This window comes from Cavia porcellus, unplaced genomic scaffold (assembly GCF_034190915.1).
Source record: "Cavia porcellus strain 051 isolate PalLab524CR breed Dunkin Hartley unplaced genomic scaffold, mCavPor4.1 scaffold_9, whole genome shotgun sequence".
Lineage (NCBI taxonomy): Eukaryota > Metazoa > Chordata > Mammalia > Rodentia > Caviidae > Cavia > Cavia porcellus.
The window spans coordinates 54941957-55429543 of record NW_026947492.1 but is presented as its reverse complement, the minus strand read 5'-3'; the positions used below and the strand labels follow the sequence as shown (position 1 = coordinate 55429543).

General features: G+C 39.8%; 5 protein-coding genes, 4 long non-coding RNA genes and 2 other non-coding genes across 37 annotated transcripts in view; 5 read left to right on the top strand and 6 right to left on the bottom strand.

The window, feature by feature from the left end:
* Window positions 1–1581: 1581 nt before the first annotated feature.
* Window positions 1582–22551, bottom strand: Kctd21 (potassium channel tetramerization domain containing 21). 2 transcript variants are annotated; one of them, XM_063256411.1, is made up of 2 exons: window positions 22397–22551; window positions 1582–4475 (listed from the first exon to the last, which is right to left on the bottom strand). In XM_063256411.1, exon 2 carries the CDS (start codon window positions 4443–4445, stop codon window positions 3663–3665), a length of 783 nt encoding a protein of 260 aa, XP_063112481.1. In that variant the 5' UTR covers window positions 4446–4475; window positions 22397–22551; the 3' UTR covers window positions 1582–3662. The 2 variants fall into 2 exon arrangements, with proteins under 2 accessions (XP_063112481.1, XP_063112482.1); XM_063256412.1 differs by lacking the exon at window positions 22397–22551 and adding an exon at window positions 21797–22119.
* A 143-nt stretch (window positions 22552–22694) lies between these two features.
* Window positions 22695–45210, top strand: Usp35 (ubiquitin specific peptidase 35). 2 transcript variants are annotated; one of them, XM_063256409.1, is made up of 11 exons: window positions 22695–22980; window positions 29375–30057; window positions 31648–31780; window positions 33223–33352; window positions 33743–33844; window positions 35002–35160; window positions 39058–39251; window positions 40515–40608; window positions 41300–41406; window positions 41890–43231; window positions 44158–45210. In XM_063256409.1, exons 2-11 carry the CDS (start codon window positions 29385–29387, stop codon window positions 44317–44319), a joined length of 3096 nt encoding a protein of 1031 aa, XP_063112479.1. In that variant the 5' UTR covers window positions 22695–22980; window positions 29375–29384; the 3' UTR covers window positions 44320–45210. The 2 variants fall into 2 exon arrangements, with proteins under 2 accessions (XP_063112479.1, XP_013006628.2); XM_013151174.3 differs by having other exon boundaries at window positions 22697–22980; window positions 44152–45210.
* Window positions 45211–46221: 1011 nt separating this feature from the next.
* Window positions 46222–234018, bottom strand: Gab2 (GRB2 associated binding protein 2). Its single transcript, XM_063256410.1, has 10 exons — window positions 233583–234018; window positions 112285–112585; window positions 76678–76918; window positions 56095–56666; window positions 54660–54754; window positions 53346–53610; window positions 52168–52258; window positions 51776–51878; window positions 50567–50692; window positions 46222–49817 (listed from the first exon to the last, which is right to left on the bottom strand). The coding sequence occupies exons 1-10, from the start codon at window positions 233658–233660 to the stop codon at window positions 49674–49676; spliced, it is 2016 nt and encodes a 671-aa protein (XP_063112480.1). The 5' UTR covers window positions 233661–234018; the 3' UTR covers window positions 46222–49673.
* Window positions 114330–219761, bottom strand: LOC134477686 (uncharacterized). Its single transcript, XR_010049827.1, has 2 exons — window positions 198614–219761; window positions 114330–197271 (listed from the first exon to the last, which is right to left on the bottom strand). It is a non-coding gene; the product is annotated as an uncharacterized LOC134477686 (long non-coding RNA).
* Window positions 132526–132662, top strand: LOC111756409 (small nucleolar RNA SNORA2/SNORA34 family). Its single transcript, XR_002790891.1, has one exon. It is a non-coding gene; the product is annotated as a small nucleolar RNA SNORA2/SNORA34 family (small nucleolar RNA).
* A 27958-nt stretch (window positions 234019–261976) lies between the features above and the next one.
* Nars2 (asparaginyl-tRNA synthetase 2, mitochondrial) lies at window positions 261977–411103 on the bottom strand. 2 transcript variants are annotated; one of them, XM_003468526.5, is made up of 14 exons: window positions 410652–411102; window positions 407593–407702; window positions 391719–391839; window positions 389663–389803; window positions 384214–384294; window positions 351949–352043; window positions 315327–315459; window positions 291528–291626; window positions 291378–291415; window positions 286178–286244; window positions 284387–284524; window positions 268796–268893; window positions 266671–266697; window positions 262582–263542 (listed from the first exon to the last, which is right to left on the bottom strand). In XM_003468526.5, exons 1-14 carry the CDS (start codon window positions 410790–410792, stop codon window positions 263398–263400), a joined length of 1434 nt encoding a protein of 477 aa, XP_003468574.1. In that variant the 5' UTR covers window positions 410793–411102; the 3' UTR covers window positions 262582–263397. The 2 variants fall into 2 exon arrangements, with proteins under 2 accessions (XP_063112478.1, XP_003468574.1); XM_063256408.1 differs by lacking the exon at window positions 286178–286244 and having other exon boundaries at window positions 261977–263542; window positions 291378–291410; window positions 410652–411103.
* LOC111756398 (U6 spliceosomal RNA) lies at window positions 264787–264890 on the bottom strand. Its single transcript, XR_002790882.1, has one exon. It is a non-coding gene; the product is annotated as a U6 spliceosomal RNA (small nuclear RNA).
* LOC106027391 (uncharacterized) lies at window positions 305886–323239 on the top strand. 4 transcript variants are annotated; one of them, XR_010049824.1, is made up of 4 exons: window positions 305886–306231; window positions 307518–307817; window positions 321117–322175; window positions 322424–323239. It is a non-coding gene; the product is annotated as an uncharacterized LOC106027391 (long non-coding RNA). The 4 variants fall into 4 exon arrangements; XR_010049826.1 differs by having other exon boundaries at window positions 305891–306231; window positions 321117–321422; window positions 322050–323239; XR_010049823.1 differs by having other exon boundaries at window positions 305889–306231; window positions 321117–323239.
* Window positions 411104–411188: 85 nt separating the features above from the next.
* LOC134477685 (uncharacterized) lies at window positions 411189–412587 on the top strand. Its single transcript, XR_010049822.1, has 2 exons — window positions 411189–411312; window positions 411852–412587. It is a non-coding gene; the product is annotated as an uncharacterized LOC134477685 (long non-coding RNA).
* Window positions 412588–457985: 45398 nt separating this feature from the next.
* Window positions 457986–487587, bottom strand: part of Tenm4 (teneurin transmembrane protein 4) — a 2788855-nt gene continuing 2759253 nt past the window's right edge. For all 21 annotated transcript variants that reach the window (XM_063256396.1, XM_063256398.1, XM_063256401.1 and 18 more), the window contains 6 exons: window positions 482928–483100; window positions 478827–479062; window positions 474954–475250; window positions 472051–473665; window positions 466237–466379; window positions 457986–463294 (listed from right to left, as the gene is read on the bottom strand). In XM_063256396.1, coding sequence (XP_063112466.1) covers window positions 462536–463294; window positions 466237–466379; window positions 472051–473665; window positions 474954–475250; window positions 478827–479062; window positions 482928–483100 — 3223 coding nt within the window. In that variant the 3' untranslated portion in view covers window positions 457986–462535. The remainder of the gene's footprint in view (window positions 463295–466236; window positions 466380–472050; window positions 473666–474953; window positions 475251–478826; window positions 479063–482927; window positions 483101–487587) is intronic.
* Window positions 480300–487587, top strand: part of LOC134477684 (uncharacterized) — a 44226-nt gene continuing 36938 nt past the window's right edge. The window contains exon 1 of the long non-coding RNA XR_010049821.1: window positions 480300–481413. This is a non-coding gene — a long non-coding RNA (uncharacterized LOC134477684). The remainder of the gene's footprint in view (window positions 481414–487587) is intronic.

Genomic DNA, 487587 nt, shown 5'->3' with positions numbered 1-487587 from the left:
CTGTTTTCAAGGTTGTTTTGTTCTAGAGGATGATCACAGGGCCTTGTTTCTCTGCCAACCGCCCCATCGGTCCTGAGCCTCCCCGGATCCGGGCAGACGCAGCTGGCCAGTGTGAAAAGACTGCAGCCAGGAAGGGGTAGGCTGGTGCTGACCTTTGCTAGGACCCATTTGCAACAGATTATTTTAGGAGTAATTTGTAAAAGGAAGCTGGGGTTGGAGTGAACAAATGGGCAGTTACACAAATGCTGTAATTCAGGCCACACAGTGGTTTATAAAACCAGGAGGTTGCATCATGGGCTGCTGGGCTATATTGAGCATTGAGATGTAGGCAAGGGGTGACCATGGCCACCCTTGCCCAGTGGGCTCCGTTCCCAAGTAGAACAGGGTCATGAGGTTTGGTCTTTTATAAAAGGGCAAATGGCTTTTAGTGATCTTAATGGTATAAGATCACAGCAGAGTGCCTGGCCTTTAAGCATGCAGGGACCCTGGCCTGGGCAGAACTCTCAAGGTGGCCATACCAAGGTGCCTTAATAGTTCCCTCTAGCACTCTGACCATTCTTCTGCCCGTGTGGGACTACATCTGGGACTGGACAGAGAGCTGACAAGCTGCTGTGCATCTGGAATTGCCTCTTCAGCTGGCTTTTGCTGGGACAAGGACTTCACTGGTATAAAGCTGAGTCTCGGTGCAATCACTATTCGGTCTCATGCAAGGGGTGGGCGGCCCACAGGCAGCACGTCCCTGTGCTCCACATGCACTCTGCCTGTCCTCCCCACTGGGCTGCGACACCTGTGCATCCGTATGTTCCCTCTCACGTTTTTGCTGAGATGGCTGAGCATGTCAGACTGTGCTGAGCACACCACCTGTCCCTGTCATTGCCCCACGCAGTGGCTATGAGAACACACTCATCCTCAATCGCCCTCTCTGCCTGGCAGCCATGTTTCTTTTCTTTTTTTTTTTTTTTGCTGAGTTCATAGTGCACTCCTTTTTTATTCTGTCAGTATCCAACCTGCCCTCAAGGGCCCCATTGGACCATCCATAAAGCCCTTTCTGAGAAAATCTCTCTCTCCTGAAGTTCCCGAAGCACGGTGTGAAGCTCTTGGCCTCTTCCAGGGTATATGTACCTTCTGGAGGCACACATCCGGTGCCCTGTAACGGTTTGTTTAACTGTGCCCTTCTAGACTCTTTGTTCCCACAACTACCTCCTCCAAGAGCCAGTTACTGATCTCTGTAAGCCAGGCCCAGCTTGGAATTTCCACATGGACTAACTCACTTAAGTTGTATAGCCCTGGGAGGTAGGGGCTGTTACTCAATGAGGAAGAAGCCAGCTACCCGGCCAAGGTTACACAGCATGTGATGAAGCCAGGATTCAAATCTGCATGAATCTGATTCAAGACTGGGGTTTTAGCCAGGTGTGATGGTACATGCCGGAATCCCCAGCACTCAGGAAGCTCAGGCAGAAGGATCATGAGTTCAGGGCCAGCCAGGGTTAAATATTAGGACTTTGTCTCAAAAAACTAAACCAAACCAAATCACAAGGAAGGAGGAACAAGGTTTTTTCCCTTATGAACAAACACAGGTAGTAACTGTTTATCATTTATTTCACATAGATTATTTCATTTGATCCTCACAACAGCCCTGTGAGGTAGTAGAGTTATGTATTACTGTTATGCCCATTTCGCAGATGAAGAAACAGAAGTGGCTCAGTGAGATGCATGACCTGCATAAAGTCACACCGCATGTTAGTGGCTTCACATGTTCTGCACTTTCTCTAAGTCAAGCTGCTTGAATTAGGAAGCACCAAAAAGAAGGAGAAGTTTTATGGAGAAAAAAGGGCAGTAATTGTTGAGATTTCTTCCTCTAATTCCTTTGCTGTGACCACATGTTGCCTAGTCTGGACTGGATTCTCTTTGAGGGAATTTCCAGAGTATCACTGACTCGGTGGCCTGGGCAGCTGTCATAGAGATTCCTGGGTCCTACTGTACAGAGGGAGAGGCCTTTATTGCCCGAAGCCCAGCATACACAGGGTGTCACTGTGGGAAGCCCCTTGATCTACCTTCTGTGGACGTCTGTGCCATCAGGCTTCCTTGGTCTGTCTGAGGGCCTCTTCCCCGTTAAGGAAGTCATATTCACTCCAGAGATGAATCGTAATATGCAGTCTGGAGGCCTGTGAGGCTTATTACCTTCCGGAAACTAATGACTTGGAGCTTCTTGCTTGCATCACACCTCAGGAAGGCCCACAGACTAGTTAGGACAGACACAACACCACAAGAGAAGGCCACCCTCTTGAGAAGCATCTTCAGGCCTGGGCACTTACTCCAAGGGCAGCATGACAGATCAGACACTACACAAGGCTCCTCTTGCAAAATGCCTTCCAAGACCTTCTCTTTGCTCTGGATCTCCTCAGGCAATGAATCTTCATCTCCCAACCAAAAATGGTCAAAAGGCCTCACTGGTTGGTGGAACACAGTTGGGGTCACAAACAAGGCAACATCATAACCAAAGGGGACCAACATACAGGGGATGGAAATGATCTAACTTTGGCTCCAAATACAGATCCCAAAGGGGAATCCAAATTCTGAGTCACAACATTTTCAGAGTAAGTGCCTGATCTCTCAAGGTGACTATTGTGAAAGCAAAGATATACATTTGGGTGATAAGGAAGGTATGAAATCAAGACCTAGCTAAGTAAATGGCAGGGCAAACTTTTGCTTCATACAGGAAGAACCTTCTAATATCAGTACCATCCAACCATGGCAGTGGGGACAGTGAGCTGCTTGTTACCGGAGGTATGCAAATAAGCATAGGAGACCCCTTGGAGGTACTCAAGCAGAGGTGCTCATTCCCAATGTGCTGGAGTGTCTTGGGGGCTGGGGATGGCTAAGCAACCACTCACTGGATTATCTTCCAACCCTGAGAATCCATACTATATTTGCTGCTTCAGTAATACCTCAAATTTTTTGGAAAAGGACCGCAAAAGTCAAGTATTAGGCTAGATGATGAAGTACCTTTTATTACACTGGCTTCAGATACTTTCATGTCTTTGCAGGGACAGCACCCCATTTCTGAAACCAGAAATCCCTGGATTCGGCCCAATTGAGAGAAAAACCCCCAACTTCTGGACCCTGCCTGGATGTTCTCTTCTAGGCTCAACTCTTCCCCTGAAAGGGTGCCACTGAAGAGCTCTGGGAATATGGTCACCCCGGTCCAAGGTCCTGGTCTTATCGTACAGAGGGAAGGACAGGTGTGAAGGGATCTGCGGGCACTTTATGTCCTGGAAAACGGAAAGGAGTTCCTTGCTCTTGTCCACTTATTTATAGATGGGTAAATGAGGCACAGGCCAGTGTGCAGAGAAGAAGCAGAAATGAATCTGCTGCTTCCTTCTCCTGGCTAGGAAGTCCTCCTGTGGACTCCTCTTGTACACATCAGCTAACTCTTCATTTGTCATAATTAATCGCCCATCTCTAGAAAGATGGCAAGAAAAAGGTGGTTCTGCCCAGAGGATGTGTGGATTCCAAAAGATGGACTTCATCAAAGGGGAATCAAGTCCTGCTATGCAATTAATACCGGTTAGTATGGTACCCTGCCTCACCCTACTGGCGAGACTCTCCAGGCTGACATGGACATTCTTGGGAACCATTGCCCCAAAGTTGCTGGGGTCTTTTTACCTGTACCGTATTAACCGAATAATCTTATTATTCATCAAATCCAGAGCATGTGGGTGAGAAGAATCAATGCAGAAGCCATCGCTCAGAGCAATTTTCAGAACCTCCTCCACAAAGACCTGAAAGCTGTTGATCTGCTTGTTGGCGGGCACCACCCACAGCCTCTTGAGGTTCTGCTTAGTGTATTCCTCTTCTGGCAGGCCCTCCACATTGGCTACCCAGTCCAAAGTCAGGTGGTTGGGGTCCTGCAAGTGGCTGGTGATGGAGGAGAGATTGCCATTGGAGCAGTAGAAGAGTTTAGAACCAAGGAGTTTGAGGAAGAGGCAAGACGTGCTGAAAATGTTGGCATTGAAGACTTCCATGCTGGAGGACGACAGGCTGTAGATCTGGGGCGCCTCCCGCACAGTGAAGTGGACTGTCTGCACACGCTGCTTCAGTGTGATGTTGAGCATGGCATTCTTCTCTGCTTTGGAGAGCTCCACTTCCTTCTCCTGCAGGGCCTCAATCAGTGGCTGAACCTGGTAGAAGTCAGCCTCCCTGCGGAGCAGGCCCATCTCCTGGAAGTCCTCAGGGAGGTCCAGGTGGGAGGTCCGCAGGAAGTTGAGGATGTAGCGGAACACTTTGCCATCACGGTCAATGAAACAGTTTCCCTGGCTGTCCCTCTTGGTAGGCATCTTCCCACTAAACATGGCCCCCAGCATGGAGTCAGGGAAGCTGGTCAGGGTTGCCAGTGAGGTTGTGTAGAGCTTCCCCCCAACATTCAATGTAATGGGGTCAGACATGGCAGGAGACTGAGCTACTGGGAAACAGTCCTAGAGAGGGAGAAAATAAGAAATGATTATTATGCAAGCAAACCTGGGTAGTCACAGTTCGTAACTCTTAATTGTAGATTAGGCCTACATTTTCTAGGGTTGAAAAATTAGTACGTAATGAATGGTACCAACTGCCACACTATGTAAAGACATTAGATTCAATAAGGTAAAAAAAAAAAAAGGAAACAAAGTTGGGCATGGTGGTGTGTATCTGTAATACCAATACTGGGTGGGGAAGCTGATACAGAATGATCACAAGTTCAAGGCTAGCTTGAGCAACTTAGCAAGACTCTTTCTCAAAAATAAAATAAAAATAAAAATAAAAATGGCTAAGGGTGTAGCTCAGTGTAGATTGCTCTGGATCCAAATTATCAGCACTGAGGGCAGATGAGGGAGAGAGAAGAAGGAGAAGGGAAAAGAAAAGAGGAAAAGCCTGGGTCCCACTCACTAGGAAGTCCTTGGTCTGGAACATGGCCTCAGACTGGTATTTTTTTTTTTTTAAAGAATTGCCAACATCACTATTTTTTTTTTATTTTAAAAGAATAAAACCAATCAAAATGAAAAAATGAAAGTGATACAGGTGTTACAAATCTGCTCATATCTTCAGACATAATAAAATCAAACAAAACAAAATGGAAAATCAAACAAAACAATAAAAATGATATAGGACTTCAAAATAAGATAAAGGCAAAACAAGATAATAGGAAATTAACAATGGCTACCATAATCTATTTTCTTATCTTCAAATAGTTGTCCAGAGATCATCATAGGCATGTAAAATTAACCAATCAATACGAGAACTGTTGCTTCTTTACTTCAGTTGTTATTTTTCAGAAGTTTTAGGTGTGTGACTTCTAATTTCTATTATATATGTGTCTCCTGAACCTGCTCTTTGTGGGCTGGGGTCTGAGATTGTATTTTGCTCCTTTCTCTTGACATTTTCCTGTGTGCCTCTGAATCAGCCCATTGCTGCATCCCTGGTGCTTCCTGCATTGGCTGCCAGTCCTTTGGTGTAGGTGACTGGGTAAGGCAGCTGGGTTCCTTTGAGCCCATATTCCTGGAGTGGTAGAGATGCACAAGGCGGTGGGTCATCGATGCTCTCCTGATAGTGGTGGGACCTCAGGGCATAGCTTCTTCTCTGGGCCCACAATGGGCTTACTGGTTCGCTCTGGGTGAGTGGTATGGGGCTTTAGGGCATGGCTTCTTCCTATTAAATTCATTTGGTCCTATTAAGTCTAGATTTTGTTTAGCTCTGACATTTCTTTGCTGATTTTCTGTCTAGTTGATGTCTCTCAGTGACAATGGGGTACTGAGGTCTCCTGTTACAATTGTGCTATTGCTTATTTGATTTTCCATGTTTACCAATAACTGTCTTATACAGTTGGATGCTCCTGTATTAGGTGCGTATATATTTAATGTTGTTATGGCATTTGTGCTGTCTCGTTGCATCTTGATCACAATCAATCTTGTGTTATTCTTCTTTGCTTCATTTGGAGATGTTGGATTGATTTCTCATGGTCTCTTGCTATTTTTAGGATATCTTTCTTTTTATGATCGCTAGCTGCAATTCTGTTTAAACATCTGAAAGTCTATCCTTTCCTTCAATCTGTTGCATATACTTTCAACGGAGGTTTCAACCTCCTAGATCTCTTTTAGTATCTGTTTCATGGAGTCTGTTTCTCTTCTATGTTAGGCATTTTTTGTTTCCATCTTTTGCTAAGCTCATCTATTTCTTGTGTCTTTGCTAGTATCTTTGATTTTAATAAAGTTTCTTTTGGTATCTGAGAGATCATTTTCTCTAAGCTCTTGATTTTTCACTTCTGTTGTTATCATTTTCAAAAATTCCAGTGTTTGACTTCCACCTTCATCGTCTTGTTGGGTTCCAGGCCTGTCCTGGGTGGGCTGGGGGGCTGGGGCCACACCTCACCTCTGCATCTTGCCATTTTCCACCTTCTCCTTTTTCTTTTATTCTGTCTTCTATGTTGATGCCTGTCAACCTTCCATGATACATAACTAGACCACTAGCATTGAGCCCTCTCTCAAGGAGGAAAGATGCCCAGAGTTCAAATGCTGTCTTTTTCATGCTGCTTCAGATACTTCCATGTTCCTGGCATCACTGATTATTTTGCCCTCCAAAGGTGTGTGTGTGTGTGTGTGTCTGTGTGTTGGGCTGTTGTCCTGGATCTTGGGGTTCCCCTCAGTCTTACATTCTTCCAATTGGCCTGCTTCTAGGATGCAATGGAGGAGGCCTGGAGTGCAAATTCACCGTTGTCCAGCTAGCCTGCCCTCTGGGATGAGACCAGACTGGTATTTTTAAAAAATCTTCCCTGTGATTTTAAATATTCAGTGAATATGGAGAGCCACTGGTCTAAAGGAAGAAAGGAAAATGTGTCTACAACATTGCATGTTTACATATATACTTGCTTATATAATAGTCATAGCATCTTTGACCAACCAGTATCATTATCCATCCCTGTAGAGCAGATGAAAACTGTGCTAGGCTTCATTCTTTTCACTCAGAGAGATGAAGTGACTTGGCAGTATTCAAACTCATATCCTTTTTTTCCTTTCGGTACTGAGAATTGAACTCAGGACCTTGTACTTGCCAAGCAGGTGCTTATGCTGCTGAGCTATATCTGTGGCTCACATTCCTTTTTATGAATGAAAATGTATAGACATTAACCAAAGGTTGGTATAGTCTAGACACGTAATAAAAGCTTTGGGATTTATGATTATAGACACAGTACTCTTACTGTACCAATGCTACCTCTGAGACCCCTCCTTTTTTTTTTTGTAGTTCTGAGGATCTAATCCAGGGCTTCACACATGGTAGGCAAATACTCTACCACTGAGCTACATCCCCAGGCCTGAATTTAACTATTTTTTTCCTTGCAAAGTATGTATAGTGAATAGCTTTGATTGGCGTTACTTCCATCTATTTACTGGACCTACAATTTGGACTTTTGGCATCCAAATGACTATTCTTTATGGACTCCCCTACTCCTGTGCCAACCTGCCTTGGTATGAAGATGTTCTCGGCTTCTGATGGGTGGCCTATCCTTCCTACCATGATCCATTTTCCCAACAGCCTCTGCAATTGACTGCAAGGTCAGTAGAAATGTGGGACTATGCTCAGAATACCATTCCTGAGGGCTCTCTACCTACTCTTTTACAAATCCCCTCTCCCTCATCTTACAACTTTTAGCACCTAGGGCTGGTGAGTCTCCTCAAACCTGAATTCTTAGATTTTAACTACTCTTTAAGGCTGTAGAAAGCAGGAGCTATACCCTCTTAGCTTCCAACATGATACCTTTCCCATTTGTAGAATCAATTCAGCCATCTTACCTTGGCAATTGAGGTGAAAGCCACATGAGAAATTAGCCCAGTGCTGCCCTCCAAAGATTCCAGTGAAGGCTCAGTGACAAGACAGTTGTAACAAGGGCCGGGGCAATAGGCTGCAAATGAATTCTGGCACACAGAAACATCTTGCTAGGCACACTTACTCTCCTGCTAGGGAAACAGAGATCCATGGGCGAGGACTTCCCCAAAGTTAGCCAGCAGAGGTGGCTAGCACTTTTTACTATGTGTCTGCATTCTGAAGAGGATGACTGCACTTCGACTCCCTTTCTCCAGAGAATGGGGGCCAGGTGGGGTGTGGGAGATGCTCAGCTGTTTTGCCCAACTGCCTGTGGGGAGGGGGGAAATCCTTGTGCTTCCTTCTCGCTCTAATGGGGCACTTTAATATTGCAAAAAGGCATTAACCATCTGGAATCTGAAGATAAACCCATGATGAAGTTATAAAATTGTCAGCAGATGCCTGGAACAGATGGGCTGCGAGACAGGGTGTGTGGGATGTCCAAAAGAAAGGGGTAGGTGGCGTGAAAGGCGTGGCTGCTGGTGTGGCTTTCCGAAGCAGCAGCTGGGAAGTGCGTTGGGGAGCTCAGGGCTAAATGAAGCAGAAGCTGGATTTGGGGTGGGTCAACTCTGACCCACTCCAGAATCCGCCCCCCGCTTCCCTTCTCTCAGAATGTCTTCTCTAACTTTGTTGTCTTTCTAGATTACAAGTTCTATATTTTAGTTTTCAGCCTCTCTTCTTGTAAAAAAAAAAAAAAGTCAAATACTCCCCCCCCCCTAAAAAACCCACCCATATTAGACTTCAGGTCCAGACTCTGTGAAGTGACTTAGCTCCAAAGAAGGACTAAGCTCAGGATTCAGGGAGGTTGGGCTGCCTTTCCTGACAGTTCTGCAGACTGCAGACACATGACTCCTCACAGAGATGAGTGCTGGAGGGCTGAGGACACTGTGGGCCAGGCAGTCAGCAGCAGCCCACAGGCATTCCTGGGGGACCTGCCTGAACTCTTATTTGTCTGCCTGCAAAAGCAGCAGAACACCTGCTTTCCTGCCTCCACCATGACATCACGGCACCAGTCATTTGTCTGGAGAGAGCTGCAGAGTCACAGTCAGTAGTGGCAGACTGGTCAGAGGGCAGGCTTGCTGTCCCCAGTCCAGTGTACCTCTGTGATGAGTCACAGAACTCTGTCCTCCAAAGCCTTGTGTTCTAGTGACAGTCCCCTGGAGTCTACCATTACACACCCACAGGCTCTGTCATGAAAGGCACAGGGACATGACACAAAGATACAGGAGCTGGCACCTCTGGGGATCTGAGGAGCTTCATGGGAGAAGCAGTGAGGTAACCACTGAGGTAGTGCTCCCACGGGCACCCAGCTCCCTCCAGCCATTTCCACCTGGATATCCCAGCCGTCTGAGCCTGACAGAATTCCTCTACCCCTAGCAGACGGGCTCTCCGATGCCAAAGCCCAAGACCCAGGAGGCAGCTGGGACTCATGCCTTGACTCTTCTTCAAATCTATCCCTAGAGCTGCTGGTGGAGTGCAGGCCCCATCCCTGATCCCCGTGCTTGGCTCCCCGCTTTCTGTCCACTCTCCATTCTGGTCTGCAGATGGATGCTCCTGAAGTGCTACTCTCCGCCCAACCAGCTTGCTCTTCCACTTTTACCTCTACCCTGCCCCTCCACACCCTCAAGATTCTGGCTCCTAAGGCACCACTGATTCACCCTCACATTGTTACCTCCCTGCCTCTGATTCCCTCACATCTACCTTCTCCACCTTCTCTGCTGTCAGCTTTTAACTGAGGAGAAAGTGCCTCCTTGACATCAGAAGCTCTCCTCTTAGGGCTTCCTGGGACTTTGCTCAACCTCCCTGCATCATACACCTTTCTATCATGACCTGCTTTGCACATGGCCCCCTCCCTGCTTTATTAAATGCACATCATGGACATCATATGGAAGGGAGAAAAAAAATTCCAACCCAGCTCTTATACCATGTATGAAAAACTGCCTCACAGTGGACCACAGACTTAAAGCTAAAATCCAAAACTGTAAAATTTGGGAAGATAATGTGTAGCTTGTTAACTGGTGATTTCGTACTGTATATATTTTTTTCTAGAAATACTGTATTATTTTTTCTAGAAATACTGCATTGTTTTTTTTAATGTCCTTTTTTTTCCTTCTCTCTTTAAATAAAAGAAGTGATGGAAAGAAAGTGCTCTAAAGGGTACAATTGCAAGTGTGTTTAGTGGTGTTAAATAGCTGACCATATTAATGTTTTTGATTGGATCACTGAACACAACTGTTTGCAGTCTCACTGTTTGAATGTCCACTTTGTATGCTTTAATCCTGTGACTTGAACAACTATCTCTAAGATGATAATGTGTAATCTATTAAATGGGGATTTCTTACTATTTTTTTTTTGTAGTTCTGTATTACTTGCACCCTTATACTGTTTTGCTTTGTTTTGTTTTTTCTCTTTTTCCTTTTAAATAAAATTTAAAAAAAACTGTAAAATTTGTAGGAGAAAATACTTCTGACTTTGGGTTAGTTAGGTAAAGACTACCAAGATAGAACACATTCAAAAATTGATAAAGTAGACTTCATCCAAAAAACCCCCAAAACTCTTGTTTTTCCAAAGATGCTGTTAAGACAATGAAAGGGGAAAAACAAAGCAAATATGTGCAAACTGCTCATCTGATAAAGGATTAACCAGAGTATATAAATAAGAAAAACCAATTTTAAAAATGGGCTAAGGGTGGGGATGTAGTTTCCTAGTTCCATGACAAAGTGCCTGTCATGTGCAGGGCTCAAGGTTCGAGTACCAGCACGAGATCTGAATATATTACCAAGGAAAATATATAGATGACAAACACATTTCAAGAGTGGCTGCTCCTGAGTTGTCTTTTGCAGAGTTACTTTCCCTTCCTTTGTTTAGCATTCTAAATTCTAAAGAAAACTGCACCTAAATATTAAGATATTAACTGCTAAATGATCATTAGATTTAAAGAACCCAGAACATCTAGTAAGGTTCAGATTATATCAGAAAATGTAAGATGAAGTTAATGTGCAGCATTTGTTTAAAGAATTAGAGGCACTAGCCGCAGAAGGTCCATTGCAAAGGTCTGGCCAGAGAGAGACCCATGCCCTGTAGGACAAAGACCGTTACATAGCACAGAGCCTTCCTGCCTTGTTCCATATCACCTCCCCTCCCTCCCCATAAAGCCCCATTCATGTACCTGAGGTCCCCAAGATAGTATTTTTTGTCAGAGATGATAGCACTTCTCCACCCATCTTCTTAGGGTGCTGGCCCTTGAATAAACTCATTGGCTTTTAAGTGATAGCAGCTAAATCTTGAAATGGTACAACATGAAAAGATGTTCAAAATCATTACTCATTAGGGATATGAAAATTAAGACCATGATTTGACACCACTAAATACCTACGAAAATGGTGCAGATAAAAACCTGATAATGCCAAGTATAGTGGTACGAGTCTATAATCCTAGTTATTTAGGAGACTGAGGCAAAAGGATTGTAAATTGGAAGCCAGCCTGAGAAACTCAATAAGACTCTGTCTCAAAATGAAAAAAATAAAAAAGTGCTGGCGATGTAGCCCAGTAGTAGAGTTTTTGCCTAGTGTGCATGAGACCCTGAGCTGGATCTTCAGTGCTGCAAAAGGTAAAAGAAAAGCAAAAAAACCTGACAATACCAAATGCTGATGAGTATACAGCTACAGAAGCTGACACATCATTCATGAGAATGCACAATGGTCTTACCACTGTGGAAAAGCCACTATATGACCAAGTGATCCCACCCCCAGATACTTTTCTCAGAGAAATGAAGATATGTTCATGTGAAAGTCTATACTAAAGTTTTATTTATAATTGCTCAACTGGAAATTAAAAGGTACACAGATAAATTGTGGCATATATTCCACACAATGGGGAATATAGCTGAGCAAAATACATTGTATATTATATATATTATATATTACATATCATATAGATGTATACATTCACCACATAGATGAATTAAGTGAAAGAAGCCACCTCAGAAACTTACATGTTGCAGGATTCTGCCTTTTCCAGGCAAAACTACAAAGACAAAAAGCAGGGAAGGGGATTGCTTGGCTGAGGAGAAGTTGTCAACTATAAAGATGCACAGGGAATATTTTGGAGTGACAGAAATATTGCACATTTTGATGTGATGGTGATTAAATGACTATATAAAGACTGCCACAATTCACACATATCTAAGATGGATGAATTCTAACTACACGTCAATTTTGTTTCCATAAACTGGAGCAAGATGAAGATTGTGTCTGAGCCATGAAATCAACAGTGAGCTGTGAAACGTGCTCTAGTTGTATGTATGTATGTGTGTGAACCAGAGCATGATAAAAAGCAGATCTTAAAACTGTGGGCTGTGGCTGTAGAGGAGAGAAAAGATAATCTACTCTCAATGCTAGATAATTGAGTCTATAAAATAATCTGACAGTAGATTAACAAGAAAAAAATTTAATTATGAGCATATAACAAGAGTCTCACAAAACAGAGAGGAGAAGGCGGCTCAGATGACTGAATCCTGTATAGTACTGTAAGCGTAGGCTTTGGTCTTCTAGGGGAGGAATGGTCACCCAAGTTTTGGAAGAGAATTATAAGAGTAAATGTACTGTTATGCAGATAAAAACTTTCTAGTAACAAAAGTTGTCTGGAAGGGGTGACAGCTCAGTGATAATAACATCTGAGTGTAGATTCTTCACTCTCTTCAGTGATTCAGTTTATCTTCTGTGGTGCATGAGATTCCTGGGTTGAGACTCCTGATAATTCTGTTTGCAGTCAGAAAAGGGATCTTCAGAGAAAGCCCCTCCTTTCCCTCCATGGGAAAAACCAGAGAGTGAGAAAGACAAGGTTCAGACAGACTTTGGTCCTCTGCCCTCTCTACGGGGGAATGAACCCAGAGCCTTCATGCTTGAACTGCATCTCTGGACCTTTTTATTTTTGTATTTTAAGACAGGGTCTCACTGAGTTGATATGGTTCAGTATACATATTCACCACCAGCACACAGTGCCAGAGGCACTTAAGGAGGGGCTGTGTGCTGCTGTGACATAGTAAATACTGTACACATTCCGGCCTTTGCCTCAGCTTTTAGCCACGGTTCCTAAAATTCTTGTATTATCATAAGTGATAAAAGCCATAAAAGCTTCTTTTGTTTATAATTGGTTTTGTCCCAAGCTCCAGAAAAAAAGGTGAAAGAAGCACTTTTTTTTTTTGAGACAGGGTTTCCCTATGTAGTCCAGCCTTGACTAGCGGGTTGCATGTTAACTCTAGGAGAACTGATAGATATTAAGGCAAAGCTCTACACATTATGTGCTGGTATGAGCAAAGAAATTAATCTGGGGGGCTGATGGTGTAGTTCAATGGTAGACCTCTTGCCCAGCATATATAAGATTGTGGGGGTCATCCTGAGCAGTGGGAAAAAAAGTTATTTTTCTTTCTTTTAGTTGAGAGAAAGAAAAAGAATCTCTCTTGAGCCTTTTACTACACGCAGGGCCTTTATTCTCAGCAGTTTGTTTTTAGGATGTGTACTCACTTTAATTGAAGGATTATTCAGTGAATTTTAAGCACAAAAATTCACTGATTTTAAATATGCATTAAAAATATATTTAACTATGTCAGCTTACAGTAGAACTACTACCCACATCAAGGTACTGACCACTGATTTTACATTTGAATGCTATGAAGAGTTTTTTAAATTGTAAGGATAAAGAAAAACTTTTACAAATATTCAGGTACAAAAAGCAAGTTAACTACAAAGGAGAAAAGTCAAAATGACCTCAGATTTTCTCCTGTAGTTCTAAATGCTAGAAGACAATGGAACAATATCTACAGGGTTTTAAGAGAAAATAATTTTGAACCAAGAGTCATATACCCTGCCAAGTTATTATTTCATATGAAGGCAACTGGAAGACATTCTCAGATACCCAGGGGTTAAGAAAATTTATCAACCAGGCATCTTCTCTGAAAAATTCGAATTATTTACTGCAACCAACAGAGAACATGAATTAATAATAACTAAAGAGTAGGGAGGTAACTGCATGAAAGACTTGATGATATGCATTAAAACTAATTAAGAAGCATGAAGTCTATAGCAGTTCTTTAAATTCTTAAAATGCAGGCTATCACTTTCTCTTACATGGCCGATGAGGAAACTTACAAGGCTATCATAGCCTCAAACAGTTCAGGACTTCCCAATAGCCTTCAAACACTGCTCTGAAGCTTCCTTGGCAAGAAAAACCACCTTTTGCTGAGCATCACATAATATCCAGCAGTGTTTTAGTTTTAAAGATTTGGTGCCAATGATTGAACCTAGGACCTCATACATGCATGCTCTCTACCATCAGCCTCTCTACCAATAGTTTGTATTCAGACTATTGATTTATTTCAGTGTTGGGTATCAAATCCAGGACCTTATCCTGGCAAACTCATGACCACTGAGCTAAAAATCCCTAGCCAACTTTTAACAAAAATGTATGAAAAAGTACAGGCACCGAGTCTACTGTGCTAATGTTTTTCGTGGATTGTTTCAATGTCTTTGCATTCACGCTTTGAGCTGGGTACTGATGGGGTCTAGGACATACCACGGCAAATTGTTTACAAGAGACCAAAGAATGCTACCTCCTCTTTGGCATATTGCTTAATTTGAGCTGCATATTTTGAGAAACTGCAGACGCAGTTTTCAGAACAGTTCTGAAAAGCTGTTCTTTCCTAAAAGAAATTTCCACCTTTTTATATAAACTTTCTGTAGTAAAGTTATCTGTATCTCTCTTTTATAATCTGAGAGACTTTTACTTGTACAATATCTCTTTGAGTCCAGCACTCTCTTCCCTCACCCTCTCACCACCCCAGCACCTGCTCAAATCCTCTTCCTGTTGCTCGCTGCTATATACAACTCAATCACCTGGGCCTTTCTTTGAGTCTCTATCTGTGGGACATTTGAGTGTATACTTATGTAAATGGGTTTCTCCTGTTAACCACCTAACACCTAATCACACCAAACAAACGAGTGTGAGGAAGCCATTATTTTTCTTCCCTTTGATACTGTTATCCCCCCATTCTGCAGAAGAGGAAACTGCAGAATCAGAAAAGGTAAACAACTATTCAAGGTTACATAGCAAGTCAGAAGAGGCGCTGGGCTGAGCTGGAGTACAACATGTCTGCTCATTTCCAACTGCACCACAGGACCTCACTGTGAAATATAAGGATGTGCACATCCTTTATGTTCTGTTCATAACTAGGGACATTACTGGAGGACAGGACCCCAGAATGGCCCAAAGCTCCCATAGCTGGCACTGGGCAACTCCACTAAGTGATCTAAATATTTTTATTTTAACAGCAATCTATGATGTCTAAATGATTACACAGCAAACCACAGAAAGACAGGTTTCTGAAAGCCAGATTGGAAAAGGTGAGTGGGAAAGCAAACTGAACCAGAAAGCATTCACTGTGCATGAATAATTTTTCTAAAGTAGGAGACTTTCCAAGAGGTAAATATACAGATCCAGTCTGTCTCTCAACTTGAAAAGAAGGAGGAAAAAGAACAACTCCATCTGCCTCCCTGAGAAAAACCACAGGTGTCAGATCAGCTTAAGAGTGCAGGGTTCCTCAGACCACGTGACTGGGCAGGGGACCAAGGCTCCTGCATCCTGAGTCATGGCTCTAATGAGAGGGTATAAAGGGGCAATTTTGGTCTACAGTTAGACAGTCTCCATTTGCAACCTCTAATTGTGACACAGAAAATAGAAATGTTTGAGAGGAGCTGTCCTATAAAAGCAGCCACAATATTGTCCTGGAGATTCCTACTTTAAGATTACACCCTGGCCCTCTTGGTTCCTGCAGGCCTCATAAGGGAAACAGCTAATACTCATTATGTACTTACTGGCATTAAGAGCTTTATGTGTACATTAGTTCTTTTAAGATATAATACTGCTTCAAGGAAAAAGCATTACCTCTACCTTAGAGAGGAGGCTCAGAGAGGTTAGGTAACTTGCCTAAAGTACTGAAGGGAATGGCCAGGGTGAAGCTTAGGCCTACATGACCACAAAGCCCACACTCTGAATAATCCTCTTCCGGCATTCAGCAGCCAAAGCCCTAGGAAATGGCCCATCACTGTCCCCTTCCTACTTCTTTCCAGGTGCTCTCACACTTGCCATCTAAACTTGACTGTGTGTGACCTATATAAAGGCCAAAGGGCAAGATTCATTGCCTGAGTACCCACCACAGCCCCTAAGCATTTTCCTGTAGATTAGCTAATTAAAATGACACCCTGATGCTGAGGTAGGTATGATTATCACCCTAGTTTGTAGGATTATAAAATTGGAGTCCAAAGTAGTGAAGAGAGGGGCTGGGGATTTAGCTCAGCGGCATAAGCGCCTGCCTTGCAAGCAGGCAGTCATGAGTTTGATCCCTCGTACCGATAAAAAGGAAAAAGACAAAAAACAAACAAACAAACAAAAAACAAAGTAGTGAAGACAGTTGCTTAAGATCACAGAGCTAAGTGGGGAAGCACAGAGATAACTCTCCTTGGAAAGAGCAGCTGTCTCCATTTTAGATAATCGTGGCCCTGTCTCCATGTACTGCTATGTACAAAGCTGGCCAGGCTATTTCTTTGTCCTGTCAATTGGCTTTATGCAGTGTAAACTGGCCTGGCAGAGGAGCTGATGTGTAATCTTTGAAGCAAAACGACAGGTCAGTGTTACCCCGTCAGTGACTCCCCAAATACGTGTTTGAGTCTGGTGGGATGGAAAGCCGTGCTCCACACTGTCAGCTGGGACGGAGCCTCAGAGAAGAGGCGATGACTTCCCAGTTTTGTACATTAAAACTGTAGCACCAACCCTAAAGTATTAGCTACCATCTCAGTTATTATGCAGATTGCTGTCTTTGCCATTTCTTGCCCTTCGCATATTGCAAAAGTGATCTCAGACCTCCTGACTAGCTTAGCTCATGATAGCCACAACAGTCACATATTTCCTGCCACTCTCACTGTCACTCATCCTCAAGCCACTCCCCTCATGGAGAATTAATAAAACCTGGGAAGGGCTCTGGGTCTTGGCTGGACTCCGGACCCTTTGGCTCCTCACAACTGTATACATGTCTCAGTGTCTTTCATCTCTCCATGGGTTGCACTAAAAGTGGTAGATTAAAGTTAACTCACTAGAATTCCAATAACTTCTCCTTGGGATTATAATCATAAATCTTCCTGGACTGCAACGAGGACAAAAAAGGGTTCTGTATAGAGCTAGAGGTGGCAGAGTCCAGAATTCCAAGTGAAATCTCTCCAAAGTCTAGCAACCAATCAGTAACACAAACTACACTTTACTAAGGAGAATAAACAAAATTTAAAGAGATCTATAATGCTTTTGATAGGAAGATGTAAGACACTAAGCCTATTCTGAAAGTCTTGCGTCAGCTCCCAAGTGTGGGGGTCACAGGCATGTGCTGCCACACCTGGCTTCCAAAGATATATTTATCAAAATATTAAAAAGTTAAAATCTTAAAGAATTAATGAGTGATGACCCAAAAGAATATCTGAAAAAGAGGTAAATATCTTAGTGTAATGTATTAAAATCACAAGGCAATGATATTTCAAACTACAGTATGAAAACAATGCAACGGGAAGGAATTTCATAAGGTATATATTCAGGAGAGTATTAGTTTAAGAAAAATTAATTAGCCAGGCATTGTGGCATATACCCGCATTCCCAGTTTTCAGGAGACTGAGGCAGGAGGATCATCATGACTTTAGGTCAGGTTGGGCTACACAGTGAGTTACAGAGAAGCCTAAACTACATATTAAGACCTGTCTCAGAAGAGAAAAAGAAAGTAAGTTAAATACTGATTTTACTACTCTGGGACCCAGAGAGGACAGACCACAATATCTTCATTTCACAGACAACCTGAACCAAATCCAAAGAGGGTAAGTGCCCAAAGGTCTCACGACTTGAGAGTCAGGGCCTGAGGGAGATTCCAGGTGCGGGCACCTTTGGAGAACAAGTCCTCTTGGAGGTCACCTGGTTTTCCCCAATCTGAGTCTTCACCAGGAAGCTAAGCTCAGCCACACTGATCCTAGCTGATAGCCTGTACACTCATGGAGGTCGAGGTAGGCATTGGCTCTCTCTGTACAACTTTGTTTCTTCCTACATTTCTGCCCACTTCCGTAACCTCTAGAATGAAACCACTTTCCGTTCAGTCTAGCCCTTTTGTACTATCATTGAGAACAAGATCTCACAACTATAAACCTACCAAGTGATAATTCATTTTCTCTCATTTCATGATGACCCTAGAAATGATATCCAGTAGCACATGGGCATATTTTGCCCTGGATCTTAGTTTCTAAATATCAATTCCTACCAAAGAAAGTCAGGGATTCTGGAGGAACTGATAATTCCAGGATTCTGACTCCATGTGGGCCTTGGAACTTGCCAGATATCAAAAAAGCAATTAATGATAACAAGTCATGTCAAAAGAATGTAACAGTCTGAAGGCCAAATTTAGGAATATTTGAGTACCAAAATGATTAAGAACAGGGCCAGTAATGTGGTTTAGTGGTAGACCACTTGCTGAGCATATGTGAAGCCCTGGATTCAAACTCTAGCACTGAGAAAAGAATGATGATAATTAAAAATAATCAGTGGTCCATAATGTTACTGAAAAAGAAAGAAGCTGGAAGGAAAGAAACAGAAAAAATGTATTCTGTAAAAAAGAGTACCAAAAGTTGGACATGGTGGTGCACACCTATAATCCCAGCATTTGGGAGGCTGAGCCAGGAGGATCTTTGCAAGTTCAAGGCCAGCTTGGGCTACAAAGTGAGCTCAAGGCCAGCTTGAACTGCATAGCAAGACCCTGTCTCAAAAAGACAAAAAAAAAAAAAAAAAAAAAAAAAAAAAAAAACAACCCAAAAAAAACCAATTACCATCTTGTAACCCTCAGTGTTGTATAATAATTCAACCAAAGATTGGTTGTAGTGTGGGAGGTAATCAAGAATACACAATTCCCATACTCATGAAGAATCACTCCATAGACTTATTGGGATATTTGACTTTTACAAAGGAGACATCAGGTTGTAGGAATTTATATTCATTCATTCATTTAGGCATTAGGGATTAAACTCAACACCTCTGTACTCTTAATTTTTTTTTGTGGGGTACCGGGAACTTTTGAAATTTTGAGACAAGGTCTTACTAAATTGCCCAGATTAGATTCAAATTTGCAATTTTCTCTCAGTCTCCCAGAGTGAGAGGATTGCAGGTATGCACCACTTTGCCCAGATAGCTTGTTACAATTTAAACCAATAATCAATTTTGGCATTCACAGACAGTAGGACCCTGATAATGCTAGGCCTTCTGATGTGATGCAATCATAAGCATGCTCTGTGGGGGAAAATATCCCAAGCACACAAAAATAGCCTGAATCTAATATTTTGAAGTAGCAAGTACACCTGCACAGGTGGAGGGGCTCTATTTAGACTGCATCAGTTGTTCACAAAGAGTCAGTCAAACACAATATGAATCTTAAATGAGTATTAGTTTAAAACCCAAAAAGTATGAAAGATATTTTTGGGCAGCTGGAAAGAATGCAAGATCCACTGCTTATTAAGTAATACTATTTCTTCCTATATTTCTGAGTAACAGTACTAGAGAATGTCATTATTAAAATATGGATGTATTCTGGTACTATACTGAAGAATTTAGGGGTTCAGTGTCAAGATATCAGTATCTTACTTTTTTGGGGGAGGAGACAAGATCCTGCTAGGTTACCCAGGTTGATCTGGAATTCCTGGGCTCAAGTGAACCTCCTGACTCAGGCTCCTGAGCAGCTGGGAATGTGGAGACGAACTACCATGCCTGGCCTGCACTTTTAAAACTATCTGTATTTCCAAAGAAAGAGGAAAGGAAGGGATATTTCTTTTACAGAACTGTAAAGTTCTAGCCAGAGTGCCAGAACCCAATAAATTTCCAGACTCAGTAAGTTATAGATTTGTTGTAATAATACTACCAATAAGTATTAACAATTCCATAATTTTCTTCCCCAAATGCTACTGTATTTTTCAGGGTGAGGAAACCAACCAGAACAAGGCTAAAATAGCCCAGAGTTGGAGAAATTTTAGAATTTAAAGCTAGGAGCTGGGGGATACAGCTCAGCAGGACAGCACCTATCTGTCAAGCACAAGATCCTGGATTTGATTCCCAGTAAAAAACAAAAACAAAAACAAAAAACGCTGGGCGGTCTCTCTAGATTGATTTCTTGCCCTGCACTAAGCTCACTGGTAAGCCTGGCCTCTTCCTGAACTTAAAATCTCTGCTACCACAGCAGAAAGGGAACCCCTGTCTTGGCTCACTGATGATGTTCACAATGAGGGCCACTTCCAGGACTTAGAAGTATTGGAATGATGGGTACAAAGAACCTGAGGGGCTTTGTGGGGCAGGGGACAGTGCATGGTCTTGGCCTGAGCCAGCATCTGAATCAGGCTGCGCCACTTACTAGCTGTGTGGCCCCATGTCTTCCTAAGTGGACAATCAGGATTGTAACAACAACAGCTGTTTATTGAGCAGTTACTATTATGTTAGGTACTTTAACCATGTTCATCTCATAGATGAAGTAGATACCAGGCTCACTCCCAGCTCAGCAGTTTGACATCTGCTATCATCTCTGCCAGGGCTGTGAGGGAAAATCTCATTCATCTGCCAGGTCTCTCAGTTGGAATTTACTCTTTCCAATTTATTTTCACAGCATTTTATTCTTACTTCTTACTACAGCCAACTGGTCTTCCTATTAGGGCCAGGCCAGGCATAAGACTCTCTATCCCCATAAACAGGGGAAGGGAAATTTTTTCCCATTTGGTCAGCTCCATTTTCACCCTTCCCAGATTGACTGTCACCTACTAGTAAGAAAATCTGTCATTTTCTCTGGTTCTTAAAACTTTTTGTTTTCAAGGACAGTCTTGAATTTTTAACTTGGAGCCTAAGGCATTGTGTTAAAGCCTAGGTAAGTACTTAGAGTAACCAAAGGGGACATGCAGAGTGTGGGTGGGTAAATTTCAATGATGATGCCCATGCTCAGAATAATGTGTCTTCCAAGAATCTGGAGGCTTTCTCACCTTATCCAGTTAGCTCAACAGGAAAAGAACTCGGTTCCAGCTTCGGGGACTACGTAGGAGCACTTTCCTTCACCTTCCTAATCAGCTGTATCTGTGGTACCTTTTTGCCCAATCCCTATGTTTAAGAAGCCCACGGGCTCTTCCATCAGTCCCGCATCTCACAGTGCAGGACAGAATCCAAGAGCTTCCTAGATTCAACTGACACTAGGGACCTTGGAGGACAGAAGGAGGAAGGGTCTGACGAAGAAAGTTCACTGACTTTTCTATTCATGCACCAGGAGTATCTTTCACCTGATGTAGACTACCATCCTCTTCCAGAATTTTCCTTCCTCCTCTTGGCTCACTACCCAGCTTCATCTTGTGATGTTCCTCAGGCTCAAGCACTTCATTTCAACCATTCTCCTCCTATGTCCTTCCTGCTCTCCCCAACAACGATGAACAACAATGATAAAAAATTTCCAAATCCTCCTCTTATCCTCATAGTACCACAAAAGGATTGCTGTATAGCACGGTCTTCGGTAGACTCAAGGGAACTGGTCCTTCTGTACAACCCACAGAGGACAGGACACTCCTCCTTTTTGTTCAGTTCTTTGGAGACAGTCTCACTATATACTCCAGACTGGCCTTGAATGCTGTGTAGCCCTGGACGGCTTCAAACTCCTGCCTTAGCTGGGGAGACAGGCGAGCACCACCACCACACCCAGGAACACAACGCTTGTGTTCTTTCCTGCCACTCCAGATTAACCTCTGCCTCCGTGGAGTGCAGGAAAAAAGCACGGTGTGAGGCACTCACCTCACTTCTCCCCAGCGTTCCTCACCTGGAAACCGGTAAGGCGACGCCTTCACAGGGTGTGAGGGATGAGTGAGATCATGTGTGTGACGCACGGCGCTCAAGAGATGGCCTCTTTATTTCCAGTAACAAGGAAAGGACAGTGCTCCGGGCACCCTGGCCTCTCCGGAGCTAGCAGGGGTCCCTCTCATCCTCGGGTCCCTCTCCTTCCTTCCCCACGGTCCTCCGCCTAGTCCAACTCAGGCTAAGCCTCTTCAATCCTGGAACATCCAGCAACCTGCGCCCCTTCTCACCTGGAGAACTCGCCCCTCCCTGCTACACCCGCCGGACTCCTCCCACAATCCCGACCCTCGGGATCCCAGGTTTTCACACCACCTCCGGCCTGGCTCCTCCCACCAGCCCCGCCCCTCTGGACAGTTCGTCCTCCCCTAACTCCCCCCTCTCCGAAATGCATCCCCTCCCCCGCAGCCACAGGCGTGGTCATCCCCACTTCACAGATGAGAACGGCAAGGCTAGGATAGACGACCTTTCACGTTAGGACAGATGCACCAGCGGGCCTGAGTCCCCTCGCCTCTAGGTCCCGAGCGCCCCCGCCGCCCCCTCCCGCCCCGGACCGCGCCGCACCCACCTCCTGCCCTCGCTCTGCGACCTCCCCTCCGCTGGCCGCCAGCGCAGCTCCGCGAAGGGGAGGAGGGCCAAAGCCCAGCCCAGGGGCGTGGTGGCCCGGGACCCTCTCGCTACACTCTGGGATTTGTAGTTCCCTCGGAGCTTCACGCAGCTAGGAGTGCTCAAGTTGAACCCCATCTCCCAGTAAGCATTGTGGAGGCCGCCTTGCTCTCGCCTGCCCCCGCCGGCGCTCAGGCCAGCTGGTCTTAAAGGCGACGCGGTTTGAGCGAAGGCTCATGGGGTGGCCCCCGCTCCGGCTCCGCCCCATTTCCCCGCACCGCCCCCCCCACCCCGTTTCGTCCCGCAGTCCTGCAGCCGCGCTGCAGAATCCGGATCCCTGGGTTCATACAGGATTGTGCAGAGCAGGGTGGGAAGATTGGACTTTGCAATAGAAGCAGCATCCCTGGGACGTGGTGGAGGGAGACGCCACCCTGGGGGGGGGGGACAGTGGACCCGCCCTGATCTAGCCCGGCCCAGCCTAGTTCTGCGGGGCCTGAGCGCCCCGCCCAGGAGCTGGCTCTGAAATAGACCACTGAAGTCTGAGAGGTAAGGGGGTTGGGAGTGTGGGAGTGTCGGGTGGGTGTCTGCACTTTGGCTTTTCGAGAACCCTAGACTTGCCTGTGGGGCTGTAAAGTCAGGTGCCGGGAAGCAGGGGGTCTGAATGCACCTGGGGCACTGCTGTGTGACCTTGGGCAAGTTGCTGCCCCTTTCTGGGCCTTCTTTATCCATTGTATATTGCTGTCCTGAGCTCTCTTCCTTAAGGGTTGAGAGCACCTCCAGGCCTTGGGGAAGAGCTTAGCCTAGGCTGGGCATGGGAGGGAGGGGCTGACCTGACAAACTACGGAGCCCAGAGGGCCACACTGTTTGAAATATGCTTGTACTATTCTCAGCATGGGCCTGGGGTGCTTGTAAAGGCCTTTGCAAATTGGAGACCTGATGTCTTAGCTTGGTTCCCTCCCTTCTAGAAAGCCTGGAATAGGAGTTGGGGTTCAGCCAGCAGAGGTTTAGACGGGGTGGCCCTGCAGGGATGGTGAATACCCGAGGATCTCACCTCATGCCTCTTCAGTTAAATAATTCCTTTTTACCAGTCAAATCCTTTTTTTTTTCTTTCCAGGAGGCAGTTTGGTGGCCTAGACAAGGACTCCCCAGAGTAGGGTGAAGGGTGTCTTTCCAGAGCTGCCTTGGCTAAAAGAAGTTCAGATAAAAATACTGTACAGAGACGTCAGGCGCAGTGGCGCATGCTCGTAATCCCATCCCGTGGTCCCAACTCTGGGGCAACTGAGGCAAGAGGATAGTCTGTGTCCTGTAGCAAGTTTGAGGTCTTCCTGAACTACAAAGAGCCTGTCTCAAAACAAAAAGCAAGACAAACAAAAAACCCAAACCAACACCAAAAACCAGTAACACTCTGTAGGGGTACTATTGCCAGAACCCTGGGAGGCCAGAGACAGAGGGCATTTTCTGATGGAAGAGACAGCTGGGTGCCCTCAGGAATCCCTGGGGTCTAGGGAAGTCAGAAGAGAGAGGCTGGGCATGAGGGTCTGAGAGGTGCTGAGCAAGGGCCAGGGGGATTCTGGGTTCTAGGAAGCCTGAACCTGGGACCTTTGAGTCCTCTTCCTGTTGGAAAAACCTGGAGGGTTAACCTGGAATGGGTTTTTTGTTTTCTTTTTTTTGTCCCCTGTATTTGTTGTTTGAATCATTTCTAGAATAACTATAGCTTTTTAGTCCCACCGAGTGACCCTTGTAGGAGCTTTTGGCTGATATTTAAGATTCTCAGGGTCTTGGATATGCAAGGTCAGGCTTGGACAGGGGAGGGGGTAGGGCCGGACTCTGGGGCAGGCCTGTATCTGGAAGGTACTTTTCTCGACACAGCGTGCTTTTTCTCATCTTGCTGTCACATATCTCTCTTAGTCACCTGACACACTTTCATGGACATCTCTGTGCTTGGTCCTGCCCTGGGTGCAGAGAGGGGTACTGGACCTACTTCCTATCCAAGGGACATCCCAGCCTAGAGGGAGAGATGGGCATGGGATCATCATATTGCAGATAGATGAAAGAAGCTAAGAGGGCCTGGGAGACCAGAGCTTAGAGACCTGAATTGTGGAGGAATATAAAAGGCCAGCCAGAGGAGGGCTAGGTGAGCTGGGCATTACAGGGTGAGGCAAAAGCCCTTCCCAGCAGGATGTCAGGGAAAAGTCCTCTGTCCAAATTCTCTGCTGAACACCGTTAAGTTCAGCCCATCCCCACCCCACCATATCAGTTTAGTGTCAGACACAGTGTCTAACTGGTCCCTTATCCTGAAGGGGCGGGGCAGCCTCAGGGAGTCTGAGTCTGGCTGATGGGATGGAGCTTGTGGGGTGCTAAGGATGATTTCATGGTGGTGCCTAGTGGGTGCCTAGTGGGTGATGAAGGGATGGATGGAGGGCTGAGCTGAGCCCCAGGCATAGATGGGGAGTGGCCTTTGGAGTTGTATACACACAGTGCTTTGGGAGTAGGGTAGATGAGTCAGGTTCCACCGTGCAGGAACAGGAATCTGTCAACACACAGCAGAATGCCAGGGGTCATGGAGAGAGCAGATAAAGGAATCTGCCTTCTGAAGAGGGATGGTGACACTCTTGTGCTACTCTGTGCCCTGGAGCAAGCTGGATGTTGCTGGGACTCTCCGGGGGTGTCATGCCAGCAAGGTGATGGTGTGAGCAAGGGCTTGGGGAGGAGCAGCAGCGCTGGCTGGGAGAAGCTAAGGGATGGACAGGTGTTGTCCTCCAGCTCAAAGAGGTGACCATGGCCACCACAGGGGTAGTAGATCAGCTGTATTCAAAACTTACGACTGTTGGCTGCTAGGGTACTTAGCTCTGTTGGAGGTTGGGTGGGGGGAGGGAGCAAAGATATTGCTTAGGAGACTGCTGCACTAGTCCAGGCAGAAAGAGGAGCTGGTCTTGGGTGGAGCTGCAGCCCCAGTGGAACCCTGAGATGGTGGCGAAGGCCTAAGGAAGGAGATTTGTTTAGAGTCAGGTCAATAGTGCACATCTCTGTCTCCTTTCTTCCCTCGGTGCCAAATGGCCCAAAGGATTTAGGATGGCCCAACCCCACGTTTAAAACATTTTTTTTGATACCAGCTATCGAACTCAGCACCTTGCGCTTGTCAGGAAGGCGCTGTGCTGCTGAACTATATCCCTAGCCCTCATTTTTTGAATACATCTTGTGTGTGGCAGGCCCAGAACTGCCCCCATTTTCCAAGTGAAAAGATTGAGGTGCCAGGCGGACACCCATGCAAGGTCACCTGGTGATTCTGAAGCAGAGGATCTGGATTTCAAGCTTTACAGAGAGCTCTGATTGTGCGATGGGGAGGCCTGCTGTTTAGGCTGCATTTGGCATGGGCAGCTGTTTCCTGGGTCAGAGCCAGCGTGGACAGGCTGTTTCTATCTGGGGCCTCCCATGAGGAATGCCGGGGCCTGCTGCTTTCTCCCTGAGAGCGCAGGTTCTAATCCTGCACAGCTGAGAGGCCTCCCTGCCTCTCACCCTTCCTGAGCCTCAGCTTCCTTGTTCCTCCCAAAGGGATAGCAGATCTTGTCCTGCCTTGTTTCTCTGGCCTCAGGTATGGTCAAGTGAGGCTGAAGCCTCCAGAACCCTTTTGCATGAATGCATTCAAGATAATATTGAGTGGGTTTGTTGGTGACCATGGTGACAGCTGACCGACAGTTGCCTGACTGTTGCCCGATGGCCTGCGTAGGAGTGGGGGCAGGTAGGCAGGGCAGGGCTTGTGTGGTGTGGCCAGGCTGCAGACAGAGCAGGGCTGCAGGGCAGGCCTTGGAGATGAGCCCTTGGTGAATGGCATGGCCTAGCCAATGTGGCAGATATTAGATGGAATGATATGAAATTGCCAGGATTTGAGTGCTCAGTTTTGTGTGGTTTAATACCCATTGTCCCCATTCTACAAGAGACAAGAGGTCTATGGATATGCCTTAAGGTCATCCAGTGAATTTGACCTAACATGCTGGGCTCTCCTGCCCTCTGATTTGCCTTCCTTGGAGCTTTTCCTGGCACCAGAACTCCATTTCTGGCTGCCCATTCTCCACACCAAATGCCAATATGTCATTGACTGGGGTCTCTCAGCTGCCCAAGGATCTGGATTTCTTGGCATCCTGTCTTGAAAGCATGTTAAATCTACCAGCTTTCAGGGCAGGGAGAGGCCATCCCTGGGGTCTGGAGGAGGGACTGTGTCTCGTGTGGGAGGTTGGGCACAGCAACTGCTTTGTCAAGGCACTGCCTAAGAAAAGGGACTGGGGCTAAAGGGAGATCAAGGGTTTTGTTTTTGTTTAGGCAGTGCTGGGGATGGACCTTGTGCATGCAAAGCAAGTTCTACCCAAGTTACATCCTAAACATGGGAGATCTTTTTTTTTTTTGGGTCAGGGTCTTGCTATGGAGTTCAGGGTAGCCTCAAATAGCAATCTTCCTGCCTCAGCCTCTCGAGTGTAAGGATTACTGGTATGAACCACTATGCCCTTTGGAGGCCAGTTTTAAATTCCCTTTAGAAGCCTTTTGAGATCATGCTCTGAACTGGCACTATTTATAAACATGTTTGCCTTCACCACCAGACAGGATGCTACTGAAAGGATTGGGACTTTGCCTCTAAAGCAACAGGAATTGACATTTTCTGAGAACTTCTGTATGCCCAGCACCATGCTAAAGGCTTGTATTTGTCTTCACAGCTCTGCAAGGTGGGAAGAGAGGGAGCATAAGTAACTTTTATGGTAGCCAGAATACATCCCACATGAGCCTCACTCAGACTAAAAAAAGCATTCTCCCCACTTTCTGTAGGAGCCCTGGGGCCCGCCCTGGGCACTGAACTTTTTTCTATCTAAAATGAAGTCTCTCTCTCTATATATATCAGGCAACTGAAAGATGCATTTCATGTAACAAAATATAAAAATAGAAGCCAAGTGACAGAATGGAAAACATAGTTAAGCAATAGATTTAAGAAATACAGGGTCTGGGTGTCAGCTTACTGATAAAGCACTTGCCTGGCAGGCATTGAGATCCTGGATTTGATCCCCAGCCCCACCAAACAAACAAACCTACAGGGAAACACTAAAGTCACCTAAACTTTTATTTGTTTATTTATTTTATTTAGAGTCAGGGTCTCACTGTGTAGTGCAGGCTGGCCTTCAACTCTTATGTAGCTCAGACTGGCCTGGAAGTCACGGGGATCCTTCTGCCTCAGCCCTCTGGAGTGCTGGGATTATAGGTGAGCTCAACCATTCTGGCTCCTGAGGGCGTCTGAATTTTAACAAGTGCCCAGGTGATTCTGAGGCAGCGAAGGCCAGCATTTGGAACCACTGATCTGTGTCATGGCTATACCATCTAAACAGTGAACTCTTCGGAGGCACTCATTCTTGGCAAGCGAGATATGAGTCTCAGAGAAACAAGCCCTGGTTCCTGCCGCAAGGCACTAGAGCCTGAGGAGACTCAGACACTTAAACATTTGGGCTGCTCAACACTTTCTGCCTTGGCCACAGTCGAGAACTAGGACAGACACAAGAGTATCTCTGTGGGGTCTGACATATAGTTGTGGGGGTCCCCAAATATCTCAGGTTCCAAGTACAATTTTCTGGTCCACTGTCCAGGAAATTTTTGGTTTCTCTTTATGCCAGTTGCAGATATGAAGCATCAGTAGTTCATACTAAGCCAAGAGGGGTACTTATATGCCAAGCCTTACGTCTGGCACTGCCTAGAGTAAGATTTTACAGAGAAGCAGCTCCGCCTTATTCCAGCTGAGAGTTGGGGACAGGGATGACCAGCTGCACCCTTGAAAAACAGTGTAAGAATCAGGAGTCAAAATGGATCCGTGTGGAGCAAAGTGTCCAGGGAACAGCCTGTGTGAAGGAAAGGAAGGCTCTTATATTCACAGGAATGGCGTGGAGGTTACTGAGCCTGTAATGCTCCACTCAGTCTCTGCCCATCCGGCAAATGCCCACTGTGTGCTCGAGGCCGAGCTAGGTGCTGGGGATACTGCTATGAACCGTTTATAGCGTAGTGGGGGAGGTGATCCCAATCAGGTGATCCTAAGTGGTATAAGGGAGAAAGAATGTTCCAGTGTTTTAAACTAGGGGACAAGTGAAGCATCAGTTGAGGCCTGAAGCACTAACCAAACAAGGAGGGGGGCAAAGACCTTGCCCAAAGGGCCAGGGGCAGAGAAAACACAGTGAGGCAAGGCCGAGGGGCTGGTGTAGGCCGAGGCTGGAGAACCTGGGGTGTAGGGCTGGGCAGTGAGAGCATAGAGGTGAGATGCTCGAGCTCCCCAGCACTAGGGGATTGGGGTTGTAATGGAGGAATGGGCTCCAGGCGGGTGTAGGAATCTAGGGGTAGAGGATGGACTCACCTAGGACAGGTGTTTTAGGTAGGGTTTCAAAAATAGGAGTTTGCAGTGTGTATGTGGTGGCAGGACTGAGATAGGGCCTTTTATGCAAGAGGCATAGCACACACAGGCAGTGTCTTGCAGAGGTAATTTTGGAAAGGGCAATGCAGCCTGAGTGGGGAGCAGTACAAAGCTGTGAGGGAGGCCGCTCCCCCAGCAGGGAGTGTTTTTGTGTATCATTCTGCTCTTCCTGACTTGGCCAACATTTTGCACAGTGGCTTCTACCTCTAGCACCTAAGTGCTCCAGGAGTGGCAAGGTCAGAGGAAGGCCTGGGGGGTGCAGGGCAAAGAGGTAGGATGGTGGCAGAATAGCTTTGCTTTTTGCCATTGCTCAGGGAAAGCTGTGACACCCTGAGCTTTACCGTGAGACTTGCTCTGTGCTGTACTTGGATGCCACTCTTGCAGTGAGGTAGGTGCTCTTACTGCATTTCACAGATGAGAAAAGGGAGACCTCGAATCCCAGCACTTAGGGGAACTGTATCCCACGCCTATCAGACAGAGTATAACTCGGCTTTCTGTTCCCCGCAGCGTGGCCATCATGGACAAGATCCTCGAGGCCGTGGTGACTTCCTCCTATCCTGCAAGCGTGAAGCAGGGCTTGGTGAGGCGCGTGCTGGAGGCTGCGCGGCAACCGCTGGAGCGCGAGCAGTGCCTGGCACTGCTGGCTCTGGGCGCGCGCCTGTACGTGGGAGGTGCGGATGAGCTGCCGCGACGCGTGGGCTGCCAGCTGTTGCACGTGGCAGGTCGCCACCACCCTGAGGTCTTCGCGGAGTTCTTTAGCGCGCGCCGCGTGCTACGCCTGTTGCAGGGCGGTGCCGGCCCGCCGGGTGTCCGCGCCCTGGCCTGCGTGCAGCTGGGCCTACAGCTGCTGCCCGAGGGGCCCGCGGCGGACGAGGTGTTCGCGCTGCTCCGGCGGGAGGTGCTGCGCACCGTGTGTGAGCGCCCGGGGCCCGCTGCCTGCGCGCAAGTGGCCCGGCTCCTGGCACGCCACCCGCGCTGTGTGCCCGACGGCCCGCACCGGCTGCTTTTCTGCCAGCAGCTGGTGCGTTGCCTCGGCCGCTTCCGCTGCCCCTCAGAGGGCGAGGAGGGTGCCGTGGAGTTCCTGGAGCAGGCCCAGCAGGTGAGCGGGCTCCTGGCGCAGCTGTGGCGCACACAGCCCGCCGCCATCCTGCCCTGTCTCAAGGAGCTCTTTGCAGTCATCTCTTGCACAGGTGTGTGTACACCCCGGGCAGGCGGGGGGAGGTGTGGGGAAACACCCCAGACAGGTGGTTGTAGATAGGTGAGTCCACATAATGGTGTGACACGTGGGTGCAAGAGTGGCACGCACAGGTGGGGAACTGATCCTTCACAGTATCGGCATACCTGTCCCAAGCACCAGTGTGCTTGGAGCAACACACTGACTGGTGGGCGAGGGAAAGATTAGTTTGGAGAAGGAGCCAGGGATGCCAAGAAACCAATAGGACAGGGGATTGTTAGGGCCTTTGGTTCAGGTAAGCATGATAGAAGTCAGAGGCTTGAGCCTGGTCTTGAGAGATCAGGAGCACCTAGGAGTAGGGATGCTAGGGGAATGAAGGGAATGTGCCTGACAGGAAGAAAACAGACCTTATGTTCACGGATCAGCATCCTGATACAGTTAGACAATGTGTTTTATGCTGTTACTGATTTTTTTTCTTTCTGAAGCAGGGTGTTGGTATGTAGTGCTGGCTGGCCTTGAACCACTGTGTAGGGAGGACTGGTCTTGAGCTCATGGTGATCTCTTGCCTCAGTATTCTGAGTGCTGGGATTACAGGCATGCACCACCACAATAAATTTTGCTAACTAAATGGTGCTGTCTCACCTCTAGGCCCCTGTCTGTGTGTTTCTGCCTTGCATAGCCCCTTCCTCCCAGGTCTTACCTTTCTGGCTAGTTCCATGTTACTGTTTCTAAAGAACTTGCCATACACCCAGAGTTGAAAATTAGTACTTGTCTTAGTTACTTTTCTGTCATTGCTGAGACAAAATACCCATCACCCAAAGTTAAAGGAGGAAAGATTTATTTAGCTCACTGAAACCTGTAGAGGTTTCAGTCCATAATCAGCTGGCTCCAAGACAGGGTGGCACACGAGCAACAGTTCATGGTGGCAGAAGACAGCAAAAGCAACAACCAGAGCAAGAGCCAGAGAGAAACAAACCTCTTTCTGTCCCTTCTGTGGTATGCAGGTTGCCTGCCCTAGGGCAGGTATAGCCCTCACATCCATAATCCCAGCATCATATCATGAATCAATCACAAACTCTAGGTTTAGCCTTTGAAAAGCCTACCCCACCATGCCCACATAAGGCTTTGAGGGGACATTCAGACACAAACCACAATGGTGCTTTGTCTTGGTTTCCAGTACAGGATTGGGCTCAAAGCAGTGCCAAGGAAGGTTTATTAAGTAAGTGAGTCCATATAGAGTCAGGTGATGCTATAGGCCAGTGATGGCAAACATGTTAGACATTAAGTGCCCAACCTGCAACCCCAAATCCACTTATTTATGGCAAAGTTTCAACACTGCAATTAAACTTGAACACTGAGGTTTTAGAAAAAAGCGATGTTATCTGATGCTTGACTGCTGGATTGGCTCATGTGTGGACAGAGAAGCTCTGTGTGTCTGCTGTAGCCTGTGTGCCATAGGTTTGCCACCACTGCTACAGGGGAAGCAGAAGTGGCCCCCACGTGCTGTTTTTAGTAGCCTAGCTGAGCTCCTGACAGCTCAAGGGGATGGCATGGTGTGAGGTGGGGCTGCCTGTCCTGCTGAGCTCAGTTTACTGCACTGTTCCAGAGGAGGAGCCCCCGTCTAGTGCCTTGGCCAGCGTGGTCCAGCACCTCCCACTGGAGCTCATGGATGGCGTGGTCCGCAATCTCAGTAATGACGACAGTGTGACGGACTCCCAGATGCTGACTGCCATCAGCAGGTGGGGGGCACTGAGGGCTGGGGGTTGCGGGGTCAGAGCCTTTCCCACTGGGTGGGGTTGCTGGGTGAGATTTAGAGTCAGAGGTCTGACCCTCACGCTTGTTTTGTCATTCACCTGTTCTTGAGCCCTGCTCTGTGCTTGGCCCCCAGAGCCACATATGGGGGACACAGAGCCCCGCCCTAGTACCAGCTGTGTGACTCTGAAAGTACAAGTGAATTCTCAGATTGAGTTTCCCTCTTAGTAACAGTTGAGGTGGGTGGTGGTGTTTCCAGTCTTGCAAGGGGTCCTACAAGAAGGGGAAAGTACTTTATGATGTGCTTTCTGAGATAGACAAATAGCATACATAGAGTTAAGGTGCCCTTCAGCTCAGAGCTTTTGTACATCTTTCCTCCTCTTGAGTGTCTTCAAACTTGTTTTGAGTCTAAGCTGCTTGTCTGATGCAGAATGGGCTTCCCACCCTGCTCCCTGTGGGCCTGTGCTGTGCAGGACCCATCTACCTGCCATGGCCCTCTGCCATTTCTTCCATGCACATGTGCAGATCCAGCAGCTGTGCACAGCTTTCCTGGATTCCTTGTCTTTAGTGGCTAAGAGTGGGGACAGTGGAAGATCAAGTCCTGCCTCTAGCACTTCTTGTCTGTGTGTCTTTGCACAACTTAACCTTTCCATTTCCGTTTCCTCAGTTATAAAATAATGTATAGTTGAGCCTATCCTATAGGGGCATCGTGAGGATTAGATACAAGACACACCATGTCAAGTGCCTGGAGCAGTGGTGTGGCAGCTACTTTTATCATAGCTGTCATAGCTCTCTCACTGTTATTATTATTTTTTTTTCTGGTACTGGGATTGAACTCAATACTTCACACTTGCAGGCAAGTGCTGTGCCACTGAGCTATATCCACAGCCCCTTGTTCTCCTTCTTAATAGCACAGCCTGAGTGTAATAACAGGGGTTATTATTCATGCCTGACCCAACACCCAGGGCTTGTGTTGTGGGGTCCGGATGTGCTAGAGTGGTACCTGGTGCAGGTGACTCCTCCAGGCATTGGCTTACTCTTTTCTCTTTTCCTCAGAGTGACAGCCTCAGGAATAAGATCCTGTCCTTGTTACAGGGAAAGAAACTGAGGCTCAGAGAGGGAAAGTGGTTTTGTCTGGATCCCATAGCCAGGGCTCACTGGAACCAGAGCTTGCAGCCCTGGGGTAGTGGTCTGGGGGAGGAAGCTGGGAGTCCCTTTCTGTACTGCAGCCCCGAGTGGAGGCCCGAGAGCCTCAGGGCTGTGCCGGGCTCATCTACATTTTGGAGCAGGATCGTGTGTATCCCACAGACCCCAGGGCTGCCTGGGCAGATGTGAGTCAGTGTGGGAACTGAGGACACAGTGGCAGTGCTGTCCTCACCTGGGCACTTGGGCTTCCCGGTCCCTTTTGTCACTGTCACTCCCTTCCCAGGATGATCGACTGGGTGTCCTGGCCTCTGGGGAAGAACATTGACAAGTGGATCATTGCACTGCTGAAGGGCCTGGCTGCTGTTAAGAAGTTCAGCATCTTGATCGAGGTTTCACTGGCCAAAATTGAGAAGGTTGGTGGGCCCCGTCCTGACCCAGGCCAGTGGCCTTTCCACCAGCCTCTTGTCAGGCCCTGCAGATGTGGGAGTCAGTGCAGGGCTCCCACTCAAGTTCACTGTGTGACCTGGCTAATTCACTGCCTCTCTCTGGGCCTCAGGCTTCACCATTCCTTTGACCACTTATTTCCATTAATCTTTGTCCCCATTGGTCTGTTCATCCTTCCCAGGCATCTGACTCTGTTGCCACCCATTTTGCCATCTGTCTGTGAGCCTCTCTGTGTCCTGGCTCCTGCATGGGTCTGCTACTTCAACCCTCTTCTGTCTCGGACCCCACCCAGGCTTGGGGTTGCACTCAGCCTCAGGTAGCCCAGGTCTGGGGGCCCCTGACCAGGAAATCTCTTCCAGGTCTTCTCCAAGCTGCTGTACCCTATCGTCCGGGGAGCTGCCTTGTCTGTCCTCAAGTACATGCTGCTGACTTTCCAGCATTCCCACGAGGCTTTCCACTTGGTAAGAGCGCTGCCAGCTTCCTCAGGGTTGGGGACCACACCTCCAGGGCCCGAGGGGCAGTGTGTTTTCTTTCTTGGAGGCTGAGAGGTTGGGACTTGAAGCTTAGGACCTCAAAGCCTGGATATAAGTACTGGAGGAGGCCTGAGACCCTGCCACCCAGATAGAACACTGGGGCCAGGGAATTTGCATAGACTTCCCATGCTTGTCCAGACATAGCCTGTGAGTGGACTAAGGAGATTCAAGCCAAGTTTGTCCGGCTCCCAGTCCACTGTCCTTCCTGTAGCCTGTCGCCCATAGCACCTGGGTGGTCTGGCCCCCCAGACCCTTGCCACCAGCACATGGGGCCCTAGGTTCTGATGGCACTGTGTCAGGGGAGCAGAACATCGCATTTCCTAGTTTGTTGCAGTGGGAAAGGCGCAGAAGCTGAGATTAGGGTGTTTGGGGTTGAATTTAGCACTGCTGTTTGTCTGATGAGGTGACCTTGGCCTGAGCACTGAGACTTCAGAGCGCCTGGCACAGTGTTAGTCCTGGGACAGTGGGAGATCAGGCCGGGTGGTGTTTGCCCAGGGCCTGCCACACACTGACTACACTCATTCTCCTGGGCTTCTTGTTTCTGTGGCCTGTCTGTTGTGACATCATTGATATGCACCCCAACAGGTCTGCAAATTGAAACTCCATAGAAGGGACTCAGACCTGTTTTCAGACACCAGCTTCTATACACACAGTGCAATCTGGGAAAGTTATATAATCTCTCGAGCTGGGGCATGTGGCCCATGGAAGAGTGTGCCTAGCCTTCTGAAGAATGGGGGTAATTGAACCCTGAATCAGCTCATTATCAAGATGAAGTGCTTGAACATAAATGCTGGCCAGGGCCCACACAGCTGGCTGTGTCATGACCACAGCATTATTCCTGCTTGGCATGATAGCCTTGGGTATTGGGTTGATCGGTGGGCTGAGGCTAAATAGCTGGGCTTGGACCCAGGCCTTTCCTGAATTCTAAGGGAGGTATTATTTATCTTGTTCTGCAAAAGAGGAAATTGAGGCAGGGAGTCTTGGGTTGTATGTCTTAGACAGGGAGTTACCTGCCTGCAGCTCCACCCTGTGAAGGTCAGGCCTGGGTGGGTGGAGCTTGGCCTAAACCCCCTCTGCTCTCACAGCTCCTCCCTCACATCCCCCCCATGGTGACCTCTCTGGTCAAGGAAGACTCGAACTCAGGGACCAGCTGCCTGGAGCAGCTGGCGGAGCTGGTCCACTGCATGGTGTTCCGGTTCCCAGGCTTCCCAGACCTGTATGAGCCTGTCATGGAGGCCATCAAGGTGAGTGACAGTTTCCTACTTGTCCCCGACTGTGCTCTGGCAAAGGTACCAGCTTGAGCCTTCCTCGCCCCATCCCGTGGCTTGGAGACTGCCTCCTGTTAATTGCTTTCTGCCACCTCTCCAGGGCCGCGGTGGGCTCCCATTTTCCTAGGTGGTTTGTCCTCTCATGACTGCTGAGCCCTATGTCTGCTGTTCCTGCTACTGTAAACCCCTCCTGTTCTGCTCCACCTAACCTTCGTGTTGCCTCCCCCAGGAAGTCTTCCCCAACAACTCGCAATATCCACTTCACCCCCAGGCCGGGTCAGAGCCCCTCTGGGCTTCCATGGCCCTGGCGCATCTTCCCATCACACATTGTCACCGCGTGTCCCCCATTAGACTGTCAGCACTGCAGGGCAGGGGTTATTGACATTTGTTCATGTGACTGTGCTGATGCCCTACTGTGTGCCGAGCTGGGGACACAAGCATGAAGCAAAGTGAGCCTGAAAGGGACTTGCAAGAGTCTGATCTACACAGCTAGTGATGCCTCCAGGGCTCGGCTGAGAGCAGTGAGAATCTGAGGAAACAAACAGCTTCTGCAGTTGGAGAGAGGCCACAAGGAGGAACGGGGGAGAGACGGCTTGCCGGGTCACTGGGGTCTGACCGCAGCTGACACTTAATAGGTAGCGCTGCATCTGATAGTGTTTTCCCATGTTTTGTCTTCTGATGCTTGCAAGTAACCTGTGAAGCAGATAGGATTATTTCAGCTTCATAGATGAGGAAAAAGAGGGCCTAGAGAATTGTGGCGATCTGTCTTGAAGCTAGTGAGGTACCTAGCCAGGGCCCAGGTTGCTGAGGCTCGCCCACGGCAGGCACAGGGAGGGGGAAGCGATGAAGTCGGTGCTTCTTTCGGAAACTGATTAGACTTTCATTACCAAAGCACAGCTAACTTAGCCACTGTAGGAAGTGTCCCACTGCAGAACATCTAGAAATGCTTATTGAAATATAACGAACATCTTTTTAAGTACGTAGCTGAGCTTGCAAGAAAGTAAGGGGGACTCCCCAGGGACCAACCAAAAAGGAAGAGAAAAGTGATTTCCAGAATGGTAAGTGAGAAATGATGCTCTTTTGCCTGGGGTGGGAGGGTAGGTGAGGTGACCAATCTCAGTCACCAAGGGGCTTTGAGTCGGTGGCGACAGTAGATGAGGCTTAGGACCTGTGCCTCGTAGGGAGTTCACACTATGGAGCCTGCTGCAATCCAAGAAAGGCTTTACTATTAGTAAAAGAAGGATCTGAAAAAAACATTCCTGTGGTCCAAACTAGAGATCAAAGCAATCTTTTAGCTTAGTCTGAGTTTTAGATTGAGAGGAGTAAAGAAAAAAAATGTGGAACTAGTGCCCTGTTCTCATGTAGTTTTAAGAGTTCAGATTCAGATTATTTGGGAGCTATAGGACCCCCTTCCTAAGTGTAGATGTTGGCATTCAAAGTGTTCATAAACTTGAAATACCCAACAGTTGCCTAGTAGACAGAAATAAATTGAGTCATAAAGTTCTACTGAAGATGAGTTTGTAATCCCAAAATTACAAAATACAAAGTAACTGTGACTGAGTCAATGGAACAGACTAAATCTGGGTAATTTCTTGGCTCTCCTGTGTTTCAGACATAACTGGAAAGTGTTTTCATAGTCGGGGCTCACTTCAGTGGGAGGGGCTGTCTTGACAATGCTCAAGCTCCCTGTGGTAGTCAGCAGGACTGGGACTGCACTTTAGGGGACACACTGGGCTTTGGAGCTGTACTAATTTCTTGCTAGACTGTGAGCTTCTGGTAGGCAGGGGCTGTGTTTTGATAGCTTTGTTTTCTGTACCTAGTGACCAGGAGCAGGATATCAATACAGCATGGCTGTAATATGAGGTCCTCTTGATGTTGGGGTGAACAAGGAAGGGGAGGCAGGTCGGTCCCTGTGGGAGCCCTGAGATGAGTGAGGGTCAGGCTTTGCATGCTGGGGTTGGTGGTCTGGTCTGCAGCCAAGGCGGGCTCTGCAGGCACCTGCTGAAGTCGTCGACTGCAGGGACCTGGGATGGATGGTTCAGGGACACACTGGGAAGCTCCTTGAAAGCCTTGTACAGAGAGGGTCAGCATCAGACCTTGGCTGACCAGGCAGGAAGGTGAGGCCAAGGTGTAGGAATGTGTGTGTCCAGTTTGGTGGTCAGATGTGTCCAGAAATTTGAGAGTCAGTCTTAATCTCTGCTTGATCCAGTGGTTCTGGAGGACCTGGTATCAGATGAGGGAGATGTACTCAGAGCATTTTGGCCTGAACTCAGTTTGTCTAAAACTTAAGTACCAAGTGTATATTTTACAATTACAAACATTTGTTCTAATATGAGCATGCTTTTCTTCCTGGAATATTAGTGCCAGGAAAATGGGTTAAATTTGTCCTGTGGCCTTGAATACCCCTTGGGACAAGGCAATTTGAGAGACAAGGCCTCCCAAAACAGTGATATTGTTCCCGTAGGATCCTTTCACATGCACCATCCTTCTTCATAGCTGCATCACTTTGTGAGTCGGTCTGGGAAGTTCTCTGGGATGTGTTAATGGCAGTCTGTCAGGGAGCTGTGGCTGTGGCCCTCACCGAGGGAGTCATGGTATATAAATTTCCAGTAATATTAGGAGTATGAGAGTTACACAGAAGATCTGGTTTTATTTTCTAAGTGTACAAAATTCCTTTTCTGGGAACGAGATGATTTGATGTTGTCTCTGGCATGTTTGCATCATCTTTGTGTAGGTAACTGTGTGTGGTTCTATCTGCCTTGCATCTCTGTTCATGCTGTGGATGTGTGGGGTGATTAGATGGGGGATGGTAGGAAAATAAAGAATACTGAGCCTGTATTTACATTTCTCCTTCATATCAGTGCGTTTTAATTATCTGAAGAGGTGACTAATCCAGTAACATATCCCAGAAGTAATCCTGCGAACACATCTGTGACCCAAGTGTTAAGCCATGGCTTGAGCAAGATCTCTAATAGCCAGAGGACAAGTGCTGGGGACAGGGTTTGGGTGCTGAGTTAGTGTGAAGCCCTGTAGGCCCTGGGCACTGGCAGTACAGGACGTGCTGAGATGTATTAAGTAACACTTCCCGGAGCTGAGGTGGTTTTCTTTACAATATGTCATTATTAGAAGGAGTGCTTGGTTAGCTTTAAGGCATAGCTGTTTAATGTGACAAAGGATAATGAATGGGAAACTATGTTAACCCCCAAGCCTGTGACAAAGGGACCTTCCATCACAACTGTGGACTCTTGGGCAAGTGGCGGGGAGGGGATAGGAGAGGGTGGGGGGTTGGAGTGTGACTGTGGCTGATTCTGTAGGAAGCTGATTGTGTAAGTCTAGAAGATGGAGTGGGATGCCACTGCATGCAAGCACCATGAAGGCAGAGGATGACAGACTAGTGTAAGGGGGCCTTTCTTGTCAGACGGAGAAGCTGAGTCCCAGGAAGCTCAGGTGGGTGAGGCACAGAGGCTCACTAACCACAGCTGGACACAGGTGAAGGTGAGTTAGAGCTGGACTTGGCCAGTATTGAGAGTCTGTCATCCCCCAGGCTATGCTAGGAATATGTGCTTACTTACTGCCTGTGACACCCTGGGCAATTATTTTCTGTCTGAATCCAGTTGTTTCATCTCTAAAATGGGGATTGTGTCCCCTAGGCAGTTGTTACCTCAAAGATCATGTAGAAGTGCACATATCAAACTGAGACCCTGGCCTGAGCTGTAAGCAGGGACCATCCCCACGCCTCTCTGGAATACTTCTGAGTGGTGTGTGCTTGGGAGGCTGTTCAGTGAGCTGTAGTCCAGGAAGGCTTCTCAGAGGAGGTGATAGTTTTCAAGCTGACCCTGGTGCCCATTGTCTTCCTGCTGCTTTCTTCCTCAGGACCTCCACGTTCCCAATGAGGACCGCATCAAGCAGCTGCTGGGGCAGGATGCCTGGACCTCACAGAAGAGCGAGCTGGCCGGCTTCTATCCTCGGCTCATGGCCAAGTCAGACACGGGCAAGATTGGTTTAATCAATTTGGGCAACACCTGCTACGTGAACAGCATCCTGCAGGCTTTGTTCATGGCTTCCGAGTAGGTGCTGCTGGTGAATTCCCGGTCTGCCCTTTGCTGCTGTGCTCCCTGGTGGAAGGAAGGTGGGGAGGCTGGGCCTCGCCATGCCTTGTTGGGTGGTCACTGTTACTGTGTTGGTAGGCAGTGGAGCCTGGTTTGAAGTCCCGTAGGGCTCAGGGATGGGCTGCAGGGGCTGCCAGGTGCCACTGACTTTCCCTGAGGCGGCCAGGGGCGTGTTTTCATCCAACGTCTCTCCTGTTCTTAATGAAACAAACACGGTTTTTACCACTGGCCACCTGTGTCCTGTGTATGGCTTGCGTAAAAATCACGTGACATTTCAGCTTTGGCTCAGTGAAAGGAAGCTTGGGTTCTGGCTTAGAATATGACCTCGAGACTGTGTTCTCTCTGAGCTTCAGTGTCCTAGGAAGCAGGGCTGATCCCTTAAGGTTTCTTAAGGTGCTACTGCTTGTTCTCTAGCTGCCTGATGGACGACTTTGGTTTCCGGATTTCTGATATGTGCAGATTATTACTTTTGTACAGAATAGAAAATGGCTTGCCAGAGGAACGATTCTGTGCTTATAGTGTCTGAGTGTGAGTGCTGAGATGCTCGCTTACTTTGTGAATGTGCCTTCCTGAGAGTAGGGACCATATTGGGAGTCGTACTGTTCTGGGTAGTGGCTCTGTGGAGAAATATGTGACTGTCTGTGAGGAGAGCACTAAGCTGGGACCTGGAAGTTGGCATGTGGGAGGGACAGTGGGTGTTGGAGTGGGGGCTCCTCTTGTCTCCATAGGATTGGACCCCTGTTACTGGCAGCTGGCATTTTCGTTTGGTGCATTCCTTGCTTTGGCCCTGGCTCCTTCCTTTGAAGGCAGGGGACTAACTTGGGTGGCTCAGGGCAGAGGCCCTGAGTGGAGCTGTAGGAGTTGGATGGGGAGGCTGAGGCCAGGCAGGCTGTGTGTGGCTGGAAGATGCTGGCATGGATTCTATGCCAGAGTCCCAGCCTTAGCATGTTCGCGTGTTTGAACCCTGGAGTCACAGGGTGTCAAGAGTTGGAAGACACTACAGGGGTCACCTTGTTGTACCCTTTATTGTCATATTAAGGCCATTGATGAGTTCTAGACTTCAGACCCTCCAGATTGGGCTGTTCACCGTCTCGTCCTTCCCAGTCTCTGGCCTCAGCTAGAGCTAGAGAAGTCCGGAGGCTTTGGGCTGCCTGCAGGATGGGTGAGTAGAGGCTGCTAGGTGCCTTGGCTCACCCTGGGCGCTCCTGCTTTGTTTTGAAGCTTTCGACACTGTGTGCTCCGTCTGACTGAGAACAACTCGCAGCCCTTGATGACTAAGCTGCAGTGGCTCTTTGCCTTCCTGGAGCACAGCCAGGTGCGTGTGGGGCGGGGCAAGGGGGCAGGTGGCGAGGAGGTGCTGGTCACTCGCAGGACCATGATGCTCAGGGTTGCAGCAAGGTGTTGCCTCATCATCTGCCACTGATGAATGGCACCCACACTGCCAGGCACCCTAAGGGATATAGAGGGTACGAAGGTGAACAAAACAAATATCTGTCTGTCCTTGTAGAACTTAACACTCAGTCTGGGATTCTGCAGGGCCCTGTGTGGGGGCAGAGAGAGTAAGCCCCTCTGTCTCGCAGGAAGACGACTTATGGATGGCAGTTGTCATCCCTTCTCCTGGGGAACATGGCACATGTGAGCCTACAGGGAAGGAAAGGATATGGTGGGGGCTGAGTTGAGAAGGTATCACAGAAGAGGCCATACTTGTTTGGACAGGGCTGTTTAGGGAGGGAGTTAGGCAGTGAGCAGAGGCAGGGAGAGAAATGTGAAGCCTGTAAGCAAAGAGCAGAGTCCTAGGGATTATTCACCTCTAGGACACCAGTGCCCTGCTGAGGGAGTGCCTGGCTAGTGGGATGGGTTGTGTTGGGGACAGCAAGGAGAAGCTGGGTGAGGAGGCGGGGCTGTTTGGGACACAGTGCTAGGCTGACCCTCAGGCCCAGCACTCTGTAGAGCTGCTCTGGCTGTCCTGCTGCTCCTGAGCCTGTGTTTCACCTTCCTTGTTATAGAGGCCCGCCATCTCACCTGAGAACTTCCTCTCTGCGTCCTGGACACCCTGGTTCAGCCCTGGAACCCAGCAGGACTGTTCAGAGTATCTGAAGTACCTGCTGGATCGGTGAGCGAGACCAGGCCTCTGGCATGGGGCAGTGGGCAGAGAGCTCTAGGGCTAGGAAAGGGTTCTGGGGAGAGGCCAGCTCCGAGCTGGGTCGTGGCTTCGTGCTGAGGGGAACAGGAGCACTTGCACTCATAGAAGGTGTGGGTCACACACGTGAGGGCCGTGCCCCACAGGCTCCATGTGCACGCTGTGCTGTGCTTACCTGGTGCGCCAGGCTTCCCCCCTGCCCTGGGCCCAGCTCCCTGGAGTCAGGCATGGTTGGGTAGTGTTGGGTACCCGCGTGCAGGTGTCAGTGCTTTGTGTGTGTGTGTGTGCACACATGCGTGTGAGCATGTCATGTCACTTGAGTGGATGTGTCCTGGCAGGTTTGTGAGTCTGTTTAAATGTGTGGCCAGCTGGATAGGGTAGTCGAGCATGGGGGAAGCGTGTGTGCCGGAAGCAGACCTGTGTGTGTGAACACCCTGTGCTCCCTGCTCACTCCAGGCTGCACGAAGAGGAGAAGACAGGCACAAGGATCTGCCAAAAGCTCAAGCAGTCCAGCCTGCCCTCTCCCCCTGAGGAGCCCCCCAGTCCGAGCCCAACCTCTGTGGAGAAGATGTTCGGGGGCAAGATTGTGACCCGGATATGCTGCCTCCACTGCCTCAACGTCTCCTCCCGTGAGGAGGCCTTCACAGACCTCTCTCTTGCCTTTCCTCCTCCCGAGCGCTGTCGCCGCCGCCGCCTGGGCTCTGTGATGTTCCCTGCAGAGGAGGTTGGAGCCCGGGAGCCCCCGTCTGTCCCCCAAGCCCCAGCTGCCAGCAGGGTGGGTCCTCGGAGACAAAGGAAACACTGCATCACTGGGGACACCCCGCCAACCTTGCTGGACATCGAGGGCCAGGCCCCTCCTGGAGCTGGGGAGCAGGGTAGGCCAGAGGAGGAAAGGAAGGAGGAGCCGGTGGAGAGGGAGGAGGAAGGCAAGGAGGTGACCGTGACAGAGGAGGAAGAACAGGGAAAGGCGGAGGAGGAGGAAGGGGCAAAGGAAAAGGAAGAGGAGGGAGAGAAGGAAAAAGAGCAAGAGGAGGCAGAGGAGAAAAAGGAAAAAAAAGAAAAGGAAAAAGAGGAAGAGGCAGCTGAGAAGGAGGCAGAGCAGGAAGGGGACAGCTTGGGACGAGGGATGCACAAAGATGCTGCTCCCCCCTCCAGGGAGCAGCTGTGTGGCCCTGAAGGCTCCCGCTCTGTCCTGGACCTGGTCAACTACTTCCTGTCCCCCGAGAGACTGACCGCAGAGAACCGCTACTACTGCGAGTCATGCGCCTCCCTGCAGGACGCGGAGAGGGTGGTGGAGCTGAGCCAGGGCCCGCGCTACCTCATCCTCACGCTGCTGCGCTTCTCCTTCGACCTGCGCACCATGCGGCGCCGCAAGATCCTGGACGATGTCACCATCCCCCTGCTGCTCCGCCTGCCGCTGGCCGGGGGCCGGGGCCAGGCCTACGACCTCTGCAGTGTTGTGGTACACTCTGGCGTGTCCTCCGAGAGCGGCCACTACTACTGCTATGCCCGCGAGGGCGCTGCCCGCCCAGCCCCTTCCCTGGGAACTGCAGACAGGCCAGAGCCTGAAAACCAGTGGTACCTGTTCAATGACACTCGGGTGTCCTTCTCCTCCTTTGAGTCTGTGAGCAATGTCACCTCTTTCTTCCCCAAAGATACAGCCTACGTGCTCTTTTACCGCCAGCGGCCTGCGGAGGGTTCCAAGACCGAGCCGGGCTCTCCCCGAGCCCGCACAGAGCCCACCCTCCACAAGGACCTGATGGAAGCCATTTCCAAGGACAACATCCTCTACCTGCAGGTGAGCTGACCCTTGGGGTCTGTCATGACCCCTTAGGTGGAGCAGTCCAACCCCAGCACAGCTATAAGCTTAGGCCAGTTTTTCCTGCCTCTTCCTTTCTAAAATTGCCATTCATTGTGCGGTGAGGGAACCATATTGGTGACCTAGACAGATGAGTCCTTGCTACAGAGGAACAGCCCTTAGTTAATTACGCAGCTGTTACCTACAGTGCTGCAGGGTCAGCCTGGGCTCCACGGGGTTAGTAGTAGAGGCAGTGGGTAGGGCATGCTTTTAGGGGCTCCCAGAAGGGCCACATACCCCAGTGATCGTCTCATGTCTCTCTGTTCCTCTTCAGAGTTAAGAGTGTTACCAAAATCTTCAGCCACTGGGACAGCAGGGGGGATGAGTAGGGCCATCTACCCAGGGCCACTATGGACTGGGGTGGTTTTTGAGGGGGGTCGGATAGGGGTGGCATGCCTGTCTGTATTGTCAGGCTGCCAGGCAGAGGCAGGCTGTGGTCAGAAGTATCCAGGAGGCTGGCCTTGGGCAGAGGTACATCGTTTTATGTTGAAGAGGCAGTGAGCTGGACAGCTGGGGCCAGGAGCCTGTGGAGAGGTTCTCATATAGTGTGATGGCACTTTCGAGGTGTCTGTACCTCCTGTTTCCATTATCAGGCCCTTGTCAGTTAGTCACAATCCAGTACAAATGAATTCCTTTCTTCCAAGGGACTGGCATTTTTATGGAGAGGAGGGAGGGCAGTTTAAAGTCCAGTTTGGGGGCAGATGGAGCTAGAGTGCCCTGAGGACAAGCTGCGCTTCCTACGGCCTGGACCTGGGGACCCAGAGTGGCCTCTCAGGATAGTGCTGGGTGACCCTGAGGAAGGCAGGAAGGGAGGGTCTCTGAACCCGAAGCTGCTCCCATGCCCGCTTCTGTGTTCCCAGGAGCAGGAGAAAGAGGCGCGGAGCAGGGCGGCCTATATCTCTGCACTCCCCGCATCCCCACACTGGGGCAGGGGCTTCGATGAAGACAAAGATGAGGATGAAGGCTCGCCGGGGGGCTGCAACCCTGCAGGTGGCAATGGTGGTGACTTCCACAGACTGGTCTTCTAATGTGAGCCCTCCCTAGTCTGCTCCCATCCATGGGCCACCACAGCCCCCTCACAGGACTTGGCCCCTTTCTCCTGGGCACCAGGTGGTGGGGGCTCAGGTCCTAGGCAGAGCTGCTGTGCTGGTGGGGTCGGGAGCTGTGGAGGTCTGGTCCAGGGCTCAAGAGGCCCAAGGATGAGTAAGCAGTTTCTGGGTCAGTCTGAAGCGTACGCAGACACTCAGATATGGAGGCAAGATCCAGGCCCAGTACTGAGATCAGGGCTGATAAGATGTACACCCAAGTGTCCTGACTGATTTGGAGCATCCAGCCCTTGGGCAGCCCTTCCCTCCTGCAGCTCTGGCTTGATAGTGTAGAAAGCACAGAGGGACCCACAGGATGTCAGGGCCTGAGAGGAGAAGGGGGCTCCACATCATTTTTACTGGGCCGTCTTCATATTTCTTCAAGAGGATTTGGGTCAGGTATGTGGGTGCTTTCTGGGGGTGCCTGTATCGACTACTTTTCCAAGGTGTGCAGGTGAGAAGCAGTGTGGCACAGAATCAGAGGAAAAATCTTACCTGCCTTGCCTTCCCCAAGCAACATGAGGGTAGGCAGGCCCCTCCCCTATCCCTCCAGCCTGCCTCAGTGCCTGAAATGTCACTATTTGCATCCCCCTTCTGGTAAAGGTAGAAAAATCTCTATTTTATTGCAAAGATATTTGTTCATCAGGAAGCCATCGTCTGTCTGAGGGAGCTGGCTGGCTCGGCTCCTCTGACCCATTGGCCATTGAGATGATTGAGTGGGAGTGGACTGTGACATACAGATGTTGACCTCACTGTCCTGTGCAACTGCTATAGCCCTTTCTAAATGGAGAGGAAACCTGTGTTCCCCACCAGGAATAAAACTAGTTCTCTGAAGTCTGTGAAAGATGTCATTCTTCTGTCGTGAGCTGTGACGGCTGTTGTACACTTGGTTCTTCCTTGGGTAGCCTGATGGTGGCTGGGGCTCCTGGTTTGGAAGGTGAGGACTTGTGCTTGGTGACTTGTGAGAAGATTGTGGGTGGTGATGAGAGCCCTTTAGCCCTAAAGAGGTGGCGTGTGGGGGACATACACAGGGAAGAATGGGGACTGTGGTGAGGACACAGCAAGGTGAGGTGCTGGATGCAGAGGGCAGGCGCGCAGGCTGGAGGGTGCCGGACTCACCTATCAGGTGGGCGCAGGTCCCAACAGCTGAGACTTCTTAGTTCCCAAGATCTCTGGGCTGCCTGCAAACAGCTGCTGTCCACAGCTGTACAGCTGTACTCTGAGGAGCAGAGCAGGGAGGGGAATACCCTGGGGGCTGGACATGGCACAGGCTGAGGGGAGCTGGGAAGAAGTCTTTATTGCTCTAGAGATGTCACCTTCTTCCCCAGGCACATCCATGCTTAGAGCTGGAGAGGGACACAGGAGTGGCTGTGTGTGCATGGCCAAGGGCCAGCCCTCACCACAGGGTCCCATAAGCCTGGCTATTCCCTTCAGGAAGACAAAGGTCTCAAGGGCTGCCAGTGGAGATCCAAACGTCAGAGACCCTGGTGCCATCGGCCCTTAACTAACGGGCTGCTTCCATGCATACCAGGTGAGAGGGCCAGAGGCCCCTTCTACGGAAGGAGAATTACAGAGGCCAGGTTCTGAGAAACAGCCTTCCTTTTTGCACGTAGCCAAGGCAAGTGCCACTTCCTGTGAACGTGGAGCTGACTGGCACATCTGTCCCCCTGGGGTCATTTGACAAAGTGTGCTGGAGTGATTTTTCCTCTTGTGAGAAGGTGTGTTCATGCGCCTGCCCACAGCAGCCATGGGTCCAGAGGCCTGGGGGAGGGGTGCCCGAGCTGAGATCGGAGTATGGATTCCACTCCAGGCCCTGCAGACAAAACCTCACAAGCCTTGTATGGGTTGCATTTCTAAAGGACTTTATTGTCCTATTTCAATACCACAGTAAAAAGGGACCTGCAAGCTCCAGGCCTGTACCATGTGTCACCACAGCAGAAACATGACCCACTTGAACATATTGCCCACCCCAACCCGGACCTACTCACAAGATAAATATGTGTTACAAATTTTTAAAAAAGAAAACAATAAATTAATAACTTAAGTGATTAGGCACTAACAGTGATTTGAAAAAATTAAATGTCAATTTAAATGGCAACAAGACAAGAACTTGAGATAGGGCTGCTGCTAGCCCATTTTCTCTTCCGAACACATAGGGACAGTTCTGTGCAAAATGATCCTAAATTTCATGACACAAGTAGCTGACAAATTACACAAGAGTGCACACCACCAGATACCACAGACAGCATGAATCTGCAGCAAGCCCCCTCTGCCTCCCACAAAGAACTTGGCGAGTCCTAGAAAGAGGGCCCCGTAGGGCCAGTCTCGCTTCCCACCAGTTTACAGCTACAGGCTCACACGGGAAGGATGAGCCAATGTCCTCCGAACCTGTACTCTTTCAGAGCTCTGCTGAAGGGACCAGGGCTACTGCTTGGGGCCGACACTGTAACCCCATGGCAGGGAAGGGGCAAAGGCAGACTCGAACTGAGGCAGTAACTTTAGAATGCTCACACTTCTATGAGGTGGGCTTACATGAATGGTTTGAAATGTAGACATTACCCAAATCAAGCTGAGACTGAGTTAACTGGCTAATACTTGGTGCTGCCGGTCTCTGGTGACCAAGTAGGGAGCTCCCCCTTCACTGTAGAGGAGGTGCAGCTGTGAAAGAGGCTTCAGCGACCACCTAATCTACCCTTTGACAGGCAACCCAAAGTCCAGAAGAGGTACCATCCCCTCCTCCAACTGTTCCCACTCAACTTTTCCTGAGGTGGAGCAGAAGCGCGTGAAACAAGCTGCTCTGGAGACAGTCTCAGGAGTAGCCCTTGTGTGCACTCTGCTAGGTGAGAAGATGTCCCTGTTCTGCGGTCTCAGGCCTTGCCAGGCCAGCAGGACAGATGAACTCGGACCCACGAGCAGCCAGAGGACCTGTTTTGTGAACTGAGCTGACTTCCTTTTCAGGCTTTGAGGAGCAGTGCATGTGAGGGCTGGTGGTGTGGTAGAGGGCTGGTCTGTGAGCCAAAGCTCTGCCTTCGGCCTTCCAGCTTCACCCCACTCTCCACGCTGAGTTTGGCAGGCACAGCAACTAGGAACCAAGAGGTAGAAGGAGGGCACCTGGAGACCACCCACACTGGAACACCTTAGTCTCTGCAAACCCCAGCCACATTTCATTTGTGTAACGCTCGGAGCATGGTAACATTTATGGCACGATGGGGTCAACACATGAGGCACCATTAAAAAACCTAGCCATGTGGGACCCCTCGTAGAAAGCCCTAAAGGGACAGTCAGGGAAGGCAGAGTGAACCAGCATCTTGTAAACCCTAGCCAATGTCACCATAGGCACCATGGCCCCCACAGGTGCTCTGAGAATGCCCCTAGCACTTAAACTGGGACCCCCACGCCACAAAACCCTTTTGTTCCCAAAGCACACAGGCTCTCAGCTCCCACCTGCCTGCACGGCAGGGCTCTCACTGTGCTCCTCTAAGGCACCCCTTTCCCTGGGCCACGCTACCTGGTCATAACCCTGTTGACCTCTGGCACCAGCCTCACTGTGAAGTCTTTATTCCTTCTGTTCCATTCTCCTGTCTCTTATCACACAGCCATCATCATCACTGCCTTGTGTCCTAGTCCTTTTTCCTCACTGATTTTAACCTCGATTTTGGATACAAGCTGTGATTAGCCTCTGGGGCCTTGGTGCTTGGCCTTGACAACTGCTGAAGATCTTTGAGTTGCTCTGAATTAATAGAGCTCCCAGGATGGGGCTCCTGGCGATGGCAGGCCATCGGTCTGCAGAGCTGTGTGCTGGCAGGAGCGGAAGGTGAGTAGTAGCCATCCCCAACAAGCATAGTGGGAAGTCCTATTTTTGGAGGAACGCTTGTTTACCTCTGGGCAAACTGAAATGTTTAGTCTGCCCTGTTGCCTCTGAAATACTTGGAAATTTGGTCAAGAACTTTCAACATTAGAATTTAGATCCCTCTCCCTAGTTTAGGTTATACCCTACCGTCCAGCGCTGCTGCTCCTGTGACTTTTCAAGCCATCTTTTTTTTGTACCAGGGACTGACTCATGACCTTGTGCTTTCCAGGCAGGCACTTATGCCACTGAGCTAAACCCCTGCTTTCAAGCCACCTTTATGGGCAAGTTTGAGTTCAACATGGCAACATGGAGCCACAGAGGGGAGAAGAGCTGAGACCACACCCTGGGCTTGACACCAGGCCCGCTGCATTTCTCTCCAGAGAGCTGGGCAGGAGCTGCCAGCCATCCCCTCATCTCCTAGGTATGGTCCTGCTTTGTACACTGTGCGCTCAGTCCCAGAACTGGCTCTTGTGTCACATGCCATGCACCCAGCTGCTCCATCCTGCACCCTTCCTCCCATCAAGTCATCACATGCACCTACCTTACAGAAACTTACTGCCTGCACCACCCTCACTGCCCCATTCCCAACACACACCTGTCCTTGCTTCCACCCATGTCACATCCCCCACCCCTCACCTGCCAGCTTTCCCACACCACGAAGCACTCAGCTGAGCCCAAGCCTCCACAGGGATGCTCAGGAAGATGACTTTCTGTCCTAGGGCGGCATCATCAGACTGTATCAGAGGAGGCCTGACCACTGTGTCCTTGTCACTCCCAGCCCCGGTCCTTGTCATTCTCGGTTATCATTGTTTCTCCTTCATTTTGTCCTTCTTTTTTGCCTCTCCCATTCCCCAGCAATGGTCTTGCATGTTTGTGGCCTGGAAACGGGACCCCTGAAGGTAGCAACTGCCCTTCTGCACCTGGGAATTTAATTCTTGTCCCTGAAGACCACTGACCTTCATTCTCAACTATTTCAGCTTTTGGCAGCCTTGCCTCTCCCCTGTCAAGAAAAACAGGGATGAAAAAAGTCCATGTCCACTTTGGTCTGCTGGTCTTGGGCTCCCTGGCTCATCCTCCAGGGGACTGAAGGAGAGGTAGCCCAAAGGTGGAGGAAAGATGGCAGGGGCTGGCTTGGAGTCCCAGCGCTCCCTCCCCCGCCCAACTTTCAAGCATCTGGTAGACAGGTCTTCAGGACAGGAGGAAGATTTTGGCAACAGCTCCTAACTAAGGTGGGTGGAGGCAGAGCCAGGACTGATAAGTCATATGGGCCCAAGTGGGCAGAGGAAGTGCCCCCATCAGGCCCTCAACACGCCTCAACAAGGGAGGGTCCCTGATGTCAAATGCTTTGAAGGCCAAGAGCAGCACAGTGGAGTGGGAGGGGTGAGAGGAGACAGGGAGAAGCCAGTTCAGAGATGCTGCCTCCTCTCTGGGCTCAGTGGCCCCCATGTCACAGCTTGGCACCCTTGGAAGGCTCTGAGGACTGCCGCACATCTGTCCACTCCTGCATGGTATTCTGCAGGGCCTGGGTCTTCTCCTTATCCACCTGGACATAGTCCACCTTTTCATCCGAAGTGACAGATGATGTGGATGGCTGAGGGGACAAAGCAGGAAAGGCTGTGAGTTACCTGAAAGGTGGGGAGGGAGGAGGGGCATCTTTTCAAGATGTGTTGAGGGGAGGTGAATGGAGTTGGCCTCTGCTGCACTTGGATGAGCCCTTGTTGTCTTTGTGAATGTGAGCTTTAAAGCTGTTAGTGCAAATCAATCTCCTTCCTGTTGGACACCAGCCCTGCCAGCCCTTGCCTCCAGCAAGTCATGGGCAGACCAGACCTTCATCTCCACTTCCATACGCCTCTCTCTGGCCATTCTGCCAGTGTTGGGTGGCATCATGCACCAGCCCCAGGGCTTTAGGTGTCTTCCTGTGAGCTCTCACAGCACTTGGAGGAGAAGTACCCTGAGGTGGGCCCCAGCCTGCTGTCTAGACACTTTGCTGGCTCAAAGTGCATCCTGTGAGGCAATCCTACACCTAGAAGTCCTTCCTCAGCCAGTGTATCATCACTGGCCCTTCCTGACAATGAGTTCTCAAAGAAAAACTCTTGCAGGAGGCAGGATCTGAATCTTGGACCTGACACTGATTCACTTTAACCTTTGCAGAATGCTCATGGCCAGGGGATGGGCTGTGAAAGCCTGTGGACTAAGGCCCATGCTCTGAGAGAGAAGAGAGAAGGCACAGTGGAGTCATACAAGCTGGCTCTGGAAAGCAGGTTGAGAGGTGCTGCCCAGTTGTGGAAGGCACCCTGACCTCCACCTTTCCCACTGACCCCCCACCTCCACCCCAGGCACCTTTCGGTGGGGGCTGGGGGAGCCCGGCTGGAAGTCCAGGGCCAGGTAATCAACGCTGCCGGTGCTCTTCTTTGGGGCTGGACTGTTGGTGCCACTGGGAACAGGAGATGCAGACACTGGGTTTTGCTATCAGGAGGAAAAAATGAGTTTAGGAATGAGCAAACTAACCACCTAAACACATCTCTGGGAGTAAGAGCTACTGGGTGTCTGTGTCGTGCCCTGTGCCATGTGTTATGCCAAGGACTTTGTACACTTAAATCCTTACAACCATCCTGTGAGGTTGGTATTATTACTCTTAAGGTTATTTAAAACAGAGCTAACCCACAGCTGGGAAGGTGGAAAGCAGGGCTCCCAAACCTGTACTAATCTCATGGACCATGCTGCTTCCCTTTGGACTTATGCCAAATCTTATAGCTGCTCTCCTGAGAGTCTTCACTGTCACTCACCAGCCTCTAAGGCAGTAGCCTGTCACATTCTGTGGGCTCCTGCGAAACACCCATCCCAGCCTAGAACAGCATGCACACTCCCCCTGCTCTGCAGAGCCAGAACAGTTGCTGTGGAAAGCCCCTTCCTTTAGTGCTTCTTTGGATGACAGGCTCAAGGGTCCTGCTCCAGGTGGGCTCCTGCTCTGGGAGAACACCTCCCTGTCCACAGTGTTCCCTAAGCGGATTCAAATCAAGCCTGATAGTCTTGAGTTCCAGTTTTGGCTGTTTCAATGGTTGGTTGATGCATCCTTTTCAGTGTCTTTGCAGACATGACTAGGTGCTGGGCAACTACGACCTTCGCAGTGAAATTTCAGGCAGAAACCTCATCATGCTCTGCCTGTGTTCATATTTCTCTTATGGTCACCACCACAGGGAGTTACATGACTACCTTTTCCAGGGTAACACCATGCCATTTCTGCTGTTTAAGACACACACCTCTGGGCTGGGGATTTAGCTCAGTGGTGTAAGCGCCTGCCTGGCAAGCGTGAGGCTGTGAGCTCAATCGCCGGTACACAAAAAAACCCTAAAAAAGACACAGACCTCGTTGGGGGCAGGGACCGTGGCCTCCCTACAGTGGATAACACTCCTGTTCTGCTGCCCAGGTGCCCATGAAGGTCTGCAGCAGGAGCCTGAATGACACTTGGTACCACAAAGGATCCCAGATGAAGTAAACAGTAGGTCCCAGAAGACGAAGAATCATTCCAGTGAATGCCCAAAGACTCACCATAGGGACGTAATTCTCCTCACTGTCTCCTGAGTCCGTGCTTGTGATACTCTGAGTGGAGATGGGGCGGCAGTATTGGAAGGAGCTGGAGGTGAAGGTGTGGCTGTTGTGAGAAGACATCAGAGTGAACCCTGGGGATTCCTGATCCTCACATGCCCAGACCTGAGCCACCAGAGCTTCACCCTCTATTATCAGATAGAGATCTGATAAAGGGCAGATATAATTATTCCCCTTTTACAGCTGAGGAAACCAAGCCCCATGAGATCAATGGTCATGATCATCTAATGACAACACTAGTGTCAGAATCCTTATTTCCTGACCCCCAGGCAGGGACAATTCCATGTATTTCTAACCCCACCCAAATCCAAGCTCTTGCTTCTGCAGATACTCACTTGGCCCTGGACCAAGACTTAGTGACAGGTGACTTGAAGGGGAGCTCATCGATGACAGCATTGTTTCTCAGATCAAGTGGTGTTGGCTTAGCTAGAGTGGAAAGAGTCCAGCAATCAGCCGTCGTGTGGTCGTGCCACATAGTGAAATACGTACACACAATATGCAAGCATGTTTACAATCGCCTTGATAGTCATTCCAGTTTTAGCAGGAAAACTCAGTAGGGTGTCTGCAGAGGACTGGTGTTAGGACTTACTCAGATTACCAAAACCGAGGGATGCTGAAGTCTCATATACAATGGTAGTATTGGCTTATAACTTACTCCCATTCTTGTACACTTAAAATCATCACTAGGTAACTTATGATACCTGATATGATATAAATAGCTGTTACACTCTATTATATAAGGAATAATGACAAGAAAAATATGTATATCCCCAGTATAGATGTAATGCTTTTTACTTTCAAATATTTTGATCTGCACTGGTTGCATCTGCAGATGTGGAACCTGTAGATACTGCAGGCCAATTATATAAACTTCATCCCTGAAGTCATATCTTCAGATTCCAGTTTACACATCCTTCCTAGTGTATCCATGGTAATTGGACTTACGGAATCCAAAACGGGGTATATGGTCTGACAACAGATTCTGTCCTCTCCAGATTTATGGCTATGCAAAAGCAAGACATTGTGTTTGAAGTGGAGAGAGCCACTGTGACAAGTCCTTGCTGTTTTTGGACAGGGCTGTGCAAACCCCAGTGAAGGAAGGGAAACACCATGAGGCTCCGCAGACTTCAATTCTGTAAGTTTAGGTTTGCATTCCCTATTCTACTACTCTGTCCTTCAAATCTCTCCCTGAGTGGAGGCCAGTAGAAAGCAGTAGTGTAGACCCAGAACTTGGGATTTTAGTACCTCTTCTGGGTCTTCACCCAGGATCACAGATCTAATGACTGCTGCCTGTGTGGGCTAGACCTGCCACTGTCTTCAGTGCTATTCAGAACAAATCCAGGAGGTGGGAATTACCATCCCCATTTCCCAGGTAAGAAACGTAAGGCTCAAAGAAGTCACGTGATTTGCATAAAAGTCACATCCCCCAAGTCCAGTTTCTACCTGATCCCTAAGAAAAAGCAAAAGGTCACTGGGTGTTGTCCTGCAGTGGGGATGGGGAGAGTGGACTTACCTTTCCGGTCAGGCTTGAGGTTGCGGTTGACTGGAGGTGGCTGGATCTCACTTCCTCGGCTGGGGCCTCTGTGCACAGGAAGGGCTGTTGATGCATAGCCAAGTGGGTCAAAGGGATGTGGCCCTGGGCTCATGGGGATGTAGACACCGTGGGAACTGTCACCTGCCCGCTCCATGGCCAGCAGGGTTGAAGAACCTGGGTTCATGGGCACATAGTTGTCTTCAGAACTGGTACTGTCTGAGCGACCCACGACAGGTTTCCCTGGCTAGAGTGAAGGAAACACAAGAGTCACAAGCAAGAAGCAGCAAAGGTGAGATTTGTGTATGAGGTAATGCTATCCTCAATGGTCAGCCACACTGTGAAGCTGTAAGGGAAATGGTGGAAAGGCCAAGGAAGAAGGTAGGGTGGGAGACAGAAATAATCAAGTCTGAGGATCCTTTCTGGGTTTCACGACCTCTTGAGATCCTCTGATAATTTGTTATCTATCTAAAGCATAAAATATCCTTTGTGGCTGGGTTCTCAGAGGTATCGAGATGCCTGGACAAGGCAGAGGGTAGGACTGGCCACGGGCTGCATAAATTTGGGTCAGGACTCATCAATGGCAGGTCAGCATCTAGACCCTGATCAGCTTGGGAAGTGTGTGAAGATTCTTGGTGTAGGAAGCTGAGGTCTAGGGCCAGCCGTGCATCCTCTATCCAGCCAGTAGCAGGTCTTAGGCGTACCTTAGATATCTAGGTCATCAGCAGGCTGCAGGCAGAGTGGCCACAGAGTTGTGCAGTGAGCCATTCTCCAACTCTTGCCCAAGACGTACAACTAAGCTGTGTCTGTCTCGGTCACTTAATTTTCATTGTCTTTCCAGCAGGCTTGGAACTAGGCCCTGGCCTGTTTGCTTACACCTTGGGCCACTGTGGTCAGCCCCCTTATGTGGAGCTGGAATCCTGTACTCAAGCTGCAGCTCTGCCGCCTGGCCTGACTGCAAGCAGCACCCCTGCTCCAGGTCTGCAGTAGTGTCATCCTCCACGTGGCACCTGCTAATTAGGGTTGCAGGATCCTTTTGCTGCTCACACGGCTAGTCAGCCTTGTCCTCCAGATCACTTAAGGAAGCACACTTCCTCCAGACATAGCTGCCTACATTTTATTTGTCCAAAAACAACCTAGGATTCTGAACTGAGACAAGAACACTGGAAAGGACCTACAAGGGCAATGGGCTGTGCAGAAGTTCCAGATAACTTGTAGGTCCATCTTCCAGTCACCCAGTTCCTGACCTTTTCCTTATCCCAAACATTCCAAGGAATCTTGGTCAAGCCCACTCACCAGGAAAGAAGGGATTCCCTCGCTCATGGACTCGGCAGACCGGCCTGTGCTCTCTCCGCTGCGTGGAGGGTACTCATAGGTCTCACAGGAGGAAGCTGTGGTAAAAGAGGGAAGACCATGTGTTGTCATGTTCATCCACAGGCCACCCCCTCCAGGATGGCCTAGAGTCTACTGATATCCCACAAAGTACTATTCTCAACCCAAATGATACACTATTACAAACACAGCCCGCCCCAGCGCAAGTTTCCTCCAGGGCTTCTGGAGCAGCTGCATTGGCATCTGTAGAGAACCAAACCCATCCTTCCTCTTCTACCCCATGCCTGCGCCACTCTTTAGCCTCCTCTAGCACTGACCACTTGTCCTACTCACCCCAGCTCTGTGAAAATGATAGTGACAGTGCTTGATCTAAGTTTCAAATGTTGGTTTTCTTTTCGCAGCCAAATATGAGCTCTTTAGGGTTGGGATATGTTTTGTCCTAGTTTCCAAGTACATGGTGTTTGCTTAAATTGCTGGCTGTCTGAATCACTGCAAAGAGTTCTAATCTAAGAGCCAGGACCCCACGATCAGTTTCATGTTGGCCACTAATAACTAAACTATTATGAGCTTCATTCAGTGGAGACAAGGTTCTGTCCCGCCATGTTCTGCATGGCTTAAACAACAGGAAGGATAAGAAAAGGATTTCCAAAGATAGGTATGGTGGTGCATGGCTGTAATCTTAGATTTCTGGGGAGGCTGAGCAAGATGATGGGAAATTTGAGCCTGCACAATTTAGCAAGACTAAAAGGGCTTGTGATATAGCTCAATGCAAAGGCTCTGGGTTCAACCCCCAGTAATCCATCACCACCACCAAAAAACTTCCAACAACCAACCCCCCAATATGCAATTTTATATATAAAAGCAAAATGCAAACAGAAGAATTGATATTGTTCTGTTTTCCTCAGAGACATGCAGAGATGGAATATACTCAGTAAACAAATGGCAACAGAACTGAGGTACTTTAAGAAGTTCAGACTTAAGCCAAAGAGACTAGTGCAGTTTACAAAACATTCTGAAAGTCTCATTTTTGTTTTATTAGTCTGTTAATCCACATAAGTTTGGCACAAAGTTTGGACTGGTTTTCTAAATTTATTTTATAAATGTTTGGTTTGACTTTTAAATGAATAAAAAATTATGATTTGGTTTTCCAAAACCATAATATGTAGTACTGTGGTTGACCAAGAATATTCTGTGTTCCTTAGTAGAATATTCACTTCTCCAAGTTGGGGTTTGCCATGGTGGGTGTCATGAAAACAGAGGATCAATGCATAAGGGACTGAATAAGAAGATGTCTAATTAACCTGGGTGGCCCTTAGCTATGGGTGACCACATGGTAGCAAGCCATTGAGAACCCCTCACCTCCCTCTCCAAGCAGGGCTCAGCTGCAGCTTACACTGACCTCGGTGCAGTCGGCTGTTGTCCATTGCTGGGAGTGTGTTGCGCCTGGGGATTGTGGCAGCGACAGATCTATTTTCACTGATCGGGGGTCTCTGCTGAGGGCTGCCCCATCGAGGTGTTTCTGCCTGACTTGGCTTGGGGGGCCGGGGAGGGGGCGCTATGGCTGAATCCCCATGAGAGGCCACAGTCATGGCATTGTGGTTCCTGTCCAGCGTGAATGTCCTAGGGATCTGGTAGGCTGAGAGTGGAGTGCTTGGAACATCCATATTGTCCACCAGGAGGTCCCCAAACTCCCGGCACAGTGTGTTGCTAGGCGTCTTGAAGGTGTACACATCTTCGTTATCTGTCTCAGACCCTGTGAGGCTGCCCTTGGTGCGGCCGTGGGCAGCTAGGCTCCGGGGGAGGTCATAGGCACTGTCTCTGAACTCTGCATTGTGTCGGCTTGGCTTGGGAAGGCTGTAGAAGCCATGGACCTGACCACTGACCCCGTTGACACAGTGGCCGTTGCCCTGGGCAAGTTTCTGCATGGCTGTGTCGCTCTTCTGCCTCGTCCCTTGAGAAAAGCTGGCACTCCTAGCAGAGAAAGAAGAGGAGGGGTGGCAGTGAGACGAGGTTAAAACTGTCCTCGGGAGGCAAGATGCATGTTCAGAGCCCCAGGAACTCACCAGTATGAACATAGCCCAAGGAGTCAGGTAGATCTAAGGTTTACCTAAGACCTGTGGTGTACTAGCTGTGTGACCCTGGACAAGCGACGTTTTTGGAGCTGTAGTTTAGGCATCTCCAAAATGGTGATTAAAAATACATTTTGAAAGTCATTTAGAATAGACTAGCGTATCTATAGTATGCAGATGTTAAGCTAGAGTCAGTCTTTACTCCTGCTGTCTCCAAATGGCATGAGAAGAGATTAATCTTATTCACATACCTCCTAAACAAATATCAACAAGCCAGTTACACTTACCTGCTCACTGCTTTTTAAGTGCCAGGATATAAACATTTGAATATAAAGGCTATGAGATAGCAGAAAGAACCCTGAAGCTGTGGTCAGAAAATAGCAGGCAATAGCTGGGCATAGTGGCACAAGCTTGTAATCCCAGCATCTGGGAGGGTGAGGCAGGAGGATCCCTGAGAGTTTGAGGCCAGCCTGGGCTACACAGTGAATTCAAGGCCAGCCTAAACTACAGTGAGACACTGCCTCAAAAACAAAACAAAACAAAACAACAAAAGTGTGGGGGTCGTTTTATGTTTGAATCTTAGTTTTCACTTCAACACAGACCAGCTCATTGGTATTGATGCTACCAGTAAGTTGTACAGGTTTAATTGTGAGCTTAAATATAGGCTGTAGATTTATCTTCTAGTTTGCATTATGGTTTGTTGAGAGGCATTAAGTTTTTCCCAGAAATCTAAAAATATATAGGAAAAATGGCTACTTGGGAACTATATTCAAGATGGGAAATCCCCTGCCTTGCCATTTGTGATAAACAGCCAGAGCACTAAAGGCAAGAAAGTAAAAGGGGATAATTTGTGTTAGTTTTCAATACTGCTGCCTATATCTCCATGAGTGACACCATGTCCCGTGCCCCAGCTGTGCCCTAGTGGGTTTCACTGACTTCCAGGACTTCATCTGGCGCTGACGTGGCTGTGTAAGCCTTTGGTGGGAATTAGGGTGTGAAGTTTTAAGCAGTAGGGATCCAAGTCTGATGCCCTATCTTTCATACTATAATTCTTTAGAGAATTTCATTTGGAAAAAAACATGAATCAATCCTTTATAGCAGTGATTCTCTGCCTTTTGGAGGCCAGAGGAATCTTTAAGAACCTGAGAATGTACTGGTAGAGCTTCTCATCAGAATAAGGCAGGTCTCTTACACACACAAGTCTTTGTGCTCTTGTGTGTGTGTGTGTGTGTTTAGGGAGGTGGGGGTTGGGCTGTGTGTGTGTATGTGTGTGTGTGTCACAATTCAGAGGCGGATCTCTGGAACTGCCTGCAGCCTTACCAAAGCGTTCTTAGCTCAGAGGAGCCTGTCATTTAGAGGTGCGGCCACCAGGTGGTGGTAGAAACCAGGGGCCAGAAGTTTAGGAAGGAAAGAACCAGGTGTGTAGATCATGCTTTCAGGTAAATCTGGGTCCTGGGTGGCTGGCAGTTTCCTAACTTTTAACAGATCTCCTGCCTGGGCCTCTGCTTTCCTTCTCCCTTTTTTATTTACTTTTGGGGTTTTCAAGACAGAGTTTTGCTATATTTATGTAGTTCAGGCTAGTTTTGAACTACATAGTCCAGGGTGGCCTTCAGTTTGTGGTGATTCTTCTTTTTTTTTTTTTGCGGTACCGGGGATTGAACTCACGACCTGGCACTTGCCAGGCAGGCACTTATCCCACTGAGCTAAATCCCCAGCCCCAATTCTTCTTCTTCAGTCTCTTCATGTACCACAACACTTGGCTTTACTTTCTCCCCTTTTTAATCCCTTCGAAACACATAAATCAAGCCGACAGCCATACACCTAGATAACTAAACAGGAGGTGGTGCCCTGAAGTAGACCTAAAGAGTTCACATAACTCACATTTGTTTTTGGTGCGTTTCATTTTGTCTTTTGGAATTTTCCAATTCTTTTGGATGCTCCCATCTGGATTTGTTCATTTAACAAACATTTACAGATGTCCTTCTTTGCATCTAGACCAGGCATAATGGCTCAGAAATGCCACTTGCCTTGTGTGGGTTGCACTGGTGGTGATAACCTGTAGATCTTTCCATGAGGTGGAAGGGGCAGTGTGGCTGCCGACAGACTGATTCTGGCCGCCACTGCTGGTGTGGTAGTACAGCATGTCAGGGAAGGCTTCCCGAAGATGCCAAATCTGAGCAAGTCTAGGAATAAGGGCGGCAAGAGCAGCAAAAGGTATTCTTATTGGAGGCACAGAGATGTGTAAGTAACACAACCTGGCCAGTTTGAGGATCTGCAAAATACTCATGAGGAGATGCATTAAAAGCTAAGGCTGAGAAAAGGCAATTACCACATGCTCTCATGCATGTATGGAACCAGAAAAAGTTGTTTTCATTGAGGGAGAGATAATGTTGGTTACTAGAAGTTGATGCACTGGGGAGGTGGCAGGGGAGATACACAGAATACATAATTATACAGAAGTGGAATAAATTTCAAGAGATCTATTGTATAGTACACTGACTATGGTTAATGATGACACACTGCATTTCTGAAAAAGGGTGGAGGTTACATATTCTCACAAGAATAATTGAAGTAATGTGATTTTTAATGTGCTAGATTTAACCAATTATATATTCATACTTTCAAAACACTGTGAACACAACCAAATTATAAATTAAAAAGTTAAATTAGCTGGGGTGGGAGGGTTTGGCTCAATGATAGTGCTTGTCTAGTAAGCATGATTATCTGGGTTCAGTCCTCAGCACTGACCAATGGAGGGATGTGGGAGGCAGAAAACTTCTAAAAAAATGAAAGGTGAGATTAGGGGCAAGGAATATATCACTGTTGTCTAGTAGTAAACTTGAATATATTCAAGAATGGACTCATTATATTCTATCTGAAATCTAATGCTCCTGACTCCCCTGTCAGAAGGGAGCCAGAAGCCAGGAAATTACCCACATTCCAATTTGTAACTCACTAACCTGTTGGGTCTGAGTCCACTTCAATTCAATTCTTATGATTTTTTTGATGGATTAGAGGGCTAATTAATTTCCTTCTCATCTTCCTAGGACCTCACTGATCCTCTATATCCTACTGGTATTTAATTTCTCAACTTCTCCATTCAAACACCCTCAATGTACTGTTATGTTAAGACTATGCCTCAATTTCTTAGGTTTATTCCAACCTCTCTCTCTCATCTTTTCTCTCTAGGTCCCCCTCTGACTCTAAGTGTTGGGGACTACAAATTGACAGAATTTGTCTGAGACCCTCCTTACCCTGCCTTGTGGGCCAGTTTTGGAATGTGGACATCTGCACCCTCTTGGTCACTGAGGCTTAAAGAGAAGGATGCTTAGGACAATATAGGGAAATTAGAGCCCAGGTGTGGGGAAGAATCTTAACTTCTTTATGATGTTAATATGTTCAGAGTGGTTGCCCATTCCACCACTTCTATGCTATTCCAGGAAAAGCACCATACCCCACCCCACCCCCACCCCACGGGCTAAATAAAACACGGCTAGCTGGAGATTCTTGGTCTTTATTCCCAGGGAACATCAATTGTCCCAGAGCCCTGGCAACTGCAATCCTCATCCCTTTCTGTTTTCCGCCAAGTACCATACCTCCACACAAGAGACTAGGGACTCATGGCAGGAGTCCCTGATAACTGGTGCCATGAAAAGGGTCTCAAATACTCTAGGAAGTACTCAGACTAAACTTTGCTGTGTCCTCAATGGGTCTCTATGAGTTGAGCTTCTGACTTTGTTGTTTCCTCTGCGTGGAAGGCTAATTTTTACTTCAATCTAACAGGCTCCTAATCCAAACTCACCCCACGTTATATTTAAAGCAGCCTCTTCCCTCCAAGGATAACCAATCACTTGCTTAACTCTGTTCTTGGAGCAGGCAGCAACTGTTATCTATATTACGTACCACTGTTGCTTGTCTCCTCCAACACACTGTGAGTTCTTTGAGAAACTGAATCTTTGAGAAAAGAAGAATCTTTTTCTCCTCAGCACTCAACTAGTGTTTTTCATGTAGTAAATAAGGTTTATTACATAAAAAGTTAGCAAATGTACATAGAAACAAATGAATAAAAGAAAGCTGCCATCCTTTTCCTGAGCTTGGCGCAGCTTCTGCGGACCAGCAGCTGGAAGCCCTCTCTTACAGGTCTCACTAGCTTATGTCCCAGCATCCTCTTCTTCCGGCCTCAGATCTACTGGTATCCCCACACACATCCCACATAGTGTAGGCTCCAGTCCTGAGCTCACAATACTCATTTCTCTTTGATGGATCAAAATCCAAAGTCCAAAAGAAGCCCTTTACGTCACAAGGCATGGCATCTCCGAGTTGCTTCCACCTTAGTCCCTTCTCTTCTGTGCTCCCATGGCACTCTGCGTCTGCCCCAGCATTTGGCTTACTCAGCCTAGTGTTTATCACGTTTGCCGGTATCTTTCCACTTCTGCCAGACCATGTGCTCTAGAAGGCTGAGTGCCATATTCTGCACTCTGGCACTGGGCCTGGCAGATGGCAGATAATACTGATGTAGGGTGACAGGGGCTGATCATTACTTTGGCAATCAGGCAAGAGCTGTTCAGGCAAGGTAAATAAATGTGCCCAAAGGAGGACATACTTAGATGGAAGAAGTCATTCTAGTTTTCCAGTCTCTGGACACCAACCTCCTGCCACGCAAACTATGCTGAAGTGTTGGACAAGAATCAAGGAGAGAGTTGTTTAAATCATGTAACCATTCTGAGAGGAAAAATATCACCCTTAAATTTCAGGTAAGGAAAATATTAACCGTCAAAATCAGTGCAGGAAGATAGTCCAGTGTGGAGGGGCAGAAAGAAGTTTGGAGAAATTACCTTTCCTGCCTTTCATAGCTGCTTTAGAGGCTGTTAGTGAGGAGCTCTTGCATATGCTTGGGTACTAATATCATCCTCCAAACTCTCTTGGGTTTTAGAAATGGTTTCCTATTTTTTTGAGGCATGGTCTTGGAAAACCACCTTGTCCAGGCTGGATTTAAATTTGTGATCCTCTTCAGCCTCAGCTTCTCAAGAGTATTGTGATTGCAGGCTTGTGTTTGGCCATTTTCATGCCATACCATGATTTTCCTCTTTTCTATTCTACAAGAATAAGCACCTTAATAGTGAAGGCCTGGTTTGATTTTTAATGGGTATGTTTCCCATATAAGGGAAACTTAACAAAGATGTGTTTATAAGAAGAACAGCCAAGATTTACAGTCTTGTGACTGTCTGGTAATCTTAAGAGGTCATTTGGACCATTCTGCAGCACTTAACCCACCACAAATGGGCCTTTCCTGTGAGTAAAGAAAACTGTGTCACAATCTTTAAGAAGTGAGAAGAGGAAAAAAAAGAAATGAGTTATTAATATGCATGAGGCTCTGCATCTGAACTCTAGCAGTAGGGGCAAAAAGGATGACATGATCTTTGTATCTCAAGTCCTTCTGGCTGCCAATTTTAAATCCACCTTTTCTCTACAATCACAAGGTAATGCTGCATTTGTGAGACTAAATGAAACTAAAAGTCATGTATTTGCCTTTGGTCAATCAAAGCCAGTGGGTGAATGAGTCAGGAAAGCCTCAGGAAAGATTAATCCTGGATAAATGCTCAACTCGCTTTTCTGATTTTACGTTGTACTCATCATCTTTGTATAGAACACTGCTACAGGTCAATGATACTAGAATCTCATCACTTGAAATTTTCTACCCTTCAGCCTTCACCAGAATTATGGGGTTTCAAGTTCCATGATTCACCTGTAACAGGTTTAATAGCCTTCTTGAAATAAGACAGACACAGACTAGAATCTGAAATGAGGCCCCAAAGGCTTCAGGACAAAAATTAATTCAATGAAATTAACTTTTCTTCTAGGCAATAAATAAATAATTAAAGCCAGTTCAAAACTACTTCGTTGGGGCAACAGATACTTTTCCGAACAGCCACTTACTCTACTCCAACAGAAGGTCTATGTTTTGGAACCTGAAGTTATTTTAACAGGAAAACATATTATCCACTACTTAGGAAGGACAATGGCTATTACATTAAAAGTAAGGATAATTCATATTTTTATCTCTAAGATACTTAATTGTAGTGTTAATCAGGTTGCTCCATAAACAAAAATAGGAATACAAGGTTGATTCTACTAGCCTCAGTAAAGTTGTTTCACTACAGTAATCCAATCTGATACATTTCTGTCTGGCCTATGTCAGGCAGAGGAGGGTGAGCTCATCTGCTCTGCTCAGTAGACTACCTGAAGTAACCTTCAGAATTACTCTGTAGATCAAATGAGGTAAGTAACATATGGTGAAACAGTTTTTCAACTGTGAGGCATCATTCCCCGCCTTTTTTTTCCTGGAATACCAGCATCTAATGTAAATGTCAGTGGCAGTGCAAGATTGAAGTTTATTCACATCTACATTGTGAGGCTTTTTAATGGAGTCATTCCAGTGGAAGTAAACAGATTTTGAGGTTTTAATTTGCATTTCCTGGACACCAAACATCTGTTCATGTGTTTATTGGCCATTCTTACACCTTTTAAAAAATGAAGTATCTGTTCAAATCTTTTGTCCATTAAAAATGTGGGCTGCTTTTCTTACTGGGTATAAAACTTCTTTATGTACTCTAGAAATAAATCTTCAGATACATGTTTTCAATATTTTCTCACATTCTGTGATTTGCCATTTGGTTTTCTTAATAAGGTATTTTGAAGAACGAAAGTTTTAATTTTGACAAAAGTACTTAATTTTTTTCTTCTATGATTCCTGCTGTGTCTACATAAAAATTTTGATTACCCCAAGGCCAGAAATGCTTTTGCTCTCCTCTTCCCCTCTCCCCCTTGGGTCTCTTTTTCTCCTCTTCCTCTTTCTTCTTCCCCTTCTCCTTTTTTGAGTCAGGGTCTAAGTACCTCAGGCTGGTCTGGAGCTGGCATTTATTCTGCTCAGCCTCCAAAATGCTGGGATTACAAGATATACCACCATGTCCAGCAGAAATGTTTCCTTCTAGGAGTTTCATAGTATTAGATTTTTTACTTAGGTCTCTGATACATTTAATTCTTTTTTTTTTTTTTTGGACTTTTGATACATCTAATTCTTGAGTGGCATGATATGAAGAGCTGATATTCTTGAGACAGGGTTTTCCTGTGTAGTTCAGGCTGGCCTTGAACTCAGTGTGGCACCCAGGCTGGTCTTGACCTTGCAGTGATCCTCCTGTCTTAGCCTCCCGAGTGCTGGGATTACAGGCCTGTGCCCTCATGCCTGGCTTGAAGGGCTGATGTTCTTTTTAAATTATTCCTGTCATTATACCAGAGAAATGGAAGAAGGGAGGATGTAACATGGGGCATGAATATGGTCAAAATACATTATACACACTGAAATCCCTCCCAAATGTGAACCGAGGGAAGGGTTGGAGGAGTAAGGAGAGGGATGAGGAGGAATGATTAAAGTGTGGTGTGCATGAACAAATCTGCCAGAATGAAAGCCATTAGTCTACACAACCAATATGCATAGAAATGTGGAAAGCTGCATCTTTTAATTTATTTTTATTAACACATTATTGTGTATGTGAATGAGGTTCAGTGTGACAGTTCCACACATGCTTATGGCATACATTGACCAAATATAGCCTCCCTTTATCCACTTCTGCAACATCGTTCAGAACCTTCATTAATCATTATTCTAAATTTATGTTAGCTTATTTTAGCTTCCCAATATGAGAGCAGACAGTGTTTTATAGAGTAAAATCCTATAATTTGCTGCAAAATGGATTGACCTAGGACATTAATTCACAAAAGCCGGCCAGCCAGAATATGTGTGTATATGTATATAGACAGACATGCATGCATACATACATACATGTTTAGCTGATTCAATTGTTAATACTTTTGTCCCCCTTCAACTCAGTATGTAGCCTAGGCTAGCCTCAAACTTGCAGTGATTTAGCTGCCAGTGCTGGGATCACTGGTAAGCACCACCACCACTAACTGTAATACCTTTTAATGTAAAAAGAGTATCAGGCTGGTGCAGTAGCACGCATCTATAATCCCAGCACTGCGGGAGGGGGGGTGTCCTGAGATAGGACAGCTGAGAGCTGGAGGTCAGCAGGACTACAAAGAAAAGATGCAGTGGGGGCGGGGAAACAACAAAAATAGCAACAGTATCTGTACTTGTAAAGAATGTTGCTCTGTATTTTTCTTTCTTAATCTTTGCCAGGTGTTTTTTTTTTTTCTCTTCAGAAAAAAATATGTATTATGGCAGAAACACTTTTATTTGTATTTATTTCTAAGTTGTAAGCTTGTATTTTGTTTCCTGATATTTCCATACTTCTTTAATTCTTTGATTTTAAAATTTATGATTTAGAATTTTAAATTCTTTTAAAATTTATGATTTAGAAACTCTAAGTATTTGTAGGTTTTTGTAATTTTAACATTCATATCTTACGAACGTAACACAAGACATTTCCATTCAAGAGCAAACAAAATCACAGAAGTATTTTCTTCTGAGCATCTCTACATTTCTTTTATATTGCTTTGTATCATTATTTTAGTTCTCTTGTTTCTATGTTCATGATGTACTATTTTAAAATAATTTTTATAGATGAATAAGCTTTATCTTTATCCTTTTTATTAATTTTGCATTTGGTTTTTCTACTTTTCTTAGATATTTGAGATGTAAAATTGGGCTATTTGTAATCTTTTGATTTTTTTTGGTTTGGTACTGGGGATCGAACTCATGACTTTTTGCTTGCCAGGCAGGTACTTAGGCCACTGAGCTAAATTCTGGGCCCAGTGTTTTGATTTTTAAAGTTTTTAATCTAATGAACATCTTGTTTAGTGCTGCTTTTGCTGTACTTTACAAGTTTTGTAACAAAGTTTGAAATTTTTTTGATTTCTTAGATGGCTCATTGTTCATTCAAAAGCATACTGTTCAGTTTCTATATATTTGTATAGTTGTTAAAATTTCTACTGATGTCTAGTTTTTTTCCCACTATAATCAGAAAAAACACAGGATATGCTTTTAATTTTTTTTAGAATATGCTAAGGCTTTTACAAGGTATGATGATGTGTGCTCATGTCAGCAACTGTGAGGCTGAGGCAGAAGGACCTCGAGCTTGAAGTCAGCCTGGATTTGTCTTGGATGGCCTTATATGTAGTTTACTCTAGAGAATGTTCCATGTACTGATGAAAAGAATGTATATTCTACAGCTGTTGGGTGACATGTTCTGTAAGTGTCTCAAGTCATTCGTTTATAATATAGTTTAGTTTGCTTTTTTTGGTTGACTTTTTGTCTGAATGATTCATTCTCTGATGAAAGTGGGGTATTAGAATTCCCAGTATTATATCAGAGCATAACTTTCCATTTAGTTCTAATTGTGTCTGCTTTATAAAATTGGGTGCATCAACCTTAGGTGCATATGTACTTAACATTGTTGATCTCTTAATCATTAGTGACCTGCTTTATGAGGATGTAGTGACCATCTTTCTCTCTCTTAATCAGTCTTGGCTTGAAATTCACCTTTTCTGCAAATAGAATAGCTTCTCCTGCTTTTTTCTGGATTCCTGTTGCATGGAGTACTGTTTTTCATCCGTTGACTTTCAGTCTATGAATTACTTTTTGAATTAAATGTGTTTCTTGTATGTGGCATATTGTTGAATCTTGCTTCTTGATCCATTCTGCCAGTCTGCGTCTTTTGACTACTGAATTGAGACCATTAACACTGATGGTTAAAACTGATATGTATTGACTTATTCTTGTCATGTTATTTTTCTGTTGTTGGCTCCCCCCTCCTTTTTTTTCTTCTAATTGTTTGTCTTTTCCAGTGTATTCCTTCTGTTGGGGTTCATGGAGCTGTAGTCCTTATTATCTCTTTCTAGAATGTCTTTCAGAACATTTTGGAGTGCTGGTTCAGTGGTCATAAATTTCCTCAGACGTTCTTTGTCAGGGAAATATCTTATCTCAATCTGAAAGATATCATTAATTCTGAAAGACAGTTTTGCAGGATACATCAATCTGGGCTGAAAGTTGTTTTCCTTGAAAACTTTGAGTACTTCACGCCAAGCTCTCCTTGACTTGAGAGTTTGTGGTGAGAAGTCAGCTCTGACTCAGATGGGCGTTCCTTTATAGGTGATTTGTTTCTTTTTCCTAGCAGCTTTGAATCTTGACCATGATATGCCTGGATGTAGATTTTGTTTGGTTAGTGCTAACTGGAATTCTATGCCTCACTTACTTGTATGTCAAATTCTTTTTCTCTACCAGGAAAGTTGTCTGTCACAATGTCTGTGAACATGTTTTACATGTCATTTGTGGTATCTCCTATTTGTTTAGTGACTCCAAATAATCATAAATTATTCTTCTTTGTCTCATCTAGCAGCTGCTGGATTGATTTCTCATGGTCCCTTGCTAGTTTTGAGAAATCTTTCTTTTCCTAGTTGCTAACTGCTAGCCTGTCTTCAGTATCTGAGATCCTGTCTTCACATTGGCCTAATCTGCTTTGAATACTTTCAGTGGAGTTTTTATTCTCCTGGATATCTGGTTGAATCTGCTTTATGGATTCCATTTGTTTCCTGTGCTGTACTTACATAATTTGCTTAAGCTCATCTATTTTTTTTTTGTCTGTTCTAACATGCTAAGCCTGGTGTGAATTTTGGTAATCTCTGTAGTTATTTGAGAGATTATTTCTGATTTCATTTTTTCCAGAGCCTCATTCAACTGCTTTATTGTTACCACTTCATAGAGAGCCTGGTGGGGGGTTTTCAGACTGTTCCACTTCACTGACCCCTGGGTTTGCATCTTGTTTAAGTATCTCTTCATTTCTTTTTTTTTTTTTAAGTTAATTCCTGGGGTGATGCTTGTAAGTTGCTTATGATGGGTTGATTTATTGGTGGTATTTAGGACTCTTAGGTGATGATTACTTCTCTGAGGTATCTTTCAGGTATAGCTAGTTTTTGGGTTTTAAGTCTGTTGGAAGATCTTATCTCTTCAGTTTGTTGGTGATGAGAAGTTGTTGTTCATTTGTCTTAGTCCCTGGTTCTTTGGTATTGTGCCACAGTATTTTCTGTGACCCTTAATTAATCTCTCTGTCATGGATTATCAGGGCCAACAGCTGTTTAGAACAACTATGTCAATTTTGGCTGTAGTGGTACCAACAGCATCAACTACAGCCTTTTAAAATAACAAATTGAGCTAACCCTTAATTTGAAACTTTTAACAGTATGATCTAATTTGTGATTATATAAACAAAATGTAAAACAAACCAGACCATTATATGTAATATGTAAATCCATAATGTGTTAATTTTTCCCTCAGGGTTTAAATTTAAAATGAAGTATGGAGAAAATAGAGAAGTGGAAAAAGAGGAAGAGATTACAAATAAGGTTAGAGGACAAAGATGGGTCCCACCAAATTGGGGAAACTGGTGCAGAAGATTGGAAGAAAAAAGAGGTGAAAGAGATAAAAAGTAGAACAAAACAGAACCACATCCACGAGGATAGGACCCACTCTCATACTCATAAAAACAACGAAAGAGTAAGAGAAATAAAAAATAAACTGAACAAAACAGAACAAACACAAAAAGAGAAAAAACAAATGAAACCAAAACAAACAAACAAAAAATAGACTCCACTTTCAGGATTCTCTCTCAGTTCACTAGTAGACAGCCTATGGAGACAGAGTCCCAAATCGTGCCATTGCATTCTAGTAAGCCAGCTATTGCTTTATGGAGTAGTAGTAGATAATCCTAGCAGGCCTGCCCTGAGAACAGACTCACTGGGTTCACCAAAGTCCAAGCAATTTCTATGGGTCTGCACCCAGTTAGAAGCTGCTGCAGGAAGCCTGCAACAGTTCTGATTCTGGGCTTATCTGGCCCAACTCCAAAATGGCTCCCAGCTAATGGCTTTCTCCCACGGGAGGACTAAGTTCTTGCACTCACTCCCAGCCAGTGCAGCCTTCCATGTCTGCCACTGCCCCCCTCCACTGCCACCTCTCCCTGCAGAGGCCTCTAGGGTCCCCGACCAACGTCACTGTGCTGTGCATTCCCAGGTTCTGACAGCTCCTCTCATGCAGTGAGTCTAGCTTCGGGCAAAGGTACCACCAGCTACTGCCTTCGTTTTTGTTGAAGTTTTTTTTTTCCCTCTCTCTGTGGGCTTCAAATCACACTTCAGGTTCTTTCTGGGCCCAGGGAACCCACTTCCTTCCTCCTTGTCATCCTCACGATGCTCTATTCCAGCGTCTGGATGGTGACTCTCAGGGAAGCTGTTTTCTCTGCTGTTACTGCTCTGCCACCTTCCCAGAAGTCTTTAGTAACCTTCTTAAAGTCTATTTTCTTAAATATTAAGTATAATTATTCCTGCTTACTTTGGGTTTCCATTCACTTGAAATATCACTTCCTATGGTTTCAGTTTTAGTTCATGTGTGTCTTTACTAGTGAAGTGAGTTTTGAAAATAGGATATTCTTGGGGTTTTTTTTGTGTGTCTTTTTGAGGCAGGCAGTTCAGACTGGCCTTGAACTCCTTTTGTAACCCAGGCTGGCCTCAAACTCTCAGCAGTCCTCCTGACAGCCGCTTGAGTGCTGGGATTATAATTATGCACTGTCACACCTGGCCTTTGTGTCTCAGTTTTAAACCATTCAGCCTGCCTGTATTTTTAATTATAGAATTCAGTCCACTTACACTCAAAGCTATTATTGATGGGTAATAACTTACTCATGTTGTTGATTTTTCTTTTTTGGTACAGGAACTGAACTCAGGGCTTTCTGCTTGCACTGTACCAGTGAGCTACATCCTCAGCTCTCATATTGTTCATTTTTAAAAACTGTTTTGAACATTCTTTGATTTTTTCTTTTGTAGTCTGATAGTTTTCTGTATTGGTAAGGTTTTGTTTTGTGGTTCAGGGCCTTTTGCAAGGTATGCGGACATTCTAATACTGAGTTACACCCGTAGCCTGAGTATCAAGAAACCTTGATTCTTTTCTATTTCTCTTTTGTGTATCTGATCTTCTAGTAGGACATACACTTTCACATGTTTTCATCATGGTAGTTAGTTTTCTTTTGCTTAGGATCTAGAAGTCCTTTAAACTTCTGTAAGGCTAGTCTGGTGGTCACAATTATTTATTTTTTACTTGTCCTCAAAGACTTTTATTCCTCCATTTCTGAAGGACAACTTTGCTGGATATAGTATTCTTAGTTGGTATCCCCCGCCACTGCCACCAGGACTCAGGCTGTATCACCACATTCCCTTCTGGCCCAGGATTTCTAATGAGAAATCTGTTAGTGTAACAGAGATACCATAAATTGTGACATGGCATCTTTCTTCTATAAAATTTAGAATTATGACAGTTGAATATAATATACTGAAGTGAAGATCTTTCCTGGTCATGTCTACTTGAGGCCCTATCATCCTGCTGTATGGGGATTATCTTATTTGTCTCAAAATTAGGGAAAGTTTTCTGCAGTTATTTTACTGAACAGGTTTTTTATGACCTTTACCTTTGGGTACCCTAAAAATACAAGTATTTATGTACTTAATGGTATTCCAAAAGTCTTAAGTGCTCGCTTCATTTTTTATACTTCAAGATACATTCAGGTCTTTTACTACTTAATTAAGTCTGTTGAGATTTTCAGCCATTATTTTTTATTTGACTATTGAAGTTTACATTTCCAATATTTTTAAGTTGTTTTTCAAAATCTGTTTCTGCAGAATTTCTCATTTATATCATGGTTTGTCTTACTAATTTAACATTCCATCCCCTGGATCTTACTGCGCTTCTGAAAATAGCCATTCTTTTAACCAGGCATTATAACCCACTTTGACATCTTTGAGTTTTGTTGCTAGATTTATTGTGTTCTTTGCAAGTGTCATGTTGCCTTGTTTTTTCATATGTCTTGTGCTCCTATGCTGAGATTTTCAGGTCCAGTTATCTCTACCATTTCTGTAAATGGCTTCCCCTGAAGATGGGTCTTACACTGTTGGTTTAGTATGCAAGGCTGGTTCTCAAACCAGCTGGGCATTGTAGTATAGTCTCCCTAATGCTTCTCTGGCTGTAATGAATGACTCTAGGCACAGTGTGTACTGTGGTAGGGTCAGAGAGACCCTCTGTCTCTATGGTCACACAAGAGTAGAGTCACCAAGGTAGCTGAGCAAGTATGGTGCAGACAGCAGTGGGTGAAGGGTATTTGCTGTATGGCTTTTCCTACAATGGGAGTGGTGGCCCCAACTGGGCAATGAGGTTTCCCAGGCACAGCTGATGCTATGTCTACAACTAGCAACAACCACTGGGGCACTGGCAATACCAGCAATGGCAGGGGCCTGAACCACCTGTCTTCTAGCCAGGCAGTGGCACAGTGTTACATGAGGAGAGACACTGGCAAGAAATACAGAATCTCTTCTATGATACCCAGCCCTGACAGATGCAAATGCTTAGATGTGAGTATGTGGGGGGGGGTGACAGCAGTGGGAACTGCACTATACCTCTTGACCCCTTTATGAGAGTACACACAGGGGAAAGTCCCTCACTAAGGGGAAGGGCAGTAGTGGGAACCAAGGTGTTCCCTCCCACAGCAGCCAGCAGCAGGCATCTGTCTTCAGTCCTGGTACTGCCCAAGTCCGCGTGCAGCTTGCCATGCACTCGGTCTCAGGGGCCCAGTGCCCTGATCTCCCGGCCCATGAAGGCAGCACCCTCCATTACTTTCATATGCAACACTTGCACCTTGCAATACAGAGCACCAAGTCAGCTTTAGTCAATCATTCTTCTATGTTAAACTGGATTTGCGAGGCAGCTACCACTCCCCCACTCTAGCCAGTGCAGTGGAATGTATTGGCTCCCCAGAGATGGGAATATGCAGGGGTTTCCGATCCCTAGCACAGCCCAAATTCACATAATAGTTTCATGTCTCAAGATAGCATGTCTCTAGGGGTGTCTCTAGATGATGTCAGAGGCTATTTCAAAGCAAGGCTACTGTGTGCACTTCAGGTTGCTTAACTGGGCTGCAAACCACATCGAAATGTGCCAGTAGCCATGACTGCCAGCATTTGGAATGGCAGTTCGTCAGTATAGATATGTCCCTAGTCACTTTTCAATTACTCCTCAAAAAATTATTTTAAAAGAATATGAGGAAAGAAAGAGTCCTGGAACTGAAATATCAATTAAAATCATCAAGCTGGGTGTGGTGGTGCACACTTGCAATCAGGCACTCTAGAGGATAAGGCAGGAGGATCAGTGCAAGTTTGCAGCCAGCCTGGGCTACACAGTGAGTTCAAGGCTAGCCTGAACTACATAACGAGACACTGTTTAAAAAAAAAAATCAGTTACTAGGATTGAAAACAGAGAAGAAAACAGATAAAAAAAAATGAACAAATTTAGTGGACTGGTGGGTCAGTATCGAATGGTGTAACAAGTCTCAGAAGCACAGAGACAGACTGATGCAGAAAAAAATTGAAGGTGTAAGTGGTAATAATTTTGTTGAACTGGATAAAAAATAGCAACATATGGATTAAAAAGGTAAGTGAGCTCCATATAGGGTAAATACAACATCACATCTAGGCCATATCTGGGAGTTTTAGTGTAATCCTAGAACTCTGAGAGGCTGAGGCAAGACAATGGCAAATTCCAGACAAGCCTAGGCAACTTAGCAAAACCCTATCTCAAAATAAAAAGAGCTGTGGATATAGTTCAATGCAAAAAAGACCCAAGGTTCAATCCTTGATACTGAGGGGAGAAGAGAGGAGACATTCACTGTATAATTGCTACTATATGGGCATCTAGAGAAGTCCAATTCATACAGCAGAAACAGAATGGCAGTTCCCAGGAGCTGAGGGAAGATGAAAATGAGTGTGTGTAATGGGTAGAGACAGAGTGTTTTAAAATAAAACAATCTCTGGAGATGACTGTACACATAAATGCAGTTACTAAACTGCATACTTACAAATGGTTAAGTTGGTAAATTTCATATTGTACAGTTCATCACAATTTTTTAAGAAAGGAAAAATCAGAGAAAAGAATATATCACACATAAAGGAGTAAAAATGAAAATAACTCATCTTTCCCTAGAAACAATGAAAATTATAGAATGGCATCTTTCAAATCTTTCTTGAAAGAAAGTAGAACTCTCACTCCAGAACTTTATACACTATAAATAGCTTTCTCAAAAATGAAGGTGAACTCAAGATACTTACAGATAAATACAAGATGGGATTTTTTTTAAAAAATTTTTTAAGGGAATTGCATGGCAAGAAATGGTAAAGAGAGTTCCTCCAGCTCAAGAAGTTAGGTGGAAATGTCATTGATAATGTTTCATTTTTGTTTTCAATACTTACATTTACGATAAGAATTTATAAGGGGGAAAAGGCCCTCTATAGGTATGCAGATATTCACTATTTCTGTTGGCTTCCCATGATTCCCAAAGACCCAAGTTTCCTTTCTGGTACCATCTTGCTTCAGCCTAAAGAACTTACCAAGGGGCTCCTGTTATGTCTCCTGTACCCCAAGAAAGATGGGGTTTTCCAGAGAATTTCAGCCACTTGCCCCACTGTGGCGCTTGGCAATAGGCCTCACTGTGGAGGCAAGTCAACAAGAGACAGAAAATGGACCTCTGTGACTTCCAAGATCTTTCCTCCTCTCTAATCTCCTTCCTTTTGCTTACTTTTCAGAAGTTTTACATTTTCTACTTTGGGTTTGTTCAGCTTGTGCAGTTGTAGCCATCGAGAGGTACAGTCTAAAATGTTCTGCCACCACAGGGCACTTGGAATTTATAAACTGCTTTTCAGAGTTTCTGTATTTCTCCTAAAATTCACCATGTGCTTACCCATTACCCATTGATTAAAAAACTAACATAATTATTTAAAAATCTTTGTAGAATAGCTCCAAAACCTGGGCTTATTTTGGTCTGTTTCTAGGTATAGAATTTTCTCAACTATGGTTAACTTGGAGATAGACCTTTCCCCAGTGGCCTGCCTCCCTTGACCAGGTCCCATCTCCTAATTACAAGTCTTCCACAATACCTCCTTAGTTCAGTTATCTTCTAAAAGACTTGGGACATCTAGGTATAAACCGTAATAAGTACTTCTTTTTGTTGTTATTGTTTTGTTTTTTTGTGCCAGGAGTCAAAGTACCTTCAGTTTTAAAAAAAATTTTATCCAGAGTTTATCATTATTAGAGTGGGTTTAGTAATGATGCAAGCTACTCTACTACTAATACTACCATTCTCAGGAACTATGTAGTCTTTCTTGGACTTAAAAAAGCTATTTTTCCATCTTCCTCCCCTTAGGATTCTACAAACAATATTGAACTTATTTTCTCTAAAAATCTCCACTAGATACTGATCATTACCCTCTTGTTCCTTCATATATGTAAGTGTAAATAAAGATGCAGCAAAACACAAATTGGACAAACATAAACAACAAGGCTGCCTATCAACTATCTACATGTTCTACTTCCTCCATTACATCATCTCTAAACACAGATTTATTCCTGTCTATTACACACCTATAATGTATCCTCAGCCTTCTCTTCAGAGTTGTTACATACTAATATAAAAATGTACAATAAAAGGTAGAATGTTCCAAAGGCTGTGAAAAAGATAATAAGAACCTGCTCTGGTAATTTACACTAGAAATTAATTCCAACTAGGATGACTAATAGAGGTTTTCCAGTGGAGGAAGGGTACGGAAGGTGGTTTCCAGCTGCTCACTAAGTGTGTCTGCAGCAGACACACTTGCAGAGCTGTTCTCTGGTGCTTCAACTTCAGCATGGGAGTGGAGTAGTAGTTAATAGTACATAAGGCCTTCTGCCAAGTGTGACCTACAGATGAGCTGCACTGGCATATCTGGTGTTCATCAGAAAGGCGAGATCGTGGGATCCAGGCTAAGCACACTGACTTAGAAAGAGCATTTCTGGGCTAGGGATTTAGCTTAGCGGCATAATCCCGGGTACTGATAAAAAAAAAAAAAAAAAGAAAAGAAAAGAAAGAGCATTTCTACAAGATGAATGGATATTTCATATTACAAATCTTAACTACTGAGTCTTTGACTAGAATTAGGAATCTCAGACCTTATGTTTTCTACTCCCAGGTAATCATGCGTGCGTGTAGGAGAAGGGGAGGGGACTCACAAAGAACAATTGGTAACATGTGCTGGATATCTACTTCTAGGCACATGATGTTGGTTTTGCCATTTTATATTCATTAGTAATGCTTTGAATCATTTATTACTACTCTGGAGATAAGAAAATTGAAGGTCAAGAAGATTAAGTGGCCCAAAATCACAAAGAAAGGAAAATAATCTCGAGTTGAGCCCGAACATGACTAACACCAAAGACTAACATGTTCTGCACTAAATTATGCTGCCTCTCTTGTTCTGTGGTTCAGGAGAATCAAGTGCTATTTACAGGTCGGCCAACCAACAAGTTCAGTGATCCAGGCCAACTCAATCTATCTTTTTTAGAACTCAGCTCTTCACGTCTAAGCTGGGGGAAGATGAGCTAGAGAAAGCGCACATGGAAAGAACATGCTGCTGCTTCAGAAAGGCAGGTGTTTAGGATGTCTTAAGACTGAGTCAGGAGCCTCTGGGATGTGGGTAAATGATGCAGAACAGCATCACTATAACAGGAGAGGGCAGAAAAGAATAAAACCAGAAACTGAAAGAGCTGGATTTTTCATCCTACACCTGCCATTTTTTTGTTGAACGCCTTAGTTTCTTCACAATTGAACAAGAGTTAAATTATCTACATTGGTTATCTATCAGTGTGAGTGGCTGGTTCAAAAGAAACTATGAAAGTATTTCCATAGGCCTGATTTATTAATACAGCCATTTTCTATTTGCCTTAACTTTTATAACATCAATTAGATATTTCTCAATTTAGGAAGATGATTTGTAATCTGCTTGGCTATGGCAGCAATTGGGAGCTGGCTCTGATAAAGTCTACTGGCCTATTGCCTTTGTGTGCTTATTTCTCCTAATGATGGGAATAAAAAGCAAAACAGGTACAGGTTCTTCATCTGTGAGAGAACTACTTGAGTTATAAGAACAAAGATCATTATTATAGAGCAGGGAGTTCTTAATCTAGAACTTTCTGTGATGATGGAAATGTTTCACATCTGTTCTGTCCAGTATGACAGTCAAAGGAGACCAAGAGCTACATTGGAATGTAGCTAGTGTTACACTTTAATTAACCAAAATAGCCCTATATGAATAGTAACTACCATATATAACAGTTCTAGAGCAAAAGTGAGACACAGATTTGTTTAAACAATGTTAAGGATTATAGCTACACTTTTTTCTTTAATCATGAAAACTTTAGTCAGGTATTGGAAATATCCGATGACAAAAATTTTTATATAATTTTTAAGGACTAGAGAGGCAGAGAAAAGGGAATCATCATTTGTGAATGATGATATGTTTTATGTAGGCATTATAGGAGACTACAAAATAAAAGCTAGTCTTTTACAAAATTGTTACCTAAAAGGTCAATATTTTATTTATTTTTTATATCTACACTTTCTTAAGGCCAACAGATAAATTGACTTTGTTATTTTGAAATTCTGAAACTCCATTCCCTAATGCCTTTTACCTCTAAATCAAACACTTTTTTGTGTGTGTGTTTTGAGACAGGCTCTCACTTTGCAGTTCAGGCTGGCCTTGAACCACGGCAATCCCCTTGCTTTAGCTTCCCAAGTGCTGGGATTACAGACATGTGTACCATGCCAAGCTCAAACAAAATATTTTTATAGGATAATTTTTGATGAGAGGTTTCTGTGGTATCTAATCATTGCTTAGGAACACAGATGATACCAATAAAATGTGAAGGTTACATAAAAAAAAGTCACGCTTCGCTGCACCCGTATTTGTTTACATGAAAAGACACTATTTTACCCGATTGTCTTTAAAAGCATACACCAGGGGCTGACAAAACTGAGCCCTGTGAACGGTCACTCACCCACCTTGCATTCTCTGTTCTCCGGCTTATGCACTGGTGCAGGTAGAGATACTCCTGAGGTGCACTGGTGGACAAGGCAGGCTGCATGTGGTTTGACACAGGGGGCTCAAATGTGAACAGAGTTGGCTGGCTGGAGTGCGATGGGGCAGAGGTCTTCCGTTCTCTGAGCAGGTGATGACTAGAGCTGCTGAACTCAGCTGGAGAAGAGCGTGGGCCATGGCTGGCTGAGATGTTTCTCAAGGAGTCTGTGAAAAGGAGAAAGAACTCGAGTGAATAGAAAAAGAAAGGTGTTCTGGTCCTAAAGGCGGCTGTCAGAGGTAGAGAAGGCATTCAGAGCAGTGGTACTAATCTAGCAGTACTGTCTCTCTCCCACACACCTGTTGCCTCTGCCCTCCCACAGGGGAGGGCTGGGAGCTCTGGGTCACCTGGCTCAAAGTGAGAGGTGTTCTGTAACTGTGTCCTACTCCTGGAGTAACCCGGAGGCCACACTGCTTCTCAGCACCCGGGCTGGATCTGCTCCACTCCAGGAGGTTTGGCTACCTAAGATGGAGAAGCGGGACCTTGGCTTCAGACAAGGTCAGCTTCCGGAGTAGTGAGCACCCCAGCCTTCCTCCTCACTCCTTCAGTCACTGCTTCCCTCAAAGCTACGCTGACACTGTTAGACAGGCAGCACAGGACGAACTGAGGCGCTGGTCTGTCTCTCATTGCTTTACTGATGAAAGCACAAACGTCTCTGGAACTGTCCCTTCAGATTTGACCCAAACTCTTCCTGCCTACACTTGCAAGTTCTGTGAGGACAGTGCTGGCCTCCAATCCCTGTAACTCTGTCAACTGGTTTGTTTTTTTTTTCTTAACTCTTTATCTTAAACTCTCCTCTGTTGTTAGAAAGGAAGTGAGGTGTTAAAGACAGATAATAGCCTAGAGTGCTACACCCCAAACCAAAGGTATTATTCACTGGGCTGGCTCTCTAAGATTGTCCAAATTCCTTAGCACAACTTACAAGGCTGTTCACAGCCTGATGTTTCCTGCTTTTCTCTACCCATAAACAAGGCATATGGAAGCATCATTAGTCCCTGCACACACCAGACTCTTTTGTGGTTTTTGTTTTGGCTTACACTGTTCTTTCCACCTGAATTTCATTTATACTGTCCTGGCAAACTCATATCCAGACTTTACAACCCTATCAGGATATCACATTTTTTTTTTTTTTTGAAACTTTCCCATACTTGGTTTTTCTTCTGCTCTTGGTTTTGCTTCTGCTTCCATCGTAACCACATTCACTCTGCTTCCTTGCCTAACCCTTGGGTTTCCGAGGACTTTGGCTGTGATGTTGCTAACTTTATAGTCCCAACACTTACCCAATGAAGATCCACACAGAGGTTCTTAGTAGAATAAGCAAAAACCTTCGTTCAATATTTTAAAAAATTCCAACAGTGGATGTTCTAAGAAGTAAAGGTTTAGTTCAGATCATGATGGCTAAGTTTATTCAAATCACAGGGACACAGTTCTCTGCCTGCTGCTTCCTGTTATCTGACCTATTTTGGGCTGTGACCTTCTCACGGCCCTAGGGAGAATCACCAGCTCATTAATGCTCCACGGTTCTAATTACTCTCCAGTCATTTTCTGATACTAGGCAGGGCGTCTTCTGCCAGTGTATAAAGAAGCAAAGCCAATGGGCCTTTAGGGAAAACTGTTCCATCGGCAGCTGTATTGACCCCAATATGAATTCCCACTGCAGCTCTCACAGTGACCTAGATGTTTGTTACAAGAATCAATGCCTTTATTACTCCATTAGATTTGTAAGATGAATGCTCTAATAGGAGAGAGGTTTTATGCTAGGGGACAGAGTAACCATGGCTCCATGGGAGGAACATAAGCTGCTGCCTAAGAAGATGCAGGGGAGGTTTAAAAAAACAAAGCCTCTGGTGAGAGTCTACATTCCCTGTTATTTCTGCTCTGCCCTTCCATGGGGTATGCCTCAACCCTCTCACAGCCCCATTCTAGGCCTGGAGACACTCCCAGGTAATCCTGTGCACTCCCAAACTTCCGTTATCACCTGTGCGATGACAACTCTCAAATCTCCACCTCTAGCTCAGCTCTCCTTCCTGGGCTCCTAGCTGCTCCCCCTGCCTCAGGCATTCAGGTGTTCCACAGCAGGTCAAGAGTCTAACCAGAGCCCATCATGCCTGCGTTCCCCATCTTTGCAAAGCACGCCAATATCACCATCCCGCTGGCTCTCCTCTCCTGGGCATTGGCTATGCCTGCCCTGTTTCTCAATGGCAATGTCATGGTTATGTTACTATGTTACTTCCCCATGTAAGACTCTTTTTTTTTTTTTTTTTTAAATCGGTACCGGAGATCGAACTCACGACCGACTGCCTGCTTGCAAGGCAGATGCTTATGCCGCTGAGCTAAATCCCCAGCCCCCTCCATGTAAGACTCTTCAACAGCTCCCTGTTAACCTTAAAATGATGTACAAAGAGCTCTTTTTCTTTAAAATCATTTTCCTGTTTATTTCTTCAACCTTGCTTATCAGTGTTCCCTTGGACTTCAGAGGAACACAGAGACCTCTCATCACATTAGACTGTAAAGTCAGTGAGGGAAAGAGATTCTGCCTCTTTTGTAATGGTTCTATCCCTAGTATTAAGTCCAGTATGTTACATAAGTTAGTGACCATTTATTGAACAAGTAATATATGTAGCACAATAAATCACTATTCCCACAGCACCACACACTGACTACCTCTTGCCTTCAAAATAAAGCCCGGGTTCCCCAGTTGGACAGCAAAGGCATTTTGTCACAGCCTAGTTACTCTGTCTTGTCATCCACTGCATCCTTCATGCTCCCTATCCTAAATGGTTGGGCTCAGTCTGAATAAAAGGAGGGATCTATCCTTGAGAATCTCAGGCTGTAAAATCCCACTTGAGGACACCACTCCCTCCCCTCTCCATCTATGTACTGGTAGACCTGTGTGAAGTCATGTCACCTCTAAGAGTCAGTTTCCCTATTTACAAATCAATACAGGGAAGTTAAAGGATGTAAACAACCTTGCTCCTCATAGTTACCCAAAATGTGTTCTAATTTTATTTTATTTGTCTTTTTCATTTTTATCGGTACCAGGGATCGAGCTCATGACTGCACACTTGCAAGGAAGGCACTTATGCCCCTGAGCTAAATCCCCAGCCCCTCTAATTTTATTTTAAAGAGGATAAAACAAAATAAAATCAATCAAAACAAATCAGTATAAGAGATACAGAACTTGAAAACATTATAAAGCAACAATAGTTACCATAATGCCTTTTTTTTTTGTACCAAGGATCAAACTCAGAACCTCAGATAGGTGCTTATGCCACTGAGCTAAAATCCCAGCAATTTTTAGATAGAAACTTTCTTTGTTTTTTTTTTCTTGGTACTGGGGGTTGAACTCATGACCTCATGTTTACCAGGCAGGCGCTTAGGCTACTGACCTAAATCCCTGGCCCTTACCATAACGCTTTTTGATGTCTTCAAAACGGCTACAGATAACTTGGGACATGGCAAAAATCAAGCAGAACAGAATAGAATAGAAACAAAAACAAAATAATGAATGTAATAAAGGACTTCAAAACAAGCCAGCAGGAAATCCAAAATTGTTACCATGATATTTCTTGCTATCTTTGAAACAGCTGCTCATGCCACTGGATTTGACATAATCAAACAAAACAAAATAAAACCCAACCCTACAAAACAATGGAAATGATACAGGACTTCAAAACAAGACCACAGGGAATCAACAATGGCTGCAAATCTCCTTACCTTGGCCCTAGACCTGCAGTGTTAGTGAAACACCAAAGCACCACAGGCATCCAATTGCATTTCACCTCCATAGCTATCATCACAGTGCTTCTCTGGATAAACTAGTCACTTTCACCAGCGATGGGGATGGGGGTTTGAGGGTGGGCTGGTGCTTCTTGTTTGCCACAAGGGGCAGGCGTCTGTCGTTCCAGCCCCTCACATGCACTGGTTCCTAGACTGGGCTTACTTCCTGGTGTGGCCTTTTTCTCTACCCCTGGTCCTTGAATGGTGCTGACTCACAGAGAGAGGCTGGGGTCTGTCTGTTCTAGTCTGCGGCCACCCACGCATCCTAAAATGTGTTCTAATCACTTTTGTATTCTCTATGCCTATAATTGTCCCACTGCAAGCAGGTGCTCAGTACATCTTTGTTGAATGAATATTTTAAATAAAATAATTTTTCCTGGCAAAAACTCAAATAAAAATATTAAAATATTTATGTTCCCTGTGGTCACAATCTGCACTTCATATTTAGATGAAGCATAGAGTTTGGTTGAGTTGGGCCTTCATGTAATAGCTTCTATTCCGCCATCACAAAGCTATCCCTATGAAACCAGCCAGTTTCATGTAAAGGTCCATAACTCCAGAAAAGTTCTGTCAAAACTGTTTGATGCTAAGCTTTGCTAAAAACCACACTTCTGATTACAATTTTAAAAGATTTCTACGTGAACTTATGTGATTATTTCTTAGTGCCTGTACTGGCTATCATAGCATCTTCCCAAAACTCATGTTTGCTCAGGCCTTAAAATAGGATCTTATTTGAAAACAGGACTTTGAGATATAATTAGTTAAGAAAAAGTATTATTGGATTGGGGATGCCTACTCCAGTACTGGTGTCCCTATAAAACAGACACAGACAGGGAGACCAAGGGGAAATGCCATGATGAAAGCGACTGGAGTAAATAGGTCTACGAGCCGAGCCAGAGAATGCCAAGGACTGTGTGCAGCCACCAGAAACTAAGAGAGAAGTTCCCATTCTCCCTGAGAGCGCCCAGAAGGCATCAGCAGTGCACACACTTTAAATTTGGACAACTAGTCTCCAGAACTGTCAGATAATTTATTTTTGTTGTTTTAATCTACCCAATTTGTGATAAACTGTTATGGCAGTCCTAAAAATCCAGTACACTGCCATAAAATCCCAAACTTCATGTAAGGTCTTCTTGCTTATTCGATGGAAAATAATTACAAAATTGACTTCGGAGACCAGTTTTCTGGACTAAGGTGTTCCCATTTAAAACTCTGTAGACAGCAGAGTTGCTGCCTTGTGCCCCTTTTCTGGTAAGCAGACTGTGTCTGACTCTTGTTAGGCCCTACCAAATGTCTGGGGAGGTGCTACCTTCACTCTGCCGTCAGCTAGAGGCAGGAGCTCCAGCCAGTTGGGCTCTGTGCTGTTCTATTTGGCTCAATGAAAGTTGCTTCCTTCAGATGGTAACTGCCTTTCTTTAGTGGAATGTTTTAACATCTACATTCTAGACAGGGCTGATTCAAAGCTCTATCATCATTTTGTGTCACATCCTATAATAAAAGTTTTCAGAAACATTGCCAAATATTTCACAGAGCTAAAGTTCCAAAGTGTTATGTAACAGAAAAAAAAAAAAAAAAAAAAGCAATTGGGAGAGCTCTTTGTGGATTTGTCTTTAGCTTGCTAGCAAGTCACTTAGCCTCAGTCGCCTTATCTGTAAAAAAGAAATATAACTAACTGTCTTTTTATAATAGTGTTGTTAAGAGGATTGATTTTAAACATCCCCATGCCTCCCAAAAAACTAGTACATGAATGTCTACAACATCACCATTCATGAGAGCCAAAAAGTAGAAACATCTCAAAAGCCCATCAATTGATGAATGGCTACACAAAATGTGATACAGCCATAAAACAGGCTATTATTCATCCATATAAATGAGTGAAACACTGATGTATTATTTTGATGAGCCTTCAAAATAGTGAGCTAGTCATGAAAGACCTCAGCTTGTATGGTTTAATTTACATGAAATGTCTGGAATAGGCAGATCCACAAAGTAGTGATTGCCTGGGAGTGAGTAGTGGAACAGGAACTGTGACTGCTGATCAGTATGGGACTTTCTTGTGGGGCAATGACAAATTTTAAAAATAAGAACGTGGCAATGGTCTCACAACCCTGTAAATATGAAAAACCACTGAACTGCATGCTTTAAGTGAAAGAGTTTAGTGAAAAGTGAAATATATCTCAGTAAAGCTGTAAACATACACCCACTCTGACGTTACCTCAGTCATCACTCAGTGACCCACTGGTTCTACCTGTGGGTATATACCTTACATAAATGTCAACATAAGGGAGAATGATGGGGACCGACTGAGTTCCCATAAAGAATAAAACTGTCTGCAAGATGTCTTCCTGTAGACAGCAAGAGATTCTTAGGGGAAAAACAAAACCAAACCCAGAAAACTGTCAACCTATGTCCATGCATAAATAAATCTTATACATGAATGTTCACAGCACTGCCCATAATATCCAAAAAACTAGGAAAAAATACAAATGCCTAGCAACTGATTAATCAATCCATAAAACGTGGAATAGCCTATACAATGGAATATTATTTGACACTAAAAATAAAGCATTGATACATTATGATATATATTAATTTTAAAAACATTATGCTAAGTGAAAATGTCAGATTCCACTATATAAAATGTCTATAATTGCTAAATATGGAGATACAAAGTACATTAGTGGTTGCTTATGCATGAGATAAGGGTGAAGGAACAGGAAATAACTGCCAATTCATATAGTGCTTGTTTCTGGGATGATAAAAATGTTCTGAAATTAGACTGAGGTATTGGTTCTGCAGCTGTGTGGATATACTGAAAAACTTGGACATGTACACTTTGAATAGGTTTTTAAGAAACACACAGCCCTTTGCAAACTAGGAAGAGTTAAGGATATGCAGGAGAATAATAGCAAGTAGTCCATTAGAAGACATTTGACATTTATTTTTTGTCAGTTCTGAAGAAAAAACTTGCACTTAGCCAACATGAAGTCCTTATAACATTGTGCTCCACAGTGAAGAAAGAGTCTCTTTATTACCTCCTGAACTTCCTGATAACCTTCTTTCAACCTCACTCTTTAGGTTTTTCACCCCACAATCACAGCAGGGAAGTATAAATTTCAGTAAAACACAACAAACATAATTTGGAGGCAAAAAGCTCAAGTGGACTGAAATTCTGTCTCTCAGTGAAAGAACCTTATGCACATGACAAAAGCCAGGACACTGGGTAACCGGTCCGGTTCTACCACTAGCTAGCTGTGAAATCCTGCACAGGTCTCTCTGAAGTACAGTTTATACCTATCAATCTAGGATAATTCTTGGCCTGCCTCTCTGCTTCAGTGGGTTGTTTTTAAGGGGTAAGTGAAATAAGGATATAGAAATAAACCTGTGTATATGCATAAAATGTTAATAGAATGTTTTTATTATTCTTCAAGGATAAAAGGTATTATCCTTGAAGGATAATAAAAGAAATGCTACAAATAAAGGACAACATCACCTGAAGTGTGCCTACATCGTTTTTAGTGTTAGACAGTGAGATTGGCATAATGACGTATCTTGGGTCATTGGGGCCAGTTACACAGCAAAAAGAAAATGGAGGTGTCCAGACTCCTGGCTTGGCCTTCTATCTCTACGTCTAGACTAAAGATAATGCCCACAAATGTTGAGTCAATTTATTTTCTTTTAAGCAGCGTTTTATTTTTTCCTTTTCTTCCAGACCTCTTTTTAAGTCCTACAAAATCACTCCCCTTCCTTTCTACAATCACCCCTGGGAAGCCTGCCCAACATACAAACACTCCTCCTACCTTTTTGCAAAACTCTAGAACAGGAAAGCTCTGAAGGATTGCAGCAGAGGATCTCAGCTCAGGCCAGCCCAGCCATCCACTGGCTAGCGATAACAGGCAGGAAAGGAGAGGCTGGCGGGAGTTTCTGGAAAAGATGACTGGCCAAATAATGACTAGTTCCCTTATCTCAATGGCCTTTTTATCTTTATTCCTTCCCAAAACAATCCCCACCCTCAAGACTGTGGGTATCAGAACCCATAAAGTGGTAGCCCACTTATTGGCATCTTGGATGCAAAGCCTGGCTCTGTTAACACAGAGCTCTATGGCCTTGGACACACTAATGAACTAATACAACTGTCACTTGTTTGACAAAGATAACTCACACGTCATAGGGCTGCTCTAATGATCAGAAATCATTTTATACATAACATTTAGCACAGTTCTAGTGGTTCTTAATGCTTCTCTTCTGGAGTACAAACCCTGAGACTGTCCATGAGGTACGAATTGCTTTCCAAACTGCACTGGATGCTTAGAAGGTCACACTGTCTTTCTAAGTTTTATGGTACTGGCAATTGAACCTCCTCCTGCATAGTAGGCAAGTGCCCTATTTCTGATCTATATCCCCTGCCCCTCTAAAAAACTTCACCTTGATAAATGTTTTAAAAGATAGAAAACCATGGAAAGTAGTTCATAAATTGCAGAATTCTTGACTAAGGCCAATCTTCCAACCAGCATTGACTGGGGCTAGGTTAATTACTCAAGAGCAAACACTATTAGCATAGAAATTGATTTTTATTGAAGATAAACTTGTTGTCAATGATAAAATAATTTTTACAATACACACAAATACATCTTGAGACAGGGTTTCACTAAGATGCTCAGGTTGGCCTCAACTTTTCAAATTTTACAAGTGTGCACCTCTATGCTTTTCAGTTTTTTCACCTGTGTAAGGGATGAGACCCCTTTGAGGTGAACAGTATTAACTTGATGGGAGGCAAAGTTAAGAAAGCAAATAAGGTGTAGGCCTGGATTTACTGTTGGTTGGCTGAGTGATTTCGATACATCATTTCATCTTCTTGTGACTTATTTTTTTCCTTAAAGGGAAGAATTTGGACTAGATCAAGTAATCTTTAAGAAATTTAAATACAGAAAGGGGATCCCAATGAATATCGATTATATTTACAGAGTGACTTGGATTAAAATCCACAGGCTTGGTTTTAACAACTCTTGGTTGTGACTGCTGGGGCAGAGGTAGAAGGTTAGAGTCTGCTGAAAGATAAATGGTAAAGCAGTCTTTGAAAGCTAAGTGAAAAAGTCCCCTAACTTTCGTCTAGAGCATCAAAATTATAAATTAAAAACCAACCATTTTTTCACTGGCCCTTCATATCATTTGTCTTCTGTAAAGTACAAAGGAACAATGTGTAACAGAAAGAATCCTGAGGTGTACCTTTTAGAAGTATGGGAGTCCAGATCTGAAACTATTTTACTACAAGGCCTTGGGAAATACTTTTTGTTGTTGTTATTGCTTGTAGAGACAGGGTCTTACTATGCAGTTGAGGCTGGCCTTGAACTCATGGGCAATTCTCTTGCCTTAGTCTCCCCAAATGTTGGGACTATAGGTGTGTACCACCACACCCAGCCAGGAAAATGTTTTAGTCTCTTCATGTATCTCATCTCCCACACTGTCAAATGTCAAAGGGAAAGCCTATAGGTTTTTGTTTTTAGGATTTGGTGAGATGAAATGTAACTAAATATTAACTCTATAAAGGTTATAACTCAATAGGAACTCAATAAATGGTTATAGGCTTGACACTTATCTCGTGATTTATTCTCAGAAGTGGAATGATGGTAAAATTCTAAGGATTCTGAAAGTGGGGAAAAGGTGACTGATGAAAGAACCTTGAAAATATAATGTATAGAATTCTAAGGGGTGAGTACTCCCTGCAGAAACAAGGATCAGCTAGCTAGTTGGATATAGAGAATTCTAAAAATTGAGAGTACAAGACAGGTCTTGAGGGCAAGATTGCTCCAGGTCATTCTCACATTCTCTTGACATTTTTTAAGCAAGAATAATCCTCAAAATATTCTACATGCCATAATTAGATGAGCAATTCATACCTTTTAGGACAAACACAAAATGGCTTCATTCTGCACAGTGACTTGCATAGAATAGTACTTAAAAGGGTCCTTGGAGTCCATATCCTCATCTCTCACAGCTACTTCCCCTCCATAAAGGGAAAAACTTGGATTAGATCAAGTAATCTTTGAGAAGCTTAAATACAGAAAAGGGATCCCAATGAATATCTGATCAATTATATTACAGAGTGACTCTGCTACAACTGAAGAAACTGCTCATCCAACCAAGGAAAAGAACCCTAGAATCACTATTCTAATCTTGTACTTTAGGGCTTGGTTCCCTGTACCAAAAGAAAACTGTCTCATTGTGAATGAGGATGTACTTTTCTATAATGTGTGCATGTATGTTTGAACCCAGTCATGAGGTCTGGTCGCCAGAACACTGGCTGACTGAAAATTTATTTTACTGTGAGTTTATGATGGTAAGTAAACACATGCTGGATCAAACTATTAAAGGCTACCATAAATAATTTTTCAAGTTCAAAAACATAAGTTTCCTAGTGTTTATAAAACAAAACAACTATAAAACAGGAAGAAAGAGGCGGCAGTCACATGAGATCCCATGAGACCTTTGTGCAACTATGACTCCCCACCCACTCCAAGAATCTGAGAAAGAAACTCTCAGAGCTTGGGAGGGCCAAGCCAGAACATCCTGACCTTGGTGCATATGATCTCGTGGTATCCGTTAGCAGAAATTGATTCTGTGAAGGGCACAGAGAAAAGGGAGTGAGAGGTTGCAACTCAGTGGCAAGGCATAGTCCCCAGTGGCATACCCTTACAGACTTTCTCGGCCCTGAAGCATCTCACTTTGGCAATGCAAATGCCTTGTCCTCTAGTTAGAGTTAATCACACTTTCTCCTACACCTTTTATAGTACTTAAGTTGCCATTTATTGTGGTTGGGAACTCACAAATCTGTCACATAAAATGGGACTGTGAGCTGTTAGAAGCCAGGGTCTAGATCATCCCTGTTTTGCTGGCAGTGTTCAACACAATGTTCTGTGCCTTGTAAACACTGGGATTTGAACAAGAAGGTATTCAATAAACACGCTATGGCAGTAAGTCAGAATCTTTCCTCTCTGGGTCAGGATCTAAATGTAAACTCTTCTTTAGGGTAGAAAGAATTGTTTTCAGTGAGGTTTCCTGGCTTGTGTTTCTATATAGTTTTGGACAACAAATCTATATTTAGTCATGTACTGTCCCGTTCACTTCAGAGAGATCAAGTTACAAGCTTTGTTCTTACCTTATATGATCTACCAGACACCTCAGACATGGCAAACCTTTCTGATTCTCCCTTGTGTGGGACCTGGATTGGCTAAGTGATCCTCTTTTCTTTTTCCTATCTCTTTTCTTTTCTTTCCGTCTGTCTGCTTGTCTGCCTTTCTTTCTTTTTGCCTTTTTGAGACAGGGTTTTACTATGCAGTTCAGGCTAGCCTTAAGCTCACTTTGTAGCCCAGGCTGGTCTTGAACTTGCAGCAATCCTTCTGCCTCAGCCTCCCAAGGGCTGGGGTTATAAGTATGTTCTACCACATCCAGTGATCCTCCTCATTTGGAATGAAGCATTCTTGTCATTTTGTTAGGATCATCATCATTTACTGTAGGTACTAAGAGCCAGTCCAAAATGGCAGATCATGTCCTCACTGTATGAGTTTACATTGCATTTGGAAAGAGCAAACTTACAGGGTGGCACTTCTACCTTCCCCCAAGAAACTCTGGGAATTATTGGGAATCAATCTGTCCAGTGTTCAGTGGGTACCATAAGTTAGTATTTTACCAGTGCATCTGATCCTTACAATCTTTTCACAAAAATATATCACTGTATTTTTAATTCTTTTGGGGAGATACCTAGAAGGAGAATAGTTGTGTCAAATGGGACCTTTGATCCTAGTTTTTTGATGAATCTCCATACAGTTTCCACAGTGGTTGCACAGTCTGCACTCTATACTTTTAAGCTTAACCAACTTTATGAGAGAAATTTTCCTCTCCTTCACAGAGACTCTAAGAGACAACTAGCAACTGATATAAAACACAAGTGTTAGTCATAATCATAGGAGTTTATCAAGAATCATTAGCAGTGAAATAATCACAAGAATGAGACTTTAAATGGACCAGTCTGAATGGTGAGGCTGGGGTTCTAAGAGCTCCAGCTTTGCTTGGGAAATTAAGAGATCTGAAGCATTACCAGAAGGGGAACTTCAGCTTCAAGAGAGGCAGTGTGGTAAAGGGAATTGAAACATGGGCTTTGGAGCCTAAATCTCAGTTTATGGCTGTGAAACCTAGGCATGGTATCTGAATCCAAGATTCCCAATCTGTGACATTTGTAAAATTGCTACCCATAAAGTAGTTCTAGGGCATAATAAATGCCATAATCTCCACATCAGTGTTTCATAAATGGTAGTTCTCCCTCTGTACTCCACTGTGAGAGGAACTCAGGGTAGAGGAGGCCTTGAACTCATTATATCCAAACTTTTAAGGTTTGACTAGAGCAGGATTTGTCCTGGAGGGTGCAAATGTGGTTAACTGACTTTTGAAGTAAGCAGAAGACAACAGGGGCAGAGAGACCAGTAGGACTCAACACATAGCTCTTAGCAATTTTTTCAGCTACTGCATTCAGTTCTACAGATGCTACAACAATTTCATGGTTTCACATCTCTAGCTTCTTATCTTCCAGTCTTGCCTATTGATGCCTTGGCATCTCCAGGTATTTTTTTAGTGAGGGTCCAAAAGGAGTGTCTTTGTAACACCACTGGGAAGGTCAACACACTAAAACTATGTGTACTGAGCAGGGATGCCAAGGCATGTTATCAGACTAGAATGACAGTTGGTAGAATATGCTCTGTTAGTCATAAGTTTGCTACCCCTTGACTAAAAGTTCTCACTCTGTTTTATATAATCATGCCCTCTTTCACAATACCAGCATCTAATTTAAATTTATCACAAATGGAACATAAGTCAACTGAAACCAAAAGCAGTGATTGCCAAATCTATGCACTCAAGTAAAAAGAGTCATTTTAGAGCTCCTACCAGTAATTTTATAAAAATTCATGTTCATGTTCTTATAGCACATCTCGTATGGTTCTACGAAGTTCTCTAGGAAGTCTAATGCTATGACTGAAAAATGTCTCAAGTTACTATGGACATGTTCTTTTGATAAAATAGTGTTTTCATGTGTGTATGTAGGCTTTCCTGACTTGATCTGATATCAGTTAATATAAAAATGGCCTGCTTGGATTACGCTGAATCTATAAATCAATTTGCTGGAGGAATGATATATTAAAAGTATTGAGCCTTCTACTCAACATGGGATAACTCTCCCTTTATTGGGCCTTCTATAATTTCTCCCTGTGCTGTTCTGTTATTTTCTGGATAGGTATCTAATATTTTTATTACTGATTCCTAAGTATTTTATTTTTTGATGCTATTATAAAAAGAATTAAAAATTATTTCCCAATTATAGGTTGTTGTCTACAACTCTGACATTTCCAACCCTGGAAAACTGGCAGGGCAGTAATCTACAAATCCATTTAACACATACAGATATGACTGAGAAATGATATTACTAAGTATTATCAAGCTACTAGGATGCACCCAGCCAGGGCACAAATCTATAACTTCTTCACACCAAGGTGAGGGTTCACTCCATTATGCAGTTCCATGTGAAGGTTAGCAGGCAGATGAGAAGCATATGCTTTTCAAATTACAAAGGGCTACATAAGTATTCAGTAGAACTAAGAACTATATTTGGGACTAAAAGAGACCTTTCCTTTCCTGCTTACCTGACCTAAATAACTTTCTAGCTACTACTTATCACACGATCAGGGCTTATCTTCATCAAAGCACTTAACTGCTATCATTCAAACATTTTGTTTTTATCTGTCTCTTTCTTCTTGACTGTGACAGTCTGAGCCTCACATATCCTGTTCCCCATTAACACCTCAGATCATAAAAGCACCCCTACGCCTCCCATGAAGAATTTTGTTCACTGATCTTATCCAGGAAATAGTTGAGGTAGTGAATAGAAGCAAATAGTAAAGAAATGACAGATATGTAAAAATAAAATCTAGATTATTAGCATTATCCTGTATCTTCATCCTGGTTAGTACATCATACATTTTTCACTTGTTTTTTGTTTTTCACTATATTTCATACCATTTCTTTTTCATATACAGAATTTCAGGTATTTCAGTCATAGTCATTATACTGTGAATAAGGTTAGAATATTTTTGATGTTTCTTTTTTGCCCCTCCCAACAGTAACTTTCTCAAAACAATAATATTTAGAAATAAGTTGGAAGTTTCAAAAACAAATTTTGTGCAAATATTTACAAAGTTTATAGCTAAACATGGCAGTGTAACTAATTCAAGTAAATTACTTCAGAGGGTATTTATTAGAAAGCTACTATTTATTGGCTTTCTACTACTGTGGTAAAGCTGAAAGACAGAAAAGAGAAAGGATGAGACATGTTCTTACTGTCTTCCACAAGCCTCCTCCCCCATCCCCAAACTCTGTGCTCCAGCCTAGCAAATTGTTTCTATTTTCTTAAACCTCTGGGAACTTAGGTAGTACGCCAGAAAAAAGACAGACAGACTTGAATTAATTGAGAAAATACTGCATTGACCAGACATATCGTACCTGAGTTAATTAAAACTTCTATTTCTGTTTTTGATCATACATGGTGCTTAATGGTGAGGCTAAATTAAAGCATGTAAAAAATTTTAAATTTTCAGCTGGGTATGGCAGTACACACTTATAATTCCAGCACCTGAGGTAAGAGGATCACTGAGAGTTCAAGGCTAGCTGGGGCTATTTAGTGAGGTCAGGGTCAGCCTGGAACACCCAGGGAGACCCTGTCTCAAAAGTAAGTTTTTTAAAAAAAATTTTCACACTAGAGGTTTATCTCCATTTTTCTTTATCTGATAGATATATCTTGGAAAAGAGTCAGGTGTACTGCCATTAAAAGCTAAAGAGGCAAAGAGTTTACTGTTCTGAAGACGAGTTCTGAAGGTAGCCTGGCAGAGAGAGAGCATAAATGGAACAAAGTTCAGGAATTACTGCGCCAGTCTGTATAGGACAGGACCCGGCAAAACCAGGCATTCTACGGTGTGCACTGAATGAGTGAACACAGAACGGAAACCAGGGCAGCACAGTCTGAGAGGAAGGAGCATGTTCAGGAAGAAGCAGAAGCGGTTTTTCTTCAGAAACGCAGGCAGACACACCATGGCAACTCAGAAGTCTCCCAGTGGGCAGGCAGACTCTGGCCACTGGCTTAAAGTCTGGAAAGACTGATCTGTGAGAGATACTAAAAATAAAAGCAGGACAGGGGCCAATCATGGACGGAATTTGAGACTGCAGGCAGGTTAACAGGGCAAAGACTGAAGATCAGGAAAGTGAGACAAAAACCCCACCTTTGACTCTAAGAAACAACTATAGTAGGGCCAGAACTGAGTCAAACAATCCAAGGACCCTGGAGCACTGCTGAGGGTCTCGGATGGGCTAAGCTTGGGGGCTATGCAAGTAGAAGCAGACGCAGGGGCTGAGGACTAGGTGATCTTGATACCAGCATCACCTCCAGGTCATTCGTCATTTCCCTGACTCCTACTGGATGGATTGTTCAAACACTGTCTCCTTTATCTTTCCACTTGTGCACTCTAGAAATGTATCAATGTAGAATCTCTAAACAAAGGAAACTTTTAAAAATCTAACTACATTTAGCTTTATGAAAATGACTGTTTTTCTACTTCAGGCTTTTCATTTTGTAGTGGAGTGTCAAAAATTCCCATAGGTCAGCCGTGTCTGGGTCCCTGTTTTGAAATATCTGCCATGGGCCAAATATCCACAGTATGGTCCAGGCTTCTCAGATAAGCACCTTGGTCCAGCTCCACTGTCAGCACTGGACCTTCTCTCTTGTAATATTCAAAGTGGCTCCCTCTTACCTGTTCCAATATTGCTTTGCACGCATGATTTAGCTAAAAGGTAACACTTAAAATAAGTTTTCAAAAATCACTTCTAGTCTACTGTTGAAGAAAGTGAGGTCTATCCAGTGAATTGGTAACAAGGCTAAAATTTTAAATTAGGGCTTTGGGTCCCAATTTAGATCCTAGAGAGAGATAATCATATCTACTGATTTTGTAGCTCTGAGAATCTTGTGAATAGTTACCCACAACTGGGTATTTAATAAAAATCAAGATCTCCAGGGAACCAACATTTATGAAATATTTAAGGGAAGGCAACCTCACTGAATTTTTAGTAGATTAAAGATGGTAAAGAGTTAAGAGTTTACATTTACTATTAAATACAAATTTCTAATTCTACCTTCAGTCCAAAAATGGGCTATGGGATCTGCTCTGGAACCAATCCAACAATCGTTTATTGCCTTCTTTCACTAAGAATAAACAGAAGCCACTGAAGCATCAAAAAATAAAAAGAAAGAAAGAAGAGAGGAGAGAACAGGGTGGGGGAAGAAGACAGGTGAAGAGAGGGAAGATAAGCCAGGTTTAGTGACCCATACAGGTAATCCCAGGACCTCAGGAGGCTGAGGGCAGCCTTGGGTATACAGTGAGTTCAAGACCGGTCTAAATTATATATAAGACCCTCTCACAAACAAACAAACAAGCAAACAAGCAAACCAACCAACCAACTGGGAGGGTGGAGGAAGAAAAGAAAAGAAAAGAAAAGGGAATGAAGGCGAGGGTGATGTCTTTCATCTGGAAGCTACCCGAAGCTGCTGGTGTTGAGGACGTGGGATACGACACTCTCATCTCTAACAGTCTGTGGGTTTTTGGCAGGTAACACTAGACATAATCTATGCTGCCTGGCTGGCTGAGGAGGTGAGGGGGAGTGTCTGGTATAAAAGGCACAGCAGGAAGAAGGATCAAGGCTTAGAATGAAGATAGTAGGGTCAGGTTTCTCCCTGTCTCCTTTTCCTCCTCCAGAGTTTGGCCTTTTCTGAAGGTCAGGGCTGGGGCCTGCATTAGGACAATGCAGAAAAGTCCATAAGGATTTTATGAAGTTCATTTTCCAACTTGAGGCCTGCTCTGGGGATGACTAGACCCAGCTGTAAATGGAAAAAAAAACAACAAATAAGCAAAAGATTTAAGAGAAAGGACAAAAAAACCCCCCAAAAAACAAAAACAAAAACCCAACAACAAATAAGCAAAAGATTTAAGAGAAAGGACGGATACTTTAGGATTGCTTAGGATAATACTGATTTTTTTAAAGGTTTGGTGATTTCAGATCTGGCTGAAAACTGGTCTGGATGTTTATTCTCTTCATTGTCTCAAATGGAATAAAAGGGTGGGTGATTCAGACACCAGCTCTGCCTCTGGGGTGGGGCCTGGGTCAGTCTCTACTCTGTTCTTTGCTCCTCAAGAGACGATGTCTCACCTCCCATACTTGCAGTTAGCTTCCAAGAAGGATCCCCAGAGGAGTTGGGAATCTGAACTCACTTAAAACATCATAATGTAAACAGTGGGGGAGGAATTAGGGAGGAAAATGCCCTCCCAGGCATGAGAAGGGAGAAGCAAGAGGTCTCAGAAATGCGTCTTCCTTCCCCACCCTACTCTGCTCCCAGTTTCTACTCTCCCACTCACTTTTGTCATGGGACAAGGCCCAAGGTCACCCAAAGGCATCTGAGTGGACAGCTTGGCTCTATCATAGCCCTGCTTGCTGTCACAAGTCCCATAGGAATAAGGAGTCCTAAGCTTTAGGGCATTAATCCTTCCCCCACCCCCCACCCTGTAGAGGACAGAACTATTTGAAGATCCCCATTCCCTAGTAACATTCTTCCACTGGATGTGGACGATTCCTACAGAAGCATTCCTGGGGTATATTATGGCCTAGATGGGACCTGGCAGTTAAAATGTTCTGCTGGGGAGTTAGCTGGGAAACTCAAGGATTACTAGAAGTTTCAATATTTATAAAATATTTAAAGGAGGGCAGCCTCACCATATTTTTAGCAGAGAAAAGGTAGGGAAGAGATAAAGAACAGTTGGTTGGAATTCTGGGAAGTTTTTATTCCATAGAATTAGGCATGTAAATACTATGAAATTCTTGCCAAGGAGTTCAAGAAGGGAAAAGCTAAAATAGTGCAGAGGATATGGAGGAGGCTTTGGCTTTATTTCAAAATCTTCAAGAGTTATAAAACAGGGCTTTTGATGAGCTAAACTCCCTAAGCTCAATTTATAGTGGTTGGTTGGCTATACTACGACAGATCTAATATCGACCAAGTTATCCTGGTAACTTAGCCTTCAGAGAGTAACATTAATGTATACATAATAGCATTTTATTTTGAAAATAGTTCTCAATGATTTATAAACATCTTGCTTTCCCTTCTTGCTAGTTATTAGGTACCTCAGCCACAGCAAATAGGTCTGTGAATGGGATTAGTAAGAAGTCTGCATCTTTAGCTCAAGAATGGAGCAGAACTGGAGTCAAGACCGAGCCATCCTGCTTTCTGGCAGCATTTAGTGTCTTTGAACCTCAGTTTCCTGGCTGAGGAACAATGCCAGCAGTTTTTGCCAATCTTGTTTTGTTTCTTTACACTCAAATAAGACTGCAGAAGGGTTTATATATGTGAAATTCTCTAAAAAGTATCAGATTTAAATCATATTCTCTTCACCCCCTCCTATAAATAAAAAACCATCTTTAGCATCACAACCACTAGAGGGAAAACTATGGACCTTTTCCTTGCTTTTCCCATGTGTAACCCTTCCCAAAACTCTGAGAACATCATTTCCATTTTACAGATGATAAAACCTCAGAGTCATTTATCTAACAACATACAGGGCGGGGGGAGCAGCTCTGAGAGATGAGTGCAGCTAGCTTGCCTGTCAGAAAGCATGTGATTGGAGAGGGAAAGACCTTGGGATAACTACTGAATAAATGGAAAAGGGAAGGGATAAAAGGGGAGAAATACTCAGCTTTGAAAAGTCAAAGAGTGAGGGCTTTCCTAACAGTGGATGACTCCTGAGGACATGAATAATTCATCAAAGCTCTCTGCTGAGAGCTGGTTCTTTTTGTGTGTGGTACATCTGGTCAGGGACAGCTGCCCATGACTGGGCCACAAATGTGAGGACTTGGATAGCCTGCTCATAAACATAGCTCAGAGAAGCTCTCTTCTCCCTTACTCCTGGGACTGAAGGTTATTTTGATTCCTAGGGTAAGGGGGGGTTCTTTTGTTTGTGTGCACACATGTAAAATAAATAAAACCAAAGTGCACATATGTATGAAATCTTCTTGATATTTGTTCTTGAAGCTACTTTTTCCTTCTTGAATGTCATCCTAGGTTCCCTTTGAAAAAAAGTTCTTTATCAAGAGGTTTGGTGTCTCTTCCAGACTCAGTTTCACTCATGGTCTGGTCTTAATCTTGTAGGTTTTATTCTAGACATTTTTGGCTGACTATGTGAGGAATTGGAGGGTGGCAGTAGAAATAAGAATCTGGGGGTGGTTAAAAAAAGTTGAAAAAAAGACAGACTCCATCTGCTGCAAAATCTCTTCCAGCTAAAAGTGAAAAACAGAAGTTCTTCAATGGGTCCCATTACAACCCTTAAAAAAAAAAAAAAGAAGTATTTGCTTGAAGGAGGCTCCTCATATGAATCTCTACAGGACCAAGCGGCAAGCAAGAATAATGGATGGAATATTTCCAGGGGATACTCTACAATACATTGTGCACAGTTCTTTGGGAAGTATGCAGCTTAAGTGCTGGCAGAAGATGTACCACGCAGAAGCGGAAAGGCAGAGTAGAATAAAGTATTTTATCTCAATTCTATGAAAGGAAACTGAGACTTCAATCAAGTGATTTGCTCATGCTGTCAGAACATGACATCCTCACCTCCAGCCTAGACCGTCAGAAGAGACTAACGACTAGATCACAGTCCAAAAGAGGAATGCAGAAAGCTTGCAGAGCTTCAATGATACAAACAGCTCACTGCAGCACTTGTGCAACACTGCCCTAGAAGGTACTAGATCAGGAGTACTCCAGCCCATGAATTTAAGCAATTTGGGATGCTGAATAGAGAAATGACCTAGTTGTAAGATCCCTAGTAGAAAGGGCCAGGCAGGACTTCTGGCCGCCTGCATAGTGTCCAAAGAGGCAGAAGTATCTAGGCTTGGTTCTGGCAGGTTTTTGTATTTCAGGAGATCAGTGGCAGAAACAGCATGTTTAATGCAAAAAAAAAAAAAAAAAAAAAGAAAAAAGAAAAAAGAAAATCAGAGCTGGTTTAGACTATAATCCTGATCCTGTCATTTTTTAGCTAAATGATCTTGGCTAGAAATCATTGCTACCTCAAAGGATTTTTTATTGGGAATTTATTTAAAGTGTTTTACAGAGAAAATGCTCACTATATCACTGTTCTTCTTTCAGTGGCTACTGCAGGTTTGGCATCCAGGATGATTTTCACCTATGGCAGATGCTGACCCTAAGTCCCAGATAACTGGGTTGTTGTCAACATGTTCCAGGAAAAGGAAAGCAGGATTGGATCCAGGAAGAGTTTTAGGGTTCATGCCAGGTGGGTAATCCATCTGCACATAGACCAGATTGGGGTAGGTGGACAAAGAGGATCTTTATAAGTCCTGGTGAGTTAAAATGCTAGATGGAGAAAAAAAAATTATTATTTATTTATTTGAAAATGGAAATAAACTTGATAAAGTGATGAAATGAAAAAAGCTTTTGGCCAAAACTAGGTGGTCAAATGTTAACTTCTGTTTTCTTTCTGAGGCCCCAAGTCTCAGCTAAGAAAATACTGGCTGAGTGACGAAATGCTAATCCTTATCTGATGGTTTAAGATATATAACCCATTTTTAAGAAAGCTAATAAATTAAAATGCAACTCAAGGGGCTAGATATTTAATATACCAGATTCTCCTATAAGAAGGAATAAAAGCCTATTTTATTGCTCAGGAAGATTTTATAAAGAACCCTAAATCTCTATCACAGACAGCTAAGATCCTTGCTCTGAAAATTAAGCCACTAGACATTCAATAAAATAACCCTCTTATAAAATAAGAAGCTAAAGGCTTAAGGGAAAATATTCTATAAATGTATATGCACATCTGTTGACAAAATACTTGCTCATTTGTCACTGTCCTAACACTTACCGTTCACCTCCTCTCTGGTCTCATGGTGCTTAGCACAGGTCTGTGACTATGTGTATACCTATCTGTCCCCTGTATGAGATTATGATTTCTGAGTACTAGCATGCAACTGATCATCTCTATGGAATCCTTGGTTATGATGAGAAGTAGCACAAAATAAGTGCTCAATAAAGTTTGTCAAATAAATAAATGAATAATGTATGAATGAACAAATATATCTTTCTCCCAAAGAAAGCAAGCCTACAGAATGTGGTTTCTATACTTTTATTATACTTAAAGCCTATATAGTAAGGATCCATACAATACCTTCTAACTATGTGATCTTAAAAGGAGATATTGAGACGAAGAACAATTTTTGCTATATATCAAGAATACATCTTTCTTGGAAATACACCCCTAATCTCACAAGAAAATAATTCAATTAAAAGGAACTTGCATCAGACATAGTGGCACATGCTTGTAATTCCAGCACTTGGGAGGCTGAGGTAGGAGACCAGCCTGGGTTACAAAGTGAGCTCAAGGCCAGCTTGAATTGCATAGTGAGATCTTGTCTCAAGAAACAAAAAACAAAAAACCCCAAAAGCAACAAAAAAGAACTTGCAGCTGAACATTGTGACACATGCATAGAGGGCTGAGGCAGAGGATCACAAGTGTGTGTTCAGCGGGCAACTAAGCAACCTAGCAGGACCCTGTCTCAAAATAAAAAGTTAAAGGAAGGGTGATGTAGCTCAACACAAAGGTCTAGTATCCAATCCCTATTATTAAAAAAACAACAACAACAGTGATTTGCTATTCCCTAATTGCAAAGATGTTTCTTAAACCCATTTCTCACATTTATAAAAGCTCTGAGTCTGGAGGATTTTTCCTTGGCTTTAAATTCCCATCCCTAACCAAACATGTATCATGTTCATCAGGAATAAAATAAGGGTGGGGGTAGAAAATTCATGAAGTTTATAAATGACACAGGTTGGGGAAAACAGGAAATTCTAAACTGAAAGTAAAGATCGTACCAAAGAACTTAAGAGTAAATGAAGACTTCTAGGAAGATTGTGGAGTGGTGAGGAACAGAGAAAGAGCCCCTCTGACATTTGTTGTTCAGACACTGAAATGTAGCAATGTGATAAAGAGGAGGAAAGTGAATCCATAGGACCTATCAAGGATCTGAAGCAAGAATGGGAGCCCACAGGGAGAGTGAAGAACAGACTTCAATGAAGAAGGAGGTGTCAAGTTGTGCCTTTTCCCTGAGTTTACACCTAGTGGGAGGGTAAACTCAAGCCTGCAAATGCATGAGGATTACTGGTGACTTCAGAGGTCTCACAGCAAAATACACTAGTAGAATGGAGTGGTAGATACAGCAGACTTGGATGGCTGGTACGTTATTCAGGTTCAGGTGCCCCCAGGAGAGGGCCACTGAGCAGTAGCTATCTTGGAGGGGCACCAGCTGAGCTCAGAAATCAAAACAGCTGTAGCCTGGCTCCATCTGGCAGCTTCCAGTGTTGGGGTTAAGTCTGCTGAGTTCAAGGGCAGAAGGTCAGGGAGTGAATTCAAACCAGCAGGAGGCAAATGGCGTGTTACAGGTTAATCAAATAGGCTTCCAGCTTCACAAGCCAAAAACCAGCCTGAATTCAGTGGAACTGAACATGGAGGCTTGCTGGGATTATGCACTACCCCAACATTAAGCTATTTTCTGGGATTAATCATCTTGGATCTGGACTTTGTCTGCCCACGTAGTCTACTACAGGCAGCAGAGACATGCCTTGAGGTAGACCATGAAAAATCAATCCAACAGCTACTAGTTGATGCAAAGAGAAATAATATAAGATTATCTGTAGTCAATGAAAAAGCAGGAGACAGTGCAAACGACATAAAAGAACCTGTTCACAGAAGTCATGGCTGAAAATTTCCCAAGCAGGGAAAAAGAATGTGATACACTGATAAATGAGGTATATTGAACTCCAATTATCCATGATCAAAAAAAAAAAAAAAAACAAAACTATACCAAAGCACATAATAGTCAAGATTACAGAAGTTCAACACAAGAACAGAATAATAAAAGCTGTTAGAGAAAGAAACAATCACCTGTAAAGAAAAGCCCATCAGAATCACAGTAGACTTCTGAGCACAAGCCCTCAGGTCAAAGAGAGCTTAGAAGGAAGTATTTCAAACCCTAAAAGAAAACCTTCCACCCAGACTGATGTAACCCACAAAACTAACTTTCAAAATTAATGGAGAGATGACATACTTTCAGGACAAAAAAACACCTGAGAAAATTCATGGCCACCAAACAAGTACTCCAAAATACCCTGAGGAAATTGTAGAAAGAGATAACAAGGACTATAACTCCTTTAACCCCAACAAAATGAATCCACCAGGCAAGGTAAGCAATTGAGAAGAGGGAGAAAAAAGGGAACCAAAACCAGAAAAATAACATGACAAGGGTAAGTCAATACATATCAGTCATAACCATCTAGGTTAATGTTCTCAATTCACCAATCAAAAGAAACAGACTGGTAGGATGGATTAAGAAGAAAGATTCAATAATATGCTACATGCAAGAAACACATTTAATTCAAAAAGAAATTCACTGACTGAAAGTCAAAGGATGGGAAACAATATTCCATGTGACAGGAAATGGAAAAAGGAGGGTAGCAATTCTGGACCACAAAGGCAAGTCAGGAGGCATCGCAGTGCCCATTTTAAAATTATACTACAAAGCTTTTATGATAAAATCAGCCTGGTGCTAGTGAAAAAACAGACCCAAAGATCAATAGAACAAATTAGAAGATGCAGAAACAATTCCAGACATACTCAGCCACCTTATCTTTGACAAAGGAACCAAACAATTTTAGTAAAAGAAAGTGCTGAAAAAACTGGCTTTCTACATAAAGAAAATTAAAACTACACCAAATCTTTCACTATGCACTAAACTAAAATAAAAATGGATCAAAGATCTGATTATTAAAACAGAAACACTTAATTTTCTGGGACAGAGAATAGGTAGAACTCTTGAAGACATAGGCATGAGCAAAGATTTTATGAACAAAACTGACTGCATAGAAACTATCTCAAAGAATCAATAATTGGAATCTCATTTTATTAAAAAACTTTTGCACAGCAAGCGAAACCACTCATAGAGTGAAGAGACAACCCACAGTGTGGGAAAAATTTTTGCCAGCTATTCCTCAAAGGACTACTATATAGAATGTATAAAGAATCCCCCGATAATTAGACACCCCCTAATTTAAAGTTGCAGTCTAAAAATGGGCATCTCAAATGAATAGACACTTCTCAGATGAAGTAGAGATGGTAAATAAATATACAAAAATAGTTCAAAATCATTGGTTATTTGAGTGATGCAAATTAGAACAATGCTGAGATTCCATCTTATCCCAGAAAGAATGGCAGTTATCAAGAAATCAACCAATAAATCAGGTGTGGTGGTGTACGCCTGTAATTCTAGCACATGATATGGGAGGCTTAGGTAGGAGGATCACTAGAGCCTGGGCTACAAAGTGAGTTGAAGTCTAGCCTGAACCATATAGCAAGACCTTATCTAAAAAAAAAAAAAATGTATTAAGTCTCTATTCAAATATTACAAGAACTTCCAGGTGGTGTTCCCAGAGTATTAAACTAAGTGGAAGCCCCACTAAAACTGTGTGACTGCATAGGTTGCATTTCCACAAAGCTGGTCCTATGTCCATCAACTCCTAAACCTGACTAGGTTTTAAAGTCATCTGAGGAATTTATTTTTAAAAACTGAGACAGAGGCAGGCACGGTGGCACATATCTGTAATCCTAGCACTCGGAGGCTGAGGCAGGAGGACAGCTGTGAGTTCGAGGCCAGACTAGACCACACAGTGAGCCTTGGACAGCCTGAACTATGGTGAGACCCTGTCTCAAAAACAAACAAACCAGAACTGAGATATAATTCACATACTATAATTTTCTGTATTTTAAAGTGCAAAGTTCAGTGGTGTTTAGTATAGTCACAGTTTTACAACATTAGCACTAATTCCAGAACATTTTTACTACTTCAAAAAGAATCTCAAAGTCAGCAAGGCATTCCCTGTTCTCACTTCTCAACCACCAATCTAGATTCTTTCTGTACAGATTTGCCAATTCTGAATTTTCAGAGAAATTTTGGACTCCAAACATGTGCTTCTCCATGTCTTCTTTCACTTAGCGTATGTCTTGCATGTTCATCTGTGTTACAGCACACATCAATACTTCATATACTACATTACAGCTGAATAATTCTTCATGATATGCATGTGCATACCACACTATGCTTATTTACTGATAGACATTTGGGTTGTTTCTACTTTTTGGCTATTATAAAACAATGTTACGTATATTTTTATGTGAATATGTTTATACTTATCTTGGGTATATAACTACAAGAACTATCAGGTATACAGTTACTCTGCTTTAACTTTTTTGAAAACTGCCATAATTGTCCATAGTGGTTATTCCATTTTATAGTCTCATGAGCAAAATAAAGGAAGGATGCATTTGTAACTGTTTTTAAGCTCTAAGAATCAACTTAAGGCCTCATTCATGTGAGACAAGCACTCTTCCACTGAGCCACATCCCCAGCCCAAGGCAGGGTGTATGAGTAATGTATTCCTTATGCTTGCCAACACATCACTGTCCATCTTTTCCATCACAACCACTTGGAAATGAAAGTTTTTTATTATTTTATTTTGGTGGCAGTAATTGGGATTGAACTCAGGGTCTTCATACTGTTGCATCCCAGTCCTTTATTTTTTATTTTGAGACAGGCAGGGTCTCACTAAGTTGCCCACACTAGGCTCAAACTTTTGATACTCCTGCCTCAGCCTCTCAAATACTGAGGATAATAGGAACACAGGTGCTATCAGGTTTTGGTAGTTTTGATTTGAATTTCTTTTCATAGTTAATGCACCAAACATCTTTTAAAGTATTTACTGCCCATTCAGATATCTTTTTTTGGAGAAATATTTATTCAAGTCCTTTGCTCATTAAAAAAAATTTGAGGATTTAAACTTTTTAAAGTTAATTATTTTAACTGCACATATTTAGGTACGGGGTAATCATTAGTTATATGTATAATGATCAAATGAGAGTAGCACTTCTATTTCTTTAATTTTTTATTAATAATCATAATACATGTTTATGTGGCACAGTGTGATTTTCAATACATATATATAATGAGCATGAGCAAGCTAGGGCATAATTAATGTTCTCTATCCCTATTTTTTCTTTTTTGTTATGAACCTTTGAATTTCTCTTCTAGGTTAAAATATAGAATAGGTTTTTGTGAAGTGTCAACACTCCCCTGTGCTAAAGAACACTAGAATTCATTGCTTTTATCTAATTGCATTTTGAACCCATTATTCAACTTTCCACTGTCTGCCCTCTATCACTATTCTACAACAATCAGCAGTATTTTTATACACCAATAACAAATTTGCTGAGAAAGAAATCATAAAAGCAATCTCACTCAAAAATAGCTACAAAACTACAAACTGACAACAACAAAATTCTAAGAGTAAATTCAACCACAGAAACTAAAACACAGTACAATGAAAATTACTAAACACTGATAAAAGCAACTGAAGATTTTCAAATTGCAAAAACGCAATTCCAAGACTATGGATGAGAAGAATTAATATCATTTAAATGGCCATACCCCCACTCCCCAAAGCAATTTATAGATTCAATGTAGCCTCCATCAAAATACTAATGGTATTTTTTACAGAGAAAAAACAATTCTAAAATTCATATGGAAGCATTAAAAAAAATTCCAAATAGCTGAAAAACAAAAAGAAAAAATCTTGAGGAAAAAGAACAAAGCTATAGGCATTACAATACCTGCTTTCAAGGTATTTAACAGAGTTATAGTAATCAAGTATTACTGTACTGGAATAAAAGCCAGTGGGACAGAATAGATCCCCAAAATGAATGCATATATCTACAGCCAACTTACTGTCCACAAAGGTGCCAAAAACATGCACCAGAAAAATGACAGACTTTTCACTAAATGGTGTTGGGAAAATTGGATATCCATATGCAGAAGACTGAATCTTCAACCCAGTCTCTTACCCAAAAGAAAATCAATTCAAAGCAGATTAGTGCCCTACCAGCTGGGGAAAACTAGGAAGGAAGGTAGGCAGCACTCCCTGCACTCATGGCAGCCCTGCGGGCTAGGGAGAACCAGGAAAGAGGCCACCACTCCACCCAAGCTGGCATGTGGGCTGGGACAGAAGAACCTCTCCCAACCCCACAAGTAACCTGCTGGTTCAGAGGAACACAGGCTGAGATGATAATAACTGAAGTAAAGAAACAACCTAATATTTTTATTGTTTGACTGACTTTGCAAACCTAAAGTGGGCAGTCTGAGCAACGATTTAGAGGATAATAATATGCAATATAGTAACTGTTGTAGATTTCCTACTGTCTTATCACTGTTTTGTTTTTATTGTTCTGTTTTATTTCCTTTAAAATAAAAAACAAAAAAGCAGATCAAAGACCTATACTTAAGGCCTGAAAATTTAAAAGTACTAGAAGAAAACATAAGAACGCTTCAAAAAGTTGGTACAGTTGGGGATTTAGTTCAGCAGCATAAGTGCCTGTCTGTCAAAAAAAGACAAATGGCATGAGTTGTACAGCGTGCTGTTTGTTTCACTGAAACTTCTAAAAAGTTCACCACCACTGACATAGAAGTTAAAAAGTTTTTCAGGTGATTCTGGTAACCCATCAGGTTTAGGAATCAATGAACTAGCACAATGCTTTTCTTTTTTTTTTTTTTTTTTTGTCTTTTTCGTTTTTATCGGTACCAGGGATCGAACTCACGACTGCCTGCTTGCAAGGCAGGCACTTATGCCGCTGAGCTAAATCCCCAGCCCTAGCACAATGCTTTTCAAAATTTAATGTGCATACAAATCACCTGAAGGTTGTGAAAAAAATGCAGATTTTGAGGGAAATAGAAACTATCACCAGAACATCACAGTAAGGTGGTGTGGTAGGACTCTACCTTAGTCACTTTTATCTCACCGCTGAGACAAAATACCTAACACCCAAAGGTAAGTGAGGAAAGGTTTTTTTAGCTCACACTCTACAAGGGTTTCTGTTCATCATCATCTGGCTGCAAGGCAGAGGAACAACCATTCATAGCAGCAAAAAACTGCAAAATCAACAAGAGGCTTAAGAGCACCTTTCTGCTCTTATACTTTATCCAGACTGCTGGCATCAGGGCAGTGCCAAATCAATCAGTGGACTAATTAGTAACCACACAACCTTAATCCCAGCATCATGCACTCTAGATTTAACCTCTCTTAAAAAAAGCCCTATGACTATGTGAGGTATTGGGGGTACAAATAGGCACAAAACATAACATTCCGCCCCTGGCCTCCACAAGAGTCAAGGACATCCCTTTATGCAAAAGGAATTTAGTCCATTTTCAAGAGCAATTAAAGTCCTAACAGTTTCAAAGTTGCTAAAAATTCCAAGTCCCAATTTTCCTCTTATTTAAGGTAAACTCTTAGCTGGGAGCCCCTGCACAAATGAAAAGAAAGCTAGACACTTCCAACATTCCATGGCACAAGATAGACATTTCCATTCCAAAGTTAGAAACAAGGGGATAACAAAGGGATGGGACCAAAGTAATCCAAAATCTGACAGGGTAAACATTAAGTCCTGTAGTTCCATTAGTTTCATATGCAGCATCTGAGGCAATCAGTGGCAAGATATGAATTTTAAAGGGTTTGGGTGGCTCTACCCTTATGGCACTACCAGTGGTTGCATTTCCCATGGCTTCTCTCTTGGGCCAGTTCTGCTCCTTCCTTGAGGTTTCCTTAGATGATACATGTTCCTGGCTTCTCCAAGCTTCTGAGGTCTCTGCTAAATTCTTGGCTTCACACAGCTTCACAAGCTGCCCTCTTAGGGACACATTGCCTGGCCTCCCAGGCATTCTTTGGAAATCTTGTGGAAGTCTTCTTGATCCCACAACTCTTCCAGCACCACATGAATGATCCCAAGGTTTGCTGCCAGCTAGAATGGTAGCCAGGTCTTCCTCTCTTTTGGCTGTAGGTGTCTAGTGCCTGCACTGCTGAGCATTCTGAATCCAGTTCTGAGAAACAAATTCTTTAGACCACTCCCAATCTGGAACATGGTGTCCTGAGGCTTTCTTCTCAAAGCAAAGTCTCTCAGTTTTACAATTTTGAGGCTTCAAAGGGTAGCATTCTGCTGGGTCTTGTGATTTCCTCAGGCATTCTTTTCTATTCTCTTGTTCTTTATCAGCAATAAGATCTCCTATATTCTATCTTTGCTGATCACAGTTTGATTAAACGTTCCTCTCTGCCAAACACAAAATGTTTTAAATCATTCTGCTGGCCTCTTTGCTCTTGATTCTCAACACAAATCTGGTTAAAAGCCCCCAACAATAGCCATGCCACAGCCTCAACATTTGACTACCTTGAAATTTCTTCTGCCAGATTAATTAGTCCACCACCATTAATCTTAGTTTCAGGGAAAATCTTGGGACATGAGCAAAATGCAGACATTTTTCTGCCAAGGCATAGCACACATCATCTGGAGTTCAACAATCCATACAGACTTTACCCGTAAGAAACCTCCTATGGCTGGTCTTTACCAGCAGGATTTCTATCAGCTTTCTGATCTTCTGAACTCTGACCAGGATCTCCCATACAGTATAGCCTAAGTCATTTCAGCTGTGCTTTTTCACATGGCATCTCCAAACCTTCCTAAGTTCTTCCCACAAGCCATTCCCAAAAGCTCCTGAACCACATGGTCAGGTATAGTTACAGTGATGATCCCACTTCTCTAGTACCAATTTCTTACTTTTCTCTCATTGGGATAAAATATCCAACACCCAAAGTTAAAAGGAGAAAGGTTTACAGTTTATAGAGGTGTCAGTCCATCATCTGCTAGCTCCAAGGCAGAAGGGCAACCATTCATGGCAACAGAAGAAAGCAAAATCAACAAGGGCTTAACAAGCACCTTTCTGTCCCTTATATCTTATCCCGACTGCAGGCATTAGGCAGTGCCAAACCAGGCACTGGACTGATTAGTTATTACACACCCTTAATCCTAGCATCACACACTCTAGATTCAGCCCACTTGAAAAAGCCCTATGACCACATGAGGCTCTGGGGGCACATCTAGACACAAAACATAACAGACTCTACTGGGAGGGTTGCACCAGTTTTTTGCTGCAGCTGTAGTCTTCATCAGCTCCCCCCTTATCAGCAAGGGGGGAGCTGATGAATCTCCCCTAGAGCATATGAATCTCCATCTGGGATCAAAACTGGACAGCTGGTTTCACCTCAGGCCTCAGAGCCTGGAGGACACAAGGGAGAGAAAATAAGCCAGAGGAACACAATGGTACATCTGTTCGTTGGGGATATGGTGGTATAGTGGGAGCTATTCTGACATGTTCACTGAACGCTGTAGTCATTGTTCGTGATGCTTTGTATCTCTGAAAATCAGCTGGATACCACAGCTGCAGCTAGTGTCAACTGCTAGTATGTCCCGGAGCTCTCCCTTGCCTAAAGGTGATTTTGACAAAAGGAGGGTTTCATTCCTGTTTAGAGGATTGTGCCCCAATTTTTGGGTGCAGCCCATTAAAGAACAACACACCGTGCTGCTATTTAACATGAAAGGAAAGCTGAATGGTGTGTGATTCTGATCCTGCTCAGGTAAACATGAATTATGCTGCAGTGGCAAGCATGTAGAGTGCGTTTTTTCCCCTAAAAGGGGAAGAAAAAAGTAAGAGTGTGTCATCTCTTGCTCCCCACCTGTAGTCACTTCCTGTTGAAAACAGAGTAACTTAAACTTTGTTTTAACAGCAGCTAACCCATTTGGCTTATAATGACTCTGTTACAGCTTTGTACAAGGAACCATGAGGATGCAAAATGGACACTTTTCAATGTGTTAGTGAAGTGTATTGGACAGGAGATTTTATAGACGCATGTCTGCTTTATATGTTTGCATATTAGATACTAATATCCATTTTTATTTATGAAAATGAAAGCAAACAGTAGTGGGATATAGTCTGCTGCTAGGATGGAAAATGATGGAGAGTGTGAAAGAAACATTAGTTTTTGTGGGAATGATGTTGCCTGCTGCCATTCCCAAAATTTGTGCTAACTACAGGATAGACACATAAAGTTATAAGAACAAGACTATTAGAAAGGGAACAAAGTACAGATTTTTTTCAGATACTGTTTCTGGTTGTTCAAGAAGTCGTAAGTTGAGCTGGGAATTGTGGCACATGCCTGTAATGCCAGCATGCAGAAAGCTGAGACAGAAGGATTGATGAGTCTGAGGCCATCCTGGACTATATAGTGAGTTCAAGGCCAGCCTAAATTACACAGCAAGAGCCTGTCTCAAAAAATAAATAAATAAAAAATAATAAGTAAATAAATAAATACATGCCTTGGGTCTCTTTACAGTGGTCAAACAACTGATCTGGGGGAAGAGTCCACAGCCATTGTGATGGCTGTTAATCTACCTATTCAACAGAAAATCAAAAGATTACAATGGACCATGGAATATGGAAGCCAACACAGTGGACGAAAGGAAATGGTTTGGGAACACTACCTAAGGAGAGATTTAGTTGTAGGTGTCACATCATATTACATCTTTGTTGCCTTGAGAAAATGTCTTTAGAAGCACTCCTTTCTCAAAATTGCCATTTCCTGCCAGGCATGTATCATACACCTATAAAGAAAGCATCTATAAAGCACTTAGGAGGCTGAAGCAGGAGGACTGCTGAGAGTTTAAGGCCAGCCTGGACTACATACTGAGTTCAAGGTGTACATAGCTACTACATAGCTACCACGTTCACAGAACATAGTTGTGTTTTCTTGACTTGTGGTAGGGTAGTCAAGACCTCAGAGCTGTTTATTCTATGGGCATTTTTCCAGTCTTCTAAACAAAAGACATGCCTAATTATATACTATTCTATAACCATCCAAAGATAGTACTGACAGTGATACATGTTTAACTTCTGTTTTTTTTAATTCCTGTAAATTATAGAATAACAATAGTCAGATCTTTAGTATGATTTTCACATTTCCCTGAGAGGACCTGGCACAATATTTAAATTTAATTTGTTTGGTATGATTAGTCACTGTTTTTGAAGTTGTGTCTGAATATCTCATACACTTTAGCATTAAAATGTTTTGGTTTCCACTTCTAATAGGTGATTGACATTTAACATAGACTTTTAAATTGTTTTTCAACATATCAAAATCAAACCATAATAGTTTAAGACTATAAAATAAACTATAGGCCAGGGATTTAGCTCAACAGCACAAGTGACTGTTTGGCAAGCATGAGGTCATGAGTTTGATCTCTGGTACCAAAAATAAATAAATAAAATAAAACAAACTATAAAATGTTGATTTTTTGGTTAGCTCAGTGATGTGAGAATATCTTTTCTAACATTATAGTACATGAATGAATACAACTGCCTTTTTAGAGATTTAGTAGTTATGAACTTGAATTATTGCTTATTTATCATACCTAGATATCATTTACTTAATGGAAAAAAATTTCACACTTCTGAATCTTTTTCTCCTGCCTTTACATTAAGAATCTTATTTCCAGGACTGTATTAAATTACATTTATTTTGAAGAAAAAATGGTAATTATCAGTTTTTCTCTTACAAGTTTTCTTTTTGGTGACTTAATATATCTGAAACAGTACAAATCTTATAGAAGAGGGATTTTAAAGCTGGTAGAAATTTTAATTGACTTAGAGTTTTATAAATGAACAAACTACTTTTGACAAATTTATTCTGTCCTTGTTTTGTGAATGGTAAATCATAGATACAGGTTGATTTGGATTAAATGTGCTAACCAAGTAGTTTCAAATTTTGTTATTCAGTTAACTCTACCTTTTAATATTTAAAATGTAATAAAGTTTGAATGAAGATGTTTCCTTTGTTCTGTTAAGAGATTTTGTTTATGAATATTTTTATACTGATAATGGTGTCTTCATTACTTTTCTCTTTGCTGAGACAAAATACCTGACACCCAAAGTTAAAGGAGAAAAGGTTTATTGTTGTAGCTCACAGTTTGTAGAGGTTCCGGTTCATAATCAGCAGGCTCTAAGGCAGGGTGATAGGGCAGAGGGGGATTGCAGAGGAGAAATAGATCATGGCAGGCAGAAGACAGCAAAAGTAGCAAGTGACAAGCAGCAGTCCTCTTTCTGTCTCATATTATCTCATTCAGGCTACCTACCTCAGGGGACTGGTAGCATTACACCACAAATGGTTCAGCCTCAAAACTAACATTACACCATAAATCAATCCTAGCATCTCTTCCTTGATCCCAACACTACACATCCTAATGCCAGCCACCTTCAATAAGCCTGACCTGCATCTGCATGAGACTTTGGGAACCATAACACATGGGAACTTGCTGTCTTATTTTTTCAACCCTTCTGGAAGTCTAACATTATTCCAAAATATTGTTTTTATTATACACAGATTCTGATACTGTAAACCTGGATGGTAGCCTCAGGTTCTGATTTTCTAACAAGTTCCCAACAGAGGTGAAATTCTACTCCGAGCATCAGTGATTCTCAAACTCAGTGGTGCATGAGAATAACCTGCAAAGGATTTAAAAACAGATTGCTGGGCCTTACTCCCAATGTTTCTATTTCACTAACTCCGGAGGGAGGCCCCAAAATTCATATTTTTAACAACCTCCCTGGTGATGTTGATGTTACTGATGGGATAAGAATGGTTCTTATATTTTTAAAGGGTTATAAAAAGTTTACAGAAACAGGAATAGGAAACAGAACCTGGATCTGGCCTTCAAGGACTAAACTATTTAAGAGAAATGGTTAAGCCTTGGACCCCAGTACTCAGAATGAAACTTGTTTTAAAAAATGTTTTTATTAGTACATATCTGCAGTACACATTGATTAGACTCCTTGTGGGGAGTTAGTACATGTACACAACACATTTTAATCCTTTTCACTTTCATGCCTGCTACCCTCCCAATCCTTCCATCTTTTGGTTCTCTTCCCATGTGCAAAATATCTGGTAGAAAAGATTCCAAATGACTGCAGTACTTTTAAGAACTGGATTTGTGTTTTGCATCTTCTCATTCCTTTTTTTTGAGACAGAGTCTTGCTATGTATTCCAGACTGGCCTTGAACTTACTCTGTAACCCAGACTGGCCTCAAACTTGTGGCAATCCTCCTGCCTCAGTCTCCTGAGTGCTAGGAATACAGTTGCTTACCAAGATGGGGTAAAATGGAATTTCAGCATTGTTTTAATTTTAATTTCTTGCCAGTGATATAGCTCAGTGGCACAGTGCCTGCCTACCTGGCAAGCACAAGGTCCTGAGCTCAATTCCCCGTACCAAAAAAAAAAAAAAAGATCAACTTGAATTTTTTTAGTGGCCAGTGATGTTGAACATTTCCTCATGTACTTATATTTTTCCATTTGCATTTCTTCTGAGAAATGTCCATTCATCTCATTTTACCATTTTTTTGATTGGGGAGGTCTAACTTTTTTGAGTTCTTTATATATTCTAAGAACTAGTCATCTAAAGAACAGCTAGCAAAAATTTTTCCCCACTCTGTAGGTTGCCTTTTCTCTATGTTGATGCTTCTTTTGTGGCACAGATGCTTTTTAATTCCATATGATCCTATTTGTTGATTCTTGTTACTATTTCCTCTGTACCCAGGGAACTCAAGGGCTTTTACACTGAGCTACTTCCATAGCCCTTTAATTTTTAAAATTTTCTTTATTTTGAGCCAGGGTCTCACCACATCACTCAGACTGGGCTCAAACTTACAATCTTCCTACTTTATCCTTCCAGAGTTCTGGGACTGCAAGTAGGTAGCACCATGCCTAACTCTGAATGAAACTTAAAAAAATTGGCTAGGGATGTAGCTCAGTGGTAGAGCAGTTGACTAGCGTGTGCAACACTACCATGTGTTGGGGTATAAAGCCCTGGGCTCAATCCTGAGCATCACAAGAACAAACAAACCAAAAAGCTAAAAGATAGTACTATTAGGGCTGGAGATAAAGCTTCGTGGCATAAAGGGCCTGCCTGGCAAGCACAAGGTCCTGAGTTCGATTCCTGATACAAACAAAAACGAAACCAAAAACAAATTACTACCTAGATATTCTCGGCATCAGCACTTAATAAATATTCTTTCTTCACGCTGATGTGCAATCAAGCTTGAGAATTACTGATTTAGACTTTCTGTCTGCCTCAGAAAAAATCTGAACATAAAAACCCCAAACAATCAAAATCAGTATTTCATCTTCTCACTGGTGTCCTCTTGGAAGTAAATATAAAGGAACACAGGATTATACATCAGTAATCACAAAGAATACCACATAAAAAGCAAGCAAACTGCAGAAAGGTCTGAATAGATGGGCTAGGAGAGACAGCAATGGAAGGACAAAGGTGAGATCTTCCCTATGACACAAGAGATGGCAAGGCATAGGGTATTAAGAGGGGCTAAGCAAAGGGAGAAAGGTTGCAGGCTGAGAAATGGTGGTGTTGGATTACTTAAAGAAACGTCACAATACCTTTCACCTTGGCACAACCCCAAAATTTCTTGGTTTCCCATGTGAGCATTATCAACACCACAGGTCTCTATTTGGCCAATTCCACACTCTTACCCTTTGCCTATTTCTCCTGCCAAAGAAGAAAGCTCAGTTAGAGCGTCCTCTGCTTAGGCACCTTCTAGGAAAGGTGTGTGTTTGACCTCTTACCTGTGGTTTCCTCGGCCTGATTGAAGCCACAGATCTGGCAGATACTCTGCACCCACTTATTCATGTCCTCTTCTGTCTCAGCCACCAGGTAAAAGGTTCGCTCGTTGGTCTTAATATCAAACACAAAACTATCCTGCAGCTCCTTCTTGTTGAAGGTCAGGCCTGCATCTACCTGCTCACAGAAGTTCAAGTTGATGATCCTCAGGGGCTTTTTGGAGTGATCATTCTTGTAGTACTCCAGCACATCTGGGTCACCGCTCATTCGGCCACTCCGCAGGATAAACCAGCGTTTCTTCCAGGCCTAAACACACCAGCAAGAAGCAAGGAGATGGGAGAGATGCTATCAGTTATTTCAAAGCTTGTAAGAGAACGTTACATACTGTAGGTTAAAGTGGGGACTGCTAGATCTGCAGATTACTCACAATCTATGTCTCCCTTTCAAATTTCCCACAGTTTCAAAAATGGAGGATGATTTTAGAATGTGAGTTAGTGTAGCATTTCATTATGGAGTCAGGATCTTCCCATAACAAAAGAAAACGTAGCATTCCTACTTTTCAAATCAGGAAATTAGATGAGGCCACTTTAGAGCAACTATTTCTTTCAGACTAGACTATAGATCCAAACTCACGTAGTTTTAAAAAAGTAAAACTTGCGAAACCATAATATATATTTGATTATAGTTGGAGACCCTGCAGAAAAGCATGATGAGTTAAAGAAACAGTGTCACATGGTAAGTAGCAGAAAAATAAATTTCCCAACTTTAATGTGCTTTTCCTAACTTAATGTGCTCATGTTTAGAGAAATTCTTCCAAACGTCTCTGAAGCATATAACTTCATGATTTTTTGTCTTGTTCATCACTGTGCATATATCCCTACAACTTACAATTGTGCCTTGCTCATATTAAGCACTCAATATGTATTATTTAATGGATTCCTTACACCATCCCATGCTACAGAATTTAAGACCTGGTTATGTATTACTTTATGCAATCTTCTACATCCCATTTCTTTTGCAATAGTGAGTAACCTGTGAGCAGATATCACACAAAGTGATAAAAAGATTACACATGATCCAGAATTTTTGGCTGAGTCTACGCTTTACCACTGACTTACTGCATGACTTTTTTTTTTCCCTTGTCTTTTTCCTTTTTATCGGTACCAGGGATCGAACTCACGACTGCCTGCTTGCAAGGCAGGCACTTATGCTGCTGAGCTAAACCCCCAGCCCCTGCATGACTTTTTAAAATTTTTATTTTATTTTAAAAATTTTATTTAAAGAAAGACTACACAAAACAGAAAATGGGTAGAAATAATACATACTTTCAAAGAAAAAATAAACAGAAATCACTAGTTGATGATTACATATTGTCCTCTTACAAATAGTTGTTCAAGATACAAAAGTAAAACATATAAACTGGGGATTCAAACAGCGAGACTGCAAACAGTTCTGTTCAACCATCAACCAAAAACTTCATAATATGGTTATCAATCCTACACACTTAAACATACATGCAGTTATCCACATTTGTTCATTTCATCGTGTGTTAGAAGATCAGTTCTTATAAACTGTTTATAGGTTCTGTGCGTGCATGAGTCTTAACATGTATTTCTATCCTTTCTACATTAGAAACAAAACAAAGCAAGACAAAACAAAACATATTCCCATAAACATATGAAACAAAAAAGACATATAAAACCACTGTACAAGGAGTTCTACCATGGTTACTGTGTTATCTCTTGTTATCTTTAGTAGAATTGATTATATCATCAGATATAGTATAAATGAATATAAACTGTATGACTTTTGATTAAGTCATTTACTTGCTTTTGACTAAGCCATTTTGCTTCATCTATAAAAGAAAATCATCACCACCATCACCACAATCACTACATTACATCACCATATCATTACTCCTGCCTCTTGGAGTTTTAATTATGGAAAGGCACCCACTTTATATAGAACCCTAACTCTTAGCACTTAAAATATCACATTTGTAGACACTTTGTATACACCTTTTGCAATGTAAACTCCATCACTACAGGGATTCTTTTTTTTTTTTTCCTTTTTATTGGTACCGGGGATCGAACTCATGACTGCCTGCTTGCAAGGCAGGCGCTTATGCTGCTGAACTAAATCCCCAGCCCAACTACAGGGATTCTTTATTATCTATTCCATGCTACACAGTGTTTAGAATTGTATCTGGCACAATCAATAAATATACTCATTAATTACATGAATTCCTTACAGCACATAGTGAGTCAAGGGGACCACAACTGTTGCCCTTTAATAAGGATCAAATTTAAATGAAATTTGAGGTATAATCCTACACAATAAATTACAGGAAGATAAAAATAAGTACTATTTATTTGTAAGTACTTAAACTGCTATTCAGGTCACTGGTTTGAGAACTCTGTACATAGTTTCGTGTGTGCATCCTGCACACACTCAGACACTCAGTGTGTGGACAGCAAGGTGCATTTAAAGAAGATACTGTTAGCAGTGCATATGGTGTTTCATTTGATGTAACCCCTCAGAACTTGTCTGTGTGGAAGAAGTCATCCCCAAATTACTGACGTGCAGAGGTACACATACACAAAAAATACATACATAGCCTGCAAAAGATGACAATGATGCTTGTTACATATAACTCCAGAACCTTCAGGTTCTGCTCCCAAGTAAGTGGTGCAGGTAGATAAGCAGCTGCTGACAAAATAATAAATTTATGGCAGAGAAGGCAAGGCTGTTGTGTTGAGTCTCTCTTTTGTGATGTGTTCACTTTCCTCTTTTGTCACAACTCCTTTCCAATTTCACACTTAAAAAACAGACAATTCAGAATCAAGTGTAAATAACTCCAAAGTGTCTCATCAATGATGCCTTTTCCCCTTGTCTCTTCATTTGATCTCCACTTCTCCAGACATTCATAACATTTTAATACACTTTTCACTGCATCACTTTCATAATCCATTACAGGTATTTCGGTAGTTGATTCTGAATAGACTTTCTAATAATCTTTACTATTTAAAGATTATCACTGAACTGCTCTTACCTTATTGCTCTCATTTATGTCTCCTCCTTCCTTTTCTGTCTTTCCTATTTCCCTGCATCCTTACAACTATTCAACCAACAAATACTTATTTAGTGGTTACTACGATCAGGAGCAGCAGTGGTGAACCTATGGCATGTGTGCCACAATGGGCTATTTTGTTATCACTGAAAGTTCTAAAAGGTTCAGCACCACTGCTCCAGAGATTATTCTAGATGGATATAATATAAATTTCTGGTGTCACAGAACTTCAAGGTACAAAACAAATTCAAATTACTTATTATTCTCTAAATGTATTGGATAATTTTATGACTGTATATTTCTGCACAACCTGTTGAATCTTCCTAGAGTGTCTTTCACCTTACCTCACCCATCTGGAGAACTGCTATGCCTCTGTTCCAGCTCAAATGTCACTTCTGACAGGGCTTCACTAACTCCTTCAGGTAGAGCTGGTGCTCCTTGGTTCCTTTAATAATTTAAGACTTTTGTCTATTTGGCCATTTCTTCTAAATTTGACATTTCAACTGTTTATATGTTTTTCTGTCCTTTAAGCCCTTACATCTTAAGGTCTGGCTCCTGTGTGGCCAACTTGGCAGTTTGCTTAATAAGCATGGAACTCAGTAAAGATCTGTTGGGAATTTTAAAATTCAATGAATATGTTAATTAATTCAAACAAGTAACTGCAATTTAAAAAATACAACTGATCTTTCACAGTAGGAAGTATGAAATGAGGACAGAAAGAAGACTACACAAACAAAATAAGGGGTATGAATTGGATTCTCTGTAATGTGAGTTCTTTAGCATCTGTTCCCTTCATTCTGATAAGTAGAGTGACTACATAATAAATATTTATAAAGGTGTCTGGGAGCCTTAGCTGACACAGAAATAAAGAATTACTTTTGAATTACTAACATATAATGCAACAAGATCTCACTTTATATTGCAGGCTGGCCTTGCACTCACTAGTAGCACAGGCTAGCCTCGAACTCATGACAATTTTTCTGCCTCAGCCACCCAAGCACTAGGATACAGGCATTTGCCACTAGGAAATGTGAATCTTGAACATGCTGCTAAAGGAAAACTTTTTTCAGATCTGCTCTATTTATATAAAAATTTCATACAAAAATTAACTCAGAATGAATTATGGACTTAAATATACACCACAAATGGAATTCAGAAACCTATAACACTATGTAACTAAGTGAGTTTTATTCCCTAGAGATAAAGGTAATTCAAATTTGAATTCCATCAATATAATGGAGGGAAATATTTTCAACTTGATAAAGAACACAGAAGACCAGTGTCCAATGTTAACTTAGTTTTGAAAGATTAAATGCTTTCCTCCTAAAACCAGGAACAAGGCAAGGATGTCCATACCTACCACTCTTACCTAACACAGTGCTGGAAGTTCTAGTCAGGCAATAAAAATATAAAATGATACTGATGAAAAGAAGAAAAAAATGCCCCGAATTTTCAGATTTTTGTCAACACAGAAAATTCTAAGAAATCTACAAAAAACAAAAACACATCTCTTGAAACTCCAAGGTCTCAGGATGCTATATAAAAATATAAAAATCAGTTTACTTGTATGGCGTAGCAATGAACACGTGGGTATTTAAAATAAACGACTGTTTGGTCTGAAAGTGTAGCTCAGTGGTAGAAGACCTGCCTAGGATACTCAAGTCCTGGGTTCTATCTCCAGCATCACAAAAAAATCAAACAAAAGAATTAAAGAAAAACGTGCATTTTGAAAATGAAAAAAGTGTAAATTTAATAAAACACATGCAGAGCACGTGTGCCAAAAACCATACAATACTAATGAAAGAAATCAAACAAGAGCTAAAGAAACATACCATGTTCATGGACTAGAAGATTCAACATGGCAGTCATTATATCCTGAAATTTGTATGGAAAGCAAAGAAAGCACAATGGCTAAGAAAATTTTGAATAATAAAATGAGAGGAATTAATGTACCATATTTTAAAACTTGTTACATGTGATAGTAATCACAATCATGTGGTATTTGTAGAGAGATGTACAGATACATAGACCAGATTAGAACAGAGAAGGCAGAATTAGACCCATATTATACGCCAAATTAATTTTGGCAAAAGTGAAAAAATGATTCAATAAAGAAAAAAACAGCCTTTTCAACAAATGATTCTGAAGCAATTGTGTGTCTCTGAAGGGAAAAGTAGCAGCTGATCTTAATCTCACCCTTTTGCACCTTACGGAAAAATTAAATCCAAATGAACCATGGATTTAAATATAGAACTTTAGAACATTTAGGGGAAAAAAAGGTAGAAATATTTGTCTTCTCATATTAATAAGCTTCTATAGAATTAAAAAATCCAAATTATACTGAATATTTTAAGGTGAAAAGAGGCAAGATCCAAATACTCTTTTTCATGTAACTTACAATATTTACAAAGTTGCAAAGTTAAAATAAGACATTAATATATGTCCTTAAAATAAGAAGCAGGGTCTTGTAAGTACCATAAAAAGGTATAACATGTTATTAGTGCAATGAAGCAGTAACTCAATCTTCTGAGATGGACAGAAAAGGGGAAATATGGGAAAAGAAAGGGAAAGGATAGGTACAGTGTTATGGTTTGTGTTTGGATGTCCCCCCTAAAACCGCATGCAGTCATAAGCTGTTTTGGAGGTAGCCAAATCTAGAGTGTGTGACTGATTTGTGGTATAATGCTGGGATTAAAGATGCTGGGATTAAGGGTGGGTGATTGCTGGATCAGTACACTGACTAGACTGACACCTCCCTATTATCAGTAGGTTAACACAGTATAAGGGACCAAAAAAAGGCTTGTTTCACTCTCCCTTGTTGGTTTTGCTATCTTCCACTGCCATACCTATTCCTTTCTACCATGTGCCACCCTGCCGTAGAGCCAGCTGGTGATGGACTGAAGCTTTTACAAACTGTGAGCTAATCAAACCTTTCCCCCCTTAATTTTGAGTGTTGGTTATTTGTCTTAGGAACAAGAAAAATAAGACTTAGAGAAAGAAAGTGAAATGAATGACTATGAATAATAAATAAAGTGGGGTTATATAAGTGGTTTTCAAAAGAAAAGAAAGAAGCATTTTAAAAAAAATTTTAAGGAGCTGGAGATATAGCTCAATGGCACAGCACTTGCCTGGAAAGCATGAGGTACTAAGTTCAATTCCGGTACCAAAAATAAATAAAACAAATATTTTTAAAAAGTGTACAAAGTATGACCACAACCTGGGCATACAGAAAGAAAAGATAGGTAATGGAGAGCGTGGAATCATCTTTTTTGAAAGATGTAGAAAAGAATAAAGGGAGAATTCAGAATTCCTAGAAGGCACTGAGTGCCTTTCCTAAGTCTTCTTTCTTTACTAGTAGTGGGAAGCCAGTGAAGAACACAGATCAGCAGAGATGTTAAATCGTACTGTGATCTTATGTGTGGTGAAGATGAACCAGATAGAAAAAATAAGACAATAAAAAAACAAGGGAGCTGTTGTAATATCTGGCACTCTAAATGATGAAAGTAATAATAAAGACAAAGAGGAAAAGATAATGCAAATCACCTCACTTACCAATGTGGCATAACAAAGCAAATGGCCTAGGATCTATGTCAAGAAAATTATGACAAAGTTAGAATCTATGTCTAGAATCAAGGATACACCATCACTTTCTCTGATGAAACAGAAGTGACTGTTTTCCTTTTGTACCCAAATCCAGTCAAAAAAATAAACTATTTCACAACTATCCAGACCACAGAGGCACAAATGTGGGTACACATGACCTGGAAGTTGCATCACTTTTAGCTGTTGGGTAGAGAGTGCATGTTGCATGAATCTGTCTCTGTCCCTTGGGTTAGGTCTAAAGGTCTCCAAGTGTACAGAAAAAAACATGACTCCTTCTATTGCTCTGGCACCCAGAAAACTTAAGTAGGTTCCAATTTAACTTCACACTAGGAATGTTCTGTTCTGGTGGTGATGAAGGAACTGAAATTCTATCATGTCAGCATTCAGTGAGACTCTGCCTGGAGTTGTAACTATAGTGCTCTAATTATAAGGGGCTGCTCACAGGTAGAAGAGCAAGTTGATTTATTTCAGGTGACGACTCTCCATGCTAGCGTTGAACTAGTCCAGTGCCAGCATGGAAATGCTACAGAAAATCAGATTCTGGATTTTTGAGAAAATAAGAATTTCCAAAAGGAATAATCCAAAGCAGTCCTCTGGAAATTGAAGAATGCTCAAAAACATGGTTATTTCGGAAGAGGTGATAACCTAGGTTAAGGGGTCAGCAAACTTTCCCCTAAAGGGCCAAGTAAACATTTTAGGCTTTTTAGGCAACGTAATCTGTCATAACTACTAAATTTTGTATTAGTGTGAAAGAATCTATAGATGATCCATTAGCAAAGAGGCTTGGCTGTACTCCAAAAAGCTATTTAGAAAAATGGGTAATATTTGCTCACCCCTGGCCTAAAATGTGGGTGGGTTTGGCAGGGAGATTTGTAGGAATGGCTCAAGGAGTGGATCAATAGATGGACAAGAAACTAAAATCTCTTCCAATCTTGAGGACCCCACTGGAAAAATTTTCACTAGGAAATTCTGATATGGTAACAACTAATTAAATCAGATTACCGAGATCCTAGTACAAAGAGAGCTGAGTTATTCTGAGTAATCAAGTATTAATTAGAAAGAACCCTCTTTGGGTTTTAGCCCTGGCAACTGAAAATATTTCTAAAACTCCACAGTCTTCTGCCCTGCCTTATTATTATTATACTAAAGACAAAACTCTTCTTTGATGACTAAGGATTTTCTCAGCACCTCAAATAATCTCTCCAGTATCAAGTTTTGCACATTCCACACTAAAACTGTAGATGGCACAAGGCATTTCTTGGAAGAAGGTTTTGCATAACTCTTAGAAATGGGTGTGTCCTTTTAACTTCCCTTTTTCTGGTGAGGGCAAAACCAAAAACTGCCAATAAACCAGGAGAGTCCTGTCAAATGAGGATTACAGTCCACTGGAATCCAACTGTGATCAACAGATGATATCAATAGATCAACAACTCTATGTTAGGTAAAATAAAAAAGCAATATTGTATCTTCAAAAAACTGTGTCTATGGCCATAGCATCCTGAACATGCCCAACTCAGCTGATCTCAAAAGAAATTCCTTGTTTTATTATAAAAAGTTACTAGTAAAACACACACACACACACACACACACACACACACACACACTATTCTTAGTGAGATTCCAAAGTGGTGTTGTGTTTTGAATTCCATCACAAAGATACAGGGGAATGTGAGCTGCCTCCTGAATACACGATATGCAAATATACCTTAATATATTTTAGAGTGAAGCACAGAGGGCCAGTTTTTCATCTCACAATAATTAAGGGCAAATATTTGAGCCCACTGAAAGTATGCTGCACACACACACATTTCTGGAGGAATATTTTCTGAGTGAGGAAAGTTATGTGTCTTCTAGGAATCTTTCAACTATTCTGGACTTTTACTCCAATGGAGTAAAAGAAAGGACATTTCCTGGGTTCCTGAAACATGCCATGTATTTTCCATCCATTACTACATTTAATCTTCAAACCACTACTACAAAGTAAATATGATCTTCTTTCAAAGATGAGCAAAATGAAGGCCATATAGATTAAACAACTTGCAGAGATCACAGGGCTTGGTCTTCTTGTTCTGTAGGTCAGAAATAGGGCCTAAGAAAAGCCTTTATTGAAGCAAATGGGGATGAACTATTGACTATACTTTTGAGAAATACTGGTCACAGAGTTTATGAAAAGTATTCAAGTTTACAACTAATTGACAATGGCAGGTGACAATAGTGGGACTAACATCTGGGTCTCAGATCCCAGTCCAAAGTTATTTCCACTCAAAATAAGAATGCCCTTGGATAGGTAACCATAGTAACTTGTAGCTGACTCAATCATTTAAGTGAATATCCTCTTTGGCTCCAAATGAATCTTATTTTTTCCTAGGACATAGAATAAATTTTATTTTAAAACTGTTACATTCTGAGATTATGGCTTTTGTATCTCCAGTGTTAGTATAGTACTTGATATGTGATATGTACTATATAACTATTCAGTAATAATTACATGAAAGGAACAATAGGAAAGAATATCCATTTGCTTCTCTGTTGGCAAAACTAACAAAAGTCTCAGTCAGCTGACTCACTAATGTTAATAACAGCACCTCCTATCCTGTGTGAAATGGTACAGAGATATCACAAACACAATCCCTTCCTTTATGTGAGGCTGACTCCAACCACCAGCTGCAAGGGTAGCCCCTCACAACGTACATGAACCAATGAACACATTTCATCATATAGGCTAAAGTGATTGGCAGACAATCCAACTCAGTACAGAGTTATTAAGATTCAACTCCAGGATCTGTGTTTGTGTTACTCAAACAAGCTCTCTCTGTCACTGGTCAGAAGGTTGGGATGACAGGGGCCTGAAGTTATAAAGACCACTATTTGAAGCCTAAGAATAGTCACTCCAAAGAGAGCAGAGTTCAAAAGAGGGATTTAATGAAATGTGAGTCCTAAACCAAGTTAACCCTTGTTTCAGGTTTTCCTCTTGGACCTTCTGGCTTAGATAATTCAATAAACTCTTTCCCCATTTAATGACACTAGGTCATTACCTAATTAAAATAGCTTTCACTCATGAGTTCACACTGGCACTCAAAACAGTTTGCTACCACAAGAGTAACTCAGGAATCCTTTTGCACATGCTTTGGCTAGACTCATTATTCAGTTCACTTTCTGTTTTTTTCACTTTCAATTTCTTTTTCATTACTATTTAGTTCACCGAAACAAATCCTCCTTTTCTACCATGGATACACCCCCCAGCCCAGGAACCTCAGGATACGTGGAAGGGATGAGTGTAATCCTTAGACAGCTTAGTACACAGAGGTCAGTGCTCACCAGGTGGTGTGAACGGAGTTTGTGGATGCTCAGAGAAGGGCACTACTCCACATTAGAAGAGTTTGTGATACTTTTACAGCAGGGGTGACACTTGGCTTGTTTTAAAGGATGTAGAGAGTTCTGCTGATTGATGGAAAAGATACATGAGGGAGAACTCAGGCAAAGAGAATAACATAAGTGCATGTGACTCTTATTATTCTTCATATTTACTCTCCAAAGTCAGTATAAACACTGAATTAGTAACTAAAGAATCATCTTCTAGCAGAAATATAGTTTTACGTTCTTGAGATTCTCTGGTCATATTTTTTTGAAATGGTAAACACATAATCTTTTTTATGCATTGCACACTCTAGATCCAGCCACCACTGAAAATGTCCCACCTATGACTGTATGAAACTTTGGGGGACGTCTAGATATAAGCCATAACACTAATAAAGAAGTGCTTCTATGAATTCCTTAACTCAATTATTTAATTAATCATAATATTCATATATTTGGGGGAGGATAATACAAATTCAGGGAAAACTGTTCATAAACAATGCATGGTGTGGGAGTATGTGTCTATTTTGAAGGACCCAGGACACAATAGGTCACCATGTGGGAATTACTGTCATGTATCTTGGGTAAAAGTGTAGGCAGAGGGAACAACATATGCAAAGGCCCCCCTAGGAGGAAGATAGCTTAGCTCATGGGAAGATCTAAGGGGAGATCATACCTGAAGCATAGTAAGCAAATGGAAAAGTAGCACAGGAAGTGAAAGATTGTGCAGACTATTTTATGAAGTTGAGATTTTAATTTTACATAGGACAAGATCCTGAAGAAGGACATATGTGAACATATTCATATGTGAACATATGAATAAACTGATACTACTGGAAAATGAAACAAGCTTAAGAACAATGTAGTACACTACTATTTATATTAAGTATACTATATTTATGTGTAAATAAGCACAGAACCTCATGAATGTCATTTACAGTCATACATGCATGATCTTCACATTCTTAAAAAACAAACTGTTACCAACAATTCCCTGTTGACGGAAATGAGTACACAGAAGAAAGGACATGAGTGAACTTGCACACTTTAATCCATAAACTTTTTTTTTTAATACAAAGAACATAAGGCCAGAATATTTTCAAATTTATAATTCTGAAAAGATCATTCTAGTCTACGGCAACTACAAAATGAGGAAAGCATGAGAAGGGAGTTCAGATGCATTATTGTTCATGAGATAATGGCAAGTTAGACCTTGACACTGGCAAAGGTCAGATAACTCAGGATACATTTTAGAATTTGAAATGACAAACCATGATGAACTGAACAGAGAAATACTATAGCAGAAGAAAGAGTAAACAAAATGTCCAGTTGAGCAAGCAGGTGGGGTGTTACGAACTTATCATGGAGAAGAGAATGATAGCTGCATCTTTCAGACAAGGGGCAAGATAAATTTGAGTTGTGCAAGGGTGGAAAGGGTTGCATCTGGGAATGCAAAGAGCCTTGTATCAGTAATTACAATGACTAAATTCCATGAGATTGATTCTCAAAAGACCAGGTCAACTTTTCTGCAGAGGACTCAAAATCCATTAGTGGAATTACCTCTGCCACTGACAAAGCAACAAATGAGCTATTACCAACCCTTTGCATTTAGGAGAAACAAAGGTCAAATCTATCAAAGACCTCACTTGCACATTCTCAAGTTCTCTGATTTAAGTTATACTTAAAGCACTAAATTAAGGAAAGGTTACTAGGGCAACTCTAGGACAAAGATTTCTCACGTACCCTTTCCCCCAAGATCTGGTTCCATATTTTCTTAAATACAATCTGATTTCTTTGTTTTAAATTCTTTATTAATCTGCCACTGTCTTCAATGGTGATATTTCAATTTTAGTGTGCACCAGAATCACTGACACATTTACTAAAATGTAGATCCCCAGATCCCAGTCTCAACAGAGACAGACTCAGTAGGCCCCTAGTAGAGTCCAGGACTATATGTCTCAGATGATTACTATGCAATGTTGAAGTTTCCTATTTTGAGAAACACTATACTGAATCGTTAGTCATGGTTGGTAAGATGTGGTCTTGACTAAAATTTGGAGGTTTGAGCTGTACTTCCACCTCTGTCTCTGGAATGTTAACCTAGAGAAGAAAATGCTTTTCTGTCCTGGGCCATGTTTGTGCATCTACATTAAATACAAATGTTGGCTTTGATATTTAATTTCTGACATTTTAAGACCACAGGTAAAGACAGAAGTCCGGAGAGATCAGGTCAGGTATCTGGGCTGTACTAGACTGATTTTCCCAGAAACATCCAGACTTGAATATATATGAATTCATATGAATCTAGTACACAATGGAACTTACTGGTCACAAGCACATTACCATGAAAATCTGTTTCTAAGATACAAAATGAACTGAGCATGGACCCTTCAGGAATCTGGCTTCTTCTTCCTGTCACAGAACTCGACAAAAACACAAGGAAGTGATTCAAAGAGTAGAAGGAGAAACAGAAAGATTAACTCAGATGATCAAATAATGGTCCATATGACTCTGGTAAGCCTGGATCCAGCTGAGTGGAGACTATATAACTGAAAACATTCCCATACAGACACAATTCTATAAACCCTCTGTGAGTAGTAGACAAGGTTTCTGTTTAAAATGTAAGAGGAAGTCAGCATACTACATATGAAGAATAGCTTTTGAGCTGATCCTTCCTTTTTTGGTTTCCTTATTAAAACAAAATAAAAGGTATAAATTATATATAAAAAAATAAGAGTTCAGATGAATGAATTTTGACAAATGTATAGATCATATAACCACCAGCACAATCAAAACAGAACATTTCCATCTCTCTAAATTTCTTGATGTTTTTTCCAGGTTAATCCTCTTTCCTCTTCCTGGCCCCAGGAAGTTACCCATCTGTTTTCTATCACAAGCTTGACTTTTCCAGAGCACCAAAAATGAAATCATACAGAATGTATTCTTTTGTGCCTAGCTTTTAAAGCATAATACTACGTTTTAGTGATTTTTCTATGTTGCTGCAGGTATCAATAATTTATTAAATTATTTAGTATAGTATTTTATGGAAGTGCCATTATTTATTCATTCACATTTTAAGGGACAATGAGGTGATTTCCAGATTGGAGCTATTAACTATGAACACTCCTGTAAGTATTTTTGCAAACTTTTTCCTTAATTATGTACCTTGGTCATACAGTGAGTATATATTTAATTTTATAAGAAATTTCCACACTGTTTTCCAAAGTGGCTGTACTCTTTTTATATTTCCACTAGACATATTTGATAATTCTAATTCCTTTTCTAGACTTCGTCAATATAGCCATACTATAGACTTGAGGGTAGTATTGTGCCTCATTGTGGTTTTAAGTTATTATTTCTCTGATGACTAATGATGGTGATCAGTTTTCTGTAAGCTCAAGGGTTAATGACCTTTTATGATGTATGTGTTCAAATCTTTTGCCTCTTTTTATTTTTTCTCATTATTTCTATTTATATATATTTGCAATACATAGTAAATACGTTTGCTTGGGGGACTTGGTACATACACATAACCCATCTTGAACCTTTTTTACTTCCCTTCCCCTGCTCTCCCTCCTGTCTGCCCTTACTCATCCTCACAGCCCCTTCCCATCTTTGATACCAATTCTTTGATTCACTGGTCCTTTGTATTGCTTTTTAGTCTCAAATTCATTAATTTCTGCTCTGATCTTTATAATTTCCTTCCTTCTATTTGAATTGTTTTTGTCTTTTCAGGAACTTTAGCTGCATTCTTAAGTTACATATTTGGGATTGCTCTGTTTGTTTTATGCATTTATAGCCGTAAACTTCCCCTTAGAAGTGGTTTCATTGTGTATAACTTGTTTTGATATATTGTGCTTCCACTGTCAAGTGATTCCAGGAATTCATATCTTTCTGATTTCTTCTGCCATCATCTTCATATGTTTGCACAGTTTCAGTAGCCTCTTTGGCTGTTATCTGTAGCTTCATTCTGCTATCATCCAAGAACTCAGGGGATTATTTCAATTTTTTTGTACTTATTTAAGCATGTTTTATGGCTTGGGTTATGGCCTGTTTTGGAAGAAGTTTTGTGTGCTGTTGAGAAAGATGTATATTTTGTTGTTGGATGAAACACACTGTAGATATCTGTTATGTCCATCTGCTCAATGGAGTTTAGTTTAACTCTGATTTTCTTTGTTGATTTTTTTGGGGGTCTGGCTTATCTAATTGTGAGTAGGGGGCACTAATGTCTCCCATCATAATTGTACTGTTATCAATCTAACCTTTTAAATCCAATAGTTTTTGTTGTATGAAGATAGGTTTGCCAACACTTGGTGCATAGATACATAACCGTTTTTTGTTCTCATTACTAGTATGCAGTAGCCATCTTTGTTTCATGCCCTCTCCCTCCGTTGTGAGGCACATAATAGTCTCATTGTGTAGCTCAGTCTGGCCTTGAACTTACTATGTATGTAGTCAAGCTTGCCTCAGCTCCCAAGTGCAGAGATTACAGAATATAGCACCATGCTTTGACTGTTCTGCTCTTTTAAAATTCAAATATTTGTCATATTATTGAGTTATGAAACTGTAGCTGAGATTATACTAGCTAATTTGTGTGTACTACCACACTCAGGTATTTGTTTTGTTTTGTCCACTGTCAGACTTTACATATTTTTGTATAAAGTAGAAGGAGAATGAATATTTTATTTCAGTCTGTGGCCTTTTTCATTTTATCAATTTAGCAAGGCTCCCACACTTAGCTACATCCCCAGCTACCCTCTCTCTTTTTTAAAGACAAGATCTCATTGTTTAGTTTAGGTTGGCCTTAAACTCACAGGGTAGCCCAGGCTGGCTTTGAACTCGAGGTGATCCTCCTGTCTCAGCCTTTTTGAGGATTATAGGCACGCACCACCATGTTGGGCTAGACTCAAATTTTCAATCCTTGTGCCTCAGTCTCTCAAGTAGCTGAGATTATACTAGCTGAGATAATATGTGTGTATTACCATACTCAGCTATTTGTTTTGTTTTGTTTTAAGACAGGCTCTTTCTTCATAGTTTACACTGCCCTGAACACACTATGTAGCCCAGGAAGGTCTTGAATTTATGGCTGTCCTTCTGCCTCACGCTCCTCCATGCTGGGATTATAGGTATGTGCCACCAGGCCCAGTTATTTATTCATTTTTCTTAATGGTACCTTTTAGAGAAAAATGGTTTTCATTTAATGAAATACAGTTTATCAATTTTAAAAATAGTTCAGGCTTTCTGGGGCTGATCTAAAAATTATCTATCTTACCTAAACAGTATCTTTGCCTACCTTAATATCAAAAAGATTTTCTACTTTTTTTTCTTCTAGACATTTTTATAATTGTAGCTTTTATGTTTGTCCATGATTCACATTTGTTCAAGTGTGAAATAAGGATCACAGTTTCTAATTTTTCACAGAATATCTAGTTGTGCTAGAAGCATTTGTTCAAAAGAAATATTCTATTCAAATTACCTTTATATTTTTGTTGAAACTGAGTTGATGAGATATATGTAGGTCTATTTCTAGACCTCCTACTATGTTCAACTGATTGCTTTCTCTGTATATATAGAGATCCCTTGTTTAACAACCCAGGGCACACTTGAGCCTCAATGTCCTTCTTTTGTGGTACACCCTGTTTATATAGTACTGTAATTTTTACTGATCGTACTGTATAGTACTGTAGTATTACATCCTATGTTATAATATGGCATGTAAGAGTTATATAAATAAAAGCAAAGTCATCAAGCTGGAGTTTCTTTGATCACTTCTTTGTTCTGAATATCATTATGTACATATTACATACAATTCCTTATTTAGTGACCAATTCACATAATGACCTAATTGCAGGAGTAGGAGGGTACTGTTAAATGAGGAATGTTTGTACTTATACTGATACCACACTGTCTCTGTTACTATAGTTTTGTAAGTCTTGAAATTAGCGTGTGAGTCCTTTTTGTCATTATTGTTTTAGTCTAAATTCTTTGTATTTTCATAGAAATTTTAGAAGTAGCTTGTCAATTTTTATACACAAAATTGCTGGAAACTTTATTATGATTACATTGAGAGAGATCAATTTGAGAATTGATCAATTGATCCAACTTAAACGTTGGATAGAATTAGAGAAGATACTCATGCCTGGATTTTTTTGGTAGGAATTTTAAAGTAAGAATTAAATTAATAAGCAAAGAATGCTATTTGGGTTTTAAATGACCTCAGATTTTTACTTTCTTTTGGTGCCAGTTTTGAGAATAGATGCCTTTCATAGAATTCATCCACTCAAGGTATCAAATTTATTCTGGTAATTTACTATTATCCATAATATTCTCCCATAATTCTATTATTTAAAAGTGAGATATAATTCATCTAACATAAAATTCACTCCTTTAAAGTGTGTAATTGCTTTTAAAATATACACCTATGGGTCAGACAACCTCACTGTTATCTAGTTCCACATTTTCATGACTCCCAAAAGCAATTCTATATTCATTAGCATCATTTCCCATTCTCCCCTTCTCCTAGTTCCTGGAAACTAGTTTATTAACTCTTTAATGTCTTAAGAGCTACAGTAATCACTGAAGTCCTATTTTGTATACTACGTTCAGCAAAGGCACAACTTTAATGCAAGAATATAAAGAGTTGGAATCACGTAATTTGTGTTTCTGGAAAGATGGGGGAGGAGAGGCTTTTCTCTGAAGTGTATTAATCATGTTCTTTGTTGCCTAGAAGTACTTTTCAATCAGTGAGAATGTGCCAAGTTATTAAAAGTCTTTATTCTTCTAGCTCTCAGGGAAGTTGTAGTTCTTGCGCCAGTCACCTCTGGCCACCTGGTTTTACAGCCCTGCATTAAAATATTTTCTTGGTGTGGTATGATGCAAAAGCTGGTAATCACTGACCATGACTAGTCTAAACTACTCAGGATAGCATTCCAGACCTGCAGCCTTCTCCTCCTGCCCCTCCTTTCTTTTTTTGGTCTTTTTGAGACAAAGTTTCACTATCCAGTTCAAGCTGGCCTTCAACTCACTATGTAGCCCAGGCTGCCCTCCAATTTGCAGGGATCCTTCTGCTTCAGCCTCCTGAGTGCTGGTATTACAGGTGTGCGCCATCATGCCCATCCCGGAGCTTTCTTTCTTTTTTTTTTTTTTTGTCTTTTTCCTTTTTATCGGTACCGGGGATCGAACTCATGACTGCCTGCTTACAAGGCAGGCGCTTATGCCGCTGAGCTAAATCCCCAGCCCCTCCCGGAGCTTTCTTTAATTTGGCTCCAAACTGCTTCCTGAAATTGTACCTCCCTCATTCTTATTCATGGCCCCAAAACATCTCAGACTCCAGGCAGAGAAAACTGCCTTAATTATTTAAAAAATCCAGCAATTTTGTGTCTTTGTGATGATCCCTATCAAAACCTAGTAATCCTTCAAGAATGTGCTCAAGTGCCCAAAGACCTTCCTCACTCTCTGAAAAGATAGGGATGGGCCTTTGCTTTCTTGCAGTAAATGACGACTGAGGACCTCACAGTGATGAACTCTTAGAATACAACTCCCTCTTAAACTGCCTTAAAATTAGGGCAAGATGCAGATTATCATCATTTTTCAGACTAAGGAACACATCTAGAAAATGTTAATAACCTACTAAGCTCATACATGGAATTCTGTGGCACAGGTGGACAAGAATTCCAGTCCTTTTTTACTCTTTTTATCACTCAATGTATCATTGTCTAGTCTTTTTTTTTTCAACCAGGTCCTAAACTCACTATGCAGCCCAGGCCAGCCCTGAACCCTCAGCAAACCTCCTACCTCAGTCTCCAGAGTGCTAGGGATTCCAGAAGTGTGCCACCACACCCAGTCAGCCAGCCAGCCAGACTCTCTCTGTGTCTCTGCCTCTGTCTCTTTCTGAAGCCTTTTACTCTCAAATGAGACTTGTCTTTCAAATTGCATATATTCCCTAACAGTGGTCTATAAAACTTACACCTGCCTTAAGGTGTTACGCTGAAATAAATACATTTTCACATTAGGGTGTTAGACAGTAATGAATCCTAGATGTTCAGAGAGGGCAAGAGAAAGAGCAACACAGGAAGACAGGAGGTGGCACACTGGGATTTGAGATGCCTTGAAGCCTTCTAATGTGACTGATGCTGATCACCTGTAGATGAGAAGTTGTCTCTGCATGAAGGTAGATGGTGACAATTAGTATTGCATTAGGACCTTGTCACTTTATGAAGCAAAAATTACCCAGTCTTTTATTTTAAGATAACCTATCTTTCCTTTGTCTGAATGGCCAATGTACCTGAGTAAATATGAGTTGAAAATCAGCATTTCAATATTTTTCATCTTGAGGCACCTTGATTCTAAGCTTAGGGCCCTTCTGAGGCCCCAGGCACATTCCCAATTCTCAGTTTCTTCCAAGACTTCAAAGCAAAAATTTATATATTTCAACAGAGGAGCTATGACTTCTTAATGGAAAAACCAAGTACCACTAAGGCTAAAACCTGATGAAATTCTAAACACAACTCATGATTGAAATGAACCTCCTGGACTTTAACTTTCCTCTGACAAAAACAGAGTTACAATATACAATTAAAAATACAAAAACAGCTGGGTATGGTGGCGCATGCCTGTAATCCCAGCATTTGGGAGGCTGAGACAGAAGGATTATTGCAAGTTTGAGACCTGCCTGGGCTACAAAATGTGCTCAAAGCCATCCTGAACTGCGTAGTGAGATCCTGTCTCAAAAAGGCAAAAAAAACAAAACAACTCCCCAAAACAACAACAACAACAATAAAACAACTACAGTACATCTATTTACGGTGTACAATGCATATCCCTATATTCAAACACCTATATCCATTTACCACACCTGCCCTTTACCCAGAAATCTGACAATTTTTGTATAACATTCAACCTCATTATAATGCATCCCCAGTGGAAGTGAGCTTTCAATAAACTAGAATATAATTTAATTTGTTAATGTGAATAAGTCAATCTCAACTGAACAAAAAAATCTGCATACTTTCTAAATTATCAATGTAGTCATTCAGACCAGAGGTTTTCTCGGAAAGAACTTCTGTTATCTTAAGAGACTTAGTGATCAATAAAACTCACAAGCCGAGAAGAGTTAGGTAGAGCACCCATTCATAAATTCATAACCTCAACAAATTCTAAATTGAAACTCATAATTTTAGGGGCTGGGGATTTAGCTCAGCGGCATAAGCACCTGCCTTGCAAGTGTGTAGTCATGAGTTCAATCCCTGGTACCAATAAAAAAAAAAAAAAAGAAAGAAACTCATAATTTTGCAACTTAGTCACCAAGAGATGCTTGTTGATATGGCAAAACCCCATGTGCATCACTGTTCTAGATGTAGGTGCATCACTGTTCTAGATGTAGGTCCTTTATATTATTATTTGCCAAGGGAATCAGAACTCTTTGGAGGGAAGCTGAGTCCATGTTGTGGAATAAATAATATAATTAAATAGGTCTGAATATTTGGCTTATTCAATAGTAAATGTGGTGTGGTGGCGCATGCCTGTATCCCAGCACTCGGGATGCTGACACAGGAGTATCGCGGGAACTGAAATGCACAGTGAGACCCTGTCTCAAAAAGACCAAAAAAAAAAAAAAAAAAAATCTGCCTTTGGTTTTTGTAGTTTAAGCTGGCCTCAAACTCAAGGCATTCCTCCTGCCTCACACTCCCAAGTGCTGGGATTATAGGCACCACATCTCACTCCTTAATAGTTTTCAACCTTTGGTTTACATCAGAATTACCTACATTTCTTGGCCAATCTCGAGTTTCTGATTTAGAAGATCTGGTACAGGAGCATGAGAATTTATGCTTTCTAACAAGTTTCTAGAAGATGCTGCTGCTGCTGGTTCTGAAATCACACTTTGAGGACCACTGCCATACATGTATCACTAAACATAATGTGCTATTACCAAGGTACAGTAAGTTCTAAAGAATGCTAACATTGGCTCACTGAATCATCAGTTGGACTGTGTTACATAAGTCTGGCCAAGAGTGATCCTAACATTCTTTTTAATTTTAAAAAGAATAAAACATTAACAAGATTTTTTAATTAAAAATTTTTTTAATTTTAAAGAGAATAAAACAAAACAGAACAAAGCAACATTGACAGGGGCTACCATGTTTTCTCTGAAATAGTTGACCAAATCTTCATACACAATAATATCAAACATAACAAAAGAGCATAAAACCAATTAAAACTGGCCCTGAATCAAGGCCAGCAGCTTCCTGGGGCTGTTGGTTTCAAGCAGGAGCCTAAAGAGATGTCTTTCTATGGTCTGTTGGCCATTTCAGAACTTGGGCAGTGAAATGGTCAATTCATTAGAAACAGCTTGAAGCAACCCCTCACCCCCTCGGGGTGAGCAGCTGTGAGCATGGCAGGCTCTGTGGGCCCAAGACGGGGGCCACCAGTGTTTACTGAGACCCGTGCCATGCTCGGACCTGGAGCACCGGGAAACCAAGCAACGCACCCCCCCACCTGTTCTGTTTTGTTGAACTTCAATATACATGAAAGTATGGCCAGCTATTTTCCTTTTTTTTTTTTTTTTTTAATTTTTATTGGTACCGGGGATCGAACTCATGACCGCCGCTTGCAAGGCAGGTGCTTATGCCACTGAGCTAAATCCCCAGCCCCTGGACAGCTATTTTGAAGAGAACGAGAGATTCTATAACAGCCATTAGTGACTTCCCTATTGTCTGGTTTTGAAGACCTAACACGCCTTTCTCATTCTGTTCGGATCAGTTTTATACTATGTTGTTTTGTATTAATTCTCTTTATGCAAAGATATGGACAACTATTTGGAAGAAAACAAGAGACAATATGATAGTGAAGGTCTCAGGTCATCTAGCTTTGAAATTAGTATCTCTTGCATTGCTTTCTTATGTGCTATTTTGTTCTGGTTTTTTTTTTTTAGTTTAATTTTACTTCCTTTAAAATAAAAAAAAACACAATCAAAAGAATGAAAACATAACAGGATTTCAAAACCAGATAACAGGAAATGAAGAATGGCTACTACAATACCTTATTTTCTTCAAAAAAGCTGTCCCTACCATCACACATAATACAATCAAATACAACAGAATAGAACCAATCAAAACAGAAGAACAAAAGCATGATAGACTTCAAAACAAGATGATAGGAAATCAGCAATGGCTACCATAATTTCTCATTTTCTTCAAAATAGCTGTTCATATCATGACACATAATGAAATCAAACAAAACAGAATAAAACCAACTAAAACAAATGAAAGCATTATAAGACTTCAAAACAATATAATAGGAAACCAATCATGATTACCATAATATATCCCATTATGTTCAAAATAGCTGCCCATACCATCAAAGTAAAATCTAACAAAACAAGACAGAACAAAGCCAAACCTAACAAAATTGTGAAAACAATACAGTTCAAAATAAGACAGTATTACCACCTTTAACAGTAGTTACTATCTTTCCTTCCCAGATGTTTCCTCCCCTGTCACTCTTACCTTAACTATTTTGCTTTTGGATCCCATTACCTCCTTCTGTTTCTTATGCCAGGGTTCACGTGTATGAGTTCAAACTGATTCGCTCATGAACATGATCTCCAGTTGCATCTATTTACCTACAAGAGCCTTGAGATTATTCTACTTTATACCTGGGTAGCTTTCTATTGCATGAAAATACCATATCTTTCTTATCCCTTCTACAGTTGATGGGCAAGTTACTCTTGCTTTTGTTCTGGTCTTCTGTCACATGGAACAATTGGTTTTTCTCCTTTCATTTTCAGTCTATGAATTTCCTTTCTAGTTAAATGTGTTTCTTGTACACAGTATATCGATAGATCTTATTTCTTGATCCCCTCTCCCTGTGTTTCTTTTTATTGCTGAACTGAGGCCATTTCATTAATGGTTACAACCAGCATACACTGATGTGTCTCTGCCATGCTGTTCTCCTATTGTTGGCCCTCCACTTTTCCCCTAAATTCAATTGCCTGGCCTCTTTGGCAGTTCTCTCCTGCTGCTGTTCCTGGAACCATGGTCATCTTTCTCTCTAGAATATCCTTTAGCACTGTCTGTTGGGTTGGTTTGGTAGTCATGAATTCCTTCAGTTGTTCTTTGTCATGGAAGTATCTTGTTTTGGCATTGATTTTAAAAGATATTTTTGCAGGGTACATCAATCTGGGTTGGAAGTTGTTTTGTTTCAGGGTTTGAAACACTTCATTCCAAACTCTGCTTGACTTGATGGTTTGTGTTGATAAGTCTGCCATGATTTTGATTGACTTTCCTTTATAGGTGATTGGCTTATTTTCTTTAATAGCTTCTAATATTCTGTTTTTGCACTGAATTTCTGGGATCTTAATTATTATATGGCTGGGTGTAGATTTACTTTGGTTATGGCAAATTGGAGTTCTATATGGTTCACTTATCTGCATGCCAGAACCATTTCCCATGTTTGAGAATTTTTTGCTATTAGTTCTGTTAACTGCCTTTTAATTTCATTTGTGTTGACCCCGCTTCTTCACTGACATCTATCACTCTTAAATTATGCTTCTTTGTGTCATCTTGCAGCCACTGAATTGTTGTTTCGTGATTTCTTGTTATTTTTAGGAGATATTTCCTTTCACAATCGCTGGCTGCAATCTTATCTTCAAGGTTTGAAAGTCTATCTTCAGTCTCTTTCAAGTTGTTTTGTCAGCTGTCAATTGACTTTTTAATTTCCTGGATCTCTCTTTGAATCTGTTTCATGCATTTTAATTCCTTTCTATATTCATTTAACATTTCTATCATTTTCCTATGCCCCTCTTTTTTTATCTATGTTTTGAAAATTTTATTTAAAGATAGACTAAATGAAACAGAAAATAGGTAGAAATAATACATACATTCAGAGAAAAAAAAATAAACAGTAAGAAATCACTAGGTGATGTTTACATATTGTCGTTTTACAAATAGGTGTTCAAGAAACAAAAGTAGAATATATAAAGTGGGAAATCAAACAGCAAGACTTCAAACAGTTCTGTTAAACTGTCCAACAAAAACTTAGTAAAATGGTTGTCAATTCTATACACTTAAACATACATGCAATTATCCATATCTTCATTTATGTTTAGATTAAACAAACTAAAGCTATCTATGTCTTCTTTAGACAAGCTGAGTAATTCTTTCAGTATGTTTGTGATTTCTTCTTTTACCTGAGACATTATTTCTGATTGGATTGCTTTTATAATCTCATGAAGTTATTTCTTTACTTCAGTTGCTAGCTTCTCAGAGATTTCAGGTGTGTGACTTTCATTTTCTTCCGTGACTGTATCTCCCAGACTTGTTCTGTGTGGGCTGGAGGTCTGAGATGCCCTGTGGTTCCTTCCTCTTGACATTCTCCTCAATTTCCCCTACAAGCTGGTTGTGGGGCCCTACGCACTTCCCGTGTTGGCTGCACCATCATGGTGTGGTGGGATGGGACAGGCACCTGGGTTCCTCTGACCTCAGATTTACAAGGAGGTAGGAGAGCACGGGGTTGGCTTCTCCAGCCCTGTGTAGCTACACTAGGTCCTGATGATCCAGGGTGCATTGAGGTAGGGCTCTCTCAGCCTTGTGTTTACACTGGGACTCCCGCGATGGTGGCAGGCTCACAGGCGTGTGTTTGTCAGACTCTCCTGGTGGGTGACGGTGCCTGAAGGAACCAAGGGCCTCCAATGGTGGCCTACAGGTGCATGGGGCCTACCTGGCTGTGTTTCTCTCCTCTTGCTGGCTGCCTGTAAGAAGGGGCCTTCCAGTGGCAGCACCTGGCAGGCCGAGAAAGATCTGTTGGTTCTCTCTGCCTGTGCTCGCCATCATAGAAAGGAGCCTCAACAAATTCTTATTTCAAGATTTTTTTTGTACCAGGGATTGAACTCAGGGCCTCGTGCTTGTTAGGCAGGAGCTTACATCGCTGAGCTAAAGCCCAAAAACTAAATTATTAAAAAGTGAAAACCATGTGAAAGACATGAACTAGGAATCTTTTTTTTTTTTTTTTTTTGGTGCCGGGGATTGAACTCATGACCTTATGTTTGCCAAGCAGGCACTTACGCTAGAAATCATATTAATATAGCAATTGACATCTATCCAGAAAAAAGAAATCCTGTCTCATTATCAGTGTCAAGAGTCCAAAGTATTTTGAGAAAGCAAACAATCAAGTGGCCACTAATTTATTACCTAGATTCCATGACCTTGTCAACTAGAGAAATTGTTCCTTTCACTTCTCATACTGGTAAGGTCATTGTCTGTGTATTTCCCCTCGCAAGTCAAGATCACATAACTTAAATCTTCAAATTATATCACAACAGATATAACATTACTCTAGAAGTGCATGCAGAGGTGTAGGAGTAATGAAGATAGGGAGTTTCAAAATAAGATTAAGCATAAGTACACAAATGTTTGCAATTATTGTATTTATATATTTTATCTACTGTTTAAGATTTGTGATGTATTTAAAAGAATCAGTCAGACTAAACTTTTATGTGCAGTTACACTGCTTGAGAATTTAAACAAATTTGTAACTGTTATATATTGCAAATACACACTAATAAAAATGAAAACTAACAATAAAATTACTTTTCCAAGTTTTGAAGTTAAGCATCAAACAAAACAAAGAAATGAAGGGATTCTTCCTCAGGCACAGAATCCCCTTGGAAATCCCACACGCCAGACAGACTGCTCACATGAGCAGGAAAGGTGAACATCAAGAGAAGTTTCAGAAAGATGCTCAGATTAGATACAACAGTTCACAGTCCTTTATGCCACTGATTTCAATGTGGGATACTGGGCCGGGGGTTTAGCTCAGTAGGGTAAATGTCTACCAGGCAAGTGCAAGGTCATGAGTTTGATTCTTGGTACCAAAAAATAAATAAATAAAGTAAAAAAATAAAAATGTGGGATGCTGCCATCTCCAAAGAATTCAACCACAAGACTGAATATTTACTGTGTGAAGAGGGGAAGAAAGAACCACTTATTGAGCTTCTATTTTGTACCCATCCAATCGATCTCAATACATGCTTCAGTGTGCATGCCCACTCATTGTTACTTGTTATCCTAATGCAAGACATCTTGTAAGGGGTAAAAAGGGGAGAGACAGTATAAAGAATCACAAAACACAGAAAAAGAGACTAATCCATTCTACCTTGAGAGGGGAGTCAAGAAAATGCCAAGATTAAAAAAAAATGGAGAGTCTAGATTTTAGACATAAACAGGCCAAGAAAGACATAATATATGTTTATAGATGGCAAATCCTTTGATGTATTACAGGAAGGATGTGGGGGAAAGGTCATAGCAATGAGACTGGAGATCAGGGTAAGAAAAAGTCATGAAATACTACACATCAAGGAATTTGGTCTAAGCATGTACACAGTGGGATGAAACAGCATTGGATCTAGATTTTTAAGAAAATAACTGAACTATGCACAACAGCATGAGTGAATCTTACAGTCTTGAGAGAAGCAAGACTGAAAATGTCATTTCATTTCAATAAAGTTTAAAAACAGTAAAACATCATTGCTTAAGAACTCTACTGTTGGTGGGTACAATCACTTTAGGAATCAATATGGAGATTCATCAACCTATTAAAATTAGCAATTCCATTTGGCCCAGCTCTTCTCCTTCTAGGGATCTTCCTGAAATAGTTAAAGACATCAGAATATAGATACATGCATACTTTATGCATGCTAAGTTTTAGAAAGAGCTTATTTGGCTATCAGCAGATGCATGGGCAAAGAAAAGTGGTATTTATACATGAATGAGCACTATCCTGACATAAAGAAAGATAAAATTGAGGTACTGGTAGCTGAATGGATGTACTTTGAGAACATAATATTAAGTGAATAAATCAGATACACAAGGTTAAGGTATCTCCTGGTTTCTCTTATATGAGAAATCTCCCCAAATATAAATAAATAACAAAAGATCAAAAAAGGAAGGAGATCTTTTTCAAATGGGAGGAGGGACACATGAGGGAGGAGGGAGAAGAAAAAGGGATTAAAAAAAAAAAGAATTGAAGAACCAAGCTTGGTAGTGCATATCTGTAATCCCCTCACTTGGGAGACTGAGGAAGGAAGATTATCATGAGTTCAAGGCCAGCTTGGGGTACACAGTGAGTTTAAGGACAACCTGAACAAGACCCTATCTCAAAAAATAAAAAAAACAAAGAAACAAACAAACGAGAACTGAATTAAAAATGGAAATAGAGTTTTTCAAATGGGAAAAGGACCAAGAGTTGGAAGGAGCAGGGAGAGATGAGGGGTACAGGGCCAAAAAAATTTAGATGTTATGTATATGTGCTAACTCCCCAAAATACATGCTTCACTATATACTATAGACATGTACCTATAAAAACAAATTTTAAAAAAGCAAAGAATAATACACACACATGGTAAAACTAAATAAAAGCAAGGAGATGATTTCCATAAAAGTTATGATCACTGGGTGGAGGGCACAGTAAGAGTAAGACTAGAAAGGGAAAGGGACATACAGGGATTTCTGAAGTGCTGGCCTTTTTTGGACCTGGTTGATAGATATATGGGTGTTTCCCCTAGAGCACTGTATGCTACATTTTATACAATTTTGTATGTATATTATGTTTTACAATACAAATTTGAGGACATAAATGGAAGTGTTTCGTAAAGATAATGAGGGTGGGAAGAGTCTGGAGACAGAAATTGAGTTTGTCACAATAGTATAAAAAAGGGGAAAAGAAGCAGAGAGGGAAATAAAAGAGATGTTAAAATTACTTATGATTTAGTTCTCAGTGATCTTTTAGAAAGGGAAATTGTGGGAAATAAAGAGAGTCTGCTAGTGCATGCCAGATTTTTAAGCTTCAGGCTTGGGAAATTTGATGGCCAATGGGAAAAATACTACAAGTAGCAGACTCAAGTAATTCAAAGAGAAATTGAGATCTTGAGTCACATACCATGAAAATGTACCCTTTAAAGTGTACAGTTCAGTGGCTTTTATTATATTTAAAAGATTATGCAATCAACATCACTAACTGGTTCCAGAATATTTTCATCACCCGAAAAGACACCTCATAGTCTTTAATTCACTCCCCTTGTCCTGTTCCCCACTCCACAGCCTTCGTGTTTTTTGTGGTACTTGGGGATCAAACCTGGCCTTCACACTAGGCAAGTGCTCTACACTAAACTACATTTCCAGCTTTTTAAATTTGACTTTGGATAAAGATTCTTGCTAAGATGCCCAGTCTGACCTTAAACTAGGGATCTTTTCTTCAATGGGTGGTGCACGCCTGTAATTCCAGAGCTTGGGAGGTTGAGACAGGAGGATTACTGCAAGTTGCAGGCCAGCCTGGGCTACATAGTGAGTTTAATGCCACCCTAAATGATATATTAAGACACTGTGTCAAAAAACCAATATCTGTCTATCAATCAATCCTGTCTTGAGAGAGCAAGAAGGACTTTCACTTAGTCTCCAAAGCCCAACCCTTAATTTGCCTCCCTGCTTCACAAATATAGGAATTCTAGGGTAGATGTGAAAAAGCCCCTTTTCTCCCTTTCCTAGTTTCAACTTGGGTAGGGACTCATGTCAGTAGAAATCAAAGGTGGCAGAGATAGATATCTGGTTATACTGGCTTTCAGACAGTGGCATTACTATCCACTTTCCGGGGCTTAAAAATATGCATTATTATGTGTGTGATAGAGAGCAAGTTGTCACAGTGATTAGTGAGAACTTTGGGAGTCAGAAGTCAGGGGCCTAGCATACATCTTAACCATGCACGGGACAATCTTGCATAACAAAGAATTGCCACTTCTCAATTCTAAAACAATCTACACTTCTTCTGAGAAGTAAGAGGCAGAGATCCTATGATTTTTGCAAATGGAAGTTATGATCTGTAAATGGGAACCAGGCCCAGATCCAAGAACGTGTAGTTAAGAATAGCTTAGAGAACAGCAGATTTAAATTAGCTCACAGTAAAAAGGGAGTATTAATAGAAATCTTGATATTAATAGCAATGAATCTCAGTTAACTGTGAGGACTTGCATCATTCTAACTGCCCCTGTCCTGGAGCCAGTGCTGTGGCAGAGCTGACACCCAGGATGTGTGGGAGAGGTTAAATGCTGTACTCAGGTGCTGCACAATGCCACACAGTCAGAAAGAGGATTGTAGCTATGTCCCACCATCCTTATTAAGAAAAATTAAGAAGGCCCTGTAGGAGCTCGCCATACAGGAAAGCACACCCTTGATTTGTTGCCACACTAAGTCTTTTCCTCTCTGTACCTTGTTTTTGTATGAAATTGTGTCCTTGGTCATTCCTTTGATTCTGGTATTGAAGAATAAAACTGGCAATTTACTTTCAAATGTTTATGATATGTGAGGCTCTTGGAAGCACAGGTATAAGACAATTTTCTATTGCAGTGGAGAAATTAAAACAATAAATGTTTGTTTCTGATGCAGAAAAAAATGTAACAGATGGGAGTAAGTTTTGGGTTCAGTTTGCTATATAATAATTGCATATCCTTAGTCTCTTTCATAACGTTAAGACTCAGTTTCTTCAATTATAAAGATGATAATCCTGACAGGGCTGTCATGAGAACCAATTTAGTAATAGAAGTAAAAGACTGTTTCTCTACATCAGGAATATAAAGTTCAATTACTATAGATGAAAAGTTTATGTTTGATGCCAGAACTCAGTGGAGCAGGTAACATCTGAACTAGACTTCTAGGATAATTAAATGTGTTATGCCCCAAATGATTATCTGTTTGACAAATATTCACTGAGCCATTGCTTTATTCCAAGTTCCAGGCCAAGCAGTAGGTGTCAGTTCTGTTTATTGTATTGCTTTCACATTTCCTCAACTTGTTTGTAAATTCTTTTCATAAATACCTAAGATACAATTAGATAACCAGAGAAACCAGGCATTTAGAAATCCTGAGGCAACTTGACTCAGGGAAGGCAGTTAAATAGAAGGCTGGGGCCCCCAAGAAGAGGTACCAGCTAGCAGTTAGGTCTGATGTAGGCTAGACTCCTGAGATGCAATAAGCAATGCTGCTCAGTACTGGATCTACTGATAGAAAAGCAGCTTTCTTGCTTGTTGCAAATGACTAAGAAGAGTAACCTTCCCCCAAGTTTAAGCTTAGAAACAAGTGTTGGGGAGCGGGGTGAAGGAGTATGTTTGTGTGCTATAATCTAAACAGAACATTTACTGAGGCCACACCCATTTGAATGCCTGCTTGGTGTTAACTGAAACTTTGAGTCAGGTTGACCTATGAGGGGAAAAAACAAACAGCAACAACAAAAAACCTCACACGCATGCATACAAAACAAAAGGAAATGTTATTCCTCTATAGTTCTTCAATAAGGAAACATGGGGAAAACAAGGGAGAGATTTGGGGATTTCTCTAAACTGGAGGTTCTTTACCATAACAACCACAACAGCAAATGTTTACTCTGTATCCAGCATTTTAACAAGCACTTTACATATATTAGCTCATTTCAACACTATAATCATCCTCTCTGAGAAATTACTAGAACTGTCCCATTCGAGGGGAATATATCTGTTTGATCTATCTGTCGACCTATCAATCTGTGGATCTATCGAGGTTTTCTACGCTCTTTGTGCTAAACATCTTTCAAATACAAGAACTACTTCAACTTTCCAGGCCTGAAAGTCCACTTTCCCGATGAAGATAGAAGGAGTAGGACCTGAAATTAAGAAACTCTTACAGACACTCAGAATCTGAGGGCCTTGGAGTAGTGATTTATCATAAATGCTGGGTTCAGTTCTGAGCCTGATTGTTCTTCTCCCTTACCCAGCCCTACACAAATTCATTGACCTCTCGAAGAAAATATCATCTAACTGTGACCTCTATGAAGAAAGTATCATCTACTGTGTTTATCTTAAAAGGTTGTCATGAGGATTAGACATGTACAGCTTTGGGTTTACTTTGAAGGCTATTTTTTTCAGTATTTTTTAAAAAAAAGTTCTTCAAATGGTTTGACTAGAGACAAATACAGATAAAGTGTTATCTACTATGTAAAGGAAATAGTCTGTAGATAGAACCAGAATGCAGAACGCTTGGGAATATTATTAGCCAGTCCCACTGTACATGCAAATCCTACATCAAGATCCTCATGTGATGTCTGCCTTACTCAGGTGCTCAATGAATGGTTCCTTTACTTCCCCTTTCCTGATTTGGTGCTGCTGTGAATGAATTACAAAGGATTTGACAATCCTAAATTCAGAGGCTAAGCAATAATGCAGCTAGGAACAAATAGTGAATTCTCTGGTATGCCCCTGTCTCAGGAACACTGCAGATCATGAGCAAGACCCACAGCCTCCCAGTGATTCAGTTTCCCCATCCCCCAAATAGGCTGATTCATTTGTTCAGGGTACACCACCATGGAGTCCTGCCAAATGCAAAGATGGGGCAGTGCCAAGCTTTTTTAGGAGCCAGGCTCATTACTGCCACAGTCACTACAACAAATAACAAAAGCCTCTAGGTACAAATTATCACACATAATCAACTTAATTTAAGAAACACTGAAGAGATCTTTAGTTGCACTTTAATTTACACAGCACTATTTATTACACAAGTGCCCTGGGGCCACTACAAATTGAAAACAAGACATCAGTGCAGATTAGCTTCTACATGCCTTTGTGATCCTACTATCTTAAGTAAACCTACCACAAAAAATGTGGAAAGGTCACAGAAAGAGGAACTGGAAAGAACCTACCTACACATCTATAATTTAAAAAGTATGACAGAGTTGTAAATTTTATTTCTAGCAGGGTTATTCCTTAGCCTCTGGCTGCCAAGCACACAAAGCTTTATGTAACTCATCCACATAAGCACTTCAGGAGAAGTAAAGGAACCATTCATTGAGGGCCTGAGTCAGGCAGACATCACATGGGCTGCCTGACATAGAATCTGCATATAAAGCAGGGATGGCTGCTAATTTTCACAACAGTCCAAGGCAGAAACATTGTGAAGGCACTGCAAGACTCTTCCAAAGTAATACCTAGGAAGTAGCAGTGACATAGACACCAGCTTTAGACATGATAACAATAATTCCTAAAAATTGAGCACTTACATGATATGCCAGTATTGTGCTACATTCTTCACTCACACACAGTATGATTTTTAATACCCACAGCCACCTAGGAAGCACATGCCATTATCTTCATTTAATAGATGAACATATTGCCTGAAGTGGTTAAACACATGGCCTGTGACCTAAATTTAAGTCCCATCTTGATCCTCTGCTAGGTTTCTGATCTCATATAATTCCCATAACCTTACTGAATCTTAGTATCTTAATTCTAGAATGAAGATAAAACCAGTTTTCCCTGCCACAGGTGCACAGCTACAAGGATTACAGGATGTATAGGATAGTATAATGTAAATATGTAAAATACTGTATGTAGACCACACTGCATATGCTGAATGGCTATGCAGATGAACAAAAACTATCTGTTAGGTCATTTTCTTGACCTGCTTACTGAGTACACAGCTATGTGCCACAACACTGAGTAGAAGAGGTGACTGTGTGCCCTACTCTCAAGAGAACGGAATACATTAAAGGTAAGGCATATGAAATGACATGGCGTGAAAAGGCAGGACAGTGGGACCTAACACAGCTCCACTGATTCACAGAAGCAGAAAGGGAATGACAGCGGACTGATCTGACACAACAGGTTGGGGACAGACTGGAAAAGCTTTAAAAAGAGTTTCTAAAAAGACAGCAAAAGAAAGGAGCTACTTAGAGACAGCGAGAAGGAAGGAAAGGAAAAGGACAGAAGGGGAAGGTCTAGTCAAAGATATATTCCATTTCAATCTTATTTTTTGTCTGTTTAGCTTTTCCCTCTCTCCATTTCCCTCTTCTCCTAACTTTATACCAAAAAACGGTCTTTGTTCTTTCTTTTATCCCTATGACTTAGCAAGGTTACCAAGAGCTTGCTTTGAGGAGATTCTTGACATCTGTTTTCTCATTGATGAGAAACTTATAACACATCCCAGGATTATTACACATATAAAAATAAGATTTCACCCACAAAACAGTAATGGAAAAAATAGATATTCAAATGTAAAAAAAAAAAAAACAACTCAAGGAGTTGTACCCTTGCCTTCTACCATATACATAAATTAACTCTAAATGCATGGAAGACCTAAATAAAAGAACTATACTATAAACTCTTCAAAGAAGTCATGGAAAGCTTCATGAAACTGAATGTGACAGTGATTTCTTCAGAAATCATCATTTCCAAAAATAAACAACAAAAGTAAAAATAGATAAAAATAGACTCCATCATAGTTATCAGCTCCTGTGAATCAAAGGACAGAATCAACATAGTAAAAATACAGTCCACACAATGGGATAATATTTACAAGCCACATATTTGGTAAGGGGTTAATATCTAGAATACATACAGAATACAACTCCACAACAACAAAACAACCCAACTGGAAGAAAGGCAAAGGACCCAATCTGACCATTCTGCAAAGGAGATACACAAAAGGCCAACATGCACAGAGGAAGAAGCTGACATCACTAATCATAGGGAAATGCAATTAAAAACCACAATGACATACCATCCCATACCCACGAAGACAGCTGCTCTTTAAAACATTCTTTAAAAACAAAAAATAAGTATTGGTGAATATATAGCAAAACTGGCAATCTTGTGCTTTGTTGGTGGGAATGTAAAATGGTATAACTACTATGATAAAACAGTAGGGCAATAACATGTGATTGATTTTATTTCCGGGTACAGATCCCCAAAAAATGAAAATAGGGACTTGAAGATTGCTAAAACAAACAAACAAACAAACAAACAACAAACAAATAGAAAAAAGTAAGGCTGAAAAAGGGAAAGGAACATACATTTTAATCATGAAGGTAGGGTAACCTGTCACAGTTTAAACTGTGGAGCGGTAACATCTAACACAGATGGCTGAAATACAACTTTGGCAGTAGTGTAGGTGAGGGCAGATTAAGGGGGACTTCTAGAAAGATGGTGGAGTGGTGAATAGCAGAGAAACAGCCTCTCTGAAATCTGGGATCCAGATGCTGGAATATAGTAAAGTGAGAAACAAAAGAAGGGCAAAATGGATCCCTGGGACCCAGCAAGGATAAAAGTGAGAACTGAGACCATAGGGAGAGCAAACAGAGAGACTTCAGATAAGAAGAAGGAGGTAGCAGGTCACATTTTCTCCCTGAGCCCTCATGTAGGAGAGCTGGCTTGAGCCTACCAGTGCATGTTGACTCCTGGCAACCGCAGAGGCCTACACGGAAAAATGCACCAGTGGAACAGAACAGTGGATACAGCAGACTGTATTGGCTGGCAAGTTATTTGGCTTCAGATATACCCCAGGAAAGGGTGATTGGTAAGTTGCCATCTTGGAACTCAAATTGAATTTGAATTCAAAGCAGCTGCGAACTGGTTCCATCTAGTGGCTTCCAGGGTCAGGGAGAGATGGCCAAGTTCAAGTCAGCAGCAGGTCAAGGAGCCGAGTTCAAGCAAGTAGGAAGCACACAGAATGTTACAAATAGAACAAATGAGGTTCCAGCCTCACAGTCTGGCTTCAGTGGAACTAAGGGTGCAGGCTTGCTGGAATTATCTACTGTCCTACCCTAAAGCTATGACTGATTTGCAGGGAGTTGGATTCTGTCTGCACACATTATCTACAATTGACAGCAGAGACACACCTCTTGAAGTGGACCTTTTTTTTCTTATTTTCTTTTCTTGTTTTTGTTTTGTTTTTTATTATTTTTATATGAGGGTAAGCACTGTTTCTAGGATTTTTTATGGTTTTTAGCCTGTTCTTGTTTGTAATCCTTCTCTCTACTTCTTGTTTATCATGTTTCCCAAAGTAGTTGTAATTTTCCTTTGTCTTCCAGCCTTGCTTCTAGTCATTTCCTCCTCTTTTGTTTCTCTATTCCTCCCCTTCCAAGCTCCTTTTAAGTTTTCTCCCTGAGGGTAAAACTGCCATATTGAGGGGAAAATTATTGTATACAATTTCCTTGTTTTAGATTTTGCTGTATAACCACAAATATTAGAGGTGGCAAATTAATAGTTACTACAGTTTGTCATTTTCTAGGCTGCGTTTGACACTATTATTACTGCTGGTTATATTATTTTAGCCAAAGTGACATAACTGTTCTAGTCAGTTGTTCTTCATGGTATGCCAGGACTCTAGAGCAGATACAGATTAAAAAAAAAAAAAAAGAGGAGCTTAGAAAAATGATGCAAACCACAAATGCCCAATATAGGAAAGAAATGGAATCCGTGAAACAGATTCAAACAGGTATTCAGAAGTTTAAAAATCACACTGAAAGTATCTGCAGCAGAATAAGTCAATGTGAGGACAGAATATCAGATATGGAAGACAGGATTGCCGTTAACAGTCATGAAAAATCAGTTCAACATCTGCTAGATGATACAAAGAATAACAAGATTGATAAGAGTCAAAAGTAGAAGCTAGCAAGGAAAGCACTCCTATGAGAAAATTCACAGCAGTGAATTCTCATATCAGAAAAAAACAGTGAGCTCAATAACAACCTAATGTTGAACCTCTAGCTTCTTGAAGAACAAGTCAAGCCCAAAGAGGGGAATAGGGAGGAAATTAATGTAATAGAGACTAAGAAAACAACACAAAGAATCAATGAATCTAGAAGTTGGTTCTTTGAAAGATTAAATGAAACTGACAACCCTTAGCCAACTTTATTTAAAAAAAAAAAAGAAGCAACAACCACCCTGATACCAAAATCAGAGAACAAAAAAATACCAAAAAAGAGAACTGGAGGCCCATCTTCCTAATGAACATAAGACACCAAAGGTCTCAATAAGATACTGGCAAATGGAATGCAGCAAACCATCAAAAAGATTACATCCAATGAACAAGTAAGATTCATCCCAGGGATGCGGGGATGATTTGACATACTCAAATCAATGAATGTAATATACTATATATTAACAGAGCCAAGGAAAAAAATCACATTATCATCTTAACAGATGCAGAAAAAGTGTTCAACAAAGTCCAATACCCATTCATGATAAAAATCCCTATAGGAAACTGAAATAGTCTTTATCTCAATCTGATAAAAGCCATCAATGACAAAACAATAGCCAGCATCACACTAAACAGACAAGAACTGAAAGCTTTCACTTTAAAATCAGAAACAAGACAAGGATGCCCACCATTACCTCTTCTATTCAATATAGGAAGATGTAGGAAACATTTTCTTCCATCTGTGCCTCAAAGGACTATCTAGAACATATAAAGAACTCAAAAAATCAGACAACCCCCAAATCTAAAGACCTAGTCCAAAAGTAGGCATCTGAAATAAGCAGCCTCTTCTCAGATGGAGAAGTGAAAAAACATTCTACATCACTGGTGGAGACAAATTAAAGCAACACTGAGAACCACCTTGCTCTAGAAAGAATAGCTATTATTAAAAAACCAACCAACAACAAATCCTGGTGGAGGAAAAGGAACCCTTTTCCACTGGTGGTGTGAAGGTACACTGGCAAAAGCAGCGTGGAAATCAGTGTGGCAAGTTTTCAAAACACTAAAACTAGAGGTTCCACTCCACCCACTTTTCTCCCTTCTTGATATCTTCCCAAAATAATTCATCATATCGTGCAGTATATTCACACCCATGTTTATGCAGCACAGTTTGGAATAGCTAAATCTTGGAAACAGCCCAAATGCCCAACCAATGAATGAATAAAAAAAAGTTTTTAAAAATATACAATGGAGTACTACTCAGCCTTTAAAGAAGATACGCTTGAGGTATTTCAAAGTAAGTGGATGTACCCTGAAGCTCTACTCAAGTGAAATTAATCAGGCACACATGTGTAAATAAATGTTGCATGATTTTCCTGGTGTGAAAAACCAAAACTTTAACAATCAAAATGTGTAATAGATATTGGGAAATGGGAGGAAAATGTTCAAATCAGAAAGGGAACAAGGGAGGGGTAAGGGGGAAAGGAAGGAGGGAAAAGAAAAAGGGAAAAAACAGAAACAAAGCTTTTATAAATAAAAAGGAGATGAGGGGCTGAAGATGGGAGAGGAGTGGGGAAAAAGAAGAAATACCTTGTAAATTGGGCCTGGTGACACATGTCTACGATCCCAGCACTGGGGAAGCTGAGGCAGGAGTACTGTGGCAAACTTGAGGTTACCCTGGGCTGCAGTCCAAGGCCAGCCTGGACTATATACTGAAATCTGTCTCAAAAATAAATAAATAAGGGGCTGGGGATTTAGCTCAGTAGCATAAGCACCTGCCTTGCAAGCAGGCTGTCATGAGTTCGATCCCCGGTACCGATAAAAAAATTAAATGAATAAATTAAAAATAAAAAGGATGTATATCATGTATAGGTACAAATTCCCTATGATATTATGAATAACTAAAATGTACCAATACAAAAAATTTTTTAAAAAGGAGACTAAGTTAAGGGAAGCAGGAAGCTACTGCCATAGCACAGACAAAACAGGATGAGGGCTCAAAGGAAGGCTGTGGCCCTGGGAAGGAGAGGGGAAAAAGATTCTTCCTCAGGCAGCTCGCACAGATAAAGGTAGGAATGGTACACAAACTCCAGAAGGTTGGCTCCTACACACTGCGGACCCTGAACCACATTCTTACTTCCAGACAGTTTCTGACTAATTCTACACGTCCCCAGGTCCAGGGCATTCACTCAAAAGGAGGAAACTGGCACCGAAGTTAATCTGTTTCAGCTGCCATGCTCTCCCCACCCTTTCTCACCAGAAATAATGGGAGCCAGCACTGGAAAAAGGAGCATCTGGCTGCAGTAAAGACCCATCCCTTCCAGTGCTGGGGCTGCTGGCTCATCCTTGGAAATGACAACAATCAAGAATGGAGAATCGTTCTTTTCATCCCTTCTCACAGTATTATCCCGGCGACCTCTCCCCTCACAATGGTGGGGTTTGTGTTGTGTCTTCCTTCATCACTGCCCTCCCTCCCGCTGCACAAGGGCGTGCTGTGCTGCAGGGGCCACTGAGGCTGTGGGGCTCGCAGCCTCTGCAGTCTCTGAGGGTCAGGATGTGCCTCCAGAAGGAGCTGCAGGAAGAACTGGCTGACAAAGACCAAGCACTAACTAATAAGGATGGGGAAGAACCATTCTTTTCTCCATTAAATTGGCAAAAACATTTTAATGCCACTTCTCAGTGGTGGAAAAGTTGTATAAAACAAACACCAGGTACGCTGCATATAAGGGTGTTCGTTGGTACAAAGCATTTGGGAAACAATTTAGTAGTACTTGAAAAGCTTTACAAAGGTTCATTCCCCTTTGACCCATCATTTCTGGCAACTGACTTTAGGGAAATAATTCACTGGAAAGAAAAAGATATATGCACGAAGATACATACTGCAGCACTACTAGGAAGAAAAAGGGGTAAAATTTCTGTTCTTTAAGTAGCCCCCCTCCATATATTCCTTCTTAATTTACCTTTAGGCTTCATAATGTTACCTTTGTGACGACAGAACCAAATATGACAGAAACTGGAATCTTTTACCCATGCACATAACCTAAGATGTGCTATAAAAATAATTTACTAGCCAGGTTTGGTTCAAGGTCAGCCTGGACTATATAGTGAGACCTTGTCTTAATCTTGCCTCCGTCAATTTACTATATGATTAACCACACATAAGAGCTCCATTAGGGATCTTCTATTTGTTTATAGAAAATTATTTAAAATGATGAACTCATTCACATATTTAATATTCTATTGTACACTGGGCATGGAGGCCGAGGATGTCAATAAGAAACAATTACAGTACAGCATAACCAACATAATAAAAGGAAAAGCCATATGCTAGAGTACAAATAGCAAAAGGGCCTTATTGACGTTGAAGAGGTCAGGAAAAGCCAGTGAGGAGAAAGAAAAGAACGTGACTTTATGGTAAGGATAATAGAAATGGGAGGGCTACCACCAGATTTGTGTTCTAGAATGTTCACTCTGGGTACTTTGTGAAAAGCTGGAGACCAGCAAGACTAGGGTCAATTATGTCAACTTGGAGACTGATGTTACCTGTGGAAAATGATGGTGGCTTACACTATAGTCTGGCAATGGAGAGTCAGAAGAAGAAACGCAAAAGAGATATTAAACAGCTAGAATCAACTTCTCAGTGATTACTGGGATGTGGTAGGTGAACCTAGCAAAAGATGACCTGTAGCTTGACATCTTCTTAAGGCAGGTTTCCTGGAGCACAAGAAGATTTAGTACAGGGTACATGATAACAGTTTCCACTATACACATTTACAATTGGAGGCTTTTGAGGCACCTTGTAGAGGTGAACCACAGGCCAAGAATCTGATCCTCAAAATTCACACATGAGTGGGAGACATACATTACTATATATAGATCGTAGATGAGACAATCGGAATGGGCCTGATCACCCCATACCAAGAATGTAGGCATCTTAGCACAATACTAAGTGTGAGAGAAGAAGGGGAACAGTTTTCCTCCATCGCCTCTCCCAGGACACCCTCCCACAGTCATCTACCTGATAGAAACGTCCTCTTCTACGCTCCACTGCTTCCCTCTGTAACTGTTTACTCTATGCTTGTTCATTCTGTATCATGCTTGCTGATTGAGTTATAATCTGTTACCTATAGTTTGAAAGTTCCTTTCAGGCAGAAAACTTGTTTCCTGGTTGTTTGTCTGTCTGTTTGTTTCTGCTCTAGCAGTGCCTGGAACATTGCATGTGTCTTTACTGTTTGGGGAACTGACTCCTGTGATTAAGAGATGCAGCATGGGTTATGCCACATTTCCTCTAAAACCTCTCACTTTATAAACATTGCTAAATATCTGCCCGCAAACTACTGCTTGAGAAACTCAGAGATCCAAGAGAACGACTTCCATCTTGCTTATCAAGCCCCACCTATTGGTTCTAATTGCCCTGAAAATGGCTGAGAAGGATTCTGGTATTTCATTTGTAGCACCCATCAGGAAGAACCTGACAGAACTGAGCAGTGATGTCTTAGTACAGTGGTGCGGGGAAAGTGGCAGCAGCGACGCCATGTATCTATAATCGCTAACACAATCTGATACCCTAATTTAAGAGATCCAGAGAGGAAAGAGAGTTCTCAGAAGTCACAGAATTAATAGTGGCAGACCTGAGACTAGAAGCGAAGGATCCAGACTCCTATCCCAGCTTCCTTCCAGGACAGCACCGAGAGTATGGAGCTGAAGCTCTCTTTGACTTAGTCAGCAACTCTATTAACTACATGGAGCAACACTGGAGTGACAATGATCACTAAGTGAGAATGCTGCAGAAGGCATACAAACATGTAGCATGGGTACACTAGCATGAACTTCTGGTTCTTTAGCCCTGAGAGTCAATGATGCTAGGTTTCTAAGAACTCTATCTATGCTGTGGTGTGCCTTCATCCTGACCACAGAAACAACTACCAACCTTCAACTATCAACCTAGAGTGTGGGATTTCTAAGAATCTTACATGACTTAGCAACACCCTGACAGCTACTGTATTGTCAGGAGTCAAATCACAAGACACAGAGATAATACTTTAAGATGATTTCACCAGAAACAAGATGCTAGCAAGACCAGAGTAAGGAAAACTCCATAAAAATGTATTCTATGAACTTTCAATAAACTATCCCTATTTTTTTCTTGTTTCCTCCAATAATGAGGAATGAACTTAGGGCTTTTGCAATGAGTTGCTTCTCAGCCCTTGTGTATATTTTTTATTTTGAGATGGTATATCAATAAATTATCCAGGCTAGGCTCAAGCTCGTGACCCTCTTGACTCAGTCTCTCAGAACACACACACACACACACACACACACACACACACACACACACACACACACACTTTGAGACAAGGTCTCACTATATAGTTCAGGCCAGCCTTGAGGCCAGTGATCCTCTGCTTCACTGAGACCTGGGATTACAGGTGTGTACCACATCACTTTTTCTTGCCAAGCACTGTTATTCTATTGTTTTTTGATAGGGTCTTGCTATGCTGACTCAGTTTGGCTTTAAACTCCTGAGCTCAAGCATTTCTCCTGCTTCAGCCTCCCAAATATTTGAGACTACAGGTGCATGTTACCATACTCAGTTTAAAATGTATTTCTGAAGAAGTAGTATCATTCAAGAATCAAGAGATATAGAACTTCACTTGTGCCACATCTGTCATGATGTGACACAGCAGAGCCGGTCCTCAACAGAGCTAAGTTGGTGTCAGCATGCAGCCCTCAAATCTCCAAACTCTGAGCTAAATAACCCTCTTTTCTTAATCTAAACGTGTCTAACAGAACAGGAAAAACTCCAATAGGGTTTGGGGTATATGAGAATTCTAAACTATCTTTTTAATTTTATGTATATCTAAATCTGAAAACTATTTTTAAAAAGGATATTACAAGTCAGCATGGATTTATTCATAATAACTGAACGCTGGCAACAGCATAACTATCTATTCACAGGAGACTTCATAAAAAAGCCACTGTATATTTACACAACGGAATACCACTCAGCAATAAAAAAGAGATTGCCTATAAATATATTCAGCAACATGGATGATCTCAAAAAGAATAAAAGCAGCTTTATGCAAAGCAGTATATACAAGATTCTTTTTATATTCTAAAAAGTGCCAAATTATTCTATGGTTAAAAATCTTCTACTTAGCACTATAATATAATTTTGTAACTATTTTCATTTCTTTATCCCCTGCTATGTTATCATAAATTTCTTGATGTCAGGGCCTCGATTTTTTCCCTTTATCTTTGCACAGTATATATATAGCAGGGACGTATGTGGCACTCAAGAATACTGCATGTATTCAACAAGTACAAGATGAGAGCAACCTGGCTGGTGAATCAGACTCTCCTAGAGGCAGGGAGATATGGAGGATTTCTTATAAAGAAACATGTTTTATGGGAGTGACTATGTATCGGAAGGTAATAACTAGATTCAAAGACTTGTTCAGATTTTCTCTTCTACTTTGTATCCTATATACTGCTCCTTGAAATACTTTCTGCATGAAGTTGACTATATGTACGTAGGTTGGCTTACTCAATGTCTAATCCATTCTCCTCTAGTTAGAAATCTAAAAAACTAAAAATCACCTTTACCAGATTAGCTTTTTTGTTAACAGCCAATTGCTTGCATTCATACATGACCTGTAGGATGAAAGTGAGGCAAAGACCATTTTCCTGATCCTTTTGGCTGCTTATTGTTTCTTCTGACAAACAAGGGTGTAGACTATGAAGAGTTTATGCAGCTAAGGGGTTCTCTAGCTTCCCAAGAGCCACAGAGCAGGTATGTTGCAGTTTCTCGATCTGACCTTCCAATCCCTAGGTCACAGGGATGGAATAGGGCTGGGTGCTAAGCTGAGCACATCAGGGAGGTTATTCATGGAGTCTGAAGCAGAAAACACAGATTTAGTTATTTTTACTGTTTGATAAGCATTTAATTCCTTGTACTAAATTCCTTCCTGTTTAAAGTCTCTGGAGTGGTTTCTATTCTTGCACTGATACCTGGGTATAAAAACAAACAAGTAAGTTTGAATGATAGGCAGAATTCCCCAAATATGGGAAAGAAAGGTAAATACAAGGTTTTTTGCATTTTAGTTTCTAATTCCCATTACCTATTGAATCCTAGTTTGTGCTGAGCACTGGGCTTGGAGTTTCCCTCAAGGGAAAGTAGTTCATGTTATTATGGTAAAGAAGAGTCCACGGTGAAGGATGATAGAAGAAAGGACAGCTCAGAATAAGAATCCAAGTGAAGAGGCCACTTTAGAGGGAAGAGAACAGGCTCACCTTTGGACCTCGTATGTACAGGATTTAATGCACATAATATATCTGTTCATCCAAATCTTCCATTCTTAAGGAATAACAAAGCCAGCATCTCAGTTTCTCAAAGATATAACATGTTTTAAAAATTATAATTGTATGGCTGAGTGTGTTGGTGCATCCTTGTAATCCCAGCACTCTGGGAGGCTGAGACAGGGCAGATTGCAAGTTGGATCCCAGCCTGGGCAAGTTAGCAAGACCGTGTCTCAAAATTTTAAAAAGTCCGGGGATTTAGCTCAGTAAAAAGGCTGTGAGTTCAATCTCTACAAGTGCTGCGACAATAACAGTAACACTGACAAATTGTCACTGTGCAAACATGGAGAGTTTCTTTTCTTCTTATGGAAAATTTTTTCCAAGTATGATGTCTTCAAGGTAAAAGGAACAGTGTCTGTATAGCTCTGGGCCTAAAATGGATTGTGGAAGTCCTAGGCTGGTTCAGTCTGACCAGATTGACAATGGACAAAGGGGTGAGGGCAGAGGCAGAGAAAGGAGAACCGCTGCCCGCTGCCACAGCCTCTGTAATGCAGCTCTGTATCTGCACACTATTGTGGTAGTTCAGAGGGTACTATCCGGACCTAATAAATAAAAGTGTCCATTGGGAAGAGAAAAAATACACACATGCCCCCCTACACACAAAAGGACATTTGTGCTGAGCTGATACACACTGAGCATTCAACCCTCCTCCCTTCAGCCCTAGAAAAGACAAGAAAGGCAGCTTTCTGGTATTCCACGAAGGGGGGAGTCTGTGGCAGGGAAGGGCACTGGTGCTCTCCAAAACTGCTGACTTGATTCATCCCCAAACTGACACAATGTGAAGAGGAAGACTTCAGGAAATGGGCAGAGTATGTCCAAGAACAGATTTCCTGCAAGCAGCTAACGGGAAACTAACATGAAAAGCAGGACTAAAAATACACAGGCTGTTGGAAGCCTGTGGTGAGGGCCCTTGGGTTTTTCAAGAAGTGGCTCAGGAAGCCACCAGGCTGGGGACTCTCCCTCCACACTACCTAGTGAGGTCTACTGGATGCCAGCTTTACTGGTCCAGAAAAAGCTTATGGGGTTACCTGGTGTGATCTATACTTCAATTCAGTACTGACTATTTTGCTGTGTTCTAGGCTATCTATGCACATAAATCTTCACAGTACAGAGGAAAAATCAGAGCCCCAGTGCCTCCACACAGAGTCTGACTACAATGATGACAGAAATGAATCAGTCATACAAATATCCTACTTTGGATTATCAAGGAATATACCTCACAATTTAAAAATTCAGGAAATTTTAAATGATTACAAAGTCTGTATAAAAGTAGAAACAAAGCAGAAATTTATCTATACTTTAAGACACATGTGACTAATGACAAATCATAGCTCTGGAATAAACAGTAGGAAAACTATCATGACATTAAGAGTCTAAAAAGTACCTATGGGGCTTGGGTGTGGTTCGGGGGTAGAATACTTGCTGAGCACGCATGGGTGTGATCCTATATTTGATCCTCAGCAGAGGGACAGCGGCTATTAGAGTGTTTGTTAATTCTGAGAAAGAACCATTCTCTATGTGCTTAGAGGAAGCAGCCACATGGAGTTCCCTCAGGTCTAAGCAGAAATCTGAAAATGAAGTTTATTTTCAGACGCTTCTTTTCTACCTATAAAGCCTACTTTTGCCAAACCTTTATTGAGCCTAACATCAGTATCTTCCCCAGGGCACTGAGTACAGTTTATTAGGAAAGACAAGTCCCAGAATGGACAAAGGGAGGGAGTGATACTGGGCTGTGTTTCTGAGCCTGTCCAGGACCCTGGAGGTTGTGAGCTGTGCTCATCACCCCACCACCCCCTCAGTACACTGCAATCTAGCAATTCACAGTCCTCACACTCAGAAACTTTGGTCCTGGTCGCAAAGGAAAATCTTATCACTAAGCATCCACACATAATGATAAGTCCTTCTTCCAGGATGAAATGAATAATTTGAAGCCAAAGATCTTTTAATGCCATAATATTTTATACCCAATGAGAGCCAGATGTGAAGGCACATTGAAAAACAAAATGTAGGTGGTCCTGTTGATTACAGTCTAGGGAGCCTGGGTAGGAAGAACAGTAAGTTTTTCACTGTGGGTGATCTTTCTTTTGTTTTAAAATCCCATGGATATTTTTGTAGCTTGTGCTCTTATCTTTGTGGATTTCTTGGCAGTACTTACGCATCTGAGCACTCCTTCTTTCCTAAATGCTTCTCCTAAATCTTTTGGATTATATGACACCACAATTTCCTCTACCTTATGCTCCTTTTCAGTCTTCACGGCGCTCTTTTAAGATCTACAATCCCTAGGATTTCAGCTTCCTTCTGTCTTTCTCTGCACATGCTTAGTGATTCACATTTCTCTCGCTGTTTGGAGTACTCCTAGACTTACATCTTCAAACTACATTTTAGGACTGATTGGGACATCCTTGGTAAAGCTGATACCTTCATCTTTCTTTGGCTCCTTCTTCCCATTCTCTACAACAGAAAGAAGGAAAGCTAATTTCCTTGTACCCTTAATCTCCAAATCTTTGGTAAACCATGTTATAATATAAATAGACTACAAGATTTTGTGTTTTGTTTTGTCTATGGATGTCTGCATATTAAGTTTATTTTAAATATTGGATATACGGGTATCGGCTGGCATTTCATTTGCTGCCATTTAAACAGTAACAGTGAAAATAGGGATAAAAAATGTGAAAAAAGTAAGTGGATAAAGGTAAGAGAAACACGATGTTTAGAAATCCTCAGCATTGTGTGATTTGAAACAAAATGAACAAACACAATAATTGGATTTAATGACTTCAGAATTGATATAAACTGAAGTAGCAACTTATGTCTATTTCTAAAATCTTGGTGTCATGGTAAGAAGAAGAGTGTCTTGGATTCAACTGATCAGAAATCTAGCTGTGAATACTCTGGTATCTATATTTCACTGTAGTGTTGTTGAAGACTGTACTACTAGCAAGGAACAACATGAAAGGACTTAGACTAGGCAGTTAACTTTGCCATTAAATGTTCCTTGCTAAAACTTTCATTTAATACTTTTGGGTTCTAAGATCACTATACATTCGTAGTACTTAGTCTCAGCCAGGTAAGAGTCATTTGTACCTCAGCACAAATTTCAGTCAGTGGATCTGACTTCCTCATCCAATACTAGTACACTCCAAGTAAACTCTCCAGAAAAAAATAAGGACACTAAACAGAGTACACGAAAGGTCCCAGAGAAGCTGGATTTTCTTTTTCTTTCTTTTCTTTTTTTCCCCGCCTTTCTGGCAGTGAGGTGTCAGGAGCTGGGGCAAAATGCCCCACAGGGAAACCAGAGTCAAGGCTTAGAGAAAAGGGCTGATAGATAATAAAAGGTAGAATGATATACCTTACTCCTTTTCTCAGAGAAAAAAGAGCACAAAGGAAGAAGCTGGAGAATGGTGGAGTACTGAACTAAAGAAAATAAAATATCACCCTATATGAAAAGAAAGTACTATTCTAATCACTCCTCATTTTTACCTTGCAAGTCTAACAGCACGATGCTGTCAATGAATAGCAACCGAGTTCCTCTCTATGTTTTAGAAGGCCTATTCCACGATGGATTAAATAATCAAGGCGTTCTAAACCTAGCTAAGCAGGCATGCATATTTTTAAATATAAAGCAGGAAATAAACATTATATGCCAAAAGTATTATTACTTTAGAGGAGAGAACAATCATGATTCTGGGTGGTCTGGGAAGTTTCATAAGCAGCAGACCTGGGGCTAGGCCAGCTCAGCACGAAGGCTTTGGCTACACAACCTTCCGGGTTGACCTTTCTTTTCTGGATCAGTCACCAAGGAACTTCTAAATATGTAACTGCAACAGCAACCATTAACAAACTCTTCATACCAGTAAATAAAAGTACTTCAAAAAGAATCAAATGTTAAATATCATATCACTTGAGTCTTCAGAAGAGCATAAAGACATGGTGAGTCATTTGTTTCCATCACCATCATAAATAGCATTTAACACTGGTTAATGTTACACCACACATTGAGCTGGTGGCTGGGCAACATAATACATATTCACAATGCCCTTCTTGAATATTTCCCTTCACTACAGAGTCTGGACAGTAAAACAAGCAGAACTCTTGGGGGCTCCGAAGAGAATTTTCAATTTTCTTAGAACCAAGAGGTTGAAAGCCAACGTACTGGATTGGAAGGTTAAAAAAAACAAAAACCAAAAAACTCTGCTCACAACTCAGTCTCTAAACCAAAGGGAGAAACTGCTTTTATAGACTTTGTGTAATGTGAGAAAAATGAACTATTTGTTTAAACCACTATCAATCAGCTTTTCTCTTACATAAACTGAAAATATTTCTGAGATAAATACTTACTAGTACTTAGACAAAGTCATAAAGTAGGTGATGGAAACAGAATTCATACCGATGGCTGACAGATCCAAAGTCTTGACTGCAATTATTATGTTAAGGATATGCACCAGTGTAATAAAAACCAAGTCTTTTCATGACCAGTCCAGTGGTTGTTTTGGATTGAGGGGCTGGTCAGTTTATAACAGTTACAGCCATTTTCATTGTAAAATGTTACATTCTGGGCACATCTTTTTTTGTTTGTTTCTTGAGACAAGGTCTTACTATGTATAACTTAGGCTGGGCTTGAACTTGCTATGTAGCCCATGCTGGCCTCAGGCTCCTGAGTGGTATGATTATAGGCATGTGCCACCTTGTCTAGTTCACATTCTGGATATAACTTCATAAAATATTCCTCCTCCAAAATAAAATTGCTCCAATTTCATTGATGTTCAGAATAGGAACAAAGGGATTCAACTTATTAACTACAATCAGTTATTTTTTGATTCCTTTCTTTAAGTATCTATGACCTTTTATTCACTATTATACTTTCAAATCCAGAAAAAGTTAACATCTGCATACAGAAATAATTTTTCTTGTCCATTTTAATATAAATTTCATTTGGAGTTTCAAGTTGGTCACTAATGAGTCTTGCCTTTGTTTTCTACTAAATAGACAAGTGTCATTTCATCAGACTAAGCATCTGATAACACTTAGAAAATAAACAGCAGACTATTTCTGGAGGGTTACTTATCTCCTTATAAGAGTGCAAACTGGAAGATTGTTGGGAAATATTTCAAAGCCCAAAACAACACGGGTTGGTGGCTGTGACCAGCTGTTGGCAGCTGTAAGGATTTACTCTCCAGTGACATGCTCTCGTCTGTGGTTATGACTGGCCATTACATGGGAGGACTAATGGGGCTGCTCCTGGAGGTCGGAGAAGCTTACGGCATATTCTTCATGTAGATTCCTAAGAGCAGACACCCTCTGTGACGCTGATAGGTCACCTCCCAGAACCAATTAGCTAAAAGTCTGAAATCACTGCTCACAGATCAAGAAAAACTGCCTCGTGAATGAACTCTGTTCATACAGAAAGGGCCTTTTGTTTTCTGTTTGAAGACCTTATTCAACTCTAAGGCCCCTTCCATCTACAAAATTCAAAATTCTACAAATGTGAACAATCAGCTCCAATGAATGAATCCTTCCGGCTTTATAATGAATGAGTGCTTTTTTGATCACGAGGTTGTATTTTGAAAGAGAAAACTGTTTTCAAATATAGCTTCCTGACTGCACCAGGTGTGAAATGGGAAATAAAAAAACCAAGCAATTCTGTTGACCATCTTTAGTTGTTCCTTTCAACACTCTTTCAGACTGATGCTATTCTTTACATTTTCTATTCTGCAGACCAAGCTAGATCTTCTTTTAAAAAAGTCTAAGGACTACCTAATTTTAATTAAAACTCAGTAGAAATCCTAAAAGCTGAAAATTTTCTGGCAGACTGGTACCAATCTCCAGCTGAGTAGAGAAGAATGAACGGCCCTCTTTTGTGGTTAATACTAAGAACTGGCGACAATCTTCATTTTGGCCTCTTGGGATGAACCAAGGTAGGCTGCAAATCAACATGCATGGAGTGACAACATCTTTATAAGGTCTTTTACTAGCCTTTATTTTCCTGCTTCAAAATACAATGTAATTTTCTTTAGGCTTCTACCTTTTCTGTGCCATTTCCCTTACTAATTAGAGCATTTGTCAAAAGTCTCAAACCCCACAAAGAAAGCATGTGAAGGAAAGCCTATGTTTCTTATAGTTGGGTACACTGGAAAAGCTTTATTGGGCAGGTGACATAAGAGCTAAATAAAGCATAGAGAGGATTGTAGTAAGTACACGCTAGGGAAGGAGTAAAAGGAAGCTCTCAGGAAAGAGAAAAAGAAGCGTTACTTACCATGTTATAGATACCATGCTATTTCCATATAAATTCTCATCTAAATTTCAATACAGATGACCCTAGGAAAAGTGGATATTATTATTCTTTCAGAGCCTTTACTTTTAAGAAAAATTTCCAAAGGTTATAGAGTGAATCAGAGGTGAGTGTTTTTCTCAAGCAGAAATGTGGCTCCAAATCATCTCACTTCCCATCACAGTGGTAAACAACAGTAAGAAAGCAGAAAAGAACAAGGCCTATTGAAGGAATGGGAACTGAGTCAAAATGGTGGGCAAGAACATACCATGCTCTCTGCATCTGTTCTTCAGGTGCGACCAATTAAAAGAAGGGCCCCAAGAGACAGACTCCAATAGTGACACAAGACAATGAAGCTGTTGATCATTTTGATCAGATGACTCAGAATAGGCATTAAGTGGTATCTTTCAAGAAACTGCCATCAATTCTGGAGCTGATGGCCCTTGTTCAGGACTATCATGGCTGCTTCCTTCATTATTTCCACATGGCAACACACTGGAATGAAGCTAAATGCTGAGATCCCAGTGCCACCAGTCATCCGGCTTGCCAGATCCAAAGCAGTATTATTCAATGAGACTTCACAATTGCTTCTTAGTAAGTCACACTAATTCTTCAACTATATCATATACTCATTCAATAATTACCAACATTATCATCCCCTTTCCTATTTCTCTGTTTATAGGCTCTAAAATAAGGCCCAATACACATGAACTATTCTATAAAAGTTAACTAAAAAATGGCACAGAGCAGGCATTAAATACTTGTTGAAAGAATAAACAAAGCAAATCCTTACATTAAAAGAAGTAGGTGAGAAATATTAAATTACAGACTCAAGGAAATACAGTGCAAAGAAAGATAGTAAATACAAATTGGAGACTCTTGTCAGGCTGGGGCCTCCTTGAATGCTAAGGTATAGAAATCTGACTTCATTTTATAGGCAACAAGAAAGAGAATGCTGCTGAGAACAAAGAATCTTGAGCATAGCTGGGTATGATGGTACACCCCTATGAGCCCCTTGGCTGAGGCAAGAGGACTGCCCAGAGTTCAAAAGTCCATCACCAGGAGTTCATTATGGGTACATAGTGAGTTCAAGGCCAGTCTGAATTACATTGCAAGACCCTGTCTCAAACCACCATTCCTCAAAGGAAAAAAATCTTGAGCATGATAGTAGAGAGTGGAACAGTGCTACCCAAAATGGTTGTAGATTGTCAAAGCACAACCTGATGGTATCAAGAAATAGTTGAGATGACAGTGAATTTTCAGAAGAGAGAGGGACAGAAAAACTGGTGGAAAGCAGAATCCTTGTCTTTGTTTCACAAAACTTACTTTTTAATAATACCAGAAATCTCATTCCTCCAGTATACAGTGCCCTGGTATTGCCAGCCTCTGGTCTTGGTCATCCTTCTATTCAAGGATCCTCTTTCTCTGACTACAAAAATTGCTGACCTAACTTCTCATCTGACTACTAAGCACAATGTGAAACAGCCCAGAATTGCTTTAAAATGCTTCAGAAGGCCCCGCCTCTGAGATGGGGTAAAAGGCCAGGTATACTGGGTACTTGCTCCTGTAGAAAAGACAAAATTTAGTCAGGTGAGGTGGTATACACCTGTAATTCAGGAGGCTGAGGTAAGAGGATCCCTGTGAGTTCAAGGCCAGCCTGGGTTACAAAGTGAGTTCAAGGCCAGCCTAAACGGCACAGTGAAACCCTGTCTCAAAAAGCCTCACTAACTCCCTAATAAAAAGAGAAAAGAAAAGATCTGCCTAAGAAATTCTCCACTTTCCCCATCCAAGGACTGCAGAAATAAACACAGGGATCATCTCCTCCTGCAGCAAATGCAAATAACTCACAGAGACGATAATTTCACCCTACAGTTTCCCTTGCCTTCTGGGTACACTGTGGAAAGGCTCTCTCTGACCTTCCGTGGACCCACCACTTGTGCTCCGGCTCATCCTTTCACCTCACCTTATACCCTGACTGTTAACATTATACTTCTCCTTCAAGGTTTACCTTAAATGCTGCCTCCTCCAGGCTGCTGTCCTTGATATTTTAAGTAGAAAACAAATCACCCTTCACTTAAATCCCTTCACTGCTGTAAACCTCTTCTCACATATTACAAAAAGACTTGTGTAGTAGCTTCATGAGTTGTCATATATCCTACTTTATTCCTTCAAAAAAATTAATGTTGAGGTGAGTGTCCACGTCACTGAGACATTCTCCATAGTTCCAAGTATAGCACATTATTTTGTATGAAGTGGAGGCCCTCAAAACACTGGTTGACATGAATTACTGAAAATACTTAATTCAATGAGCTTTTCTGTACATTACTTTAGGGCACAATTATCCTAATTTCACAAACAAGAAAATGAAAGTTCAGAAAAGTTAAATAATTCAGAAAAGAAGCCATGCTATCCACAAAAACTGAGTCAAAAGGCCTATATAAATGGGTTCAGATGTGAATGTGGGTAATTCGTGGGTAACTGCTCCCACCTTAATCACATAACTCACCAAAAACATAGACTAGCACTTTTTGGGAGAATTAATTTGCTGATACTTACATCGGTGGCCTTAGAAATTCATATAATCTGAATCAGCAGTGAATTTTTAGAAACTAATCTTAAAAATATCTAGAGATGTAGACCCTTATGCCTGAAAATGATCCCTATATTACTGTTCCAAATAGTGAAAAAAATTAGTAAAATCTCTTGCTTCCCAGTTGACAGACTGAAAATGTTTACTTTCCTTCCTCCCAAATCCCACAGAAGTGGAATCGTAAGAAGGAATAAAGTAATGAGTACGCTTAAGGTGAAGAGAGAGGAATGAGGGAAGAAAAGAAAGAGGCTAGAAATGTTTAACACTTTCCATGATGGAAAACAGCTGTAGTTATATTGACAGATGCACTGCATTATAGATTGCTTCTTTCTCAACACAGCTATATATTACCCTAATTCAAAAGTATGAGGGAAGGCTGCAGGCAGTAGCGTGGAAAGGTACTAGGTTGGAGATCATAGCAGCACTGTCCAAGAGCAACACGATGCACACAAGGCACATTTTAAAACCCCACTCCCCATGACAGCAAGGTGTGGTGGTGCACACCTGTAATACCAGCACTCGGGAGGCTGAGGCAGAAGGATCACTGTGAGTTTGAGACCAGCCTGGGCTACAAAGTGAGTTCAATGCCAGCTAGAAATACACAACGAGATACTGACTCAAAAAAAAAAAAAAAAAAAAAAGGCCAAGGCTATATAACTCAGTGGCATAAGTGCCTGCCTGGCAAAAGCAAGGTCCTGGAGTTTGATTCTAGGTACAAAGAAAAGAAAAGCAGAAACGAAAAAAATCTTCCCCACGGTGAATATAATCATTATGTACTGTACTAATAAAAAAAAAAAACCAGTAAAGAGGGGATGATGCAGGAAGATCAATGTGGGTTTGAGACCAGTTTGGGTTATAAAGTGTGCTCAAGACCAGCCTGAACTGTACAGCGAGCCCGTCTGTCTGTCCGTCCGTCTATCTGTCTCTCTCTCTCTCCCTCTCTCTCTCTTTTTCTCTCTGTCTCTCTCTCTCACACATACACACACACACACACAGTAAAGAAAAAGGAGAAACACATGTTAAAAATATATTTAGTCCATAGGTTCAAAATACTACCACTTCAACATACATTCATTATTTAAAATGAGGTATTTCCCTTTTTGGTTCCAAGTCTTTGAAACATGGGTTTTGCACGTGTTTGCACGGGTTATAGTATATCTCAACTCAGATAAAACAGATCTCGAGCACTCAACAAACACATGTGGCCTAGTGATTACCATGTTGGATGCAGCAGAATTACAGAATAAGGGAAGCAAGGTAGGAAGAGATAAAGGCTAATTCTTGAGAAGTCTGTCTAAAAAAACAGCTGGACTAACCATTTTATTTATGCAAGGACTTACAAAATTTGCCTCCTCTGACTATGCAAGAGCATTGAGAAACAGCCCTGAACTGCTTTTAAATGCCTCGGAATGCCTGGTCTCTGACAAGGAAGGAAAAGGGCAGATATACTGTGTAATTTCTCCTACTGACAAGACAAGCTTTGCCTAAGGAATTCTGGCTGAACCCAAAACTTCCCTACTCTACCACCACAGAAACAGAAATAGAGACCACCCCCTGCTGTGCCAGAGGCTGGTCAGATATTATGTAACAAACCTACAAAATGATTGTTATTTTCATTTTAAGGATGAGGAAGACACTGGAATCAAACTAAATACTTCTCTTCGCAGGTATGCCCCACACCCTTCCCCTACACTACACAGCCTCACAGGCAGGAACAGGAGGGCAGAGTAAGTGCACCAAAGTTACACTGCTAAGAGACAGGAGCAGAGCTGCTGACTAGTCTATTCATAACCCTGTACATCTTTTAAAAAAAGAAACAAAATTTATGCTAAGTGAGACTCAGAGACTCTTTCAGGATAGTAAAAGTGAACAGCCTTAAACAGATCTTTCTTCTTCAAGAGAGACATTAAATATCAGCAGGGCAGAGGACCTCTGAGTCTGTCATGGCTGGGGTAAGTAATTTACCTAGTGTAACCACAGCACTTAAGAGAATCCAGCAGTGCAGAGAAAAACAGTGGGAGAAGAGGGGGACTGACTCAGTATTTGGTTTCCAAAAGTAAAACTTGCACCATATAGTGAGACTCAGCCACTGAGCTTGATGCTCCCAGGATTAACTGTGTGGCCAGGTACCTAACTTCTCCTTTCTGATGGGCCAGTTGCAAAGTTTAAAAAGAACTCAGAATAAAGCTGTCTATAAAGGGAGTACCAACAGAACTGTACTTCAGCTTCTGAGACACATACTTAAGCAAATGGCTGAACAGGGAAATGTTGGTCACAGCTCTTCTGCACGTCTAATGGCATAAGGTTGGTTGGGCTGGCGATATGTCTTCAGTGCAGCACTGCTGTCATTTCTAGAGTTAAGCAATCATGGATTTGAATTTCTGAGTCGTATGTCTGGGCAATGTAACCTTTCTGAGACTCTTTCATATATATACACATATATATATGTATGTATGTATTTTTATAACTCTATACACCCCAGTGCTGAGGATTGAACCCAGGGCCTTGGGCACTTGATCACTGAACTATATTCTCAGCCTCTCCTTCATTATTAAAATGAGGGTAACGCTACTTATCTTAGAACACATTTCTTAAGAATTAGTCAAAAGATTACTTTTGTATTAATCCTTGTCTCCCAGTATACATAAAAATTAACTTTAACTGGATTATAGACCTAAATTAAAAGCAAACACTAAAAACTACTAGAAGAAAATAAAGGAGGAAGTTCTTTGTGATCTTGGAGTAAATAAGCATAAATTACAAAAGAAAAACTAAGATAACCTTATCAAAGGTCAAAGCTTTTGCTTTTCAAATGGTACCACTAAGAACATGAAAAGGCATGCCATACATGGGCAGAAAGTACAAATCACATACTAGAAGAAAATTTCCACATTTCTGTCTTAAAACAAATTGATATCCAGACCATTCAAAAAGCTCTTACAACTCAGTAACAAAAATATAAGCAACAAATTCTATAAAAAATGGCCAAAAGATTTAAACAAGCACTACTAGGAAGGAGATATGCATAGAAAGTCCAGTTAGTGCGTACACATATACACATACACACACACAAAAGCCTTTTTAACGTCACTAGACATCAGGGAAATTCAAATTAAATTCCAACCTCATAAATATCATCATCCCCAGATCGATCAAAAATGCCTAGAATTAAAAAGGTTAGCCATACTAACTGTTGATGAAGATATAGAACAACAGAAAATCACATACACTGTTGATAAGTAAAACAGTATCATTCGAAAATAGTTTAGCAGTTTCTTAAAATGTTTAACAACATTTATCATATGACCTTAGTTTTTGTGTATAGCAAAGAGAAATGAAAACACATCCCCACAAAGATTTTCAAGTGTTGTTATCAATTTTATTTAAAATAGAAACAGGAGTGGGCATGGAGACACAGGCTTATAATCCTAGCACTAAGGAGGCTGAGGCAGGCGGATCACTGGGAGTTCAAGGCCATTCTTGGCTATGAAGTGAGTTCAAGGCAGCTTCAACTGCATAGTGAAACCCTGTCTCAGAGAAAGAGAGTGATAGACAGACAGAGACAAAGACAGAGAAAACAACACAAATGCCCAGCAACAGTTGGCTTTTGTGGGGGGGTACAGGAAATCGAACTCAGGACCTTGTGCTTGCCAGACAGGCACTATAATAATAAGCTGTATCCCTGGCATATTCACACAATGGCAATGGCATAGTACTCAATCCAAAGAATAACTGTTAACAACATGGACACATGTATAAAGTACTACACTGAGTGAACGAAGCTAGACCAAAAGTGATTCTATTCATTTAAAGCATAAACTAATAAACAGATGAGTGTTTTCTTGGGGTTAGAACGAAGGAAGGCACAGATTGCAACAGGGCAAATGGAATCTTTTGGAGATGATACCAATGTTCTACATCATCACTGCAGTGGTCATTTCATTCCATGAGTACAGACATCTGTTAGATTTACTAAATTTAAACAGATGCAGCTTACTGTGTATAAATCACTCCTTAAAGTTGATAAGAAAAAAAAAGTAATTCCCTCTGGCACTCCTATTGCCACTAAATCAAGTTAGCAAGCTACTATCTCTTATATCATAATTATATAATGCTTTATATAAATTGCTCAGAAAATGAGTGGTATGGCAAAAAAACTTTCCATCAGGTATTAATTAGATGTATGGCAATATGCTAAGCACTTTATGCATACTACCTCATCTAATTCTAACAAATTTGACGAGGTAGTCATCATTATCTATAGATGAGGAAATAGGTTCAGGAGATTCAAAGTCTTCCAGATGGAAAATACTGTTACAATTCAATGATGGATCCGAGATCATTTAGGGTATCCTCAAAGACAGTATTTATTACTTCTTACAGTGCTTAGGTCATCCTCAGAAAGGTAGATCCCTGAGAGCCTAGTGACAGGAAAAGCTCCTAAAGATTACCTTCCCTAGGACTGGGAAATCCTCTCATATGAAAGAGTTTCAACAAATCTTTCTGAAAGGAGCATGGGAGGATGGGATGTGAGTAGACTTCTGCTTGTATGGCCAAGGAAAGTCCTCGCACTTGGCTTCAGCATTTGCTGATATTTTGTTAACTCTTGGCTCCTCCAAATTCACCCACCCACTGGTTTCCCAGAGTCAAAAAGTCAAAATATCTTGGCTGAACAGACGAATGGATCACAGATGACAGAGGTTTAAAAAAATCATCTGTAATATGTTTCTTTTTAAAGGCAAAACAAACTGCACACTTCTTATTCTCTTTGAGCCGTCTGTCTTGTGAAACATTCTGTTGTCTCTATTTTCATTAATCACAGTGGAAAATGTTAGGCAAGTGGGTCATGCTGAAAGTTTAAGTAAATTACCCGTCTTCCTACTCAGACCAGCTGTAGTCCATCGCCCTTGAGCCCAGGCCAATAGATCAAGGAGAACATGGTTTGAGCCACAGAAACTGGACCTCAGAGGAAAACCTTGGGAAATGAGGCTCTGGAGAGGTGGATCAGGAGGAAGACCAACACTGGAGATCAGAGTACTGACCTTGGCTCTAGGACTAACTATCCTAATCATCTACTCATCCGTGAAACTCTTAGCAAGCCACCTTCTCCCAGAACCTCCAAAGATTGGACTGATCATGTTTTCAACTTTTGTCTAAGGCTCATTTCTCACCAAAAATAATATGCCTTAAAATTCTCATGTACTTCCTCTCTGAGAAATGCTCTGCTGCCTGTTTATTCCACAGAAGCCAAGCTTCACTTTCTAAAATCTGTATTATAAAAAAGGCAGCTTTTCCTTAGCTCATAAATTGCAATATAAAATAAAAAACTTTTAAAAAATATATAGGCACACACTGAAATTCTGTGATAATCCTGAGTGAGTGCTATCGAGTCAGGGATAAAATGCTGCAAAGCAAGTTGTGGTGCTTTGACTGTTCCTCCTTTCCATTCCTGATACACCTGAACTGCCATTTTACTAAGTACCCTGCCACCCGCTTCCCTCATTAGGAATTCACTACAGTGACATGTGCTTTTATGCTCATTTAACTAAAGCCTCCCCAAACTGTGCTCTGCTGATTGTTTCTGGTAAGCAACTTTGGAAAATAAAAATTCCCTCGCCATGCTGAACAACGATGTGGGAGAAAGACACATGACCCAGGAGGGGACCTGGAACGTTCTCCCTTGTGTCCACTTCTGTCCTAGGAGGATGGAGGGGAGGGAAGTTGGGAAAGATTAGCTTTTAGAGGAAACAGACTTGCAGGACTTTTGCTACAAACAGTATGGTACTGTAACAAGTTATTGCCTGAAGCAACTGTCAGCTCAAACTCCTGCAGAGAACAAGAGAGTCAGAGTTCCCTCTAAAATAGGAGGGATATAGCCTAGTGCTGTACTTGTATTCAACTCCTGTGTTGGATACCATTTAGTCACAAATACTCTTTCTCTCTTTCTCACTGTTACTCTCACTTTCCTCCCTCCGTACACAGTGTATGCAATGTATTCTCCATCTCCCCAAAGAAGTAGAACCCTTTATTTCTGTAAATGAAATTTTGTATAGATCCACAATATCCAAGTAGAAACAGGTCTGCTCTGGAGAGTAGGGGTGCCCAGGAAACAGCTCAGTTGCCATCAGCCCCTTCATCAGGGGCCTCTCTGGATTCCAAGGGCCACAGGAACACTACTAGGCCTAACTATTTTGCTCTCTGCCAGAGATTCATAATGCCTGTGGAATTAATAATGCCAAGTACCTAGTTAGTCAAGACCCTGGTGGGAGGAAATAAGCAGGGATCCAGGCAAGCGGACAGGGACCTAGAATTCTGGCAGCGGAATCCAAGCGTTTGGTCTGAAAATTCAGATCAAGTTCTGAGAGGACTTGAGAGAAAACAATAGATCATGGTATAAAAACCGAGGAATTAAAGTATAAAGACCTAAACTTTGGCAGGGATTAGACCAAAATAAACCAGGCAAGATCCCTTTTCAGTTGGGGGTGAAAGTCAGAGGTAGACTAGCTTTAAGGCTGACTTGATGCTATTCCCAGAGGTCTAGGGCAGGTTCTTAAATTTCACCCATGTCACCCTGCTATGAACTGAATGGTTCCACAAACTGTCATAAATCATAAGGGGACAGAGCCTAGCACGACATGACAGAGCCTAGCACGACATCACAGCACAGCACGTCTGGGTGCCCAGAAAGCTGTGAGCTGAGGATATGCAAATCAGATGCTGCTAACTTTTAGAGTACAGCTCACTGAGAGCCCCAGTAGCCATTTTTCCCTTTACTTTTGTTACAGGGGTAATGTTTTGTTCAGAATACTAGTGGAGATCTCAAGATCTCAGGGGAAGCAGACATCTCTTCCAACCTCAGGACTGACTCACAATTGTTCTAAAGCAACTATGTAAATCTCATTTTGCTTGGCTGGGTCTAGTCTAGAGAGATGGGCATGTGTCATGTAAGTTTTCTGGGCAGGGAACATGGTTGAGCCACTGAAAGAACCCTAAAACATCCTGTATCCTACTTTGCTAAATGAATGTAAAATAAATGTCCTTGTAATTTAAGTCAGTATTGATCAGATTTTCTGTTAAGTGCATATAAAGGGTTTCCTGACCCACTAACTCATGTGAGAACTACATTAAAACTATGAGTTTTATATCTTTTATTTTTGAGATGGAGTTTCACTATGTAGTTCAGGATGGCCTTGAACCCATTTTGTAGACTAGGCTGGCCTCAAACTCATAGCAATCCTCCTGCCTCAATCTCCCGAGTGTTGGGATTACAGTATGTGCCACCACACCTGGCAAGTTTTATATCTTGTAACCTGTATAGACAACATAATTACACATAGTATCTTGCCTTCAATTTTAGAAGATTTTCAAATTTCAAATCAAGAATCTGTATTCTTGATCAGTGGTTCTCAACCTGTGGTCTGTTCATGGATGGGGAGCATGACCACACCTCAAGGGTTTGTTAGAAATATAGCATCTCTAGCCCTACACTTGATTTACTCAATCAGAAACTAAGAATGAGGCTCACCAATCTGTATTTTATCAATTTCTCTAGTTGATCTGATTCATGCTGCAGTGTAAGGATCACTGTACTGAGTCCAACTTTATTCAACAGAAAACTCTGTAATAACAGAAATGTTCATGTATACGATGTCTGGTACTACTGCAACTGGGTGCCTAGGACTCAGTACAGGTCTTAAAATGTAGCTAGTACAACCAGGAAATTGAATTTTTTATGGTACTTAGTTTTAATTTATTAAAATTTAAAAAGCTGCCTATGGATAGTGGCTTTTTACTGGGCAAATAAGTAAACACTAGGGATTTTATGTTATCAAATAGCTGCTGGTACTAAACTATAAAATAAGTCACTGGCTCTCAAACTTAAATGGGCAACAGAATCACTAGAGGGGTAGGTAAATAGTCTGACGGCCCCACTCTTGGAACTTACAACTTAGTGGATCTGGCTGGCCTCAGATATTATGTTTCCCACATGTTCTCTGGGATGTGGCTTCTGCTGGCACTTTGAGAATCATTGAAATAAGCAAAACTTGCTTGTGCCGTCATTAACTTATGCCTCAGGCCTAGCATGTATGTGATATTCCTGAAAGATGATGAACCTTGATAGAGAAAAAATTTTGGAAGGGTCTACTATGATTCAGAGACCACAATTACCTCTTCATAATCATCAGATGGCAGGCTGCAAGTTTTGTCCAATGGACTTCATTTTACTCCTTACTTTTCTTTATTTTAAAGTACTAACTCATAAACTGCTTAGATCTTAGCATGCACAAGTTGTGTGTGTGTGTGTGTGTGTGAGAGAGAGAGAGAGAGAGAGAGAGAGAAGAGAGAGAGAGAGAGAGAGAAAGAGACAGAGACAGAGAGACAGAGACAGACAGACAGACAAGACAGACAAACTAGAGAGAGAGAATGTATAGAATTGCTGGAAACTAAATACTCAAGAGTCAAAAGTCTTGACATTACTGTAGTGGTGGTATAAAAGGCAACAGGACTAGTATTCTGGACAGGAGATATGCCTTCTCAAATAACACCACATAGGAAACCATATACACCAAAGACCAGGTTTGGTCAGCATTACAGCTTTCGAGTGTTAATGGGAAAGGCAAAAATCAAGGACACACACACAGGGGACTTTTCTGAAGGTCAAAAAAGCAACAATAAATAACAAGCCCAGAAAAGCTTTTAAATCTGACCTTTTCTTCTGCTGAAGCCATTCGCCTTCCAGCGTCTTCAATCTAATAGACTGAAGTGGGCTGAAATGGCTCTTAGGAGCAAACTGGGGCTAGTCTTTTCCTTAATGCTGCCTCTCCACTGCAACTCAAGCAGCAGCACCATTACTGGTAATTACATCATTATACCATAATGGAACACACACAGCGCAAGAGAAACTGCCCACAGTTCCCCAGTGGAGGAGAGGAGAGGAGAGGTCTCCTTCTTCATTGTCTGATTTCTGTTAACCCCTATATTCAAAGACAAACCACATTTGGGACACGTCCCAGTCTTAAAACACAGAACACAGGAGGTGGTTAGGTGAACTCCTCCATCGAACAGGAATTTTGGAAATCTGGTTGTAGTTCTCCCGTTTTGTGATGAACACTACATGACAGTGGGAAATCATTTGTAGCTTACATGTTTCACTGTTCTCATCTATAAAGAACCACAAAGCTTCTGGGCAACAGATCTCAAAATGTCCCTGCAGGCAATTTGGGAATGGACCATGTGATCACAAGGAGCTCTCCCACAAAATTTTAAGATTTTGTTATCTAAAAAGACCCAGGAATAGGGAAGTCAGGAGTGAAATAAAATATGGAAAGCCAACTTTCCTCAGTCTTCACCTGCTAATTAGACAAGGATTCTTGCCTCTAATTTGTGGCAGATCAGCCACATCTATGGGTCAGATCAGCCTCATCAACATTCCTAGCATCTTTTTAAAAAACCAAACTCAGAAGTCATTAAATGATCACAGAACACTACCCCAAACAGAGAAAGCACATAGATGTACAAGGTACAGTGGGACAGAAGTGGGGCTCTTGAAGTTGTGGCTGTCACCAACTTCTTATGTGACCTTTAGTCGTCTCTTAATCTCAGCTAACCTGCCTTTAAGACTCAGTGGTAGAGAGGTGAAGGGGTAGAGTTAGACTCTCAGCCCAAACAGTTTACAATTTTGTTACCTCTGCACAGGTTTCAAGTACATGTACTACTCCGGGGTATTGGGGGCACTTGAAGATAGGCAGAAGTTATCCCAAACAACAGGCCAAATGTAAGATTGAGATATTATTAAAAAACACATTCTCAAGGCTTTCTCCTATCTAAGAGGGGAAAAATTAACTCACAGATCTCAAGGAAAAATTAAAAAACTATATATTAATTATTCCATATTTCAGAATTTTCCTTTTCTAATTGTTTAAAAGGAAGAATGTCATAATGTGTTTTTTCCAGTTGTCTTCTAGTCCATACAGAAAATATGAGACTTTGGTTTCCCACAACACAGTAGTCTAGATATCCTGAATGATCTTTCCAATCAAAACTAACTTTAAAAGCCAAATAAAATATTCCTAAATATTGGGCTTAGAATACAGTGCAGTGGCATATCTGAGTTTGCTTCATGATATCCCCACGAGATATATGTATGTATGTATACACACACACACACACACACACACACACACACACCTAAACATTATCTTTTAAAATGCAACATGCTGAACTGTCAAGAAAGTAAGGAGGTCAAATGTGGTCCCAGCACTCAGGAGGCTGAGGTATAAAGACTGCTGCAAGTTCCAAGGCCAGCCTGTGCTACGTACAAGTTCAAGGCCAGCCTGAACTACAACTACATAGTGAGACCTTGTTTCCAAAAAAAGAGAGTAAGCAAGTAAGCAGATTTCAAGAGAATCGTGGGATCAAGCCCAGCCCAGGAAACTTAGTGACTTTGTACAATCCTTTCTGTTCAAATGCACACACCTGAAATATCCATTGATGGTGAGCAGGTAAATAGAATGTGTAACATGTGTATATATAATATATACCACACCTCACAACTCCTCCCCTCCAGAGTATTACAGCGCTTTAGAAAGGAATGGAATTCTGACACAAATTGCAACATGAATGGATTGTGAACTTCTTTTATTAAGCCAAACAAGGCAGTCACAAAAGGACAAATACTGTATGATTCCACAAACATAAGATCCTTCCAGTAGTCTAATTAATAAGAGACAAGATGTGGAACAGTGGTTGCCAGGGGTTAGAACAAGGAGAATATAAGTAGTCACTGTTTAATGGGTAGGAGCTTCAGTTTTACAACATGCGAAGTTCTGGAGATGGATGAATTAGGGTAATGGTTGCACAGCAATGTGAACATTACTTAATGCTACTGGACTATCACTTAAAATGCTAAGGACTATAAATATTATGTATATTTTGCCACAATAAAAACATTTAAATGAAAGCAAAAGTGGAAAGAGAGAGAACACTAAAGCCACCTTTGCCTTGAGGCTACATAAGATATACCCCTGACAACTGTAGTGGCTATCTGTAGTATGGAAAGAGATGAAGCCTAAGGCTTGTCAAGGGCTTATTCTTATAATGAGGGTGTTGCCTTTTGTTAGCCCAAGAATAGCAATTAGACTAACAGTTGACTCCACAGTAGTGACTGTAAAATCTGGACACTATAGGACACCATTTTCAGTGTGTTTAAAAACAAAACAATATTCAATGCAGAACACTACAACCGTTGAAACATTTTCAATAATGAAATCAAAACAGGACTAGGGGATGTAGCTCAGGAAATATAGCACTTGCCTAGCATGGGTAAGGCCTTTGGTTCCTTGCCTAGCAGAAGAAAAAAAATGTAAAAGGCAAAATAAATATATTTTCAGATAAAACAGATTGCTACAGACAAGCCCTCACTAAAGGCAATTCTGAAAGATGAATACTGTAGCAGGAAAAATGATGCCAGCTGACAGGACTGACACAAACAAAGATACTGACAGATAAGAAATCTGAACACCATCAGTATAAAACAAGGAAATTACTTGTGTGGTTACAAATAAGCAACATAGAAGTAAAATATCAGACAAGTTAGAAAAGTGATCAAAGTTTAGGAATTTTAATATTCAAAAAATTATTCAGAAGGTGAAGGTAGAGGAATGGTAGCACTCCAAAAAACACTATCTGATGGCAGAAGACATGATTAAATTAAGAACTTATATAATCTATGTGGCTTCAAACTGCAATCATAACTACACAGCAAGATTTTACTGCGAGAGAGAGTGCCAATGAACAGACACAGACATACATAGATGACTCAGACAAGAAGGAAACAGTGACCACAGAGGTAGAGAACAGAATGAGGTAACCACAAGACAAGGAATATCGGAATATTTGGAGCCAACAGAAGCTGGAAATAGCACTACATCTCCCCTAGAGCCTTCACAGGGAGCTTCGAACTGTAACACCTTCATTTTGGACTTCAGTCTTTCAAGGCTGTGGGAGAATGCATTTCCTTTGTCATAAGCCAATAAATTGATGCTAGTTTATTATAGCAACTACAGGAAATCAATACACAGAATAAAGATATGAATGTAGGCCAAATTGAAATATTGTATACGTGTTAATAAAGGGTTCCATTTTCTCTAAACGAATTATACTAAAGTATATTGCCATATATACAGACAGAACAACCAATGGAACTTAATAGTATGTCCACAAAAGATTACTAATGCATTAAATATTTATATAGAGGGAGGATCTCAAATCTGTAGTAAAAGATCTGAGATAGCATTTGAAACTTGAGATTGAAAAGACATTGTGACAAAGTTTTATCTGTAGCGCTAAAGACAAATCAGGGCAAACTCCAAATTGGTAAGAAATTTAAATTTTTTAAATGAATCTGTAAAAGTAAAGATAAAATGTGGTACATTTTTTTATAGGCTTTGAGTGTAAAAGTCTATTGCCCAATGTCTAGAAGCTATTAAAAAGATAGTTACAGGGACCAGGGATATAGCTCAGCAGCATAACATCTGCTTAGCAAGCAGGAGGTCCTGGGTTCAATTTCGGATACCAAAAAAAAAAAAAAAAAAAAATCATTAAAGTGACTATAACAAAAGCAAAAGATTCTACATGGCAAACATACAGACAGTCTGTCTCTTCATTTAGTCATGTAGCTGGATACAAAATCAAAACACAAAAATCAGTAGCTGTATGCAAATACAAACTCACTGAGTGAGAAATTAGGAGAACAACATTTTTCATGATAGTATCAAAAAAGAAAAAAAAAGATAATAAGAATCAATCTAACAAAGGAGGTAAAAGATTTTTAAGCTGAAAGCCACAATACTCTATAAAAGGAGACTGAAAAACGCACTAGAACATGGAAAGTTATTCTTTTTTCTTGGATAGGAAGAAGCAGCACAGTGAAAATGGCCATACTCCCAAAATTGTTACACAGATTTAATGCAATCCCAATCAATATACCAATAGCATATCTTACAGAACTAGAGAAAACAATCCTAGAATTCATTTAGAACCAAAAGAGCTCTAGAATAGCAAAAGCAATTCTGAGTCACAAAGGCAAAGGAGGGAACATCATAACCCCTGACTTGAAACAGTACTACAAAGCTACTTTTACAAAAACAGCATGGTACTGACAAAAAAACAAACCCAAGGATTAATGGAACAGAGTAAAAGATGCAGAAATAACTCCAAACATACTTGGCCACTTTATCTTTGAAAAAGGAGCCTAATGTCTTCACTGGAAGAAAATTGGCCTCTTTAATAAATGGTGCTGAATAAACTGGCTTTTCATATGCCAAAGATTAAAACTAGACCCATGTCAGTCACCATGCACCAAACTAAAATCAAAATGGGTCAAAGATCTAAACATTAAAACAGAAACACTAAATCTGCTGGTAGAATAGCTAAAATTCTTGAGGACATAGGTAAACCCCAAAAGCACAGGAAATATTACAAGGAATCAACAACTAGAATCTCATCTTATTAAAAAAAAAAACCTTTGGACAGCAATGAAACAACAGCAGGGTGAACAGACAGCCCACATAGCAGGACCTTGTAATTAACAGATCCTGTCAACCTCCCCAACCAGCTTTGCCCAATCTCCCAATCACCCAACACCCCAATCTCCTATCTCTTAAAAGGAGCCTCATCCTTCTCATATCAGTTAAGTTGTTTAAAATTTCCTATTTTGAAAACATAGTCTTTGTGGCTCTATTAAGGGCATATACTTTTATAATTATATGTCTGCCTGGATTTTCAATCTTTGTACAGTATCTTCATAAAGAGATTCTCTTTATCTTTTAGCCTTAATGTGTTCTTTGCTTTAAAGTCAAACACCTATAGTGGCACTCTTTTGAGTAGTATATTTACCTCTTGTAATTTTTTTTTCATTCTTGAAATTTTAACCTATCTGAGCTGCTGTGTTTTAGGGTAATTTCTTTTTCATTCTTAGAATTTCAACCTATCTGTGCTGATGGTTTATCTCAGTGGGGAGGTACGGGAATTCAAACTTAGGACCTTGTGCTTGCCAGGCAGGTGCTATGCTGCTGACCTATATTCCCAACCCACTATGCTGTTGTGTTTTAACTTTATTTTTTTTAAATGTATGTTGGAGGACCGTATTTCTGTTTAGTCTGACAGTCTCTGTCTTTTATTTTTTTTTAACTTGGAACTTTGGCTAATCTACATTTATGTTGGTTAAGCCAGTGGTATAATCTTTGTCTTTTAACTAGTAAGTTTTACTGATCTACATTTACCTTTTGTTATAGTGAATTTTTTTTATCTTATCTTTTGGACTTAATTTTTTTCCTTTCTCTTATTTTTATCTTTCATATTTGGAAACTATATCTTCCTTTTTTTTTTTTTTTTTTGGTACCAGGGATTGAACTCACGACCTCATGCTTGCCAGGAAGGCATTTATGTCACTGTGCTAAATTCCTGGCTCAGATATCTTTCTTCTTTGTTAGATGTCATGCTGTATATTATACATACTGTGCATGGTTTGAATGTGTCTGCTAAAATTCATGTACTAGAAACTTAATCTCAAATGTAATGATGCTGAGAGATGGAAGTTGAAGAGGTAATTAAGTCATTCAAAAAATAAAGGTTTTACCCTTTGGCCTTCAACTATGGGACCCTCAACCTTAGATTCATCAGCCTCTCAAACAGTACAAAATAAATCTCTTGTTTTGTTTTGGCAGTACTAGGAGTTGAATCCAGAATGTTCATACTGAGCTATATGTGCTGACCTTTTTAAAAATTTTGTATTTTGAGGCAGGATCTTGCTAAATTTTTCAGGCTAGGGTCTGACTTGCTATCCTCTTACCTCAGCCTCTCAAAATCCTGGGATTAGAGGTATGTGACATGATGCCCAGCAAATCTCTGTTCTTCATAAATTACCTAGTCCCACATATTCTGTTGTAACACCACAAAATACACTGAGACTATACTTACTTAAAAATTTAAATGGAATTAAAAATATATGCACATGGCTCTAACATCAAATATTTGAAAAGAATATTTGAGAAGTCTATTTGATGCTTCTGACACTTTCTGGTCAGTTCTAATCAATCGCCCAGTCTACCTATCTCTAACATATAATCCTGCATATTCTAAAACAGATTGTATATAGAAATACATATATGTATATGTGTGTATATACATATACATATATATACTGTTAACTCATTTTTGTATAAATGTTAGCATAAAGCACAATTTTATCTGTATTTGCTTCTTCTCTCCACATTAGTGTATCCTGATATTAACATTTTGATGTGTGAAGTTTTTTTCTTTCTTGTGCTTTTCTTTTAAATAGCTGAGCGGTGTTTCACCAATTGGTTTCCCTTCCCTCCTTCCCCTCCTTCTCCCTCCTCCCACCAATTTCTCTCCCTCTCCCCTCTCTTTTTCTTCCCTTCTTCCCATACCTCTATTTGTCTTTAAAGAAACAAGGACTTGATATTTTCCCCAGAAACAGTTTTCCCATCTCTGCCTCCTGAGGAGCAGGGATTGATGAATGTGATCATTATGTATATCTAAAAAGTACCAATAAACATAGTTTTAAAAAAAAGACCCAGAATACATGTGCAGAGCAGTCCCCAAGGCCCTGCACACTGACTTCTCACAAGAACTCCAACAGGTTTTCAATAGGATGGTGTAGACCTAACGCCAGCCTGAGGCGTGGGGTCCCAGCACAGCCTCTCAGGACCCTATGAGGAAATTCTCTTTGGTTTCCTTGAGATTTGATCAGTATAAAAGGACACAGATGCCAACAGTAGCTTGCTATAGTGGCTCTCCTCATGATGGCCCACCTCCTTCTTTCAGGGTATACTTTTATCTTGCTTTTTCCTTGGCCCAAACTCACTCTGCTCTAGAAGCAGTTTTTCTCTCACTCTTCACTTTTATTTTATTATTTATTTATTTAAGTCCTGGGGATTGAATTCACAATCTTGCTCTTGCCCTGCCAGCACTTATGCTGCTGAGTTAAACCCCTGGTCCTACTTTTTAAAATAAACCTTGCCATTGCTTTTTGCTCATTCCATTCAATTCTTTGTTCCAAATGAGAAGAACCTGGAATCTAACTCCAGCAGAGGTAAGCAACCCAAAGGCAGTAACATTTACCATAAACCACTTTTAGAAAGAGCTACGTGGTAACACTTTTGCCTCCTCAGATTAATCTTCCTTAGAACTGCTAAATCACCTTACTAAAGAAAAGATTTGCAGGACAGGCATGGTGGTACACTCCTGTATTCCCAACACGTGGAAGGCTGACACAGGAGGATCACCATGAGTTTGAGGGTAGCCTGGGTTACAAAGTGAGTTTAAGGCCAACCTAAACTAAATAGTGGGAACTGACTTTAAAAAATTCCTGAGAAAATTAATTGGGATGGAGAGAGACACTTCCTGTCTGGCTTTGGTGACTAATATTCAAACACCGAAATGGGAACTTACACATTAGCTACATAAGCATCTGTATAGCCAGACACTAACACAAATGGCCATGTCAGCAATGCTATTTGCTTATGCTTTAATTTCTTAAATTTCTACTCTTGAGAAGGTACTACTTTTTAACATATATTTGGATATATACAGTAAATGCTCAACAAGTGGTTTATTGAATGGTCTATTACACAGTTTTTAAATTTACTTGCTCCAACACTTATGAAGCACCCATCACAAACCAGGCACTGTGTCAATTACTGAGAATACACAGTAAATAAAGGTGTCCACTCTCTGGAAGTTCATAACCCAGTGAAGAGTAATAGAAGTAGTTGTTTTTTAAAAATCTCAAAACTATATACAGGTTTCAACAGAGCAGTACATAAAGGAAAATTGGAGATGAGAAGTAAAAGTTCTCAATTATATAGCATATACACACCCACTGATGCCACAATCAGGTAGATGTTACAGCAAGTTCCTTGGAGTTAAGTCTTGTTATATAGATGTGGGAGTAAAGTGAGGCAGAGGGGCTCAGAGCAATGAGAAAGAAGAATACAAGGTTTAGGAAAAAACATGATTGCTCAACAGCTTGGGTAAAGAATAGAATGTCATCTGGCAACTAGCTCACTGCAGCAATACTTGCCTAGCAAGGAGGTGGCCCTGGTTTGATACCCAGCAATACAAATGAACAACAACAACAAAAAGATAGAACCCACATTCCCTAGTGTCTTTTCCACATTGTTTCTTGATATTCCTCCTCCCTAGAAGCCTCTTCACTCCAATAGTGATCACAATCCAACCAGAAAGGCTATTTAAATTGCTGTATACTACCTATAAAAAATTAAACTTAAAAGTTTTATGAGATATCCTTACTGGACACAACTTGTACTACTCTTTATTTCAGTTCATTTTTAAAATGCTGGTAACAACAACTATTGCCCGACTCTACCACTTACTAATAGCTCTCAAATCTCATTTGTAAAATGCTTATTGTTTTTGGCTATAACAGGGCTCTCCAAACTGGAATTTCCTTGCTTCCCAGAGAAAGTCCCCTCCAAATATATTACTGAGCAATTACTATATGTGCAGCAAACACTGCACGAGGTTTCAGGTTTGCTAGATGTGATTAAGTTCTTTGAAGAGCATCACATTTTCCTGAAAAACCCTTTCAATACTGTACATTTGTCCAGGATATAGGTCAGTGGCAAGCATCTGCCTAGCAAGTGCGAGGTCTTGAGTTCCATTCGTGGTCCAACAACAACAATAAAAACTGTACATATTTACATATGCATACTATGTCTCGTGATTCATTAGATACCGAGTGAGATTTGGACATGTGATTTTTTGGAAAATCTTCTGAGGTGATAGTGCCTTGATAATCTGAAGTCTCTTCCACTGTTACAAAACAAATATACATTAGAAAAAGAAGTTTACCAAAGGACTAGACACAGACAAGGAAAAAATGCAATCTAGGTGAAGTAAAAAAAAAAAAAAAAAAAAAAAAACTTAATGCTGGTTAAAGTGCCACAGATAGAGCAGAGATTAGAACCCAGCTCCTCTAGTTCCCAGTATACTTCAGAAAGTTCCCACAATAAAAAAGAAGTCTGTCAGTATTCCTTCTCTTTCTGCATTGACCTTTTCTTTATCAGAAATTCCCCAAGGGACCTTGGCATACTAGATGCTAATTAGATTTCCTCCACCTGCTCTGGGATTTAGAGGGCAGCGCTAAGGCAGTGCTTGTCTCAGCTAACAAAGCCACTGGCATTTCTGGTATGCAGGGACTGGCCTCCAGTTCCTTAGTCAACAGCAATTAAAGGACTCCTATCCAAAGCTCTAAGGAGGAAGACAAAAAGGGAGGGGAATTACTCGGTCCCCAAAGAAGTACAGACACTGATGAGGATTGATTGTTGCTGCAGTTGAAATAGGGAAATCCTGGGAGATAGATATGGAATTTGGATGAGGCAAGCAAACTAATGACTACACATGTCCTTCTCACCCCTCTAAAGAATGCTACTGTCATCCAGATTAAGGGGATGAGGCCTTGTGTCCCAAAGGACTGTGATCTAAAAATAACTCATCAAAACCGCTTTCCTTTCTCTTCTCTTTTCAACGCACAGGTCCAAATTCCTCAGCCAAGAATGACAAATCTGGCACAATTCCACTCCTCACTATCTAAATATTATAATTTCATGAATTTAAGCCTGGAAATTCAGCCATTAATTGCCTTGTTACTCTGGACCAGCTACATTTTCTCTGCTTTGATTTTCTCATGTGCAGCTCTCAGAATTGATTTCAAGTTCAAACGAGACAATAAATATACAAATATTTTGCAAACTAAAATGTGGTAGAGAGGTTTAATACAACTCCTAACACAAACTCAATTAAAGTCAAACAGTTACTAAGTTTCTAAAACAGTGTTCATACAGAATTGGCACACAAATACTGTAACATAAACATTAGCTCTTAGATACACCAAACAAACCATAGAGTCTAACTGATGTGGGAATCACAGACTAGTGTTGGAGATAAAATTGGTAACATTTGATGAGTAATGAAATAGAATAGACACAAAGTGAGGAAGCTTAATTTATCCTGATACTATACTGAAAAGCAGGGTAAGGATTGTTAAAAACCTTCTAGGGCCTTGATGAAGAAAATAATTACAGTGGAGGTATGAGAAGAAACTATTAAATGGGCCACATCATGATGTTCCACCACAACACAGTAACATCTCTCTGCCTTTACTCACAAAGTTCTTTCTCATGAGAAATTATAAAATTCTGTGAACCATTCAAGAATTAATATCTATTATGTGCAAGGTATTTATTCTATAGATTCAAAACCTTACAAGGCAAGTTGCTGAACCCAGTGAATCTACCATCTAACAAGGAAGATAGTCATATATGAAAATTATGATTTAAGGAATACTGATATTTCAAAGGTAAAGAAGAATCCATTTCCCATTTTGGAATGGCGCAAACTGAAAAGTTCTCATTTCTGAAGCAGGAGATTAGAACATGGCCAGCCTACAGGGCAAGCTGAGTATGAACTGTCAGTCATGGAAATCCAGGACAAGTGACAGAGAAACAGTTCCAAACCTTGCACCTGGGACCAGAGAGTGCTTTCTTCAGTTCTTCCTGCAAGAACTCAAGCAGGTTTTTTGCTGTTTTTTTTTAAATTTAATTAAGTTTCAAGCAGGTTTTCGATAGGTTGGCCTAAATCTGACCTCAGCCTGAGGAGTGGCCAATACAAAAGATGATTGGCATTATGCCAGCACGCACTGTAAATTCTCTTGGTGGCTTACTATGTGCTCTTCTTTTCCTACTTTTAATTGGTCTTGCAACAGCAAGCAGAAATGCCAAAATAACAACCAGGATTTGGAGGCAGATTTATTTACATCAATTGGGATCATTCCCAGACTATCAGACCCTGATCTATGGTGGACCTGAGATTATATTAGATAAGCAAGCAGGAAGTACAGTGGCAGAATGGCTTGTCAATTGGGGACCAGTTTATACAGTGTACATCACAGTGACCAGCCATTTCTAAGAGACAGGAGCAACCAGAACTGGAACAGGAACTATTATTACCTGGGTGACTAAGGAACTGAATATGCTGGACAGGGGGATGAGGGACTTTTCTGCTACAGTCTGGGAAGCATATTTCTTCTCCTGTCTTTAATACCTTTAGTAAAGATAAAACCTCATTATCTTTTGTTTTTCTTGATCAATTCTGTTCAGGACAACAAAAATTCAGAAAACATCTCTAGAAGGAGTCCATAGCATTCCAGAACCAGTAACATTTTACTCCCATAGCCTTATACTAAGAGTCATAAACTCTTTTATCAAACAATATTTTTATCCTATCTGCCAGAAGACATTCTAGTTAGAGGGAAGGGTAATGAATGAAACAGGCAATCCTATTTTAAGGAGCATATGTTCTTGAACTATAAAGAACCAAAGCCAAGTGTGGTGGCACATGCCTGTAATCCCAGCACTTAGAGATTGGGGCAGGAGGATTGCTGCAGGTCTGAGGTTGGTCTCGGCTATATAAGCAAGGTCAAGGCCAACCTGGACTACACAGAGAAACCCTGTCTCAAAAGAAAGAAAGAAAATATGTATGCACAATAGTGATTAATGACAAGTGTGTGTGTGTGTGTGTGTGTGTGTGTGTGTGTGTGAGAGAGAGAGAGAGAGAGAGAGAGAGAGAGAGAGAGAGAGACTGAGACTTGAAAGCATATACTGTAACAAAAGTAGATAGTCGCTACCTAGTTCCAGATAATTGTGGCTATGGAGAAATTTGGGCCCTAAATTCTCAGGTCTTGAACCTAGAAATCTTATGAATGTTATGCAAAATATTTCGGTTTTTAATCATCAACCAATTAAAACTTTTTAAAACTATTCAGGCCAGGATACAACTTGAGGTCATGCTCATGGATGAAATGGTTGAGTCACCTGGGTGAGCATCATGTTGTCTCTCTAGTATAAAACACTGAAAGTTATATAAAAATATGTGGTAATCATGATTCCCCATTATGTGGCCTTGAAGCCTTATAAAGTTTTCACTTATTAATTGGAAAGGCTTTATTCTGGGCTTCTTGATATGGAAATATTTGAAGCTATAGTATATGAAGTTTTATTCAAATATTTCAAGGAAAAAGACAGACACTATGGTAACTACTATTAAGTCGGGTTATTTGGTGGTGAAGCACTAGGTTGCTGAAACAGTCATGCTTTGACTTGTATTGTTATATTTTATGTCCTGTTTTATCTCAATCTCTCCCTTATTCTTTAAAAAAATTATTTAGTTATTTCTTATGTTTGTTTTAATTAAGGGGAAAAATTTAAAAAATTAGCAGGATGTATAATAGTAACTTTTTTTGATTTCCTATTCCCACGATCTTGTTTTGACTGATTAGACTCTGTTCCATTCTGTATGATAATATCAAGTTTGAGGGTATAGGCAACTACTCTGAAGGCAATAAGATTCACTAAGATGCCCCCCCCAAAAAAAAACACTGAGTTAGTGGGAACCAAAATGCACAATACATATTGTGAAAGTAAAAGGGGAGGAAGTATCTAAAAAGGAAAGGCAGTGGCCATTGTTAATCTATTGTTGTGAATTGAAGCCTGTATTGTTTTCTTTGTTCTGTTTCGTTTGGTTTTATTCTGTTTTAGTTTGTCTAATTTTACTATATTATAGTTTGTCTAATTTTATTATATTTGATGGCACGGACAACTATTTTATAGATAACAAAATATATTATGGTAGTCATTATTTTCCTATTATCTTGTTTTGAATCTCTGTAGTGCTTCCATTATTTTGTTTTGATTGATTTTATTTTGTTTGATTGTATTACGTCTGACGCTATAGGTAACTACTTTAAAGATAACAAGAGGCATTATGGTAGCCACTGTTGTTTTACTGTTGTCTTGTTTTGAAATCCTGTATTGCTTCCACTGTTTTGTTTTTATTGGTTTTATTGTGTACTATTTTGTTTGATTTCATTATGCCTGACGGTATGGGCAGTTATTTTCAGGATAACAAGAGGCATTATGATAGCCATTATTGATTCCCTTTTATCTTGTTTTGAAGTCATGTACCATGTTCATTGTTTTGTTTTGATTGACTCTGTTTTGTTTGGTTTTACTCTCTTCAAAAAACAAAAAGCAAACAAAAACTATGCAGGCCAAGCAAATACTTCATAAATGGAATTCGGACAACACCACCAACTTATGAGCTGTTAGAATACAGCATGGTATCTGGTTTGTAGACAGTACACACAGTGTTACACACCAACTGCTGTTGAACTTGAAGAAACACCAGTTCCAGCTGAACCACTTTAGCTGGGTCAGTATCAAGGAGCTGAGCACATTTAGCCTGCTTCAGAAAACATACCAGAAGATTTCAGTATTTATTTTAATTATTTTGTGTTATTATTGTACTGGGGATTGAACTCATGTATATTGGGCAAGTGGTCTACAACTGAGCTACATCCCCAGCTCATTTTAAAGTTTATTTTGAGTTAGGGTCTCACTAAACTGCCCAGATTGGTCTGGAACTTGCTTACTTCTTATCTTACCCTCAAAGTACCTGGAATTAGAGGCCTGCACCACCATTCTAGACTCAGCCTTATCCCCCTGCTTGTTTGTTTCCCAGAGTATTTAACCTGCTATACTAACCTCTTACTTAGGAATGACCCTGCTGCCTCTTGCTGCAGGTATGTCCTTGCTAAGAATAGTTAACTTCACTTTGTTCAACCAGAAAATCCATAAACAGTGACACCAGCAAAGCATTTGCACTGCAAGTTTGTCTGGCCATTTAGTGGATTAACACTGCTCATTAATTTAATTAATACTGTTCATTAATATGATTAATTCCAAAATACCACAATAGTCTCATATCTGCAAAGGCTCTGGGAAGTTTTTGTCATCTAAATTTCTCAAGGCAGGGACTGTATACAAATTATTCTGGTAAAAAAATTTCTGTAGCTAAATTTTGTTTGCTTACCCTGAAGAATGGATGAAAAAGATGAGGTATTTTTATACAATGAAATATTACTCAGGTATAAAAAGGATGATCTGGAGGCTTTTACAGGTAAATGGAGGTAACTTAAGACTATACTCATAAGTGAAATAAATCAGACTCACATTGGTAAATATTGTATTGTCTCTCTAATGTAAAAAATAAATAATAAAAAACTGAAAAAATAGTAAGATCCAAAATATACAATAGATATTGTACTAATGAAAGGGAAAGAAAGTACCCAAAAGGAAAGAACAACTTGCAAGTATACACATATAATAACTGTATGAATGTTTAAGTGTACAAAATAGAAACCACACTACTAATTAATTCTCTGTTAGTTCATCAAACAGAATAGTTTGTGATGTCATTTTTATGCTTAGCTTTCATTTTTATGCTTAGATTTTGTAACTTAAACAACTACATCCAAGGTAACAATATGTAGTATATTAACTAGTGTTGATTTCTTACTGTTATTTTTTTGAAATTCTGTATTATTTTACTAATTTTTGTTTTTTTTTAAATAAAGTTATGTTTGCTTAGAAGGCACTGAAATATGGTAATGGCAACTGAAAACTGAGCTACAGTTTAAAATAGTTATATATATTTCCAGATAACATAATACAAATATTTTAATGAAAATTGAAATAAAGTATACTATAAAAAGTAAGAATTTCACTAAATATTAGTTCATAATAAGATAAGAAAACCCAGAAATGCTGGTCTTTCAGGAAATGTGACTATGTATCTATGTAACACAATTACAGAGAATTAAAATAAAATTGTACAGGATTTAACCTTCAACCTTAGACCCTGGAAAATGATCTTCAATTTTTAGTGTTAAAAAAATTCATCTTCCGTGCCAGCCTGCAGCTAATTCTGTCAATGTCTTCAAAATGTGTCCAGCAGCCTACTGACTGCATTAGTTTCCACTGTTTATTAACTTAATATATACATCAATGCTTCCCCTCCATTTGAGTCATGACTTGGGGCAGCATTTTAAACCTAAAGTGTGATAGAAGAGCTCAAAATGCACCTCTGATCAGCTCTGTGGCCTATAGCTACTTTTGGTTACTAAAATTCTAGGTTGTGAAACTTGCGTCTCTGTTACATTTCCCCTCCTTCACTCTTCTCCATTACAGGAGTCACTTCAGGGCATTTCATCTTGCTCTTAGTTTTATTTTGGCCTACGGCCTTTCATCAGCAAAACAGGGTGCATTTGACACATGCTATTATCTGAATACAAACTTTTGGGTGAGAGGGGACATGTTACTATATAATAGCAAATTATAGGAACAGACTTTTATAAGAATAGTTATTTCAGCATTTTAAAAAGAAAACATTATAAATGCTTACTGTTATATTGACTATGTCCCCCATAGTTCACTTTTTGGAAATTTACCCCAAATTCCTAATTTGATGGCATCTGAAGTGGAGACTTTTGGAGATAACTAGGGTAGCATGAAGTCACGGAGAGAGTAGTACTTTTAGGGGGAGTAGTGGTTTTGTGAGAGCTCTGCGTTTCCAAAACACTCCCCTCCACTTTCCCTTCTCATTCTGTGATGCCTTCTGTCACGTTATGACACAGAAAGAAGACCTTCCCCAGATGCAACTGCTTGACCTTGGACTTCCCTAGCTGTTAGAACTATAAAACATAAATTTATTTTCTTTAAAAATTACCCAGTTTGAGCTGGGCATGGTAATGCATACCTATAATCCCAGCACTCGGGAGACTTAGGCAGGAGGATCTTTACAAGTTTGAGACCACATTGGGCTACAGAGTGAGCTCAAGCAAGCCTGAACTGTATAGTGAGACCCTGTCTCAAAAAGACTATAAATAAATAAAATAAAATTTTAAAAAATCACCTAGTCTGTGGTATTGTGTTACAGAAACATGAAATATACTACGAGAGCCAGGTGTAGTGGCAGACATGTAACCTCAGTGCTCCGGCAGGATGACTGCAGTTTCAAGCAGAGACTGGGCAACTTGGTGAGACTGTCTCAAAAATTTAAAAAAAAAAAAAAAAAGGGCTAGGGATGCAGCTCAGAGTAAAAGCCCTGGGTTCAAATCCAGAAACAGGATGGACAGACACACATACATATATTAATTGAAAACAGCTTAGATTATAATAGTACTACTGTGTATTCATATGTTACCATAGAGATGTTGAGAAAAGCTGAAGTTCATTATGGATGCTGATTGGAATGTTGCTCACATAATGGTGAGTCCCAGCTAATCGGTTCTGGGGTGAGATTTTGCTTTCTTTGAATTTCTCAGCATTTTTTGATTTATAAAGAACAAATACTATATTAAGCAAAGCAATTTCCTCTAAAAAATAAAGCAAATACAATTGATCTATATATGCTAAGATGGAATTAACACGATGTTTATTTTATCTCACCAGGTTTTGCTGAACATAAGGACTTAGAACAATGCTACACAAAAGAATTTAAAATGGTCTATAAATATTCTATTAAGTAAACAATAATGTTGCAAAACAGAGAAAACAGGGCAAGTGTGTCTCAGGAGAAAGATACTATTTTTTACTGAATACTACCTGCCTCCAGTTCCTTAGGAACAGAGAGTGGGGCAGTTTACTGGCTTTACCAGATGTTGTAATCTCAAAGGAAAGTAAGGGAAAAGGATGAGTGAGGCAAGGTGGAGGGGCAGCAAACACAAGGGCACCACCATTCACAAACCTGTTACAGTTAATGTAAAAGTGCAGGCGACTGCTTATCATTCACATTTCAGGATATAGTGTAAGTACTATGTCTCAGAAAAGTGTGTGTGTGTGTGTGTGTGTGTGTGTGTAGGGGAGTAAGAGGGAGAAGAAAGGCAGACAGGAAGCAATTTATCTGCTGGCTCCTTCCCGCCTCCAGCTTCCAAAGGTGTTAACTGCCACCATGACCTCCATGTCCTCTTTACAGGCTGTATTATTTGGCCAGTCTAGACAGTCATTGGACAAGAATACACCCTATATTTGACCCTGGAAGTGATGGCAGAAACCAGGGTCTGGTCATATAGGGCTTAGGCATTTGAGCTGCTGCAGCTCTTTTTATAGTAGGAACAATAGAGACACCAGGGACAACAATTCACCCAGAGGAGGATGAGACAGCCAGCAGTGCTAAGAAACACAGAAAATCAGCAGCAGCTAAAGACTCTGCACTGACAAGTGGATTAGGATTTAGAGTGCAGGAAGGCCCAGAGAATCCAGTAGACACAGCACACTGAGTCATATAAAACACAAAAACTTATTACAAAGGAATTTTTACTGCAATGTATCCATTATTTTTTAAAACATTAGAAATAACCTGTACCTAGACTATTGATAATATATTGAAAAGGGCAGGAACCTGGAGCCAGATACAGTACTTTTGAGTCTGAGAATCCTATCTCTCTGTTACTTGTTATGAAGCACTGCGTAGGCTGCTCATCTGTATAATCAGAACACCACAGGGGGCTGGGGATTTAGCTCAGCGGCATAAGCACCTGCCTTGCAAGCAGGCGGTTGTGAGTTCAATCCCCGGTACCGATAAAAAGTTAACAGTTAAAAAAAAAAAAATACCACATGACCATTTTGAAGATTGAATGTACTGTGGTAGCTAGAGGTATCAGGTCCTGATAGGTGTGGCTCTGCCTCACCCATATGACAGGCTGACCCTTTGTTCATTTGATCCCTTCTCTCTGCTTCTCCTGGACAACCTTTCATCACTCTTTAATCATTATGTCCAGCACTGCTTATATTTGTGACTACTTACTACCCTGGCAGCTCCATAAGAAGAAAATTATTATTTGGTTCTTTGGTGTTTGCCTTCTGCAGCTTACACACACAGCTGGGGCTGAGCATGTTTGCTGAATGAACTAAGAACTTAAAACAACGATTCTTAGGAGATATAACTTGTCATATGACCACTTGAAGGATTCATGAGACTTCCTAAATATAGCATGACAGCAGCTTTTGCCAGAATGATGGAAAAAAAGTGTTTGAAGCTAGACAGATTTGCAATCCCATCCTAGTTCTGTCTCTCATTTACAAGAGTGACACCTGGGCAAATGATATAAGCCCTCCTATAAAGCTTGGGTTACTTTAAACATAAAATGAAGATCACATTATTCTACAGGGTGATTTTAAGGATTATAATTAAATGATCTACGTTATAACTTGCATCATATTAATTTATGTCGCATGGCACTCTCATCTAACTCCACAATATATGACCAAAAGTGATGAAGGTGGGAGAAAAGATTTCTCTTCTTATCTTTTTTCAGGAAGGTACAGGGAATTGAACTCAGGACCTTGTGCTTGCCAGGCAGGAGCTGCACCATTTAGCTAAATCAGTACTGAAAAAAAACCATTAAAAATAAATAAAGAAAAGAAAACTTAAGACAGCATGTTATACATTATTCTATTACCAGTAGTTAAGGTAACTGTTTAGACTTTAGAAGGCTAAATGCCATCAATCAAAGAACATTTGGGTAGAATGCTTCATTCTAAGTGTGATGATAAGGTTTTTTTTTATTATATTACATTTCAACAATGGTCTGTGTCTTAGTTTTTTACTAATCTGAATCAATTGTGATCTTCAAAATGAGAGGTAAACTTGCCAATTTAACCATGATGCTGTGATATTTTAGTAAGTATTCACAAAGATAACTGAGGAAACATGAAACCTGTCATATCTATGAATATTAATGTGAATTGTAATCCACTTAAAATGTGTCATAAATTGCTCTGCCTAGTGAGCAAATGTCTTTTATATGCCTGTTTCAAAAAAATTAAATCTTTTTTAGGAACCATGCTGTACTTCACTCCATCATTTACCAATTAATTTGCCATGTATTCAATACTTGCTTATTTCAGATGTTAAACTTTTGCATGATGAGCAGAGGCAAAAAATAAGGAAGATTTTCAGGCTATGTGGTAATACATGTAAATAGGTGTGTCAAAATTAGGAGCAAAATAAACTTTGATGTATAAATTTTTTTTAATCCAAGATGTTTTACTGAATGTTAGTTGTGTACCAGGCTTTGTTCAAAATACCATCCTTTGTAGTTCATGGAGTCTTTCACATTAGCTCAGACCTGCCAGTGACACCCAGGAGAGATGCTGAGAGATCAGAGGCTTTAATCATTCCTGGAACAGGTCTGGACTATAGCTGCAATAACAAAGGCAGTGAAATACAGAATCAAATCTTAGTCAATGATATGGGAAGAAATAACTGTTTCTTATAAATCTGAACAGCCTCTTTGGTTTAATAGTAAATACCTAAGGTTGATGCTATTACTACTCTAACTCTTTTAAAATGGGGGGTGGGGGGCACCCAAATACTTTAATTTCTGGAAAAGCTCTTAAGAAGAACTTAAAAGGCTGACAAGGAAAGATATGAGGATATTTCATAACTTTCTTCTTTTCTAATAAATGTACTTGGTGTTTTAAAAAAATGGCTGATGTGTGGCGCACACCTGTAATCCCAACACTCAGGAGGCTGAGGCAAGAGGACTGCTGCAGGTTTCAGGACAGCTGGGCTACCAGTGAGTTCAAGGCTAGTCTGAATTACATAGTTAAACCTTGTCTCAAGAAAAATAAAATAAAATAATTTAAGAATTTCTCATTGGTCTGATATTTGCCTAAAGAAAATCTGTAAATCAAGGAAGGGGGAAACCCAGTTAAAGCAGAGAGATAAGGCATATGTGTAATCTGAATAAATCTCAGCAAGTTAAGTGGATCAATCCTAAGCAAAAATACAATTCGGCGACAAAAATTTTAAAAAAGACAGAGAAAGGAAAGAAAAGAAAAAGGAGTATTTTCAGTTTTTACTTGCATTTCTCCATGAGTGTTTCAAAGAATCAAATTCAGAACTTACATTCTTATCTTCTCACCAATTCTCTTATACACTATCGTTATTAAAGTGTCTCAAGCCACAAACCTACCCCAACCTTCAAAACTCAGTTTAAATTTGTATTCTATCCTTTTCCTCTTTTTTACTTTTTTTTTTTTTTTTCAAACTCAGGATCCAGCACTTGCCATACAGGGGCTGTTCCAACTGAGCTATAACCCCGGCCCTTTCTCTCATTTTTAATTTCTTATGAAGATCTAGCCCATCTTTTCGATGGTTACATTTTATTCAGCCTTATTAGACAAAAGGGAATGTATGAGAAGACTCAGCCAGAATCCTTCTAGCATAGAAGCCAGATAAAGGGGACAGATTACTAATACTGTTTATTTAAAATAGTAATTGAATAAAACTAAGGGGCAAATGTCCTTTCTTTGCTACATACACTATATAAACAGCCAGTTCTAAAGGTGCCAGGTGATTATGTCTCTTTCTAATTGACTAATGCAAAAGCCACAAAACAAGCCCAAGGATTCTAAATGTAGAGAAAAAAGGTGGAGGGAAAAAAAAATACATACTAAAGGGGCCTAGCCCAAGGAAAACATCTTACAACACAGGCAAATATTTATTATGTACGAACTACTTAGAGTTGTACCAAGAGCTAATGTGGCCATTACTACTGGCCAGACCTTCTTCACCCAGGTCTTTCATAGTCAGATAATCTATATAAACCCCCAGGACCAAATTTACCTCAGTGAGTAGCTGTTTAATTCGGGGAAGATGCCGGCTTAAACAGCTCCTCTGATTCCAGGATCTTTTTACGCTCCTCAGCTGTTTCAGCCTTGCTCAGTACCTGATGCCCAGCTAGCACTGACAAATGCAATGGTGAAGACACTGGTTTTGTTAAGGGAAGAGCTTCTACCCCAGAAACTTGGGGTTTCTTTTTCTGTTTTGTTTTGTTCAATCTGGATATTGAATTGAGAGCTTCACTCATGTCAGACAAATTCTGTACTACTGAGGTACATCCTCAAACTTCCACCTTCCCTCCCATCCTTTCTGTCTTCATTTTTGTTTTGAAAAAAGGCCTTGCTAAATTAAATTGCCCAATCTGGTCTCAAATTTGTGTTCCTTCTGCCTCTGCCTACTGAGTTGCTGGGATTACAGGCATGTTTCACTGTGCCTGGCTGAAGTCTGGGGCTTTTCTATTTAAAAGCATTCTAATATCCCAGTTAACCTTTCATAAGACTCATTTTTGGTAAGACTTTACTAATCAGAGGTTTGTTGAATTCATCCCTCTTTCCCTCTCTCCCCCTCCTCCTTTCTGGAGACGGGGCCACAGACCCTCCCTCCTCAGCCTCCAAGTGCTGGAATTTCAGGTACGCACCATCACACCGAGCACCAACAAGTGACTTTAAAGGTCAGGTAGATCTCAATTTATTTTCATGATTTAAAAAATACAACTTCTTCGGTATTTTCCACATAGGTGATTACTGTATGTGTCTAACTCTCAAGGAAAATCAAAATTTCAAGACCATGGCCTACCACACAACCTTATATTTATCTTAGGTTTGGCTTTTGTTGTACCATTTCTGAACTCATTGTAAAATTATGTCCAGGAAGGACCGCATCACCTAAGTCAACAAACACTTAGCATAATGGTTAAGACTTGAGAATAGGGGAAGAAGGAAAGTCCTGGGCCCTAGTCTGTTCTGATACTCCTTGATGTGTCAGTTGTTAGACCTCACTAGTCAGCCACTTCTTAACATATAAGATGATGATTCACCCAAATATTTGTTGAATGCCTGTCCTGTAATGCAAATTGTACTGAATGCAAAAAATACAAAGATGAGTAAGAATATACCTCTCCTCAAGGTTCTCATAGTCTATTGGGATTGAATAGAGATCATAAACTATAATGCAATGTGGGAAGTACTATAATGAAAGGGCACACACAGGTATAAAGGTGAAAACCATTATTTCTCCTAATGAGTCGGCAGACACACCAGGGAACTAAAAATTAATAGCATGTTGAGATTTATTAGTTCTAAACATATAAGATAGAGAGGTAGGATGGGAAACAAATGCCAGAATGTAGTTACTAAAACCAAGAACAGCATCAAGTCTACTTAAATACTGTTTTAATTGCAGCATATAATAAATATTCTATTTCACCCACAGGTTCATTTGCAGCAAATGAAGACAACAGACTGTATACTCTGTAATATTAGGGTATTTGAATTAAGTTACTACTACTACAAAGTATTCTCAGTTCATCGTGAGAGCTTTTTAAAGGCAAAGGCTACAGTTTTTCACTTTGATTATTTGTCCACATGGTTGAAAGTATTTGCTGCAAATCATTTAATATGGAAAGTCATTTAACAGTGGAACAAATGTATGGTGAAATTAAAAAGGTAGAAACATCATCAGATCAGTAAATACTAAAGAATTTAATAGCATTTTGAAGTACAGTTTCCAATATGCCTTCTGATACAGAGGCAAAATCTTGAGATATGTCAGTTACAAACAAGTTTCAGCTCAATTCTAGAATCAAGTACTTACCTGGACTGAGCTAGAACAGAAAAAGGCCCTAGAACTGGAGTGTCTCAAAATATGTCAAGCTTTCACGGACAGTGATGTACCCCCCGTTTCCCTTTTTACACCCCCCGCCATTCCAGGAACTGAACTCAGAATCTCAGACAGGCAGGTCCTCTGCTGCTGAGATGTATTCCCAGCCCTCATTTTCTTTGTTGTCACAGAATGTTCTTCAGATACTCTACAGAAGCCTCCAACTCTGAGATTCTGTTATGTTGCCCTAGTTCCTCACTAAGGAAACTATACTCCATTTCATTCAGAAGAAACACACACAGGCTCTCCATGGCTTCTGGTCCCTGCCAGATAATTTCAGACCCACCTAGTTCTTCTGCCAAACCATTTTCAGAACCTCAGAGGCATAAACTGCATTCCAGACTCATCTGGGTCCCACAGTCTGACAGAAGGAAATTTATTTAAACTTGTGTGTTTAAAAGATCAGAACATAAGTATAATAAGGAGAAACAGGTGGTAAATGTAAATTGTGTGTGTGTGTACAGGACCAGATAGACAGGGAGTCTGTTTTCTCCTTAGAACTGTGCTTCCTGGGCTGTAAATCCAGGAGTTTATTTCTGCCTTAGATTTTCATAAGATGGGAAGAGATAGCTCCTTTGTGAACTAAGTACATAAATTGCAGATGTGAAGCCAAGTAGCAAAATGAAAGTTCCTTAAGCAAAGTCTGCATGTTTCGTGCATTTACCAGAAGAGTGAATTAATGATGAGTGACAGTAATACTCCTAATAATGAGAGCTAACTGATCCGTAGACTAGTTCTATTCTAAGCAGTTTTTACATTTACTCATTCTATTCTCACAACAGACCCTATGAACTAAGTTCTATCATGGGCTTCACTTTAAACAGATACAGAATACACTGCCTATTTAGTAAGTAGTGAATGTTCAAATACAGGACATCCAACTTGTGCTCCAATTTTTTATCAATTACTGTGCAAGTCTGAGGGCAACTACAAACATTTTTGTTTAAAAGAATACTTAAGTCTAGTAGACAAAAATGTGAGAGAAAATGGCCATATAAACCTGCAAGACATTAGTTTAAAGTTCTAATCAAGCTTCAGGATGAAGGAAAGATGGTGGGGAGTGACAGGGGCAGGGCTCACCAGCTCAGCCTGCTCTAATGCATTATCAGAGACTGGGTGGCTTAAGCTGGAAGCTGGGAGCTCAGCATCAAGTAGCCATCAGCTCCGCTGTATGGTTCACTAGTGGCTGCCTTTTGCTGTATCCTCATGTGGTAGACAGAGAAGAAGAAAGCTCTCTGATTTTTCTTTTTTATAGGGACACCAGTCCCAGCCTGAGCATTCTACTCGTGGCCTAAGAAATCCTACCTCTAAGCATTAGCAAACTGGAGACCAGAGTTTTAATATACGAATCTTGGAGGGGACTCAAAATATAGGTTGGAGCAGGGAGTAAGAAGGACTGCATGTTAATTGATAAATGTAATTCACTTTATTTTGAAAAACATAATACAGCATAAAAGCCTAATGAAATTTGAAAAAAAAAAAAACAAAAGAGGCCCAGTTTCAGCTCCTGGTTCTATCACTTAGATAAACATGGGCTAGTTGCTTAGGTGAAGCTTGTTTCTGGCTAAAAAAGTAGTATTATATATACATCACTGTATTATAGTGGAGATTAAATGAGATGAAATAAATTAAGTACATGGAAATTTTAGTTACTACATAGTAAATGCACAATAAAATTTATACTGTTTTCCCTATTTACCCTTCCCTATTCCTGTAAGAGATAAGGAGAATAAATCTGCTTATAAAGAGAAAGAATACTAATTAACTGTGGATACATACTTAATTACTTAGTATCATTCCCCCTTTTCTTAGAGGGAACTGCTCTTCATGTAATATAAAGAGGATGGAGGTGAGGACGCCTTCAGACCTTTCCACACCTACCATGGCTGTGTCAGGTAGAGCACAGCCATGCCTAGGTTGTCTGCCAGAGTTCTCTAATCCTCTAGCCACAGCGAAATGTAAGTATGACCCAACTGTCAAGATTCTTCTCCAGATTTTCAACCTAGAGTGCCAAGAGTAGAGACCTTGCCCTTTAGGTCACAGAGATGCGTTCAAGGGCTAATGACAACCTTTTCTCCTGCCATACCTGCAGAAAGCTTGCTATCTTGAAAAGAAAACAGAACCAATCACAGACAAGCAGTAAGAGATACAACAAGAGCATTGAGGGTACTGACATGATTTTGTGGTCAAGGCCATAAGAGCTCTCCTTATGGAGAACACTTCCAATTTTATGAGCTTCTTTACTATTATTCTAAGATGTTTTCTATTTCTTGCTTAAGTTTGCTTGAGTTGTTTTTGTCATCAGTAATTTAAAAAACTCTTAAAGCATGAATTTATGTTTTATACAGACAAAGGTGCTCTGTAGTGAACACCCCAGGGCTGGGGATATAGCTCAGTAGTAGAGTGCTTGCCTAGTACTTAAGAGGCCCTAGGTTCAATCCCCATACTGCAAAAGACCTACTACAGTGAAAATCTCGTTCAATTCTCCTAGCAGACTTGAAGGGAAGGTATTGCTTCTCTATTCCTTTTACTCTAATTGCACCTCTGTAATTCCATGAGCCTCTATAAGATCAAGGTCAGCATAAATTAAGGTCAGCACATTGATGAACATTTCTGACACTAAAACTGTAAATCATGGTACAATAAAGGTATTACATCCACACACCACACCAAGCACAACATACTCAGTCTGAACCTTTTTGGGTCACATACCGAATCCAAATAATCATGGTGGCCACGGAGATGGAATGTGTGGATTAGTCACGCCTGAAGCATGGGGTAGACATATTCACTGTAACTGGATTTAAGGTGCTGCTTGGTAGCAAAAAAGGAAAAGAGAACATGACTTCAAGGAAAGCAAGCATTAAGTGCCTACTACGTATTCATAAGGAAAATTGAAAGAACATATTTTTAAGAATCTACATTGTTGAACCATCATAAATAACTCCTTTTTCACATCACGTCTTATTGTAATCTTACTTGTCTTCAGTCTAATTTAAGACTACTGTTCTCCAGGGGCTTCACTATTTGCCAAAGGGAAGCTAGTTCATCAATGAACTCTAAACACTCATCGTGAGTACCAAATTAAAGTGCTGATATGGATGGCATGACAAAGTGATCTCAAAATATACCCTAGAAACTACAGACCTGATTAAAAGCAAATCCCTCTTGACTTCCTGTCTTCTTGCCTTGTTTTATAAGTGTAAATGCAAAGTCATAGGGAATAATCAAGGTAATGCCTTCCTTTTAGGAAAGGTTTTATCACCCAGTTGACCAACACAATAGACTTCCTACTGGTTGGAGTGAGTGTTTTATAAAAATTTTTGTTAATGCAATGAGAAGATAATCTCATTGTCTAGCTATAGATCAAGACTCAGGAAACCTGAGTTTTATGAATTTTTATACAACTAAAGTTAGAGTTTTTAATTTGGAGGGTGTGCTGGAAATCGGACCTAAGGTCTCATTAATGCTAAGCAAGAGTTATCACTGAACTATACTGCTGTCCCTATAATAAGTATTACTTAACTCTATTGTTTTCTTAGGCAACTTACATGTATTGGTAATGGAAGTTTGTATACAGACCTCAAATCCCGTGATCTTGCTAAATTCACTTAGTACCATCAGCATATTTTTAAGGAAAGATTTCTTAGGAATTACTGTGTACATAATCACGTCATCTAACAAAGACAATTAGCCTTTTTTTTCTTTTCTCTTTTGGGTATTGAACTAAGGGTGTTTGCACTGAGCTATATCCCTACCCTTTTGTTTTATTTTGGAGATAGGGTCTTACCAAGTTGCCCAGGCTGGACTCAAACCTGCTATCCTACTGTCTCAGTATCCCAAAATGCTGGATTACAAGCATGTGCCACCACACACCGTCTTTTTAATGCTGTATTACACTGGTTAAAATCTATAGTTCAACATCACATAAAACTACACAGACAACCTTGCCATACTCTTAATTTTAGGGCAAAACAGTATTTCATGATCTAGAATGATGTTAGCTGTAGGTTTTTATAGTCTCACATACTTCTGTGTCCACACTGTATATCTACACAGTTAGAGATCCACAGGTACACTCTGCTGAAGTATTTCTTTTAGCATTTTGACACACTACAATGTCTAGATATACCTAAGTTGCAAGCACACATACCTCAGCCCAAGGAGTTAACTCTTTCTCAACTAGAGGGGAAGAGGCAATAGTGAATGTTGTCGCTAAAAACATGATTCACTCTGGACCATGGGTTAGCACTTCAAAGGATTAGCCATTTGCAATACTGAATCCATGTTTCTTTTTCTCTTCTTTTCTTTTCTTTTTTTTTGTTTGTTTGGAGATGATCTTTAGGCGATGTAGCCCAGGATGGCCTTGAACTCATGACAGTCCTCCTCACCCTCCCATGTGCTAGGATTATAGGTGTGCACCATCAGGCCCAGCCTGTACTCATGTTTCCGATAGAATCAATAGGAGAGGAAACAACACCTATCAATGGAAAGAAACAGAAATTCCAAATTCCACGTCTGACACTGAGTAAGTATGAGGCTGTGAAAGAGTTCATCTCTTTGGACCATATATATATATATTCAGGCTCTACAGATGTTGATTCTATGTAGATACATAGATATAAATAAATAGATTTGGGAAGGGAAGCTTAACAGGTACTCAGAACTATTCTAAGTACTTTGCAATTATTCTTTTTGTTTTGTTTTTTGGTACCAGGGATTGAACTCACAACCTCACACTTGCAAGGCAGTCACTTATGCCACTGAGCTAAATCCCTGGGCTGCAATTATTCTTAACAATTCTATAAGGCAAATATTAGTATTCCTATTTTGCAGATGAGAAAACAGACTTAGGAAGGCAAAACCCACTGTCACAGAGCTTCTAAGTGGAGGAGCTAGGACTAGAACCTCAGAAGTCAGATAGTACACTAGTGAAGGGCACAAAGCTCGTTTAACAGCAAAGACAGAGTAAGAACCTCGACTTCTTCACTCCCAGAATAAGATTGCCTTTACATTTAAGAAAAGTTCTCCTAGCCCCCAATTGATATTAACAGATTTGTGTGCAAGGTTTCTTTTTTATTCTCCAACAAATCTTTATTTTCCTCCTCTTTTCTCTAAGTCATACATCTGAAACATGTTACTAAAAGGTAAAAGAGATAAAAAGGGGACTATGAGCTAAACAAGTTAAACGGTTTATGATTTTGAAGTCTTCAGTGTAGCTTGTACATATGGAGTCTCTGAGAAAAAGAAATGTGGAATGCTTCCCAAGTTATTTAATTATAAATACTGTATCAGGCATGTGAGTTCAGGGCATAATAACCAATACATATTCTAGCTCCCCGCACCCTAAAGAATAAAAAGCGCTAATTTCTGCAAAGTTGTTTTGTTTTTATTTTTGCAGCACTGGGGATTAAACCCATGGCCTTGTGCATGCTAGGCAAGTGTCTACCACTGAGCCATATCCCCTTTTTATTTTATTTTGAGATGGCAACTTATTAAGTTGCCCAGACTGGCCTGGACCTTTCAATCCTCCTGCCTCACTCATTCCCCTAAACAGTTGGGACTACAAGTGTGCACCACCATACCTGGCTATATAAAAGATTTCATAACACATTTACCTACCAAATCCACAATTCCTCCCGATCTCAGCTTCATCCTGATCATTCAGCATGTCAGGGACCAGTTCTGTAAAATACGTATCTCGGGTGGAAACACCTTCCCTTTCTCCTCCTAGTCCAACTCGTACGGTGCTTTTAGTTCACCAAAGCCTTCTCTGACCATCCTCGGTCCATTTGTTGCACCCTCTACTGTGCTATCACGGCACTTTACATCAGCACTGCAGCATTTTTCTCAGTGGCCCTCAGTTACCCAGAGATTGATGGATTCCATTCTATCTAGGTCCCAGAAGGCTGAGCACCAGCATTTACATGCCTAGTGAGAAGCATCCTGTACGTATACAATAAAAGGCTGTAGTTCCTTTATACTCTGCTAGGGCCACAGTATTCCAAAACAAAGTTTTCCTGGATCTTCCAAGGGGAAAGCTCAAGCTATGCTTTTCCCCCTAGCATAATTAATAAGCAATATTTACATTTTTATGCCTAACAGATCTTCTAAGAGGTAATTATTCTTTGTATTGAAGAGTCCCCAACACAAAATTAAGTCACTATGCATAGAAAATGACTTATTCTTTCCTTTTTAAAGTCAGTTGTAATCATTAGCCCCTTAGCCGTAATAAAGTCAATTTTCCTAACCACTCCAAACACTGGAAAATATTGTTCCATCAGTTCTAATGAAGTCCCTGTAGGTTTCAGAGCAGAAAATATGTACTTTGTGAGATCTAGTAACAAGGACTCCAACATGATCAACAATATGAGATCAAAATTGGTAGCTATGAGGCATAATTCATTTACTCATAGTGACTTCTTAGATTCTCTTAGTTTCTCAGAAAACATGCTTAACAATAAGCAGCTTTAGTTTGATTTTAGAAATAGTATTCTACTTCTAAAAGACAATAGGTCAAGCCTGACAAATAGAGAATGATACTCTATTCACAAGAAATAGGCATGAAATAGAGAATTTATCAATTCAAACATTAAGGTACACACACAAAAAAAGCACAGCTACAAAAAATATTAAAACCACCAAGGCTCTTCTTTCTTTCACACCAAAAGGGCTCTAAGGTTCTGGCTATTCCTTATCTGGTGTGACCTCTTGGGTTGCAATCTCTAGATGTACTGCCACTAGTCAAGGTTTTCTTCACATTTTCTGGAAATTTTATTCCTAGCATTATTTTCTTTTTTTACTACAAACAAACTAAACTGACCATTATGATTTCAAGTTGTCATTATATTAACAAGATCTTTCCCACTGAGTCCAAACTGAGTCTATGGTAACAATAGTTCCTTTCTTAATGGGTTAAGAAAGCAAAGTTACCACTATGACTAGAAACAGATGTGTTGAACACCTTATTGGCATATAATCACCCCCTCAAATCAAACACAGTGATAAGTTAAAAAAAAAACACACAGTGATAAGTTACACTGTGATGAAGATGTGTTCTGAGAAGTGAATCATTAGGCAACTTCATCCTTATGTGCACATCACTGAATATACTTATGCAAACCTAGATGGTGTAACCTACCACATCCCTAGCATTTATGGTTCAGTTTACTGTTCCTGGGCACGAATCTGTATAGCATGATACTGTACTGTAGGGAACTGTGGCATAGTGGTAAGCATCTATGTATGTAAACACAGAAAAGATACAGCTGAAAATATTGATAGAAATTAGTCAGGTTCATTACAATCTTATAAGACCAATGTCATATATGTAGTCTGCTTTCCAGAATACCATTATGCAGCACGTGACTGTAGTTGAAATCTGCCATCATTATCATATCTCACCACTGTCAATGTTAATTAAAAAATACAAAGAAATTGTAGGAATTAAAACACAATGAGGAATTTTACTCACAATCTTCCAACCATCCCTATGTGGAAAGTGAGGTATAGGAAAGCTAAATAACTTGTCCCAGGTCACATTCTTATTATACAGTACAGCCAGGATTTAAACGCTTATCTGTCTGACTTAAACAGATGTTAATTTATATACAAAGCACTGGAGAAAGATTGCTCCAGTCAAAATCTGGTTACTTTATTTTCTAATGGGAAAAATACATAGTTTTCCTAAATTCTCTGTTCATTATCTACAAAAAAGAAAATAAGTCTTTTAGGACTTCTTTGAAGATAATATACAGGATAAGCTCAAAATGGTGCCTCATAGGTAGTAAGTACTCAATATATGATGCTATTGTATAACGCTAATTGTTTACAGATGGGGCTCACAATATAATCTCAAAATATAATTTATCTTTACCCAAATGCTCTCTCGAAACCTTACCTGAGAGCTATGTAAATCTTTCTAGAATATAACTTCAAATTAAGTAATAACGTGATCCTATTCCCACCGTAGCTTCTTTTGTTTAAATACAGCAAGCATGGTTGCACATGCCTGTAATCCTTTCAGGAGGCTGCAGTGGGAGGACTGCCACAAGTTTGAGGCCAGCCTGGGTTACAAGTTCAAGGCCAGCCTGAACTGTAAGGCAAGACCTTGTCTGGAAAAAAAAAAGTTAACACTTATTTTGCCTTAAACCATACTTCTTTTAGTAGAAACAGAATAATGAGAAACTTCACCTAAGAAGTAACCTACAAAAGTTTTGGTCAGAAAAGATTTTTCCTCTTGAAATCAATTTGGAAAGTCTAAGAATGTCAACATACCACAATTCAAATATATACAATAAGTATATATAATAAGTACATACATTGCTTTGCAGATTTTACAAACAGCATAAGATCTAGTGTTTGCCCATAAGGTCCTCCTAATCCAACAGGAACAAGATATACACATTACTAACTTGTTGATACAATGCAGTGGGTTTTAGTAGTGAGTCTCATTTACATGCTCTGAGATCACAATGGGGAAGGTGATATTTCACTTTGGAGAAACATCTGAGGTTAAAATGAAGGGTGAATCTATGTCCTTTTCATTTAGAAATGGAGAGTCTGGTAGTTCCTCAAAAAGTTAAACGAGTTATCATGTGATCCAGCAACTCCATTCCTAGGCATAAAACCAAGAGAACTGAAACATATCTCTATGCAAAATCTTGTACTTGAATGTTTAGTAGAGACATTATTTAAAATAAAAAAGTGAAAACAGCTCAAGTACCCACCAACAGATGAATAAACAAAATACTCATGCAATGGGATATTATTCAGTGATAAAAAGGAATGGAGTACTGATATACAACACGACATGAAAGGGACTTGAAAACACTGGTAACCAAAAGAGGTCAGAAAACAAGCCATATCTTGCATGATTCCATTTATATGAAATGTCGATAGAGACAGAAAGCAGAAGAATGGCTGCCAGGGACTGCAGTTGGGAAAATGGACAGCATCTGCCTATGAGGTTTTTTTTTGTTTTTTTTTTTTAGCATGAGAATGCTCTACAATCAGTGGTGCTGATTGTTCAATTTTGTGAATATACTGAAAACATTGATTATATACTTTAAAATGAAGATTTTTGTGGTATGTATTATATCTCAACAAAGCTATCATTTTTTTTAAAATGAGACACCACAAAGTGGAAGGCTCCTTCACCATCACTCCCACGCAAATCCAGAGATCACCAATATCATCAGTTTAGGATGATTCCTTGTTATACCACCTTAATTCCTCGCAATGCCTACAAGAGGTTCCCACATACCACAGGTATTTTAGGCACCTGACGCACAGTAATTTTAAACCAAGATAATACTATAATACTACCTTATTCTCTTCAGAATGATACAGATCCTTTCGTATGCACCATCACACATAAACTCAGTAGTTCAAACAAGGTAGCTTTAAAGGAGAAATTGACATTAACACCACAAACCCCATGTGCAGAAACAAAAGAGCACAGTATTTACTGGCTCAGAGTTCACCAAGAACCAATTCAGTTAACCAAAAACCTTAATAGGAAAGTTCATGCAAATAAGAAGGCACTTGTTTACAAACAGACTGGGATAACAGGGTTAGAAAGCTGCTGCTTTGGAACACACAGCAGCAAGCAGTAAATCTGGTCAAGTCCAAATTAGATAGTCTCACAAAAAGACTTGTTCCTAGAACAAAACTGTATTGCCAATATTTTTCTTCCCAGAGGTTTTAATCAGAAAAGTCCAGTGAAGAACTTTTAAACAACATAAAACACCTTGGGCTCTATCTCTCCGAGATTCTGATTTGCTTAGAAAAGAGCAGGCTGGGGCTGGGGGTTTAGCAAGCAGGCAGTTGTGAGTTTGATTTTGGGTACCGATAAAAATGAAAATGAAAAAGACCAAAAAAAAAAAAAATCACCAGAAAAGAGCAGGCTGATACTAAAAAAAAAAATTTTTTTTTAAAGTTCACTAGGTCATTTGGAAATATTTAGTGTTAGGAACCATTACAAAGAATGGACTGGAATGAAGTTTTCCTGTAAATCATCTAAATATCTATTTAATAATCAAGATTTAACATGATTAACTTGTTTTTTTTAATTTTATTTAAAGAAAGACTAAACAAAACAGAAAATAGGTAGAAATAATACATGCATTCAGAGAAAAAATAAACAGTAAGAAATCACTGGTTGATGTTTACATATTGTCATTTTACAAATAGTTATTCAAGATACAAAAATGGAACATGTAAAGTGAGAATTCAAATAGTGAGACTGCAAACAGTTCTGTTCAACTGTTCAATAAAAACTTAGAAATATGGTTATCAATCCTATACACTTAAACATACATGCAGTTATCCATATCTTCATTTGTGTTGAGAAAGAAAAAACCCAAGCAGGCTAATATCACTCTGAACAGAGAATAATACTATTGCTGGGTTTCACATTATGACACACCAGAGTCAGCACTGGGTTCTTTAGTGACTCTTTTTCCTCAAAGTATCTGTTCATTTCATCATGTGTCATAAGATCAGCTCTCATAAACTGTTTATAGATTCTACACATGCATGAGTCTTAGCATGTATTTCTGTTCTTTCTATATTAGAGGTAGAAGCGAAACAAAGCAAGACAGAACAAAACATATTCCTATAAACACATGAAACAAAAAAGACATATAAGACCATTGTGCAAGGACTTCTACCATAGTTCCTGTGTTGTCTCTTGTTATCTTCAATAGAACTGGCTATATCATCAGACATAGTATAACTGAATATATCATTATATAACACTATTAATAAAAACACAACTTTGTATATAGCATAGAACTTCAACAACTGGCAGTTATCGAACCAGAATGTATATCGTAGGGTCTTGTCTTCTAACATGATTAACTTGTAATGGCTGCTATCAGAAGACTGCTGGCATATCTTAATGTTATGCATAGAGGGCCGAGGATATAGCTCAGTGGCACAGCACCTGCCTGGCAAGCACAAGGTCATGAGTTTGATCCCTAGTACCAAAAATAAAAACAAACAAAAACAAAAAAGCGAGAAAAACGGAGACTCAAGAACATACTCCTAAAGTCAGCAACAAGGACAAGCCAACACATAAAGAGTCACAGTGATGACCCTAAATTTTCTGGATACATACTCTCCAAACTCCTTTACAGTGCTGGAATGTGAAGATAAAGTTTGGCAGAAGGAAGCTAGTCAGGCTGTAACTACATTTAGCCATACCTTAGACCATTTTACTCTGGACCTCAATATAACACAGAATTAAAGTATTTTTGAAAGCTTCCTAATTGGTGTCCTTGTACTGACTGGGTGGTTTTCCTCATGTACTCCATATATGAAATGCCTCCCGACTTGCAGTTGAGAGGCTGGAAAGCAGGATATTACCTAGAAGCCCTGGCCACGTGGGAAGGGAAGTAAAACAGAAGCCTGCACCTTCTGGCCCTATGAAGACAAAAGAGAGCAGGACAAAAGAACCAAAACATGATTCTCTTTCACACATCCCCTCTACAGACACTCCTCCAAAATGGGTATAACTCATATAGCATTAGAGCTTCAGATATATTAAATCTGTTTTTGAGGCCAGGGTTTTAGCTCAGTGGTGCAGCGCCTGCCTGGCAAGCACGAGGTTCTGAGTTCAACTCACAGTATCCAAAAAAACAAAACAAAACAAGACTCTATTTTTCCAGAGATAACATGGAAGTGGGTTGCAGACTACTAAGTTCATTCATCATCTCATTCTCTGCCAGTAAAGAATGGCAAGTGCTAGGGGCTGGGGATTTAGCTCAGCGGCATAAGCACCTGCCTTGCAAGCAGGCAGTTGTGAATTTGATCCCCAGTACCGATAAAAAGGAAAAAGACAAAAAAGAATGGCAAGTGCTCAGATATAGCAGGCGGAAGAAGCAAAAAGAAGAGCTTCGGGTAGCACCGTTTAGTCTTTGCAGCCTGAAGAAGGCATGCAGGGCGTCTAGAAGTTGCTAAGAGACTGGCAGGCCAGCAGAGATCTGTGGTTGAAACAGAGTTCTCAGTGTACACAGTCTTGGAAACAAATGTGCAGTACCACCTCCATAGTCAGTCTCTGCACATGACTACTGAAGGAAAAATTAATTATGACTCAACAGATGACTCCAGGATACATTCTTAATTAGATGATGATGCAGCAGATGCCTTATAGATACCCTCTCCTCTCCAACTCACAGAAACACAGTAAGCACTCTCTTCCACTAGCCAGTAATATTATGAAATAGCAATGATTTGCCAGACATTGTTCTCAACTGATGATGATTTGGAGACAGTTAATACAGAAAAAAAGTCTCGTTCCCAACTAAAGAAGATTACGGAATGGAGAAAGGGTAGTGTGTAGGACATACTGTTTCATACAAGGAGCCTTGTTAAAGAAGTTAAGTTTGAAAAGATATAAAGCAGACTGTCCTGACAAATAATTATTGTAGCAGGTTTTTAAGGCTACAAATTGTCCACACTCCAATTATTAAGAGGTTGGAAACCTATCTTTCCTTTCCTTTAAATGAACTTGTAACTCTTTCCACCAATACAGTGTAGCAAACATTAACAATATGCAACTTCAAATGCCAGATCATTTATCTTAAAAGGCCTAGCCAGACATGGAGGCACATACCTGTAATCCTAACACTCAGAAGGCTGTGGCAAGAAGATTGCTGTGAATTCAAGATCAGCATGGGCTACAAAATGAGTTCAATGGCGAGACCTTGTCTCAAAAAAATAAAATAAAATAAAATAAAATAAAAGGCCTGAAATTTCCATCTTAGCCACTAAAACATTCACTTTTGCAGCCCCTGAACTACCAAGAAGTACATCTTAGTTACCTGAGACCAAATGGTTTGAGGAACCTCAGGTTGTAGGAGAGGTTCCTTCCAGGCGTCCAATCAAGAGGCCCCAGGTGAGGCCAGCCTTGATTTATCTTTGCCCTGGTGACGGGCATGGGAGAGAAGACACTTTCAGGTTACTGCAGCTCCTAGCAGTGAAGCTATCCTAAGTCATTCAACCCTTCCCAGTTGAGGCCCTAGGTATCATGGGGCACAAATTCCTGCTGTGCTCTGTCTGAACTCCTGACCCAAAAAAGCTGTGAGCAAAATAAAATGGCTGTTTCACATCACTGAGTTTCAAGCATGCTTTATCAAGTCCAAAGATTTATTATGATGCAAGTTTCTAAAGCAACAGATAAGAACTGAGAAAGAAGCAGTTGGTTTAGCTATAGAAAATTATAAAACTATTTTCTTTGTCTAATCCTAGTCTGAAAGAATCTATTATCCTAACTACTGGTGAATAAATACACTGTAACACTCTTGATTGTTAAGAATATCTATTTTATCTATAAATGCTACAACAGAAAATGTTTCAGTTCTCAGGAGGAACTGGAATCATTCAGTGAAATCTGAGTAAGGTACTATTCCTTTACCTCACTTTGCAGGTTGGAACTAACATTCTCATGATACAATTCAGAGTTGTCCATGAAACCATTTTTGATCCTTTCCCTTGGTGCATGGAACATATTAAGCACCCAGTAACATTTTTGAATGACTGATAGGATTTAAGCAGTTAGGGGAAAGAGAAGAGTTTCCAGACAAAGCAAAAGGATCATGGGGAACAAAGGTAATAAAGATAGGAGTAATGAGGACAACAGATTGGATCATCTAAATTTAATGTTCATCATTCCTATCCATATACCTTTGTTCAGCATCCATATGCTCACATCTTAAGACCTTTGGTATAAGCAGTTGTCATGATCTAAAACATTCTTTGCCTATTTGTTGAACTCTTACTCATTCTTTACACCCCAGCTCAATTTCTCATGATCTGTCTAGCTTTCTGACACTGTCCCACTCCAAGTGGAATTAATGACTATACTACATTCTTGCAACAATTCTCACAACCTTATCTCCTGCTTGAGTGCCTACATGCCACATGCTAGGTCAAAAAAGAAAAATGGCTTCCCTTGAGGAGTTCACATAATTAAAGGGTGAGACTTTTTTTTTAAAGTTGCACTGCATATGTAAGAGCCCCACAGGCCAGGTACGGTAGCATCTGCCGGTAATACCAGCACACAGGTGACTGAGGCAGGAGGATTGGTGCAAGTTCAAGGGCACCCTGGGCTACACAGCAAGACCCTGTTTCAAAAAAGAAACAGACCTCCCCCTCCAAAAAAACCTCTTAAAAAAGTAAAAAAGAGCCATATAGAGGTATGGCAGGATGCTGTGGGAAGACAAATTTTGTTTAGGAGGAAATCAAGGAGTGCCACAAAGTGGGGCACAGCTGAGGTAGACTTTGAAACTGCTTTAAGACCAAAATGCTAGATGGGAGAAATCAATAGAATCACAATTCTATAGGTGTCAAAAAAGGAATCATTAAATTAACAAGACATCTGATCAGGTTCATTATCTTTCCCTGCTTTGGAGAGTTCCTGCTCAAGTTATCCTAGTTCTCTTTTCATAATGCCTGATGCCATTTGATCTTTCTAAATACTTTAGCTATTTACATCACAAAGTATCCAGCTAGTTAATACAGTCAACTTGATTATCTTGGGAAGTGGGAAAAATATACCCATTTCTGGGTATATCTTGGTAGATCTTGCTCTCATAACTTTCTCTCTGACACTGTTTCCCTGCTTTGCTAACAACTAAGCATTTTGTTGTTCAATGATGTTTCTGCCCTGAAGAAGACAACCATGGATGGAATCCTCTGAAACTGTGAGCCAAGTAAACCTTTCCTTTAAGGTGTAGGTGTCAGGTAACACAGTATCTAACACCTGAATAAGCAATTCATTAAAAAATCCAAGTTGATAATACATGAAAATATATTCAAACTCAGTAGCAACCAAACAAATTTCAAATCATATTCTTAAATGTTTTTAAAAATTATGTCTAATATCAAAGAATCATGAAAGCCGAAATTATTTTTTGAGAGATAACTTGGTATGATATATCAAAAACCTTATGATTAACTATATCCTTTGAGTTAGAAATTCTATTTATAAGAATTCATCCAGAGTATAAGTATAAGGTTGGGCTGTAGCTCAGAGGCACAGCACCTTGCCTGGCAAGAGCAAGTTGTCCTGGATTCAATTCCTGCTACTAAAAATAAAAAAAGAGCTCAAAGTATATGTAAAGATGTATGATACTCTAAAGACTATTGTACCATTATTTAAAATAATAAAGGACTGAGAACATATCCCAGTGGTAAAGTGTGTGCCTAGCATGCATGAGGCCCTGTGCTCAGTCTATCACCAAAAAAAATAAAAAGGTAAAATACCTAAATGTCCAAGGAAAGAAACATCAAATACTGTTAGATGTGGCACCACACAAACTATAATAGTTACCACTTATAGAGTGCTTCTAATGTGCCTGGCATTATCATATTTAACATCACAGTAAACTACCACATAAACACATAGGCAAACGTTGAGTGAGGGTTTCCCAGTTAACCCAAAATTGGTAAATAGAATCCACAGCTTTAAAAGACAGAGAAGGTGAGTTTGCACAAGGTAGGGCATTCCATAGTGGAGCTGAAATAATCAAGGGTTTGTAGAAGAGGCTGGGCATTTAAATTATAGCTACTCAGGAAGCTAATGCAAGAGGACTGCAAACTCAAGGTTGGTCTGGGAAACTAAGCAAGAACATTACTCAAAAGAAAGAAAAAGAAAAGAGAAAAAAGAGATGTAGAGAATGTAGCTCAAGGGTGAAGGGCTTCTTAGTACAATCTCAAATTCTCAGTACTGCAAGGGGGAAAATAGCATGCACCCTTTTGAGTTCTGGCTAGAAAAACACATGATTCACATTTGCATACCTCTGAGGGACCTCCAATTAGTTGATCAGAGTTACCATTACCTCCATTTTACAGAACACGAAATTAAACTTCAGAAAGATTAAGAAACTTGCCCAAGCCCACAGAGCACATGAGAGGCTTAGTTTGGATTCCAATCCAGGACTAACCTCAGAGCTCATGCTTTTCAGTTATTTAGGACTTTTCAAATACAAATCTTCAGGGATCTGTAAATCCACCTCAGAACATTTTGTTTTATCTTTAAGTTTTCACCTAAATGTTGATTTTTAACACACATAAACATAAAGTTATGCCTTTAGAAATACCTAAGTGTAGGTTTTAGTATCTGAATGATCATCTTGAAAGTTCTGACCCTTGCTGTTCCACATTGCTTTTTTTTGGTGGTAGGGATCCAACGCAGGGTCTTGCAAATGCAACGCAAGAACTCTACCATGAAGTCCCACCTCAAGCCCCCCCCCACTGCATTTTAAGTCTTAATGAGATCAAACAGTAAGTTCTTTAGTTTTCACACACTAATAATTAGTAACAAAGGACAGAGGTGATGATACATAGTTAGTATGGTCATATCAATTAAAAGCCAAATGACGTGCTATACAAAAGTAAGGTTTCACTGACGTTCAAAGATAGAAATACAGTGGGAGAAAAGAATGAGACTTAGAACACACAGGCTCCACAGGAGTAAGTGTCATATTCATGTTTCTAACTACCAGTTTAGTTCTTGCAAAACATTTACTGTTGTTAGTGTGAATTACATTGGTTTTGATATTTTATATTAATTTATAAATGTGTTTTGGTCTTATAATTGTGCAAGAGAAATAAGTGCAAATAATGTTTATAATTCAAAGTTTTTACTTATATATTTTGGTTAAATAATAAAAACCAATCAACATCAAGGCCATGTAAAAATGTTCAAAGTGTTTTTTTATTACACATATTGAGAAAAGTCATTCTGCCCAAGTAGTAATTATAAGCCATATTAGAAGACTGTTTGACACAGAGGGAAACATTTTCAGTGTATTAAATTAAGGTACAAAGGGTAGTATAATCTCTCGTATATGTGTATTTGAAGTACACATAAACAGAAAAAATACACGTTAGAAAATAGACTGAGCTGTTAATGTTTAGGTTTTGGTAGAGAATTTCAGGTGTTATTTATTAATATTTCTGTAAGGAACAGCCAGGTGGGACCACCAGGCTTATGTAAAGGCACTATGGTCTAGAATTTGTTGCATCGTGGTATAGGCAGACAGAGGGTGAAAAGGTCATCTGTAGGGAACAAAGAGAAGTGGGCCTGTTAGTAGGTTTTGGGACATTAGGCAGGAAGATCGTAGTAAATGTCAGTGACCAAAGGACTCTGGAGTTTCATGTTTCAAAAGACACGAAAGTCTTTGAGATGTCTGGTGTGAGTTCTTGGGTATCTTTAGATGTAGTCCATGTTCCATTGCATCTCTTCTATGATACCCTGTGTTTGCAGATAACACCATGCTCAGTTGAGAACAAACACCTTTGCTGTTGGACAGTTTGGGTATTGTAGAGAGTCATGTCCAAATTGAGTCTTACAATTTCTATCTGGTTTTTTTGTATGTGTGAATATATTTAGAATAACTATTAAAGGAGAATTTATGTGACCAAAAAACAAAAAATTCAGTTCTTTATATCTTATCCCATGGAAGTTCCCAAAACCTGTTGCTGTGGCAATCATGTTTTTAAAAAAAAATTTTTATTTTAAAGAGAATGAATCAAAACAAAACAGAACAGAACAAAGAAAATCAGAACAGACAATGCAAGCAACACAGGACTTCACAACAAGAGGACATCAACAGGGGTTACCATGTCTCTTGTTTTCTTTGAAATACTTGACCATACCTTCACACACAATAATATCAAACATAGCAAAATAGTATAAAGTCATTCAAAATAATGACGGCATTACAGGATTTCAAAACCATATAACAGGAAATGATAAATGGCTACTATAATATCTCTTTTTACTCAAACAAGTTGTCCATACCATCACATATGATACAATCAAATAAAACACAACAGAATAGAACCAATCAAAACAGAAGAACAAAAGCATGATAGGACTTCAAAACAAAATGATAGAATATCAGCAATGGTTTGTTTTCTTCATACCATCACACATAATAAAATCAAACAAAACAGAAAAAAACCAACTAAACAAATGAATGAAAGCATTTTAAGACTTCAAAACAATAGGAAGCCAACCATGATTAACATAATATATCCCATTTTGTTCAAAATAGCTGGCCATATCATCAGACAAAGTAAAATCTAACAAAACAAGACAGAACAAAGCCAAACCTAACAAAATTGTGCAAACAATACAAGAGTTCAACACAAGACAGTAAGAAATTAACAGCGGTTCTGTCCCAGGTGTTTCCTCCCCTATCACTCTTACAGTAACTATTTTGCTTTTGGATTAACTCCTTCTGTTTTTTATGCCAGGGTTTTACGTGTGAGTTCAAACTGACTTGCTCATGAACATGATCTCCAGTTGTATCTATTCTCCAGATTACTTTACTTTATAGCTGGGTAGCTTTCCACTGCATGAAAATACCACTTCTTACGCATTCTTCAGTTGATGGGCAAGTTACCCTTGTTTTTGTTCTGGTCTCCTGTCACATGGAACAACTGGTTTTTCTCCTTTCATTTTCAGTCTATGAACTTCTTTTCCAGGTAAATGTGTTTCTTGTACACAGTACCAATGGATCTTATTTCTTGATCCACTCTCCCTGTGTTTCTTTTTATTGCTGAACTGAGGCCTCTGCATTAACGGTTACAACCAGCATACATTGGTTTGTCTCTGCCATGCTATCCCCTGTTGTTGGCCCTCCACTTTTCCCCCTCATTTAACTGCCTGGCCTGTTTGGCGATCCTCCTTTGCTGCTATTCCTGGAACCACGGTCATCTTTATCTCTCTCTAGAATATCCTTTAGCCCTGCCTGTCGGGTTGGCTTGGTGGTCATGAATTCTTCAGTTATTCTTTATCACGGAAGTATCTTATTTTTCCATCAATTTTGAAAGGGAGGTTTTCAGGGTATATCAATCTGGGTTGAAAATTGTTTTCTTTCAGGGTTTGAAACACTTCACTCCAAACTCTTCTTGACTTGATGGTTTGTGTTGCTAAGTCTGCTGTGATTCTGACTGGCTTTCTTTTATGGGTGATCTGTTTCTTTTCTCTAACAGCTTTTAACATTGTTTTTATGCTGAATTTCTGGGATATTGATCATTATATGACTGGGTGTAGCTTTACTTTGGTTATGGCTACCTGGTGTTCTATATGCCTCACTTATCTGAATGCCAGATCCTTTACCCCATGTTTGGGAAGCTTTGTGCTATTACTTCTGTAAGTAACCTTTTAATTTCATTTGTGTTGACCCCTGCTTCTTCAGGGCACTTATCACTCTTAAATTATGCTTCATTGTGTCATCTTGCAGCCACTGAATTGTTATTTCGTGATTCCTTGTTATTTTTAGGAGATATTTCCTTTCACGATCGGTAGCTGCAATCTTATCTTCAAGGTTTGAAAGTCTATCTTCAGTCTCTTTCAAGTAGTTTTGCCAGTTTTTGATTGACTTTTTAATTTTCTGGATCTCTCTTTGAATCAGTTTCATGCATTGCAATTCTTTTTTATATTTACTCAAGATTTCCACCATTTTCCTATGCTCCTCTTTTTTTATCTACATCTTCTTTAGACATGCTGAGCAATTCTTTCAGTAAGTTTGTGATTTCTTCTTTCACATGAGACATTATATCTGATTGGATTGCTTTCACAATCTCATGAAGTTGTTTCCTTATCTCTGTTGCTATCCCCTCAGAGATTTCAGGTGTGTGACTTCCATTTTCTTCCATGACGGTATCTCCCAGACTTGTTCTGTGTGGGCTGGAGGTCTGAGATGGCCTTTTGTTCTTTTGTCTCAACATCTCCTGGGTTCCTCCCAACAAGGTAGTTGTGGGGCCCCAGGTACTAGCTGGCATCCCTTCCACAGTGTAGGAGAATGGGATAGGCATCTGGGTTCCTCTGACCTCCGATTTACAGGGTGGTAGCAGGGCTTTGGGCAGATCTGTGCAGCAACACTGGGGCTTCCTGATGATCAGGGATGCCTGGAGGTGAGGTGCTTCTCTCAGCCTGTGTACCTACACCGGGACTTCCGCGATGGTGGCAGGCACACAGGGGTGTTTTTCTGACTCTCCTGGTGGGTGATGGCTGCTCAAAGGAACCAAGGGCCTCCAGTGGCAGCCTACAGGTGCACAGGGCTTACCTGGTTGAGTTTCCCTGATCCTGCAGGCTGTGTGCTGGAAGGAGACTTCTGGTGGCACTGCTCAGCAGGTGGAGGCAGATCTGTCTGCTCTCTCTGCCTGCACTGGCCACCTGCAGGAAGGGGCCCTCTGGTACCTGTGTCCAGCAAGTGGAGGCAGATCTGCTGGTTTTCTCTGCCTGTGCTGGCCACTCACAGGAAGGGGTCTTCCTGTGGTGGCACCCAACAGACAGACGTGGATCTGTCTAGTTCTCTCTGTCTGCACTGGTTGCCCACAGAAAGGGGACTTCCAGTGGAGGTGCCTGGCAGGCAGAGGTGGATCTGTCTGGTTCTCTCTGCCCATGCTGGCTGCCCCCAGAAAGCAATAATCATGCTTCAATTCATTTGTAGCTCAAGCTCTTCTCAGAGAAATATAATCAAACTCAGCATTAATATTTGTTCAAAATTTAGATGTATATAAAATGCTGTACTAGTTAACCAATAACTTAGTGTGCTTCAGGTACCAAAGATCAACAAAGCACCATGTGCATGGTAGAAGCTATTGGTCTGAACAAAAGCATAAGCCAGTGGTTACTGAATAGCACCAAGACAGAGCAACAACACAGGACAGTAAAGGAATTCCGTAACTCACTCTGATGGGAAGGTGGGACAAAAAAAGTTTCCTCAGAGTAACACACAAATTGAGTCCTAAGAAGTATAAGAAGTATGAGGTCTCTGAAAACAAGAGATGGCAGATTATCCAACAGGTAAAATCCATATGTAGATCTCACAACACTGAACTCACTGGTGATACATCAATCCCTTCTAGAAACTTACAGCACTGGTTTTTACTATCTGTATGATACGGACTCCTGGTATTACAGTTAAAGTGGCTTCTTTAACATGACTATAAGCACTGAGGTGAACATGTACATAGGGAACTCTCATCATTTGTTAATGACAATGTCTTGACAGACTTCTAAAAGGCTTTAACTTCAACCCACTGTAGTCTCTGTTGGCATTTTAAAAAGTTGGTACATATTTAACCTATAATCAATTTTCTTGTCTAAAAACCTAAAACATTAAAATAGACTCGTGTGTGTGTGTGTGTGTGTGTGTGTGTGTGTGTTTGAAATTGAACCCAGGACCTCACAAGTGTTCTATTCCACTGAGTTACATCCTCAGTCCTCAGATCCATTTCTGTAACTCTCACAAGAAAACTAGCTTCTGTACTATATATAAAACCTAGCACTTTCTTTTGCAAGCCAGCAGCGCTTCAACTGGTATGCTTCCCAAGACAGGATAAGAAAATACACTGTCCAAGAAATCTTCCAAAGAAACTGTGATGATGGTCAATACCTACAGGCTATGGCTGATCCACCCAGGTGAAACTCTCAGAAGGAGTGCCACCCACATGCCATATCAGGCTTGTGCTATACATAATAGTGAGCAAGTGGAAGTCAGACAAATGTCTAACTTGGGTGGGGGTGTATATATAAGGTACGGGACATTCACTCAAATGGTATTTATAGACTTATGCACATGTCTCAAATTTGCTTTAAAATATTCTAGCAAACAAATGCTAAAACGGGTAAATGCAACAAATGTGACAAAGTCTTGACAATATGTGAAACCATGTGAATCTATTCAGTATACTATTTATTTACTATATGATCAAATCTTTTTATAATTAAAAATTAGAAAAATATACAGGACTAAATAAACACATTTACAATGGTAATTTATAGAAAAAAGCAGAGTATAAAATGATACATCATTCTGATTATAACCATGTAAAATTTAAGTGTGTGCCTAACTCAAGACCAGTAATTACAATATCCTAGTGCTTGTAAGGTTTGTTTTTTTTTTTTTTGGTACCAAAAATTGCAGGCACTGTACCACTGCACTATATATCCAGCCCTTTGTAGGGCTTTTTCTTTTAAAGAGAAAAAAAAGTTTCCAAACACAACAATTAGGGAATAACAATGGTGTATATAAATTGCATATGGTTATCTTCAAATCAGTTACTCAGAGTACAAGACATCTATGTTTAATCGAGCAATACTAGCACAAATCTTTCTCTTCAGTAAGCTCAGAGAGTAGTATAACTGTCTTAAGTATCTTTTTTTAGCTTCTCACACTAGTGAGACAATATGAAGTTTACATATGGGTAGCTGATTTATTTCACTAATGATCATGGTCTCAAACTGCATCCATTTACCTATAAAAGTCTCAAGTTTATCCTTCTTTATGGATGAGTAGTACTTCACTGTATAAAAATACCACATCCTTTTTATCCATTCCTCAGTGGATGGGCATTTAGGTTGTTTCCAAGATCTAGCTATTACAAATTGTGCTGCTATATATATGGGTACACATGTATTTCTATGGTATGATGTTTTTAATTCTTCTGGTAAGATATCCAGAAGAGGAATAGCTGGGTCAAATGGGATCTCCAATTCTAGTTTTTTGAGGAATTCCCTTACTGATTTTCATAGTGGTTGCACCAGTCTACACTTCCACCAACAATAGAGAGGAGTTCCTTTTTCCCCACAGCTTATCCAGCATTTGTTAGCAGTTGATTTCTTAATAATAGCCATTCTTTCTGGGATGAGGTGGAATTTCAGTGTTGTTTTAATTTGTATTTCTTGAATGACCAGTGATGTTGAACATTTTTTCATATATTTATTTGCAGTTTGTATTTCTTCATCTGACAAGTGTGTATTCACCTCAGCTGCCCATTTTTGGATTGGGTCTTTAAATTTTGGAGGACTAATTTTTTTGAATTCTTTTTATGTTCTCAATAGTAATCCTTTGTCTGAGGAACAGCTGGCAAACATCTGATCCCATGTAGGTTTTTAAAAACTTTTTGTTTTTATTTTAAAGAGAATAAAACCAAGAAAAATAAAACAGAATAAAGCCAATCAGAAAAAACAGTGTTAAGTGACACAGGACTTCAAAACAATACAAAATTAACAATGGTTACCATAATGCTTCTTCTTGTCTTCAAAATAGATGCAGACACATTTAGACACAGTAAAAAATCAAACAGAACAGAACAGAATAGTATTAAAAAAACAATGACTGTAATAAAAGAATTCAAAACAAGACAATAGTAAATCTGAAATTTGTACCATAATATATTTTGCTATTTTTGAAATAGCTACTCATGCCATCCAATATAACAAAATGAAACAAAACAAAACAATAAAACCCAACCCCACAAAAAATGAAAATGATACAGGATTTCAAAACAAGATGATAGGAAATTTAAAATGGCTATCACCTTCAGAAGAAGATCCCCCACTGATGCCACAGTGCATACCTATGATGCTCTAAATAGATGGATCAGGTCATCGGCCCTAGACCTACAAAGTCAGTGAAACACCAAACACTACAAGCATCAAATTGCATTTCACCTCAATAGTTATCATGTCAGCCTGTGTTTCTCCAGATCATCCAGTTGCTTAAAGGGGTGGGAGCAGGGCTGGCTCTTCTTGTTTCCTCCCCACATGCATGATGCTGGTTAGCAGGGAGGGCCTCCTTCTTGGTGACTTCTTGTTCTCTTTCCTCTGTAGTCCACAAATGGCGCATGTAGGGTTTTTTAATGTACCACGTTACTCAAAGAAACCAGGGTCCTTTGAGTAAATACCTGATTCCAATCTAGGTCAGTATTGTACAAGACAAAACTGGAACATTTTGCCATATAAAGTAGCAAAACAAGGGCTGGGGATTTAGCTCAGCAGCATAAGTGCCTGCCTGGCAAGCACAAGGTCATGAGTTTGATCAACAACTAACAAAGACTTGTAATGTCACGTCAAAAGGATCTAGAAGCCCAGCTGAACAGGTTCCCTTTAGCTAACAATAGTATGATCTCAATTTCAATAAGGAAAACAAATATACATTCAAACACATTGAACATGTTTAAATATAAAACTACCCTAATTGATCACTTTGAAGAATATTAGAGAATCCACTCATTATTTTAACAACTAGTAAATAAGTTAAAAGAAGCAAGCATAAAATTGGGAAGAATAGTTATAATAAATAAATGGCAATGACTCTGAAAGTAACATGATTAAAATCTGGTCCCAACAAGTAGCACCAAGCCTGCACTAAGATAGAAGTTGAGATGTTCCCACTACAGGAAAAGTGCTCAGTCTGGCAAAGGAAAACCTACAGAAGCCAATGTGAATGCCAAACTAGAGGTGAAAAGGAGGCCTTGGAAGCAAGTCCAGAAGAGGCCCCAATGGAGCCTGGAGAGAAAGTGCTCCCAGCTGAGTTTAAAGGGTTATCACTTCCTTGGGAAGTGGGAAGCTTTTGCACTTTAAACTCTTCTCATCTATGGGCTCCAGAATCTCCCATGTTGATGTTTACATGCACCAACACGTACACTTCCTATGGGCAGGCCAAAGTTACAGCTGCAGACAAATCACTGTGTAGCTTAATTTCCATTCCCTGAGATCAGAGGACCTTTCAGATGTCTTTTTCAGGAAAAGTGAATTCTCTGGAACTTGATGTGATGATATTTGGTTTGGGAATTTCACTTATCTGGCACTGTAAACTTGGAGTCTGGCTCTGATCTTAAAGGGATATGAACACACTTATGCCTCATGCTTGCACTTCCTAGGAAATGTTTAATAAGTAGGTTATCAACCTCACCCCCATTCTACATACCTACTCTCAGTTAGACACTGTGGTAAGATTACTTTCAGAGGTAGGGCGGTAAATTCTCAAGCCCAGTGAAGTAAGAATCATTATTTCACTTTTACAGACAAAGAAGTAGCATCAGAAAATGAAGTCATTTGCTCAAGGATGCGAAAGCTACTGAAATTTTACGAGGGCTTTTGAAGGTAAACACTATCAACGCATCACTGAAATCAAGCATAGTGGCACATGACTATATTCTTGGGAAACTGAGGCAGGAGGATTGAGAGTTCAGGCCTACTCGCCAGGGCTTGGACTACACAGCAAGACAAACCAACCCACCTACCAAACCCAAACTACCACTGATCCTTCACTTGAAGGAGCTGCTATAAGACAGGCACAGATTTACTACGTGATAGTAATTTTCTTCATCAAAAAATGTCATCTTACCATCAAATATGGAATATCCCCCTCAGCTCTTTACTTACCCATCAGAGCGCTTTCTGAGGTGTCACGCTGGACGGCTTGTAGGCCCCTGCATCCTACATGCCCTACCTCTTTCACACCCCTAATTTTCTGAGTCCACTCAAGTCCTCACCTCCTATTCAAAGAAGTTCTCCAAAAGAAGTTCTTCCATCTTCCTTCACACCGGAACTCCGGCCTTCATACAACTCCTTGCCTGGATCTCATAACTCCATATAAGGGCATCATTCTGTTTCACATGTATACTTCCGGTCTCTGTAGTCTGAGAACTCTTGAAGATGTTGAGTACTGATTTATTCCCTTGGGAGGGGAAAGGACACAATATATTCTCTATACACACGTGTCCAAATTAATTTGATCTGTTTAATAACCTCCTTGGGAACCTATATTTCTTAGCACTTCTCATAAGTTCTGGTTTACCATATTTCATTATCCTCTTCTAGCTAGAGAAAGGCCAGCCAGAGGCAACATCAGAATTGCTTCATTAAGTGAAATAGCAGGCACACTTTCCTGTTTTATATAACTTCATAATCTCTGGTTTTCAGACATTGCTGAGAGAATATTCCATAATCATTTAAGGCTCTGAAGATTTTGTTCTGTTCTCTTGGGTTGGAAATATTAGCAAGGCCAATTTCTAACCTTCACCAAAGGAAGAGTTTTTAAAAACACTGTGGTGGCTGGGCACAGTAGTGCATGCCTATAATCCCAGCACTTGGGAGGCTGAGGCAGGAAGACTGATGCAAGTTGGAGATCAGCCTTGGCTACAAAGTGAGTTCAAGGCCAGCCTGAACTGCATTGTAAACCACTGCATCAAAAAGACAAAAAATAAAACAAAATAAAAATAAACTAAAAGGGGCTGGGGATTTAGCTCAGCGGCATAAGCACCTGCCTTGCAAGCAGGCGGTCGTGAGTTTGATCCCTGGTACAGATAAAAATGAAAAAGACAAAAAAAAGGGGGAAAGAAAAAACTAAAAACATTGTAGTAGCTGGGCATAGTGGCACACACCTATCTGTAACCCCAACTTGCTACTTAGCAAGAAACTGACTCAAAAAAAGTGCTAAAATACTCAGAAGACAAAATTTAGCATTCAATCATTTTAAGTTTATTGTTCTGTGGCAATTAAATACATTCACGCTGTTGTGCCACCATTACCACCATCCACATTCAGAACTCTTTCATCTTGCAAAACTGAACTTCTATACTCATTAACAAATAGTTCCCATTGCCCAGATATGCAGACCCTGATACTCATCATTCTACTCTCTGTCCTTATGAATTAATATTCTGTGTATCTTATTTAAGTGGAGTTATGGGATATTTTTCCTTTTGTGTCTGGCTTATTTTACTTAGAATAATTAATATCAAAGTTCATCTACATTATAGCATGTCTATGCATCAACATTATTTCTTTTTAACTCTGAAAAGCATCACATCTTGTTTATCCATTCATCTATTGATAAACATATGAGTAGTTTCCAAATGAAGAGTTTCAATCTAATGTTAGTGACAAGAAGTTTGGGAGAATGGCCCCGAGTTAGAATAATCTCTGTAATGTTTTAATATAATCAAAGAATCAATTCAAGCTGGGCATGGTGAGCATACCTGTAATCCAAGTACTATGGGAAGTTGAGGCAGGTAGATTGAAAATTCAGGCCCAGCCTGGTAACTTAGCAATGTAACAAGACTTTGTCTCAAAATAAAAAAACAACTAAAAAGCTGGGGATGTAGCTTAGTGCAAAGACCTTGGGTTTAATGGGGGATGAGGTTTTAACAGTGATTAGAATTATAGAACATAAAATTGCTGAAAGGAATTTCCATCTGGATCTAGATAGAACATTTATTTAAATAGTCAAAAAGTCCATCTTACTAGCCCAGATTTTCTCTCTTTTAAGAAAATTTAAACAATAATTTAAACAATATTTAAACAAAAATTTAAACAATAATTATACTGGATTAACCTCCCCCTCAGATTCATGTACTGCCATCCTAATCCCAAAGTGATGGTATCAGGAGGTATGGTTTTTGGAAAGTGACTAGACCATAAGATTGGGATCCTGACGATTGACATCATTGCCCCTCTAAGAGGTCCCTGAAGGCTCACTCCACTCTTCTACCATAGGAAGACCAAGTGAGAAGGCATTATCAGTGAAGAAGTGGTCATTCACCTGGCATCAAATTGCTACTGCCTTGACTGTGAACTTCTCAGCCTCCAAAGCTACAAGAAGTATCTGACATTTATAAGCCCCGATTGATGATACTTTGCTTTCTTTTTGTCTTTTTCCTTTTTATCGGTACCGGCGATCAAACTCATGACTGCCTGCTTGCAAGGCAGGCGCTTATGCCACTGAGCTAAATCCCCAGCCCCTATTGATGATACTTTGTTATAGCAGCCTGAATGGTCTCAGATAATGGTCAAGGACATCAAATCATTTAAAACCTGAGGTTTTTTTTTTTTATTTAAACAAACTGAGGTTACCTAACAGCTTAAAAATAGCAAAATTAATGCTGTATTTTAAAGAGTTAAACTGTAAGATAATCGGGATAGTACTCTGTAAGCTCGAAGTCATCTCTCATTTAAGCATTTGTAAATGGCTGCTTTTCTGGAAGTGGGTAACAGTAAATAGAAGATTAGATCCAGCTACGTTAAGGAAAGGAAAAAATCCCAGTTGAAAGAAAATCATTGTCATGTGGGAGGGAGAATAAAGGTTGAAGACTGGTTTGTAGTCTGGATCTGCTTCTTAAAGGTTAAATATTTTTTACCTGAAAAGCCTGAAACCAGAAATGTTTCAGACTGTTTCAAATTTTGTAATATACGCATGGACTATATGTATGGAAAATCTGAAATGGTTCAGAATTCAAAATCTGAATGTCATATCCGACAGACTTCTGGATTTTAGAGCATTTGAGATTTCAGATTTTCTGATTAGGAATGCTCAATGTGTATTACATATGTGGCATTTAAGTCTCTTACTTAACCTCTGTTCTCAGTTTCTTCTCAGATAAAATGGGAATAAAATAGCTAATAACCACAACTACTACTCTGTGTACAAGTGCCAAGCACTTCTGAATATCTAATACTAAACAGCAGGTAAATGGAATAGACATATTTTTCCCTACTCCAATCACTAGTATAACTGGTAATGTTTCATAGTATATATACAACAAACAAGGAATCTAAAAGGTAAACAGAAGAAGACAGGCTAGCTAGGAACCTTGGCACCTGAGGCACAACGCAACGATTAATTCTATGAACTTTCAGACTGCTTCGTATATCTCAGACTTGGAGCTAAAGAAGCCAGCAAGGCAGAAACTCTAAAAGGCACAAAAAAAAAAAAAATTTCCCAACTGAAACCTGCCCTTTCTAGGCAAAAGATCACTTAGATGCCACACATGTAATACACATGCAGTCTACGCACGACAAAATTTCTAGACAAAACCAGAGAAAAAACTGTGGCCCAAACCCCACTCACAACAGCAAATGTTAAGTGGGAATCTAGACTTCCACCCTTAAGAAGCTGTCACAGAGCTCAGTGCAGTGGTGCATGTCTATAATCCCAGCACTCAGAAGGCTGAGGCAGGAGGACTGCTGCGAGTTCAAGGCTAGCCTAAGCTACATAGTGAGTTTGAGGCTTGCCTGCAGTGAGACTCTGTCTCAAGAAAAAAAAAAAAGGTTGTCAAAAAAAGGCACACAGGAAGCTGAGACATGCACTCCTGATGACTGGTAACAAGAGCGCACATATGGAGCACTGATTGCCACTCCACACTCAGTAGAGACCAAGTGGGAAGGTGGACCTGCCACCACAATCCAAGAAAACAAAGTGCCCTCCTAGCTTGAGCATCAACAGAGATTGAGAGGAGAACCTAGACTTCTACCTCTACCTGGAATTAATGAGACAGTGCCCCTTCCCCTTTCCGGGCTGCAGTTGGAGTGTTCCCGATGAAACATCAGTGTTATCCATAGTTTCAAAACAATATAAAAATGGCCCAAGTTTTAGCAGAAAACCAGTCATTACACCAAGAACCAGGAAGATTTCAAATGAAATGACAAAAGACAATTAATAATTGCTAATACACTAAGATGACAGGGATGTTAGAATTACCTGACCAAGACTTTAAAAGCAACCATAATAAAAACGCTTCAGGCAGCAGTTATAAACATGCAAGAAACAAACTGAAAAGCGGAAAGGTCCAGCAAAAACCAGGAAGTCTCAACAAAGACAAAGATCATGTGAGCTTGAGGTAGGACAGAAGAAACAAAGTTATGGAGAAAGAAGACAAGGAAATTAAAATTTTAAAAACCATATTTTAAAGAAAAACTGCCCAATTTACTTTTTTCCCCTTCTCCCCAAAACAGCAACTTGGATAACCCCCACTTAGCTGCATGGAGGTCTGCCCTCTCCTTTGCTTGCCAATGGTCTGCTTTTTTATAAAGGGAACTCCCTTTTGGCATTTCCCAGAAGAGTAGTTCACTAAAGGGGGGGCCATCCTATACCACCCGAAGAGATTAAAGCCACAGGTTCTCAAAACTCCTTAGATTTCCACCTCCTAACATACATAAAAGATTTCCAGTTCCAATGGGGAGCCTCATTTCCTTGAGCACCTGACTGCCAATCTTTCTTTTTTTTTATTTTAAAGAGAACAAAACAAAACAAATCATAACAGAACAATGCAAGCAACACAGGATTTCATAACAAGAAAACAGGACATAAACAGTGGCTACCATAATTTCTCTTGCTTTTTTCAAAACACTTGACCATACCTTCACACACAATAATATCAAGCATAACCAAATAGTATAGAACATTCAGAAGAATTAAACCATTACAAGACTTCAAAACCAGATAACAGGAAATGAACAATGGCTACTTTACCTCAAAAGAGTTCTCCATACCATCATACATAATAAAATCAAATAAAACACAACAGAATCAAAACAAAAGAACAAAAGCATGATAGGACTTCATAACAAAATGATAGAAAATCAGCAATGGTTACCATAATGTCTCGTTTTCTTCAAAATAGCTATTCATATTATCACACATAAAAAATCAAAACAGAATAAAACCAACTAAACAAACGAATGAAAGCATTTTAAGACTTCAAAACAATAGGAAGCCAACCATGATTAACATAATATATCCCATTTTGTTCAAATAGCCGGCCATACCATCAGACAAAGTAAAATCTAACAAAACAAGACAGAACAAAGCCAAACCTAACAAAATTGTGAAAACAATACAAGAGTTCAAGACAAGACAGTAAGAAATTAACAGCGGTTTTGTCCCAGGTGTTTCCTCCCCTATCACTCTTACAATAACTATTTTGCTTTTGGATCCATTAACTCCTTCTGTTTCTTATGCCAGGGTTTTATGTGTATGAGTTCAAACTGACTTGCTCATGAACATGAACTCCAGTTGCATCTATTTACCCACAAGAGCCTCCAGATTATTTTACTTTATAGCTGGGTAGCTTTCCACTGCGTGAAAATACCATTTCTTACGCATTCTGCAGTTGATGGGCAAGTTACCCTTGTTTTCGTTCTTGTCTCCTGTCACATGGAACAACTGGTTTTTCTCCTTTCATTTTCGGTCTATGAACTTCTTTTCCAGGTAAATGTGTTTCTTGTACACAGTGTAACAATGGATCTTATTTCTTGATCCACTCTCCCTGTGTTTCCTTTTATTGCTGAACTGAGGCCTCTACATTAACGGTTACAACCAGCATACACTGGTGTGTCTCTGCCATGCTATCCCCTGTTGTTGGCCCTCCACTTTTCCCCCTCATTCAATTGCCTGGCCTGTTTGGCAGTTCTCCTCTGCTGTAACTGGAACCACGGTCATCTTTATCTCTCTCTAGAATATCCTTTAGCACTGCCTGTTGGGTTGGCTTGGTAGTCACGAATTCCTTCAGTTGTTCTTTATCATGGAAGTATCTTATTTTTCTATCAATTTTGAGAAGGAGTTTTGCAGGGTATATCAATCTGGATTGGAAGTTGTTTTCTTTCAGGGTTTGAAACGCTTCACTCCAAACTCTTCTTACTTGATGGTTTGTGTTGCTAAGTCTGCTGTGATTCTGACTGGCTTTCCTTTATGGGTGATCTGTTTCTTTTCTCTAATAGCTTTTCATATTCTGTTCTTGTGCGGAGTTTCTGGGATGTTGATTATTGTATGTCTGGATGTAGCTTCACTTTGCTTATGGCTACCTGGTGTTCTATATGCCTCACTTACTTGTATGCCAGATACATTTCACATGTCTGGGAAGTTTTCTGCTATTACTTCTGTAAATAGCCTTGTAATTTCATTTGTATTGACCTCTGCTTCTTCAGGACACCTATCACTCTTAAATTATGCTTCTTTGTGTCATTTTGCAGCCACTGAATTGTTATTTCGTGATTCCTTGTTATTTTTAGGAGACATTTCCTTTCATGGTCACTAGCTGCAATTCTATCTTCAAGGTTTCAAAGTCTATCTTCAGTCTCTTTCAAGTGGTTTTGTCAGCTATTGATTGACTTTTGAATTTCCTGCATCTCTCTTTGAATCTGTTTCATGCATTGTAATTCCTTTCTACATTCATTCAAGGTCTCTATCATATACCTATGCTCCTCTTTTTTATCTATGTGTTCTTTAGACCTGCCTAGCAACTGTTTCAGTATGTTTGTGATTTTTTCTTTTACCGAGACATTAAATCTGATTGGGTTGCTTTTATAATCTCATTGTTTCTTTACCTCAGTTGCTAGCCTCTCAGAGATTTCAGGTGCGTGACTTTCATTTTCTTCCATGACCATATCTCCCAGACTTGTTCTGTGTGGGCTGGAGGTCTAAGATTGCCTTTTTTCCCTTCATCTTGACATTCTCCTGGGTTCACCCCACAAGGTGTTATGGGGCCCCAGACACTTCCCATGTTGGCTGCCCCTCTGTGGTGTAAGGGAATGGGACAGTCACCTTGGTTCCTCTGATCTCAGATCTACAAGGAGGTAGAAGGCCATGGCAGGGGGCCTTCTCCCAACTTGTGTAGCTACACTGAGGCTTCCCTGATGATCAGGGGTGCACGGAGGTAAGGCTGCTTCTCTCAGCTTGTGTGTCTACACTGGGACTCCCGCGATGGTGGCAGGCACACAGGGGTGTGTTTGTCTGACTCTCCTGTGGGTGATGGCTGCCTGAAGGAACCAAGGGCCTCCAATGGTGGTCTACAGGTACACAGAGCTCACCTAGTTGAGTGTCCTTGCTCCTGCTGGCTGTCCGCAGGAAGGGGCCTTCTCTTGGAGATCCTGGCAGGCAGCACCCTCCAGTCTTGAGTACATCCTATATGCCGTGTATCTTTCCCTCATAAATCTTTCTCAAGGCTCTTTTTCCTGATGAGTTCTGAAAATTCTTTTTCCATAATGGGAGTAAATGAACCTGGCACTTAAATACATTCCATATTTCAGGCTTGAGATCCTTAAAGTCCAGCATGTAACAGGCTCCACAATGGAACAGAGAAGATGGAGGAAAAATTGGTGAATTAGAAGACAATGAAATAGAAGTGACCTCATATGGACAACACATAAAGTGAAAAAAGTTGACCAGATCTGTAGAACTATACAAAAGATCTAAATTTGTGCCAGTAGATTCTTAAGAAAAGATGAGGCTGAAAAATACAGTAACTCAAGAAATAAAGGCTGAAATCTTCTCAAATGATGAGACAAAATGTACAGATTTAATAAATTTAGTAAATCCCAAATAGGATTTGCACAGAATAATCCATATCAACACAGATCATACACTTCTGAAAAGAAAGATATAAAACTATGAGAATGTCCGAGAAAAGTAACATCTTAATACTAGGTAAACAGCAGGAAGACTGACATTACCAAATATAGGCAATCAGGTAAATAGATTTCAGAGCAAAAAAAATTATCAGAGGTTCAGAGAGATATTATATGATAAAATAAAGGGATCCCACCACCAAGAAAACATTGCAATGCTAAATGTGTATCAAGTGACAGAGTTCCAAAATATTTGATGCAAAAATTGATAGAAATGACAAAAGAAAATGACAAATCCACAATTATAGTCAGAGAATTCAACACTGGTGTCTTCAATTGATAAACAAACTAGACAGAAAATCAGCAAGGATACAGAGCTCAACACCATCAATAAAAATGATGTAATATGCTGGCCATGGTGGCAGCAGTTTGTTAGCTCAATATTTTGAAAGGGTGAAGTCAGGAGGACAGCAAGTTCAAGCCCAGCTTGGGTTATTTAGCAGCTTCACAAGACCCTGCCTCAGAATAAAAAAGGGCTGGAGATAGATAGAGCTCATGCAAAGGTCCTAGTTTCATTACCTAGTACCAGGAATAAAAAAGCAAAACAAAAACTTCAAACCAGACATGGACTTAGAAATGCAAAATTATAAAACATTTGGGGGAAAAAAACAGGAGAAGAACCACTTGGACAAAGGCTAGCTGGTCCAAACAGTTCTTAGATTTGACACCTCCTTCCAAAAAAATGTACAATTTAGAAAGGAAAAAATAACCTGAAATTCATCCAAATTAAAATATTTTACTCTGTAAAAGACTGTTAACAGTGGATCAAAAGACATGCTATAGTCCAGAAGAATCTATTTGTAAACCATTTATTATCCTGAGCATATAAAGAACTCTAAAAACTCAATAGGACCCAAACTGATTCATGTAGAAAAAAGGTCAATAACTTGAAGAGCAATTTGACCAAGGAAGACATACAGACAGCAAATAACCATATAAAAAGATGCTTACACCATTAACCATAAAGGACATAAATGCATATTAAAACTAACTAGGAAACTGTAACCCCAGCACGTGGGAGGCTGAGGCAGGAGAATCACTGTGATTTTGAAACCAGTCTGAACTACAAAGTGAGCTCAAGGCCAGCCTGAACTGCATAATGAGACCCTGTCTCAGGAAGACAGAAACCAAAAAACAAAACAAAAAATCTATCTGGGAGAAATCAGGGGTGGTGGTCCACGCCTATAATCCTGGCATTCAAGAGGCTGAAGCAGAAGCATCACCCTGAGATTGAGGCCAGCCTGGGCTATATAATGAGTTCAAGGTCAGCCTAAACTACTAATACCAACTCCCACAATGAATGTAATCATATATACTGGAAACATGTACTATTTTTAAAAAACCAGTTCTTGTCAAGTGTACATGTACATGCCTGTAGTCCCACTCTCGGGAGGCAGAGAGGTATGATTGTTGAGTTGAGGCCAGTTTGAACTGCATAATGAGACCCTGTATCAAAAAAACCTATACACACACACACACACACACACACACACACAGCCAATTCCCCCAAATTAGGTACTTGATGAATCTGTCTATCTATCCATATCTATCAGTCATGAAACAAAACAATTATAAAAACAGAAAATAGATTAGTGGTTATCGTGGGTTTAGAATGTGACTATAAAAGTGCGCCCTAAAGCCAGCATAGTGGAACACTCCTGTAATTCCAGCACTTGGGAGGCTGAGACAGGAGAATTGTTTGCAAGTTTGAGACCTAACTGGGCTACAAAGTGAGTCCAAGGCCAGCTTGAGCCACATAGCGAGACCCTTAAAAAGACAAAGAATAATTAAGAGATTAATAGTCTTAAAAAAGACAAAGAACAGTTAAGAGATTAATAGTCCTGGCACAGTGTCTATCTCAGGAGTCACAGCAGTGGCACGGAGGGATGGAGAAGTAAATTTTAAAGGATAGTCACATGATACTTCTAATAGGTTTTGGTGAAATATTAAACAGGGGACGGTAGGTGACAGAGTTAAAGATGATTCTCAAATTTTCATCTGAGCAAACAGAGGCACTATTTACTGAGCAGATGTGGTTTGAAAAAAGAAATGAAGCAGTGTTTTCATGTTCAGGATTGAAGTCAGGGTCTTTGCACTGAGCTATATCCTTAGTCCCATTTATTAATGAGACTGGGTCTTGTTAAATTGCTATACTGCCTAGGTTGTGCTCCACTTTGTGATCATCCTGCCTCAGCCTTCCAAAGTGTTGGAAATGTAAGTGTGAGCCATTATATCTCTGGAGTTTAGTTTTGGGTATGAATGGTGATTCTGTGTTATCTAAGAGACATTTAAATAGAAATGCTCAGTTAACTCCTGGCTATGCATGCTTGGAGTTCAGAACTCTGGGATGGATATTTAACTTGATAATGATAATACAGAAGCTAGGAAGATGGACAATACTGCCAAGAGGGAGAAACCACACAGCCACTCTTACTATAAATGACTTCCAATTTTTTAAGTACTAGCTAAAAAGAGGTCAGTCTAAACCAGGTGTAGTGGTACATGCCTATAATTCCAGCACTCAGGAGGCTGAGGCAGGAAGATTCCAGCAAGATGAAAACCAGCATGGGCTACAGAGTTCAAGGCCAGCCTGAACTCCGTATCGAGACTCTGTCTTAAAAAGAGGTCAGTCTAGCAAGAGATTTAGAGAGGCCAGAAAATGAAAAAGAAAAGTATAAATGGTGTTGTACAAGACAACAGGAAGACGTTTCAAGAAAGAGCAAGTTGTCACCTGTGATGAAGCAGTGAAGAGATTAACTGTACTGACAAACAGAAATCATACACTGAATTTAGTAACCTGGGTGTCACCAAAACCTTTGTTGGGAAAACCTTAGGTGGGATGACAAAGGTTTGCACTGAGGCAGTCTATGGAGAAGGTGGGAGAAAAGAAGACAGTATTTAAAACCAGTTATCCCTGGAGAAAAAGGAGAAAGCATGGTGAATTCTGTTAAAAGAAGTTATGCTTAAATATTAATGGCTAAGAATAAGTTCAGAGGACAAGTTGAAAATTCATGACAGAAGTGGTAAGAATTGTCTGAGCATGCGGGAGATAGTGTTATCAAAGTGCTGGTAAAGAATTAGATCAGACAGAGGAGGCACCTATCTAATCTACACTAAGAAGAGAGGAAAGGAAAGAACCTTAGATAGGTGATTCCTTGACCATTTTTCTTTGTGAAGGAGAAGACAAGGTCATCTGCTAAAACTGAAGAGCTAGATTAAAATTTTTATTTCCAGAACCTATCTAGTGCCCAGGACACACATATTTAATAAGTTTATTTAATAAATAAAATATACAATTAGTGCTTTCCTCACGCTTATTTATTAGAGCCAATACTTGACTTTCTTCAAATTAGCCACTAGGCGGCAGTATTGCTGCCAATCTTTTTTTCTCTTAAATTCTTTAACACTGAAATTAATAGAAAACTCCAGTGTAATGTAAGTTGTAAAATGGTATTTCCCCAAGAAAACCCTGCTTAACTTTTAAATACACGTATACATGCAAACTAATTCATGCCCATTCACACTCGTGTGCACACACATTGTGGCAAAGTGCAGTAGGAGGGTTGTTTCTTATGCCAACCCCACAGTGCAATCAATCCTGATGCTCCAGGGGCAATAGTCAGCATTTTCCAGCATTTTTTTGGTAATTTCTCTAAAGCGCACAGCAAATACCCAATATGTCACTTATACTTTGATTAATCAATTAGAAAAGGATAAAAAAAACCTCTAAAAATGAATTCCTGACAATGTTTGCCAAAGTTTCATCCAAGCAATTTTTCCTACTTCTATCCATTTTCCCAAATGGAGAGGTAGGTTTTAAAACACAGCTTTAAATAACTGTAATGCACTTCACAAACTATGTTTCCCCCTTACCTCAGAAGCTTCGTGCACTGTTACAAAGGAGATTTGCCAATCTACAATACCATATGTATACCAGAAGCGGCAGCTATTTGGGGTATGTGTTTAGCAATGAGACTGAGAAATAACATCTTTCCAAGTTTGGTTCTAATGCATTTAGGCCTCGGAAGGAACTGGCAGAGTTCTAAATTGCAACAGAGTGAAGATATTATCAAAAAAAAAGTAGTCGTGAAGGCAGACTGTTCCCCCAAGAAGTTCAGGGTTATCCAGACTGGCAGGGAAACAGAACTTCCACAGTGGGAAGCACTTCCAGGTGTACTAGTTCAGCATGCTGCCCTAACCTAAGAAAAACTCACCGTCCTTTAGACAGATGCCTTCTGGCTGGAGCCACGGGAAGACAGGGAAGGAGAGGCTATGGTCGCCTCATTGCTAGGGTGTCAAAAGGGTGAGAAAGGTGACTGGCACAAAAGCCTCCAGACTTGGTTATCTTGAGCTAGTTGTTCTCCAACAAAAATATTCAAGAAATGGGTCATAGAATCTGGGTGACAGAGTTGAAGAGGTCATCAAACACAGATGCAGTTCTATTTGAATATTAACAATCACATTCTCTCACTGGACACTATTCTATTAGCTGTACAGTGTCTTTTATACATAATTTTTGAGAAACTCACTCGGACAAGGACTTTAAAAAATTATCAAAAAGTTAATAAAATTAATACTCCTTAACTTTAATTTAAAAAAAAAACAATTTTCCTAATGAACTGATACAATCCTTAACAAGAAAAAGTTTACTACTTTGGCTTCAATGACAGATAAACACTATCCTACCTCAGCACTACTATATGCTAAATATACAACCACTTTCAAAAATCATATGCTGAAGCTGGGCAGGGGAACACAGGCCTGTACTCCCGGCACTCAAGAGGCTGAGGCAGGAGGATCACTGTGGGTTCAACCCTATACTACATAGGCCAACAGGAACTACATAAGACGCTGTCTCAAAAAACCCAATCAAAAGTCTGCTCAATCTTTCGATTTTTCCCAGCAAGTGATCTAAGAGCTTGATTTCATTGACACACTTGCACTGCCCAACAACACTTCCTTTGAAAAACAGAATGGCATTTCCTCAGTCCAGAGGCCAGAAGTCCCTTGATTCTGATCGAGAAAGCGAAGACAGGAAACTGTTAAGCTTCTGCCTCCCATGGCCAGCCACTGATGTGGTGACAGAGGGCAGGGTCTATTCAGGGCTCCCCTGATGTATGGCAGGTGGAAAGTAGGAGGTAACCCCCACCCCCGCCAGCCCAGTGCTACAAGTCAGTGTAACAAGGGCTCCCACGAGAAGACGGAGCGCTGGACGCCTGTTAGTACGCTTAAAACTGCGAGCATCCGAGGACCGATTTCAGCCAGATTTCGGTAACTGGCAACATCTTGTACTTTGACCTCGCCAGGCACGGTATCCTCCAGCGGAGGTGTGCGGAGGGACAACTCCTAACTCCTCACCGTTCAGCACCAGCCTGTGCTACCTTCCTCTGATGCTGCCAGCCCCCCCCCCCCCGGAGGGAGAGGCTGTCCCAGCAATTTCTGTTATCCCTGTCGGTTGACACCACCTGGCATTTGCAAACCCTGATCTTTCCCGACCTCACACACCGAGGGCTGCAAAACACAAAACCCGGGCCAGTTGGGACCAAACTGCAGTGTCACCATCGAGGGGCGGAGGAGGGGGCGGCGTTTTGAGAGACATTCAGAATAAAGGGAAAGAAGGGGGACAAACAAATGAGTCACTTAATACGAGGACTGCACATGCCTCTGACGCTGCCCATAATGCAGCGGCGGCGGACTGGAAGGAAGCAGGCGGCCCCCGGGAGGGGCGGGCGGGAGGGCAGGCGGAGAAAGGGAAGGGGCGAGGGTGCGGGCGCCTCGCCCTTTGTGGGGCCCGCGCGCCGCCCCGCCGTCTACGCCCCCCTTCCCCGCCCGCCCCCCGACCCCGCAGGCTGAATCCGCTCGCGCTGCCGGGGCCCCCCAGCCCCGGGAGCCAACTCTCTCGGTCTCCAGAAACGATCGGTACAAACTTCCACACGGGGCTGAGTTCGGGGCGGGCGCGGCAGCCCGGGGAGCCGCGGGCTCCGCCCCGCCCCTCGGCGCGCACCTGTGACAGGTGTGCGGCCCCGCCGAGCCCCGCCAGCCCCGGCCCGCCGCCCGCGCGCCGCCCGCCCTCAGCCCCGGCGCCGCGGGGCGCCCCTCAGCGGCCGCGCCCGCCAGCACTCACATAGCGCCTCAACTTCTTCTCGGGGGGCGACTTCCTCAGCCAGCCGGTGCACACCACGTCGCCGCCGCCGCCGCTCATGGTGCCGGCCGCCGGGAGCCCGCCGCCGGGTCGCGCGGACAAGGGCGCGGGCTGCTGGGTCAGCGGCGCGGTGCGCAGTCGGGAGGGCGGGGCGGGCGGCCCGCGGCCGCGGGCGAGGACGAGGCGGCGCGCGCGCACTCGGCGCTCACGGGCAGCCCGGCGGGGGCGCCCGCCAGGAAGGCCGCGCGCTCGCCACGCCCACCGCCCGCCGCGCCCCCGCAGGGTGGCCGTCGCCGACGCAGGACGCCCGGGCTTCGGACCCCGGAGGCCCCGGCGCAGCACGGCGCCCGGAGCCGCGGCCCGCCAGCGCGCCCTCTGGGTCTGGTGTTTTTCCTGAAGCCTGCAGCAGCTGGCGCTGGAGAGGACCTCGCCCCTGCCGGCGATGGTGGCGGTGGGAGCGGAGCGGTGTGGTGGGAGAGGTTGCGCGCCCGGGATTGCACCTGGATTTTCTAGGGAGAGTCTTCAGAGAAGACATCTGAGGGCTTCTTGCGTTTCCTGGCCATTCCCAGAGTTTCAGGTTTCAGCGGGTTGGGATCTGGCAGAAATTAGTGACCCGCTTTCCTGCAGGGGTTTTATTAACTCGCACCCCCTTGGCAAGAGAAGGAAGGCACCTACGATGAGCCGGGAGCTTTAGCGGTCATTGGTTACATGATGGTCTTCATACATCTACAGAGTGGCCAGGCAATCTTGTCCCCATTTTACAGATAGTCAAGGTCTCAGAGCTACTATAATGAAGAGCCAAGTTTCTAATTCAGTTGGGGTGGAGGTCTTTTCAAGGTGAGGTATTGCTTTAAGGTCTACAGACCAGCTTTGGGGCCGCTCATTGCCGGAAACAAAGTCCAGCTGGCTCCCTCCCACACTACCACTGGGAAAGCAATTTAGAAGAAAACTCGTATGATTTTTTTAGTAATTGGGGAAGCAAAAATTAGTCAACGTACTTCACAGAGAGTTGAAGGGCAAAGTGATACAGAAGACCAAGAAACTGAAGTCAAAATTTCAAAGTTCCAGCTGACTCAGGCTGTGAGACCTCTCTGTAAACTGCGATTTAATCATACATTTCTCACTATATTGTGGTGAGTTCTGAGAGAAAGTATGTGGAAACACCTCACACCAGCACTTCGGGGGCGGGGGAGCCTCCTCCAAAAGACCACAAAAATGCCTTTACAGACATCATTAAAAGACAGGTCCTCTGGTTCACTGCTCTCGGAAGTAGATAGAAAACTATTTTATCCATGGGGGAACCGTGCTGCATACAAAGGATTTGGAGAAGCAGTCATCCTTACTGCCTTGTGTCATTTTAGACTGTTTATTCTGCTCATTTCTTGGTCGCCATGCAATGTAATTAGTCTTTCCAAGTAGTCTGACATCCTTTGTTCCAATAGATCTTGGTTGAGTTGGTTAATGTTCAGCCACTCCAGTTACTTCCCTATCATGTACTTATCTTTTCTAAAGGCTTGCTGACTTTCAGTATTCAGTGTGCTACTGGATAGAATGTAAACTATCACGCTATAGCAGAGCTCCTTTAATTTTAATTTAGGGATCCTTAAGCCACATACAAAGAGCTACCACCAGAACTGAGACCATTTGTAACTTTTGGCTTCAGTGTCTTAAACTCCTGTGAGACACAAATGCTGTATCAAAATACTTAAGTCTGCCAAATCAATCAAGAGGCAGTGACTCCCAACCAAAATAAAGTAATCCTCTGACTTCATTCACATGTGAGTCATAATGCCAAGTCTCTGGGATTGCAGTCTGAGAAATTTGCATGGTTTGGCTGCACTGAGGTTTGTGATGAAAGTCAGACGGACATATGCTCTATCTCTCCTTAGGACTAAAGTCTTCTTTTACATGTCCTCTGAGAGTTACGTGATTCAAGTCACAGACTGTTAATCCAAAGTTGGTTAGCATGAGGTTGCATTCTGCCAGAAACTTTTTAGGGTTTGCTTTTGTTTAGCAAAAGATCCTGTTGTTATGTACAATTCCACGTGGAAACAGAAAAGCTTGATATTTTGTGACCAGTGACAGAAGAGGGTCTCAAACTCAACAGGATACAGTATATGGGCTTCAGGAAGTCTTCTAAACACCCCCATCCTTATCCCAAAAATTAGAGACAGGGCCTCTTCTTCGTCCTTTCCTACCCGAACACTCAAGCACCGTTCCTCATCACTGCACTGTCCTGCGGGGGCTGCACAGCGAAAGGCAGGACTGCTGCTGAGGTCCCTGGCTGCACCCTGGAATGGATTAGTCTTCTGAGCCCGAGAGGCGTGCCAGGCTTGGAAACAGCCTTTGGACAGAACGTTCCTGTCTGGACCTTTACTAAACCCTCTCCACTCCCTGTTTTTTTCCCTCCCAGGAAAAATGGAAAATAAATTATGTGAATGATTTATTTACACGAGGGTGGGCGCCATCTATCGGAAAGAGCTGGCGTGACAGCTCCCGTAACCCCTGTAGGGACATGCATCAGTAAATTATTGCCGTAATTTAGGCAATTTTGATTAAAGACCACTGCTATTTCCTGGGGGCGGGGATTAATGACCGACTCCCAGAGCATTTTGGGCCATTCTACATTCTCATCAAATTCTCAGGAAACGACTACGTTACGGAAAGGGGGCACTATGAGCCCCGAGAAACGCACACCTGAGAAAAGAGCATGGACACCAATGTTGCCCCACTCCCAGTGACTCCTTTCTCCCTTCCCCACAAAACCTGTCTTCTAAAGGCTGCAGTGTGGCTTTGAATGTCATCAGCAACAGCCTATATCCGTGACTTTCTCAGCGCTGAGGGTTTGTGGCCAGTGGCAGGTGCATGGCTGGTGGAACACTCCCAGGAACGGGTTGGGAGGGCTGGAGAGCGAGCCGTGCTCAACTGCACACCAGGCTGGAGTGATTAGTACCGCTCACGGCAGGCCTGACGTCAGTGATTGCACTGGGGGTGGGGATGGATATTTGTGTGCCAGACCTTCTGCCTTTTCTCCCCTTCAGTTTAGTTGACAGGTTAATTTCAGAACTGAGTGCCGTATGCTAAAGTCAGTGTGACTTCATGCTCAAGTCAGTGAGCCACCTCAGCTGGTGACTTTCAGGACACGTGCCTCTCTTCTAAAGGTGTATGCTTGCTGGTTGCTTTGAGCCCATTCTGTTCTTTTCCTCAAATTACCCTTATTCAAGTCAACTCTTGGCACCTGGCCGAGGATGAGATCAGGAAGTGGGCTTGGGGGTGTGGTTAAGACCTGATTGTTCTTCCTCACTCTGGCTGAAAACTGAGGTAGTACTTAACATTATACTGGGTGGGAGGCATTTTGGAAATCAACTTCCGTTAAAAGTTTGAGCAAGTCCACTTTTTCAGTTTCTCTTCAGTGAATAACCAGAGCCATGCTAGTTGCTTGGTGGCAGTTAGGTTCCCTTAGGACTCTGGATAGGGTGGGACTATCACTGTTGCACAGCTCCTGCTGCAAACTTGTCATATTCTCCTAAGAACAGGCTGTCAAGGCTGGGCTGGGTGCTTTAGTATTTCAAGCCACCCTGTGCAGCTGGCACCTTACTTGCTCTGAGAGAGTGTGCCTAGCTTTAATTAGACCTTGAACATATGTGAAGAACATTTTCCCTAATGCTTACCAGCTTGACTTCGTTACACCTAATTACTTGTTAAGGAACTGGGATAGTAGGATTGTTTTCCTCATTTTTGTATCCCTAGAGCTAACCTAGCAGGGGTCAGGCACACAATGTTTGTTGTAAGAATAAATAAATAGGACTGGAGGCTCAACTCAGTGGTAGAGTGCCTAGTATGTACAAGGCCCTAAATTCAATCCCAGGTACCACCAGAAAAATAAAAACAAGTCTCTAAAACATAATTTGGCTGGGTTGTAGCTCAGTGCTAGTGTGCTTGCTTAGCATGTACAAGGCCCTGAGTTCGGTTCTCTGTACCACTAAATAACTAAGTAAAACTTTAAAGGATGACTTGTAGTAGCTGTGGACTACCATGCCATCCAGCACTGAGCAACCCCTGGCAGAACACAGTCTCTGTGAAAGTATTTATAAGTAGTTGGAGCCAAGTGTGGTGGCACATGCCTATAATCCCAAGACTCAGAAGGCTGAGACAGAAGGATCTCTGAACTATATAGCAAGACCCTGTCTCAAAAAGACAAAAATAGAAGAAGCTGGAGTGGTTATGCCATAGCCAGCAGCCTTGCTAGAGGGCTAAGAAGGTAGAGGGAATGTTTTAATTTGCTGATGGCTGTAACTCTTGGGGAATTTTAAAAACAATGACTCCTTTGACCTTTTTATTTTTACCTGCAGGCTCTACAGAGCTAACTTTTAACCCTCGATTTCCAAACTCAACACTTGTCCAGACTCCTCAGATAGTCTTCTTTCTGGGACTGAGTTTAATCTTTTTATTTTCTTCTGATATCTGCGACAGTCCTACAGGAACGTTAACCCTGAACTTCTTGTACGCAGATACAACATTAAAAAATTGGAGCACTGTCCCCTTTTCAAAGTGGTTTTATCCACCAGCTGACCAGAAATGCCATTTCCTCCTGCGCCAGTGGTGTGCACTGTGAGGATTTGTTAGTCTCTGATTTGCAGGGTATTCAAAGTCCTCAGGTCACCATCTCATCTGGCTCTGTGTTTCTACCAGAGTTATCCATATGACTGTCTGACTTATTAATACTTATTAATAGTGCATCCCCACTTTTTGTACTGTAAATCTTCATATCACTGCACTCCTCCCACAGCCAATTTCAAGCTATCAACTTAATATTATTAGAGTCAAGGGATACACAGTAGTACAGCACCATTTACTATTTCCAACACAAAGATACAACAGACATAAATAATAGAGCACAATATGAAATGAAAAATAATTATCAAGTGATATCCCCCCTCCCCAGTGGAATCAAATCCAGGGCTTTCCTACTGAGATATATCCCTAGCCCTTTTTAATTTTTTTTATTTTGAAATGGTCTTGCAATTGCCTAGGCCTCGGACTTGCCATCCACCTGCCTTAACCTCCAACAATGCTGCTGGGATTTTTTCTGGAACTTATTAAATTGTAACCTTATGTAATTTAATTTTTGAGATGTCATTCATATACCATAAAAGTCATCATTTTAAAGTGTATGATTCAGGCCAGGGAGATAACTCAGCGGCACAGCACCTGCCTGGCAAGCATGAGGTCATGAGTTCAGTTCCCAGTACCAGAAAAAGTATATGATTCAAAAAAAAAAAATAATAAAGTAGGGTCAAGGATATAGATCAGCAGCACAAGCAACTGCCTGGCAAGCACAAGGTTCTGAGTTCGAGTCTTAGTACCAAAAAAGTATATGGTTCGGTAGTTTCTAGTATTCACTGTTGTGTAACCATCCCTGCTACGGAATTCCAGAACCTTTTCATCATCCCCCTGCTCATTAGCAGTCAAAATTCCAGAGCATTTTCGTCACTCTCATTCTTTCCCCTGACAACTGACCATTAATCAGCTTTTTGTCTCTATGAATTTGCCAACTCTGGCCACTTCAGATGATCAGAATCAGTCTATGCCTCTTGTCTTGTACCTCACTTCTTTTCTTTGGTATAATGTTTTAAAATCTCAACCATGTTGCAGCGCTTATGTTCTTCATTCTTTTGTATGGCTGTATATTCCATTAAGTGGATATACAGTACCACAGTTTACACACCCATTCACCACCTGAAGGACATTGTAATTGTTTGCACTCTTTGGCTATTATGAATAGTGCTACTGTGAACATTTGTATACAGGGTTTTGGGTGAATATGTTTTTAATTGTTTTAAGATATATACCTAACAGTAGAATTGCTGGATCATATAATAACGCTGTTCAAGTTTTAAAAAAAACTAAAATATTTTCCACAGTGGCTTCAGTTTTGTACATCCCTACCAGCAATGTATGAGGGTTCCATCCAGTCTTTCCACATCTTCTCCAATATATATACTTTCCACTTTAACTATAATCTAATTTTAATGTCATTTTTAACAACCTGCCTGCAAATACTTCACAACCAAACAATCCAGTGTCACAGAGTGGGATGACGTAGTGTAGCAGGTCACCGCATACAGCCCAGCAAAGAAAATGCCACCACCTTCGCTCAGGTTAGTTTCAACCCTCATTGCTTTTCTCACTGGGCAATATTCAACAGATTCAGAGTTCCTTCTTACACCGTTGTTTATTTATTTTTTTCTAGAAAACTATACAAAAGTTCTCAAGTTCCTTTCTCTTAGAAATGAAGATTTTTGACTGCTGGAAAATCACGAACTTTTCAGCTCCCACCAGACATTCCAGGCAGAACAGGGTGTTTCCCTCCTACATTTGTGTTGAGAAACAAAAATAAACCCAAAATGTATCTTTCTGACACCCAGATGTATCTTCTGGCTGAGCTCTCAAGCAGTTGCTTCAACAGGGCAAACAGCTGTGGTCTGTTTCAACATAATTTGATGTAATCAGGGTTAATTTTGATGATGTAGTAACTCTGAAGACTGTTTTTTTAACTGGATTACTGTTGGGTCAACAATCATGTGGCATTACATTTAGTGGCTGAAACAAAAGCCAGAATTAAAACAGCTTCCCCTCAGCTCCCTTCTAAATGACAGCCCCACTGGGATTAGACGATATGGGGCACATTTAACACAATTAACTAAAAAAGGAAAGTAGTTGCAGTCAGATGACATGCAAGCATCTCCAGGGTCCAGTGTTGATGCAGCAGAAGAGCTGGAAACTTCTTGTTGTTGTTGTTGTTGTTTTCTTATAGTGGTTGGAAGCAATTATCATAATGTAATATGTTTACAACATTCTAGGAAAAAACCTTAAGAAATCTCTGAAATTTTCCTGATTTAGACAAATAAGTCTAACAACTCCCTTGTTTTCCATGCATATTTTAAAATTTGTTCTTTTCAGTGAGCACAAAATTCACAGTGTGGCATAGGAGGGTTGAAAGAACAGGGTGCACAAAGCCTGCACACATTTGGAATTGTTCCTGGAGAGCAAGGTCTTTTGCTACTTTCATAGGTTTGGCCATCACTGTTTACAGCCAGGCCAACAGCAAGGTCTGGGCTGCTCTCGGCACAGATACTTATTTAGTCTCTTCTAGTTTTTAGTTTTGTCTGATCTGAGACACAGCTATGTTTCATGACAAAGGCCGTTCTTAATACAGTTCTGGAAAACAGAATCTTCAAAAATAGATGTTTTGGGAACCTGCCAAATGTGTTGGTTCTTCAAAACCTTTTATGTTCCATAAAGGTCTGATATGTGTTCAGTCATTTCTGTAAATAAGTCTCCATTCACTTGCTTTTTGTGACTTAGGATATTAAAAAATTTGTAAAGCAAAAGAGCCACTTGCCTTCCTATAGTATCTTATTTTACCAGGAATTCCCCCTTCTAAATAATTTCCCGTTTAAAATTGTTCTAGGATAACATGTGGGCATGGAAAATGTAATGACTTAAAAAAAAGTATAGACAATTATTCCTCTAAGTGAGATAGTGTATTTTTTTTCCTTTTATTTGCAAAAACAGATACCCACTTGAAACTTACTTAAACTCAATTGGGGAATTTATTAGTAGAAAATATATACCAGAGAACCTGAGAGCAAGTTGATGACCTTAGGATAGGTAGCAACCAGGAAGTAATCACAGCAAAAATGGGGCAGCCTCTGTGTGTGTATGCGTGTATGTGTGTCTGTCTGAGACCACATGGCTTTCAATCTCTGAGTGCTTTGCTTACTTTCTTTCACTCTGTAGAATATACTTCATGTCTCTTGTTGTCTATAATTGCCTGAAACTTGCCACATTTCTGTAGTCCTGGTTCAGGCAACCAGTCTATGCACCCTCATGTTTTGAAGTCTATTTTTTTTTCAGCCCTAATTTCCCAAAATGAGACCAGTCCATTCTGAAGAGTAGTTTGGTAACTAAGTAATCACCCTGGAAAGTTGACATAAAAATCAATCTTTTTTTTTTCAGGACATACCCAGTATTTGAAACAGGGAAATGATGAGACTTGAAGAACCACGAGTCCTCTGTGCTGGCATAGTTGGGCTTAGGGCCTGTTTTCTAAGGTTTGGGTGTCATTTTCCTGGCCTAACAAGAGGCTCCCAATAGTAATTACAGGCCATGCAGAAGGGTGAGATTTCTTAGAGTGTCACTGGCTCATGAGAGGTGGGAGTGTGGAAAGTTCTGGCAAAAGGAGGCCCACAAATGTGACAAGCAACCGGGGCATCTGGAAGAGACTGAGCCTGAGAGACTCAGAGAGATTCTATGAAGGATACATTGATGACCAAAGCCAGGGCACCTGGAGGCTGAGTGACCCAAGGCCTCATTAGACCACAATTAAGAATACACCGGCTACATACTCCTAGCTCCTACAGGTTCACTTCTACATCAGCTTTTCCTGCTTGTGACCCCCCAGTTGACCTCAACGTGGCTGAGATGTAGTTATTTTTGTATATATAAAAATCCATACAGGGTCTGTCTGGCAAGCACAAAGTCCTGAGTTTGATTTCTGGTACCTAAATAAATACATAAATAAATATCCAGACAAAAGACTCTTTGGCAACCCTTTTTAGACCCCACCCAAGTTCATTTGCCTGGGGGCTATTTGCTTTTGCTTTATAATAAATGCTTTCTGCTCTTGCTTTACAATAAATACTTTAGCTCAGTCCTCTTCTGACTCTCTACCTTGAAATTCTTTCTAGGCAGAGCGAATAACCCACCAGCCGGACAGTAACAGTACTTACCACTTGACACTTTAAAACCACCTGAAAAAGCATGCATTTCTTTTAAATGCAAAGTACATTTATACAGTATTCAAGTATATGGTATTTAGGAATAATTTTTAGATGTTATTCAATCCTCAGATTTGCTGTTACCTTAAGTGCAGCATAGTATGCTAAGATAAGTAAGATCAGTCTTTTTGAAATTTTTCTTCTTTTTCTTTTGGTGGTACTGGGTATTTAATCCAGTGCCGTTGTACTGAGCTACATTTTGAGACAGTGTCTCACTAAATTACCCATGTTCTCAGACTTCCTATCTGCTGCTTCAGTCTTCTAAGTAGCTAGGATTACTGGTGTGCACTATTACTCCTGGTTTTGACCAGTTACCCTAGGAATTTCAGGTTCCTTCTAGAGAGAGAAACAGATGGGTTACAGTGGTATATGCGTAATGCTATGGGAAAGGTATGTTCACAGAAGATCAAAGAAATTATGAAGATTGTTCTTGAGAACTACTGAGTTACTGCATTCCAGAAGAAGTGTCTGAAGAGATGGCCTAGAAATCGCCTTTACTACTAACAGAGATCATAAAGACAGATTACTAGGCTGGGTATGGTGCTACATGCCTATAATTCCATCACTTTTTGAAGCTGAGGCAGGAGGATCAAAACTTTGAGCCCAGTCTGGATAACTTAGTGAGACCCTATCACAATAAAAAAAGTTTTAAAAACAGAGCTGAGGAAGCAGCTCAGAGTGTCAGGGTTCTAGTTCAAGGTGGGGGGAGAGGGAAAGGAAGGGGGGGGAGGGAGGGAGAGAGAGCGAGAGAGAGAGAGAGAGAGAGAGAGAGAGAGAGAGAGAGAGAGAGGGAGAGAGATTACTAGCTGAATCCATAATTACTTTTGGTTTTGGTTCTTGACTTTTGGGCTTATGTTCAGAGAATGGTAATAGGCTTGGATTTGTGCTGAAATGGTGAGTTTAACATTTTAGACACACGAAGGACAAGCCATGAAATTGTTCTTTAAGGAACATTTGTTTTGTTGGATGGGCATATTCTCCCTCCACCCTTTTCTGATCATAGTAATTCATTCAAATTTTAAAATTATTATTATTTATTTGGGGGGGGGTGCTGGGAATTGAATTCAAGTCTTCACGCATGGTGCTAGGCAAGTGCTCTATCATTGAGGCACACCTCCAGCCCCATTTAATAGTTTTTTAAATGAATGCTCACTATGTACCAGGCATGCTCCAAGGCACTGCAGATACGCAGATGAATGTGTTCTTTGCTGTAATGGAGCTTACATTCTGGCACAGAAGAAAAATGACAGCTTGAGACCTAGTATTTGCATTAAGGTACTGAGAATGCACAATGAAAGAAGAGAGTCTGGACACTATTGTCCAAACTTTGGCTTCCTGAAGCATAAATAATATAAACACTAATGAGAAAATATAGAAGTCCTAGCTGCATTTGGGAGTGTCACCACCCTTGAAATAAAACCCATAGCCTTTAGACAGTGTGATAAGAGCTGTTAATATTTTGATTCTGGATGACTAAGAGGCAACAGGTGTGTAGCCTGAGAGAGCCACTCAAGGCCATTTGCAGCATGTGGACAGGCAAAGCTTAGGGTGCAGTATACACCCCAACTCTATATGCAGGGTAGGAATCTGCACAGAGGACTTCTAAAGAATTCCTTAGGGCTGCTGACCTGCTGGGGAAAAGTCAATTAAGAGTTAGTAAAACATAAAGACACAAAATTTCCACATTATTATTTATTTTGGGGCAAGGTGCTGGGAGTTGAATTCTCAATTTGTGTGTGTGTGTGTGTGTGTGTGTGTGTGTGTGTGTGTGCCTGTTGATTAACAAACAGCCCATTCCTGTTTGAGAAACATTTACTGGTATAAGTTTGCATTTACCAAACTAGATGAAATTGTTGTTTTCAAAAAAACTGTTATGTATGGAGATAAATAGGAAGGAGGGGCACTTGAATTTTGATATATTAGTAGCATACAAGGAACAAGAGTAGGGAGAAACACACGCAGAGAATGCCAAAAACATGGGCGGGGTGATTAAAAGAGACTGAGGAAAAGCAATAGACTACGCTGTGTTATGTTACATGGGCTCCCAGGGGTATCACTCTGCAGGCTGACTTTCCCATCCTTGAAACAGAGTGTGAAAACAAGCTCAAATGCAGACTATTGAATGTAGTATCTTATTCAATGAGCAGGACATTTATATAATCATTACCTATTCTTTACTGTAAAAATATCAAAACCGCACTGAAGGTTTCTCAGTTCAGAATTAAATGCCTACATCAGCTATTCAGGGTAACGGATTAAAAATTGTAAATTACAAGCTGTTGCATTCCAGACCTACTGAATCAGATCTTCTAAGGCAGGAAAAGGTAATCAGAAACTTTAGTAAGCTCCCAGGTACCTCTTAAGATACAATAAACTTTGAAGACTATAGGAAAGGGTGGGGAAGCATGTCTTAGTTCTCTCAAAGATCTGGGTACAACACAGTGAGTGCTTGGTAAAAGTTTATTGACCTAAACCAAATATCACCTAAGAAATTTTAAAGAAAGTTTTCAATATCAGTTCCCTGTAATAGCTGATTTCATGTTTTCATATTCTTTTAATCTCAGTTCATAGCTCTTACAAATTGCTGTAATAGGAATTTAAAATTTTATTTAAAAGCTTCAACATGCTTTTTGGTGTGTATTTTAAGATAGGGTGATTGTCTAGATCTCATAATCCTCAATATTTCAACCTTCCTAGTGCTGGCATTATAGGTGTGGTTTCTCTTATAATTTTTGGTTTCTCTTATAATTTTTAGTAGTTATTAAATACTTGATTCAAAATTTAAAAACCTTAGCTCATACAGATCTTGAGTTTCTTAAAAAAGCTTTTCTTTAGGAGACCATACACATGTGTAGTGATTTTCAGTTTATAAAACTCTTTAACACAGTTTTTATTGCTTCTCATGACACTGTAGAAGCAGCTTTAACCCCATTTTGCAGATGGATATACAGACTCAGAGGTTAATTTGCTCAAAGTAACACAGCTAGGAATGTCACCTAAACCAAAGTCTTTTCTCCATATATCTACTATTATTTCCAAGATATCAAATACTCAGCACATTTTCTGGTAAGAATCTGACCCAATAGCTTGTGATATAAAATCCTGCAATGCAGTGTGTGGCAGATGGAAATTACACTTAAAGAACCATATCCTAACTGTATAGGAATCAGATGTCATCCTCTGAAGTACTGCAAAGAAAATGGATATATTAATGGCAACCTTCAGTGAAAGAACTTACTGTGCTTCAACAGTACCTCATGCTGTCTCTACAGTCTCTATATATGAACACTGTCCATCTTTACAATCCCCAAATGAAGGTTAGGATTATTCCAGAATCCTCTGAAATTGTAATTAAGGTTTTCAGAGTATTTACAGGAAGTGAAACAACCACTTTGGGCTGTGAGGTAGATGGGAAGGAGGCGCCAGAAACTTAAAGCTTTCCTCATATCAACAGTGGTATGACAGGACACTTGGGTAGCAGCTAAGTGAACACCTACTACCAATAGAAGGGTCCGTTTAGAGGACATATTTGCCCATGAGTAACCTGGAGAGGTATAGCACTTCAGCGCAAGAACAGATTGTCCAACTAAGGAACCACAGGCATTCTGTACTGGAGAAGAGAAGGTTGGGGAGAAGAAAAAACAGCTGCTGTGTTTCTAATTCACTGAGTTTGTACCTTACAGGGAGGCAGGTTTCATTACTATCAGGTAGAAATTTCTAACAACTGAAGTTCTTAAGGATGGAAGAGGTTCTCTCTTGAGGTATTTAGTTCCTATTCACTGAAGGGATAGTGGGTAAAGTACTAGCAATTGTTGGAAACAAGATACCCACACAGACTGGTACATTGGTTCACGAACACTTTTATTTGCAAACCATTTGGTTTGCAAACAGAAATGTTTAGCAAAATTTTGTTTTAGTTTGCAAACGCTGCATCAGGTGACAAACACAACAGTCACAAACACAAATGTCACCATCTTTTCCAAAACTGTACAACAGATTAAGTTCATGAACTGAGGGGTGTGTGTGTGTATATTTAGAGAGGGAAAGAATACAATTTTCTATAATGAGATTTTTCAAAACTAGGATCCTAAGTGAATAGCAAATCAGCCATTCTTGCTGAGCCAGTGTGTAGAGAAGATTTTGAATCAGAGTCACAGTCATAAATAGCTCAGGCTCTACCAAATACAGTCCTAATAGGTTAGCAGTGTAGCTTAGTGGTATGATACTTGCCTGGGTTCAATTCCAAGCACCACCACAATAGCAACAGATAACTCTGTTCTATACTGTACTTGTAATATGAAAAACTTGCTAGACAAGCCAGGCCTGTTGTTTCCATTTTCAGGTCATCTTCAAATACCAAAAGTCTACCACTTTGGGATGTTATTAATAACTCCCCAGGCTGGACTCAAACTTGGTAATTTTTATGTCTTAGACTCCCAGACATCTGGGATTACAGATGTGCACCACCACTCTACAATGAGGTAAAAAAAAAAAAAAAATTTGAGACACTTCTGGGTCTAGGATTTTTTGTCCCATTTTCAATATTTCTGTTTACTAAAATGTATTTAAACACAATCAACATGTTTCTTTACATTCTTTATATTTTCTTACAGAACAAGGAAATTAGAGGCCAAAGTATGAACCTGGGGTCTTAAAATGCAGTGGTATGATACTTGCCAGGGTTCAATTCCAAGCACCACCACAACAGCAACAGATAACTCTGTTCTATACTAATATGCAAAATTCTGTGTTTACTAGAAAGTTCTGTATTTTTAGTCTCTTTAGAGGATGAGAGCAGTAAAACTCATCTATAGTCTTATTCTCTCTCAATACAGTAATAGCTTGGTTCACCAACTTAATTCCTTCCAGGATTCTTGGGAAGATGGCTGCATTCATATTCATCACCTGATGAGTTTGCAAACAGGTTTGCTGAATGCTTCTGTTTGGGAACCAAACTGTCTACAAACTGAAGCATTCCTGGATCAAGGTATTCCTACTGTGTCAGGAATTCCCAGTTTTCATAATAAATCTAATCTTTATGAATTTCAAGTCCACTAAGATTCTAAGGAGTAAGTTTCATAATATACTGTCTTATGAACTAAGACAATATATTAAAATTTTTTATAAACTGTAAAACAATGTCTAAATAGTATTACTAACAATTACAAACAGTAAAGCTATAGCAAAAATTCAAGAGTCATGAGGCACATTAATTCAATGAGTAGCTGCCTGAATAAAGTTTAAGAACCACCTAAACTCCTGGCAGCTTCTGTAATTATAAATGTCCCCCCAGAAACAACCCATTGTTTTAATAATGGCTGTAAATTCACCGAGCTCCAAACCAGGCTATGATAGAGTTACCCAGAGCCTTACCTGATCAGAGAAGAACCCAAGACTCCTGGGAACATGAGAATGTCCAAGTTCCATCAAGGGTGTTGACCATGAGCTAATGAGATGTTGTCTGATGGAAGTTCTATTGAATCATTTCAGTACAAGTGATTAAGGCTGCTTTCTGCTCTATTCTTGAGAGTATTCTTGGAGGTTCAAGTAAGGGAACACAGCTACTCATATACTCTTTTATTTTTTTGAGACAAGGTTTCACTACATAGTTCAAGCTGGCCTTGGAACTCACTTCATAGCCTAGACAGGCCTTAAACTCACAGCATCCTCCTGCCTCAGCCTCCTGAGTGTGGAATTACAGGTGTGTACCACTATACTCAGTTTACTTATATATTCTTGACTAAGGAAAGAATCCTCCTCTGTCCTCTGCTACCAAGAGTGCAGATTTGGGAGGATGCACAGGGAGTGGTAAGGGAGGGAAGGGACACCTGCCTAGCTAGCCAGATTAGCCAAGTCAACCTGGGGATCAATGGGGTGACAGATGTTGCAGCCAGATTGCCCTCACATCCTTCTGCTCTTTTCTTATTGCTTCTTCTATCTTTTAATTTGGAATACAAACCGGGCAGAAGCTACAATTGACTATTACATTCACCTACTTAAAAAAAATTTTTTTTACATACTTCAGATTGCAGACTGAATACAAATATTGATCAGAAGCCAAAATACCCCACACATTTCTTAACAATTCAATCCAGACCAATATATCTTTCTACTCTGCATTTTTATATTCTTGCCTCACCACTTACTAAAATAAATATATGAATAAATAGCAATCCAATCCAAGTAAGTACCTTTCATCTGTGATTACCTGAAGTAAGAGATTTAAATATGGGTAGAGTTAATCCAAGTCACCAAATGCACCTCAGTGCCAGCTGAGTCATGCTTGAATGTGTAGATTCAATTTAAAAGGAGTATGAATTTGTAACATTGTAGATGGAAGTTCTGGCAGATTCTGAGAGGGACAAAAGGTCACCAAGTTTCTTTGCTGATCTGTGACAGTTAAAGATTGTCTGGGCTGGGTTGAAGGGTAAGTTACTAGATCTGGAATGGATCACTCAGACAAATTTCAGACCAAAACACATGATAGCATAATTTACTCCAGGCAAGGAGAGGCGAGCCAGATGGAAAAGAACTGGTTTTTTTTCTACTGATGTCAAAATTTGAAATAAGAATGGCAATTAATGATGCAGAAAATATTTCTAAGAATGGAGAATGTACTCCATTTTGTGGTGATGCTTGGAAATTTTGAGAAAAGAAAATTTGATTTTTCTTCTATTGGAAACTAGTTATACAAGTTAAAACACCACTCTTCTTCAAATCACCTTTTAACTCATGAAACAGCCACACACACACATTTTTTTTTGAGACAGGGTCTCACTACGTAGCCCATGCTGGCCCTGAGTGCTGGGATTATAGACATGCGCCACCATGTCTGGCCATAAAACACTTTAAATATAGTACAGTTCAGATAGTTCTGAACGATTAAGGCCATATTTTATTCACTGTAAAACAGACATAAATTAGTTTATATGTAGAATTTAGATTATCATGTGTCAGCTGATAAATGGACATTTAAATTTTTTCTTGTTATGTGCAAGTAACAGTTTCATTTTTGATATTTTCAGCATCTTTGTATGACATCAGTGTTTGTTTCTGTTTAACTATTGGTCAAGAGAAGTACTGAATCAAAGATGGAAATCATTTAGGATTGCCTTAGGCAAATGTTTGGCTTCAACCGGATACTGTGTGATTAAGTGTCAAGGAAATGAATAAGTATGAAGTTTTGGAATTATACTCTTGAAGCCTCCAACTAAAAATGCAAGAAATAGTATACATTACTGTCATGCAAAGGGTCTTTTGCTATCCAGTGTGTGTGTGTGTGTGTGTGTGTGTGTGTGTGTATTTTTTTTGGTGCTAAGGACTGAACCCAGGGCTTCCAGCTTTCTAGACAACAATTCTACCACTGAGCTAAATCCTCTGCCCCTATCCAATGTATATTAAATATAACTTAAATCTATGGTTCAATGTTCACTGATGCAGTACCATTATACATTTCAGAGCTTTAGTATATACTAAAATGGGAAGTTTGCATAGCCTAAGGTTCTGTTTTTATTAGTGACTATATGTAGCATAGGTTCACTGATTGAGACACAAAAAGGCCCTCAGAGCTTGCCTGCTTCCAAATGATGAGCACTTGGGAGGCTGAGCAGGAGTGAGTTCAAGCCCAGCCTGAACTGCATAGTCTCAAAAGGGCCAAACAAACAACAAAAAATAAACACCATGATGATTTTTCTGGTGAAGTAACTGGAGACTACAAAGATTATCTCACTTGCCTAAGGGTCCAAAGTTAAATTGACCATGGTTCTGGGATCAGAACCTGGCGTCTTTATTTCTTGGTATTTTTGAGGACACTTACTTTGGATGTCCTGCTATCATGTTAACATTATGATTCTACCTGGCTTCTCAAAAGTCCTGAGAGGCATGAATCCTAAAAGCCTCAAACACTGCAGTGCCTCCAGCTTCTGGGTCTGTGAATGCCTCCACAGAACCAAGTAAGATTTGAATGCCAGATCAACACTGACTGATATTGTAAAGGTCTCAGGGTGGTTTCTGTATTTTCTTTTCCAGGTTAAAGGCTGAATATCATTTTTTCAGATGCTTCTCTAGCAAGCTTATTCATAAGGCGGGATAGAGAAAAACTACGTACATTTAAATGTTTAAAAATTTATTACAGTAAAAGACACATTGCCATTAATGCCCTTCAAAATACTGTCTTGCATAAGCACCTGCCTTGCAAGCAGGCGGTCGTGAGTTCGATCCTGGTAATGAAAAAAAAAAAATACTGTCTTGCTTCAAACTTATCCCATCATTCTTATCACTTTCTAAAGCTCTCTCATGTCTTTACACGATTTTAAAAAACAAAGCAAAACATGTTGAATGCTGCTGCCCAGTGCATCAAAAGGAAAGGCAGACTAATAAAGAACCTTGCAATGCATTTCCATTCACTGGATCTGGCACCATGTGGCTTCTGGCTCTTCTCCAAAGTCAAAATGACCATGAAAAGTAAAGTTTTGAACTGACTGAGGAAACTGAGGCAGCCATGACAGCAAAACTAAAGACACAACGGAGGGCTTTCAGATCTGCTTCAGAAAGTGGCAAGGACAGCTGGGTGTGCTGCTGCATGCCTGGAACCTCAGCACTGGGGAGGCTGAGGCAGAAGAGGCCAGCATAGGCTAAGAATGAGTGCAAGGCCAGCTTAAACTACAGTGAGACCTTGTTTCAAAACAAGCAAAAAGGGGCCAGGGATTTAGCTCAGCAGCATAAGCACCTACCTGGTAAGCATAAGGTCGTGAGTTTAATCCCCGGTACAAAAACAAACAAACAAGAAAACCCAAAACCCCAAACCAAAACAACCACCACAAAAATGAAGAAACACTGGACACATGTGTTTGGAATGGCTGGGAGTATTTTGAGGGGGACAAATGGCAACATGCCTTTTAGTGTAATAAAATTTTTAACAATGCAAGCATTGTATTTGTCTTTTTTTGGTACTGGGAATCGAACTCACTCTTGCCAGGCAGGCACTATGCTGCTGAGCTGTATCCCTGATCCTGTATTTTTCTATCACACTTGCATAGCTGTCTTCCTATAGATTGCTAGCATGTCACATTTTAAAATGTTTAGTTATTATGTATCTTCAATATTGTAAGTAAACGCCATCAAGACAGGTCATTTTTGTTTTGTTCACAATTGTTCATCTGACACCCAGCAGTCTTCACGTGTAAAAAGAACCTCAATTTTTTTTTTTTTTTGAGTAAATGAATGAATTTTCTTTCTAATCATCGTGAAAGCAAGCCTTATGGGACCCTAAGTATCCCTTTTATCTTTTCTGAAACTTTGTAAGCCCAGTGGATTATAGTTCCAGGGAAGCAGATTCTAGTTTAGCACAAGCTACCAATTAGATTAAAAAATGGAATGAGTGACTTTGTAGGGTACTGAGCTCCTTGTCAAGAAGATGGTAGAAAATCAGTTACCCATGTACATAGAATCTATCAGCATTAGGCAGAAGGTCAACCTTGAAAATGGCAGTGGTGACTGGTAGCAAAATTCACCTTGTCTGAGATTTAGACACTGGAAAATAACTTGCTGAAGAAAAAAAAGGGGCTAGGGGTGAGGCTCAATGGCACAAACACTTGCCTGGCAAGCACGAGGTCATGAGTTCAATCCCTGGTATAAAACAAACAAACAAACACCCCAGAAGATTGTCAGGAATCAGGGAAGAAGCTACAGAAAAATTGGAAGGATGGTCTACAATGACAGAAAACCGGGAAAGGTTTAGTCTTTCTCTCTTGCACTTGTGACTTGCAGGGAGAGGAACCAGACTCCCTAGAAGGAAGGTAAATGTCCAAGGCTGGAAGATGCAGGGAGAAATAGCAGCTGAGCCCATGGCCTATGTGAACAGCACAAATAGCTACGGTTTTTTTCTGGGGACTCCTCCTACACATTAGGCAATAGCAGAGGTGGATTCAAGCTTGGGCACCTGCCATATCACCAGAGAAGTTCTGACCAGGAGCCATTCTGGGAAGGGGTTATTATAAATTTAGGGCTCAGAACAACTGAAAAAAAACTTCACTTCAGGACTCCTAGTATTACCCTAACACAGTGACTGGGTGAGAGACAGCTTTGGACGGGGAGCCTAGCTAGACAGAAAGTGATCACTTGAGAAGTTTAATCTCAGGGCAGCAAAGAAAGGGATCCTACCTTCTACATTAAGAAACCAGGCTCTGCTTGAGTCGCATTGAAAAACAGCTGGGTCTTGAATTGTTGATCTGCTGCCTGCATCCAGCAGAGATCTGAGTCTGACTGCCAATGTGAGCAAGCACACATCTTGGCTTGGACACTGCTGCAGCCTGGGGTAAACAGAGGGGCCTCTAGAATAGGAAGTGCACCTCACACATCCACAGGCCATGCGGCTAGGTAGAGAGAACTAAGACTCGCTGCACTAAAACTATGAATCCTCGAAGGAAATCACTCATCGAAAATACAGAAGAAAATAGGCTTTTAAAAAAAATCTGGACTCATTTTTTCTTTCTTTTCCTTTTCTTTTAATGTTTCCTGTTTTATAATTGTCCATATTACTTTTTACCTTATTTTCTGTTTTTCCTTGTGTTTCTACTATTACTAATTCTATAAATATCCTACTTCATAACAGGATACTTTGTCTGACTTTTCTCATCTACTATTATTTAATTTTTCAGAATTTTCTTTCTGCATTGTCCCATTGCCAACCCCCTGTGTTTAGTCATATTAACTATTAAACTTTATTAATCTTTAGATAGTTAGCTCTATATTTTTTACAGCTGAATTCTTTTCTATCATTAGTGGAAGTGCAGTTTTCATTTAGTAGATATTTGCTGTATGTACCTTGGTTCACAAACGTAATTTGAACCATGTACCTTGGTTCATGAACGTAATTTATTCCATGATTCTGGAACAGATGGCTATATTTGTGTTCATGCAGGGAAAGATGGCCACGGTCGTGTTCATCACCCAAAGTGGAGTTCAAAAACAAAATTAAAATTTTGTTAAACACTTCTGCTTGTGAATCAAAGTGGTTCATGAGGTACACTGTATTTGCTTTGTCTTAGGGTTTATAGGACAATTGTAGATTTTGAAGGTTAAGGGTGATATGCTGTACTGGTTTTCATGTTGTATCAATATCCAGTTTGTCTTGGATGATACTACTGTTGCTAATTTACTTAATGTTGCCATGGTCACACAGTTGTTGCTAATAATATGTTTTCTCTGTATACCGATACCTGCTTATCTTTATGACATTAACAATACTGCAGTGCATTTCTGGAGAACTAGGTGCTGGGCCAGTTACACTGCAACCTCTCCCTCTGATATTGACATAGGTGATTGGATCTTGGGACAGTGGTAAAGGACTATAATTAATCACACCCTGAGTATATCCTTAAAAACCAGACTAACTGAAGAGATCTCCATGCTAGAAAGAAAAGTCTACCCTGTAAGCAACCACATATCTAGGCACAAACAAAATTGCCTCTCAAAACTACCAAAACCCCTAAGGCCAACCCATGGGGCATTCAGGAGGAAGAAAGCAAAAGTCAAATTATTCAAAGGATAACAGGAAAGATTAAAAACTAATCAATGAAGTGCACTCAGTGTTAGGAAACAAAGGAAAAGAAACAGAAGTACAAACTCAAAGGACAGGGTTATTTCAGAACAAACCTGAGAGGGACTGCTGTGGCATTAGACGCCAGACCATCTACTCTTGCAGGCTATAAGGTATTTTATAGGGCCTGGGTATAGGGGCAGAGCATGTTTGTGGGGTTGTTCATTGAAAAGGAGTTGTAGTTTCCTTAGGGACAGGCTTGAGAATGCAGAAGGAATTGCAGTTACTTTTCAAGTGCAGGGCTGAAGAATGATGTGAGTTATGGATAGTAGCTATGGTTAGTGGGCCTTAGCAACCCATGATTATACATTTCTAACAAGTAAACAAACATGGGGATGGGGTGTGCGTGTGTGTGTGTGTGTGTGTGTGTGTGTTGTTTGATCTCTGTTCAGTTCAGAATGGCGGCAATTAGATTCCTTCACTTAGCAAGTGGACAGAAAATATAACTAACTAGGTAATAGAGGAAATAAAATAATCAGGAAGCTTATAGAAGACACTAATAAAACACTAGTTAAGCTAAATAAAATGATATGAAACATGAATGATAATGTTAGGAAAAGAAAAAGTTTGAAACAGAAATCTAGATTGGAAATTATACTGCAAGTATGGGAAGAAGTGAGCAATGTGAGGACAGACTTCGAAGACAGAAATCTTCCAACGATCAGTTACTCAGAGCTACCTTAAAAGCAAGAGAACATGAAAAGCTTGCTTCACAAGCTTCTAGATGACATAAATAAGATTAGCCTAAGATTAAGTGGGACAAATGAAAAACCAGAAGACAACAGTAAGGGTATAAAATAATTTCTGTTTACAGAAATAATAACAAAACTTTCCAAATATCAGGAAACAAACACAGATAAACAGGGCACACAGAACCTCAAATAGCCATGGTCAAAGAAGAACCTCTGTATGTCACATTATAGTCAAGACATCAGAAACCTCAGAGAGGGGCAAAGTCTTAAAAGCCGTTAGAGGAAAGCAGCAAACCACTTACAAAGGTGAATCCATCAGAATTACAGCAGGCTTCTCAACACAAACCTTAAGGCCAGAAGAGCTTGGAGTAAAGCATTTCAAGTCCTGAAAGATTATTACTGACACAGACTTATATATCCTATAAATTTTCTTTCAAAATTGATGGAGAAATAAGATATTTCTCAAGAAACTCATAACCACCAATTCAGCAATCCAAAAAATTCTTAAGGACATCCTAGAAAGAGACAATGAAGTCACCAATGCCAAAAAGTTTAATAAAAGGAATAATCTAGGTCGGGTGAGCAGATAAGGGGTGGGGATTAATAACAGGAAAATAATGCAAGACAGGATTAAGTTCATACCTTTCGGTAATAACTCTCAATGTGAATGGTCTCAATTCCCCAGTCAAAGATACAGATTGACAGAATGAATCAAGAAACAAAACTCAATGAAACATAGTATACAAGAAACACATTTAATGCAAAAAGAAATACACAGATTCCTATGTTCTTATCAAAAGATAGGAAACAATATTTCATGTAATAGAAACTTTGAAAAAAATCAGTAATCGCTACTCTAATTTCAGACAAAGTGAATTTCAAGTAAAAACTGATCAGAAGCAAAGATGGTCACTACACATGAGGATCAGCCTGGATCCAACAGCCCTATCCTTTACTTTTCTATTGTACATTTGTACTTTAGGGTAACGGTAACCAGGTGTGTGTCTCAGCACCTTTCCCTCGGAGAGACAGGAATCAAATTATGCATTTACCTACTTGGTATGATGAATGGTAATGAATGTGAATATGTGCAGAAGATATGAGATTTAGACCCACATTTACACACTATGGAATAGTTTTCGTGCATGTTTACTGGAGTATGAGTATCCAATAGACTCACACCACTCCAGGATTTTTTTAAAAAATTCTTTTGATTTTTTTGGTAGAAGCACCCCAAATCAGCACAATACCACATGAAAAACTGGATCTGCAAGTTTTGGGGGAGGTCAGAAGTGAATCATCAGATTACTCACACATGGATGATGAAGATATCTATTATGGTAAAATATATGCTTTCGTAACAGAAGGGTGGTGTGGGTGTATGGATGATGATGACTTTGACTTTGGCCATGTGAGCCAAAGTTCGTGTGTTAGTAAAACACAGCAAGAATCGACTGATGCAGACACTGGGAATGCAGACCTCCTTAATTCAGATGATGAAAAGTTCAATGCGAGTATATTTGACCTGTCGAAATGTTGCTGGCCACAGAACCAAATGAAACAATCCAATGGTAGAACTACTTCTGCAAATATAGAGAAGGTCTTGGCAGAGTGAAACGTATTGGACAGAATGCCAGCAGACAAAATACAAGATGCTATGAAACACAAGTTGAAATGCAACGAAACATTCTGTATGCACCAATAGCCATATTTTAAAATGCATTTATTATAACACCTCACTAGCTGAACTGAAAGTATTCACAGGTCTGCTGTCCTTAGCACAGATTTTTCATGGTGACTGTAGGCATGTAAGGAGACTTATGGAAAAGCAATGGGAAATTTAGGCTTTTATAGATGTGAAAACTTATTATGCCTTTAGTTTACACATGTATCCTGCAACTTACTCATATAGTAATAAACCAAATGATGTTGTGAACAGACTTGTTGCTCCCATCTCCCAAACTAATTGGAATGCAACATTCAACAATTGGTTTATCAGTTTCTAATTGATGTTCCATTTGCTAACTTAACAGCACAAGTTGAGCAGCTCAGAACTGTACACAGGAAGCATGCAGAAATTTCAAATGAAATGTTGCAATTTCAAAACAGAGAATTGTACAAGACAATCTTTGGATTTCACAAAGAGATAACATTAGCGTGGTATATGGCAAAGAAAAACTTTCTGATGTCAACATTGCACCATGTTGGAAATAACTGATAGGGAACCCTTGACAAATTTGAAACCTGAGATGGAAACTTTGTATGACAAAACCAAAGGTTGAATAGATGTTGTTGATGAGTTATGAAGTAACTACAGGATTACTTGAAACATAAAAGCATTAGCCTATAGTTGTGTTTATATAGATCCTGAACATGTGTGGCATAGTTTCATAGTTTATAAAGAAAATAACAAGTGCAAAATATCATAGAGAAATTTTCTTAGAGGATTGGGACTGGAGCTCATAAGAGATCATTTACACCAGAGGAAAAATAAAATGTTTCTACCCAGGGAATGGTGTGAAAAAATTGTGGAGCATCCTGGTGAGCTGAGAGGTGAACAGGCTGGTGCAGCATCACAAAGACCTACTATGAAGCAGGAAAACAAAAAAGATTTCAGCTATAACCCATAAGAAAGTGCAGGAAGTCAAAACATACGTGCTATCAGTCTAAGTGGTAGGTGTGCATGGAACATGCAGCTGTCATGTGTGAAAACTACCTTGGGTGTGACAGGTGACGCAAAACTTATGTTTGTGGTAGATTTTTGTGTTTACCCTGTAGTTCACACACGTTATTTCTGATGTTGTCTTTTAGGTTTTGTAAGCAAGTAAACAGCTAATGTGAAAATGTTAATGTTCATTCTAAGCAATCACTACATATTTAGTATTATATTTTACTGACATCTTATTTTCTGGCTAAGTGCATTTTGTACAGTACAGTAGGAAGCTCCTCACATAACAGGAAGAGAGGTGACAAGACTGCCACACGGGAAAGGAAAGTACATGTGCTGTGAGAAACATGTGCATGAAACACACAATTGTCACGTGAAAACTGCCTTGTGTATGACAGCTGAAGCTAAGCTTATTTTTGTGGTAGAGTTCTATTGGTCTTTTTATTGTAGCTCATATAGGAATTTATTTCTGATGTTATGCTTTAGATTTTCTAAGGAAGTTAACAGTTCATTTGAAAATGTTGATGTCTATTCTGAATACATGTTAGAAATTCTTTATTTTATTGCTTTTATTTTCCTGTTAACTACACACTGCATAACATAATAAGAATCTCCTGACAAAACAACAAGACCACTCAGATGTCAAGAATGTCCTACAAAAAGACCAGAAAAGCAAAAGACATGAGCTGCCAGTGTAAGCAATGCACGTGTGTGGAATGTGCTGTTGTCATGCATGTATATTGCCTTAGGTGGGTTCATTGAAAAAAAGATTAATTTTTTTGTAGTGTGATATTGGTATTTTCATGTAGTTTCATGGTAATTTATTTCTTTTTTTTTTTTTGTTCTTTTTCATTTTTACCAGTACCAGGGATCGAACTCACGACTGCCTGCTTCCAAGGCAGGCGCTTATGCCGCTGCCCAGCCCGTGGTAATTTATTTCTAATGTTCTTTTTTAGATACTACACCAAAAGCAGGTTGATGTTGAAAATTTTAATGCTTTATATCCTATAAACATTCAATAAATATTGAAAACTCAATATTTTATTTTTGTGATTTTTTTCCTGTTAAATACTGATTGTTTAATAAAACTCATAAAATATAATTAATAATTCATCAGTGTAAATAGTTTAAAGAATAAACATGGCTCTATGCCTCTGGATGACAAAATTAGTCTTACACTCCTAGGGTTACAGGAACAACTGAACTGGAAGAGATAACAGTCATTAACATATACGCACTAGGATAATCTAACTTCATAAAACAAAAATTACTGGACATAAAAAAATCCGATAGGGCCAGGTGTGGTGGTGCATGACTATAAGCCCACTACTCAGGAAGCTGAGGCAAGAGATTGCCATGTGTTCAAGGTCAGCCAGGACTACATAAGAGTTCAAGGGCAGCTTGCACTACACAGCCAGATTAAAAAAAAAAAAAAATCAGATAACAGCAGCACAATTATAATGGGTGACAATACCCCACTATCAAAAAAGATCAACTAGAAAAAAAAATCAACAACAAAACATCAAAATTCAACCAAACCTTCAAAAAAATGAACTTAATAGGCATCTACACATTTTATTCAACAACGGAATACACATTTTTGTAGAAAATCCCAGTACATGGGACTTTCTTCAAACTAAACCACATGCTATAAAACATACTTAAGTAAATACAAAAGAACAAAAATAATTCCATGTACATTAATAGATCATAGTGCAATGAAACTAGAAACTAAAGGTAGAAAAAAAGAAATTATGTAAACATATGGAAATTAATCAATACTCTTTTGAATAATCAATAGGTCTCAGGAGAAACTAAGGAAGAAATTAATAACATTCCTAGAATCCAAAACTAATGCCAATACAACAAACCAGAACCTATAGGACAGCCAGGTGTGGTGGTACACAACTGTAATCCCAACACTTGAAAAGTTGAGGCAGGAGGACCACAGCGAGCTCGAGGCCAGCCTGACAAAAAAGTAAATTCAACCCCAACCTGAATTTCATACGACACTTAGAAATGAAAAAAGTGAAATCACAACAGACACTGCTGAAATCCAGAAGCCATTTATGCAAGTCAACATCATATTATATGAGGAGCCATTGAAACTTTTTCCTCTAAAATCAGGAGCAAGACAAGTATGTCTTCATGGCTACTTTTCAATATATTTCTTGAAACATCAGCCAGACCAACCAAGGAAGAGAAAGAAACAAAACAAAAGGGATTTGTATAGGAAAGATGTCAAATTACAATTATTTGCAGATGATATGATCCTGTGCACAGAAGACCCAAAAATCTACCAAAAGACTCTTGGATCTAGTAATGAAATTCAGTAAAGTAACAGGTTAGAAAGTTAGTCCACAAAAAATCCATAGCATTCCTGTATATCAATAACAAACTCACACAGAAAGAAATTAGGGGAAAAAATTCACAATAGCTGTAAGAAAAATTAAATATGTAGGAATTAACTTAAGCAAGAAGTGAAAGATCTCTAAAATGAAAACTATAATACTCTGAAAAAGTAGACTGAAGAGACTATCAGCAAATGGAAAAGTATCCCCAGATAGGCAGAACAAATGTGGTCAAAATGTTAATACTTCCAAAACTGAGATACAGATTTAATGCAATTCCAATCAAAATAAGAGCAGCATTCTTCACAGAATGAAAGAACACAATATTAAAATTCACACGGAACCAGAAGTGACCTAGAAAACTAAAAATAAACCTGGGCAATAAGAACAAGGCAGAAGGAATCACAATTCTGGACTTCAAATTATACCACAAAGCTATAGTGGGAAAAACAAACAACTGGCATGGTATTGGGGGGGGGTGGAATATGTGGGTCAATGGAACAAAACAGAAGATGCAGAAACAACTCCAAGTCAGTGACCTGATTTGACAAAGGGGACAAAAACTTACACTGAAAGAGAGATACCCTCTTTGAAAATGGTGCTGGGAAAACTGGCTACCCAAAAGCAAACCGAATTTAGACCCCCATCTGTCACTGTGTATTAATATAAAATCAAAATGGATCAAAAACCTAAATATTAAAATGGAAATACTTTATCTGATGGGAGATAAAATACGTACAACTCTGGAAGAGACAGGCATAGGCAAGTTCTTTCTGAACAGAACTGCAACTATACAAGAAATAACACTAAACCAACAAATGGGTCATGCCAAATTAAAAAGCTTCCATACAACAAAGTAAATAAACAGAGTGAAGAGATACACACACTACAGAATAGCAATTTTGGCAGCTATTCATTGGATGGAAGACAAACATCTAGAATACACAAAGAACTCAAAAAAAAAAATTACCTGGCTATTGAGAAATGCAGATCAAAACCACATAGATTCTATCTCACTGGAGAAAAACGGTTAACTGTCAAGACATCAGATAATGACAAATGCTGATGATGCTTTCGGGAAAATGAAACTTCTTCATTGTTGATGGCATGTAAACTAATACCACCACTATGGAAATCAGTATGGAGATTCCTCAAAAAACTGAAACTAGAAGTGTCATTTGATCCAGCTATTTCCCTTCTATGTATCTTCCTAAAAGAATAAAAGACATCATATTACAGTGACACATATATACCCATGTTTATAGCAATCACAATAGGTCATAAATAACGATAGGTAAATCTTGGAAGCATTTTACATGTCTACCAACAGATAAATGGAAAAAGAAAATGTAGTATTTACACACAATGGTGTATTTGGCCATAAAAAAGGATAAACCTGTGTCATTTGTAGGAAAATGGATGAACTTTTGAGACCATAATGGTAAGTGAAATAATTCAGATACATACTTAAAATATAAGTGCAAAATAAAAGATAGGCCATAGAAAAAGGGAAAAAAAAAAAAAGAGTTGGAGGTAGGATAGGGAAAAATGCAGCTGGGAGAGGGGAAGGAGATGAAAAAAATGCATTAAGATGCGTTATGTAATATGCACCAACTCACAATGAATATAATCATTATGATACAAACATGGACTAATTAAAAAGTAAAAAAAAAAATGCATCAAGGAAAAAAAGGTCAGCCTTGACAAACTCTCAGGTATCTTCCAACCCTAAGGTTCTGAAGTACACCTTCGTTTAGGTGTTTGATTTTAAGTTATGCTAAGACCAGGAATATGTATTCTCTAATCAAGAAATAAAGAATTTTTTCCCATCTTCTTTCTGGTACTTGACAGGATGAATTCAAAGTCTCATGCATGGTAGGTTTGATGAATAGGATGGAGTTTCAACTTGGGGATCTGCCCCTAAACTTTGTGGACCACACTTCGAGGTGTGTCTGGGTGAGCCATGGAGGCATGACCATGGGGTCTCCCTCTGGTCCTCCACCTCTTCCTCTCTGGCACCGTTTCTCTGCTTTGCTTCCTATCTGTGAACTAAGCATCTTTGCTTCCCCACACCCTTTCATCATGATCTTTCTTTCTTGGAGACAGCTGATGACGTGATGAAAACATGCCAAATCAAGCTTCTCTTCCTTTAAAATGTAGGCGTTGGGTACTGTATGTAGCAATGGGAAAACTCACTAATATACCAGACAAGTGTCGTACAACTAAGTTATAACCCCAGTCCTTTTTATTATTTTTATTTTGAAATGGTGTATTTTTAAGTTGTTCAGGCTGGTCTCAAACTTGTGATCCTCCCATCTCAGTCTCCTGAGTAGCTGGGATTAGAAGCGTGCATCACTGTGCCTGGCCCCAGCATCAGTTAGACACACACACACACACACACACACACACACACACACACACGTTTTCATGTAATTACTGTATGAACTCTGTGAAAAAAATGACATTTGAATTCATAGAGCGTAAGAAGACTGTCCAAAAACAATAGAACTGTCAGGTCGCAAACTCCCAAAGCTCATTCAAGTATGCCTTGCCACTTTCAGACCCGAGAATTATTCATTCTTTAAGCTTAGCCCTACTATCATTTCCATTTTGGATTAAAGATGTTTTACTTCGAAATTATACTGAGAAAGGATGAAGAAAATTTTCAAAACAACTTTTTTCAGCCAGGAGTGATGGTGTGTGCCTGTAATCTCAGCATGTGGGAGGCCCAGGTTGTAGGGTCACTGTAAGCTCTAGGCCAGCCTGAACTACACAGCAAGACCTTGCACCAAAAAACAAACAAACAAAACAAAACAAACAAAAACAAATTTTTTCATGGGGGTCTATTTTTAAATTTTATTAACTGTTAGAGAAGTTATAAATATCTAGTATAAAATAGCTAGAACAATGATTGTAAATTTAATAATGCAATACCTCATTAGCTTTTATAATTAAAGATCAATGGTTATCGTTAATTTTTTTTTACCCAAAGAAATATGACTTCAATTCAGAATAGCAACTTAATTAACTAAAATGCTAAAGAAGAGCATTTTCTTCTGTTAAGTTTAAAAAAAGCACTGAGAGTAACATGGGATTTATTATAGGTTAAGGAGAAAAAATGTAACATCATTTTCTTTTTAGCTACTGATTCTCAAAAGTTATAGAAGGAAGTGATCTACTGAATAAAGACAAAAAGTAAAATATACTATTGCATCTTGTCTTGGAATTTGAAAAGATCTTCGAGACCATTTATCTAGTTCAATTTCTTCTTCTTCTTTTTTTTTGAGATGGGTGTTGCTATGTTGTTTAGGCTGGACTGAAATTCCAGGGCTCAAGTAATGTTGCCTCAGTCTCCAAAGAGCTGGGTCTACAGGATTGGTTACTTCCTTTTTTCTTAACTGAAGTAATACATCTGTAATCCGTGCTATAAGCACCTCTTCCAGAGGGAGATCGTTTTTCCATGGAATATCCTTGGCTTTATAAGAAAATTGTGATCATTTTTACTTTTCATACATTGTATCTTATGGCAGAATAATTATGTACTGAATTCCACATTTCTAAAATTCAAAAAAAGCAGTTTTAAAGGTATATATATGTATAGTGCTTCTTTCACAGGGCACTATTCATTAACCAAACTGTCAGTTTTATAAAAGACATGAATGAGTAAATCGTGGAAAGGGGATAACATCTTTGATATTGTCAACTCCCAAGATGCACTGCAGGTAGCGCTCAAATCCCATCCCAAAACCTCCATGTGGCACAGATCCAAAGCGACGAAGGTCCAGATACCTGTTTAAAAACAGAGAATCATCATCTATAAGCAGCAAGATGAAATGTTATGATTACAATATGTTTCAAAAACATTTTGTAATCATCTGTTATTATCTGCATCATTGTGGTAGAGCACATCAATCTTTCCCCTGCACAGAGATAATGGAAATGGAGAAGTTAAAGTGACCTATCTATCCAAAGTCACTTAGACAAGCAGCATTAGATCCTGTTAGGCAGGCATGCACTTTGGTTACTTGATCCTTTTTCAAGTTCTTTAGGTCTTCTTATACAAAACAGGTTTTCTTACAAGGCTTTAGTAGAAGGTTTTTTTTTAAGTTTACTAGTTATCTTGAAAATATATTACTCTTCTATTTCTTGGAAAGTTAATACTAATGTTCCTTTGCCCCCACCAAATCATACTGTTTAAGACATAGGGGAAAATGAAGAGTTTTGGCTGGTATATTACAGAAAGATTGGAGTGTAAATCACATGGGGGGTTGGCTCTGGTCTCAATCAGTCTTTTCTATCGTTAAGACAGTATTCCAAAGTAAGGGCTTATTAAATGAAAGTTGATTATTTGAAGGAACTGAAGTTCATTCTTGATGCTCTAGAGAAACATACAGTCCTCTGCTTCTGGCCCAGAGATGACGCCTAGGGTAATGTTTCTGGCAAGCTGCACAGCCTCTAATCCCATCCATGCATGCACACTCTATTCCTCCTTAAGACCAGGTGGCTAAGAAATGTTAAGGCATGACTGAAATTCAGATTCCAGTATACTACCATGGAGTAAAAACATTTCAGGAAGAACAGGAAAACCAGAAATATTTTAATTATGTCATTTGGTATAGAAATTTTTGAAGATGAGTCAAGTAAGTTTATTGCTTTTCCTTTTAATACCTTCTTGAATGGTTTGTAAAAATCAGTTCTGCAATAAGAATTAAGCTCCATAGCTGGTAACTACTTGGTTCCTCCGACATAAAGACTGTCTGTCATATCCTTTATTATTACAATAAAGCCTTGGTTTACTGGGAACTTAAAGAGTTAAGCATATGGATTGTTTTTCTAAAATAAAAGATGAATTGTAACTAGATGTGCTAAAATCAAGTGAAGGATCAATATGATAGAGGTCATTTAGTATAAAAGTTCAGCTTGGGAAGAATTATGAGGAATAATGGAAGTCTTTAATTAAAATGCTTATTTTTTAAATTATTTTTTACTTTACATTTTTAAAATTTTTTTTATTTCAAAGAGAATAAAACAAAAAAAATATGGAACACTTCACAAATTTGTGTGTCCTCCTTGCACAGGGGCCATGCTAATCTCTGTACTGTTCCAATTTTAGTATATGTGCTGCCGGAATGAGCACTGAATTATTTGATAGCTAAATTTACTTTAACTTTACAAGGCATGGGATCAGTATACACTTCAGTTTAGTGATGAAATGAGATGAAAGACACACCAAACCTCTTGTCATAAACACCTGCAGCATCTGAGCCTGTTGCTGGAAGTCCAATGATAGTTTTACATGTTTCCTAATTTCTCATACACAGATGGCAAAACACTGACATGAAAGTCTATCAACTGAATTCGGCAGAATATTCAGTTTATCAGTTTGATAGATGGAAAAAGCCACTACTAAGGAAAGTTCTCACATATACATGTTCCCACATACACATATACATATATCAAACATACAAATATATTTTGATGTTTGATGGTTTGATGGTTGTTAACCAATAACCAGCTATAGAAGAGGTACAAAATTTGTACAACTAGTTACAGATCTTATTTGCATATGGCATGCAGAGATAGGAAGTGAGTACACAGACACCTGGTGTGGCTACTGATAGAATGAAAACCAGTACAGATCACAGACTTGAAGATTTTTAAGGTCTTTTTTAAAACAGTACTGGGGATTAAAACCAGGGCCTTGCTCATCCTAGGCAAGTGCTACACAACTGAGGCACCAGCGCCAGCCCTTCTAAGATCTCCTTTACTTATACTATGATTATCATGTAAAAAGAATTACAAATAACAAATTCAAATCATAAATACTTATATTTGGAGATTGTAAGTAAGAACACTTTACTTGGGAGGATAGTATTGAAATGACTATTTTTTACACCCCATGAATGTTATCTCATAGACAGAATCCAGAGGGAAAAAATGTGTAAGTTTGCTCAGTGAGGCTTCTCTACTAGGTACCAAGACTTAGAACAAAGCAGGAAGGGGGCAGGAAACTAGCACTGAGCTTCCACCCGGTGTGCATTCCCAACCTGTATTACTGCATTTCATCCTCACAACCCTCTCAAGCCGGGATTATCATTCCATTTTACCATCCTGGAAATCAAGGCTCTCAGAGAGATTAAGTGTGCCTAAGGTCATTTACTGGTATCTGTAAGGAATTAAAGGTCATTATCGAACTTGATTTTGGCCTCTGAAATCTGATCCTTTTATTACCAATCAAATGTGGCATTTTTTATGTTCTTCATCCTGAGGATGGCATGGATTACCATATTGTTGATATCACTCTACCAAGACTTTAAAGGATGTGATCATGGAAATATAAATAAATCATTTATTTATATCGGGAAAGACTTGAAGAAAGGATCTGCAGAAAGAAAACTAAAACAGCTTTGAGGAAGTGAATGTATGAGTGCAGACATCTAAGAAGCTCAGATTTGTACAGTTCTTAGAAAACTCAAGGATCACTTAATTCAAGCTTCTAATTTCACACATAGAGAAACTGAAGTATAATGGTTTTGATCAAAGTTTTTGATTCAGAGATAAATTTTCAGCTGCCTACATTTGTGACACCTTGGTTAGTCACCTATCTGGATTTTAGGATTAGAAGGGCAGTAAAAAAGGAAGTAATAATAGTACTTATTTCTCAGTATGGTGAAGATCACTTAAGAGAGTATACATACAAATGTTAACATGGTTATCTGACACACAATAAGTGATAATTAAATGGCAATCATTACTTTTAGTATTTTACAAAGACTTAAAGGGAGCACACAATCTCTGGAGGCTCCTGTTCAGTCCTTAACATTCTTCCACAGGATGTTTGGAATAACAGTAAGAAAAATCTATGTGATATTAAGACAAGTTGCTAGAATAAGTATCACTAAGGGCCACGTTCTTACCATTGGTAGGCTTCTGTAAGTCCTGACCTGTAAAAGGAAAAGAATAGAATTGTTTCATGCAATGGCAATAAGATATTAACCACAAAATATTTATTGTGGGTTGTGTGCAAAGAGCTCTTTATAAAGAAGTACACAATACATCCTGTGTTTGCCAATAACATGCAATACAGAAGCTGATATTTTATATAAAGCTATCATGAAATAAGTGGTAGGCAATAAATCCTTTAAAATGAAGACAGAATTTTCAAGATGTGATTTATCTGAGATGAGCTTATTGTCTTGTTGCAGAAAAAAAAGCACTATTATTACTAGTTAAGGTGGCAGGGAGGTCCACAGAGAGAGGAACACATTGGTACAATTTTCATTCTGCCAATAGTAAAAGAATAGTACAAATTCTGAGGGTGCCTTCCTAATACTGTTGCTATTTGGTTCTTGTCTAATTTAAGAAATGTGACAAATTTTAGGGTCTCGGCACTCATTAAAATTTATCTCGGTCCTTTACTGTTTGGGACTAAATTGTACCTGAAGTGATAGACACATTGAAAAATTTAAATATATAAAATTAGAGACAATATGACCAGTAGCCACAGATAGACCGTGAGGTAGGAAAACACGTATCTACTTCATTAGGAAAGACAATGTTGGATATTAGGTAAACATTTAATATTATGAGGAAAGGTTTCCTGAAGAAGGAAGCAAGCAAAAGAAAACAGATCAATTAATCTTTCACCAGATTAGATTTCTTGCCATGTGCAATTTTTATTGTGCTTTTAAAAAAACTCCACAGAATGATCAAATTCTTTCCAACTAAAGAGTCTGACCTTTACTTCAATTCCACAACTTTCCCATGACTTTCTAATACTCTGGTAGTTGTAAAGAGATGGTGCCTAAATAATAAAGTTTTCCAGAAACTATCTATTCCTTTTCTTCAGATCTAAACTAATGGAGTAGCTCAAAAGGTTGTGATTTTACAACTAAGTTACCCAGCAGATTTATAGGTTGGGATCTTGGAAAAATATAAACTTTTGAAGCATTTTTTCCATTAGAAAAAGGAGGCCTTACAAGTGGCTAGTTTAACAGGATACTTTTAAACAATTATGGCTTTTCCAGTTATGATGAAACATTGGGTTATCTGGAGAGAAGGATTAAGCATACAGATGTGGGAGCTTTTCTTTTCCTTTTTTTTTTTTTTTTTTTAAGTTTGGCAAGGAAAAGTGGAAATCATGGAAAACAAGAGGTTTATAACCTTGGTTAGTTTAGGAAGTCATTGTGGTTTGTTGGCAGACCATGCATATACAGGAGTGGTAGTTCAATTAGAAACATGATTCTCTACTTCCCTTCTCCAAAACACTTTTTATGGGTTTATGGATTCATTTCCAAGGTCTCAAACGGTAAGTTAAAATAAAGTTATTCAAAGAGCTGAACCAAGATCTGTACACAGTAGAGAACGCGAGGAGGGAAATCTGCTTATTTTAAACATTAGCTTCACAGATATTTTCAGTAGTTTTCTTTTTTCTGTCTTTATTCGTTTCCTGCTTTGGTCTTTCTTTATGTCCCAGTGGGAGTCTGCCATTCATGCGTAAGAACATAAAAAAGAACTCAGGTAAAGGGATAATGTAGGCAAGCTCTGAGGAAGAAATCTACCTCTTCCTTTTATGACAGTTTTAAAAGCTACTTTCTGAAGGGAGAGGCATTTACAAATAGAAGGCAAATACTGTTGTGCGCTTATTTCTTATAACAGTTCTAGTCTTTAAGAAAGGGACGCTCAGGGTCTCATATCTTGGAGTACCCACACTTTATTCTTTGAATGTGTCCTATCTTTCTATCTGTCATGAACTTTCTCACATCCTTTTCACTGATGCATCCTGGAAATTCTGTTTCCATCGTAGGAGTCAGTGAACCTGTGGACCTATTTTAAAAGAGTGTTTTATATTCTTTATTTCAGCATTAGGGACCAAAGACCTACCCTGAGGACAAAGCTATGTGATATTTAAGGGGAAACGAACATAAAAATTATTAAGATGTGTTATGTACTGCAAACATGTACTTAAAAAAAAGCGGGGTGGGGGGGGTTCAAAGAGGTTGCTCATGGTCATGTTGAATCTGAGATCCCATCTGTCAGTACCTGGCCAGTCGCTGCTCTAAGATATGGTATCGTTCCTCCCTGAGGCTGCCACCAAAAAGTTCCCCAACTACAGGTACAAGAAGATCAACAGCAGCAACCTAAAAAGGAAACAAACAAACAAACAGAAAAAGAAGTATAAATAGCATTACATTTTCAAATGATTCCAACAGTAGTTTCTCAAGCAAGTGTACATTTTAAAAAACAAATTTTTTTTCTTTTTTTGTCTTTTTCCTTTTTATCGGTACTGGGGATCGAACTCACGACTGCCTGCTTGCAAGGCAGGCGCTTATGCTGCTGAGCTAAATTCCCAGCCCCTTAAAAAACAACTTAACAATTGGCTTTTTATTTCTTACCAGGATCTTTCTTACTTGGTCCATTTATGTTCTCTGTTTGAATATCAAATATCTAACGTTTGTCCTATGCCAGAAAAAATACTTCATACATGGAGTATTTTGACAGCTGTCTAGCTGGTTGTTTAGAAGCATCATAACTTCTCTTTTTGTTGAATAATCAGGTGTGTACATTTTTTCCCCATAAATAAATGAGGCACCAAGATAGACAGATGTATATATATTTTTATTTTGGTGCTGAGGTTTGAACCTAGGCCTTGTGCACGTTAAGTATGTGTTCTACCACTGAGTTACACTTCCAACTCCTATAATAAAGATTAATTTGTTATCTTTTATTATACCATACAGTAAATTCTGATTAGTAATCAAATAGGTATAAATTAAAACAATAAAATGCCATTTGGGAGTTTGACAACTTGATAAAAATTTAAAAAACAACAAATTATATGCATAAAAGAATGACAGACTAGATGTAACCTGTGTTGGTCAGCAGTTCGGCAACAGATAACCAACAGCCTTAAAAGTACAACATGCTTTCAGTCAGCAAAAGCAGTTTTAGGAACTGGTCCTAACAAAACAATCAGATACACAAAAGAAGATTCACACACAGGATGTTTATGACAGCATTACTCACAAGAAAACCCCCCCCCAAAAACTTCAAGTGTGCATCAAACAGGAGGCTACTAGATAAACTTTAAGCATGGACACAAGAAGCCATAAATATAATGTGATGTTAATTGTATAGCCACGGTGATGGGAGTGTGCATTTACATTTTCCGCCTTTATTTTTGTCTTATTTTTCTATAATGAACATGTAGCACACTCTTGTCACAAAATGTCAAAAGGTTTTTTTTTGGTACTGGGAATTGAATTCATGTCCTTGCATCTGCCAGGCAGGTGCTTGTGCCACTGAGCTATATCCTGGTCCTCAAAAGCTTTTTAATAGGGTAAAATGGCCGCTTGATATTTTCATAGTATTTAATTTTTCAAGAATGTTGATTTGCTCTGTATTATTTTGTGAATTGTCAATTCTTTAGGGGTCTTTTTTTTTAATGTTGTACTCTGACAACATAAAACTAATTCAGGGCAACAAATGAAAAACTAGAAATCTATAAATAAAATATATTTCAATCTGTAAATGTCATATTATACTGTAAATTCTTCTCAAATTTTGTCTCACTTTACCATTAATTCATCACCCTTGTATTGATTTCAGAATATCTCATTGAAATATTTTACAAATAATTGAGAATGATACAGAATAATTCAAGAATGTGATCTAACTGCTATATATGCCACCACATTCACATAAAGATAAAACATCAGGTAAGATTCTTACCACCAGACTGAATTAAAGGGAGAGAACAGGGCTTCACTAGTGGTTTATACTTCTACTAAGTCTCTTGCCTCTCAAAACAGTGAGGACTATAAGGTGATTATACAAGAAGATTACTATCATGCCACCAGGGCTTGGCAGCAATTCTTTAAACTTGGGGTATCTACATTGAATACCCAGGTTATTTACAATGTGGATTTGGTGACTCTGACATGATAACAGGTAATGAAATCCAGCACATACTTTGGGTAGGTAGACAAGACAGCTGGAAGAGTATAATGAGGGAATTCTCATCTATCCAAATGGAGTTTTTATGGTTATAGATAATACTGGAATTCTTTTGTTTTGTTTGTCTTTTGAGACAGGGTCTCACTGTGTACTCCAGGCTGGCCTTAAGCTCATGGCAATCCCCCTGCCTAAGGCTCCCAAGTGCTGGGATTACAGGTCTGCAACACCATGCCTGTCCAACACTGGTATTTTTATGGCCCAGTTTCTTGCTTGAGACATAAGTAAATATGACAGGAGTAGTGGGATATGTGGTAAAGAGTCTGCCTTACCTTTAATCCAGAGTTTTAAACTTTTTAGTTTTTGTTTTTCTGAAACAAGGTCTTGCTATGGATTTTAAACTGACCTTGAACTCACTATGTAGCCCAGGCTGCCCTGAACTCACAGCAATCCTCCTGCCTCAGGGTCCCCAGTGCTGGGATTATAGGTACGTGATACCACACCTAGCTTCAGAGTTTTAAATTTAGAATTAAAGATAATCAGGTTTAGAAGAGAATAATCAACCAAGTGGGCCTATGAGTGAAAGTATTTAAAGACTGGGAACCAGCACCCTAGAAATAGCATCACATTTTTGCTTAGCTCTATTAAGAGGGGACAGGTACAGTCATTCCATGGTTGAAAGCAGGGGTGATTCCAAACAGCAAACATAGGTAAGTATTATACTGATAGTGTAAGAACATACACAGTTTATTAACTAGGGCTGAAAAGACCCACTGCCTCAAAAAGCTGCTAGAGGATCAGCTATCACAGGAGAATAGGAAGTAGTGGGTGCAAATGAAGCCCGAGGTCCCAATGACAGTGTTGACGGGCAGTCCTTACTGAGCTGTTCTGCCTTCTCTATGTAGTTCACAAGCATCAAGTAAGAAATTCATTTGTTGTTTGGTTTTGCTGCAAATACAGCCAAATCGAAAAACCTGTTGGGATTTTAGTGTTTTCTGATAGCCTAAATTATGTTAATTTTGGATCTTAGTTTTTTAAAATCTTATTTCTAGAAGGGTGTAAAAGACCTTTATCTTCAGATGATAAACCTTTATTTACATGTTTGAGTTTACAGGAGAATTTGCTGTGTAATCACATTGGTTTTAGACCTTTCTGTCTGTTTTTCATACATATTAAATATCTGCAACTATTTTGGGACTAGAAACTTCTGAGCAACATTTTCAAAATCTTATCTCCTGGCATGAGACAAACACTCATATATAAATAATATCTCTTCCAATTCTATCTTCCTAATTACTAGGACACCTAATTGGTTACGCTCCACTATTTCTGTACTGGCTATTATAAAATGAAGGTAAAATTAAAATTAAGTTGCTGTATCAGTCATGCTAAGCTGGGTTATGCTAAGTGGTAGAAAATCCCAAAGCTTACAACAGGGTTTCTCAGTCTCAGCATTAATAGCAATTTTTGGATACTTTTTTGTTGTGAGGCCTGAAGTGTGAGTTTTAGGATATCTGCCTGTGTATTTTTTTATTTTTTATTTTATTTTTATTTTTTGCCATGGTAGTGATTGAACCAAGGTCCTGCACATGAGAAGTGTACTCTACCACAAAGTTACATCTCCAGCCCACTGAGATTCTGGGCAGCACAACCCACCTCCATGCACCAGATGTTAGTTACATTACTTTAGCTGAGACAATCCAAAGTGACTCCAACACTGCTGAATGTCTTGTGGGGCTACAGAGAGGAGGAAGGACATCATCATCCTTGACTGAAAAGCATAATTTACACTAGTAATGTTGTTTCCACTTTTAATACATCTGTGCCTTCAGAATAAAGGATGCTTTTATAGTGACTCATAAACATTCCATGACCAATACTGTTTCTTTTTCAGCAAGTACAGATTTACCTCTGAAGAAAAAAATCAAGAAAGGTATCAATCTCATCTCTTTTGCTAATATAAAAAATTTTTTTTCTACCTTACTTAGGTTTAGTTTCCCTTCAATGAAATAAGATTCTAATATTTGCTGCTGTTCTTTATAACTGTATCCTCAATCTAGTTTGCCATTTTCTGAGAATTATATATATTAATTTACAAATAAAAGCATTTTGTACATACAAAGCTCCATTTTTCTCCAATATAAAAAAACCTTGAATTTTCTAAAGATCTCTAGAACAATCCTCACAAATTTCTATACCTTTTTAGTTTCTTCCATTTTTTGATCAGTTTTAATTTTTTATTTTAAGACAGAATTTTGCTGAGTTGCTAAATTGTCCACGCTGGGCTCAAATTTGTGGCCCTCTTGCTTCAGCCTGTCACAGAGCTGGGATTATAGATATGCACTGCCATGTCTGGCCCAAGTGGGATTCTTCGACTTTGTGTCTACTGGGCTACATAACAAGAATGTTAGCAGTTATTCCTCCTGTGTCTTTAGTGGAGATAATAGGCACATACAGATATAACACAATGCATTAATATGTATAAAATGCAAAGTATAAAGGGAATTAGACAAGTATTTTGAGGAAGTAATGAGAAAACCCTGGCCATGTGCTTCTGAGGCATCAGGAGGCAAACTGTACAAACATGTTGGACACAGAAAGCTGGCGAAACCATTCGCTGGTGATTACAGTCTTACAGGCTAGTAGGTCTGTACTTATATATATGATGCTGAGTCTGGCAGGCAGTGCAGATGGAAAAATTAATCCCTATTAGGGAAAGTGGGGAAGGTTCACAGATACAGTCCATGAAAGCTGTAGTAGAGAACTGATTTTATCATGCTAACAGTAAACCATGATATAAAGTATCAAGGGTCACAAATGCAGATAAAGTACCAGGAACAATCGTAAAGATCAAAGTCACTATCAAAGCCTTAATACTGTTTCACACTAATGGTGCTTCTAGCCAATTCCAGTATGCTTGGAGAGTCAGAAAACTATCTGCAAGGCAACTTTGAAACCGAACTACTGTCAGAATATTTTTTGCCCCCTCAGCTGTTACATGCACAGCTTCTAAACAACTGGACTGTGAGGGTGCATTTTAAGCCAGTCAGAGCACATCACCCTTGCCTCTGGTGAGAAAGCTGCAAGTTTTGTATTTCCCTTTATGAACATCTGTATCCTTTAATTAGATGACCAAAAGCAGACCTGCTTATACATGTTTTAAAGTTTTATGATTACTTTTTTGGTTTGGTTTTTTGAGATAGGGTCTTGCCATGTAGTTTAGGTTAGTTTTAAACTCACTATATAGCCGAAGCTGGTTTCAAATTTGCCATGATCTTCCTGCCTTAACTTTCTCAGTGCTGGGGTGACAAATGTGTGCCCATCACACCTGGCTTTTATCTATGACTATTTCTGAATGATATACATGATAACTAAAGGCACAGGAGCCCCAAAGCGATTCACCCTTCCTTTGTTAGGCTTTTTTTCTTAGAATCTTTCATTAAGTCACAGACCCAAATCAGCCATAACCTTGCATTTTTAAACATCCTTCAGTATTAATTATCATTTTTACTTTATGGCAAAAATATGAGATAGAGAAGGTAGGGCTAAAAAATATTCAAAGCACAGCTGCAGGTCTGGTGGTTATTGGGAATAAGGAACTGTACGGAACAAGCAGCAGAGCTACATCTTTTTTTTTGGTCTTTTTCATTTTTATCGGTACCGGAGATCAAACTTACGACTGCCTGCTTGCAAGGCAGGTGCTTATGCCACTGAGCTAAATCCCCAGCCCCAGAGCTAAATCTTTCATGAAAGAATTCACCAGTAGAGTAGTGAAATGTTGTGTTAAAGATGAGAAAATCTGAGCACTTTTATAACGAACAATCTTCTACCGTGCATCTCTGGGAGACCCAAAATAAAAAAAATGGAAAGACCAGTTTGCTGTCCTTTTACTCGGCTGTCCTCCACTTGCCAGGGTCAAGTGGAGGCCTATACTTCCCTAACCTTAAATGAAACCTGCTTCTCTTTGGGTAGATCTAGCCCAGAATGCTTCCGGGAACATCTTCCACTGGGTAGAGTTTTGATTCTGCTTAAGTCACACAGCTGCAGGAGCATGCTGTCTAGAAATAGTTCATGTTGGTATTCAAGTTGAACAAACCCTAGTTTCTATTTATAATACTCCCTTCTGACTCTGACTCTTTGATTCCAATCAATGTACTGAAAATAAAACCCAGATCTTGAGTTAAAAAAAAAAAAAAAACACAAGGCTAGATAGGAATAAGGCCTTTGATAGATAACCTTTACTATGCTAAGTTCAAAGGGAGGAAAAAAAGTTTAATATCTTTTCTGTTACTACTCTTCCCACATAGCTCAGCATTTTAAAATATTGATAAAAACCACAAATTGGATGCCTCCTTACTCAGTTTCACAGGCTACTTATAATGGAGGAACATTACATATCATTATCAAAAGCAAAAGAATGTTCCATAAACCACAGGAAACATGTTTGTGCCTTAGTCTCTACGTGTTTTTGATCTAAATGCTGACAGATAGTATTCTGCCCCTAAATACACACCTGGGTATGACAAAAAAAGACACTTTTTTTTTGTCGTGAGACAGTGAGAAAATGAAGGATTGCGGGTAACAATGCCTAAAAATGGACCTGGCCTAGTAAAATGCTGATGAGCCAATTTCACTACTTCTGTAGCCTGAAAGAGGCAACCGTTTTACACTGTAGTTTGCAAAGGTATTACTGGCTTCAAAGGAATGGAATGTTTACCTTGTTCCTACACATGTGCTCCCTTTTCTTCATGGCCAAAGTAAGGTCGTTTTCTTCCTTCCTTCCTCTCTTTCTCTCTCTCCTTTTTCATGACTTTCCGTCTTTCTTTCCTTTCTCTGTCTCCTTGTGCCGCTCTGCCGTGGCCCCTGAAAGCCCATTCCCATCACATAAATATGCTACCACTGAGCTATTTATTCTACTGTCGATGGTACCCCACCCCCTTGCTTTTGAGATCAAACCAGTAGAAATATCAGCAGGAGGCTACACAAAAGTTCAGGTATGAGTCCTCCCCTTGAGAAAGAAAAACATTTATGTTAACAGCAACACTCTTAGAATTACTATTACTCTCTCTTCTACTTCCGGTTTATTTCATTGATTACTTCTTAGGAATATTTTTCTAAATTTACTTCTTTTTCTCCATTTTTGTTGTTGTCACCACTTAGTCTCGATCTCACCTTCCCCCTTCCAGATTACGAGAGTCCCTTAATTACCCTACTTGCCTTTAATTCCCTCCTTCCCCAATCTGAATTGTATATCACTCGTTAGGTTAATCTTTTCATTTTTCTATCTTCTAAAAAGACGTACACTGCCTGTGTTATTTATACCATTCCAACTTCTACATATTTTGTTTCCATCTTATCTACCATCTTTACCACAAATAATTCTCCATTTCTTTCATATATATATGCATATTTTGGGAGGAGGGAGCTCGAGACAGGGTCTCATTGTGTATTTTAGGCTGGTCTTGAACTCGCTATGTGGAGGCCAAGCTGCGCTTGAACTCCAGCCTCAGTTTCCTGAGTGCTGGGTTTACAGGCATGCAGTAGCATGCCCAGCTCTATAATATTTTTACATTTTTAACTTGGAAAGTCATTTTACAAACATTAGTTTATGTCACCTCCACAAGCCTGTGTTGATACGAGAATAACATTCCCTTTTAACCATCTTTATTAAAGTATAATATGTACAAAAAGCACATAAACAAGTACATAGTTCTATTAACTTTCATAAAATGAATGTGCCATGTATCATCATGCAGATCAAGAAACAGAACAAGTTCAGCACCTAAAATAGTCCTTCTCCTGCCTTTCTTCAGTTACTACTCCCACTAAAAATAACCCCTTTCCTGATCAGTATTACAGGGTAAAGATGTCTATTTTTTAACCTTTGATACATAGAATCATATAATATATATACTTCTTATGTTTGACTTTGTTTCATTTAAAATTGTACCTCTGAGATTCATGCTGTGAATATATGCAGCAATATTTTGTTTTAAATAGCAACTGTTTTTATTATTGCATCTGTTGGTTTGAGGTTCTAGCTATTTTCATTAAGGTCAGTTAATCAGGCCCAGTCCCAGAGAAACTCATTAGGTATGCCTGGGTTGAGTATTTACTCTCATTGCTGTACAATACTGAGTTATTTTTTATACTATTGATGGTACTCCAGCCCTAAATTCTGGGCTATTATAAACAGTGCTGCTCTGAACAGTTTTGTAAATACTGAGGTGACATACATTTTTGAAAAGAGAAAACACTTTGATAAGAGTTATATGTTTTGATAGAAGTACTGGATTGTGGAATATGCAAATATTTAGCTTAAGAGTGCTATGATTTGAATACAGTTTGTGTCCCCCAAGGGTATAATATGACTAGAGGCTTGGTCCCCAGATGCTGCTGAAAAGGGGTGGAACCTTTCAGAGACGGAGCCTCGTAGGACTTCCGTAGGTCACTGGGGATATAAAGTTCTTGTCATAGGACTCTACTGGTGGTTCTTGTGAGAAAGTGTTATAGAAGGAGCAAGCCTGGCTCCACCTATCCTCTTTCTCAGCTCCTGTTCTAGATGTGACCACTTGCTTATATACACCACTACACCGTGCCACTATGTTCTGCCTGTCCAGAGGCCAAACTAATACGTCCCTAGGAATCTGAATCTTCAAAAACTGTGAGCTAAACAAGCATTTTATTTTTGTACATTAGCTACTTCAGGTATTTCTTTGTAGTAATGCAAAACTGACTAATACAGATACAGCAATACAGCTTCCAAAGTAATTGTGCCAGTCAATATACTTCCACTAGTAGTGTGCAAAAATTTCATTTCTTAACACCTGCTATTGCAATCACAGGTTTTTTAACTTCAGCATTATAATCTATATATTGTATTTCTGTGGTTTTAATTTTCCTGTCAACAGATGAGGCTATGATTCTCTGAGAACACTGAAGCCAAGAGAGATTAAGTGATGGATACAGGTGCAAAACTTAAGTTTCATGGCTATAAATCCTTTTTTCTGATACTTCACAGATTCTATCCCTGAAAGATCAGGTTGGGTTCTGGCAAAACCACCAAACACAACGTATTCCTGACTCTCTCTTAGCTACATCTACCTGTGTGATTTACAAGTGGGAGATCATTGCTGCATTAAGAAGAGAAAGCTCCTTCAGTAAGAAAGGGATCAAAGTACCTGTAGGTATATGCTATGTACTCTTATAATAGATGGCAACTCACAACTCCTTTTTCTGCAGTCCTGGGGATGGTATCCAGGGTGCAATGAGCTATATTCCATCAAGCCTTTTTTAAAATTTTATTTTCAAATAAGATTTTGCTAGTTACCCAGGCTGGACTGGAACTGGCATCTTCCTGCCTCTGCCTCTTGAATAGCTGGAATTTCAAGCCTGTGCATCACACCTGGTCAAATCGTTAGAAGTTTAATTTACTAATCTTTTTTATTTTATTCTGCCGACAAACCCTAAGCACATTTCCTCTCCAATACTGCAAAGTTTCTAATTTGATTAAATAAGATGATACAAATAATTCTCAACTTCCTCTCTGTCTTTCTTACATTTTTTTTTTTTTTTTTTTTTTTTTTTTTGATACCAGCAATTGAATTGACACTGCCAGGCAGGCACTTGTACCTCTGAGCTATATCCCTGGCCCTTAACTTCCTCAATTTCTTTTCTTTGCTATTCTTCATAATACTGCAGCTTTGTCTGCACTCTTTTGTGCAGACAAGCTTTAGAAGACATCTATGTTTATATTTATCTTAATTGCTTTAAATAAACAAATTGTTTGGATAAGAAACAAGAATGAAATGGAAAGAAATAGATTAGCAACAAAAGTTTAGAAATTTATTTCACACACATAAAAACACTTTTCCTTTATATATCTCCCACTACAAAAGAAGGCACCAGGGAGGCAAACCAGGGATAGAGAGAACAAGCCCTCAGCAGTAAACAAGCCCAGTCTAGGAACCAGTACTATGTGTGGGCCATCAATGGACTGGCAAAGACAGGACCCAGGCCCTTCCTGACAAACAAGAAGTACCAACCTTCTCCCTGCCATCACCCCCCGCCACACCCCGCCATGGCACATTAGCTATGGAGGCAGAATGCAATTGGATGCCTGTGGTGCTTTGGTATTTCACTAACATTGCAGGTCTAGGGCCAGTGGTATGATTACAGGTTCAAAGGATAGTGGTACACACTGTGACATTTAAGGGGGATCTCCTTCTGAGGGTTACAGCCATTGTTGATTCCTTATGGTTCTGTTTTGGAAGTCCTATATCATGTTCATTTCGTTGAATTGGGTTTTATTTTCTTTCGTTTTGTTTGATTATGTCAAATCTGATGACAGGAGCAGCTATTTCAAAGATAGCAAAATATATTATTGTAGCAGTTTTGGATTTACTATAGGCTTGTTGTGAAGTCCTTTAATGCATTCATTGTTTTGTTTTTGTTTCTAGTCTATTCTGTTCTGTTTGATTTTTACTATGTTTGAAGTTATATGTAGCTATTTTGAAAACATCAAAAGGCATTATGGTAACTATTGTTGATTTCATAATGATTTTAAGTCCTGTATCTTTTTCACTGGTTTGTTTTGACTGGTTTTATTGTTTTATCCTCTTTAAAATAAAGAAGGGACCAGGGAGAAATGTAAAATGAAAAAGTACATACTTTTTTCTATTTTTTTTTTTGTCTTTTTCCTTTTTATCGGTACCAGGGTTCGAACTCACAACTGCCTGCTTGTAAGATAGGCGCTTATGCTGCTGAGCTAAATCCCCAGCCCCCAAAGTACATACTTTTAACTTTGATATGAATTCCCAGCAGAAACATTAGTCCTAGAAATGAAGAAAACTGGCAGTTTCAATCACCACTATTTTTGTTGGTTTGACGCTCAAGTTACATTGATGTATGTCAATTAATCAGCTATAGCCCATGGCAATGCATTTAGACACCCCTTGGGTGATGGTCCACTGTCCAAGTTATTTCATAGCTAACTATATTGACTGCCTACAGAATATTTAAACTTTTCTGATTTGTCAATTATACAGATACAATTATGAGGATTACAATTTCTGGTGATCCTGATCTACCTCATCAGGGACTACTTTGGTTTCTCTGGGAAGCTCCCAGTCGAATACGCACCATAACTTTGGGAGGTTTACTCAGGGACCCAGACTTAGGGGCATATTGCATGTAGAGCATTTTGTTGGTGTACGATGTGTCCCTTTCAAGTGATCAAATATGCTTCCCAATTTACAAGTTATATATGCCAATGAAGAAAACTTAGGCTAGATGAAATCAGATAATTCAGAGATCATCTAACTCACCTTTTTGATAACATAGAGGGAAAAACTGAGGCTCAACGATTACAGAAATGGCTCTAAGATTGTGTAGTTAACTAGTAAGAGTTATACTTATCATTATACTTATCATTATACTATAATATATAACTTCACTTTTTTAGGAGGTAGAGAGGGAAAATGAAAGAAACTCATTAGCTGTAGCAACATACTATTTTATTATTTATCACTTCTGACCCAAACTTCTAAATGTGGGTTAAATATTTTCCTACCCTTCTCTTTCGATTCCCTAGAGAAAGCAACTGTGAAACACACCTGTCTTATTTTTAAAGACTGCATTGTATCCCTTGCTGAAACTTTGCAAACCTTCCCACAATCTGTTATTAGAATCTTACTAACACAAATATAGAAGTTAGTTGTCTGTCTAAAGTCTCTGCATTCACCACTGAAAAAAACAATGGAGTAGAAACAGATACTTGTACAAGTATACTAAAAAGAATCTAGCTTGCTAATATAATTTATGGCTAATATAAGTAGCTTACTAAGTATCTGAGTAATTTTCATAATGAGATGCTATATGCTATTATATATATACTATACGAATTATGTATCAGTATATGTTATACATATACATTAGTATATGTTTTATATGTACATGAGTATATAAGGTATGGAAGTACACTAATGTCCCAGTATATAAGGAATGGAAGTACACTAATGTCCCACTATAATGTTTTCATGGTTTGAGATCATAGTCTATCTAAAAAAAAAGAGACTATGTTATAATGAAGGCCTCCTGGTATTTGTAGAAATAAGGAGAATGTGTGAGTACAGCATACGAGAGGAGCTACCTTTTGAGGATTCCTAGATTATAAAAGTTTTGATGGAATAAGAGTAACTTTAGCTCTGAAACTTAATGAGGCACTGTAGCACATAACAGGGGTCTCTGAATTGAATCTGGAGGGTCAAAAACAGTTCCTCTGACGAAATGGCTGTGCCAGAATAAGTAAAATTACTTAGGCGAGGAAGAATGTGCTTGATTGAAGGACTGGATGTACAGAGATTCTGAGATGGGAGGTAGCACTGCATGTCTGAAGTCATGGAAGAAGGGTGGTAAGATGTGGCAGACAGCAAAGTGCAGCACAGTACATTGCCGGAGGGGACAGGAGCAGCCAGATTACACTTGGCCTTGGAGGTCATAAAAAGGACTCTGGGTTGTAACCTAGGAGCGGTAGGAGGCCACCGGAAAAACAAGACGGGAGCTAACAATCAGATTTACATTTTCTAAAACCTTAAAATGAAATGAGAAATGATTCAGGTGAACAGAAAGTAAGAAAGTAGAAAGAGCAGTTACGAGGCTACTGACATGCTATATACTATTACACACACACCCACACCCACACCCACACCCACACACACACACTATACTCCTACCTGGAGTAGTCCAAGTAGGAAATGAAGATATTGTAGGTCCAAAAAGGTGAATGTAGAAATGAAGCCAGTAGGTTTTGAGATTTAGGAGGTAAAAGTGATAACTCAGTAATCTCTTGAATACAAAAGAAAGAGAGAAACAGAGGAAGAGAGGGAGAGATGGAGGGAGGAAGGGGGAGAGAGAGACAGAGAGAGAGATATTCAGAGATGACTCAGGTATCTGACTTGTACGATTTTCATTAACAGAATACTGACAGACAAGTGTGGTTGGGGGAAGGAAAGAGAAGTCATGGGTTCAGTTTTAACATGTTACATTTAAGATGCCTTTGAGGTATCTAAAGAGCAGTCAACAAGGCAGTGAGACATCTGAGGTAAGAGCCTAAAGAAATCTGCATTATAAACATAACACTGCCCAGTTACCTGAGAATAAACAGTAAGATGAAATCACCTGGGAAGTGAAAAGAAGACCCAGGACCAAACTTGAGAAATTCGTGTCTGATCCTTAGCAGAAGGAAATGTATTTGATTAGGAGACTAAGAAAGAATAACCAGTGTGAAATGGAAACAAGCAGGAGCATGCAGCATTGCAGAAGCCAAGGGAGGCAAGAGTTTTAAGAATAAGAAGGCAGTAACAGTACTGGGAGGTCAAGTCAAAGACCCTTGAAACTTTCTGCATTTATTAAGCTGAGGTCATTACTGATGCAATCATAACCCTAAAGAGGAGTTTAACTTGAGATAGCAAAACAAAATTTGTATAGGAACTACAGAAAACAGATACTAATTCCCTAAATGCTGCAGAATGCCATTAATGAGAGGCTCATAGTATCTGGTAACCCAGAAACGTTTTTACAGAGAGTAAAGAACTTACGGGAGCCCAGAACTGACTGACTGAAAGTGCTCCTTTAAAGACTATTATATGAAGGGGCTGGGGATTTAGCTCAGTGGCATAAGCGCCTGCCTTACAAGCAGGCAGTCGTGAGTTCAATCCCCGGTACCGATAAAAATGAAAAAGACAAAAAAAAAAAAAAGACTATTAGAAGGGTGCTCTGTGCGGGATGGGTAGGTTTAAGTATGGTGCTAAGAGTGAACTATAAGCAATGTCTTTGGACTCTAGTCTTTCTTTGTTTCTTTCTTTTTCTTTTTCTTTTTTTTGGTACCAGGGATCAAACTCATGACCTTGCATTTGCCAGGCAGGTGCATGTTGCAGTTGAGCTAAATCCCCAGCAGTTTTTCATTTATAAAACAGAGGAGGAGGGGCTGGGGATTTAGCTCAGCGGCTAAGCACCTGACTTGCAAGCAGGCAGTCGTGAGTTCGATCCCTGGTACCGATAAAAATGAAAAAGACAAAAAAAAAAAATTAAAAAAAAAAAAAAAAAAAAAAAAAAACAGAGGAGGAGAAAACTACACCTTCCTGTGAAACAGGCTCCACCATGCTGATGGGTAAGAGCCTCAGTCAGGAGAGAAACCAAATCTTCTCATGAAGCAGATCAACCATGTAGATTGGCAACAGCCTTAGCCAGAAGAGAAACTAAGCCTTCTGTGAAGTGGGCTCCACCATGCTGATCGGTAAGAGTCTCAGCCAGAAGAGACACTGCACCTTCCCATGAGCCAGCCAGTGTGTGAGCTGAAAAACCAGAAGAGCATCTGCCCCCTTGCACTGATTCAGGGGACTCCAGGTGAGATACTGAGGGGAAGGGAATAGCTTGATGCTTGTATTGTTTAGTTGACTCTGCAGCCCTGGGACTGGCAATCTGGGTGTTTACTTGGAGGATGGCTGTGTACACTGTGTCAACTGGGGGGATATTCTCCTGTCTTGTTTTTGAAATCCAATGTTTTGTTCCATCATACTATTTTGTTTTATCCCAATGTCTGGTAACCTGAGCAACTTTTAAAGACAACAATGTGCAGTGTTGTTCTCACTGTTTTGTTTTATTCAATGTTATGTTTTGATTGATTTTATTCTGTTTTGTTTTGTTTGATTTTGCTATGTCTGATGGTATGGACAACTACTGGTGAAGATAGCAATATATATTATGGTAGCCATTGTTGATTTCCTAGTATCCTGTTTTGAAGTTCTGTACCACTTTCACTGCTTTGTTTTGATTGGCTTTATACTATATTGTTTCACTGGGTTTTCTTCTCTTTACAATAAATTTAAAAATAAAAATAAAACAGGGAAAAAATAAGGTTCTTTGCAAAATTGTTTCAGAATTATAAAACGATAGAATGTGCCCCAATCTAGCAAATGGGGACTAATACTGTTCTATTAATATTTTAAGAGAAGGCAGGAAATATATTCAAACAGAGAACTTTGTATAATTTAGTTGGAAGCCTTTTGTTTTCTTTTTCTTTTTTTTTGGTACTGGGAATCAAACTTAAGACCTAGGCAGGATCCAGGAATCAAACTCAGAACCGTGACAGGATGATGAAGGGGAGACAGACAAGGCCTGTGATGGGCAGAATCTGCCTACCTCTCCTTGATTCATCCGCTGCCTCGCCCTACTATTTCTCTTTATAGTCCAAACTAAAGTGTTCCATAAGCTGCCTCCTTCTCTGTCTGATCATGCCACTGTCTGCTGCCCGGCACGCTCTCCTACAGGAATCTCCTAATTAATACTGAACTTGCCAGCAGACCCGATATTACTGTTCAGAGTTCTAGGCCATTTCCTCCCAACTGTTTAAACAAAAGCCAAACCAAACTCATCTCCATCTGCATCTGCTAAGCTAAGGAGGACACCTTTCAGCAGAAATGAAGAATTATGTTTAGAGAACACTGGGATCGTCTTTGGCAATGCTTGTTCGGAGGCACCTTTGAAAAGTATTTTCATTTGATGGGATGAAAAGAGTAACAGACATCATTTTAAAAAAGTATGCCAAGAGAGAAAATTAAGCCAAGGAGGGGAACCCACACTTGGAGATGATGAGCCCCCACTTATTTAGGCACTTCTTACTGTGTGCTGAGGACCGTCTTCATTGTCCCTCATGTAGAAAGGCTTGAGTGCTAGTGGGTAATTAGTGACAAAGACTGGTATGTCGCCACAGTGCTTCACCAGGTACTTCTCATGTTCGGTTTGTAGATCGACACCCCACTGTAATGAGAGAAAATTAATGACAGAAAAGGAAGATGGAGCGCAAATATACAATAAAGCACCCCCAGATGACCTCTATTGGTTTTACGGGCTTCCTCTCCCTGAGGCTCTGTGTTGTGTACAGCTCTCCGCTGAGGTTACACAGCTGACTAAACTGAAGCGAGATACTCCCGGCCAACTGCCTGGGAAGATGAAAGTCCCGTCTCAGGGAGCAGCCTTCAGCTGCTGAATCGTAGCCCATAGGAAAACAAAGTTTACTTTCCAAAGGGATAAAATTTACTTCAGAACTGCAAGTTTTTATTAATATTGCCCAGAGCTTCTCCCACTGTTACTGATCCTAAATCTCAGGAAATTAAATGAGGGAAGATAATGTTCCTAATATTGAGTCTATCTTTAGCTAGATGGCTTCTCTTGGTGAAGTTTTAAAAACACGTCAACTCACATATTAGATGCTCTAATGTGTATGTATGCACATATTCATTTTTGGTGGTATTGGGACTGAACACAAGGCTTTTGCACTAAACTACATCCCCAGCCCTTTTTACTTATTTTTAAATTTTAAGACCAAAAGATCACATGTTTGAGCCTCGCCTGGGCAACTTAGCTCATCAGTAATTACTTTGGAAGTCAACTAGTTAAGTGCAATATTCTGAATGATATTAAAAGGTGACAGACAAAAGAAGTTACATGATTAAATCAGTATGATCTCTGTTCTCAGTCTTGACTTCTTCCTTTGTGTGGGCCACCGTCAGCTGTTGCTTCATGAAAGAGGTACCATGTCTGCACCAAAGGAGCACACGAGGGCACCAGGAGTGGCAGCAGGGGCAGGTGGCAGTGGCTGGAGAAAAGGACTGGATTAGAAAGGAGAATTTGCCTCTAACATGGCAAATCCTGTATGGACCTGTGTGTGGCCTGTATGGACCTATATGCTTGGCAATAAAATAAAGGAGCTCTTTCACAGAAACGGAGAGAACAAGGGTAGTCAGAGGCTGGGGCTGGGGAAATAAAGAGATGCTGAGCAAAGAGCACACACTTCCAGTTCTAAGATGAACAAGTTCTGGAGATCTAATGTAGCGGTGGTGACAGATATGCTCCTTAATTTGATTGTGATGATTATTACACAATGTATACGTACAGTGAATTATCACACGATATACCTTGAATCTTAATTAATAAGTATTTAAAAAACAAAATTCTTCAAAAAGGGCCATTTTGAGTGGTTCAAAATTAAAGGCTCTACAAAATTCAATGGAGAAAAAAACATGTTGCCTAAACTTACTTAATTATATAGCCATTTTTGTCTGTCACCTTTCAATATCATCCAGAATATACTTTGGGAAACAGTGAACTAGTTGATTTCCACAGTAATACTCTATGATTATCACTTTTATCATTTTCATATTCCCACACTCAAGGGACTTGTGTATAGCCCTTTAGTCACTGCTACTTCAAATGATACAATTCTATTTCAAAATTATTTTTCATTCTAAATAGTTCAACAAGATTCAGCAAACATCAAAGGCTATGTAGAGATGAGAAAATACTATAGACATCTTATAAGAGAGATAAGATTATTGTGAAGCATTCTTAATTAAGATAAGGACAAAGGACAAGAGGGAACATTTCACAGACACACAGAATGCAACTTTCTACCTTGGGGGTGAAGGTGAAGCTGTGGGATGCTTTCCTTAAGATCTCTATAGCCTCGGTGTAAGAAATGCTGGAGGAAAACAAGGAAAGAGCAGAGAAAGGTTTAACACAATGGGTCTGCTGTTAGCTAGGGCATCTTAAAACTGCAAAAAGCTCATCCCATACTGTCCGCCAGGTCATACATGAATACTGAGTAATCAGGAATTAAAGTTGATCTAATTCCATGAAGTTCTGATCTGCATGAAGAGAAGCGGCTGTTCAATAACACCATTCCTGATGAATTTGTAATGTACAGGAGCTAAGTTACTTCAGCAAGTACAGATTTTCTTTGAATCCACGTTATACCAATGCCATATAAAAAAGTTATGAAATACTGATGAAAGAGCAATAGAATTTCCTAGAAGTCTCATTCATCCAACAAACATATATTTGGCATCTGCTAGATGTTACAGCATTGCACATAGTAACAGAAACAAAGGCCATAACTTCATGAGGACATGATGGATGGGCGAGGGCAGGGACACAGGCGAGGGAGGAGAGTGGGGGAGAAGTGAAGAAGGAGGGAGCAGGAAAGAAGAGAGAGAAGACAGGAGGCAGGAATAGGAGAAGAGGAGAGAAGAGAGCAGGGAGGAAGGTAATGCTAGATATGTATTAGTGCTATGAAGAAACATGAAGTGAGGTAAGAAAAAACGGGGTGTTTGAGGGTGTCATTTTAGATAAAATGGTCAAGAAAGGCCTCACTAAGTTGGTGACATTTGAAGATAAACCTGCATGAAGTGAAAAATGAATTATATAAGTGTCGGGGGAGAAATGTTCTAGGCAAAAAGAACAACAAGTGTAAGGACCTAAAGTGAGAAACAGTCTGGCTGGCCGAAGACCCAGAAAGGTCATTGCAGCTGGTGCACATTGAACTTGCAGAAGAACGCCAGAAAATCAGATAGAAAAAGCAGTCAGAAATCACATCATATGGACTTTCTCAGGCCACAGTGAGGACTTAGTAATATATTCTAAGTACTATAAGGACCTTTAAGAAAAATATCATTGGTTCTTTTAATAAGAAATTCTCACATCTAATGGAAGACAAGTCAAGTGTAAACAGGTAATACAGCCACATAGTGGGGGGAAAACCCCCTCGATATGCATAAAACATCACACAAAACCCTGCTCCTAAGGCAACTGATGTGGCAGGATCACTTTAGCACAGGAATGGAAGACGAGCTTGCTAGACCTCATCTCTGAAAAAACAAATGAAACTACATATTTATATTTAATGCTCTTATAAATAGTCTTTATACACTAATTATCTACCTCCTTGCTGAAGTAACTTAGCTCCTATCACCAGGTTCCTTTCTTCTCATACATTCACTCTTACTAGTTTTCTGTGTATTCTTCTAGAGGAATAAAAAAAATATACATATATACATAAGGAAATACTAATAATCTCTTTTTAGTGAATATCATGACATTCATACATACTCTTTTATACCTTATTTTATGCAGTAATACACCTTGCTGATCTATCAGGCACAAAAACTTCATTTTTTGAATTATTACATAATATTTCATTTTGTGGGTGAATTATGTTTAAGTTTAACCAGCTATTTATTTATTTAGGTCTTTTTGAGATAGGGTTTCACTATGCAGTTCAGGCTGGCCTTCAACTCACTCAGGCTGGCCTCGAACTTGCAGAGATCCTCCTCCCGAGTGCTTCAGCCTCCTGAGTGCTGGCTTTACAGGCATGCGACACCACGCCTGGCTAACCAGCTATTTATTGATAAATTTTTCACATGTTTCTATTGTTTTGCTATTACAAATCATGACTACCTATTTCTATTTAACGTTATTACAAATCACTCATTTTCTATTTTTTCAGTTTTAGTATTTATTAGTGCACATTTGCAATAATTGCTTACATTCTTTGGGGGGAGTGGGTACATGTGTGGAACACATCGTTGATCCTTTTTTCATCCCGTTTCCCTTCCCTCCCACCATTGCTTGGTCCTCTTTTCATCTGCAAAAGATCTACCTCTCTATTTTCCACTACCTTTTATTTTGTTCTCTATTTATATTTGGGATTTCTCATATAACAGAAACCATATGATAGAAACTCGTACGTCTGATTCACTTCACTTAACATTACTGTCCCAAGGTTCATCCACTTTCCTACAAATGACTCAAGCCTATCCTTTGTGGGAGAGCAGAACTCCTTGTGTATAAATACCACATTTTCTTTATCCACCCAACAGCTGATGGACATATAGGCCACTTCCAAGATTCAGCTATTATGAGTTGTGCTGCTATAAATATGGTATGTATATTCCACTGAAATACGGTGTATTTGACTCTTTTGTAAGGTACTTAGGACAATAGCTGGATGGAATGGAATTTCTAATTTTAATTTTGGGGAATCTTTTCATCGAGGCTGTACTACTTTATATTCCCACCAACAATGCAGAAGAAGTCTTTTCCTCCTTCAACCTGCCAGCATTTATTGTTATTTGATGTTTATTATTATTTTTGGAGTAAGAGGGAATCTTGTTGTTTTAATACTACACATAATTCTTATATACTAATTATGTACTTGAGAAGTAGAATTGTTGGATCAAAATCTGTAATTTTTTTTCTTTTCCTGTTTTGTTTTGTTTTTTTTTTTTGAGACAGGATCTTGCTTTGTAGTTCAGGGTAGCCTTGAACTCACTCTATAGCTCAGGCTGGCCTCCAACTCATGGTGATCCTCCTGTCTCAGCTTCCTGAGTGATGGGACTAAAGGCAAGTGCCACCATGCCCAGTTATAATCTGTAATTTTTACATATTCTGAAAGATATAATCAAAGATATTGATCCCCTCTTATAGAGTTATATAACTGATGCACATCAGTAACAAATGAAAATGTCAGCAACCTTACAAAGTGCAGGAAAAATAGTGCACAAGTATTTTGAATAAAAATAAATTACAAACTTTTTGAGGAACTTTGAGCTAAAAAAAATAATTTATCCAGTACAAACTTGTGTTCTGAGAAAAAGTGAATTTCCTACCTATTAAAGCCAACTAGATAGTTTTGTGTTACAATACAAATAAAGCCCCCAACGCTATGTTTAAGTGACAGTATTTTATTGTTTTTCTTTTTATTTTTTTTGTGCGAGGGATTGAATTTTAAACCTTGTGCTTGCCAGGCAGGCGTTTATGCTAAGCTAAATCCCCAGCCCTAAAAGTATGTTTTTAGAAGATGAAATTTCACTAAAAATCAAAACCTGGTCTTAAAAAATATGTAACTTCTAAGGTAATAATGGTTCTTGTTAGAGTCATAGTAGTAACAATAATTTTATTTTATCTTTTGAGACCGGATTGCGCTATGCAGTTCAGGCTGGCTTTTAATTCACTCTGTAGCCTAAATTGGCCTTGAACTCATGGTGACCTCCTGCCTCAGCCTCCAGAGTACTGGGATTATAGGCAAATGCCACCACACCTGGCCTGCAACAATAATGTTAAAATTTCTATTTTACTTAAGAGAAATTGAAGCTTTGAAACAATAAGTAGCTGGCCAATGATTAGTCATGTAAAGCAAATAATAAATCCTCATCTGCTGACTTCCACATCTCTGCTTTAACTGATAATATAATGCCTAAAAGTGTTCAAATTTCACTGTTACTCAAAACAAAAGATAATGGGCTCAGAGTCCTTCCTCCCAGTTTACCACTTAGTAACAATGTAAATCACTGCAACTTGGTGAAATCATGTTACCAATCTTTGTAATGTGTTTTACAAACATTAAAAAAGTAAATATTTGCAACCGTAAAATAAGAACACAGTACCTTGAGTTTTTAGTTCTAGTGTGTTTACACATTTTATTATTTTATTTTACAATTTCTTTATATGATTCTACAGTTACACCAAGAAATACTAAGAACAGTCAAAATGGGAAGCAGTAGGATTTTGTATCATTGGTACGTTACTGCTTCATTATTAAGAAAAAAATGACCTCTAAATATCTCTTACAGGGATAAGTATCTCCTCTGATCCACTCTCCTAACACTTTGCTTTAAGATAATGCTTTCAAGCTACAGTTCTGACACTGGATATCCTTAATGACCCATCAACAACTCACCCTGCTAAGTACTGTTTCTTGATATATACAAAGAATAATAGCATGTTTTTTCCTTTCCAGAAACTGATTCCAAAGTGCTTCCAGGAGAGAAGGAAAAAGACACTGTGATACTACATGACACAGAATCAAACTACCTTCATATTCCACATTTTTCACAGTTAAATGAAGTTGGAATAAAACTGAAAAGAGATCACTTTTGACATTTTTTTGCCTCAAATTCAAATACTCAAAAAATGAATACCAAATAAAGGTCCCTTTATATATTTTCATTTAAAACTATTTAAGCATGTACTGAATGATATATGAAATCTGTATTTAAAAGGCACAGATCATGTAGTATTTTTGCATACATTAAACAACTACATACATTAACAATTAACAATACAAAGGACAATACTTTATTTTGCCATCTCTGTATCTTATTTGTTTTCCTTTACTTTTTAAAAAGACTACTCAGAGGTAGATTTGGATATGCCTATATTTTCAGAAATTTCAGTCAATGTCTTAAAGAGCATGAGGTAGCTGAAGGATGATTGCAAGTTGGTGAAGAGCACCCCCAAACACTTTTCCATCTCTCTGTGATGACATTAATTCAATAATTACTATGAACATACATCATCATGCTATTATGCTTTTAGTGCTTGCTCTGAATGTTTTAACATGAATATTTCACTTAACCAGTCTAAAGTGAGTAAGTATCTCTCCCTTTCTTTCAAACAACACAAGGATTAATATACTTCAACTATGGAACATATCTATCCAGTTTTACATGTGACTGCTGCCTACAGTTTTAGTTCTAAGATGACAGGTCCTTCCCTCCAACAATGTGAATTATAGCTATCATTATAGCTATTTAAACTTCTTGGGAATCTAATCATGCTGCTTCTTAGGACAGTTATAGTCACTTATGTGGCTTGTTTTTGGTATTAGTATTTATGTAATTTTGAAGTGATTTAAAGTACTTGAGAGTTAACAGACCTTGCTTCATATCTGGAAAGTATGGTAAGCAGATTTAAAAACAAAAACTTAAAATTCAATGTAATAAATACAATGATAAAGTATGAGTAAAGTTCAGAAAAAATAAAAGTATTTACTTACATTAAAAAGTTGTTTTTTAGCATATGTTCTAATCTGTCCTTGGTAAGAAAAGACAAAGAAGAAAAAATTTATAATGTAATTATAGTCATTGCATGTAATTAACATATTTAAAGAGCAGTTATACTGGGCTTTATCCACAAAACTAATTACCTTGTGGCCAGGAGCTATGAATTTGTGACAGAGTTCAACATCTTCAGGACAATTTGAGAGAACAGACATTGTTGTAGCCTTGAAGAGGTCCTCCATAACCTAAGAGAAATGGAACAGAATTGCCTGAGAAGCAAGCAACTTCATATAAAAAACCTGCTCAGGACTTCCGGGAGAACATGGCGGACAGATAACAGCAACTACCGGAGGCTCTCTGAAAGACGCGGCTCAGAAGCCAGGAATGGTGCGGACTAAGGAGACATAAGCAGGTGGAGATATGCTCTGCTGACTCAGGAACGAACTGGGCTGAGAGAAGCCAGCTTGGAATGCAGTCCTGGTGCTAAAACAGGAACAGAAAAGCCTCGGTGTGGAGGCTGGAACCGCGCCATTGTAAGCCGCGATTTGGGTTTCCCGCCGCGCGGTGGCTGGCTGCCTCTACAGCGGCTCGGCAAGGAGAGAGACGCGCAGAAGCTCTGAGAACGGCAATCTGCGAACGGCAGGGAGGCGTGCACTGACTTGTGGCGAGGTGAGTGAGAGAAACTGACACTCTACCACAGTTTGACTCCAGCAGAGGACTTTCTGGGCCCTAGCAGTCCTGTGGGAGCAGGGCGCGGTGGCCGACTCCAGCCACACATCCCCCTCTCGGGCGGGATTGGTGAAAAGTGCCTGGCCTGCGTGACGCTGCCGGCGGACCTGGTAGACTGTCCCAACCCAGATCCCAGAGCCTGACGGTGGCCGGGAGGGGAGACGCGTAGGCTGCCTGGTCCGTAACTCCCTGGTGCGCAGCGGTGAGCGGGAACAACTAACTGGCGCAATTCGATCAGGCTGTGGCTGACTGGGAGAGAAGCTGGGCCTCTTATATAAGCTTGCATATATAAGGAACAGAGAAGAAGAGGCAGCATGGGAAGAGGCAGCAACAAGAAAGGCTCCTCGGCCCCCAATTCTGAGAAACAGGCAATAGCAGACACCGCACCAATACACATAAGGCACCATATAGAGAGCCTCATAGACCAATTCAGGAATGAAGTTATCAATGACCTGAAGCTAGAAGTATGCAGAATAGTTAGAGAAATGCTAAGTACCACCCAAGAAAAAACAGGTGGTGGAATGGAAGAACAGAAAAAAAGGGGAGAATTGTTTGATGGAGAAAACAGAGAAAGCATAGAATACGTGAAGCAGGTTCAAAGGGACTACCAAGATACTAAGAAGTCTATAGAAGACTGGCATAACAGCTTGAAAGAAACTAAGGACAGACTATCTGAACTGGAGGGCAGACTTGTAATATGGGAGAATGAAATGAAAAACTTCTTAAAAATAACAAAGAAACAAACAGCAATAATACAAAGACAAGAAGATGATAAGAGGATCCATAACTTAAGGATTAAGAACATAAAAGAAGAAGTAGGGACACAAACAAGTGAACTACAAAAGCTACTCACAGAAATAATCCAGGAGAATTTTCCTAATTTAGCAAAAGGTAAAGATACTCAGATGTATGAGGCATACAGGACCCCAGCTACCTACAACCCAAACAGAGCAACACCCAGGCATATAATAATAAAAATTCCAGAAATTCAATACAAGAACAGAATATTAAAAGCTGTAAGAGACAAGAAACAGACCACTTACAAGGGAACACCCATCAGAATTACAGCAGATTTCTCTGCACAAACGATCAAATCACGAAGAGCGTGGGGGGAAATAATTCAAGCCTTGAAAGATAATAATCTCCAGCCAAGATTGAGATATCCTGCACAACTGTCCCTGGAAATTGATGGAAAAACAAGGTGCTTCCAGGATAAAGAGGAACTGGGGGAATTTGCAACCACCAATTCAACTCTACAGAGAGTATTGCAGGATATTCTAAAAAAAGAAAAATACAAAGAATCCAGAAATAATGGCAGAGAGGCCACAACAAATGGAGCAGAGAACAAAATGAAGAAGACAAACTGACAGCTACTGACAGAAAAAGAGCTTAACAGAAATGAGGCAGAGAAGATTGGATGATAGGAACAGCTATTTTGGAGAAAATGACATCTTAATAGGTAATACTGATTTAGTATCATCTTGTTTTGAAGTCTCATCTAGCTTTTGTCCTTCTGTCTTCAATGGTCTAAATAGGCTGTATCTTATTGGATTTTATTATGTACAATAGTATAAGCAAAAACCTTTTAAAGACAAGGAGATTATACAGAAACCATTGTTCATTTTCTGTTAGTCGATTCTAAATACTCTGTAATGCTGTCATTCTCTTGAATGGTTTTACATTGTTTTGATATACTTAATGCTACAGTATACGAAGTTGTATTCAAGGATTTCAAAGAAAGAAACAGTATGGTAACTACTTTTAGGTCAGGATTATCTGGTGGTGAAACACTATTCTGCTTAAATGGTTATGTTTTGATCTGCGCTGTTTCGTTGTTATGCCCTCTTTTATCTCAATCTCCACTCCATTATTTACTTTTTTATCTTTATCCTTTTAATTAAAGGAAAAAAAATAGCAGGATATATTATAGTAACCCACTTTGACTTTTCATTACCTTGATTTGAAGCCCTGTATTACTCTCACCATCTGGTTTTTAACTGATGTTCCCCTATTCTGTTTTGCTGGATAGTATCAGGTTCAAAAGTTTAGGCATCAGCTGTGAAGATAATGAGATTCATTATGACGCCCATTCTTGTTGACTTTTATCTACTTTTGAAGACCTACAATGTTTCCAATGTTTTGGTTTTGTCGGTTTTATTCTTTACTGTTTTGTTCAATTGTATTATAACTAATGATATAGGCAATTCTATTAGAGATAGCGGGAGGCATTATGGTAACCATTGTTGATCACCTTGTATTATGTTTTTACATTATCTATTATGTCCACCCTTTTGACTTGACCGATTCTGTTCTGTTATGTCACATTTGGTTTTACTCTCTTCCAAAAAAGTAATAAGAACCGTGGGAGCAATGAAACCCAAACTGTGTAATAGTCATGATACAAAAGAAAGGAAAAGAAAGTGCTCCAAACTATATAACTGCATGTATATTTAAGTGTATAAGATAGAAAATGATATCACAGAGTTTTATTGGATCAATGAACAGAACTGTTTGCAGTATCATTGATGGAATGTCCACTTTACAAGCTTTAATTTTGTGACTTGAACAATTATTTCTAAGATGACAATATGTAATCCATTAACTAGTGATTTCCTACTGTTCATTTTTTTTCTGTAAATCTGTATAACTTGTACCCTTTCCCTGCTTCTTTTTTCTTTTCTCCTTAAATAAAATTTAAAAAACAAACAAAACAAAACAAAAAAAAAAAACCTGCTCAGGGCTCTGAGGTCTCCTTACAGGTTTCAGCAACTATAAATCCATTATGCCCCTTAATCCTTGCATGTACTCCAGCAAATTAGTCCAGTTTCTCAGGATGCTCAATATCTTATAAGAGAGGGAGAGGAAAAAAGACAAAAAAAGTTTGAATCTTACATTAACAGTTTCAGTACTTGTATTGAAATGAGATGTTAAATGAACAGTTATAAGTGATGCTTTTCTAAATATTAATAAACTAAAATGAAGAATCAGGACAATGATAGTACCTAATTTATAGGAATTTATGAGAATTAAATGAGATAATACATCTATCCGACTTACTACCTTCGAATCTAACGCACAAAAGTACGTAAGTATTAGCTATTGTGAAGAGTAAGACCATTTTGAAAAGTGGTTCATTTAGTCACAGGTAAATAAAAGTAAACTACATTTGAGAGGCAATGATATTATAGGTGATCAGTTAAGTAGATATATTATAGGCGGTTAGACAGTGCTAGGCCCTTGGCAGACAACTGTGGCTGGAGGCGCATTTGTTGCAGGTCAGGCCTCAGAACAGAGAAAAGACTACACCCTGGAGGACCAACGCCTCCCTAGCCCATTCCTTCCTGGGAAGTCCTTGCTTGTTCCATTCCACATATGCTAGCTTCAGGACTGGCTTCCCCATTTAATCGAGATTACCTAAGCATCTTTACTTGCAATCTTATTATAATTTTTTCCTACCTCATATCCACCTTGTGATTTTCCATTGGATCAATACTACCTAAGCAACTACACTTGTGATCTTATTAGTTAACTATAGTTCTGTATCACCTTATACCTGCCGCACCTCATGATTTAGCTCTATTAAAGTCGGGTTCCACAGTAATCCACTCGGAACCCTCTTTTGTCTCCTTACACAGAAACTTTCTCTCAATAAATACGTCCTACTCTTAACTTCCATTGTTTCTAGAATTCATTCTTTGATTTTGGAGAACATGAACTCTGTGTATCAAGACACCTAGCAAGTAAGGAATTACATTTTCCTTATATTATTTGGACTATTTGGAGGTACTATATCATATCCACTACATTAATGAGATACAGCTAAATATAAATGTGTATTAGTTTTTTGCTAAAGAACAAGTAAAACAGTATGAATCAGCATATCACAAAAGAATACGTAAGAATTCATTCTACAAACTGTGTCCATAGAACATTCATGACAGATACTTGTTCTTAGAAGATATTTCTAAAATCTTTTTTAAAAAGCAAAACTAAAATTTTGGGAGGCTTGGGTCATAAGTCTGTGAGAAAGCAGATGCTTTAGTATCAATGAGGTCCTGGGTTCAATCTCCAGCACTCAAAGCAAACAAACCAAAACAAACAAAAAAGTAAAATTTCTGGTTTTAAATCAATGAGTTCTCATTAGGCCCTATAGATGTTATGTTCATAAACATGTAGTTAAAAGAGTATAATATAGTCTGTGCTTCCAAGGAGAAAATTTTTCTTTTCCTCTGTTGCATCACTGGTATGTCCTAGAAACACAGGATGTAAACACAGTAGAGACACAACTGTCTACTGAAGTAATTTAATATGATCAGATATACGAAAATAATGCAATTTCAAGTGATAACCATATACAGTTTATGAGCCATCAGTTGTTAGTGCCATTTAATGTAGATGTCTTGCTAAGCTATATTACTTTCCTGGTTTATTCTGTCATATCTTTCCAATCAATGTGTATTTAATATACTGAAAGAAATTGGTACACATGTGGGTTTTTAAGGCCCTGACAACACAGTAATGACAACTAATGTGGAGGATGGAAAAAAAGCTAGAATTCAAAGACAAGACAACAGTAAGGATAAAACTGAAGAAAGACACAGAATTAAAGTAGAACTTTCTAAAGGCCTTACAATTTGAGATGTCTAAGTGTACAGAGCATAAAAAAGTAAAGCAAACCACTAAAATTACAGAAATAGAATAATAAATAATACATTCTAAACCAGTGGAAGAAAAGAAAGAAACCAGATGGATCCTGTGAAGAGGGAAGTAAGAGAGAGAAACCCCTTGATGACAGAACAACAGCTGGAGGCTAAAGACCTTTTACCTTGAGCCTCTATCACCTTCTAGGCCAGCAGTGAGATAAAAAGTTACTAAATAACTGAACAATTTATGATCCCAGCAAAGAAAAAGAGCAGGGAGATTGCATGGGGGTAGACTGGCCGGCAGACACATGGGAAGTATCCTGGCACTGTTAAGAGACACAATACACCTATCTATAACATAAGACTTTGACCACAGGGCTGTTAAACTGTCGGACTTTCTTAAGCAGTAAACTTCCATTTAAAGATGAAAACCACTGACTTCCCTAACCTTGACTTTCGCACCATGCTGTAAAAATACATCTGAAAAAACCAGAAACTTAACTGAAGGGTTAGCCTTACTCTAAAATGTTTTAGTCAGTGTCAGTAAAATAGTAAACTTAATTGTACTTATAGTAGTTATAGTGCACGAGGCGAAACAGTATTTTATTACAACAGACTGATTTAACATTTACGTGAATGCTCTTCATCAAGGTAAGTTTCCACAGAATATAATTTATAAAAGAAAGAAAAAGCAGACATTTCTGAGGTACATATTTTTTCCACTGTCTTTAGGAAAAATGTTTATATTTCAAGGAAACAACAGTGCATGCCTTGAGTACCATGGACCAGCATAGTAGAATAACAAATGCCAAATCCCTGACATGGGTGTTCTTTTTATTTAACTTAACTTTGTACTTACTGTTAAATTCATGAAGGTCAGCATTAAGATTCACAAAATTAGTCAGAGGCCTTTTTGTATAATTATGTAATGAACTGTTTAAGTTGGAATAATTCTGAGATAAAAGTAAAAATCTACTGTTTGTAGCTGACGCGTACAAATATAAAATTGAACATGGAAATATTAATGATACTGTTTTAATATAGGTATACATTACACAATGTTGATATGTATCAAACATACCTGTTTCCTTAATGTATCATTTCCTCATGGTGAAAACATTCAGTATTCTGTCTTCCAATATAATTTTCATGTACAGTGCAAAAATGTTACCAATATTCACCTTATTACACAATATACCACATCAGTGTTTCTTATTCCCATCTATTACTCAGTATCTTTTGGCTCTTTTCCATCCCTCCTGCCCCTGTTCTCTCCCCAGCCTCTGATGACCATCATTACAATATCAACTTTTTTTTAACTTCAACTTTATACTGTATGTATGTAAAGGAGAGCATGCACTATTTTTGTGTGTGTGTGTGCATGTTATCTGGCTTAATATGATAATGTAGCTCTATCTGCAAATGACTAGTATTTTTTATTTTATGAGAAAGCAGAACAAAATCTCATAACAAAATAAAAGGAATAATGATACTTAATATACTGTGTATCATTATCTTCAAAGCAGTTACTGAGTACAAGGCATAGACAAAAAGGATTTTCTCTTACTAAAAAGAAACAGATATTAGCACAAAACTTTCTTTTCAGTGAATTAAGAGAAACTACCACTATAAATGAAACAAACTAACATGTATATTAAAATACTTTTGAAACAACAGAATAGGTAATTTGGGGAATTATTTGAAATTCTTCTACTTCCTATTTATCTATTTTTTAGTTCTTTGTGTGTGTGCATATATATATGTGTAATATATATTTGAAGATTTTCAGATAAGAGTATTTAATGATGAAATACTATGCCATTGTGCATATCACAATGTATCATGTTTTCTTTGTATCACATTTTCTATATACACTTAATCAATTGATGGATACTTAGGTTGATTTCTTCTCTTGAGAACTGTAAACATTAACGTAGGAGTGCAGATCTTTTTGACATACTGATTTCATTTTCCTTTGGATACATACTCACTAAGAAGTACAACTGCTGGATAATACAGTAGTTCTATTTTTGATTTTTTAAAGGAACCTCCATAATTTTCCAAAATGGCTAACCCAATTTACATTCCCACCAAGACTGTGCAGACATTTCCCCCATGTCCTTGCCAGTATTTGTTACCTTTGGTCATTTTGATAATATCTATTTTAACTGGGTGAGGTGATAGCTTATTGTGATTTTAATTTGTATTTCCCTGATGATGTTTTTTTCATTTATCTCCGTTGGCCGTTTGTATGTCTTCTTTTAAAAAATCTTTTTAGGTCCACTGTCCATTTTTAGGTCTGTCGTTATTTTCTTTTTTTGCTGCTGAGTTTTTGGAGTTCTTCATATATTCAAGACATTAACCCTTTGTTAAATGTATAACTTGCAAATATTTTCTTTTATTCTGTAGGTTTTCTCTTCATTCTGATGACTGTCTCCTTTGCTGTGCTGAAGCTTTTCAGTGGCTGAAATCCCATCTGTTTTAATTTTTGTTTCCTGTGTTCTTCTTGTCCAAAAAATCTATTCAGATGTCCAGAAGGCTTTCTCCTGGGTTTTCTTTTAGTGGCTTCAAACCTTCCAGTTTTACACATAGGTCTGGAGACTGAACCCAGGGCTCTACCAGTGAAGTATATGCCAAACACACTCAATGAAGTCTTTAATCCATTTTGAGTTGATTTTTTTTTTAAAACCAGTGAGATATAAGGGTTTAGTTTCAATCTTTTGCATGTGAATACCCAGACAGTCTCACAACATGCATTGAAAAGACTCCCTTTTCTTCAATGTATGTTCTTAGCATCTTTGTAGAAAATCAGCTGCTGAAGATGAAAGATTATTTCTGCACACTCAATTCTGTTCAATCAGTATTACGGCTTTTTAAAAATGTCAATACCACGCTTTTTGATTATTCTTTTTTTGGGGAGTTAGGGGACAGGGTTTCATCATGCAGTTCAGGCTGGCTTGAACTTGCAGTGATCCTCCCAAATGCTGGGATTACACAAGTACCGCTATGCCTGCTTTGTTGTTGTTGTGTTGGTAGTGGTACTGGGGAATGAACCAGCACCTTTTCATGGTGCTTATTGTTGAATTGTTTCCTTTATCCTTCTATGTTGGCCTTTTCTCTCTTCCACAATTTTGTTTTTGTAGTACTGGAGATCGAATCCAGGAGATTACCCATGGTAGCAAAGGGTCCTACCACTGAGCTATGCTCTCAAGCCTATAGCTTCTTTCTTGAATGCTTTTTCATGTCTGATATAAGAGTAGCTGCTACTCAGTTTGCTTTTGGTCTCTGAGTGCATATAATATTGAAAGGGAGAAATATTAATAATTAAGCCATATTATTTCCCTAGCTGGCCAAGATGAAGGAAGATGACTAAGACCCATCTCTCTAACCTACTATAACTTAAAAATCTAGTCAGGGGCTGAGGATTAGTTCAGCGGCACAAGCACCTGGCTGGCAAGTGTGAGGTCATGAGTTCCCTCCCTGGTACCAAAAAAAAAAAAAGACTAGTCAGGATACAAAGAACAAATGCCCAAGAACTCAAAAGAGTAACCCATGATAGGCAGATTTGGGATGGGAATGAATTCGACAGTTCCATTCCATCCTCCTGTATCTTTTGGCTTTCATTTGAGGGTGAAATGTTGATTGTCCAAGAGGCAAAGGAAGCAAAACTTCTGCAAGAAAGTTGCTATTTCCCACAGAATTATGAAGAAGTTCCTATGGGTTACAGTGTTTGTGCAGAAACCCCTAGGCTTGGTTTTTATTTTTTTATTTTAGTGTTTTGGCACTGGGGTTTGAATCCAGGACCTTTTCACTGAGCTGTGTCACCAATAGCCCACCTCTCTCCTCTTCCCCTTCTCCTACCCTTTCCTTCCGTCCTTTCTTTCATGCGTTTTGATACAAGGTCTCACTAAGCTGCCCTGGCAGTACTTGAATTTGCAATCTGCCTGCCTTAGGTGCCAAAGTACTAGGGCTATAGACTTAAGATAATGACATACAAACAAGTTTTTTTCCTTCCAGCTCTCTTTTCTCTTCTGGTCCTGCCCTGAAAGCAGTTCTAGTTGTAGAGCTTTACTGTGGTAATAATACCACAAACATCTGTGACTTAAAAAGAAGACTCACTTCTCTAACCAAAGGTATAGGAAAGGGGACCTTGCCATTTAAAGACTGTGTAGAAATCACCCTTTAATTTGTAGCACTGTTTTTTTTCCCCCTGCTTTGACCTAATGATACCATAAAGACCTGGAAAGAAATAAATAGGAGCTAAAAACATAAATATTTTTGGCCTCAAGGAGCCAGAAATTGTGAAGGAAAATGAATAGCTGGGGAAAGTGATTTCTAATTCTGTATGAACGACTATAAGTTCAGGGCTTACCCCAGAGTAGTATACATGTGCATTAGATCTGAAGAAACACAGAGTAAGCTTCTGACAGTTAACTACAATATAAACCACTACGCAATTTCTAGAATAACTGCAAAGTAGCAAACACAACAGAGAAGAATATTGTCACATAGTAAAGGCTGTGAAAACTTAACTGACATAGATACTAATTCACTGTAAAATAAATACAACTTACAGAAAGGTAAACATTCTTTAAATGAACAGAAGAGGACTTCTCAGCTGGTAAAAAGAAACTAGGAAAAATGCAGAATGAGCAGAGGAAACAATCAGTGAACCTGAAGACAGATTAATTGAAATGATCTGAGGTGGAGGTCTAGTGAGAAATGAACAGAGCATCAGAGGATGATGGGGCAGTATCAACAGGCCTCATGTCAGTGTCATTAGAGTACCAGAAGAAAAGACACAGATTATTATAGAAAAATATGTACAGTAATGATGACTAAAAATCTCCTTCAAATGGCTGAAGACATATTTGAAGAGCTAACTAAACCACAAATAGGATAGACTCAAAGGAAATCATACCTAATCATATGATCCACCTTCTGAAAACTAAAGATAAAATCTGAATCTCAATAATATTAAGATGATAAAGAAGCAAGCTATTTACTAGGAAAATATATTTAGGAACCACACGTCCAGCAAAGAACTAGTGCCTAGAATATACAAAGAACTCTCAGATCAATAGTGAAAACAAAAACAACCCATATGACAAATGGACAAAAGATGAGAAAAGATTTGAACAGAAATCATTTAAGAGGAATGGGGCTGGGAATATAGCTCAGCGGCATAGCACCTGCCTGGCATGTGTGAGGTCCTGAGTTTGATTCCAGTAAACGACCTCCACAAAAAAAAAAAAAAATAAATAAATAAAAGGAAAAGGATTTATAGATGGCAAACAACTGGTAATGAGATGCAACATGAGTTCAAATAGATGACACACCTAAAATTAAAACCTGAAGCAATAAAACTTTCAGAAAAAAACTAGGAGAATATTATTGTGATCATGACACAGATTCATAAAAGAAAAGTTAAATAATGTTCATAAAAATTAAATCCCTTTTCTCTGTGTGTGATCTTGTTAAGAGTGTGAAAAGACAAGCCACCAGCTGGGAGAAACATTCACAAAACACATATTTGAAAAAGAGCTTTCATTTAAAATAAAGAAGTTTCTCAAACTAAGCAACATGAAAACAATCCAACAAAAATACATCAATAGGAAGAACAAACATTGTGAAAATGGCCATTCTCCCAAAACTGTTATACAGATTCAATACAATCCCAACAAAAATACCGTCAACATACCTTATAGATCTAGAGAAATCACTCTTAAAATTCATCTGGAACCAGAAGAGACCTAGAATCGCAAAGGCAATTCTAAGCAGCAAAGACAAAGCAGGAGGCATCACAATCCCTGACTTGAAGTTATACTACAAAGCAACAGTAGTAAAATCAACATGGTATTGGAATCAAAACAGAGCTGAAGATCAATGGAATAGATTAGAAGATACAACCACAACTACAAACACGCTAAACACCTTATCTTTGATAAAGGAGCCAAGCAGGTGCACTGGAACAACGACAGTCTCTTTAATAAATAGTACTGGAAAAACTGGCTCTCCATTTGCCAAAAACTGAAGCTAGACCCATGCCTATCACCATGTACTAAATTAAAATCTAAATGGGTCAAAGATCTGAATATTAAAACAGAAACACTAAATCTATTGGAAGACAAATTGGGTAGAAACCTTGAAGACAGAGGGGCAGGTAGAGAATTCATGAATAGGACTCAAACCACACGGGAAATACTTCCCAGAATCAATAACTGGGACCACCTCTTATTAGAAAGTTTCTACATGTCAAAAGAAATCTCCAGCATAGTGAAAAGAAAACCCACAAACTGGGAAAAGATTTTAGTGAACTCCCTCTCAGACAAGGGACTCTTGTCTAAAACATATAAAGAATTAAACAAACTCAGACCTCCAAAATTCAAAGATCCAATCCAAAAATGGGCATCTGAGATGAATACGCAATTCTCAGATGAAGAAATACAAATGGCAAATAAATACATGAAAAAATGTTCATCATCATTGGTCATTAGAGAAATACAAATTAAAACCACACTGAGATTCCATCTTACTTCTGAAAGAATGGCCAGGATCAAGAAAACCAACAACAACAAATGCTGGAGAGGCTGTGGGGAAAAAGGAACTCTCCTACACTGTTGGTGGGAGTGTAGACTGGTACAACCTTTGTGGAGGTCAGTCTGGAGATTTCTCAAAAAGCTGGGATTGGAAGTCCCATTTGTTCCAGCTATTCCACTTCTAGGCATATTTCCAGAAGAACTGAAAGCATCATATCACAGTGATATATGTGCACCTATGTTTATAGCAGCACAATTTGTAATCACCAGATCTTGGAAACAACCCAAGTGTCCATCAACTGAGGAATGGATAAAAAAGTTGTGGTATTTCTATACAATGGAGTATTACTCAGCTATAAAGAAGGATCGCATTGAGGTATTTATCAATAAATGGGCGCAGCTTGAGACCATACTCATAAGTGAAATAAATCAATCTCACATGTGTGAATACTGAATAGTTTCCCTAATGTAAGTAATGATTCAAATATATCAAAGTATGTGGTAATCATGATTCCCCATTATGTGGTCTTGAAGCCTTATAAAGTTTTCACTTATTAATTGGAATGGCTTTATTCTGGGCTTCTTGATATGGAAATATTTGAAGCTATAGTATATGAAGTTATATTCAAATATTTCAAGGAAAAAGACAGACACTATGGTAACTACTATTAAGTTGGGTTATTTGGTGGTAAAGCACTAGGTTGCTGAAACTGTCATGCTTTGACTTGTATTGTTATGTTGTTATATCCTCTTTTATCTCAATCTCTCCCTTATTTATTAAAAAGTTATTTAGTTATTTTTTATGGTTTTTTAATTAAGGGGAAAAATTTAAAAAATAGCAGGATATATTATAGTAACTTTTTAAAATTTCCTATTAACTTGATTTGAAGTCTTGTAATACTCCCACTATCTTGTTTTGACTGATTAAACTCTGTCCCATTTTGTATGATAGTATCACGTTTGAGGGTATAGGCAACTACTTTGAAGGCAATAAGATTCACTAAGATGCCCATTCTGGTTTGACTATTATCTCCTTTGGAAGTCCTGTAATGTTCACAATGTTTAAGTTTTATTGGTCTTGTTCTCTACTGTTTTGTTCAATTTTATAATACCTAATGAGATAGACAATTCTTTTTAAGGAAGCAAGAGGCATTATGGTAACCATTGTTGATAACCGTGTACTCTGTTTTTACATCATGTACTATGTCTATCCTTGGTTTTGACTGACAGCTTTGTTTTGCCATATTTGACTTTATTCTCTTCCAAAAAAAAAAAAGTAATAAGAACTAAGGAGTAATAAAACCCAAAATGTGTAAATTTTGTTGTAAAAAAGAGAGGGAAAAAAAGTGCTCTAAAGGATACAACTGCAAGTGTGTTTAGGGGTGTTAAATAGCTGACCATATTAATGTTATTGGTTGGATCACTGAACACAACTGTTTGCAGTCTCTCTGTTTGAATGTCCACTTTGTATGTTTTGATATTGTGACTTGAGCAACTATCTCTAAGATGATAATGTGTAATCTATTAACTGGTGATTTCTTACTTTTTTTTTTTTTTTGTAGTTCTGTATTACTTGTATCCTTACACCGCTTTGTTTTGTTTTTTCTCTTTTTCCTTTTAAATAAAATTAAAAAAATATCAAGAAATGTTTTACCAAACACTATAGATTAATGGCTAATAAGTACACAAAAACATGCTCAATATTAATAGGCTTTAGGGAAACAGAAATTAATCCCACAATAAGGTACTACAATGTAGCCATCAAAATCGCTGAAAACATACACACACACACACACACACACACACACACACACACACACCTACCACTGACAATAATAAGTCATGGTTAGGAAGAAGAAAAGGCAAAATCTCTGTAATTGCTGTTGGGAATGCAAAAATATAGTTACTTTGGAAAACAGATTGGTTTCCTATGAAAATTAAATACTAAACATTAATGGTCCCAATCCTAGGAACTTACTCAAGAAAAATGAAAACTATGTTCATATAAAGCACAAAGATGTTTATGATTCTTTTCCTTATTTTCAAGTTAGAAGTAAATCTGATGTCCTTGAAGTGGTAAATGGATACATAAATTGAGGCATATTTATATCATGAACACTGCCCTGCAGAAAAAAAAAGCAGTAAACAATATGGATGAATATTATATACATATACTATGTGGCAGACAATAAAATCTACATATGATATTATTCCATTTATATGTCATGCTAGAAAGCAAGAGATTAGTTGTAGAGATAGGGAACAGATCAGTGGTTGCTGATGGAAAGAATGAAAATACAAAGTGGTGGCAAGAAGGGGTTTTGGATTGACCAAATTATTTTGTATTTTTATTAAAATGTTAATTACAAAGGTATATAACATTCTCAAAACTTAAACAATTTTTATGCATATAAATTTAACAGTAAATTTTTAAAAAATGAAGCTAATACTAGATGTGAACCAGATATGTTCCAGGAACACATTATGCAACCCTTAATCAATGTCACTGAAGCCACTTCCTCTTCTATTCCTACTCCATCTCAAGTCACCAGACAAGTAATTGTTTGTCTCCCTGGAGTCATCTGATTTGTTCATGAGTTCCAAACTTATTTTGAAATATATCTGAAACAGCCCCAGCAAAGATCACATGAAGTAATGCTCTAAATGACTCTGTGCCATTCTGGTTCACATCGTTCCGGGGCATTAAGCGCCAATGCTTCAAAACTTTGCCTAAAAATCCATCAGTTAAAGTACCTAGAAGTATCCGCAAAGAAAGACAGAAAGAAAAAAACAGAATAGAATGAAGAAATGACTGATTTCAAGCATTAATACTGGATGTGAAATGTTCTACTAATGCAATGGAATGAAAGAATCTCAGAGATTTGACCAAGTGAATGGGAGAAAATCTGGAATGGAATTTTGTTCATAGACATTCAAAGGTACATAGCTTAATTTATCTATTTCTTAGTGCTATTACTAAAATAAATGATATAAGAAGTTATTTTGTAATTTTGTTATATAGTAAAACATACAGCAAAGATTTTAGATCTTTTCATAAATTTTAAAATAATTTATGCAATATATATATACACATATACATATATATGTGTATATATATATGTGTGTATATATATATATATATATAAAATTTTTTTTTTTTTTTTTTTTTTTTTGGTACTGGGGATCAAATTTATGACCTTGCACTTGCTAGGCAGGTGCTCATGCTGCTGAGCTAAATCCCCAGCCCCTACGCATTATCATTGTTAAGTTTCTTTTTCGGTCTGACAGAGAACTGGAGACAGAGTAGAGGCAAAATAGTCAAAATGTGGCTCCACTCTTATAATAGTCTCACTGCCTGAGTGAAAAATGGTAGGTGGTGGGCTCAAATGAAAGGTGCTTAAAGAATGCACACTGACATCTTGTGAAGGTTAAACCCTAAATCTCTACCATCTAGAGCAAAGTTATTCTTCAGAGGCACTACTGACATTTTGAGTCAGATAACTCTTTTGAGGAGAAGCAAAGCTGTGATTTATAGGATGCTGAACAGCACCCCTCTGCCTTTATCTACTATCTGCCAGTAACAATTGCTCTCCCCTTCCCCTACACTCCCTCGCAGAGACAAATCAAAAACGTATCATGAGGGATGCTGCTTTGGAGTAATTAGTGCAAGGTGTTAAGTGAATGTGTAAAGGGGTACTATAGTATGTGTGCAGAATGCCCCCTGAAGGGCAAATACCCTAGCTGAGAACCTGGGAATGCTGAATGCTAATAGTTTAGATTTAAGTCCCTCTGAGGGAATTGTCCCTGTCCAATAACTGCTAGATTGGGAGAGGGTAATAAAAAAAAAATTCTCCTTGTTTTTTGTATGGTACAACTATGAAGAATCATTCTAGCTCCATTCCTCACACAGTAAGCTAAGGCTGCCGTAAACATATCACTTTCTGGGAAATTACTAAGGACAAAGAACTATGCTAAATGCCTGATAGACATCTGCCAATCTTCTCAACTACCTTCCAAATAAAGAATAATTATTTCCATTTTATTAATTAGGAAATTGAGATCCAGAGAAATGAAATCCTTTGTCTAAAATCATATAGTAAGCAAACTGTAGCACTAACAAGCAAAGCCTGCTGTACCAAAATTCAGGGCTTATGTGCTCCATCTGGATTACATCCATGCTCTCCTAACAAGGCCTCACACTGTCCCTATTTTTATCTCCTTCAAGATCATTGTTCATATTTCTGCTAGAAAGATGGTTCTAAAATAAAACTCTGGGAGATTAAACATGGGAGAGTAAAGACCAGCAGGAAAATACAGCTTCTCTAAGACTTGTAATCAAGACACTTGGAAAACAACAGCTTGATGAAGGAAAAAGTAGATCTCCATGAATTAGGAGAAAGCTGACAGGAACACTAGAAACTACAAGGAAGCTGGAGAAACGGAGCACAACCCCGCAGAGAAAAGAACAAAGCAGCCTGGAAAGTGAACCATGGCTCCTGGAGGGGTGTGTTTCTCTGCTAACAAGGTAAGCCTGGAGAGGCTCAACAGCTCCAGGGAGAAACAACAGACTGGCTGGCAGACTGGGCTCCCAAAAAGCCCAGGGTTACTGCTAACTGAAAAACAAACAAACAACACTAACAATAACTAGTGTTGATTTTGCTCTGAAAATAACTCCCTCTGTGTGGCAGGCTAGAGTTAGGGAAGAAATCCAGTTCAGCACCTGCCACCTTTTGAGATGGTTTAATTTGGAGCCATTTTGAGACAGGGTTGTTTTGTTTTGCTTTGTTCTATTTTGTTTTGAGAATGGGTTAACTGACCTACAGAACTACACTTCTGGGCTTCTGGGGTCACTGTACCACAGTAGCTGGTTGGGTAGGGGCAAAAGAGATAGTCATGAAGAGGGCACAGGATAGACAAACCCCCGAGAAGTCTAAATTCATGCTGGGAAGGACATGGGGTCCTGCTCTCTGAGTTGAGAAGCTAGACTGGTCATGTATGTTTTTGGAGTTGACATTTAGTCCTTCAGATTGCTTGGCTCTCCTACTCCACTTCCTACACTCAACATAGAGTTCCGTGGTCAGATATTCTCATCTGCCAGTGTGATCAGGAATATGTCTCAGCTTGGATGACTGTCACAGCCTGGGGCTTATGAACATAGGAGCATCTGGAGCAGGCGGCACCTCACAAACCCACACAGTACAAGCTAGTAGGAGAAAGCATAACTTGGGGCACATGGAAACTGGGGATAACTGGAATTCATATAGCTGCAGGGCAGACTCCACAGACTGACCATGCCTAGCAGAAAATGCAGGGCAGGATTCAGCATTCACACACAAAAATGTGCATGTGGAAACAAAATAGGTCTTAGTAATGACTCAGTATCACTCCACCATGTCTGGCAGATTCCAGTACTACAGACCCTGGAAAGAAACTACTCATTTAAAAACACAGTGGTATTTTTGGACTCATTTTTTCTTCATTGATTTTTGGAGTTTGGGGTTTGTCTTTATTTTGGTCTCTGTATTTTTTTCTATTGCTTTTGATCTAATTCTTTTTCTGTGTAATAATATCCTTTGTTGCACTACTCTCCCCCTCATCTTGTTTTTATTTTTCAAATTTTTTCATTCTCTCTATTCCCATCTCCTCCATCTTTATTAGTATTACTACTAAGCCTTATTAATCTTTAGATTTATAGTTGACTCTACACTATTATTGTTGAATTCTTTTCTATTGTTAACAGTAGTATAGTTGTTATGTTTAGTAGATATTTATTATATGTCAATATTTGGTTTGTCTTTGTATCTATATTAATTACAGATCTTTTTTTCTATTGTTAAAGATGGTACAATGGTAGCTTTTATTGTCTCTTATGGTATGTATATAGCCAGTTTATCTTGGACTTTGTTACTATTACTGATTTTGTTACTATTGACTGGGTGGCATAGTTGTTGATATTAGTTGTTTCTCACTGTATGCCAACATTTGGTTTGTCTTTGTGTCATTAACAATCTTGTGGATCATTTCTGAAGAACTGGGTGGTGGCCAATTATGCTACATTCATCCCCCTAAATTAATGGAGGTGGTTGGATCATGGGACAGAGGGCAAGGCATATTAGTTAGCCTTGCCATTCCATGCCCAGAGTATATCCCTGGCAAGTAGACACTAACTAGCAACAAAATCTTTTCACTGTAGTCAAACTGCAAACCTTAGTACACACAAAAACATACATACATATGCACACATGCAGAAAGAAACCCCCCTTAAAAACACAATAGTAATGTGAGATAATGAAGTAACAGTGTGCCTCCAAAATTTCCCAACTCTCTCAATGCTGAGCCACGAGGCAATGAAGGGCAGGAAATCAAAAGTTAAACAGCTGAATTATGAGAAGTGATAAAAAAAAAAAGGAGATTGAAAAACAAAAACAACTATAAAACAATACTACTGAAAGTATGGGCAGCAGAAATAACCAATATGAGGACAGAGTGTCAGAACTAGAACACAAGGCTAATGCAGGTGACCATATATTCAGAGACACATTAACAATATCAAGAGAACATGAAAAATGGATAACATGACACAAAGCAGACTAGTCTCAGATTAATTACAATTAGTGAAAAATTAGAAGACAGCATAAAAGGCGTAAAAATCTGTTTACAGAAATAATAGCATAAAACTTTCCAAATATGGGAAAAGAACTTAACATACAGATAAGTGAGGCAATATGGAATGACAAACAGCCATAATCAGAAAAGAACTCCATGACATACCATAGTCAAAATTCCAGACAAGGACAGAATCCTCAAATCAACAAATCACTTTTTAAAGGAGATTTAAAATTACATTAAAATTATAGTGAACATCTCAGTATAAACCTTAAAAGCCAAGAGAGCTTAGAGTGAAGTATTTTAGCCCTAAAAGAAAACAGCTTCCAATCTGAACTAACATATCCTAGAAAATTCTTTCAAAATAGATGGAGAAATAAGATCTTTCCATGACAAAAAGCACCTTAACAAATTCGTAACTAATAACCTAGTACTCTAAAAAAATTCACAAGGATATCCTAGAAAGAGACAATGAAAGCAACAATGCCAAAAAGTCTAATGGGATGAATACTTCAGGCAGTTGAGCATAAAGTTGTGTGTGTGTGTGTGTGTGTTTGTGTGTGTGTATGTATGAGAGAGAGAGAGAGAGAGAGAGAGAGAGAGAGAGAGAGAGAGAAATAGGAAAATAACACAATAAAAGGAATAAGTCTATACCTTTCAATAACGTTCAAAATGAATGGACTGAACTCACCAATTATAAGACAGATTTGCAGACTGAATCAAAACATAAAACTCAACAGTATGCTGTATACAACACATTTAAATAAAAAAGAAATTCATAAGCTAAAAATCAAAGAATGGAAAACAACATTTCATGCATTGCAAGGCTGAAAATAGGAATAGCTATCCTATTTTCAAACGAAGTGGACTGTAAGCCAAAACTGATCAGGAGAGGGAAAGAAGGTCACTACATGTTGGTTTAAGGAACAATTCAATAGGAAAAGATAACAATTATAAATACATATGCACAGAACATGACACATTCAGGTTCATAAAACACTACTGAACTTAACAGATTAGATAAATATCAATACAAGTATAGTTGAAGACCTCAATATCTCTGTTACAAACAGATCAACTAGACCAAAAAAAAAAAAAATCCTTTGAACAAATGGATTTAATAGATACCTACTATTCCACCCAACAACAATATAGCAACACATGGAACTTTCTTCAAAACACATCACACACTAGCTCATAAAGCATGCATAAATAAATATAACAGAACTCATATCATAGTGCAATGAAACTAGAAATTAATGGCAACAGAAACCACAGTACTTATGCAAACATGGAGATTAAACAATATTTTTTTCTGTGTCACAGAAGAAATCAAGGAAGAAATGAGACCATGTATATATAATCAAACCATAATGGCAGTACCACATATCAGAACCTGTGGGACACGATGAATGCAGTTCTAAAAGGGAAGTTTATAGAGGTGAATGTCCGCCTCAGAAAAACATAATGAGCCCACATACCCTAATAATGCACCTATAGGTTCTAGAAAACAAGAATAATCCAAATTCAAAGGCAGTACAAGGAAGAAAATTATGAAAGCAGAGCAGAAATGAATGAAATGGAGATTAGTGAGTTCAAGGACAGCCTAAGACACATAGGACCCTACCTCAAAACACACAAAACAAAAAAGCAGGAAAAACCAAATCAATGCAATTAGAAATGAAAACACTAAAATCCAGATTATCACTAAATACTTCAAAAACTTAGACTTCAATAAACAACAGAATGTAGAAGAAATAGATTCCTAGATACATATGAATTATCAAAATTGAACAAACAAGATATAAAAACCATGAATAATTCAATGACAGGTAATGAAATTGAGGTGCAATAAAAAAAAAATCCCCCAAAACTAATAGTTACAAAAAGTCCAGAACCCAGTAGATTCACTGTTGAATTCTACAAGAACATTACAGATGATCTAATCCCAATACTCCTCAAACTCTAATGAAATTAAAGGGGAAGGAGTACTCCAAAACTCATTCCTGGAAGCTAGCATTACCTTGATTTCCAAACCAGTAAGACCTCAACTAGAAAAGAATATAATATGCTGATCTCTTTAATGAATACAGATGCACAAATCCTCAACAAAATACAGGCAAAAAGAATGCAAAAAATTAATAAAAAGGTCATATATCATGACCAACTATGTTTCATGCCAGGGATGCAAGGACAGCTCAATATACACAACTCATTAAATGTAACACATCACATAAACGGGAAGGACAAAACTACATAATCATCTCAACAGACACAGAAAGTCTTTGACAAAATTCGAAATCCATTCATGATAAAAAAAGAAACCCAAAGAAAATAGGTATATGAGGATCTTATCTAAATCTGATAAAAGTAATTTATGACAAACCTGCTACCAACATCATTAAAAGAGGGAACAAGGGAAAGATATCTACTATCACTAATAATATTCAATATAGTATCAAAACTTGTCATTTGTGAATAACTAGTTTGACTTCTTTCTTTCCTACCTGAATCTTTTATTTATTTCTTTCTCTTGAGAAATACATACGAAAGGAAGAACTCACACTATCCTTATTCAGATGAAATGATCTTTCACATCTATGTATTCCACCAAAAAATTCCACCAAAAGATTCTAAGAACTAATAAACAAATTTATCCAGGTAGTGGTATACAGTATTCCTATACACCAAAAATCAACCCACTAAAAAAAGGAATAAAATACCATGCACAATAGCTGCAAGAAAAATTAAATACTTGGGACTTACACCTAACAAAGGAAGTAAAAGACCTCTCTAATGAAAACCACAGTACTCTGAGAAAAGAGATCAAAAAGGATTTCAGAAACTGGAAAGTTGTCCTTTGTTCCTGGGTAGGAAAAACCAGTATTGTCAAAATTATCATACTTCCAAAACAGATATACAGATTTAATACAAATTCAATCAAGATCCTAATGGCATTCCTCACAGAACTAGAGAAAAGAATCCCAAAATTCATTTGGAAACAGAAGAAAACTCAGAATAGCAAAGGCAATTCTGGGAAATGAGAGCAAACCCCAGATTTCAAGTTATGTTTCAAAGCTACAGTGATTTTAAAAAAAAAGTCAAGCCAAAACAAATAAAAATCCAGAGTAATACTGGCACAAAAACATACACGTGGATCGATGGAACAGAACCAAGGATTCAGAAACAATCACAAGCACATTCACTCATCTGATCTTTGGCAAAGGCACCAATAACACATACTAGAGGAAAGACAGCTGTTTAACAAATGATGCTGAAAAAACTAGCTGTCCACGTGCGGAAGACTGAATCTAGATCCTTACTGCTTACCATGTAGTAAACTACCATCAAAATGGACATGTGAGCAAAATATTAAAACAGAAACATTAATCTGCTGAAAGGTAAAATTGATAAAACTCTTAAAGACATAGGCATAGACAAGGACCTTTTGAACAGAGCCCCGATTGCCTAAGAAATAACAACAAGAACAACAAAATCAACAAACAGAACTATATCAATTTATAAAGCTTCTACCCAATAAGGGAAGAAAACAACAGTGTGAAGAAACAATCCAGCAAATGGGAAAAAAATTTTGCCAGCTACTTTCGAACAGAGGACTAACATCTAAAATATAAACAGAACTCAAAAAATTAGACCCTAAAATTAAAAAGCCCAATAAAAAATGGAAAACTGAAATGAATAGATATTTGTCAGAAAAAATACAAGTGGTCAATAAATATATTTTTAAAAAAGTTCAACATCACTGGCCTTATGCAAATTAAATCCACAATGAGATTCTTTCTTTCTCCAAAAAGAACAGCTATCATCAAGAAATCAACAAATGCTGGCAAGGCTGGGATAGGTGGAAGGAACATTTTACCTTGTTGGTGGGAATGTATAACTACTGTAGAAATTACTATGGATATTACCTGAAGAACTAAAAATAAAAATTCCAGTTATTCTCCTTCCCAAAAGAGTTAAGCATATGCCATTAGAAGTCTGGTTGTGGGGGCACATGCCTATAATACCAGCAGGCTGAGGCAGGAGGGTCACTGTGAGTTCAAGGCCAATGTGGACTACAAAGTGAGTTCAAGGCCAGCCTGAACTGAATAATGAAACTCCGTTTCAAAAAAAAAGCAAAAAATCCCCACAAGATATTACATTTCAGTGACCTATGTATACCGATGTTTATAGCAGCACAATTTATTTTATTTTAATTAATTTATTTACTGGTACCAATAATTGAACTCTAGCTTGCCACACAGGTGCTGTGCTGCTGAGCTATATCCCCAATCCCAGCAGCAAAATGTATAATAGCTAAATCTGGGAAGTGTCCATGTCCATGAACAGATGAGTGCATAAAGAAAATGTGGAATTTATACACAGTGAAATACATACTACACTGACATAAAGAAAGATAAATTTGAGTCATGCATGTTGAGACCAGAATTGGGAAAATTAAATCAGATTATATGGGCTTGAATATCGTGTTTCTCTTATATGAGAAACCCAGAATAGAAATAAATTGTAAAAATAAAAATACAAAAGGTAATAGGAAATGGGAAGGTAGAGCTTTTGCAAAGAGACAAACAGAGGGGAAATAAGGATACAGAGAGAAAGGGGGAAGGGATAAAAAGGAATTAAGATGTTTAAAGTACATATACCAGCTCCCCATGATGAATGTAATCATTATGTACCACAAAAGTAAAATAAAAATTTAAAACAGTATTAGGACAGAACTGGCTAGATCACACAAATTATTTTTTTTTAAAAAAGAGTTTATATCACATATATCTATGTAATACTGACAATACCTCTTTCAACTTAAAACTTTTTTCTCTTATACCTTTTGGATAAATTTTTTTAAAAATAAAGCTTAAACTCTGTAATGTGGCCTTTAAAGAGCTGCTATTTAATGATCTGATTGCTATCTCTCTAGCTTTGTCTTATTCCCCAAAATGAACCATGACAGATTTTGTGGATGCTTTCTGCAATAGCTTTATGGAAGTTTATATAAGTGTTGTAGAAATCTATGTAGTATTTTATTTACCTAGTAAAATTAAAGGTTAGTAATTACTAAGCCTGTTGATATGCTTCATGCTAGGGTTTTTATACAATATACATTATTTTGTTTACTTCTTATAATAACCTAGTAAAATAAGTTTATTCTGCATTTGCAGTAGAGGAACACAAGATGATGAAAGGTAAGCAACTACAAAGCAAAGCTATCAGCAGAACTGGGATTAAACTTAAATCTGACTCATAGGTTCCACTATTACACTAAAGGCACTAAGTAAACATTTATTAAATTAAATTATTCTCCACTTTCATCTGAAGAATACTTATAATGCACAATGCCCAGGGTAAAAATGTATACAGAAGCATTTTAATGTCACATATAAATGAAAATTTAATACTGTATACTTACCTGCATGAGATCGTGAAGGTTCTCAACAAAAGAAATCTCTGCTTCTACCATATAAAACTCTGCTAGGTGTCTCCGGCTTTGAGAATTCTCAGCTCGGAATGTTGGACCAAAGGTAAATACCTGAGTAAAAGCTCTGCAATTCAAGAGGAAGAATATCAAAAGAGGGATCACATGATTGATTTTAAGTCTCTAAAATACTTGGTGAGCTTTCTTTTCTTTTCTTTCTTTCTTTTTCTTTTTTTAATGGTACTGGGGATGTAATCCAGGGCCATGCACATTCCAAGCAAGCAAGCTACTGCTTTCTCTATTCCTTGCTTTAGAATGAGTTCATAAGTAAGAAGTTTTGTGATTCTGTCACGTCCACAAACCCATACATATTAGGTGCTCTATTTCTCTAATGAGTGATAATATTAGTTTCATTAAAAATGTTACATTTATAGAAACCATTTTATCCAAAGGAATGTGCAACTGCTTTACAAACCCTATGGTTTTCTAAATATACCAATATAACCACTTCTGGGTGCACTCTACTGCAGCTGCCTTAAGCAGCAGGCAACCACATATCAGAGCAATCAAGAAGAAAGTAAAGGAAAATACATCGCCACCCAAGAAATCACCCAGAGAATCCACATAGTAACAGTAAAAACTAGAATTTCACGTGAGAGCGTACCCATTTATTTTAAAAAACATGAAAAGAGAGTATCAGTTATGCATAGTAATTTATATTATTACAAGCCTACCCAAGGCCTTCACAATCACTGAATGCCTTTCAGTCAATGTCTGAAATTTGGCTGTGGGGCAGACTTCAAAGAACAGCCTATCTTCTGAATTTCATAAAGGACTATAATCCAAAATCCAAATTTGGTGGGGACTGCTATTTTTACATTTCTACAGAGAAGCAGACATCACATCTTCACTCTTTAACAGTTATAGTCTCCCTCATATTTAAGCAGGGCAACGATTAAGGCTAGATCAAGGTGGACCACACATAAACAATGAGTATTACCGAGGACTTAATCTTAAATTTTGCTTTTGCAACAAGAAAGAAAAACGTTTGCAGATCTTTAGCTATAACCTTAAACACTCTTCATTTGTCTGTCAGCCAAGTAACTAAGATTCTAGTAAACGCAGGGCAGAAAATAGACAATATTTTTATACACTAGTTTTTTTTTTAAAGTAAAATAAGATACTATGGGAAATGAAACAGTAACATAGTAGAAACCAAGGGGTTTGTTTTTTTCTTTCAAAAGGCCATTTCAGTTGGTAAGAAGTTCAGGAATCTGTTTTGGTTCCATAGCTACCTTCTTAGGACCACAGTCAGTTAATCCCTGAGAACGTCAGTTTTTCATGGAAAAACAAACACTGGGAACTAAAAAAATATTACTACAGTTACTTTTCTCCCAAGATTCATATCCAGCCTTGCTTATTAGAATATTCCTGAAAAGTCTTAACTAATTTATTCAAAATGAAGTCTTGTCCCAATCCCTGAAAATAAAACCAAACAACACTGTTTTTCTTTTTATATTTTTCTCAGTAGTTTATCCACTCAGTCACCTAAACCAGCCATCACAAACCCCACTACCCACATGATACCATATTAATCACAAAACTTAATTGTTTGCATGTTAGGAAACACTCTCATATCAGGTGACACATCTCTTACCTTACCAGCTGTTGTTGGTATAAAATCCTTGTTTTTTGCTAGGAAAATACAGCAAATACAGACTGGTGTCTGCCATTTGTCTTTCTCTGGCCCCAAGCTACTATGAGTTTTCTAACTCAAATCTGATTATGTCAACCCTAATTTAAAAATCTTCAATGATTCATCACTGCAGAAAGGATAAAACTAAAACTAATTTCAATTCAATCTTCTCTCGTGTAGCCTTTTTCTCCAGTTACTTTGAAGGCACTGCCCTCACCTCGCACGCCCTTGTGACTTCTGGTTTCTACATAAGCTGTTCCTAGCCTGTACACTCTGTCCCCTCATCCTCTCTAAATAGCAAATTCCCACCTAACCTTCAAAACATGGTTCAAATCTCATTTCCCCTTTGGCAACTTATCACATACCTCCAAATTTATTGTCTCTTTCTGTATATTACTGTAACACTTTGTTTATATATTTATTATACATCAACATGTAAGATATCACTTTGAAATGTAATTGTGTTTTTAAAATCTTCCGGCCCAATAATCTATGAAATTTTCCAGAGCAGGAATCATGTTTTATTCATGTTTGCCTCTCCAGTGTCTAGATGGAACAGGTGCCCATGCTGAATGAGTACTAATGATGATGACAGGCTTCCTCAGTCACCAGCTGAAAAGCACAACATCCTCACAGACAGCAGCACCACAAATACAGAAAAATTCCCAGATCATCTTACTGAGGCAGTTAGGATACTGAAAATGTGAAACTAAAATAGGTACCTAAAATGAGTGAAACAATTTAGTTCTATCCCAAACAATAAATTTAAGAGTTATAAGGCCCAGAGTGTCAACTCTGACTATGCCATCTCTAGGTAGGGTGACAACAGTATGTCTACATTTTAAAATGACTTTTCTCCAGCACCCAGGAGGCTGAGGCAAGAGAACTGCAGTGATTTTAAGGCCAGGCTGAGCTAAATAATGCGTTCAAGGCCAACCTGAACTATATAGTGAGATGCTGTCTTAAAACAAAAACAAAAACAAGCCAAAAAATAAGTAACCAAAATCCTTTCTTTCTGGTACTACATCAAACAAACTGTATATACAAATGTTAACTAACATTAAAGGATATTTACTGAAACTTTCCAGGATATAAACACATCTGTGGCATAGTTGAAACTTACTTTGAAGGCTCTAAATTACAAGGAAGGCTAATGGGATTGCTATTCGAGACATACTGCTGTGCTCTAAAGGATACAACTGCAAGTGTGTTTAGGGGTGTTAAATAGCTGACCATATTAATGTTTTTCATGGGATCATTGAACACAACTGTTTACAGTCTCACTGTTTGAATGTCCACTTTGTATGCTTTGATACTGTGACTTGAGCAACTATCTCTAAGATGATAATGTGTAATCTATTAACTGGTGATTTCTTTTTTTTTTTTTTTTTGTAGTTCTGTATTACTTGTACCCTTTCACTGCTTTGTTTTGTTTTGTTTTTTCTCTTTTTCCTTTTAAATAAAATTTAAAAAAAAGAGAGACATACTGCTTGTGTGAAGGCAGAAGTTACAAATAAAATGGTGGTGCTGAGCGTGGTGGCGCCCACCTGTCATCCCAACACTCGAGACGCTGAGGCAAAAGGACTGCTATGAGCTGGAGGCCTGGGCTGCAGAGTGAGTTCAAGGCTAGCCTGCAAAGCAAGACTTGATGCAAAGCAACAAAGCAAAATAAATAATAAATAAAATGGTAGCTTCTAACAAGACCTCCAAATTCAAATCACAAGAGCATTTGCTTCTCATAGGGCAATTCTAGATAAGATGCTCCAGAATCAGTGTTAAAAATGGCTAATAATTTCCCCTAGATATTCAGGGCAAATTCTCTAGCATAAAATATAGAAAAGCCAACAATTTTTAATTATACTAAAGGTCAGGTTCTGACTGAGTACTCGAGTAAAGTCATATTCTAGTAGAGTTTAACATATTTTAAGAATGGCTGACGATATAGCTCAGCTGCATGAGTGCTTGCCTGGCAAGCACAAGGTCCTGAGTTCAATTCCCAGTACCAAAAAAACAAAAACTAAGACTAAAAGAGTAAGAACTGATGACTGTGCTTTGCCCAATCTTTAACCATTTAACAGTTTATCCCAAGCATCACTCAGGCAGAGGGTTTGTTTACATTCTACTTTTAGTCTCTCAGGCAGGTGTCATTTCTACCAATCAATTCTTCATACCAAATACACTCCTATGTTTGTTTATTTGTTGTATATCAACTATTTTTTTGCATATATTTTTTATTCAAAATGTTGTACTTGCCTCTGTTTCTAGTGAAATCTAATAGTAAGTTCTGGTTATTTTCTTCACTAATTTTTGTTTACTTGTGAAAAATAACCTATAATTTTTTGCTACAATCTATAAAAACTCTTATCGTGAGTACATTACATATAATTTTTAGACTTCTCCAAAATTCAGGTATTGATATTCTTCTACAATACAAATGAGACACATTTGGGACACAGACTGAATGAGAAGGAAGTAACAAAAAAATCTGCAAAACAAAATTGAAAAAGGGAGAAACGTCAGCATATCAGAGCGGAAAAGTCTGTTACAAAGTTAAGAGATGAAAAAGACATCTCCTTATTGTCAACTATTCATAATACAGAAATGACAGAACTTGAAAGAAGCAAAACTACAAAAATTCCAATTGTGGTAAATGATTATAATAATTCTATGGGTAATATTAACAGAGATAACCAACATTTAACAAGCTATCCTCTAATCAAAAAGCAAGGAAAAAAATACTATAAAATAGTTATGCACCTTCTAGACCAAACAATATGCAACTCATTTGTTACTTATTTAAAAGAAGAAGGCTCAAAAAGTCATTTACAATTTAGATTAAGTCTAACAGACCAAATAGTTGAAAAATATGGGATAGCCAAATGCCAACCATGATGTACATCATTAACATCTTCACTATTATGTTTAGCGGGGAGACATCTTACTGAAATTGTATTAACCATATTTGAAAAAAAAAAAGAAAGGCTAACACAACAGTGTGAAGTGTTATTCAAAGAAAGGCAATAATGTAGAAAGCATTTGGAAGGAGACTAGACACTAGTGTCCAGATTGTAACAATGCATTGTGTATTGAATGTTTTAAAGACATAACATACACAGAAAAACTATTAAATTTGATAAAATTGTCATTTTTCTATTTCCTGTTATATTAGCTAATAAAATTAATGAAAAACATGCAAGTTTTGGCCATCCTGTATTTAAATAATTAGAATGGTAAGTGGTTAAAGAGAGGACTGTTTAAACCATCCAATACTGACAACCCTCTGTCAGAGTCCAGAGTCCTATTATAGCAGTAGTAGTGATGGTGGCTACAATAGGGAAGTGATCCTAGCCCAGCATGGTGGTGCACACCAGTAACACCAGCATTAGACAGGCAGAGGCAGGATGCCAGCCTGGGCTACACAGTGAATTGAGGCCAGCATGAACTACACAGTGAGACCTTGTCTCAAAAAGACAAAACAAATACAATAGGAAGTAATCCTCACAGGTCAAGCATTTAATGTAAGAACTTTAAAGCTAACTCCTTTATAACTGACTCAAAGGATGTATTACTACTTCTACTATCCAAAATAAGAAACTGAAGTTAAAAAGGTTAAAAAGCTTTCCCAAAAGTCACAGAGTCATCGTTTGGCTAGTGGTAGAGGCTAGATTCATGTCTGCATCTACTCATGCTCACAGCCTTGACCATGTGCATTAAGTGCACATCTAGAAATTCAGAAGGGCAGAGGCAAACATTTATAGAACAATCTTTCTTCTCAAAGATAACTAATGTATTCTGGCATTTTTCCTTTCTTTAAATGTTAGAATTGGTATGTTTTAATGTTAAAATTAAAGCTATCTAGAATATGCTGTCTTCATGAAAATAATGAGAATGATAAAATCTCACTAATATTTTGTAACTTTTAGCAGGCCATTTAGCCTTTCTGGTCTTCAAATTTGTACAGGGGTGGAAGATGGAGCAGCTTGGCACAGATCTCTAGTATTTTTTTATAATAATTTTGTTTCTAAACCCATATGAAATTGCTTCTATTTTAATTTATGGCTGATCTGTTGTTTTTTTTTTTTTCTGAGTTCACAGACGTGGAAGTCATTTGCAGCAAGGCTTAAACTAACCAACATTTGAAATGATATCTTATAACAAGGCCATTCCTAAAATAAAAAACAAACAAACAAACAAACAAAGTGAAAGGCTAATATTGCTGTGAGAAGACACCAGCAGAAAACAAAAATGCTCAGCACTGGAAACCATTCTTGTGCCAAATCACGGAGAGAGGAGAGCTATAAAAGGGAAAGCCGATCAGTTTGAGGCTGATGTTTAAGATAACAAAAGGACAGAACTACTGGGATGGGGAGAAGGAAGAAAGGAAAACATTATATGTATGTTGGTAAATATATATAAATGTATGTTTGTATATGTACACTAGAACCATACTACTAATCTCTCTTAGTTCATCAAAAAAAAAAACCAGTTTTTACTGTCACTATTTGATTCATTACCTTTATATTTAGATTTCGTAGCCTGAACAACTAATTCTGAGATAACAATATGCAATATATTAACTAGTGTTAATTCCTACTTTTTTTGAAATTCTGTATCAGGGCTGGGAAGTTAGCTCAGAGGCATAAGCGCCTGCCTTGCAAGGGCAGAGTTGTGAATTCGATCTCCGGTACCAAAAAAAAAAAAATTCTGTATCATTTCTATCCTTTGTTTTACTTTTTAAAATTAAAAAGAAGATAACAAAAGAACATCCAACATGTATCAATCAACATAGTTACAAAAATGGCTCTTTGGAAACCAAAAAGTTACATTATAAGGGTCTACCCATAGGTTACTTTTACTCTTCAATGGGGGGGTCTTTTGTTTTGTTTTTATTTTGATACTGGGGATTGAATGAGGAGCACTCTATCACTAAGCTACATCCTCATCCCATTTTTGTTTTTATTTTGAGATAGAGTCTCACTAAATTGCCCAGAGGGTCTTAACTTTCGCTTCTCTTGCTTCAGCCTCGCATGTGCTGGGATTACAAGCATGTGTCACCACAACGTGGTCACTAATTGCTTGGCCATTTATTCTTTTTGGAACTGAAATTCAAGAGCAAACTTCCTATTTTGGTGTGTTCTTCAGTCCTGGTAAGACTGATTAGCAAGTTTCCCTCCATCTTCCCCCCTGACACTTTTCTACCACCAGGTCAGTAAAAGTTCACTGAACTGAAATAAACTCTCACATAGTCTTAAATTATAATAATCTTTGCCAAGTAATTTCCTCATAATCAGAAAATGTGCATCTATTTTACTACTTGTCCTGGTCTGTTGGGTTATCAATACTATAGCCTGTTTGTCACTCACTGTTTCTTTTTTTTCGTTTTTATTTGTACCAGGAATCGAACTCACGACCACACACTTGCAAGGCAGGCGCTTATGCCACTGAGCTAAATCCCCAGCCTCATGTGATTCACTGTTTCCAGACAGCTATGATTTGACCCCAGGCACCTTCTTTTTACCTTTCTCCTGTTCCTCTGTATTGCAATACACTGAATGGAAGGAAGAAGAGACAGGAAAGTCATTTGCAGCAAGCCCTAAACTAACCAGCCAACCAAGATTTGAATGGAAATCTGACAACAAGGTTATTCCTAAAGTAAAACATAGAACCATGTTAAAGACTGGTACTGCTGTGCCTTTTACTCTAGCACCTATGCCCCGAGTTTCTCTGCACACAGATCACACCTAATGCACGAGGCCCGCTATCTACACTCACATTCATGACTGTGCCTCCCCTACAACCCAGCAAACTGCCATACTGAGTGGACAAGTGTCGGGAGCCGAGCCAGAGGACCTGCCTAAGCAGATGAGGCCTGTAGGAAAGAGCGAAGCCTTCAGTAGATTACCCCTCCCATCGAATGATGCCAAGATGGCGCCCGTTTCCTACTTCCGTATTCTTACCCTCAGCTTCTGCCTAGCTACAGCTGATGTCCCCCAATCAGACTTTGCCACGCCTTGTTACCCTATAGGACAGGACTATAGATATAAGGACAGAGCAGGAGGTAGAGAGGAAGAGAAGACACGCAGACCATAGAGAGTGGAGGACTACGCGGGGTTACTCAACAGAGAGAGCCCCACTGGAGAGTCCGATCAGGGAGGAACGTTCCGGGGACGACCTGTGTGGAGAGTCAATAAACGCGACCTCTGTCTCTGCATTCTGGTGTGTCGTGTGAGTCAGTTCCCCTGCCGGTCGGGGGTTCAGAGGCCGCGCGGCGCATTTTGGTGGCCCGTACGGGGAGCTGATCACCCCCGTACTGCAGAGACAGACCGCTTTTGGCTTACCACACGGCAGAGGTCGTCGGCCAGGTAAGTTGGGAGTACGCCTGGGCCCTGGGTGGCGCGCACCTACAGGGCAAGTTTCTTAACTCCCCTGGTGTACATACGCCAGGTATCGAGGTGAGCAGATCTTAGCCACCCGAGGGTATCTTTTGATAGAATATGGGCCAATTACCGAGCAAAGAGGCTGGGGATTTAGCCAAGGCCCTTAAGAGACTGTTAAAAACAAAAGATCTTGGGGTAAGTCGTGCCACTCTCGAGCTGTTTATTGCCGAGATTGACCGGATAGCCCCGTGGTTCCTACCCACGGGACGTTTGACTTTGCCTTCATGGGAGAGGTTGGGGGGGGATCTGGCCTCTGCCGAGCTCGGCGGGGACTTATCCCCTTCCGTTCGCCCCTTGTGGGAGATGATACATACCTGCTTAGAGAAGGAAAACGAGGGTTTCCCGCCCGCTGTCCATGGTGCAGGTATCAAAGAGGTGAGAGAAGCCTTCGAACGGGCGAAAGCTGAAAACTCTAGGGAAGGTTCCTTTCGGGAGGAAGACCCCAGGGGGAAGGAATCGGACTCGTCTGATTCCTATTATGAAGAAGCACAGTCCAGGAAAAGCATCTACGGGGGTCTCCGACGTGAGCTCCGCGCCATCTCAATGGGGGACGCGGAGGGAGAAAAAGAGAAACCCTCTGCTGACCCCTGCTGGCGACAGGAGAAATTACCTACGGCCCCACCTTGGGACCTATTTCCGGAGGCGGTGCGCCGTGAGGAACTGTGCCACCAGGGGGCGCAGAGTGAGGTTAGGAGACTGGCGGCTACTATCGGTCCCCGCCCATCGCCACCGTCCTATGCTGAGCCGCCTCGGGGTTCAAGATACTTCCATGGCTCGCTCTGGCGTTCTAAATGGTGGGCGGGACCAAGGATGCCGGAACCAGGGATAGACGTGGGCCCCTATGGAGTGTACCCCATACAAGTTGCCCCAGGCCAGGGTAGGAATGTGTGGGAGCCTTTTGACCTTAAGCAGATAAAAGAGTTGAAAAGCGCGGTCACGACTTTTGGCCCCGAAGCTCCATACACGGTGGCAATACTAGAAAATCTCTGCTCTATTCCCCTTACGCCTGGGGATTGGGCCCAATTGGCTAAGGCCTGCCTTCCAGCTGGCAGCTATCTGGATTGGAGGGCTTGGTATGCTGAGTACGCAGCAGAACAGGCAGAGAGGAATGCTGCCGGGGGTCATAGGGGATGGAGCAGAGACATGTTAACGGGGGAGGGGCAATATGCTGAAGATCAAACGCAGTACCCCAGTGCAGTCTACGAGCAGATCAATACTATTGGAATGCGAGCCTGGAAACAGGTAAGCGGCTCTGGGACCGCATCCGCATGCCTCTCTAAGGTAGTTCAAGGCACCGCAGAACCATTTGTAGATTTTGTGGCTAGAATGCAAGATGCAGCAGAAAAGATTTTCCCTAGTAAGGAGACAGCTCTACCACTGGTCAAGCAACTGATTTTCGAACAATGTACTAAAGAATGCAGGGCAGCAATCGCACCACATAAGAACAAGGACTTAAACACCTGGATAAGAATTTGCAGGGAGATAGGGGGCCCCCTTTCCAACGCAGGTGTGGCCGCCCTGCTCGCAGCGGCTACCAATAACAAAATAAAGGCCAGAGAGAGGCCCCAAGGAGGCGCCTGCTTCACTTGCGGAAAGCTAGGGCATCTGAAGCGTGAGTGCCCCCAAAGGAATCGCTCCGGCGGATCCGTCCAAGGGGGAGGGGAGATTTGCAGGCGCTGCCGGAAAGGAGCTCACCGTGCTGAGGACTGTCGTTCCATCTTTGATAGTGACGGAAACCGCTTGAGTGGCAGACAGCTATCAGAGACAAAAAACGGCCAGAGGGGGCCCCTCCAAGGAGTGGGCCCCCGGACCCTGAGAATGTCCCCTCGAGACAGCCAAACCTCACAAGAGCCACGCTCGGCTCGGGAGGACTGGACCTCTGTGCCACCACCAGACTCATACTAACGCCTGAATTGGGTACCCAAATCGTAGAAACCCCATGTTGTGGACCGCTGCCTGAGGGGACAGTTGGACTGGTGTTGGGTAGAGCTTCAGCTGCCCTGCAAGGTCTCATTGTTGTCCCCGGAGTCATTGATTCTGACTACACAGGCCGCATAAAAATTCTGGTCCGATCCCCTAACGGAACTCTGGTCATTAACGAGGGAGATAAGATAGCGCAGCTTTTGTTGCTCCCCAGCCTTCACGGAAAATTCCCCTCTCAGCAGAGGATCAGGGGCGGTAGGGGACCAGGCGCGGGGTCGGGGATTTTCGAAGGGCTGCATTTGACACTTGACAAAAGACCCATGTTATCATTGAGAATAAATGGGAGAAAAATTACAGGGCTTTTGGACACTGGGGCCGATCGGTCTATCATCTCTAAGAAGGACTGGCCCTCTAGTTGGCCCACAAATACAGCAGACAACACACTTCAAGGGTTAGGGATGGTGACAGCTCCTCAGGTTAGCGCCATAACCCTGCCTTGGTGTGATGAGGAAGGCCACCAGGGTCATTTCCAGCCTTTTGTCCTACAACTGCCAGTGTCTCTGTGGGGGAGAGACATCCTTACCCAGATGGACGTCACCCTTACATCCAATTGTTCTCCTCAGGCCAAGGGCATGCTTAAGAATCAAGGGTATATCCCCGGCAAGGGCTTGGGCTCTGCCCTACAGGGCCAGACTTCCCCTGTACCTATGGAGAAGAAGGAAGGCAGACATGGCCTGGGTTTTTTCTAGGGGCCACTGAAGAAGTTCTCCTACCCACCCCGATTAAAATCACTTGGAAGTCCCCAAGTCCAGTTTGGGTACCTCAGTGGCCCCTGCCCAAGGAGAAGCTCTCAGCACTAACGGAAATAATAAAAACCCAGCTTCAAGCTGGACACTTAAAGCCGTCGACTTCCCCATGGAATACCCCCATTTTTGTCATCAGGAAGAAATCAGGCAGATGGAGGCTGCTCCATGATTTGAGAGCGATCAATGCGCAGATGCAACCCTTAGGGGCAGTTCAAAGGGGGCTTCCGGCACTCTCAGCGATCCCAAGACATTGGCCAGTCTATGTCATAGACCTTAAGGATTGTTTTTTCTCTATTCCCCTGCATCCGGAAGACACCCATCGATTTGCCTTCACCCTGCCCACGGTTAACCAGGAGAGCCCTGATCTCAGATACGAATGGGTGGTCCTACCTCAGGGTATGGCCAACAGTCCCTCTATGTGTCAAATCTATTTGGATTCCTTGCTGACCCCTATACGAAAAGCCTTCCCCAAGATTAGATGCGTTCATTATATGGATGACCTGCTTATCAGTGCAAAGGAAACAAAAATGTTAGAAGATATGTTAGGCCAACTGGTCAAGGCCCTGAGAAAGGCTAACTTGAACATTGCCCCTGACAAGATTCAAGGGGGAGAAGTGGTGACCTACTTGGGTGCCAAACTCTCCTCTACTCTGGTTTCTCCGCAGAAGGTAACCATCAGAACGGATAATCTCACCACTTTAAATGACATGCAGAAGTTATTAGGAGATATAAACTGGGTCAGACCTTACTTACATGTCTCCAATTCTGACTTAAAGCCTCTGTTTGATCTCTTGAAGGGGGACCCGGACATTGCCTCCCCCAGAGAGTTCACCCCAGAGGCCAGGGTTGCCTTAGAGAGGGTTGAAAAGGCCATAAGTAGAGCTACTTTACAGAGGATTGACCCAGGACAGCCTTTCGAAATCTGCTTGCTGCAGACCAGATGTCAGCCCACGGCGGTGATTTGGCAAAAGGGACCACTCCTGTGGGTGCACCCTAAGGTCTCACCTGCCAAGGTCATTGAACACTACCCGGAATCAGTTGCTTCTCTGGCATTGGAGGCGCACAGTAGAGCGATCCAACATCTTGGTTCCCCGCCTTATGCCATTCGGGTGCCCTATACTGCTTCTCAGATAAAGACCCTGACCGCCTGCCTGGATACTTGGACCATCTTGAGATGCGTGTTCCCCGGGAATATAGATAATCAATTTCCTAAGGACCCCATACTACAGTTTGTTACTCAACATCCGGTGATATTCCCAAAGATCACCGCCTCCGCACCTCTTGCTCATGCAACAACTATCTATACTGATGGGTCGAAAACCGGGATAGGGGCCTATGTAGTCTCAGGTAAGTCTCCGGTTACCATACAGTTTGAACCAGATCAACCACAGGTGGTAGAGTTGTTGATTGTACAAACAGTTCTCCAAAAATTTTCAGAGGCCCTCAATATTGTTTCTGATTCGAAATACGTTGTTAATGCCCTACAGGTCCTGGAAACTGCGGGCCCAATCAAGCCAACCTCTAAAGTAACAAACTTGTTCTTATCTATCCAGGCATTGCTCACGAGTAGACACCATAAAGTGTTTATCACTCATATAAGAGCACATACGCACCTACCGGGGCCCATGGTGCAGAGCAATGCGGCCGCGGATGCGGCTACTCGCCCGCTATGGATTCTCAATATACTGTCCCCACTGGAACAAGCCCGTCAATTTCATGACAAATTTCATGTTAATGCCAGGACTCTTGCCAATACATTCCATATCCCCAGAGCAGATGCACGCGACATTGTGCGACTCTGTGGCTCATGTGACACCCATTCGCCTGTAGTGTCAGTCGGAGTTAACCCTAGGGGGTTGACCCCCGGCGACATTTGGCAGATGGATGTCACTCATGTGGCAGAGTTTGGTTCTCTAAAGTATGTTCATGTCTCCATAGACACCTGCTCTCATATAATCTTTGCGTCAGCGGAAACAGGGGAAAAGGTGTCTAATGTGATTAACCACTGCCTGGCAGCATGGGCAGCCTGGGGAAAACCCAGACATCTCAAAACAGACAATGGCCCAGCATACACTGGGAAATCTTTTGCAAAATTTTGTGAAACCATGCAAGTCCAGTTAAAACATGGAATCCCCTATAACCCACAAGGACAGGGCATCATTGAGAGAGCCCATAAAACCCTCAAAAACATCTTAACAAAACAAAAAGGGGGAATAGGCCACAGCCTGACCCCAAAAGCAAGACTATCCATGGCACTGTTTACATATAATTTTTTGAATCAAAACTGCAATGATCGCTCCCCGGCGATGGAGCATTGTAGCCCTTCTCCCGCCAACAAAGGATGGGTAAAGTGGAAGGATGTCCTAATGGGACAGTGGATGGGCCCGGATCCAGTGGTCAGCTGGAACCGAGGCGCGGTTTGTGTGTCCCCACAGGAAAAGGAACCACTGTGGGTACCGGAGCGATTGATAAGAAAGACTCCAAGCCCCACAAAGGAAGAAAAAGGAGAAGGGGACCATAATGCTAAGGACCAACTTGACAACGCAGAAGGAGAACAATGACACCCTAGCCAAGGCACCGAACCACCTACTGCTGGGTGTGGTAATGTATACTCTGGTATTCCTCTTTGGGGTCTGCCTGGGACGGAGCGCCTTCTTGTTTGCTCATGCACCGCGCCCTGTCAACTGGCATAAAATATGCCTGGCGGTACTACTGCTGATTAACGGTGCTTATGCTGAAATAGTATGGGGGGCTACATCCCCCAGCCCTGTCCATTGTTTCAGTTACATCTCCAACCCTCCCGCGAACCTATGCCCACAACTGTACAGCTAGATTGCCATGCCTTCCTGATGCCCCGATTACTTCCCATGAGTTCAATATCACTGTGCCCCTCTCTAATGATATGGTGGTTTTCTCCACCTTTAAGCCCCCAAATGCTTCCTCGCTGCCCAACTGGATCATGTTTACTGAGGAAAGCATCAGTTGGGGACCGAGAAAGACAGGTGCCTCTGGATGGCATCCTTCTTCCCCGAGGAGATGAGTGATGGAGTCAATGACGGGTAAGGCGGGAGGGGCTCTCCCGACCAACCTAAGACAGACCCCACTCTATTAGGGTCCTCTCCTGGAGCTAAGTTGTTGGCATTGAGATGCGAGACCAAGGGTACTGCAGTGCCACCCGCCCCAAAGCTGGGGGGAAGGCAGGAATGAATGTCTATATGCATCCAGGTTCGGTTCACAAAAGCCTGGCCCTGCGAAAAAATGAACCACTCACCTCAAGCATGGTCCTAGCGCGAGGATATGCATCGAAATGAGGTGATGCACAGCGGGGTATAGACCTCTACATTCTCTCATGCCGTGGCCTACAAAGTAGGCCCACTCCCAGGTATCTAACAACATCATACCTTGGAGGGACCCTTAGATCCACCGCCTTTAATAAAGAAAAAAGGGGGAGATGTCGGGAGCCGAGCCAGAGGACCTGCCTAAGCAGATGAGGCCTGTAGGAAAGAGCGAAGCCTTCAGTAGATTACCCCTCCCATCGAATGATGCCAAGATGGCGCCCGTTTCCTACTTCCGTATTCTTACCCTCAGCTTCTGCCTAGCTACAGCTGATGTCCCCCAATCAGACTTTGCCACGCCTTGTTACCCTATAGGACAGGACTATAGATATAAGGACAGAGCAGGAGGTAGAGAGGAAGAGAAGACACGCAGACCATAGAGAGTGGAGGACTACGCGGGGTTACTCAACAGAGAGAGCCCCACTGGAGAGTCCGATCAGGGAGGAACGTTCCGGGGACGACCTGTGTGGAGAGTCAATAAACGCGACCTCTGTCTCTGCATTCTGGTGTGTCGTGTGAGTCAGTTCCCCTGCCGGTCGGGGGTTCAGAGGCCGCGCGGCGCAGACAAGTGCCATCTCTCATGCACACTGCAATATCCCCAAGTGCTAAAGTACTAAGTAGGAACAGAGGAAGGAGCCTGCTCACCTCTTCATGTGGCAGGGCTCCCCCACAGTGTCACGGTGTTGAGAAGAGATCAATAGCTCTCACCACTTTAACTATTCATGCAAATGTGCCTTAGGGAGGTACATTCTAAAGTCTAACAATCCTCCCTTACTGTAAGTGCCAAACACTTCTGCAACATTCATTTTCTTTAACATGTTCTTACTATTTTACTTGGAACTGAATTTGAAGATTAAGCAAAAATTTAATCTTAATTGCATAATGAAATTCAAACTGTGATGGAATCTGACAACAATTCTGCTAAAAAGAGGCTAGCCAGTTGGTTACCACTAAAAAGTCATGTGAGCAAAAGGAACACCAAGCACCTAGATTGTGAGATAGGAAAGACACTAACATGCATAAGGAACAAGAGTAGCTTGATGGTAGGACGTTTTTAAGGGATGAGGCCAAAGAAGTGAGAGAGGAATAGAACATTTAGGACCTTCCTTGTAAGCAATGTAAGAAGTAAAAGGGATCTATTTAGTACTCCTTGAAATACTCCATCGTCTTGAAATATTCAATATCTTTTTCTCAGTTTTCCTTCTATTTCTCTGACCCCTATTTCTGCCCTCTTTGATGTGCTCCTTACATTTAGCTGTTCATTAAATACTGGCATTTTTCAAAACTTAATCCTAGATTCTCTTCTTTTCCCATTATATATTCTCTCCCTAAATTATCAATTTCAGTCAATGATTTCAAATAACTACCTACTGACACTCAATTCACAATTTTGCATTTCTGCCCAGATCCCTTCTCTAAAATCCGGATACCTATATCTACGTGTTCAGTTCATCTTTTCATTTGTCACAAGCTGAACTCATGCCTGCCCAACCCCCAGTCTGACTCCAGTTTTTTTGCATTGTCCTTAGGTCAACCTTACCAATATAGTCTTTAATGACACCATGTGCTACCGTTTAAAGTATCTTTTAAAATAGTATTGATGTGATTAATATCCATCAAATTATAAATTTCATGAGTGACTTCATTTGCCCAGATAGAAAATCAGTACTTTTCAAATAAAAAAAACAATGCTTTTTCTGTAACATATTTTGATTCTCTAACAGAATCTTGAAACAGCACTGGGATGGGGGTGGCTGGCAAAGAGTAAAAAGGTAAACAGAACACAAATTACTAAACAAAAAATTCTGCTACTCTCTGAAACAGACACTCACAGAAGGCAGTAGAAGATTACAGGATTAGTTTTTTTTAAGTCTCTGTCCACATATTAGCTTTTCCTTGTTAGTCAATGTGTAAATCTTAAAAAAAGGCTAAATCAAGAGAACTTCTTTAGCTACAAAAGATTTTATTTTTTAAGGAAATATACTACAACAAGAAGAAATGAATTACTCTAGGTCTATTCTGCTTGAGCACTGCGTTCCATTTCTTTGACTTTTTTCGGAGTGAAGAGCCACTCATCACTTCTCCAATGGAAGACTCTGCAGAGTGCTGTCTGGTAGGAGGTCTTAGAAAACAGCATTCAGAAGAGTCACAGTTTGTTAACTGTTTTAACAATATTTAGTCTCAGGTCTCACAAAGACTTATCACCTTTCCAAAAAAGCACGTTAAGTTTGTCAAGTCTGTCAAGTGCATCTACTCATATTGAGACTACCCCTCTTATATTCCCCCCCCCTTATATTTCTTACACTCAATGGTTCTTGCTCTTGAAAAACCAGTAAAGAGAACAGTAGGTAAATAATTTAGTTATGGTACTACATTGTGGTTAAGTATTATTTAATTTTATAGACATTTCAAGGACTACCTTTTCTGAGGCCTTATCCTACAGTAGTAGATGGTGATCATGGCAGTGGACTCTCAACAGTCTCAGGGCTCTAGTGCTGTACAGCTGATTCTTAACCAACTTACCTAAGTTCTTAGCCTCTCCAAATCTCCCCATGTGAAAGTGAGGTAAAGTACATGTATATCAAGGGTTATAATGAAGATGAAATGAGACAAAATCTGTCAATAGGTTAACCTAATGCCAAACAAAGACAAAGTGTTCAACAAATGGATAATATTTTTTGTTATCTTCCTTTCTATCAGCATATAGTTCTCATTGCTTAGCCACAAGACCCTTGTTATGGTGGAGCCAGCATACAGTGTAAGGGCACAAAGGGGGCTGGCTGGCCCTTTTCTGCACTGTTCATGCTTACTGCTTGCAGTGGCCATGAATGGCTGCCCCTCAGCCATGCCATCTTGCCTTGGAGCCAACTGAGTATGGACTGAAACCTCCAAACTATAATAAGAAATAAACCTTTCCTCCCTTTACTTTAGGCATCAGGTATTTTGTCTCAACAAGAGAAAAGTAACCAAGACAAGCCTGTCACCCTTTCAGTTGTTGTAGATCATAAAGAGATTTTATTTTTAACTAATATACTTCATTTAATTTTCTTTGTAATTCTATTAAACAATACAATTTTTTTTCCACTTTAGAGATAAGGATGCTGCCGTATTCATAGGCATTTAATCTTTTGAGGTGAAAATAACAGAACTGTGCTGTGAAGTACACAGGCAATTTATTGGCCATGTCCCTAAAGTTTTTGTCTCCCTTACTATCTTTATTTTTTATTAAAAATGAAGTACTGTATTGCATATTTCACATAATTTTAGTGAATAACTGCATCAAAAAAAAAAAAAGCAAACAAACAAAAACAAAAAACCTACTGGCAACAGAGCACACTGTAGAATACCAGTTGTTTACCCTTGTGACCACATGGCTGACAGGAGTTACAGATCACTGGTACTGCTAAGCACCATGAGAAAGCATCACCTGCATATTGTTAGCCTATGGGTAGATCAAAATTCAAAACACAAATCACAGTCTCAAAGGAATGTGTATCACTTTGTATCACTATAAATTTGAAAAATCCTAAGTAGAATAAGAGACTATATTAAAGAAATTTACTTTAAAACCAAAGACACAAAGAGATCATAAGCAAAAGAATAGGAAAAAAATTCCATGTCAACAGTAGGGTGGCTGTACTAGTAATTTTTTCTTATAATCTAATCAATGGATTTCTTCTTTTTTTTTGACTCCTCTTCTTTTTTTTTTTTTTTTTTGGGTGACATGGAGATTGAATCTGGGGCCTTTTTACTGAGCTAAATGCCCAATCCCTCTTTTATACCTTATTCAAAAAAAATTTATTTTAAGTCCAAGTTTGCAGCACACAATGCTTACATTTCTTGTGTGGAGTTGGTGCATGCACACAATACATCTTAATTCCTTCTTTCATTCTCTTTGCCTCCCTTCCCCCACCCAAAAAAGATAATAAGACAAGAAGGACATCATATATTAATAACAGGTCCAAGAAGAAATAATAACTGTAAATATTAACACATCTAATGATGGTCCATCAAAATATATGAAGCATAAAACAGTACTGAAAAGAAACCAACAATAATAGTTGGAGACTTCAGTAGACCCTCTTAATAATGAATAAAATGACTAAACAGAAGAAACAGGATTTGCTACTAACCATATTTAATTGACATTTATGGAACACTCTTGAAATGTTTGAAACTTTTCATATGAGTGTTACTTTCTCAAATAAATGTACATTCATTACATTTTTTAAATGTAATGTTGTGGATGCACAAAACTGTGAATGTACTTAATGTTACTAAACACTTAAAAGTGATGAATTTTTAAATGTATAGTCTACTGCAAAACGTGCAGAAGTAGGTGGTGATGTACACCTGCAATCCCAGGACTTTGGAGGCAGCAGCATGAGGATTGCTGTAAGTTCAAGGCCAGCCTGGGCTACACAGTGAGTTCAAGGCCAGCCTGAATGACACAGTGAGATCCTGTCTCAAAAGAACAAAACAAAACAAAAACCACGCACATACAATGGATGCAGGAACAAATTAGGGTTTACCCATTCAATGGGATAACACTCACCAAAAAAGGGAACTACTGGGTATATTTCAAGTTACTAAAAGAATCCTGATTTTTTAATTTTTTTTTTTTTTTGGTCTTTTTCTTTTTATTGGTACCGGGGATCGAACTCACGACCGCCTGCCTGCAAGGCAGGAAGAATCCCGATTTTTTTCTAAAAGTAAATCTTGTGTGATTCCAATCATATGAAAGTCTAGAAAAGAAAAACCTAATCTATGGTGACACAGGATTAATGGTTGCCTAAGGCCTAGGTGGGGAAGAAGATTGACTCCAAGAAGATATTTTATAGTAACAGAAGTAATTCTGTATCTTGATGGTAATACTTATAAAGGGTTGCAAATCTGTAAAAATTTACATGTTTATAGATAAAAACTTATATGTATATAGATAAAAACTTACACGTATATAAAAAAACTTACATGTATATAGATATATAAATAGACATAGATAATTATTTAAAATTTAATCCTCCTCCAATCATAGCTTTAAAAAATAAAGTGTCATGCCTCAGGAACCCTGGACAGAGTACAACAATGATTTCCTTTGAAGAACACCGACACCTCCACATGCACATAACTGATCACAGCTCTGATGGTAGATTACACCCTAATCTGCTTTTAATCTTTGCTTAAAGTTCGTTTCCATAGGTCTTCAAATTTTCACAGGTATCACACCTATTATGTTCTAAGCCCTTTTTTCATTCCAAACACTGGTTTGGTTTAACCTTCAGACTTAGAAGAGACATTCTGAATCCTGATAGACTCATATTCAGTTCCAACCCTCTGCTTCCTGTGACTTACAGCTATTAGTATTGTAATACAACTCAAGTGCTACTTGTCAGCTATTTCATCCTGGTCATACTGCCTTGGTATCTCTCTTTAGCTGGCTGTAATTATCTTGAGTTCTTCAGGTACCAGGTATCACCACCATTATAATCATGGCATTTAATAAGTCAATGCCTACACTGTGATATCACCAAACTTTTACACAATACCTTAACTATCACAACAGTTCTGCCAGATGATCATTATAACTTATTTTTATAGATGAGAAAGTGGAGGCTTCGATGCATTAAGCTTGTATAAAAAGCTAGTATGTAAATAAGGCAGAATTCTAAACTGAGGTTGCTCAGTAGCATAGTTCTTACCTCCCATGCACAAGGACCCAGTACAACATCGACAACAACAACCAAAAATAGAAAGAAAAAGAAAAAAAAAAAGAGAAAAGAATATAGAAAGAAGATAAGCCAGATATTTCCCCACTCATATTCATTTCAACTAACAGCACCACTTGGAAAGATGAGTATTTGGGGACAGTTCTGTCACGGATCTAGTTTCTGTTCATGCCAGCAGTGTGGATTCTCAATGTATTTAACATTATTGGTGCCTAACAACACACTTACATACTATTTGTGACAACACCAAAATTATGCTGAATGAATAAGTTACCATAGTTACTTTTAGTACAAGAAAATAAGCTAGGAACAACATGACAAAAATTCTTTGTTCTCAATCTGACCTAAATTCGGCAAACAACACACACAGGTTTTTTTTCCCCCCAAAAGTAATTAAAGCCAAATGAATGAAATAGAATTTGGACAAGATTATGCAGTAATTAAAAGAAGTAGTGACATTAGTGTCACTCTTTATAGCTGTCCGTATAGGTCCTTATTGGTCTAACTACTAACTTGATGTCTCACTATATAGTAACCTGCAACTAATAGACAGTACCAGCAGGACCTGTATTTGATGCAATAAGTTCTATTTATACCATCTCTCAGAAGAGACTGGAAATTTTCTTTTAAAGCAATACATAAGGCACTCAATCCTTCAGATCTTTTTTCTGCTCAGTCGGACCTGAGAGTACTATCTAAAGATAAGTTAGTCCACAATATATTTGAAGTAGAGAAAAGACATAGTATTCCTCCCCTGTTTTGCAAAGGAATTCAGTACTAGAAATGGGTCGAAGACCTATGCTTGGAGTTAACCCATCTGACAAAGACTCTAAATTGTGCATATATGCACAACATAACTAGCAACTAAAGAAAAAAATTCAAATGAGTAAAAATGAAGTTAACATGGTGAATTAAACATATAAAATATTCAGTCCTTCCTGAGACAGGCTTAAAGTCATTTAAAAGGCAGAAATGAAAAAGTGTCTTTAGTGGATAAGGAAACACATTTTTGAAGGGCAGCACAGAGATGGCTGAGTGGTAATCAATGCTGAGATAGTAGCCTATGCCTAGAATGCAGAGGGTGTGCAGGAGAAGGAAGATGACCTGTATACAGAACCTTGGTGACACTTGGGCAAGGAGGAAATGGGAATTTAATGAATTTCCATATAGAACAGACAACCTTCTCTCACCCTCCCAACCAGAATGGCTGTAGGACAAATGTTCCTACCAACCAGAGAATAGTCTTTCTATATCCAGTGGTAGCCCAGCTTCTTCAAAGCAGTGGTTCCCACCCTTAGCATCACCATATGGGTTTTGTTATGATACAGATTACTGGTCCCACTCCCAGTGTTTCTGATTCAGTAGTGAACCAGGGCCTGGGGGCAGAAGGAAATGAGAAGTGATTAGTAATGGATTGAGTTTTCTTTTTGGAATAATGAAAATACAAATTTTAATAAAGGTGATGGTTACACAACACTGTGAATACAGTGAATACTACCAAGCTGCACATCACTAAAGAGTGAATTTCATGGTGTGTAAATTTTATCTCAATAAAGCTGTCTTTAAAAATCATGTATTCTTCTGTACATGGAGCTCTCACAGAAGCTCATCAAATTTGAAACGTATTAAGTCATGTCTCACCACTGTTTTTCCTGTGTTACCTTATATTGCTCTGACAAATCCTGACACAAAACAACTTAAAAGAGGAAAGGCTTATTTTGGCTCATAGTTTCAAAGGTGTCAGTCTATGGTAAGCTGGCTCTACTGCCTTTTTTCCCCCCTCTGGTAGAGCAGAAACATCATGTTAGAAGAATGTGGTGGAGGAAAGCTATTCACATTATGGGATCCAGGGAGGAGAGGGAGAGGTAAAGGACCAGAGAGGAAAGGGGCCGGAGACAAGATGTACCCTTCGAAGGCACACTCCCAATGACTCACCTCCTTCAACTGGTCTCTACCTCATAAGAGTTATTTAGCTATTCAGCCTACCAGTGGATTAATCCATTGCCTTCGTGACAGTGATATAATTGAATCTTTAGGCTCTACCTCTGAACATTGTTGTTTTTGGGATCAAACTCTCAATACATGATTTTTTTTTTTTATTTTAAAGAGGATAAAACAATAAAAAATCAAAACAAACCAACGTTAAGAGGTACAGGCCTAAAAACATTACAAAATCAACAATATTTCTCATAATGCCTCTTGATGGCTTCAAAACAGATGCAAGTAACTTCAGACATAGTAAAAATCAAACAGAACAGAATAGCCTAGAAACAAAAACACAACAATGAATGCATTGAAGGACTTTAGAACAAGCTTATAGTAAATCTAAAATTGTACCATAACGTATCTTTGAAATAGCTGCTCCTGTCACTGTATTTGACATAATCAAACAAAACAAAAGACAGTAAAACCCAATGCAACAAAACAATGGAAATGATACAGAACTCCCAAAACAAGTCCATAGGGAATCAACAATGGCTGCAACCCTCAGAAGGAGATCCCCCTAGATGTCACACTGTGTACACCACTGTCTTGTGAACCCATGGTCAGGTCATTGGTCCTAGACCTGCAATGTTAGTGAAAAACCAAAGCACCACAGGCATCCAATTGGGTTTCACCTCCACAGCTACCATCACAGTCTGTATTTCTCCTGGTAAGATGGAATACATGAATCTTTAGGAGATACTTCATATTTAAGCCAACCCCCATACCAAGAACACCCAGAACCTTTATTTCTTTAGGTCCTGATCCTCAGGTCCTTCATTATCTTAGCAGTTCTCCTAAAGTCAAGTAAGATATAAAGTCATAATTTTTAATACAAAATTTAAGAAGAGACTCTAAAATTCAGAAGTTGATAAAGGAATAGAACAGAATATATAGTTTTAAGCTTTAGATGCTTGGCTAAATATAATTTATTTGAAGATATGACAAACATGACATAAAAGTGCCTTAAGATATTCCAGAGCTAAACACAGATAACATGTACTGGGGCAACTAAAAGATTCTATATTAGAAAATGTTCTATGGTAATACATAGAAAATTAACTGGTCCTTGATTTTGAAAGACTGCAAAAATAATAAAATCCACATAAAATGTAACAGTCAGTGGTCATTAAATACAAATGACATTTTAAAATGCACTTCCATATAAATAATCTACTGATAAGGGTATGGCTGAATTTAGTTTAACCTAGACAAAATAAATTTCCTTGTGAATTGTTGTAGCCTTCAAGATCTTTTTATAATAGCTATCACATTTTAAATTTCATATCTGATTCCTATCTTATTATTCATTAGAAACTAGTGGGTCATGAAGGTTAGGAGAATATCCATTCTGTACATCTCTGCATCCTAGCACCTAGCCTACTACGTGGCACATAGTTGGTTTACTCTGAAACTGAACTGAATTGAGATTGATTTTGAGCTATGGATCAGGCAACAGAGTAGTAATAAAATCTGAGATAAAGAAGAATAAGATGTAGCTTGAGGAACTTGCAGTTTAAGGGGAAGATAAGACTTAAACATAATTTCATGAAAAGAATTGACAGAAATCTTTATATAATAATACTATAGTTCTAAAATTAAGACATAGCCTTTATATTAAAAAGCTCAGTATCTAAATCCAAGAAACAAATTTATGATACCAATGAAACAAAATAAGTGAACACAAAACAAACGCATACAAAAGGGCATTTTCAACAAGAGCTGGTAATGGTGGTAAAGTAATGGATGAGATCAATTTTTGAGTTTACACTGATGGATGGAGGTAGCTGGATAAAGTTCCAAGAAGATTCAAAGCAGAGAAACAGCAGATGCAAAGGAACACAATTGTGTGAAACACGATTATGTGCTCAGAGTATTAGGAGCAGTTTAGGACAGCTGAAACAAGGAGAAGTGGAAATAAATCACTGAAACAATGCAAAGGGTGTGGGAAAAACCAATTTGGAATGGTTTCCATATATCTGGTGTGACAAACTGGAAGGCTGATAGTGCCATTTCCTAAGACAGGGAATTTAGCAGGCAAACGGGATTTAGGAAATATAATAATGAACTTAGTTTGATATGTTGGGTACAAGGTACTTCTACAACAGTCAAATGGAGAAGACAAATAACACTTCAATTTACAGTTCAACAAGTGAGCAAAGAATCCATGTTATAGAAAGGAATTTCACAATGCTATTCTTTTGTCTCCAAAGGCTTATTTATATTCATCTAAGTTAACTCTTAACATTTTCATAATTCTTTTTTTTTTTTTTTTTACATTTTTTTTTCTTTTTATCGGTACCGGGGATCGAACTCACAACCGCCTGCTTGCAAGGCAGGTGCTTATGCTGCTGAGCTAAATCCCCAGCCCCCAACATTTTCATAATTCTTTATTAAAACCTTTGCCACCGATGATGATCTGCAGTACTGGGGACTGAACCAGCTACATTCCTAGACTTTTTCTAATTTTTAAATTTGAGACAGTGTCTCACTTAAGTTACCAAGTTGCCCAAGCTAGACTTGAACTTGCAATCCTCTTCCCTCAGCCTCCCAAAGTGCTAAGAACTCCAAATTAAGTCTACTCCTTGTTCCATTACTACCCTGTATGTCTTCTTACTCTCTTCTCTTTTCTTCTTACTCAGCACAAATACTGTATTAGTCACTTTTTTGTAGCTGGGGCCAAATGCCTGACATTAGGAGAAAAGAGAAAAGAGTTTTTTGCTCATGGTTTCAGATGGTTCAGTCCATGGCTGACTGGCTTCAAGGCAGGAACATCAAGAAGAAAAGGTGTACTGGAGCAAAGCAGCTCATTCACAGTGGCCAGAAAGGAGAACATAGGGAAGAGGACCCAAAAGACATACCCCTTGCAAAGTCATGGCTCCACCTCCAAATAGGCCCTTATTTCCTAATAGCACATTCAGCTATGTGTATTACTGATTGTCCCACTAATGAATATAGTGTCCCTATGATCAATCACATCTCCAGAAGTCTCTTCATCCAGTCAAGTTAACAATGAAGCTTAAACATCACAAATGCCTTCGTTTATCATTATAGTCACTGGAACCTATCTACCTCCATTAAACTCATATAGCAATAGCTAGCTCTAGTTAACATAAACATTTGTGTTCTCTATATTTGAACCCTAAGCAAGATAAGTATTTCCACTAAAAGGACTTTGTATTTGCTGAACAATCTGTCTGAAGTACTTGTCCTCTGTCTAAATTATATAAAATATAAGACTGGTAAGACTATAATGAAGTTTGGGAGTCATTTATACCAATAATCACTTAGTTTATAATTCTATCTAGACAGGATAAACTTTTGACATAAATAATATATTAAAAGAAAAACATTAATGTGTTTTAAAGTCTTATCATTAACAAATCAGGATAAAAAAAACTTCAGGGGTATTCACAGACAACCAAAAAACAGGGTAATTAAAATCTCAGTTCCATGGCAAGATTATTTCCAAGAAATAGAGTAAAGGATTGACTAACATATTCTTAATTCCCAATGTAGAGCTCAATTTTATAACAGAGTGTGAAGGGATGACAATTTGTGCTATGTAAACTCAATGTAACAATATTTAAACTGAGTACTACTTACTAAGAATTATGACACAGAACTATGAAAGACATATAAGAAGAAATTGGCTAAGTACTAAAACAACAGGTACTTTTGTTCTTTAAGGACAGGAAACATGTGAATGATATAAAAGAACAGAGAAAGAAAACTATTTTCTATTGGAGAAAAAAACTGAGTCAAAAAGGAAATCTTGGGGGCCCAGGATTTAGCTCAGTGGTGTAGCACCTGAGTGGTAAGCATGAGGTCCTGAGTTCAATTTCTAATATCTTTCTCGCCCCCAAAAAGAGGAAGTCTTATTTCAGTCGAGCCTTTAGGAATAGAAAAAAACAGTTTAATGCTGTATAAAAAAGGATTAAACACAGAAGTGCATGAATCTAAACTGTATGAGTTAGAATAAAAAGGCAAAAAAATCAACTAAGTATAAATGAATAAAGTTTTTACATGAAGATCTAAGTATCAAGTTGGTGAAGAATGAGAAAGTCATATGAACATATGAAGGAGAAAGTCACATGAATATGGCAAAACTGTCTCTCTCAGTTATAAGGGGAACCTCTGAGTTAACAGGGATAAGTCTGGGGCACAGGCTGACATTCTTACCACATTCATGTAACAAGATGAGAATATCCTGAGTTGGAATGTTTCATGACTTGTGAGCTCAGTGTCTATCCTGATGAAATAACTCAAGGGAGTAAGTTGAGGACTGCTCATAGCAATCTCAACCCAAACCAATTAATCAAAGTTGATTGAAATGAGCCTAAAGTTCAAGTTGACTTTCCATCCAAAACGAGAAGTTTTCTGATTGTAAAAGACATAAACACTATTTTTTCAAATCTGGAAAAAGACAAGTTTAAGAAAGAAAATAAAAACTAACATATATAGTAATTTTTTTACAAGTTAAATACTGGTATGTATTCTTTGCTATGCAGACCTATATAAACATTTCAAAAAAGTTGAATGGTATCCTACTTCCTGTTTCATAATTAATCAATTAATTATTTTGTCATAGGACTCTACTGTGTGCCTAGACTGGCTCAAATTTTTTTTTTTTTTTGGTCTTTTTCCTTTTTATCAGTACCGGGATCAAACTCACGACTGCCTGCTTGCAAGGCAGGTGCTTATGCCCCTGAGCTAAATCCCCAGCCCCTGACTGGCTCAAATTTTAAACTTCAAATTTGTAATTTTCCTGCTTCAGCCTCCCCAATGTTGTGATTACACATGTGTGCCACCACGAGCTTCATAATTACTTTTTAAAAGACACAATGCGGCTGGGGTTGGAGCTCAGTGATAGAGTACTTGTCTGGCATGAGTGAGGCCCAGGGTCTGTTCCAGAATTACAAAAAAGAAAAGCAAACAACCAAAAAATTCAAACAAACAAATGAGTTAAATTTGTTTTACCAATGTGAGTTAGTTTTATCTTTAATTTTGATGGCTATAAAGTAATCAATTATACAGATAATCATAATTATCCCTCTATATATTGCCAGGACCCATCATACACAACTGTAGTGGCTTTGTTGAGCAGTTCAGATTATTTATAAAATGTAATACTTCATGATATATGTACTCTTAGAAGTTGCATTAGTTTCCTAATACTTCCATGACAAATTACCACAAACTAGGTGGCTTAAAACAATAGAAATTTATCCCCTCAATTGTGGAAAATAGAATTCTGATGGTAAGATGTTGGAAGAGTCATGCTACTTCTGAAGGTCCTGAGAGAGAATCTTTTCTGGCTAGTTTCTAGTTCCTGGTGACTACCTGCAGTTCTTGGAATCACTCAATTTCTGCCTTCTTCATATTGCTTTCTTCCCTCTGGTCTCTACACTTAAGCCTCCCTTTCCTTTCTTTTATAAAGATACAATTCACTGATCTACAGCCTACCTTAATCTAGTATGACCTCATCTTAAGTTGATTACTACAAAAACTATTTTCAAAAAAGATTGCATTTATACATTAAGACTTAACATTTTCATCCAAGCCGCTAAACAGGTCATCCAAAAAGCAAAGTTTTTATTATTTTTTTAAAAGCAGGACAAATCACAGTTTTGGTTGATAACACTGAGTCAGCTTGAGTAGTTTAGAAGTTTAATAGTGAAACTCGGTGGGGAGCCAGCAGCCTTACTTTGTATATATCCTCATCCTGTGCACAGAGGTTCTGTGCACAGAGATTCTGTGAGTGCTACATCCGCCTGGGTGTGTGTGGGTGGCCTTTGTACAATGTAAGGGAGGAGAAGAGGCTTGTTTCTCACTTGTGCTCTGCTGCTGCCTTGAAGTACTGCCTGATTACCATGCCATCGTGCCTTGCAGCCAGCTGATTATGGACTAAAATCTCCCAAAACTGTAAGCTTCCTTGTTTTTGGCTGCTGTGTATTTTGTCCCAGCAACGACAGAAAAGTAACCAAGACAGTATTTGGTACCAGGGGAGTGGGGTCCTGGCTATGACTGTACCTGATCATGTGATTCAAGAGCCTTTGGGAATGGCTTATGGGAAGAGTTTGGAAAGTTTTGGAGATGTTGCTTAAAAGAGAGGCACTGGAATGTCTTAGGCTGTTCTGTATGGGAGACTCTGCTCAAAGCTCAGGAGACCAGAAGGTAGACAGAAAACCTGTCAGTAGAGACCAGGCTTGGGAGGTTTCTGCTGGGAAGAAGGATTGCACTGGTTGTTAGACCCCAGATGATGTATATTATGGCTTGGCAGAAAGTTTGTCTGCATTTTGCTTGTGTCCAGAGACTTTGCCTGAGACTAAGATTAAGGGTGGTGGACTGATTAATCTGGCAGAAGAAATTTCAAGGCAGTTAAATGCTGAGGTGGTGGCATGGCTATTGTTGGAGGCCTTTGGTGAGATTTCTGTTGCCAATCAAGAGCAAAGAGCCCAGCAGGATGGTTTAAAACATGAGTTTGGCCAGAAAGCTGTGAACTGTAAAGATAGAGCTGAGACCTTTATTGCTGAGAAGGAACAGAGAAATAAAAAAAGATAGCATGGAGGCATCACAGAAAGCAGTGGGTCTCCATGCTTTGCAGCCCCCAAACTGCAAATTGAAAGACTTTGCCTGGAGGAGACAGCTGCAGAGGGCCACGTTTTAAAACAGCAGCAGAAGTCATGACAGCTTCCAAAATGGTAGTGGCCACATGAGGTTTCAGAATGCAGCAGCACAGAGAAGCTGTTCCTCACAATCAGGTTCAGAGTGCTCAGTGATCCAGGTCTTAAGTCAAGAGAACCCAGAAGTTTAAAAAAAAAACCAGGAGCACAAATCATCTAAGAAAAGCTGCAAGGATTGAGCAAAGTGGGCCTAACAGAGAAGCTGTGGACGTTATAACCACCAGAAGTGCTGTGGGGGTGGGGTCACTCAAGCCCTTTGGAGCTCACAATCAGATGCTGAGTGTAGAACTAAAGAACTTAATGTTTGCCCTGCTGGATTTTTGATTTCCTTTGGTCCCAATCTTTTGTATTCACATTTGTGCCCTCTGGAATGGTAATGTTTAACTTGTGCCATTGTATGCTAGAAGTGTTTAACTTTGTTTTCATTTGTATAGGGGCTCACAGTTAAGGGTTTGCCTTAGATCTCAGATGAGACTTGGGTTAGACTTTTCAGCAATGCTGAAACTGTTAGAATTTTGGCAACTTTTGGAGACAAACTAAATGTGTTTTACATAAAGGATGTGCATGAGTCTTTGGGGTACCAGAAGTAAAATGTTATGGCTTGTTTAAGTGTCTCTCCAAAGCCTTATCCAGTCACAGGGGCAGCCGAGTTTAGCATTTGTGATTGGTTCATTGTCTAGCACTGGGATTGGTGGTATGAGTACTGCACCCAGGAGGGGCAGAGCCAGCATACAATATAAGGGAGGGAAGGTGGTGTGTTTTTCCCCTTTTTACCCTGTTCACTCTTGCCTTTTGTGGAATGGCTGCCCCGCAGTCATGCCACCCTGCCTTGGAGCCTTGGAGCCTTGGAGCCTTGGAGTATGGACTGAAACATCCAAACACTGTAAGCTAAATAAACCTTTCCTTGCTTCAGTTTGGACATCAGGTATTTTGTCTCAACAATGAGAGAAAAGTAATCAAGATATCCACTATACCTAAGATACATACAAAGTTTCTATATCTTGAAACATCTTGCTATTTCATCATACTAGCAATGATTTATCATTACTCATTAATTGTTACAACCATTACTATGTTAAAAGAGTACAATATTAAGTAAATGGAAGAATGGTGGGTGCATAACAGGCAGCAATAGTAAGGTAAATGATCATCATTATATCATCGTCAGTTTCCTTGCTGCAGTACACACAGTAGAAGAGAAGCCTGGAGACAACAGTGTACTGTAATCTTTTGTAGCTGTCATAGAACACAGTTGGGAATTCAGATATTTTATTTTTTACTTGCAATAATAGAAGAAAATGATAATATTATAGGTTTTAGAAAAATCAGAAAATGAATACAAAAAGACAGAACAATCTAATCTCTAATGATAATGATAAAGTTGGTTGTATGCCAAGCAATGAGCCTTCAGATAATAATGATCTGAATGAATTTCCTAAAATACAAGAACTGTTCAATGAATCATCTTTCAAAGGAGACAAGATATACAGTACTTTCATTTGATTAGTCATCCTACACTAAGGGTTTCATCATCCAGTAATTTGCAACAAAACTTGGACCACCCCATTTTGCTAAGAAGATATGTGACAATATACTTTCATTACTTAAGATATTTGTGCACCAAAATTTACTCAATATAGTTAATAACTGAAAAAATGCTGAGGAGGGTATAATACAACTATGTAGCAAAACAAGATGTAGAAATGAAAAAATTCATTACTTTCAGAATCCTAATTGATGTTTAAAAGTAAGCATGTTTTACACTTATAGGACAAAGAAACAGAGCCACCTCCACCAAAATTCTCAAGTGTTTTTTTGTGACAGTGTGAGTGCAAAAAGCACAGAATAAGGTATTAGGACCTATTAAAATGTATCTGAAAGCTGGAGGCAGTATTTGAACAAAAGCACAGATTTCAGATTGACACATGGCAACAATGAGTACTATCTTCACAGAGTTTTGCCCAGTGGGATGTTTCAAAATCCTGAAATGCTCCAGTATAAAATTTGAACTTGTCACCATCAATAAAGTGAAAAACACAACTCAAAGAAGTGGAATATTTATACATATGTATCTGAAAAGGGATTTATATCTCGAATACAGAAGTAACACATGCAATGCAATAATGATACCATTTTTAAAATGAGCCGACACTTTTTGAAAATGATATAAACAATGGACAATGGGCATAAGAAATGATGTTCAACATTATTAGTCATTAGGGATATGAAAACCAAAACCACAATGAGATATTTATAGGTGCTAGAATAGGTGCCAAAAAAAGACAGACAAGAGTAAGTGCTGACAGGGTGTGGAAAAACTGCAAAGTTTGTGCACTGCTGGTGAGATTGTACAGAAGGTGGCCACTGGGGAAAACAATCTAGTGATCTGTCATACTGTTAAAATGAAGTTGCTATAGGATTCACAAATGGTACTCTCAGAAAACTATCCAAGAGAAATAAAAACATATGCCTATGCAAAAGGTTCCCCAGTATTTACAGAAGTATTACTGATTATAGCCAAAAAAGAAAAAACAATCTAATTGACCATTATCTGATAAATGGGACTGACAAAATAGGATATACTCATGTAATGAATGGGACAGCATGTGTCAACAAAAGGAATAGTACTAATACATGCTGCAACAGGGATGAATTTGGAAAATATAGTGCAAGTGAAATAAATCACAAAATATGGCACATTGTATGGGCACACTCATATGAACTATCTAGAATAGGTAAATTTACAGAGACATAAAGTAAATTAGTAGTTGCCAAGAGTGAGAGACAACTACTAAAGAAAAGATAGCAAATGACAGCTAATGGGAAAAAGTTTCTAAAATTCTTATGGTGATAGTTAAACAAATGCAAAAATATACTAAAACTCTGAATTGAACTCTTTAAATCTGTGAATTTTATGGTACATAAATTATCTCTCCATAAAGCAATTTAAAATTATCCATTAACTTTAAATTTTTATGAAAATTTCTCATAAAGCTATCTTCTTTCTCATTTTCACTATCCCTTTTGTTATTTGTCACTTGCTGCCTTCTCCTGCTGGCTCTGTGTTGCCCTCTGCTATGCCACCCCGCCTTGGAACCAGCTGACTACATACTGAAACCTCTACAAACTGTAAGCCAAATAAAGCTCCCCTCCTTAACTTTGGGTGTATTTTATATCAGCAAGGAGAAAAGTAACTAAGACAATGGCTTTACAATATTCATTAAGAAACAAAGTCTTTTAGACCCAGATGGTAAATGGTAACAGCTGTTTTATTTTGTAGGTTAACTGGTCTTGACTAAGACATTTAGAGTATCAGTATTTTTTGAGTATTATAAAGTAAAGTCCTGCCAACATGTTTATTTATGCATCTTCGCAGAGTTGTCACATCATTTTCTTAAGAAATATTCCTACAGTTGAAATTCTCAGTAAAAAAGTATCTCTCTAGAGAGACTGTACCAATTTACATCTCCAAGAGCAATGTTCAAGAGGAAAGCATCAGTTTTAACTTGATATATGCTTGGTTTCATGGCTTATTGCAAAACAAAAGGCAAAACACAAACTATTACCATAAAACAACAACAAAAATGTAAATAATAATTTTAAAAAATCTTTCATATATATTAGACTGATCATTTCAACAAGGCTTTAACTAATAAGAAACAGAGTCTCTTTTTACATTTCCCGGTTGCAGGTTTTGCAATTCAGAGCATTTTCAATTCTCTCAGAATGAACTTCTCACTTATAAAATTATAGTTATATGCAGAATGTAATTACAACATTTTTCTTTGTATGATTTTAAATGTATATATTTATAGCTCAATTTTTTAAGACAGCACAGAAGTTTGCTGCCTCCAGTAGTAATAAGTATATGCATTGACCAAATTTTTGTTTCTAAATATCACCTAAATATTGCCCTCTGATAAAAGGAACCAGGGTTCTTTGCAGAACTAAAGAAAATAAGGTTAAGGAAATTGTTCAAACTTGAAAATCACAAAGATGTCCTTCAGTAGATAAATGAATAGAGTATTATATGGATAACAGAATATTATTCAGTGCTAAAAAGAAATGAGCTATCAAGTCAGCAAAAGACACAGAGAAACTTCAAATGAATATCAGTAAGTAACATAAGCTAATGGGAAAAGGCTACACACAATGTGATTCCAATAAGACATTAGAGAAAAGGCAAACTATGGAGACACCAAATGATCAATGGTTTCCAGGGCTTAGTGGGGACTAGGTGGAGCAGAGAGGGCTGTAATGGCAGGAAGCTGTTCTGTGTGATGTTGCAGTGTTGAACACATATCATTACGCATTTGCCAAAATATACAGAATGTATAAGATGAATGAACACTAATGTGAACTAAAGACTTAGGATGATAATGGTGTGTCAACAAAGAAAGAGAGGGAGGTAGAGAGGGAAAAAGAAATGGAAAGGAAAGGAAAGGAAAGGAAAGGAAAGGAAAGGAAAGGAAAGGAAAGGAAATTGAGAGATAAAGGAAAAGAAAGGACAGGAAAGACAAGGAAAATACAGGTAGTAAACAGAACCTATAAACAAAAGAAAAAAACTGGACTATGCTGTTGTACCAGAGAGTAGGAAGTATAGGACAGGGCATATCAAAGAGAAAAGAATCTGCAGGAATATGTAGTAACTAAAACTAAACCAGTTTAAGCAACAAAGTAAATAACAGTATTAAATGATAAGTCAACTGCAAAGTAAATGTCATTCTAATGTAAATGACTAAATAAATAAAGGTTCATAAAGAATTTCAAATATTCCCTCTAAGTGACGGTTACTCAATCTCCCTCTCCAAATCACACTATAGGTTAGAGTAGACTAGACTTGGTGATGCACTTCCAAAGAACAGATTAGGGAAAGGGGACAAGTTCAGGGTAGAAACTTGACAAACAATACTTTATCCAAGTAATGCAGTTAAGGTACTATATAGGTGTCATCACATTCTTCCTGATACACGATGAGCACTTTGCCTCTGTGGTATTCTTCCAAAAACTCATAAAGCCTCAATTTAATCATGAGAAAAAACATTAGACAAAACCAGATTCTACATGTCATCAAAGAGAAAGCCTGAGAAAGTATCAGTGACGCAGGAGACTTGGAAACATGACAACTAAACTTTTACATGGTACCATGAACTGATTCCTAGGAAAGCAAGGAAATACTAATAGAAAAACTGCTGAAATCCATAAAGTCTGGAATTTAAAGTTATACACAAACATTAGACTCTTAAGTTCTGACAAGGTAATGGAAGATGATAAAAAAAGGAGGAAATATTTAAAAACTGTATACTACATTTGCAACTATTCTTTAACAAAATCATTCCAAAACAGAATTTTAAAAAAAACTTTAAAATGGAACCATAAACTCACTAAACTAACATAGACATCTTTTTGGAAAATGCTAACCTTCTAAATTTAACTCCCACTTATGCCATTTAAAGTCTTTTAAATGAAATTAAAAAATAAAGCTGAGGGAAAGAGGAGTAACAATTTCTTATTGGAGATTAAATTATGCATTAACCAGAAACATGATGTACTGTATATTAATCGTCTTAGAACTATGCATATTAAAATAGGAACATTTGATTGACATTATTAAAAGTACTTCATAACACATTATAAATATAAAACCATATTCCATGAATTTAATCCTCTATCAAGTTTTACTGTGTTTTAATCCTCTATTAATTCCTGAGATCCACGCCACGTTGGAACTTAGGACACTGTGAAACCAAACAACCAGCCTGCCTCCCTGCTAAGTAAGCAATAGTGAACCTACTGATGCAGGGCCTAGAGTGAAATATCCCACTTCCTCTACACTCGCCCCCCTCCACCGCCCATTAGCAAATGGGAACCAGAAATCTGAGTGTCTCCTGGGAGGTTGACCATAGCAAATAAGGGGGACTTCCTTCTACCATCTCTTTGAAGGCAAATATTTTTATTACTGTTTTGCTCTTTTCTGATTAATGGTACTGCTCTATTCAATATTGTTTTGATAAGTTCTATAGTGTTCTATATTTCATCTCAATTTGATATACGTGATTGAAAGAACAACTGTTATAAAGATAACAAAATATACTGTGATACCTATTACTGTTATCCTGGTAACCTGCTGTGAAGTTCTGTACCAATTTCACTGCATGATCTTAGTTGGCTTTATTCTTTATTGTTCTGTTGTTTACTTTCAAAATAAAATTTTAAAAAATCCTCTATCAAGTTTTTATGTGTTCTGTAGTTCACCGCACTTTACTGGGAAAAAAGTATGTTTAATACATTAGTAATATTATAATACAGAAACAAATATTTGGTAGATTTACATTATTCCTATATCATGACACTTTTGATAGGGAGACCCCTTGACAAACTCCGAAAAGTTGTTAAGGAGGACAGCGTTAAAAAGGTGATGTCCTTTCAATAAAATAGGGAGTAACTTTGAAAAGTTACTTTATTACTTAAGGAAATATATTTGGTCATTATGCTATTTGCTATTGAACTAATTTTCCCAGACTGAACTTACATGTTAACTTGTAGGTTTGGGGCCAGTAGAGTTGCAAATTTCCTTTAGGGAAAAAATATAATACCAAAGGTATCGACCAATTTGTAACTAACATAGAGATCTTATTCTATAAATTGTTACATTGCTTATGAATACAGTATTCCTCAGAACTCTCTGCAATACACTCTTCATCTTGTTCCTGCAAGAATTAATGAATTGGATAAAATCTTTGGTACATGTTTACTTATATTTGTGTAAGTGATAGCTTTCATTTTTTAAAAAATTATACTTTGATAGGCATAAGAAACTTAACCATGACATGCCTGACACGGGTTTACCCACGACCAGCTCTACAAATTCTACGATATCACAGGCTATTATGACAGTTTTGCTGCATAATATTCTTACATAGCACTAATTTTTTTGATTTTTTGGGGGAGGAGTATCGGGGATCGCACACTTGCAAAGGCAAGTGCTTATGCTATTAAGCTAAATCCCCAGCCCCAATATTCTTGATAATACTGTCAATTACTTCCAAAGGAACTATTAAACAACATATTTCTGTCTCAAATTGGAAAATAATCTAAGTATATGCTATTTTCAAGATCATCATTATTATCTCTTTATTGCACGACTAGTTTCTCATCCTGCCAAAAAATATGTACACAAATAAACATGCAATTTATTCTATTGCTTTCCTTGAGTTTTTACATCTCATACTTTAAGAACAATGGGGAATAATACAGATTTCTTTCTTTTCATTCAGACTATTTTCTAGAGATTTTTAAAGTCCCAATCCTTGCGTGAGACAATAAAGACTGTTACAGAGGAAATTTAGTACTTGGGTCAGCATTGAGAAATGACCTACAGAAACATAGAATGTAAGACTTATACAGGATGAGAGCCTCTTGTTCAATCTGATTTAAGGAAAAGGAATATAATGACTTTTCAGAGGGCTAATAGTGACTAAAATTCATTGGTTCTTAAATGACTTGCTCATGTATCTCACAATAGATCTACGGGTAAAACATCTTTATTTGAATGAATTATGGGGAAAAATTTTTTTTCATTTGTCCTAGGTACTTTTCTTAATGGTGACATGGTCTGGCTCAGGTATAAAGTAGGAAAGTAAGAATAATTAGTTTTAAAAATCCTTTATTTTTTAGTTTATTTTTAATTTTTTTAACTAAATCAAAAGATTAGACTAATGTAATTTTTTTTAAATTAGTAACTTGGACATGTTCAAATTGTTAATCTAAATATACATTGATAAACTCCAGCAGACTAATGATAAAATTAATTTTTGTTTTGAATATTATAAAGGAAGCACTAGGCTGGGTGCTTGGTGACATGGCACCTGTCTGGCAAATGCAAAGTCATGAGTTTGATCCCGCATACCAAAAATAAATACATAAATAAATTAATTAATTTTAAAAAATAAAAAAGGAAGCACTATTTCTCTTTTATCCAAACTACAATTAGCCTAAGTACAAGAGAAAAGAAAATTCAGTACCCTGACATCACTTCTAGATGAAGCTGTCCTGAAACGGTTAAGAATGCTGGAACATTGAAGAAATTCTCCTTAGGTATCTTTGTTTTTCCTGAAGGCTGCAAATAAAAAACACAAAAAGTTATTATGTACGGATTTTGCTTTGTTTTTCACATTCACAGCCACAACTAAAAATTACAGTGCAATTAAAACCTATGTGAGAATTGTCCATTCTCATGAAAACAAAGGCAGTTCTTGGCAATACCTAAAGGAGAAAGCTCCTTTAGGTATGCTCCACAGTTTCAAAACATACAATAACCAAAAAGAAGCGCTTTTGTCATAAAATGTACTTTTAGTTTTGGAATCAGGAATTGAACTCTGGACCTCACACTTGCCAGGCAGACAACACGATCCTGAACTGTACCTCTGGCCCCTAAAATGTACTTCTTCTGAAAAAGTAATCTGATTAAAGGACAAAGCACAAGAATTTAAAATAGTAAATGTGAATAATTACATAATTTCTTCTACTTTTGACCCGCAATTGAGACTTTTCTCAAGGTAAAAGCCCCTAATGCCAGGTGTGGTAGCACATGCCTATAATCCCAGCACTTGAGAAGCTGAGGCAGGAAGATTGCCATGAATTCAAGGTTAGTCTGGACTACAGATAGAGCTTGTCTAGAAAAGAAAAGCAAAGCAAAGCAAAGAAAAGAAGCCTCTGAAACATATTGTAGTGTTATTAAAATATTAAGTTTTTAAGATAGATTTTATAAATACCTTATACACTTTCAGCCCTCTGTATTCAAAGGTCCTGCATCTGCAAATTCAACCAACCTCAGACTGAAACTACTAAAAAAAATTTCCATTCATGCTGAACACACTTTTTCCCTTGTCATCATCTCCCAAATAATATAGCCTAAAATCTATTTACATAGCATTTACATTGTGTTAGGTATTGTAAGTAAATTAGAGATTACTCAAAGTGCAATGGAGGATGTACATAAGTTATATGCAAATACTACACCTTTATAGGAGACTTGCACACATATGCAGATTTTACATTCTTTGAGGTCCTGGAATCAATCTCTCACAGACACCTAAGGGTAGCTATATTTAACTTTAACCGCAACTATGAGGTAGAAAGGACAGGACCCCAGTTTTAAAAGAGATATTTATAAAGTTACAGCATAAACAAGATTATGCCATTTGAAACAAATAGTTAACATTTATAAGAAGTGAGCTTAAGAAAGCTATCTGGAGGCCAAACATAACAAACTATATAGCTTTTTAAAGTCTAAATCAAGTTCTGACTTTTATTCCCATTCTTTTAGAGAGAAGTTCAATTACCTATTCTTGTATTCTAAACTATGCATTTATCTGAACACGTTTTAGTTCAATAGTGCAGTTAGTATAAAAGCAATAAAGCCAATTTTAAATATGTAATAGATAATATAAGAATCCTTTTAACAGACTTAGTTTCAAACATTAACAATGAAAATGAAATGAAGGTACATTAAATTTTACTGGTTGTTCTAATGATACTTCATAAAATATATAGTTTTATGTGTATACATAAGAAACTACTAATTGAAAAAATTTTTAAATTGCCTATTATTTATTCAAATACTTTGATACTGGCCCTAAAGGGTATATGAATCCATTTAAAAAACTCTCTCAGCTGGAGGTGTAGCTATGGGTAGACTGCTTGCCTAGCACACGTAAGGAGCTGGGTTCAGTCAGCAGCACCACACACACACATGCAAATTCATCTTTATCAGTTACCAAGGATATTGTTCCCAACAGTTTATCTGTTCAAAATTTAAATATCAGATCTGATATGTTAACATTTCAAACTAAAAGTGAAGTTCTATGACATTTCTTTTAAATTTTAATTTTTTATTGGTATATGTTTGTGACACATAAAAATAACATTCATTTTGGGGAATTCTATACATATACATAGAAAATGTTTTAGTATAATTGTACAGTTAATATAAAAGCACAGTGAGTATATACACAGACATACATACATATTTGATCATTTTGGATTCCCCTTACTTCCATCTTCCCCTCTCTTCCCTATCTCCAAAAAGTCAGCTTTCTGTTTTCTACCATCTGCCCTTTATTTTATTCTTCATTTTACTCATATTTTGAGCTTCTCATATGAGAGAAACCATGAGATATTTAACCTTGTCTGATTTATTTCACTTCACATTATCATTTCCAGATTTATCCATTTTCCCACAAATCACTCAAATCCATCCTTTTTTATGGCTGATAATTCTCCATGTGTATAGCGTTCTCCATATACCACATTTTCTTTGTTGGTTGATGTAAGTCCAGGTTGTTGCATAGTTTAGTTATTACAAATTGTGCTGCTGTAAACATGAATGGATGCATATACCACTATAGTACGATGCCTTTTTAACTCTTTGCAGAAAAAACCCAGGAGAAGTAGAGCTGAGTTAAAGGAAATTTCTACATTTATTTTTTTTAAAAGACTCTCCATACTGATTCCCACAGTGGTTATACCATTTTGCATTGCCATCAACAACACAGAAGGGGTCCTTTCCCTCCACATCCTCACCTGCATTTATTGCTTTTTGTGTTCTTAAGGATAGCCATCCTGACTGGAGTGAGATGAAATCTCAGACTTGTTTTAGTTTGCATTTCTCTAATGGCTAAAGACACTAGACACTGGGCTGGGGATTTAGCTCAGCGGCATAAGCGCCTGCTTTACAAGCAGGCAGTTGTGAGTTCGATCCCTGGTACCGATAAAAACGAAAAAGACAAAAAAAAAAAAAAAAAAAAAAAAAAGACGCTAGACACTTTTTTCATGTGTTTATTGGCCAATTGTATTTCTTGTTATGAAGTGTCTATTCAGATCATTTGCCCTTTTTCTCTTTTAATTGGCCCATTTGGCTTTTGGAGACTAGTTTTTTGATTTCTAGATATTAGTCCTCTATCAGAAGAGCAACTGGCAAACTTTTTTCCCATTCTGTAGGTTGTCTCTTTCCCCCTGTTGATTCTTTGCTTTTTTGTGCAGAATCTTTTTAATTTGACGTAGTCTCATTTGTTGATTCTTGGTGTTATTTCTTGTGCTACTAGAATTCTATTCAGAAAGTCTTTGCCTATCCCTATAGCTTCAATGTTTCCTCTATTTTGTTTTCTACAGTTTCTTTCTGTTTTTACATCTAGCCTTTGATCCATTTGATGGCAGTAGAGGGTAAGAGACATGGGACTAGTTTCATTCCTCTACGTGGATGGTCAATTTTTCTATGGCCATTTGCTAAAGAGGCTTTCCCCCAGCATATATATATATATATATATTTGGTCTTTTTCATTTTTATCGATACCAGGTATCGAATTCACGACCGCCTGCTTGCAAGGCAGGTGCTTATGCCGCTGAGCTAAATCCCCAGCCCCCCCCCCCAGCATATATTAAGCCCTCTTTTCAAGGATCAGATGGCTAAAGATGCATGGGGATTATTTCTGTCTTCTTTGGTATTTCTTCACTATTTAAATGAAGACTTGCTTTCTCCAAAAGAGCCAACAACTTTGTAAGACTACCATGCTTTCTCTTTTCCTTCACATTTTAGTATATAATTTATATGGGGTTTTTATTTCAACTTTACTTAATTATAAATTTTATTTCTACTTTATACTGCAATTAATCATTATATTGGTTTAAATTTTTTCTGTATCATTGTATCATCTATAAACTTTATTATCTCAATGAAAGATTTTTGTCCTAATATAAATTACTGAATGTTATGGTGGTATTCTAACATGGCAGAAGGTCAAAGCAAAAATTTCTGATGACCACTTCTTCCTCCTTCTCCCTCAGCCCTGATTGCAACTTCCTCTTTCCTTTCTCATGTGGACAAAGAAAATTCCAATCAGTTCCTCAGACTTCATTAACACCTACACCAACTCTGTCTCTGGCCAGAGGTCATATAACCTTCAGCCCCCTTTGTATCCAGCCAGATGAGGAGCCCAGCCTCACTACTCTGTGTTCTCAATAAAGGCCTCTTTCTTTCTTTTCTTTTTCTTTTTTTGCCTCTATTGTGCAGGAAAACCTAACACTGAAAAAGTCATTGTAAAATATTTTAAAAAGTAATTACTAAATGGATGTCAACAAATCTTGTTGGAAACCACGAATTTTAAATTGAGGCTAAGGTCCTGTGGAAGCAGTGCTTGCCCTGCCTTGTGGGTCAACTGAAATGCTGAAACTCCTGCTTTTTCTCAGCTATTATGGTTGAAGCCTCTAAGGTTCCTGGTGTTCACAGGGCAAGATGAGATATGCTGAGGACAATACAGCGAGGGCAGTTACTCAGGTGTGCTGAAGGGTCTTAACTTGTTTCTTTTATGACGATAAACTTGCTCCTCTACTTCTCTGCTCCCAGGAAAAGTACACTTTTCCCCTTCCTTGGCATCAGGCTACTGTAACCACCACTGCTGTTCTCTGATGCCCCTTATGAAAATGTGCCTATGTGCTCAATAAATAGTGGCAAGCTTGGAGAGCCTTTCTCTTGGCCCGTCCCGAGACCCTGACCTCCCTCCCCCACTTTATGCATTCCTAATACTGTCCTGTCTTGTATTTCATCCTTCACCATACCCCACATACAGGCAGCTGGGGGTCTTGGATAGGTCTTCAGCAAAATCTGATAAGGGAATCTCCAAAGCCCACTCCTACTTCACAAAAACTGAAGATGATTTACAAACGAGAACTTTGAAAAACAGTTAAAGATGTGCAACAACTAAGTGAATTTAAAATCAAGAAAAGGGCATCTTAAAGTCTTGGGGGACACCCCAAGGTTCCCCTGAGGAACGTACGGCTACAAAAGATCGTAGACTTACCTAAAAAAAGATAGCACACTTTTTTTTAATGTGGATCATTCTCCAAAATAGACCACATACTGAGTCATAAAACAAATGTCAAAACATTTTAAAACACTGAAATATTTTAGAGTTGTGCTTAGATGTTCCCCAAAGCCTCATTTGGTCACTAGTGGTGCTTTTTCATAGGTGGCTGGATCTAGAGTGTGTGACACTGGAATTGATACGGTGCAACGATAGGATCAAGATTACTAGGGTTACTTGTGTGAGTGCTACCTGCCCTAAGGTAACCTGGATAGGACATAAGGGAAAGAAAGAGCTGTGGTTTTCCCTTGTTTGTTTTTGTTTTGCTACCTTCTACCCACCATGAGCTGTTTCTCTTTACAATGCCTGTCTGCCATGCTATCCTGCCTTAGAGCCAGCTGACTGATCGCTCATATGGGACTCTACCACACTTAACCTGGTGCCTGTCCAACATGGCACTGGGCCCTAGAACCACTGTGTGTCCCTCCAATACTAACTCACGTATTCTACTTCCATGCCCAAAATAAAATTTCTGCTCTTCTTTCAAGCGCACCAAAGATCCTCCAATCCTCTCCCAACACCATGACCCAGTCTCCACCCCTAGCCCAACTCCATAAAAGCCATTCCCCTTCTTCCCTTGTTTGAGGGTCCTCAGAGTCTCCAGCAACCCTCCCATACTGGTAGTAAAGGCTCTTTCTTATCTTTGTCTCTCAGCTGTGCCAAAAAACCTATTACTGATTATGCACTGAAATGTCTATACATTGTGAGCTAAATCAATGTTTTCCCTTTTTGTATTTTGTATCAGTGACCACAGAAAAGTAACTAATTCATATAGAGTATCTTCTCTGGTCACAATGCAATAAAATTAGAAATATAAGACAGTATAATGAGGGAGTTTAGTGGTTCCTGAAAAAGTTAAAATAGAAATACTATGAAGTAGTAATTCCTTTCCTAGATACATTTCAAAAAGCATTAAAATAAAAATTTAAAAGGAATACACACAAATGTTCATAACACCATTAGCAAGAACTAAAATGCAGAAACAACTCAAATATCCATCTATGGAAAAATGGGTAAACAAAATGTGATTTACACCCAACATTATAAGAACAGATACATCTATACTGTTTAAATTAAATATATTTACATATACTAAAAAGGGATGAAACTTAAAACTATTAAACCAAATAGAAGAACTTGAGACATGATTCAAATTTCTCAATGGAAAGAGCATGGAAAAAAACCTCCATGTATATCATGTTAACCAAATATTAAAACATGGTAGAGTCCTAAAAATAGTGTGACAGAGGTTCACGGACAAACTTGTGAACGGATAAAATAGGACTGAAAGCCCAGAAATAAATGCATGTTCACAGGAAATATGAAGATATTATTATCTCAAATCAGGAGGCATGGATGTAGTGTTCAAAAGTAGTGCTAGGTCAGTTGAATAGCCATTTTCAGATATTCCATGTTAATGACCTACCTGTGTAACAACTGTTTCAACTAATGACCAAAATATACTATTCACTTATACTCTACACTCGGAGTTACACTGCAGCAATCTGAGCAGCAGAGTGGCTTTATGTTAGCTACTTCTACACAATAGTACTGTAATTTTTGGTGACTGTACTGAATAGCAGAGTACTGAGTTTTATATTGTTATACATTACAGTTCTGCATGTAAAAGTTATGTAAACAGAAGCAAAGTCATCAGGTTGGAATTTCCTTTGACCATCTCTTTGTTCTGCATATTGTAATGTGTATCTTATATGCAATCCCTCATTTAGTGACCAATTCTTTTTTTTTTTAATTTTATTTAAGGAGAAAAAGAAAAAAAAAACAGAAAAAGGGCACAAGTTATACAGAATTTCAGAAAGAATAAACACTAGGAAATCACTAGTTAATAGATTACATATTGTTATCTTAGAAATAGTTGTTCAAGTTACAAAATTAAAGCATATAAAGTGGACTTTCAAACAGTGAGACTACAAACAGTTTTGTTCAGTGATCCAACAAAACTCAGTAATATGGTTATCTATCTTATACACTTAAATATATATGCAGTTATATCTGTTAGAGCACTTTCTTTTCCTTTCTTTTGTACAATGACAACTGCACATTTTGGGTTTTATTACTCCCACAGTTCTTATTACTTTTTTTTTTGAAGAGAGTAAAACCAAATGTGAAATAACAGAACAGAGTCAGGCAAATCAAAAGGATGGACATAATAGATAATGTAAAAACAAAATACTAGGTGATCAACAATGGTTACCATACAGCCTCTTGCTATCTTAAAAAAAAATTGCCTATATCATCAGTTATAATAAAATTGAGAAAAACAGTAAAGAATAAAACCAAAACATTGGAGACATTATAGGACTTTAAAAGAAGATAATAGTCAACCAGAATGGGCGTCATTGAATCTTATTGTCTTCACAGTTTTGCCTATACTTTCGAACTTGGTACTATCAAGCAAAGCAGAATACGGGAAAATCAGTCAAAACAAGATGGTGAGGGCAATACAGGGTTTCAAATCAAGTTAATAGGAAATCAAAGTGGGTTACTATAATGTATCCTACTATTTTTTATTTATTTTTCCCTTGATTAAAAAGATAAAAATAAAAAAGTAAATAATTTAAAAAGGAGATTGAGATAAAAGAGGGCATAACAACAAAACAGTGCAGGTCAAAGCACAACCATTTAAGCAAAATAGTGTTTCACCACAAGATAATCCCGACATAAAAGTAGTTACCATAGTGTTTCTTTCCTTGAAATCTTTGAGTATAACTTTGTATACTGTAGCATCAAACATATCAACACAATGTAAAACCATTCAAGAGAATGACAGTATTATAGGGTATTTAGACCAACTATCAGAAAATGAACAATGGTTTCTGTATAATCTCCTTGTCTATAAAAGTTTTTGCTTATATTATCACATATAATAAAATCCAGTAAGATACAACCTGTTAAGACCGATGGAGACAGAAGAATATAAGCTTGATGGGACTTTAAAACAAGAGGATATTAAATCAGCACTAGCTATTATAATGTCTTGTTTTCTCCAAAATAACTGTTCCTACCATCCGATCTTCTCTGCCTCATTTCTGTTGAACTCTTTTTCTGTCTTTTGTTGTCGGTTTGTCTTCTTCATTCCACTTTCTGCACCATTCATTGTGGCCTCCCTGCCACTGTTTCTGGAATCTTGGTATTTTCCTTTTTTAGAATATCCTGCAGTATTCTCTGTAGAGTTGAATTGGTGGTTGCAAATTCCCCTAGGTCCTCTTTATCCTGGAAGCACCTTGTTTTTCCATCAATTTCTAAGGACAGTTGTGCAGGATATATCAATCTTGGCTGGAGGTTATTATCTTTCAAAGCTTGAATTATTTTCCCCCCACGCTCTTCGTGATTTGATGGTTTGTGCTGAGAAGTCTGCTGTAATTCTGATGCGTGTTCCTTTGTAAGTGATCTGTTTCTTGTCTCTAATGGCTTCTGTTCTTATATTGGATTATATTCTGTTCCTATATTGGATTTCAGGAATTTTGATTATTATATGCCTGGGTGTAGCTCTGTTTAGGTTGTAGGTGGCTGGGGTCCTGTATGCCTCGTACATCTGAGTATCTTTACCATTTGCTAAATTAGGGAAATTCTCTTGGATTATTTCTGTGAATAGCTTTTGTAGTCCATTTGTTTGTGTCCCTACTTCTTCTTTTACGTTCTTAATTCTTAAGTTATAGATCCTCTTATCATCTTCTAGCCTTTGTATTATTGGTGTTTGTTTTCTTGTTATTTTTAAGAAGTTTTTCATTTCATGCTCCCATATTACAAATCTGCCCTCCAGTTCAGATAACCTATCCTTAGTTTCTTTCAAGCTGTTATGCCAGCTTTGGATAGAGTTTTTAGTTTCCTGGTAATCTCTTTGAACCTGCTTCACGTATTCTATGTTTTCTCTATTTTCTCCATCAAACAATTCTCCCCTTTTTTTCTGTTCTTCCATTCCACCATCTGTGTTTTCTTGGGCGGTGCTTAGCATTTCTCTAACTATTCTACTTATATCTTGCTTTATGTTGTTAAATACTTCTCTTTTGAACTCATCTATGAGGCTCCAGAGATACTGCTTTATGTCTATTGGTGTCGTGTCTGATATTGCATGTTTTCTTTCCTCATTCTCCTTTGCATTCACCTTTCCTGGATCAGTGTTCTCAGGATTGGGGACTGAGGACCCTTTCTTGTTGCTTCCTCTTCCCATAATTTTTGTTCCTTCCATACAAGCGAATATAGGAGGCCCAGTTTTTTTCCTCTTTGTCTGTTACAGTTGGTTTGAATTGCACCGGCCCGGTGTTCCTGCCCACTGAGGTGTACTAGGGAGACACAGACCTGGGCAGCCTCTGTTGGGCCCGCCCCTTCAGGTCAACCTACCAAAGGCTTCACTGCTAGGGTGCACCTCCAGGCGCTGGGACCTGGTTTGGGCTAGCCTACTGGGTGTTAGTCAGTGGTGTCACCAAGGCCAGGCACTCCCCACCAATCCCACTTGAGAGGGGAATATGCGACTAAAGTTACTGCAGCGTCCTCTTCCGGCAAGTCTGTCCGGTCCCAGTACGTCCTTTGCTGAAGCCTCCTACTCTATGGAAGGGTCCCCGTTCTACTCACTCACTGCAGGTCAATGCAGGGCTCCCTGACCATCCCGTTCTCCACTCCGTTCGCCGATTCCCACTCTCAGAGTTTTTGCACATCTCTCTCCCTGCCATGCCAATTTAGATGCAGCAGCAGCAGCAGGAAATTCAAATCACAGCTTGCAATGGCACAGGTTCCAGCTTCCGCGCTGAGATTTTGTCTGTTCCTGTTATAGCACCGGGATTGCGTTTCCAGTTGGTTTCTCTTAGTTTAGTTCATTCCTGGGTTGGCAGGTTATATCTCCCCTTGCTTAGGACTCCTCGCACTGCCCCATTCCTGGATTCTAAGCAGGGTATCTCAGAGAGCCTCTGTAGCTGCTGCTATCTATCTACCATGTTCTCCCGGAAGCCTAGTGACAAATTCTTTTAAGTACCCAGACTCAGGACCTGAACTCGGTTATAAAATGAGGAATGTGTAACTGAATCACCTAGAAATAACTTGCAGAATTCTTATTTACATGATGATGGATTTACATTGAACCTACACTTGACACATGGTGGTCATTATGTAAATATTCAATGTATACTGTTTTTAATTTGCAATAATGATAATGTATCATGTATCTTGTTATGTCCCCCTTCCCCCATTTAACTGTTGTTGTAGATAAAACTGTTGTCTTTAGTTGTTACATGTATTCAATGATATGTGTCTACTACATTTTATTCATTCTTTAGTAAAAAGTCTTACTGTTAATAGTCTTATACATAGACCTTAATGGGTCTGTGTAAAAATTTCTTTAAAATACACATCCTAGGTACAGGGTATACACATTCTTAAATTTGCTAAAATAACAGTATTGTTTTATATTCTACCAACATTTCTTGCAGGGTTGTACTCCCTATGAATTAGTTTTCTATTGTTTTGCAACAAATTACTATACTTAAATAATGGCTAAAAATAACACCCATTTATTGGATCACAATTCTCTAGGTCAAAAGTCCAGAAAGACATGGCAAGGATTTCATGTTACAAGGCTGAACCAAAGGGGTCAGTCAGGCAGCTGCCTTCTCATCTACACCTTGAGGTTTTCCTCTAGACTGCCTACTACTAACGGAATTCTAAGGCTTTTTGGAGTTGTAGACCTGAACCTATTTTTTTGGTGGCAGCTAGTCAGTTCTTACAGACTTCTCTCAGGACCTTTTCAAGTAGCAGCATCTTGCAAACTTTAGACTTTTGCATCGAACAGCAGAAACCTTTGTACATTAAAGGGTTCACGGTGGTTACATCAGTATCCATATGACTAACCTTTGCACCTTGAGGTCATCTAAGTACAGTGATTACTCCAAGTTTCTTTAATTTTTAGGTATACCAAGAAATTCTCACTCATAGATTCCTGAAAATACTAACTGCTGCTCATCTTAATGGCTGAGGATAGGAGTGGATAAGACATGTGATCCACAGAAAACGACTTACAAACAGTATGCTGCTCAAACATACTGTAAAGCTAGTCAGTAATACTATATAGCTAACAGAATGCCCAGAATTCAGAACACTGACAACGCCAAATGCTGGAAAGATGTGAAGCAGCAGGAATTTTCATCAGCTGTTGGTGGGAATGCAAAACGGTACAGTTACTCTGTAATACACTTAGCAGTTTTTTAACAAAACTAAACATACTCTTCTCATATAAATCTGGTTGTGCTTTTTGGTACTCACCTAAAGGTGCTAAAAAGTTATGTATATGTACACACACACATACACACACACAGAGTACATAGATGTTTATAGTATCATTGTTCAAAATTATGCAAACTTGGAAGCAACCAAGAAGTCCAATGAACTAAGAAGAAAACCAGTGGAGAGATCAAAGGTCAGAAGACAATTCATTATTGAAGGAGTATAAGTGGGTTTTGTAGCTTGAGGGGATCAGGTAAAAGAGTGTGTTAAAAATGATACTAGGAAGGCAAGAGTTACATAATTTCAGGATCTTTAGAAATCACAAGAGGCTAAATTTTATCCTAAGAACACAAATCAACTACTGAAATGTTTTAAGTGGGGTTGTAACATGATGTTTATTAAGGATTATTCTAGGGTCTAAGTGAAGAATAGATAACATGGGGGCAAGAATTTAAGTGGCGAGACCAATAAGAAGGCAAGAAAAGAGCACCTTGAATTAGACTGGTAATACTGGGACCAGAGAGAAATGGAGAGAAAGAATTGATAAAATTTACTGATAAATGTGGTTTGGATTTGGGGAGACAGGAAAAGTATGGAATGTCTTACTTTCAATTTTTACTGAGATGGAAAAAACTGTAAGAGAAAGAGTTTTGGAGAGAAGAAACCAAGAGTTTTATTTAATACATATTATTTTTGAGTTTGTACAAGACTTCAAAGGAAAAAAGTCAAGTAGCCAGTTGCTTTGACAAATGTGGAGCTCATAAAGAGAGAGGACAAGGGCTGAAGAGAACAGAGTTGATAACTATCATTATGTAGCTGACACATAAAGCTTTGGAACTAGATAAAAGTCACCAGAAGCAGGATTGTAGATTAGTGCTTCTCACTGATGATAATATTCCCTAAAAAATATTTGAGGAATTTCTGGTTAGTGAGCACATGGCAAAGATGTCCTGCATATGTTCAAACTCCAATATAAGAAAGATTTTTTTTCTGCAATCGGGAATTCACATAAGTTACCAGTATACGACCCAAACTATACTCCTCACACACAAAGTTCTGCAACTGCACCCAAGACTTCATACATGGTAGGCAAGTGCTGTACCAGAAACCTACATTTGTAGCCTTTCTTATAATTTTTTTATTTTGAGACAAGGTCTCATCAAGTTGCCCAAGCTGATCTTGAACTCATGTGCCGATGGTTGCCACCTCCTAAGTAGCTGAGATTACAGGTGTGTGCAATTATGCTTGGTTCCAACAAAGTAGATTTGGGCCTCCTGACAAAAAATCATTACTTTTATCTATTTTACATATTGCATTTCAGTATAAGACTTTGTATGCACAAGACTTCTGGATAAAACCCTTTCAGACCAATGTAATAATTTTTCAAAGTCTCTCCTTTCTCAAAGTATGATACAATTAACTTTTCCCTGATCACACAACATTTATTGGAGTAAAACAATTTAACTCTGCCTTTATCTGTCAAATGTAAGGGAAAAAACTTTGCTAGGTTATTTTCCCATTAGAAGACGGAAAATAGCATAGCCCAAAAGGAAAAACCAAAAACAGTCAGCAAATTTCAAGTGTGTGTGGCACAGTGCAAGAAAATATTAAACAAATATTTTGAACTGCCTTTCAGTTATCTATTCTCATAGCAGAACAAATATAGCTGAGTGTTTTATGATCTCCAGGGAATACAGTAGAAACATTCACACAAATCTGACTCTATCTCCACTTAAGGAGAGCAAGCAGCAGTAGTCACACAAGAAAGGAACATAATGAACAATGTAAAATTTACTTGACTTCAGTAATCACTGAGGTATTCATACCCTGTTTCATCTTCTTTTGCTTTTTCGATCTTTTACTTTGTCTCCTTACCCCACTTTCCCCCCAATTCTATTTATTCATAATTTCAAAGAGGAAAAATTGAGAATAGAATGCTAAGTCAGAACCATGCCACAGAAACCTACAAGGTCTAAAATCAAGATAGGATGTTCCTGTCCTACTTGTCACAAAGGAAAAGGAGAGTATTCACTACGTGTATGCTTCACATGACTAGTGAACATCCTATTTTTTTTACTATATTCAAAATGAGGGATGACACAGAGGCCAAATCCTTCATGATGCAAACAGTAAAGAATCAAAGAAGATTTGAGTTAAAAGTTAAATGAGAAGACCTTAATTTATCTTTTTTTTTTTTTTTTTGGCAAAAAACTTAAAAATGGTAAAGAACCTAAAACTTAAAAATGGTAAGCATTAAGTGTTCAAGCACAAGTTATACATAACTAGTCTATGGCAAGCATAGTAGTAGAATACAGGGGCCAGGGATATGGCTCAGTAGCACAATGCCTGCCTGACAAACATAATGTCCCGAGTTCAATTTCTGGTAAAAAAAAAAAATATATATATATTTTATATATATATATATATATATATATAGTAGAGCTTCTAACACAGTCACGATCCTATACACCCAAACTGCTCTCATATTTTTTTCCTGTAGAGTGAGGTGATACTATTCAAAACAGCTTTAAAAAATATATCTATATTTCCCCCAAAATATGTAATTCTGATCACATAAAACAAAATAAGGAACTAAATCTATCATCCAATCTCCAGGGATTAGTGTTGGGATGTTCCCTGTCATGCCCTGTCTCAAATGGGGCTGCTACCATTGCTAAACAAATTGCTCCAGCTTGCTGTTAGATTGTATCTCACATATACAAACTAAAGTCAAAGGTAATAGACTCAGTACACTGCATTCTACTACCGGTTATGGTAGCTTCAGGATTTTCTGATTACTAACAAGCCACATGAAGGCTGTTCACTGATCTAATAATTTCCAATAAGTTCAGTTTATGTTCTCAAACTTTCCAATTGCTACAAATGTGTATCTTGGAGTACAATGAACTTGTGGAACAAAAATAGCATTTCTTAAAATAGGGGTCCACTTACATTCCAGAAGAGCCACTAACCAGAACACCCACTCTCATCCCTGAGAATGGTTTCATTCTGGCAATGATTTGATCAGCAGAAAGGAAGCTGTTAGCTCAGACTGTTTGTAAACTGTCTGCTTTATAGTTAGCAGTTGGAGAGTCAAAGAACAAGCACAGAAAAGGGTCTTGGAGTCTAAGATCAGAAGATGGAGCTGGGCAAAACAAAAGGTAAAAAAAAAATGCCTACTTTTTTTTTGGCAGGAGGAAAACAATGTAAAGTTGAAAAAAACCAATTTTGTTTCCAATATGAAGGAAAAAAGGCATCACACATTTTAACTACTACTCAAAAATATTAATTCTGGTTACCAGATGGGGACAATAACAATGGAAAGTACAATGTCACATTTTCCAGCCTTTCCCTTGAGGAGGGAAACCCACTACTCTGTGGAGATCAGTTCCCAAATCACTTACCCACCCAAGAAATTCACTATCACTAAACATAGTAAGTACTCAATAAATATTTATAGAAAAGGACACTAAGCATTCTGAATCCGTCTATTGAATTTCTTCCTATGAAAGCTAGTTCCTCATCTTCCACACCTTTTCAAAATATAAAAACTTCACCTTAATCAACGATTGCTAAAAAATAGATATGTTCTTGCAGCTGCTAGATGGAGGAAAGCAAACTACTGATTTATCAAAAAGAAAGGTCTGGCTGCCCTTCACGCTAGCTGTGGTACATAAGAGTAAGGCACACTGATACGAATTTTCACCACAATTGCTATTCAAGAAATGTTCTAATAACTTGAGGAGATTAAAGTATCTCCTGTGCTTGATGGAATACTTCCTACAAGGGTTATAGTCATAAAATAAATACCTAATTTTTAACAAAATTCCAGTCCTGCAAACAATAACTTGACATTGGTCCTAAAATAAATAAATAAAGTCAAAAGGTGTGTTTATGAAAGTGACTTTTTATTTATCATTACTTAATTGAATTCCAATGCCCAGAACAGAACAAAATCCAATTAAAAAACAAAAAGGAGAGTCCATTTTTCTACTTTAATTTGCACTAAAAACAACTATTCAGAGAAAAAAATTCTCTCACATTAAAGTTCAGTTTTCTCTGTAAAAGTAATCATATCAGAAATAATGTCTCAAGTAAAAGAAGAAATCACAAACATAATGAAAGAATTGCTGAGCATATCTAAAGAAGACAGATTAAAAAAAATAGGAAAATGATGGAAACCTTGAATGAACAATGTAGGAAGGAATTATAATGCATGAAGCAGATTCACAGAGATATCCAAGAAATTAGATTGAAAGCTGGCAAAACTCCTTGAAAGAGAGTATCAGTACATTTTCAGACCTTGAAGACAGCCAGTAATCTCTTAAGATCTCTTAAAAATAAGAAGGAACCAGGAAATAACAATTCAACTGCTGCAAGATGGCACAAAGAAAAATAATTTAAGAATGACAAGTATCAGTGAAGAAGCAGGGGTCAACACAAATGAAATAAAGACTATTTATAGAATAGCAGAAAATTTCCCAAACATGGGAAAAGGATCTGGCATACAGATAAGTCAGGTATGTAGAACTCCAGCTAGCCATAACCAAAGTAAATCTACACCCTGACATGTAACAATCAAGATCCCAGAAATTCTTGTACTGTTTGATTTTATTATGTGTGAAGGTATAGATAACAATTTTGAAGAAAAAGACAATATGTAGCTACTGTTTTGAAGTCTTATAATGTTTTCATTCTTTTGTTTTATCAATTTTGTTGTGTTATGCTTTATTTGATTTTATTGTGTGTGATGAAACGGCCAGCTATTTTGAAGAAAACGAGAGACACTACAGTAGCCATTGCTGATTTCTTGTCTTGTTTTGAAGTCCTGTATCACTTGCACTGTTCTATTCTGATTTGTTTTATTCTGTTTTGTTTTATTCTCTTTAAAATAAAAAAGAATTAAAAAAAGAATTCAAGAGCCAGACATGGTGGTTCATGCCTGTAATCCCAGCACTCCAGAGGCTGAGGCAGGAGGATCGTTGCGAGTTCTAGACCAGCCTGGGCTACAAAGTGAGCTCAAGGCCAGCCTGAACTGCATAGTGAGACTTTGTCTCAAAAAGAAAAAGGAAAAAAAGAATTCAAAGCTCTCTAACAGATTAACTATCCAACAGTATAACTAATTCTCAGAAAATGTAAGACAAGGATATAATGAAAACAAAAGAAATACATGACATGTATAAACTACTTTTTAAATATCAAGATCCAAGCATATTTTAGAATCTATCCCTTAACTGTTCTAAATCACAATCTGTCCACCTAGATTATGGTAGTAGACTTTTATCTGGTTTCTCCTCCACTGTACTTCCCCATGACCCCAAATTACTCTCCACACAGCAGTCAGAATGTTCTTACTAAAATATAGTGAATTATGTTATTCCTTTTCTTATGATATGAATTGGATATGGTTTGAGAGTGTCTCTCAAGGTTTCAAGTACTGAAATTTAATTTCCATTGTGATGCATTAGTTGTCTGTCGCTCTTGCTGTTGCTGAGACATGTGGTCCAGGTAAGCCTCAAACTCACAGGATCCCACTGCCTCAGCTCTGAGTGCTGGGATTACAAGCATGTACCATTATGCCCAGCCTGCATTGTGAGATATTATAAGGAAGACAATCTAATCGCACTATAGTGCTTCAGAGGTGGGATCTTTGGAAGGTGACGAGTACTAGATATATTCATTAGGGTGGAGCCCCATCGCAGAATTTTGTTGGCTCTATTAGAGGAAATAGAGACCAGAAGATACATAGCATGCCTGTTCTCTGTGTCTTACCCTACCATAATGCCTTGAGTTCCTTGAGACTGTCAGCAAAATTAGGCCTTGAAGACTATCAGGAGATGCAGCCCTTCAAATCCTGCCCCTTCAGAAACACTGGTCAAAATAAATCTCTCTTTATAATTCACCCAGTCCATGGTATTGTTGTTAGCAACAGAAAGCGAACTAAATCAATTTAGAACTCTTTAAATACTTACCATGTCACTCAGAGTTAAAGTCCTTTATCTGAAGTTGCAATGGAAATATGTTTTGACTATCACAACTATGGAGAAATACTATAATTTCATGGATAGCACCTGGATCTCTAAGAGCCCATGGAATACTCATGTTAGTGAAGTATAAGAATTGTATTCTTTTAATATAATCTGAACTTTCTGTAATGCATTCTCTATCTAAGTCAAGGGAAAGTTCTACATTGTTTGGTGTAGAACTTTACCAAGAATTATTTACTGTGTCACCAAGTATCATTACCAATTGCCAACTGTTCATATGTAAGTCACCAATACAACAGAGCTAATTTATAATTGTCAAAGCCAGCAACTCTTCATAAGTCTAACTCATATTCTAACTCATTGTCTACCTAATGAAATATACTAGTTAAATTACTTCTTTGTATTAAGTTTGAAGCACTAGCTTTTTTCATTAAGCATATACAAATTTTTGTATGATTTACATTAATTTTGGAAGAGAAAAAATTACTACAATATATTTGTTATTTTTAGAAAAGTGGTGCACCTCATGAATGTCACTGCCATATGTAATCTGCCCCTATTCTCAATTCTCGTATGTTGCTTAATGACAGGAACAAGTTCTGAGAAATGTGTCCTTTGGCAATTTTGTTGTTGTGCAAACAATACAGATCATGCTTGTACAAAGCCAGATAAAATGCCTCTTTTCTTTTTTTTCAACAGGGTCTCATTAAATTGTGCTGGCAGTCTCAAATTCATAGAGAACTTTCTGGAATTACAAGCATGTGTCACCATTTGTGGCTGAGTAGTCTCCTGATGCAATCAAGAAACATTTAAACTGTGAGCTGTATGAGGCCGCTGCCAATGGAATATGGCACACGCCTTACAACAAACTTTTATTTGTAGGTAGATGGATGATACTCTGAAACAATATAAAAGACAGCATTGTAAATTCGTTACTGATGCTCATAGGTGAACCTGCTGTTAGGTGTTGGGGTATAGATGGAGGTAGAGCACTATCAGTATGCCTTTGGGGTTATAATTTTCTCTGCTGTCTCTTCTTTGTTCTGCTTCCTGGCTGCCATAAAGTCAGGAGCTTTAATGGTGCTATAATGTTCCTGCCTTGGATCCAGCCAATCATAGACTAAATCCTCCAAAATCATGAGACAAAATAAACTTCTCCTTATACAACTTATAGGTGTTAGGTATTTTGTTCCAGCAATGGGATGATTAACACAACTAGAAATAGTCATTTATAATTATTAGCAAGTATTGTGTATTACACATAGTTGTATGTGCTATACTTTTATACCACTGATAGCATAGTAGTTTTGTTATACCAGCATCACCATAAACATGCAAGTAACTATGTAACTGGAAGAAAGGAATTTTTAAACTCCAATATGACCTTATGGGACCACTGTCATATAGGCAGGTTCCTGTTAACTTACGCATATGTGGCACAAGAATAACTCATGTGACATCAATTCCCAGTATTGTTTCTTTCTTTCACAATGCTCTGTCTACACTGCTCTTCATGGCTGTTTTTAAAGCCTAAAACAATTCTAACCACAGAGCTTTTGTAACCTGCTATTCATTTTGACTAGCACATTCTTTTTCAGATACCAACTTTACTTTCTTCATAGTTTTTATAAGAACATCTAAGGATTTCACTGAGCACCCATTTTAAAGTAGAATCTCCTCCTTCCTGATCTATTTTCCAATTTACTTTTTCTTCATAGTAGTAACCACCACCTTGTTGAGGGATTAAATTATCCTAACAGTAGCTTAAAATAATAATCTACTTGTATATTTCACAATTCAGTGGGTTGCCTGGCTTCAGTGGGGTGGTTCTTGTGTGGGGTATCTTTGTGGTTAGTCAAATGGTTGGGGGAACTGGCTACATTGAGTTAAATATTCAAAACAACTTCTCTAACCTTAAGTCTAGTGCCTTAACTTGGCAGAAAAAGCTGGTAACTAGGCATACACTCTGTCTGACATATAGTTTTCCCATATGAGTACTTTAAAAGCTACCTCAAATTGTGGTGATTGTATAGTAGCTAGATTTTCTCCCTCAGAGCTCAGGCTCTGAAAGAACAAAGGCACCAGCTGTGAGATTTATGACTTAACCAAGGTGATTTTAAAAAAAAATGTAGTTGTGTGTTTACATTCCTTGTGGGAAGTTGGCACATGTATATAACACATCTTAATTTCTATTTTTTAAAAAAAATTTTTCTACCATGTTTTGTTAGTTACACAGGACCAGCTCAAACTAAGTGTAGGCGGGGACTACAGATGTTGGAAAGTATAACATTCTAGGGAGCTATCTTTGGAGACAGTGTAAGAGTAGCTAACATACTCTCTATTTTTTTAAAATTGTCCCCCTTCTTTAAGGATTCCACAAGGAAAAGAACTTTTGCATATTTTGTCCACTACTATATCTTTTTCAATACATGTTATATATTCAATTAATATTAATTAGAAAAAGGGCCAATTATTGCATTAGGTAATACTCAAAAATAATTCACTATATCTTCTCATCTACAAATTTAATTTTCTAAAAGGCACCTGTGATGAATTATGGTAATTTTGAAGCAGAAAGTGGTAGTTTTCTAAACCAGTAGTGAAGAAAAAAATTAGAAAATAATTTTAGTTTATTTTTGAAAAGGCAAAGGGAGGAATCTGTTTTGTAAAAAGATACAAAATAAATGGTTTTCTAAAAATACGTGTGTAAGTAATCACAATAAATATAGATAGAACAAATTAGGCAATAAAAAATGCAGAGACTAAGACACTGGAATTTTTAAAATATCTCAGGTATATGCTATCAAGATGCAATGACAACGTAAGACAAAAAAGGATTTACAGTAAAACTACAACTGATAGTAAATACTGATTTACAGTATTTACAGCCAAATAAACATTAATTTTAAAAAAGAAACAAGCATGGGATGGGGTGGTTAGCTCAGTGGAGTTATTGCCTAGCACATGTGAGGCCCTAGGTCTGATTTCCAACAAATTTAAAACAAACTAAATAAAATAAATAGATATGATGAAGTGAATACCAGACAAAATACATAAACCACAAGACAAAAAGTACTGGTAGAAAAAGGGACACTGTGTGTAATAATTAAAGGTTAATTTATTAAGAAGAAACTCTAAATTGTATTCATCTAATAACATAGTTTTTCAAAAATACACAGAACAAATAGGGTGTGGTTGGCATAAACCTGTGATGACAGCACTCAGGAGGCTATGGCAGGAAGATTGCTGTCTGGGGCCAGCCTAGGCTGACCTTGCTTCAAAAAACCAATTTATTGGGGTCGAGGATTTAGCTCAGTGGCATAAGCGCCTGCCTGTCAAGCACAAGGTCATGAGTTTGATCCCTGGTACCAAAAAAGAAAAAGAAAAAGAAAAAAAACCCTACAATTAATTAATTAATTTAAAAATGAGTAAAAATAACCTTCAGACAGATCAGTAATTGACATAAAGAAAACTACACTAAGCATGTTGTAGATTTGATTATACAATTATCGACCTCATTCTACAGATGTACAATAAATGCTATACACAGTAAATGAAAAAATATACTCTTTTCAAAGATACACAGAACATTTATAATACACAAGGTAATATCAAGCACCAGGGAATAAAGATATGCAGTAAAGATATTCGTGATCTTTATAAAGAAAATTACTAAACTATTGAAAATTTATTAAAGAACACCTATGTTGAGTGATATGCAATGATAAGGGATAGTAAGACTACCATTAAAAAATCCATTTTTCCAGATAGATCTACAGAATCAACATTATTTCAATTAAAGGTTAAACAGATGGGGAGGTGCTGGTAGAACTTGAAAAAAAAGTAAGTTTATTTGGAAGGGGAAAAAGATCAAGGAAAGCCAAGAAACTCCTAAAATTAGGAGGGAAGCTTTGTCTTACCACATATCAAACAATAGCAATTAAGACACTGAGGTACTAGCACAGAGATATTTGATAAAACTATGGAATGGAATAGCATATATAGAAATAGACATGCATATATATGGAAATCTGATTTATGACGGGTGACAATACCAGTCACAATAGAGAAGTGGGCAAACTAAATAAATGAAACTAAAATAATTAGTTCTCTATTTTGGAAAAAGTCAGAGGCTTCACAACTGAAAGTTAATTCCAGATAGATTAAAGACCCATATACCACAACTGTGAAACCTTTAGGAAGTAATTTAGAAAGTATTGTTAAATATGCAAAAGTACAAACCATATAAGATTGAAACCTGACTACATTAAAATTGAGAACCTTTTCCATCAAATGATAGGACAGAGGAAGAGGCAACACAGACTGTGAGAAGACATCTTCCATATTATTATCCAGAATTTTTTTAAAAAGATCAAAGCAAAATAACTACTCAGTAGAAAATATTTTAGAAAAAGAAAGGAGTGGCGAATATTCCAAACAAAAGGTTCTCAAGGTCATAGTTGTTATACAAAAAGATTAAAACCACACAAAGATCCCATTTTATATTCATGAGATTGGTAAAAATCTTAAAACACTGAAAATAGTAGGTGTGGGCAAGGATGCGGAACAACATATCCTGCTGGTGAGTATTTAAATTCATTTCTTCTTTGCCTTAAAAATCTGGATGTATCTATAGAAAAGTCGATGCTATGAACACACACTTCCTCTACTCCATGTATACCTTGGGAGGTATACTGGAATCACCCAGAGAGCCTTAAAAAAATATTCAATGCAGAGTATATTCCATTCTTAGGGGTTCTGATTTAACAGGAATAAAATACAGAGTGAAAACAAAACAAAACAAAAACTTATCACAAATGAAGACTATGATTCCACTTAAAACATACCTTGTAATGTCCACAGTTTGCTTTTTTGTTTTGTTTTGTTTTATTGGAGACAGGATCTAGCTAAGAAGTGCAGGCTGGCCTTGAACTCACTAATATAGGACATGCTGGCCTGGAACTCATGGGGATCTTGCCTCAGCTTCCTGAGTGCTGTAAGATGTATGGCACCAGGCCCAGCTCACTTTTAATGTGGCTAGTTTTCACATTCCCACTGTTTTGATGGCATTTACTATAGTAGGATTTTGGTTTTCTCATTTAAAAATATCTTGTAAATTTATGTTGCTGAGAGGCAAGATAGAAATAACTTTGGAAGTCAAAGAGCACTAGCATAGTACTTTGTGTGAAAAAAGAAGCTTTAACAAATATTTACAGAATGAATCAAATTGTGCTAAAAGCCCATTTGTGTGGCTGACAGGATTCAAGCATTTTAAAATTCACTCCACTTGGTGGGTACCACAGTAGGGAAGAAACAGCTAAGTCTTCTGGAAAGAAGCTCTCCCTGGCTGTGTCAACTCGCAACCTGATGGATGCTTTTTGTTTTCTTTTTAATCACAGTGCCAAATCACAAGATTCTCACTTCACACTGAAATCAGCAAAAGCACAACGGCTTCGCCAGTCACTTTTCTTCTCAGTGTTCTTGAAAACAAGACTTCCCTTAATTTTGTGTGGTATTTTCTTTTTTCTATTAATTAAAAATTTTAATAAAAAAGCAGCATATAAAATTGAAATTGGAGAAAAATTTAAATTTAGTAATATACTCTGACTGGTGATTCATAAAAAACAGCACCTTGGCTGGGGATGTAGCCAGTGGCGTAAGTGCCTGCCTAGCAAACGCAAGGTCATGAGTTCAATTCCCAGTACTTAAAAAACAAAAAACAAAACAAAACAAAAAAAACCCAGAACCTTTACATATTATTGAAATAAAAGTTGGAACAATCTATAAAAGCAATTTGTCAATCAAAATATAAAATACAATACATGTCACTTCCTTAACAAAACGAAGCAGATTCTTGGAAGGGTAAAATATCTATGACAGCATTGTAAATAACAAGCTATTACTTGCATAATAAATATAAAAAAGATATGTATATCTTTGTATAAGCATAGAATACTTCAGGGTTGCTACATAACAATGACTGCTTATAGAAAGGAGAGCAAGAAATGAGTAGACAGCAGTCAAGGACAGTGCAAACTGACTTTGCACTTTGTTTTTAAAATTTTTTTATTTTTATTTTTTGGTCTTTTTTGAGGCAGGGTTTCATTATATGGCTCAGGCTGGCACTGAACTCACTCTGTAGCCCAGGCTGGCCTCAAACATACAGCAGTCCTTTTGCTTCAGCCTCCCAAGTGCTAGGATCACAGGCATTTCTACGTTTTGTTTCAAAAACTTTAAAAATCTGTACTTTATGCTTTTTTTTTTTTTTTTTTTTTTTTTTTCCAGCTCTGGGTATTAAACTCAGGGCCTTTGTACTGAGCTATATCTTCAACCCTATTTTATTTTGATACTGAGACAGGGTGTAAGTCCCTACATTATGTACAGTGGGCTTGAATTTGCAGTCCTCCCACCTCAACCTCCCAGAGAACTGGATTAAAGGTGCTGAAGAGTCAGCCTGTTCACACTTAAATTGCAAGAAAAGAAACTTCCCAGAACTGTTCCAACCGCAAAAGTCAACTCCGCCTAGGAATGTACCCAGTGACCAACTATGTCACAATCTGCTGCTCACACCTGGCTCACCCACGGCGCCCCCCCCACCCCCACCCCGCCAGAACAACCCTTAAAAACCCTTTCCCCAAGCCAAACAACAGCTGTCTTGGTCCACAAAGCAGCCCACTCCCCACCCAATAAAGTTTCTCTCTCATGGCACAATGTCTGCTCTGGCTTCGTATGGGTTTTCGGTCCATCAGGTGTGTGCCATAGTGCCTCTCTTTTTTCTTTTTTCTTTTTTCAGCTAAAGGCTGAAAAATCTGCAAAGCTAAAATTTCCCTGAGAAAATATTAATCAACAAGTATTGAAATATTCCAGGTTTGTGTGGACTAGAACTCTTCCCTTAAAGAAGCTGATACAATCTACATGGGGAAGCAAAATTGATGTGTGAGAAACCTATACATAGGAAAGTTAAGATACCCTATCACTACTGAATACAGGGTTACAATAACAGCTGCAGAAGGAAAGTTTAGTATTAGTTGAAAAAAGCTTTTTTCAGAAGAGGTCTGACATATATAGCTCACATACCATCTAAAAAGTTTAAAATATTAAGAGTGCAAGAGTAAATGAAAACTGAAAACATCAGGCATAACCTAATGACATGTGCCATAAAATCTTAGCCATAAAAATTTACAACCACCAAAATTCTTGATATCCAACAGCTTTTCATTGCTATCTCTAGGCTATACAACAGTCAATAAAAAAAGACAAACTACCAATTAAAAAATAGATGAAGGGCTTAGAGATACTTCTCCAAAGAAAATATACAAATGGTCAACGAGTACAGAAAAAACTCCAACATCCTTAGTCATTAGGGAAATGCAAATCAAAGCTACAATTGAGATACCACTTCACACCTGTTAGGATGACTATAACCAAAGAAATAAAAAACACCAAGTGTAGGAGAGGATGTAATGAAACGATCCCTCACACACTGCTGTAGGACTGTGGCATGGTGTGGCCACTTAAAAAACAATTTGGCATTTTTTCATGATGTTGAACACAGAGTTACCATGATTCAGAAGTTCCATCCATGAGAAATGAAATCATATATTCACAATCTTAAATGTTCTCTGTAGCATTATTCATAATAGCTAAAATATAAAAACAGCACGAATGCCTGTCAAGTGATAAAAGGATAAATAAAATGTAGCACATTCATACAATGAACTACAAGTGGCATATAAAAAGGAATAAAGTACAGATATATGTTACAACATCAGTGAACTTCAAAAACTAAATGAAAGATATCAGGCACAAAAGACCATATGTTGTATGATCCTATTACAAAAAAACAAATCCATGGAACATAACTGTAGATCAGTAGTCAGTGCTCAGGGTAGGGTAAGAAAGGGGTGCTAGGGGCTGGGGATTTAGCTCAGCGGCATAAGCACCTGCCTTGCTAGCAGGTGGTCGTGAGTTCGATCCCCAGTACCGATAAAAATGAAAAAGACAAAAAAAAAAAAAAAAAAAAAGAAAGGGGTGCTAATAAGCACAGGGCTTATTTGGAAGGTGATGAAAATGCCCTCAAAGTAGAACGTGCTGATAGGTTGTACAACTACCCAAATGTACTAAAAACCATGAAACTGTATACTTTTAAGTGAGTGAAGTGTATGGTTATGAAGTATGTCTTAATAAAATCTGTTTTCTAGCAACCCTACTCCAATTCCTCATTTTAAGGCCAGCCAGCTTTTTTGTGTTATATAATTCATCAGTATAATCCTTCTAATCTGTACACTCACTCTAATAAAAATCTCTTGTTTAATTCAATTCTCCAATTCTCACATATTTCCCATTTCTTGGAACACTCTCCCTAAGGCACAGTCAAGTTACATGTTCATTTTGAAGACTTTTCTGACCAACCGACTCAATCCTCACTGACAATATAGTATTGTATACTCCAGAATGCTTATAACTGGTAACAGTGTAACCTGAAATATAGATATAGTGTCACCTTATTCCTCAGAAATTTCTAGTCTGCCACAGCCTCTAATCCTTTCCTTAATCTCTTTCATCTCAGAAAAACTACAACATCTGGACTTATGATGGGGTTACACCCATCATAATAAACTAATAAACTATAAATTTAACATAGACATTTATTACATGTAACTCACTGAACACAAGTTAGCAATACAGTACAGTGTGGTAGGTACGGTTTTTTAACCCCATAGTTGTATGGCTGCCTGGAGCTTCTGCTGCTCAGCACCGTGACACGGAATATACAGAGTCCAGTAAAAAGATCAACAGTCAAAATGTAGATTTCTGGGCTGAGTACGAAACATTTGCTTAGCATGCATAAGACCCTGGGTTTAATCTTCAGCACCACAAAACCAAAATATGGTTTCTGCTGAATGCTTATCCCCGTTGTATCATCATTAAAGCAAAAAAAAAAAAAAAAAAAAAAACCCGTGTAAATTGAACTATCCTAAGTTGGCAATCATCCACAGGTGCTTCAGAATTGTAAAGATCAAACATAATTTGGGAACTCAGAGCCTTTAGATAAAGAAAAAAAAACTAGTATCATAGAATAAATAATGTTAAGAGTACATAAAAGCCTATTCTTTCCTTTAACAACTTTCCTCACCAACTTTACAGGCCAGAACCTCAACTACATCTTTATGCTGTCACAAAGTTTAGCAGAGCATCTTGAACACAGATGGTACCAAATGTCTGCTGAATAACAAATGAATGCTTTGAATATAACATTTTACACACGTATTCAGCAGGCTCCAAGCCTTAACAAGTCCTAAAGAAGCCCTAAAGGAAACAGAATGAAGGAAAGATAACTAAACTGATAGGATATCTATTCACTTCTCATTAAGACTACTAGAAGTCCATATTCCTGCTGTGCTTCTTGACAGTCTTGCTGGCATCAAACCTGAGAGTATACAAAGCCTCCTTTCCTTAAATGACCTGAATTTACCTTACCTTACCTTTGGGAGGCTAAGGCAGGATAAGTGCAAGTTTGAGCCCAGCTTGAGCAACTTAGTGATACTCTGTCTCAAAATTAAAAAAAAAAAAAAAAAAGAAGGCTAGAGATCCAGAGAAATGGCCCTGGAATCAACCACCAGTACTGAAAAGAAAAGAAGAAAAGGAAGAAAAAAAAAAGTGGACTCCTTCCAAAGGATAAAGGGTTGGCAAAGGCAACAGTCCTACTATAGTAGCTGAACTTCTGAAAGCAATAAAGACAACAGGTTACAGATGGCATAAAAGTCAGATTACTGTAATCTGATTGGGACCCTGACTATGGGGAACCTTTGATCAATGAATCTAAAAGTACATCTTCCTGGGCACTCTGAAGAGCCAAGTCTAACTGGACTCCTCTGCTGATCCCTGACATAATATGAACATAGAATGCTTTTCATTTATTTAGCTTTAGCTTCCTATTCATATGCCCCCGGTAAAGGCTTGGGGTTGTTTAAGAGGTCAAAATACACATACTAAAGTCACTCAGATCTGCTCAGGAGGTTTCCTTGGTAGCATACCAGTTAGTCTACATTTAATTATTTATTTATTTATTTTTGTGGTACCAAGGAACTAACTCACAACCTCACATTTGCCAGGCAGGCACTTACGCCGCTGAGCTAAATCCCCAGCTCCCTACATTTATTATTATTAAAGTTTGTTGAAGAGTTTTTTAATATGTTTAATTTGGGTCTCTCTACAATTACCTTTTTATGTAAAAACTCATTTAAATTGCACTTTTGCTTTTTTGCCTTTATTTTCTAATGTTCAGTGGTTTAGATTAAGGAATTATAAACTGTATTTAAGGTAATTTTTCTTCAGTTCATATTCAGAATACTAAAATGAAAACAGGAAGCAAAAACCTAAAAGAATATTTTTTAGAATACACTGGTATTTTGTCATTTCTTACTTTTTTGAAAACATATACAGATGCTAAATTCCTACTTTAAAATGTTCAAAATGTACTTTTATTCTGCTTTATTCCAAAAGGCTAATTAACATCAAGAATTCTTCAAGTCATATATGAAAAAAGATAGCACTTATTATTCTTAATAACGACTTTAATATGTCAGGACAAACTTTTCTCAGTGATTACTTTGTTCAGTAACATAAAAATGGGTCCTGCCCAGTAGGCTTGCCCTAACCAGGTCCCAGTCCCTGGAGGTGCACCCTAGCGGTGAAGCCTTCGGTAGGTTAACCTGGAGGGGCGGGCCCAGCAGAGGCTGCCCAGGTCTCTGTCTCTCTAGTACACTGCAGAGGGCGGGAACACCTAGCAGGCGCAATTCAAACAAACTGTAACAGACAAAGAGAAAAAAATTGGGCCTCCTATATTCGCTTGTATGGAAGGAGCAAAAAATATGGGAAGAGGAAGCAAAAAGAAAGGGTCCTCGGGGCTGGGGATTTAGCTCAGTGGCATAAGCGCCTGCCTTGCAAGTGTGTGGTCATGAGTTCGATCCCTGCTACCGGTAAAAATACAAAAAAAAAAAAAAGGGTCCTCAGTCCCCAATCCTGAGAACACCAATCCAGGAATGGGAAAGGCAAAGGAAAACAGAAAACATGCAATATCAGACACGGCACCAATAGACATAAAGCGATACATCCAGAGCCTCATAGACAAGTTTAAAAATGAAGTATTAAACGAAATAAAGCAAGACATAAGTAGAATAATTAGAGAAATGCTAAGCACCACCCAAGAAAAAACAGATGATAGAATGGAAGAACAGAAAAAAAGGGGAGAATTGTTTGATGGAGAAAATAGAGAAAACATAGAATACATGAAGCAGGTTCAAAGAGATTACCAGAAAACTAAAAACTCTATCAAAAGCTGGCATAACAGCTTGAAAGAAATTAAGGATAGATTATCTGAATTGCAGGGCAGATTTGTAATATGGGAGCATGAAATGAAAAACTTCTTAAAAATAACAAGAAAACAAACACCAATAATACAAAGGCTAGAAGATGATAGGATCTATAACTTAAGAATTAAGAACGTAAAAGAAGAAGTAGGGACACAAACAAATGGACTACAAAAGCTATTCACAGAAATAATCCAAGAGAATTTCCCTAATTTAGCAAAAGATAAAGATACTCAGATGTACGAGGCATACAGGACCCCAGCCACCTACAACCCAAACAGAGCTACACCCAGGCATATAATAATCAAAATTCCAGAAATCCAGTATAAGAACAGAATATTGAAAGCTGTCAGAGACAAGAAACAGATCACTTACAAGGGAACACCCATCAGAATTACAGCAGACTTCTCAGCACAAACCATCAAATCACGAAGAGTGGGGGGGGGGATAATTCAAGCTTTGAAAGATAATAACCTCCAGCCAAGATTGATATATCCTGCACAACTGTCCCTAGAAATTGATGGAAAAACAAGGTGCTTCCAGAATAAAGAGGAATTAGGGGAATTTGCAATACTGCAGGATATTCTAAAAAAGGAAAATACCAAGACTTAAGAAACAATGGCAGAGAGGCCACAATGAATGGAGCAGAAAGCAAAATGAAGAAGACAAACTGACAACAAATGACAGCAAATGACTGAACAGAAATGAGGCAGAGAAGATTGGATGGTAGGAACAGCTATTTTGGAGAAAACAAGACATCATAATAGCTAGTGCTGATTTAGTATCATCTTGCTTTGAAGTCCCATCAAGCTTTATTCTTCTGTCTCCATCCATCTTAACAGGTTGTATTTTATTATATGTGATAATATAAGCAAAAACTTTTATAGACAAGGAGATTATACAGAAACCATTGTTCATTTTCTGATAGTTGGTTCTAAATACCCTATAATACTGTCATTCTCTTGAATGGTTTTACATTGTGTTGATATGTTTGGTGCTACAGTATACAGAGTTATACTCAAAGATTTCAAGGAAAGAGACACTATGGTAACTATTTTTATGTCAGGATATCTTGTGGTGAAACACTATTTTGCTTAAATGGTTATGCTTTGACCCGTGCTGTTTTGTTATTATGCTCTCTTTTATCTCAGTCTCCTTTTTTAAAATTATTTACTTTTTTTATTATCTTTTTAATTAAGGGAAAATAAAAAAATAGCAGGATACATTATAGTAACCCACTTTGATTTCTCTTTTTTTTTTGTCTTTTTTCCTTTTTATAGGTACCGGGGATCGAATTCACAACTGCCTGCTTGCAAGGCAGGCGCATATGCCGCTGAGCTAAATCCCCAGCCCCCCCCCCCCACTTTGGTTTCCTATTAACTTGATTTGAAACCCTGTATAGCCCTCACCATCTAGCTTTGACTGATTTTCCTCTATTCTGCTTTGATTGATAGTACCAAGTTCGAAAGTATAGGCAATAACTGTAAAGACAATAAGATTCATTATGATGCCCATTCCAGTTGACTATTATCTTCTTTTAAAGTCCTGTAATGTCTCCAACGTTTTGGTGTTATTCTTTACTGTTTTGTTCAATTTTATTATAACTGATGATATAGGCGATTTTTTTTTAAGATAGCAAGAGGCAGTATGATAACCATTGTTGATCACCTAGTATTTTGTTTTTACATTATCTATTATGTCCATCCTTTTGATTTGACTGACTCTGTTCTGTTATGTCACATTTGGTTTTACCCTCTTCAAAAAAAGTAGTAAGAACTATGGGAGTAATAAAACCCAAAATGTGTAATTGTCATTGTACAAAAGGAAGAAACAGAAAGTGCTCTAAAGAATACAACTGCATATATATTTAAGTGTATAAGATAAATAACCATATTACTGAGTTTTGTTGGATCATTGAACAAAACTGTTTCCACTCTCAATGTTTGAAAGTCCACTTTATATGCTTTAATTTTGTAACTTGAACAACTATTTCTAAGATAACAATATGTAATCTATTAACTAGTGATTTCCTATTGTTTATTTTTTCTGAAATTCTGTATAACTTGTACCCTGTTTTTCTTTTTTTCCTTAAAAAAAAAAAAAAGGGTCCTGGCCTATGGTTAAGTAGTACAGCATCTGCCTGTCAAGTGCAAGGTACTGAGTTTGATTCCTGGCACAAAACAAAACAAAACAATATAAAAATGAAGTATCACTATCAAGAGTCAGCACTGAAACAAAGCAAACAGTTACATACACATCTTGTCAGCTGACAGAATCAACCAAGTCCATAAAAAACAATTCCTACTTTTTAGGGACACAAATACTGGTAAACAAAAAAAGAAAATAAAAAGTATGATTCATCTATATAGTTTTGTCTGTTCATTAGTATACTATTGATCAGTGATTTGAAACAGTTCTAAAACTGGTAAATAAAATGTTTTCAACTACCCACCAGTAAGAAAAATTGGTGGGATTTTTTGTTTGTTCAGTTTTATTTGCTCATTTTTTAATCTGCAGGAGGGATAGGTTTTCAGTGCTTAGCACATCCTGGGAGCTAAAAAATGACTGCTAAAAGAAGAACTAAACTAAGTAACTGTATGGAGTGTATGAACATAAATAATTTCTTATGAAAATGCATTTGCAAAAGAATTTGAAGAAGAAAATATTTATATGTATATTTTTCTGTTTTTATTTTTCGAAATGAGATACATTCCAAAATATTAACTGAGCTGAACTTGCAAAAGAAGTATCTTGCAAATGGGGTATGAACTTAAAAATTCTCTCTTTTTAGTCACAGTGCAAGTAATATGGCTGGCAGGGCAGGAAATCAGAGTATTCAGACTGTATTTTAAGGATTACTACTGATAATTTCAGGTGCTAGCCGTGGTCTTTTTTTTTAACAAGCTAAGTAAAACGTCTGAATTTTCAAAGTTAAACAATTTTGTCAAATTCTAAGTCAGTATAAATCTTATATTGTATAAAGTCTTATAAATATCTTAAGCAGTTTTGTTACAGAATTTATTAGTACATTTGCAGTAAATGTTTATATCCTTGTATAGACTTGGTACATGCACATAACACTCGTTAATTCCTTCTCTCATCCCCATTCCCTCTTCTCTTCACCTCTGATTCCCTTCCCATTTGAGAAAGATCTGTCTCTCTACATCCTATTATCTATCTTTATTTTGCTCTTTATATTTTTGGGTTTCTCAAGAGAAACTATGCAATTTATTTATGCTTCGTGTATCTCATTTATTTCACTTAACATTTGGCCTCAAGTGCATCTACAATTGACTCAAGTTTATCTCTCTATGCCAGAGTAGTACTCCATTGTGTGTGAATACCATATGTTCTTTATCCATTCATGTGTTGAGGAGCACATAGGCTGCTTCCAAGATTTAGCTGCTATGAACTGTGCTGCTATAAACATGGGTATGTATGTATCACTATAATATGATGTCTCTTCAAATGTACTTTCTAGTTTTAGATTTTTGGGAAGTCTCTATAATGATAACCATAGTGATTGTACTAGTTTACATTCCCAACAATGTAGAAGGGTTCTTTTTTTCCATGAAGTCTCTTCAACATTTATTGTTTTATTTCTTGATGACAGCCATTCTTCAGCATTAAGATGGCATCTCAATGCTATTTTTATTTGCATTTCTCTAATTAGACAGGTCTTTTGACCAAAGAACTTTTATTAATAAACTTAAAGCAAATCTTAGGAGAAAATTATCGAACAGCAGTATGTCTCCAAGATAAGAAACACTACTTACCTCAACTTGAAAAAGCTCTCCAGCCCCCTCACAGTCATTGGATGTAATCACTGGGGTATGAATGTGCACAAAACCTCTGTCCTGGAGGGAAAAGGAAAACCAGTCTTTTCAATATATTTGGACATGAAACAATTTTAATGGCACAAGAGATGTCAAATCCTTCCTAGGCTTTAAAATGTAAGACTGCTGAAAGAGCAGTCGAATGTTTTACTATACACAGAAGCACAGAGAATTTTAAACTGGAACAGACTTGGATATAAATGTATACCATCCCTTCATTTTGAAGATAAGGAAACTGAGTGTCAGAGATATTTAGTGAATTGCCAAAAGCAAACGACTAGGTAGAGCTGGGCATGGTGGTACATGCCTGTAAGCCAGCACTCTGAAATCTGAGGCACACAGATCCCAAGTTCAAGCCAAGCCTTTAGCAGCTCAGTGAGACCTTGTATCAACATAGAAAAATAAAATAAGGACTAGGGATTAGCTTAGCATGAAGGCCTGGGCTCAACTCCTAGTACTACAAACAAACAAACAAAAAATCCATTAATGAGTAGTCAAACCCAGGTTGGAACCTAGGCCTCAGCCTTTCTCTCTAATGCTATTTACTCTTCTCATATCTGTAGGATACTGGTGATGACTTAACAAACACACTCACTCACGGCTAATGCATAGTGATGTTGCCCAGATTGCTAAGGGAATACAAAGTGATTAATATGAAGTGACGCTGTTATAACAAACCAACAAAAAGGAGAAAAAGTAAGACTAATAAATATGGACTGAAGAAAAACAGCAAAAGAGGCAGGAATGAATTTTAGGAAGTTTTTCATTCAATCGATGATACAACACATTGCATGAGGTACAGGCAGTGTACTTCCTTTGCTGGAGGAATATTCTGAGCAGCATCAACATCCATCACTTAGGCGCCTAGTTGCAGCCCTTCCTATCTAAAGACGGAGACTACTTCCATTAGTGAACCACAAAAGCTGCTGTTAGGATTAAAATAACCCATCTACTTCAAGGTTACACTTCTTTCATTTTGACTACGGATCTAAGCAAAAGGTTACATTAGGCAAAGATGTAGCAGGGTGAAGATAAAGGCAGCTGAAAGTGAATTTACATACTAAGGCAGAATAGTATGTTTAATGCAAAATTTTAGCCTTGAAATCAATACAACAAATTCATACATTTATATCTCTGCTAAATTCTGTTTACCACAGGTAGAAAGCAAATCTTTCCAGGCATTATCAAGGCATTATCAAGAACCTTGCAAATATGACTCTAAATTCAAGAATTTTGGCTACAATCTATTTAGTCAACAACTTGCCTTATGATATAGACAGGTTAGATATTCAAGCTATAAATTGAGCCTCAGAGCTACGGGCCTAGAGGTGCTGTGCAGAGTCCATTATAGGGAACCAAAGAAATACAATCAATAACATTACTGCATAAAATTTTTATCTCCTCGGAGCCAAGAATTATGGATATGAATAATTTATTCCACAGAACATAGGCAACCATGAGCATGAGTGCAGTAAACAAAGAAAGGAAGTAAAAAATGCAAAGGAAACAAGTGTGGGAAGGGAAAACAGAAAGAAAGAAGAAAAACTGAACGGCTAAATATAATTGTCCCAAGTCAAATCTGGTTAAATGGGACAGAAACAGCACTGTAAATACTACATGAGGTAACTGAAAGGGTTTTGGCCCAGGCTGGACACTGCAGCCGGTAAAGCCAAGGAGCTCCTATCTCCCCCTCCCTTAGGAATCTACTTCTGGAGCCAAACAAAGACCAGTGGGCAACCTGTGCATCCCTAATGTCCCCTTAGGTTCCACCCAAACCGAGGCTACTTATGTGCCTCACTCCACGTGTTCCATGGAGAGATCACCGACCCCGAGGTGAGATGGCGCGCCCCTAGGGGGGCCGGGGGTGTCTCTCCCCACATTCTCAAAATAAAGGTCATTTATATTTTATACTTCTTATCTTTTCAGCTGCCGCCAATCCTCTCCCCACAGTTCTATCAGTAACTACTGTATGGGATTTTTAAAAAAAATCATACAAGAAGTAGGAATTATTTTTAATATTTAACTAATGCTAAACCTTCTGAAAGGAGTCACCAGGTTTTTAAGTTTTGAAGCTACTAGGCTTATCAAAGTTTACAATATTATGGAAAGCTATAAAGGAGTAGCATACAAAGGAAGAACAATAAAAGAGTACAAATGAAAAGTTGAAAAAAAGAGAAAGCAGAAGCAGAAACAACAAATTAAAACAGAAAGTAAGTAGCAAGGAAAGGTGGCATATTGTCAGTATCTGCCTGAAACGGGTGACTAGCTTCCAGGTACTTAGCACATCTCACAGCAAAGGGCATCCTGACTGGAGACATGATGACCAGGGGGGACCAAAATTAGTAGTAAACACTTCACCCAATTTTCCAGATTATATCTGCCACTTCCACATACCTAAATACTTCGACACACATTCTAGAACCAGGCATTTTGTGAGGCTCTGAATATCCAAAAATTAAAAAATTCATACACTAAAGACTCAGCACTCAGTCTATTGGACTATATTCTTTCACATATAGCTGAAATAACTGTTATTTAATCTGCATCAACAAAGGAGAAATGTGAGAGTGTCAGACATTGGCATGCTATTAGCAACCGTGACAATTAAGAGAAGATGAAAAACTAAAATCTTAAAATCCATAAAAGGCAGTCACGGGTACCAACATGACAGTATGGGGCTGTTGAACACAGGGTGAAGACCATGACTGCAGTCCACAGCAGGCGGCAAAGGACTGCCACGCAAAACAGCCCTGGCATGGCCACACAAAAAGACAGTGTTCCCACCACCTCTCCTGAAGAAGACAGGTGGGTCTGTAACCCACATGCCAGAAAAAAAACTGCCTCAGAAGAAAAGACTTCAGTTATCTCAGAAAGTTGGTTGTCCTAAATAACTCAGTCTTCAGGACTCTGGACAGCCAAACTTTAGTATACACCATATATCTATCCACTTGATGAGCAAACCTAATCATAGATAAAATTTTTTAGATATTCAAAACAAAAAATAATTCTAGATCCTTAAAGTGTTCTAACTTAAAGTACTCTTCAAGCTTCTATTTGTCCCACATTCTGAATTTTTACTGATGAATTTCAAATTTATGGAAAGTTTACTTTTTAATGTTCTTTTATACTTGGGGATTGAACCCAAGGGCTTCACAATTTCGAGATAGGGTCTCACTAAGCTGCTGAGGATGGACTCAGACTTGTGATCCTCTTGCATCAGCTTCCTAGGATGCTAGGATTATATTCTATATCCTAACATCTTTCAAGAAACCCTCACTAATAAACCAGGGAAATAGTACTGTTGCAGGCAGCTGAGTTAGTTAAAAATATTACAGGCAGTGAGACAGGGCTAGGTCCTCAATAGAGCAACTGCAGTAGAAACTGATACCTCCTGCTGTGGGCCAGGCCTTAAGATAAAAGGCCATACAAATGCACCCATATCCTGCAGATTGATACCCTAAATAGTTACCATGCCCCCCTAGGAAGGAGTCACAGCTCTATAAGAATGCCTGCTTTCTACATGACTTGCTTCCCCATTTGTCCCTAAAGTAATCAATTTTACCTAACTATTGATCTTATTGGTTAACTATAGTTATATCCCACCTTGAACCCATGGTTTCACTCTATAAAAGTCCTTGGAAAATACAGAGTCCTTGGCAACTCACTTGGGTCCCTTCTGTCTCTCTCAGACAGAAGCTTACTTTCTGTCAATAAATATATTCCACTCTTATCTCTGTTGTTCCTAAAATTCATTCTTCGATTTTAGAGAACATGAATTTGTGGACACAGTAAATTGAGAGTTTCATTCCCCTATATCAGTACCAAACAGTAAATAACATCACTATTATTTAGTATGGCCTACAGTGACTTCTTAAAATAATTCAATCCTACATGCAATTAAAAAACACAGAATGAGTCATTGGGATTGTATTTTTTAGGACTTTACAATTAACAAGTAAATTTAGGTCATTTGAAAACCATCTACTTTATAACATTCTATACCAATGGCACTGAAATTCTTATTTTCAAGCACTTAAAAGTTTTGAAGTTTATTTTACTTACTTCAGATTTTTCTAATTATTTTCTTATTTTTAAATTGTTGGCATATTTGTAAGAGCTTCAAGTGATAAATAAAGTCTACTCATCAATGAATTGCCAATATTACCACCTAGTGGCCAAAAGCCTGTAAAACTTTCAGAATTAAGATAAGGCTACATTATCAGCTGTTGGAAGTCTTGTAAAAATACCTTCCCATCTGAACAGATTTTATGTTTCTGTGGTTCAGGCACTACCGAAAAGGCCTGTGGAAATTTACTGTTAAGTTTATGACACGATATGTAAACAGACACTTTCAAACTATACTGGGATGACATCACATAATGTGATTTATCTTCCTTTGTTTAATCAAAAGTATAAGCCATCATGTTCTTTTACAATTTCACCAAAAAATAATTCTGATGGACTTTTTCAAAGAGTATGAGCTGTTCTGGTGACTGGCGACTCTGTGAGTCTCAGGACTCACAGGAATGCAAGCATCTGGATGCACCCCAATGGAAGGCTATACAACCTCTGCAAACGAGCTGAATCTGAAAACATGTGGAGTAGCAGTGAGCTTTATCTGCTGGTCACTCTTGGCCTTTGGTGTCCTTGCATTGACACAAGACGAAGGACACCTTCAACTCAGTAACTTGTCAAACATGTTCTTCTGTGGCTTTCCCAGGTTGAGGGAAATGGTTGAACAGCAAAGATAAGGAGACAAAATGCCTTTAGTCATCAGAACAACCTTCTTGAATAACACCAATAATTCTTTAAAATGAGTGCTTACTGTCCATAAAATAGATATCTATGACCAAAACGGAGAAAGAAGGATTGGATTTATCTTCTTTGTTGATATAACCACAAAACCAGAACAATAAAACCAAAAGGGAAACTATGAAAAAAGATTTTCAAGGCACAAGATATAAGAAAATGAAAGGCAGTGATTTCTAATTGCTGAGAAATAAACATGGTAAGCCTTGCCAGTCTCCCAGTTTACTACAACTGAGATTTTTCAGACAATAGTACAAAGAGATGAGGTGGAGTCCTGTAGATTACTAAATTGAGAAGACAGAGTTGAGTTTCAAAGCAGCTAGAATGCATAGAACAAAATATCAGAGAAAAGACAACTAAATAGTGAACACTTGGAACTCTGCCGAGGAGTATTATTACACACACACACACACACACACACACACGCACACAGCATATATGTGCATGCCTGTGACATTTGATCTTATACCAAACAAATAAAAGGTGTTTGGTATCAACAACTAACAGAACTTTGAGGAAAATATCATAATGTTATGACCTTCTTCACAAAAAAACAACAGCGGGAAGGAGAGCGTCCTACCTTGAAGAAGGAATGAATAGCAGCTGTCGCTTCACTGCGAACCCTCAATATAGAACCCAGAACATTTGTCCTACACCTAAGGTGAGGGTACTGTCTCAGGAATTCCAGAGGATGCCTCTCTTTATATTTGATAGGGAATGCCTGCCAATAAATGAAAACAAAACATATTATAAAACCAATTTTCAGAGCATTTAAAAAATATGTTGTAGTGCTTTAGAACAACACTAAGGTGCTTTCCTTATTTTTCAATCTAACAGATTATATTGCTACAGTAACAATTACTTTAAGTAAAACTGTAAATGGGTTGAGATGTAGCTTTGAAGTCAGCTTGTTTATTAGCTAAATTACTTAGTATCAGTGACACTTGTGTTACTTGTCAATTTTCTATACATAAACTGTCAATCACTTCTTATAAATACAGACATTAGCATATAATCATACAAAAATCACTGTTGGCATACAAAAGTTTAGAATATTGTAGATATTAAAGAATATGTTCTCTACCATTGTATATACACAGCTGATGTTCAATTTTAAATCACCCACATGTCTTGAAACCCCTCAATCAAATAACTGGTGTTCATAACTATTTATCAACAGGTTATTGGTGTCTAAAACCATGAGGGACGGTCAACAACTTTCACTTAGCAGAGTGCTGAAGACTTAACAAAAATTTCAAAGGAAATGATTCTAATCTGCAATATTTCTACTCTGTCCACTCTCATGTTACAAGATTATGCATATAGATGATATACTCTTTCAGAAAAAACAAAAGTTCAATTAAAAAATAAATAGGAAGGCTAAAGAGAGCTAAGCTGTCAGCTAGCTTCTTTAAATCTTGTCTCTTCTCCTTAGATCTTAGCATATACCAATTTTTATAGAAACAAGTACCATACTTAACTAACGGGAAAATGAAGTCACATTAATAGAGATCTGTGAATACTAAGGGTCAGAATTCCCAGACTAAATATTTCAAAAGACAGAAGGGAAGGGAAGTAAAAGAGGAAGAAGAGGAAGGGAAGTAAAAGTATCAGCAACACAAGCTAACAGAGACCACTGTAACAACAATGAGATGGTAAATTTTTAATAATCATAGATGCCTCTGAAAAAGTAAATTTTTAATAATCATAGATGCCTCTGAAAAAGTAAATTTTTAATAATCATAGAACCCACTGAAGTAAAAACTAAAGTAAAAGTAAAGTAAAAACTAAAATAATTGCCTTCTCTATTCTTCTCTTGATTTCAAAATTACTTCGGTCCATTTTTCAGAAACCTTACAATTCATACGTTAATTTGAGTTTTTTAGAAAGTTATTTGGAGTGACAATTTTAAAGAACATTGCCTAATTTTCTTTATTTTCTTACACTTAGCATTTCTTAGTCTAAAAGAACTTAAATTGAATTAAAATGATTCAATTTCCTATATTTTCTCATATTTTACTCATCAAATATTAGAAAGCAATTATAGCAAAAGATAGAGATGTCAAAAGGCAGAAATACAAATTTCAGATGTACCACTAATCATTTCAGTGCTTCAGGCACAGCACTTCACCTGGCTGGGCCTCATTCTCTTCATTACTATAAATTTAACGAGCTGGATTGATAATGGTAACCACACACAGCTGCATCTGACCAGCTACTGCCACTCAGGACTTAGATTTCTTATTTTTTTTAACCTGACATACTATCACAGCCAAAGGTGACCACTGCCTCTCTTGGATGATCAGTTCTAGGTCATGCAGGTCATCTCCAGCTTTTTCTAAGAATGTGAAACTGAAATAGCCCATTGTAACATGGCTCTGTCATTTGGCTGACTAAGCATTCTTGAAACCCCAGTGAGATTCAACTCTAACATGTATCGCAGGATACACAGATTAATACTTAGCTTCCAGTGATAAGACTAGGTATTATTACAATCCTACAGCCTATACTGACTATTTCAGTTATCAACAGAAATATGTTCTAAATGCCATGTTCCCAATAACCATTCTTACAACAGATTACCAATGTTGTAAAATAAGTACAAACAGCCTCCACAAAAGAATAAATAAATATACCTTGGCATCACAATTCCCAATAACTTCAATTTTCTCTGCCTTCAGTTCCACATTTTGTTTTTTGGATAGACTTTTTACCAGCTGGCCTTGGACTTCCACAGAACTTCCAAAAGTCAATTCTCTATAGTAACAAAAAACCCAAAATAAGTAAGACATTATTACATATAGATTATATCATTATTACATATAGATATACATTATTACATATATTACATACATTTCTTCATTGAAATACAGATATTGTTATCGAACATTAAATTACTTAATGATGGTATATACCTTCAATTAAGTTAGCTTCATATTTTACAGGAGCTGTACTGTATGCCAAAATTATAAAAGTTAATTTCTTAAGTCTTAAAATGGAAACAAAAAGAGTAAAAATTTGTACACAGCTATTTGTACTTAAGAGGTTATATAATTATCCTTATCAAAAAGTAAATTGTCCAAAATATTGTTTATAAGATTGCAAATTGTATACAAAGACTAATGAAATAAAAATCAGATCTGTACTTTTGTTGATATTACAACAAGCCAATTTCTTGGCTTTGACAACATTCAATAATAATTGGGAAAGCTGGGTGGAAAGTACATGGGAATTCCCATATTATTCTTATTTATTTTTATGTTTTTCTAACTTCACTTGACTTCAAACAGAAATAAACAAAATTTCAAAACACATCAAGCAACAACAATGATACACACACTGTGTATTGCCATCACCAAATCAGTCAACCAGAGCACAAGATATCTGCACCTAACTGAAAATAACTTCTTCAGAGAACTCAGTAGTATAAAAATCTACCATACATATACATATATTGTTTCCTTCAGGTTCTCACACTAGTGAGACAATATGTTCACATACGCATGTCTGATTTATTTCACTTATGATCTTGGTCTCAAGCTGCATCCATTTACCTAGAAAAGTCTCAAGTTTGTCCTTCTTTATGGGTTTGTATTACTCCACTGTATAAAATACCACATTTTTTATCCATTCCTCAATCGATGGGCATTTAGGTTGTTTACAACATCTACCTATCACAAATTGTTTTGCTATGAATGTGGGCACACATATACCACTGTGGTATGACATTTTTAATTCTTCTGGGAAGATACCCAGAAGGGGAATAGCTGAGTTAAACGGAACCTCCAATCACAGTTTCATGAGGAATCTCCCATTGATTTCCAAAGTGGTTACACCAGTCCACACTCCCACCAACAGTGGAGAAAGATTCCTTTTTCCCCACAGCCCCTCCAGCATTTGTTACTGGCTGTTTTTTTGATAACAGCCATTCTCTCTGGGGGGAGGTGAAATTTTAGCATTGTTTTTAACTTGCATCCCTTGAATGACCAGTGATGTTGAACATTTTTTCACATATTTATTTGCTGCTTATATTTCATCTGAGAACTGTATATTTATCTCAGATGTCCATTTTTGGACTGGATTTTTAAATGTGGAGGACTGATTTTTGGGAGGTTATTTATATGTTCTTGATAGTTCTCCTTTGTCTGAGGAACACCTGGCAAACATTTTCTCCCACATTGTGGGTTGTCTCTTCACTCTGTTGATGGTTTCTCTTACTATGCAAAACCTTTTCAATACAAGAGATCCTGGTTGTCTTTTGTAACAGCTTCTGTGCAATCAGGGTTTTATTCATAAAGTCTTTGCCTATACCAATATCTTCAAGAGTTTTACCTACTCTTCCAGCAGATTTAATGCTTTTTTTAATATTTAGATCTTTGATCCAATCTGAATTTAGTTTAGTGCATGATAAAAGATATGGTCCAACTTTTAATCTTCAGCATGTGTAGAGCCAGTGTCCCATAGTTCCAGCACCATTTATTAAAGAGGCTATCTTTCTTCCAATGAATGTGTTTGGCCCCTTTGTCAAACATAAGATGGGTTTAGTGTGTCTGGAGTTGTTTCTGCATCTTCTAATCTGTTCCACTGATCTTGGGTCTGTTTTTCTGCCAGTACCATACTGTTTTTATCACAGTAGCTTTATATTATAATTTCAAGCAGGAATTGTGATGTCCTGTCTTGTCTTTGTTGCCTAGGATTCCATTTGCTACTCTAGGTCTCTTCTGGCTCCAGATGAATTTTAGGATTTTCTCTAATTCTATGAGATACACTATTGGAATTTTGATTGGGATTGCACTGAATCTGTATAATAGCTTTGAGAGTATGGCCATTTTCACTATGTTGGTTCTTCCTACCCAAGAGCACAGGATGTCTCTCCATTTCTAATATCCTCTTCAATCTCCTTTTACAGAGTACTGCAGTTTTCAAGGTAGAGGTCTTTTACATCCTTTGTTAGATTGACTCCTAAGTATTTCATTTTTCTGGATGCTATTGTGAAAGGTGTTGTTATTAGTGTATTGGAAGGCTATTAATTTTTGTGTTGACTTTGTATCGTTATGCTACTGAATTTGCTTATTAAATCTACTAGTGTTTTAATGGAGTTGTTAGGGTCTTCAATATAGAATATCATTTCACCTGTAAATGATCTTTATTTCTTTTATTTTCTATCTTTATTTTCCTATCTTTATTTCTTCCCCCTGTCTAATTGCTTCAACCAAAGTTTCCAGGACCATGCTGAATAAGAGTAAAGACAGTCGACATCCTTCTCTTGTTCCTAATTTTAAAGACAGTTTTGAGTTTGTCCCTTTAGTATGATGTTGGCTGTTGGTCTGTCACACATGGCTTTTATCAGATTGAGATAAAGACCATTATTCCATTTTTCTGTAATTTTTATCATGAATAGGTGCTGGACTTTGTCAAAAGCTTTTTCTGCATCTATTGAGATGACCATATGATTTTTGTCTTTGGCTCTGTTAATATTGTATACCACATTTATTGTCTTATGTATGCTGAACCACCTCTGCATCCCTGGGATGAATCTCACTTGATCATGGCATATAATGTTCTTGATAATCTGCTGCATTGTTTGCCAGTATTCTACTGAGGATTTGTGCAATTATGTTCATTAGAGAAATTGGCTTGTAATTCACTTTCTTAGTTGGGTTCATCTTTAGTTTTGGTATCAGAGTAATACTGAATCTGAGACTATGACTTCCCTTTCAATTTCATTATAGAATTTGAGAAGTAGTGATGTTAGGTCTTCTCTAAATTTCTTGTAGAATTCAGCTATGAATCTGTCAGGGCCTGGGCTTTTCTCTGTTGATAGGTTTTTAGTTAAATCTGCAATCTCACTGATACTAGGTTATTCAGGATTTTTATATCTTGATTCAACTTTGGTAATTCTTTCATATCTAAGAATCTGTCCATTTCTTCTGAATTTTCCATCTTGTTAGAATACAAGTTTTCAAAGTAGGCACAGATGATCTTTGGAATTTCTGCAGGATCTATTTTGATTTCAACCTTTTCATTCCTCATTGCATTGAGTCTTTATATTGATAAGGCTGTCAGAGGGCTTGTCAATTTTAGTTAAATTTTCATGAACCAACTCTTTGATTCATTGATTCTTTATAATTTTTTTTCAGTCTCCAATGTATTTTCTGTTCTGATCTTTATAATTTCCTTCCTTGTGCAGCTTTTGGCTTAGCTTACTCTTTTTTTTTTTCTAGAAGTTTGAGGTTCACTCTTAAGTTGTTTAAATGTGCTTGCTCTGTTTTCCTGACATGGGTATTTACTGCTATAAATTGCCCTCTTAAGACTGCTTTCATTGTGTCCCATAGTTCCAGTATGTTGTATTGTCATTATCATTCAACTGTAAACATTGTCTAATTTCTTTTTTTTTTTTCTTTTTTTTTTTAATTTTATTTAAGGAGAAAACAAAAAAAAAGCAAGGAAAGGGTACACGTTATACAGATTTACAGAAAAAAAATGAACAGTAGGAAATCACTAGTTAATGGATTACATATTGTCATCTTAGAAATAATTGTTCAAGTCACAAAATTAAAGCTTGTAAAGTGGACATTCCATCAATGCTACTGCAAACAGTTCTGTTCATTGATCCAATAAAACTCTGTGATATCATTTTCTATCTTATACACTTAAATATACATGCAGTTATATAGTTTGGAGCACTTTCTTTTCCTCTCTTTTGTACCATGACTATTACACATTTTGGGTTTCATTGCTCCCACGGTTCTTATTACTTTTTTGGAAGAGAGTAAAACCAAATGTGACATAACAGAACAGAATTGGTCAAGTCAAAAGGATGGACATAATAGATAATGTAAAAACATAATACAAGGTGATCAACAATGGTTACCATAATGCCTCCCGCTATCTCTAATAGAATTGCCTATATCGTTAGTTATAATACAATTGAACAAAACAGTAAAGAATAAAACCGACAAAACCAAAACATTGGAGACATTGTAGGTCTTCAAAAGTAGATAAAAATCAACAACAATGGGCGTCATAATGAATCTCATTATCTTCACAGCTGATGCCTAAACTTTCGAACCTGATACTATCCAGCAAAACAGAATAGGGGAACATCAGTTAAAAACCAGATGGTGAGAGTAATACAGGGCTTTAAATCAAGGTAATGAAAAGTCAAAGTGGGTTACTATAATATATCCTGCTATTTTTTTCCTTTAATTAAAAGGATAAAGATAAAAAAGTAAATAATGGAGTGGAGATTGAGATAAAAGAGGGCATAACAATGAAACAGCGCAGATCAAAACATAACCATTTAAGCAGAATAGTGTTTCACCACCAGATAATCCTAACCTAAAAGTAGTTACCATATTGTCTCTTTCTTTGAAATCCTTGAGTACAACTTCGTATACTGTAGCATTAAGTATATCAAAACAATGTAAAACCATTCAAGAGAATGACAGCATTACAGAGTATTTAGAATCGACTAACAAAAAATGAATAATGGTTTCTGTATAATCTCCTTGTCTTTACAAGGTTTTTGCTTATACTATCGTACATAATAAAATCCAGTAAGATACAACCTATTTAGACCATTGGAGACAGAAGGACAAAAGCTAGATGAGACTTCAAAACAAGATGATACTAAATCAGTATTACCTATTAAGATGTCATTTTCTCCAAAATAGCTGTTCCTATCATCCAATCTTCTCTGCCTCATTTCTGTTGAGCTCTTTTTCTGTCAGTAGCTGTCAGTTCGTCTTCTTCATTTTGTTCTCTGCTCCATTCGTTGTGGCCTCCCCGCCACTATTTCTGGGTTCTTTGTATTTTTCTTTTTTTAGAATATCCTGCAATACTTTCTGTAGGGTTGAATTGGTGGTTGCAAATTCGCCCAGTTCCTCTTTATCCTGGAAGCACCTTGTTTTTCCATCAATTTCCAGGGACAGTTGTGCAGGATATCTCAATCTTGGCTGGAGATTATTATCTTTCAAAGCTTGAATTATTTCCCCCCACGCTCTTCGTGATTTGATGGTTTGTGCCGAGAAATCTGCTGTAATTCTGATGGGTGTTCCCTTGTAAGTGGTCTGTTTCTTGTCTCTTACAGCTTTTAATATTCTGTTCTTGTATTGAATTTCTGGAATTTTTTTTATTATATGCCTGGGTGTTGCTCTGTTTGGGTTGTAGGTAGCTGGGGTCCTGTATGCCTCATACATCTGAGTATCTTTACCTTTTGCTAAATTAGGAAAATTCTCCTGGATTATTTCTGTGAGTAGCTTTTGTAGTTCACTTGTTTGTGTCCCTACTTCTTCTTTTATGTTCTTAATCCTTAAGTTATGGATCCTCTTATCATCTTCTTGTCTTTGTATTATTGCTGTTTGTTTCTTTGTTATTTTTAAGAAGTTTTTCATTTCATTCTCCCATATTACAAGTCTGCCCTCCAGTTCAGATAGTCTGTCCTTAGTTTCTTTCAAGCTGTTATGCCAGTCTTCTATAGACTTCTTAGTATCTTGGTAGTCCCTTTGAACCTGTTTCACGTATTCTATGCTTTCTCTGTTTTCTCCATCAAACAATTCTCCCCTTTTTTTCTGTTCTTCCATTCCACTGCCTGTTTTTTCTTGGGTGGTACTTAGCATTTCTCTAACTATTCTGCATACTTCTAGCTTCAGGTCGTTGATAACTTCATTCCTGAATTGGTCTATGAGGCTCTCTATATGGTGCCTTATGTATATTGGTGCGGTGTCGGCTATTGCCTGTTTCTCAGAATTGGGGGCCGAGGAGCCTTTCTTGTTGCTGCCTCTTCCCATGCTGCCTCTTCTTCTCTGTTCCTTATATATGCAAGCTTATATAAGAGGCCCAGCTTCTCTCCCAGTCAGCCACAGCCTGATCGAATTGCGCCAGTTAGGTGTTCCCGCTCACCGCTGCGCACCAGGGAGTTACGGACCAGGCAGCCTACGCATCTCCCCTCCCGGCCACCGTCAGGCTCTGGGATCTGGGTTGGGACAGCCTACCAGGTCTGCTGGCAGCGTCACGCAGGCCAGGCACTTTTCACCAATCTCACCCGAGAGGGGGATGTGTGGCTGGAGTCGCCACCACGCCCTGCTCCCGCAGGACTGCTCGGACCCAGAAAGCCCTCCGCTGGAGTCAAACTGTGGTAGAGTGTCAGCTTCTCTCACTCACCTCACCACAAGTCAGTGCACGCCTCCCTGCCGTTCGCAGATTGCCGTTCTCAGAGCTTCTGCGCGTCTCTCTCCTTGCCGAGCCACTGTAGAGGCAGCCAGCCGCAGCGCAGCGGGAAACCCAAATCGCGGCTTACAATGGCGCGGGGTCCAGCCTCCACACTGAGGCTTTTCTGTTCCTGTTTTAGCACCAGGAATGCATTCCAAGTTGGTTTCTCTCAGCCCAGTTCGTTCCTGAGTCAGCGGAGCATATCTCCACCTGCTTATGTCTCCTTAGTCCGCACCATTCCTGGCTTCTGAGCCGAGTCTTTCAAGAGAGCCTCCGGTAGTTGCTGTTATCTGTCCGCCATGTTCTCCCGGAAGTCCTAATTTCTTCTTTAATTTTATCTGTGACCCACTGGTTATCCAGTAGGATGGTATTTAATATTCATATGAGTTCTTGTAGTTTCTTTGGTTGTGGATTTCTAATTTCATTACACTGTAGTCTGACAGTATGTATGGGATAATTAGAATTCATTTGCATTTACTTAAGCATGTTCTATGGGTAAGTATGGGGTGTATTTTGGAGAATATTCCATGTGCAGCTGAGAAGAATATGTATTCTGTTGTCATGGGATGGAATACTCTATAAACATCTACTAAGCCTATTTGTTCAAAAGTTTGGTTCAGTTCTACTATTTCATTTTTGTCTAGTTGATCTGTCTTTTTGTAACAGTGGAGTACAGAGCTCTCTCAACATAACTGCATTAGGGCTTATTTGATTTTTCATGTCCATTAGTATTTGTTCTATATAGTTGGGTGCAATGGTATTTGTTGTATATATATTTATGATTGTTATCACTTTCTCTTGGATTATTCCCTTTATTTAGATATAGTGCCCTTCTTTATCTCTCTTAATCAGTCTTGGCTTGAAATGCACTTTGTCTGCAAATAGAATAGCTACTCCTGCTTTTTTTCTGGGTTCCTGTTGCATGAAGTATTATTTTCCATTCTTTGTTTTTCAGTCTATGATTATCTTTTTGAATTAAACTTATCATCATCAGTATATTGTTGGAGCTTGCTTCTTGACATATTCTGCCAGTCTGTCTTTTTACTGGTGAATTGACACCATTAACATTGATGGTTATAACTGATATGTATTAACTTATCTTTGTCATGTTATTTTCTTGTTGTCCTCCCCCCCTTTTCCCCTCCTAATTGACTGCCTTGCCTGGTAGATTCCTTCTGTTGGGTTTATGGAGCTACAGTGCTTATTATCTCTTTCTAGAATGTCCTTCAGAATAATTTGGAGTGCTAGTTTGGTGGTAATAAATTTCTTCAGATGTTCTTTGTCATGAAAGTATCTTATTTCTCTATCACTTTTGAAAGACAGTTTTGCAGGGTACACCAGTCTGGGTTGAAAGTTGTTTTTCTTTAGAACATGGAATATTTCACTCTCATCTCTCCTTGAGAGTTTATACTGTGAAGTTGGCTGTGATTCTGATGGGATTTCCTTTATAGCTGATTTGTTTCTTTTCTCCAACAGCTTTTAAGATTCTATTCTTGTGTTGAATTTCTGGAGTCTTGACTATGATATGCCTAGCTGTAGGAATTTTTAACATGGCTAATTGGAGTTTTCTACGCTTCACTTATCTGTATGTCTAATTCTTTTTCTCTACTAGGAAAGTTTTCTATCATGATGTCTGTGAATATTTTTTAAGTATCATTTGTGGTATCTCCTGCTTTTTTATCAACTCCAATCAATTTTTTTAAATCTTAAGTTATTCTTCTGTGTCTCATCTAGCAGCTACTGGATTGATTTCTCTTGGTCCCTTGTTATTTTTGAGAAATCTCTCTTTTCCCGATCACTAACTGCAAGCCTGTCTTCAATATCTGAGATCCTGTCTTCACACTGGCCTAATCTGCTTAAAATACTGTCAATGGAATTTTTATTCTCCTGGATATCTGCTTGAATCTACTTTATGGATTCCACTTCTTTTGTATGATGAGCTTGCATAATTTTCTTAAACTCATTTTTTTTTGTCTGTATTTGTACTAGTGTTACTAAACATGGTCTTTATCTGAGAGATTATTTCTGATTTCAATTGCTTTGTTCTTACCACTTCAGAGAGGCATAGTGGGAGCTCTCAGACTGTCCCACCTCATCACTCCCTGGATGTGCCTTTGGTTAACTTGATGTTTGGGACGGCATTCTGTTTAAGTGTCCTCTCACTTTTTTCTTTTTTAAGTTTAATTCCTGGGGTGATGTTTATAAACTGCCTACACTGGGTTGATTTATTGCTAGTATTTCACAACTTCGTGCCAGGCAGGTGTTTATGCTGCTGAGCTAATCCCCAGCCCCCTCTCTGAGGTATCTTGTAGGTGTAGCCAGTTTTTGGGTTTTGAGTCTGCTGGAAGATCTTACCCTTCAGTTTGTTGGAGATAGGAAGTTGTTGCTTATTTGGCCCAGTCTCTGATTGTTTGGCACTGTGCCACAGTATTTTCTGTGACTCTTAGTTAATCTCAACCATGGAATTACCAGGACCAACCACTGTTTAGAACAACTATGTCAATTTCAGTTACAGTGGCACACCAATAGCATCAAACACATTCTAGCAAATGACAAACTGAGCTAACCCTTAATTTGTCACTTTTTAACCATATGAACTAATTTGTATTTATATAACAAAATCTAAACCCAGAAAATTATATGTAGTATGTAAGTCAATTTTGCCCTCAGAAGTTAAAATTTAAAATGGATTAAGTAGAAAATAGGAAGTAGAAAAAAAGAAACATCAGTTGATAAAGGGTTATCATGTGAACTGTGTGAAACTGGTACAGACAAATGAAAGGAGAGGGAGAGATGAGATAAAAGAAAGAACAGAACAGAACCACAACTGCAAAGATGCTAGGAACCACGTTCACACTCATATAAACAAGATCAAACAACGAAGGGGAAAAAGAAAAAAAAAAGATAAAGTCTACTTCCAGAGTTTTCTCTGGTTTCACTAGTAGACAACTTGTGGAGACAGAGTCCTGAGTGGTACAGGTTTCTCCCAGGAAGATAGCAGTAGCTTTTTGGTGGGGTAGTGGATATCAGCAGGACTGCTCTGAGATCAGACTCATTGGGTCTGCCACTGTTTGAGCAGTTTCACTGTCTGAGTCCAGCTGGGAGCTGCTAGATGGAGCTAGCAGTTCTGGATTCTGAGCTAAGCTGGCCCATCTCCAAGATGGCTCTCAGCTCATCACTCTCTCCTATGGGGGGGACTAAGTCCTCTGCACTCACCGCCAGCCAGTGCAGTCCCTCACATCTGCTGCTCCCCTCCACTACTGCATCTCTCTGCAAGAGACCTCCAGGGTCACTGTCACCCTGGGTTTGCAGGTTTGGACTGTTCCTCTCATGCAGTGAGACCCACCTCAGAGAGAAGGCACCGCTGGCTACCTCCTTCTCCATTGAAGTTTCTCTCTTTACTCTTTCCATGGGCTTTAGTTCACACTCCAGACTCTTCCTGGGTCCAGGGGACCCACTTCTTTCCTTCTTGTCTTCTTCGCAATGCTATATTCCAGTGTCTGGATGGTGACTCCTGTTTTCTCTGCTGCTTACTGCTCTGCCACTTTGATCTCTCCTCCCCCATATTGTTTTTAAAATGTCTTTTAAATTTTGTTGTTTTTAAAGGTAGCTGGCTGATGATCTGAGCATATACACACTACTATCTGTTTAACAGTCTTTGCTATAGATTGAGTTTATCCACAAATTAACTGTATGACTACTACAGAAAGTGATGTAATTCATTTGTTTAGAGAATTATCAAGCTAATCCATGCCTTCCTGTGAGCCAGTGGTAGTCATGGGCCAGGAGGAGAACCAAGAAATCAACTGCATCCTCCCATGAGCCAACTGGTACGCAGGCTGGGAGACAAGAAGAGTGCTTTTGCCCATCCCCACCCACTCCCGTAAGCAACCAGTTGATTTGGAAGAACACGGGCTGATATGATAGCAACTAAGGTAAAAAAACAAAATCACCAAACTTAATGCTTGTATTGTTTTAAAGCCAGTAGTCTAAACATCTATTTAGAGGATAACAATATGCAATATAGCAACTAAAGAGGATTTCCTTCTGTCTTGCTTTTGAAATCCAATATTGTTCTTACTGTTTTGTTCTGTTTTACTGTTTTATCCCTTTTAAAATTAAAAAAAAAGAAGAAGAAAAAAGTAGAGAAGAATTATCTACAGCTAGCCATGGTAGCACATGCCTGTAACCTTAGCACTTGGAAAGCTGAGGGTGGAGGACTGCCATGAATTCAAGGCCAGCATGGGCTACAAAGTGAATCCAAGATCAGCCTGAACCACATAGTGAGAACTTGTCTCAAAAAGCCAAAAAACAAAACCAAAAACTATAAATATTTGGGCATGGTGACACATACCCATAATCTCAGCACTCTGCAGGCTAAGGCACGAGGATTATTGTGAGTTTGAGGGCAGTTTGAGTCATACTGAGTTCAAGGCCAGGCCAAACTGTATATAGGGATATCTTGTCTCAAAAACAGAAACAATCATCTACCAAGGAGGAACACTAAATGTTCAAAAATCTATTCTAGTATATCATAATATAGTAAGTACCTTCCTCAACAAATTATATTAAAATATCACAATATAGTAATACAAACTGTAGTCAAGTAAATATATCAAGAGATTCTCCACCTAGGTTCCTTGTTCCATTTAATACATTGTTATGGATTAAGAACTGGTGGTCAACTTAACACCAGCTGGATTACATCAGCATGGCACTGAGCATAGATCTTCCACCTGAGGAAAGCTGCCAGCATAAATAGAGACATGGAGATGGAGAAACTATTAAGTTGAGGTGTTGAGGATTCTCCTAGATGTTGCTGTTTGAGCTGTTGAGAAGCTCTGGTCCTCACATGGAGCATTGCTTCCTGGTTCCAGAGGGTAAGACGTGTGCCATCTGGTCTCCAGGATGAACTTGTCACACCGGCTTCCTGGCATGTACTCAACTCTGCTTATCGTCGAAGGAGCTCGGGGCCTCCATGTCACTGAGTACGGCTGTGGTGCTTTTCAGGACAGCCCTACTCTTTGTTGTGAGTGTGATTTCTCAGCTCCAGCGTACAACCCACAACCTACCAGCACAGCTCCTTCACCCTGTTGGCACAGACTTGCTGTTTTCCACTGCTGACCTTTGGGCCTTCCCAACACGGATCCATAAAAGAGACTGGTGTGAGCCCTTGTGGGCTCAAGACCTCCAGTTGAACTCGTGGGAGGCATTATCATGGGCTCTGGGTCTTCATTTGGATTCATGTGGGACATTGCTGTGCGATTTAGACCCTTGGCTAAATATTTTGTCTTTAATGTTGTGGAGATTTCCTATATTTTCTTGTGTTAACTCTGGGTGACCATCATAAAAATAATATTATGAACTCCATGTACTGTTTTTAATTGTTCTCTGCACAACCTCTGACTACAACATACATATTATTTCCTTTTAAAATTTTTACAAAACATATAAAAATTAAGATTGTCTACTATTGCATCATAGGGAAAAAAAAATCCTCATATGCTTTCACCAAACTTGAGAGGATATTTTGAGATGCTCTAACTTAAAATACATACTACCTGACATTTATGAATTTTCCCATGGGTGCTCTTGAGAATACTCAGAGGTGGGCAGTCATACTCCCAAACCTTTAAAACAGTGGTGGTAAACCATGGCACGCGTGCCACAGTGAGGTATTTATCATTGCAAGCTCAAAAAGGTTCACTATTACTGCTCTAAAATTTAGGTACCATTACGTATGCTTGTGATTGCTACACTGATACGTATTATCAGAAAAAAAGGAATCGAACTCAGGACCTTGCATTTGTCAGGCAGATGCTTTTGCCGCTGAGCTACATCCCTGGCCCAAAAAACACACACTTTTAACTACTCTTACATCAGATAATTTTTTATTGCTCTGCCCAGTTGATCAAATAATCTTAGACCCATGAATCTATTCAATATGTGGACAACATCAACCCTAACAATCCTTGGAATAGCAAAAAACTCATTTTTACACTAACAAATTAGAATGATGTTCTGCTCCAAATCCCTTACAACCTAGCTTAAATATGGTGCTCATTTAACATGATGGATGAAACTATAAAGGTTTCTTCCATTTATTCAAAAAATAGTAATTGGTTACTTTGTCAGCACTCAGTCAGATGCCAAAAACACAAATAGGTGAGAGACAACAAATTCTAACCAAGGGATGAAAAATCCTTAAAGGAGTGAAACAACACAGCTGATTGCTATGCAGTGTGACACATTCTATGACAGAGGTGGGTACGGGATGCTACGGAAGTATCAAGGAGCAACTGAGATAGCCAAGGAGAAAGAACATCAGGCGAAAGACAGGTGAAGAAGAGGCTGAGAGGTTGTTCTGGCAGAGACAGTATTATATGCAATAGCTAGAAAACAAGAGAAGAGCTCAATATAGCTGTAGCAGTTAAGGTAGACTGAAGCAAAGCACAGGTAGACGGCACTGGAAGGTGCAGATGTTAAAAAGCAAATGAAAAGCTTCACACTGAAAGATCATGATCCCAAGTATCTGAACTTAGCTTCAAAGTTATTTTGTAAACATTTGTTTAGAAAGATCAACCAAAAGGTTTACCAGTCAGTTTTCTCATTGCTGAGACACAATACCTAATAACCTGTAACTCAAAGTAGGCAGTTTTAATTCAATTCAGTTGCAGGAAATTCAATCCATGACTGGCTGGCTCCAAAGCAGAAACACATGCCAAACAGGCACTGCAGAGCAAAAATGCTTAGTTCATAGAAATTGGGAAGCACAGGAGGGGAGAAGGACAGAAAGTGATGAGGGACAAGATACAGTACCCAAGGACACACCTCCATGACCCATCCAAACACAGCTCCAAGTGTGCTCCATCAACACCTTGGGCAGCTTTCAAACCAATCAAGTAGACACAATGAAGCCTAATCATCATAATCCATCCCTTGTTAACTTGACACCCAAAAACATTTCCCTAAACTATTACTGACTGATTGACTGGTTTTTTGAGATAGGGTCTATGAAATTCAGGCTGGCCTTGAACTCATTATGTAGTCAAGGCTGGCCTCAAACTCACGATGATCCACCTGGCTCAGCTTCTCAAATGCTACGATTACAGACCTATACCACCCAGCTCCAAACCATATTTAATATCCAAATAAACACTAAGTCATAATTCCACCTAACATGATACAACAATCTTGTGTAAAGCCAAAAACAAAATAATCCTTTTCCTAGTTTCAACATTTCCAGCATTTTCCAAAAATTCAAGTCTCTTCTGAGATTCAAAGCAACTTTTAACTGTGAACGTCTGTAAAAATAAAAAAATTACCTAATTCTAAGATGTAACAGCGCAAGGGAATACTCCCATTCCAAAAAGGAGGAATAAGGGGACACAAAGAACTAAACCAACACAAGACCAAAACCTAAAAGAATATACATTAAGTTCTGTAGCTCCATACACAGCATAGCATACAGGGCACAATGGTGGTAAAATGTTGCGTACCAGAGGGTTTGGATCACCCATCCATAAGGCCTTGGGAACCCACCAAGCCTCTCTCTTGGACTGGATCCCCTCAGGCTTGCAGCTTTCCTTCCTTGGCAGAAATTCCACATTCTTATCATCTCTGACTCTGTGAGGTCTCCAATGCACCTTCGGCTTCACTCTCACAGTTTCATGCACTGCCCAGTGAGGGGATCTTTATCTTGTCTCCCAGGCCCTTCTCTGAAATCAGGGTTGAAGTCTCTCTTACCCTACAACTCTTGCATTCTGTATATTGGTAAAACTTGCATTACATGGATGACACCAAGATCTGCTGTCAACTGGAGCAGTAGCTAGGTCTCTGAATTTCCTCTGCCAGATCAATTAGTCCAGCATCTTTAAATTCAGCTTTCTGTAGTCTTAGGACACAAAAATGGAGAAAAACTTTCTGCTAGAATGTAACACACACAGGGCCTCTAATCCAATTGCCAGAAGAATTCTTCTCAACTAAAGCCTCCTGAGCCTGGCATTTACTATCCATATTCTTATCAGCATTCTGGTCTTGAGCTCCAAGCAGAACCACCCACGAAGCTCTGCTTATAGCAATCCAAGGCTTCTCCACTGGCAACTCCAAACCTTTCCAAACTCTTTCTACAAACCAGTTCCAAAGGCCTCTAAATAACATGATCTGGAACAGATGCAGCAATAATCCCTTATCTCTGATACCAATTTTCTGTTCTGGTCAACTTTGTCATAACTGAGACACAATATCTGACATGTGCACATTAAAGGAGAAGAGCTTAGTTTCAGAACATCAGCCCAGTCAGTCAGTTGACTCCAAGGTAGGAATGTCATGGCAGAGCAAAGATGCTTAGTTCATTACAGCCAGGAAAGAGAGCTGGGGAACAGCAAAGAAGAAGGAGCAAGGGAAAACACATAGCATATGTTGTAGTCAGGGCTTGCAAGGGAATAGATTTAACATAGGACACATAATTTATAGGATTATTTTGTAATATTCACTCAAAAACTCAAATGCAGTGGAGTGCAAGAGATATGTCCATGTGTTAGAGATCCAAAGAATTCAGTTGAGGGCCTGGGTCCCATGGGAATGTCCTGCATGAGTCCATCTGAAGACCTATAGCCCATGCCAAAGTCCTGCACAAGTCCAGCTGGAGGCCTAGAGCCCACAACAATGTCTCACGCAAGTCTGTATCAAGAATCTGCACTGGTAAGGCCCAAAGGTCAGTGGTGGAAGTCAGAAGGTGTGCGCCAGTAGGTTGATGGATCTGTGCCACCAAGCTGAGGGACCTGTACTGGAGCTAGGAAGTGACACTCAAGGTAATGACCAGAGCCCCTCATACTCCCTGAAAAGAACAGCAGCCATCCTCAGCAACAGCAAGGACCCAAGTTCCTCCAATGATAATAAAAGCTGAGTTCGTACCAGGAAAACCAGTGCAACAAGTTTCTCCAGCAACAGCATACCATCTTCCCCTCCAGTTCTGCTTTTATGCTATTGGCAACAATCCTTGGGTGCGTCTTTCACACCCAGAAACAAGCTAAGTTCACTTGGGTATTCCAAGCTGACCATTAGTTAATCCACCACAGTACCTAAGGTCATGCCTCTATGACCCACCCAGACACAGTCAGAAGTATGTTCCACCAATTCCTTGGGTAACTCAAAGGCAACCAAGTTGACACATTCAAGCTAATCACCACTGGGGGCAATGTGAGCACTGGATTAAGGATTATGGAACACTGGGGGGCAGGGAGTCAAAAAACTCAAATGAACAAAAACAAAACACAACACAACAAAACACCTGACCTGCTATCAAAGCTTGCATCTGCAACGATTTGAAGGCTTTCCAAAGATGACCCATCATTTACATGTAGGAACAAGACTTCCTTCTGGGACCGGATTGAACGAATCCATCCCTAAAGAAGAGAAACACTTCTAAACATTTTCATTATACATACAAAAAAGACTAAATGAAAGAAGAAAAAATGTACTCACAATCTTGCCTCAATATAGCAACTGTGCATAATGAACTTTTAGTCTATATACATGCATACATAATTATACATGGTTCTTATCACAATGAGATACACACTTTGGGATACCCCCTTTTGTTCTCTTAATGAATCTCATCATTTTGAATGGATGTCAAATCAAGCTGATGAGCCTAGTTCACATAACCAATCTCCTCAATGCCGACTTTTCCAAGCTATCTCCTCCCATCATTACAAATAACCAGGTTTATATCTTGCTGTCATTTTTCTCCTATGATATTCCCATTATCCCCCTGTAGTATCTCTCAAAAAGTTACAACATCAACACACACTAACAAACTTTCAAAGACAGTCTTAAATTTAAATGACAATTACATGCCAGTACAAATGACACGTCTTTGTGCAGATCAATAACACTAAAAACAGTTCTCTCTGGTATACTTAAATGTAACATAGCAACTAAAAGAGAATTATATTCTTCTAGCAGACACCAAACAACTGTAAAGTACCCCATAAATGTAAAGTAAAAGAATACAGATAGACATTCACCATTAAACACGTTAGGAAAAGCAAAAAATGATTCCACATAGAAAAACTGTTGGTTAGTTGTCTGTTTCTGGCCATAATCTTCAGATGCTGCTATTACTATCACTTATTTATTCTATCACTTATTTACCTCTCCATAATGCTTTAAGGGAAAGAAACATGCTTGCTTTAAAATACATTGCCAGGTACACACATGAAAATTTACAGATGCTTTCTAGTAAGATATTTACTATTCACTGAACACACACAAGAAATAGTTTACTACCATCACACGTGGCCTCATTTCCTTCTTACAATGGCTATAAGGATTATCATGTCCACTTACAAATTAGAAAACTGAGGCTCACAGAAGATAAATTAACTTGTTCAGACTTACTGCTGGTAAAGTCCAAACTTGAAACCAAATATACTTCACTAGAAAGCCCTTGATCTCTTGCCAGGGCTATGTAAGATGAAATGTAAACCCACACAGCCTCATGTACATTGCACTTCGTCTCACATTTCCCCAAAGGCACCTGCTGTTTGGGTCATGTTTACTTACCAGATGTTTATGAAGCACCACTCTCTTACTTTTTTCTTAGTAAAGTTACCACTTTTTAAATATGTTCCTAAGTTCTTTATAAATACGCTACTTAACCCTCACAGAGCCACAAATGAAGTGGTTATTATTATTTTTGAAATAAGAACACATTTAGAGACATTAAGAAATCAAGTCATAGTTGCCAAGTAGTACAACTGGGATTCAAATACATGTAGTTATTCCTTTAGTGTTCATGTTCTTATCTACAAGCTTTTCTAAAAGTCATGTTCCTCCCCATGTACCGCGGTGTCTGGGGGACACACCTGGAGATTATTTCCAGTCTATCTTCAGTTAATTCTACTTGGCGAATACTTCCTTTAGGACTCAGGTGAAATATCATTTCATTTCTCACAGCTGACCTTCCAGTTATGGAATTCCTTTTCTGTTTTCTCATAGCCCTTTATTTGTACTATAAACAATAACATTGCTATAGACAAAGGATGTCCAATAGAAATACAATGCAAACCATCTAAGTAATTTTAAAGTTTTTAGTTGCCACACTGAGTAAAAAGTTGAAATATTTTAACCCATCATGCCAAATACTATCAACATGTAATCAATATAAAAATATTGATAGTGTATTTTGCATTCTTTAAACCTTTGTGCTTCAGAGTATATACTTTACATTTACAGGACATCTCACTTCAGATTAGTCACATCGCAAGTGTTTAGACCCACAAGTGGCTGGTAGGTACCATTTTAGACCATAAAGCACAAAACTGAAAGCCTCGATCCTAGATCGCAGGTTCTGGTCTATTAATCGTTGAATCTGATTTTGACAAGTACATAAAATGTATCTATGCAATGCCAAATTAATAATAAAGATTTTGATTTAGATCATGGAAAGAAAATAAAACCCAAATAAATGCAAAGAGCGGACTGGTCATAATGCTAAACAGGAAAGATGTATGAGGACACCAAAACACTTGCATCAGTGTTTTGACAATTTATTAAGAGTCAAACATCCTGCTTAACTTACTCCTATAAGGAAAACTGTCTTGTATGTTGTTAGGAAAAACACTACCAGCAAGAGAAATAATGGCAGCCAACATTTATTTACTATGGGCTACTATTCTAAATATACTCATCAGAACTCTATAAAATAGAAATTTTTATTATCTCTATTTTCATAAGACAGTTGGAGTTTGGAGCACTTAAGTGACATGCCCATAATTATCAAGCTACTCAGATGGAGAGATTTAAACCTAACTCTTTTAAATTGCTCTATTTCACTTTCTCCTCATTTATGGAACATAAATTTCAGGTAAGCCCCATTTTAGGGGTGGAGTAGCTAAAAGCTGAATAAAAGGTGAAGAGTATTTTACTGTAAGCCATGTGAGTATCAAGTTAGGTAGGACACGTTCTGCTCTTAAGGAGCTAGGGCGAGGGCCCCTATATAACCGTATTCATTGTGACAGATCACGGTATTAAAAAAAAAAAAAGGCCGGGCGGGGGGGATGAGTGTGTGTTGTTCACTAACTTTTTCTGCACGATTAGAAGTTTACAGGTGCTGCCTTGGAATCATGAAAAGCAACCTGCTGCATTTTATAGTAATCAGAACAGTTCTGCGAAAACAGTACCTGAAGGAAGGCAAAAGTGTGAACTGCAGCGATGCCTATATTTTCTAACTTTTCCCTGCTGTTCGTTCTAACCTGAGTACAAAGTAAGACCAGATGTGCACGTGCCTCACATGTGTCTTTGAAAAAATAAAATAATTCCCCAAACCCGTGCTCTTTCCATTCACCCACCTGAACCTTAACGCGCTCCCCACTCGTGTTCTGGGACCCGAGAGCGTCCCGCACGCTCAGTTTGGATGAAGGCTTGTGCCTCGGGCAGGGCACGGACGAGCAGAAGCGCAGGGCTCGAGAAAGGACCCGGGACCCGAACATTACGCCCCACCCCGGACCTCCAAAGGCGCAGCCCGGGTGTCAGCGGGTTCAAACTCTGCCAACGACGGCCCTCTGTGGTCGGCTGCAGCCCGAGCTAAAAGGAGCTCTAGGGCTCCCAATTCTGTCCCCTACAGAACCGCTTCTTTCCCTCTCCCCAACAGGGCAGAACGGTGACGGCACACTCCGCAAACGCCAAGGACAAAACGCTCCTGGCCAGACTTAGCGACCCACCGGACCGCTACAACCAGACACCTACACCGGAAAGTCGGGCTGCAAAAAGGTCGCCCACAGGCTCTACGTTACCACGCCAACATCGCTTACATCATCACGCAAGGCGGAGCCTGAGACAGAGCATGCGTACTTGTGTAAGGAGGCGGGGCTAAAGATGAAGGGCGGAGGAAGGGAAGGGACCGAGGCTCAGCTAAGGCTCAAAGTGGTTTGTAACAGTGTTCATCTGGCGCCAGGGAGCACAGTTGGAACTGCTTCTATGAGTCTTCGTTTCTAAGGCTTCCTGAGAAAGGTGAGGAGCAGAGACGCAAGGACCAACTGATAAAGAGGGAAAACGTCCAGGAGGAGGCTCTTAGTTCTTGAGAAAAGTAGCCTGAGGATGTCAGTGGTTGCTGAGTTATGAGCATTGAAAGGAAAATAGGATCTACTCCCTGCTCAAGTCAGTTGTGTGGTTATCAGGCAGATCATAAACCTTTGAATAAAAGTGATCAGAATCCTGGCAGAGCCTAAGCTAAGATAACAGAGAGGGCTGTCTGTACTCTGACAGCTGTGGAACTGAAAAGACCTGAAAATGGGAAAGAAGGGATGTGAAGCTGCTGGACAGAGACTGGAGAAATGCCAAGTGTTAACTGCCAAAATCTCTGTCTGCTTTCAGACAGTCGTTTGCATTTGCTTGACCTAAAAACAATGATGCTTATATTTGACTACAGTTTAAATTTATATAACACTTTGTTTTCCCTAAGTTGAACTCATGAAAGTGTTTCTATCTAGTTAAATAAAAGAGGTGAGGGCCAGTTTCTTAAAGTTGCCACTGTTATGTCCATTTCACAGATAAGAGAAGGCACAGAAAGGGTCATGACCTGCTAAACAAGTACGTGTGCTTTAAACCATCATGGTATGATGTCTCAAGGTGGAACTTTCCATTAAGGAAGTCATAGTCTAGTGATGGAAACTGGCAAGAAAAGAAATCATTGTAATATAAAGCAATAAGAGCATGTATAGATTGTATGCACCAAGTGGAGAAGCAGTCTAGAGGAGATAACTAAACTTTTTTAAAAGGAGGATTAGAATGTTGTCAGATGAGGATATAAAAGAATTTTCTGCCAAGAAGCTGGACAAAACAAGTTGCCAGGAGGACAAATGGCTCAAAAGGGGATGAGAAAGTATCTCCTATGAAAATACCTGGACACTCCTTGAACTTCAAAGTGGAAATGTGCAGCCTTTAGTGTTGTATCTAAACTGACATAGTGGAGCCTGCCTGTAATCTCAGCTCTTAGAGAGGCTGACGCAGAAAGATTGCAAGTTGGAGCTCAGCCTGGACAACTTAGCAAGACCTTGTTTGAAAGTAAAAATAAAAAACAAAAAGTGATCTGGAAATGTAGCTCAGCATGAAGGCCTTGGGATCAATCCCCAGCACTCCAAGGGGAGAAGAAAAATAGTATACCTTTGGTAAATTGGCTGCAAATTCTGGAGGACAAGATGTGCTCACCACAATGATGTGTACCTCTTTACAAACCTTTTCTTTGACCATGCCTACCCTATTAAAAGGATTAAAAGTACCAGCCAATTAGCTTACTTTCTCCTCAACCGTTTTTCTGTATTGCCTTCTTTTATGGTTTGGATCTAAAAAGTCCCCCCAAAGGCCATGTGTTAAAGATTTGATTGCCAGGTGATAGGCTTTGGGTAAGTGATGGGATCATAAGGGCTCTAACTTCACCAATGGACTAACAATTGATGAATTCATAGCTCAGTGGGTATACTAGAAGGTGGAAGATGGGTGTGGTGGTGTGTGCCTATAATCCCAGCAGCACTGGGAGGCTGAGGCAGGAGAATTGCCATGAGTTTGAGACCAGACTGGACTTACAAGCATGACCTTTTTAATAAATAAGAAAGTGGAGCCTAATTGGATGAAGCAGGTCACTGGAAGCATGGCTTTAAAGGGCATATTTTGTTTTCTGCCCCTTGTTCCTCCTGTTCTCCCTCTCTCTCTTCCCCCATTTCCTGGCTGCTTTGAGGTGAGCAGCCTCATCGTCCACACTTCTACCGCCATGATTTTCTGCCTCATCTCAGGATCAGATTAATGGAGCCAGTGAACATGGACTGAAAACTAAAACCATGAGTCAAAAAAAACCTTTTTTTTTTTAAATTTTCTCAGCTGTTTTGCTACAGTGACCAAAACCTCACATGCCTTCTTTCTCCCTCTCCACTGCTGCACTGGATGATACGCTTTTGAAGAACTTGGGTCTCAGTCTCAGAAAGAGGGGATCCTGACTTCCTCTCCCAACATGTTTAAATCGAAAGGTTAATTATTTTCTAAACAAGGAACCACTGCCCAGTATTATGATAAAAGGAAAACTAGTTTGTGTCGAGAAGTCTGTCCTGATTTTGATGGGTTTTCCTTTATAGGTGATCTGTTTCTTTTCTATGACCACTTTTTAAAAAATTTTATTTAAAGAAAGACTAAACAAAACAGAAAATAGGTAGAAATAATACATATGTTCAGAGAAAAAATAAACAGTAAGAAATCACTAGTTGATGTTTACTTATTGTCATTTTACAAATAGTAGTTAAAAGTACAAAAATGGAACATGTAAAGTGGGAATTCAAACAGCGAGCCTGCAAACAGTTCTGTTCAACTGTCCAGCAAAAACTTAGTAACATGGTTGTCAATCATATACACTTAAACATACATGCAGTTATCCATATCTTCATTTATGTTTAGATTAAACAAACTAAAGCAGGTTGAAAATCATTCTGAACAAAGAATAATAGTATTGCTGGATTTCACATCATGACACTCTGTAATCAGTACTGGGTACTGCAGTGTCTTTTTTAAAAATTTAATTTAAAGAAAGACTAAAAAAAACAGAAAATGGGTAGAAATAATACATAAGTTCAAAGAAAAAATAAACAGAAGTCACTAGTTGATGATTACAGATTGTCTTCTTACAAATAGTTATTCAAGATACTAAAGTGGAGCATAGGACGTGAGGTTTCAAACAGTGAGACTGCAACCAGTTCTGTTGAACTATCCAACAAAAACTTAGAAATATGGTTATCAATCCTATACACTTAAACATGCATGCAGTTATCCATATCTTCAATTATGTTGAGATTGAATAAACCCAAGCAAGCTAATATCACTCTGAACAAAGAATAATACTATTGCTGGGTTTCACATTATGACACTCCAGGATCAGCACTGGTAGTGTCTCATTTTCTTCAAAGTATCTGTTCATTTCATCATGTGTCATAAGATCAGTTCTCATAGATTGTTTATAGATTCTACACATACATGAGTTTTAACATGTATTTCTATTCTTTCTATATTAGAGGGAGAAACTAAACAAAGCAAGGCAAAATCAAACATATTCCTATAAACACATGAAATGAAATAAACATATAATACCATTGTACAGAGTTCTACCATGGTTCCTGTGTTGTCTCTTGTTATCTCCAACAGAATTGGCTATATCATCAGACATAGTATAATTGAATGTATCAGTACATAACAGTATTCATAAAAACACAACTTTGTATTTAGTATAGAACTTCCAAAACTAGCAGTTATCAAACCAGAATGTGTATCGTAGTCTTGTCATCTTCAGTGTAGTTGCCTATACTCACAGACTTGATACTATCAATCGTATCAGTTTTGAATAAAGTCTTCTCTACCTCATTTCTGTTATGCTCTTTTTTTCTGCCATCAATTGTCTGCTTATCTTCTTCATTCTATTTTCTGTTCCATTCATTGAAGCCTCTCTGCCACTGTTCTTGGAATCCTAGTACTTTTCTCTCTCTCTCTAGAATGCCCTGCAGTATTCTCTGTAGAGTTGGATTGGTGGTTGCAAATTTCCCAAGTTCCTCTTTGTCTTGGAAGCATCTTGTTTCTCCATTAATTTCTAGAGACAGTTTAACGGGGTATATCAATCTGGGATGGAGGTTATTTTCTTTTAGGGCTTGGAATATTTCACTCCAGGCTCTTCTTGACTTGATGGTTTGTGTTGAGAAGTCTGCTGTTACGCTGATAGGCCTTCCTCTATTTAGGTTATCTGTTTCTTGTCTCTAATAGCTTTTAATATTCTGTTCTTATATTGAATTTCTGGGATCTTGCTTATTATTTGCCTGGGTGTAGCTCTGTTTTGGTTGTAGATGGCTGAAGTTCTGTATGCTTCATATGTCAGAATATCATTTCCTTTTCCTATGTTTGGGAACTTTTCCTTAATTATTTCTGTGAATAACCTTTGTAGTTCCTTTGTTTGTACCCCAGCTTCTTCATTCACATTATTTATTCTCAAGTTATAGATCCTTTTGTCATCTTCTAGCCTTTGTATTGTTACTGCTTGTTTTCTTGTTTTTAAAAAGTTTTCCCTTTCATACTCCCACATTGCAAAAGTATCCTCCAGTTTGGATAATCTATCCCAGCAAGTGTGAGGTCCTAAGTTCAATCGCTAGAACACTCCTCCTCCTCCCAAATTCAAATGCTATAACAATATTCCTCCTCATCCTGTGAAAATCAGTGACGTTAACATACGTCTGAATAACATTAGGTCTGTACATTACAATTCAGTATCATTATATTGAAAGGGTGGCTGGCCCAGGCCGGATACTGTAGCCGGTAAAGCCAGGGAGCTCCTATCTCCCCCCACCCTTGGAAATTACCTCTGGCGCCAAACTAAGACCAATGGGCTACCTGTGCATCCCTAATGCCCCTTGGGTTCCACCCCAGGCTGAGGCTACTTATGTGCCTCACTCCACGTGTTTGAGGGCGAGATCGCCGGCCTGGAGCGGAGATGCCGCGCCCTGGGGGATCGGGGGTGTCTCTCCCCGCATTCCCAAAATAAAGGTTACTTATATTTTATACTTCTTATCTTTTCAGCCACCGCCACCAATCCTCCTCTTCCTCCCCTTCACAGTTCGAGCACATATATCTTTTTGTATGGTGTGAGTACATCTATTGCTGGCAGCATTAAAATTGGGCTTGTTTGAGAGAAAAGAAAGGGAGGATTTTATCCTTCTTGAACGACAGTAAAATAGGCATGTTACAGAATTCATATTGGAAGGCTTGAGATAAGTGCTACAGATTATACTAACATGCTGCTCATTCCTTCTTTCTATCCATTGATTGAGGTTTACATTTTAGGGAAATAAAAAAGAAACTTTGTATTAAATTTGTAAGGACACTCTGAGCATTTGAATTATTATGCCTTCAAGGCAATCAACTGTGTTTTACTATCCACTGTCAAATTGCCATTATAGCTTTCATCTATAGCTAGAAACTGTGTTTCCCACAATTCTCTCTGTGTGGTTCCAGATCAGAATTTTCCAGTTTACTCATGAGATTTGAAAAGAGAGGATATTAATTTCTTAGGAGGAAGTAGTGGTGGGTAATTTGCAGACATCTCTGCTTCATTACAGTTTGCAAACATATGTAACATGGTAATTCCAGAAGGAAAGGAAAGATAAATATACTCCGAGCAATGTTTGAAGAGATCACAGCTAACAATCTTTTAAAACTGATGAAAGACATCAGATTACAGATTCAAGAATCTCTATAAACTTCAGGCAGGATAAATATAAAGAAAATCATATGTAGGCACATAGCAAAACTACTGAAAGCCAAATAGTTAAAGAGAAAATGTTAAAATATTTTTTGCTGAACTCAAAGGAGCCAGGAATAAAATTGACAGGGGACTTTTAACAGAAATGATGGAGCCAAAACACAATAGTGGTGTCTGTAAAAGTCTGAAAGAAAATACTTGCCAACCTAGACTACTATATATAAAAAATATCCTTCCAATAAATAAAAATAGAAAATTCACTGTTATTCCAACCACACTCTAGGCAGAAGGAAAATGCTTCCTTTATTGAAGAGTGAAAAGTCATAGTTATTTGTGGGAGACAACTCCAGTGTCTCCTTTTGAATCCAAAACAATTACTGTGACTTTGAATATTTGGAGACTCATTTCCTTATACTGATCTGTAAAAGGCTGGCTGAGGTATTTCCTTGTCTTCAGTTGGCTCTGAGTTTTGCAAATAAGGCTAGCTGAGGTGCTAATATGCAAAATCTATAGCCATTAGACAGTCCTGTTTCCTCACATGGTGCTTTCTTTCTTTCTTTTTTTTTTTTTTTTTGTTTGTCTTTTTATCAGTATGGGGGATCGAACTCACAACTGCCTTCTTGCAAGGCAGGCGCTTATGCACTGAGCTAAATCCCCAGCCCCTGGTGCTTTCCACATACAGGATTGAGCTGGTGAGATATTAGAGCAAACAGCTCTGGGAATGTCAACTGGGTACCAAGCCTCAAGATAAGAGGCTATGACTCCCCAGGGCACAAGAGTTTGCATATCACTAACGGAAGCAATAGCCCCCAAAACAATTCCACTGTTACCTTAATTGGGTTATGTAAACTGATCCCTCTGCGTATCTTTATCTCTGCAAATTACAGAGACTGGGCATTCTGGCCAGACAGCTCAAGTTACTCAGTAATCCCCTACATCCTGACTATTACTGGTCCCTGAGCGACACCCCCTTTCTTCACAAAATAATAAATGCTGGAAGAGGCCTAGGATGGGGGAGGGGGGCCTTTGTCTGCACATCCTCACAAAGATTGGACTTAGGACTCGTTGGCTACCCTTAACTTGAAATAACGCCTTTGAGTTTTTACTCTCACTGTGGATTGCACTGGTGGTAGTAGATTGGAACTGATCAGTTGGGATTCCAATAACATCTCAATGGGATTACAAATATAACTTTTTGGATTGTGAGGAAGACTAGAAAGAGGATTACAATACTTGGATGACTGAACTCAATTTTTGGGTTTATAATAGTTACAAAGGAATAAAGAATAATAGAGGAGTAAAAAGTATATCAAATATTTACTGTAGAGAACATTGCTAATAATGTCGTGTGTGGCTAAAAGTGCACATAAAGTTAAAGTATATAACCCCAGTAACCCCAAAAGCAAGAAAGGGGTAAATGGAGTTAAAGGCATATAAGGTTGCTTATATCAGATAGTAAGCAGAGAACTAATTTAGGTTAGGTTTTTATTAAATCAAGAATGTACACAGGTATTTTATTTAATTTTATATATAACCTGTGTGCTTATTTAAGTACAGTGAAAGTGAATGAAATGTTGCTATATACACTAGCATATGATTGTGCTTGTGAACATAAAGTTGGGCAAAGGAAATCCAGACACAAAAGAATACATACCATAAGACTCATTTATAGAAAGTACACAAATGAACAAAACTGATCTGTAGTGCTAAAAACTAGAAAAACATTTAGCCTTGGGGAAAGAATGACTAGGAAGAAGCATGTGAGTAATGTTCTGTTTCTAGATCTGGAAGGGAGATACTTCGCTGTGTGTACCCTGTGAACTTTATGTGTGCTGTTATGTATGCATGTTAAACTTCAATTAAAAGTTTACTTACAAATATTATTTTCCCTGGGTTATGTTGTTGTATAGTGAGTAGGGTGAGCCCATAGTAGCCTACATAGACAGATCTGGATAAAACAGTGGCTCTGACACATAGCTGCCAGGTCCCCATGCACTATCTCTTTTATAGGTAAAGAATGAGTTACTTCTGTGAAGTACAGATGTGAATACTTCCCGCCAAGTGTTGTCAAAGTGAGCAAATGACATAATCTATTAGGTATTCATAAATTATGATTATTTAATAAGCCCAAAGAGTAATTACTTTTATTATTCGTATTTCACAGTTAAGGTAAGTGAGAGACAAGAGTTTCAGTAGACTCTGTAAGGTCCCTAACCTGATAAGTAGCAACTACCATAATTTGAGTCCAGGTAGTCTGGCTTTGGTATTTTCTTTTAACCTCTCTGTGAATGCTGTAAGAATAGAGATCTTTGAGATTCTTTTGTTCACCGATTACTTAAAATGCCTTGACCTGGCATATTTTATGGTCCTAATTTCATTAAAATAAACATTAATTTAAAAAGTCACAAAATTAAAATTATGAATCCTTGGCTGTAGCTTACTTACTCTAAAAAGGAAATATCTTTTGCTATTCTGTTATGAAATGGTGCTGCTTTTCACAATGTTTATCTGTAGGGCCTGAACCATTTGAATTTCTTGAGCACTCATCAAACATTCCTGCTGCCTGGTGGTAACATATATGAACTGCGGGGCTGGGGATTTAGCTCAGCGCATAAGCGCCTGCCTTGCAAGCAAGGACTCGTGAGTTCGATCCCCGGTACCGATAAAAAGGAAAAAAAAAAAAAAAAAAAAAAATATATATATATATATATATATGAACTGCAGAGGAGATACAATACTTTTATGAGTGGTAGATAGACTTAAAATCTGAGTTGACGTGTGACAGCTCTGAGGTGATAACTATAAAGCAAAATCATCCTCTTTAAAAAAAAAACAGAGCAGCATAAACAAGGCAGGCATTATGGGGTAGTTAGAGAACTTGTAAACTTTCTCCTTATAGGAATCCAAGTTAAAATTGGCATTTCCTCTACACAAAACTAACAAGAGTCTGAAAGTATACATATGATGTGCTCCCTCAGGGCACTTTTAAACGCTGGGCAGATAGCAGTGAAAAACTAGCCAAGAATCTCTGCCCTCACAGAACACATCTTCTAGTAGTGGAGACAGACAGTAAACACATAAATAAGTCATACAGTTAGATCATTTTCAGTGCTGTGGAGGAGAATTAAAACTGGGAGAAGGTTTGGGGAGCGCTGGGGAAAACTACATTGTAAGTAGTGCAGAGTAACTGAGAAAGGTAGTGCTGAGGAGGTAGGATCTAGAAAAGACAAACTTTTGTCTTTTTTGAACTGTGTTTCAGGGTAACAAAACAGGTAATGGGGCAATTTTTTAATTGAAAAATTTCAATTAATAAAGGCAAGGGAATAATGGAAGTAGGAAGTAACCATTTTATACTTTTAATGAAATATCTAGGCCACAATCATCAACTGTTGCAAAATCTTTGGTAGAAACAGCAATAGGGAACATTATAAGGAATGGATCAAGCTGACACCTCTGAAATCACTAATTCATGTTTACATCTTTAAAAGTGTGCCAGCAAGACGTTATAAGCCTCCTAATATGACTCAGTAGGGAATAATTAACATATTATGTGAAATATTCTTGCAAATATAAACAAACATATAAATAAAAATTAAATTTGAGCAAGCTTATGGATCATGTTCTTTAAAAGACCAGATAGTAAATATTTTTGGCTTTTAAAGATATATAGTCTTTATCATATATTCTTTTTTGTGTATATTTTAAATTTATTTCTGCAATTGTTAAAAAATATAAATACCCAACAGAATAAATGTCTCAGAAATAGATCTACACATTTATAGGCAATTGATCTTAGATAAGGATGCTAAAAATAGACAATGGTGAAATGACTGTCTCTTTAATTAATGGTGGTGGGAAAACTGTTACCCCAAAATCAGACTGGGCCTTTTGTGACATACATACAAAAATCAACTCCGAATGGATTAAAGACCTAAGTATAAGACAAACTGTATTTTATATACAGGGAAATAGTTTAATGGGAAATGGTGTAATTTTTATTTTTGGATTTACTCTGAAAGCACAGAAAACAAAGGCAAAAATAGACAAATAGAATTGGACCAAACTAAAAAGTTTCTGCATGGCAGAGGAAGTAATCAACAGAGTGAAGAAATGACCTACACAATAAGAGAAAATATTTGCAAAAATAATCTGATAAAAATATCCAAAATATATAAGGAACATATATATATATATATGGAATATATAAATATATTTTGTGACTGAAAACCCTGTCTCAAATTTTATTTTTAAATTTAAAGAGAATTAAAAAACAATAAAAATTATACAGAATTTCAAAACAAGATGATAGGAAATTAACAATGGTTATTACATTATATAATATTGTCTTCAAAATAGTTGCTCAGATGGCCACATATAGGAATGCAGAATTGATCAAACAGTATAAGCACTAACTGTTCCTTTCAATGAATAATAGAATAAGTAGTGCAATTATTTTAGCTATTATATCTATATCTATCTCTCTCTATATATATATATCAGTCCATTAGTTTTCTCCTTTATGTCTCAAATTTTAAAAAATAAAAAAAAATTTTAAAGCTGGGGATGCACCTCAGTGTAAAAGCTCTTGGTTGTTTGGTTTAATCTCTACCATCACAAAAACAAACAAAAACACTAGATAACAAACAAACAAAAACACTAGATAAATACTAGAACATGGAATTATATGCTTGTCATCTTCCTTATTTTTATTACTTTAAATTTTTTACAATATTGAAATTACTTCAAAGTAATCTAGAATTACAAATAGTTCAAAACATTTCCACATGTTTTACGGAGATGCACTAATGGTTAAACTTTTGGCACATTTATTTTATTGTTTTATTTCTCTCTCTCTCTCTCTCTCTCTGAATGTGTATTATATAACAATACATTATATATACATACATTTTAAAAATATAGGACTGGGGATTTAGCTCAGTGGCATAAGGACCTGCCTGGCAAGCGCGAGGTTGTGTGTTCAATCCCTGGTACCAAAAAAAAAAGAAAAAAATATATATATTTATATTTATATAATATTTTTCTTCTGAGCCATTTGACAGTTTCAAGCATCATGCTCTTCTATCTCCAAAACCTACATTATGGATTTCCTGAGATCAAGGACATTCTCTTACACAGTTGCAATATAATTCAGAATATTTGAGATTAACACTATTTTATAATCTAAGGTTCATTTTTCAGACTATATCAAGAATCTTCACAATGTTCTTTATATAGTCTCCTCCTCTCATCTAGGACCCAATCCCATATTGTGCATTACATTTATCTGTCTCTTGTCTCAAGTTAGCCAGAGTTTATTGCTGTTGTTTCTAACCAAAGTATCTTAATTATACATTTTATTTGTGTTGTTATAAGCCAGGAAATAGTAATTTATAGCATTTAATCTTAATTAATACTTCTAAGAAGAAGATATAAAAGCTTTTGTTGTAGAAATCAGTGTCACAGCTGGGCATGGTGGCACACGCCTATAATTCCAGCATTACAGGAGGCTGAAGCAGAAGGATTGCTGTGAGTTCGAGGCCAGTCTAGGCTACACAGTGAGACCTGTCACCCTCCACTTCCAACACCAAAAAAAAAAAAAAAAAATCAGTGTTACGAGGCTCAGAGAAGTTAAGAAATATATTCATGATGACACAAGAAGTTATAGGGCCAAGATTTAAATCTACATGTGTTCTACTCCGGACACCCTGCTTATTCCATTGCCAGCCTGAAGATACCAGTAAACCAAAAGACAGATGAACACATAGTGAGAATACATGGCAGTAAATTGTAGCCACAGAAGTACATACAAGGTGGAGATGAACATAGTGGACTTACTTCAAATATGACAAGAAATATAGTCAGGCTTCAAACAGCAAAGGAAGAAAATAAAATCAGTTTTCTTCCTTGATGTAAACTAGGTGTTTATAGCTTGCCCACTGTCCAAAGCATGATTAATTCAGTGCTGATCAGCTAGCCTCTAATGTATGCTCAGAAATTTGGGCTTTTTCAGCTAACACTTTGACATCTACTAATGGTACATTACTCCTGAATGTGAGGATTCAAGTAATTTCCACATCACTCCAATTCTTAGCTAGCCATTTTGATCAATGTTGACATTATCTAGTTCTGACATTTAGCTGTAACATATCACAAAAATCCTAATCTGTAAACTTGCTTAAAGTCTGCCCTGCTTAGATGGCAGTTTTAAAATATTGACATTTTAAAAGGAGTTCTAAAGGTAAAAGGATCTGATCCCTTCAAGAAACAGAGCTCTTCCTTTTTCTTTTTGTAAAAATTCAAATGAAATTTCCTCCTGTTAGGCAGGAGGAAAATCAGAGCTACAAAATCAGAGTAAATAGCACCTTTCATTTTGTGGCTTCGGTTCAGAACCTGGTGATAAAGGAAAAAAATATATAAAGGTCAGAAGCTTAGATGGTGTCCAGGAAGCTGAGAGTTGGAACAGTTGTGAATAGCCTCAAAGGAACAGGAAGATATTGCTAGGTTGGTGGTCTGTGCTCAGTCAGAGGCTGAGAATTTTCTGAGGAACCCTGAACTGACCTGAGTCTGTGAAGAAGGTGAAGAACAGAATAAACAAGCATTGTGGTATCTGTCACTGATCATGCTAGTATATCTTAGCACTCAGGAGGCTGAAGCAGGAGCACCCTGAGTTTGAGGACACTCATTTTTAAAAAATTGTTACTGGCAGGAGTATTTAATGTATATTTAGTAGATAAGCTTTCTTTTAATATTTAACCCTCATGGTAGGTTGTTCATAAGTAACTTGCCCTGCAATAGTAGATTCTCAAAGAGTTTTGAATTGGATCAAGCTGGAATAGGGTAACATTCTACACAGACTTATTTCTAGGTGGTGAGGCTCAAGTGGTGGCACTTACCTCTGAAAGGCAAGGTAGGAGTGGTTGCCACAGTGGACAGCAATATCAAAGCAGCAATTAGAACGGTCGACTCACACAGGCCTGTTCCATTAGCTAGTTGGTCATGGTGTTTCTAGAAATGAAATAGGCAAGAAAGCTATTAAATTCTCCTCTGATTGGTTAAAACAGAAAAGATCTAGGTTACATGAGCCAAAGTCTAATATGAATCCTAAAAACAGAAACATGACCTTTGATTCTCAGATCTGATACATTTACAGACCCAGGACTCCTTAAATGAAGGGAGGCTTTGTCTCCTAAAGGAAGGATCCCCCCGTACACCTCTGAAAATGGATACTGTTAATTTTTCCATTGGCCTTCCCTAAAGGGCTGTGTGGCTTTTTCCTTGAGTAACTGTGCATCGGGAAAAGAAATTAACCAGACTTATGAAGGACTACTGGCCACTGGCTGGGAATTGACTCTCCTTCCAGGAGACCCAAAATATTACTGTGCTTTACAATTACATTGTAATGAAGCTCAGGTCCATCTCAGGTCCAGTGTGAGTCTGAACACACTCTGTGGTAATTTCCATGGCTCTAGAAGGCATAATAGAAATTTAGGCGTATTCAACAGGTGCAATACATGTGGTCCCAGATATATGCATTGCACAGGACTGTAAACTATTAAAATTGTGTGATTTTTGGTGTTTTTTCATGACTCCATTGGATTGTACTTCAGTGCAGACTGCTTAGGCAACCATGGAATGGTGTGTAGGGAAGAGTTCAGGGCAGTGTTAACTCCAATTCCTGTGCTTGCCACACACAGTTTCATCAAAATCCACGCATATCAGATATTACATATGCTGTGTGACCAGGAGAGTAAAATGCAGGGATTACCGATGTAGTATTTTAACAAACCCTGTGTGTGTGTGGGGGGGTGGGGGTGGAGGTGGGGATGTGTATGTGTGTGTGTGGCCATGTGTGTCTGTGCTTATTGTTTTTTTAATTTAGAGGAAAAAAGCAAAACAGAATAAAAGGTAGAAATAATACAGAATTTCAAAAGAAATAACAGTAAGAAATGACTAGGCAAAAAATCAGTAAGAAATCACTAGTTGATAAATTACATATTATCTTAGAAATAGTCGGTCAAGTTACAAAATCAAGACATAAAAAATGGACAGACAATCAAACAATGACAATACAAGCTATTCTGTTTGAAGAGCTAACAAAAACTTAGTAGTACAGTTATCTATCTTGCACACTTAAACATATGGGCTGTTACATCCTTTAGAGCACTTTCTTTCCCTTTCATTATTATAATATCTATTATACATTTTGGATCTTATTACTCTTTCAGTTTAATATTGTTATTATTTTTACACTAGAGAATATGATATTTACAAATAAGAGTCAGATTTATTTCACTTAGAAGGACAGCCTCAAGTTGCCTCCATTTACCTATCAAAGCATCAATAGCATCCTTTTTCTAGCTGAGTAATATTCCATTCTATGAAAATATCACATCTTTTCATCTACTCTGTAGTTGATGGGCATTTTGGTGGTTTCAAGATTTAGCTATTACAAACTGACCTGCTATAAACATGGGTGCACATATATTACTGTGACATGACCTTTTCAATTTTTCTGGGAAAATACCAAGGAGGGGAATAGCTGGATTGAATGGAACTTTCAATTCTAGCTTTTTGAGGAATCTTTATACTGATGTCTACAGTAGCTGCACCAGTCTACACTCCCATCAACAGTGGAGCAGTGTTCCTTTTTCTCTGTAGCCCTGCCACATTTGTTATCTGTTGATTTCTTGATGGCAGCCATTCTTTTTGAAATGAGATAAAATCTTAATGTTGTTTTAATTTGCATTTCTCAAATGACCAGTGATGGTGAATATTTCTTCATGTGTTTATTTGCAATTGTATATCTCCATCTGAGAACTGTGTGTTCATCTCAGATGCCCATTTTTGGAGAGGGTCTTTGAATTGGGGAAGCTTGATGTTTTTTGTATGTTCTGGATGTAAGTCCTTTGTCTGAGGGACTTCTGGCTAAAATGCTCTCCCATTCTGTGGGTTTTCTTTTCACTTTGTTGGTGGCTTCTCTTGAAGTGCAAAAACATTTTAATAAGATGAGATCTCAGTTGTTGATTCTTTGAAGTACTCCCCATGTGGTTTGCGTTTTGTGCATGAACTCTTTGCCTACCCTTATGTCTCCAAGATTTCTGTCTGCCTTGTCTTCCAGTAGATTTAGCATTTGTGTTTTAATATTTAGATATTTGGCCCATTTTGACTTTAGTTTAGTGCATGGTGATATACATGGGTCCCATTTTAGTCTTTGGCATATGGAAAGCCAATTTTTCCAGCATCATTTTTTATTAAAGAGGCTACCTTTTTTCCTCTTTGTCAAATATAAGGTGACTGAGTGTCTTTGTAGTTGTGTTTGCATCTTCTAATTGGTTCCATTGATCCTCAGGTCTATTTCTTTGCCAGTACCATGCTGTTTTTGTCACTTTAGCTTTGTAATATAATTTCAAATCAGGAATTGAGATGCCTTCTGCCCTGTCTTTGTTGCCCAGAATTGCCTTTGCTATTCTAGATTTCTTCTGTTTCCAAATGAATTTTAGGACTGTTTTCTCTAGACCTGTAAATTATGTTGTTGGTATTTTGATTGGGTTTGCATTAAATCTGTACAGCGATTTTGGTAGAATGGCCATTTTCACAATGTTGGTTCTTCCTAACCAAGAGCAAGGGATATCATTCCATTTTCTAATATCCTCTTCAATCTCCTTTTTGAAAGTAGTATAATTTTCAGCCTATTGGTCTTTTATATTCTTGGTTAGATTGATTCCTAAGTATTTCATTTTTTTGGATGCCATTGTGAAAGGTGTTGTTTCCATAATTTCTCTATCAGTGAGTTTATTGTTTGCTATTGATTTTTGCTATTGATTTTTGCTACACTGCTGAATTTGTTTATTATCTCTAGTAGTCATTTGATGTAGTTTCTGAGGTCTTCTATGTAGAGAATCATGTCATCTGAAAATGGTGATAATTTAACTTCTTCCTTTCCTACCCTTATTCCTTTTATTTCACTCTCTTGTATGATTGTTCTGGCTAGTATTTCCAGAACTATATTGAATAGGAGTGGTGATAGTGGACATTAATTTTAGAGTGAAAGCTTTCAGTTTTTGTTCATTTAGTGTAATGTTGGCTGTTGGTTTGTTATAGATGGCCTTTATCAGACTGAGGTAGATACCATCTATTCTGAGTTTCTGTAGGGTTTTTGTCTTTGGCTCTGTGGATGTGGTGTATTACATTTATTGATTTGTGCATGTTAAACTATGTCTGCATTCCTTGGATAAATTCCACATGGTCATGATGTATAATCTTCTTGATGATTTGCTACATTCTATTTGTCAGTATTTTATTGAGAATCTTTGCATCAATCTTCATTAGTGAGATTGGCCTATATTCTCCTTTTTGGTTGGACCTTTCTCTGGTTTTGGTATCAGAGTAATACTTGCCTCCAGGAAGGGATTAGGGAGGATTGCTTCTCTTTCAATTTCATTGAAGAGTTTGAGGCATATTGGCATTAAATCTTCTCTAAATTTCTTGTAGAATTCAGCTGTGAATCCATCAGGATCTGGGATTTTCTTTCTTGGTAGGTTTTAAATCACATTGTCAATTTGAGTAGTTGATATTAAGTTATTCAAAATTGTTACATTTTCTTGATTGAACTTTGGTGGTTCATACATTTGTAGAGATCTGTCCATTTCCTCTGTTTTCCATCCTATGTGAGTAAAGATTTTCAAAGTAGGAATTCGTGATCTTTTGAATTTCCATGGGTCTGTAGTAATTTCTTTTTCAGTCCTTACTGCATAAATTTGAGTTTTTTCTTTTTTGTGATAAGACCGGCTAGAGGTTTATAATTTTGTTTATTCTCTCAAAGAACCAGCTCTTTGATTCATTAATTCTTTGTACTGTTTTCTTAGTCTCAATTGCATTAATTTTTACTCTGATCTTTATAGTTTCCTCTCTTCTATGAACTTTGCTTCTATGAACTTCTATGAACTTGCTCTTCTTTTTCTAGAGGTTTGAGATGTAGCATTATGTTTTTTATTTGTGCTCATTCTGTTTTCTTGAAATGACAATTTATTGCTATATATTTCCCTCTCAGGACCTCTTTCATTGCATCCCACAAGTTTTGATATGTTGCACCTGCATTTTCATTTAATTGTAGGTATTGTTTAATTTCTTCTTTAATTTCACCTGCAACCCATTGATTGTTCAGGAGGTTGTTGTTTAATTTCCATGTATTTATTCATGTTTTGCAATTTCTTTTGCCATTAATTTCCAATTTTAATGCATAATGGCCAGATAATATGCATGGGATAATTTCAATCGCTTTGTATATACTTAAGAACGTTCTATGGGTTAATATATGGTCTATTTTGGGGAACATCCCATGTGTATTCTGATGTGGTTGGGAGGAACACTCTGTAAACATCTACTAAGTCCATTTGCTCACAAGTTTGATTCAGCTGCTGCTGCTACAGTCACTGATCTGGCCTAGTCCCTGGTCTGGTGGGGAACTGGCCTGGTCCCCAGGTCAGGCAGAGAGTTCTCGCAGGCTGGGTGGGACTCCCAGCTGCTGCTGTTACACTCACCAGGCTGGCCTGGTCTCTGGTCCTTATTACTTTTTTTGAGGAGAGTAAAACCAAATGTGACATATCAGAATAGTTAGTCAAATCAAAAGGATGGACATAATAGATAATGTAAAAACAAAACACAGGGTGATCAACAATGGTTACCATACTGCCTCTTTCTATTTTAAGAAGAATTGCCTATATCATCAGTTATAATAAAATTGAAAAAAATGGTAAAGAATAAAACCAAAGCATTGGAGACATTACAGGACTTTAAAAGAAGATAATAGTCAACCAGAATGGGCATCATAATGAATCTTATTGTCTTCACAGTTGTTGCCTATACTTTCAAACTTGATACTATCTAGCAAAGCAGAATAGGGGAAAATCAGTCAAAGCAAGATGGTGAGGGCAATACAGGGTTTCAAATCAAGTTAATAGGAAATCAAAGTAGGTTACTATAATGTATCCTGCTATTTTAATTTACTTTTTCCTTAATTAAAAAGATAAAAATAAAGAAGTAAATAATTAAAAAAAGAAAGAAAAAAAGGGGATTGAGATAAAAGAGGGCCTAACAACAGAACAGCACAGGTCAAAACATAACCATTTAAGCAAAATAGTGTTTCACCTCAAGATATCCTGACATAAAAGTAATTACCATAGTGACTCTTTTCTTGAAATCTTTGAATATAACTTTGTATACTGTAGCACCAAACATATCAAGACACTGTAAAACCATTCAAGAGAATGACAGTATTACAGGGTATTTAGAACCAACTATCAGAAAATGAACAATGAGGGGCTGGGGATTTAGCTCAGTGGCATAAGCGCCTGCCTTGCAAGCAGGCAGTTGTGAGTTCGACCCCTGGTACCAATAAAAATGAAAAAGACAAAAAAAAAAAAGAAAAGAAAATGAACAATGGTTTTTGTATAATCTCCTTCTCTATAAAAGTTTTTGCTTATATTATCACATATAATAAAATCCAATAAGATACAATCTGTTAAGACCAATGGAGACAGAAGAATATAAGCTTGATGGGATTTGAAAACAAGATGCTACTAAATCAGCACTAGCTATTATGATGTCTTGTTTTCTCCAAAATAGCTGTTCCTACCATCCGATCTTCTCTGCCTCATTTCTGTTGAGATCCTTTCCTGTCGTTTGTTGTCAGTTTGTCTTCTTCATTCCGCTTTCTGCTCCATTCATTGTGGCCTCTCTGCCACTATTTCTGGAATCTTGGTGTTTTCCTTTTTTAGAATATCCTGCAGTATTCTCTGTAGAGTTGAATTGGTGGTTGCAAATTCCCCGAGTTCCTCTTTATCCTGGAAGCACCTTGTTTTTCCATCAATTTCTAGGGACAGTTGTGCAGGATATATCAATCTTGGCTGGAGGTTATTATCTTTCAAAGCTTGAATTATTTCCCCCCCCCGCTCTTCGTGATTTGATGGTTTGTGCCAAGAAGTCTGCTGTAATTCTGATGGGTGTTCCCTTGTAAGTGATCTGTTTCTTGTCTCTGATGGCTTTTAATATTCTGTTCTTATATTGGATTTCTGCAATTTTGATTATTATATGCCTGAATGTAGCTCTGTTTGGGCTGTAGGTGGCTGAGGTCCTGTATGCCTCATACATCTGAGTATCTTTACCCTTTGCTAAGTTAGGGAAATTCTCTTGGATTATTTCTGTGAATAGCTTTTGTAGTCCATTTGTTTGTTCCCCTACTTCTTCTTTTACGTTCTTAATTCTTAAGTTATAGATCCTCTTATCATCTTCTAGCCTTTGTATTATTGCTGTTTGTTTTCTTGTTATTTTTAAGAAGTTTTTCATTTCATGCTCCCATATTACAAATCTGCCATCCAGTTCAGATAGTCTATCCTTAGTTTCTTTCAAGCTGCTATACCAGTTTTCAATAGTTTTTAGTTTCCTGGTAACCTCTTTGAACCTGCTTCATGTGTTCTATGTTTTCTCTATTTTCTCCATCAAACAATTCTCCCCTTTTTTTCTGTTTTTCCATTCCACCATCTGTTTTTTTCTTGGGCGGTGCTTAGCATTTCTCTAACTATTCTACTTATATCTTGCTTTAGGTCGTTGATAACTTCATTCCTAAACTCATCTATTAGGCTCTGGAGATAGTGCTTTATGTCTATTGGTGCCGTGTCTGCTATTGCATGTTTCTCAGGATTGGGGGTCGAGGACCCTTTCTTGTTGCTCCCTCTTCCCATATTTTTTGTTACTGCTATACAAGCATATATAGGAGGCCCAGTTTCTTTCTTTGTCGGTTTCAGTTTGTTTGAATTGTGCTGGCTAGGTGTTCCCGCCCACTGCAGTGTATTAGGGAGACACAGACCTGGACAGCCTATACTGGGCCCGCCCCTCCAGGTCAACCTACAGAAGGCTTCACTGCTAGGATGCACCTCCAGATGCTGGGACCTGTTTTGGGCTAGCCTCCTGGGTCTTAAGTCAGCGGCGAGACTCGGGCCAGGCACTCCCCACCAATCCCGCTTGAGAGGGGTATATGTGACTAAGAACACTGCAGCGTCCTGTTCCGGCTAGTTTGCCCGGTCCCAGTATGTCCTTTGCTGAAGCCTCCTACTCTATGGAATGGTCCCCGATCCACTCACCGCAGGTCGATGCAGGGCTCCTGGCCAGTCCCGCTTTCAACTCCATTCACTGCTATCCACTCTCAGAGCTTTTGTGCCTCTCTGCTTGCCATGCTGATTGGGACGCAGCAGCGGCTGCAGAAAATTCAAATCACGGCTTCCAGTGGTGTGGGCTCCAGCTTCCGTGCTGAGTCCTTATCTGTTCCTGTTACTGCACCGGCATTGTGTTTCCAGTTGGTTTCTTTAGTTTGTTCCTGGTTGGGCAGGGTATATATCCCCTTGCTTAGGACTTCTCACCCTGCACCATTCCTGGATTTTAAGTCAGGTATTCAGAGAGCCTCTGTAGCTGCTGCTATCTATCTGCCATGTTCTCCCAGAAGTCTGGAAGCTGAATCTTAACCATGGAGTATAACGTACCATCAAAAATGTGTGGCCTACTATGAATTGGGGGTTATCTAGCACACCAAGCCATAAAGTTGTAAGTACAGAGTAATCAGATGGAATATATGATTGAGCATGAGCAGTCCCTGAAGGCATCAGTAAGTTACTTGAAAGAATGACACAAATACTCATTGTTCCTTCTCTGGTTATACCGCCTTCCCTCATCCAGTCTGCACTGATGGTCATGGAGTGTTTCCTACAGTCATTTAACAGAGCAACTGGTTTACAGATGCTTCTTCAAGATATGTAGGGGTCACCTCAAAGTGCACAGCTGCATCACTATAGCTCCCTTTCTGAAGGACAGTGAAATGAGATCCTTTCAATGGACAGGACTCTGAGCAGAGTACCCAGTTGCTCCATTTGCTTGGAGGAAAAAAATGTTTCTCAGAGAAGTGACTCTATACCAATTCATGGATTGTAGGTAGTTGTTTGGCTGGATGGTCAGAGATTTGGAATGAACATAATTGGAAAATGGTGGCAAGGGAATTTGGGTAAGGGGTATATAGCTAGACTGCTCTTAATGGGCACAAAATGGGAAGATATTTGTGTTGTATATGAATGCTGACCAAGGAATGATACAGCAGAAAAGGATTTTAATAAGGAAGTAGATAATTTTACCTTCCCTGTGCAGTTGTGGGTTGAATCTTAAATGTCCCCTACAACAGCCTGAGGTGCTCCTGGGAGGTGGTGGAATCATTAGGAGGTGGTAGTTAGTGTGAGAAAGTTAGGACATTAGGGCACATGCCTTGAAGGGAAAATTGGGCTCAAGTCCTCCTTCTTCCTCTCTTTGCTTCCTAGTCATTATGAGGGGAACAGCTTTATTCCAGCATGTGCTTTGTGCCATTCTGCTCTGCTTTGTCAGAGACACAGAAACAAAGGGGTCAAATGACAATGGATTGAAATCTCTGAAACTGTGAGGTGAAATCTGTCTTTCCTTTTTAAAATTTGTTTAACTCCAGTATGTGTCCCAGTGGTTCAAAGCTTTCTGACACAAGTACACACCCGTCTGCCTTTTTCCGCAGCCATCCTCGTCCTCATTAATGGGCTCAGGGATAAAACGGCCATAGTGGCAGGGATAGATGTCTTGGTCACTTCATCTCTAGGACAAAACACCTGACACCCACAATTTGAAGGGGGAGAGGTTTATTTTGGCTCATAAATTTAGGCAGAAAGGCTATGGTGAGGGGGTGGAGGACAGTCGCTCAAGTCACGATAGACGGGAAGCAGAGAGTGAAAGGAGGAGCCAGAGAGGAGATATGCCCACCTCTTTTGGACTAGGCTTTACCTCTGAGCAGGGTATTCGGCTCTGACCTTGTCAGTGGATTAACCCACTAATGAGTACAGTGTCCCCAGGATCCAGTCATCTTCCAAAATTCTAGCCTCTGAACACACGAGCCTTTGGAGGTCATTCTAGATCTATTGCATAACAATGGAGCCGATATATGGGCTCAATAATATGGACTTCCGTTCACCACAGCTGCCCTGGAGCAGTCACTGCTGAGCAGCCAGTCTGCCAGCTGGTGAGACATACACTGAATCCCTAAGATGACAGTATTCCCTTGGACAATCAGCCAGTACCTCGTGGCCACATCACTCTAGATAGGCAGCATTGTATTCCTAGTGGATAGACACTGGTTATATATTTGATTTCCCTGAATGAACTGTTTCTGCCAAAACTACTATTATGGAATTAGGAACACCCTATGTATTATCATGGTATTCCACATGGCCTTGAAGAACTTATTCCATGGCCAACGAAGTGCAGCAGTGGACTCTGATCATACAACTCACTGGTCTTACTATGTTCCCCACCATGCTGAAGCAGTTGGAAGGACAGAACCTTTTCAAGACTTTATTAATAAAGTACCAGCTAGGTGGGAATAACTTGCAGGGATGGGGCAAGGTCCTTCAGATAAGGGTATGGGCTCTAACATCCAGGATATGGTGCTATTTCTCTCAGAGTCAGGAGAGACCTTAGTAGGTCTACGGATCGAGAGGTAGAAATGGGAGTGACATCTCTTATTATTATGCCTAGTGACACAGTAAAAAAATTTTTTAACCCTGGTTTCTGTGACCTTTCTTTGTCTTTTGTGTCTGCCAGTCTGGAATATAGGTTAGTCCTAAGGATATTACCAGGCTGTGTCTCAATGACCCAATCTAGGTAGGCCGACTAATGGTCTAGACCCCAAGAATAAAGGTTTGGGTCACTCTGTCAGGTAAAGAACCATGGCCAGCTGAGGTGCTTGGTGAAGGCAGATGGAATATAACTGGGAGAAGGTGGTTATAAATACCAGCTATGACAACATGACTAGCTACAGGAATGCCCCTAAGAATCAGGACACTGTAGTTGTCATGAGTATTTCAACCTTATTTTTTACAGAGGAAATTTGTCCATGCACGTGTGTATGCCAAATATCTTTGTTTTTTTCCCCTCTTATATCTCATTGTCATGTAACTAAGATGTAATGATTTTATAAGGTAGTATTTAAGTACTATTAACTTTATGTAGTGTTATTTAAATTACAGACTGTTAAAGAGAAGGTTAAACATTACTAAAGGACTTCCTTTTCTGGGATAGAGGTTAGTGCATATGTGCTTTAGTTATATCCATGATGACTACATCATGTTAGGTGGTACCATGACCTGGTTATTGTCTTTATTTGGAGATAAGTATGGTTTAAGAAGGCACATCTGTGTGCCAACTGATAAGGATGGTTAATTTTGTTTGTCAACTTGATTGGAATATGGGGTGCATAGATACAGTATTTGGTTAAACATTATTCCTGGTGTTCCTGTGAGGGCATTTTTGGATGAGTCTGATGTTTAAAAAAGTATTAACATTTAAATCAATAGACTGAGTAAAGCAGAGTGCCCTTCCTAATGGTGGTGGGCTTTGTGCAACAGTAAAGGGCCTGGGTAGAACCAAAAAGCCAACCCTCCTCGACAAAGAGCATACCTTCTGCCTGACTGCCTGAAAGTTGGGACACGAGCTGCTCTTTGCTTTAGTATCTGAAGTCTCAGGTGTACCATTATCACAGAATGAAACACTGAGCTATAAGTTCAGCCTATATTCCTCCTTTCTAAAGCTCTCTTACAGGTAACAGTGAATTTATTGTGTGATCCATCCCAGGGACTCACAAGCTATGCTGGGAAATCCCTTCCCCAGGATAATGCTGCTGCTGCAATTGTAGCAAGCACTATCTGTGTGAGACATTCCATCCTGTTTAAGACATCCCATCATGTTTAAAGCTCACAATAATTCCGCAAGTACATACACACTTCCTGATTTAGATTTGAGAAAACTGAATGGAGAAAGTCCCTGGTCACGTATATGGCAAAACTGGTATTTGGCTCCAGGGTGTCTGACCCCAGAATGCATGTGTACATTTCCCTGTCTCCTTGTCTGTGGTCCATGTACTCAGGCCATCTCCCTGGTGTACTAGCTGGTAATGGCATTGGCAGTGTGTGAACAGGCCTGCTAAAGATGTATGCCAGGTTCAGGGCAGTGTGGGTGGGTGCAGCCCAGGAAGGAGCAAGATTATCAAGGAGGTCCCACTTCAGACCTAAAAGACAAGTATCATTCGCATTGCTTCCCTAGCACAGCAGCAGAGCTATAAGCTAAATTTTGTGAGACAGAAGTAGCCTAGGCCTTTTCTAGAATGTCTGCTGGAATTGCTCAATGGTATGCTTGTCCTCTTGTGATGCTTCCACACAGTAAACTTTCACAGGCTCAGAGATGGTTGAGAATACAAGCTTTGGTTAATTCACTCAGGTAAAATGGTTAAAAACTTGTGCTTTAGAGTCAAATTCAAATCCTAATATGGCTGTCTGGTCTTGCATATATTACTTAACTTCTCTGTGTTTTAATTTCTTTGACTTGATAAAGACACAATGACTTTCAGTCAGAGCAGGATAATGTGGCATAGATTTTTTAAAATTAAAATAACCTTACTGAATCATAAATGGCCTGCAATAAACTATACAAACTTAACGAGTACAACTTGATATGTTTTGGCATATCTGTTTACCCGTTTAACCTTCATCACAGTCAGGATGGTGAACACAGCCATTCGAAGGTTTCCTCCTGACTTTTTATAATTAAGCCCTATTTCACACCCCTTTCTGTCACCATCTGTTATTTCCCTGTCTAAAACTAAATAGTTACTAATTTGAAAAGTTAAGATTTGGGGGATAATCAGTACTTTTATCATTATGTAATGCCCTTCTTTATCAATGGTAATTTCCCTTGCTCTGAAGTCTACTATGATTGAAATTAATAAATCATCCCAGCTCTCATTTGATTCACATCATCTTCTCAACATTTTGCTGCTTTATTTTGTTTTATTTTATGGTACGGAGGATTGAACTCAGGGCTTTCACACTAGGCCGCACCCCCAGCTCTTTTTATTTTTTATTTTGAGACAGGTTCTCACTGAGTCATTAAGTTTTCCAGGCTGGGTCTGAACTTGTGATCCATGAGTGCTGATATTAGAGGAATGTACTATCAGGCCCAGCTTCTATTCTTTTGCTTTCAATCTGTGCTTTTGCATTTCAAGTGGGTTTCTTATAGGTGAGCCATTTTTCTTTTATTCAGTGTCACTCTTTTAATTGATGCATGCATTTGGAACATTAAAGTGAATGTTGTTATAGTTGGTTTAATCGCAGCCACCATGGTTGTCATGGTTGTACTATTTTTTACTTGTGGGTTTTTTTTCTTTTCACTCTTATAATAGTGCTGCTGACTATTTTCCTTATCAATAAGCTATAATCACCAAGTACATTGTTGCTACTATTTTGAACAAAACTTTTGGTTGATTAAGAAAGTAAAAGATTTTATGTTCATTTATTTCTTCTGCAACACTCTTGCTTTCTTTATGTAGATCTGAGTTTCTAACTTATATAATTTCATTTTCTCTGAAAAAATTTTAAAAATGTTTTTTGCAAAGCAGGTCTATTGGTGAAATCACCTCAATTTTTATGTGTCCGAAAGAGTATTTCTCCTTTACTTTTGCAGGAGATATAGAATTCTAGGTTTGTGGTTTTGTAAACACTACATATTTTAATTCATTCTTTGCTTACGTAGTTTTTGAAGGGGGATTTGATTCTTATCCTTATTCATCTGTATGTTAAAGTGTTTTTCCCAGTCTGGTTTCTTTCAAGATGCTCTCTTTGTCCTTGATTTGTAAAGTTTTAATATAATAATCCTATTTATAAGGTTTTTGATATTTATCCTGCCTGCTGTTCTCTAGGCTTCCTGGATGTGTGATATACAGTTTCTGTCATTATTTTGGAAAATTATTAGTCTTTAGTTATTTTGTATATCTCTTCTGTTCATGTCTATTTTTCTTTTCCTTTTGGATCTAGATTTACATGTGGCCTATAGCTTTTATAATTGCTCTGCAGTTTTTGTATATCATTTTCCACTTTTTTTCTGTTTGCTTTTCCTTTTAGAAAGCTCCTATTGATATATCTTTATTTTATTTTATTTTATTTTATTTTTATTTTTTGGCACTGGAAATGAAACTCACGACTTTGCATTTGCCAAGCAGGCACTTATGCCACTGAGCTAAACACCTGGCGATATATCTTTAAATTCATTGATTCTTTCCTCAGCTTTGTCTTTCCTATTTGAGCCCAAAGATTTTCTTCATTCATAGTTTTACTTCTACAACTGCCTTTCTGATTGTTTCTTAGAGTTTCTATTTCTCTGTTGCTTACACTATCCATTTGCTTTATATGCTTTTCACAGTTTTATTAGAGTCCTCTATATACTGATCATAGTGTTGGTCTTTTGTTTTCTGACACTGGATGTTGAAGCCAGGGCCTTCACACTCCAGTCCCCTTTTCTTTTCTTTTTGGACAAGATCCTGGGAAACTGCCAAGTTACCTGGGCTGGGATCAAACTTATGATCTCCGTGCCTCAGCCTCCCAAAGTGCTGGTATTACAAGTATGCACCACCATTCCTGGCATAATCATAGTCATTTTAAACTCATAGTCTCATAACTCCAAAATTTCTCCCATATTGGAATCTGGTTTTAAAGCTTGCTTTGTTTTTTAAGCCATGTTTTTTCTTCTTAATATGCCTTATCATTTTATATTGGAAATTGGACACGTTATACTGAGCAAGAAGGACAAAGTTAAAAAGCCTGTTCTCCTGAGGTTAAAATTTCTTCTAGGCCTCATTTTAGTTTCCCCGTTGTCTTTGGGTTTCTCTAGAGACTCATTCTTTCTATTTACTAGTACATGTTTGCAATACAGTTGATTACACTCATTGTAGGGAGTATAATGGTGATACATGTTCAGAACACATCTTAATTTTTTGTTTTTCATCCCCTTCCCCTGAGAGACTCTTTCTTAAGTGGGATTTGAGCCCAGCACCCCCCATCATCATGCAGCAGCCTCACTGATGCAGTAAGGAATTAGGGGAGCAGGGAGGTGTTTCTACAGTTCTACAACTAGGTCTCCGGCTACCAGTACTTTCCTCAATCTAATCCTAGCTAAGACTGTCACAATACTTCTGTGACCTCCTCTCCCATCCTCTTTAGCAGGATAAGAAGGCTAGAGGGAGGGAGAATTGAGTATTTTCCTTTCTCTATGTGGGGTTTTTTTTTTTTTTTTTTTTTTTTTTTTTTTTGTACTGGGGATTGAACTCACTACCTCATGCTTGCCAGGCAGGCGCTTACGCTGCTGAGCTAAATCCTTGACTAGCAAAATATGCCTGTTGTAGGGGCCCACGCCTGTAATTCCAGCACTTAGGAGGTTGAGGCAAGAGGATCACTGTGAATTAGAGGCCAGCCTGGCCTACAAAGTGAGTTCAAGCCCAGTCTGAACCATATAATGGATTCCTGTTTCAAAAAGACAACAACAATGACAACATCCAAAGATTTTAGCAAAATACATTCCCTTGAGCAGAGAAGGGCATGCTGTAGATATATTTCACAATGATTTTCTCCTTTCTCTGTTGGAGCATGAGGGTAGTTTTCTCTGATTTTCCCTCTGAGAACATGTTGGCTTTCTGAATTGAAGGTAAAACTCATGAAAGCACAGGAAGTTGCCCTGAGACTGGGCCCCCAGAGTTTGTAACTCTTACAGTAGTCTACATGGAGCATCCTGTGGTTTGCCAGTCACAGGGTAGGTGTTCCTGCCACCTTAACAATCTGAGTGAAGGATAACTTTCCCATGACTCAAAAATCTGGAAGCATCCAGGTATGGGGATGCATGACTATAATCACAGCACTTGAAAGGCTGAAGCAGAAGGATCACAGCCAGCCTGGGCTACATAGTGAGTTTGAGGTCCTGAACTCATAGCAAGACTCTGACTCAAAAATGAACAAACAAATTTAAAAGCAATAAAAGATAAATTTGATATAGCAAAACTTACTGCAAGCAAATCTAAATGATGAATGATAACTACTTGATATACAAGTCAAAAACAAAGGCTTACCTACATTAAAAATTAAAAGAAAGATGGACCATTCTGTTGAAAAATAGGCAAATGGTAAGATCATACATTACACAAAAAAATTTCACAAGGCTTTTGTTTATGTAAAAAGATGACCAACCTGGGTAATAATAACATATATAAATTAAAACTATAATGATTTATCGATTTTCTTTTATCAGATTGGTAAACATCCAAAAATTTGACAACATTTTGTGTTGTGAAAGCTGTGAGGGAAACAGGCACTTGATATATTTCTGGTAGAAATGCAAATTATACAACACTGGAAGGAACTTGCAACATATTAGCAAGATTACATATTCATTTACCTTTTGATTGGGTAATCTCACATCTAGGAATATGATTTCCAAAGATAAACTGATAAAAATGAAGTCTGAATTATGTATAGCATTGTGGCTTAATTTATAATTACAAGTGATTGGAGCTAGCCTAGATATCGGCCAACAGAGGACCTGCTGAAAAATGATAACATCTCCACACAGTAAGATCCTGGGAAGCCTTGAAAACCAATGTAAAGATGATTTTGATGTTATGCTAAGTGAAAAAGAAAAATACAAGGTGAGGTACTGCACAAGGCATACTGTGTGCTAACTTTTGCAACAAAAGAATAGGAAATGTTAAACAAAAACCTAACATGTTGTTACATATGAAGGGAAGGAAAAAAAACAGAGAAGAGAAAGAAGTGATATTCCATAAAGTTGTTATATTGTCTTGAATTTAGAAACATTTAAGTGTTTTATATAGTTAAGAACAAAAGTAAATGGAGAAACAATGATACCATTTCTTAACAATAAAAAACAAATTGAAACCACTGAACTCAGCTATACTAAAAAGTGGAGGCACAATCACATTGAGAATTAATTTCTTCCAGTTCTATAAAATATTGCACGAACAAAACACTCTAATAAAACCTTAAACCATATCCAGAAGTCTTCTTATGGTCATCTTGAAATTGTTATAGAATTATTGGGGATAAAGAAAATTATATAGTTATGTTAATGCATTTTGAAATCAAGATCTTCACTTACGAAGGAAAACTAAGTATGAAATCTAAAGAGTTAGGTAAAAATCATGTAGTTTTATGTTTAAGTAGGAACATACAGTGAGAATATATTGCTTCCCACTATTTTTAAGAATATTATTGCTTCTAGTTCACTGAAAAGGTCTAGAAGCCATGCCAAGCTCAGAGCACTGAGCACCTGTATCTTTCTGCATGTGGTCCCTAAATGCATTTTCTCAGTATGAGGAAGCAGGTATCCTTTGAGAAGTTATCGATTCCATTTTGTATCTTGAAATGCATAAAGCAAATATGGAATATTTTACCCAACCAGAGAGAAGTAAGCTGTTCTGTAGACTGAAGATTACTGGAATCATGTCAAAAGGACAGAAGAGTCAAAGGGGTTCAAATAAAACAATTTCCATATAAAAGGCAATTGAAATAAATATATGACATCATGAAAATTCACTAGTTCATGATAACACTTAAAATAACCCTAATTTTAAAATCTTGTATATGTAAAACAATCATGGTTCCATGAATTTGTTTGAAATTGGTGAACGAAAGGCAGAAAAAAAATCAAAGCTACATTCTACCTTTCCTGTGTTCCCAGCTATTCTCAAACTCACAGTGATTCTCCTGCCTCACACTACTGTATGCATTTCTGAGTCACTAAACATTTTCTCCTCTTCTTCCTGTCTCTTTCCTTTTTTTTCTTCTCTTTTCTCTTCCTCCCTCTTTCTTCTCTTTTTACTCTTCTAAAAGTTATTTGATTTTTTCCAGTTGGGCCTCGTGTACCAACCAAATGGCAGTCATCATATTTCTTGATTATCGTGTACTAACATCATTGGTGCTTCCCAGGTGCTCTCTTTTTTATTAGTTTATTCATTTATTTTTAACAATCTCCCATCTAAGTACTAACCAGGCCTGACCCTGCTTAGCTTCCGAGATCAGACGAGATGGGGTGCGTTCAGGGTGGTATGGCCGTAGACTATTTTTAACAATCTAATGGGCTTCTGTTTCCATTCTTCATTGGAAGAATGACTTGAGGTTTTGAACAACCAAAATATGACTCAGATAGCTTCAGAAATATCCTAACACCTACTTAATTACTTAAGAATTGCCTTATGGGAGCTGGGGATTTAGCTCAGTGGCATAAGCGCCTGCCTTGCAAGCAGACAGTCATGAGTTCGGTCCTTGGTACCGATTAAAAAAAAAGGAAAAAGACAAAAAAAAAAAAAAAAAAAAAAAAAAGAAAGAAGCTGATCAAACTAGACTGCAACGTGCATAATTCAGTCACCGATCAATAAACCTAAGGAAAGTTTTCAGTGCTTTATTCACACATGACTTGTATTTCTACCTTTTAGTGTTAGTTCTGTCTTATTGACCAGGGCCCCCAGAGATTCATGTTTAGTCCCCAGAATGCCAATGGGTTTTTAATGATAAAGAAAAATTTCTATCTGGCCATTACTTTCTAGACTATTTGCTTCTTGGGGTAACCTGCTATAGAAGTCAGAAATGAAGCGTGATGGAGATAGGGGTTGCTTTTGTCACTGCAGCTGCCATCTTGCCTTTTAAATACTGGCAACTCACCCAGGCGTCCTCTAAATAAATAGTTTCCTTGCTGTATTCATTAGTATTGTGAGTAGCTAATCAGATTAGAACTTATTACTTGAACTGCCGAATTTTGGTTTCTTTTAAAAATATTTTAATTTTTAAGGTAATGTACAATAAAAATGGGATGTTTTGGTGTCTATTTCTAATTTTAATATATGAATAGGTTCTTATAATCACTAGCACACTTCAGATATAGAACTGTTCCATCACTCCCAAAGATCTTCCTCTTTTTTTTATTTAAGGAGAAAAAGGAAAAAAAGCAGAAAAAGGGTACAAGTTATACAGAATTTCAGAAAAAAAAAATAAACAGTAGGAAATCACTAGTTAATGGATTACATATTGTCATCTTAGAAATATTTGTTCAAGTTACAAGATTAAAGCATATAAAGTGGATATTCAAACAGTGAGACTGCAAACGGTTCTGTTCAATGATCCAACAAAACTCAGTAATATCATTGTCTATCTTATACACATAAATTTACATGCAGTTATACCATTTAGAGCACTTTCTTTTCCTCTCTTTTGCACAATGACTATTACACATTTTGGGTTTTATTGCTCCCACAGTTCTTACTGCCTTTTTTGGAAGAGAATAAAACCAAATGTGACTTAACAGAACAGAATTGGTTAAATCAAAAGGATGGACATAATAGATAATGTAAAAACCTAATACAAGGTGGTCAACAATGGTTACCATAATGCCTCCCGCTATCTCTAACAGAATTGCCTATATCATCAGTTATAATAAAATTGAACAAAACAGTAAAGAACGAAACCAACAAAACCAAAACATTGGAGGCATTACAGGTTTTCAAAAGTAGATAATAGTCAACCAGTATGGGCATCATAATGAATTCCACTATCTTCACAGCTGTTGCCTATACTTTCGAATCTGGTACTATCAAGCAAAGCAGAATAGAGGAACATCAGTCAAAAGAAGATGGCGAGAGCAATACAGGGCTTCAATGCAAGTTAATAGAATATCAAAGTGGGAGGGGCTGGGGATTTAGCTCAGCGGCATGAGCGCCTGCTTTGTAAGCAGGCAGTCGTGAGTTCGATCCCTGGTACCGATAAAAATGAAAAAGACAAAAAAAAAAAAAAAGAATATCAAAGTGGGTTACTATAATATATCCTGCTTTTTCTAAAATTTATTTTTCCTTTAATTAAAAGGATAAAAATAAAAAAGTAAATAATAAAATGGAGATTGAGATAAAAGAGGGCATAACAACTAAACAGTACAGATCAATACATAACCATTTAAGCAAATTAGTGTTTCACCACGAGATAATCCCTACATAAAAGTAGTTACCATATTGTCTTTTTCCTTGAGATCTTTGAGTATAACTTCGTATACTGTAGCATCAAATATATCAACACAATGTATAACCATTCAAGAGAATGACGGTATTACAGGGTATTTAGAATCAACTAACAGATAATGAACTATGGTTTCTGTATAATCTCTTTGTCTATAAAAGTTTTTGTTTATAATATCACATATAATAAATCCAATAAGATATAACATGTTAAGACCTATGGAGACAGAAGAACAAAAGCTTGATGGGGCTTCAAAATAATATGATACCAAATCAGCACTACCTATTATGATGTCATTTTCTCCAAGATAGCTGTTCCTATCATCCAATCTTCTCTGCCTCATTTCTCTGGAGCTCTTTTTCTGTCATTCGTTGTCAGCTTGTCTTCTTCATTTTATTTTCTGCTCCATTCATTGTGGCCTCTCTGCCACTATTCCTGGATTCTTCGTATTTTTCTTTTTTAGAATATCCTGCAGTATTCTCTGTAGAGTTGAATTAGTGGTTGCATATTTCTTTAGTTCCTCTTTATCCTGAAAGCACCTTGTTTTTCCATCAATTTCCAGGGATAGTTGTGCAGGATATCTCAATCTTGGCTGGAGGTTATTATCTTTCAAAGCTTGAATTATTTCCCCCCACGCTCTGCGTGATTTGATGGTTTGTGCTGAGAAGTCTGCTGTAATTCTGATGAGTGTTCCCTTGTAAGTGATCTGTTTCTTGTCTCTGACAGCTTTTAATATTCTGTTTTTATACTGGATTTCTGCAATTTTGATTATTATATGCCTGGGTGTATCTCTATTTGGATTGTAGGTAGGTGGAGTCCTGTATGCTTCATATATCTGAGTATCTTTACCGTTTGCTAAATTAGGGAAATTCTCTTGGATTATTTCTGTGAATAGCTTTTGTAGTCCATTTGTTTGTGTCCCTACTTCTTCTCTTATGTCCTTAATTCTTAAGTTATAGATCCTCTTATCATCTTCTAGTTTTTGTATTGTTGCTGTTTTTTTTTTTTGTTATTTTTAAGAAGTTTTTCATTTCATGCTCCCATGATCCATCCCGCAGATCAGTCTGTGGGCCTTCACTTGGAGAGGGGACGGAGATGGCAGGGCAAGAGAAAAGAGAGATGAAGACTTGGTGGGATTCCATTCAAGTCTCGTTTATTTTTAAAATGGCTACAACTTATATAGGGTGGAGGCGGGCCAATGGGGCAGGAAGAGGGCAGAGTGTTATCTGATAGGTCATCGTCACATACGGATATATGATGCAAGCAGGAGAGGATTATGGGTAATGTAGGCAGACATGAGGATCATGGGATATGTAGGCTGAAGCAGGAAGTTGCTTACTTATGCGCATTGTAGGCAAGGGGAGGATCATGGGAAATGTAGGCTGACACACAAAATGCCCTCAGGTGGGAGGGGCAGGGCAGAAGCAGCCATTCTAAGCCACTCCCTACACTCCCATATTACAAATCTGCCCTCCAGTTCAGATAATCTGTCCTTAGTTTCTTTCAAGCTGTTATGACCAGTTTTCAATATAGTTTTTAGTTTCCTGGTAATCTCTTTGAACCTGCTTCACATATTCTATGTGTTCTCTATTTTCTCCATCAAACAATTCTCCCCTCTTTTTCTGTTCTTCCATTCTACCATCTGTTTTTTCTTGGGTGGTGCTTAGCATTTCTCTGACTATTCTGCTTATGTCTTGCTTCAGGTCATTAATAACTTCATTCCTGAACTCGTCTATGAGGCTCTGGAGATAGCCTTTTATGACTATTGGTGGCGTGTCTGCTATTGCCTGCTTCTCAGGATTGGGGGCCAAGGAGCCTTTCTTGTTGCTCCCTCTTCCCATATTCTTTGTTCCTTATATATGCAAGCATATATAGGAGGCCCAGCTTCCTTCCCTGTGGGCCACAGTCTGATTGAATTGCGCCGGCTAGTTGTTCCCGTCCACCGCAGTGCACCAGTAGGCTAGGCACTGCTCACCAATCCCACTTGAGAGGGGGATATGTGACTGAAGTCACTACAGCTCCCTGTTCCAGCAAGTCTCCCTGTTCCAGCAAGTCTCCCTGTTCCAGCAAGAATGTTCTCTGTTGGCGCCTCCTAGACTGTGGGAGAGTCCCAGTTTCCCTCACTCACCAGAGGTCGATGCACGGCTCCCTGCCTGCCCAGCTCTTAACACCGTTCACCAATTCCTGTTCTCAGCGCTTTCGTGCATCTCTCTCCCTGCCAAGCTGATTCAGATGCAGCCACGGTGGCAGGAAACCCAAATCACGGCTTTCAATGGTGCAGGCTCCAGCTTCCACACTCAGGCTTTATCCGTTCCTGTTATAGCACCAGGATTGCATTCCAAGTTGGTATCTCTCAGCCCAGTTCGTTCTTGGGTCAGCAGGGTATATCTCTTCTTGGTTAGGATTCCTCCCTCTGCACCATTCCTGGATTCTAAGCTGGGTCTCGGAGAGAGCCTGCATAGCTGCTGCTATCTGTCTGCCATGTTCGGCTCTTTCAAAAATCTTCCTGTTATAATTGCTTCGTAATTGCATCCTGCTTTTAGTCCCTGATAACTACTTTAAAGCATTTTGTGGGGGGACCAGGAATCAAACTCATGACTTTGCACTTGCCAGGTAAGCACTTATGCCACTGAGATATATCCCGGGCCCAGTCCCTGATAACTACTAAAATGCTCTCCATGCTATAGTCTTGTCTTTTTAAGAATGTGATATAATGAAATCATTCTGTATGTAACCATTTGATACTAGCCTTATTTAATTAACTATAATGGTTTTTAAAAACATCATGTTTTTGACATTCATTCAAATTGTTTTATGTATCAATATTATACCTTCCTATTACTGAGTCAGTATTATATCTTCCTATTACCTTCCATTATGTGGCTGCACCACCAATTGCTCATCCATTCATCCTTGAATGACATCTGTTTTTCAGTTTTTCCCAATTATGAGTAAAGCTGCTATAAACACATGTGTACAGGTGTTTATATAAGGATTAGCTTTCACTTCTCTAAGGTTAGTTTCTATAAGTAGATCACTGTGTTACATGACACCTTTATGTCTAACTGCACCATTTTGGATTCCTATCAGCAAAGTACGAGAGTTGCAGTTGTTCTCCATCCTTGCCAGCACTTGGTATTTTTGGTATTTCTTATTTTAATCATTCTAATAGGTGTGCAGTGGTTGCCTTATGGTTACAATTTATGTTTCCCTAAAGGCTAATGATGTTGAACATCTTGTCATGTACTTATTTACCATTCATATCTTTCCAGTGACATGCCTGCTCAGATGTTCCACTCAAGAAAATTGGATTGTTTTCTTTTGGTTAATGAGGCTTGAGAGCTCTTCATATATTACTGATATAGCTCTTCTTTGGATATGTGATTTGCACATATTTTCCCCAACTTTATAGCTTGTCTTTTCAGTTTCTTAAGTCTTTTAACGTTAATACATTTTTAAATTTTGATGAAGTCCAAATTTTTTCTCTTGTTTTATGGACAAGGCTTTTAGTGTTTTAAGTTGTTGCCTAATCACAGGTCACACAAACTTTCCCCTCTGTTTTTTTCTAAAAATTCTATATCTTGGTCAGGGATGTAGCTCAGTGGTATAGCAACTGCCTGACAAGTACAAAGCCCTGAGTTTGAAATATGATGACTGCCAAAAAATTATATCTTTGTTATACATTGAGATCTATGAGCTATTTTGAATTACTTTTTTATAAGATGTAAAGTTTAGTTTGTTTTTAAAAAAATGAATGTCCATTTGAACACTATTAAAATGACTAGCTGGCAATTAAATTTCTTTTGTATCTTTATGAAAAATTAACTGGCCATGTTTGTGTGGGTTTATTTCTGGTATCTGTTCTTTTCTATTCATCTGTTTGTTCCTTTGGGGACATATACCATACTGTATTTATTAGCATGTCTTAACCAGTCTTAAAATCAGGTATGTAAGATGGCACAACCTGGTAACTTTGTTTAAAATTCACTGAATGATGCACTTTAAACAAGTGAATTATGTTGCATATAAATGTGTTTTAATAAAGTTGTACATTAAAATTCAGGCACTATATTTTTCCCATTTTATTTTTATTTTAAAAGTTATTTGGGGTAGTGTAACTCCTTTGCCTCCCATGTAAAATTAAAAGCATCTCACATATGGTTGCAAGAAAAAAAATCCTGCTGGGAATTTGTTTAGAACTGCATTAAATCTGAAAACAGTTTGGGAATAACTGACATTTTTGAGTATTCTAATCCTTAAGCATGGTGTACATCTCCATTTGTTTACTTGTTTAATTTCTGTTGAGTGTTTTGTAGTTTTTAGCATAGTAATTCTATATATGCTTTTGGAACTATTTTTAAATTATGAGTTTTCAGTTGATTTCTATGATTATGTCGAAATAAAATTCATCTTGCTAATCTCACTATTAGTTCTAGGAGTTTAAAATACATAGATATATGTCTATATATCTATATCTATCTACATCTACTTCTATATCTATCTTGTGGTTTTCTGCATAGATGATCATGCCATATGCACATAGGGAGAGTCTCATTTCTTTACCCTTTTAATTGTATTGTTCCAATATGATGTTGAGTAGATGGTGAGGGAAGATATCATCATCTTATTTTTGATACTTGTTAGAAGGAATCTAGTCTGTCATTAAATGTCATTTGTAGGGTTTTTCTGACATGTATTTCATTAATTTATTTTTATTCTTAGTTGGGTGAGAGTTTTGATCGTGAATATTGAACACTTCCAAAAGTCTCTTCTGTTTCAATTGATATGACCTTGTGGTTTTTACCTTGGAGTGTTAATGAGCTCGATAATGTTGTTTGATTTTGAATGTTGAGAAAGTCTTGCATTCTTGGACAGACTTCACTCAGCTGTGGTATGTTCTTTTTCATATTGCTAGATTCTGCTTGCTAATATCTTGTTGAGGATTTTGTTTCAGTATCAAAGTGTATGCTGGCCTCATACATTGAATTGGGAAGTATTCCATACTCTTATTGTCTAGAAGAGATTGTGTAGAATTGATGTCATTCCTTCTTTAAATGTTTTGTAGAACTTATTAGTGAAACTATCTGGGCCTAAAGTTTTTTCACAAGATTTATCACAATTATGAATTCAGTTAAATTATTATATAATAGTGTTATTCAAAGTATCTGTTTCATCTTGGGTGAGTTTTGGTAGTTTGTGATCTTCAAAGAATGGGTCCATCTCATTAAAGTTATTGAAATTATGTATGTAAGTTGTTAGTAATATTCTCTTCAGTATTCTTTTAACTTCTGTTGGCTTTGTAGTGATATCCCCGATTTCATTGCCAGTACTGGTAACCAGTGCCTTCTTTTAGTCTTACTAGAGTTTTCTTTAATCTTATTTCTGTTTTTTAAAAAACTAAATTTTGGTTTGCTTTTAAGTTTTTGTTTTTTTTTAAAACTTGATTTTTGCTCCTTTTTCTTTTTCTTGTATTAAATTTATTATGCTTTAATTTTTCCAGTTTCTTAGGGTTGAAAGGTTATTGATTTAAAAATGTATTTTGTTTTAACTGCATTGAATTTCTGAAAGTTTGATATATGATTCAGGATATGGTTTATATTGGTGACTATTTAATGTGTACTAGAAAAGAATATGCATTCATTTTGCTGTTGTAGGGCTGTCAATTAGCTCTAGTTGGTTGATGGTTTTGCATGGTTACTTTATATTCTTGTTGATTTTTTGGCCCACTAATTCTGACTACTAAAGAAGACATGTTGAAGTCTCTTGTATCCAACTGTAAATGTGGATTTATATATTTCTTCTTTCAGTTCTGTCGGATATTGTTTCATGTACTTTGGATCTCTGAATGCACACACAGCTAGTTATGACTTTTGGTGAATTGTCTCTTCTATATTTTATATTGGTAACTTTGTTTTGAATTGTTCTTTGTTTAATCTTCAGTTATTCTGGCTTTCTTTTGATTAAGGTTTTCATGGTATACATATTTTTCATCATTTTACCATTAATTTATGCATATCATTATATGGGAAGTGATTTAAATGATTTTCTTCTACACAGCATGTAGTTGGGTCATAGCTCTACTATAATTTACCTATCATCTATCTATCTATCTATCTATCTATCTATCTATCATCTATCTATCTGTCTATCATCTATCTATCTGTCTATCATCTATCTCACCTGCCTGTATTTGTTGCAGCACTGGGAGATTGAGCCCAGGGCCTCGCAATAGCTGCTCAGGTCATATATTTTTATTCTTTCTGACATCTCTCTTTTGGTTGTGTCCTTAGACCTTTTTAAATTTAAAGTATCTGTTGATATGTTTGCACTTAGGCTTTCTATTTTATTGTTTCTTTCCCCTTTCCTAATTTCTCTTGGATTTTTTGAATATCTTTTATATTTTATTTATTGTGTCTTTTCTATGTTTTTATTTAATTTTTAGTCATTGCTCAAGAAATTAAGATAGATGTCTCTCCATGCGGCTCAGGCTGGCCTTTGCTCACTTTGTGTCCCTGGTGTCAAACTTGCCATGATCCTCCTGCCTTACCCTCCTGAGTGCTGGGATTATCGGTGTGTGTCACAATGCCTGGTGTCATCTTCTTTCTTGAAGGTTATTTTCACAAGACAGAATTTTGAGCTGGCGTTTTTTTCTTTCATCACTTTGGAAATGTTTATGTCAGGCCTTTCGTAGGTTCTAATGTAAAACTTACGGTTATTTGAATCACTGTTGCCCGGTAAGTAATGCATTATATTTTTCTGGATATTTTTTGATGTTTTATTTTTTTCTTTCTCATTAGTTTCAGCCATTTGGTTACGATGTGTCTGCGCATGAATTGCATTGTGTTTACCTTTCCAGAGCACGCAGAGCATTCTGAATCTGTAAGTCTATGGTTTTCTCCAGATTTGGGGAGTTTTTATGCTCATTTATTCAAGCATGCTTCCTGTACTGTATTGTCTCCTTTATTTCTCTCACTCTGATGCCATGATCAGAACTTTTCATATGGTTGCAAAGATGCCTAAAGCTCTATTCTTTTTTTCTAGTCTTTTCTCATTCTACCCTCATTGTTGCTTAAATTGGAGCTCATTGATTCCTTTTCCACTATCTCTGTTCTTCTCTATTGTGCCCGACAAGCGAGTTTTTAAAAGTTTTGATTAATGTATTTTTTAGTCACAAAATTTCCATTTGGTTATCTACACATTTTATTTTATGAGACTTTCTACCTATTCCATTTGCTTCACGAGTGTTCATCCTTACTTTTGGAGCTCTTTTATAATACAGTAGCTACTTTAAAGTCTTTGTTAGGTAATTTCAACATTTCTGTCATTTCAGCATTGGCCGAACAGATTTTTCTGGTTTTTCATATATCAAGTATCTTGAATATTTTGAATGTTATAAGGCTATGCATTATTTAAATTCTAGGAAACTTTCTATTTATTTTTGTGTTTTGTTTAAAGAAAGCAATTGACCAGGTGTGTTTGACTCTGTTCTGTATGTGCGCCACCCAGTGGTAAGTTTGGGAGCTGGGCTGTGGGCTAAAGTTTATAGTGCACTGTTTATGTGAGTCCAGCACCTGTGATGAGAAGTCTAGGCATTCATAAACACTTGTATGGGTTTATTGTCCTGAACTCCTCCGTCACCACCACTGTCTCCCTAGTATATTCTGTTTCCCCTTTTAGCTTTTCGAGCCAGCAATGTGGGCCTTTATTTACTGCCCTCTGATATGCACTTCCTGCAATTACTGCGCTTGCATCCGGGCCAAATGGGGAGAGATGACAGTATAAATTTACCCGGAGAATTGGGGTAAAATCCTTCTCTGGTCAGACAGGAGCCTCTCTCTTCTTAATGCTGGTGTCTGTGGCCTGACGCCAAGACTGCAGCTTGAGGGAGGTCCCTTTCCGATTCCTTGAGCTCAAAATAGTATTTTTTCCCTGGATTTTTGATGGTCTTGAGCCAAAATTGGAGATCCCAGAGAGAAAAAAAGATATATTCACTGTCAGTTGAATGGCATGTCACATTATAATCTTCTTTCTCAATCCGGCTGCTATTATTTGCTTTTCAGAGTTCTCCTGGAGTTGATGTATACATTTTATTTAGGTTCTATAGCTACTCCAACTTACTGGGTACTAGAATTCAAAAATTCTTTTTATTTTATTATTTATTTATGGATTTTTTGTATTGGGGGTTGAACCCAAGACCTCATGCTTGCCAGGCAGGCACTGTGCTATTAAGCTATATCTGGCCTGAATTTTTTTTTAAAGAAGCATTCCAATCAATAAGAGGACAGATGTATAAAGTCAGCAGTTTTACAGCGCTTTAGTATCAGAAAAACCTCATCACCAGATGTAGGACCTCCAAATATTATGTACCTCCTGATAAGATGCAATACAAAGTATATACGAATTAGCGTTGCTTAAAACAATTCAGCATAAATTTAATTAAGTCTTTAGAGCTATGTATCAGCATCTAGGAATTGTAGAGGATTAGGAACAGGTGGAGTGACACTATGAAAAACCATCTGCTGAATTTTGGTTGTAAAACCTTCTGTCGCTTAATGAACTGGTTTCTCCAACACATAAACAACATTTAAAAGAATAAAGGGATTCAGGAGATATAGCTAATAAACAGAGAATAAGTAATTGTGCTCATGGGATTCTTGAAAAGATGCAATGAGATAATGACTTGTAAAGTGCTTAGCATAGTGGTTGGCAAGTGATAAATGAGAATTATTACTGCCTCATGTCACTTGTCAGAGTCTCAGCTTTCTCTTCATTTGTAAAACTCGACAGATGATAATCTCTCTCAACACTGCTGAAGGACCAAGGAAGGATTCAGCTCTTAGGACTTCTTCCCTCTGTGCTTGGTCAGCAAGACTGGACCCTGGCTTTAGCTGCAGCTTGCACATTTGGCCACTAGATGGCAGTTTAGGCTAGTCTATCTGGAGCCTGGAAGTCAGGAGGAGCCAGTACTGTTTCTGCGGTAAACTGCAGTGTCCGGCCTCCCCACCCATCAGCAAGCATTCCTCTTTCCTTCCTAGGAAGGAGGCATAAAGACGAAGGGATAGTATTGGTGGAGCTTTTCAATCACAATAAGGGTTAATAGTTTGCTGAGGCAGTGTATGGAGGCACACGCCTGTAATCCCAGCATTCAAAAGGCTGAGTTATGAGGAATGCAGTGATTTTGAGCCTAGTATGGGCCACATAGTGAGACCTTGTCTCAAACAACAGCAACAAGTTTACTAAGAATTCATCATCTGCGGTGTAGCGGGGTAGTTCAAAGACTCACTTAGACCAGGCCTGATACCTTTTGACTGTGCCTAGATTCTTCTTTTCTCCCAGAGTCCCAGTGCCTTCTGCCCCATCCTGAATCACCTGTGGGTAGGTTAAACCTGGTTGTTCTCTTCCTCACCAGACTAGGGGCAGTGTATACCTATACACCCACCTACACCTGGCAAAAGATGTCCTTCAGGGAAAGTTTGCAGAATGAGTAAATAAGTAAGCACACTGTGAATATCCAGTTACATGGCCTTCTCTTCCAGTGGAGTCCAGATGGGTGTACACATTTTCTTTTTGTCTCTGTGCTCAGGAGTAGCCTGAGTAATTATCACTGGCACATTATCCCCAAATCGGGATTGCTGGCCACAAGTCCTTGCACACGTGCCTCAGCTTCTCCATCTGAAAAATGGAAATACTAAATAGGCTCTCTCTTTTTGTAATTTGGTGAGGACTAAATGAACAAATGCATTTAAAGTGCTTAGAAAAGTGCCTGGTGCATAACACACCTACCAAATGTTAACGGCCATCTGAACTTTGCCTTACTTTGAGAAAAATGTTGTACACTTACAAAATACATCCACGGATATGCAAAGGACTCAGTTGGTTGCTTGGTATGTGGCACAACTCTCATGCAAGACTAATTTCTTCTCTTCCTTCTCCTCCCCCACCCCTACCCCTTCACCATGGCTGCCAGTTTGTTTGAAGGTGCCTAAGACAAGTCCTGAAGCTGAGGGGGCCAGCAGTGCTGTGCTCTCCACCGTCCTCCAACCTTGGGCTCAGAAGTGTTTTCTGCAGTTGTCTGCACGATGGGCACAGGGGGCAGCACATTCAGAACAGGAGTGGCCCCAGGATCAGAAGACACAGACAGGGGAAGAAGAGACCTTTTAAATTCATTTTTCTCCTTTTCCTTTCTGAGCTGTGTGTGTGTTCAGTGCTTTTGGAGCATCTTCTGAGTCATTGGTCACTCTCAGGGTTGTTACACGGATCAGAATAACCTGTTCCTGTATGAAGGTTGCCTGAACTCTACATAGAATAGAAGCAGAATGATTTTCCGTGATCTCACTGGGTTTTTGTACCTTCAGTCTGGAGACATAGGAAAAGTGTGACAGGTGACCACTAGGTGGTGTTATCAACGCGAAGAAATCATTAGTGTGTAGGTTGGATTCCTGTGTGATTGTATTGGTAAACTGGAGTGCAGGTCAGCTCTGTGTGGAGAGAATCAGAATCCTCACTTACATACATTCCAGCCATCTGGTATGATTTTGGGTGGAAGTGGACACTGACCTGAGAGAATGTGCCTGAAAATTAGGAGAGTCGGAGAGGAAGTCAAACCTACATAGTTGTCTGTCTGGTCTCTGCCCATCTGTGCGGTCCTGACTTTTCAGAATGTACAGCCCTGCACGTCAGGGATCCCTGACATCCACCTTTAGGTATAAATCACCTAGGACAGTTGTGAACCTGTGGTACATGTGCCACAGCTGGCTGGCTGTTATCACTGAAAGCTCTAAAAGGTTTGCCATCACTTGCTTAGAACTTGTAGACAGTAAACCTGAATTCACATTCTCATTCCATCGATGAATAGCACAGATCATGAATACACAGGCCATACTGCTCACCTACAAGATGGGAAGTGTCACGCCTGCTGTGAACATGATTGTAGGTTCAAATGAGATTAATGCAGAAAGCACCTGGGTCTATAGCCAGGACCTACTGAGCTACAGACCAAAAGCATCTGATTAGGAAGACAGGACCAGCAATGTGCTTACTAGTTGGGCAGTGCTTGTTCGGTGAAGCAGGTTTTCAGATGGCAGGGTTCTTGTAATCTCCTCCTAAGTGCTCCGTGGTTGCTGGCAGCACTGATGGGTCAGGCAAGAAAGGAAGGGGAAAAGTTAGGGGACCCCAGAGTTTTGCTCACAGAATCACCACAGGAGGAGATGAATGCCACCTGTGCCAGCTGCCAGCGATACACTGATTTAAGCAAACAGGTGGAATCCTGCCCTTTGTCAGCTTAGTGCATGTGATTATTTTTCCTTTTCTCTTAGCTTCCTCCCTCAGTAGCCAGTGTGCGGTGGACATTTACTAGGTACCCAGTATGAAGCAGAAAAGAAGTCTGCAACTCCTACTGTCAGACTCCACCAGCCTCCTTTGGATGGAAATGAATGAAAGCTGTGTTTTCCTTGTCAACAGCCAGTGCCAGCCGGGCTTTGTAGGCAGGCTGTTCTCAGGCTGCTGGGGCTGCTTTTGCCTAAATGAGCTGAGAACCAGAAGTGCCTGGAAATTGATCTCCCCAGGGGCAGCCCTTAGTATGATTGACGGGTGTGGAGGTGTAAATATTCCAGCCCCCTCCCAGCAATTCACTGTGCAGGCCTAACTTGGATTGTCTCTGCAATCCCCTTCGGGCCTGTGCCAAAGTTATTCTCTTGGGGTTGTGTTTGTATCCACATCCTTGACTGGCAAGCTTCTCCTTTTTTGTCTCTCACCTTCCTCTGTCCATCTGTTTTTCCTGGGGCCACTTCCTAAGACCTTACTTTCAGATATGTCCTCCGGTTAGGATCTAGTGTAGGGAACTTCCCACTCAAGATGGAAAGAGAAGACTAAAGGAGTTAGCAGTTGTTCCCTCCGTTATCATAAATAGATGCAGTGTGTAAGAAGAAAGTCTTGGTGAGTAAAGTACTTCTTTGCAAACTAATTCCTGTCCCTCATTTGCACTCTGATATGCTTGCTGATTTGGGAGACAGTTACATGCAAATCTACTTGCTGGGCTTTGCATGTAACTGCCACCTATAACACAGCAAATATAAGGAGGCCCGGGGAGTGGGTCCTATTGGTAAACATCAACCACTGTATGTTCTACTGTGTGAAAGGCACTGGGGTATGCTAGGAAGTTTGGTTTCGTGTCTTCCTGGTGGGGTTCACAGGAATGGGGCTTGAAGCATCGGGCTTCTCAGGCTCACCTGAAGAGCAAATCTTCCTTTCACTAAGAAGCCTTTCCTTCCTGTTCATCTCCTCACTAAATCCACCTCTCCTGGAACACTTCCAGGATTCTTTCCTGTAGCCCCTTAGCCCACCCTGCACTCTCCTTTCTTGGCCCTGTGGGAAGTGGTTTTCATGGAGCTTCTTTCTTAGCTCTTGGAGACTCTCCTCCTCAGCTAGTCTTTCTAGCTCAAATCACAGGCTTATCATGTAGGAGCACATTAGACATTGCAGCTGGGTGCTGGGCATGCTGTCACATGCTATGGTAGGAGATCAGTTTAAATCCCCAAAGACTTGGTTACTCCTGCACCTGAACCTATACCAGTCTCATGTGGACACTCTGGTTTCTGCTCAGCTACCCTGCCAGGTCGGGAACCTGGGCCTTTCCCATTCCTCCAGGCCCTCAGCCTGAACCTTTCTCTAAGGTCTTGCCCTGGCTCTGGGACCATGCAGTTCATACCCTTACGCAGTAGTGCTGGAGCCCCTGGCAACCTTGCCCTGTTTCTGCTGTAACACTGGCAGTCTCTGCCTCTACTGAACTCACACTTCTGGTGCCTCTTGACACCAGAGACTGGGATTCTGGCCACAGCTCCCTGACTTCTGGGTTCTCACAAGCCTGGATGCTGAGGCTTCTGGTGTAATGATGTAGAACACACTCCCTGGTATCTATCACAGAATCTATTTTCCAAGTCTTTAGACTAAATTGTGATGTTTATAAGCAAAGGGCCCTGTCTTTCATCTTTAAATCTTCTAAGGCTGCTTGGGTATATAAGACATACAGGAAATGCTCATTCACTATTGCTTGGTTACAGTTCCTCCTCATCCTGGTTTGGGATTTATTCACACAATCATCCCTCCTCCTTCCATTCATCCTCTCAGTTTTATGACATATATGAGAATGACCCCATCTCTCCCACCCTGGTCTCACAGATTCTTACCCTGTACAAGGATGTAGATATCTATCAGAGGAAATTTCAAAGGTTTTCTGGTCTTGGTCCAGTAGTAAACACTCCTTTTATGTCAGGTAGTCCTACATTAGGTACAGAACTGCAGAACTTTTAAACAGTGCACATTACCTAAAGTCAGTCTTTAAAAGTTCTACATTACCTACATTAGGTAATGGGCACTGTTTAAAAGTTCTGCAGATACTGTGAATCACTAATGGGCAGGTTAGGCTCGCAGATTACCAGGCACACAGGAAAATACTTCAGCTTCTCCTTTAGGGTGTGAAGATTGCATCTTCCCCTGACAAGGTGTATTTGTTCTTGTAAGAACTGTGGCTCCACAAAGGTGTTTTGGATTCTTCAAGGGTGAAAGAATATATTCACAACTCCTGTAGTCCATGAGACCTAGGAAGGGTGCTTGTCTATGGGTGCGGGCTGGAGCCCACCTGGCAGTTACCCTGACTGATTATTTCAGGCTTGACAAGTGCACAGGGAATGCCTAATGGGAACATGGGTGGGCCCTTGGGTAGTGATGGACTTTTTCCTATGGCTTCCAGGGGATCCAGAAAGCCTGAATGGCAGACGGTTTTGATGTTGGGGCTGCGGAGGGGTGACTTCAGTCAGGGCCAAGCTGGGAGGGACATGCTTTCCTCTGTCCCTTCTTGCTTCTTGGAGGCCTTGCTGCAGCTGCCCTGATGGGGTGGAGCAGCCAGTGCAGGGGCTGGCAAGACGGTGAGGGCTCCATCTAGCAGAGAACCCTACTTTCTCAAATCAGTGCATCAGAGTGGGAGGTTGACTAAGAAGACTGACTTTAGGTAATGTGCATCTGTTTTGGGCTCCCGACACAGGCAGAAGTTTTGCCACAGCCTCTGGGGCTCTCAGGAACTCATACCCCACAGTAATACAGTGTTGAGAGGCACAGGCAGATGTCCAGTGTGTGCCTTTAAGGGGAAGGAGCCAGGAGGGCTTTAGAAATTTATTTCAGCTGGACTTGGAGAGACTGCGCAAAGGCCTGCAGGTGTGAAAGCCTGGGGCCCGCCTGCGCTGGGGATGCCCCCGTGCAGCTGGCTGGACTGCGGTATTCGTGGGGAAGAGACAGAAGGGCACAAAGAGTCTCTCGTTTTATTAGTGGAAATGCAGATTTAGTTGGCCAACAGCATCTGGAGTGCCTCTAAGCTGCCTGTGCTGTAAGCAGCAGAGGGGTTCATGTAGTTAGTGGTTCTCAAAGTAGTATCACCTGGGAACTTGCTGGAAAGCAAATTCTAGGGCTCACCACCACCAGCCCACTGACTCAGATCCTGGATGGGGCCCACAGTTTGTGCTTAATGAGCCCTCAAGCTGATTTTGATTCTGGCCAAAGTTTGAGAACCACTGCATAGCGGATAGAATACTAGACTTCGCAGGACTGTTAAGGTGAGGGAGGTGGAAGGCCAATAACTTACCCTGTGTGACTGTCCCTAGAGTTCCCACCAGTGAGGTCTTTTGTTGCCCCTTCCTTGAAAGGATCTGAGCAGTAATCAGGAGGGATCACTGGAGCACTTTGGGCTTGGAAGGGTTAAGTGACTCGGTGCTGATCACAGGGAAGTGCCCGAGCCCTGTGCACCCAGGTGGTCTGACTCCAAAAGCAGGGTTTTCCTGCCACCTGGAGCAAGCGAGCACCTCATAGCCCCACAGTAGTGCTGTGGGCTGGAGCCTTCCATGACCAGGTGCAGAAAGGGCTGCAGCCAGGGGCTCCTTGTCCGAGGGCCAGTGCCGAGACCAGTGGGCGAGATGAGGCCTTTGCCCTCATTCCAGCTCTCTAAGGACAATCTCTTGGATTTTCCTAAGAATTGCATTCCCACCAGGGAGTTGGCTTCATACACAAACTTTTGTAAATGACGTGCTGTTGCCTTCTTCCCTTAAGCCTGATGGGTTAAAATGTAAGGTTAAGAAAAGCGGGATGAAGAAGACCCATGTGCTATGATTATGATGACCTTAGATTAAAAAAAGAAAAAACTCTCAGTTCTACAGGAGTTTTTTTCCTTTTCCCCAAGCGCACCTGGGGAAAGCAGTGGCACTGTGGATGGGGCAGTGCCTGCGGCCAGCGCCCGGTCCCTCTTTAGGACAGGTCTAGGTCTTTTTTTTTGTACTGGGAATCAAATTCACAACCTCACACTTGCGCAGTCTTGAGGGCTTACAAGTAGTTCAGAGGTGTAGGACTGAGTCTTTTTCCTGGTCATCCAGATAACAGCCACCATCTCCCAACAAAGGCCACCAAACACCTTTAAACACAAAATATTCTTTTATTTGTCAACGAAGGCTACACAGGATCACTTCTGGTTTTGTTTTTATGCTTTTTTTTCTAGAAGGTATCTACATCTGCATTTATTTACAGCCTTGTTGGTATTTACACAGTCAAGAATACAGTGTTAGAAACACAAAAGTGTTGAGAAAAAAACTTCTCAAAATTAGTTCCAGACTTCAGGAAAACTATTTGCACATGGTAAGGCCAGAGTCTCCAGTGCTGGTCATCCAGAGGCAGCACGGCACAGTCCTTTGCCGGAGCTGCAGGTTCAGAAGTCCTCAGAACAACAGGCAGACTTAGAAAAGGGAGGTTCTGGTGGTGGGTGAATCCGGGGCTGCTGGGGCACTGCCAGACACCTCGGGCTCAGCTTCCACTGGGAGTGCTGAGCCTGCCCAAGGGCCAGTCCTCCCTTGGCAGTTTGCCCTCAGAAGAAATCACATTTTCTTGGGGACCAGGAGGTCACCCAGTTTCATGCCTTTGGCATTTCAGAGGGGAAAGGAAACATGACATAGTCCCCATGCAGGGCTCCCCGACTCTGATCTTTCACATTCATAATGAAACCTCAGAGCGAACCACTAACTGGGGCAGTCAAGGTCCCAAGCTGGTTTTTGAGAATGTAAAGGTTGGAGAGGATAAAGTTTCGGTCACCTGAGCAATGAGTCTTTAAAATGAGTTTGCTGTTCAGGAAGGTAAAATAAAAGCGCCTTGAACTACAGGTAAGTGTATGACCCTAGCTGGGAACAATGTGCCTTAAATGGAAGGCTTTAGTCCTAGCGAGGGAAAGGAGGAGCTGGGCTCTATCTGGGGCCTGTCGGGAGCAGAGTCCCCTGACCAGGACTGGGTGCCACCTCCTTGGCTTAGTGGCTGCTGTGAAGAATGGAGGACAAACTGGACTTTGAATGTCAGGTAGTCACACCCCTGAGCCTGGGACCCTGCTGAGGGCCAAACAAGCTGCTTCCTGCTCGGCACCAAGCTCAATGTCTCTGCTGTCCCCAGAGGACCACTACAGACACAAAGCTGCAAAGGGTTAAATTACATTCTCTGACTTCACACTGAAAGCCTTGTCTTTGCAGAATGGAAATCACCGCTGTCTATAAAGGTGAGACTTAAAAGTCACAGCTGAAAAGGTCCTTTCTTCCTCTTTTTTAAAATTCTGATGCCTTTTTTTGTGTCTACAAAGCACTGCCCCATTTACTCACCTTCCCTGCCTCAGCATCATCTGCTTCCAACTCTACCCTCACCTGGAAACACATCTCCTGGCCATTCTTAGCCTCTAGTCAGTTTCTTAGGGATTGTTTCAAAACCTCCACCCCTAAGTAGAAGTGAGGCGCCTGTGTGGACCTTGGATTACTTCTCAGCCAGCAATTCTGAAGCAAGTGTCAGAGGCTGTCAGAGGTTGGTATTCCATGGAGCCCCTCCCCTCCCTCCTGTGGTCACCATCCTCTCTTCCAACAATGTCTGTCTAGAGGTTGGATAAAAGGAAATCTTATCACATAAAAGACAAAGTTGGATCCTAGTGCTTGGGGGTCTGAGGCTAGACTGGGCTAGACCTGTCTCAAAGAGACAAAAAGCCGGAGAATCAATAAGGTCTTATTAAGGTAGTGACAGAGAGGCTGACTGGCAGCTGTGGAGAGGGGAAAGCAGGAACTATCCTAAAATAAACATCCTAGAGTCTGAAGCCAACTTACTGCAGAATCAGGCACCTGGAAGTGCAGGAGGTCTGACCACTTCACCAATTGGAAAGTTTTGACTGATTAGTGCCAAAAGGGCAGGTGCCATTCAGACTAGGGGCTGATGCTTGGCGCGCACTAAATAGACACAGAGAACTCTGGTGTATGCCTTCAGACTCATCCTTGCCATGAGATTGGGACTGCTGGTCTCTGGGGGACAGATTGAGAGGGGAGGTCCTGAGTCACTTGCCAGCCTGAATGGGAACCAGCTTCAAAGGGCCAAGGCCAGATCCTCTGTTCTGTATGACAGCACAGTATAAAATGAAGGGGCATGGTGTTATTGCCCACCCCACAGTGCCTCTCTAAAGCTAGGGCTGCAGAAGCCAGGCGCACAGCCTGGGAAAATATATATAGGATTATTCCTTTAAATAAAGGAACGCCTAATAATTCTCTGTGCTTTTGATCCTTAAAATTAGTCCACTGTATTCCTTTGGGGAAGCTGGCAATGGAGAGGGACAGAGGAGCTGGGAAGGTATAGGGAGATGGTTCCGGTGAACCATATGTTGTCTCTAACCTCCAAATACATGTCCTCAGCTGACAGCAGGCAGCCAAGATGGGAATGGTCAACTAGTTCAACAGGTAGGAAAGTTTGCCCAGTGACCTTTATAGCAAGAGTGCATTTTGAGAGGCATAAATTTCTTTTGGATCAAACAAACAAACAAACAAACAAAACTAACTTGGTGTTCTTCAGGCCAAACTGTTTTCCATTCCATCCACGAAAGTAGCACATGGCGTGTGCAGTGAGCCTGGGGAGCAGTGAACCTGACTCAGCTGAGCTCTGGGTCCAGAGGCAAGGGGCAACCAGTGGACAAACCGGCCACAGCACACTGTTGAGGCAGTGTGACTTTTTTTTCTTTTTTTGGAAACAGGAAGAGCACTTAGCGAAACACATCCTCTAATGACGTAGTAAGGCAAGATCTCCCCTCCCCGAGAAGCTCTGAATACCTCCCTGTGCCAGACAGAACCCGGACTACACGGTGCTCCGGTTCTCATGCAATAAGAGACCTTCTTGGTTTCATTAACTTGTGTCGCGTTCTGAAGACTCTGTAAGTAAGGCTATAAAGGTGCCATGAGCTTATCAGTCCAACAAGGTTTCCACGGGGAATAGCTCGGACTCAGAATTCATTTTCCACACTTAATGTCAATGTAACCCATAAAGTCCCATTTTCTGAGAAGCCTAGCTCAAATGGAAGCGTTGGGCTTCCCCTCCTGTCTCCCAGAGCCTCCTGTGAGTGGCAGTAACAATGGTAACTAGGCAGATGAACCAGGAATGAGATCCTCGAAAAGGAGCTCCCAGCTTGTGCGGCTGCCCTTCTCTGCCCTCCTTGCCTTCGTGGTCTCCTAGCTGCTGCCTCCCCCTGGCAGCCTCCAGCCATGGGCTGTGTCTGCTCCTGGAAGGCTGCCAGCCTCTTGCTGATGATGCAGACATGGGTCTTCACAGGAACAATGCTGGCACTGGCCTCAGGACTGGCCCCAGATGGTAGTGGAGTTGTACACCCCCTAAAGGCTACACTAAAGTAGCTCCTTTCTTTTTGTCTTTAAAAAATAAAACGAGACCCTGGTTGGGCTTCTCTAGAGGGAAAGTTGTTTTCTAGAGGAAGTTCACAGAAGGGGTTTCCTGAAGGCCCAGGCTGCTGTGCCCCAGTTCTGGGGTGAGCCTGCACAGGGGAGGCAGAGGCAACTTCAGGAGCTGGTTAGAAAGATGCTTGGCTCATGCCTTTGCTTACTCCTCTCTTTGGCTGACTTTTTTATTCTCTATCTTTCCAGGATCAAAGGCCACAAAGCACCTCTCGATATCCTTTTATTTCTCAGTGGTGGCAGCTGAGCAGTGGAGGGAAGGCACCCGAAGTCATAGGGAGGGTTGGTGCCCACATGGAGGGCTTGCTGTGCAGTGCTGGTTCTCACATCTGGCTTTGGGAGAGAGGAGATGAGTATGGGACATCATGGAGGATCAACCAATCACAGACATCCTGGGTGCTTTCACCTCTTGAAGAGGGTGGGGCTCATCGCTCCAGGATGTTATGTCACCAGACTGGGGAAAAGAACTGGGGACAATTCCTCTATCCCAGAATGGGGGTGGCACCGACAATTACACAAGATTTGGAAAAGGGAGGAGGGATTTCATTTAGCATCAAAATATAAAGCTTGGACAGGAGTTTGGGGCAGTCTGGAAAGCTGCTGAGTGATATCATGATATTTTCCAGAGCAAGATGAAGCCATCTGTGGTCCTCTGGAGGCACAGAGCACAGTGAGGAAGCACCCACCATTCATCTGTGGGGGCCTCACCGAAACTCCTGAGGTCCTACAGGCTCATCACTCTCAGCACCCCTCACTCCTGCCTGACCCCAGGCAAAGAAGAAAGCACACGAGACAAGTCAGCACAGACACTTGTGTCTCAGATCACACTGGGTACCTAGCAACGGATGAGGACGCGTCCCAGGGGATGTGTATCCCAAAGCGGGGAGAAAAGTACCCCAAACAACAGGGAGAATTCCTTAAGGAGAAAGGGAACAAAAGACAATAAAGTTTTCATTGTGATCACACTACAGAAAAAAAAATACCTTCTGTTCTTTGCAAAAAATGTGTGAAGGCCAAATCTTGTATATTTCTTTTCTTAAAAAAAAAAAAAGAATGTTGCATGAGTTAACAATGCAACCAGTATCTTTTTGTTTTCTGCACTTATTAAAAAAGGTGTTTTTTTTTTTTTTTGTTTTGTTTTTAAAGTACAACACAGTCAGGTATGCGGCCACAAAAGAGTAGCTGTCTTTGGCAAGAAGTCCAGGCCTTAACCCTCTCTGTCACCTTCGGCCCATCTCGCTCTGTCTCATGAAGTGGATGTTGTTGGCGCTGTCTGACAGTTCTGGGTACTGCTCCACGGAGATCACGAAGAAGCCGTCATAGCCTTGCACCCGCCCTGTGTTCAGCACCTGCTGCTTTTCTCCCTCTGTCCAGGCCCGCAGGCCCTCCTCCCCTTCCTGCAGTCTCTGCTGCTCTCGAGCCCATGCCTGGCGCACAGCCCTCTGCCGGGCCAGCTCCAGCACCCGCGCCTTCTCCTCGTCCAGCGTCGTCCCATAGCGGGTGTTCAAGCACAGTGCTCCATACTGGAGCTGGATGTCTGTGTAGCGTCTAGTCCTACCATTGAGCATGGTGTTGATCTGCGACACTGTCACGTTGATCCCATTCTCCAGGGTTCGCTGACCCCCACTGAGGCCGAGGATGGCCAGGTCACCTTCTGAAGGCCCTGGTTTCACAAAGTAGTGGGTGTCTACCCCATTGATAGTGAAGTGCAGGTTCTCTAAGTAGTGGGCATTGTTCAGGATGGCAGCAACCCTCCGCCCATCCTCATTGGCCATGCTGATGATGTCTGTGGTCACTCGACCATCCTTCAAGGCAAACTTGACCCCTTTGCCAAAGACTGAGCCGCTGGATGCAAACTTCCTTGTCTCTGGGGCCTGCTGGCAGCTGGTGACTGTGGAGCCATAGAGCTGGTCAAAGCGTTCTAAGGTGACAAAGGCTTTGAGCTGTTTCTGCACTTCACATTGTACTCCAAGGATAGACTGATGAAAAAGGACAGGAGAGAGAGAGAGAGAGAGAGAGAGAGAGAGAGAGAACCAGTTTAAATAAGTCAGTCTGTTCATATTTATTAACCTGTAGCATTGATGTGTATTGCTCATCGCCAGCACATCCAGCCATCTCCATCATCAATCCATCCATCCACCCACTCACCCTTCTCTCCAGAGACCATTTCAGGAGCTTCTGCTCTGGGCTGTCCTTTTCTGAGCACTGCAGGTATAGAACTGAATCACACCTCATCTTTGCCCACCCAAACAGCACAACCATAATTGCAATCACAATGTGATATCAGGTAGTCTCGGACAGGTAAGCATAACAGCTAAAGCTAACGTTTATTGGTCTTCAAGCTGAACCGTTACCATTCATTGTCTCATTTGATTGTCATAGTAATTTCATACGGTAAGTGTTGGGAGCCGCCGACACCGGTCGCCTTACTTGGCGGACGTAGGGCCTGTGGGTGGGAGCGGAGCCTGAGCTAGATTGCCCCTCCCATCGAGTGAGTCAAGTTGGCGCCTGCTTCCTGCCCCCTGATTGCGCTGGCGACTTAAACAACCCGCTCTGTAAGATAGTCTGCCTAGCAACAACTGATGTTAGCCAATCAGCCCGCATCGCGCGCTTTGAACTGATTGGCCACTGTCACCCTATAAAAGTGAATGCCTCTCCCGCCACGAGACAGGAAGCACAGAGAGAGATAGAGAAAGTCCACCGGCGAGAAAGGGCTGGTGGCAGAGTGGAGGCCTCGCGGGGCCCACGCGGAGACAAATAAAGGCAAGGTTGCACACCGCCAGACTTTGTCGTGTGTCTTTCCTGCCGGCTGGGAGCGACCTCGACAGGTAAGTACTGTTATTCTGTTTGTTTTCTAAGGCTACTAAGGCTCAGGAAAGTTATAACTGGCTTCTGGTGATACAATTAATATCGAGCCAACCTTTAAAGCCAGTTCTGTCTGATCTCAGAAGCTCAGTTTCAAGGGCTGCTGCCCTTGAGAAGAAAACAAGGCTTGGAAGCAGCTCAGGCTAAAGGTGGAGGAGAGAGATGGAGAAAGGCTCATGTTTGAGTTGGGACTTGAAAGATGAGCAGTGGTTATAAAGGTACAGTGAGAGAAAAAGTGGTGATTTGTATCAGCTTTCTTACCCTTCTATTGCTCTGTACCATATTTATACGTGAGTTTTCAAGGTGACCCTTTGCCCCACAGTGCTTCTTTAGAGCTACTCAGGTGACCCCACATTTGGCTGTTTGGGGGACAGGGTAGGCCCTACTATCTTGGCGTGCCATCTTTGCCCATGGCTCAGGGAGCTCAGGGAAGACACAATCCGAAGGGCTCAAGGGCCTTATCAGCAACCCAGGGAAATGGCTTTAGAAACAGGCCTGTCACCTCCCACTGAAATTAAGTTTTCTTTATAATTAATAGAACCCTGTCTGTGAACAATTATTTCCTAGAGTTTCACAAAAGCTGGAGTGCTCAACAACAAAGATCTCTGATGCTTGCCAAGGGCAGAAATCAATAATTCATTGACAGGCGAGGTTGGCAAACAGGCAGTCAGAGACAGGGACTCTGTGGAGTGCAGGAGGGAAGCTGGCTGGGGAGAAAAGAGCTGTACCGCTGCAGTCAGCCGGGAAACGGCAGATGCTGGGGCATCTGGGGCAGAGCCTGGGGACAGGAGAGGGCTAAGGCAGCACAGGGTGGCAGAAAGAGGACTGTCTCAAAGCCAGGCAGCCCTGGGTTATCACTGCCTTCTGGAACTTCCCAGCAAATGTCCTGGGTTAAGTTTTTCTCTGAAATCTAGTCTCCTTATCTGTAAAGTGGGCTGGTTACTTCTTCAACCAGCAACTTCAATAGTTTTCTGTGTGCCTACAAGGTGGTAGGTAGCCAGTGTGCTTGATACTTAAGGAGACTTAAGCTGTTGTGGCTCAGAGACCGGTGAAGGGAAAAGAAAGAAAACAGGAATTAATATATAATGTGGGGAGTGCTTTGTAAGAGGAAAATATAAGGTGCCACCTAAACATAGAGGTGCAGACCTGCCTTCCTTAACCTGGGAGAAGGCGATAGCTGAGGTGAGGACTGAAGGAATAAGCCTGGAGTAAGATATGGCTGGGAAAATTTCCTAGCAGCTCCAGGATGCCACATGACAGCCTTGATCTTCCCTATTGTCCCCTCAAAGGCCTGGTCTTTGCCTGATTCAGCCCTGCATTAAGTGGGAACAACATAAGGCTGGGCACAAAGTTGGCAGACTTTGTAGAGAATATATGAATGGTGCAGTTGGGGGTTGAGCAAATGAATACCTGAAGTAAGGGAGTGGGATGGGACTGTTTTAAAGGATCTTTTCAGATATGTAAGCTAAGTTTTTGAAATTGGGTTATAAAAGGAAGATAAGAAAAAGTAATGTTTTTTGAACACCTATAGTGTGCCAGGCTCTTTAATTAGCAAGATGATACAGAGCAGACAAATCTGGGATTAGATTCCAGCTCTAACCCTCCTTGCTGCATGATATTGGGAAGCCTCAGGCATTAAATCTGCAAGATAAGGATGAAAACACGACAGGATATTTGTGAGTTAACTTAAGTGGAATACCTTACCCAAGGCCAGGTACATTAGGTGCTTAGAAAATGTCACCCTTGTATTTAGAATAGGTCTTTCTCCCTGCACTTTTGCTTAGACAGTGACAAAGGCTAATTATTTCTGTAGAACTTCAAACTCACTGTGGCACACAAAACTCTTTCATTCAGCTTGTGCCCATGTGCTGCATCAGCTGGGCCCCCATGGTCTGCCTGGTGACAGAGTTATTGTTTGCTGAATGCCCGAGGCAGACACTGTGGAGACACTGCCATGGCTTCCATTAGTGCCAGAGCCTTCCTGCAAAGCTGGAGAGAACCCCTTCTTGCAACATCAGAAGGCACCAAGGTGTAGGCTGCCATGTGTGGGAGTTACCTTGCTATTGTCCCACTCCTGAGTTTTCATCTGTGTGTGCATGAGCTCATAGGATGGTTCCATGGCATCCATGTCCGGTTTGGGGTATCCAGGGATCACGTTGTGCAACTGGAATCCAAAGGTAAGCAGCCAGCTGTTGACATCTGGGTGGGAGAGAAGCAGAAACATCCCCATGGAATAAGTGAACTCCCGCTCTTGCCTCATCCCAATCGAGCAGCCCCGAGAGGCTGCGGGTGGAGGTGCGGATGTGGAGGACTGCTGGCCGGAGAGCCACTGCTACAAAAGCATTGGAATCAGTCTCACAGTCTTAGAGCCAAATGTTCTCTTTCGATGCAGTGATCTGCCTCCAGGATGTGTTCCCAAGAAGGATGACACCGAGGTAGAACCTAGTTTCTAGCCTTCCCTTTCTACTCTGGCTTCCAGCCCTTTGGGTCTCCAGCTTTGTACCCAGGGCAGCTGCTGATGAATGAGGATCCCCCACCGCCACCTCCACCATCAATAGAAAAACTCAAAAACGATAGCTAGACCCACAAGGAGTAATTTTTTAAAATTAATTAAAGTTAGTGGCACATTTTAGATATACATAATGATTATACTCATTAGGGGAAATTTGTACCCGTACACAATATAACTTGATTCCCCCTCCCCCATTCTCCTATCCTTCTTTTAATCCCTCTTCCCAAAATGAAGAATTTAATGAATCATTTGCAAAGAGAAAATTCCAGAGAGAAACAAACTGCCCCTCCCCTTCTTACTCTCAGCAGGAATTAGAGCCTGAGGCTCAGAGCACCACTGGGCATAGAGATGGGAGGTACTAAATCAAAGAGTTTTTCCCTTGCTCCTCCTGCCTTTTATTTCCTTTGAATAAGCTGAAGGAAGTCACTGAACCTCCCTGCGCTCTCATTTTCCAGGGTGTACACTGGGCTTCAGGATCATAGGAACGGGAGTAGCAGATTGTACAAGATTCTTTGGAGTTTCTAGTGATACACTATTAAATGCAGGGATTGACAGGTTTTGCCATGAACATTTTGGCTTACTGAAGAATAGAATCAGGAACCCAAGGTCAGAGGGAGGAGAGAGGGTTGAGCGGGTATTGCAAAGTACTTGGCCCCTGTGGTGGAGTAACATTGTCAGTAGGTACTGTGTCACAGATTCCCCAGGCCCCTGGGGTTGGTGTGTCAGAATGATGTGGATAACATCTAAACATGGAAAAAGATCAGAGGGGACACAAACCTTCCCACCGGATAGGCTGACAAGTTCACATATAGAAGACAGCACTAAAGTCAGACATCAAAAGCTGTGTAAAGTTTATGAGGCATCAGTGGAAGGGTAGCACTTCTGGTAGGCTGGACAAGAGGAGCTCAAAAGTTAGAGAAAGAACCAGAAAGGACAGGGCCTGGACAGGCAAAGACAGGGAGAGACCAGCATCCTGTGCTCTAGGATGGCTCAGCCTTCATTGGGAAGGGGCAGCTAACAACACTGACGTAGCTGTTGAGCAGAGACTCAGAATCCAAAGTCCTAGGGAGGCAAGGTTTTGAGCAGAGCTTCCTGGATCCTCCCATTCTGTCTTCTTTCCAAAGGAGATTCCCCTGGCAGGAGGTCCTAGTTAAGGTCTTGCTGAGAACTACTTTTCCCCAGCACTTGCTGATCTTATCCCAGGGTAGGAGTGACCTGTGGGGCCAAGGGCGATGTCCTGCTTTTCTTTTCCTTCCAAGAACCTCATGTTTGCCTTGCTTTTGTTTTCAGTTATCCCCAGGCCCCTCTGGTGGGTGGGAAACCTAGAGGACCAGAGATGGAGTAATGGGGGAAAGGACACTGCAAACATGTGGAAAAAAAAATCCAGGTGCTCTCAGTTCAGCCTTACTAGGCAGGATCACAGAAGAGAGTGCTGTAGCTAAGGCCAGAAAAACTGGGTCTAAATTTTGGCTCCCCAGCTTACAAACTGTGTGAACTTGAGTAGTTTAACTTAACTTCTCTGAAGTTTTATTCCTTTGATTGCTTATTCAATAGACATGGTTTTAACCAAGTCACAGAGAATACCAATAGTATTATCATTTAAGAGCACTTATCATACAGCAGGAGTTATTCCAAGTTTGTACACAAATTACTAGATCTAATGTACTTGAAGCATCCAGACCAGTTCCTGTTCTTCATTGCCCCCAACCCATGCCTCCAGGTCTGGGGACCTCTCATTTCTCACTTGAGACAAGGCTTAGACCAACTTTTTTCCAGAGTCTCTTTCCTCATTGAATTTCTGAATCTCTGATTCTATGACTCTTGGCAGATGGTTCTCTGGGAAATTAAAACAAACAGAACAGGGGAAAATGGCTTACAAAGCCATTTTGCTGGAGGCTGAGAACTTGCATCTGAATTTGTAGTTGCAAAGAAAGCTTCTATGTGGAATATTGTAAATTCTCAGAAAAGCAGGGGTGTGAAAGGAGGCCTTGACCTTAATTATGAGTGATGGAAGATGGGAAACTTTCTTCTTATGCTTTTTGGAAAAAAGCTCAAGAAATATTTATTCATTGGTGTTCCTTCAGGGCTTTTCTTTCTGAAGAGTTGGGAGTTGTAGTTTTCTTACAGAGGTAGACATTTCTCTCCCATTTTTACTCATGCATCCCAGAGTAATAAAATGCAAGCAATAAGAATCCCTTGTGTGTGCGCCCAGCTTTGTTGTTCATGAAATGTATTCTGATCCAAACACAAAGGGTCTGGAGACAGAGCAGAACTCTAATTTGCCTTTTCTTAGTGGAGCCACTTCCTTTACTTCCCCAACCTCACTTTCTGCCTCAGTAGGTGGTGTTGGCATTCCCTCCTCCAGGCTGCAGGAGAAGACTGTGTGCCATGTACCCCTGAAAGATGTTTTGGTGAGCTTCCCAAAGTCCCATTCTGACTTCTCTTTGTATTCTGGGGTCTTCACTCAGTTTTAGGGATGCTGACTTACTGAACCAGGCATTCTGTCTCCCCAGTCCAAGTGACTGTTCCAGTTCAACTGGAACATATCTCAGGACTCCTGAAGACATTTTTGGAGAAAAATTATGCTCTTTTTTTTATTGTTGTGGCTGGATGTGAGTGAGGATTCTTGTAGCCCACCATAGAAGACAAAGGTAAAGTTTTTTGAGAGTTAGTAGTATCTTGGTTCTTACTAGCAAATCTTTCCCAATCTGCTAAAAGCTTGACTGTTTATGTGATATATCTCACTTTTGAACACTGTAGTTTTTCAAACTGTGGGACAGTATTCACTATGTAGTGAAATCAACTTTATGGGTCATGGCAAACACATGTATTTAAATGGTGTGGATTAGACTAGGAAATATGAGTATGTCACACTTAAGGATTGTTTTGCCAACCTTTCGTTTTAGTATTTTACTGGAATAGGAACGATATTTGAGAAAAGCAGTCACGTGTCCCCTGAAGACAGCCTCCAAGCCTCACTTCCCTCTGGATCCTTAGGATAGGTCTGGCAAAGAGTGCGCATAAATAATATGACACTTGCCGGATTTACCTGATTGGAAAATGAAACCCAAAATGAAAATGCCATTCATATGGGTTGCTTTGTTAACAGTGGGATTTGGAGACCAGTGTGATTGACCTGGAAACTGTTCTGGCGTCAGACAGCATTGGTCTGTGTGGCTCTGGGCAGACCTCTTGCTGCTGGGGCCTCAGATATCTCATCTACAGTATGGAGATTATGACGGTGATCTCACAGGGATGTCACCTAGTTTAAAAGAGACCATATTTGCAAGTGTCTGGCACAGAGCAGTTGGTCATGTTATTGCTATTCTGGAAAGAGATCACGTACATATGGTGATGTATAAAAAAAGGAGGGGGTAAAGCAGTAACAATATTTTGGCAAACTGCAAGTTGTTTTTGATGGAAAAGTACATTTCTTACTGTACCATTTTTTTCCAGCTATGGTAACCCGCCAAGATGTCTCACGGGAAACTGTGAAGAGAGGCAGGGGGTTGCTTAATGCAGACAGATGTAATGGAAATGTCATCTCAATCTGTCAAGCTTCTCTAGAACCAGCAGCCAAGTTGAACATGGTGAATGCTGGGAAACACTATCGGGATATTCATGTTGATCCCTAGGCCAAAGTATGTTTTCATCACACCTGTGCACCACCTTTTTCTCCTTTTCTCCGTGCTTGGGATGACTCCTGCTGTCAACATAATAACTTGGAATCCTTCCCTGAAAAAGCAATGTTCTTATTGCTGTCAGCAGAAACAAGGTCCAGATGAGGCTACTAACTCCAGGAGCCAGGAAGCCACATCCATAAGGGGCACTCCTGTGAACCATCTGTGATGCCCTGTGTTCTTTGCACATGCTGTTCCTACTCCTTGGGATGTCTTTGTCCTCATTACCTGATGAACACCTGCTCAGAAATTGGTGTCCATCAAATCATCAGCTCTGGAAGCCTCCAAAGGACCCCCTGGGGGAGACTGGTTGCTCTTGCTCTGTGCCTCAGAAGCCACCTCTGCAAACCCACATCATATCACACTGGACAGCAAGAATCTGTCTTTCCCCTCACAGTGTGGATTTGGGGGCTGGGGATGAGTGAGTGGTGGTGAGAACTTTATCCCCAGTGCCTAAGAGAATGGCTGCGCATAGGTGGCACTTGAGGAAGGAAGAAACTTTCAAAAAAGAGGGAGTAAGGAAACTGTGCTCTAGGATATAACTTCTGGAGACTACCAGGTTTGCAAGCTGGGATGTGCCCAATGTGTGCCCACTACAAGTTGTCTTATGTAAAATATCTGGCTTTGTTCAGATGTCACAGCTACTCCCACTCTGGAGGTTCTCTGTGACTAACCTGGGGATGGTTACTGGGAGAACTGTGGCTGCTGGTGACATCTCTGCCTACAAGGACTTAGGGGATACTTTACATGCAGGATGGTTTCATAGCCATACAGGGCAGGGCTCACTTTTAAAATCAGAGAGCAAAGGAAAGAGAATCTATATGAATCAGGCACTGTGCTGAAAGGCATCTTATTTGTGATGCATTGTGATACAACCTTGTGACCAGGTTGTAGGTAGGTATTGGTTTATTATTTGTTCCATTTGTTCTTCTTTTCCTGCCATCTTTAGACCTTTCTTTACTCTTTTACTTTATCTCCTAACTCCTAATACTGACTTATTAGCATGCCTCTTTTAGTTTTTTATTTTTCTAAATGGTTGCTTTAAGGTTTATCATATGCATGCTTACTTAATTAGAATCAGGGTAGGTATTCTAATCTTAATTTACAGACTAGGAAGCTGGAATTCAAAGTGGTTAAGTAATTTTTGTAACAGATCACCTAGAAATGGTGGATTCTTCACTTAGTTGTCTGTCTCCAGGGTCTGAGTTTTCCATTCCATCATCAGAAATTGAGAGGCAAGTTTTTGCTTTTAGATACACCTTAACCCAACTTATTGCGGACTCAGAGCCGACTTAATTTCTATGTCAAAAACTCCCAAAGTGCATTCCAAGGGATCCATTCAGTAAAATATTAGAATTTCATGGTGAAAAAAGGGCTTTCATGGCCAAATACATTTGAGAAATAGTGGATAAAAATATTAAACAGTTCTAAACTGACATGTATTATGATAATTTAAAAATGGTGGTGGCTGGCTCTGTCAAATTTATTTGATGCCAGAACCATTATTTCCAGAGAGCTCTCTGAACTAGTGTTTCCTTAAATATACTTTTGAAAATGATACTCTCAGCAAAAGTTTTTCCTGTCATCCCACACTAGCTTTCTCAGGGAAAATGAAGTCTTATCAGGTGACCAGAGCAACTGAGAGGGTCCTGCCCCCTGAGTGAGGCCTGGTCCTTACCTGTCATGAAGCACTTGATGTCCTGAGAGTTGCTGATGGGGTTGTTGTTTTTAAACATGTAGAGATTAAAAGGCATAATGTTATTGCTACTAAGGTGCTTCCACAGCTCATGGTCTGGGCTAGTCCAGCGTCCAGCCATCACATCATAATCCCGTCGGCCCATATGGATGAGCTTGGTGAGTGGATCGTAGAGGCCGCCATGGTAGCCGATGATGATCTGGAAGTTGGGGTTGGTGTCCATGTAAATCTCCCCATAAGCCGTGTACAGGATCTGTTTGATCATCAAGCCCGTTCCACTGAAGACAGCAAGGGGTGTTCCAATGTTGTCACAAGCTATGTAAAACTCATCCCCACTGCTCAGCTCCATGGCAAAGAGGTGTCCTTGCAGGTCATAGTACAGGGATGTGATCTCAGAGCTAGAGTGATTGTAGAGGTGAGTGACTTTAGTGGGGTTGGTCAGATCTGCATAGAAGAACTGTAAGTGGTGGCTGTGGCTGCTCTTGCTGGACACCCGCCGCCCCAGGCCATCATAGCGGTACCGGACACTCCAGCCACCGGCCCGGTTGTAGGCCTTGATGAGCAGACCTGCCGAGTTGTACTCAAAGACATCCCCACCCCGCTGCCTGAGGAAGCCATCCTCATCCATTTTGTATTGCACATCGCCTAGCCTAGTGATGCGGTCACGGATGTCATAGCGGAGCGGGGTGAGCCGTGCACTGTTCCCAGGGCTCAGCAAATGCAGGTTCCCGTTGAGGTCATAACTGTAGCGCCAGAGTGGCTTGTCATTGATGGAGACCGTCTGTAGCTGGCCGTCAGCGTCGTACTCATAGGAGTAGCGGGTGGTGTTGGCGTAGGGTCCCACCTTCAGCTCCTTTTTCACTACCCGCCCCATGTTGTCGTACTGGACGGTCATCCAGTACATGAGTGAGCGGAAAATCTCATACTGTACTTCCTTCATCCTGCCGTAAGCGTCGAAGTGCTTGGTGTGGGTCATGACTGCTGTGGTAATGATCTGGTTGATGTCATAGTAGATGACGCCAAATTTCCCAAACTGCTCAGTCTTGCCGGATACATCATCATAGCGATAGAGGTCGATAGGCAGCGGGGTCTCATTGATCACAGCCTGCATGCTGGTCACCCGGAAACTGTTGTCATAATTGTAATCAAAACGGGCATTGACCATACCTTCCTCGGTGAAGCGGAAGATTTGCCGGTCAATCAGGGGCCCGATCTGACGGTAGCGGATGGTGCAAGTGAAGCCTTCATTCTGCAGGTTGACAGTCTTCAGCATGCCTGCTGTCTCATCGTAGGTGAAGCTCACCTTGGTGGTGTCGTACAGCATCTCAGCCAGCTTCGAAAGCTTGCCGTACTTATAAATTACCCTGCGGCCGGTGCCCAAGTAGAAGGTGTGGAGCAGGTAGCCATCCTCCGTGAAGTCCTGTATGACTGAGGCATTGCCCTCGGGGGGCTGATAGATGTTCCTGTAATAGCCCACGGAGCGGATGGTCTCCAGCGTCTGCCGGGCCACATTGGGCATTGTCACAGAGGAGAGGCGGTCGTTCTTGTCAAACTCGAAGATGTACTGCCTCTGGCTGTGGAGAAGCAGTACCATGGACTGGAGGGAGAAGAAAACCAAGAGATGAGAGGAGTTTGGTGGGAGGGGAAGGGGAAGTTGGATCATCAAAGTCTTAAAGAGATAGAATTCTAAGGAAAATGGTGGTTCTGCTGAGTTATGCCCAACCACAGCTTCCTGGTCCAGGTGCGACAGGATCCTGCAAAAAGGTCACAGATATGTCGCAATGGGGTTTCCTCTCATGTCTGGGCCCTGGAAGGGCCATCTGCTTCCCTCTGTGAGCAGCTGTGTGTTTTGGTGTTACAGGCCTGCTCTTTTCTGGGTATGATGGGGTGTGAGGAAGTCTGGGAAGCATGGGCTTGAAGTATGTATAACAGCCTCCCTTCTGGTTTCCTCACTCCAGATTGACTTCTCAAGTCAGTCTTTTTATTCAAGCAAACAGTTCTCTAAAGTAGTCCCAGGACAGGGTGTGCTGTGATGGGAAGAGACAATCTGGTTTCAAACAACGACTTATTGTGTGGCATCTGTGGCATCGGGGTAGCCCTTTCCCTCACTGGCTTGGGTTTTCAGAATGTTGGATGACCTTCAAGCTCTCTTTTCCTCTCAGCCCCGCTCCAACTCACCCACTTTCATAGTTAAGAAATGCTTACCACAGAGCCAGCAGGGTCTGGGCCCTGGAAAGATGACCAGGAATAGAAAACAAAGTAGGAATCTGGGTGTGAGAACTGGGGCATGAATTTGGGACTTTTCTTCAGGAAAAGTAAGCAGACAACAGGCCCACACATATCTAGACATCAAGGTCACCATTTTCTCCTTTTTGAGACCAATTTTTGTTTTGGGGTCACCTCTGATTCCTAGTCCCTGTGATGAAGTGAGTTTTGAGGCAGAAGGCATTTGCCAAGGCCTGCCCAACACCAGAAGCTCAGGAGTAAGCACTGCCTGACTAATCCCATCCCCAGGCTGCTCAGCTCTCTGTACCGTGTAGGCTGGACCTGGGAGCAGGCCCTGCTCTGTTCTGTGAGTCCAGGAAGTTCTGGGGCTGATCTAAGCTCTTCCATGTCAGTCAGGACTTTTCTACTTTCCTGCTGTAGGCCTCCTACTATACACTATCACCATGATTCATCCAGATGACTCATGGGACACCCTCACCTTTTGTAGCAGATTTTCCTGAACATCTCTTTTTGGAAAATGAGTATCTTCATATGAAGACCATATGAGTCAGATTTATTCCATGGAATGCAGCAACCTATGTCTGGCCTTCACTTGAGACTCCATGACTGACATTTTACATGGCAAGGATCATCATGGAGGGAGGGAGAGAGACACTTGCCTTCTCTAAATATGTATAGGTCCACGTCTTCCCATCCGCAAAGATCCTGGATGTGATGCGACCTGCCTGGTCATATTCCATTCTCTCAGACATGATGCCCCTCTGGATGCCGGCAATATGGCCCCCAGGGGAGTATGTGACGTTGACGCCGTTCAGCCTACTACTGGGTGACCACAGGCTGGGCCTCCCTGCCTGGTCATAGAGGATCCGGAGGGTGAACTTGCGGTGGTCATCATAGATCTTCTCTGTGCGGGTTACACGGTCAAAGTCCAGAGACAGGAGGTTTCGGTTGTGAACCTGGGGCAGAAGCAGGAAAACAGAGAGGATGAGAGCGTTAACCTGAGAGAATTAAGCTGGATAATGAGAGCTTTGCTTTGATGACCATTGTGACTATCAGCTGGGTTGAGATGCTCCTGAGTAGAGGAAGCCAGCACAAGTCGTGGGGGTCAACACATATGGGTTTGACTCCTGGCTCTGTCACTTCTCAGCTCGGTGATACGCCCCTATCTGTAAAGTGAAATAATAAGGCCAGTTGCATGGGGCTTGTGAGATGAAGGCACTGCAGATAGTAGCTGTGACCGAAGAGGAGCTACGTGATTTTCTAATGCAATTTTTCAGGGAGGAATATGACAAAAGGCACATCCCTCCTGCTGTTTTATAAAAATATAGCCATCAAGTGGAGCCAGTAAACAAATCCCTGAGCCATACATTCAGTGCCAGATGTGGTGCTGTTTAACTCTGAGGAGACCAAAGCTCAGGGACGTGACGGCATTTGCTGCTGGTCTTATGACTGGTGAAAAACTGAGCCTGGACTTGGCTTTGACCCTTGAGACTTGCCAGCAGATACTCACTGGTTCTCTGAGCAAGTCACAGCCCTCTTGGGGTCCCTCTTGCCCTCGCTTCTCCATCACCTCAGCCAGCCCCCAGGATAGCTCTTCTACCTCCTTCTTCCTGGAGGCCCTGGGAGGCAGTGGGTATTTGAGCCTGGGTGGCTTCTGTGGCTGTGGGCCAGCTAGGAATAGTCCTAGCTCTGGAACACTTGGTTCCTGCCTCCAGGATCAGAAGCCGCTAACAAAGTCTCCACTTGGACAGCTGGCACATCACACAATTCAGTTTCCATTTAGAGACTGAAACACAGGCTCCCACAGAAGGTAGCAGTAAGTCAGAGATTTCATATTTAAATAAAGAAATATACTTTGTGGACCTGTTTCTGTGTTTGCATCTGACCCTTAGGCACTGGATGCTCCCAAACACTTCCAGGTTCTCTGATGCTAAAATGCTGGCTCCCTCTATTAGTTCTCTGGCCTTCTGGGGCGCTTGGATACGTTTTCTGTCTTTTTCACTAGTCACTGGTTAAGTTTGACAAGTAGGAAGAGCCAGGAGAAAAGCAGGTAATTAGGTCACATGATGTGAAATGGCATGTGTGTCCTGAGGTAATAAAGGCTCTCTGGGGCTCTATGTAGTTAAAAAAATAAAAAGGCAGAGGAAGTAGGTCTAGGAATTAAGGCCAGAATACATCCTTAGGTTTGTGTACAGCTTTTCTGTGTGACCTGGAGCACGGGTTTTGTCTTCTCTGCATCTTAGTTTCTCCCTCTGTATAACCATAGAGTTGTGGAGATTGGAAAACTTAAATAAGAGTGCTAGGCACACAGAAGGTCCTGGATAAGTGGTTACAATTATCTCTATTAAATGAATGATAGCACGTGGACTTGGTTAGACTTGAAGGGCAAACTTGTGTGTCCTCCCTCTCCCCACACAAACTCTTAAGGACTTGAAAATAAGGATTTATAGTGACAACACTGAGACGACTTTAGCTGTGAATGGCTTGGTTATAATAAGGTTGCTTTCCCTGGGGTAATCAAATGCAACTGCAGATGCAAACACAATGTGGCGGTGTGAAAAATCAGAGGTGTCGGAGACTGAAGCTCTGTTCTTTACAGAGGAGGTAAAGGAAGAGATGCGCTGTACTATCAGCAATGGCAGGGGTCTTTCTCAAGTACCCTTTGGAAGGTCATTCTGTGACTCCCTGGAGGAGGTGCCACCCACACAGCTGGCCCTCCCACCCCCTGGTGGACCTTAGTGAAGTCAAGCTGCACCTCCATGGCAAAGTTAATAAAATTGAATTAAGCAGCTCACTGGGGAACCACCTAATGCTTCCTATGCTCTGCAGTGGTGGCAATGAGATTATTTTACATCTTTCTTTATTAAAAAAGTTCCCAGTTGTATAAAAAATGAGCTCCATTATGGGGAGGCACACCCGGCTAACATTCTAATTCCACATGCTGCCACTGTGGGTGGCCATTTATTTTAGGAGGAAGCAGAGATGTGGCCACTCGACTACAGCATCATCAATCTCAGACTGGGAGAGGGACCAATTAAAGCCCAGGAAACTTTTGGTCCAGTTCACACAGCAGAGAGGAAATCCTAATAGTGCTAATTGCTGCCCTTTATTGAGCACCTGGGATCTGCAGCACTGGGCTAGGTGCTCTGAATATATTATCCTGTTCTACAGAGGAGCCAGAGCAGTTGCTCAAGGCTACACATGTGGCCAGCAGGAATCCAACCTAGGTCAAACCTCCCACTTAGCACACTGCTTCAGATGTGCAGGAAAGGGTCTTTGAGAATTCAGATCAAGTCTCAGGGAGGCCACAAATAGTGGCAGGCCACAGAGAAGAAAGACACTGCGGCCTTCCTCAGGAACTAGCAGGAAGCTGCTTCCCACATTCGGAAGTTAAAGCATTCCTGGCTGAGTTCCTAGGTCTTGAGGGAACAAAGGAAGCCCGATTTTCTGGGTTTTAGCTTTTGTTATTGAATAAGTCATCAAAATTTCTGTATCAGTTGTGGACCTGTTTCCTAGCCCTTATGCTATCTACGATATGTCTATTAGATATATGTCTAATAGATATATCTATTATATGACTTTGGAAAATTACTTACCTTCTCTGGACACTGTCCTAGGTATAAAACTGGAGCTTATAAGAACTTTCTGCAGTGAAGGGAAGGGAATACAGAGCACCCAGGTGGTGTTATGAGGCTGTTTCTGTGGTTTTTTGAATGCAGGGAGCATCTAGCCCAGTTCTGCAGTTCACTTCAGCTCAGCAAATATCTACATGGACTACAAGGTGATGGGCAGAAAGCCAGACCGAGTTTACTCTGCCTGTCCCCTACTTTCTGGAACTGGAAGGAAAAGCTGCTTGGGACTCAGGCTCTGATCTGAAGCCACACTCCATAGACACATGGGAGGCAGGCAGAGAAAGCCTTTCTCAAGGCGTCCTCCTCTTAGAAAGTGCTCTGGAATGCCAGATCATTAGGCCAGCACCCGGCAATGGCAGGTATGAGGAGCGCACCTTGGTCAGTTAGCAGGGGTCACTGTATCTGGAAAGCATAGAGAGTGTGGCTTAGGTTCCAAATACTAAAATGAATTTTGGGGCATATTAGCAATAGTAACAACCATAATAACAATGACACCAAGAGTAGCTATGGTTGACCACTTGTTATATGCCAGAATCGGTATATCAGACACTTTTTGCATGTTACTTCTAGTCTTTGTAGCAGCTTGTGAAACTGATTTTATCTTTCTCCTTTTATGGAGAATGAAGTTGAGGCCCTAAGATGACTGACACAAAATCACTCAGGGAATGGTGTCTGCTAGAAATTCACCCCAGACCTAAAGGTCATGTCTGTGACCTCTCTACCAGTCAAAACTGGGTAGCTATGTAAGAGCCTCCCCTTCTGTGTGGTTCCCTGCTTTAGTTCTGACCTTTTGCAGATGAGGAAGCTGTGATGCCAGAGAGTCTTAACCCCATGCTCCAGATTCCCCCCCCCCCCCCCCCCGCAGGATGCCACCCTTGTAGTCCTTAGATCCTTCCTCACCCTCAGCCGGCGTCCAAAGACGGTGACCTGGCCGCGAGCCTGCTCCTTGCGCTGCCGCCACTCCACCAGATTGAGACCGTTGTCAATGGGCAGTGTAACATTCCTCTTGCCCACGGTGGGGTTGACTGTGCCCGCCAACAGGTGGGGCTCTGTCTGTAGCGCTACCTCCATGCCATTGGCCAACAGCAGCCTCAGGGAGCCGTCAGCGCCGATGTAGTAGCTGTTCCGGACTTGGTCTGAGGGCAGGGCAAGCACAGGATGGAGTCAGTGAGCGGGGATCTGAACGGTTTCTCCCTCATACAGTATCACTAACGACAACTGTGGAAATACTGGGAGACTACAACCCATAATCCCAATACTTAGAGAAAACTGTTAGAAATATTTTGTATATTTGTAGATTTTAGGATATTTTCTAATGCACTTGTAATTTTGAATAGTTGCTTATGGAAGTTTTCACTGATCACTGTATTACATCATGTTAGTGACCATTTTTCAAAAACATTTTCTTAATGGCTGTATAGTATTTTATTATATGGAAACACTATATATAATGAAGCATCAAACAGATAATTAATTTGTTTCCAGTTTTTCACTATTATAAGTAATATTGCAAAGAAATATATTTTAAACATTTAATAAGTGTAAGAAGTTAGACACAAAACCCAGCACGCTGTATGAATCCATTTATATAAAATGTCCAGAATAGGTAAATCCACAGAGAACAGATTGATTAGTCGTTGTTGGGAGCTGAGGAGCAGGAGATAATGAGGGATGATTGCTAATAAGAATGGGGTTTCTTTTCCATTTGATAAAAATGTTGTGAATGAGATAATAGTGGTGGTTGCCCAACTTTGTAAACACAATAAAAGATACTGAATTGTACACTTTAAAAGGGTAAATCTTACATTTGAATCTCAATAAAATTTTGCTTTATAGAAAATATAACCATTCTTCATTTTGGTTTCATCAAAACATTATTAACAAGTAGGATTACTAGAGCAAAGGTTTGGACATTTTTAAGATTCATGGCATATTAATGCTGTTCTTTACAAGAAGGTAAAAAATAACATATATACAAATATAATATAGATAGATAAGTATATACATAGACATATGGTCATGGTTTAAGAAATAGATCTGATTAGAAAATTTAAATCTGATTAAAACATTCCAATGTGAATCTTTAAAAGAAAAAAAGTAATTTTCAGCTGAAAAAACGTATATCCAGTTCTCTTCTGAAAATGGAAACAGTATCTCCAGCCTCTCCTCCCCTTGTTCCCTCTTCCTGGCTGTCTCCTCTGTCTTCCTAGACACCAGCCCAAGTCCTGCCCCCACGGCTCGCTCCAGAAGCCCTCCACTCCTCTGGTGGGAGGTACACCTCTCCTAACCCCCACATTTCAGGATCTCTGTGGGCCTCATCAGTGGTCTTGCAGCTGAGGGGTGCAGAGCTCATTGCTCTGTCAATGAACACATTCTGCAGGATCTAATCCCCACTGCACAGAGATCAAGGGCATGGGCTTGGGTTTTAGCTCCACCACGGCCCTGCCATGTGACCTTGATCATATTCATGACCTGGAATGCCTCTGTTGCTTTGCTATACATTGGGGATAATAACAACGCCCTTTGCCTGATGCTGTGAGGATGGCATGAGGAGTTGCTGAGAACAGCCCTGGTCCAGGGATATCCTGTAAATGTTGGTCATTATGATGTGTGTGACACTGTGTTAGGCTCTGTCATGTGTGTTCTCCTTATCTCTTCTACTACCCCACTTCACACACCTGCCAGAGAGAATTTTTCTAGTACTGCTTACAGACCTTCAGTAGCTCCTCATTACCTTCAATGTCTCATGTGTGGTCCAGAGAATGAGTTCTGGAGCCGGTTTACTTAGGTGCAAAAGGCCTTTCTGGTGTGCGACTTGGGGCAAGCTACTTAGCTACTCTTTGCCTTCATTTGGAAAATGGAGACATTAGTAATACTCACCTCCTAGGCCTGTTGTAAAGATTAAATAGGACCAAAATGTAAAATGCTAAAAATACAGTTTGAGGTTAGCAAGTGCTCCAAAAATGTTGACTATCACTATTGTCCTATTTAAATATTTAGCTCAATAAATATTTGCTGGATTAAATTAGATATGTGCCAAACTGTGTGAAGCCATAAGGATGTAGTTTTCAAGGAAACCCTTCTCCCAATCTTCCCTGCTAGAATGGCATCAAATTGCTCCCTAACCTGCCTCCGTATCTCCCTCACATACATGAATTCTAAACTCTGTCTCAAAGTTTCTTTGCATTATTCACTGACAATCTGTATTTTACTTGTTTTGAAGGATGAAAATGCCTGTGTCAATTTATCTTTGACACCACTCCTTGCTGAATCCACATATGTCTATTACTGAGGAGTTTGGACGGACCAACATCTGCAGAGGTCCACCTCACATGATCCCCATTCGATACAGCTGTGACTCTCCAAGGCTTTTACTCATTAGTAGCTACTTCCTATTACTTCCTGTAGTTCAGATATAAGATGAAACTGAAAGAGCTTTTCACAAAGACTCTACTGAGGTGACTGTGAAGCCAAGCATCGGAGTCTGGTAGGTGCCAAGGAGCAAAGGGATGTGGCAGTGGTGCCAAAGGGGAAAACGGGTACTGTGCTTCCTGGATTCCAGGGTGCACTTTTCTTTTCATATATCAATGTTTCTAAAATAGGAATGTGCTTATAATTCAGGGATGCATTTTGAGCAGTACCTAGTTATTTCTTCCATCTGAAAAGTTATTAAATCGACAATATATTTTGAAATTAGGAAGTGTGGCATTTTTGAATTTTAAAGAGTTGCCCAAATGTAGAAAAGACCTTTGAGAAAAATAACCCTGAATTAGTATCTTGGAGTGGACAGATGGAACAATTCTTAACCACAGAGATGAAAACAGGCCTGAAGGACAGGACATGTGTCTAAGCAATCACCCGATCTGCTGTTGTTGGTCAGAATCTGGGCTGGCTGGGACCTGGTACCTTCTTTTGGCAATAATACTGTTGGGGGATAGATTCCTAGGGGAAAGAACGTTCCAATCCACCATTAAAGATGCTTGATGAGGAAAGAAATTCTAGAGTTTGGTCCCTCTTTCTTTGAGGAACACTGAAACTTTGAGATCTCTGAAAGGCAAAGGACCACTTTTGGGGAAAAAAAAAGCACATGTGCAAATGTATACAAACATTTATTTTTTATGGCAAATCAAACTGCTTTCTAATGAATCAATTACTGAGTTAATTAATCCAACAGGTATTTCCTGCGCAGTTTCTTTGCCTGGCCCATGCTGACCACTTTCTAATGCTGTATGCAGAGATCATCTGAGCAATTCTCCGAGGCAGGTATTACAATGCAGCCTCATTTGCCAGCCCCCAAAACTGAGCTCCCAGCCCTGAGTTCCTTTTTATTCTTTTGTGTCAAAGCTTTTGGGAAAAAGTTAGGCAGGGCTTTCCTTAGTGGTGGCTGCTTCTTCTTCTTCTTCTCATGCTTACTAAATCCAACAAACCCCTGGGTCAGCATATTTCAGGAGAACAGTTGAGGCAGACAGCTCGCAGCCAGATTCTACTACTGTGATTCACTTAAGCTAAAAGATCAGTGCATATCAGGGAAGAGCTGATGGATCTGGAGAAGAATCTTTTTTCTATGAAATCTTAGCAGGGTTTAAACCTTGTCTGGGGTTCAGGAAGGACTTTTCCATGACCAAATCCCTTTCATAATTTGGTGTAATTATTCTTGTCCTTTGTTCTTGCCTGCACCAGTGTGAGTGTAAGTCTTTTAATCTGGGAGCCATTACAATGGCAGAATAACGAGGTCACCTGGATTAGCAGCTAATGGATTCTTTCCTCTTTATTCTGATGATAATGGGATGGGACAATGAAATATTGCTTCAAAGCTTCTGGGAGAAAATTTATAGGAAACTGGCTCATGTGATTGCAAATTAGCTGGCAATACAGAGAGAAATTAGTCATAACTCTTTACTGTTCATGGGCAGCTCCTGTAGCAGTTTGTTTTGAGTGTCACCCTATTTCAAAGTGTCTTCCCACTCTCACATCTCAGTCCCCAGGCTGTGCCTGGCTTACCTTGCAGTAGAGTGTAGAAGGCACCCGAGGCAGACAGGTTGGTGGTTATGGTGACATCATCTTTGCTGGAGGTCTCTACCTGGACATGCACGGAGCTGTCTGTATCACTTCGGAAGCTGCTCACTTGGCCAGTAGGGAAGGTCACATTTGTCAGGCGACCAAAACTATCGTACCTGGAAATCAAAAGGCAGAGCCAATTAACAGAAATATGATAGTGCTGTGGCTGGAACTTGGTATATCTACCTTTTGCCATGGTTTTGCATGTTCTGCTTTTCTTTCTAGTCAGATACATCCCCCTACCACCCACATTTCCTTGCTCAGGGCACATAGTTCTCAGGATCTGATGCCACCTACTGATATCTGAGGGCTGGAAAATGATTTGCCTCTGTAAATTTCTTTTCTAATCCACAAAGCAGGAAGGATACTCCAGCCCTGCACAAGACCCAGAATTACTGGAAGGAGCATCTGCTTTATTCTAGAAAGTTTCCCCTGTATTGAGACTGAGTGTTCCACGTCAGGACAGGTCTGGGAGTTAGATTACAAGGCTGGGAACCCCACCTCCACTTAGAGACATAGTGAAGACCAAAGGAGACAGCCTGTTTAAATGAATCAAGCTTCTTACTAAGGCCTTCAAGGCCCCCGGAGATTGTCCTCCCTGGAATGTCAACTCCCCGAGGAAAGGACTTGAATTGGTTACTGCTGTATCCCCAGAATTTAAAATGCTAGGCACACACACACTAGATGCTTAGTGTGAATGATGTTGGCTGTATGACCCGACTCCTTCCCGCCTCTCTTAATGACTTTCCCTTGAGCTCTGATCTTCTGTATTTCTCTGCATCTGTTTCTGTTCCCCAAACATGCCAAGCTCCATTCGTGCCAGTAGAGCAAACCAGGGGGTCTGGCTCGCAGTTCATCCTTGCTTCAGCACCAGTGGAACTGGCATAAGGAAGTCAGGCAAGGAATGTTGCTAAATGAATGCAGGATTGAACATGCAAGGCCTCTTTCCTGCTCCTTAGGAGAGGAGAGATCACGGTTGATTTGTATGCTACCTTCAACAGGACTTGCAAAACCGCACACACAGTAGGTACCTGATGAGCATCGACAGAATGCACAAGTAGGGAAGTAACTGCTCTCTAAATGATACTTTAACAATCTCCCCAGGCATCTCCCCAGAGTTTTAGTCTCCAAGACAGAAGGAGGCTTTGTGTCAAAGCAGACAATTGTAATTATTATTGAAGGTAGCCTGTACTGCATAATTAAATTGAGCCTGAAGAAGATGCAATGAAAAGGCCTCATGCCTTCGAGATCTGGTTTTCATTTTATGCAAGACGGCCAAAACCCAGTAATTTCCACTCCTCACATTTTCCATTAGAAGGGCTGAATGTCCTAATTAAATGAACATCAAATAGAACCACCAATTTATAAAATTTTGTCTCCTATTTGTTCATTTCTGTACCTTCCAGAGCTTGAGAAATGCCACTGGATCTTCCTGCTGCTAGATCAGTATCTGTGATTACCCCATCAGAGCAGAAGTTCCTCCCCTTCTGACTCGGTGTGGGAAGAACTAGAGATGCGCATTCCCTGGACTCTCTTTGCCCTGTGGGTCACTTCATCAGAACCCTTTCTGTTCTGCACAGAGCTGCTGAGAGCTGCTCCACCAAAGTGCATTGACCAGAAAGGGACAGTTCTCTGCCCTCCTTGCATTCTAAGTGGCTGCCTCAAGCCTCAGCCCTATGACTGGGAGACCTATAGACAATGGCTTAGTTAAGTCTATCATGGTTTTAATTATGGGAACCCACAAAGCACTGGCAAATTTTCTTTCTTTCTAACCATGAGAAATGGAAGGACCTTTTGATATGGGATGGTCTTGGGAGTCAGACAGTCTAGGCTGTGAATTCTGGCTCAGTGTGTGCCAGCAAAGTGATCCTGGAGAGTGGCTACTCAGTTCTCTTTTCTTCCTAAACTGCAAGCTCTTCACCACAAATGATAGTAATTCAGGCAGGTTACATAGCACAATCTCAGTGAGTCTGTTTCTTCTTCTATGCATCTCCTAGAGACACTGTGAAGATCAAAAGACACAGCCTATTTAAATGAATACAAACTTCTTACTATAACCTCCAGGGTCCCAGGAAATTGTCCTCCCTGGGATGTCAGTTCCTTGAGGCAGAGGCTTTAACAGATTAATGCTGTATCACCAGAATTTAGAATGCTGCACACATCGTAGATGCTTAGTGTGAATAGATGTTGGCTGCATGACTGACTCCTTCCTGATTTTTTTTGTTTCTTTTTGAGACAGGGTCTGGCTATGCAGTGCAGACTGACCTTGAACTCACTTTGTAGCCCAGGTTGGTTTTAAACTTGCAGCGATCTTCCTGCCTCAGCCTCCTGAGTGCTGGGATTACAGGTGTGTGCCACCATACTGGCTATCTTTTAACCTCTTAATGACTTCTCCTTGAGCTCTGATCTTCTGTATTTCTCTGCATTCTGTTCCCCCAATAAGTCAAGCTAGGTCCATGCTGGGAGATGTTCACACTCACTGTTTCCTTTGCATGATTTGCTCTTCCCTGCAATGCCAATATGGCTAGTTCTTTCCATCATTCACACCTCAGTTTAATGGCTACTATGTTGGTGAGGGCTTCCCTGATCATTTTTTCTCAAACAGGTCCTGCCTCTCTCTGGAAGTATTTCACTGCATTGTCTTCATTATACCCACTATGCTGTTTCTTTGCTTACCGTGGTCTATCTTCTCCCGTTACAATATAAGCTCAAGGACAGAGATCTTGTGTGCATCCTCAGTGCCTAGAGGAGTATCCAGCAGGTCCTCAGTAATGTACACTGAATGCTAGACAAGTGCTCTACCACTGAGTTACACCCCCAGCCCTTTTGTTGATTTTTTAAAGACATAATGGAGAGTAATTAATTCCATCTGTTTTATTTGCTGTAAACTCTTCCCTTTTCCCTGAGGAAGGAAAAGCTCACTGATACTCACAGAGTATCTTTTAGGTACCAACATCATGCACAATTTTTTTGGAGGTAGGGATTATTATTGTCATTTTGCAATGATGCTAATGAGGCTCAGAGAGGATAAGTAACTTGCTGAAAATTACAATTAGTGAAGAATACAGATTCAAGTCAGGTCTGTTTGCCTTTAGAAAACGTGCTCTTTTTTATTTTTAAAGCTTTCCATAAAAAGCCTTTTTAAGCTTTGATAGTGTTTCAAATCAAAGCCTTTGTGTTCATCATTGTGTCAAATACACACACACACACACACACACACACACACACACACACACACACACACAAATGCTGTTCAGAAGCCTCCAGTGAGTCAAGAAGACCCTTCCCTTTGAGATGCTTTGTTTGGCTACTGCAGAAGTTGACTTTAGCAATGCCAAGCCCTCATCTCTGGGCAGTGGAAGAGGATAGAGATGACCAGATGATTGGTTCTTCAAATAGCTTTTTTTTTCTCAATTTTTCTGAAGCATGTTTGGAGCATAGTGAAAGAAAACACATAAAAGATTCATATAGCTGCTGTGAACTTGACTGTCATAAGAGGTCTGCTAAAGGGTATCTTCACACACACCACAAGGTTTTCTTCCACACACTTGATACTCCATCTCGAGCCGCTTACTATGCACAGCTAGTAAGGAAAATGCCGAATTGCTTCTTTCGTACTATACTTTCGCTGATCTTAACTTTTTGGTTGGAAAGTAAAGATTTGATTTTTATGACTCTCATTTGTGATTGTTTCAAATAACACCATCACCAACAAGGGAACTAGATGTTATCATCTGTGAATAATTAAGAGTTCACAGTCTGTGCACATCGACAGTTCCCTTGGCTCTAGATCAGTGGAGTGGACGGCATTATTGTATCACTGGCTACTCTAAAACCGTGTCACAGCCAGGACACATTTTTACTTCTTCAATAAAAATTTGTACTTGTTATCCACTTCATATAAAATCAAGTTCTTACATTGAATTCTAACCTTTAGGATTCCCAAGATCTGGTTTCCCCTCCCACAGTAGATCTTATCTCTCATTGATGCTGTACTGAGGCAGTGTGTCTAGTGGAAAGTGCTTAGGATTCACAAAGATTTAGCATTGAATCCTGGCTCTGCTACTTATGTCTAACGAGGCACACAGCCAGTGAGTCTCTGAGCTGGTTATTCGGCCCGCCCCACCCATACATTCTCTGCTCTTCTCTATGGCCAGAGAGGTCAACCCTTGCAGCCTGTGTTCCTGGGCACCTGTGCTGGCTCCCTTCTGCTTAAATTAAGTCAATGCAGAGGGTGCGCACTGGCAAGAAGCTGGAGGTCAGGACAAGCTTTCCCTGTCTTTCTTCAGTGCTGTCCTGTCTTCCATAGCAGCTGCAGCTTCTGCCGGGTGGTTTCTCCTTCTTGCAGGCTGTCAGTAAGGGCAGGCTACTCCTGTCTCACCACAACCATCACTCTGAGAGTAGGTAATGCTGTTCTGTTTTCAGTGCCTGGGTGCCTCAGCATCCTTCTTTGGCACTTTACTCCTGTCTACATCTCTAGAACATATCTTTGAAAGATGCTTTTATTGAACATCATATCTGAGAGAACAGTTTGCTTTTTTCCTGTACTTTTTGTTGTCTAGCTTGAGTGGTTTCTGATAAGAAGTCACCCATAATTCTTATC

Excerpts from the sequence above, each read along its gene's own strand:
- Kctd21 (XM_063256411.1), bottom strand. The coding sequence starts at position 4,445 with ATGTCTGACCCCATTACATTGAATGTTGGGGGGAAGCTCTACACAACC.
- Usp35 (XM_013151174.3), top strand. The coding sequence starts at position 29,385 with ATGGACAAGATCCTCGAGGCCGTGGTGACTTCCTCCTATCCTGCAAGC. Across the intron at positions 35,161-39,057 it reads CTGTCATGGAGGCCATCAAG|GACCTCCACGTTCCCAATGA; the intron begins GTGAGTGACAGT and ends TTTCTTCCTCAG. Across the intron at positions 40,609-41,299 it reads CCTTCCTGGAGCACAGCCAG|AGGCCCGCCATCTCACCTGA; the intron begins GTGCGTGTGGGG and ends TCCTTGTTATAG.
- Gab2 (XM_063256410.1), bottom strand. The coding sequence starts at position 233,660 with ATGAGCGGCGGCGGCGGCGACGTGGTGTGCACCGGCTGGCTGAGGAAG. Across the intron at positions 53,611-54,659 it reads AGGGAATCCCTTCTTTCCTG|CCAGGGAAACCTGTCGTGGG; the intron begins GTGAGTGGGCTT and ends CCTTCACTCTAG. Across the intron at positions 51,879-52,167 it reads AAGTCTTGGTCCAGGGCCAA|CCACACCTTCACCTCCAGCT; the intron begins GTGAGTATCTGC and ends TTCTCACAACAG.
- Nars2 (XM_003468526.5), bottom strand. The coding sequence starts at position 410,792 with ATGTTCGGGTCCCGGGTCCTTTCTCGAGCCCTGCGCTTCTGCTCGTCC. Across the intron at positions 352,044-384,213 it reads GAGAGCTTTTTCAAGTTGAG|CCTTCAGGAAAAACAAAGAT; the intron begins GTAAGTAGTGTT and ends TTTTATTTGCAG. Across the intron at positions 263,543-266,670 it reads CTTACAGAAGCCTACCAATG|GTATCTGGACCTTCGTCGCT; the intron begins GTAAGAACGTGG and ends GTTTTTAAACAG.